We start from the raw sequence: 574,694 nt of genomic DNA on the forward strand, positions 1-574,694 counted from the left end.
TGGCCCAGCTCCCTGGGGGGCGGCTCCCCGGGGCCGCAGGGACCCTGAGCTTAAGCAGTGGAATGTCTGGGAGAACCGTGGCAGAGAAGGATACCCAGTGGGGAGGGGAGGCCAGTGAGGCCCCTGGGGTCTGAGAATGGAAGGGGGAGGTGGTGTGGAGGCTGCCATCCTCTGACTTTTGGCTGCGAATGTCCAACAGAACCATGGTTTTGAATAGTCTGAGGTACAAGGCCCAGGGTATTCTTAGAAATCACCTACCCGTTCCTCACAGGGGAGTGAAACACCCGATGTGACATCATGCCCCTTGCAGTGACTTCTGTCAAGAAAGCCAGTGCCCCACAGGCTCCCCAGAACGGGCAGAGAGCTCTCTTGCCTGGGCTTACAACCTGGTGGGCAGGGGAAGTTGGGTTCGTTTAGGGGACCGTGAGGGTCTCATCGTGGAATTATCTCCACAGTTAAGGCTTCAAGTTTTGCCCCATTTCCTAAAGCATTAGGGCTAACACTTCACAGGCTAGTGCGAGAAACAAGAACTTGGCCCTTGGCCTTGGGAACAGAGAGGGGAAGAGAGCACGGAACCCAGGGTCCAGGTACTACTCAGGAGCTGGGGCTCTGACCTCAGCTCTCTATGACCCTGCTTCAGGGGACACATCCGAGAGCTGAAGTCACTCCCACTCTCCCACGGGAGGGCACAGATAGGCTAGAGAAGGTCTGTCCCAGGGCAGGGGCTGATGAAAGATTGAGGCTGACTTGCCTCTGTCTGGGCTCTCAAAAGGACCTGTGCCCTTCCTGCCACTTCACCTCCAAGTCCGGTTCCATCCTTCCTCCTTTGGAACTCCCTCAACACCCAACACATTTTCCTTCTCAACCCCTCCCCCTGGCTTTCTGGCTTTGGAAGTCTGTGTCCTGACCAAGAGGCGGGAACACTCCAGGAAGCTCCTCCCTCTGCGCCCCCTCCCCCTCCCTGAAACCCAGAGTCTGACGGCACCCTCCACAACTGGTTTCTCCAGCCATGTCAACGGCCAATGCAGTGCAAGGTGCAGGACCAAGAGAAAATCCTTGGTGGCAAGTTTTGGGTTGTGTCCTTATCCTTCCTTGATTGTGGTCTCTGCCTCCTCCCCGAATGCCTCACAGTGGTTCATGCCCCTACCCCAACTCAGGACAGGTGGCCTCAGTCCCCTCTTGTCGGGGAGGAAAGGGGGAATTTCTGTTGCATCTGGAGACTACGGCCAACCCCGCCCAGGAACCAAAAGAATGGTTTGCAATGGAGATTTTCAGAGACACACCACAAGGTGTTTCACAGTGTGGCAGGGGACCTCCTTTCACTGCCCCCATCATCTCCCCAAAAGCACTCCCTATGGCTTGAGTTCCAACCGAGGACCCGGGTAGCACACAGACTCCCACAGAGAGAAGGACCAAGCTATCGCCAGTGAGCCAGCGAGGCACAGCTGGCCAGATTCCGAGAAGCACAGACCACTGAAGAAGTCTTGGTTTTTTGTTTTTGTTTTTGTTTTTTTTAAACTGTGCTTTATTTAGGGCTAAGCTGGAGAAAGCGTCATCCAATAGTTACAGAAGGTTACAAGGAGTTTTAGGGAGTTGAGTGTGAAAAGAGCAGTTGTACTGAACTGCGGCTGTTTTTTTTTTTTTTTTTTTTACAACATCTGGACATCCTAAAAGGAGGAGCCAAGAGAAAGAAAAAGAAAATTTTTAAAAATAATAATTAACCAACAAAATAGACAGAAAGAAAGGAAAGGCAGGAGGCCAAAGAGGAACCAGTTGTTCGTCTAAAGCAAAAAAAAGGGGGGGGGGATGGTAGGTCCGAGAGCCCCCTGGCCTCCAAATGACCTGGACATCAATGAGAGGAGGGTATCAAGGCAGAATGCCAAAGCAAGTCTTCCCAACGGTGCAAATAAATTATAATAAATATGTTATACTTTAAAATATATGTGTTCTTAAATAATTCAGTGTTTTTTTCTGATTCTGAGTTTTTTTAAGCAATGTCTTTTTAACTGCTCTAAAGTCATTTACCAAAGATAAATATCGTGCTTTCATTAAATAGTTTTCCTTGTTTTTTTCTCTATCATTACAATTAAAAGTCCTACAAAATATGCAAATTTATTTACAGAAAAACAGAGCCGGCATCATTTAAACATCCCTGTTTTTCAAAATTCCTTGTAAACAGTTTCAGAAATTCTTCAAAGATTGTTTATTTTTCTCTCTCTTGTTTAAGGTTTTTGTGTGTGTGTGTGTTGTTTAGTTGTTTTACGATGAATTTCCCAGGTCTCCCTTGCCCGGAAAGTCTCTGGAGCAAGCATGGAAGGCGAGTGAAGCGGCAGGTGTCGAGGGCTTGCGGAGAGCGGGCGAGCGCGCGCAGCTCCGGAGCGAAGCAGGCGAGGGCGGGCGGCGGGCCTTCCAGCGACGGCGTGGCCCCCACCAGCGCGGTGAGCGGCCGGGAGCCCCCAGGTCTGGGCGAGTCCAGCCAGGCCCTCGGGGTGCACGGCGTCCGACAGCACTCGCGGGGAGAAGGGATCGATGCTCAGTCTAAACTCTACAAAAGTACAGTCCTACAACATCTGGGATTTTAGCAGTAACGCTAACTTCTATAGGTTTTTTTTTTTTCCTTTTTTTAAATTTTTTTGCTTTCCTCTAATTTTTCTTCTATTATATAGGTATTTTAAACTTCTCCTTTTTTAAAATTCTGTACAACTATTATGATTTTAAGAGGGGGAAGAGTTAGAAGCATTTACAGACTTTTCACAACAATTATCTTGCCTTGTAAGTCCCTTTTTTCCCCTCCTTGTTTTCTCACACTTCACGGTTAATGAGTTTTAATATTTTTGTTGCTTTCCCCAAATATCCACCAATTTGTTCATCTTAACAGCTCCATCCAGACATATAATACAGAAAACCATAGGAAAGTGTCATAGACTTGAATGAGGGTAATCAAAGCGCCTCTCAAAGTATCAAAGAACTATTATCTTGCTGTTTTAAAAGCATTGAAGCATTATTTTACCTTTTTTTTTGTTTTTGCTTTTTTTGTTTTTTTTTTTTTAATTTTTTTTATTACATTTTTTCATAGAATCGCTCTAAGCTGTTTCAAGAACAGCCACGAGGCAGGAAGGAGGTTCTCCTCCACCCCCCTCTATTTGACATAGAGCTACACAGCTGCAATAAAAAGTTTGGTCCTTTGGTCCCTAAATAGCTAAAGGAATGACAGATAGAGATGCTCAGCAGCGGCCTCCCAGCCGCCCCCTGGGGACCAGGCCCCGCCACACCGCTTGCCCCAGCCTGCCTCAGGCGCCCACGGGCTGGAAAAGCCCCGGGGATCGGTAAGCAGCGTCTCTTCCCACTTCCCAGCCCTTCAGCCTCCCCATCTGATCTCAAGTTATTTTGTTTTAAAGTTGCCTTTTTTGTGTTTTTTTTTTTCTCATTTTTCTTCATCTTCTTGGGTCATATATATTTTCCCCGAAACACGTGCCCTCTGAACTCCACAGACGCTATACTTTCCTTGAAGAAATGTTACAGTCACAGAAAGTGTCTGGAGTCTTCAGCTTGATTGATATTGGCTGATATGTCAAAGGTGTCATCCAACAGTTCTCATTTATAAATATATATAGAGAGAGGTTTGTTTTTTAATGTAGCCCGTTCAGCATCCTGCCCTAAAATGAAGAAAATCAGGGCTGATTAAGCCAAGAGAGGAAACACAAAATGCATCCAAACACCAAAAGGACCCTGCCTCGGGGGTTAGGGTGGGAGCTCTGGGGGATGGTGGGAGGGAGGGGAGAGACCAGTATGAGAATTAGTCATGATCATGATACATAAAAAAGAAATTAACTCTTCTGTTCAGAGTAGGAAACCACTGGAGGTCTAGTGGTGATGGCTGTAGCTGAGGTTTGGTTGTTGGGAGAGGGGTCTCGATTTGGGTTCCTTTAGAGTTCTGGAATGGGGGGGTAGCTGGATCTAAGGGAAGAATTTGGGACTGTGGGATATGAATTCACAATTAAACCGATGTCTGAGGGATCTAGCCCAGATACAATATGTATACAGAAGCCTAGCAAACAAGACAGCAAAAATCTAGCAGTCTAGCCCCCTCCTCCCCAGCTTGAGGAAAAGAAGCAAGACATCTGTGACATGAATTTTGCTGAACCCTTGCCCAGTTTCCAGCTAACCGCTTCTTTCTCAAGGTTAGTAACTATTTGCGAGGCTATGTATATATATGTATATCTGGATATATGTGTAGAATATATTCACCTGCACATATGTGGATATACATGGATATGTGTGTATGTATATGCATAGATACACACATACACACACACACACATAATATTTTTCTCATACATGCCAGGGAATTTAGAGGAAATTCGGAACTTCAAGGGAGCGGATGGGAGAACCTAAAAAAAGTCAGAACGGATTTCATCATCAAGCTCAGATAAATTAACTCAGTTCTCGATTTTGTTTTCAATGGTGACTTTTTGTTTGTTTTGTTTAGCTTTTAAGGAAAAAAAATCATGATCTGACTAGAATCAGAAGGAGAATGCTTAATCATCGTGAATTAACAAATGAGACTCATCTCCATTATAGCAAGCAGCTTCCACTTATACATGGGGGTGACTGGTTACATTGAGAAAGTTAGAACTGCAAAGCCCCCAGTTGAGGGGACAACGTCATGCGTATATCAATCCATGCTGGCAGGTTTTTCACACTGTTGATTCAACAAACAGCAAACCGTACACAGCAGTCTAAACAATTACAACACCAAAGAAAATAATAATAAAATTAAAAAACACTTGTCAAGGACCCTTTTTCAGTTGTAAACAAAAAGGTGCATTTTGCTTTTGTCAGTACTGTTTTTTCCAAACCAACCAAAAAGTGCCCCCCCCACCCCCAGACCCCCGCCTCCCCGCCCCACATTTAATTTAGCAGAGGTGGCTACAATACAAACCTTACAATTGTTACCAGGCTCTCTCTCAGAGGCCTCTGGCTTTGTACTCTAGTTTTTGGTTTTTTTGGTTTTTTTTTTTTGGTTTAGAATTTTTTTTTTTTAATCATTCTGTTACAGTAGAGATTTTGTTTTTGGTTTTTGTTTTCGTTTTTCCTTTTGAAGTGAGATTTAAAAATAGCCTAACTGGAAAAAGACCAGACCTAGGAAAAGTGTCAATTGAAAAAGGCCCCCAAATTTCTAGAAAAAAATAAAATCACAATATTTTCAAGTGCAAGGAAATCAACCACGCATAGATATTTTTTAAGATGTTTTCCTTATTTTTAAGAAAAAAAATAATGGTTTGCACAGTTAAGTGATCCCATGTTCGATCATTCAGGAATTCATCTTTATTTTTACTTTTTTTTTTTTTTTTGGTTCTTTTGTTTTGTTTTTTTCTCTATGTGACATCTAGAGAAGCATCAAAAACGCTGAACAAGAAAAACCAAACAACAGAAAGTAAAACCACTGCAAGCACCAAGAACAAAACAAAAATGAGCACAGCAAAAAAGATTGTGGCAGCACAAAAGTCAAGAGAATGCACGTGTGATCATGACGGGCCAATCATCAACTGATACAACATCCAAGAAAAACGCTCCAATCACAGCACCTCCACGAAACTTGACGGCAATTGTCATGCAACCGATTCTTAGCCTTGTTACATGACGCCATCATGTCACACTGTGAACTTTGAGTTGATTTGAACTTACGGATGGGGGACTGTTTTCTCCACTCTCATGTGATTACGTGAACTTTATTCCTAGCTCAGCGCGAGACTGTGGTGGATTTGACTGGCCCTGGTTGGGTTGTTGGAATTTGATTGAATGACAAAAGAAGAAAAGATTTTTATATATATTTATATATGTAGAGAGAGAGAGAGAGAGAAAGAAAGAGAGGACAAGAGAGTGTGGGCAAGGGGGAGGGAAGAGGCAGGGGCAGGTCGGGTGGGGTCGGGGACTGTGGGAGGGCAGGGACGGTTGGGAGGAGGGTGAAGAAGGGCAAGGAAAAGTTAAAACAAAATCAAAAGGAAAAATATTTATACAGCACCAGACCACAGCATCAATCTAAAGGCTCTGATGAGAGAACAGCAGTCAAATCATAAGAGAACCAAAAAGAACTCAAAGGATGGAGGAAGCCGGCAGACAAACGACATGGGCACATCAACACACACACACGCACACACATACGCACACACGGTTGTATATGCAGACACATGGTACACTGTGAACAGTAGCAGAACCTCACGCAGGGCCACTAAGGGCATCCATCATGCGTCGGGGACAGGAGGAGGGGCGCGGGCAGTTTGGCGAGAGGGCTAGAAGAAACTAAAACAGCCCCTCAAACCACCGCGGCCAGCAAGCAGATCAAGCAGCACTCTCTCTGCTTTGTATCGCCCTCGGTTCTCTCTCCCCTGGCAGGGGGCCACGCTCTCCACACCCCCCACCCCAGCCTCCTGTGGCCTCAGCCTGTGGACCAGCACGGGGAGCCTGTCAGGGTCACCCTGAAGGCAGGGCAGATCCAAGCCTGGCTACAGCGACTTGCATCTGGGGAGCCCAGCCAGGGGCCCAAGGAGAGTCCACACCGCCAGCCACTCAGTCCTCCCGCCCCAGTGGTCCCACCTTGCTCCCCACCCCCTCCCAGAGAAGGGCCTCGCCACTGCAAGAGCACCCACTGTGTGAGGTTACGGTCCTCTCCTCTTCTCCTATGCTCAATCCTCATGTCTTAGAACCTTCAGAAAATGAACACATTCAGCGTGGAGGTGGAGAGTGAATCATATCCGTGTTACTGGAATTCTATGGATACCCCTTGGCATTGCTGATTTCATTTCACGGTCAGCTCATACCCTTCCCTTTGCTCCCAAGGTGGCCAACGTGGCCAAAGTAACGCTGCTCCCAGGCACGTGAAGCCTTTAGAAGGCTCCACGGTGCTGACCATGGAAGGGCTGGAAGGAAGCCTATCGGGCACCCCGCAGGATGGGTAATGTGAGAAAGTATAGTCCATCAGGGAGGGGAGTGCTATGGCCCTGGTCTCCAGGCTCTGTGGCTGTCACTTCCGGTCTGCTGCCCTCCCCTCCTTACCTCCTCCTCCTCCGTTCCCTACACCCCTGCCTGTACATCTTTCTAGACTGCCCCATCTTGCAGGCCTTTACCTGCCTTCTTTACTGGGGGAGCCCAAGGTGACTGGGGCTGAGTCCCCTTCTCATCACATTTTTCCACCTTGAATTATCTTCTGCCCCTCCTCACCACTTCACGGCCCTCTGCCCCAACCCTGGAATTTGGGGGTACCCAGCCCTACCCCTGCTCATGATTCCTGCTGAGCTTGCTCCCCAGCCCCCAACCCCTGAAGCCTCTGTGCCCGGCTCATCTGTCCACCATGCTGCTACACAGAGCAGACTTCCTCTCTCAGCTCTGTGTCTTTCTTCAGGGAGTGTGGAAGGGGTGTCTGGGATCTGAAATGTCACTGTGGATAAGCTACCAAGTCGCTGAGGGGTGACTCTATTTTAAGGACATACCCAGCCTCCAGCTTTGCCTTCACAGAAGAGCTCTTCCTCCACAGACCCCTGCCCGCCTGCCCATGCGAGCAGGGCTCTTGCTCTTCCAGTAGCAGGTCTCCTGCACTCAGACCAGGGCCCGCTGCGTGCCCGACAGGTCCTGACATGCCGCCCTCCCCTGCCTTTCCAGCCCTTCCCAAATGGAAACCCTTACACCAACCCAGGAGAGCCAATGGGCTGGTCCCTTTGGGTGGGGGAAGAGACCTAAGTAAGAACTGAGGAGGGCAGGGCCACCAGGTGTCAGCTATGGCAACTGCAACTAAGCGGCCCACTGGGGACCCCACTCCTTTCCCCACCCCCCACTCCTGAGCATGTCTTGGGTGCCCATTCCTCCCCATTGGACTAGCTTCTGTGCCCTCCCTCAGCCTGCCTCTAGCCGCCCTTTGGTGCCTGTGCTGTTCTGGGTCCTGACGATCCAAGCTGATCATCACACCCACCTCCTCAAAGCCCCACGTGGGGAACTTTTCATACACACTCTTGCCCCTCACACACACACATGCTTGGCCCAACACACAAACACACTGTCACACTCACTCAAGTCCTCGGGAGCCTCCCCAAGGCTCTGCACGTGCACAGCTGACTAGCTGACTACTCTCTTTATTAAGGGACAGCTAGACCCCAGCCTGCAGGGGCGACCCCTTCTTGGCCACCCTCTCAAAGATCCTCACAAAGCACAGTCCCAAGAGGTGGCAGCAGGGTCACTGACCAGCAAGGGGGGCTTGAATCAGGCCTGGGAAGCGCCAACTCACCACCTGGGAGAGGAAATTATTGTCAGCTGAGCCAATTCAGATGCCAGGTTCTAAACACAGCTGGGCTCCAGCCAGAGACGGCCCAGCCCCAAAGTCACCGCCCAGCCCCATGCAGGTCAGGCCCAAAGCACCCATACCTACACAGCTCAGAGCAGACACTGTGCAAAGTACAGCTCAGAGCAGACACCGTGCAAAACACACTCAGAGCCACAACCCAGGACCCAGAAGAGAGAGGACTCCCATTGAAGTCAGACACGCTGCTCAGTGTCCTCCAACCACAGAACCACAGTGCTGGGAGTCTGTGACCCTGCTCTCAACTTGGGGGCCCAGCACGTGCTACTGATCTTTGTGGCAGGACAAGGGACTTGGGTATTCTGCTCACCGGCTATGGCCCTGGCCACAGTGTTGCCCAGTCTTCCCACCTTTGCTTCTTCCCTCTTTGTTTTCTGGTGAAGATTTCTTGGAGAAACCCCCACCTTAGTACAAGGTAATGAGCCCAAGCAGCCAGAGGAGCAGGGGCATCAGTGGAACCAGGAGTGGGTGGGGCATCACACCGTCCGGAGACATCAGGATTTGGGGACCCAACCTGGCACTACCCAGGCCGCACATTATGGAACCAACACCCAACCGCGCTCCCCATGGCTGCTCTGCTGGGGCCCCCTCCCCCCAGACCTGCCACACTTTTGTCCTGACCTGGCTCTGGCCACCATGGTGACTTTGCCTTCACCACTGCAGGTGGCCAGCCAGGCCCTGAGATCCCTCCACCCCACCACCCCTTAGCTCTTGGCTATGGTTTGTCCCTCCACAGGCCCTGCTCAAGCTAGCCCTGCCCTTCTGAGCCTCTAGGACTCATCCTTTACCAGGCTGTAAAATTGTGGGTTTTTTAAGCTGCTTTTGCACGCTGTTTCCTCCACTTCTTGCTGCAGTCCCCAAGCCTGCGCCTTGTCTCAGCACCTCCTTCTGTTACAGACTCTAACAGTCTTAAGCTGGAAAGCCTGAAATCACCTTTTGTTAAAATGCTGTCTAAATGGATTAAAGGTCAACTTTATTTGTAGGAGTTCTGTTATGTCCTAGTTTTCTAGAAGACTGCTTAAGAAGAGAGGGGCCCAGAGAAGTGAGATGTCATGACATGCCCCCCCAGATACTCAGGACAAGACTGTGGAGTGGGAGGGTTGCGGTGAGGATAATGGGGTGGGGGGTTGGAGATCATTCTCCTTACGTAAAGGCACTTAGGAGCCCAGCATCTGGAATGAAGCTCCAGCTTCAAATCATGGCTCTACCACTCAGTAGCTGATAGGCAAGTAACTTAATCTTTTGTGCTCCATCTTTAAAACGGGAATAAAGACAGAGCAGCCACAGTGATACAGCTGCACTATGGACTTGTAACCTGTAAGAACTGTGCCTCGTGTGTTCTTAAGCACACATGAAGTCTGGGTTCCCAGCTGTCTGGTCTTGGTTTTCCCTGGGGGAAGAACCCCTCTGTTTTCTAAACCACGCCACTCAGGCCCTCACTCCAACGACCAGTGTCGGCTGCTTCTACCTCATGGGCCACTTCTTATCTTCTGTTCCAGACAGCAAATCTGCCTTACTTACCCCTTCCTCTGGGAATTTCTCTGATCTACAGGTCTGATCTATCCTTGCTTGGGTTTTACTTGCATGTAGGTCTAGGGGGCTAAGACAAGCTGCTTTCACGGGAGGCACAAAACACACCCGCAGAGGGCCCCTCAGAATCTCAGGGCGTGGCCCTGGAACAGGCCTCCTCCTAAAAAATCCTCTGATGACTCCAGCACCTTGGTTTCATTAATGTAGAAATGGAAGCCCAAGAGGTTGTGACTTCGTGGCAGAGCTAAGTTTATCTATGAAAAAAGGCTCTCTGTCCAGAAAGGGCTGCTCTTACTGACCGGCCCCCAACTCCTACGGAAGTGCACCCCCTTGCAGACTGCGTCCTATGGTCTGTGTTTGCCGAGCCCAGAAGCTCATGCGCATAGGATGGTGACCCCCTCATCTCTGCAGGCCAGCACCAAGCCCAGTGCCAGTCCGGGAAGGTGCCCCACTCTCAGTGAACGCGGGTGTATGCATCTTCACAGGAGCCAGAGATGGGCAGGGCTGGGAGCTCAGGGGGCAGGAGAGGTGGCTTTTGCTTTTTCAGCCTTGCAGAGAGCAGAGGCTCAGCACCCTGCTGCTGCTCCTGGGCAGCTGGAGGGTGTTCTGCTGGTAGCAGTGGGATTTGAGAGGAGACTGGAGCTCTCCCTCCCAAACTCCAGACTCTGAACCTCGACTTGAGCGGCTAACTCTCATGTGCAGGGCCCATTCTTTGCCCCAACCCCTCCTCCTCTCGAGTCACGGTAACTCTGTTCTTCCAGTCTCTGGGAGCAAAAGCTGGGGGTCCTGCTTTTGGCATCCTGGCTCTGCCTTCCAAAAACATCGAGAACACAACTCCCTCATACCACATTGGCTGCTGCTGTCCCGGACTGAGTGGTCCACGCACTAGACTTCTGCTGGGGCTCCCGTCAACACAGCAACCAGGGATCGCGCTGACTTGCAATGGGTTCGCCACTCTTCTACTCAGAGCTCTCCAACGGCTCCCCAGCGCCCACTCCCTTAGCCTATACAATAGCTGCCAGGTCCCGCCTGAGGTGGTCCTCCTCACCTCTGGGATCCCCTCTCCCGCCACACCGCCATGCTTGCTCCCCTCCAACCACCTTGTTCTGCTGTTCTCCACCGCACCGCACCACCCTCTCTTTGGAGCCTTTGCACTGGCTGTCCCTTCAGATGAAAGACTCGCTCCTCCAGATGCTGGCATGGCTCCCTGCCTCACCTGCTCCAAGTCTTTCCTTGAATGTCACCTACTCAACAAGGCCCACCGTAACTACCTGATTTAACTGTAACCAACAATTCTGACACACTGTATAATTTACTCTCTGGTCATATGTGTTTGTTTATTGTCTGTCCCTCCATCTAAGGATGAGGGTTCTTGTCAGTGTTATTCGGTGCTGAGTCCCAAGTACCTAACAGTACCTGGTGCACGGTACTGCTGATGGAAGCGGAGGGGTAGAGGGCTGGGAGACCTGCCTCTGGCCTGTGGGTGAGCTGGGCCTACAGGACTGCCCAGCAGTGTGGGATATCAGGCTGAAGGAGGGCTGGGCACATCTCCCCACCCCACCCTCTTTCCCAGGAAGCTGCTTCACCCAGGGGAACAAGTGGCCCGGAAGAGAAGTAGCCTAGTGTGTCTCCAGCCACAGGGCAAGACCCAGACTGAGCAGGAAGGGGTGACAACTGCCCACTCATCAGAGCCTGCGGTAAAGCAGACAGGGTAAGTGGCCCCAGAGCTAGGCCATCACCCTCCTCAGCTTCTGTCCCAGCCTGACTGAGCTATGGAGAATTGGAGGGGTGAGGAGGTCAAGGGTCTAAAGGCCACCAGCCCTCAAGGCAGGAGACATAGGAAGGGGAGAGCCAGGGAGTCTAGGAGAAGGCCCCAGGAGACGTGGACAGCTCCCCCTCCCAAACTCTCCCAGTACTAAGCTTGCCACAGGCTCGTCACAGGCTCACCCCAGGGTCTTCTGGCAAATAGGATTGCCAGTGTAGACCTCCTGGATGCACGGCCCAGGGCTCGCCCCGCCTTCTCAGAACGGTTCCCTCACACCTGCTTCTCTTGGCTCTGCAACAGGGGGATGGCCACGCCCATTTCTGCGGGATGACCACAGCTCTAGGCCCGCCCCCAGGCATGGGGTGAGGAGCAGGTCGAGCTGGGCGCAGCGGGTCCAAGGCAAGCGAGGGTCCAGTTCAGGAAGGCCAGAGGAGGCGGCGGGTCCGATCGGTGCCCCTTCCCCAACCCCCCGTCCCCGCGCCCCGGCCGCCCCCGGTTACCTGTGCGAGTCCTGGTCTCCCCCGGGGGACGCTCCCGCCGGCGCTCAGTATGGGCGATTGGCGTCTTTGGGCCGCTTCAGCTGCACCTTGAGCCTCTTCATGCCGATCTGGAAGCCGTTCATGGCCTGGATGGCGGTCTGCGCGCTGGCCGGGTTGTCGAAGCTCACGAAGCCTGGCGAGACACGAGGGACGAGGGCCTGGGTTTCCACGGGGCCGCCCCGGCGGGGAGGGGTCGGTGGGGAGAAGGGCGGGGCCCGAGGTCCGTGGGGAGAAGGGCTCCCGCCGCACCTCGGGCAGGAGGGGGGCCTCGAGGCTCCTCCCCCCGGGGCCCCGCCCCGCCCCGCCCCGGCCTCACGCCCCCCACAGCCCGCGAGCGCGCAGCCCCTCCCGGGGTGGGCGTGTCCGGGGCTCCAGGCCTCGCCGACCCGCGCCTCCAGGCCGGGCCTCCCCAGCTCCACCGCGGCTTTGGGCGGCGCCACTCTCCTGGACGCCCTCGCCCCCCACCCCGGCCGGCCCCGGCACCTCAGCCCTCTACTTCGGTGGGAGGGCGGACACACCTGCGGGTGGAGGAGTTTATTGGACACTGTCCTCCCTGACAGGAGGGGGCCTGGCAGCGGGAGGGCACAGGGTGCCGGCCTGGGGAGAGAGAGGAGTGCGAGGGGGAGGGAGGGGGGCACCCCGGAGAAAACCTCTCCACCGCCGTTTCCAGCCGCCCCCCCCACCTCGCGAGGGCCGCCTGGACTTGGGGGAGGGCAGGGGCTGACAGTCCTCGCGGCCCTCCGCCCCCCTCCCGGTCCTTGGCGAGGCTGCCCCGAGCCAGGCTCCCGGCGGACACTTGCCTAAATCCAGTCCGACTGGCAGGAACCCACCACTTCGCGTCCAGGGGCGGTCGGCACCTCCCTTTTATTTAAAATTCCAAGCCCTGGGAGCAGATGCTCTTGCCCTGGATTCTAAGCGCGCACCAACTGACGCATCCCCTATGAACCCCTCATGGTATCTATAATAACAGTAGTAGGGCGAATTAACTCTATTAGTAAAAGTTAGTTGAGAGCCTTCTCTGTGGTCTAGGCACTGCAGAAGTGCTTTTTACAAAATCACTCGGTCACTCTTCCCAACATCCCAGAAAGAGATATGGAACCATCTATGGCTCCCAGTCACCTTCTGAAACAAGTAGTTCCCAGCTGGGAATGGATAGGAATCTGAAAGTTAGTTTAAAAGTCACTCTTTGGGAACTTTGAATGCATCTTCTTATAGAGACTACATTTTTACGTCAGCATCTCCTAAACTGGCCTTAACCGGTGCTCCTGAGAAAGGGCCTTCAGTGGTCAAGTAGGCTTACCACCGTGCCCCTCCCGGGCAGTTTAAGACACATGAATTAAAAAAAGCCCACCTCCCACCCCAAGTTCTCCAGTAAATAAACACTTATAGCTTGGTTTGCCTGGTGTTTCCTGGAATTTATTTGACTTGAGAGGCCCTTTCTCCTGTAAAATGGACTTAGATCCTGCGAACTTTATGAAACTAAGTTTGGCGAGGTTCCCAGGCCATCCTGCAAACGTGTCTCATTTAGGGTGCTTGTCCCCAGATGGCCTCTGGATATATAACTAACAGGCGTACAGACCCCCACGGCAGCAGTAGCTGTTTTCTTGGCTAGTTGTCCATGGTACACTGGGCCTGTCCCAGACCTCTCCCTCGCCCTCCCCACATGGTGACTGTCTTTTTACCTCTGCCCTAGGCCCTGCCTCCTCTGGTCTCTTTCCTCTTTCTCTTGACTCCTTCCTGCTTTTGCTCACATTTGTCACGCTCACTTTTGCAGCCATGAGCCATCAAAGATGGTGTGTGTGTGTGTGTGTGTGTGTGTGTGTACACAGTCAGTGTACTCAAGAATGGGTGCGTGTGAGCTCAGATGGAATCAGTGAGTCAGGCCCAGAGAAACATGACCGATCTCTGTACAAGTCCATTTGCCAAAACAGGAGAGACTTTGGATGGCCCTTAGCCAGAGAGCTGCAGGAGACATCCTTCCACTTCCTCCTCTCATCCCCTTGGCCAGTCCACCACCCCACGGACCTCTCTGCCTGATGACCACAGTCAGGTCTTCACAGAGCAGAGCAGTTTTCACATGTGTGAACTGCAGGTCTGTTACACAGCTCTCCCCCAGAATCAGGGGGGTGGGTGGTTGAACCAGAGCCTCTCTCTGCTGGGAGAGAGAGCCTCACTGGGTGACACCCCTCTCTCCTCTGTTGGCCGGCCGGCACAGCCCTATGAGCTCAGACTCTATCTCCCCACCTGCTCCCGGGCCTCTGTGGCTCTTCTTGCAGGAAACAATGTGAGCAAAGCAGGGAGGAGTTGGGAGGAAGACAAAGGGGGCTGGGGGTACTATCTAGGGCAGAGGGGTAAAGGGAAGGAAAATCGCCCAATGAGGAGAGTGGGGGACCAGAGGTCCCCTAGTTCTTCCCTGGAGGGAAGAAGCCCAACCTTCATAGGGAGTTTAAAGTCTCTGAGGGCTCAGGGGTTGGTAAGTGCTCCAGGCTCAAGGGAACGTTTCTCTCTCAGCTAGTTTTGCTAACTGGTGAGGAGTCAGGGCCGCTGAACAGGGCTCTAGATGCCGTCTCCCATTTTTATGGTTCCCAGGGCTGGGTTCCTTCCCCCAGAGCCTCCTCCCCCATCCCTCCCAGCACTGAGAAGGCTCCTGCCTCCCAGGCTGTGGGAAGCCATGTGGGGAGGAGGCCCTCCTGGTGTGCCCCCAGCCCTTCTCCGACACAGCAACCATTTGTGCTGCATGTCAGCTCACAAAGGCTGCATGATTCTGTTGCTATGTTCTATGCTTATAAAGAGCAGATGGGCACTTTGGGGGGCTCGCTTTAACACAGGACCACATCTACTCAAAGACAACCCCTCCTTTTGGGTACAAAGGGGGCTCTGGCATCTCCTGAGGGTCTGCTCTGGTGAAGCCCCTCACACACACCACCTCCTGTAACCCTCACACGGCACCTGAGAAATGACCGCCAACATCCTCATTTCCCAAATGAGGACACTGAGGCTCAGAGGTAGATGCCTGCCTGGGAAGGAGCGCGGAGCTCCTTCTCACACTGAAGGCCTCTGGGAGAGTTGCCAAAGCGCAGCTGCCAAAGCAAACAAGAAAGAACCCAGGGGGCTTAAGGAGGAAGCACTGGGCCCGCCGGCGTGGCAGGAGCCCATCCTTATCTAAGGTCAGTGGACGTTTAGCCCTAGAAGTCTTTTCAGGAATTGAGGAAAGAGCCAGAGTAGAGGGATACAGAGGATGATTTCCAGCGGAGGGGAAAAAACCTTGGTCCTGGAGAATTTAAATAGGCAAATGGTGGGGCAGACTCCAAGGAAATGCCTTTGAAAAGGTGGGCTGCACAAAAACAAAACAAAACAAAACAAAACAAAAAGATGGGACAGCACAAAGGCTTCAGGGCCCTGGGCAGAGCACAAGCCTGCTGGCCCCGGGGCCCAGTGCTAGGGGGGCTGCTAGCAACCTCTTCTGCAACATCTGAGCCCTAACATACATAATGGTGATTTGCCAGCACAAACATCCGGCCAAAAAGGGGAGGGGTGCAACCCTATCTTCTTCTTTGGCTTTATTTTCTTACACTCAAAGGGAAAGAAACTGCTGGGAAAACTCTATGCCCTCCAAGTACCACATGTTTCCTGTGGCAGCTGCCAGAGGGGAAGGGACTCGGGTGCAAAGACCTTGACTGCTCTAGGGATCATGCTTTTAAACCTCACGCCGTTCACAGGTTTGCAAAGTGGGTCTCCTAACAGCAATCTCCTTGCCCTGCACTTGCTGATACTTCTACACACTTGAGCGGCCTCCCCTTCACCATTCCAAGCTGTGACCGGGGTTCCCCAGGCAACCCAGGCCCCTACTCTGTCCTCACAGGCTCAGAAGCTGGGGTTCACCCTGGAGATCTAAGCTTCTGGCAAACTCAGTTCTGGTTCCATTTGTGGCTCTCTGGGGACTGGACCCCTCACTCCTCGGGGACTCACGAGTGGATCTTGCCCCGTGGGAAGGGCTGACAGGAGATGAAAGAGGAAGCAGAGGAGGGGGCTACGGGGGAGTGGAGGGGAGAAATGTGGGAATGAGGTGGGATTCCAGGAGGTCCAAAGCAAATCCAAACACAGGATGCCCAGTGGAATTCAAATTTCAAATAAATAATATTTTTTTACTATAAGCATCTCCCCAGTATTGTATGGAACATATCGCATACGATATTTGGGACATACTTACACACGCACAAAATGCATCCATTGTTTATCAGAAATTCCAGTTTAACTGGGCACCCTGTATTTTATCTGACAACCAGACCCTTAGATCCTCCCAAGTCCCCTGTCCCATCTCACACCCTGCCACCATGCACATTTCCTAAAAGCTGTATTTTCATTCCGTTATTCTCAGGTCAAGGACCTGCCAGCATCTCCCACTGCCTCCATCCCAGAAGGATCCTCATCGGAATAGTCAGCCCTCCCCAGCACAGCCCCTCCCTCACGGCTGGCGCCCCCTGACCCCTTCTCCCCAAAGCCTCCTGCAGCGTCCTCAGCCACTGTCCTTCCCCTCTTCTCCTCCCGATCCCGGCCCGTTCTCTGGTCCCTCTGGGGCACTCCCTCCCCTTCTGCACGGCTGTGTACATCCACCTGCCTTTCTCTCTGCTCCATTACTTGGTGCCTTGCAGACTTCAGTGCTGCGCAGTAGGCATGATTGTCATCTAAGCTCAGACCTGAGGCTTCCTGAGGGCAGGACCAGTTTGCTCTTCCTGACTCCTCAGCAATGTGGCTCTGGTGGCCTGAGGGAGTGGTGGGGGAAGGAGGGTTCAGTGGATGGTAGGAGGGGGTCGAAGAGCGGGGTAGACAGAGAAGGGTGGCAGGGGCAGGACAGAGAGGTGGACAGAGAAGATCAAGGGGCAGGCAGGATGGGAGGGGGGGTCTCAGCAGGGCAGACCCCTCCCCCCCAAGGATCATGCTCCACATCCATCCACCAGGGCCTCTAGGATGGCCAGAGGAGGGGATGCTGGGAGAATGGGCTCGGCTCGATGCCCCCACCACCCTGGCCCAAAGTGACTCCTTCCCCTTCTCCGTGGGTGGAAACTGGGCCTTGTGGAGGGCGGGGGTACCTGTCTCTTGGACTGGGATGGGGGCGATGGAGAGCGGGTTGGGGGCAGGGGTGGGCAGGGAAAGCCAAGAAGCGGAAAGAAAAGCAGCAGAGAGAAAAGAGATGGAGCTGGAGACTGGGGGCTGGGCCTTGGGGAGCACCTGGGGAGGTGGGGGCGATGTGAAGGAGGAGGTTAAAAGCAGTCGGACACCGGTAAATTGGTGCGAGCACCGCCCTGTCCTGGGTGAAGCTAGTTGGTTTGTTATCTTTACCCACCAAAGCATTTACTTTGGTTAGTCGCCCGATCCACAAACACTTTCGAGGAGATGACATTACCGAAAGGGAGGAACATCTGCATCAGCTCAGCGTCCCCAAACTCCTGGGGCAGATGGTAGATGAACAGGTTACAGCCCTCGGGCCCTGCGGGGGGGGGGGGGGGGGGGCGGGAGGAGGGATGGCGGGGTGGGGGAAAGAGAGAGACAGAGGAGAGGTGAGCGAATTAGGCAGCGGCAGCAGGGAGGGGGACAAGGTTGGGGGGGGTCTCATCCAAGATCCAAGGACAGCCACAGAGGAGTGGGGACTGCTGAGCCCCAGTCCGAGCTCTGGTCCCCGCCCTGCCCCTGGGCAAGTCACTGAACCTCTCTGTGCCTCAGTCACCTTTGCTGCGAAATGCATCTGTAACAGGGGGCCTGGCAACTCGCTCCAGGGGCGGAGCTGAAGAGTGAAGGGGGTCAGCGTGCCAAGGTCCTACCAGCCAGGGAGAGGAGGCGCTAAGGAGAGGCTCAGGGGAGGAAGACCTGAGAGGGTCTGCCTGCTGCCCAGCCAGCCCAGCCCCTGCTCTGGAATCACCCTGGGGCAGCCATGCCAGTGGCCCCGTGAGAGGCTTCACCTCACCTCCAGCTCTGACTTTGGGGCCACCTTCCTCCACAACCCGCAGCCATCTGGTGCCCCATGGTCCCACCTTCCCCTGCCCCAAACCTCACACTCAGCCCCCATCCCCAGTGCAGAAATCAAGACTTATCTTGTCTCTTCCAGCAGGCTAGGTGCACAGTGGGGACTTCACGGCATGGCCCAGTATTCAGCCAGGGCTCCCACATGGAGATCCCCATTCCATGACAAGGAGAACAACCCCACCACTTCTGCACAAACTACTGGCCAGGCTCCTCTAAGCACTTGAGCTGTATGTTAAGGCACTTAATCTTCCTGCAGCCCTTGGAGGCAAGTGCTATTGTCACTCCCACTCCACAGATGAGGAAACGGAGGCCCAGAGAGGTTAGGTCACCTGCCAAACATCACACAGCTGGGGGTGGGTGGAGCCGGACCTCATCTGGCTAGTCTGGGCTTTCCTCTCTCTGCCTATCATAGATCTCCACGCCCCAGAAACACTGAACACTGATGAGGCCTTTGGGTTTCTGAAATTTCTAGGCTGCTAAAGTTTTACATTTTTCTTTTTAAGTAACCAACATGCCCAGTTTTCATTTTGAAACAGAACTCTCTCCAAGACGATTCGTCTATTTCGTGCCATTTTAAACAGAGTATGCTGCTTATTTTTAACCCTTTAAGACTGGTTGTTCCAATGACTGTTCCCAGCCAGCATGCAAAGGAGTCAGCTGCGTTTGTCAGAGGTGTCTCAGAACCAAGGTTCTGACCAGAGGCTGGTAGGAACTGAGCGTGAGCTTGGAAAGTGAAGGTGGTAAGGCCCCGACGTGGACAGCGATGTGATGTTCATGGCCAGAACTGTGTGCGGCTTCTCTGGGACACGTGAGGCTGCAGGTAACCCAGTTCGGAGCAAGTCTCTGGACCCTCACTCTCTCCTTGGTCCCTACAAAGACTCCTCTGACCACAAAAGCTACCCTTTGAGCATCTGACCTCCTGAGTCCTAGGTCCCTGCCCTGCACCGTCTGCCCACCCCTTCCTGCCCTCAGCCTCTCCTCCCCCACCCCATGGTCTCCCAGGCAACTACCAGCTGACGGCGCATTCAGAACCAGAATCGGCGCAAGTGCAAGTGTCCTGGGGCCCCTGCTCCTGAATCCCCCAAGCGTTGGTGGCCCGCCCCTTACCCCATCTCCAGCCATGCCAGGTTCTCACTGGTTCACACTCTGTGGATGGATCGCTGGATGGTCCCTGGCTCAGTGTGAGTCCCCTTAGAGTAGGAATCAGCTCAAAGGCCTGATCTAAGCCACACCTTTTCCAGGACTCCCCCCTAGATTGTCTCTATTTGCTCTCTCTCTTCCGGTGTTCCCTAAGTCTACAATTTGTGGTCTGAGTCTCTTTCTTCTTTAGGTCTGGAAGCTTTTCCTTCCAGCCAAATTGGAAGATTTAGGGACAGGGACATTAGCCTTCTCCTGTCCTTCTGTACCTCCCCTAGCTCTGCCTTCTTTCTTCCTTCCATTCCTTTCTTCAGGTCTTCCCTCAATGCTCCCTACCCCATGCAGCCACCTGCTTTGAACTTGGGACTTCATACAGGGGGAGGTAACCGTGATAGAAAGGACCAACCACTGGCACGGCTGGAAAAACACAGCTTTCCTTCTCACCTATGCCTCAGGGAACGCTGTCGACATGGTTTTGGGCTGCCTCCAGCCCACGCCAGGCTATCTGCCCACCCTGTCTCATCCCCAAGGCCAAGCTCACCTCCTCCTTTGCAACACCCATGCTTTTACTTCTGGTCTCCCTACCTTGAATGTTTGTCTCCCCAACTCTATGTGCTAAAGACTTCACTCATCCTCCGAGGCCCCCGAAGCCTCCTCTGATGACCCTGTCCCAGCACCCTGAGCCCACCCTGTGTGAAGCTTGGTTCTGTACCATCTGGGTCCACGATTCTCCCCACCCCCATGCCCTGCTCTCCCATGGTGCCTCACCCAGGGCATCAGTCAGAACGTGGACAGCAGTAGGAGATCCCGCAGCTGAGACCAGGCTGGGAGGGGACTGGTCTGGGGAGCAGGGCACAGGGCAGCGGGTGGGTGGGGCAACTGAAGGCACTCAGAGACGGAAGGAAGGTCGGAGAAGTTCAGAGCAAGGTGCCTGCGGCGGAGCAGACGGAGGGGCTCACTCTGTGTACGGCTCGGGGCTAGTCTGTGTGGTGGTCAGAGCAGCACTGACCTACATCTGTGTGCGTGCAGCAGGGCTTAGAGACCCCTGGGGCCATGGGCCAGAGTGACGCAGGGCGCTGACGGCAGGCTGAGGGTGCGGCAGCCTAAGGCCAGTGAGGTGACAAAGCTACTAGTGCCTGTGGGCACAGCGCTCTGTCCTGGGCCTGGGCCCCACGAGGACTCCTGCCCCCACCATGGCCCCCACCCTGCATGCATCTGATCGGACTGACATGCACTGAAGAGCTGGACCAAGGCCGGGAGAGGGAGGGCAAACAGGCTGGAGGGCCACAGCCCAAGAGGGGAGCCTCCGGTGGAGACCAGGTGGAGACGAAGCTGCTGGACCACCTCCCCACCTCACCTGACCAGTAAGGGGCCCAGACCCTATGGGTCCCTGTAGAGTGGCTCTCCCGGGCACCAAGAGATGACAACACAGATCTCAGGAGCTGCCTGATGTTTGTAAACTGGGGTGATGGGCGTCATGGGCAACTTTAGAGGGATGACAGTTTGGTGAAGGAAGGGCTGTGCGCATTGTGAGAAATCCAGAAGAAACTGCTAGAGTTCCGGTCAGACGTGGGCTCCTCTGAGCTCCCTGCTATCCTCATTTTACAGGTGAGAATGTCAGGGGTCAGAGAGGAGGAGGTGGCCAAGCTGGGAGTCAGACACAGATGGATTTGTTTCAAAGCCCAGGCTCTCAGCCATCTGCAGTCCGTGTGGGGCCTGTATGACCAATGGGTTTGGGCTAGCAAACCCACAGGGTCCTTTCCGGAATGGATCTACACCCCCGGCTCTGGGACAGCCTGCTGCAGGGATTATGACCTGGTGATCCGGAGACACTGCACTCCCCTGGCCAAGTGGGCTCCTGGGGCAGACAGAGGAGCCTCACTGCGGGGTGAGCTTTCCTGTGGGGTGGGCAAGGGAAGACCTTGTTGGTTTCCTGCCCCTCACACTGATATCTCTGTGAGCAGGCCCGTGGAATCCCCGAGTGTGGGCTTATTTCTCCAGCCTCCTGTGGGGTTTCTAGGCTCTGGAATGGGAGGGCACTGAAGGTCTCTATTAGATCCCAGCCCCCCAAACCCCACTGGCCTTGCCTGGCCTGCCCTGGGCCCTGGGCATACCAGAGCCTCTGGATGAGACTTTCTACGAGGCTCTTCTCCCACTAGGCTGCACTGAGTCTCCCCCACTCCATCAGCTGCCCGTGGAGTCCCTGGGAGCTCCAGCTGTCTCTCTCGGTCACCCAGAGGATACAAGTTCTCCTGTCCGTGATGAACAGGTCTCCCTACTCCTGCTCCATTTCGGACATTCCTACGTCCTCCCTTCCTCTCCACTGGCCAAACCCTGCCCAGTAGGGGAAGGGAATTCTTCCACCCCACCTCCTCCAGGTTCTCCCTTCCCAACCCCCATCACTTCGGTTTATAGAACTGCCCTCGAGAAGCCCACCTCCGCACTTGGACTGGAGAATGCCACGTTCTGCAATCCTGCTGTCTTCCCTCGCCCTCCTCAACACACACAAACACGGTCACATTTCGAAAGACACGCCCCAGCCAAAGGCCCAAGTGAGAAGCCTCTTTGGGGACAGCAGGGGGTGGGGAGGAAGCCCCAGCTCAAAGACTCACCTTCTCTCTGTTGCTGGGGGATCATTGGAGGTGGCTGAGGAAAGGCCTGGCTTATCTGACCATAGGCAGCAGGGTAGGCGGCTGCTGGAGGGCCAAAGAGAAGAGGCAAGAGGGAGAAACGGCGACAGTGACATGGAGAGACAGAGTGAGAGGCGTGAAGAAAGAGAGAAACTTCAGTGTTGAGCAGTAAAAGCAGACCAGCCAAAAAGGGCATTTTAGCTTAGCAACCTAAAATAAAGCCAGCTGAGGGGGTGTGTGTGTGTGTGTGTGAGTGAGTGTGAGTGTGAGTGGGTGTGCACGCGCACACATGCGCTCCCAGGGTTGGGGAAGGCAAGTTTATTCTGAAACAATGGACAACCCACAGGCATAGGTAATCCACAGTAATGGATCATCAGAAACACTGGCCTGCCTGGACCAGATCACCCCACCAGCTGGGATGCCCATTCTCCGAGCCGCAGCTGACTCGGGCACGCAGGGTCCACCCACTCTGATGGCACCCGTGTGGGAGGGTTAGGTGCCACCTGAGGTATGAGCTTGGCCTCTGGGGTCCTGCCAGGGGCTGGTCCCCAGGGATAGAGCACTGAGTTGGACAAACCTAGTGCTTTCTGCCTTCAACTGGGAAGGGTCAGAGGCAGGACAGGAATGGCCAGAGCCTTCCTCCACCTGGCCTGGCCCCCACAGGTGCGTGGATCCGAGGTCAGAGATCAGGGGTCCCAGCAGGTGAGACAGAACTTCCTCTGACCTCCAGATGTGAGAGGCCAGCTTCACCAGAACCCCCACGTTGCCCTCAGGGGAGATCTTTCTGTCTCTTTCTGACCTGGCCAGGCAGCAGGAGACTGGCAGCAGGAATGATTGTGGTGCGTGTGAGAGAGACAGAGAATCATGACTTCCTACAGTGGCTCACCGCCTTCCCACTCAGTGACCTAAGGCTATTTACTTGCCGCAAGGCTATCTCTCTCAGTTCTCCTTTTTTCTACCTCTGGTTGCCGTTGCCTGTATGTGACCGTGGGGTGGGGGGGTGTCGCTCCTTCCCTCACTCCCAGGCATCTACCCTTCCCAGTCCAGTGATGTGAACTCCAGCTGCACCCCCAGAGCTGCCTTGTGATTTGAGGCCGGGGACACACCGGCCTCGGCAGCACCACAGCGGGAGGAAAATCTGGCCTCCGAGATGCATAGCTCCCCAGCAAGGTCAGGACTCCGACCTGGCTCCCCTTCTCTGAGGGTACCCACCCTCACAGGTAAACCCTGCCTGAACACAAGGGGGAGCCGTCGAGAGGGAAGGGGTCTTCTCCCAGGAAAGCCCTCCCTCCTCCTCCCCCTCTCCCCCCAGCTGGGCCCAGGCAAGGGAAGGGGACCCTGGTGCGCGGGCATGAGGACTGGGGCCGAGAGGGTACTAACGACCTGCGTACTGCTGCACTCCAGCGTAGGCCTGCTGCAGGGGATCCGCGGCGGTGGGGCTCTGCGCTGCAGGGGAGCCAAGGTAGCAGAAGTCAGCCATGCCCGCCGGACCAGCCTCTCCCCCACCATGCCCACAAGATGAGGCTGTGGCCGCAAGGCTCTTCCCAGCCACTGTGGCGTGGCTCCCACCCTGATTGGGGACTGGGGAACGCAGGGGGTGGACAGCTCACTCAGAAGACTGACCGGATCCTAGAGAAGGGCTGAGGGACAGTGAGTGAGGGGGCTAGAGGCTATAGGAGGGTGGGCTCCTCCGCACTTGTCCCCAGCACAAATCGGGGACAGATTCCCACCTGGGTAAAATAAAGGGCATGTGAGGCTTCATCCCGCCACTCCATCCTCCTGGGCCACCCATTCCTGCTCAAACCCAGGCACCTCTCCATTAGGCTCCTGGAGTTCATGGAGGGCTTGCACTCTGAGGTTGCTCCTGGGACACCCTCTGCAGGGAGTAACCACAAAAATAAGGTCTCCCCCGTGGGCTGGGAAAGGGGTGGTGCCCACCGAAGCTAAAATACCAGGGGACCAAGGACCTTCCTCCCACGTGACGTCATGAGTCTGGGATGTCTACTACCCAGTGTGAGAAGAGGAGCCTTAGGCTGATAATCTGGCAAATAACTTGGAGAAGCCGGGCTGGGGAGAAGGCTTGGCTTGTTTCTGTTGCCTCTGTTGTGCCTACAGTTGCCGTGGGGGAAAGCTAGTGTGGGCACAACCCTTGGTGACTAAGGGCCCTGATGACTGATGAGGTAGGGGGCTGGCCCTGGAGGCCCAGGGAGGCAAGTGGGGACACATCCAGCCTCAGTCTGTTCGAGGCAGACTAGATAACAGAGTGAGGCAGGAAGAAAATCATCTGGGCTTCTCTGTCTGGCAACTCAGACCAGCCAAGCTAACTAGTTAATGCTAGGCTTTGGGGCCCACAGAGCAGGAAGAATTCCCAAACTTCCATTCTGAGCCCTTGTCCGAAAACCTCTCAGGGACATTCCAGTAGAACAATAGCTCCCGAGCTTCAGGGGAACCCAGGGAAGACCCTGGGGTGATAGTCCTTGGACACAGCATGGAAGCTGGGCCCAGGGGGGCACTGCGCAGAGTGGGGAGCTGAAGATGGGGAAGGACGCAGGTCCCTTCCTGCCTGGGGTTGTCTCAGGACAAAACCCTCACAGCAGAGACTGGAGCCAGGAGCTCCCAGTTGTGACAGTGACAGTACTGGTGTGGGGCCAGTGCTTGCTGGGGCTGGCCTTCTCTTCCCTCCTGCTCCCTCTGCCTGACCCCTCTACCAGCCCCAGCTCTCTAGACAGCCATGTCTAGGTTTGTCCCCTCAGTCTTCCCAGCTGCTCAAACACAACGTGTCTTTATGCAAATGAGAAAAAGGTGTCCCTTCCTCTGGCCAGTTTGGTGACCAAGGCAAAATCTAACCTGCACCACTTCCATGGCCATTGCTCCCAGAAGAGTGCTGGGACCATAGCAAGTGCTCGGCAAGTATGGTGACCTAAGGAGTGAGCCGGCCTCAGTAGTTGTGAGAGCCGCCCTTCAGGGCTGTTACATGGCAGGAGAGGCCACACTGTGGGCGCCGAATATGCTCTCCATGAGCGAGAGAAGAGAACAGAGAAGCTACCCGGGGCTAGGAAGCGGAGAAAAGCATTTCAGAGACCCCTCTCCACTTCTTTGCTTAATGACCTCATTAGTAACTGCCAAAGAGTGAACACTTTGAAGGATCTCGCTCATTACAGTGGCTCCAAACTCTGCATTTAAAGATGGTAAATTAATTTTTTTAATGTACTACTTCTCTCCTTTCCTTCCCTCCATCCCTCCCTCCTGTTCTGGCAGGGAATTGTTTATGGGATGTGGCAGATTGTTACAAATGGGGGAGAGGAACATTTCCAAATTCCATGAGGGAAACAGCTCACAGATGCTGGAGGGGGTGGGGAAGAAACAGGTTTGTCAAAATCCAGATGGGCTTGCAGGCAGGGAGGAGGGAGGGTGGGAGGAATGAAACCACCCAGATGTGCTGGGGAATGGATCTCCCAGCTCATGAGCCTGAGTGGGGAGGAGCCCAAGAACCTGAGATTGGTGGGGTCTTTCCTGCCTCTGGCTTCCCATGCCCCTCCCCGCCTCCCTGGCCGGCCTGGAGTCTTCATCCTCCAACAACACCTCAGATACTTCGGTCCTGCCACTTCACTCTGGGCTTCTCTGGCCTCTTGTCTAGGCAACGGGGGTCAGATCAGATCTAACCCTCAGATCTGAGGGATCTGAGCACTGAGATCAGATCAGAGACAACTCCAAGGCCAAAGTCAGGAAATTCGCCTCTATTTCTGGCTAGCATAGTGACCTTGCACTCGGCTGCTGGTGGAACTTTCATCGTCTATGCATGTCTGGGCCTCACTCCAGACACTGAAATCAGAATCTCTGGGCTTCTTTGATTTCACAAAGTCACCCAGAAGTTACTGATGAGCTACCAAGGGAGAAAGCACTACTTTGCCCCCCAAAACTGACTTCCTCTGTCCTGGTTTGGCCAACCTCCTTGCCAGCCCCTCCCCCGGCCAGGCAGGCCCTTTGGTCTCTGCACCTCCAGGGCAGCCCCTTCCACAGAAGTGTGTTCCTTGTTCATCCTCACCTCTCTAATGCCTACGCATCTGTTAAAGTAGATCTGGGCCTCCTCCTTGAGAATCTCTCTCAGGCTTCTTCAGCCTACAGAACTCTCCCTTCATTTGAATCCTTTACCATCTCAAGGCAGAGAACTTTTACTCTTGACACTCTGTTCTGCCTTATTGTCTCATTATGCTCTCCACGTATGCTGTATTCCTGGCTGACTTTGACCTCTAGGGGATAGGCCCCTGTCCTGTTCTCCTTCTGGGGCCCCCTTTCCTCTGGCACAGATGACTGGGCACTTATAAGTCCTGATGGGGACTGTAACCTGACCATCTGCCCTCCGGGAAGGAGGACAGCATCTTCATGTCTCATATTGCCCCTTGCCAGTCTACTCTAGGGCTGTAGGCCCAGCTTTCCTGCTCTCCTGTCAGCCCACCTTCAAAACTAGACAGCTGCTTCAAATCAGCTGGGCACTCTCACCACAACAGAAATGCTAAGTTTGAGAGGAGCAAAGTCAATCAGGAGCAGGTCTTGTGGATCTTGTGCGCTATAATTTATGCCGGAAGCACTGGGGTGCTAGCCAAGGTTCTGATTCCCTGTCCAGCGTGCTGACCATGGTTGTGTACAGATCCAGGGACCCAAGGGGTACGTAGAGGCCAAATGGCGTTTATATGTCTTTGCTAACTTCTTATTAGAACTTTTTCTTCCTTAACACTAAAAATATTAGCATCTATCTCCTCACTTCCTATGGGTCAAATTCACTCTCAGTTAATTTGCAGTTACTAGCCTCTCAACCTGGTTGTACAACTGTATCTATTCTCTTCTCTGTCCTGACAGAGTTCCAATGAGATTCTTTCTCACCCAGACTGGCACCTCTCCAAGAAGGAGAATTTGTTCTCTTCTTCCCAGTCAGGGGCTCCCTGAAGGAGGGCAGGAGGCTAGCTCTCTCTGATCACATTTGGGGTTCAACCAAGGAAGAGACAAAAGGTAGGAGCCACGTATTCCCTGTTACACCACCAAGGGCAGAGATGGAATGGAAAAGGAATGTGCTGCATGGGAAAGGAAGGGATATGCTTACCTGGGTAGGGGTGGATGCCGTTAGCAAACACAGCTTCCGCAGCAGGTTGCCCGTTGGCCTGTGGGGGGAGGCCGGTGAAGCCATTCACCCCAATGGGGGACGGGATGCTAGGCACAGCTGGTGCAGTGATGCCCGGAGGGGTGCTGCCACCTGGTTCCAGAGGTGGAGAGGGGTGGAGGAGGAGGGGAGGCAAGCGGAACCAAGGTGAGGAAGGCCAACCCATGGAGCTCCACCTGTTGGCTCCAAGGGCCTGGGAATAGACCTAGACTTTACCTACCAACTCAGACCTATCTGTGAATCATGCCTTGGGTTATTTCCCTGCATGGTAATACCACTCATCCCAACTGTATCCATCCTTCAAGGCAGAGTCCAACTCCAGCCTAGCCCATAAAGACTTCTGTGACCAGTGACTACAACATGATCTTGGACGTGCAGCACATAAACTATTCTCAGTGTCCTTGAATTTGGTCACACTTAATTTTCCTTTCATCTTTTTCAGTGGTTGTTGCTCACCTCCAGTTAAGTCAGGATGGGTTGGTCATTGTATAGCCAGTAAGGGACTTCTAAGTTGATGGCTCTGCTCTCTTGTCTGCATTATAAAAGGGGCTGATCTACCTCCCCACCAAGGAGTTTTACTACTCTGGTGGATGAGGTCTTAATTCTGATGCTCCAGGTTGAGAATCACTGAATGGAATACTAACCAAGATCCAGCTAAGACACCGCCTTGTGGGGCGCCTGGGTGGCTCAGGTGGTAAACCTCTGTCTTTGGCTCAAATGTCATTATCCCGGGGTCCTGGGATCAAGCCCCACATTGGGCTCCCTTCTCAGTGAGAAGCCTTCTTGTCCCTCTCCCTTTACCCCTCCCCCAAGCTCAGGCTCTTTCTGACTTGCTCCCTGTCTCTCAAAAAATAAAATCTTTAAGAAATTTTTTTTAATAAACAAATTTTAAAAAAAGAACAAGACTTTCCAAGCCCCCTGTCCTTTAATAACTTCTGAGGTCCCCTCTTGCTTATTGTGCAGTTGCCCTGAGAAAAGCCAATGAGTCTAAGTTGGGTTAAAGAAAAATGAAAAAATGGGGCTCTTTCTGTGGTTAGGCCTGGAACCTCGCAAGGTCACAGAATGGGCAGGACTCTTTACCCCTCAGAACTCCAAGGGAGGTGTTTTCATGTGAATTTCTTTCTAGAGATCTATAAAAGAGACCAAGATGTACTGCTTCCTGACATGGCTCCATCGCAGGAGTGAAACTGTCACTACCCTAAAATCATGTCGGACAGCATGCGGCCCACATCCCATCTTCCCCTAGATGCCCAGGGATTAGAACATCCCCAAGAAAAAGTTCCAGAGGATGAGGCCTGCTCAGGCCCCTGCATGTGTGCTCTTGCCATAGAAAGCTCCCCTGGTTGGCAAATCTGGCCGATCAGTAGGTCCCACCCTGAGCCCAGCTGCCTCCCAGCCCGGCCAGGCACTGGGTCCATCCCCACCCGCTCACCTGAGGTTGGGGTCATGGGTGCGGCCGCCAGGCCATTCATGTTGAGGGCCGCCATCTGCTGCATCTGGGCGGCGGCGAAGGCAGCCATGGGGTTCAGGTAGCCGCCCTGCGCGACTGACGCCATTAGTGCTGCCTGCTGCTGCATCAGCTGGGGCAGAGGAAGTGGAAAAAATATCATGCGCTTCCAGGGGGGGCAGCCCTCCCCACCAGGCGGGCTCAGTGCCCTGGGGATCAGCCTCCAGGGGGGCTCTGAACCCCAGGGAGCTCCGCTCTATCTCCCCACCCCACCCTGCCTGAGAGAACCATATTCATAAGTCATGGCAGGGCCTCAGGGACTTGAAAGTTGTAGGGGGGAGTAGACTGGTTCCACGGGTGCTGCTCAGGCCTGTCAAAGGGCTGTCATCTGTGGAGACGTGACGGCCAAAGTTCTAGAGATATGGTAGATGAGTCTGTGGAACTAACTTGGCGTGGATTTGTTGAAAATGGTCCTCACCTGGAGTCTGCGGCCGAAGCAACAGGAGGATCATGACCAGAACTCTAGGTACTCCCAGTGTTCTCAGAAAGGTGAGTGGGGACTGGGTAGTCTGTGGACATGGCCAAGTTTGGACACTGCTGAGGAAGTGAAGTGAGCTGACCTCTTTAGAACAGGAAACCTGGCCTACCTCCGTGCCACTCATGTGGGGCTGTGGTTACAAGTTTGGGGAGGGGGGCGTCGGGGGCAGCTCGGGGGAGATGAGGACAGAGGTGGCTCCAGTGTGGAAGGAAGAAGTGGATGGCCAGCAGCATGAGGCAGGGTCCGGGGGGACCTCAGGGGAAGTGCAGCTGTGGAACACACCTGCCCAGAGGCCTGAGGAGCCCCTTCGGTGAGTGAGGGCAGGAGTAGAGGGGTGACAAGCAAACACCTGAGCCTCCTTCACTGCTTCAGAGAGATGCCTCCTAGGGTCAGAGTTCATGAGTGCTGAGGTAACCCCCCTTGCTGCCGGAGGTCTTCTCTCTAGCTGCTCCCCTGCAGAGCCGGACAGCAACCCCCTCCTCCTGGCAGCCACCCAGCGTCAGCCTAGCCTTGTCTTAGCCTCCTCTGGCCTCTGCTCTGGGTTCATTCCTCAGCACTCCTCTTTGCCCCAGGACAGCAGAATATTCTGGGCCAGGAGCAGGGCTCCCCTCAATGCTGTTAGCTGTCCTTGCTCTTTGGGGCTCTGAGCAAAGCGAGCTAGAGAACAGCTGCCTCCCACCCCCGCCCCACTGCGCCCCCACTTACTGCCTGTGCGTAGGCGCCGTAGGCCCCGAATGGGATGGCCATGGGGTTGAACATGCCCATCTGGCCAGCCATCTGCTGCATCCGCCGCATTGTGCGCTCCTTGTCCGTGTCGGCAAACTTGACCACCAGACTGGACGAGGCTCCCTGCAGCCATTAATGTGCGTGAGGCCCCCTTGCCCCAGCTGCCTCCTCTCCCAACTGTCCTTGCCCTCAGCCTGGACCCACCCGATCGTCTCCAGGGGGCATGGGGGGAGAGGGTAACGGAAGGCTCGCTCCTGAGCTTGCACTGGCCTCCCCCGCCCCCGTTTGGGATCTTAACCCCACCGCGGGCGGTTTTTATCTAGGGGCGGTCCAGTTCCTTAACATCTCTGGGCCTCGGAGTCGTTGTCTGAGAAATGGGTATACTGATAATGCCTTCCTGCCTCTTGGGAAGGCTGTGAGCGCCTCACGGTTGGCACGGTTTGGCACGATGTGCGGGGACAGTGGGTGGGGGGCAAAGGTAGGCGGGGCTCTGTGGGACTCTGGGCCCCTCTGAGCCGGTGCTGCCTCCTTCCCAGCCCTGGGGGTGGGGGAGGGGTGACCACTCACCGGCATCGTCTGGCTGCCGTGCAGGGCGTTGATTGCGGCTTGCGCCTCGGCGTGGGAGGAGTACTTCACAAAGGCGCACCCTGGGGGGACGCGAGAGGCTGAGCCAGGGCGCGAGGGCCCCCTGAGGGCTGAGAGGCGGGGCACCGGAGGGGCGGAGGGAAGAGGGAGCATCCCAGGTGAAGGCAGAATGGGTGACCCACAGAGACTGAGAAGAGAGACACCGAGAAACAAAGAGACACAGAAAGACCTGGAAGGGCCGGAGAGTTAAAAGACCTCGGAAGTCTCCCTGCCCCTGTCTGGACTCGGCTAGCGTCCTTCCCTTCCCCGGGCCGACTGCCTCGCCCCTTCCAAGCACGCTTCCCTGGCTCGCTGTTCGCTGGTCCGTCCGTCGCCACCAGCTGGGGGCGGCCCAGGACAAGGCTGGCGGTCGGGGAGGTGCAAAGCCCGAGGCCTCGCCCGCCCGCTCCCCCGCCCCGCCCCCACGCACCCTTGCTGTTGCCATCCGGCCCGCGCAGGATGGTACACTCCTCGATGTTCCCGAAGGCCTCGAAGAGGCGGCGCACGTCGTCCTCGGACTGCTGCTTGTTGAGCATGCCCACGAAGAGTTTTCTATCTTCTGGAACAAAATTAGGAGATGCTTACCCGGGCCGGGGGAGCCGGGCTGCACCGGAGCGGGCCCGGGGGTAAGACGGCGCGACCGAAGAGGAAGGGGGAGGAGGATAGGGTAGAGCTGGGCAGGGGAGAGGGCTCATTGCTGGAGGCGAGGGGGGCGGCTGGGGCCTAGCTAGAGCAGGATGGGCCACAGGGTGAGGGGGTTGGGGGAGAGGGAGAGCATAGCCAGAGGAGGAGGTGAGGAAGGAGGAGTTGGGTCAAGGATGCTGGATGGCAGCGACTGTGCCCCCTCCCGTCCAGAGGGAGCAAGGCCACTGGTGTGGCTGCTCACCTATGGCACACGGGTGGCCCAGGAGTGGCACATGGGTCGTTTGGGCAACCCTGCATTCCCTTCCTCCATCCTCTTAGACACACACTACCTTCTTGAGCCACCTTCACCCCCAGATGCCAAAATTAACTCACAATAGGCAAATCTGCCACAGGGCCCTTGCATAGGCTGTTCCCTCTGCCCAAAGTGCCTCCCACATCACAAGGCTGAATTCTCTTCTTTTAGGTCTCAGTTTAAATATTGCTTCCTCATCAAGGTCCCTCCTTCCTGCTGTCTTTTATTCTCTATCTCAGCTCCTCCCTCTCATGGCCCAGGTTTCAAAGGACAATCATTTACTTCCTTGCCTATGTCGCTGGTTTCTGTCTAGCTCCCAGCCCCCACTGCATGTCCTCTCCTTGGGGGAAGAGACCAGGCATTGGCTGGAACAGCCGTACCTGGCACAGAGAGGGCCCTCCGCGCAGAGTTATGGAGTAGATGAATGAGTGCCGTGTGCCATTCCCAGGGTCACCCCTTCTTCCTATCTCACATTGTTTTGACCTCCATCTGGTGTCCCTTCTTTGGTCTGGCCCTTCCTAGTTCATGTTGCAAAATTTAGCCCTGGGCACTTTGGGGGGCGCTGCTCCTAAAGGCTGGGCTCCCTCACCAGCCCCTCCCCCCTTGTGTTGATTTCTAGGTGGTTTGTTGACACCACCTGTACTGGCTGAGGGCTTAGGGCAGCAGGGACCACACTGGGCTATGGGCATCTGCTGCAGGGTGTAGCTACCAGATTTCCCATCCCACGAGTTTACTGCAGTGTGCCCTCAACTTCTCCCACTGAGGTGGGGGCTGTGCTCCCTCCTCTGGAATCTGGGCGGGGCTGTGACTGCTCTAACCAATAGGGAATGCCTAGGTGAGGCCTGCTGATTTCCAGGCTAGGTCATAAAAGGGATTCACTTCTATGTGGCTGTCTTGAGGATGCTTTCTCTATGGACGCCAGCCACCCTGCCATGAAGGGCTTACAACTAACGTGCAGTGTGTCCCCATGGAAAGGAACCCAGGGCCCCAGCTGACAGCCCACATCGACCACCAGACATGGGATGAGTGAGTCTGCAGATGACTCCAGACCCCAGCCTGAGTCTTCCAGCTGACGCCCACACATCCCAGAGAAGAGATAAGCCTTCCACACTGTGCTTGCAGGATCCCTGAGCAGAACAAATGGTTGTTTTACTCAGTCTGGGGCAAAATTGTTTTGCAGCCACAGTACTCCCCATGGCCAGGGGAGTTCACAGAGCCCAGGGGGCTGTCCTGGGGTCTGGAGCAGAGCATAGGAAACCAACAGGCCCCTGCACCGCTGCACAGACCACCCCAGAGTCCTCCTCTTCAGGAAGACCTGACCTCTGCTCTGCCAGTACCCTTTAGCCCAGAGCACCCAGCACTGGGCACCTTCTCAATGACAGGGTGGCCCTGGGTCCCAGTGCCCTCCATGCCCAGCAGGGCATCATTGCCAGCTCCTGCGACCAGTCCTGAACTGGGCATATCACATTGCCCTTCACTGGTAGTGGGCTTCAGCCAAAGCTCTGGGGCCTGGAGCCCCAGCCATGCCACTTGCCACCTGCTTGACCCGGCTTCCGGGGCCATCCCAGGGCCCATCCCCGGCCCCATCTTCAGGGCTCTGGGACTCCAAACTCTGGGCTGGGAAACCAAGAGGAAGGAAGAAGAGAGAGAGAGAGAGAGAGCGGAGCAGTGAAGAGAAGCTGAGGAGGGCTGGGGGAGACAGGGTTAGGGGCAGAGGGAGAAGGAACATGGCAAAAATGGAGAGAAAAGAATCAGAAACAGACAAAAAGGGGCACCTGGGTGGCTCAGTAGGTTAAGCAGCTGCCTTCGGCTCAGATCATGATCTCGGGGTCCTGGGATCAAGCCCTACATCATGCTCCCTGCTCAAGGGAGGATCTTCTCTCTCTCCCTCTGCCCCCTGCCCCACTCATGCTCTATCTCTCAAATAAATAAAATCTTTAAAGAGAGAGAGAGAGAGAGAAGAAACAGTGAGCAGAGATGGGCAGAGGAGAGGGCAGAGAAAGGAGAGCCGAGTCAGGGGCTCTGTTGAGCTCCCAGAAGCAGCAGCGGCATTCTGCAGGAAGTGGACAGAGCTTTTCTTTTCTTTCTTTTTTTTTTTTAAGATTTTATTTTATTTACTTGACAGAGAGAGATCACAAGTAGGCAGAGCAGAGAGGCAGGCAGAGAGAGAGAGAGAGGAGGAAGCAGGCTCCCTGCCAAGCAGAGAGTCCGATGCTGGGCTGGATCCCAGGACCCTGGGATCATGACCTGAGCGAAAGGCAGAGGCTTTAACCCACTGAGCCACCCAGGCGCCCCTGGACAGAGCTTTTCAAACCTTCGTTGGAGTCCTGAGATGTTGCAACTGTGGACTCCAGGCCAGCCTAGGGCTCCCCCTAGCCCCCAGCACCTTTTAAAGACTCCCATTAAATGGGATTTCCAGAAAGACAATGAAGTGAAACCCCCTGCCTCCAGCTAATCCCTGGCCCTCCTGCTTAGAAATTCCTTCTCCTCCCTGGGCAAGGAAAGGGGGAGGGAAGAGCAGGCCCCTCCTCCACCTGAGCCTAATTTAAATGCTGGGACTGCAGCCCCTCGCCTTCTCCTCTCTCCTGACGTCGGAATGTATTCCTTTATTATCATTATGACAGCCTTTTGATTGCATTAAAATTCATCCACACGTGCCTTTCTATGCAGCCACTTTCCTTTTGCCAGTTTTTTTTCCCCCTAATTTTTTCTTCCTCTCCCCTGAAATCTTGCCTTCCTTACAGTTCTTCAGTCTAGACCAGGGCCCGTCCTTCTGGAGGCCCTTCCTTCCAAACGTGTAGGGGGCCAGGCTCCTCCTCTCCCTGACCACCCAGATTTCTCCAGGGAAACTGCAGGTAGCCTTGCCTTTCTGGAAGACTGAAAGAAGCCAGAGAAACCTGCTCCACCCTTACTCCTCCAGGGATCCTCCTGTGACCCCACCCCTGCCCAAATGGTGGTTATTTCCAGGATCCGCAAATGTACCCCGTTTGCCCCATTTGCCCCCTTTTCATTTCCGCTGGGCTGTGGTGTGATCCTAATGATTCTCTTTCAGACCAGGGGCTGGAAGGATTCTGAGTCCAAGGGTGGATCTCCTTCGGGCCCAGGCCCTCGGGCTAAACCCCAGCCCCCCTCCTTGCAGCTGTATAACTGCTTCCCACCAGGGTCTTTAGGTCTACAAAACGGGAATCATCAGTCCTGCCTTGGGTGGTAGATGCTAGGTTTGCAAGAGATGCTACAGGGACAGGACCTGTTCAGGACAGTGAGGGCCATTCATTACTCGGGGTTCTCTATCTAGGAGGAAGAGGAAATGGAGTGCCACCCCCTCCTTCATTTGCCCTACCCTGGCTTGTTCCTGCAGCAGGAAGGAGAGAGGCAGAGCTGACGTCCCTCAGCCAGCGCACCTGCAATAGGCCGGCTTCCGAACAAGGCAAAGGCCACTGGGGCTGCCGCACAAGGGCCCCAGAACTAGTGTGCCATCCCCCAAGGGAACAAGGCAGAGCGGGACCAGGCCCTGGAGAACATGAGAGGTCCTGCCTCTTTGCAGATGAGGAATTGGGAGCACAGAGGTTGCTCCAAAACACACAGCGGCTGCCTCCCGGGGTCTCTTGACTTCCTGATCCTATAACCCCTTGCTCCTGCCTCCCTGCTCTTTCCAAATGTGAGTGCCTGTGTCTGTGGGGGTGGGAAGCACCTGGCGTTCGAAAGGAGCAGGACTGTGACACCCCAGAAGGGCTGGGCAACAGAAGGTAGGCACTAGGCCTCGGCCCTGCCTGAACCCAGAGAGGGCAACTCAGCGCTCTGTGCCCTTGTCCTCCCACCAGTGCCAGGGACTGCGCGGTCTACAGCACCCGCAGATAATGCATGGGTAAAGTATGCAGTTCTGGGTCCAGAGAAGGTGTTCATGGCTATCTTAGAGCAGGGCCTGGACCAGAGTCCCTGGCGTCCATCCTGGTTCCACCCTCCGGTGGCTCTTTCGGCAAGCACTTACTGAGCACCTACTGTGAGAGGGACAACCAGGAAATAGCCCTGGACGGGGCACTAGCGGGACCAACAGTGGAGGTGGGGAGTGTTTAGATGCTGAAGGCTTCCAGGAGGAAAGCGGGGCTGGAGCTATGCCGTCCAGAGACAGGCGGGGGGGGTTCCAGGCCCACAACAGAATTTGAACAAAGTCTGAGAGTTGGGAGGGATCCCTAAGGCTGCTCTTGTCATCCACCCCTAGGGGTCCCTGCGTGCCACAGGGCTTGCAATGGGGGGACCTGCTCAAGTTCGATTTTGCCTTTCCAGCAGCCTCGTGCCTCCCCCTCCACCAGCACACGCCTCTCCCATTCCTCTGGCCTCAGGAGTCTAATTTATTCTCCCAGAACCTCAGTCTAATTGAACACCAGTTTCCCAACCTCTAAAAAGCACTGGATACCAGCCCCCAGGAGCCATACAGAGGTGGACAGGTGCTTTTGAAAAGGCAGTGGCACCTGGTTGCCAGAATCTTGGGCTTTTCCCAATCCCTGAGAGAGAGACTCCTGCACTCCTTCACTCCGGACCTCAGGGCAGAATGGGGCCAGGGCTGGAAGGATTTGCATCTTCAAAGGAGTGCCCAGAAAACACTCAAGCCCTATAACCCCAAGGCAGGTTCAGGACCTGCCCCTACACAGGCTGTCTCAGGGTGATGCCTGGAGGGTGGGGGCAAGGGCAGACGTGCAGGAAGTTTCTCGAGGGCCCTGCAGGGGGAGTGGGGCCCTGAGTGGGGTGAAGGTGGGTGGCGGCAAGGCCCCTTGGCTTGCCAAATGGCAGCGCCCTAGCGCTAATGCTCAAATTCCGGTTTAATTTCCAAAATTCGATTCACTCATTACCATGGGCATTAAACAATATTTCCTGCTTAAGGAGAGACGGCACTGTGGGCGAGTGTTCAGATGGTTAATGCCTTTTATTGCCACAGTAGACTTTTACTGTTCTCTTTCCTCCGGCTGCTGACGGAGGATTTGTGGGAGGACTGACGGGAGCTGGGGAGAACCCCAGGGCCAGGGGCCAGTGTGGGGAATAAGTGATGTTGAGGTCTGTGGCTGGGGGCGGGGGGGGCGGGCAGAGGAATTGGTGGGGATCCTGGATGCTGGTGGGGATACAGGGCCAGGCCGGCAAGAGACACTTTACTTTGGGTCCCGGGAGACTCAAAGACAGCGGTTTGGGGAGTGAGGAAAAAATGCCAGACATTCACAGTCACTGAATCAGAGTCTTCCCTCCTGCTCTGCAGGCTTTGGACCTCAAGGTGCTCCAGTGGACCAGAGCCAAGAGCCTGGGGTGTCCCACGTTCCTGCCTCAGCTGCTGGCAGAACCTGGAGCCCCAAGGCCGGTCCCATGTTGGGACCTCAGGCATCTCCCAGGCTGTTTGTTTTGGGACCAGGGGACTTCCCCAGGTGCCTCCTGGATTCCAGAACCATCTGCTCTCCCTGGAGATGATTTCAGGGCTCCAGGGCCCACAGACAGTGAGTCTGAGGGGAAAAGGCTTATACCTGACCCCTAACTTCACTGCGGATCAGGAGGACCTTCAGTCAAAGGGACAGGAGAGGCACACCGACTGGATGGGTGGGGTAGGGGGGTGGGAAGACATCTTTCAGGCAGTCACTGAGGCTGTCTGTCAAACCAACCTCAGGCAGGTCACATACCCACCTGGTAGAAGTTAAATGAGCTGAGCGCACAGGGTTTTAGCACAGTGGCTGCACACAGTGACAGCACAGTGGCCGCACACAGTGACAGCTCCGTAAGTGCACCCACTGTGCCACTTCCAGCTCTTACCATGCTCATCCCCCGGGCGGGGCACTCCCATCCTCATCCCCAGGGGTGTGGAGAGGACTCCCCCCCCCCCACCCGTACTTTGAGATGAACAAAGTCATGCTTGCCCAGCCCGGGCCGAGAAGCCAGGCTGCCCTTTGCACTACCCTGGCCAAATGGCAGTGTTTGGGGGACCAACAATAGACCCCCCCCCCAGCTTCCTCCAGGAGGGCTACCTGGATTGATCCAATTTTAGTATATGTGCTTCCGAAGCGAGCACAGCCCAGATTGGTCCAAAATGAGGCCTTTCTCCCAAAGTTACACTGAGCCCCACCATGTGCCATTTCCACTAGGCCGGCTGGTCCAGACCCACCAAGCCCCTCTGGCTCCTAAGGGACCAGCAGGCCTCAAACCAATCCTACGGATCTAAATCTGTGCTAAATCTAAATTTTCAAGATTGATTATGCTCCAACCCAGGGCCAAAGACCTCCAGGCCTCTTATTTGTCAGCCCTAGTAGAGGTCCCCCCACCCCAGGAAAGCAGCATGCAGACTCAAATCCGCCTTCCAAGGAGGGGTGGTCAACAGGGCGGTGGGGGGGTTCTCCTCTCATCATAGGGATCCCCACAATTGCCCCTCCTCAGGTTTGTGGGGGCTGTTTCCAGCATCCCTCCCCCATCCTGGGTTAGGGGCCTAGGTTCAAACCCTCTGCAGCCCTGTGATGGGGTCAGCCACCCTCCAGAGGCCCAGTCCCTTTACCTGGGACATGGCCTGGGACACGGGGTCACAAGCCCAGCGGACGCGGGTTCTCAGCAGACAGTGAAAAATGAGAAAAGTTTTGCCCTCCTAGGTCCCCACAGCACACACGGAGTCAGAGCCAGAGCCAGACCAAGGGAGGCAGCTGGGCGGGGGCTGTCTCCCCCTCCAAGGATAAAAGCCTTCCTGCCTGGGAAGAAGGCTGAGGAAGACATCAAACCAGATCAAAGGCTGCTGGAGCTGGGCTGGGGCTCCCTCTCCACCAGGGATGCAAATGAGGACCCTCAGTCAGCTCTGGCCCCCAGGGGAGGCAGCGCCAGGCCTTGATCTCCCAGCTCCCTCCTGACAGGCACCGTTTGATGTGGGGGGTGGGACGAGGCAGGAGCCGCAGAACTGCATCCAGTCCCCTCACTCGCATTCCTTCAGCCAGCCTGCCTCCCCGCACATCAGGGTCTGCCCTGAGCCCTGTGGGTCACCCCTCACTGTCTCCTGACATCCACCCAGGCCCGTGCTATCTGCTCTCCACACAACAGTTCAAATCCCAGGCAGAGACCATCTATCTGTGGCTCCAACCTCACACGGGCTCCCATCTCACTGGGAACAAGCCCAGTCTTCTGGAGGTCGGTAGGGAACGACACTCCATTTGTCCCGGGTCCCTCCTTCCCTCTGCTCCACACACCTAGGCCTCCAGGCTGTCTCACGAACACTCCTGTGCTTCCCTGCCCCGGGCCTTTACATGTCCTGTTGTTCCTCTTGTCTCAGAGATCATGTTCTAGACATCGTCGGAGCCCTCACTGCCTGAGAGCCTTCCTTCCCGTGTCGCCGCGCGTGGAACTTTCCTGACCATGCTATTTCAAATCACAGCCTTCAATCCCTGCCTTCTTCCCTGTATTTTTTTCACATCATGAATCACCTTATTTTACTCACTGATTTATCTCCAGCCTCCCTTCCGTAGAGGCCACGATGTGAGTCCATTTCACTCACTGCTGAAGGCCCAACGCCTGGAGAACTTGGCAGGTCGTAGATGCTCCTAAATATTCATTGACATGAATAAAGGAACCCGTTTGCTCAGTGAGCCTCAGGCTCAGGGCTCGGATGAAGCTGGCACGGGGGCAGGGGCCTGGGGCGAGGCACTGATCTCCAGGAATCCTCAGTAGGAAAGGGGGGCCTGGAGATGAGCGCAGGCGCAGAGCCTGGAGCGGTGAGCTGTGTGGCCAGGGCGTGGCCAGGGGTCTCTGAGGCTTGGGCTGGGCCCTAAGGGATTCACGGGCCGGGTCTGCCAGGTAGAAATCGGGAGCCACAGACATCCCAGGTCTGGGAGCAGCACATGCAAATGTTCTCCACACACCTGCAGTCTGAACACCTCCCTCAAGGCCTGGCCTGTCACCTCTGACCCCTGCACACTTGGCCTGGGACTCACAGTCTCCGTCTAGGCTCCTTGCCTTTGTCCGTTCTCACTGCCAACCGTGTGCTCCCCAGGCTGGGCCTAGCTCCCCAATTCACAGCAGCAGCCTTCCCAGCCCCCGTGTCACCCTTTTATGACCAGAACGTCACAGAACGTCCACTGCCCGAGGGCTGCACTGATCAGATCAACTCCCTCCCCGGACTGACTTGCTTACGGCAGGAAGTGGTTAAAACAGCAACAATAGTACAAATCATCATGGGTCTCCTGTACCGAACACTCACTTTAACACAGGCCGTGAGAGAAGCTCTTCACAGGTATTGTGGCTATTTCATTATTTCTACTGTGTAGATGGAGACCCAGGGGCCCAGAAGAGCTGAGTATCTTTCCCAGGATTGCACACTTAGTCATCGGTGAAGCCAAGCCCACACTCAGTGGTCTGAGCTGAACTCTCCAGTCACCCTCCCTCCAGGGGAGGACAGTGTTACCTGGACATCTCACTCCCTCTCCTTTCTCGCCATCCCTCCACCTGCACACAGAAAGCAGCAAGGGCCAGAGGGCCCATTGCTTCTCCACATCCAGGGCTTTGCTTCAGAGCCCAGAAGGGGACCCAGGCAGGGCACCCATAACCTGCTGCTCAGCAACGAGACAGCAGCAGGCTCCCCTTCTGAAGGCCCAGGGACCTCTCTTCAGGCCTCACAGGCCCTCCCCAGGCTCACTCACCCCTCTGCCAAAGCCCAGCTGTCTTAAACTTCTCCAGGTGACAAGGAAGTAAGCTCTTTCCAGATGAGTCCTCAGGCCTTCCCCTTACCCTGTCTAGGCTGCAGGGTCCTGTCCCATCCCCACACAGGACAGGGGACCTGTTGGCAGAATCCACTCTCAGGGCGGTCAGTGCCCCTCCAGCCCCCTGGTGGCTGCCCGGAGCACGGCTGTGGCTCTGGGCCCACAAGGGCTTGCAACAGGTTTCAGGAGACAGGACCAGAGTGTGGGGACTGGCACCACCCTGGGGGCATAAACGCGCCCCCCCCCCCCCCCCGCACACTGGTCCCTTATACTCCTAGAGGCTTTGGGCAGGGATGGGGCCCTGAATTGTGCAGGAACTGAGCCCTGGAGGTTCAGTACAGGTGAGGGGCCCGGAGGCCCCCACTGCACCCCTTGTTCCCTCCCTCTCTGACTCTCTGACCCTCAACCCACCCAGAGTCTGCACCGGGCCTCCCAGGGGGAGCCTGGGTCACAGGGTGGCTCTATGGAGAAGTCACCTTTCTCGGGGGCAGCGGCGCGCAACCCTCTCTCCAGGTAAGTGATGATACATTGGATCTGCTACAGTATCCTTACCAGGCGTGCGGCGCACGGCAGACGGCCTGGGGTTCTGCTGGGACTTCTTGGCAGCCGAACCCTATTGTCTAATGGGGTTTCCACCAGCGTCTGGTGCTCTCTGCAGCATTTCTCCCATCACAGGATAATTTATAGCATAATGGGGACTTTTTCCCTTTATATCATGTGGGAGCATAAATTATGGCCAGTTTGTCCTCGGCGCTCAAGGAGACAGACAAAGCCAGTTTTTATTCCCGCAAAAAGAGGTGGCTTCCGCAGGGGACAGGTGGGCTAGCGTGGCTAGAGGATGCTGGGGCACAGGAGAAGGAGAGACCCAGGAATGCCGTTAAGAACATCTCATTGGCAGGACTGAGAAGCTAGTCAAGACAGCCACAGCTACTGGGGCAGAAGCGAAAAGACCTGCTTGGGGCCACTGGTCTCTATTCACTTCTGCTCAGGGCTTGTCCGGTGCACGGTAGAGCTGCGCGGCTGTGGCTCGAGGGATACGGTCTGCCCTCAGAACCCCAAACCCCAGCCACAGCTCACCCTCATCCCCCCCCCCGTGGTGGCCGAACTTCCTACAGCCTTACGGAATGAGGGGCTGGTCCTGGGTCCACCCCCCTTCTCCCCTGTCTGCACAGCAGGGGAATGGGGCAAACCCTCTGCTTGTCTGACCCATGGCCTAGTTTTCACATTGAGGGTGGGGCTTCTTGTGGGACAAGGAGGAGAGCAGTGTCCTGACTTGGCACAGCCTGCTGCCCGTCTTCCCGGGGGAGGGGCAAGCACCTTGGGGTCAACCTTGCTAGTCTAATACAGCAGTGGTCATCCTTGAACCCAGAGGCCACACCTACTAAGCCCAGTCCCCAGCCTGGACACTGTGAGGAAGACTTTCAGTAAGCCTGGATGGGATCATCAGAGGCCTCTCGACCCACCCTCCTCCGGCACCACCCAGTGTAGGGGTGACACTTCCTGAACACCTAGAAGGAGTCTCAAGGCAACCCAGAAGACAGGTGTCTCACACGCCCCACCAAAGAGCCCAATCCTGCCCAAAGCCCAAACTTTTCCCTAGAAAAACAAAGCTTGCTCCTCCTTCCTTGGTACACCCTTTCCAGAATAACAGCAGGAGTCTTGGATCTTGTAAGATGCTGGTTCTTGGCTCTGACTGCTAGGAAAATCACCTGGAGGCTTTCAAAAATATGATGCCTAGGGCCAGCTTCTGAGATAGGGACTAGTCTGGAGCCCAGGCATCAACAGTATTGGCTTTGGTTTTTCATTTCTTTGAAGGCCACTCAGGTAATACCAACATGCAGCCAGGGCTGGGAAGAGCTGTGATGGGTCTCCAGCCTGCTCCTGGCCATCTCCCCCTCAGGAACCACCTCTCCAGCCCTAGGCCTGCCTGCAGGAGCTCAGCCTTCCAGACGGCGGGATTCTGTGCCTGCTGGTGCTGCGGGGGAAGGTGGCACCCACTTTCCCTGCCCCAACCCCTAAAGCTGGGCCAGCCCTGCTCTGAGAGGAGGGTCCTGGCCTCTTCCATCAACCCTCAGGTTTCCTTCCTGTCCATCTTTGGTCCAGCCACCTTAGCCTTCCTGGAGTCCCCGTTGTCCCCCAACCCCCTTCTCCAAGTACACACTGAATTAACTCATGACTGATAATGGACTTCAGAGAGACACAGAGATGGATGGATGGCAGACATGATTAATAGATGCTAGATACCCAGATTAAATGTTGGATGATAGATAGATACACAGACGAGAGAAAAATGATTGCTGAAAGCAGATAGATTTATGATCAATGGGAGTTAAATAGCAATGGGTAAATGTGGGTGGATGGATGGCCACAATGTTCCTGAGGGCTTCCGATAATGGGGTCTAAATGCCAAAGGTCAGAAAACTAGTGGTGGCCACCCACACCTGTGGGGGTGACAGCTCTCAGAACAAGAAGGAACCCGGCTCTGCTCAAGACCCGTCTCGAAACAACTTTCTCTTTCAACTCAGCCTCCTGAGCCTCCACATTCTCTGATGGGCTTGTTGTTTACGTAGGTTGCCAGGGGGCTCATTTCTTGCAGATGCCTGAAGCTTCTCTGTGATGTTTCCTTGAGCCCGCAGGCAGGCTGGGGGCACTTCCTAAGCCCCCACTGTAGCTCATAAGGACCTCCCTTCCTGGGGGCAGGCCTGCCCATCTCTCCTATAGGTGCAAGGACCCCAGAGGTCAAGACCACGCTCTCCCACCCCGCAGAGCAGGTTGGTTTTTGGAGTGTGGCCGGCCGGTCAAGCCCCTGGAGTTTGATGGCAGGTGTTGGCCCATATGGCACCGCAGAGATTCATGCATTCCCTCCTTCTCTGGGGGACCATTCCCTCAGAGAGGACAGTGAGAGCTGACTCGTGCCAAGGGCCGAGCACTGCTTAGGAGCACTCTAATTTCGTGAGGTGGGTTCCACTGTTATCCCAATTTACAGATGAGGAGATTGAGGCACAGAGCGGTTTGGCAACTTGCTGATGGTCCCAGAGCTCATCGACAGCGCGGTCAGGATTTGAACCCATGTGGTCTGGCTCCCCATCTCTCATCTACCCGGCCCTATCACTCCCTGCCCTGCTCACCAGACTGGATGGTTGTGAGGCTCAGGGAAGCTGAGAACATGGGGCTCTGGGAACTGGAAATGCTGAGAATTTGCCAGACATTTTTTCTAATGACTGATGAGATGGTGAAGGGAGTATCTGTTTCGTCCGGAAAACAAACTATTCTGAAGGGCGGCAGCATGGGAGCTGTCGAGTGTGGCCGCCCCTGCTGATGACAGAGTCACCTACTCTCGTCACCCGGGGGGGCCTCCCGAGGCCTTCGGGCTGGCTGTGCCAGGTAAGTCACAGAGCGGCAGAAAGGGGACACTCCGTGTTTCAGAAACCAGCTTGCCTGCTCCGGACCCCTTCTTGTATCAGACCTACAGATGGTCCACAAACTCTGTTCAAGGGACAGTGTCAGGAGGTAGGGGAGCCGACCTGAGCCTCGGGTCGAAGTGCTTCTGGACGTGGGCCTGAATGACCCTGCTGCGGAAGGGCAGCGCCGGACATCAGAGGCCGGGCCACCCCACCCAACTTCTCTGGGGAGAGTGAGGCAGGGAGGGTGGACAAGGAAGGAAACCTGCCATGGGCACACAGAGGATAGAGCGTAGAGTTCTGGGCGGCACAAGTGCCCGTCTGCAAGGAGCACTGTTTCGAAAAGCAAGACACAGCCTGGCACCCACAGGTCTTGCTGGGGGCAGCTGGCGGTGACAAGCATGTGAGGCCCACTCTGCATGGAGCAGCATGTCCAGGAGGGAAGGAGGAGGGTGAGCCCCCGGCTCCCCTACCAGTCCTCCCTGCTCCGCCACCGTCAGACTCTCGCGCGGGTGATGGCGCTAGCTGCCCTTCTGTGCCAACTGGACATTTGCAGACATCTGCCCCCTTCTCACTACCATGCTTCAAGATAACACAGTTATATCCCCATCTGACCGATCAGCAAACTGAGGCTCCCAGAGGCCAGGTGACGGGCTGAGGCTCACCCCTGCAGTAAGTGGCGTATGTCTCCGACAGCTGTGCTGAGCCTCCTTTGGAGCGCAAAATAGAATCTAACTCACGTGTGCCTGCCCCAGGGCTTGGAATTCCATCCTTTGGGTTCTAGTCCTTTGGGCTCAGCACTGTCCTCTTCCAGGAGCCTTTGAAATGTGGGGGCTCCTGTCACCGCAACCTGACTCATTTCACCAGGAAATGTCCTGTCTGATCAGAGGGACCAGAAAGGCATGGAGGCCCCAGCGCCTGAGAATGGAGAAGGAGAAGGAGAAGAGGAGGGGGGTGGCTGCAGAAGGCAGCTGGCACCTGGGAGGAGGGCTGCTTGGTGCTGGGCTAGAGGCTGGTCTGTAATCGTAGTAGGATGAACGGTGGGGCCAGGTGTGTGGACGATAGGGAGTGTGGGCTACAGCAGGAGTCCCCTACCCCCGGGTGTGGAGTGAGGAAGAGGAGGCTGAAGAAGCAGGAGGAGCCAGAGAAACAGGAGGAGGAGAAGAGGGGATAACAACAGCTCTCAGCCTGCGTCCCCCATTGGTGGCCACAGGGAGTCCCCCACCAGTGGCCCCTCTCTCTCCTCCCAGCGCACAGCGGCCAGATAGCCAAGGGCAGGGGTGCATTCCGACCTTGGGGTCACAGCACTTCGAGGTTTTTCTGCCGACTGCATTAGAAACACCTCACTCCCAGGTAGATGTGACTATTTTTCAAATGCACGTAGATGCTGTTGCGATGTTAAAAGTACCAATTCATTTAAAAGCGCTGCTGAACTCAAGGTAGCTTATTGCCGTTTTGCATTCTCTCAAACAATGGATACTCAAAGTAAAACATCTGTCAAGGGGATGCTGATGAATTTTTGATGTTAAAAATGGCTCTTAACCTTGAAAAGTCTGGGCGTGCTGATCCAAGGAAGACAGTGGGAGCTCGAGGAGCAGAATGCGCCCTGCGGTAGCCCAACCCTAGCCCCGGTGCCATGTCACCTGTGAGACCAGCGTCACCCACCCAGAGGGGACGATCGTGATGGGGACAGCAGGCTGCGCCCCAGACCTGCAGTTAGGAAGCTCGAGTTTAGCACTGAGTCCCCTGAAACTGTGACCTGGGCCCAGCCTCTCAGCAGATGCAGGCCATGGAGTTTCTGTGCTCTGCTGTCGGGGGTGCCTAGCGTGGTGCCTGTCCCATAGCGCATGCTCAAGAAATGCTGTTTGAACAAACAGTATCAGTAACCCACACATCAATGAGTAGGTTTAGTCTGAGAACATTGAGAGTTGGGAGGGGAACCTGGCCCCACCCCCTGGTGTGACCCGAGTTGACCTTTAACAAAGATAGAATGGGACCCTCCTTGGCCTTTTTGGCTAGGGGCCTGGGTTTGGTTCCCATCAGCTGTGAATGGGGCAGGGGGCTCAGCCTGGCCTCCCTGCCTTAGCCGGGCAACGGGATAATTAGGCCTCCAGCACTGGGCTGACCACGGGACCCAGTGGGGGAGGCCATGAGGATTTAGACTCCCTTTGAATAATGAGCAGCTCCTGGCATGTTGACCACTATTCATTCGCCTCCCCCGACCCTAGCACACCGAAGATGTCCCTCCTAGGCCCAGGGTCCAGAGGTGTCCCTGAGAACAACCTATTTTGGCCAACTCTATTTAGACAGAACCCATATTTGACATAGCCTTCCTTCTAACCTTTGTAAAAACTGCCCAGCCCCTTGTCTGTGACCAGCACAGCAAGGCCCTATGTCTCCTCGAATACTTTGCCAGTTCTAGGGAACTAATAATGGTGGGCACTGAGCTAACAAGGTTTTCCTTCCCGGTGAGGGCATTTTTTTTAAAAGATTTTATTTATTTATTTGACAGATAGAGATCACAGGTAGGCAGAGAGGCAGGCAGAGAGAGATGGGGAAGCAGGCTCCCCGCTGAGCAGATAGCCCAATGCGGGGCTCAATCCCAGGACCCTGAGATCATAACCCAAGCCGAAGGCAGAGGCCCCAACCCACTGAGCCACCCAGGCACCCCCTTGGTGAGGGCATTTTAACAAGGCACTCCGAAGCCTTAGTCCAAAGGAAGGAATGGAAGGAATGGAGGTTCATGGTGACCAGTCCAGCCCTCTGGACAACAGGGGAAGATGTATGGTGGCTTGAAAACCTTCTAAGACTCTTAAGCCACTCTATAGAAGTCCCCACCCACTCTGTCTTGGGCAGGGCTATGCTTGGAAAAGGTTTCCAGAATGGCTTGCTGTCTGCTTTTTCTCCTTCCCTTCTGCCCAGAAGTGACCCACATAGTCCAAGTACTTAGCACATTCTCTGAAATGGAAGAAAGTTGCCTGGTTATTAGTGGTGCCTAATGATATTTGCATAGATTAACAGACTTTAATACAATCATGAATGCCACAATCCCAAGAAAATAATGAAGAAATCCATTACAAAGTCATAAAGTAACTAAGTCAATACAGTAATAATTTGATCCCATATTAGTAATAATTTCATCTCCTGCTGCAAGGTGATTTTTACAAGGTGCACCATTTCTGGACACTTTTATAAATTTCACATTTGTTTGAGATAATTAATTAACAAAATAAAAAAATATACTGCTGGTATTCTATACAATAAATTAGTCATTAGTCTTAACTAGCAAGCTGGGGTAAAACTTATGGAGACAGATGTGCTGGGATTTCTAACTTCTTTTCAAATGGCCTATAACCCTCGCCTCCGCACAACCCAGAGGCTGCCTGGTGCCAGTGGCTCAGGGGGACCGTCAGGGCCAGCAGAAGCCCACGGAGTGTGTGGTGAGGGGAGGGCCGAGGCCCAGCCACAGGCCTCCTGGGCATCCTTCTCTGCTATTCCCCTCAGGCAGTGCCTTCCCTTCCTAGGGTCCCAGCAACAGGAAACTGGAACTGGGTAGTGCAAAGCAACAGAAATCTGAGGCCTCACAGTTCTAGAGACTGGAAGTCAGAAGCTGAGGTGTGGGTTGGGCTGTGGTTTCTCTCCAGGCTCTAGGGTAGGATTCTTCCTTGCTTCTTCCTAGCTTCTGGAGTTTGCCAGCAGCCCATGGCCTTCCTTAGCTTTCGCCACATCATGACGGTCTCTGCCCCCATGGTCGCATGGCATTCTCCCTGTACGTTCTGTCTCTGGGTTCCAGTTTCTTCTTTCTTCTCAGGGCCCTAGTCTTATGGATGGAAGACCCACTCTAATCCAGTATGATGACCTCATCTTCATTTGACCCCCTCTGCAAAGACCCTATTTCCAAATAAGGTCCCATTCACGGGTTCTGGGCGGACAGGAAACTGGGAGGGACATTATTTAACCCACTACAGGCACCAAGGGCTTTGGAATGACCACTGGCCCTCCTCCCCCAGGAAGTAAGGAGGTGCCAGGGTCTGCCAGATCCGCTGCCTGGCAGGGGCTGATGGTTGGAAATCCATGGTTTCCTGAAAAGTCATCCGACAAGCTAGAGGGGAACTGTGGACCCCTTGAGATGGTCCACACCAGTACATTTCTGTATTTCTCCTAAGGAAAGAGTTCATAGCTTCTGGCAGATTCTCAAAGGAGTCCAGGACCCCCAGAGGATTCTTGTCTTGTCACCATGTAAAACCTTTGGACATCAGGGAGGGAACCAATCAGCCAACCAAGCAACCAATCAACAAAGAACTCCCAGATACACAATTTTACAAAGTTTCCAGAATGTTCCAATACTCTGTAACCCAAAAGGGGTGTGGGTTCTGCGGTTTCAGAAAGGAAGCTGTTGGAATCTCTGGCAAGGTGAGAGCAGGCACAGGGGCTCCCATGATCCTGCATCTGGAATGAGAACTTCAGGGGGAGAGGTCTTTGGATTCTGAGTGTATTATCCAGCAGCTCATCCCCCAGACCAGCTATGGGTCATGAGTTCATTTAAAAGTCAGCTTTTATGATGTACCCCTCGTCACCCAGTCCTTGATAAAAATGTTCAACAAGAAGCCACAAAGAAGGACGCCTGGGTGGCTCAGTCGTTTAAGCATTTGCCTTCAGCTTGGGTCATGATCCCGGGGTCCTGAGATGGACCCCTGCGTCGGGCTCCCTGCCCAGGGAGTCTGTTTCTCCCTCTGACCCTTCCCCGGCTCGTGCCTTTTCTCTCTTTTAAATAAATAAATAAAATCTTAAAAAAAAAAAAAAAAAAAAAGAGGAAGAAGCCACAAAGATAAAAGCCATAGATGTCACCAAAACCTCCCTTCGTGCCCACTCAGCTGTGAGTTAACCCCCATAGTGACATGACACCATGTTAGGCCCTGCGTTGCCGACCGTCAGAATGGCCCCCCAGGCCCTGACCCGGCTCACTCTGCTGAACCACAGTGGTTCCCAAGTCATCATCACTTTCCTTCAAGGGCTCTCGAGCCACCAGTTTGATGATTTATTCTAGAAGTTTGCCAAGGGTAGTCTTTAAGATTGACAAACTGCCAATATTTGGAATCCAGTACCCTGACCTTTTAAAAACTTGCACCTTCATTCATTTCTAGGCTTTCCGATGCCTCAGAGATGACCCCTAGCAGCTCCAGGAGCCCATCTGCCTGTTCCCTGAGTCCTCCCAGGGCCAAGGCTCACAGTGTGGAGATTTAATCTAACTGTGGGGCTAGGTCGGCTCTCTTGGCCTCATTTGGATGCGAATTCTCTTTTACAGTGTTTCTCTACATTGCCCGTCCTGAAGGCCAGTCTCACTGCTGGAGGAGACAGGTAACATGCAGAAGTTAAGTTCTGTTTCCTCTTAGACAGCAGCTTACAGTTTGCTTCCCACACAGGCATAACCGGTGAGTCTCAGGCAGGAAGGCTTCTGCCCCAGCCCCATGGCTGTCTGTCTTTCTGACCCATGGGGGTGAACACTGATCATCTTTCTGTCTCTGGGGCTCTGGTTCAAAGCCAGGGGAGGCAATTCCTCATGCTGTGCTAGGAGCCATGCTGCGAAAACCCCTGCCCCTGGGGTCTCTCCAGGATGATGCCTCAGCCCATCCCAACCTTGGCGCGGGAGGCACTGACGGAGGAGGGCGGCAAAGGACCTGCTTTTTTCCCACCATTGTCCTCAAGGAGGTCTTCCTTAGGCTGGTGCCTAAGGCATGTCTCATGCCTAAGAAGCCCTGACTTGCACCTTTTTAAGAAGGAGCTTGAATCTGATTTGGGATGCAGTGGTTAAGAAGTTGAACAAGCCATGCTTTGGGGAGAAGGTAAAAGGTACTCCCTGATTTCAGTGCCAGCAGACCCAGGCAGGGCTGTGATGAAGCTACACGTGTTGGCATGGGCCAGCCACTATTCCATGTAGAGAGGACCCGGAAAATGCTCGGGGCGGAGATGCTCTCCTAGAAGCACCAGGAAAGGACTGTGTCTCCCTTTGGAGTTTCTGCAACGTAGCAGTCATCAGAAATGGTATTTTTATGCTTGTGCTGCAGATGAGGAAACTGAGGCACATAAAGACACATTGAGAAGCTCCCCGCAGATACAGAGTTAGTAAGGGGTGGAATCTGACCTCTATAGAGTCTGGACCTCACCTCTACCGGCTGTCCCAGGGTGGGCCCAGGGCGTGCTCAACCTCCAGCAGCAGAAGTGGTACCCGCAGCTGTCACTCTCTTCCCGGGGCTGCCCCCTGCTAATGTTGGGGTCTGGGGGAGGAGCCGGGCTAGGGGGCAGGGCCCATGTTCCAGCCTGGCTCATTACCAAGGAGCTGCACGGCCTGTGCCCACTGTGTCACTCCTGGGGTGTCTGCCTTCTCTGGGAAATGCAGGAGTGTGGCATCGCCCTGTCCCGCTTGCTTGGGGAGGAACCCTTGCGGAGCTCTGAAGCCCTCTTCTGGATGTTCAGGGTGGCCACCAGGCCCTGTCACTTTCCTCCCTGCTGCTTCCTTTCCTTTTCCCTATCTCCTACAAGACCCCTCACTGCGGCCACTTGGCATATCCTCGGGCATACCTATCTCTTGGCTTTGTCATTTAATCATCTTTCTTGTTTGTTTTGAGTGTGTTGGGTATCATATAATTTATTGTCCAAAGTGGGACCCTTGGGAGGTTGAAAGGGAGCACTACTAATAATGCATCCTGGCAACTCAGGACCTGTCCTGGCCTACTGGAATTTATGGGCAACCTAGTTTCATGCTGCCTCCCTCCCCGCTGCTGACCTTCATGTGCCCTCCCTGTGTAACACCCCTCCCTTGAAGCCCTCCCTGACTGCCCTAGCTTATACCGATGTCCCACCCAGGCAGCAGCCCATGGGTCTGGCCCCACCCACTGCTGTCCTGCATCCACACCACAGGCAAACGAGGACCAAATCTGGGAGCAGAGTCCCCCCTCCATTTTTTTCCTGTGCACCCGCAGGCAGGATAAGAAGCACACAAGACTGAAACCAGACTCTCTAAAGGCTCTGACCTGAACCGGAAGTCAGCTAGGGCAGTACCAACACCCAAGATGACATAAGGAAGCAGGGGAAATCAAAGGCCAGGTTGGGGGGGGGGGGTCACTGGAGACGCAGCTGGAAAGGGGACATGATCATAAATGACCCCCCACCCCCTGGCCCATTGTGTTCTCTGTGAGGTGTGACATGGGGATGAGGGGACTGGGAGGCCCCTACCCACTGCCTGCCAAGGGGTTTTCCATCCCACCATTCGAGTCTTCTCTTTGAGGTAAACACTGCTGTCCTCAGAATTCACTTTTAAAATGCAGCAAAATCACTTTATCCCCAGAGTCAGCATCTAACACCTCAACACCAATTCCTTTATCAGATCACATTCCTCCTGCCTGCCGCTGCCTCCAAGCACCTGACAAGGGGTGGGGGGACCAGTCTCCCCAGGAGCCTGAGCATCCTCTTAGGCAGCTGACCCCTCCTAGCTCTGTCCGGGACACCCCATCCTTCTCAGGCCCACTTTACAGAAAGATTAAAGTTATCAGTAGTGAAATGTATACATCTCGGGTGTATATTTTAGTAAGTTTCGATGAATACAAACACCCACGTACCCCACCCCCCTACCAAGATACAGAACACTTCCACCTCCCCAGAAGGTTCCCTCGTGCCCATTTCCGGGAAGCATCCCAACCACTTCGAAGGAATCCAGCGTTCTGACTCTTTTTCACCACAGTCGGTTTTGCCTGTTCTAGAACTTTGTACAGGACGGACTCATTTCCGTCTGGCTTCTTGGACTCAGCACGATGTCTGCGAGATGCATCAGTGTTGCCTGGGACCCCCGAGGGCCCCCTGGCCCAACAGTTCACCAGCCGCCATCTTCAGGCGCCAGCAGGGCTGGCTGGAGGTCGGGCAGAGACGCTGCCACTAGTGTGGTGTGGTTCTATGCCCACTGCCCTTTTCTGGGAGCTGGGAGGGGAGCCTGGCCTACACTGGGCTCACAAGCGATCTGCTCGCCTCAGCTCCACAGATGAGTTAAAGACCAGAGGTGTCCTCTGGAGTGGGCGAGGCTCAGAGCGGGGGGTGGGGGGGGTGGGGGGGGGGTCTGAACCATGGGAGCTCAGAAGGACTACTGCTGAGCCTCCGGGTCCAAGAGCACCTTGAGCAAGTGCAGAAAATGGCCCAAGGATGTGCTAACACTCCCTCTCCCGAGAACCACAGCTTTCAGTGCCATGACGCTCAGTACCCGGGTCTCAGGCATGTCTATCTCTCCTTTGTCACTGCAATGACCGCCTAACTGTCCCTTGCCTTTCCCCTACAGTCTGTCTCCACCCAGCAGTCAGGGCAAGCCCAGCATGTCCCTCTACTCCTCAAAGCCCCCAGCAGCTTCCTCTTCCCTCCGCATAAAACCCAAAGCCTTTAAAAGGGTCTACAAGATCCTCCATGGGGTCTGCCCTCCCCCCAACGCTCCCCTCTCCTGACCGCTTCCCTCATCCATTTCTGGCCACACTGGGTCCTGTCCTGCCCTTGAACATTGGCTGACAACCTAGAGCCTTTGACTGGGCTTCTCGCACACTACCTCCCTTCTCCCCTAGTCTGTAGGTCCTGGGAGGACAGAGATGGCCCAGGACTTAGACAGGGCCTGGCTATGCTCACGAATATTCTGCGGAACCCCTGAGTGATGAAAAGCTTCCCTCAGTTGCCCAAGGGGGTCTCTGACCCAGGAAGGTTAAGCAGCTCTAAGCAGGACCACAGCAGGCGAGTGGGTGCCAGGCCAGCTAGAGCAGGTCTGAGATGAGCCCCCTCCAGAGCCCCCCTCCACACACAGAGTCCCAGAGCCAGGGCGAGCCCTGAGCCAAGGGCGGGGGGCCTTGACCAGGCCAACCAGAGGAGGTGCAGTGGAGAAGGGGTCCTGAAGCAGCAAGCTGGGTCAAGCTTTCCTTCAGCAACCCCTGAGCCTCCACAAGCACCTGTTGAAAGACTCCCTTGATTTCTGTCCTGCTTCGCTGTGCCCTTGGGCGTGAGGCAGTGAGGGAAAGTGAGCCAGGCCAGGCCTGGCGCTCTGGGCTGGGAAGCTCACCAGCGTGAGGGCACCAGGGGCCTGGCCCTGAGACCGAAAGGGAATCTTGGGTACCACTTGGAACCCTCCCACCCTGAGGGTCAGGCCCAGGGGGACAAGGAGGAGAAGGAGAGGCGAAAGGTGGAGGGTCCAGGGCAGAGACCCCAGAGCAAGCAGTGACCTGAGGCCAGAACCGGAAGGGGCCTCCTGCTCCTGGCTCCTCACTCCGGGTTAAGTATTTACAGATCTGTTCCCATGGCAACCGAGCCTTCAAAGTTACTCTCACAATTCTGTTTTCTCAAATGTGTTTCTCTGGTTGATTGCACAGAGTTTTCTGGAAGCCGGCCAGGCCCAGTGAGTCGCATTTGCAGCCCTGTGCTTCCCTGCCTCTGACCCTCCCCTTCCAGATTCCATGTGGGCCTGCGAGGTTCTCCCACCTCTCCTAAGCGTGGCCTACTGTGGCCCAGCCTTCCCCAGCTGCTGCCAGGCCATGCCAGGGCCTGGGACTCAGAGCCCGCTCCCCTCCACCACCTGGAGCCTCCAGTTTTTGGGATCCTTTGCAAGCTCCCTGGTCACTAGGAATCCCTCCTCAGCTTCCTGGGCCCATGGGGAAGACCTGAGCCCTGGGCTCCCTCTGGCCCAGGGCCTGGCCTCCCTGACCCCTGCTCTTGTTGGCATGCACGGACTGCGCCCTGCATCCCACCACTGTCCCTGCAGGGCCCTGTCCTGTGCATTCCACATTCATTTCCCAAGGCCCTACTCTGGGTCAGGCCATAGCAAAGAGAGTCCCTGCCAGCAGGGGGCTCACCTTTCAGTTGGGGTAGGGAGAGGAAGATGAATAAGAAAAGATCAGGTAGGGGTCTATGCCCTGAATACAATAAAACAAGGTGTCAGGTGGGGAACCTGGGCCATGTAGCCAGCACAGCGGGGGGCCTGGGTGGGAGGGATGCAGGCGCTGAGACCTGAGGAGCAGCGCATATGGGGAGAAGCTCGCTGGCCAAGGGAACAGCGTCTGTAGCGGCAGCAGGGTGTTTGCGGGAGGGACTGGCGGAGAGGGCAGCCGCAGGTGGAGTCCCAAGAGCAGCAGGAGCAGGGAAGGACAGGGACTTGGACGGAACATGCCTCTGAGAGAGAAGACGGGCAGACTCTGGGGCGTCTGTAGTGGAAAGAGCAGCTCCAATGGGGTCCCCGTGTGGAGCAGGAATGGCAGGGACACAGATGGAGATGGAGAGACGGAAAGTAGGGGGCAGTAGGTCCTCAGAGAGAGAGAAGGAGGCTCAGAAGGGGCCAGGGCCAGGCCAGGTTGAGGGGCCACTGCAGGAGCTCCCACAGCTCCCTGTGTCCCCCCACACTTGCATCCCTGCCTGATTCCGTGTCTCTCCTCCACCAGACCTGCGGGCAAGGAATGGGGATGGGTGCCTTCCCCTGCCGCTGTAGAAGCTCACTGATTACTGGGGTATTCGGCCCCGCACCCCAGCACCAGGTCGCACAGCATTTCCAGAGGGCAGAGAGGGCAGCTGCCCACAGCCCCCAGGACTGGCTCCAGTCCCAGCAGTAAAGCATGCAGGGGGAGCGCTCCTGGAGACACAAGTGGGGAGGACAATGGTTCTCTCTCTGTCCCACTGCACCCAGGGCTCCTGCCAGGCCGCAGTTTCTCCCAACTCCGCCTTGCCTGAGCTGCACCTCCCCAGGTGGGGCTCTCCTGCTTTGTGCAGGATTTGTGCTGCCCCTTCTCCCATTCCGTGAGCCCCCTGGGAGCCCCTCTGGGGAGGTTCTGGGAACCTAGCCCAGGCTGAGCCATCACTCTCAGTCAGGCCCTGCTAGGAGAGAGAACGCGCTGACTCTGCTAATGGTTCACTGAGTGGCTGTATCTCTATTATAAATGATTTAAGTCACCGACATTTAATTGATGTTATAAATATGATATTTATGACACGGTATGGAAAACGATGCAATCTGCCATTACTATACATCACGGAGCATGTATGTCTCTCGGCACGGTACCCTTCCACCCTCCACCTTCTCCCTGCCCTGCTGTCCTTGCCACAGCTGTCCAGACTGCCCTCCTGCCCTGGGCCTGCCCGGGCTGCAGAGAAAGTGGGATTTTGATGGGGGGAAGAGGCCTGCCCTGATTCCCCCACCTGGGTCTGGCTCTGGGGAGGGTCTGCAGGAAGATGTGGGGCTGGGGCTCCTCTCCGATCTTCTCGGGGAACTTGTGACCTTTCTGAAGAGCAAACACACACACACACACACACACACACACACACACAGGATTGTGCAGAGGGTAGGAGAGGTCAAGGACAGCCAGTGAAAGCAAGAGGGCCTTTCTAGGGGAGGGAGGCTTTGAGCTGGGTTTGCGGCTGGTCAGGATTTGGAGAACAAACGAAGAGAGACGGGCTGAAGTGTGAGACTTCAGAGTCATGCCCATCTGGATTGCAAATCAATTGTTATTATTTTTGTGTGATCACGGGCAAATAATTTAGTCTCTTTGAAACTCAAGTGCCTCAGTTTGTAAAATGGGGGTGTGTTCTTATCAGTACATGCAGAACCAACACCTCCTTCATTCTAGACAGCATACTTCCCTTAAGATGATCACAAGGTGAATCACATTAGACCTCTGCATGCTGGCTGTTCCTGAATAGTTCCATGTCTACCCTATACTCATGATGAAGCAGATGGACAGCTGGGGCGGGACTGAGGAAACCTCTTAAAAGTCAGTCGGAGAGAACAGGAAATAGGGAATGATTCTAGATTCTTCAGTTTGGGGAGCAAAGTTATCAATGCCAGTCTGGTTTGAGGAATGCCAATCTGGTGGAGGTATGTGAGGAGGTGGGAGGCAGAGGGGCCAGGCCAGGATGGTGGCTGGTGTCCTGTCCTACCCCAGGCTGCTGTTTGCTCTTTCCCTGTGGCTCCTTGCTCTCTGTAGGAACCTTGTCTCTTCACACTGGTCTCCTGCCCCTCTGACCGCATCCATCCTTCTCAGGACCCTGTCATGCAGCAAATGTTCCAAGAACCAGATTTGACTCAAAATCCCCACAAGCCTATTCTTCTGAACCCTGGGAACCTCATTGCCTCTCCTTGCACATGCCCTGAGCTCCTTTGTATGAGATCAAGATGCTGTCATGCCTTAAGCCTCCATCAAGGACTTCTCAGCATTGCGGGATTCTAGTTTCCATGGCCCAGGGCAGGGATCATTCAAAACTTTGGACAATCTAAAAACTCAGGTGATCCAAAGAATTGGACAATACCTACGTCATTTTCGTTTTGCTTTGGAATATATGTTGACTTTCATAATAAACAAGTCTGATGCTATGGGAATTTGGGCCATTTAAAGAAAAGTCCCAAGAATACACTGGAGGAACTGTCTGATGGCCACTGGCTACTCCTTCCTGGTAGAGATGGGTGGAGTGGCCCTCTTAAGTCTCCCGGCACATTGGGGCCTCTTCCGCCCCTTGCTCTGCCCTCTTCTGCTGCTGGAAGTGGCTACAACCCCACTGGATGGGGGAGGGGAGCTCCTGTCCGTTGAGGGACTTGAGTCCCTCAACCCCCACCATGGAAGGTGCCAGAAGGTTTTGCACTGCTTCTATCCTCTCTGACTGTGGCAGGCAGGCCACCTAGGTGAGCACTCCCATCAGTAGTCTGGGACAAGCTCATGGCCGCTAGAAGCCCCCTTCTGACAGGGAGACAAGCGGTACAAAGGGCAGACAGCCGCAAGATCTGGGCGGACAGATCTTGAAGGAGGACACTGGACAGCGACAGTGTTGGAAGGTGTTGAGCAGTATGCCCCCAGCCCAGCTTTCCAGGAGGAGATGAGGGGGAGGGAGGGGCATGACGAGTGAGGACATAAGCACAGGGACATTCCAGGTGGGAGGCACCAAGGTGTCCTAGGAGCTGTGGGGGTGGAGAACTGGTGAGACATTGCAGTGTGTGGCAGGTGGGACCTGCCTGCATGAGCCTCAGGAGGGGGACGCATTCCCTTGCTATCTTCGCTTCCCATCCATTTCCCTTCGAGATAACCGATGTCACTGAGTGGTCAGAGCAGCAAGGGGCCCAGGCTGCCCGTGAGACAGGGTGACCCAGCCAGGTTAGAGCTAACAGGCAGGAAAGGGAGGTGTGGGAGAGCAGAGTGGGGAGGGGTCTGCATCCTGCAGAAGCTGAGGGGGGAGGAGGACAGGAGGGCACTCGGCAGGCAGAGGACTGAACATTGCATGACATGGGTCATCAGCCAGGAGAACAAGGAGAAGCAGGGCCAAGAGGTGAGCAGTTGCCCAGTGCTCTCAGAGTCTCCTCTGGCTCTTACCAGAGCAGCCTGGCTGGAGTGAGAGCTTGCAGGGGCTGGAGGCGCCGGCGAGGTGGGGCCAGAGCCCTAGCCATCCCCCCACCCCACCCCATGCTGAGGCTTTGAGGAAGGGCAGGAGTGCTCTGGTCAAGCCTCGCTGTCCCACCACCCTGGCCCCGTGTAAGATGTGGCCTGAGCCAGCTCTGTTTCTCTGTCGGGGAAGGCGGGATTAGCATTTGAAATCCATTGGGAGGGCTCCTTCCTCCACTCCCTACTCCTCTCTCCCCCCAAAATGAAAACAGTTGTTGAAATTGAAAAATGGTGCTCAGTGAAGGGTTTAAAGACATTTTGAATTTAAAATATATTTTAAAGGTCATTTTTAGCAGTAATTATGTTATAATGGTGGGGCTCTTAGCAAGGCAGAGTCCCACAGTAATAGTACGGCCAAACGGGAAATGGTGTGAGCCTCCATGTCTTAGAAACCTTAGAGGGGAGATGGTGGGGGGAAGAGGCACAGCACATCCTCCCTTCAGAGCCAGTGTCAGGATTACTGCTGGGTCCCCAGGAACAGGGGACGACACAGTTTAATTTGGCCCTGGCACAGAAGGGTCCTCCAAGACTGGAGTACCACATCCGGGCATTTTCAGGTTCACAAGGACCCTCCCCTGAGGCAGAGATTGGCGGGTCTGTCCTCCTGCCTGGTGGGACATCCTACCTTCCTGCTTCCCACCCCTGCCCCTTAGCCCCTTACAAAGTTGCATACTTTCCTTCCGCTTCCAAACACTCACTCTGGGGTCCTCCTAGTGGCAGGCTCCCCAGCCCCTGCTGGGATCAGCTTCCTTGGGGGAGGCTCAGGAGAAGGTTCCCCTGGCCCAGAACCCCTTCAGGTGACTGCAGGCTGCCTGCCAGGTCTGGACCCACTGCTTCCTGAGCTGGAAGCTGAACTTGCCAGGAGCTAGCCTCTTAGTACTTCTTGACCATGACTGTGGTCTACATTTTTGAGGAACAGATTGAGTACTTATTTAAACCTCAGTGTTTTCCATCCTATATCCCCAGTGAACAAACCCACCCACCCCTTGACCCACTTTTCTCCCTTTCTGCAAGTGCACCCATTCTTTGCAGGAAGTGTCACCCACACAGATGAACCAGCTTGTTGAAGTAACGCACAGTGTGAGCGCCTACTGTTAATCATTCTAGAAGGGCTGGCTGTGGGTTAGAAGCTGGCTACGCCCCAGGGGGTTCCAACAGAAGGCAGACTAACAGGCTGTGGAGAGAAAAAATAGGACAGAAGATAGTGGGGAAAAGGTGTGTCTGGGCACATAGAAAGAGCCAGATCTGGGGACTGGAGGTAATCTGGGAGGGCTTCAAGCAGGTGGTGTGTGAGCATGAGCACAAACCAACAAAAGAATGAGGAACCAGGAACAGGTGAATAAAGGAATAAACTGAGGCCTGGGTCTCTCCCAGGCTGGGAGCACTGCCAGCCCAATCGGGAAGAGTGAGTTTGTTCTCCAGGCTTCGGATGGGTCCCCACAGGCAGCAGAGCTCTGGCCATGGGATCACAGGTGCAGAAACAGGGTCCCTGGACAGTGTCCTCTGTGCATTGCCCTGACTTCAGTCTCTCTGTCCCTGTGGGTTTCCTTTGGGGGAGGCTGGGGGTGGAGCTGGGAGAGGAAAGGGTCAAAGAGCCTAGCCCTGGTCCCCTCTTTTCCAGGCCTCGACATGGACAGCAGGATGGGTGGGCACCCGTGTATACTTAGAAGGGTGGACACAGTTGGTTTGAACCCTGGTGGGGTGCAAGTGGGGCAGGTGGTCTCCAGTTCCTGGGTGCAACCCAGTGCAGAGCGGGGAGGGGTTGGCAGGGTTGTAGCCAGGGACTGGAGCCCTGGAGGTGGCCAAAGGATGCAGGGAAGAAGGAGGCGGGGAAGAGGCAAAATATAAAAAAGCCGAGAGAAGCACAGCACGGGGCTACAGTGTTATTGAACTAAAGCATCTTATAAAACTCAAGCCATTAATAATAGGCTGCTCCCACGTCGGGGTAATTTATTCAAATTGCGGGTCCGGGATGGAAGAGCAGATGTTTCAGAGCTGCTGGTGTCACAGAATGAGTTCCAAGGGGGAGGCGGCGCCATGTTCTTGGAGGGGCGGGGAGAGGACCTTCGCAGAGCTTAGCTAAAGTCTCTGCACTCCAGAAGGAGGTGGAAACCTCACCCCAGGCTGCCCCAAGGGAGGAGGAGCGTGGGCACGGTGGAGAACAGCTGATTTAGTTCAACAAGTGCCAGGATGGAAAACCAGAAGGTGAGGACAGACGGGCAGGGCCCCCCTTCTAGAACGTCACTGCTCCCATGCTATCCGGTTGAAAGGCCCCTTCCTCTCAAAGTCTTCCGTGGTTTTTCCAGACCCACAGCGTGGTGCTTGGAATCAGAAGGGCCTGAGTTCCTTTCCAAAATGCACCACTACCCATCAGCTGGTGACCTCAGCAAGTTCAGCTCTGGGTCTCAGCGCCTCATCTATACAATGGAGTAATAATACCTAAGTCATGGAGCAGGGAGAAGAAGAAACCAGTAACCCAGGACCCAGGCCTGGCTTGGGCAAGGGTCAGTGGAGGCCACCTGGTTTCCTGTACCTCCTTCTGGCCTGCACTTGTGTTGAACTTGGTGCTTTGATTCAAGGTCTTTTCCTGCCTCCTAATGGCTCCATTGGTTTCACTCAGTCCCAGCCAGACTGTGTGCCACCTATGGCCGAAGATCGTGCTGGCGTACCCGTGGCATAGGGGGTGTGGCGTGCACACAAGGCATGCTCAGCTTAGGATGCCTGTGGCTTTCTTTCTGCTGGGGAAGGGCCAGCAAAGCTTACACAAGCCTCCCTTCGGATTCCTGATACCTCAGCACGGTCCTCTGGGTCTTGGCCAAACCTGGGTTGGGTCCTAGAGGGGTGTCGGGACCTTGAAATCTGGCCACTGTTTCTGGTACAAAGACCAGGAAAGTTAGTTGGCCCCTGGGATCCTACCAAGATCTCAGGAAGTGGAACCTCTACAGATGAGAATTGGCCTTCCCGCCCGATTTTACCTTTTTGGCAAAGCAAACATTTCCCCCGTGGAGCTGCTTCTGGTTTTAATTCACTCCCCTCCTGGGGGTGTCTAATGCTGGGGAGGAGGCGTACTGCTCAGCCGATGTCTTCATGCTGTGAATCCGAAGCCCCAGTGGGGCAGGAAACATGGAGGGGCCCTATAAATTCTGGGTGTCCTGACTCACTATTTAAGACGGATGAAAAGATGTTTTCTCCTCCTTTCTCTGTGTTGCAGATGTGGTTGCCAGTTTACGGAGGGGGCGTGAAGTGAGGCTCAGCCCAGTGGAGAGATGTTCCCGAATGGCCCCTAATTGTCCAGCCATTCCCAAATGGCCCCTTGGGTGTCCATGCCCATCGCCGACAGAAGGCCTTCTGTGGCCCCGGATGGCAGGTTGGAGTGAGCAGCGGGCGTGATATAAGGGTGACACTTGGGAAATGTCCCAGCTGGAGGCAGGCAAGTCTCTTCTCACAGGCCCAGCCCTGATGGCGCCACCATAAGGTGATGAGAGGAGAACGAGGAGGCCCTTTTGTCCCCCACACAGCCCTGACCTGAAATGGCACTCCTGGAATGATATTCTATTAGGGAAAGGCTGCTGAAGAAAATCTACCCTGGCAGGCCAGCACTACCCAGGGCTCGGGGACCAGGCAGAGGGGGCCACCTGGGCCGTCTCTGTCACCTGGCCTGGCGACCGCCCCAGATGTGGTGGGGGGGATTGGCTGTCAGAAGCATGGGGGCGAGGCCCCCAGTACCCCCACCCAGGAGAGGCGAGGGTAAGTGGAAGGGCTAGGGTTGCAGGAGAGGTCTGGCTCCCCCCACTCCCCGCCAAACTGCTCCCTACCCACCTGGCTGGGAGGTCAGGGTAGCTGTTGGCCCCATGCCTTTGCCCCCTACAAATGAGACCTGCTCATAGCTCAAGGTTCATTTCAAATGAAGGAGAAAGCGCAGCCCCACACTCGCGGGGCAATCAGCGCACTCCGTGATGAATGGAGCCTGTGTCACTCAGTGAAAATGAATATTTCTTTGCGATAATGGCCAGATGGTAGCAACTCTCCGATCCAAATTAAAACATGCATGATAAATGCCAGGAAAACAGAGGAAGACAAAACCCCAACCTGGAGTGAATTCTCTCTATAAATCTTCCCCCTACGCCCCCCTCCCCCACCACCACAGCGGCCCTGCTAATAGCCATTAAATTATTAAGATGCGCTGCAAGGAGAATGTCAATGTCAGTGGTACTCGCCCCACTGCCCACCTCCGCCCCCTGCCTGTGGGCCTGACTCTGGAGGGGCTGGGGCTGGCGAGACCCAAGAGGGGGCCGCTTTCAGGCCAGCAGAAAGGCAGGGTGGTGGAGAAGGTTCCTCTTAGAGACAGGAGCGCGAGGCCGGCTGTGTGGTGCCAGCACCCAGGGCTGCCTGCTGGGGCCCAGCCAGGCTCTGTGGCAGGCCAGACACACCTGCCCCCAAGGAGGACACCCTTTCCATGGAGCAACGGGAAACTAACACCCACTGCCCGGACCGTATGGCTGAGGCAGAGTCCAGGAAAAGGGGTTCTGAGCCGGGAAGACCAGGAGGGAACAGTGGCAGGAAGCATGCCAGCGGGGTGGACCAAGATGGGGGCTGTGACCACACGGAACTGGGAGCTGAGAAGGGTCAGAGAGGATCACCCAAGGGCAGGCTTGTGCCTGAAAGTGGACATGTACTTGGAGGTATAAGGGTATCAGGTATTGGGCGGAGGGGCGGGGGTGGGGGTGGGTGGGTGTGTGCCGATTGTGGGCTTGTATTTCACGGTGACAACAAGGCTCTTGAACTTACACTCTGAGTCCCATTGCTCCCTGCCCCTCCCCTCACCACTAGCACAAGTATCCATCTCCCCCTGGTCTCCCTGACACCCTGCCCAGTCTTCCCTGTGGGCAGCCAGCCTTCCCAGGTCCAGCTTCCATCAATCGCTAACCTCTCCCATAGTCTCCAGGATTCCCCATCATCTTCCAGAAAACCCCCAATTGTTTACCTGGCGCTTTCCTGGGAACCCTCTCCTCTGGCCAGCTGGTTTTTCTTGGACAGGTATTATGCCATGGAGCCTGCATTCTTTTTGTCTCACTAGCTTTTCAGCCTAATCCCATCCAACAGGAAGCCTCCTCCAGAAAGCCTTCTCTGACTGCTCTCCCCTCTGCCAGCTAAGACTTGCTGTCTCCACTGCTCATCTGGTGCCGGTGAAGCCACAAACAGATCTCCCTGTCTGTGTGGTCTGGGGCAAGACGCCCACTTCTCCTCTCTGAGCCCTCATTTCCCCCTCCACAAAGTGGGGGTGCTGCTCAGCTGACCTTGTGGGGCTGTGGCAGGGCTCAATGTACTCTCACTGGAGGCTCTAGCTGACAGGCTCTATCTCCCTTCCAGAGCCTTAGCATGGTTTTCCCTGCAGCTGCTGCAGACATGGCCTGGTTCCCACATGTGTTATGCTGGGCTGGGTGTGGAGGGAGCAGAACGTGTTTGATCTGGAAAACTGGGCAGATGCACCACACTAGAGAAACACCCTGGAACAGGCCTGGTGAACTTGGACCGCAGGGTGACAAGAGACAGGATCCGACTCAGACACCGTGCAGCAGCGTAGGAGTGCACGCCCTGAAATGGGAGAGGCAGTGAGACCCACAGTGCGCCAAGTCCGAGTCTTCCAGAAAGTGGACCCTTTTCTCCAGCCAAACCAGCTCTTCTACCTTATTTGTAAGCTCTGTTTTTATTTTATTTTATTTTATTTTTTAAAGTAATCTCTACACTGGGGCACCTGGGTGGCTCGGTGGGTTGAAGCCTCTGCCTTCGGCTCGGGTGGTGGTCCCGGGGTCCTGGGATTGGGCCCTGCATCGGGCTCTCCACTCGGCAGGGAGCCTACTCCCCCCTCTCTCTCTGCCTGCCTCTCTGCCTACTTGTGATCTCTGTCACATAAATAAATAAAATCTTAAAAAAAAAGAAAAGTAATCTCTACACCAACATGGGGCTTGAACTCAAGATCTGGAGGTCAAGAGTTGCATGCTCTGCTGTCTGAGCCAGCCAGAACCCCCTAGTTGTTCTATATTATTTTTCAAAGATCTCAGATGCCATATATTTGCCTTGCTTGTCTCTGTTTTCATGTCTTTGCTTGTGACACTTTAGCCCAGAAGCTACTACCTCTTGGTAAACCTGTTATTCCAATAATCGCCTCCTCCAGGAAGTCTTCCTTGTTCTGCCCTTGTCGTATAATTCCCATGCCCAATGCAGGTCAGGCCCTAGGCAGTATGATTTTTATTTGCACTTTGCTGATCACGCCTGTCAGAGGTCCTTACCCCTATCACCTCCTGTCATGTCCCGTGGACCGGACTCTAAGATGAAAATAACTTCTGAATAACAACAGAAGTTGGCATCATGGAAGAGTTTGCCAACCGTGTCTCACCTATGGCAGCTCCAAGGGGATCTCATTGTCCCCTCTGCAATAGGAGGTGGCGAGGCACCCCTGTGGGAAGGGCAGGGAATGTGGAGTCAGGGTCCCTGGGTGTGGTGTCCAGGACTGTCCTGCTGGTCCCCCCCTCCACTGGCTGGTGGCCCCCAGCTGTCTGAGCACCCGTACAGGACATCACTCCCTGCTCCTGAGCTGTAGATGGCTTCTCTGGGCCTAACTGCCTCCATTTAAATCTCCTTGAAATCCCTGCTCCCATATCTTGCCCTCCCCTCTTTCTGGTCTCTTGGGATCTTCCGAACTTGCCTTGGCTCAGATTATTGCTCCCCCTGGAAGATCTGCCCTTCCTTGCTCAAATCCCCTCGCAGCTGAGGACCAGGCAGGTGTTACAGGTTTTGATCTCCCGGCGCCCAGCCCTCAGGCTCCCCACGCCCCAGGTTGTTATCAGGCTGAGTGTGAGTGCCGGGGGCTGCGAAGGCCCTGGGTCTGTCTCTCTGAGCCGGGGCTCATTCAGTGCCATGCCGAGGACCATCAGGCCAGGAAAGACGGAGTGTGACATTCTCTCTCTCTCTCTCCCTCTCATCTTGCCTGATCTTCTTCCTGAACGCCCACGCAGTGCCTGCAACAGGAAGCCATGGGAGTGGCCGCGGGGGTGGGAGACAGAGGTCCCCTAGTCCATGGCCTCTTCCTGTCAACCCGATTTCTATCATCAGCCCCTTCAGCCTGGGCACACACGCGGCAGCTTTTAAATATCATCCCGGAGCCCATTTGCAATGATTAATACCCCATTTCCTCTGAAACAATCCTTTGCTAAATTAGCCGGGGCCAGAGGGAATTTGGCGAGGAGCCGTGAGTGAGTCTCAACTTAACTTGCCGAATGGTAAAAAAAAAAACCCTCAAACAAAATGCAGATCAATCAACACCCCTTCCCCCAGCTGAAAACCTAAAGTCCATTTAAACTCAGCAGGTTTGCAGTTAATTATAATTTCACACCCATGGCAGGCGTATTTATAATGTGTGCCTGTCCCACCGGAGCCTCCGTGGGGCCCTCTCGAGGGACCCTTCCCACCAGCCACCTCCTTCCCCAACCACGGAGACCTGTCTTCACCAAGCTGCTGTTTCGGTTCATTTGTGTGAACTAGAGAGGCTTCCCGGATTTTTAAAAAATGTCTTCTTTTTAAAGGGTCTTTGGGGAAAATAGGAGACCCAGATTTTTAAGGGACAGGGATTATGGAGCATAAAACCCCGGGGCAGGGGGGCCTTGGAGCATCATCTAGGGAACCTAACAGTTGGAAACACTTAAGCAAAAGTAGAAGGGATTGTGGTCAGACACACGGCAGAACTTCCTGCCCATCAAAGAAGCCATGCCCTGGGCAGGCCACTTGGCCTGGAGTGGACATGTCTCAACCTTAGGCCAACCCAAAGGCAAATCACAGGGTCCAGCAACGTGACAGTGACCCCTACCCCAGGCTGCTCCCTGAGCACTGCGACTGTCTGAGACCTGCTGTCTTATGTCAGACTCCAACTTCCTGAGCTAAAAGCCATAACGCCTTTTCTTCGATATCAGTCCAAAATAAATCAAGGATTCATGTACATGAACGATCAGCCAGGAAGGACACTGGCTTTGGGGCTGCTGTTCAAGAGAAAACATTGCAATCAATGGCCTGGGAAATTCTGGTGGGGCTAGGACAGGATAGGCTGACAAAACAGGATTTCCAAGCTCTGAAGGAGGCCGAGATGGAGGCCAAGTTGCTTTTCTTCTTGATAGTTTTAGAGGGGCGGGATGAGAGGCTGACTCATGGGGGAGGGTGGGCGGATGGCTGGGGATGGGGGTGGGGGGGTCTCTCCAGGCTTCGGAGTTCCATGTCTTGGCCAACAAGGCAGTTAGCCCTCCTCCAGCCGAAGGTTCACCATGACCCCGTGCCCATCCCTGGGCCCAGACATGGCTGTGGGAATGTCTAGGTCCCCAGGAGCTACAGATACTGGGGTTTGCAGAGTCTGCTGAGGGGGATGGATAAGGAAGTGTGCTCCCTCAACACATACACACTCACACATAGACACAATGAAGTACACATGCTGCCCAGCTTCTGGGGGCTTCTATGGGGACACAGAGAGTGTAGGGGCTGGTGAGGGCAGATAATTTTCTGTTCTGTGGTCCAGCTTTGGGGTCTCAGTCACTGGACCCCTTCTCAGCCCAGGAGCTCATCCTCTGGGCTGGGCTGGGGTTAGCTTTGCTCCTTCTTGGGTCTCTCAGGCAGGGCACAAACCAGGACCCCCAAAGTTGAGGCAGGATGTGCTGGCCCCAGGGGGAAGCTCCTGATGTCCCAAAGGGGAGAGATGGGGACAGAAGGGGAGGGGCTGGGGCTGTAGGACACAACCGCACCAGTGAGGCTGTTCTTTGGACTGGGTCTCTGCCCCCCCCCAGAGGAGCGTCACCCAGGAGGTCCCAGCAGGGAGTACACACTGGTCTACCCTTTCTCACCCTTCCCCCACCCCACCCCCCCACCCCCCCCCCCCCCCCCCCCCCCGCTGCACTGCCTCTTTGCGGGGGTAGGGGGAGTGAGGAGGGGGGGCGCTGTCCAGAGTGATAGATTTCCTTTTTTAAACTTTGTTTCCCTTGGTCTTGGTATAATTTCAGATTAATCTTCAATTCGCTGTGCACCAACACCCCCAGCTTCACTTTCCTGTGTACCCCGCCCCACCTGGGCCAAGGGTTCCTAATAGAATCCGGAGGGATTTCTGTTCACCCAGAAGCTTTTGTCAGTGAGACATTTGTTGCCATCTAAGAAAGTGGAAACTCCTCTTGAATTTTCCTACGGCGGGACCAGCCAGCCCATCTCTTTCCTCTACACGCTCGCTAATTGCCAACTTAGAGTATGGGACTAAATAGCTAGAAAAGTCTGAAAGGGGCGCACCCAACCCGGGGAGGTCAACAGAGTGGCCACGGGTCTCCTGGGGCCCCAGGACCTGGCTGCAGCAGGGAGCTGCCCACGCCCCTCCGCTGGGCGGCCCGGGCATCTCCTAGCACGTTCGCTGCCTATGTCTGTTTAGAGAGAAAATAATGCTTGGAGGAGAAATGAGGAACTTAATAGGATTTTAAAAGCCGCAGGAACCGATGGGGCTACAGATGGTGGAGGGGCTGGGAGGACGGAATCAGCCACGGTTTTATGGTGGGGAATGTGGCCTCGGGGAGGGCCTCAGAGCCGCGGTCACATGCACTGTGTCCAACCTCATTAGCCAGCCCGGCGGGACTCCACGGCCACATGAGTGTGGGCCACGGTGGCAGGGAACAGCAGCCCTGACGATGCCCGTAAATGAACGCAGGAGCCGCGAAGGGCCGGAGGATGGCCGCCTGGCAAACCGACCTGCCCGTGCCTGCCTCAGGGACCCAGTGCACAGGCAGTGACTCTCAGGCTGTCACACCTGCCGCCAGCCTACCATGCCTTCCTCCGCAAACCTGCTCCCGGCCCCCATCCCCCAGCAGACTGACTGAGACAGGAGGGAGAGATGGAGCTGGGGGAGAGAGGCAGACAGGGGCTCCCAGTTGTGGAGAAGGAGGACAGGAATGGAAACTGCTGTGGGGTCCTTCAACCCAGGTGATTCTGAAGGACTTGGTGGGCGCAGGGAGACATAGAAGAAGCTCCTTCACCCTCTAGAAGTTTCCCTAGGGGGTAGCTTACTGCAACGACCCCGCCAGGGTCCCCTTCATGGCTGGAGCTCAAGGCCACCTCCCCCCATATGTGTCCAAGCCTCCCCCAGGCCCTTAGCCAGTAGCGGAACAACAGGACTTTGTAACAGGGAGCTTGGCCCTCCTGCCGGTGTCCACCCTCCCCCATCACCTGGCTTCTGGCTGACTCCTGCCTTGGCTTCAGTGATAGCTGCTCCTTCGGCCCCTCTCCTCTGGGCCTCCTCAGACCTCCCTGAATGGTCTAGGGACTCAGTGGTCCCTCTCCCAGGCGAGGCCTCACATACTCCAGCTAAGCCGGAGTCCTCTGGAGCGTGTGTGTGTGGTGGGGGTGGGGGGGGGCTTCCCTGCAGCCATGGCACCCAGTTCAGATGCTGACCATGAACCATCTCATGGGGCGGGACACACCTGCCTAGTGCAGGTGAAGGAACACAGTGCCTCCCCTATAGGGAGGGTCCCTGCCTCTGAGATGGCCGGAACAGGTGGGGTGCCCTCCCCAGGCTCCTTTCTGTCCCCAGTCTGCCTCATCCTTCTGTTTAATGAATTGGTTTGCTCATCTGACGGTGGCTCAGTTTAAATTTAACTTGCTCCAGTGAGCTCTGTGGGGTGAACTGACTCTCCTTGCGGAGAGAGGGCGCCTTCCCTGCCTGACTGGAGCTCTGCTCTCCGGGGGCAGCTGCAGGGGCCTGCTCCTCTCTGCTAGCGCAGGGACATCACAGCCGTGATGTCCTCTCTCTGCCTGGTCCCCCCACCAGGATCCGCGGCTCCTGCTCCTGAGGGAGACAAGCCCAACCCCTCGGCCTTGGGTTCAGGGCCCCATTTTCACTTTGTGTCCTCCCTGTGTCCAGCCAAGTCTACACCTCTTGGCCCAGTTCCCTCCAGGAACCCCTCCCCACCTGCTCCAGGCCACAGCGAGCTCTCTTCTTTGACCACCCCCCGCCAGCCGTGGGGTCTCCTGTCTGATGGGCTGGTCCGGATTCGGCCTCGCCCTGCCCCCCTCACCTGAGACCCTGCCCCTCTCCTCTTGGCCGCCTTCTGCACCCTTCTCTGTTCCCATTTCTTTCACCTTTTTTCATGTTCACCTCTTTCCCATCCTCTTCCCACCAGAAGAAGTATGTAATGGATATTACATTATTTTAAACTGACTTTCGGGGCACCTGGGTGGCTCAGTGGGTTAAGCCGCTGCCTTCGGCTCAGGTCATGATCTCGGGGTCCTGGGATGGAGTCCCGCTCAGGTCATGATCTCGGGGTCCTGGAATGGAGTCCCGTATCGGGTTCTCTGCTCAGCAGGGAGCCTGCTTCCCTCTCTTTCTCTGCCTGCCTCTCTATCTACTTGTGATCTCTCTCTCTCTCTGTCAAATAGATAAATAAAATCTTTAAAAAAAAATAAAAAAAATAAACTGACTTTTTTTCTTTCTTTTTTTTTTTAAATAGCTCGGTGATAGCGCTGACTCAGGATCATCTCACTGTTTAATATTGAATATGCAATTAATAGATAGATGTTTAGGTTTGGCTCTTTTTCCCCCCTTTCCACTGCAGGAAGAGTAAAAGAGCTGATTAATCTGGTTTGGGGCAAGTGTCAGTGGCAGGAGATATATGGGAGAAAGGAGATGAGGTTAGCAACTTGGAGTCAGAAAGCTATTGCCTCCAAGGCAAGTGAAGGAGAAGAGGGTTTGCATTTGAGCTCATTGTGGCCTCGCTGGGCACGGTGTTTCCGACACCCACCCCGGGCCCGGCCCGGAGAAAACCAGCTGAACTCTGAGCTATGGGCTCTGTACCCGAGGGGCCCCCTGTTCCCCCACAGAGTGCCCCCCATGGGGCCTTTTTCATGCCACCCTGACTTCTTTTCCAGGTGTGGAAACTCCCCTCCTTCAAGGCCAGCTCAGGCACCAAGGTATCTGGCTGCCCCCATTTCATGGGCCCCTTCGCTGGGACTGCAGGTGCGGCTTACTGTCCGGGCTCCCTCCTGTGCACCAGAGATACACTCCCCCTGCCAGGGACACGGGCTCTTCACTGCATCCTGACTCTGCTACCTGAACAGCAGGTGAGTCACTGCATGATGGGGTGACCCTGGGGCCTAGGGCCTGCTGGGCCTGCCTTCCAGAGACAGTCTCTAGGAGAGGGCCCTGGCTCCCTGGGGCCACTGAGGAGAAGTCCTGCATGAGGTGGGACAGTACGCCCCACCAGGGCAGGGATGCCTAGAGCTGGGTACTTGACAAGTCTCTGGGTGTACAGCAAACCGAAGTCACTGGACAGCCAGGAACCAGGAAGGAGCAAACGGCATGAACCAGTGGGTATTGCCTGCCTGGGCTCTATTCACTTGAGCCATTTTTGCCTCTCAACTGACCCACCTCCGCCCACAGGGTCCTCAAGATGGGAAGCTCTGAGAAGGCCAGAGGGAGGTGTGTCAGTACCCCCAGGGTCATGGGGCCCCTTTGGGCAGCACCCAGATTCCAGCTGGACTCGGGGAGTGGGGTGTGAGATTTGAAGCCCAAGCCAGGAAGGTCCTAGACATAAAGGCCCTGTGCCCAGGTCAGGGTCTTGCTAGGACCCAGAGGGCAGCAGCCTGAGCTGGAAGAATCCCAGGTCTCAGGGGCAGGCAGGCCACCTGTGGCTACACTACAGTTTTCTCTGGGCAAGGACCTTGACTCTGAATTTCCAAGTAGCTTTTGCCAATTTTACTTTGGGCTCTTAATTTCCTGGAACGGTTTTTGTAGGGAGGGCGGAGAGGGGAGAGGGAAATTGCTCAGTGCCTGTCTAAGCAGAGAGGGGAGTGACCAGTCCAGACCAGAGCCCGGGGTAGTGGTGCTTGGTGAAGGGAGCCAGGAGCCCGAGCCAGTGCAGCCTCTGTGTGCCGGGGTGGCAGGGCCGTCGCTGGTGGAGGGCCCAGAGCTTCCTCGGGGAGTGGGGCTCTGAGCTTGTGGGGTGTGGCTGTCCCTCCCACTATGTCCCCTTCCAGACATCTCCCTGTCTGCCTGAATCTGTCTCCAAGATCTTGACCTCATCGGTCCCAAGCCCCCACCGTAGCCCGTCTCAGATTTGCCGATTCTGGCCTGAACCTTCCCAGGTCCCACCCCCTCTCCCCCAGCCTAGCACCCTTTCAACTGCTCATGCTCCATCAGAAGGGGGTTTCTTTGGCGACATGGAGGTGGGCACAGCCTTTTGGGGTTCCTAAAGGAGGTATTAGAGTACTCCATGACATGATAGTTGTTCATTTACAGAAAGGAAGGAACCCCAGCATCTGACAGACCCCAATCACCTCCTTGCTTCCCTTTGCTCTCCCCCAACACCGGTCACCCAGAGCTCCAAAGTCCTGTCCCAGCACCCAGCTATGAGTTCCCAGGGTGGGAGGCGAGGTCAGGGAGTCGCTGCATCGGCGCATCAGGGATGGGGGGAGGGTTGGGTCCAGGGAGGGGGGCAGAGACAAGTGAGCCCTCACGTGAAGGGGGCTGGCGCAGGCAGCTACTACCTCCTCGGCTCTCGCTGTCCGCTGGCTTCACCTGGATTGGCCGGTTCATCTGCAACAGAGCACAGGGGATGTTGTCAGAGCGGGCCTGGAAGGAGGGGGCAGACACCCACACCCAAAGGCACACAGGTGTTCACAGGGACCGAGGCACATGGACGGCACCTGCCCACCCACACACTCATGCAACAGCAGGCCCGTGCAGGGGCACCAACTCCCATCCCCTCCCCTCACCTATGCAGTCCCCAGGGCCCCCAGGAGGGCCTCTCTGGATCGTGGACTCTAAGGTGTCCCCCACCCCGCCTTGGAGCCGCTCTCATTAGCCTGCGATGTTAGCATCTGAGGTGTCCCCACAGAGCATCTCTGGCCAGCCCGGGTTCACCGGAGACAGCTGGCTTTGCCAAAAAGAGCCGGTCTCTAGACACCCCATGCCATCTGGCAGATGTGAGCTGTGGGTCCCAGGGTGCCCTCATGAGGCTCTGGGCACCCCCAGCTCCTCGTTGGACTGGGCTCAGGGCTGTGGCTCCTGACCACAGCTAGCTCTGTCCTCTTGGGGGTGTGTGCGATGGGCACAGCTCCTTGTCTCCCATGGTATCTAGGGGACAGGAGGACACCAGGACACCGCCTGACCCCTGACGCATCCGGGAGGCCCGTCTCTCTTTCTCTCCCTCCGGGACCCATGTCAGTGCCTCGATAAGGCCACTAGGGGTCTCTGAACTCCAAGCATCGCGGCCCCGTTCAGCGCTGGTCGGATTCCTCCTTGCTGCGGAAGGCAGCGGGGTGGGCTCGCCAGCCCTGAGGCCCCAAGATATTCCAGACAATAAAAACGGAAGGAATCATGCAAATGGAACCCTACGTTATGTCTTTTCCAGTGCTTTCGTCTGTCCAGGACCTCCTTAGCCCTCACTGCATTTTCATTTCTCACACAAACACACCCTGACAGGCAGACCGGGCAGGGACTGGCACCCCCATTTCAGAGATGGAGACGCTGAGGCAGAGCCACGCTGCGGCCAGATGAGCTCAGGACGCCGAGTCAGCCAGGGCTGTTTCTAGCCTCCCGGGCCGCACCAGGTGACTCTGTCGCCTGTTCCCCTCGTGTGTGGAGGCTGGACCAGCCAGTGACAAGCGTCCTCGGGCCTTCTGGTCTAGGATTCCAAGTGAGTTGTGGCTGCGTCAAGACAAGTGGGTGGGGGAGTGTGGGTGCCCGTGACTCAGCAAGGTGAGGACAAGGCCAGGGGAAGGGCAGAGCCACCACGAGGAAGGACAGAGAGGCAGGAGGCAGGGCACAGAGCAGAGGACATGAAACACAGGTGGCCTGTGCAGGGGCAAGACAGGACTCTGGGGGCCAGCCCACCGAGATGGGGTCAGACCATCACCATTTGCCACGGGACTTGGCACGCCTTACGGAGTTGAGGGGGAGAAAGCTACTTTGTATGTAAGCTCCGCCAGAGAGGAGACTGTGGTGTTACAGAAAAGCTCCAATCACAGGGAGCAGGAAGAGGGACGTAATGAAGTTCCTGGCTTCGTTTAGGGGGTCCTGGACTCCCTGCTCCATACACAGCCTCCTCTGCAGCTGTTGAGCAAAGGGCGCAGAAGGCCGAGCAGGCTTCTGGCTCTGGGGGAAGGGCTCCAGGAGGGAGCCAGGGCCCTCCTGATTCCCCATCCAGTGACTTTTGGGACTCAGTATCCAACCCTTTTCTAGAATGTCCCTTCTTTCTGGAACATCCCAAAATTAAACAAGGTAAATTAAACAGGGCCAGTGGACTCTGCCTGGGCATGGAGGCTTCTACCTCAGGGGCACCCCATTCCCAGACAGCCAGCCTGTCCCACTATGTGGGCACTCGAGAATACTCTGCCCCAGGCTCATGGACGTAGGGCGAATTTCCAGCCCTTCCAGCCCTCAGCCCCACCCCAGCCCTCCCTGACCTCCTCCATGACTCAGTGGTAGGCTCTGATTTCTGGGCTTCCTGGCAACAGCCCCTTCCTGGTCCAGGGGCTTATCTGGCTTCCCGTCCTCCCCCCCCCCCCCCCCGCCATGGGCTAGGCACCCAAGGGGTGTTCCACACAGACAGGTGGACTAGAGCTGAGCTGGTTCCCAGGGACCTGTGGCTTCTGGGGTCATTTTTCATGTTTTATTATGATCTAGGGATGGTCAGCAACCAGACAGCCTTCGTGGGGCTGTCGAAGAGGTGCCAGTCTTGATGGAGAGATAAAATACGGCCCGGTGCTTTCTTAATTCTCAGCAGAAATAAAGTGTCAGGCTCCGCTGGGAAGATTTCTCAGCTGGAGCAAGTTCTGTACAGATGCCTGGGGTCTGGAGGGAGATCTCCCTTGGACAGTGTCTCCTGTCCCTGTTCCAGACTCCAGCCCTGTCCAGCCTCACCAAGGCCTGGTTCTGCCCTAAGGAGGGGGAGTGCACAGTGTGAGCCTGTCCTGGGGAGAGGAGGCTGTGCCGGGCGGGCGGCAGAGATGGCGGTGAGGAAGGGAACAGCGAGAGGTGATGGGTAGGATGGGGGAGGGGCACTGCCACCTTGTCCTTCTTCTACCTTTGCCCCCTCAGACCCTGGCCTCTAGGAGCCGCTGGCCACCCAGCCCCAGGCTGTCCCTTACAAGTGAATAGCATGCTTCAAGGACACTGGAGCCTGCTCCTTGGGGCCTTTTCTGTCCCATGTCTGTTGCTTTTCTCTCCAGGCATCCTCCTCCGTCTTTGTATTATCTTTCCAGGAGGGCCTGGGGCTGGGAGCTGGTGGGACCAGGGCTGGTGTGCAGGCGCCCCCCCTTGCTGAATCTCTTTCTGAGGTGTCGTCTGCGTCCCTCTGTGACCTTCCACCTGGGTTGTGCCTTTGCACACCTGCAGCAGGGAGTGGGAGGGCAGGGAGGGGGTGGCAACTCAGGGCTGCCCCCCTGGGTCAGGAACAGCTCCCTGAAGGCACCCTGAAGTCTTCTGGGGTCAGTCCTTCAGGGACATCACCAACTCTCTTACTGTGTTTCTGCTTCCAGCTCGGGGTCCTATCACAGGGAGTGAGTGGTTGTGGCCCAGGTTTTGGGGTCCTCCCTGTCGCTATTGCAGCAGAGGGCTGGTGGTGGCTTGTTCTGCCGGTTCTGCCTCCCCTCCCCCTCCCCATCTCTGCCACTTTTTGCATCAACACATATCCATGCATTAAACAAGACATTCCATTAATTTCTTCATCATCATAACTTAAGCTGGGACATACCCTTTAAATATTCATTCAGCTATGAAAACTGGGCATTAAAATTTTAATAATGTCAAGCTCATTTGAACCAGGCTCCTTGGGGACGATTACGATACAATTAGAATAAATACAATGATTGAGCCGGTCCAAAGGCTTCACCTGTCTGTCCAACGTGGCTTCTTGCAGAGAGAGAGTTCTGTGGCCAGTGAGCAGGCAGACAGATTGACAGACAGGCCAGCCTGGCTCTTTCTTGACTCCCCCTCCCCTTCCCATATGCCCTCCTCTGCATGTGGGTTCTCCTGTGTCAGCTCTACCATCCCACAGGTGTCTGCAGCTCTCTGCCACTCCCTGAGGGCCAGGGAATGGAAGCATCCCTCCCCCAAGTGGGAAGACGGCCCTGAGTAACCCCCAGTTCCAGATACCCGCCTTTTCTTGTCCTCCCAGGTGCAAACTGGACTGGACTCCTGGGCTGGTTCCCGTATGAAGGCCATTTTCCCGACCGTGTGTCTTCTCTTCCCTGCCCCACAAGGGGCTCCCTGAGGCTGGAATGAGCAACCTACCAGAGCAGGGCCAACCTGCAGAGGGGGCCACAGGTCCCTTAGTGCCCAGATGTGTTCTGCCACCAAACTAGAAAGGGATTGACTTCACCCAGCTCCCCACACCCCGCAACTGTCTTCCTGAGAGCTGACATGGAGGTTGGGGACAGGAGCTGAGCCCCTTGGCCCCTCACTCCTTAAGCCAATCCTAGCAAGAGCCCTGAGGACATCCACTCATGAACTTGCTCTGGCTTCCCTTGGGACAGCCCTCACACCAGCAGGATCCTTAAGGCCCTTCACCTGCCTTCTCGGGCACCTGAGCCCTCTGCTTCACACCAGGCCCCCAGGCAGGTGACCCAGAGCTGTTTCAGAAATAAAAAGACCTGGAAAGTTCTCTGTCACTCCTCACTGGCCATCCTCAACAACCCTCCTCTATCAGGAAGATGTCGCTGGTTATCTCTTGGCTCCCTTGTTCACACATGACCTTGTACTACTTTGTGCGCTCTCTCTCCTCTCGTAGCATGTGTGTGCATGAGTGTGTGTACGTGTGTATGTGTGTGTGACAAACTGAAATAGGCACTTATTCCTCAAGCAAGAGCAGGGACCCTGTTTCCTACCCACAGACCCCCTAAACACTAACTCAGGACTAGGCTCCCCTGGAGAGAGAGAGAGAGAGTGTGTGTGTGTGTGTGTTCGCGAGTGCGCGCGTGGGCATACATGTTTGAGTAGAACTTGGAGGACATTACAGACATCTTCAAAGAATTCATTTCAGCAGGAGACTGGGAATAAACAAAATAAAGGAGGAAACTAGCGTAGTTCCTTCTGTTTTGCAGCCTCTCCATAAACCTCATCCTCCATGCTGCTTTCCAGTCTGTGACCCAGAAATGCCTTGGAAGATCTGGACTGAAGCCCTGCACAGGGCCAGGGTGGGCAGAGGATGGTTGGGGTGGCAGGGAGGACTGTGGTGGCCTAGAGGGATGGCCAGGGTGCTCTCCTCCCAGCCCCTGTGTCCCCAAATGTAACTCCAGGGTGGGTGTTCAAACCTCAGTGCTGAGTGAGGGTCCTTTCAGGCTCCACTGGGACGTGTGAGTGCCTGCTGGCACCCAGCTCCCATGCTCACTGGAGGGGCTCACTTCTCCCCAGGCCATGGTGTAGTGTGGCAATGTCTATTCTTCTCTTGCTTTGTTCACTGAAGGTATCTCTTATCTCTCTCCCTTCCCACCACCTCCCTGACTCCTGTTCCTCATTAGTCCCCACTGTTTGCTCTCATCCCCTCAAAGAATCAACTTTTATATTGTCTGCCCCCCAACCCAGCACATATTAGGGTCATGGAAACAGGGAAGCAGTGGACCCTGAAGGCTGGAGCCCACTGGGACATCTACACCCCCAAGCCAGCAGCATCATCGCTCTGGGAAGAGAGATACAATCAGCAGGGCTCCTTCTTGTTCAAAAAGCAAGGGGGAAAGCGTCATGAAAGCACAAATTATAAAATTTCTCCCTTTTTCCCTCAGTCTCTCTCTTTCTCGGCTTGTAATGGTCTTTTTTATTTGCTGTTTGACGTCGTTTTAAGTAAAAAGAAATATAAATTTTAAATTATTAGCCTAGATCCTACCATTCATCTTTATTTTGTGTGATGCCAGTTTTAAATGCAAATATCAGGACATTTCCTATGCAGAATCACCAAAATTATAGTTTGTTTTCTGTGGCTTGTGCCTGGAGGCTGCCTTGAGCTCGCCAGAAGAGACAAATGCAAGCCAGATTCAGGAAGGCTGAGGAGGAAGACAGAGTCCTCTGAGGCATGGAGATCCTTACAGGAACTCAGAACCCCACCCTGCAACAGTGTGGGGGAGCATCTTGGGCCTGAGGACTGCCGGGCTCTCCTTTCCACTGACCCTCTGCCATGTTGCTACCTAGCCTAGCCTAGTATGACCCCTTGGAAGTCAAACTAGGCTTCACCTCCACCCAGGGGCCACCCACTGCCTCAACCCACAATGGATGGTCAACCCTAAAGGTATTGCAAATGTTCTACCAAGATGTGCTAGACAGGGGCAGAAGGCTGGCCCTTGCTAAAACACGGCCTCTGGTGGCCAACCAGACATGCCACAGCGCTGCCAGCCTGGGATGTCACTGGGGGAGTAGGCTTGACCCAAGCCTCCCCTAACCTGCACCCAGGCCACTGCTGGCCAGCCTAGAGGGCTGAGGGCTGGCTTGTGGGGCCCAGGATGTGCCCGGATTGGGCAGACAGTGGGGGGGAAACTTCGCATATGCAAAAGGCGGCAAGCCCCCTACACATTCCTTCATCCCACAGATTTTATTGACTTGAGACATAAGTACAAAGAGAAAATTTCAAGAGTTTCAAGATGGCAACTACAGAGCACTAAACCCCACACATGTGACCCTTCTGAGCAAGGGGCCTCCGTGTCTGCACGGGCTGTGTGCCCACGGAGCTACCCCACAGACGATGCCTTCCCGGGTCCCCACCACCCTGGAGTTCTCTCCATCTACCAATGCCAGGCACCAGGCATTCCCTTGACCAGCAGGAGTTTTCAACATTGCTCCTGCGACAGAAAGGTCCTGACTCGAAGATTTATCTTTTGAAGATGAACCTTGGGCAACTTTGGGAGAATAGATTGAGAATTCTCAGTCTTTGGTATAAAAGGCTGGGAGTGAGGAAGCCACCACCCGATATGGACAGAGAAGAAAATTCAAGCGTGAGATCACAGGGACCTAGGTGGCTGGCTCCCCAGCGATTCTGCCCTCTGCCCGGACCTGGCCTTTGTGGCATTTAGCCAATAGTAATTCACAATTAATGAATGGAGAAATTGTTTGTTTAAAGCCCCAAGAAGGCAGATTCTGAACCCCATGCCCTGGTGGATTCCCAAGACTGTGCCTAGTAGGTGTTCAGGAACCACAAAATATAAAGAATGAGCCCCTGTCCCATGGCTTCCACTGTCCCCCAGTGAGAAGGGATTGCAGGGGAACGGCAGAAGCAGTGCACATGATTTGTAGCTTCTTGTAAATATACTAATATTTTAATTATCTCCTTAATAAATCACATATGGTTCCTTACATAGAGAGGGGTTAGAAACTCCAGGAATCCCTTCTGTTGTCACCATAATGTTCAGACTTAAGGACACCCCAACAGTTAGTGTAGAGGGCAATTTGCCTTCACTGGAGACCTCTGACCTCAGTCCAGTCTCTGAGGTGCACCTGGCCAGACCAGCTGGTCATCACCCTCCATCCCAGGTCGTGGGGGGGTCCTATCCCCAGGCTGCCCTGTGGTTGTCTACAGACAGCTCTAGCTGCCCTTTCTCCTGGCTACTTCTCACTCCTCCCTCAGGCCTCAGCTTCCCCCTGGACCTTGCAATCTAATGAAGTGTTCCTTCAAGCTTCCCATTCTTTCTTCCAATTGCCTTACCACAGCATTATTATCCCAAACTGGTCGACTTATTTGTTCAATGTCTGTCTTCTTTTTGTGAGGGAAGAACCACACCCATTTTGTCTTCCTGCGCACGCCCCATCACCAGCCTTATTCCCTCTTGCCTCAGCCATTCCGCTGGGACAGGAGTGTCCAGAGGCCAGAGGTGGTCACCTGCTGGACAGCTCTGTTTCTGACCCAAAGGCCCTCCCCTCCAGCAAGGTGGGGTTGTGGTACCTTGGGGTGAGTGAGGGTTTGTTGAAGCTCCGATCCTCGATCCTCATTTAGAGAGACAGTGAGCGCAGACCAGACAGAAGAACCCAGGGTTATTGTTAAAATATGCAAATCCACAGCCCATTGAAATGCAAACCCTCCAGATAAGATTTTTTAATAAATCTGGTTCTGTTCCCACTCCCCGCTCCGAGGAGGCCATCTGATGCTTGTTGGGTCAGGACACAAACTGGCATGTAGGTCCTGCCAGCTCTTCACCCCTCTTCTCATTTAGATCGCTCGGCTAGGGGCAGCCTGGGTGGGGCTGTCTGCCAGCCCAGGCCCTCGGCCCATCCCTCGGCAAAGTATTTGAGGTCACCGCCAAGTCACCCACAGAGCTGCCTCACCCTGTCTCTGTGCTGGTTACAAGCCCCCTCTTCCTTATTGTCACTCTCACCTCCTCTCATGCCTGTCTAAGGAGTAGAGTCCTAAGCCCTGGTGACCCCCCTCAGGGAGACTTCGGTGACTGGGTCCACACAGCCTCTCTTGTCACTTTTCAAGCCATTGCCTCTGGACTCACTTTGCTGCTGTCACAAGTGGCCCTTAAGGGGACGAAGGGCAGGCAGATGAGAAACAGCACAGACACCTGACAACCTTGAGGACTCGGCTGTGACCCAGCCCAGGCCTGGGCCTATTGGCTCTGGGTCAGGACATGAGAGTATGCAGACCTGTGTGGGCTACTGCCACGTGCCTGGATGGGGACTGGGAGGCATGGGTGGTGGTGGCAGGTGACACTCGTCCTGTCCTTCCCAAGCTCCAGACCTCACGCCAATCACATGAGGTGGCTCATGTCCTCTAGGCTTCCAGAAGCCAAGCGAGCCGGATGAGCAAAGTCACGGGGAGCCAGGGTATGGACGAGGGCTGGGCATTCAAGGGCAGAAAGCCTGGGTGAGCAGAGGAGACAGGGTGCCAGGGAGTGGGAGGAAAGTCTGGGGCGTGAGTGCACGGGCAGTCAGGCAAAATGAGGGGGACCCCGGGAGGGGCTGAGCTGGTGCTGTGGGCCTTGGGGTCCCCAATCAGTCTCCAGCAGGGACAACAGAGACCACCAGCCGCGTTCAAAAAGAATAAGCTTGCAGCAGCGTGCTCTGGGGAGTGGAGTCTGGTCAGGAACGCTGAGAAGTGCCAGGTGAATGTTTAGATCAGAACCGGCCTGCGCCGTCTGGGTCCCCTCCCCATGTGTGGGAAGACAGAAGCAGCCCAGGGCTTATGCACAGGACGTACTTGATGGATGGAAGTAAAACTTCCCCAGCCTGGTTTTAGTGCTGGGATCCAGACGGTCCCTTAGCCCCAGCCCCGCCTCGTGAGCGTTCCACTGGGGAGGGGGCGTGGGGGCGAAGACGGCTGGCTCTCAGCCCGAGACGTGGTGGGGGGCAGCGCACACCCTCTCCGGGAGGGCGGCCGGAGGCGGCTGGCTGCAGCTCCAGGCATCCAGGGGTGGGGAGCGCCGAGCGCTCGGTGAGGAGGCGGGTGGGGCGCCGAGCCTCGGTCCCAGCAGCCCCCTGGGCGGCCGCGCAGCCTCCGTGGTCCCGCCCCCCCTCAACAGGCGCTGGGCAGTTGCTATGCAACAGGCTGTTCTGCTCTCCGGCGCCCAGCGAACGGCGAACAGCGGCCAGAGGACTGATAGAGCTTATTGGTGGGGCTGCTTCGGGCTGCCCCCTCCCCTTCCCTTGGCTTTCTTCCCTCTCTCCAATCCCTCTACGAGCCTCCACCCTCTCCTTGCTCTCCGCAATCTAAGTTTACAGAAAGCTTTCCCCTCACATGCACAAGCAGGGCGGGGGCGGCGGGGGCGGCGGCGGGGGGTGGGGGGGAGTTGGCACAAACAAAGGAGGTGCCGCCCCCAGCCCCCGCCGCCGGGGGCCATCAGAGGTCTCTTCTGCGGGTTTCCAGGAGGGGGAGACTCCCTCACCGCCCCTCCACTGCAGTGGGGTGGGGGGTGGGGCCATGTGTGTGGGTAGATGCTTCTCGGGCTGTGGCAGGTAAGGCGGACAGGACGGATGCAGTGAGAAATCAGGGAGAAATCGCGCAGATAGGCTAACATATCCCCTGCCCACCCGGCAGGGCTCCCTCAGGTCCACACAGCCAAGGGCCGCCGGTCTCTTTGTTTCTGAGCCCCGTGTCCATCTCACCTGCTCTCACCAACACGCCAGGGGTGCTTGGCAAGGGTGGGAGGACCCTTGCAGTCCTAATTAAGATCTGCTGCTGTGGAAACCGAGCTTATTGCCTGCGTGGCCAGGCTGGGTCGCTAACCCTCTTCAGAGTTGGGGAGGGGATGAGCCTTTTTTTTTTTTTTTTTTTTTTTTTTTTTAATGGCAGTGGATAGATAATTCTGGAGGAAACAACTCCTGATTTAGTTGGGAGGCCTGGCTCTCAGTCCTAGCCATCTACTTGCTCATATGAGATGGGGCAGTCACTTGACTCCTAGAGGCCTAGCCCCTTTGATAGGGCGGCAGGATTAATGCGATAGCTCAGGCGAAGCTCTCAGCAGAGTGCCTGGTATTTAGTCAGTGCTCAATAAATGAACAACAGCTATCTTCTCTCTCCTTTTCCCTTCCTCTCCCAGCTCCTCCCCTTCTCCTCCTCTCATAGTGGGTATTTCCAACATTTTAAGGGAATACCTAACATTTAATATCTTTTCCTTCCCATCTCCCATGCCCTGGGCTCTCTTTCGGACTCTACTGAACAGAAAAGATTGGACAGCCTTGGGGGAAGAGCTCGTGGGGAAGGGTGGGAGACCATGCTCTCCTGAGGCTTCAACACTCTGAGCTCACTTGTGGCCCCCCTTACCCTCTCAAAGTCTCTCCCCTACCTGCCCCAGGTCTGTCCTCTCTACCTGGCCTACCAGTACTTGAGCCTATCTTGAGCTTTATCTATTTTTATTTATTTAAAAAAAAATTAGTGATCTTCACACCCAATGTGGGGCTTGAACTCACAACCCCAAGATCAAGAGTCATATGCTCTTCCAACTGAGCCAGCCAGGTGCCCCTGAAGCCTATTGCTTTGACAGACCATTAAGTTTGTTCTTCCATCCATCCTTCCTTCCATCCATCCATCCATCCATCCGTCCATCCATCCAGTGCTTAGTGAACATCTCTGTAGGCAGCTCCGTTCTCTGGCACAAGGATGGCAAAGCAAACCTCACCGACATGGCCCTTCCCTCCAGAAGCTCACACCTGGTCTGCAAAAGGGCCTTACCGAAATGGTGTTTAAGCCCCTCCCTTTCCTGTCTCCCAGCAATGCACCACACCTTCTGCCCTCAGTGCCGCACTGTAGCATAACTGAGTCCCAAAATGCCCAGCCATGTGGCCCCATAGTTGGCCGGCACCAGCCACCCATTCACGTGGAATTCCCTTCCTCAGCTCTTCAGTAGCTGTTCCCACACTGCCCTGGTGGGGGTGGGGGCTCCCTTCTGCAAGGGGTGTCCTAAATCCAAGCTAGTCAGCTCTAGTGATTACAGAGGACACATCTCCAGCCCTAACCGGCCTCCCTTTGTTTCCCCTCATCTGCTCTGATACCAGAGCTCCACCAGGCAAGTCAAGGCCCTGTTCCAAGGCTTCCCTCAGCTGTGCAGAGCTCAGAACTGGTTTCTTCTGCCAAAACATGCTTACAGCCCTCCCTTCACATCAGCTCACTGGTCCTTCCCCTGAGAGCTCACACCTCTCTAGGGCCCTTAGCCCTTGAGTTCGGGGCCTCAAAGGGATCTCTCTGGCTGGATCTAATGTCTCCCAGACTGCAGGGGAACCGCTGCCTTTCTGATTTAGACTCTGAGCCTCTTACGCTGATTTGGCAGGACTGGGAAGGGGAGTGAGCACGCTGGCCCTGGAGGCTGGACAGAGCCCCTCACCTGTGTTATCCAAGGCCCACCTTCTTGTCTGCATTTCCCTTTGGCCTGCCCCTGAGCCAGGTACGAGTCCTCCCTCCCCACCCATCCTGCTCTAGGAGGTTGCTCTGGGACTGTGGACAGTGTTGCCAGGCTGAGTCCCCTCCATGACCAGGAAAGGAGTTCTGCCTTCCCCACCACCCTCTCCTGACCTGGGCCCCCTCCTCCCCATCTCCCCAGACTCAGTGGGAGGCCTGGAGAGTCAGTCCCCAGGCGAGTTAAAGAAGAAAACAAAGCCTACACCAAGTAAATGACAAATCTAGAGGAAATTGCTCTTAATCCCCACACCACAGCCTGATGATGCCGGCCAAGCACAAGCCTGAGTCATCCTAGAAATGGCACCGACATTTGCTTTTTGGAATTTGTTTTGTCTCTGAGCTTTAGATTTAATCATTCTCTCTCTCTCTCTCTCTCTCTCTCTCTCTTTCTCCCCCTCCCTTCCTCTGGCCCTTGCTCTCCGTTTCCTAATATGAGACTGCACCACCAGCTCATCCAAGTCTGTTTTCCTGGCATTAATTAACACAGCTCTCCAGCCTCCAACAGGCTAAATGATGAATCAGGTTAAATTCCAGACAACAGCCTCACACCGCCATCAATTAGCCATCTCTGGGGCAGCTTCATTAATAAGCATCGATCATGGCCCTCCTCCCCGAACACGCCAGGGTCTCTGGGTCATAGAAACTGCCCATGAGTGTGTCAGGCTTAGGTATGAGTGTGATGGTGTGTGTGTAAGGGCTGGAGAGTGTGAAGGGGTGGACAAGTGAATGGGTGTGCAAGAATGTGGATGTGTGAGGCAGGGGGTGACTGGGAGTGAGTGGTACAGGTGTGAGGGGACTTGTATGTGAGTGTGTACAAGTAAGTGTACGCAGTGTGAGGGGCTGACTGTGGTGTGTACATAAGGTGTGTGGTGTGTGTGTTATGTGAGATGAGGTATATGTGGAGTCAGGTGTGTGTAGGGTGAAGGTATGTGAGGTGGGGTCCTGAAGTGCATGTTTGTTCTCCATGCGGTGCCAGACCCCCCCACCACCGCCCCGCCCCCAACCTGTCTCCACTGCGCCTTCTTCTGCTTCTCTTCCGAATTCAACACCTCTGTGGGTTCTCCCACATGCGGCTGGCCCCTTCCCCTCTCCGCTCTCTCCCATCCGAGACTTTCCCGTCCCGTTCTCTTCAACTCGCACACCCCAAATCTCCCACCACATCCCTACCCTCTTTCCCTGTCACATTCTGGATCCTCTTGTTCATTCTCCCTTGGCTGTCCCACAGGCACACGAGATCTCCAGCCCAAAGCCTGAGTCCCTCGGTGGGTTGTCTGGCTTTATGAATGTCATTGCCACCACCAATGGCCAGGCTCACACCCTCCAGTACCCTCGGATCCCTCAGGTTGGAATCTGACCCTATTCCAGGCACTACCTGGATTGTCCTGGATTTCCCCCTCATCCTGCCTGGTTCCATATTTTTTGCAGGAAGCAGGACACTTCATGAACCATGAACCGCCCAGGACCGTTTTGGGACTCCCCCTGTCCACAGGCTAATAAAGCCTCCACGGGGTCGAGGTCCCCCTCAGTCTCATGGCCACCCACGCCCACGCCTCCCTTGCAGCCACGTCACCCCCTTTGGTCCCCGGAGGCCTTGCTCCGTGCGGGGCTCCCTGCCGGACTGCGCCCCCTAACGGCTGCGTTTGTGGCTATGACTGACGACCGCTGCGTTTTTCCTTTCCTCTCCGTTCTCCCCAACGGGTTAGAGCGCTGCCCGCCCCTCCCTCCCTCTCCCGCCCCGGGGGTCCCAGTCGGCCACACCTCGTTGGGAATGAGTGCACGGGGCATTTTCGAAAGCCTGCTTGGGTGGGGGGGTGCTGGAGTCACGCTCAGACGCTTGCGTGGGACGGTGTCCCCAGGGAGCCCGCGGGCCCTGGCGCGTGCACGCCCCTGGGGATGCACGTGGCCTCCCCAGGCAGCTACCAGCCGACCATCTCCTTAAAGGTTAATTAAGAATCTGAAGCTGGACGGCGTGGTGCGGCCGGTGACGGCGGATGCGGCGTCTCTCCAGACCATTAAACACTAATTAGGTTTGGAAAGTCTATCGAGCTCCCGAGATCTCCTCAAGGCAGGCGCTGGCCCCCGGGTGCCCTTCGAAATGCCAGAGCTGTCACCCCCGACGGCCGGGCCGCCCCGCCTGCCGGCCCCGCGACCCCAGGCTTCATTTCTCTCCATCTCATTGTCTCCCCCGTACCCCAGCCCCCCCCTCCGCCCCCCCCCGTCCCGCTCTGCAGCTGGCTGGCCCGGGGTGTCGCGCGACGGCCAGCAGATGCCCTCTCTCCTGCGTCCCTTTCCACGCGCACCGAGTCTCGCCTCCGTCGCGGCCTCCGTGGCCGCGCCCCTGCTGGGGCTTCTGTCCCCTTCCTCGCCCGGCTGGAGGTCTTTCCTGAGTCATCCTGGCCTCAGAGCTTCCCCGGGCTGAGCTCTGCCTCACCCTGACAAAGCGCCTGCTCCAGCAGCCTCTGGTCCCCAGCCACCTGCCTCTCTTTCCAGGCCGCTCTTCACGGGGCTCTAACTTCATTCCTTGCTGCCCAGTTCCACACGTGCAGCCGGGAGATCTTCTCTCCACAGCGTTCATTCGTCCCCTCATTCATTCTTTCACTCCCCCCTTGACTGAAACCCTGCCTCTTCCTCAGAGGACCCAAGGGGGAAATGCTTCCGTCTGGGGGCGCTGGCCTGCCCTGCCTGCTGCTTCCCCCAGCCCCCAGGCCAGGGCGAGAACGCAGGTGGGGGGTCATTTTCCATCATCCCCACCCCCATCTTTAGCACAAGCAGCTCCTCACAGGGCGAAGGGATTTCCACTCAGTGAGAGAACCATGCTCTTGTCTGAAGCTAAGCAGGAAGAAAGACAGATTGCTCCACCCGCTCTCAGTCTCCCAGGCCACGGTGTGGAATTTTTGGTTCAGTTCTAGAAAGTTGTGAAGTGGAAATAAGTTTCTCTCCAATAGACCCTGCAAGGGCTGTCTGTTATTCTACCTGACCCCTCCCCCCCCACCATGTTAATGCCAAGCCCAGCCGAGAGACCATCTCTGTGACCATCACCATCATCACCACCACCATGTCGTACAAACTGAATAGGTTATGGCTTCACTCAAAGGGATATCACTAGTGGTGGAATTCTGGGTGCCAGATGGGTGAGGCCGTAGGGGGAAGGTTGTGGGTGAGGTGGAAACTTCTCCCGGCTGCTCACACCACAGGCAGTGGGCAGCCCCCTACGGCCCTTCTACACCAGGCCACGTGATGGCACGGAAGAGGAGAGCTGGCTCTGCCATAACGAGCTGTGTGACCTTAACTCAGACCCTTCACCTCTCTGTGCCCCAGTTTCATGGACTTGAAAGTGCAGGAGAGAATGATCTATCTTTACAGGGCAGGGCTGTGAGCAGGATAAGCCATGCGGGCAATAGTGCCCAAGACCTGCCTTGACATGGGTTAATTTGCTTCCTTCCATCTTCCTCTTTGGACAGTGCCCGGCACATCTACTCCTTCGAGGAAGGCTGGGAAAGGAGATGAGCAGTGTCCTATTGTTTGGGCCCATCCACTCACCCTGGCCCCAGCCCCCCCAGTCCCCAACATCCTCTGACAGGCAGGGCTGAAGTGGGCCTGTGGGCACAGAAGCCTCAGCCCAATTGTACAAGCACAGAGTATTATGATTGCATTGATTTCCATCATAAATCATATTTCCTATCTTCTGCCTCTCTCTCCCACGTGCCCCAAGTTAAGCCTTGGTATTTTCTTTAGCTGCTGCCACTGTCGAGCCTGGAGATGATATTAGGATAATGATGATAAATTTTACCCTGCCGCCAAGCCACTACCTCCGTGTGGGGAGGGGGAGTGTTTGCCCCTAAATGGATCCCTTTACTATGTCTGTTGGGCATGGGGAGAGTGCTCATCTGGGCTGGGCTGGGAGGATCCTTGCAACTGGACACATGGACAAGCGTGTGCCTGTGCGTACAGTCATGTGTGTGCAAGGGCCTGGAAGACTTCCCAGCATGTATTCTGTGCGGACACACGGCTATGCTCATGCCAGTGAATGAACACATGGCAACAAGCAAGGAGCTGAGAAGGCTGTGGGAGAGGGAGGGAGGTGGCGGGTCAGAGGGAGGTCTGTGCTGAGCTTCCCAAGACACAGCCACTCCTGGCCCTGGTGCACATTTCCTACCAAACCCCAGGCTCAGGAGACACAGTCTGCACCCAGGCTGGGGCACCCATTCTTTTTTTTTTTTTTTTTTTTTTTTTTTTTTTAAAGATTTTATTTGTTTTTATTTGACAGAGAGAGATCATAAGTAGGCAGAGAGGCAGGCAGAGAGAGAGAGAGAGGGAAGCAGGCTCCCTGCCGAGCAGAGAGCCCGATGCGGGACTCGATCCCAGGAACCTGAGATCATGACCTGAGCCGAAGGCAGCAGCTTAACCCACTGAGCCACCCAGGCGTGGGGCACCCATTCTGACCTCACAAACGCCACATCTGCTTAGAGGATGAAGCCGGTTTACAGCTGTCTGAGCTCTCGGGCTTATACCCCTGCCAGTGGCAGGGGTGGGGGGGAGGTGGCTCAGCACTGGCTGAACAAGTGACAGAGATAGTGGGGCCCCAGGTGCAGCACGATAGCGTTTCTCGTGGGGCTCTGGGCTGTGCTCCATGGGGTGAGAGGTCCCAGAGGAGCATCGAGGGCCAGGCTTAGAGCACGAAGCAGATTCAGCAGGGAGTGGCCTTGTGGCTGATCAATCATTCATTCACTGGCTCACTCATTCATGCATTCGTTCAACAAGTATTCCTGAGCTGAGTTTTCTCTCCTGTCCCCCAGTCCCACACGCCTGAGAATGACCTCCAGTGGGAAGTGTCCCTCATCTTTTACACCAGGGCCTGCCAGATAAAGAGATCCTTGGGCAGAGGTCTGTCAGGGTTTCTCAGGCACAGGATAATATCCATTTGGACTCACATTTTAGGGCGGTGTCTGGAAGCTACTCTACGAGAGGTTAGAACAGGGGTGGGGACATCACACTGTCTCCAAAGGGCTGGAAAGCAGTGGGTTGAGAGTATGTGGATTTCACCCTGCTCCAGGAGTCAGCATGTAGCAGGAGCATCTCCTGTCCAAAAAAGGCCCAGGCCACCTGTCCCCTGGGGTGTGAGCTCCTGCAGATCCCGGAGCCGCCATCTGTGTGCACAACCATTTAGGCTGCTTCTACCTAGGATTGTGTGTTGATGACAGAAAGTGCTCCAAAGATCCAGAAAGACTAAGGTTTCCACCACGGCTCTGCCTCCTAATGACTGTGTGACCTTAAACAGGTTGCTGGATTTTGCTGAGCCTCAGTTTCCTCATCCACAGAAAGAGAAGTGATAACCCTTGCAGTCAGAGTTGTTCTGGGTGTTATATTATTCACCTGAAGCTGCCAACAATACTCGCTTACCGGCAGGCACCTGTTTCCTTGTTTCTCTAATGGATGCCCGAGGCTAATGGGATCAAGAATTCCTCCGGCAGGAAGTCTGCCCTGATTAATCCCTCGCCTTTCTGACTGATCTGGGACTCTCTGCCAGGATACACACATTCCCTTTGTTTGTGGTCTACCCATAAATGTGTGTCTGCAGACTGCATGGTCTGTGGCGCTCAGCGTGTGTGTGTCCGTCCCAGACTCTGAGGACAAAGGGACATTTCTCCTCTTCCAGCTCCCTCTGCCCAGCTGTCTAGAGCCACCCCTCCTTATTCTGTCCTAAGAAGGCTGTGGCCATTTTTCACCCATATAGGAATTTGGGCAGTGCACACACACACACACACACACACACACACACCCAGACCCAGACACAGGGGCACATGATAACCTCTCTCCCTCCTTTCAAGTCCTTGTGCTCCCTGCCAGCACTCCTTGGGGCCCCTCAAAGACGGCAACCTTTTCTGAGTTGTCTTAGCTTGGAGAGCACAAGAGCTGGCCCCCTGACTGGCTCCAGGGTCAGTCTTCACCTTTTATAGAATAACCAACCTTTTGCTTTCTCTGGCAAGAGAGTGTTTCCTTTGACCAATTTTCCCCATTCTTATTAGGAAGTCTGTTGGATTGTAATATGGTGGTTTATAGTATGGGCCCCAGCGTCCTCCCCCTGTGTGGTGCCCAGGGCAAATGTGTGTCAGCGTGAACATGCACACCAGCGGGGCTTGCCTGTGGAGCCAGCCCGGTTCTCACAAGGAGGGGGTCCTGAAATCACGTCAGCAGCACCTAGCCGGGCGAGCCTGAAACGGCACAGGATGACCACAGGAGAGGATGAACGGTGTGCTCAAAACAGACCAAGAGCAGGCAGAGACACAGAGGAGATGTGCACTGTTATGCCTGGGCGGGCCTACAAACGGTGCTCTCCACCCTTATTTCCGAAACCGTAATTGGTGAGAAGAGGTACAAAGGAATATGAATGGGAATGGCTGTGTTTGTGTCCACATGTAACTGCTGGAGTTTTGCTGTGAGGCCCTGTGCGCATCTGGGTTGGGGTCATTGTGTCACAACCAGCACAATCGATGATTCTGGGTGTAAGAACCTGGGATGTCACTTCTGACATCCCTAAGGCTCCAAGAAGCCTGAAACCTCAGAGGGCGCAGTGCTCCAGACAACCACCAGATGGCGTCCGGGTGCAGTCTAAGGATCTGAGCTGTGGGTTTTCTGGCTGGCTTTGTGTTCAGCCTCTAGGCCTGCCCCGGCCCACGGTGAGTAGGGAGCCTGCGTGTATACAGGGGTGGTCAGGAAGGAACCGCCTGCCTGCTGGGCACCTGTACATGTACACAGGGTGGCTGGTCTGTGCACATGGCATCTTCTTTCCTGCCATGACCCCCTGGGGCTGGCCCACACTGCATACCCCGCAAGCCCTGGCTTTCCAGGGTTATGTATGAGGACAGGGGACTGGGTGGCTGTGTTGAAGCAGATCCCATCCAGCATCCCCACTCCCCAGACCCTCACCTTTCCCTCCTGCCAGGCTGTTTCCTCTGCTGAGAACGGTCCCTCTCCAGCCAAGCTCCTACCCATTCTTCAAAGACTTCAGTCTGAGACCTTCCTTCTCCGGGAAGCCCATCAGATCGCCCCAGAATCTGCCCATTTCCCTCACCACCCCCTTTGTGCTCCTTCTCTGACCACCCATGGCCCAGGACTGTGTGGTGGGCCCACGCTGTTTAGCCACTCCCTATGGTTCATTCCTGAATCTTCCCGAGAGTCTGAGTCCTGTAAAGGCAGGGTGGTGCCCAGGATGGGACGGGCACTCTAGTAAAAGGCAGATCACTGGGCAGCATGTTTCTGCCCTTGTCTGCCCCCCCCCCCCCCAGTGCCAGGACAGGCTGTGTAGGACTACACCCTGCAAACAGCTCTTGGGGCAGAGGACAAAGGACTTCCTGGAGACCTGACCGGCTGTAGCTGAGCCCTGGGGTAAGGGGACAAAGAGGTAGCAGGGACCACAGTGACTTCTGGGGGGCAGTTGTCAGACCCACGGGGGCTGCGCAGGCTCCAGGCGGATATGGAAAGGCAGTGCTAGTGTAGCTGCCGCAGGAGGAACTACAGCCGGACTTGGGACAAAGCCGTGCTTGTGGGGACGGAGATGAAGAGGGCCTCTGGTGTGAGGCATGAGGGCCCTCTCCCTCAGAGTTAACAGGAGCCGTGATCCCCGTGTGCAACCTCACGGCTTTCTGGAGTCTCCACTGTGTCCTGCTCTCCCTGCACTAACCCCGTGTTATCTGCCGGCGCAGGGCTCTCCGAGGCGTGAGCTGCTCGTGAACCTGAAGACGGGAGCTGTCACCATCCCCGCTTGACAGATGAGGGACACATGGCTGAGGTGGGGGACTCACCCCAGAGTCCCTGCAAGGGGCCCTGAGGCCACCTGGATTTCATCCTTAGGGATGCACACAGGAGTTGTGTGCCCCTTTCTGAAGCCACTGAGAAGGGAGTGTGCCCTCCCTGATTCCATCCGTGCTCACAGTCCACTTGAAACCCTTCTTGTTTGTCTGGAGTCCATACAAGCCCCTGTGGGCAGGATGTAGGACCCAGAGAAGGGGGAATTCCAGCAAGAGGGGGAAGGGGAGCCATGAATCACCAGCCCCTCGGGAGACCCTAGGTGTCTCTCTCTCTGGTGGGTTTTGGAGTCCCACGACTGGAGGCACCCCTTTCCCAAATGGAAACTGCAAGAAAACAAGGAGGTTGGTTTTTGCTTATTTTGATTGTTCTGCAAAAGATCCGACAGGGAAGATAAATTTGGGGGACAAGAGAGGGATAAAGTCAAGAGAGAGAAGGATAGGACGGAGGAAGCAAGAGGGAGAGTGAGATGCCAGGGAGCCAAGGCCAGAGCAAAGGGTGAAACCTGAGAGAAAGGGTTTGACCTGGAGGGACTGCTGCAGCCAGCCTCTCTGGGCACCCAGCGTGGGGGCGGTAAAGCAGGGGAGTGGGGCACGGGCTCTCCTGGGGACTGGCACAGCAGCCAGTGCCTGGCAGAGGCTCCACAGATGTTTACATTAACCCAGTGCTTGGGTCTGGGGGATGAGGGGCTGTTTGCTCCGTGGAGGGTGGCCTGGGGGATCTCTGAGAGGACTCCCTTGGGAACAGCTGGCTCTTGGGAAGCTGAAGGGGAGGAAACTGCATGGTGCCCCCCAACACCCCCTTTCCCTACATCCTGCTGCTCCAGGCTGAAGGATAGATGGGAAGAGGCCCTAAGGAGGCTGGGAAGCCCTGAGACAGAAATGCAAGTAGCCCATCCTGAGAAGCCCGGCCCCTCATGGGCACGAGGGGACCCACGTTCACCCCCAATCACCCAGCTACCTTCCTAAGTGCCAAGGCGGTCAAGACGGGCTCTGCCCCTCCCAGCACGTGCCTGACCGCTGCACCCCCAGGAGTTCTGTCCCAGTTCCTGCAGTGGCAGCTGGGCAGGTTACACACATTTAATTACTAGTAATTAAAAAACTGATTACTCCAAGTGGTGCCTTCCTGGGGAGAGACATGCTGTGCCCGTCCTCCCGGCCTACCCCTAAGGCCACCTCTGGGATGTGGAGTGGGGATGTCCCGCAGTCATCTCCTAGGGAAGGTGGGGGACGAGGGGCTCCCCTCCAGGCCAGAACAGCGCCCACTTCTCTGGCTGGCCCACCCAGTGCCTTGATGCCTCACTGTGACCACATCTCCCTGCTGGGTGAGTCACAGACCCCCGTTTTCAGGTTCCCTTCCGAGTGCACATCCCTTGGGAAGGTGACACACTCTGAACGTGGTAAGTCAGAAGGAAAGCCCCTGTGTAGGGAGGCCCAGGGAAGACAGCGCTCTGGGCCCTAGGGAGGAGGCAGAGGAACCCAGAGTGAAGAACAGGTGTGCCTGCAGCCAGTTTCACACGTGGCATCCCGGGATTGACGAGCTGGTGGGACTGAGTGTCAGTGAGCACCCACGCCGTGCCAGGTACGATGGGCCCTTGTCCTGACGGACTATCCAGCCCGGGATGGCGGGTGGGGGGTCACGGATCCAAGCAAACTGTGTAGCAATGAGGACAGGCCATGAAGGGCTTGCAGAGGCAGGGACGGGGAAACGGTGTGTGCGTGGGTTGCCCAGTTAAGTCAGGGCAGTGGGAGAAGGCCTCTCTGAGGACGTGACCCTGAGGGTATGCTCAGGGAGCCAAGGGGCAAGGGAAGGTGGGGAGGGCCCTTGATGCAATGGAGCTGCTTGTGCAAAGTCGTGAGGTAGGGCGGAGGGGCAGGGGTGAAGAGTTTCAGGAGGGCTGGGGTGGCTGTGGGGGGCAGAGCAGGCTGGGGCTGGGCTAGGGAAGGGTCCCGGGATGCCACCCCAGGGAGTCCTTATGACAGCAGCCCTGGGGAGTCACAGATGGACTTGAAGAAGCAGCACCTGGCCTGAGCTGGGAGGACCCAGGAGACGGCAGGAGGGGAGAGGGTGCAGGGGGATGGGAGTGGTGTGGGCCTGTAAGAGGGAGGGGTTCCATGAGGTGGGGCAAAGCCTGAGGATGAGGTCGTGAGGCTCTGAAGGCGATCTCAGGGGCTCTCTGGGCCTCCCGCCAGATGCCGGATGCCTGGGGCTGCACAGAAAGCTACAGGCTCTGAGGCATCTCAGGGAAGAGAAGGGGGAGCCCCAAACACTGGTGTGCACCAGACTCTCCAAAGTCTCTCTGCGACCCCACCCTTCCGACCCAAGTGGACTGGTGACAGCGGCCACGCGGAGAAGATTGATCCCTGGCCTCGCACGCAAGATGCTGATGCACGGCCGTGCTCATCCATCAGGAGCCGCGAGGCCAATTAGTCATTTATTAATAAGGGGCTTGTGAGAGCCTCCCTTCCCTGCGCCAGCCTTGCTGTGCCTGACTATCCACTTTTATCCTGGAAAGAGTCCTGGCATGCATCTCCCTGCCCCCTCCCCCTCACAGAGGTCCCCTTCATCCACAGAAAGGCCTGAGGCAGCTGCCTGCCCTGTGTGAGAGGTTCCTCCCTGGCCCTGCCCACCTCACGCTCACCTGTGGACCATCTGGGCGGTAGCCTCGAGCCCCACACCTGTCCTCTACTAGCTGGGGGTCGCCCTGGCTGGAAGGGCCAAGAGGGAAGTGTGAGGAGCCAACAGACCGCCGTCACTGAGGATCTGGGGGTGTGTGAGGGCAGGGTCCGGCCCTGGGCTGGGGTGGTGGGTGGAGGAGCCAGCAGGGTCTGGGAGCAGACCGGAGGGCTTCCTGGAGGGGGAAGGAGGGCAGGGAGCAGAGTTTGGTCTGTTGGCTAGGGCCTTTGGCCTGCAGGGCAGCAGCAGGAGTTGGTTCTGGGTCCTCAGATCGGGGCTCAGGTCAGGAGGGGGCCTCCCCAAGGGCTCCCCTTGTCCCTTCTTCCAGCTGATTCTAGTGCCGTGACTCAGGCAGGGGCCAGTCGGTGGCTCGGGGTGCCCGGGAGAGAGACTGACTTCTGGGCATGGTGGGGCAAGGGTGCCCAAGGTTGGCCATGGTACTTCTACCCCAGCCTGGCCTCCAGACCTCCCGCCCATCCCTGCCCACTTCCCCTGTGCCCTGGGTCCCCAGGTCCTTTCTCCGCCTCCATCTACCTCTCCCTTTGGCTCCCCTTTCTCTCCTTCTCTGAATAGTTGTGCGGGGAGAGTATGGAAGTCGGTTGCCATCTGCCCCCTCTTAGGCTGTTTCCTCATCTGCTAACCAGGGCCGAGCCACCTTCACCTGGGCAAGGAAGGACTCAGATGAGACCACACGTGACCAGCCCCCGAAAATCATCAAAAATTGTCTCTTGCCAGATCCCTGCCATCTCACCCTGGCTTCTCTATATCCCGCCTTCTTTCCCCACACGGACTTCCTGCTCGGGCTCACTAGGGGTGCCCCCCAGGCGTGAGGGCCGTGGCAGGCCCATCTCTGTCATCGCCCCTGTGCTCACCACTCCGGCCTTGGGGTCACAGGGCCCAGGCAGGCCACACCTTCCCTTTCCCACCTGCCTGTGCGCGCAGCTCACAGGAAGGACCGAAAGGCTTCACAGGAAGACTTCGGAAGTCCTGGGCAAAATTCCCCAAAATTCCTGCTCCTCGCCTTGGCCTTTGGGAACTCTCTCAGCAGACAAAACAATGTGCGGTCATTCCTCATCTCCCTCTTTCTTCATTTCTCTCTCCCCCTCCCTTTGCTTTTCTTCTTCAAGGAAGCTTTACCCTCATACCCCTACTGAGGTAAGGCCCAGCCCCTCCCTCTGCCAGGGGAAGAGGGGAGGGTGGTCACCCAGGGCTGCCTGGCTGCGGAAGGAAGCATCCCATCCGTGTAACTGTCCCAGCGGAGAACAGGGCGGGCCTGAGCCTGGGGGGTGGGGTGTGCACTGAGGGAAAACAGCCCCGGCCAGGCTCACCTTGCGGACCAGCGCACCTCTCCCACGGCCCGCATGGCAGGGAAGTAACACGTCGTGAAGTGAGTCTAGGGCATGTGAAGAGAGCCTGGAGAAGAGCCCGGCACCGTTGTGGGGTTTATGAGAAGCAGGACAGAGAAACTAGGCAGGGGCAGAAGGTAACACGCTTCATGGAAACCAAGTCAGAAAACTCGAGACCACGAGCCGCGTCTGTACCGCTTAATTTCCTGAGACGAGCCCGGCCCTCTGTTCCTGAACCTGAGTCAAGGAGAGGGACTGTCCTGTCCCTTCTCTGGGGGGGGTGGGAAGGGGGGGTGGGGAGGTGAGTGTCTGTGTAGGATCTAACAGGAGCAGGATCAAGGTGGTGGAGCAACCAGGTCAAGGTCAGAGGGCCCAGGTGGCCTGTCCGCACAGAGATGCGGCTGCCTATGGGGGTGGGTCCTTTCTATGGCAGGTTTACCGAGGAAGGAGGCAAGCTGCAGAGGACCTGCGGCTTAGGTTGAAGCAGGAGAAATGACAGTAGAGGCCCAAGGAGGACGTCCTCTTTTATCCAAAGACATACCCATTCACCCCACAAGCACATTTCGACCATGAACGTTGGCCAGCCTCTGTGTAAACTCCAAGCACGCACCTGGAATAAGACGGGCCCTGCCTGTAAATGAGTAATGCAGGCAGGAACGCTGAGGCCAAGGCCAAGGCTTGGGCCCGCCCCAGCCCATTAGGGCCACAAAGCAGCAAGTGACCGAGGACCTGCTTGAGGATGGCTGGGACAGGTGATTCCTGCCAGGAGCGCAGGGCTGGGAAGGGCATTTGGGCAGAGGGACAGCTGGTGTGGAGGCTCAGAGACAGGAGGAAACCCTGTGTGTGTGGAGTGGAGGGTGGGAGCCTGCATGGAGGAGGGGGTTTGCTGCCCAGAGATCACATCGCAAGAGCGCAGGAGGGAGGAAGGGGGGTGTGGGGGTGGAGACCAGGTGGACGTAGTGGTGGGTGTGGAGTCCAGGTGAGAGGACCCGTCGCTGTGAGTGGACTTGTTTTTCCCAGGACCACTCTGGCAGTCTCCAGGAGGCAAGGAGCTGCCTGGCAAGGTGGTCCAGAGAGGTCCCGATGTCGGGTGGTGCAGGTAGTGGGATTTAGAGGAGGGATATGCCAGAGGCTGATAGGAGCAAGAACAGATAGAATTCAGTGTCCATTTCAGTGGATGAGGGCCACTGGAAACATGGTCAGGCGCAGGCCGTGGTGGAGGGGGGTTGCCCGTCCACTGTCCGACCCCGACACTCCAGATGAGGACATGCAGACGAGCCTCCTGCAGCCACACTGCCTGGCAGATAAGACTGTCCACATGACCATGACTTGACCATTCCAGGAAATTCTCAGAAAGACAAAATTGCAAGTAACCATCTTGTCTGTTAGAGGCACTTCCCGAACATCCATGTTTCTGAACAAGAAAGCGCTTGAGCTTGCCTCCTGGGGGCCTCAGGTCACTCACCCGCGCAGACCTGCTTGCCTGGAAGTGGCCGTTCCTTCACCTTCCCCTGCTCAAAATGCTCACCTTGCTGTGTCCACCAGTTCCAGGCCATCCCACATGGACCCTAACCAGGACTGGCGCCTTGACTACACGTTAGCCGGCCTTGGTGTCTATCCTTGCTGGGCCTCATTGCCCAGTTTTTGCAAAAATATTGTCAACTCAGTTTACGGCGAATCCTTCACCTTGATACCTGATCACCCTGGCCTGCCTGAACCAAGTCTCCTGTTGGGTCTGTTTGGCCAGAATGTCCCCTGACCCCTGAAGTCTCCTCTTAGGAATTTTCCATCCACTGCCCCTAGCCACGCTCCCTGGCTGTAAATCCTCACTTGCCCGTGCTGTATTTGGAACTGAGCCCAGCTCTATACTAAGGTTTCTCTTCTCCCATTGCAACAGTCTCTAAATAAATTCTGGTTTAACCACTTTAACTACTTACTGTCCAGCTTTGGTTTTATTTCGACAACCCTGCCCAATCCCAGTCAGGTCCCCACATTGCAAGACCCACCTTCAACCAGACCCTAATCCTCTAAATACCTCCCCATTCTGAGACAGCACCGAGCCCTCCAAGATGGCGGTCACTCACTCTTACTGAGAGAGACAATGGACTTAGCTTTGTTTGAGCAGTGGATTATTTTGCTGGTCTTTTCAGGGAGACAGGCTGAAATCAGATGGCCTTTCAAGTGTTGTTTTATCTCTCAAGAGTCTAGAAGTTTCGAAATATCTGGTTCGGGCTTGTCAACTTCTCCGTCACCCAAGATCATAGAAGCCCAGTCCCAAGGTTCACAGTGTGTCTGACCTGAGTTCTGAGGGTCGCCAACAGGAGGAAAGGATGAATCAGGACTCCCCTCGCCCTCGCTCCCTCTCAGGGCAGCAGCCTCTGATGTCCTTACCATCTCCTCCAGGGAGCCCCCTCCCAGAGGGCTTCTCCATACTGCCTTGAAGGTGACCCATGCCTCCCTGCAGTCACAGCCTTATCCCTTTTCCCCCTTCTTCTTTCAAGATTTTATTTTTGGCCAGGTAATTAGCCTAGCTCTTCTCATTAATATTATATTTAAAAAAGAAAAGGTGAGGGTGGGGGAGAGAGGGGGCTTCGAGGGAGGAGCTTGCATATGCCAGTAATTGTCTTGACAGCCAGAGATCCTGGTGCAATGACAGTCTACTTTAAGTGGCCCAATTAGCATAAGAAACGGCTCGCCAAAAGTTCTGAAGGCATCGTGTTGATTAATGCAATTTATCTTGCAAACCAGCGGCAGACAGCTGAATCGCTGCTAATGATTATTATATACATTTATACACATTATGTACATGCAGCCTCCTCTCCAAGGAACCGGGCTTCTCCCCTCTCCACCTGCCTGCGCCCCTGCCCAGTGCATCCCTGCAGGGCTCCACCTGCCCCAAACCCATCCAGGTTGCCAGCTGGTGGCCTGAGTCCCCAACGGTGGGCGATGGGTTGCCAAAATGGGTTGTCTTTGGTATGAAGGGGCTGGTTTTACCCTGAGGTCAGGCTGGTGTCCAGAAAAAAATGCTTTCAAGAATAATTTTCACGGCTCCGGTGAAGCTCCAGGTGGCCACAGGAGCGGCCGGCAGATAAAGTCAGGACAGTAAGGACTGTGTGGACGTACAAGGTTCTAGAAGCTCAGCCATTGCCCTAGTTTAGCAAAAAGGGGGAGGCGATGCAGGTCAGGGTGCCTGGCTGGCTCAGTTGGTAGAACGTGAGACTCTTGATCTCGGGGTCATGAGTCTGAGCCCCACATTGGCCAAAAAGAAATAAAAATTGAAAATAAAAAGTAAAAACTAAATAAGTAAGAGGTAGGTGCAGCATCCTTTTCTACGCTGACTCAGCCTCTAAGCCGTGTGGGTGCACCAGACACCACAGTCCTGGCACCTGCAAGGGCAGGCCGGGCCAGGCAAGAACTCCTAAACAAGCCACCAAGCAGGGTGACCATGACGGCCACCAATTCTGCACATTCACCTCCCGCCAGCACCGTCCTCAGAGCTTACACACACTGCCTCACCTGCCCTCCACGTCACCTCCTCCCTTGTCTATAGAAAAAAAAAATGCATCTGTCCGGGAGCCAAGGTGGCCTGGCCCCAGAGCCGGTGTGCCCTGAGTCGCCCGTCTTAGCAGCCAAATTCAAGTCAGACTCAGGAAGTCAGATCTGCGGTGGGGACAGGCAGGGCGCAGGCTCGAGGTGGCTGAAAAACTGCCACTTTGGGGATGGGGTTGGGTGGAAAGGCTCCCTGAGGGGGATGCAGGACCAGAGCTGAGGGGAGGTACCCGGGGCTTCCGGGCAAAAGAGACGCAGGCCCAAAGGTGGGACCAGGCAGAACCACATCACGCGTGCAGGGCTATGCCAGGCGCTGAGGGGGCACGAATATGTCAGGACAACCCTTTATTGAGAGGCCGAGGGACTGGGGTAAGCTTGACCAGGCATCTGGTTGTGCAGGGAGAGTAAAAGTCTCCCAAGAGGCCCAGATCCAGCAATCCCAGGGCCAGCGGGGAGAAGGATCTGAGATGTGGGGAAGGGCGTGAGTGCGGCCTGGGGGTGGGGGGTGGGGAGGAGAACCAGCCAGATTCGCTCTCCCTGGAGAGAAGGTATCTATTCTCCCAGCAAACCCGTGGTGGCCCTGTTCTAAAACGGGAGGCTTCGGGAATGAGATGGTGTCGTGTTCATTTCTGTTCCTCTAACTTTTTAACTGTCACCTGCGAGCGGCTTGTGGTGATGGATACTTTGTGAGGTGAGCTAGGGTCCTGCCTGGGGGGTCTAGGAGAGAAAGGACCCTCACAAGCCTTCCCACCACACCTTCTCTCCATCCTCCAGCAGACTCTGAGGAACCTATGCGCAAAGGCTATAAATGCCAACCCTGTGGTTCAGAGCGCTTTGGTGCTTGTGTTGTGTTGTGTTGTGCTGTGGAACCAGGAAGATAGTGTGTGAGGCCACAGGGAGGCCTCTGCCCCCGGGGAACCAGGTTTCCATCAGGAAGCCTGTTGGTTCTCAGCAGCTCTCTCTCTGCAGACATGGAGGTCAGGGCTCCTAAGTTTTGTGTCGGGAGGGTGTTCGGGGCAGGAAACCTGCTCCCGCAAAGGCCTGGGTAGGGCGTGCAGGGGCACCTGGGGACCTACAGGTTACTGTCAGGCATGGGGAGCGTGTGTATGCACGCGTGTGTGTGCACGTGCGTGCACATATATGTGGACATGCCTGGAAAGGTTTGACTTGTCACATACACACTCAGCATGGCTGGGTGTGTATGTGACTCTCTCTGGGAAGATGACAATGTGAGCCGGCTTGGGGATGTGAGGTGTGAGTGTATCCGTGAGTGTGTGCCTGGCTGTTGGTGTCTATAGACCTGTGAGTGTGTACACACAGCTGAATACCAAGAGGGCGAGTGTCTGTGGATAACGTGATTGTATCCCAGAGCGCATGTGGCATTTCTGAGTGTGTATTGGTGTGTACGTGTGCGGTAGTATACGGCCGTGTTCGGAGGCTGAATGTGTGTGAGTGCCTGTGTGTGCTGTAACGCGATCAGTTGTAAAGTTTAAACTGAAAACAGAGACAGAGTGCTATGGTCAAAGTGGGTGACATCAGTCCAGGCAGGCTCCCCGGTGGAGGTGGTTTCTGAACCCTGCACTCACCACCCCCCCGCTGCCCCAGCGCCCCAGATGGGACCAAAAAGGACCCAAAGGCCAGCTCCCTGTGTTTGTGCCACTGCCCTTTGGGGTTAATCCAGCCACGGGCCAGGACTCAGCAGAACCTTGAAGGCCGCCTCTGCTCTGCTACAGTGAGAAGGAACGGGGTGGGGGGGAAGTTCTCTGAATGGCCCATAGCCTCCACTCAGGGCCTTGGCTGCAGCCGCATCTCCACCAGCCAGCAGGTCTGGGGTCTGGTCCCCAGAGCACCTCTGGAAATGTTGCTATGGGTGTGCTGAGACCCCCTTATTTTCCGGTTCAGGTGGCATCCCTGTGGCCTAATAGAACACCCCCACCTTCTATTTTCTATCAAGGAGCACTGACCAATGGACAAAAACACCTAGGGGCCATCCTAGCGACTCCGTTTGGTTTTTGCTTTTTAATAGGAAAATATAGTGTGACACTCATCCACTTTAAAAATGAAAAACAGGGACCATAAAACTTGATTTAATAAAGACACCAAATAATAAAATATTCTTCTGTTCTGTGCTATGGTAATTGAAAGGAGAGTGACAATGGGTAGGGAGGCCACAAGGAGGAGGAGAACCGGAGGGGAGTTAGTGTGGAAAAGGAGAGAGGCTGAGAGAGGCTCAAACAAGAGAGAAGGCGGTTCTAGGAAAGTCAGGGGTACAGAGAGAAAAGAGAGAGGCAGAGACAAAGCCAGGACCCGAGGGTCCTAAGGGACCCACACCAGGGGAGGGCCCCTGTGGTCAGCAGCGGCTGTGCATTTCACGCCTGTTCTCACCAAACCTCTGAGTAGTCCAGACAGGTCTTATTATAGAAGAGAAACATGCAGGGCAGGGGGGCTTCCGCAACTCACCCAAGTTCCCAGCCAAGCCTCCTTCCGACCTTGGTCTCACTGACCCTGACCCAGACCTCTCCACCGGTGGCCCCACCTGGCCCCGTCTATGGCTTGGCTCTCCCTGCCCTGTACCTCTGCTCTGTGCCCCCCACGGCCTCTACCTGAGCTCAGCCGTCCTCCAGCACAGCTCCATGGCTGACCACAGCAGCGCCCCCATGGGCCTTCCTGCTGCTACACTTACCCTCTTGCTGCTCGTATCCTGCAGGACCCTAGGCCCAAGCTGCCTGCAGCCCATCTCCCACCCACTGTGGCCCTTACTCTGGGCTCTGGCCGCTTGTCTCACTAGATCATGCCGTGTGCTTCTGTGGCCCGATGTCTTTTCAGCCTGAGCTGGAGCCCTGCCAAGGGCTGGGTAGTAGCCCTCCTGGGGCCTGGAGCTGAGTAACTGCTGGTCGGTTGTTGCCTTGGAGGCTGATATGGCCTGCTCCGCCTGTCCCACACTGAGTGCTCAGTGACCGTCCCCAGTCCCCAGCCACTGCCACTGGGCCCTCACCACCTGACCCTTGGATGGAGCCTCAGGGGGTTCCCGGCTCGAGCCATTCCCCACTGCTGGGCCAGGACCCTCTCCCCGATACTGGTGTCGACTAGCTGCACAGTCAATAGCCTGCACTGAGCAGAGAGGCGGGCAAGCACGGAAGCCCCGGCGTGGCTGCATGTGGCTACCGTGGCGGGTGACAGCTCGCCCTGTGCCAAGCCTGCTTGAAGCACAGCACATAACACAATAAAGAAGAAAAGAAGAAAAAAAAGCAGAGCAGGGCTATGGGTAGTATCATCCCCACTGAACAGATGAGAACACTGAGGCCCAGACAGGCGCAAGCACTTGCCCGAAGGACTGTGGCTGGTCAAGGTGCAGCCGGTCTGGAAGCAGTCAGCCTAGCTCCAGCAGCACTCCGCGATGCCCTTCCAGAGGAGGGAAGGTTCCCTGTTGTTTTGACATCTGGGTTCTGGACAGGCATCTGCAGGTCTGTGGGTAAGTGTCGCAGGAGCACGAGGGGATGGAGTGGGAACTGCCTGGGCTCTGAAGCCCCTCGGGCCTGGCATGGAGCCTCGTGATTATGAGAAACCGCCCACCCCAGCTCAGTCTCCGTCTCAGAGGGGCAGGATGAGAACGGTAGCGTCTCCCTGGAGGGGCCGAAGCCCGCCGAGGACACACACTGGGACACACAGGGCCTGGCACAGGCATGACCCATCGTAGGTGCTCATTAAATTCCAGTTATTATTAGCAGGTCCCCACAGGGTCCCCAGCAATGTTGGGCACACATTAAGCCTTGAAATATTCAGCTTGCAAAGGCTGTTAATACAGAGCAGTGACTTGTCATTTGTACAGGTACACCTGCGTTTCCACAAGGGTGTTGATCTTTCCAAGTGTCACATTCTTGCCCTGGATCTGGCTCAGCACACGCTATCTACCGAAGGGGCCGAGTTCGACCAAAAAAATTAAACTTGGGCATAGAGGCTTAAGGATGTACGGGCCTGAAATCGCTGGATGGGGTTTCTTAGTTGTGGCCCCAGGACCTTGCTCCGGCTCCCTACCACCTGGGGCTCATTCAGCCAAGCAGGCAGAGCTGGTGTGGTGGGGGCGGGGGCTGGCAGGTCTGGGGAAATGCCCTGGGAGAAAAGATTTAGACTCTTGTGTTAATGACTTCCCAGGACAACACTCCTGGATATGCAAATCAAACTGTGGGGGCTAAAGAAATTAGGCTGCTTCACTTACAATCACACCCTACTTGCCTGGAGCTGTGGCTCCCCAGTGGTGTCTGGGCCCCACGGGCAGGTGGACACAAGCGCGATGTGGGGAAAGGCGGGCTGGCCCCACCGCCCCCTCTGCTCCACGCCCTATCCCAGCCTTTTTCTCTCCTGAGGGGTCACTCAGCTCATCAAGGACATTTTAAGTGGCTTTTAAAGCCTTTGCTCAGTCTCAATGGAGGCTCCCCTCAGAGATGCCCAGTCGGGGAGCAGCCTGGCCCATTAGAGCCGCAGCAGCCTCAGCCCCTGCTGCGGAGGGCAGGGCGGGGCTGGGAGGGCACTGAAGAGGGCCTAGGGGACTCCCGCCTGCCGCAGAAGATGGAGAGCTGGAGGGGAAGCCAAGGGCAGCTTCAGAGAGCGGACCGCGTGCACCCCAACGTCCAGGGGGCGCAGGCACTAGTCACGGCCACAATGCTGCCGGAGCAGGAAGCCAGAGGATCAGAGAAGCCCTGCGGTCACACCAGCACCCCCACACCCCGGCCTTGTGTTCTGACAAAGGACCCCAAAGTCCCCTGTGTGCATCACGTGTGCCCCCTGATGGCTGTTGTCTCTTGGTCTGGGTGAAATAAGGAAAGGGCTTGAGGCACAGCGGGACCCGGAGGAGGGGCAGACGACCCCCGGACCTGCAGGGACCGGAGAGGACCTTTAATTCAGTGTCCGCTACACAGGCTCCCGGGCTAGACTCCCCACTCCCGCTCCGCCGGGGGGGGGGGGGGGGGGTGTGGAGATTTGTTTGTTCCAGGCCCGCCGCAGCTCCTCCTCCTCGTACCAAATGGCATTTAAATGTTAATCAAGTCAAGGTTGCCGGTGCTCCACTCCTGGGAGGCAGCCGAAGGTCAAGGCCAAGCCTGAGAGGCAGCCCTACCTGATCCCGGACTGGCAGTTCTGCAGGTCCTATCAGCCTGGGGCCTGGGGCCCGTGGGACTTTCTGTTCGCGGGAAGGGGCCTGGCCTGCTGAAGGCCGAGAGTCTGGGACACGGGGCTGGGTGTGGTCGGGGAGCCCAGGGCCCACTGCCCTGCAGGACATGGGAGAACCACAGGGCGGCCACAGCACTCTGGGGTGGATTTTGCCTGGATAGATCTGAGGTGCCCGGGGGTCAGAATAAGCCCCTGGGACCCTGCTTCCCTTGTTGGCCCTTCCTGAATTGAATTCTCTGAGTCTCTCTCCTGGTCCTGTGATCCCCACAGCCCCTCCCTCCAGCTCCTGTGACGCCTGCTCTTGGGCCCTCCTCCTCTCTCATTCTGACACATCTCTCTGCACCTGTACCTGCTGGCTCAGGGTTCGAGAGCATGGCTCAGGCAGCATCCCTCTCTGGACGGTGGATGGCGTTTGCTCACAACCCTTGGGGCGGGGGGCGGGGGTAGATTATAGGAGGTGAAACTCAGCAGAGAGACTGGCACACAGTAGGCCTTCTCTAGACTCCTCCAGTTTCTTCCTCTGTGTTGTCCTCGGATTCTCTCTGCAACTCATTTCTCTCCATGTCTGGCCTTGACACACACATCCCTCCCGCAGCCGGAATGGACTCCCCCTCCCCCCAGCCGCTGGAGGGAGAGCTAAAGAGCAGGGATGTCCAATGGGCACAGATGCCACCGGGCCTTTAGAGAGGGTCCCGGATGCGTGGTTGGGGACGGGGAGCGGATGGCAGGCTGGCTGAGACTGGGAGATTTTAGAAAAAATAACTAGTGGCCTGGCAACAAAAGAAGAGAACTTCCCACCCAAGCGATGTTTTCATGTACAGAAATTTATCATCTCCCAAGACACAGACAAGAGATAGGAAAGGAGGAGACATGTTTCCAGGTATCCAAAATCCACATAAAGAAAATCGGTACAGGTTTAAGAAGAAAAAGGAAAACAAGTACAAGCATTTTTTCATACCATAGACTTTCCTCCGGCTCTCTCATAGAGCCTCATCCCTCTAACTTTTGGCAGAAGCATACTGTATCTATGATCTGGGTTCCTCGCATACAGGCGCGTGAAATTGAGCTGGTGTCACTAGACAGTTGCCTGATAGACGAGGACACTCGGGGGCCAACCACCACACAGGGAGGAGAACAGAAAGGACGGTCGTATTTTGGTGCTAAAAGGGTGTGGGTTACCAGCGATCTAGACGAACTTTGATAATGCAAAGTACATTCCTTACCAGGGCTTCTAGAAAGCTGAAGTTCAGGCACTAAGGTTATCCCTGCAACCGTCCCCTGCCTGGCTGGGACAGCCTCTCACCATTAGGCACTTCTCCTCTAATTAGGATCCTCCCCCCCCCCGCCCCCTTATGTCCAGCATCCTCCCCCATTCTCTGCCCCACTGCACTTGGTCTTCGGTGTTGTCTGTCTGTCTGTCTGCTTCAAGGACTGACAGGGTGGGAACCACAACCCGCAGTGTGTCTCTGGGAACACATTGTATGGCTGGGTGAGGAGACTCTGAGGAAAAGGGGATCCAGGGAACAGCCTCTTTGTCTGCTGGAGGTTTCTTTGTTCTATGAAGTTCTTCATTCTCGGATTCCTCTCAGTACATGTTTTCCCGGGGGTTGGGACTGTCAGATCTGCAGAGCTGCCCCTCACACTGTCTGACACTCGGGCCCCGTTGGGGAGGACAGCAGGGAACATGGGGGCCTGAGGAAGTAACTGGAGGCTCCAGCTTTGGGGTGGGGGCACTTATAACTCTGAGGCCACCCAGGGTTTCTTTTGGGGGACCCTCTCTCTCTCTCAGGCCGGCCCTCAGCAGCACACACTGTCGCCCAGCCCAGAGTGTCTGCTCGGTCCATGGAGAGGATGTGCCTGAAACCCTAGTGCATCATCCTATCTGACGGGACCTGATGAACCCCGAATTCGGAAGAAGCATAAGCCAGGCAAAGCAGAACATGTGTCAGAGGCTCCCATAAAGTATTCCAAAGTAATATAGAGATTTCTCCGTAGTTCCCCTGGGGGGTGCAGGGAGACAAGACAAAGAGAAGGCAGGTCTCTGCCCTCTGCAGACCTGGGGGGGAGGTGCGGTGAGGAGTGCGGGGTGGAGGGAACCGTAGGAGTGACTGAGAGGCAGGAGGGTCAGACCTCTGGTGCTGGAGGAGATGACAGAGGGGGAAGGCCCATGAGACTGGGGTGATCACTCTGGGATCCCCAGTGGTGAGAATCCCATGGGGTCTTAAAGGAGGAGGAGAACTGGGGAGAAGGAAGGCAGTAACGAGGGAGATTTGTGGGGTGGGGTGGGGTGGGACGGAGCGGGGGAGCAGGGGAGAACCAGGTTGAAGAATGGGGTAGGTGCTGGGCACCAGGGGCTTAGTGGGAGCGGAAGAGCTAGAATACCAAGGGCCCCAGAAGTTCAACACTAAAGGCGATAGGCAGCCTCTGCAGGTTCTTGAGCAGGGCGGTAGCTCAAGGAAGGGAGGAGGAGGTCTCCAGCATCCCTAAGTTGGGAGGAGGGGGGGTTGGTGGAACCCTTCTTGACCACCCCTCTCCTACCCCTGCCATGGGGCAGGCACCCTCATTAGAAGGGGGGAGCATGTCCCCCAGCACCTATGACTGAGGCTGGGAGCCAAGGGCTGGGGAGGGGTCTGAATGGAGCTGGGGTCTGGATGGAGAGAGGATTCTTAGTCCCTGAAGGGGGTTCGGCCAATTTAAAACAAAGTCAACAGCTGAACATTAGATTAACTCTTGAAAAATGACACTTCACAGGGGTAACAGCAAAATCCCGCCCAGGAAGCAGGTGATCAGCTGGGTGATCAGGAACAAGGGTGCCCTCTTGACAATGATTTGTGTGACCATGACATGGGGGTTTGGGCCAGTATTCAGAGGGAGGGAGGCTTTAGCTCAGCCTAAGGAAAAACTTTCTAATCCTAAACGTCTCTGACCATGGAACAGATCTTGAGAAGGCCACGTGCTCTCTGTCACTGGAAATGTTTGAGAAGGAGAGGCCTCGGGTGGGGCAGCATGTATTACCATGTTCTCTGGTTCTTAGCCCTGTGAGGACCCTGCCGGGGAGGATGGTCTTTGTGCTCCCCAAAACAGACCCTGAGGTCCCCAATAGAATAGGGTTTGGGCTGGAACAGCGGCGGGGCAGACCTGCAAAGCTGCTTAGAGCACAGAGCACAAGCCTGGCCAGGTCTTGAGTCTCACCATGGTCATGAATGACCTCCACAGCGATGCCCAAGAGGTCACCTCGGCCGTGTCCCAGGCTCTCTGCTCTTGACTTTCACCCGCAGCTCAAAATCCCACATAAGTCTTGCAGGATCAGTCCGGCTCCCGATCTCACAAGGGAAGAACTGAGGCTCGGAGGGGTACAGCTCACTTGGGGCTGGAAGCAGAGGGGGTCCCACCACCCAAGCTTCTGCTCCCCCCATTACCATGGAGCCTCCCTGCCTTAAGGGATCTGTGCCCCCCCCCCAGGCCTCCCTCTCTCTTCTCCCTGCCTCCACCCATCACCCCATCCCCACAGAGCTCTTCTGGGTGCCTCCTTTCTGATTTCCCATTTAAGAGATATTTCCTGAAACCCCTAGTGAAAATGTTAAGCTCTGCATGATCCAGGAGTAGAGGAGCTGGGAGCCTGGCATCTCAGAAGCCTTTAGAGAAAGATTTGGAGGAGGAAGCCTGGGAGGCTCTAGGGGTGGGTGTCACACTTGAGTGGCGGGGGGTGTCACAGGGTGTACTGCTGGGGTGTTTGCAGGGGGAAGTGAGGGAGATGAGGCTTAGGAAGCCAGGAGACTTCCTGGAGGAGGTGTGACCTGAGAGCTAGAACAGATGGGCAGGAAGGAAGCAGCATAGTCAAAGGTGGGGGGTGGTGGTGGTGAGAAGGATGGGGAGACAAATATGGGGAGGGGAGAGAGGGAGCAGGAAGGAGCTGAGGGCAGGGCCTGGCAGCCTCCAGAAGGTAATTATCCTAGCCTCGAGGTGCTGCAAAACCTTCCTGAGCTGGGGTATCTTGGAGGAGGGAGGGAAAGGATATTCTGGGCTTATCTTCCTTGTCCTGCATGAGACACTTGGGACACACAGGACAGGGGAGCCACACCTGTGCATCTCTTCTGTAAGGAGCTGTGGCGCTGGGTGCCCACGGGGCACAAGGCACCAGACTGTTTCCAGCCTCCCTGCTCTAGCAACAGGGAAGCCGAGGAAGGAAAAATGTAAATCCAATCGGGGAGACCGTATTTTTTTTTTCTTAAGCGAGAGAAAGAGAAGGAGAGCACAAGTGACATTTGGAGCCATAATACCTTAAAGTCAATATCATTACCTCTGATATTTACTGTCAGCTCCATGGCTCCGGTGAAGTGGGAAAGTTCATCCATCTCCCCTACGCCAAGTGCAGCGTCTCCCAGAGCTTCCCCTCCCTCCCCTTTGTGCAATTCCAGTTAATTGTTTGGCTGTGATATCACCCCCCACATCCAGCCAGCCTTCTGCAGGGTCAGGGGGAGTGTGGTCTCCTGGTGGGGGGGCTGGGCCCAGGGAGGAGGGGGCAGGGTCAGGGGGAATGTGGGCTCCTGCAGGGGTGGGGGGGGGCGCTGGGGTCAGGGAGGAGATGCAAGATGCCGAGGATGTGGGAGGGGAGCACTGGGCTTCTCAGAATGGGGTTCCAGCCCCCAGCCCTTAACACAGGGACACCACTGGTGACGCAGGTGTGGCAACGCTAGATACGTCCCAGGATATAGGTATCATTCATTTATTCAATCCATTAGGACAGACCTCAACCTTCCCCCGTCCCCGGTGAGGTTGGGTTTTTCCCCACGCAGTACAGATAAGCCCACCACGTGACCCCATCCCCCTATCCTCATGAGGCCTCGTCCTGGCTAGTTTCCCTCCTCTGGACCTTACGTCCTTGGACTCATGCTTGCAAAAATGTGTCTTTCAGTCCTCATGGCCTGCCTGGCCCTGGGGTCTTGATCCTTCCCCCAACAGTGAAATAGCGGGCCTGGCTCCCTGGGGAGGCGAGAGGAGGGCACTATCTCCCCCACTGGGCTCCTGGCCTCTCGTCCCTCTGCCCATCCTGACAACTGCCCTCTCTGACCGGCCCTCTTCCCAGGGGCCTGGTTTGATTTCAAATCCAATTTTCTGCCATAAAACTTCCTCTTTCTCTGTGTTGGCAGCCAGCCTCTGTCACTTTCAGCCAGAAAAGTCATTTTTTCAGCCTGACCCCAGGGTCTGGGGCCACCTTGGCATGGAGGGAGCAGACAGCTGGGCCTCCCCCACCCCATAGGCGCGCACCCTGGGCCTGGCCGTCTCCTGCATCCTTGTGGGGCGGCCACGTGTCTGGACAGGTGAGCCGCCCGTGCACACTTGCGTAGTCGGTGCCTTGTGCCAGGCAGGTGGGCGCGCACTGTCTGCGTGCGAGAATGAGCAGGTGCCCGTGGAAACGGGGTGAACACCCGGGCACCCCGTGTGGGTGGGTGGGCCGGTTCCTGCTCGGCACCCGCGTGCCTGCGCAAGCCCACAGGCGCTGCAAATCTCAGCGGCATCTGCTTTCCGGTGCGCGTGTGGCCAGCACTCGGAGCTTCCAGAATGCAGAGGAGAGACGGGGGTAGGCTGGGGCGAGGTTCCTTTAGAGAGGCTTCTGCAGGGAGATGCAGGCCTCCCGCCCCAGTCCCTTAGGCCCACTGAGCCTCTCCTCCGGTCCACGGCCCCTACCATGGGGCTCCCAGCACCGGAACGGAACTCTCTGCAGAGCACTGCAGGGCAAGAGGGGGCAGAGGGAGGCCGGGCAGTGTCCCAGAGTCCGAGGGAACCCAAACGCTTCTCCAGTCATTGGCCAAGAGCCATGCCTACCCCCAGAATCCCTCCTCACCCCAGTTTAGCATGGTTGCCGCATCTCCTGGAGGACTGGCCCTTTGGGCCTTCTGAAAAATTCACAAGGGCCTTTGGGGACTGTGTATGGGCGAGGGATGTAGGGCTGGCCTCATCTCCTGACAGCCTGAGGTGTGTTTACTTTGGGAGTTCTGAAGTCTCCAGGCAGCTCCCTGACCACTCCCCTTCCTCCCGGTGCTTGAGGGCCAGGCACTGTTGAAAGAACGTGCCCTTTAACACTCTGGAGCTGCCCCTTCCTCTCCGGTCTCACCACTGCCGCCCCAGTTCCACTGCTTATTGCCCCACACCTATGCCTGATTCTATCTCTACTGCTCAAAGACATGCTATGGCTCCCTAGTGCCGACAGATTAGCTCTAAATCCTCTGGTCTGGCATTCACAGTCCCCTGTGGTGTGTTGCCAATGACTCCCCCAGAATCACTGCCCTCCCTAACCCCTTTCACACCTTCCACTTCCCAGCCAGGCCCAGCCATGGACTTGCATTCTCTGGGGACTCAGGCGTCATAGCCTATGCTGAGAGACACTGCCCAGGGAATACACCAGGACACTGTGCCCCTGGCACGAGACCCCTGCCTGTCTCCTTTGTACCCTGGGGCGTTGCCCTGTGCTCACCGCAGGAAGCCTCAACTCCCCTCCTCACCTCCCCAGGGTGAGATTATGCAAAGCCTTTGCTCTCTCTTCCAGAGCCTCACCAGATCACCAGGTTGGCCTTAGTCAAATGTTCCCTCAAAGTAGAGGTGCCTGCCTGAAACCGGAGGGAGAAGGACGGAGAGAGCCAGCGAATGAGGCCCCCAGGTCCAAACTCCCAAAGCCTACAAGCTGAGGGCCCACTAAGGTTCTCGGCCCCCATCCAATAGGCACTGTCCTGGAAAGCTTCTCTGGGTATAGAGCCCTTTCGCTCCTCCCTCTGGGGGACCAACCACCCTGCTTTCCGAGCTCAAGGAGAAGCAGGAGAGGATGGCCGCCTTTCTCTGTGGGGCCATCTCCCCAGGGTTAGATTACTAATGGGTTCACTCTGCTGTTCTGAAGTAGGTCAGGGGGCTCCACACTGCCCACCGGCTCCATGCACCCTGGTCATGGACATTACTGGAACAATAACTCTAGGAAGTATATGGGAGGGCAGAAGTGGCCTGGGATCTCTCCACCCGCAGCAGGAACTGCAGGACCCAGATACACTTGCAAAGGAACTTTGAGCCATCTGGCCTCTCCTTGTCCCCACCATAAACCCCCATGAAATAAGGCCCTCTCTGAGATGTCCTGTTTCTCTCCGTACAGTAACTTAACCCCACTACAGTGACCATGCATCTCTTGCCAGCAATGAAAGTTAGCATGTTTTTTAGGGTTGACCTGAAATCTGACTTCTAGTACTTTCCTGGGTGTCCCTAATTTCATGCTTTGGAGCCACAGGAAACAAGCCTTTTCCTTGGGACTGCCTGTGAACGACCGTTTTCCCAGCAGGTCCTCCCTCAGTGCTGGTTCCTGAAGTCATATCATGTGTCAAGCACGGAGAGTGGCCTGTCCCTCCGCATGCCTCTGAACACAGCGTTTCCCAGGCTCTCACTGGTTCCCAGAACTGGGGCAACAGCCCAGAGCGGAGACGATCAGCACTTCCTCCTTCTCCATACTGCCTTTGTCTTAATGCAGCCTAAGGTGCAGTTAGGCTCTAGGGAAGCCGGTTGTACTGAAGGCTTCTACTGAGCGGTCGACCCTGCCTGCAGCCGCACCTTCCCTCTCTGGCCATCTGCAGCGAGAATTTCAGCCCCAAGGGGAAGGCCCCAACTTCCTCCCCACTGAACTTCGTCTTCATCTTCTAGGTTGGATCCTACTCATCACTTTCATCTGCTGAGACATTTTTGTGTTCTTAGTCTGTCATCTAAGGAATGATCTTTCCTCTCAGTTTTAAGCCATCTGAAAATTCAGTCTGAACGACAAATCTGCCGCCAGGTCATTGATGACAATGACCATTAGGGCAGGACCAAGGCCAGAGGCAGCTTCTTGATCCCGGAGACACCCCCGGTTGGTAACCCTCCTAATGGCCACTGTGCCTTCGGAGCCCATCTTCAACCAATTACAGACCTATTTGATTATTCTGTCATCCAGACTCTTCTTCCTTGGTTGTCCACAAGCCCTCATGAGAAAACTTGCTGAGGGTCACCCGAGTCAAAGGACCTGTCGGTGAGGAAATAAATTGTCTCGCCTGACTTCTTGGTAAACCCTGAGCTCTAAGCACTCACATGCCCTCTATTCTAGAATCTTGGTGAGGGCGGACATGTACTCCCCAGTTTCTTGAAACCACCTTTCTCTACGGTGGAAGTCAGACTTCTCTGTGCCTCTCTTGGCCTCATGGCCTCATTCCCATTTGCCACGATTCCTCAAAGATCTTTGACCAAGAATTCAGTCCACAAACATGCTAGAAATAGCAGTTAAAGATGAAAAATTTGTGGTACCAGTCTTGGAGCTGTTAAAGGTGCCACGGTTTGGGGGGTGTTCTGTGGTTCCTGGGGACCTGATTACTCACCAGAAGCCCTGGGACCCTAGCTTCTGAGGAGGGACAGGGACCTTCCTGGGGTGAGGCCTCTGTGGACATCTCATCCAGCACCCCATTTTCTCTAGGACTGTGGCCACAGCTCTCCTGTGGAAAGATCCACATGGGTCCTCACACTGAACATCTACAGGTTTCTCATGGCCTCCATGCAGAAAAGTCCCCTTGAGCAATGCAGGATCCTAGAGTGGGTTTCCTTGGTTCGTTGCTGGATTGAAAGGAAGGAAGAGAAGAGGCATCATCTCACTACCAGGACCTGGGGGCACACAAGGTGGGAGAGAGCAGTCAAGGCACTCTGCTGCCCCCAGTGAGTGTGACCAAAAGGCTGCTGGAGGAGAGAATAGAAGCAGAGACTGAGAGGGTTTGGGGCCGTCCTCCAGCCCTCCCAGACCCTAGGGGTAGCAATGAGGGTGACTGAGACATCCACCTGATTTCAGGGTCCTGAGGAAGAACAAGGTTCTGGGGCCAGAGAGGTCCCAGGACTGGCCTGGGGATGGACACAGTTCAGACACTCATAAGTGCACGTTTCTTTTCTTTTTCTTTTTCAGTGTGTCATTGGAGCTTGGTAAAACCAGGGCAGATAACAGAGCCTTGGCAAGAGTGGCATTGTCTCTGTGGGCAGGGCCTTCCTGAGCCAGTGACTGGTGTGGGCTGTGCTGGGGGGGGGGGGTGTGCCGGGAGACCCGTGAGGACTCCAGTTACCCGAAGGTTCCAAGCAAGGAGACTCGACCCACCCCAGCCACTGCTTCCGTCCCCTTTCCCCGCTTACTCTTTCAGGTGTGTTTACAGCCCCCGTCTCCTCTATGCTCACAAGAGTCGAGGAAGCTACGTCGGGAGAAGATGATTCCTATTTTACAAGTGGGGATGCCAAGGCCACCTAGAAGAGCAACAGCCGCGTGGGAGCCCACTCGGGAGGTGGCGGCAGAGCCGTGTGGGGGGTGACACCCCACTCACCCACCGACCACAGACGGCATCATCCCGGACCCCTCCCAAGACTCGGGGGGGCCACGTGGGGGGGTAAAACACGCGCAAGACAGAGCCTCTTGCTCTCCGAGGAGCTTCGTTGGAACGAGGAACACTGTAATAATAACAGTGGCACTCAGCGTGTCCCGCGACCAAAACAGGAAGAAACTGAGGTACAGAGTGGCTCAAGAGGGAGCCCAGGGTCCCCAAGAGCCCAGAGCTGGCTGTGTCCCAGCCCCTCCCCGCCCCGCGTGAAGACGGTGCTCAGTCTCGAGGGAAGTGGGCATCAGTGGGGGGAGCTGAGGTGCCAGAACGGGTGGGAACGGGCGAGCCAAAAGGAGCCCCACAGGGCGTCCCCGGGGCCATCTCACCAGGCACCTGCCCCGAGGGGGCAGGCGGGGGCGCCCTGGGTATGCAGGCCTCAGCCGGCGGCTGGTGGACAGGAGAGGCCCAGGTGGGCAACCGAAGGAGCCCCTCCCACCCCCGCAGCCTCAGGCCAGTGCCCGGGCTCACAGGCCGCTGGGTGATGTACAGCCGAGGGTTAGAGACCTGCGGTAATCGAACCATAACACTGGGGAGTGAGGCCCCACCATGCATCAGCTCTCTCCAAATGAAGAATTCGAGAAGATCACGCGGGAGGTGAGCAATGGACTGGGAGTGTGCACTTCACCCAAATCTACAGCAGGTTACATGCCAGAGAGACAGCTGTTCCCACCGCCGAGCCCAGGAGCTCCCAACCACAGCCGGGCCGGGGAGCTCCCCGTGGGCTCCCACCTCACATCCCCGAGGCCCGACGCCCAGCCCCACGGGGGCTCAAACACACTCATTTTCTTTGTTCTTCTTTCTTCTGTTATTACTATCGTTTTAAGTTCCCCAATGGCAAGATTTCATTTTATTTTCAAAAATTTTAAGTTGTAGGGAAATACACATAATCTACCATCTTAACCATTTTTGAAGGGTACAGGTCAGTGAACTGATTTTTCAAGGCAGGTGGTTGGGGTGGGAGCCCCCTGCCCAGCTGGGCACCTGGGCCGCAGGCCCGGCCCTCACCGTCCCACCCTCACACCTTGGCTATACTTTCATGGGTAGTTTCCGCCTCCTGAGGCTGGTGGCTGGACCCACCTTCCTTACTCTGCCGGAAGCCTCCTGATTCTTCCAGTCCACCTGGTCTCCACCTTCTTGGGCCACCCTGGAGCTCCCTGCCTGGAGTGGTGACTGCTGAGGTCTAACTGCTGACCATGGCATGTTAGTTTCCCCCGGGTCGTGCCCCCCTCCCTCCATGGGCTATACATGAGGTGGGTCTCTCTCCCACCCAGTGCTCCCAAAGTCTCCAGGGCTGGGCTTGTTCTGAATCAATCCTGACATTAAAGCCCTAGGAAGGCCACCATATCCCGTTTTGCCCGGTGTCCTCTCTTGCAGAGGGTAACCCCTCATGGGAGGGGGGCCCAGAGCAGAGAAGCGCTGTTCTTGCCCAGCCTTGACCTCACGCCTTCCCTCCGCTGCTCACCGGCTATGCAGTCCTGGCTCCTGCCTTGTCTTTCCAAGCTGGGGCCTCTCCTCTCCTCCTCTCCCGAGATGGGGGGAGCTATTGTCTGGTTGGACGCTGGTGGCACAGGGCCCAGCCCAGCAGGATGACAGGGCGCATGCGGGCGTGTCCGTGGTGCGTGGCTGTCCAGACTTAGGTGCGTGTTTTCAGGGTGCATGTGTGCACGAGTGACCGCCACTCATCCATGAACTGCAGCTGTCCTAGGCAGGGGGATGGGCCTGGCTGTGTCCAGGGCAGTGGTGGTGGGGGGACACAAGGTGTGTGTGTATGTGTGTCCTCCAAAACCTCCTTGCTGCAGAGTATAAATATTTATACAGACACCTGCCATAAATCTGCCCGCCTGGCAAGCAAATGAATTGCAAAGGTAACTTTGGGGGGTTTTACAAAAATGCTCAGTGATGGAGTGGAAGAAGGAAGGAAAGGATTACGGACAGGACAAAGCTGGGCAGGACAGCCCTCAGGGTCCTCTCCCAGGACAGGCAGCAGTGTGCCCTGAGTAGGGAGCAGGGACACACCCTGGGGATACCCACAGACTGAGCTGTGTCCTGGCATGGGATGGGGACACAGTCACCCAGACAGAGCCAGCGCTCCCTGCCCTCCAATAGCTTCCTCCCTCTGCCTGGTAAGTAGAGAGGAAACCGAGGCACAGAGAGGAAAATGGCTCTCCTAGACGGTGGGGCCAAGACGCGGACTCGAGTCTTTGGGAGGCTAGACCCAGCTCTGAAGAGCACCCGGTCATGCCATCCACCCACCGCCAGGCAGGGAACTGGAGGCTGGTGTGCGGGGATGGAGCTGGGGCCAGAGCCGAGGTCCCCTTCTCTTTCACCCCTGAACTTCTGCTTCTGATGACCCTCTCCATCTCCCAGACCCCATGCTCCGCCAGGAGGATCCTGCCCCGTCCCAGCCCCTCGGGCTCGGGCTGGAAGAGGGCTCTTTAACTGGGTCCACGAGAACTTTATTACCTGGCAGCTAGTTCCTTTGCTTTTCCTGTAACAAATTACCCTAACGATGTGACCCGGGACCAGATGTTAATTGCAATGGAAAGTAATCAATTTCCTTTACTGAGCCCAGACTTGGAGGCAGGTTGGTTGGGAGCGGAGACGGGGTTCTTAATGAGGAGGGCCCCTGAAACGGCCGGAGGGCTGTGGCAGCACACCCATGGCGGCCTTGCCTCCTCTTCCCACCTCACAGCTCTCACCCCTTCCCACAAGCACAGCCCTCTCCTGACCTGGCAGCCTCCCACTTCTCTAGATCCTCTCCCTTTTGGGGCCACCCATGTCTCAGGAGCTCTTGATGCTCCCTGACCCCTACGGAATCCACTCAGTCCTCCTTCCCTTGTAATCCGCCCCCACTCGCTTCCTGATCTGATGACCCTTCTCTCCCCAGCTGCGTGCCCATCACCACCCCCAGCCCAGCCTGTGCACCTCTGTAAACTCTGCATCCCTCCCTCCTCTTGCTGTGTCCTGCAATGCTGCCCTGCCCTAGGTGTGCTCCCTGCTTCTCTCATCCTCCTGGCCAGAGCTCAGCCTTTCTTGGGCTGTCACGGCTTCCGTGGGTACAGTGCCGGGTGCTGGGGAATTCCAGGAAGGCCTCAAAGAAAACTGGGCTGCAACAGGTCCCCTCTCCACTTCTCTTCTGCCAAGATGCATCATGCCCAGGGACTTGGGACTCTGAGCTGGAGAACAACAGTCTTGTCTGGCTTTGCCTTGTTTGAAATGTCCCCTGGGGCCCCTGCCAGCAGGTGGCAGTGCTGGTTGGATACCTCCCCGGACACAGGGGGTGGGCAGGCTCCGCTTTCCTCTGGCCTGGTAAGAAATGGGGTCATTTCTTGGACTTCAATTCAGGATGGTGGACCGGGAAATTTGAAAGCAGAGCGGACAGTCCTTCCCTACCTCTCGGGGGCCCTCCCCTGCAGTGCTTCAGCTGGGTGCCCAGTGGGGAGGCTCACGGGGAGGGGGAGCGTGGACAGTAGGCTACCCGAGGGACGGGATGACAGAGAGGTCCTGGTGGAGGACCTGGTGGAGGTTCCCTGGAGGAACAGGGCGGGGAGGGCAGGGGACAAGTGTCTGCTGCCCTGTGGGTGGGCATGGGCCCTCTGATGGCCCCTTGACCCACAAAAGACAAACCTCTGACCACCTGGATCCACCAGGAGCCACCACCCGCTGTAAGGCCCTGAGGTCCACACAGCCCAAAGGACTGGGTCAGTAGGCTCCAGCTCAGCTGCGCTGGGCACCGCCCGGGGAACTTCAGAAAAAAGAGAGGAAAACAGAAGCGGGGGAGAAAGGGGGATACTACCCATCCTCGGGGAACTCCACCCAGATCCGTATGTGGTACCCCGGCCCAGGAAATTTGTGCAGCTCCTGGGTGAGTCTAATGTGAGAGCACCAGAGGCAGGGTGGGGTCGGGCAGGGGCCAGCTGAGGGGTCATTTCCGAAGGCTCTAGAAATGCAGGGAGGCACCGAGAAACTCGCCAGGAAGGAAGATGCAGAAGACAAATGAATGTGCACAAAGGGTCTTATCACCCAATTCTTGGGGCTGGGCTGTCAGGAAAGACAGGTGCCTTCATGGGGGAGGGGGTATGAGTTACTCAAGTTCAATGGCCCTGGTGTGTCTGGGACTCAGGCTGCCTGGCTAGTAAGGGAGGCTCATCCCCCTCGCCGGGGCAGGGCTGGGGGACCAAAGAATGGGCGGAAAGGGACAATAGGTAGGATGCCCAGGAGATGGAGGCGAGGAGCAGGAAGATGAGGTGGGAGCTCAAAGAACAGGGCGACAAGGGGAGGGATCAGAGAGCAGTTGGGCACCCTGCAGAGCCAAGGGAGGGGTGGGGACAGCAGAGGTCCTGAGAGGGAGCAGGGCTCCTCCCCTGCACACCTGTGTGGAGGGACTGGATTTCCCAGAACCTTGCCCTGTACAGAGGACCACGGTCACTCCTCATTCCTGTCCTCAAAAAACTCAAAAGCCCAGCGCCATTCCCCCTACCCGCTTAGCCAGGCAGAGCCGGCTCTGGACTTGCCCCCATCCTGCCTGCTCTCCTGCCGGTACTGGAGCCCTCCTCTGAAATCCAGTCAATGGCTACAAGAGCAGAGAGGTGTGGAAGGGCCCCCATGGTTGGCCACCCCTTGCTTGGGTGGCAGGACACGGGGCCTGGCCTCCCAGGGGCTCTGGCGGCTGGGGCAGGAGAAGCAGGGAGCCCGGGAGGGAGACGGGTTCTGGCAGGCTGTAGGGGTGGCCAAGGACAAAGTCCCCGGACTTTACAATTTCCCTGTGAGTCTACAATTCTATTAAATAGGATAATGGATTTTAAAATGCCCCGAAAAGCAGAGAGTGCTGTAAGATGGGCGGCATTATTGTTATTAACAACCACATCCTTCTCGGAGCGTCGAGAGGAAATAAATCAGACAACGCTCGCTCACAACAAGCAAGTCCCTTGGAAGCATTCATTGCCACAAAATAAACACATTTATATTATAAACCCCAAATTAAAGGGAAATAGCACTTGGGGGTAAGCCATGCTTTTATTTTCTAGGGTCTTCTGAAAACCCACACATGTTGGGGAAGTCAGTCTTTGAGGAGTGGATGATGGGCAACCGGGGTAGGGCAAGATCCTGCCTGACCGGGAAGGAACTTCTGGGGATGCACTGCTCTCCCTGCCCCATGTCAACATGGGGCCACCATGGTAGGGTGGTCCAGGGAGGCCAGGACACCCTGGGCAACCAGCACCTCTGAGCTCCTAATTGCGGGGTATGGACTCATCTTTTGTTCTCAAGGCTGACCTAGCTCCTTCTCCAGAAAGCCACTCCCCTTGTTCCCACCGTAACTAACCTCCCTCCCTCCCTTCTCAAGGTCCTCGGTCTTCCTTGCATTGGACCGTGCCACGTGGCTGTCCGTCAGCGGGTAGCCGGTCCTGCCCACCTGCCGGGCTTTCCCAGCTGTAGCTACCGAGGAAGAGCATGGCGGTAAAGGCCTGGTGACCACCCTAGAAGGGATGCTACATATTATTTTTTTCTCTCATACCTCATTAAACTTAGCTTTCAATTGCGTGTTAATGACGCCGGCTGCCTTTCCACAAAAGGCTGGAGTTTATTGCAGTGTCTTTAAATTTAATCACCTCCGTAATGGCCGGCTCTGGCATCACAAATAAGAGGCCATGACGGAAAAAAAAAAAGACAGTCCTTTGCTCCTGAAGAAGCCAAGAAGACCTGGGGCCCTCTTGAGGCCAGAAAAAGTCCTTCTGTGTCTCCTGACCCTAGAGAAATCACAGGAAATGGTGAGAACTGTCTCCTGGCGCTTCCAACTGGACTCCCTCTGCTTCTTTATTTACAACTGCAACCAGGGATAGAGGTCAGACTCAGGGAGGGACTTCCTGCCTGTTCTGGGACCTGAACAAAGCTGGAAAGGGTTCACCTGGTTGACACCATGGCCCGGTGCCAGCCCTGCCCTGCCCTCCTTCTCTCTACTTGGGGGGGCGTGGTGCAGGCTGTCAGGCAGGGGTAGTGGACTCCGTGTCTGGCTCAAGGAGGCCGGCTGGGAGCCTGAGCTGCTTCCTGGCCCTGGGGTCCTTCACCCATAGACCCACTCCCCACTTCCCAGTCAAAGATGGATGAATCCCGGGGGTCTGTGGAGCCAGGACCGGGCTTCAGCCCTGGTTTGCCACTGAGCCCCAGCCAGCCTGTGAATGAGGTCGTTCCTTGCAGCTGGGGGCTGTTGTCTAGTCCTGTATTTGATTCAAGCCCAAGGGTGTGTCACTGGGAACAGGCAGGCCCTCTCCAAATTGCTGGGACTTTGAGATGCAGAGAGAAGCTCCCCTGCCCTTATCTCCCTCTTGGACCAGCTGCTGTCCCTTCTGCATCCTGCCGAACACTGCTCCCCCACTCCCCACTTTATCTGCCACGATCCCCTGGGCCCAGGTGGTACTGAGACCTCTTCTCTTGGGCCTCAGTTTGACAGTCTGTGTGCCACCTCCCTTTCCCCATTTTCCCAAGCTGATCCCCACAGCGTCCTTGCCAGGCCCCACAGTCTTGTTCTCCTCTCCACCCTGGCCTCTGCTGTTCCTGACACTCTCCTACCAGAATTCATTCCATCCATCCATCCATCCATCCATCCATCCATCCATCCATCCAGGACCCATCCTTATACCCGTCCACCTGCCTAGCATCTATGCATGTATGTATCCATCCATTCATCCATCCAGCCACCACTCCTCCATCCACTCATCCATTCATTCATCCACTCACCCTCCAACCATTCCTTTGTCCACTATCCATATATCTAACAGCATTGAGAGCCTACTTGATGCCAGGTCCTGCACTGATGCTGGGCTAAGGACTGGTCCTGGTCTTCAAGGAGTCACATGGAGTAAAGAATGCAGATAAGATAATCTCCCCACCGATTGTGATATAATCAGGGAAGGCTTCCTGGAGGGGAGTGCTAAAGGACAATGGCATGGCATGAAGTCTTTATTTTCCATCTAGGTTCAGCTTACGCCTTCTGGCTCTGGGCTCCACGCTAGAAGAATGCTCAAGACTGTATCACACCATATGGAGACTCCAGAAGACAGGGGCACCTTAGGGTAGGGACCGAGCACCCCGTCGCACAAGCACCCCTTTTGAAAGGGAGGCGGGGAGTGTTTTGTTTCTGCCATTTGAGTGGAGTTGCTCCAACGGCGTTGTGGTGCCCTGTATCCCTCCTCCTCCTTCCTGCTGCCTGGACCGGGCTTGGATGCCAGAGCTTTAAAACTCAGCTCCAAGGATCTCTGATGGCTGATTTGCTGACAGGGGAGACCCTTGGGCCCCCAGCTGCCCTGGGGTAGAAGGCTCAGATACCTGTTGGCCCCCAGCCTTCCTTTCTGCTTGGCCCACGAGTTTGGCATCACAGCAAGACGTGGGGAGGGGGGGGCGTCTCAGACTAAGCTTTTTATCGCTCATCAACACTGACTGAATATTTACTGTGGGCCCAGGGGACAGGGAGATGAGAGGGGAGGAAATTCAGAGCTTGTAAAGAAGGCCTCCGCCTGTTTTAAGCTCTGGGAGCAGGAGCCTCAGGCTTGGGAGTGATCCAGAGGCGATCACTAGCACTTGAAGGACCACTCTTTACATTAAATCTTGAGGTCCTCCTGATAAGAAAGTTAAAACAAAAATAAAAATAGCAAATATTTACTTAGAGCTTATTATATGCTGACATTATTTTAGTTGCTTGGTCTGTTAACAGAGAATATCCTCACAAAGACACGACGGGGCTATTACTATTCCATTTTATAGATGGGAAAGCTGAGGCACGGAGAGGCTGGACAGCCTTCCCAGGCGCACAGAACTGGTTTCCGCAGTAAAGCCGGAGCAGCCTGCCTCTTGAGCACTTAACCACTCTCCTTCTCCATTGCTCTTGGCAGCAGCCCCTTGCAGAAAGTGGAAAGCACAGATCCAGGGAGTGATCAGCATCTCTCCCATCCCCCAGCATGCACACAGCTGGTCCATGACCCAGCCAGGGTCCCTCCCATGCACGGCAACTGCAGACTCAGGGCTTCTCCCTCTCCCTCTCGCACCCCAGGCACTGAGGGAGAAGGGGGCACTTGCCTCCCTGCTGCTTCTAGAGGTTCTCTTTCTTCTTTCCAACCAGGCAGAGGTCGGGGAACACACACACATGCACACACACAGAGGTGCATGGGCGCATACACACCTGTGCACACACGCACACGTGTAATGTCTTTTCCATCAACGATGCAGCTAGTAAACAAGCTTTCTCACTCCTCAGAGCACAAGAGAACCAGCAAGCAGGTCATAAAGGCCCCTAAGGTTTATTAATCCCTTCATTGATTTGACAAATGTAAAATATTTATGGTCCATGCATTAAAACGCTTGTGCGCTTTGCTCATAGAAAACCCACTTGAGGAATAGTTTACAAACAACGTCGACAAGCTACTCCTCCACTCCCCTCTGCAGAAACATGAGCACCATGATCTGGTCACTACTTTTTACCATGCCTGGACCAGAGTCTGGCCCACGCCTGCTTCTGGACAGCTGGGTGAAGCTGAGGGATTCTGGTTTCTGTTCCCAGAGCTGATGGGCCACAGATTTCATCACAAGAGGTCGCGCAGAGCCACCAGCACTGGGACAGGCGGGAACCAGGGGAACCCGGTAGTGGGCTATCAGTGTTCCTGCCCACCCCTCCCCCGGGCATTCTTGGCAACACCACCCACCGCCCTGCCGCAGACAAACCCCGGCTGGGAGGGAAACTTCCTGTGATGTTTTACACTGAATAAGAAAACAGGGCACTTAGAATACATTTTAGAAAGATGTTGCCTCCAAGTCGTTAGAATGACAGTGTAAAAGTTTTGATGCTTGAAGGAGGCAATCCTCAGCCAGCTGAAAACTCTATTATACATAATCCTTAATTTCCAGATGGTTCATGTATAATACAGAAGTCTGTAATATACAGCCCCAGGATTTTTTCCTCCCATGCCAAATGCCATGTGGCATCTGTAAAGCCCTCCTTTCTTTTCAAAGCACGTCCGCATTCGTTATCCTGTTTGATTCCTGTGATAATCCTGAGAGTCTCGAGTCAGGTAATAACCCTATGATTTTACGGAAAAGGGAGCACAGGCACCAAGAGGTGCTAGGTCTTGTGTGAGTTAGGGTGGAGACCTGCACAGAGCCAGGCTCCTGACTCTGGTCCAGGTTCTAGCTCTTTCCAGATGCCCTCTCCTTGCTGGCCAGGAAGGCAGGGACCTTCAGAATCTCTGGGAAGAATAAAGTCTCCTTCAGCCCACCACTCCTGTCCTGTCTGGAGGCCCAGAGGGTCCCTCCTCCCTTGGTAGCCCTTCCAGACAGCGGGACCACCCCGCTCCCTGCTGCTCTGCACAGCCCTCCCACGGCTCCGAGCTTGTCATGCCTCTTCCATGGCTAATTGTGAAACTGGGCAGAGGAGCTCAGTGCCAGGCACAGGGCTGGGCTGGGCAGGATGCGACAGAGAGAGAGAGAGAGATTGATTGATGGGAGAAAGTCGTGCTGGTTGCGTGATGGGAGCGGGACAAGTCTGGTTTCCTTAGTCTTGTTATCTCGCTTATGGGGGTGGGGGAAGGGAGGCTCTCTGTCCTTCCTGAGCTGCTAAATGCTGTCACAAAAACATTTATTAATATGCAAATTCTAAGTGGCAATCTGGACCCAGTCGGGTTGTGCTAATTTGCACATTAATATCTGTCTTCAGCCCGGCCTCAGCTCTGGAGAGGGAGGAGGTGGGGCTGGGAATGGGGACCAGGGAGGGAGGGTGCAGGTGGGGCAGGGTAGCCCCCCCCTGCAGGGCTCGTGGCCAGTCCTGACAAAAGCAACAAAGGAGGGTGAGCAGGGCTGGGAACCAGCCTGCAAGGGAGGAACCAGCAAGTGCTGGGCAGGTTCAGGCCCCAGGCGCTGGCCTCTGGCCCCTACTGGTGCCCGGAAGGCCGGGGGCCATGATGGAAGTCATGCAAGAAAAGAGATGTGGCAGAAGCCTTAGCCCAGACAGGCGGTGGGTGCTGAGAACAGAAGGAAGGTGGCAGGAGAAATAAGCCCGAATGTCATCGGCCACTTTGCCTATACAGAGTGACTGCTGTGCCCTCCCCCATGGTAATGGAACTTTTGGGATAAAGGAATGTCTAAGGACCTCCTTCAGATTGACTTGCCCCTTCCTGGCACCTGGCCCATTCTCCACAGCCATTGAGGGAGTCTCTCTCTGCCTGTCACAGAACCACCCACCTCCTCAAGTGGTCTCCTGTCCCCCATTCCTGTCACCACAGATCCATATGTCTCAGAGCAGCTGGGTCAGCCCCCCCCCCCCCCCCCCCGTTGCAAACCTCCTCCCTCTTTGTCCCCTTACATTTACATTTGTCAGACCTTTTGTGAAGAAGATGGGATCACCTCTAATGGGTCACCCATGGTACTAATGGCAGTGATGAGACACCAAGAGAGAGTGGTTGCTGAGTGAGTAGCCTCCCCTAACTTAGCTCAGTTAATCAGAAAGGCCAGCAGCCATTGGAGCCAATGTGTCCCCTCTCCTTCAACCCACCAACCCCCAACACCCTTCTGCTGCTTGGCTATGTTCTAACTTGATTCATTCTTCAAACCCTGCCCTATGCATTGAGAACCTCTGAGTCCTTCTCATCCTGTCCAGAATGCTCCTCTGTGGCACTCACTAGCAGTTTTCTTGTTCGTTTGTTTTGTTTTTTGAGACAGCATGAGTGGTCCTTAAGAGGGGGAGGGGTGGGGGCAGAGGGAGGGAGAAAGAGAATTTTGAGCAGACTCTGCCCTCAGCTCAGAGCCCAGTGGGGGCTCCATCTCATGACCCTGAGATCAAGACCTGAGCTGAAATCAAGAGTCACTTGCTCAGTTTTGAATGTTTCTCAGATTGTTCCATGTGTGAATCTTGTTTCTCTGGGTGCATGGGTAGCTCCGTCTTTCACAGCATCCTCAGGGATGAGATAATGTAGCCTGTGTTCAACACATACTTAGCAATTTTCCAAAGTACATTCATCAGTTAACACCTTTTACCTTCATGCAAGCCTGTGAAATGGGCAGGCTGTTATTTTCAGATACTAAACTCATACTGCTCAAGTGTGACTTTTGTTATTTCGAAAGTTTAGAATTTTGGATTCACTTAATCGAAATAAACTAAACTTGCAATTCTGAAGATGGCCACCAGGTGGTGATATGGACCTTGGTATGTCCCTTTGGCTTGGGACATCTTTTCCAAAGGCAGGAATTAATGCATTTATCTTTCTTACTTTCCTATTATTTTAATTTACCTGCTCTTATGTTCCCAGCATATCCTGGAACACTCCCCCCACCACCACCACCGCAAAGAGTGTCTGCTCTGGTTGAACTGACAGATGTACAAAGAGGATGACAGTATCATGTGATACGTGTTGAAATAAGCCAAGTGTTCTGGAAGGTTAAGAGAAAGGAGTAATTAGCTTAAAGAAGGGGAAGCCTTTACAGAAGAGGTAACATCAGAATGAGGCGAGTAAGGAGAACACAAGAGTTTGCCAGGAATTTGTTCACAGGAAGGGAGATGCACAGACTCAAGTCAGAATGTGCCAGGGAAGAGAGCTGAAGCCAGAGAGGGACAAGAAGGGATACGGCTGATCAAAGTTCCCAGAAGAAGAGCAGGAGCCTGGGTAATTCAGCAGCGTCTGGGCCAGACCCTAAGGAGGCTGGAACACTTTCCCTCCACCTGCAGGAAGTGTGGAGCACGTCAAGAAGCGGCGGAGTGTTTTATGTCTAGAGGAGCAGTTCTTGGGAGCATGGGTGAAGGCGAGCTTGTGGGTGGCAGGGAGCTGGGTGAGAGCATAGCAGGGTCCTGGGGAGAGATGGAGGAAGGTGACAGGTGACGAAGGCAAGCCTGGACAAGGCAGGAAGGACCGGCGGGCCAGAGAAGGGATGACGGGTAGGGTGAATGGGCACCCATGACACTGAGCTGGTCTGGTTTGGAGACAGTACAGATGACAATACCATTCACTAAGTGAGAACACACGCTTTCCCACTAATTAGCCTTAGAAAAAGTTAGAACTTTTGATGGAATTAAATTAACTTGAACATGGCGCCATTAAACAGGAGATTGCAAAGTTTTCTAAAACAAGTCTATAAAGAAAAAAGCACCTAGGTACAATTCAGTCTCTCTCTCAATAATCTTTACTGTTATGGTCTTAAATAGTTTCTCTTTTCCAAAATAGTTTCCCCTCCGGGGTTTCAAACAAGAAACCCTTGACTGCCCGCTCACCTCCTCCCTTTGCTCTCACACCTCAGGGTGTGCAGTGTTGGGTGGTGTGAATTCCCTTCGCATTAACAATGTTCTATGGCCTCCTATAGGACAAGCCTGCGTTTTCTCCTGTTGACCTGAAGAAGAAAACCACCAGCAGAAAGAAGAAAAGAAGAAGAAGAAGAAGAAGAAGAAGAAGAAGAAGAAGAAGAAGAAGAAGAAGAAGAAGAAGAAGAAGAAGAAGGAGAAGGAGAAAAAGAAGAAAAATGGGGGCGCCTGGGTGGCTCAGTGGGTTAAAACCTCTGCCTTCAGCTCAGGTCATGATCCCAGGGTCCTAGAATGGAGCCCCGCATCGGGCTCTGTGCTTGGCAGGGAGCCTGCCCCCCCCCCCCGCCCCGCCTGCCTCTCTGCTTACTTGTGATCTCTGTCTGTCAAACAACTAAATAAAATCTTAAAAAAAAAAAAAGAAGAAGAAGAAAAATGTGCTTCTCATCGAGTCCCAGGACTTTCTTGGCTCTAAGTGGTAGCATTCGAGAAAGGCGGTGTGCAGGGCTGCACTTGCTGCCTCCGGGGCTCCAACCTCCGCTGGAGTCAATTGGGAGGTGTAAGTATTGCTCTGACCTGCACCCAAAGCACAGAGGGTTCCAGAAGGTGGATCTAGGCCAGCGGAGCTCCCACAGCAAAACCGATCCCATACCCTGGACCAGGCCCTGTTCCCCCACCAATAGCAGGCAGGCGCCCTCAGAACCTGCCTCCGGGGCCCTGGCCAACCTCTGCCTCTATGGTCTGAGCCCTGGGGACCTGGATCCACAACCAGCCAATTGCTTCCTTAAGCTCCAAGTCCCCTCTTGTCACCTGGAGGCTCACGTTCAATCCTGCCATCCAGAATCCTGGAGCCCCCTAACGCCGCGTCTAAGGCTGAGCCAGTCTCCACCCACCTGGGACTAGATTCAGTCACTCCTTCCGAATCATGGTGGACAAACCCAGAGACTTGCTAGGAACCAGAGGACGCTGGTCTGGGGCCTTTTCTGGCCTCAGCAGGCGGCTGGGTGCCAGGCTCACTGAAGCTCTGGGTTCCTCTTGTACCACTTTTGCAACGTCCTGAACATTCTGCTTTCTGTCCCAACCCTTTGCTCCTTCCAGCTCTAATCTCAGTAGGCCCACACCCCAACCCCCTGAGCCTAGGCCTGACAGGCAGGGGCACTATAACTCCCAGGCAAGAGGAGCCAGGGCTGGGTGTCAGCCACTGTCCCCCTGGTACCCACGCAGACCCTCCTCCCTTCTCATCAGCTGATGCTTTACATCAGTTATCCCCTGCACCCTCCTTGTCCCCATTTTAATGCAACAGCCCCCTGGTGTGGGGACAGCAGGGCTGGTTAGAGAAGTCCTTTCCTTTGGGGCAGATGTTATGAAGGTGGGAATGAGGGGGTCAATACCAACCTTGGCACATTTGTCAGACTAGATCCTAAAGGGGTACAAAGAGATGGGGTGGGGAATATTGTCCCCCTCCCTGACAGACCCCCTACTGCCTGCCCCACCCCAAAGCTGCTCTGGCTCTTCCTTTTCCTCTTCTGTTCTCCCCTCCTCCTTCCCCCCTCCGCCACCCTCCCCTTCTTCTCTGTCTTCCTTCTCCCCACCCAGGCTTCCCCACCGCCCCCACCATTCCCCTCAACCCCCCCCCCCCCCAAGGTTTGAGCCTGCAGGGTCCCTCTCCAATTTCCCGTTGCATGGGCCACTCTCCCCAGTTATTACTGGGCTCAAGAGAGCAACAGTAATTCCTTCGGGTAATGGGACATGCACCAAGCAGTCACTACCATGGTCAGAGGGAAGAAGAGCCAATCCTCCCTATATGAGGGTGGGGGACCATTCCACGGCCTCCACGGGACACCTGAGGGCCCCTTCCATCTGGTTACCCTTCTTTTCTATCCCCTCTGGCCACCCCCCCACCTCTGCTTCTGCCTGGACACCTCAACGCCCTCCATCCTGACACCTCTCCTCCAGGGCACCCTCCTCAGTGTGGACCACGCTTCATTCTGCCAGTGGACAGCTTCCTAGGTGCGGGCTGGGCACCTTCCTGAAGCGCCTGCTGGGGAGGGAGTGTGGGGGTGTGGGGGTGTGTGGGGTGGATGGGGAGCGGGGGGGGGCAGAATCCGCACGTTCGGAACTGGCTTGGAAATACTGTGCTAGTGAAACAGCGTAGAGGCTAGCACTGCAAAGTTCCTGATGGAAAGTTTAAGGTGAGAAGCATGGAGGGGGTGACCAGCAAGACTGAGCGTTGGGGACACACCGGAACCACGGGGCTGGAGGAGCCGCGGGGCTCCAGCCAGATGCAGCGCTCAGGCTGAGGCTGTCTTGCTCAGGTGGGACGGCTGCGCTGGGGGGGCTGGCTTCAATCTCCCCCAGTCGGCCCAGCCCTTCCCCCAGACCCGAAAGGAACCCACAGCCACAAGGTGACAAGTCTGTCTGCTGAGCACGGCGGGCCACAGGAACTCACAGCTCCTAAAATTTATGGCGAGACTTTATGACAATGGAAATATTTTTTTAATTGAGGTTTGCACCACCATTACACTGCTAATTTAATTACTCCCTGTATTTCATCCGTCACCATCTGATCCTCAGGAAGCAAATAGCTTGTCTTCTTGACAAGAAAGCACCAAATTGATTAAAAGTGTTTGTGGGAGAGGGGCTGGGCTGTGATCGGTCCACGCCGGCTGGACCTCTGGGTGCCCAGGGAGGAGGGACGCAGAGGGCAGCGGTGTCCCCTCTTGCTCAGACACACACCGTACCGAGTGCCATCACCTCCCAGACACCCAGGAGCCTGCACCCTGTGGCCATGCCGTCCCACTCAAGCATCACTCGCACCTCCATATCCACACTCACTTACACATGTGCACGCTGTCACATACACACACACTCAGAAACATGTGCAGAGAGGGCCTCAAGCATGCCGGCAAATCACCGTGTTCCATCCACACCTAGGACGTGAGGTTCCCACAATGAATCCACACTGGTCTCCCACACCAAGCCACACCGCACAGAGTCACACGTGGCTGGGTCACAGAGGACGCAGTCAGGACACCAGTCGGGTCCCTCACTTTCACTCATGTCTACTGTTCCTTCGGGTGGGCCCATGGCCGGTGTTGGGGACGAGCGTGCCCTCCTCTGCACAGTGCCCCGTCCCACCCAGGACAGGGGATGCAGCCGCTGCTCCCCAGCCAGGCCCCTCCTCAGCTGCCAGGCCGGGGGCAGCCTCCGCCCATCCCCTCACGTGGGTGGCATCGTGTGTCTGTGCCGGGCACCCCGTGGAAACCGTGGTGTGGCTCCACGGAGGTGCCCGAAGCAGTGTGGCCGCCTTAGTTTTCCCCCCGACTCTCTCCATCATTCCCTGACACCCCTATTGGCTCCTGGCGTCTGGGATGGGAGCTGGGAAACATCTGTGGCACCCCCCACCTAGCATCCGCCCCCCCCACTCCTCCTGAGCCTGTCGCTCAAGCCCGCTCTTGGCCATACCGGGTTTGGCTTGATTTTCTAAGGGTCCTGTGCAGCTGGGTCTAATCACTCCACCTACAAGGCGACTCTTTAAAGGGTCACCGCTGGGTGTTCTCTCTTCCTCTGTGCTGGACACACAGGACCTGGCTAAGTGAAGGCTGGCTGGCCTGACCAGGACAGTCCCACTGCCCTGGGAGCAAGGGCCTGGTGGGCTGGGTGGATGGGCCTGGGACAGTGGCTGGTGGGCCCGGTTGGCTGGGGATGGGGGATGGGGCAGGAGTGCCCAGGGAGGGAAGGAAGGCAGAGTAGGAACAGGAGCCACAAGAGGGAGGGAGCTGGGTGTGGGCTCCCGGGAGCAGCTAGATGGAGGTGGGGGCTGGCGGAGGGGTGGGTGCCAGGGGTGGGTGCCACGGGCAGGCGTACTGCCATCAGTCATCCTGAAAGCTCCAGGTGCCTGGTGCGCTCCTCCCGGCAGACCCCTGACCCAGCCTGATCAATCCTAATGGAATGGAGCAGAGGGGCAGTCGCCGGAGGGAGCAGGCCACCCGTCCTCCCTGACGCCCGTCCTTGTAACTTTGTCAGCTGTCATAGCAGCCAGAATGCAGAGGCTGCCCGCCTCCGTCATGTCTGGTCTTGCCTGGCCATCTAGCTGCCACCAGACAGGGACACGGGGAGGAGAGGACAGGGGACAGACGACCAGGGGAGGAGACCCCAAATCCTAGGCTGTAGGTGGCCAGAAACAAAAGTGTAAGGAGCAGGCAGGAAGAAGCTTCTGGGGAAAAGACTCCTATACGTTGATTCCCGTTTGTTTCCTGAGAGGGGCAAGGGGTGGCGGGACCCCAAACCTTCTCTTAACCATCCTCCAGCAAGTGTGCCCCTGTTCAAGCTGCAGCACCCTGGCCTCGGGGCCCAAATTCAGCCTGCAGGCCCTCCCCCAGCACAACAGCTCTCTCCTCTCCGAAGCACCCCCCCACACCCCAGCAGCAGCTGCCTGTCCTGCTTGCTTGGAACTCAGGGGCCTTCCTGACTCCACGTGGTGCCTGACCAGGTCCCCTGTGCCAGAGTGGTCCCGTCTTCCAGGCTGGAGGCTGTGTCACTGCTGTGATCTGCTCCCGTGTCTGTGTCCCCGACCACATCATGGCTTCCTCTGTTGTTCTGATGCCCTCCCTCCTCGCCCAGTGACCAGATCCCCAAGGATGCTCAGTCAGCACTGGAGCGAGTCCCCTCCTGCACAGGGCCAGCACCCAGTCAGGGCCAGAGAGGGACTGTTTGCTGGGCATCAGATGAGGTGCCGAGGGCGGGGCACCCAGGGCATGGGACTCGGGGAGGGGAGGGAAGGAAGAAGAGGGTAGGAAGGGGACTAGGGTTCGGGGCGGGCGTGCTGAGCGCAGACAGGAGGCGGGCAGTTGAAGGGGGTATTTTCCCCTGCATCGTTCCACCTGCTGGAATGCACCCCAAGAGCTCCGATCCAGGGCCCCGTCGGTCCCAGGGTGGCTTTTAGTGCATGGAGCTGAGAGTGGGGAGGGGTAAAGGGGGTTGCCTGCACCTGGGTCACAGGAACTGAATTCAGGGGCACCTGGGGGGCCGTGAGCCCCTGCTCCCCTTCAACCAGGAGTACTTCTGTGAAGGTGATTCAGCCTCACGTGCTCACAACTGCTCGTCAGGGGGGTCAGGGGCCGGGGTGGAGGAGGAGCAGGAGAAAAATATGTTTTCCCTGAAGAATAGGCTGGAAGCTGCGGCCCCGTGGCACCTCCATCACCAAGGACAGGACCTTGCTAAGCATTGCCTGCACGGCCCCCCTGGGGGGACCCCCGTGGAGGTATCTCACCATGCCGCTCTCAGTTGGCCTTGTTTTATCTGCTGGGTTTGTACTTGGCCATGTGTTTGGCACAAGGGACAACCCCTGCCACGCCAGGGAAATGCTCCTGGAGTGTTTGTGTGTGCACAGCCCCCACACTGAAGCCTCCTTGCTCTGTGCTCGTCATATGGAATCTGACTGCCGAGATCCCTCTGAGCTGTGAGCACCGAGGCGGGAGGCCGCCCCGGGCGGGAGTCTGCCTTTCTTTAAAACCAACAGGCTGGTTCCCCGAGCTTCGAGCTTCGGCACCTCCTCTGTGCTCACGGGCAGGTGATGTGTTGCCCAGTGCGGCCCCGCAGCCTTCCCTCCTGAGCCAGGAATTCCTGGTCCCCAAAGTGCTGGTCATGAGTGCCCCAAAACCCATTCTGTGAGTCACCAAGTCAGACACAGTGTGTCTGATACGGTGATGGGCACGCGTGTGCACGCGCGCGGGATCTGCTGTCCGAGAGCCACCTCTCTCTAAAGGCATACCTGAGAACATTTCCTGAAGAAGGTGAATTTGAAAGGGCAGGTTCTGAGAGGTGGGGGTGAGGGAGCCCCCAGGAGAGAAGCGGCACGTTTGGCAGGTTCTCAGACCAGCGACACCTCAGAGGGTCTCCAGGAAGCCGAGGCCTTGAGAGGCCACTCCGCCTCTAGCAGCCCTTTCCCTTTCCGCCCCATCCCTGCTTCATTCTTCGTGGTGGTGTTTGGAGGGGAGGGCTTAGGAGAGGTCAGGAGAGAGGGCCCCTCATGGTGGGATCAGTGTCCCGATAGGAAGACACCCCAGAGTTTGCTCCTCATTCTCCCCACCATGTTAGAACACAGGAAGAAGGGGTTCATCTGGAACCTAGGAAGAGAGCCCTTCCCAGGGAACCAGCCGTGCCGGCATCTTGATCTGGGACTTCTGGTCTCCAGAACTGTGAGAAATAAATTTCTGTTGTTGGAGCCGCTCAGTCCGGGGTATTCTGTCATGGCCCAGAGCAGAGGCCTGAGGAGAGGCTCAGTTCCTCTCAGTAAGAGCCTGGTCGCTTCCCACTACCTCCTGGTCAAGGGCTGACCAGCTTAACCCAGCACCTGGCAGGGAAAGCCTGCCCCAGACCACAGACCTCCCTGATGGGCAGACCTGGGACTTGCTCAAAGCCACTTCGAACCTTGGAATCTGAGAGGGTAGAAAGGCTACACAAAGGGAACATTCTTTGCTTCCCAGGGATTATGGTTTGCCACGAATTCACCAAAGATCCCTTTGGAGAGGCAGCTCTCTCCTCTTGCCTTTCATGGGAATCTGACACAAAAATGGTCTTTGGGGCCCCAGCTTTCCCCATCAGGAGGGGCTGCCCAGAGGGATGGAGAGTGTGGCCGGGATCTCTAGGAATCTGCCCTCTGGACACTCAGGCCCAGGCCAGTGTGGGCATGACTGGACTGGAGCCGCCAGGTGTCTTGGGGAACCACATTCACCGGGGTGGGTGGGGGCCTTTGCCAGCAGCCTGAAGCCCCACATCCCTGAAGAAGCTCATAAGAGGGGCCTACCCTGCAAGGGCACTGTGGGGATGGGGTGGGAGGGGTGTGTGTGTGTGTGTATGTCCATTGCCAGGGGTTGGTTTTAGAGTTGGACCTTGGTGTCCCGATCCGGAAGCCTGAGTCTGTCTTGGTGATGGGGTGCCCTTCTAGCAGATTCCTTCACCTCCTCACCAACACCCTCTACCCTTAACCTTGGCCATCCCTGGAGGGGAGGAGAGGATTGGGGAGCCACAAACGCTAAGAGCAAATGAAATTAAATAAGTGATATTTTTGCTGCCTTTTTCCCTTTAATTTTAAACAACACTAACAATTCCAACTGCAAAGGCTAAGGGAAGAGAGAAAAAAAACGGCAAAAACACCCCACCTCCTCCAAGCTTGGTGCCAGCGGCCAGCTCTGGGATTTGCATGACAAAAGCACTCGACAAACAACAACAAATTGCCAGCTTGTCGGGGGCCGCGGGGCGCCAGCGACAACTGGCGCGCTCCTCCGGGCGGGCGGCGGCGGCGACGGGCTCCCGGACCCGCAGGAGGGGCCGGCCGCAGATGCTGGGGGCTGGGCAGTGGGGACACCGCGGGGGAGCGGGGAGGGGGGTGAGGGGCTGCCTCGGTACCAACGGAGCGGGGACCCTGGCGGGAGAGCTCAGGAAGTCAGGACTGGGCGTGCAGGGCGGGTCGAGGGCATGAGCTGAGTGGCAAGCTAGAGGGGGGATGGGGGTGGGAGCACGGATGGGGGACAGACTTGGACGGCCACCCCCATCACCACCCCAGTCCCATGCCACCACCTGCCACTAGACCTGGCCTTTGCCCTCAGGGAACAACACTGGGAGGGAGTTGAGGGGGTGGGGGACACCACAGGCATCCACCCAGGCTTGCAGGATGCCCCCCCACCAACCATTTCGCGATACACCGGACCTCAGGCTGCTCGTTGTTCAGCGTCCCTGCCTGGTGGGCAGCTGGGGTCCCTTCCTGACCATGCTCCTGCCAGAAGCCTGGGCTGGGAGGGGAGAGCAAGCGGCCCCTCCTTGCCTTGATCTGGCTCCCCGCAATGTGAGGCCCAGGCAGATGGCTGGCCAGAGCTAAATTGATTCATAATGACTTGTGTCTCTCCCCTGCCCAGCAACGAGTAACTTTTCATTAGAGACACAGATGTCTTAATAATGCTATGCCGGGGTCCTCCTGCAGCAGCCCCAGCATCTGAAGAAGGAGGGTGCAGAGGGGCCAAGGCAGGGAGGACAGACGAGTCCCCCAGGGGATGCCAGTCCAGAAGGGTTTGCTATCTCCAGGCCCCAAGTGTCTGCGGCCCATTTCCCAACAGTGGACCTCCTGACCGGCCCGTGCTACGGCCACTGGGGGTTCCCTTTCTAGCATCTGGGCCATGTGGGGGCCCCCAGCATTACCTCCCCACAGCCTGTCTGGTGGGCCCTCCCTCCTCAGTCTCTTTGCCATTCCCAGGGCATGTCCCAGGGCCTCCAAACCTGCTCCCAGATAACTCTCAAACTCCAGTCCCCCAACGCCCCCAGATGAGTATTCTTCTATCAGGGAAAACGGTCCTCCAGCCCCATGGCGAGGGAGGGACGTTAGCACATCTGCCTGGCCTTGCATACTTTCTTATCAGGTCTCCTCCCCTACAGAGTGTCTGCTCTCTGGCCAGCAGGCCCACTGGCAGGGGGAGGAGGGTGTCACTCCCTCCTCTGTCCCAGCCTCCTGCAGTCCTGTTGCACATGGCCTGCAGCAGGGACAGCCCATGGCCGGAGTTGGAACTGTGTGGTGTGCGCCTCCCATGGCTGCCCCCACCCCCCTGCACTCTTGCACTCAGTGGAGCACTGCCCAGCCCTGAGCAGGATGGGCTGCCCGTGAAGGAGCAGACAGGGTCCAGCCTGCGCTTACAGGTTCTTGCAAGCAAGCGGGAACTGTCTTCAGTCCTCTTCATCCTTCTGGTAACGTTACCCTGTGCTTTAAGCACAATAGTTAGCCTTTTGTTTGATTTTGCTCTTTTTTTTTAAAGATTTTATTTATTTATGTGACAGAGAAAGATACAGCAAGAGAGGGAACACAAGCAGAGGGAGTGGAAGAGGGAGAAGCAGGCTTCCCGCTGGGCAGGGAACCTGACGTGGGGCTCCATCCCCGGACCCTGAGATCATGACCTGAGCCGAAGGCTTAATGACTGAGTCACCCAGCCGCCCCCGATTTTGCTTTTGTTGAGAGAGTGACAGATAGTGTTTGGTTTCAATCACAAGCAATTCATCATTTGGGGACTAGAAACCTCTTTCTGGGCTCCCCTTGTAAAATATCATGTGCCCTGAGAGGTGGGTCAGCAAAGGGTCCCCATCTCCAAGTGTGGCTGTGCTGCCGGGAGGTCTCCAGCCTGGGGGCAGGCCTCCTTCAGCTGGTGGGGGAGCTGAAGGCCAATCCAACTGACCTCTGCGTTGGCGGGGGTCAGCTCTACCTGCTCAGGCTCGAGGGCTTCCAACAGCAGACACCGGTACCAGACTGAGTTCTGCTGCCCCTGCACGGGGTAGCAATGCTCCCACCAGAAGAGAAAGGAGACCAGCATCGAGACGCTCGCTGTGCCTACGGAACTCTCCACAGCCCAAAGTGCCCAGTGCGAGCTCCCAGCCTGGGATGCAAATTACCCCTAGCTCCAACCCACGTAGTGCTCCCCTCTTGCCTCACTCTCTTCAGACACCCCAGCAATTTCCTCTCACACGTCTTCGACATATCTGCCTGTCATGGTTCCTCCTTCTGATACCTCTCCTGGTTCTTGTCTATGCAGGTGAATCCAGCCCACAGTTCCAGATTATGGGTGCTTCTTGTTTGTGAAGGCGTTATTTCTCTCCATGTGGCCCACAAGGAAGGACAAAGTCTCTGACCCCTTCCGTTCCCTCAGGACCAGGCCAAGTGGGGCTGGACTCTCCCCTTCATCTCCTCTCCATCTCACACCACTACCCCCAACCCTGCCCCCATGACGCCTGGCCTCAGTTCCCCTGTGCAGCCCCCTGGGTGCAGCCTGCCAGCCCCATGCCCATACAGCATGGCTACCAGGATCCGCAAAGCTATGCTTACAAGAGAAGAACCCAAATTCTTGTCCTAGCCGAATTGCCCTTTCCTCACCTGTAAATTTTGGCCCTTAAGAACAGGCTTCAGGAGGGTGGATGTGAATGGACTTTGAAAATAATTACGAGCAGACCAAAGAGAACGGCTGTAAGAGCAGGAGTCGCTTCTAAAAGGACGGAGCCAGAGCTGCGAGCACGTATGGCTTGCTGCTGTGTCCCAGGCACTGACTCGGGCTTAGTAGGTGCTCAGCAAACAGTGGCTGAATGAGTGCAGCAGTCCAGTCCTGCCGTGACCCTTGTGTGAGAGCCTGGGTGACAGAGGCAGCTGGATGACACAGCTGGGCTCCCTTTGAGGCCTTGGTGGGGGTCAGGCTGAGATGGAAGATTGGGGCTCTTTGCCTTACAGGTGGGGTGTGAACCTGTGGCCTCAGTCTCACTGGCGACACCGCCAAACCATCAAGTGTTCCTTGCAGACAGCCCTCCTGGAGAAAGCCAAGAACCCATCCCTTCCACCTCCCTGGGCAGCTCCCAGGCAGGCTCGCCCTGCTCTGCTCATGTCTTTTGTTTTTCTTAATTAAAGTCGCAAGAGCCAGGATTCCGTCTCAGAAGGTGCAGCCTCGAGGCTGGATGTCTTCATTTTGGCCATGCCACTGGTGTGCCTGCCTGCTCTGGCAGCTGGACGCTGGGCCTCACAGGACCCAGTGGGAGGTAAGTGTGGGGGCCCCTGCTGATGGGAGTTCGGGGCACCACGCCTTGCTACTGCCCCGGTCCACTCTCGCTGCCCACAAGCTCTCACCCCTTCCACACGGTGCCAGCCTGCAGCTCACTCCTCTGCTGAAGCAGCTCAGGGTTCGAGGCTCAGCAGTGGCCCTCGGCTCTCTGTAGGGATGGCCCCCTCCGCATGTTGCTCTCCATCAGAGAGCCCAGGGTGCGTTCATGCTCAGGGAGTCTTGGCAGCCCCTCTATTTGCTCAGGGAGATTTGCTGGGCTCTGTGATGTGTCTGGGGCTGGTCTGGTCAAGGCTCGGTCCCTGTACTTCAGGACTGTCCAGTCTAAAGGGGGCAAGGAAGGGGCGCCTGGGTGGCTAAGTGGGTTAGCCAGACTCCCTGCCTTCGGCTCAGGTCATGATCTCAGGGTCCTGGGATTGAGTCCCGCGTTGGGCTCTGCTCGGTGAGGAGTCTTCTTCCCCCCCCCCCCCCCGCCTGCTTGTGATCTCTGTCAATAAATAAATAAATAATCTTTAAAAAAAAAATAAAGGGGGCAAAGAGGGACTACAGCGGAGCTGGGGCGGGAGCGGCAGGTGGCTCTGGGGCGGGGTCAGGGCCGCCTGCCCTCTCTAGGCTTTGGTTTTCTCGTCTGCAGATTGAGGGCACGGGCTGGGATCTGCAAATGGTACTGAGGAGTCGCGGGCAGTCTGAGCACAGGGGTCCGGGCACCTCTGGCCACTTCCTCCTGAGCTGCATGGGTCAGGCTGCCCTGAAACCAGACCCAGGGTGGGTAATCGCCGCTTGATCCAGGAACGTGTCCTGGATTATGGTGCTCTCTGTGTTTGTAAATCATGACTGTGCAAGAATCAGGAGGCGGGTATTGCTGGCTTTTTTTTTTTTTAAATCAGGGAAAAGGTCCAGTCTTGGCTGGGGTGAAGCCAAGCTAGGACCGGAAGCCAGGTCTGCCTCTGAGCCCTGACCCCAGGGGCTCCTTGGCTATGCTTCCTTCTGACACAAGGTTGGCTCTGCCCTTTGAAGCAGGGGCTCCTCCCTGCCCTCTGTCCTGATTATGGGCTGCGTCCTCCGTCTGGTCCCTCCCTGCCCAGGCCTGGGCCCGGCAGTAGGCCTGTAAAGGGGCCCTGGGCTTATGCCGAGTGTGAAGGGCAGGTGTGTCGGGGGGAGCGTGTGGGGTGAGGGACAGAGCAGCCGGCCCTCACTGCTGGGAGGCAGGGACAGCTTTTATGGCTACCGAGCCTGCCTTCCCTTCCCTTTTAATAACAGTCTGGCCAAATTGCTTCCTCATCTGAAGTTTGGAGGTGAGGAGGGCGTGGAGGCTGGGAAATGGGACGATGGTGAAAATCCTGCTCTGGGAGGATGGGCCAGTGCACCGCAGAGCTCTAACTCAGAGAACAACTTCTGGTGAGAAGGAATCCTCCTAGCACAGCCTCCGCCTCTTCTCCATGGTCCAGCTCTGGGCTCTGAGGGCCATGGGGAACAGACTTGCTGTTCGCCTCCAAGAAGAAGCCGGCCCAGGATTAGTGGGAGGAGGCTTCTTGCTGTGGTCCCGGCAGCGTGGGGCAGCTGCCCCCGCCCCAGAGGGCCTCCTGCCGACAGGGCCTCCCTTTCCCCATCCTCCCTGGCCTGCAGGGGTCCTCCCAAGGGCACAGGGTGGTGAAGAGGAGCCATGGGTACTGTGTGGAGTGAGGACTCACACGAGAGGTGGGCTTGGGGGGCAGAGCACTGTGCTTATGGTCACCCGAGCAGCTACCAGGAGTCTGGTCATCTTGGACGGATCCCTCTTCTGGCCAAGTTCCCTACCCTTCAACAATATCCCCTCGGGGGCTAAGACCTGGCAGCCGGCCCACACATGGTGCCTGCGTGCCTCGCGGCTGTAGGATTCTCCCACCTGCGGGAAGGCCTGCTCCTCCCTACACTGCAGACGCCTCTTTCAGTTCCACACCGATGGGGCCCTGATCCTAGCCACACTGTGCCCGGCGGCAGGGCACCCGAGCTGACGGAAGCACAGGACAGTAATTCACCCTCAGAAGTACCTGATCACCAGCAGATGCCAGGCATTCGGCGGAGGTATTTGCGAACAGCTGGACAACAGTCGGTCTAGAAGGTCCCAGACCACCAAAACCCCAGGTGCCCGAGACCCATCCATCAGTGTCCACTCTCCCAGGGCTGGTGTGTAACAGACCGGCACGCCCATGGAGCACTTGCTGCTTCCGGTGCTTTCCTTTCCTTTCCTTTTATTTATTTATTTAAGAGAGGGAGAAATAGAGAGGTGGGGGGAGGGGCAAAAGGCAAGGGAGAGAATCTCAAGCAGACGCCTGCTGAGCACAGAGCCTGATGTGGGGCCCGATCTTAGGACGGTCACCTGAGATCGTGACCTGAGCCGAAATCGAGAGCCACACCCTTACCTGATGGAGCCACCCAGGTGCCCCTTCCCATGCTTTTCTAGGCAAGTGACCTTATCCAGGACCCAGAGGCAGGGAGAGATGCTCTGTCCAGTTGGGGATACACATCCTGAGCCTTGCCCCTGAACACGCCCCCTCACCCCCAATCTAACCAGCTGCGTGACCTTGGGCAAACCAGTTTAGCACTCTGGGCTTCATTTTTCCCAACCACATGCTCCCCAGGGCCCCGCAACCCCAGGCTCAAGCGTTCCCTGATGCTTTGCTTTCCCGCCCTGCAGGGGAACCTCGCTGGTTTAGGTCTGCTGGGGGCGGGAGATGCCGAGGAAACGCAAGAGGCAAACCTGGTGAGATGGTTCGTGTTTTGTGTCAGCTTGGTCCAGCGAGGACACCCAGTTAACCAACCAAACACTAGGACGGAAGTTTGAAGCTGGGGGTAACATCTACATAAACTGACTTTAAGTAAAAGAGATTATGTGGGTGGGCCTCATCCAATCAGGGGAAAGGCCTTCAAAGCAAAAGGAGGTTTCTCTGAAGAAGAAGAAATTCCACCTCAAGACCGAAGCATCGGCTTCTGCATGAGAGTTTCTAGTCTGCCTGTCGGATTTCAGAATTATTAGGGCCAATTCCTTGGAAAAAAATCTTTGAATACCTGTCATATATGTATGATAGGTGTGTGTGTATCTATATGCTTACGTGTTAATGTCTATCGGATATGAATGTGCATAGATACACTTTTCAGAGAAGGCTGTTTGTGGCTTTCAGCAAAAACTACTTAGAAACAGATCAGACGGCCAACTTCAGCAGCGGGGCCTCGTGGGTAGTTAGGCGAACCCATTGGTCTTACATACACGCTCCTGCTTCCTGGCCACGTGGTGCTCTCAGTTTACCCTGCCCACCCAGACTCGCAAAGGCAACCTGGATTTCGTGATCCTAGACTCTGAGTGGAGGAGGCTTAGTGGGCTATATATTTTTTAAAAATTTGACTGGTGTCTATTTTACTGTTCTGAGCAGATGATGTGCTTTGTTTATGAGAGAAATTAGGCCAAATCCAACTTTTCCACAGATGGAGAAGCCTGAATTATTTATCAGAGGCTCATGAATTTGGTTCTGGCAAATGGCAGGGCCGAGGGCGGCTGATTTGTGTTTCGTAGCCGGAATAGCTTCATCGCAGCGGGTCCTGGGCCATCTCTGTACAGTGCTGGGTCTGCCTGGGGGTCCTGGGCTGGCTCCAGGCAGGGGCTGGTGGTAGGAACCCTTCCCTGACCACTTCTGCTGGGTTCCACTGGTTTGCAGAGGCTAGGAGGCGGGGGCCCTGGCAGGGGCTTTGACTGGCTGCTGGGACGCTCGGGCTTTGCTGGGACCCCTGCTAGGCCCTAGGACCTAGGTGTGTCTTCTTCACTTGGCGAAGAAACCGATGGCAGTGAGGAAGAGTTCACTGAAACTTCCCTTCCCCCACCGGGCCTTTCTTTCCTTTCAAGTTGAACCACAAAGCCAGATGGCGGACGTTTTTTGCATGGTTGGCTGTCTGGCAGCTCAGCAAGCGGCTACTGTGTGAGGGCCTCATTCTGGGCTCCCATCGATCAAAACCGTATCGTGGGAAGGTGAGGGCCCAGCGTGTGTTGGAGAATGCCTCAGGACAAAGACTTTCAGAGGGACCTGGGCCATCTTAGGTACGAACACTAATTCCTGTTGGCCGAGTGCTGATCACAGGTCAAGTGTGGTCCAGGCATTCACTCACTGAGTCCTCAGAACAGTCCTGGGAGCTCAATCCCTACACAGCATGGTCAGGGAGTGTTCAAGTCTTTTCCAAGACCCTTTAGCCAGTGAGCCTCTGGACCCCGTGTGACATGGATCCAGGTTCCCTGGCACCAGTCATGGGCCAGAAAGCCCTTTAAGGTGCTTGTAGATGAACAAGGAGATAGAGGAGGAAACGACTCAGCATCTTTACAGCCAGCCACACTCACACCAGGCTGCTAGTCACCTCTCCGGGCTCCGTAGGTGGTTACCCAGCTCAGTACTGAGATGGGAACGTTGCACTTCGAGCCTCCAGTTGGCTTGACCAGAGGCCTGCGGTGCTCCTTCAGGAAGCCGAGCCAGCTCCCAGGCCTTCCTCTCTATCCAGGTGTGCCACCCCTAGCCATGTCCTGCTGTCTCCTTGAGGCTGTCTGGCCTTAAAACCTAACTATAAGTTTGCCACCAGTTGGCTGGTGGCCTGGGATAAGTCGCTGTACCTCTCTGGGTCTCAGTCTCCCCCATTCAGTCTTGGGCCTCTGAATTCCTGGTCTCTGGGCTTTCTTTTTGGTCTCCAGGGCCACCTGGAGGAAACCAGCCCTCTCTGGTGCCAAGGCCATGGAACAAAGGGACTCCCTGCTGGGAAGGGGCAAGGAGATCGGGGAGGCGAGTGTCTCAGTGTTTGTTTGAACCATTCAATTTGCATTCAAGTTTAATTACCATCATCTCTAAGGTTGCTACAGGGGAGAACAAGCACCTGGGCCCCAGGATGCTTGCTCCAGCTTCTGGACACTCCTTCCCCTGGACTTACCTGGGATGTGCACCTGGCTCCCCACATCCCATGACCTTCCCTCTCTGGCCCACAGAGCTGGCACTTCTCTGACCCCTGCTGCCCTGGCCTCCCCAGGATCATCTATCCTTCTCTCCCGAGTTTTTAGCAGGAGCCCCTGTCCCCAGTCCTCCCAGATCAGAGGTGGCAGATGGAATGTGGGTGTGGGACCAGGTGGGGGTAGAAGCTCTCTGTCATTCTTTATTTCAGCAAAGAGCAAGGGTCTGGGTAGAGAGAAGGGGAGGAGGAAAGACAATAAATAAGTAAAAAAAAGATCAAAATCCACATCCAAGGGAACTTCTAAAATTCAAAATGGCCTTCGTTCCCTGGAATGGAACTCCCTCATCATCCCCAGCACTCCGTTTATTTTGCGCTGGGCCTGGGAACGGGGGAGGCCACTCTTTCTCCTCAGGGCAGCCCAGGGCCCTTCTACCACCTACCAAGTTCAAGGTCTCTGTGGGCTCTTTCAAGTGCATCTCCTCCATGAAGCCTTCTCTGGCTTGTCCTCCCCTCCAGCCTCATCCTCACCTCCCACCCTCCCGTGCAATCAGGCTCCCACACCCACACCCTGGCTCTGTGGGGATGGCCCCTCCGCAGGCAGGGGGACTGGGAGAAGGGTACCCAGGATGGGAGGGCGGAGGGTGGAGAAAGATGCTGGGGCTGAGACAGCCAGGGGAGGGAGAGGGAGAGAGGGAGAGGAGGGAGACAGAGGCAGAAATGGGGGAGGCAGAGAGGAAGAAGAGGAAGGTAAGGGAGGAGGGTGGGCGAGCCAGCCAGCCGCGCTTATTGGACTAAATACAGTCCCGGGACAGCAAGTAATTTGGGCCTGAGTCAGCACGTTTCACCCGTAATTTCTTAAGCATCTGTCAGGCCACTGGCTCCCCGCCCCCCGCCGCGAGAGGAGCTGAGCGAAAGCCTCATTTAGCAAATGAGGGGAAGGTTTAAAAATAACGCGAGGAGTCACCCTCTATGAAGGCGAGGCCACCCCCTCTCCTGCTGCTCTCCACACCCCTCCCCCAGTCCAGCAAGATCCACAAGAAGGGCTGGGGACAAATGGCTGGAGTGGAGGGCTGGACAGTGTCTGCCTGTGGCGCCGTGGGACACTGTGGGACATGGTGTACGTGGGGACGGTGGCAGTGGTGTGCTGTACGGGTGTGTGAGTCTGCAGAGGGATACGGCCTGTCCCCCACCTGTGCATGCCTGCGTGTGCAGCCCTCTAGATGCAGGGCTGGGAAATGGAGCTTGTGACGGGGTGTGACTGCGCCAGTGGGGGGACCTGTGATAGCGGATGCTCTCTGGTGTGTTCTCTCATGGCAGAGGGGCGGCGCGGGGCAGAAGTGTGAGTGACACGTGTCAGCATTTCCATACGTGCCTGTTCGCATCCTGTGTGCTGGGGCGTGCGTGTGAGACAGACAGACAGACAGACACTACAGCAGGGACAGAAGCATATGGATCTTCTAAGCCAGGGCTGCTCTTAAGAAACAGGCCATCATCGCCTCTTCTGAGATGGTCTCAGTTACATAGATTCCCCCAGATTTGGCCTCAATCCTCATTTCCTGTTCTCAGAGACCCTCTCCCCCACCTCAGCACTAGGTGCCAATGGCTGGCCTCGCCCCCGTGGTGAGGCCATCTGTCCAGGAGGCAGAACCCTCGCCAGGCAGCCAGGGTGGTTCAGAGCCAGCATCCTCCACCTGAACTGGGACCTGGACCACCGTCCACTCAGTCTTTATTCCCTCCCAGAGCCTAATCAGGCCTCCACGTGCCTCCTCTCACTTCCTCCCTCAACAGCCCGTGAGCAGGTGTAATCAATGGCCTTCACAGAAGGGACAGCTCCGGGAGAAGTCAAGGCGTGTGCCTGTGGGCGACACGTGGTCCCTCACCGCTGGCCCAGCTTGGGGCCAGCTCACTGCCCGAGGAGAAGCAGAGGGTCTCAGCCGCGGGAGACTCCTTTACTCTCTGGACCTCCCCACCACAGAGACGGAGGCCTCCCTTTCCCAAAGAAATCACCCGGGGCTCCTTTGAGTGGAACAGCTCAGGAGTTATTTAAGATTTTGTTTGCGGACAATGAGCGGGCTTACAAAGCAGCTGGATGGAGTCTGCGGGGGTGGGGGTGGGGGGAGGCAGGGAAGGCTACTTGGACAGTGGGCCTTGCCCGGTGGGACTTGTGCACACCTAGATGCCCAGAACCCTCCTGGAGCCTTGGGCGCTCTCCCACCTGGGTAGCGCTTGTCCCAGACACCGCTCAGCCCCTTCCCTGTACAGACAAGCGCTGGTTCTTGGGGAGTTCAGCTCACGGAGGCCTCGGAGGTGTCCGAGGAGACTCAGAGAAACAGGATGGAGGTTGCATAGCTTACAGCCAAGGCCAGTGAGGAGCCGTGGTGCTTTAACGGTGCAATCTGAGGCGTCTGGAAAGCACTTGCCCTTCTAGTATCTTCCCTATGAGTCTGCCTTGGAGGCTGACGCAGCACATTAGTACGTAATTGTGGGGTAGGCTTTGCCTGTCCCTTGCACCAAGCTTCCTTCTGCATTTTTATCCATTCTGCTCCACCCTCTAAAATGTCTTTTCTATCTGTGCCATCAAAAACCCTCCTTATAAGGCCTATCCAGGCCCCCAGCCCTTCGGCCCATGGGGATTGCTCTCTGCTCTGCACGGGGCGGGGGGGGGGGGGGGGGGGCCGGGGGCCAGTGTCTGAAGGCCGGCCTCACACCTCCCCGGCATCCTTTTCTTTACCTCCTCATTCCTCAGCTACTCCTCAAAGAGCCTGTTTTCTGGACAGTTCCTCCCTGCGTCCTCCTCAACCCCCTCGTGTCTTTTTCACTCACAGTTGAAGGTAGTCATCATATAGGGTTGTCTGGGGAGGGGGAGTCCAAGGGATTGGGCTTCCCTATGGGGGAGGAATTTCCTCAGGTGGGGGCGTGTTCATGAAGATCATCCATCTCACCCTCCCACCCCGCCCCACTGGTGCAGATCTCAGCACACAGGTATCCTGCCTCAGGGCCAGGTCGGTAACCCACCCCACCAGCTCTGCCATTCTGAGACAGGCCCCAGTCCTTGCCGCGGGACAGGCATACCTGTTCCTGCCTTGACCCCAGGAAAGGGGTTCTGCCCTGGGGCATGAAGACCCAGAGGCCTCTGATTAGGGGGATGGGGGTGTGCATATCGTACCACGGAGACCAATGAGTCTCATCTCAGTGTTTCAAAATGCAGAGTGAGCCTTTCTCTTTATAACCATCGTTTACTTCATCTGGGAAACCCAGTTGAGAGCTGAACAGTGGACTTGGTGGGGCTGGGAGGCCAGGGCGGTTGAGGGTGGTGTGTGGTCCTAAGGTTGCTTCCGGCTTTAAGAGCCTGCGGCTGTGTCCTTCCCTATAAAAGGAGGCACGAGTCCCTCTCTACCTGTTGAGGGAAGAGGACTGTGGGCTGCTGCTGGGCCCTGGGGTGGGAGCTTGCTTGAGGAGAGCGCGCTCCTGCCATATACCAGCCGCCTCCTGCCTTTCCGGAGCCCCATCCCTCATTGCCCTTCCCCTTCCCACGTCATCCCCATCACTGTAGGCCAGGCATCGGTTGCGGGGGGAGCTGCTGTGGCCCTCCTCCAGCTGCGAGTTGGAAAAATCCATCACGCACCTAACATATATTTTAAAATAACTTACACGAATAACACCCCCCACCCCGCTCCCATTTCTGCGTCTCAGATCTGATTATGTGCGGCTCTCTCTCTCTCTCTCTTTTTTAATAAAAAATTGCTATAAATCTTTTTGTCACAGAAGATATAAGACGCAGGTTTGCTAGAGAAACTGCCTTGCTGAGTTGTTTTGTAGGTGGTTTGGTGCCCTGCTCTGGTTTTTTTTTAAACTCCCCTACAGCTCGAGTTGAATATCAAAGATGAGAGTTAGGGAGAGCTGTCCCTGATTGGCATTAAAGGAAGGAAAGAAGTTAGCAGGCCGGACAATGCCCATCTCACCCCATGCCTGTCTCCACTGCGCCCCAGGCCAGGTTTGGTCAGAGGGACCAAGGGGAGGGAGATGTCCCAGCTGAAACCCACACGATGGCCCCCTTGGAATCACCTGTTCTTAATAAAAAGAATCGTGTGCCTCCCACATGTGCCCCTATTCTTCTAGCCTAGGCTGGCCCTCCTGTGCAATGGGCCTACTGGGAATGGGATGGCAAGGAGAGGGAGATGGACGGGATGCTGGACATCGGGGAGCCCAGTCTGTGAGACCACCGATGACCTGCATGTTAACAGACAGACAACTTGGAAGGTGGCTGTTCGCTGAGAAATGGTCTCAACACACTTGAGCCATTTGTCACCAGGGACACAAAGCATGCTGAACGGGGAAAATATGCCCTCAGATGCTCCCTTGGGAGTCGGGGTTGAAGAGCAGGAAAACCCAGTCTTGGCTCACATGGCACCTGTGAGCACAGGACCCTCCAGGCTCGGCATCCAGCAGGTGCTCAGCCTGTGGATCTCGGGGAGCACCGGCCGGGGAAGGGCGGGATGGGGTGTGTCTTGGGAAGAGAGGCCAGGAAAGGGGTCATGGAGCAGGGAGGGAGGAGATGGGGTGATCCGGGCAGGGGAGGTGGGCATGGCTGGGAGGTGGTGAAAAAGAACAGTCTGAACAAAATGGAAATTTGGGAGAGCCGCCACTGGCCTGCTTATCAGTTCATCATCCGTGCAAAGTGCAATGGCAGACCTCGTGTTGATATACTTGAAGGAGAGCGTGCGATCTAGGGGAAGGCTCAGGAATCTTGGAGGGGGAGAGAGTTGCTAGCCGGGCACACGGACACTCTCGGCAGTCGTCCCCGACCCCAACCTCCCTCCAGAGAGGGTGTCATAGAGCGTTTGTTTGGGTCCTGCCAGGCAGGCCCTCTTTGCAACCCGGCAGGTTTTGCCAGCACAGCATTAAGCAAGCAGGACACAGCGTCGCCCGACCATCCACGACCTCACGTTCCCATGGGGTGCGGCCGGTGGGGACATATTTTATTTGTACCTAATAAAGCCGGGGAGTGTGACAGTCCGTGACACATGGTGGAGTGCACAAGTGTGGATACCAGGTCCACGTGTGTGCCTGTGTGCGTCTGTCTACACATGCACGCACACCTTTGCAGGGATTTTCAGCTCCACTCCCGTTATGAATCTGCTTCAGAGCCCGCAGCCCGGTTTAATATCTGAAGTGAAATGGCAAGTCTTTATCCGCCTCTCCCTCCTCCTGCCCCTTACCTTCTGTCTGCTCTCCAGGACAACACCGTGCATATGCTATATTAGATTCCATTCGGGTCCTGTTCTGATAAGCAGGAGATTAAATAATGAATGAGATTCCCATTAGCTCAATTTTTGGGGGGCATATTTCAGGCAACCTTTTCCCTTTTTAATCAAATCTGCTCTGTACCGCAGAATATTTTTACACTGATTTGAAAGAAAAGGATTTTTTTAAAGGCCTGCTTACACCGACATCCCCGCGTGTACCGAAACTCGGCCTGCAGAGTCTGGGGAGAGGAAGGCACGGGTGCAGCTGGTGGGCAGGAAGTGGAATTTGGGAATGACCCTGATCTCTGGCACACTAGCTCCATCCACCTTCCCTCGTCCCCATCTCACTCCTGTTCTCCTTCCCCGCTTCCAGGACCTTCTGCTCTTCGACTAACGGCCTCAGGAAGAATCGCAGCTCCTTTGTTTTTATTAATAAGCAGGCCCATGCACTGAAGTGTCATCCCAGGCATGGTAAGAGTTATGGGTAAGGTGCCTATCCTCCGGGAAGCCTCTTTTATTGAGCTGAAGCCACTGCCTTTGTCTCAGGAAGACCCCAAGCCGCATGTCAACCCTTCCGGGGGGACATTCAAGGGACGTACGCAGCGGCCAGCTCTCCTAGGAAGGCAGGCACAGAAGAATCTCGCACCTCACTTTGCCCTCCCTGCGCTGGCCGCTTCTCATCTGTGCTAAGCACATGTTTCTAATGGAAAGACGAAGAGGTGATTCTCCCAAGGGGGCTCGATGTGAGAGGAGGACGCTTGGAGACTCCATCTAGGTTTGCCAGATCAGAAGGCATCAACACACTTTAGGACTCTTCTTGTTTTCTGGACATGAAGGCAGAGTTTGGAAGACCCAAGCTCTAGGCTCATCTCCCTTGACCCTTCCCAGAATTCCTGGGCCTCCCCTTTATTGAGTCCCAACTACGTATGAGCGGTGTGATGGGTGATATGGTGCTGGCAGTCCCAGTGACAGTTCAAGCAGGTGTCATCAGTACACGCACAAAGGGACCAGCACACGCAGGCCACTTGTCCACGGGCCGCAGCTGGATTCAGGCCCAGGCTGAGCCCCGTACATACTCCTCTCCCAGCGCTGGCCTTGCTGGAGGTATCCCATAGTCCAGTTTTCCTACTGCCAGATCCCCATTGTCTCCTGCTGTCTGGTCTGTGTGGCTGTCTTTGCCCCTGCTGCGCCTACGCCAGCCCCCGCACAGCACTGGGCCCCGCCGGGCTCAGTAGAGGCCTTCATCTCTCTTGGGTAGAGTAACTGATTATGGGTGTCAGGGGATCTGTTTGGAAGCCACAGTAGCCATATCCTAGTCCTGCCCGGGCCCCTCTGATCAGTAGGGAGGAGAGCTCTGTCTTCACCGGGGGACCCCTGCACCCAGGGCTCAGTCTGCTTACAGCTGATGGACTGTAAGTGAAGGCTCGCGGTGGGGGGGTGGCTAGTGGGGGCCTGGGCTGCTGACTCTCCCTCAGATATCTGAGGGGCGGTCATGCAGAAGGAGCCTGGAGCCTGACCTACATATCTTATGTACTAGGGAATGTGACTCTCTCTAGAGATGTAGTTTCCCACGTGAACAAACACTTTGCCACCAGCTTGTAGAGAGGATTGGACCAAGCGTGCCTCTCGCCCTCTGGCTGAGTGGTCCCGGAAGCTAGGGTTGGTGCCAGGTAGTAGCAGTGGGGCGGGTGGGGGGGGGGGTGGCGTCCCCTCCAGATGGGATGCACTGATCCCCACTGAGGGCAAGTGGGATCCTGGAGAGAATTCAGAGTGTTAGAGTTAAAGTTGGTTGGAATCTTGGGGCATTATGGTCCCCTTGGGATGCTTCGGGGGTGCGGCCCTGGTCCCCACCCAGGAGACTGCCTGCACTGTGGGACACCCAAGCTGTAAGCAGAGTGTTCGTGCCGAGCTGTATCTGCCTGCTGAGCCCTCCTACGCTGGGACCCCGCTCAAAGATATCCTAAAGACCAAGGCAGGCCTAGCCCCGGCCCTGCCACTGAGGTTCAGAAAGCCTGGGGTGGGGGCTATCTCCCAGAAGGACCAGATGTGGAGGGTAGGGGTTGACTGCTCGGGCGGCAATGCCCTCGCAACCTTCTGACCGCCAGCCTCCGGCACAGCTCACAGCCAGGGACGGAGGGAAGAGAGTGTGGAGCTGACAGGTTCTGATGGGAGGGACCAGGAGTCACAGACCCTAGAGCTCTTCATCTGAGACCTACCAGAAGGAACATGACTCTATTTACAGACAGGTGTCCGGCTTCATCCTGTGCAGGCCTAACCTCTGGGCAACCAAGATAAAACCTGCTTTGCCAAGTGACCCTTCAGGGCCACACAAGCCACTGGGCAAAGTGAGCTCCTCAGGCCTGGCCTGAAAGTCATTGTAGGATTTTGGTTGGCTGCTAGTACGGGGGCAAGAGTGGTGGAGACAGGGGCCGACACACGGCCATTTCCAGGCTTTGACTGAACGGAGAGGCCGCCCTCCCTGTGAAGACATGCATGAGGTCCTTGGGAGCGCGTGACAAGTAAAGGACAGAAGGAGATAAGAGGTGCCCCCGCCCCTGCTTCCCTGGCAGCCCGGGCTTACACAATCCCTGCCTCCCGTTCCAGGACCAATTAATCTCCTCTCTCCCCTGTCTCCTTCCTTCTCCTACTCCTGAAGACAAGGAAAGGAGAGTGTGCCCTTTTGGCTGATGCCTTGGCTGAATTATTTGAGAGACGAGACTTTAAAAGCATGTTTAAAGGGCCAGAGGCCTGAGACTCCACGCCTAGGAGGGAGAAGGTCTTGCCTGCAGGCAGGTGCCTAGCCCTCCCTGTACCACCAGGACCTCAGGCTGGAGGCCCAAGGCTGGGGGCTGACGTCACCGGTGTGCTCGCATGCGCCAGCCTGTGTCTGCACGTGTGTGCGCTGGTGGGCACAGGGTCTGCACGCCAGCCCATGCACCATTTTGGCATGTATGTACACGCTGTGGAGGGAGGGACGTGGTGTGGGAAGGCTCTGTCTAGGCTCAGCAGTTGCTTGGTGTGTGCTCATGTGTAGGCAGGACTTTGTGAAACAGGGTGTGTGTGAGCTAGCGGGTGTGCTCCCTCGCACAGGCAGAGACGAGAGCAGCAGGCAGGCGGGACAAGAGGCATGTGCTTGGCCCCAACCCCAAGCAGTTGGCCTCATGGTCCGGTAGGAGGTGACCTATTCCCCTGTTTTTGGAATTCTGCTTCTGTGAGCCCTGGAGACAGGAGGGGCTGCTCTCCCAGAGGCAGAAACCAAACTGCCTGAATTTTAATGAAAACATCCTGAAATTTGTTCTGAGTTCAGAATTCTAGAGGGGAGGGAAAGACTACCCCCCCCCCAATCTGGGAGCTTTGTGCTTGTTTATGGGTGGGTGTGAGTGTGTGTGTGAGACTGAGTTTGGTAGAACCTGAGCCACATTAGCCAACGGTTCCTAATTGTGTGTGTGTGTGTGTGTGTGGAAAAGGAGGAGAATGGAGAGCCAGTTTCAGTCAAACCATCTGGAGGAGACAAGGCTATGGCCTCACTTGTCCATGAGGCTCCTTCAGAAGGCACAGCTGCTCCTTCCTTCTTGCCTTAACACCGCTGCCCTCACCGCTGCACCCCGTTGTGGAGTGAGTGGCATTAAGGGCATGTAAGATACCCACGTTCCTACAGTACCCACCCAGCCCAATCGAACAGAAGGTCTCTGAAACGCAGGAGAAAAACTACTCCTGGGATCAGAGGAAAGTACCAGACGGGGGGCTTATCGAGAGAGGCAGCCAGAGTGGGGCAGAGGTGAGGCTGGGGCTGGCTGGGAGCGGCATAGCTGCCCATGTGCCTAGGTCACGGCCCTCAGGAGCTAGTCCGGCCTGTAGTGACTGTGCCTCATTCTAGCCAAGAGCTCTGCCCATGGCTTCCCCTCTCAGCCACGGTCTCTCCACGTTCCAGCAGCCAGGCGTGAGGAGAGAATGCTTCCTCCTTGTCCACCTGCTCCGGGAAGCGAGTCCTGCCCACTCAGCACCCCTTTCTTTGCTGTGTGCTAGTTTTGTTTTTTTTTTAATTCACTCACTCACTCGCTCCCTCCCTCCCTCCCTCATTCATTCCTGTGTTACTGAGTCACCATCTGCACGGCCGTCAGCCAGGTGCTGGGGGAAGAAAAAGGGCAAAACCACATAGAGCCTCTGAGTCTGCCTTCTTCTAAACTTTAACTCTGTTCCATACAAGTGTACCAGACATCCACTGAGCACCTCCTAGGGGTTAGGTGCTGAGGGTCCATTGCTGGATAATCAAATAGGAGGCCTTCTATCACAGAACTTCTGTCCCAGTGGGAGAGATCACTCATGGTCTGGTTATAACCCAGAACATTAGGTGCTGTCTGGGGAGTCCACAGGGGATGGCTAGAACATACGGGAAGTCCACAGGCTGGAGCTCTCTGAGACACACATCCTATCCTAATCAAAGTAGAAATTTCTATGGAGCAAGGACAGCAACTTTCTTCTTGTCATCACCTCCGTAGCCCTTCGTTCAGGTCTGTTTGGGTTTTTATAGAATACGGAAAGATGGATGGCATGCGTAGGTTGACACAAGGGTGCATGGACACAGGCATGGGAGGACGCCTGGATGGACAAATGGATGCATTCATGGATGGTGGCTGTCACTTCTTCTGTCACACTCTGATCTCTTAGCTTTGGACACATGGGTTGGTCAGGCTGGTCAGATCTCACTGCTGAGTAGTAGCAGGAACACTAAGCGCCTGTCCCTGACTCCTACTGGGCCATGGGGGCTGGGCGAAGGAGGCTCCCCTCCCAGCCCAGGCTGTGCACACACATCATTGGCTTGCTCCTCAATCATGCCTTTTCCAGCTAGCTGCTCCTGTCACAGCACATCTTGTTAGCCCTGGAGGCTCAATGAAATGGAAATTCATGTTTAAATTTAAAAACAACATATTGACCCTGGGAGCCGGTGATGTCTACATTTTTAATAACTTATTCAGAATGAAGGCTTGGATGAGTGTGTGTTTCTTCATGTCTATGTGTCATGCATGTGTGGACATGTGTGTTTTATGGGGTGCATTTCCACATTTGTTTATGTGGGTGTCTGAAACCGTTTTCACGTGTGTCAGTGAACAGCTGGGGGTGGGGTAGGGGTGTCTGCGTTGGCTCTGGAGCGCAGTGGGTTTCACTTTGTGGTGAAGGCTATGTCAGGGTATACTGGGGGATGTCCTGGAAGGTTTATTTGATCACTGCGTGTTCATGTAGAGGGACTGGCGATAGGTGGACACAATGGGGGAAAGAAGGCAACCCTTGCTTCTACTCTTTCATGTCCTTCCACCCAGGGATCCCCTGTTCTTCAAGCCCTCTTTACTCTGGGCCCCCAATCCGGATGAACCCATAGGCCAGTTCTAGGAACAATCCCAATCAACTGAGGCTGGCCAGGTCCTTGGAGAACTCTTCACCTCCTTCCATATCTTGGCAGAGTCAGCACCAGCCCCTTGGGACAAGTACTTCCTTCCCACTCAAGTCTCACAGACTTCCAGAGCCCCATTCCTCCTCTCTGAGGGGCTCGTTATCTCTCCCTTAGATAGTTCCCCATATGAAGGAAGAACATCAGTCCAGTGGTCTGGAGTCCTAGGATCTGGTCTTGTAAACCAGTCAAGCTAAGTGTCTAAGCCCTCTCTATTCCAGGTCTCCTTTGTAGGAGTTTGGGCCATAGTAAAAGTAAGGCCTCCAGAAGGCCCATCCAAATGTTCTGTCAGCTGTCATGTTATGATTTCCATTCTCCAGCCTAATCTGATCACTATAATCCTGTCTCAAGTACACTCAGTGTCTAGTCATTGACACTTCCTCTTCTGCTTTCCAACCCAAGGCAGCAGAGATAAATAACAAGACTAGGTACATGGCAGGGACTCAGCAAACACTTGTCCATTGACGGAAAACAGTATGCTGCCAGTTTCAAGTTTCTTATTCTCCTATCCATCCACCCACCCATCTATCCATTATCCACCCATCTGCCTATTCATCTGCCCACCCATCCCCTACCCACACATCCAACCCATCCATCCATCCATCCATCCATCCATCCATCCACCCACCCACCTACCAATGGACTCATTCCACAAACATTTTGTTTTCTCTTACCGTACTCGAAGGTACAGAAGACAGCTTCTATTCTTGAGATGCTTAAGCCTACTTGGGAAGATGGTGTGAGTGAAGAGCAGTGTAAGAAAGGGCCAGAATGTTCCGAGGGAGGGCTTGAAGGAAGAGAGAACATGTTTGAGATGGAGGATCAAGAAAGGCTTCATGAAAAAAAAAAAAAAAAGAAAAAGCTTCATGACAGAGGTAGAAGTGGTAGCTGAACTGAGCCCAGAGGGCTGGAGGGATCAGATGGAGAAAGAAGGCGATAAGGAGGGGTACTCCCGGTGGTGGGCACATGGAAGGCAGGCTTGGAGAAGAGTGAACCACCTGACCTGTCTGGCAAGCAGCAAACAAGTAGGGGACAGTGGAGAAAATCCATCCCATCTGTCAGGGGCCTAGAGCACTTTCCCATCACCTTGCAATTCTCTCATTATCCCTAGGACCAAAGCAGAGCGGCATTATCACATCTTCAGACATGGGGAAACCTGGTCCAGGATGGTTGAGTGTCTGGTCCAAAGTCACAAAGCAAGTATGTGGCACAGTAGAGACCACGACCTGAATCTCGGAACTCCTTGGCTTGGAATCTTCTTCCCTAAAATGGGAAGAGTCCATCCCCAAAATTTTAAGTCTTATTTCTTTTTTTTTTTTTTTTTAATATTTTACCTATTTGACAGAGAGAAATCACAACTAGGCAGAGAGGCAGGCAGAGAGAGAGGAGGAAGCAGGCTCCCTGCGGAGCAGAGAGCCGGATGTGGGGCTCGATCCCAGGACCCCGGGAACATGACCTGAGCCGAAGGCAGAGGCTTTAACCCACCGAGCCACCCAGGCGCCCCAAGTCTTATTTCTTAACTTCAAGAGAAGTGGGAAAGTGTCTGCAAGCACTTTGTTTCTATTTCCTATTGAAATTTGACATAATGCCTTGGCAGTTCCCCCTTAATATTCTGCTGTATATGGAGCCTGACGATTTCCACCATTGAATGTGACAGGTTGGGAAGATTAAAAAGAGGAGCTAAACTAGCAGCAGTTGGAGATGAGGAAAAGTAGCACATTTATGAATAATTTCAGCTGAATCCTCACAACACGACACTCCCTGGACAGAACACATTCATTATCTTATTCACCACGACTACTGCAATATTAGTGATTTGTTACCGAATCAATTATTAATTCATACAGGAGAACGAGGCTCTGTCACTTAACTCTTCTCTGAACGTTGGGCCCAGGGTGGGGCAGGGAGGGGGAAGGAGCCAGATTTAGCCTTCATTCCCTTGTTTGGTCTCTTGTGGAACGTGGAAGGATAGCTAAGGGTGGTAGCAAGTGGGTGAGTGAGAGGTCTTGTGAGGCGGAGTGTGTCATGTCCCTCAGAGCCTTGGCTTGAAGCCAGATACTTAATACAGCACAGCAACGCAGAGCCCAGTGGTCTGTCGGGGTCAACTGATGCCTGCCATATCTCCACCCACCCACCCATCCATCCACCCACCCATCCATCCATCCATCCATCCCTCCATCCCTCCATCCATCCATCCATCCATCCATCCATCCATCCATCCATCCAATTTATTGCTTGCCATTTGAAGTAACTGACTCAAATAATTTGCTCTTGCCTGCAGCCTTCCCTCCTCTGATCATCCGTGCAAATCCTCCCAACTGTCAGAGCCCAGCTCAAGTGATCCACCTTCAGGCCTCCTGCTCCTTCTCTAGCCCTCCAGCTTCTCCCCTAGAATTCCCTAGCCCTGGCTGGAGGTCGAGCCACACTTGACTGGACACAGTTCTCATGAGAGTGTCTTGTCTCCTGAGCCTAGGGTTCCTCCAAGTGTCTTGATACCTGCTTCATAGCACCTGGTCTGCTCTTCAAAGAGGAAGATGCTGGAGCAACAGAGCAGACACACTGAAGCATTACCCTGGGGCTGGGGCCTTGGAATAAGCCTTGTAAAAGAGAAAGAGGGGCCCCTTGGGTGCTCAGCTGAGTCAGCCTGGGGGGCTCCTCTGTCTTCTCATGCATTAAGCTCAGAGCTGGGCCTTTAGGCAGCTGGGGGGCTATGAGACTCCAGTGTGTCCAGGCCATGTTAACAGGCTGTGACCTTCCTCACCCTCCTCCTCCTCACTCCGCACACTCCCTTTTGCATCTGATTTGCCTTAAGGTGCAAAAGCAAAGCTCTGAAGTCAGGCTGGTTCAGAAACAAGGCAGGTGGAAATGCTAGGTATGGCAATGTCCTCCCTGGGAACCAAGAGAGGAGGAGGAAGGGAAGGAACGAGAAGGAGACATAGGGAGGAGGATAGGAAGGACGAGAAGGGATGGAAAAAGAATGGAAGTGGGAAGAAAGGAAAGGAGGAAGCAAGGGGAAAGAAAGAGTGAAAAGTGAGGGAGGAAGGAAGGAAGGAAGAAAGGAAGGAAGGAAAAATACAAAGAAAGGAAGAACTAGAAAACAAAGAAGAAACCTCTTCCTGTCACATGAGCCTGCCCATAAACCCTGGTGAACCCACGCGGCTGCAGCTTTCTCCAAGGGGTTGTTGGACCAAGAGTGTGCCCCCCTGCCCTGGGGCAGTGGGTGAGGCAGGCCAGGGTGATGTCTGGTTGAGGTTCACAGGGATGGCTCAGGCTGAGTGCCGAGGAGGGCAAAATACTGCATGTCCCTCACATCCCCACGTTTCCACTCCTCCTATTTCTCTGACTTGACCTGTTGGTAAATCTCCTTTTCCCCAGGATCAGGGTCCCTTCCCACATCTTTCCAAGGCCCTGCCTAGCAAGACACAGCAGGCCTGTGTCAGGTGTTGCCAACTCCTTTCGGAAGCCTGGGAGCGGGGGGGTGGGGGGGTGGGGGGGTGAGGCGTCCCACAGTTATCTATCAAGACACTTCTTTTTCATTTTTTTAAGGTTTTTAAAAATTTATTTGAGAGAGCGGGAGAGAGAACGAGAGAGAGCACATAAGAGGTGGGGAGGAGCAGAGGGAGAGGGACAAGCAGACCGCTGGCTCAGCAGGGAGCCTGATGCAGGGTTCCATCCTAGGCCTCCGAGATCATGACCTGAGCCGAAGGCAAACGCTGAATGGACAGAGCCACCCAGGCACCCCGTCAAGGCACGTCTTGCAGCATCTGAGTAGTCAGATCCCCTGGTTTGAGCCCAGCAGCACAGACAGGAGAGAGAGCCAGCAGGACCGGGATAGAGGCGCCATCCTCACGGGGACCACAGAGCCCAGTCGGACTCTGTGTAACCTTGGCCACTTCCTAACCCTGTCGGCCCCCCTGACTGCATCCGGTCACACCCTCTGGGCCTCCCAGTCTTCCTCAAAGACCAAAGAGTCAAGACGTAGCGAGGGGTGGGGTAAGGGATGTCATCTGCTCATAGAGAGGTCTGTGGTTGATAGTTTACTAGCAGGATGATCTGAAGGATGTTGTGGGGGCTCATTTGGTCTCCAAGTTTCTGAACACTTACTCTTACTCCTCAGTTCAACGATTGGCACCTGCCTACACCCTCAGGGTGTCTAATCTCCTGGAAGTGCCGCCAGTCTGGGACATCATGGGAATTCACTTGTCCTTCAAGGCAAAAGTGATCTGACCAAAGCCTCCAACGGTGTCCCCTCCAGCCTTTCTTTCTGTCCCCTCCCCATTGAATGGGAATGCGGAAGGGCAACCCTTCTGTGTGGCTGGGAAAGGCCAGCGGCCCCGGTGCCCAGCTCTGATGGTGGTCGTTGCAGGTGGACCCGTAAATGGAAGGGGGAACATCACCAAGAAACCTAATTACCATGTGGCACAGAGGTTTCAACCCTGGTCGAGTGTGGGCAGGTCTGATTTACGCAGCATCATAAGCCCTGAGCGGCCGTCCTGACCACTGACTCTGCGGGGCTCTGCTCTCTCTTCCTCAGGACTGTACCCCCCCTTCCCTGGACACCCGAGCCCCCACCCACAGTTTCAGCTTTTCCAGACTTGGACTTTCTATACATTCCCTGCCCCCATCTCTTTGAGTCCTAGAATTTGTCAAGTAAAGGAAATTTGGGAGACCATCTAACCCAACACTGGAAAGAACAGCAAAGAAGGAACCAGAAAGTCTGGCTTTGGCTCCATTCCTCCCACTGCGTGACCCAAGTTTAACCTCCTTGGCCTCTCTAGTGAACATTTTCTTCATCTGCAAAATTTAACGTGGGATAATAATGTACAGTGTGCTTGTCTCCTAGGGTTGCCGTGAGGACAATCAGAAAATATCAAAAAGCACTCTTTAAACAGGAAGACCAGTGAATAGTCCTTTTAGAGGAGAAATTAATGCCCAGAGAGATTCAGTAACTTGCCAAAGGCACATGGTTTCTGAAATCATTCAGTGGACCCCCACGGGCAGGGAGTGTGTGGATACCTTGATAACCAGGCTTTCTGAACACAGGGTAGGTGCACTCGGCACTTGCTTCTGGAAGACCTGGCTGACTGTTCGTTCCCCCAGGCCCTAGCGTGGAGCTGGTACCTGGAGTGCAGGCAAGATGGAAAGGGTGTGATGCAGCCGCTGCTTACCCGTCCCGCAGCAAGCTCTGGGATGCAGGGCCCTACTGCCCGCAAGAACAGGCTCTACTCGATTTCTGTGTCCTCAGCCCCTAGTGCAGGGCCTGGTTCTCAGGAGGGGTTCCATCAATGTGATGGAACATACAGGCTAATTGCTAATCAATATTGGTTTTACTTTTCCCTGTTTGATTACATGGGTTTACAAATGAATTGCACTTTTAAGTGATGAAATGGCATTTCTTTAAAATGATTCCAGAAGCATCTTCATGGTTACAACTGAGAAAGATGTACTGGGGAGGCGGCGGGTCCTTCTGGAACATTCCATGCAGGGAACTACAAGCAGTCTGTGAATCAGAAGAGTCGGGGGAGAAGAGACCGGGATTCAGGTCTGGGCCAAGGGTGACCCTTAGAGAAACCTCTCTCTCTGGGGGAGGGGGGTCTGCTTGAGGGTTTAATTGGAGCTGGAATGGGTAGGATTCCTAGAAACTGGCTGGATCCTCCCCCCATCCCGTCCTTCCTGGAGAAGCAGTAAGGGAGACAGAAAGCTTGGAGCCCCCACTGGGGAGAGGCCCAGGGAGCTGCCTCAGGGCGTGGTCAGGGTGGGGAAAGGAGGGAGGGGGCCCTAGTCTTGGAATGCTTAGGTTCTACTCACTTCAGTCAGGAAGTCAGCTTGGCTGCCCTCTCCTGAGCAGTGTAGAGAGGCCTAAGGGAAAACAATAAAACCCTCAGGAAAACCTTCTGGTACCAACAGAGGACCCAGGGAAAGACAGGGACCTACTCTACATAAGGATGGTCCCTACAGGATTTTTTAAGGACAAAGAGAGCAACAGTCCTGTGGAAAACCTGACCCATCTCCTTCCTCCTCCAGAGCCCCTTGGACCCAGGCAGGGCCAGGTGATAGCTGGGATCCCGGGGAGGAACCAGCCCTGGAGTGGCACTGGGCCTGGGGAGTGGTGTCCTCTGCGAGGGACTCACACAATGGCCAGGCCTCTCTGGGCTTCTGTCGCTCTCACAGGAGTCCCTGCTCTTCTGATCCAGGAGCGAATCCAGAGGCCAGCTTTAGGCATGTTGCTGGGAGGCGTGGGGTAGGAGGTGGCTGGGAGAGGTACAAGCCCTACCCTTGCGTGAGGCAGGCCTGCCAGGCAGTGAGGGGACAGGGGCCCTCAGAACAGAAGGGGCTGTAGGGTCTGACTCACGGCCAGCTCGGGACTGCGGGCGGCAGCTGTGAGAGGTGGCATGGCCTCACGGGGAGGTGAGGGTGCAGCCCCAGACCAATGGGGGCCGAGATCTGACCTCCCCCCTCGCTAGCCATGTGACTCTGGCCAGCTACTTCACTTCTTGGCGCCTTGGTTTCCTTATCTGGTAAAAGGGCTGACAGCTCTTACCTCACAGGGCTGTTCTGGGAGTGAATGGAATAGTGAGAGCGATGTGCTGAGAATGGCAAGTGCCGGGGGAAGGCTGGCTGTGAACGGGAATCCTCAGGGAAGGCTTTGTGTGGGAGGTGGGACTCAAACCAGCGGCGAGACAAGGAAGTGCAGGACACTGTGTGAACGAAGGGCACATGTGGGGCGCGCTCTGGGAACACTGGGGAGTGCTCTGGGTCCCCCTCCTTTCCCTGAAGATGCTTTCAGGGCAGGCCAGGGGAAGGGGAGTGGTAGGGGACCTTGCTTGCTCCCTGAGCATGGGGGCTGAGGCCTGCCTCGTGGCAGAGCAGAGGCTTTGGGAACCCCAGCAAGAGAACCTTCTGAGCACAAGCTGCAAGCCAGGGCCATCCACCAAGGACCTGGGAAAGGATGGTTTCAGTGTCCCCCCAATAGGTCGGAGGCTCCCACCTCCTGGGGCCCTGCCTCCTGGGAACCTCAACCATCTGGAAGCCTGCGAGGGACAAATAACCTTGCCTCTCCCTGCTAAGAGCCCGATGGCATGTCTTAATTGCCCTGTTCTGGCGCAACTTGAGTGAAGATGGGCTTGAACCTGGGACACTCAAAGTCTCCTTAGCCAAGGCTCCCCCTCCCCTGATTCACTACACCTGATCCAAGGATAGGTAGGATCTGGGGGAATCTTCGGTCCTGACCTTCCCTCCTCAGACCGTGTTCCCTCCCTCCCTCCTAGCCCTCTCAGGGGGCAGGCCCACCCACACTCTGCCAAGAGACTCGCAGCCCATGATTAGGGTGGCGAGGATCTACCTGCACCCCCAGTTTGTTGCTGTGGAAGCGAAGGGTCGGACGATTGAACAGGAAGCGTTGCGAGCAGGGTTACAACCAGAAGGCAGGTCTCTTGGCTCCCAGACCAAAGTTCCCCTGCTTAGCCCGCCTTCTCCACCTCCCTAGGCTCTGGCTGGCCCAGCTACAGGGGCCATGGGGTCTCCACCACCTTCTTAAATACAGGGGGCTCCTCACCAGCTCCCTGAACCCCACAAAGCTTTCTTCTTTAACTGCATGCATTTCTGCAGGTGGAGGAGGAAGAAACAGCCCTTGGAGTCGGTCCCAACCCTCCTGCTCTGATTAACGGCCGCCCCCTGCTCTCGATTGTGTCATGTGTGTGAGTCATGTCTCCCCAGCCAGACAGTGACCTGGCCGCCTGCCGCCATGGCCACGTGCTCCCTCCTCCAGAGTCCCCGTGGCCTGAGCGCACAGTGGGGACTCAGCGAGTGATAAATGGATTGGAGACTCGGGCATGAGAGTGATTGAGCTTGACCTTTGCTCTCTCCACAGAGAACAGGCTCGTGGAGCAAATGAACAGTCCAACAATCCCAGGATGGTCACACGCAGCCTATAAAATGCGAGCTGTAAAACATCTGACGTGAATGCGAGCCCTCCTCAGTCAGCGTGGATTAGCATGGCCTGATTCTTTCCACGGCAGGCAATCCTCACACCTCCCTCCGGTCACCCACGCCAATGTCTTTTTAGAAAGTGGCAGAGTGTGAGCAAACAAGGAGAAAAGATATTCCTGGATTCTTGCCCTCGAGAACTCTCATTTTCAAAAAGCCCTTTCCTCGTTTCTAACTTAAACCCTTCGTGCTGTAAGAGAGGCCACTCGGCTGCCGTGCCCTGGGCAGCAAATCATTACCCCCATGAGCTGGGTGGGGAAACTAGGTCTGGGGGACAGGTGATTTCCCCAAGATGACAGGAAGAGTCAGGGCTCAGGCAGGGACCCGACAGTGGCCCCTGTGGGCACCTCCAGCATCTGACCTCCATCCCCAAGTCGGGAGCAGGTGTGGGGCAGGGAGTGGCGGAAGCCTGCCTCATTGCTGGGAGGGCTGATTCAGAGAAAGAGCTGTCTTTCCCCTCCTCAAACCTCCTCCTTCTGGCTAGAGGAGGTCTGAACTCCCCATCTGTGCTCCGGAGGCCAGAGCACCACGCTCCAAACACTCCTCTCTTGCTCCCCGACCCTGCCTCTGGCTCTCACCCCTGCACCCTCTCCAGGAGTATGTGCTGACCGTCCCCAACGCAAGCTCTTACTTCCGACCCTCCTGTCTCTTACAGGCTGTGCCCCTCTGTGGACCTTCGCTCTCCTCCTATCTCATCAGGGCACCCAGCCGTCAGGTATGAATGTGGGACTCGCAAGGAGACATTCCCACTGTCGGGATTTTCCGTCCTGTCAGGCTGGGACTGGGACCCTGCAAGCGCTAGTCCATGGCCACCTGCCCCACATGTGGGCTCCTCAAGTGTGTGAAGCCCCTCAGCTTCCCCTGGAAAAGCTGTATTCGTGTCCAAGAACATCTGTGCTTCGAAGCAAAGACAAGGCCCTTCCAGGATTCTAACCTGCTCCCGGCGTCCCAGCCGGGATGGTCAAGGGGGGTCTCCAAGGGCAGCTGCTTTGAGAAGCCCTCCCACCTCCCAGCTTGCTGCCTGACGTCACGGTATGGCCGCCTGGCTCCGTTGACCCATCTGAGATGAGAACACCCGGGACCTAGAAAATTCAGAAGCACCTGACTTCTTTAAAAAAAAAAAAAATTAAAGAAAGAAGAAGAAAAAAAAATGCGCATTGCCTTTCCACCAAGTCGTTCATTATCATCTAACAAGAGCAAGCACGGTGCCCTTGTGGGTGGGGAAGAAACCTCATGGAAAGTCAAGAAAGGAAAGAGTGGGTTCCCTGGGAGAGTTCTGGGGGCAGAAATCAGCCCCCCCACCAGCACTGGCTAGAACATCTGTATCTGCAGATGTTACAGTGGCTGGGCAATAGCCCTGGGGCCACTGCCCTTCCCGGCGGAAACACCTTGGAAGGTGAGCCTGTCCCGGCCTAGGTGTCTGCTTTTCCTGGCCTCAGCTCTGGTCGAAGATTGGAGCCCGGGCAGGCCCAGGGGCTGGAGAGGGGCAGGCCGTCCTGGGACTGAACCCTAAAGAAGGGCTCAGGGGCACATAAGGCCTAACTGGTGCCCACCGGGGGCTGAGCTAAGGGAGAGCCACTGGAGGAAACCACAAATGGCCTACAGAGCGGATAATAAACCTGCAGAAAACTGAGAGATGGTTGTCTCTCCTGAGTGGACCAAGCAAGAGAGGACTTGACGATTTCTAGGACACCCATCTCCTTCCTCCATGAGAAAAGCCACTGGATCTCTCAGCTCTGACAGCTGAAGAAGGAGGTTCAAGGCTGTGGAGGGCTGGGGGCGCGGCGGCCTGATGGGGGGTCCTGTTGCCTTAGAAGTCTCACTGGGACACACGGAAAACAATCTGCCAGGCCACGTTGCTTCACCGCGACGTGCGGTTTGCTGCACATTAAATTCATTATGTTAACAGGTCAGTGCCTCTGACAGATACTCATTTGTGGGAGATGAGCACGGCTGCTTCTTTAATCCCCGCGGATTACTCGGCTCTCCCGAAAAGCGATACCAGCAACTTGCAGAGACTTTAATCCCAATCACTCCAGACTGTTTACAAGGAGAAAAACAAACCTGCCTGTGTGAAGCCGAGGGCCCGCCTCTCAGCCCTCTCCGGTCCTGACTGCTCCGTGGGGCCGAGGCTGGCCCTTGGCAGGGGTTGGCAGCGGCGGAACAGGGGCCCGGAAGCTGGGACCCTCCCATAGCGCCAGCAGCCCAGAGCACAGGGCTGGCAGAGGTCTGGGGAAGCTCCTTGTTCCGCTGACCTACGGGACACTGCTCTCACCTGCTCCAACCCGATCTGGCCGGGGAGCATCCCTGCCTGCGAGGGAGGTGGGGTGCTGGGGTGGCATTCTGAATGCACCACTGTTCTTCTTTAAAGGTCTCGGGATGGGATGCCTGGGTGGATCAGTCGGTTAAGCGACCGACTCTTGATTTCGACTCAGGTCATGATCTCAGCGTCACGGGATAGAGCCCCGAGTCAGGTTCTGCGCTCAGCTGGGAGTCTGCCTGAGATCCTCTCTCTCCCTCTGCCCTCTCTCTCTCTCTCCCTCTCTAAATAAATGAATAAACAAACAAATAAGTTAATGAATAAATAAAGGTCTCAGTAGCCCAGGAAATAGCACAGGGGGCCCTGCTTGTGAGACACAGGGACATCCTTTCTGAGGGGCTCCCATGGAAAATACCCAGCTCCCCAAAGCCAGCTCTACCCCCTTGGGTTGCCCGGGCATCTGCTCTGTGGGCACAAGACCCCGATGGATCTGGGATGTCCCTAGCTGGGTACCTCACATCGTCAGCTTCCTTACCGAAGGAAGTCAACCTGGGCCTGACCCTGGACACCCTCTCTGTGGCCTCTGGGACTGTTACAGTCCCAGTCTCCTCTGTTACAGTCTCCTCTGCTGAAGCCCCTCTTCTGACCTTGAGTTTCCTCTTGCGGGTGGCTCGCGCCCTGCATAGACGTCATTCCCTTCCAGGGCCTCCCTCCCTTCTCAAGGTCCTGAGTCACTAGCTCCAGCTGCCCTCCCTGGGAACTTCGTGAGCCTTGGGCCCTACTGGGATCGGCCCTCAGACCTCTCAGGGTTACTGCTCCCTGGGCACTCATGGGAGTGCAAAGAGGAGAGGTTCCAGTCCTGCAGAGTCCTTGGGATGACAGTGACAGGGGCTGGCAAGGTACCCACACCTGTTAGGGATGCTTTGCTTTCCTCCTGGTCCCCCAACCTATGTACAGATACTATTCTGGCCCTGACTTCTACAGCAGAATGTGCCCAGGGTATGTGCGTGTGCGTGTGCGTGTACACGTGTGCTCATGCACACCCACGTCTACGGTGTCTGTTGTATGTGCAGCTTCACCTTCCTATGAGTATGTCCATCCATGTTCTGGGGGCAATGGCTACCTGTCCAGTGAATAAGTAATTAATTGGTGGGTGATAAAGCAATTAGCCCTAGAGCTTTCGAAAATAATGAATAAGGGTCCAGCAGATGTCAATATTTGAAAATACTAATTTAAAGCCTATTAGCTGAAACAAATTTTAATTAAACAGGGAATAATCAGGGTGATGAGAGGGAAATAAAGCTTTGGCCAGTGGCTGAGTCCTCTCGAATGCAGAGTGAGGGGAAGGAGAGGGACAGTTGGCATCTGGAACCTGGGTCTGGCCAGTTGTCACCTGGGTGATGAGTGAAGGGTAGGCAGGGGATAGGTAAAGAAGGCCATGTCACATTCCTGCTCTGGGTCTCAGTGTCCTCATCTGTAAAATGACAGGGGGGTCCCAGGATTGTTCTCCAGCAGATTTCCGACCATCAGGGAGGAGGCTCTGGGGGAAGCAGCTAGGCAGAGAGGTTTTTCTCTGAGCGGATCCACCGGGGTGTGTCTGTTTCCAAGGACAATTAGGAGGCGTCACCCCACAGTGGCTGGGGCAGTGCTCACACACCCTCTGGTGCAGTTGAGGGGACACGTGAGCCTTTGGAAGAACTCATTTCTTTAGTTTTCCCACACGAGAGCATCTAATTCCCTAAAATCTCAGCTTCATATAGATTTAAGTCGGCACCCATAGGTGTGCAGTGAGCTACGTGGGACAAGAGGCTCCTAAAGAAGGTTCCACTTGTGTTTCCGGCAGTGGCCGCGTTGCAGGAAGAAGTCTGCCTGATCCTGCCAGCGCAGCCCTTAGCCCTGGGGCTCCATGATGGCCGAGACCATACCTCACTTATTTCTGTCCGCTCACATCATGTTTGACACACAGAGGGTACGCGGAGGCTCACTAAGCTCAGCGGGGCCCTTTGGGGGTGTGGACGGCCTTATTCCCCTGGGCTCCAGGGCCCAGAGTGGTGGCTCCCAGCAAATGTGTCGTAGGAGGCATGGACACCCATGTGACGGGGTGAGGCACCAGCCATCAGAAACCAGATTTGGCGACCGTCACGGTAAGGAGCGTCCGTGTCACACCTGCGCGTGCTCACTTCGTAACAGGGGCTGGGGCTGTCTGTGGCTATGTGGGTGGCGCTCCTCTGAGTATATGCTGGAAAGGTTACTATCTCACCCTGGGACACATCAGTCTCCTGACAATATGCCCTTCAGGAAAAACACATTTATTCACATTTTCCACCCCCCACCCTCCAAGAGACCTTCTCTTGGAAGAAAGACCTCCCCCCACGGGTGTGGCCAGCTGCAGACAGCAGTGGGAGGGCCTGGAAGGTGTGTGTGTGCCTTTGAGTGCCCTCTAGGTCTGTGTGCATTAGTGTGACCCTCTTTGTGTGTGGCTGTATGTGTGCTTGTGTGCAGGTCTGGGCACACGCGTGCCCATGTGTCTGTATCTGCGTGCGTATTTGTGTCTGTGCCAGGGTCCTGGATTTTCCCAGTAGGCAGTGCCACCCTTTGCTCCGAGCAGGGCTGCCCTCTTGCCAGGGCCCCAGCTCTAGCGGGCAGAGGCATGACCTTCAGCTCCCACTACAGCCTTTTTGGTTATGTATTTAGAACCCACCACGTTTCACAAGTGATTGGAGGTAGAGGTCCTGTTAGCCTGGGGCTCCCCTCTGGCATTGCGTGGCAGGGGCTGGCTTCTCCTCTGTGGCTTACCTCGGGAACCCAGAACAACCTCATCCTCTTTGGACTGCTCTTTGTCGAAGTCATCACACATGGCTTCATGCAACTCTCCCTCTGCGACCTGTGACAAGCACCCACAGCCGTTCCTGCTCCCCACTTTGCTTCCAGCATCCCTGCTAATAAGCCTGCTCACTCTCCAGACTCTGGACTCAAACGTCCAGGCTGGTTGGCTCCTGCCACAAGCGCTGGCTTTGTTTCAGCCTCTTTCCCTTCTGCATCACTCCCCAAGGACTGTGCGCCCCTCCCCTCCCAACCACCCCTCACAGGAGGTGGGCTTGGGCTCTGCACCCAGATCCCAGCCTCCCAGGCCTCAGCTTGCACTTGCTTCGTGTGTTTGTGTGTGTGGGGGAATTACAGGGCCTCCTGCCAGGTCCCCTGCCCCCCCACCTTTGCCACTGAGGAGGGGCTAGGGGCCCCATCCACTCAGTCAATGCTGCTGGAATTGAACGTTGCATAATAACCTGGGGCCCCTTGGAAACTTTGCATCTCAACACAGAGCCTGATTAAATAGCAACAAAAATAAATTATGTATACACAGGGTTGTAAAAGCACCCAGAGACCGGAGACTTGGGGTCTGTGCCTCATATAAATGCAAATACTGTAATAGCATTGCAGCCGGTCCCCTGCCCCTACCCCACACAGACCTGGGGCGGGAGGGTCGCAGGCAGGGAGGATGGCGTGTAGCGCAGCTGACAACAACCTCCAGCCCACTGGGGTTTTAAAGAAAACCTAAAGCCAGGCAGGAAACCCAACCCAGCACAGAAGGAACTGACCTGGGACTAGGGTTGAGGGCCTAGTTTGCAAACAAAAGGCTATAGAAGAAGTTCCTGCATCTTGGGTCCCTGGGCAGGTGCGTGGGGAGGGGGCGGGGGTGATGCACTGAGCAGGGAGTCAGGAGGCCTGTTTCACTGAGTTGCTACAAGACATTGCCTCCCGGCCTCAGCCCCTCCTGGTAGACAAGGGGGTGGTGTGTTCAGGATGTTCCCCTCCCAGGGCTGGGCTGGAATGCACTCCCTCCAAATGCCAACCCTCAGGGGGATGTGCTTATCTTCTCCTCACCCTCTGGGGCACAGGGTGCTGGCATTAGCAGCTCACCCTAGGACCACAGGTGGGCTTTTTATAGCTGCAGGTGTCTCTGGGTAGGTGGTCTCCCCAACACTCCCTCCTTTGCCAGCTTCCTCCCTCCACCATGGCTCTGGGGTACCACTCTGGGCCAGGCCGCTAGGTTCAGGGATGGAGAAAAGGAGGAAAGGACTTCAGGTCCCATGTCGCTTGCCATCTGGGTGAGTTGTGTGCCAGCAGTGTGAATGGGCCACGGGGCTGCTCCACTCTCCCCTGTCCTGGGACAGTGCTGTCCCCTGGCCGTGCCTCCGCCATCACGGGCTCCCCACGTGCTCCCCTCACACTCAGCAGGTGAATAGCTGCTGAATAGCCCAGCTGATTGGTTACAGTCATACCCTGAGGATGAACGCTTCTTTCCCCGGTATGTTCTGGTTCTATGATGCCACTGTCCTCTCCCCCTTAAGTTCTTCGAAACCTCAGTCAACCAGTCACCACAATAAGATTAAAGTATTAGACTTCCCTGGCAGGTGAGCTCACAGCACGTTGTACTTTTGAAAGTGCCATCTTAATACTTCTCTCATTTCATCCTCCTAACACATGTGCAAGGCTGTCTGGGTGGGTGCCATCCAGCCCAATCTACAGATGGGAAAACTGAGGTCCCAGGAGGCAGCCTGTCCATGTTCACATGATTAGGCCTCCAGAGGCCTCCTAATCTGTGCAAAAGCTTTAAAAGCACGAAATAGGTCTTCCTGCCTCAAACACTTAATTTTCCACTGACTTCAATAAACAAGGGGGCATGAGGGATGCCTGTCTGTTGCTGTCTCTGGCCGGGCCTCTGTGCAGCTGGTCTCAGGTGCGGGTCACCTGCCAGCGTGGAGACGCAGGGTCCAGAGCTCACCTTGACCCACCCTGTCCCAGGAGAATCCCTCAGTCCCCTGCACACCTGACCTGGGCCCAGAACACAGCGCTGGGAAGTGGGGCGGGAAGGAGGGCATTTGTTGTCCTGGCACTTATTTGAAAAGACCGAATTAGAGAATAAAGAGAACAAATAGGAAGAATCATGGCAAGGCTATCCTGTCCTCCAGCTCGATAAAAGAGGTGCAAACAAGGGCCATAGAAGGCTGTGCGTGAGGGGACGAGGCAAAGCAAACCCCAGAGACCGGGATCAGGAAGACACATTTGCCGCTACGTGAGCAGGTGTGCAACCAAGAACACCAGCACAATACATTCAACATAGTCTCACTCATGGGGTTTGGTAAAAATGTGAATACAAAGTATGTTGTCACCAAGTGTCAAACCTGAGAACGAGGGGACACGTACTGTTTCAGGGTTAGCGGCGTTATTCAAGGCAGGCACCCAGACATGCCCCGTACCGTCCCCAAGAACAGCCACCAGAATGCAGGAGAGACTGCCTCCACCCCACAGATGTGGCCGGCATCGCCCCTTCCAGCTGGACACCCTCTTCAACGTTCCGCTCTTGTAGGAAGAGACCTCCCACCTCTGATGAGTTTCTTACTATGGCCTCTCAGCACCTTTACACTCCTTATATTCTATGCTCTTTCAGTTCATCCCTGTTAGGAGTGAGCCTGAAGCTAACTACTGTTACGTTTCTTTCGAAGGCCGGTCTCCTGTCCCAATCCATGGAGGGTACAACACGGGAATTCTGCTGCCACCCACGTGTCCCTCCAACGTGGTAAACCCAATTAACAGGCTGAGTGAACCGGCCGCCCTGCCTGTGGTCCGAGTGATAGAGTGTGTTTGGGATGAGCCCAGTGGGGGGCCGCGCCTCTTAACTTTCCATGTTCGGTGCCTCCTGTGCTGATGGCTCTTTAAGAAGTGCATGTGCTCCCAGGAACTCAAGAGCCAGAAGGGGTTGGGGAGATCCTCGGGGCCCACCCTTTCTTTCTGCAGGTGGAGACGTGAAGGGCCTGCCTGAGGAAGGAGCTGTTCCAAGCCCCCCAGCCATGAGAGGTGGCACGGGACCAGACGAGGTGGCCTGCAGCCCCACACAATGGAGCAACTGATTGAGGGACATCGTTTCCTGTCGTCTGGCCCCCAGGAAGACTGAGCGCTGCAGGAGGCAAGGATCACAGCTTCCACTGCCTGCGCCCCTGTCCTGCCCGACAGAGCCCTGAGCACACAGTAGGCCCCCAGCACCACAGACATCAAAACCATTTCTGGGCAAACCTTTGCTTTTGGAAACTATCTCAAAACACCGTGTCGTGGCCACAACTATCTTTGTCTTGGACCATTTCATAAGCCCTGGCCACCGACATACCGGGCCTCCTGGCAAGTGAGGAGATCCCTGCTGAAAGGTGCGGGCCTACAAAGACCAGGCGGCCGACTGTGAGAAATGCCGGGGAGAGACTCCTAGAGCGGGTAAGAGGACGGAGCACCCGGTCCCTACGTGTCTTCCTCTCTCTGAGGTTTCAGGATTCTGTCTCTTTGAGGGTGAAAGGAGAGAGAAGTAGACTGGGCTGCCCATGTCTGGAGCCATGGCAGCTGGCTTGGTTTGCTGAACCAGTCTTTGAGACTGGCCCGCTCCCCCAGGACTTGAAATGCTGGTGAGAGGCAGAGTCTGGAAGGTTTTCAGTGGGGAAATCCTTGTCGAGCCTTCACAGCACGGAAGGCACTATTTAGCATGCTCGGTCCCGGGATAAGACAGAGAAGAAAGGCTTGGTGTCTGACTTCACCGAGCTTATACTTTCGTTGCGCAGAAGGGAAGCTGCACATAAACTCTAAAACATAAACCATAAAAAGTGAATTAATAATAGAAGAGTTAACTAATAGTTTCGAATAAAAAGAGAAGCGATGTTTCAAGGGCATACACGATTAGCTGCCCAATGACGGGCATAGACAACAAGGCCTTGGGTTACTCTGAGGAGGAGGGAGCACCCACTTCCGGCGCAGTGTTCAAGGAAAGTTCTGGAAGCTGGTCTCTGGCATCGGTAGTCTATTAACTGCAGTTGTGACCACTGGGATTTGACTTCCAAAGACCATCCAGTAGAACCCCTCAATGGTTGGAAGCCCAGGGTCACTCCTGCTACTCCCTGGGAGAGGGGGCCCTGTTACCCATCATCTGCTTTGCGGGACCTTCCGTGGCTCCTGTCCCCAAGGGCAAAGCCAACAAAACAGAGGGCTTTGCTCTCCCTGTCCTTCCCACCTCTGGAAGTGGCGCAAACTGCCTCATGACCCCTGCAAGGTGTGCCGCGCAGAGTGGACCTGGGCGTGTGCTGGTGCCTCTCCTATCCGGCGGGGGAACGAGCAGTCCCCAAAGCTAGGGCCTCTGAGGCCCACATTGCGTTTGGACATGCAGCAGCTGTTCTGCTGATGGCAAGAGACCATAGTGGCAATCAACAAACCCCACCCCACCGTTTGTCTCAGCAGAGGGAGTGCGGGGAGACTCTGGTCCCTGTACTGTATACCCCAAGCCTCCCAATGCCCGGGTGGGGATGCAGCCACCAAGGCCACCCTGGGACACTCCCCCCACACCCCCAGCCCCGGCCCTCAGTTCTCTTCCCAGCTGAAGACCTGAGCTGGGAAAGCAGGTGCCGTGTTCCTTTGTGACCTCTCGTCTTCCCTGGGGGAGGATGGCAGTTTGGTGGCGGTGCCAGTGGAGCCCCAGATCTTTGGATCACCTCCTCACAACCCCGGGGTGGGAGGAGTGACAAAGGCACGGGAGGTGACAAGGTTACCTGCCATCTCTCCTATCTCTCTCGCCACTGCCAGGGCTCGTCTAGGTCCCCCTTTGGGGGATGGGAGGGTGGTGCTCTCACCACGCCCCATATTTTAGGACTTGGACCCTCAGTATCCTGGCCGCCTGTGAACGAAACCCTTTGTTAGCTGAGCTGAGCTAAGGGGGACATTTTCCAGCTGCACTTTCCCCAAGAGAAGGACAGGAGCATCTAGAAGCCACAGGGATGGCATAGCTTACAGGAGGCCCGGGACAACCCGCCGGCCTGTTCGCCGGGGTGAGGATGGTGTGTGTGTGTGTGTGTGTGTCTGTGTGTGTCTGTGTGTCTGTGTTGGGGGTGGAGGGCGGGTGCTTCTGGCTTACAAAATGCGGCGGCCGCGTCCCGGCCTCACGCATGTGCTTCTGGCCTGGGTCTGAGTGAGGACCCCACGCCTCCCCCCTTCAGAGCCAGTGGCAGCTCCCCTGTCTCCTGTTGGATTTCAGGTTCCTTGGTCACTAAGTTTCTCTGTCTTTCCTTAGGAAGGTCTCCAATCCTCGCTTTTCTTTGCAGAGCTGACTGAGACAACTGACGGTTTTGAACCTAACAAATGATCAAGCTCTTCTCAGCTCGGGATCTCAGCAACACCCACTCGCCTGGGTTCTTGGCGATGATTCATCCCTCAGGTGCCTCCCACTACCGCCACCTCATCACCACTCCCCGCCCCCCCAGCTCCACGCCCAGCTCCGGGGCAGCTCCCAACAGGGGAGGCCATGCCGTTGGGTTCAGCCTCAACTGACGCCCTGGTCCCTGGGTGTCGAGCCCATCCTGGTGTCTTCCACAGGGGCAGAACCCAGGAGGACCCCCATGTCTCAGGCAGAGCCCCACCTCAACTCCAAGTCTACAGGGAGGGGAGGAGGAGAGCCGGGGGTATGTTCCAGGAGGGACAGGGAGCCGGGTCTCGCCAGGGTCACAGAACGGAGGGGCCGTGGGTGGGTCAGGGGTGCTCCGAGACCCCTGGCCTACAGCCCCCACCCCCCCGCCTCTCCCTCACCGCTCCCCTGGGTTGGGGAGGGCAGGCGGGGTGAGCTGGAGGAAGCACGAGTGACTTCACATCTTTGTTGCTGTAGCTGCTGAGCTGAAAATAGTCCTCTCTCTTGGGCAGGCTGGCTCAGGGTGTGAAAAGCTGCGCTCCCAGGGAGTGGCAGGAAACAGCCAGGGCGGGAAAAAAATAACCGCAGGCCCGGGGCTTGCTGGCTTCGCTGAAGAACGCCAGCGCTAGCTCTCCAAGCCTGCTCACGGAGGAGCTAAGTGTGCGTAAGCCGGGGTAACCGCAGACTCACCCCGCACGGCTCCCACTTCAGACTCCCATCTGCGCCTCCTGCTTCCTGAGGGCTTCCTCCCCCGGGGGGCACGGAGCACTGAGTGGGGAGCTGCAGGCTTTGCAGCTGCTGGCCCTCCAGTGGGCCTGGATCAGATGGCGGCCCCCTCCTGTCACAGATGTGGAAACTGAGGCCCAGAGAAGCTCATTAAGCTGCCTAAGGTCACGGAGCAATGAGGCCGCAGAGGTGGGGTGGCGTGCCTGTTGGAGCTGGCCGGCCCCAGCCTTCCGGGGAGCGTCCTGTGGGCCCCTTGGGATTGGCGGGGACTCCGTGGCCTGGCACACCCACAGCAAGGACTTTGGGTGGTCAAGGGTCTCTGATTCCTAGCTCCTCACCCCCAGGCGACCACCTGCTTCAGGCTCAGGACAGTGATGTGAGAATCTTGGAGGGCCAGTCGGAAATGCACGCCCCCTCCTGGAGGACTTGCGGGGGAGGGAGTGTCAGGGGTAGACAGAAGTGGGGGCGCTTCCCTACTCTGTGGGCATCCAAGCTCCTGCATCAGTGTGATCAAGGATAACTTGGTCTGTTCCCAGCACGGTCCCCAACCTTCCTTTCCACTCGAAAGTACACCAGATAATTAAGTCTCTCTCAGGTCTCCTCAGTATAATGCAGATTAATTTATTATTTAAATCTGAATAGAATATTAGCTCATTGTCTTAATAGTTCTGATAAATGCTTGTGGGGGCACGGGATGGAAATCTTCCTGTTCACCCCCTCTCCAGCCAGAATGTTAAGACCCCACCGCCTGCAAGCCGCTGGTGGGTGGGGGCGAGATGGGGCTGGGGGCAGCGGGGAGACCCCCGGGGCCTCCAGGCTTTGACCACAGGCGGGCCCTGCTCCAGCATCCCTCTCACCACAGGCCCTGCCTCCCACTCAAGAAAACAGAAGGAGAAGGGGGCTGGGAAGCAGGAGGGAGAGCAATTTCCCAAACTGGAGGCTTTCAGGGCCTGAGCACTGGGGCTGGTTCCTGAGCAGCCACCAACCAGCAGTCTGAGAGCTGGGAAGCTTTTCAGCACCTTAGTCTGCCCCCACAGAAATGGTTCTGGGGTAGAACCATCTTCACCAGGTCATCTGGAGGGCACTGTTAGTAGGCGTGGCTGTGGGGCAGGCCCCAGGGAAAGGAGGGGCAAGGGTGCAAACTGTCTAGGCCGCCTCCCCACCCCAGCCCCGTCCTTTGTCCCAGGGAGGCCTAGGTCCTTCCCCCATAAACAGTCTTGGAGGAAGACCCCTCAGGCTGTCTCTGGGCCCATTGCTACTTCCCTCTCCCCCAGAGAGAGCTTCCTAGTCTCCAGAGTCAGAGGCAGAAATAATCCGGAGTAGCAGACTGGCCCAGGAAGACGTGGGCCTTCCAGCTAAGCGCCTCTGCCGTGACTGCAGGTTGTGTCCCCCCAAATTCACACGTTGAAGCCCTAACCCCCCGTGTGATGGTATTTGAAGGTGGGGCCTCTGGGCGGTGGTCAGGTTTAGAGTGTGCTCCATGATGGGATTAGTGCCCTTATGAGAAGAGGAAGAACCCAGAGCTCCCCCTCTCCACCATGTGAGGCCACAGGGAGAAGGCGGCCCTCCGGAAGCCAGGGAGGGGGCTCTCACCAGGACCTTAATCTGCCAGCACCTCGACCTTGGACTGTCCAGTCTCCAGAACCATGAGAAAGCAATGTCTTTTGTTTAAGCCATCCGGTCAACAGTATTTCATGATGGCAGCCCTCGCTAAGAAGCCTCACTCTACAGGTATGGAGACTGAGGCCAGGGGGAGCAGGGTGGGTGGGGACAGAAGAAACGATGTGACCCGTGCTCCAGGGGCCGGTGTTATCTGCCGACGTACGGACAGAAGGTCCATTGTAAGGGCGCTTGGCATGGCGGGGAGGCACACAGAGAAGGCTGCCGTGTGGTCCTGGGCCCAGGGCATGACGGACCAGGAGGCATCTCTTCACCAAGACATTAGACAGCTCGAGAAGCTACCCTGAGGAAATGGAGGCCCAGGGGGTCAGGGCTGGGGAGGGGAGGAGGCTGCCCTATTTCCCCAGGCCCTATGCCCCCCACATGTCTGATGCTTCCCTTGCTGCCTGCTAACTCGGGGACAGTTGGCTAAGGGTCATGTGCACCTGGCTGGCTCCCCAAGTCTGGAGTTGAGTGGGAGCCCTTGGCACGGAAGGTACTGAATTCCCACCAGGAAAAATATATGGGACACATCGTGTGGCTGTGGTTCCTTCACACCATCCCGTCATACAGCTGGCAATTAATTTCCCCTATAAATGAAACACCTTTCATATCACTTTATCTGGAGAGCTTGAATTGACAGCAGCGGGTGTAATTTATACATACTTTTTACCCATCTGTTAGCATTCAGGCTTCAGGCTGCTAGCGTTTTTTTTCTTCAATTCTCTCCCAAATTGAAAGGATTAGGTTAGGATTAGGTGAGTGTTTTAACCAGATATTCACAAAGGTGGATGGCGGTGTTTCCAGACGGCCAATGCCCAGGGGAGGCCCTCGTACAACGGTGGCCAGGTGGGGATCAGTGATCTGGGAAATTGCCTCCACCTGAGAGCCCAGCAGCCCCTGCGGTCCAGATGCTAGAGCTGCAGAGGGCCGCAGGGACTCTCCAGGCCCGCCCTTCGTTTTACAGATGAGAACACTGAGGCTCAGGGAAGCAGAGGGGTTCGTGCAAGGTTGAGAGTGGCAGGAGGCAGTGCCAGAGTGGGACGTGGGTCTGGCTGCAGGAACCCGGAGGGAGGGGAGCTCCATTCCACCCTGAGAGGGGCAAAGGAGTGTAGACGGGACCTGCAAGTACCTGGCTGGCCAGGTGACAGTCCCTCTTGCCCCTCAGTGTCCACGGAAGTGCATTTCCATAAACTGAAAGCGGGACCAATTAGGGCAATTTCAGGAGGCCTTTTTGTGATTGTGCGGGCATCTGTGTGCACACATGTGCCATGCATACAAAAACTGGGAGCCCGTGAGGGCTATGCCACTCCTCTTTGAACATCCAGAGTCCTGTTAGGCTGGCCCATTGGCCTTATTTTCTCTGGAGTCCTGTGCCCTGCTCTTCCAAGGAGTCTTTTCTTCCTGACTATCCCAAGGACCCTGGGGGCTAGAGCCACACTGAACTCCTTGGGGACCTCTGTGCCTGGCCTGACCCATCTTCATAGGCTTCTCCAGGAAGCTCTCCCCTACCTGTCTCTCCTCCCTCAGATTTCTGGAGTTCCTACATGGAGTACAAATGAAGATTTTTAGGCTGGTCTGGGTTCCTTTTAGCCAAGCAGAATCATATCATCTCTGGTCCAGGCTGGGGAGCTGGGAGGTGGGGTGGGGAGAAGGTGTATCTTTGCATGTCATCTGAAAAATATTTGTCCAAGACCTCTGAATCTTGAGCACATGGGCCCCTCTCATTCATACCTTCACCCAGCCATGTGTATTAAATACCTGCGGTGGGTAAAACCCTGCCTTAGGCTCCGGGGACACAGGGATGAACGCTACAGGGCCTTTCCTTTGGAGGTCACATGTAGACCTCTGGCCCCATGACTGGCCCACCTCTGCCTCTCAAGGCCATCGCAAGGTATGGGAGGCTACTGCTTCCTTCAGCGCTTCCTTTTTGCCTAGACTCAGCCCTGAAGCCATTAGCAGTGTGACTCTGTCTGGTGAGAACCAGTAAGGTAGTTCTGTATTAGTGCGGAGGCCTGAGGAGATTTGGCCATTAAATGTTACATCAGACCCAAGGTGTCCTGTACACGCTCCCGGTGGAGTTTTTCAGGCAGCCTTGTCTGGGGGGCCTTGGTGAGGGGGAACGTGCTCAAACTAACAACCAGGTGGAAAGGAGGGCTGCTGGGCTGCACGCTCCCCCTGGAGCTCTGAGGACATCCTAGAGAATCGCGGACGAAGGGCAGGCATGTCCTTGCCTCTCGTTCAGCCCCAGCAGGCCCTGCTGGCCGTGGCTGGGTGCCCAGCTCGTCCCCGGCCCAGCGGGGCAGCAAGCAAGCTCCCCTCGACGTCCCGGGGCAGCCCTGATTCACTTGTCCTACCGTCTGAGGAGCACTTCATCTTTGTTGGGCCAGATGTCTGGCATTTTAGCTCCAAAAATGTAGGCACGGGAGGGGTGGGAGAGACAGAGGAGAAGCCGTTTCCCCTTCCATGGGGGAGGTGAGACCCGCAGGGAATAATTAGTGAATAGCACTGATTCAACTGAAAATACGACTAACTGCATCCTGTGGGTCAGGTGCTTACTCCTCTGAGCAGGCAGGACGGGACAGATGGCTATTGGCCCATGACACCTCATCTTGCCATCAAACTAACTATCCACCTCCCTCCCCACCTCCCTCGGACCATCTAAAAGCCCATCTACCTAACTCCCCGCCCACCCAGCTAGCCACCCACCTGCTTGTCCTCCAAGGACCTTGGGCAAACTGTGCAGACCCTTGGAGCCTTGATTTCCCTGTTGCAAGTGGAGATAAGCATTGGAAGGATCTGATGGTCCCGGAGATGGTTTGAGTGGGGTGAGGACTACGAATCGCAGATGGCAGGTATCCTTACACCACACTGCTGACCCGGAGGCTTCCTGACTTGAAATGTTTTCCGACTCTCCCCTCCCTTGGACCGGTGACTCTGCACATCCACTGAAGGAGGGAAAGCTTGGGATTTGTTTTTCACCATCTCCTCCCGGCCCTGAAGGGCGGGGCAGATCCTGGAGGAAGCTCCAGCCACCCAGCCCCCTCCCTGCTCTCCTGAAGGTCTCAGACTCTGAGCACTGAGCTAGCTCCTCCCTGCAGCCCTGCAGGGTAAGGAACAAACCTGGGCAGGGGACAGGGGAGTAGGCATGCGGGGACTCTAAAAGCATTAGTGGCTGGGCTGACTGCAGGGAGATTGCGGACAGATGCCGGATGTTTGTTTTCTCCAACATTGGGGTCTCAGAACCAGAGAGAACAAACTGGAAGAGAGGAGATGGCTAATTGTTTGGAAGGGAAGATATTATTTACAGTAATGGGGCCATTAGGAAGGAGAGGGTAGAGTGAGCCTGGGTGGTTTGGCTGGGGCAGCCCAGTCCACGCTGGTCTGGGTGATGGGGCAGGCAGGGGGCCATTATCTTGAGGCAGGCCATCTGCCTCGTGGTCAACCTCTATCTCACGAGGTCACCCTCTGGTGGGGAAGGTGTACATGAAACAGAAGGTAACATCTATCTACCCAGAATGGCAGCCGGATCATCTCCCATCCACCATGTGGCCAGGGAGTCTTCTATTCTTTAAGGCTCAATTCAGTCCTCCTCCCTCAGGAAGCCCTCCTGACTTGCAATTCACAGGAATCCACCCTCTTCTAAACCTCCCTGGATCCCCAGGTCTGAACTACAGAGACCCTTGCCTGCACAATGCCCTCTTTTGGAGCTTCTCCTTCACAAGGCTCCCCACTGGTGCCTGGAGCAGGGCCAGACTTGGGAAGGGAGAATGAATTACACAGGGCCTTTGGGAAAGTGAATGGAGGAGGAGGTGGGAGGGATAAAAAGCAGCAGCAGCAGTTCAGCTGAAGGAACAAATTTTAAAAATGAGTAACATGGGCTCTGTGGAGCCCCACGCCTGAGGTCCCTCCTCCATTGGCTGGCTCGCTGGCTCCTGCCATAAGGAAATGAAGGTGGCGGTTGAGAATCCCACACTCAACGTGCACCAAACTCTTAGATCTCAGATTGATTCTGGCTAGTCGTTTGAGAATACTTGAAAACTGCAGATCTCAGAGAAAAAAATCATCTTCCTTTGAAGCAGAAAATGGTCCATTTGCACATTAATGGCTGGGTGGGCCAAGTGCCCCTCTAGGAAGGGAGAAGGGATGGCAGTGTCCTGTCTGGGGAGGGGTGGAAGCCGCGAGGCTAGGGCGATGGTCATCACCACGCCAGGAGAGTGCCGAGAGGAGCTTGACCCAAGCTGCACGGGTGAGCTGAGGCACGGAAAGGCCCCATGGCGACTCTGGGGAGAAGGAAACCAGACACAGGCTGCTTTCTGGAGACAGGGCGCGCTTCCAAATACCAGGAAACAGATCATGCTGTGCTCCTCCTCTGGACATTTGTTAAGAAGCGGCTGGGCAGCCAGTGGCACAGACTGCTGGAGGGTGGTGGCAGGGCCGTGTGCAGCCATGGAGGCAACCTGGAACCTTAGACTTCTCCCAGGAGCAGCAGGCAGGGCTCCGTATCTACCCAAGCCCTCCCCATCTCCCTACAGTGCCTGCTGCCAGCGGGGCTGCCCTCTGTCCCCTGATGCGCCAGGCTAGCTCACGCCCCCCAGCCCCGTCTTGCCTATGCTCCAAAACGCTCCACGACCCCCTCTGACTTCCACACACAGTGCTCTCACCCTCTCACGCACTTGGGTTCCTGGCCAGCAGCTCCTGTCTGCCGAAACGTGAGCTCCTAGATGGGGAGGACCCTGGTTCTCTCTGACAGCCCGCGCCCTGTGTGCCGGCCTGGTGGACTTGCAAGTCCCTCTCTCCTGTGGATTACGCTGTAGGGCCTTGCAGGGGTCCAGGCCCGGCCTGTCTCTGCCCAGTGGCCTCCTGGGATTGCTTTCCTCTCCTTCCTTTGCTTACGAAAGTGGAGGAAGAAAAGACTGGGGCCATCCTTCTACTTGCTGGAAAGGAGATGCATGAGGCAGCCTCTGGGTTAACAAAGGAGGTTAGAGAGGGTCTCCCAACTGCACCCCTGCCCTGCACCTCCCGCCCCCACTCACCTCTGCACCTTGTGACATCACTGGGTAGGTGGGGAGCAGACTGGATGGGGAGGGAACTAGGCATCAGTTCTTGGATGGCTGGAGAGAGGCGGTCAGGCTCTCATCCCTGGGCCCTCTGTCCCATACTCCCCTGCCCCTGTATTCATGAGTGTTGGGGAGTGGGGAGCAGAACCCCAAGTTCTGCCATGGGATCCCCAACATGGCGTCCTGAGTCTCCCACCGCACTCATAAGCTCAGCCCCCTCTGGGTCCAACCCATCCGTCCTCCAAACAGCAGACACTGCCCATCACAGAATGCCCGGCAACATGTCAATTCAACAAATATTCAGAGTGCATATTCCAAGTGCGGAGTCCTAAAATAGATGCTAAAATTTAGAGATTTATGTAACTGAATATAGGCCCAACGACACACAGTCACATGCATCTGTGAGACTCTCCTCACGATCTGTAAGGCCTGGCCTTGAACCCCAGAGCCGCTGAGCTCTGCTGTGCGGCTTGGAAACAGGTAGTCATTGTCTCCTCTCCTCAGTGTTCTCATCTGCAGAATGGATGGTTGTGCCAATTAAACAAGTTCACACAGGTGAAGCACTCAGCCCAGAACCTACTGTACTGTTATTTCCTGAGTTTCTGCACGGGAACCTATGGCCCTTGACCCCGTGGTGTCTACCCTGCACTGTATACCTCCCCCTGCCCCGCACACCCACACAGACCCCGTGCTGGGCAGAAGAGCCTCAGGCACAGAGGCATCCAGAGCTGAGGGCAGGTCAGGGGGGCACTGTGGGCAGGTGCTCGGGAGATGCTGCTTGAGGCTTCGATGGGCTCTCTGAGGGAGACGACTATGGGAGGAGGCGAGGGCATTGCCTGCGAGCCCTTCGAGGGTGTTGGAGTCCATTTCTGCAGAGGTCACTTATGAATATGAAATTCTTTGCTCCAGGCTCCAAAGAGTCCCACTGCCCTGCTCTACCCACAAGCCAAGGTTAGAGCCGTAATAAACAGAGCTGCCCTTCTCCAGAAGAAACGCGTTCTCTCCCCTTCCACCACGTGCAGGTGCGCGCGCGCGCGCGCACACACACACACACACACACACACACACACCCCACACACAGATGCACGCAGCATTGGAGAAAGGGGGGAGTGGGGAAGTGCAGCGGATGCACAGACAGGAGCCTTTTCCACACTCCTGCTTGGAGATGGGGTGCTTCTTTGTACCAACCATGTCCACAAGCCCAGCCCCCAGGCCGGCAGGCTCAGGACCTCCAGATGACGCCCCCCCCCCACTTGGCCTCCTCTTACTTCTCTCCCCACCAAGGTTCTCAGGGACACCAGGTAACTAGAGTTTGACACTCCACAAAATAAAAGGAACTTTCCAGGAGAGGGTGCTGTTGGAACATCCTGTGAGTGGGCTGCAGGCTCCTGGGTGTGCTGGTGTGGGGGGGCCAGCCGCCTGCCCGTGCTTCAAGGTGCAGGGGCACACTGGGAAGGGGGAGGGGACGGCGAAATTCTAGCTTTGGGGCACTTGCCAAAATGCAGGAGGCCTGAGGGTGGGACGGGAGACACCCCAGCGCCTTCCCTGCCGGCTGATTGAGAGGGCCGGCCGAGGAAGGGTGGCTGAGACCCTGGGATGACGTAGCCACAGACACTGAGACCAAGGCCCCCCGAGGGGCCTGTCTGAGCCCTAGCTCGCTGTTCCACTCCAGCGAGCACCACTGGGGCACTTGCTTTCTCTGTCCCCACCCTGGGAACAGAACTAGAACCAGGAAAGGTTTGTCAGTGCTGTGGGAGCTGAGTCCCTGCGCAGGTGTTTGGAGCCTGCTAAGGAGGGCCTGGGGTCTGGCAGTGCCAGTGTTGACATCCAAGTGTGCCTGTAACTCGGGGTTGTCACCTTATGGGGTGGTGCCACCGTGTCTGGCTGAGTTACAAGGACACAGCAGATCAAATGATTAAGCCGAGGAGGGAGCTGTGGGCAGGGAGAGAGGCCCACGCCCACAGACCTGCAGATGGGGTGACAGACCCAGAGAGACAGAGACAGAGCGGGGGTGGAGGGACTCAGAGACAGGGAAGGGGACAGACACTTGGACAAGATCTTAGAAAGCGGGGAACTGGGGAGAAAAAGAGACGGCTGATTCATTTCGTGTCTCCCTCAGTTTCCCCCTAAGAGGCTGCAAGAGAAGAGGCAGACCAGGTGGCAGAGCAGACGCGAGCAGGGATGCCTGGGAGCCCTCCGTGTCCGCGGGCCGCCAGCTCTCTCCACCTCCATCACTGCCCTCTCCCTCCTCGTTCTTAAGATCCACACTCTGAGCGTCTCCACTGTGCCGGACGCCACAAGCCTGTCAGCTCCTACTCTCATAACAACCCTCCAAGGCTAGTCTTTCCATCTCCGCTTTACAGACACAGCAAGGGAGGCTGGGGATGGACAGAACCAGGATTCTGACCTAGGGCTTCCCAGCACCATCTACCTTTCACACCTGCCACTTCCCCTCCCACCTCCACTGCTTCTGAACATGGAGGTTTGCATCAGCGGGAAGAGACCAAACTGGGTTGTAAAGTTCTGTCCGGGTGGGACTGGGAATGGGGTGTGTGTGTGTGTGTGTGTGTGTGTGTGTGTGTGTGTGTGTAGGGGGCTGGGGACTGTACAAACACTACAGCCAGCCATCACTTCTGCACCCTCACTGCGCACATCCAGGCACTGATCTGGAGAGCAGGGACCTGCTTCTGGAGGGACGGACCGGGCCTGGGTGACTCGTGCAGCCCTCCAGGGTCCTAACCCCAGGGATGCTTCTCCGGGAGGCCACCGCCAAAGAGCCGGGTAGAACTGAGAACAGTTCTCAGTTGCTCCCAAATGCACTCCTAGGCTCCCTTGCCTAAGTGAGAGCAGGAAAGCCTGGGCTGCTAATCCCACAAGAGTAGACTCGAGTCCCAGCTGGGCCACCTGGGAGCTGTGTACCCTGGGTGGAAGTCCCTGACCTCTTTGTGACAGCTTCAGCACCCATAAAATGGCCCTGGCCTCTGGCGTGGGCAGTCAAATGGGAATCCATGTAAAGGCACCCAGCCCACTTCTTGGCACACAGCAAATGCTCGATAAATATTCACTGATGTGTCTTTAATCATTAGTGCAATTACTTATTCTCCTTTGGCTGCTCACCCTATTTCCCTCCCCACATCTCCCCTGCTCTTTACTCCCACCCCCTTTCCCCAACCTGTCAACCCTGTTTTCAAAGGGTCTACCGAGTGTCGCACGGCTGCTAGGCTGACAGCCGCTCACAGGAGGGCCACAATGTTGCTGGGGGAGAAAATTAAGTCAGTTCAGCACTATAGGGCATTTTCTCAGTGTACAACCCCTGTGATTAGCACCAGACATGCCAGCCTTTCTTTTCCCCTCAAAGACCTTCTGGCAAAGAGGAGAACTATGGCAACTACCCAAGTGACTTCACTCACTCACTCGTTTGTTCACATTTAAGAACACTACACCCATTATCCGGCAATGTGACCAATTGCAGAACTGCAAATCCTGCCGAGACACTAGAAGTGAAGGAAGAAAGGATTCCATCTCCTGCAGGTAGGGTCCCATCATCGTAAGGCTGATGAGATGACACGGGGAGCTGCTAGGGGCAGGGGCAGGGGCAAGACGCCCTGGAGCCCAGGAGCTAATCACCAGACTCAGGGACTCTGAGATCACAAGACCCTGAGTGTGATGGAAAGGTCTCACTCTCACGGTTGAGGCTTCGGGAACGGTCTTAGGGGTGTTTTTCTCACTGCATCCTCTCGACAGCCCTGGGAGGTAGCCAGGTTGGGGCAGAGCGTCCCTGAGGGTCACTACAGACATTACACAGGCAAGACAGTGACTTGCCCAGAGTCCCCTGGCACTGATCTTCAGGACTGGGACCAGAATCCTAACCTTGCTTGCACCTGGGATTCTTCTAGCAGCTGGGCGACTGCTTTTGTTTTTCTCTCCGCACGGACTCATCCCCCAGCTCCAGGAGCTCCTGAGCCGCCCTGGGCCACCCAGCGTGTTCTTGGTGCCCAGAAGGCACAGAGAGCTCTTCTTGGCTCAGTGGCTGAGGCGGGCTGCCCCTGGGGTGTCATCTGCACCCTCTAGGCTCTGCACTTTGACCTTCTCTTCTAATTCGCACCTGGACCAATATTCAGATTGGGGTTGAGTTTGTACTGATTATATGTCATTTAGGGGGACATTCACCATGTATGCAGCCCCTTGTTCTATCACGGTCTGAGCACTCTACACTAAACCCCGAAGGTCAGCACCCCTGGGAGTGAGTCCCCCTCATCTCCATGCACCAGCACCTCCACAACCCATCAGGGGCTCTCTGGGGCTCCCTAGCGCCCCATGTCCATTCTGCTGACTGGAACGTGTCTCCTCTCAGAGCCACCTCGGTGAAGCCTGAGTCTTAGCACATGCTGGTATTCGGGGCTGCCCCCAGTAAATTGCGCCAGGACTGCGAGGGGTAGAAAGACCGATGGGCTATAACGCTCTATGGTCAGCACAGGTAGCTTCAGAATTTCTATGGTACCACCATGCATCTGCTTCCCGTCTGAATCCAAGGGAGTGAGTCTCCTGTCCCCAGAGACCCCAAGGCCCACCGTGGCAATGGGTGGTCTCGGGCTCGAGGGCTGTTTCTCCTCTGGGAGGTCACGGGATGGCGTGAAGCTCCAACCCATCTCCCCACATGAAGCCCCTCCAACCCCACAGCCCCCAGCCACAGCAGAACATCGGGGCTAGCCTGCCTCCCACGCACGGCCTGGCCTCATCCCCCCAGAGCCGAGTGGGCCTCCTTCTCTCCCCAGCTCTGCCCTCAGCGCCCGAGCAGGCACATGTCCAATGACGAGGCATCTGTTGACTGGCTGGGGATGGGGAACGGCAGCCACCGCCACCCCCTCTTCTCTCCTGCGTGGGCCCTAGGAGCAGGCACTGGCCCCCAACCGTTCTCTGACATCTGGGAGGCTGGCGGGAACTGCCGTGAGCCGCTCTGACCGCCTTCAAGGGCACTGCCAGGAATAGATGCGGCCACCCCGCCGCCTGCGTGGGTCTGGCAGCCTCAGAGTGCCCTTTCTCCAGACTCTGCGCATGTCCCAGGGAGCACTCATCCCCGACTGCCTGCTTCCTTAGGAGTGAAATCTCAGCGGGGTGCCTGCTCTTGGCTCTTCAGAACGCATTGAGCCACTTGCCCACGACTCGGCAGATGCTACCCTACCCACCTCTCGGCCAGCACGCTGCAGCCGCTGGCCAGCCAGCCAGATGGGAGCCAACGGACTGCCTCATGTCAGCAGGTGCAGCCTCCAAGCCCCCGCGGAGGGTCTGTCCAGACAGGAGCCCTCAGTGACAGACTTGCCTGCCTTTGATTGGTAGCCAGGAAACAATGTCAGGAAGATAAGGTGACTCGCTCAGAGTCACAGCTAGCCAGTAGCAGAACCAGGCCACCAACCCACAGCGCCTGACCACAGCCAGGAGCCGTGGTGGCCACTGGAGAGATTCGGCTGTGGATGTGGAGGGGGGGGGCTTGCCAAAGGGGGTACCTGAACCTTTTGGGCAGGTGGCATTCAAATCCTGGGACAAGAGGAAGGATGTTATCCCAAGACGTGGGGAAGGATGGGTTACCTCTGAGTGCCAATGAGTGGACTAGTGTGGCCTGGAGAGTGGGTTTGAGGCAGAGAAAGGGAGAGGGCAGGATGTGACTGTGTGGAACCCAGGGGAAAGGCCATTAAGGCACTAGGAAATCAATCAACTCTGCTATGAGGCTGGCTACATGACTCCAGGTAGGTGGGAGAAACTCTGTCCCCCATTCCTGTATTCTTACAGGATTCACCGTGTGGCCCCTTCGTGCTGCGTGATAGGTCCTATTCTAGGATCTAGAGATGGAGCAACAAACAAGATCACTGCCCTCATGAAGCACACAGTTCAGATGGAGGGAGACCATCAATAAAAACATGCAAGCCAAGATGTGATAGGTTGGGTGGTGATAGAAACAATGAAGGAGACTAATGGGGAGAGGATCTTGACCCTGGGGTCAGGGGACAGCTATTTTATATAGAATGGCTAGGGAAAGCCTCTCTGAGAAGGTGACATTTGAGAAGAATCCCAGAGGAAATGAGGAAAAGCACCAAGTGAGCAGGTGCAAGAAGAGATTTCCAGGTAGACAGATAGCAAGTGCAAAGGCCCTGAGGCAGATGTGTGCTGAGCCATCTACAACCTGTGGAACAAAGTATGCCACGAGAGTTTCTCAGCTCACCTCCCAAGTTTTGAAACCAAGCTGCTCAAAAGGCCCATTCTGCATGTGTGGCCCCATTCCTGTGTCTCAAGTAGACCAAGTGAAGTTCCTTCCTTCAGTGAGGCAAGACAGCTGACATACCTTTGCTGCAAGGTGACACAAAGATGGAATTTGGAATCTGTGGCCTAGCCAGGAGAGAACAGCCTGGGCGCTGATTTCCTAACCTCAAGGTGCCCTAATTTAATGTGTGGCTCTTTTCTTGGCCTACTACACGCTGCCCTCCCTTCCTCCTTTCACCCGCAGGCCCTCAGCGGGACCTGCTCCAGGTGGTGAGAACTGGGGTGCAGGGAGCTGAAGTCGCTGCCTGGGAGGGGAATCCTGGGGGGCACCAGGGCTTCCTGGAGGAAGAAAGAGAGCCTTAGCAGAACCTAAGGAGTGTAAGCTCTTGGTGTGGCCAGCGCATGGCAAGAGAGAAGCGAAGGCTCAGAGGCTGGTGTGAGCTTGTGCGTGCACTTGCACGTGTGTGTTCACATGTGTGCGTGTGCGCATGCATACGTGTGTGTCGGTGTGCGTGTGTGTCCGAGAGGCCCCACTGTGGTGGGAAAAGAGAAGTGTGGTGAGGTTCCAGCCTGCGTCTGCTAGGCCCTCGCTGTTAGCACTTGAGATTGCTCTCTTTGTGTCTGTGTGTTTTTCTGCCTGAGTCTGTCAGTCTCGGGGTGTCTGTGTCTCTGTGTGGCTCTCAGTTTCCCCCTGTGTGGCTCTCTCTGTTCGGCTCTGGCGCTTCTGTCTCCCTCCCCCTCTCCTCCCTGCCCCCTCTCCGCTTTCTCTCTGCACAGGAAGAGGCCTGCAAAGGACCGCCATTCTCGCCCCCCCCCACCGCCTCCCCACCCCATTCCCTCCCCAGGTTTTTTCTCTCCTCCTTATTCAAGGCAGATAAAGTGCGCACAGCTGCTCCCAGCTGAAACGGGCCTTAATTGCACCCCCGTTGCCATGGCGATCCCTGATGATCTCCGTGGCTGGAATGTTGCCCTCCCGGATCTCCCTGCTGGGGCCTCTGGGCTGCAGGGCCTTGCTGGCCCCAGAGCTGACCCCATGCAGCACCCTGGCTGGGCAGTGGGGGCACAGGCAGCGGCCTCACCTGGAACCCCCATGGCTCTCCCCTCCCCCACCCCGGGCTATTTCAGGGTACAGTGCCATCACGCACACCCTCCCAAGCAGGGGTGAAGCATTTTCCTCACACCAGCCTGGGCCCTGATTTCAGGGTGTCTGGCCTCTATTTCCTCACCAGTGGACTGGCCACAGCGGCACCTGCCAGGCTGTGGGAGTCCTTTCAATGCAGAGCAGCCCACTTGGTGCTGTTTCTATGGAGCCCTGAGCACAGGGCTGTAGGCACTGTAGACAGAAGGGGTGCCCCCAGTTCCCCTCAAGGGTACCAAGGTCCTGAAGGGGGGCGGGCAGTGGGACAGGGCTGCCCCCTCCCCTGCAGAAGACAGCAGAGACAGGAGGCACAGAGGGTGGCAACCTGATAGACACGTCGGGAGGAGAGAGACATGAAGGAAACTGGGGGAGGACCCAGGCAGGGCAGCGTGATGTCCAGGGATGTGAGCCCGATGCCCAGAGGTGGAGGGCTGTGTACGGGTATGCCCCGAAGGATGCTGGGGTATCTGGCCCTCAACCCTGCCTTACACTCGCCCTTCCCAGGACCCTCCCCGGGAAGCCACATGTGAGTGTGTGTTCGTTCACAGCTCAGGTGCTCCTGACAGGGGTCCCGGGGGGTGGGGAGAGGGGAGGCAGCTGTACTTAGTGCCCCAGTCAGCACACTCTGAGGGGCCATCCTGCAAGAAGTGGGACGCCTCTGACCAGTCCAAGACTGCTGGCTCTGTCCCCCGCCACCCCTGCTCCTCTCTCTGAGCTTCCCAACCCCAGGCCCTCTATCTCCTGCGGCCCAGATGGAGTAATACCAGCACTGGGAGGACTAGCGGCTCCTGCTCACCACGAAGCCTGTCAGGCCCATCGCACAGCCCCCGCACGACCCTGGAGGTCGGAACCCTAAACTCCACACAGACAGGGAAACGGTCGTCCCCTGCCCAACCAAGGCCACTCCCCCTTGGTGGCCACCACGTGGGACCCTGAAGTGGATGCCCTATGCCTGCCTGGCTGGGGCCCTGGGGAATAGGTGCCACCCAGGACCTCCTGCCTGTGGGGCTAAACGTCACCGCTGGCATTATACAGGGAGGATTTCCGCATGAGGGTCCCTATCAGTGGTGTCCCTGCCTTTGAAATACCCATGCCACTATTTATCCCAAGTCCATGGGGTACTGCTCAGGGAACCATCTCTCTCTCTCTCTCTCTCAGAACTGACATTAGTAGCTTTTCCATGAATATTTGCTACATACATAAAGGAGCAAAAGAATAGCATTCCTTGCCTTGACATAAAGCTCACCCTGATCTCTCCCTTTCCATAACCCCGAAAGGGCTACAAATTCACCTCCTCCGCTTCTGCACAGCTGAGACCCCAGCGAAGCCCCAGCCCAGCACCTGCTGCCTCCTGTCCCTCCCCAGCGCCGGTAGCCAGCACGAGTCCAAAAACAGGGCGGGCATGTCTCCCCTCTGTGCCCGTCTCCAGCAGCCTGCAGAATCGCGTTGCCTTCCAGGCCCTCCAGAGGAGGCCTGACCCCCAGCCTCTCCTCTGACACCCCAACCTGTTTCCTGAACACAGTCCCTACACCTGGCGCTTGACCAGGGCCTTCCTCTACCTGGACTGCCCATCTTCCTCTTCTCTGCCTACGGGAGTATTTCAGGGTCCGACTTATTTGCCGCTCCTTCCTACTGCACGCGTTTTACTAAACTGACCACGTTATGCCCTGTGCCGCCGCTGTTGGCAGACGGAACAGATGAACACCAAAAGACAGTTCAGAGAAAATAGGCTGCTTGTCTGGGATGCTCCCTGACCCCTCAGCGCAATGCCGAGATTCCTTGACATTCTCTAACCACGATGGGGGCCACTGGGAAGGGGTTCCCAGGGGAGATGGTGTCTCCACTGATGACCAACTGTGGGACATTCTCTGGAGAACTGGTCCCTTCCAGGACCCTTCACCCGGGCTGGAGGGTGCTGTCCAGACTCTAAGGGCTACGGGAGTTCAGACAAGGAGCTGACGCTTGAACTGGGAAAGGCTGGGGGGGGGGGGGAGTTCATTTTGGGTGGACAGGCTCTCCGGTCAGTGGCTCAGTGCAGTGGGAGACAACAGCGAGCAGGCTGGCGGGCCAGGGCATCAGGCTGAGGGGAGGTCACGGATGGGACACGGAGAGGCTGCAAGCTGTGGTCACTGGAGGGATGGCAGCCTGGGAACAGGAGCCTCTAGCTACCTTTTCTCCTGGTGATAAATACAGTAAAATAGAGGAGCTTATTTCCCTAGAAGGAATCATGAACTCCTCAGGATTCTGTCCCCGTGTTTATCCCTCTTCCATCCCCGCCTTCCACCCCTGTGCCATCGTCTAATCCAAGTCCTGTCACTGAGCTTGACCTTGGGTCTTGCCTGAAGTTAGTTGACGAGCCCTCAGAAGGCAATTTCCTCTAGCTCTTATCATGCCATGCCCATGCTTCCTCTCCATTCATGTGTTTCTAGCCAAAAACCTATTGCCTTACTGCCAGGCAGTCCTAATCACGTGAAGAAAGGGGAAGGTGTAATTCAAGCCCCCAAACTTTCCCCTCCGAAACTGGAAACATCTTTGAGGAAGAATTTGTCCACTGGGAAGCAGAAACGCAGATCTCACCCCTTTGCATTCTATCGGGTGAGAAGTGTCTTCTCACTGCCCCCCAAGGTGCCAGAAGGCATCAGGGGTCTTCCCCCCTGAACTGGGCGCCAGGAGGGAGGTCAGGAACTCTGTTCTACAGAGGAGCCCTGGGGACCCAGGGGGCTCACCCATTCAAATGGTGCCCATGAGATCACCAGACACTGCAGGAGCCCCATGGCTGCCTGGAGGGGGAGCAGCAGCCCTTGGCTGGCCTCCTTCCTACATCCTTGCCACCTGCCTCGCACCCCCTGGCCCCTCACGTGCTCTCCCTGCTTCCCCCTGGTTCTTCCTGCTTTCTGACCTTGTATCACATAAGCTCCCTGAAGGCAGGAATGTGGCTTAATCTTCCCTTATTTCACCCACAGCTCTGCTCCGGCCCCAGGAAAATGCAAGGCATTCATTGAAACCACATCGATCCAAGTCACGGCTGCATTGTGGACACCAGTCAGTGTGGAAATGCCCATCAGGTATCAGGAAAAAGAAATAAAGTCAGCCTGCAAAGGGGACTTGGCTCTTAACATCATGCTTTGTTTAATTAACTGTCTCCATTGGGGACTATTAACACACTAAAAGATATATTTTTTTAAATCACATGATTAACCTTGGGAATGAAAGAGTCTATTAAACACATTTGTTCCCCCTTACCATGTTCTGGAAACAGGATGTCCTAAGGCCTCTCTTGAAGAGAGTGGCGGTCAGTTAATGAAAAGCCATCGATCCCGTTTGCCGTGGCCACACTAGGAGGACACAGTCACCCATCCCTGGAGTTGGCCCCCGTGTAGCCAGGGTCCCATCCCATTCCCCCTGGTGAGAGTGGTTACCAGGGCTGCCCGAGATTTGCATAGCTAAGTGGTCCTTTGTGGGGGGGAATCTATATTCTACATAGTCTCTCCCTCTCCATTCGAAATCTTTGGGCATTTTAAAATGAGAGCCTTTTATTTCTGTAAAATTGCCACTGCTTTCATTTAGTTTGATGGATTTAGCGTGTTTAGAGGCGGGAGGCAGGGATGGGAGGGCAATGGATTTCTCAGCCCTACCCGCTCCCACCTTCCGAAGCCTGAAGCCGACTTGCTACGGAGCATCTCCTGTCTCGGCAAGAACTAATCCTCCCTTCCTTTGTCTTAATACTTAGGATTTAATTTGTTCCGAGGGCGCTTGTGAGTGAGACCCCCCCTCTTTTAAAATTGCTCTACCTGTTTTTCTCCCTCCCCTCCTCCTCTTTCATGTCCTCCTCTCCAGCTGGAACACACATCCCCTTGCCCTGCACTCCCAGTGTCTGCTCATCCCAGGCAGCTTGGCCTCGAGGAGTCCCGACCCCCACCACCCCAGGGCAGGAAAGAATTCACCTGGGGCTCCCCCAAGGGCCAAGAACCCCTCCCTTTAGCAGTACCTGGGGAACCAGAGCAGGCAGTCTGAGTGTGCTTCTGCCCCATCCCCGGGAAGCGGGCTTTGGGACTGCTTTGGGACCGTGTTAGTATTTGCAGTATTTGCTGCTGGAGGCTCGAAGCCCTCCTCCAGGGACAGACTCCAGGGACAGGAGCTCTCACATCACAGACAGGCTCCCAGCGGGGGGTCTTTTTCAGAGCCAGGCTGCTCACGAATGCAGAGCCAGGCAAGGCCTCCTCCCTCCCCTGGGGCTTGGAAGCTTCTCCACCTTAGGCTCTCAACGGCTTCCTTATTTTTGGTCTGTTTCTCCTGCCAGACTGGAAGCTCCCTGAGCGCTGGTTCACTCTCATATCTCTAGTGCTGTGAATCAGGACAAGCAAGTCCCTGTGGCTGATCCTGGGCCCCCAGGCCTCTGTTCTTCTTCTGAAGGCCTCTATGTGTCTCTGACCGCCTCTGGGCACCTGTGGGGGTGGGGGTCGCCCCAGAGCCTTCCTCTGCTTCTGTGCCGACACCTTCCTCTCTGGCTGCCAGACTGCTCTGGGCTTCTCCCCCTCCTCCTCCCTACAGCTACCCAGCCTTTCCCTCCCCCGCTCTGGCCTCATCTCCATCTCTGCATACCTGCATACGGGAACCCACCCTCCATCACAGAGCTTGGTAAGGACTCAGGCAGTGCCTGGGTGAGAATGGGCCCCGCGATGCTAGTTTGTTGAAGGGACAGGCCTGGGGTTCTGACCACCCTGGATGGACTGAGGAGGGGGATGAGGCTCTGTCGCTTTCTGTGCAGGTGCTGGCTAGTGGCCTGCCTTGTCCTGCCCCGCCCTGCCCACACTCTGACAGCATGGGGTCCCTATGGGACCCTCTCAAAGGGCTCCGAGCCAGCTCCTTGATGAACTTGACTCCCTTACCTACAAGGCTGGGATCTCGCCCAAGAGGTGGGGTTCTCTTGGGTAAAAGACAAGCTGGGTCTTCTCAGCCTCTAGTTATAGCTGGGGACACTGAGTCCTGGGAGATCAAGTGACCCATATCCATGAACAGCAGAACCAGGACTGTGTCCTCCTGTGGATTCTCAGTGCAGGGCTCCTTCCTGATGAACCGCAGCCGTGCCCACAGGAGGCAGGGAGCACAGGCGTTCTCTTGGCAGCGAGTCCGGCAGTTACTTCCACAGGTGAGGGGCATGGCCTGAGACTGAGTCTTGGGAAGGACTCCGTGCTTGGGGCTTCATCCCACTTCTCAGTCCCCTTCCTCACACCTGGATGCAACAGTATCCCACCCTCAGAAGCCTGCAGCACGAGCCTGGCCCTCCCCCAGAGCATCCGTCCCTGGGGTGGCATCTCTCCTGAGGAACTTTTGAGATCTGCCCCCTCCTCGAGGCGCAGTGGGAATGGGAGGGGCTGGTTCCATTGCTGAGGGCTTGCAGAAGCCAGGCTGCTTCCTGGGAAATAAGAGCGTTTCTGAGGGTCTTTGCTTCTCTTTGCCGGCTAAGGAGCTGGTTCTACGTAACTTTTGTCACGTCCATAGTCTACTTGGTTCTGCCTCTGTGGCTGACAGTGGTCCCTCAGTGCACCCTGGGCCATCGCTGAAGGTACCAGGCCTTTCTCCTCTGAGGGGGTCTCCCCTTCGGACAGCGTTCTCCGGGACACTCAGGTCAGCTCTCTCTGGGACTCCGAGACCCTGAAACTCAGGGCTGAGTATTCCGTAGGCCTTGGGGAGTGTGCGGAGCTTAGACAGGAGAGGGAGAGGAGGCTTCCATCAGCTCACCTCCCAGGCAGCTGCTAAGCAAATCCAGGGAGTTAATAGGAGCTACACAAAGCCCTTGATTTGCTCCAGAGATCAAGGGTCAGCTTGAATAACTCATTAATTAACCAAGCAAGGCTTCCTGCTATTGACAAGGTCTGGGAGCTCAGCCTGGGAGCAGACCTCACATCCTGCAGCCAGAAGACCATCCCCAGCTCCCACTACCCCTCCTCTCTCCTGCTCAGTGCCCACTGACCTGAGAGATGCCTGCAAGGCTGTTCCTTCTTCCGATCCCAGCTTTCCCAGAAGCCTCTGGCCTGTGCACCTTGACCCTTCCGCTTTCAAGCCTGACCTACAAGTTGCCTCCTTGCTTCCGTCCCTGCCCACTCCTGCCCCAGCCTTCACTGGCATAATATCTGATGCTCTCAGGATCCAGGCGTGAGTCGGCTCCCACACACCTTCAGACACTGCTCCTGGATGTCTATCACCAGGGAGAGGACATGAAGAGCTGATTCACACCGAGGTGGCAGGCTGAGGGTGTTGGGAGAGTGGGTGGGTGGGTGGTGATTTCATCTTAACAAGGGTCAGGCTTTGACTCAAAGGGTGTAAGCTCTAATGGTGGGATTTCAGGCATCAGAGACAGGTTAGGCGGCAGGATTATTTTGGTGGAGAGTCCTTCCCAGTGATGGGTGAGGTCACCGAGGGGGGGTTGCTGAGGCCGCTCTGCCCTAGGCGTCTTTGCTTCCATTAGGATCCAGCTTCATCCCCGTGAGTATGAATGTCTAAGTGCCTGTTTTGGCTACGGCCACACACGCCCCGGGCACCACCTCCCACAGGAACTCAAAGGGCCCACCAGAACTCCTGCCCCTGGGGAGTTTTCTTTGCCCTAAACAGAATGTACCACTAGAGGAGACTTCACGGAGGAGGCTCGCCATCCCATCCAGGTGTTGCTGAGGAAGAGAACTTGTCATCACCTGTGGGCCTACATGGAAGGAGTGCTCACGATGAGGTATGGACAGAGGTCTTTGGGCAAGGACAGAGCTTTCTGCAGCCTCATATTTTTGGAGACCAGACATCAGAGATCTTGATGCAGTCTGCAGCACCTCTGTTATTACTTCTAGCACTCATCCCTGCCCATTGACATTTGCAGAGCTTAGTGTTGTCTGCAGAGTCAGCTGTTTCCAGAAGGGCTCGTCACTGGCTTTAGAGCCTGTTGCTGTTCATAGAGTTCATTGTTCACAGAACTGGGCATTGCACACAGAGCTCATCACTCTCTGCAAAGCTGGCTGCCACGTGTCAAGTTTCTTGGGGTTTGCTGAGCCTGGTATTTCTTGCAAATTCATCAAAGTTTGCAGAACCCATAGCAGTTTGTGGAGCCTCTTGTTTGCAGAGCCCACCCTTGCTTGCAGAGTCCTTCACTGGCTTTAGATCCAGGTACTATTTGCAGAATCTATCCTCTTCAGCAGATGCTAGTTTTGTAGGCTGCACTCATCAGCATCCACAAAGCTTACTGCTGTCTGTAGAGCTCGGCTCTGCTTGCAGAACCTTCACTGTTTGCAAAGCTCCTCTTGCTTGCAAAACCTGGGGCTATTTGCAAGTCTGATCTTGCCTGCAGGGTTCATCACCGATGTTAGGTCCCTGGGGTATTTTCTGATTCTACTTCTCATCCCTGGATTATCTGCCTTCTCGTGAATTTTTAAGGATGTGTGCCCATACCACAGGGTTTTGAAGTGTTTTCTTGAACTTACAGATTTGGGAATCTCTCCAAGGTGGCTGCTGAATTCAGGCTCCGCATGAATCCCTCTGGTCCCCATGAGTCCCCATGACACTGACTCAATGATTAGACTGTTTTGTCTCTAAACCCAAGATCCTCTGAGTCTTTCCTTCCCGGCACCAACAGCCTAAATAACCACCTCCCCGACTGTCATTGCTCAGGGTCCTGGAACTTCTAGTCAGTTATCTGGGTTCTCTTTACCTTTGGCTCAGTGAGATCTTATGTCTTTCAGTCTACTCCTCTCCTTAGCATGGAGACCTAACATTTCCATAGCCACAGATATTTACAGAATTCATGAATAGGATGTCCTGGCAGGAATGAGAACTAGAGATGAGGAGTGGGGCATTTGTGTGACATGTGAGCCCTCCTCTGTGCCCAGGCAGCGGGGTGGGGCATGTGACCTTGGCCTCAGAGTCTTGAAAGACCCATGAATATTTTCATCAGGTCTACCTTGTGGGGCTCTGTGCCCCAGGACTGGTGAGGGTCTTGGCATCAATTGTGCTGTCCTTAGTTAATTTGGCACACCGAATTAGCCCGGTCACCATTGGACACATTTGGTCTTTAATATCACACCAACTCAGGAACCCTGTGCTGGGCTGAATGGGGTTTTTTTTTGTTTTGTTTTGTGGAGACACAGTCTTCTAAATATACATATGTTTGGATATGTATATTTACATATTTAAATGTCATGACTCCAGGTACTTCTTACCCAAAACTAGCTGTTCAAATTTTAAATGGACATGCAGTATTGGCCGAGAGGGATGGAGTAGAAGAAATCAACCCAGAAGTCATGGACATTTCTTCAGGAATTCTCCTATCACTACCACCCAGGGCTTGCCATCTTGGAACATGACTGGGTCCATGTAGAGATCTTAACACTGAGAGTTTCTGCACTCCGGAAGTCTGTGATATGAAAAGTCAAGTCAGGAGGTGATCACTCACTTCCTGCAGCTCTCCGGACACATTTAAAATGGAACAGGCTACCCTCCACCGCCCGACTAGGAATCCAGCTCTCATGCTGAGTGAAGGACTCCTGAACTGCCTTTGTTTCTTTCCCAGGAACCCCTGGGGAGGTCCCAGCTGAGGACCCGGTCTGGGCCAGTGACTAACCGTGATGAAGTCTGGACCTTCTGACTTTCACTGCTGTAGTTGGGATGGCCTGAGGTTCTGCTTACAGAGCGAATCATGAAGCCGTCTTGAGGCAAACTCTTCCCCTTCCTAAGACCATTTTCCATCCTTTGTTCTTAGAAGAAATTGAGCTCTAGATATGTCTCACTGTTGGATTTGTCCACAGGGCCCGAGGCAAGCGTTGCTGCTCAGGAGATAGTTCAGAGAGCTAATGGCATACAGATGCATGCTAATTCATGTGCACATGCACGAATTAAGCCGCAATTATCACAGAAACTATTTGCTAATGCTGGTTACCATTTGAACCATTACTCAGCATTGGTTACCAGAGACATCTGGTCAATACGGCTCAGCATGAGGCGGGCCTCTCAGCCAGCCTTGGAAAGTAATGGAACCTTGAGTCAACATCAACACTTGGGTGTGCTGCTTCAACGTGGGAGGCGGGTCTCCCAAGGTTGGCTGCGGGAATGGAACAGGCCTGCTGGAAAAGGACACTCAGATCCCATCAGGGGGAGGAAAAGCCAGCAACAGATGCCACGTAACACCACTCCTTCTCCGCCTGGAAGACCAAGAATGTAAAACACAAGGTATGTGCATTCTGTTCACCAGCTCCCCGGGGGCTGTCTGCTGTGTGCCGGGAGTGTGAGACTCAGGGGAGGAGAGGTAGGCTGATAAGTGGCTTGTAAGACAAGAGCCACCCCACAGAAGCAGCGAGTTAACTCCCAGGCATGGAGGCTGATTCATGGTTGTGTCTTGTAGGAGTTCGTGCACGGAGGCCCCTGGAGGAAGCAGGCTTGCTGTCTGTCCCTTGTCGCAGACAAGGACGGGTCTGGGTGAGAGGAAGAGTGCACCTCAGCAGCCAGAACCGCTCCACCAAGTCATGTGGTGACCCGTCGGGGTAGCCACGAGGTGACAGGAGTGGCCCCTCCTCAGGACAGCGTCCCGACAGCCTCACCCAGGAAGGCTTTACTGTGTGTCTTTTGCAAGAAAGGAGGAAGAGGCAGGCCCACGGCGGTTCAGAGACGAGCTCAGAGGCCACATGGTGGGTCTGGCTGGACGGGAATTAGAACCTGGCTATGTCTGACTGTGGGTGAGGACAGTCAGGACAAGGCAGGATTGGGGGCAATGGAGAAGGGCAGTCATGATGGTACTGCTGAAAGGGCTTCTGGGAGGACCAAATTCCTTCCACTGGAGAGGAAAGTGGGGCCAGGGCCAGGAAGCGATGCCCGTCTGGTCCCCAGCGAGCAGCCACGGAGCAGGACAAGTGATGTGCTGTGCGCCCCCCACAAGCACCTGATTCCTTGAAGCACCCGCCCCAGAGTCCAGCGGAGGTGGGAAGCGAGCTCTGCAATGCTCCTCCATGCCAAAGCATTTTCTCCGCTATCGTCTGGAGGTCTCAGGTGAGGGAGAAATAAGAAGACTGTGTGGGTTGGTGACCTCCTGGGGGTGTCCAATGGCCTTCCAGAAGGTGGTTTGTCCACTGTCCCCCAGGGGAAAAGCTAGGGTTCCCACTGCTGGCCCCAGGTGCCACATCGCCCCACCCCACCCTCCTCTGTGCTCCCGGGAGGGCTTCCTGTCTGGCTGGCCATTCTATGGCCCTACAGGCATCATCTGACTTCCCTGCTAATCCCTCTCCTGTGAACTTGCCCCGAGGTTTCCAAGCTGCCAGCCACATGGGCTCCTGGCCACCAGAGATTGTAGTCGATGGCCAGGCTGTCAGCGTCCATGCCCAACGCTGTGGCAGGTGCTGACATCCAACAGCTTCGATGTTGAGGTAGGAAGTGGGGCTCCCACGTTCGCTGCGAGGCAGGAGAGGATCGCTGGGAGGTGCTCCCCGGGCCATTGAGGAAAAGGGGAAAAGGCAGTTTTCGTGTATAGACGGCCCAACGTGACTTCCCCCCAACAGCCTGGGTGCGCCGTGCGTCAGAACCCAGTCCGAGGCGGGAGTTCTTGGCGGAGCATGTCATGGAGCCTACAACATGAGAAGACCTAGCACCTTTCCTCAGGGAGTTCCTTTTCCGGGAGGCTCCATACACAGAGTACACAGAAGTCCCCAGAGAACATCCTTGATGAGTACAGGGTCTCTGTGAGACTCGGTGGTTTTGACAGGACCGTACACGTAATTGGCAGGTGCTAATTGAAAATGCAAAGCCCCTTGTTCAAAAATGAAGACTTCCAAGGTGGAGATAGCAGAGCATTCAGCCAAGTGCTGGGGCCTTCCAAACTTGGGGCTTTGCGTGACTGAGCAGGTGCAGACCCATGAAGCCAACTTGGCTCTCCAGCAGGTCAGGAAGGGAGCTGCCCCTCCTCAGAGCCCTGCCTGCTCTTTCCCTCCTTGACCCTCAGACAGTAGTCCTCCAGGACCAAAGTGGGATCACTCATTGGGGCTTGAGATCTTTCCTAGGAGAGAACTTCTCGGGACAATGACCTCTCATTTCCCAGGCCCCGCTTCCAGACTCAGCTTCCTCAGGGCCCACCTAGAAATGTGGGTGGGTCCCTGCCCCTGCCCTGCCCCTGCCCCACACAGTGTCTGAGCGCTCCTGGCAACCTCGCACGTTTTTACCTTTGTGGGCAGTTTTCCACTCTGCCCACACCCCAACGGAGTGTGACATTTTACAGTCAGATTCCTCCCTCCCTCCCACAGGGCCTTCCAGGGGCGCTAATGAGGCCTCCCCTGGTTTATGGTAATGGCACCTCCTGTCCTCTCCCTCACATGGAGTGGAGTGCGTCACACCTGGCCACCCCCAGATCCCCAGACCCCTCCTCTTGAACCCGAACTCAGGTTACCCTCCCCGCTAGGCCCCCAGCCCCATGGCATATTTACAGAAATGCCACTCAGCAGAACAACCCAAATCAAATGAACGTTAACGGGAAAGCTGCTAGCTTCCAAATTAGCGGTGCATAATTAGTTTCATGCATAAACCTCTCGAAAGCACCGGGAGCAGGCTGGTGAGAGAGACAATTAGTTTTTGCGAGGATGAAGAGGAAGAGCAGGGAAGGAGGAGGGGAGAGTGGGGCGGGGGCGGTGGGGAGCCCTGAGTGAAACGCAGGTTGCATCTATCCAGCAAACCCCACGACCTACCCGAGTGCAAAGCCCTTCTGGGGCTTCCAGGCCTCCAAGCCTGTGGCTCGTACAGCCCCCGACCCAGGCCCAGTCCAGCCTTCCCAAAGCTGATCTGGCTACAGGATACACTCAGAAAGATCTTTCCAGGTCCCTGGCTGGGCTCAGGGAGAGACACTGCCCCTTGGGGGAGAGATGCCGGCGCTTTGCCCACGTCTGCCCCACAACTCAGGACTCTGGCTGGCCCGCTGTTCTGGGGGCGGATGTGCGGAGCCTGGCCAGGCTAAGAATCACAGCCCATTGTAAACTGCAGAGGTCCTGGCTCTTTGTGATCGCAGCAGCTCCTGGAGGGGAGGCATCTCACAGACAGGGTGTACCAGGCCCCCTCTGGCGGGGCCCTGGCTGAGTAACCATCTCCAGACTTGGAAACCCAGCCCGCTCGGCCCATTCCACACAGTGACCTGCCCAGAGGGGGACCCTGACTTGACGTCTTTGGATACACTTCCGGCATAACTGCCTACTTGGCACACACTCCCAGTGGGTACGAAGGTCCCCAAGGACTCTCCTTGGGTCCTCCCAAGTCCCTCAGGATACAGGCGCGCCCTGCCCCCCACCCCCACCCACCCGACCTCCGGGCTTCTCCAGCCACGCGGTCTAGGCCCCTCTGTGCACTCCTCCATCTCTGACCCTACTCAGTGCAGTGCACTTCCCTCAGTGGATCCGAGGCCATTCCCTGCCCTCAGCCCTGGCTGGTCCTTGACCTTCTCCTTCCGCCTTTCCCACCGCTGCCTCCCCAGGCACCCTGAGAAGCTGGCGATGGGTGGGAATCTCTCACTGACGCATCGCTGAGGCAGGAGGACGGACCCGGACCGGGGTGGCTCCGGCATGATGCTGAGCGGGGAGGAGTGGGCTTGGAGGTGGGCTGTGGGGTGTTCCTCTCTTCCCTCACCCTCTGACTTTCACCTTCGGAGGACAGTAGCCCCAACCTCGTGTTGTGGAAGATTGTCCACCTCCCGCCCCCACCCTGACCAGTCTATAAACGACCAAGGGGCACAGGGCAGGACAAAGCGGTTCGAGGCTCGGCTTGCCTTTCCCTGCGGTCCTGGGCCGGTGTTCCGCCTCCGCGGGCCTCACCTAGTTTCCTCATCGATCAGTTAGACTTACTAAGACCTGCCCTCCCTTCCTCCAGGTTCTGTGAGGATCCGTGGCAGCAGGAAGTGGAAGGTTTTCTGTCAGCGCTGGCATGCTTCCCACTCGGGTGTTATGACTGAGAACGCGAAAACTCACGTGGGTAATGACCCAGCCAAGAGCTTGGGACGGCCCGTGTTTCTCAGCACGGGGTTCTGCTGGGTCTCTAGGCCCAGCTGCAGGGAGAGGCTGATGCTTGCCTGAGGAAAGCGCCTTACATGGAAGCATGCAGTCTTTATTGCTTATTATATATTATTTATTTAGTCTTAATTTATAATTGCATGATTGCCAGAGGATCTTAGTGCCATCGGGACAGAAATGTGCTGCCCAGTCCTCAATAAAGAATGCTTTTCCTGCCATAAATAAACAGAATATCCAATCAAGTACCCATCAAACCGCCTGGCCCTGGCACAAACAGAACGCCACTAATGAGACACAACATGCATTAGCTTAATGCTCTACCAGGGAAAACGAGCAGGCCTCTGAGTGCCAGGCTGGGCCACAGTCAGGGACCGGAATGGGAGGGCCTCCGTGTGGGCCCCGGGGGAGGGCTCCGACTGCAGGCGCCCCCGAGGAACCGGTGCCCATCTCAGTGGGGTCACTGCTGCTGATCTCCTTCGCTTCAAGACAGCAGGGATTGACTGTGAACCCCTATGTGCCCAGTCCTGGGCTGGGCGCCGCAAACAACTGCCAGGGAGCCTCATGTCTGTTTTGGGAGATGCGACCCATGAGTACAAGGTGGGTTAGATCCCTCAGGGAAATAATGTCGCCCTTTTGGCAAGGGCCATGGGAGGTTGTTAGAGTGGGTGGGGTAGGCAGAGAAAGCTGCTTGGAGAGGAAAGGAGTGAGTTCCTCCTTTGAGGACATGCAACAAATGGGGGACAGCATTCAGATGGGAGCCACAAAATGGGCAGGGACATGGAAGGAAGGACGAGAACAGTATGCTGCAGCAGAGATGGGCACCCAGAGGCTGGGGAAGACGCAGATGCTGGGAAGGGTGGAAGGACACCGAACATCCAGGGCTGGAGTAGGAATCCGGACATTGTTTGGTGGCGCCAGAGCACCACGAAGGTCCCAGAATTCTGGAAAGATCAGTGTGCCAGAGTGGAAACCACTGTAGACCAAGTTACACCAGTCTCCCTCCCCAGGCGTCTCTCCGCTGTCCCCCCCTTCCCAGTCTGGCTGGGAGTAGGTTCCAGGAGGGGCCGTCACAGCTCGCTCTTGCTCTCTGCGCTATCACTGTTGCTGCTTAGAGCCAAGCCTGAGACGGCTGCCCTCCCCAGCGGAGCTGAGCTCCCCCAAGATAAGATGAATGTCTGCAGGCTGCAGAGCTGAGATGTTCTGGAGGAAGTGGAAGAGGAGGAAGAAGGAATAAACACCCGTCACATTAATAAGAGTTTGGAAGAAGCGAGGGGCTGAAGCCAGGAGTCTCCAGATGGTGTTTAGTGAGATGACAGTTTGATGCTTAAGAGGAAAAATGGAACCATGGTATGCTGGGAGCATCGATCTTCATGGGGAGGGGTCGGGGAAAGGAGAGTGAGCACATGGAGCCTGGTGTGAGGCCTGACCAGAGCCCATTCTGGATCCCAGCAATAAGGGTGAAATCTTCCCAGATGTCCACAGAGGGAGGCACCAAGTGCCTCTGGTCCTAAGGGTTCAAGGACATGGCCACTCACTTCCAGTGTTATCACATGCCCTTGAGAACTTAGCAGACCAATCCTGGTGCCAGCACTGGGCCCCCAGGGATGGGTAGGACCCAGCTCCTGCCCTCTAAGAACACACTGTCCTGGGAAGGACTGGCCAAGAGATCACGTTCAAACTTTGATAATGGAGGTAGGCACGGGAACTTCTGAGAATACGGGAGGGAGCCTCTTACCAGCCTCATCCAGACTGGCTTCCTGGGGCTTCCTGGGGAAGGTGATGTCTAGGTAGAATTTGGAATGCTGACCAAGGACGTGCTCGGCAAAGAGGCTGGGGTCCAGGAGAAGGCCAGACAAAGGCAAGCGACAAAGTAAATCATGCAGTGTGAAGTTGCAAGGGGAGGGGAGAGATCTTGGAAGGAGGGTGGCAGGGCGGGGGGGTGGGGGGTGGTCCTGGATCCGGGTGTCAGACTGAGTGGCAGAAAGGAGCTGGGCTGGGCTGAGGCTGGGAAGGGTGGAGGAGGGCTTGGGTGCTTGGATGTCACCTGGCAGTGGTGGAGAGTGAGAGGACAGCCCACCAGGAGTGTGGATGCATGAGCCATCCCCTCCCCCCATGCCTGTGTCCACAGTCGGTGTCACCAACGGTGGTCGGAAAGCTTCTCCTAGGCTCGCCTGTGGCTGTGCCTGAAATTCTGCCCTCAGAGCCCTCTTCATTTGGGTTAACTAGAGCACGATTTTAGCCCAGGCACATTCTCTGCTCTCCCTGGGGGGCAGCAGGAGCAACAAGGCCCCGCTGGTGGTGAGATGCCATATCCCAGTCCAGAGAAGTTCCACTGGGTGAACTTTGGGCAGAGCCAGACGTGCAGCAGCTCTGCTGGTTGGCACTGGGGAGACACGTCTCCGGGACCCTCGGTCTGGCAGAGTCCTGGCCCCTGTGGGAGCTGGGGGGACAGAAGGGCTGATGCTGGGTGGGGGCCCTGGAGGGCAGGCAAGGGAGGGGAGCAGGGAGATGGGACAGGGAGAGGGTGAGGCAAGGAGAGTCAAGGAGGAGTTCCAGGCTTCTAAATCCATTCTGGTTCGATTTCCCCCAAGTCACACAGCTGCCAGGGTTCAGACAGATGCTGTGATTAGCATTTTAATGCATTTCAGAGGACCTTGTCCAAACTGCTCTGAAAATCAGAAATCAAGAGTTTATCTTCAGCTGTCCCTGTAGAGCTACATTCTCTTTCAGTGCCAGAAGAGCCCAAGGAAAAGCGTGCGTGCACGTGTACATCTGTGTGCCTACGCGTGGGCATGTGCCTGAATGCCCGTGCGTGCACGAACCCAGTGTGTGTGCTTGTATCCACATCCGTGTGCACACGTACATTTCGCACATGTGTGCTTCAACTACACTGCCTTTGCAAGTGCGACTTCATTCGGGATCACTCACGTGGAAGAGGGGGCGCTGGATGCTGGCTGAAAACAGGTCAGGACTGAGTGACTCGGGCTGTCAGGGCGTCTGGGCCTCAGGTAATGGGAAATGCATTTCAAATGCGGCTGGGGCTGCTTGGCCTGATCCCAAAGCCATGTTTTCAAACAACACAGGCTAGCAGCATTTTGATGCAATGTGGAACTCCTGCCGTTGCAATCCCGCTCCTCTTGGACAGTACTAGTATCCCCGGCCCAGCCTTGAGAGGTTTCTGGACCCCCAGATGGGGTTGGAGCAGCTCCTACTGGGTCAGCAGAGGGACTGGGAAGCCCGAAGCCCCTCATGACACATCCTGTGTGTGGTGGGCCTCCCTCACCTCTTCTTCCTGCTTCCCAAGGTTCTCCTCCTGCCGCCCCCAATCTGGCTTCACTTCCTATCTGTCAGGGCTGTCCTGCATCTGGCTGGATGTCACCAGCCTTTCAACTAACTTCAGGGTGAAGGCACTCTTTGTCCTTCCCTTGTCATCCTTCCTGGATACAACTCCCCTTGATGTGTATCTCTCAGCCCGAAACACAGATTTCTAGGACCATCTTCCCAGCCCAGGGGAAGGCACCTGTTCTCCTCCCAAGACTGTGTCAGCTTTTAGGGACCTAGTGACATCCCTGGTTCCTCTGGAGTCAGCTGAAACTCCAGGTCTTTAATTCCGGCCAGATCAGCTCCCCGCCTGTGTCACGGGGCAGGGGTGTCCACTTTTAGTCTCCAAGGGCCCCTCGGGGTTGCTCTGAACTCAACCTGGATGGCACAGACCGTAATGGGAGTGGGGGGAATACCTGCCTTGGGAGGGGGGCAGGGAAGCAGCAGACAGTTCCTTGTGAATTTGTTTAATGTAAATACATCCTCTATTTATCTTTAGCTGTTAATAAATTCATGCATTATTAGAAAATCCCTCATACCAGCAGACCCGCTGCGTTAGATCAGCTCGTTTTAAGAGATTTCCTGTTGGCAGGATTCAAAGCCCACACCTGCAGCCGGCCCAGGCACAAGGATTTAACTGAACGCCACAGATAATTAGATCAGTTAACCTCACAAATTAAAACAAGCACATCGTATTAGCTCAGTTTATCCTAAAAGAAAATATTAAGTTCCCCCAGATAGATCGTTTAATAAGAATAGAGGAAGATGGCACATGCTGTCTCCCTAGAACCCGTGGGCATGAGCCCGGGAAGGCACCAGTGGCCGCCAGAGGATCGGTTTGCCTCCATCGCCTGGTGTGTGACAGGCCGGGCTCTTGCCCCACAGTCTCACGGGCTTCGAGCAACCTCAGGCAGGGTGGGAACGGGAGCACACGAAATAACGCCAAGCTCCGTGGGGTCTGAGAGGCGTGAGGGGCATCCGTGGGACCTACCCTACCCTGTCACCTCGTAATGCAGCACCATCCCCAGTGAGACCCTGGGGGGTGCTGTTAGAGAATGGGGGTCCACTCCACCCAGGGAGGCTTTCAGGAAGGGCTGAGACCTCACCCCAAGTTCCTTCCATCTTTGGGACGTGCACTACTTAAGGAGATGGTTGCCCTCTGAAAATTCTGAACTCTCCAAGTCAGGTGAGAAAGAGAAGTCAGTTCTTGCAAAATCTGTGGGGCCAAAAATGTTGATCAGCAAATAAATAGTGCAGAATTGTTGTCTGCAGGGATATGTCATCTACCTCAGAGAGCGACAGTGTTTGCAAGCGGCTTACTGGTGCTCGCTGTCACACCATCACTGTGCTAATCACACATGCTTTGAATCTGTTCATTAAAGCAGGCTTGGCAGGACATTCACTTGGAAGCACTGTTGGACTGTCTACTGAAAAGTAATCAAACCGCACTGAGCACACCCCATAATATGATGCTAATGTTAACGGGTGTCCTCCCCAGCTCTTCTGAAGGCGGGCGGACTTACCAGATTTCTCCGCCACGGGGCTCTTGGAGATGAAGGCTTGGATCCCAGGGAGAAAGGGCGCAGACGTGGCATCTCGGCAGTGTGCCCCGTGTCCACGGACCCTCACAGGATATGCACTGTCTCTGGGCTTCTGAGTCCCCTTTGTAGAATGGGGGCACGGAGCAGGGGACGCTAAGGCACCACTTTATTTCTGAGCTTCTCTGGCCCTCAGGAGGAAAACAGGATAGCATGGACAGAACTCCACTAGCCCGAGAACAGGGACGGGTTTCCGGACAGTGCCAGACACAGAGCGGGGGTGCCCAGGGCTCCAGGGCTGGGAGAAGCACTGAAATCACCCAGGGAGCATTTGCAACATATGGATTCCCAGGCTGCTCCCTGACTTCAGCCCACACATGCGCATGCATGTATGTGTGCACGCGTGTGTGCCCATGCACATGTGTGTTTATGTAAGGTGCTGAACCTCTTCCTTGGCACCTGTTATAAACCTGACTATCTCAGAACCTTCAAGGTGCAGTTAGGTGGTTTAGGAACCTCTCCAGAACTCTCCTCCAGGTGAGACCTGTCCTCTAAGCAGTGGTGGGGGTGGGGGCAAAGTGCCAAGGTCCCTTCGCCAGCTTCCGTGTCCTAGAGGGAGCCACGTTTCCCCGATGGCCCCCTCCAGCAGGCTTTCCAACACCGAGTGAGTGGCCTCCTGCCAGCTCGTGCTCCAAGTGTGCTGGCCTGGCCCACTGAGGCTGCTCGGCAAAGGGAGACTCTGGAAGGCTCTCTACTCTCTTGGGCTCTATTCCTGATGCCATTCTCCCACTTCTGGCCTCTCGCTGGACAGGCCTTCCCCCTCCAGACCATGCTGCCTGTCATGGAGAAGCCGTCACTCTCCTACTCAGGAAGCTTTAATGGCTCCCAGGCACTGAAAGAAAAGAGAGCAAGTTGCTCAGCGGGACATTCCAGGCCTTCCCCATTGGGGCGGAGCTGCCTCTGCCTTTCCGCGTCCCTTCTCTCAGGGCATCCTGCGCTCCCACAGGACAGTGCTGGCACAGCCTCACGCCCTCCCTTCCTGTGTTGTGCGTGCTCTCGCCCCAACGGAATGCTGTCTCCAGCCCTCTCCAGGGGCCCCGATCCTGCCCACGGTCCCAAGGCAGTGCCCTCAGCACCCAGTGTGGGCTCATGGAAGGCGCTGGGTAAATAAGCCCCGGGGGCTTGCAGGCCTCCCGGACTACTCAGAGCACTAAATCTCAGTCCAAACTCACAATCCATCGTCCTCTAATTGCTTGGCATGTACATCTTTTCTCCTGTGCAGGAGGGAAAGCCCCAAGGGGAAGCAGGGTTCTCGGCCTCTCCTCGCTTCCACCTGCCAAGCAGCACCTAGCACAGGGCCGCGCTCCTGGTGGGTGCTCAGGAATCACTTACGAACTGAATTAAAAACCTTCTCTCAGGCCGTGAGCAGTCCCAGCTGTCGGATGCCAGCTGTCAGGGCTGCTGGGAGAGGCCAAATGCATATTCATTTCGGATCCCTGGGTCGCCCTGCCTGGAAAGGCCTTCTGGACCATGCGAAACTATGCGGCTGCCAGGGCACAATTCTGCTTCTGCTCTTACTGGTTTGGGTGTTAAGTCTTCTGGGCTCCCGCTGCCCAGCTGCCAGGGGGGCTGCCCTTGTTCGGAGTGGGGCTCCGTGAACGGGGAGTGGTAAGGGAAGTACGGAGCTCTCCCGTGCGGAGTGTGGGAACCGTGAGGACAGACGTCGTCCACACCTCTCCCAGGGGCACGGAGTAGTGATCCCGAGTCTCTCTCTTCCAGCACAGCCAGGTCTTGGCAGGGAGAGGAGCAGCAAGCCAGGGATCTTCCTGCCACTCTCGCACTTGGCTCCCGTGCACTGGGGTTTGTCGGTCTCCCCATGTGGCGAGCCCGGTGCTAAGCTATGCAGCCGGGGTTCTTGTGACTACGCATCATGGGTCAGTGGTCCACCAGGTCACAGCAGACAGGAGTGGGGACAGATCAGAAGGAGCCAAGCAGGGACACTTGCCCCTCTGGAGGGTCGAGTGGTCACAAGGATAGCCACAGCCACGCAGAGACCATCACACATCTCCCACGTGGATGCAGCGTGCTAGGGGCTTTGCAGGCTGGACCTCACACTATGCAGAAACAGCCCCAGGCACTATTGGCATCCCAGGGTTGAGATGAAGCACGGAGAAGTGAAATGAATTGCCCAAGGTCACACAGTTCAGAGTGGAGGGGCTGGGTTGGCTGAAACCGGGGAGCAAGCCTGCCCAGCGGCACGGTGGGCTCTATATCCCGAGGGCCTTCAGAGAAGGGAGAGTTTGGGAGGGCAGAGCCTTTGGGAGGACATGCTCCTGGATTGAGGCTGGGACACGCACGTGGGACAGCGGGGCTTGGCCAGGGCTTCAGACGGGGACAGGAGCTGTGGGGCCTTGTATGATAGAGAAACAAGTAAAACAGGGAGACGATCATGGGATCTTGGCTGGCCTAGGAGTGATTTGATCCGACGTGGGAACTGCCTGCATTGCCTTCCTCCACCCCCAGGCCACTCAGGTTCGGCTTGAACAATTCTGTGGCCAGAGGCTCACTATCTTTTGGGACAGTTCCTGCCACTGGGGGTTGGGGAGGGCTTGGTGGGTCTTCCTCAAACTGCTGGCAGAGGCCACAGGGGAAGCACAGGGCAGCCCTGGGGCCATCGCTGACCTTTTCCTCCCCTGCTCAGTCCGCTGGAGCTGAAGCTAACCACAAGTGTTTGAGTTCTCATTTCTCAGACAGGATTTACACTGAGCCCACAGCCTCACTCCACACCCCCTACAACAGGCCAGAGGTGTGCGCTTCAGGTTTTGAAAAACAAAGATGTCACTGTTGTTGCTGGCCCTGAGACGCCACTGGGCCACTTTCAGGAGGTATGCATGCAGCGTGACAGCAGACAAAGGGGTGCGGGGTAGGGGGGCACAGTCGTGGCATGCTGTGATGGGGGACAGCTGTCTGTAGGCACAGTGGCCTTTGATTCTTTAATATTTAAGCCAAATCCAGAGGCACAGAAAGATACAAGTTCAAGGAAGACACAGATGGTAAAAATAAGGGGCTGAAATCTTCCTCCCTCGCTGCGAATCCCATGGAATCGGAAACCTTGTCAGTGGTTGAATAAACGTGCTGAGTTAGCAGTGCCATGTTGAAGAAACATCTCTCGAACACACTGCGAAACTCCTCTTTCTGACTCAGCCTCCTCATACAAGCAAACCCTGCATGTGTGTGGGGTACAGCTGCTACTCTGGCCCAGCTTGCTTTTCTGTACCCCACACCCATCTCTAGACGGGTGGTGTGGCAGACTCTGCTGGCTCCTACCTGGTATCCATCCCCTCTTCTCCTTCGTGAACCAGAGTACAGGGTTTTATTCATAGCAGATATGAAATCCCCTTTCCCTGCCTGCCTTGCAGCTAAGGTGACCACAGGACACAGTTCTGGCCAGTGAGACATACACTGAAGTCTACTGGAAAGGGGCCTCGGGGAAACCTTTTGCATTTTGGATAAAAGGGACAGACGTAGCTGGATTTACTCTGCTTGATTGTGGATGTGATGCGTGGAGCTGCGGCAGCCATTTTATAACCATGAGGGAAGAGCCGCTGACATTGTTATGCTGCCAAACCTCAGAATCTATGATACGCAAAAAACCCAAGCTCCATTTGTTGAAGCCACTGAAGTCAAATGTATTTCTAATTGACAGGATAGTGATTGCAACTGAGGTTCAAAGAGATTAAGTGGTTTTCTAAGGGCATACTGTAAGGATCCAGGCAGAGCTAAAGCTGGAATCTGATACTGCTTTCCACATAAAAGCAATGCTTGCCAATCTAAAGGCAGATCTCCTCTGCGGTGACACGTATAGGGCCCTGCCCTGCCTCATGTGGACCCCGGGGGTTATAGCACTGAGGCCAGAATCTCCTGTGGGAACGGCTTGGTCTTGGCCTTAGGTGACAGGGACTGAGGAAGAAATACTATTCCTGCCCATTGTGAAGCTCTGGTTTTCTGCACAGCTGGTACCACGGGATTCAGTGGAGGGTGCACGGGCCTTGGAGTCAGATCTCTCCCTGGCCACATGACCCCAAGGAAGCCCGTTCACCTCAGAGTCCTCTACTATAAGACAGTGCTAGCAATCCTTACTGGAGAGCCCCAGTGCGATGCTACCTGGGCCCATAAGCGGGATCATCCTTCTGATGTGTCTGGCACATGGTGAGCACCCATTGAATGGCTGTTGTCATCATGGCTGGAGAGACAGGCCTCTGTCATCTTCCCTCCTATTCGAGAGTATGGAGTCAGGAGCCAGAGCAGATCTGCAGCAAATGCAGGCAGTGCCCTGCCCATAGCCCCTTGCTGTCCTCACCGTCATGACCGTGGCCTCCCTTCTAGCTGCCAGCATCTGCACCTGCTGTCTGAGGGCTTTCTTGGACCAAGGCGCCCACTCTGTCCACCCATGCGGCCAGCCATAAGAGCTGTGGAATTCCTGGTCCCTGCAAACATTCTCAACCAAAGACTAGTGGGAATTGGGTGGGTGACCCTGGGTTGGTGACCCTGGGAAGTGTGACCCACATTGGGGATAGAGGCCCCAGTGGGACTCTTCCACTCACGGTGGAAGCTAGTCTGCCTGAGGACACACACTTATCGATCTCTTTCCCTCCTGTCATACTTCCTCACTTTCTATTCATGTTTCCTGGAGTCACTATCCAAAAAACCACTTGTACTCAAATGCTTGTCTAAGAGTCTGCTACTGGGAGCATTCAAAACAAGGCATTACCTTTCAGAGCCTGAAGTTAGGCCAGTGGCCATCAAATTTTTGTGCACATGAATCTTCTAGAGCTCTTGTTAAAATGCAGTGGGGTACAGTCTCAGTGACAGCACTCAGTCCAGGGTGGGGCCCAAGACTGCATTTCTGTTCTTTTATTTTCTTTTTTGGACAACAGAGATCACAAGTAGGCAGAGAGGCAGGCAGAGAGAGAGAGGAGGAAGCTGGCACCCTGCCGAGCAAAGAGCCCGACTCAGGGCTCAATCCCAGGAACCCGGGATCATGACCAGAGCGGAAGGCAGAGACCCCAACCCACTGAGCCACCCAGGTGCCCCCAAGACTACATTTCTAAAAAGCACACTGACATTGCTGAGGCACAGGTCCCACAAACACACTTTGGCCAGGGTTTGGACTCCAGCGCTGCTGACCCTGCTCAGACACAGGGGAGACCTGTGTGGCTTAGAGCAACCTGGGAGAGCTTGCTAGAGGAAGTGAGGGAGTGGTGCTTGATGCTAAGTCTTGAAGCCCTGGGAGGACTGTGGGGGTGAGAAGCAGAAGTTGGGCTTTACCAGGGAGGAGGGAAACAGGGGATTGGTGGGCCTGAAGCCATGCCCAGAGTGAGCAGAATGTCAGTGTGACTCATCTGCCTGTGACTGGGGCCTGCAGGCTGTCCGGGCGGGAGGTTCTGCAGAGCAGCGGTGCAAGGAAGGCCTTCTCATCCCTAACTTGAGAAAATCCAGACTCCTGGCTCCCCAAAGTCTTCCCTCCCTACTACCTTTCTGATTCCCCTCCCTTGCACACACTTGAATTCTATCTCCCCTCCATGAAGACCTTTCTGGTCATTCCAGGTCATAGTCATCTTGTTTTTTTTTTAAAGATTTTATTTATTTATTTGAGAGAGAGAGAGAAAGAGAAGGAGAGACGAGCAGGAGGAGGGGAAGAGGGAGAGGGAGAAGCACGCTCCTCACTGAGCAGGGAGCCCCATGAGGGCCTCCTCCTGTTCTCAGCTAAAGGCAGACACCTAACTGACTGAGCCACCCAGGTGTCCCATCTTGCTCTTCTGAAATGTAACAGGACATATGGTCTAAACGACACATTTGATCATTTAATATTTTAATTGTCCTGTGGCTATTTAACATATGAATTAGGAGTCACCAGATTTTACTGTAACAATGAACCCTGTGGCCATTCACACTGACATTGCTGTTTCAGCATTCATAATAATATGTGGATTATTTATAGCAATCCACAGCATATAAAGGTCTTATACACACGATTTTCATTATAGAATTAAGAGAGAGGCCCAGAAAGGTCAGGTGGCTTGTCCTAAGTCATCCAGCCAGTGGGGTACAGGCTGACAAGTGCTATAAGTGGGTGGCACAGAGCGTTTGGCATCACGTGGCCTCTTCTGCGCTGAACACAAGAGTTGGGCGCACCAGGCTCCCTTGCTTTGTGCCCCCCCAGCCACAGGGGAGGAAGCCACTTGCCTGGTGCCCCCTGGTGGTCTAGTTGAGAACACTGCCAATGCCTTTGATCAAAACATATTTGAACCATAATAAATGGGGATGCCGACAGACCACATCCCCTGAATTTCAGCCCTTTTCTCTTTACAACAAGTATTTTCACGAATAACTGAAGAATGAGGAGCCACACTGCTTTCTGCCAGCATCACCTCGGGTTGCCCGTCTTTGTGGGGACATGGCAAATGATAATGGTAATGACTCCATACTGGAGTTAAGAGTCACTTGCCAAAAACATGGGGACATGTTCCCACCTAGGCCAGCGTGGGCAGTGCAGGGGAGGCAAAGGCCTGGGTGGGAGGACTTTGAGATGTCTCTGTGCGCAGGGGAGTGAAGAGTCTGCATAGAAGCGAGGGAGGTGGACTGGGGCCAAGGCCTGGGGTGGGGGAGGAGAGGCAGGAACAGAGGGTGCCTATCTCGTGCTTGCTGTCTGAATTTCAGGCATTTCTGACTTCCCTCCGGGAACTCTGGTGTTCCCTTCTGCTTGATGTACTCTCAGCCCCAGCCCTCCTATCTGTGGCGCGGTCTGAGAGGCTGCCAGATCTGCTTCCTGGCGCGATGGGGATCCTGCAGAGGGAGGAGCTGGAGAAACCCCACACGTGGGTGGGCTGCGGATGCCTGGTTTCTGGTCCCCGGTCTGCTTCAAGGAAACCTGCAACTCCTTCCTCTCAGATCATGGGTTCCCGCTTTCGGAGACGTTTCCTCCCTGCCATGGAAGAGCCATGCGGTTGTCCATTTCTCTGGGTTAGAGGTTGAACTGTGTTCCTCCCAAAAGATGTTGAAGTCCTAACTGCCACCCAGTACTCATGAATGTGACCTTATTTGAAATAGGGTCTTTGCAGAATTCATCGAGTTTAAGATGAGGACATGTGACTGGTGTGTCCTTATCAAAGGGGAAGGTTGGACACAGGCACGCATACAGGGAAGGTGATGGGACACCATGGAAGAACATTATCTACAAGCCAGGGAACACTGAAGGCTCCCAGAAATGAGGAGAGAGGCCTGGAACAGACTCTCCTTCATAGCCCTCAGTAGGAATCAACCTTGCCAACAACTTGATCTTGGACTTCTAGCCCCAGAACTGTAAGACAATAAATTTCTGTTATGTAAGCTCCCCAGTGTGGTACTTTGTTTCAACAATCCCCAAGCTAAGACACTCAGGAGGGAGAAGGACAGCAGGACTGGCAAGCTGGAGGTGGGCAGGGATCTGGCTTGAGACCCCAGCGCGGAAAGCAGAGACTCACAAAGGTGGCAGGGGCTGGGGGAGAAGACGCACGTACTGACGCGACCCGGGCTCACTGCATAGAGACAGACGCCAATACCCGGCCCAGAGGACAGACAAATGGAAATACGCCATATCTCTAAAATGAAACTCTTTGCGCCAATCACTAGACGTTGTAAAACTACCCTGAAGAATTAACAGCCTTCGTACATGCTAACTACATCCATCATAAATTCGTCTTTAGTTTCTGTTATCATATCACTGTCTCTGGGGACCCCTGGCTTGTCATCATTTGCCCTTTATAATTTATTCATCTTGTTCTTGCCTGCATCCTTTCTACTTATCATTCATCTTTACAGTTGTACATAAAATTGGATGGATCCTTCCATAGCACGGTTGTCAGGAGGGAGATGGGCCTCATCAGGAAGCCCCAGGAAAGCTGGAGCAGGTCCCGCTAGAGTCTTGGAGGTGTCAAGGTGGAGACAGGGTGCACAGAGGGAGAAAGAGGAAGAGCCAGAGGGAGGGAGGCGGAGAGGGGAGAGCCAGAAGAGGCAAAGTGAGAATGATAAGTGAAGACAGGGTAGAAAACGAAAGGGGAAAAAGAGGAAGAGAAAAATGACCAGGAGGGAGAGAAAGGAGGAGGAACCAGGCATAGAGAAAAGGGAGAAAGAGAAAGAATGGAAGACAAGATGGGACCCAGGCTAAGGAAAGACGGGCAAAGACAGAGGAGGCATCCGGAGCCTGCGGGGACCAGCGGGGAGTGGGGGGGGGGGGAGTGCAGCTAGAAATCCAATTAGGGTTGTTTTGTTTTTTAATTTTCCATTTTAACATCTTTCCTAGTATACTCAAAGAAGGTCACACTGAATTTCCATAGGAATGACTGATCCTGAGTTGCGGGGACCTGCGTCTGGAGGTGTGATGGCAGTGATGTTACATGTCTAGTGGGCTGAACCCAAGGCTGGGAGTGGGAGACAGACAGAGAGCAGTGTGTCGGTTTGCTTTGTATTCTTGGGTTGCCAGAGTGAGGACACAAAAGCCAATCTTTAACTAGTGAATTGGAATTTTAATGTTTACCAAGCAGATACAGCTCCCACTCTCCTCACGCCCTCCTCCCCTTGCCAGGTCCCTCTCGTCTTCTCTTCCCTGTCTGCTCCTTCCTCTTGCTGTTTCCACAGGCCTCCTGCTAATTGAACCTAGCTCTTCCCCCTTAGCAGCCCTGGTGAAGAGCCCTTTTTGCTGTCAGAGGAGCAAAGTGCTAGCCACTACTGGCCATGTTGCCTGGTTTTCCTTATCAAGTCTCTCCCCAGAGGCCCTACATTTCTAACTTTGGAAACAGATGGGGTCTTCCTGGAAGACAATTGCCTGCAAAGTCCCAAAGGCATGGGGCCTGAGACTAAGTAGCAGGGGCCTATTTTAAGGAGCAGAATTCTTCCAAGAGGTCTCCTGTGCACACTCAGGCCCCAGGGAACTCTCTGAGTGGACCCCTATGGCCCAGCTCACAGCTCCTGACCTGTCATTCATGCCTTGTGTTCAGGCTGATTCTCAGACCAGAGCGCTCATCTCAAACACCTGTCCTCCTCCTGACTCTCTATTACCAGCCTGCCCATATCCTGAACAAAACCTTGAGCTACTCCTATACCCCACAGTCATCTGGATCCCCCCGAAAGCAACTGGTAGTGCTAAAAAAAAGAGGTGGGTGCCCTGATGCTGGTCCTGGCTTGGCCATTTGTTAATTATGTGACTTTGGACAAATTGCTTAATCTAAGCCTGGGTTTCTACATGTGTGGGGGGTAATCCTGATAATTTCCTCTTAGGGTAGTTGTGAAGATAAAATGAGGTAATAGAGGTAACATGCTTGCTTCCTGTCCATCGGATAGTAATGCTTAAATTAATAAATATTAGTTGTTATTATCGAGCAACTGTCCACACTACCCATTTTATAATAACCTGCTGCCTTGTAGTGTTGATATTTTTGTGCACGTGTGTGGCTCCTGTTTCTAACTTAATGGAAACCTCCGAGAGGGATAGGGATGAGTTTTTCTAAACATGTATTTGCCAGGATGCCTAGCACAGTGCCCAGGACACACTCAGGAAATGCATGTTGATGGATAGAAAAACTGTCCCATGTTGGTTGTACCCTACAAGTAGGGGAACAAATGTTGGATATGGAAGAGGATGAGCTGAAGAGGGTTAGGGGGCCAGGAAGGAGTGATCAAGAGTGTGAGGAAGACATAGAGATGGAGAATTTAGAAGAGTGGAATCACTCTGCCTAGATCCTGGCAGAAGGACCCTGATGAGCTTTTGTGGTTTAATAATCTCATTTTAACCAAGTCATGCTGAACTCAAAAATAATAATCCTTTTGTGACACTGGCCCAGGAATGGTTCCATCAGCCATCCCAGGAACTTTGGTTAGGGCGGTACCTGGGGACACTGACCTCTGATTTGTAAGAATAGCCATTGTGGAATGGTTTCTGAGCTTCCACTCACCCCAAGAGAAATGTCAGCTCCCTTCTCAGTCCCTAAATGAAGACCCATATTGAGGGGCATCTCTAGTTTTACCTCTGTTGTTTTGTTGGTGGTGGTGGTGATGGTGATGTGTGTGTGTGTGTGTGTGTGTGTGTGTGGCGCGCGCGCGCGCGCGCGCACATCAACAATGGTACTGTTCTCCTTGCTGCCTACAGGCAAGCCCTGGAACTTGCTGGGACGCAGAATGGGTTGCCTGCACTATTTTCTCCCCTCTTTTTCTTTTCAGTGAAAAAGTGGAGGGCTGGTTTTAATGGACTGATTTTAATGGATTTTGAAGTCTGGAAAGGTGCCTAAATTGCTGAGGTTACCAGTTTTCTAGGTGCTTTTTTCAATTGCTTTCTTCTTAGTCTGACACAGTGTGCTCACTGGGGCACCTAATGTGGTCACGCCAAACAAGAAGAGGTCTCTCTCTGCGCCCCCCCAACCAAACAGGTGGCCAAGAATACAGTCTCAGCTGGTGGAAATACCCCTTATTTGGTTAGGGTGACAGCATTTTGCTTGGTCCTGTCCCTGCATTTGCTAGCATCACACTTTCTCTGATCTCAAAGGAGAGAACCACAATAATAATACCAGTTCTGCTTTCTGGAATCCACTTTAAAGCTTAATTTTATTTGGTCATTTTGTTTTCATTTGTTTCCATGTGAATGTGTGTGGAGACAATAGGCCCTGGGAAGTTTGAGCTTCAATCTTGTCTTTTCTCTATGTCCCTCCACACCGTTCCCTGCCCCCCACCCCAAGGCTGTGCCTTGCCTGAGAATTGTGATGAGGTCTTTGAGGCCACGAGTCTCCCTGTGAAGCCTTTGAAGAAAGAACAAGCATTCCAGGCACTGCAAGGGGACTCCAGGCTATGTTTTAGCCCCACCATTGGCTTCTCCTCACCCCTCCCATCTCCCAACATACATTCACGTTTCTTTTTGTCCTTTCTCCCAGACTTGCCCAACTTGTCTTTGTGATTTCAGAAAAATGCCACTGGATCTCCCAGTATGAAGGATTAGCGCAGATTATGGGGAACAGTGTTAATTATCGGCGGAAGGGGGGCTGGCGCGTCGCTCCAATGTGCTCCTGATTTCCCCTGGGCCTTTCTGCCTGGTAATAAGCCTGCTTTAATCTGGCAGGCCCCTTGGTGAAATCAGCACCACGGACAGTGGTATTGATTGCTTCTGAGAAACCATCACAGCTGCTCAACCAAATTACCTTTGATATGTGACCTTTAATGTAATTACTGCAACATCAAAGTATTTCTATAAATTATTAAAGAACTAATACACTCCATCATTTAGCTATTCTATTATATGTAAAATAAACAACCACAAGTTAATGTTAGATCCTGAACAATCCACACTTGCTACTGAAATTCTCCCAGTCCCCCTTCTCTCCCCCTTCAAAATCCTGAGTCTCTCCCTCCCACCTTCTCTTTCTGTTTCCCCATCTAATTCCCAGCTTTTAGCCATCACAAAACTCCCCGGAAATCTCTCTCAGGCTGATGGAGGACCTCCCAAAACAATACGGTATTTTCTTCCATTTGGGTGGTTCTAAAATATCTATCACAATCTTCCCCAAAACAAAGTACCATAAACACTTTATTAATCAGCACAAACCTTTCTCAGAAGGCTTTGATTATCTTACAATATGGCTTTATGCTTCACACATAACATGGGGCGATGTGGAGCATATTTCTGCCATCTTACAGAGGGCACCAAGAAAGTAATTACTATAATATATGTGCGTGTAGCCGCGCCACTAAAAAACCAACTGGGGAATGGCCACCGTGCCAGAGCTGGGCTCCACACAAAAACCTGTGCGGTGCACGATTTCCATACATTTGCATCCGCGGGTATGTTATTAAGATGACTCAGCCCCGTGCTTTGCAATCACAAGTACCAAAATACAATACAAAGGCTGTCTTAATGGAAGGAAGGCCCTCCCCTCCCCTAAATGGGTAAAGAAGGATCTGTGATGCAAAGGAAGGCTGCCCCGACCCAGGGTTGCATTTTCTGCCTACCTGGTTAACCTTTCCCGCTGTGGGGCAGAAATGGAAACGTGTGTTTGCATACGGGTTTGCTCGGTAAGAATGTAAACATGCATGTGTAAACACCGGTGAGCACACACACAGAATACACGTGCTCCCCTGCAGTGTCCATTGTATAAGCTTAACCACGGTATATTTGCAAATTCTTTAAATAATGCCCACAAACACTCACATCTTTCCATTTATCTTTAGATACTCTGTGAGCCGTATATCTACCCCCGCCCCATCTCTCTGAACCCACAGGAGAGACCGCGCAGACCCTTGACCCGAGGAACACTTCTTATTTTATGGTGATGAACTAGCCGCGATAATAGCCATGGCTGATATCACACCCAGTTAGGGGGGCCATAAATAATTCTCTTCTCCCCCGCACAGAAGCTATAAACCAGGGCTGAGGCGCGATAGTTTATCAAAGACGAGGGCTGGCTCCTTAAATAAACCGCGGTGATCTCACTTGCGGCGCCGAGCCTGGGCGAGGAGGCGCCCCCTCCCGCCGCGGCCCCCACCCCCGCCCCAGGAACAGTCCGTGTACGACGTCGATCCGCTGGCGCTCTGGCGGCCCCGCCAGTGGGGGCCCCGTGGGGCCGGCGGAGCCTGCTCCGGGCTCCGGGGACCCAGGGCACCCTGCGTCCCCGCCCCGGCTGCCCGCGAGGGAAGTGCGCGGAGCAGGGACAGGATCGGAGGCGACGGGAGGGCCAGGGGAGGAGCCGCGCCCCAGCTCCGTGGCCGTGGCCGAGTTCGCCCCCAGCCCGGGATTCCGTCGGGCCTGGACGGCGGGGTGAGGACGCCGCGGGGCGAGCTCGGAGCCCGGCGCCCACGCTCCCTCGTCCCGGCCCCGCGCCTCCCGGCTTCTGGGGGCGCCGGGGGCGGCGCGCCAGCTCCGGAGCGGAGGCAGGCGCGCGCCCGGGGCCCGCGATCCCCCCCGCCGGCCGCGACGCAGCCCGGCCTCCCGAAGTCGCCCCCTGTCGGCGCGTCGGTCGCTCGCGCCTCGGCGGGCGCCACTTACCCCGGGCAGAGTCTTCTGCTCGTGCAGCGCGCTCTGGGCCTTCAGCGCTGACTCACGCTCGCAGTAGGTGAGGAAAGCGCAGCCTAGGGAGGGAAGCAAGCGCCGAGAAGGGTCAGTGGGGAGCCCCCGGGCCGCCGACGCGCCCTCTCGCCCGCCCTCCAGTCTCGGCCCCTCCCCGCTCTGGGTCCCTCTCCCCACCTCTCTCTCTCCTGTGCACTCCACGGGAGCTTTCTTGCCTCTCCGTTTTCCTGTCTGTCTGCTTTTTGTCCCTCGCGTTGCTTTTCCGTTTTGCTCACTCGCCGAAGTCTCCCCACCCTGCATCTCTCCCCCCCCACCACGCCCCCGCCCCCTCTCCCCGCGGGTCCCTTCCTGTCCCTGTGCCCTGTGCCTCGCCCTCTCCCTCCCTCCTTCCCTCCCTTCCTCACCCCCCTCCCCCGCAGTTTTGTCTTGCTCCACACCCAGTACCTCCCGGAAGGGACAGCTCCGAGCCCTCACTCCCCACCTCTAGTCACATAGCACCATGAACTTGTTCTAGCCCCTTCCGGAGTGCTGCTGGCTGCTCCATCAGGGATGCTGGAAAGACCCTCGAGACTTGCCCCTGCCAAATAAAGTCTCCATCTGTAGGGAGGACCCTAGGCCTGTCTGTACTAATAAAGTGAGTGGGGCTGTCCATGTGTCCCCTGCCACCCCATGTGCAGTGACATCTCCACACCCCTCCAGTTAGAGGGCTTCTTGAGCACATCCAGCCCAGCAACGCTCAACACGTGCTGAGGCCCACTCTTGCTCTGCCTCTAATTCCCTGGGAGACCCTGGCAAATTCTGTCTCCTGTGCGGTCTCAGTATCCTCGTGTGTGCATTGAGAGGGCTGACCCAGTGGGCTCCACAGTCACTCCAGTACAGTTTTCTCCTTAAGTGACTGACCGTGCCTCGCCAGGGAATCTGTATTTTACAGAACAATGTACCTAACTCAAGGGGTGACTCTTTCTGCTGGCCCTTCAGGCATGGTGACCAAGCGAAGAGCATGCTTGCTCGTAGGAGAGACTTTCTGGCAGTTCCCGCAAACTGCCGGATGTCAGGGGCCTCTTCCTCTGCCTGTAGACGTGGCCGAGCATGGCTTCCGAGGCCTGTAAGACCTAGGCCATAGGGGAAGTCAAAAAGCCACCTTTGGCCAACAGAAGGTTTTAGTCTTCTGGGGACCGTCACCTCAAGCTTTCTGAAGTCACCCTGCAGCCTGGCCACTTCCCTTGTTTCCCAGGTTTCTTCCCCTCCACTGCCCCTCTTCCTTTGTTCTCACGATCTTCTCACCTGGTATGCCTTCTTGCCCCATCTCCCGTCTTCCAATCCCACCCTTCTTTCAAGACTCCGATCAAGTTCCCCTGATTCTGAGCAGCCCTTCTTGACCGCTCTGGTCCATCCCAAGCCAACCTCACGTCCATCCCAAGCCAACCATTCTCTGGCCATTTGTTAACTACTTCCCAGGTGCCTGCTGTGTGCCAGGCTCTGTGGCCTAGGCCCTCTTCCGGTGAGGTCTGCAGGCTGGTGGAGCCTACACCAACCCCTGCTACCAGGCTTTCTCTGGCTTCTCGCTCCGGGGGGAACAGAGTGCTCCCAGCATCCTCTGCGTTCTTTTCTCCTCCACCACCTACTGCTGAGGGGGTGTGGGGGAACACAGCCCTTCCTTCTCTTCCAGTATAGAAATTGGTCCTGGGGTGCCTGGATGGCTCAGTCCTTAAGCATCTGCCTTCAGCTCAGGTCATGATCCCAGGGTCCTGGGATCGAGCCCCGCATTGGGCTCCCTACTCGTCGGGAAGCCTGCTTCTCCCTCTCCCACTCCCCCTGCTTGTGTTCCCTCTCTTTCTGTGTCTTTCTCTGTCAAATAAATAAATAAAATCTTAAAAACAAAACAAAACAAAAAATTGGTCTGCCTCCTTTCCCCTTCGGAGAGGAGATGGAAGGGAATGTATGATCGAAGGGGACAGAAAGGAGGAAGGAGCAGGGAGAGATACCGGGGAGGCAGAAACTCTCAGCAAACTGTGGGCTCTGTGCCTTCCCCACCTCCAACTCTTGCCCCCGGCTGGGAGGACCCTTGAGTGCCAGGAAGTCTCTCCTCCACCCCATCCCATCCCTCCCCATCCAGACCCCAGATCACCCTGCCTTCTCCCTGCTCCTCACTCCTCCCTCCTGGTCCTGGCAGGTGGTTATTGATGGAGACACCAGGGGACTGAAATGAATAGCAGTCAGAGGCCCCCATGACGTCCTCCCTCGTGCTGCTGCCTGCCTCTCTGGGGGCCTCTTTCCTCCCGTCCCTTTCCTGGCCTTGTCCTCTGCCTGTGACTGTCTGCAACTGGGAGGCAGCCACTGTCTTGCTGCAGGCAGGCAAGCCAGCTAGGGACAAGGTCAGGGGCAGGTGTGGAGAGGGAGGGGAAGGAGGAATGGGAAGAAGAAGAAGGTGGCAGGAGGAGGAGGGAACAGGGAGAAGAAAGGAGAAGTAGGAGGAGGTTAGAGGAAGGCCAGGAAGGGGGAGTAGGAGGAAGAAAGGGAGAAAATGGCCACACTATTGTGGCCCCGGATGACGGATAATGATCCCAGGAAAGAGAAAGAATCTGTTGCTTTTTTCCAGCTTCCAGGAATTTCTGCCAGTGTCTCTGAGACCTCACAGCCACTGCGAACCAGAATCTTTGAGGGAACCCCCAGGCCCCATGGGACGGTCCCTGACATCTCCTCCCCTTGACCTCCCCTCCTTCAGTTCTTCCTCTTGCTACCCCCTTGCCTCCTTCCTATTTCTCGGCTCTGCTAGACACACTCTGCCTTAGGACTTCTGCACTGATTCACCCTGCTCTCTGCAGGCTTGCTCCTTCACTCCCCCCAGGTTTCTGCTTGAATGTGACCTAGTGATGCCCTTTCTGACCTCCTTTCACACAGCACCCCTCCCCCAACACACACTTCGTCTCCGACCTCTGGTCCGGTTTTCTCTTCAACTTGGCACCCCACTGAGCTATGAGCCTTACACGTTGGTTCCTTGATTGGCAGTTGCCCTGCCCTCCGAGAGAGGTCAGGGACTTGCTTCTGTTCCTTTCTAGCTTGGTTCTCCATGCCCCCAACAAGGGCAGGAGGCGGGATCTCAATACATATTTGTCAAGAGCCCGGAATCCTGCCCAGCAACTTGTGCGGGGCCAATGGGGGGGAGGGGGGCAGTGCCCTCATCTATAAAAGGGGAGAGCCATCCCCCTCAGAGGTTGGTGGGGAGACCTACTAGCCAGCGGGTACCAACAACCTCTGCAGAGCATGGCCTAAACAGAAGCTCGCTCTCCTGGGCATGAGATCAGCAGGAGGAGTCCGTGCCTGCATGTCTGCCAGGCGGACTAGCCTTACAGAGGTGCCGGCTGGGGGAGACCCCCGGGCCCTGCTCAAGTGTCCTCTTCAGCCAGTCCGGTGCCATGGCTCAGCTCAATATGTCTCACTAGGGTTCTTAAAAAAATAAAAATTAAAAAAAAAAAAAAAGGCAGATATAGCTAAGCAGCTATTAACTGCTGACCACATCGTGTGCAAAAGACTGTATTTGCTCCCTCGTGGAGGGTAGAGCCCTGGAGGACCAGCAGCCTGGCTGGGAGGCAGTGGCTTCAGAAGGAGAGTTTGCTATCGCAGGGTCTTGCCCAGCAGGGTGGACCTGAGGTGGGGGCTCAGGTGGCACTCAGGGTGGCCAGGCCTCACTTGCTGGCACGTGCTGCCCTCTCACGTGTAGGACAGGGGCTTGGGGGCATACAGAAGCCCACTGGGAAACGCTAGTCTTGACTTCCTGGTGTTCACTACTGCTCCTCACGGGAGTTGTGGAGTTGGGGAGGGGGCTTCCAGCTGCAAGGGTGTGGAAGGGACCCTCAGCTCAAGGCTCACCAAAGCTGCTCTGCTCGCCCTCTGGGATGTGCTAAGCTGACCTGTCCCCGGAGACACAGCTGTGAGACCTCTTGGGAATTCACAGTCTATTCAGGAAATGGGATTGTCCCCCGGAGCATCTGCCTACTGAGCCAACAGGGCCGGGGAGAGGAGGCTAGGCCAGGCTCTGCACCTTGGGAAGGCCTGAGAAGGGATCCCCTCTCTCCGTGGACGGGGCTGGTGGCCCAGCATACCCTCCCCGGCCTGGCCCTACAAGTGGACCCTTACCCTGTGCTCACAGAAAGAAGAGGAGTCCACTGTGGCCTTTGGGAGAAGCAGAACAATTGAAAGGCATAGAGAGGTCTCTCAGTGCAGAGATGGTTTTATGTTTCAACTGTGGAATACTCTATAGCAGTTAAAATGCTACAGTGGTCCTCGATGTACCAGCATGGGAAGCCACAGTCAGAGGCGAAAAGCAGAGTCATGAAACAGCATACACTGCGTACACGCAATGACGACACAGTCCATTAGTTCCACGTGCGCCCACATCTGTGTTTACACCATGACACAAAGTCTAGAAGGTGTCACACCAAGCTGGAAACAGGGAGTCTGTGGGAAGGTGGGGCATATCCCCAATAACATTAACTTTTTTCGGTTTGATCGACGCAGTTAGACACCATGTATCACAGTTAGACTCATGTATCACTTGCACAATTAATTTTAAAGAAAAAAAAAAGCTATGCCGAAGAAGATAGGATGATAGGGGAGGCAGTGCGAGTGGGTGAGCCAGGCTCACAATCCCTTTTGAGGGGACAGTCAAATATCACTGGACATCAGCTTCCTGGCAAATTCTTCATGAGGGAAATTATCACATGAGGGTCCGCCTGTGTCCTGGTCTCAAAGCTTCCAGGAACTGACGTAGATTCCCTCCACCTAGCAAGCGATGCTGAGGCGGGATCTGAGGTGGGGAGTGCAGAAATGACTCTCCGTGGGGCTAGGATCTCACAGCTCGGCTCCCCTTTTTCCTGTCCCACCGTCCTGGAGGGAGGGTCCCCCAGCACCAGCCCCTCCCACAAGTCTCCCATCCCTCTGGAATCACGGACCTGAGCAGAACAGAACTGCAGCCCAGCAGAGCAGGGATGGACTTTAGAAATCATGGGGGGGGGGGGTGGGGAGGGTGCAGAGAGATGTCACACGTTCACACGTTGAGACACGTGCCATGACAATCCTACCGGCAGCAGCTGCAGCCGGGGTTCCCTGCACCAGGCAGCCTCCACCCTCCTGCCTCTCTTCTGAGGCTCTCACTTCTACCATGTGCCCTGAACACTGGCCTGGACCTGCACTCACTGGTCCTCATGCTGACGGTTAACCTCTTCCCACTCATCCTTTGTATTTACTTGTCCTTCCCATCTGTTCCTTGGCTTGTGTCTCTGAAGTCTGAGACTGTCCACTGTGTGAGGGCTAAGGGCTTCGAAATGGAGGACTGAGCTTCTAGCTCAGGCACCTGAGGGCTGGGAGACCTAGAGAGCCATGACGGTGGGAGAAAGGGAGCCACCTGGCCTGCAGAGAGATTGGGAAGGCCTCTGGCAGGGAAGGAGGGGGAGGGGGTAGAAAGGTGTGGCCAGGAGTGGTTGATCAGGAGCTCAGGAGCCTTGGGGAGGCTGGCGGAGCTGGGAGGGCGGTGCTGTGCTGAGGTGCAGGGGGAAGACGGCAGACACCCCCCCCCCCCCGCCAGCTGGGCGAGGGGGCACCACTGGTTCCCGAGAAGGTGGGTGGGTGCCCTCTCCCACGTGGGGGTAAAACACAGCCCAGCAGAATTAATTGCGAGAGATGGCAGTAATTTACAAAGCCCCCGTGTGCGGGGATAAAAGGCCCTTGTCATTGTGAAGTGAAGGAAGTACAATTTCCTGCCCAGCTCCAAGCAGGGCCCAAGTCTGGGGTGTAATCATCATCACGGAAGGGAAGGCTCCTGATGCGCTCCCACCTCCCACCCAGCCAGGCCTTAGCTTCCCACTAATTGAATTACTGAATTAGCTGGAGGAAGGTGGCCCTAGGATAGGGAGATCTGGACTTTAATAAAACATCAGATCCTTTAGGGCCTGCACTTGGCTGGCCTGGAGGAAGTGAGAGGAAGCTAGGGCCTGGGAACGGGGTGGGGAAGGAGAGCAAGCCGGAAACGCACCAAACAGCCAGACCAATGGGTCAAGCCGGGCGCTCCCTGTTCAGTTCGGTCCTCTTAGGCTGTCCAGGAAGACCCCCTTCCCACCCCAAATCTCCACCCGTAGACCTGCCTAGTTCCTGAAATCCCATCCTCAGAGCACCACCCCTCAGTGGTTCTCACTGAGTCTGCACCTGAAAATCACCTGGAGAATCTTAAAAAACAGACACAGGCCCCGCCGCAGAGAAATTAAGGCAGAATCTCTGGGGGCGGATGGAGAGAGGGAGGGAGGGATGGAGGGAACATCCGCCAGCCTCCCAGAAAAGAGGGTCACAGGTGTTCTGAGGCCAAATCCGCCCCCTTCTCCCTGCCCCAATCCAGTTCCCCTCCCCCATGGTCTGGGTGGGCAAGGGTTACCTCTCTGGTGCTTTCTGGAGCAAAACGCCCCTTCCTCCCTTCTTCTGCACGTGGGAGACAGAGCTGCAGAGCTGTTCCTCACCTACACATTCTCCCTCTGGGAATATCTTCCCACCTGGGTGCTCTTCCCGGGTCTGCACCTCCTTTGAGACCCACCACTTTGGGTGTCTGGATCTGTGACGCCAAGGCGCCTCCCTGGACCCCCACAGTCTCATCTCACCTTCCTCTGATTCCTGCCCCAAGGGTGAGCCTTGTCTGCTCACTTGAGAATGGGCCCTTGGGGCTCAGCAGAGCCTGGTGACTGGCAGGAGAAAGAAACCAGGAGACTGTGAACAGTCTCTGCCTCTCTTTCCCAGCCCAGCCCCCAGCGGATCCTCCTGCCATCTTGCCAGGACCTGTCCTGGCTGTTCTGGTGCCCCTGGTTCTTTCTACCTGGACCTTCGTCCTTTCTCCCCCTTCCCCAGGGGCCTCCTCCGTGCTGGTCTTGCAACAGCTCCTGCGGCTCTCTTCTTTCCACAGCAGAGGGACAGTGGACCCACCCATGGACATGACTCTGACTTCCTCTTGCATCGCCATCTCCATGGGGTAAAGCCAAGCCTGAGCATCCCTTCCCCTTCAGCCTCTGCCTTGCCTCTCTCCTCCGGAGCCCACATGTCCTTCTAGGAGTGATGGAGCCTCCCCTCTCCCACCAAGATTTCCCCGACTGCACCAAGCCCAGCATCTCTACAAGCCCTTATGGATGGCCCCTCTCAGTTGGCAGTTAGGACACACATATTCGTCTACCTTGCATTTATGAGTGTTTTGCCCACATTGAAATCTGCTACTGTAGGAACCATCAACTCCAGGGGCCTCTCCTCTTCCCAGTGACAGACATCATTGAATGCAGTGGTGGTTAAACTCCGCTCTGCCCCTGCCTGGGTGATGGTGATCTGAAACGCTGGGGAGAGATGGTTGGCTGCAGGGAGAACAGGGTGTGTGGAGAGGGTCTGGGATGCCTGCCTTTCAGCTCAGGCCCCTGATGGCGGCAGGAGCCATCCATCTTCCTGGGAGGAGGCCTGGAAGGTGGAGTGACAGGGCCGCCGGCAGGCTGGGGAGATGGATGGTGCCCTCAGCCAGCGCATTAGGGCTGCGGGCCTTCCCCCTGTTCAGGGCCCTCCAGGGTTGAAGCTCTACCCTTGGTCCTCATCCTGCTCTGGGGCGCAGCACTGTCTTCCTGCACCCACTGTCCTTAAACAGGAAACTCCAGGGGAGAGCATGGCGGCCTGTTCAAGCGCTTCTCAGAGATAGCGGTTGCACGACGTGGGGAAGTTGATTTGGCTCACTGTGACCCTAAGTGTGTCTCCTACTTCTTCCAGGTCTCCTGTCCTTTGTGGCCACAAGACAGAGATGGACACAGAGCTGGGAGAAAGGGATGTCCCCAGACTTACACTAGGAGCCCCCGGGGAATGGGACCAGCCTTCTCTTTCTCTGCCTGCGGGACACAGGGCAGGGTCCAGGGAGCTCAGACCTGGCTCTGGACCTCAGGGGATGAAAGGAGTGGTGATCAGGCCTTTGCCAGGTGTCTCTCCTGCCAGTTGCCCTTGTTTACACCCTTAGCACTGGAGAATGACATGTCTGGTGTCAGCTGCAACATCTTTATGGCACTGTGAAAAGGGACAAAAACTGGGCATGACATATTGATGGCCTCTCTCTCTCTCAGCAAAGAGCTCTTGGTGGTGGGACCTGGCCCAGGGAAGGTGTCAGCCTTTCTGAGGCTCAGCCCAGGGACGAAGGACCCCTCCCCCCTTGCTCCGCTGACCCGTGTGCTGGCTTTGTTCCCATGGCCAAGGGGCTGCCTGTGCCCCGTCTCTAGGCCAAAATTTCCTGCTCGTCCCCATGAAAGCACTCAGCGCTCCCTTTCATTCCCGTCTTTATGGGGCTGCTTCACTGGACACGGTGCTGTTGCTCCCATGAGCTCAGCCTTCTTGTACCTCGGAGCAGGCCACAGCATGTTATCGTGGCTTGCAGAGACCTGAGGCCCCCTGATGGCTGTTTGGGGCTCAGTTCCTGTTGTCCCCTCCAGCAGCCCTGGGCAGTATCTGGGCCCAGGGTGGCCTCATGGGAGATGTCTTTTCTCCACACCCCCACCCCATAGCTTGCACTTGGAAGGAAAGGCTCCGGGGTGACCTTATTCTCTTCCTGCAAGGACCCAAGTGGAGTGAGCTGGGCTCTCAGGGGCTTCCCTGGGCCACAACTACCTGAGCTCCCTCTACCCCTAGAGCCTCCTTCAATGTCAAAGTCAGGTCATGGGCTCCTCCACAGAGGGCTCTATTTGAGCGTCCAGGTTGGATCTGAAATGTACATGGGGGCACTTGTTACTCACACAGATGCCAGGATAAGCGCTAAGGCACAGACAGTGAACCGTGGTCCCTTCTAATTAACCTGGTTGGGGAGTTTAGATCTTCCTGTTTTGAATTTTCTCAGAACAGGGAGCACCTGCAGAGAAGCCGGGTGTGACTCAGTGGGAAGGGACTGTGAGCTTTCTGAGTGCCACAGTGGAAGGGGATCTCAGGGGCCCTTGGCCTGACCCAGACCCTCACTGAACTGTGGGAGCGGGGCCACAGGTAGGGCCTCTAAGAAAGCGGGGCCATCTCAACTGCTCTGGGAGGGAAACCATATTCCCGCCTCAGAGCACTGCTGCCCTCAGTGTTCCCATCTCCACTGCCGTCCTGCAGCTGCCTCTGCCTCTTCTCCTGTCTTGCTGCAACAGCAGTGCTGGGCTGGCTGACCTCAGCCATGCTGCTGCCCCCGCCCTGGTGCGCTGAACCCTCAGTGTGTGGGAAGGACATGGTGCAGGACCCGAGCCCCTCGGTGGCCCCCAGTGCTTGCCAGGTCGTGTGTCTCAGGCCCGCAGAGGAGGCTCAGCCATGCTTGTGGACTTGCACAGAATTCCCATTGTTGGAGCATCACGTGGTGATTGGACCTGCTAAACTAAGGTGGGGGTCATTTTCCCCAATAGAATCCCCTTCCCCATGGAAGTGGAAATGTTGGGGAATCCCTCCTTGGTATGCTCCTGAAGCCCCAGGCCACCTCTCTGAAACTCTCCCCGGCATATCCGCAGACACAGCTCTCTACCCCATGATGTCCTTACACCACAGGGGACTGGCCTCTCTTGACTCCTTTCTCCGGTGAAAGGAGAGATCACACCCTCAAGGCAGGGGACTGTGGAGTCTCTCTGTCCCTCTTCTCCATCGCACTGAACCACACTTCTCCCCAACACATAGCCAGTCACATCTGGGCCTTTGCTCTGGCTCCTCTCCCACCTGAGCTGCCCTCCTGGCTTGCAGGGGCGGGGGGCGGGGGTCCTCTACCAGCTCCTACCACCTCTGCAGCCCTCCCCAGCTTCCCAGCACTCCCGGATTCTCCTTCCAATGAGTTCTTCTACGCCCAAGTGTCTAAAACATAACCATGAGGGTTTGGCTGAACAGAGTTTTCTACTGTTCTCATCTGCGGAAACTGTGTCTCCCTGCTAGACCACAGCTCACAGGGCTGGGCCTGTCCTGTCCATTCTCGAACCAGCCCCAGGATGGGAGCTTCACAGAGCGACTGAGCTGCAGAGAATCAGAAGGGAGGGCACGCCAGCTCCACTTTGATTGTGCTCTGGCATGCAGGACCTGCCAGATGAGGTGAATTAATCTCGCCTCCCTCTCCTGGCTCCTTCCTAACAGCCCCTAATTCACTTAAAGGACAAAAAAAAAAAAAAAAAAAAAAAAAAAAAAAGGAGAAGAAGAGGAAGAGGAAGAAGAAGATGCACACCAACCAAGAAATTCCAACCTCAGCATCCAAGACAGGCTATTTTGAAAAGACCAATAGCCAGGAGTCCCATATTATAAGATCAATGTTTGGAAAATATGATTTTCTTTTTAAAAGCAGAAAAACAATCTCACAGAATCCTGGCAGGCCATGGTCCAGCTCTCGGCAGAGGGTGTCTTTCTCTCATGATCTCAGCCACTTAAGCCACACTTCTGGCTGGGCATTGGGCTTCACCCAACATCAATAAGATAAGTTCAATCACAGGCAGTTAGCAACATTTAACCTGAGGGCTGCGGCAAAGGAGTAGTTAGCAAATGTGGTGGGGGTGCTGGCCTCCGTGAGTTAATCCCTCAAGCTCCCTGAGCCCTGGCAGACATAGCCATCACACTGTAGGAGGGACGGAGGCTTGAGCCAGTCCGCTGGCCCGAGTCCTGGGAAGGGATGGAGCCACTCACCCTTCATTCATCAATGACCTTGGGAGTGCCCAAGCTGGGTGAGAGGCAATTGGCAAGGGGGAGGGTGACCTCTGGGAGGGAAGGACAGAGCATGGCATTCTGCTTGATTTCCTCTGTTTCTGGAGACTTACCCACATCCCAAAGAGCCCACCAAGAAAGAGGACCGAGCTATGTAATGCGCTGACTGGTACATCAGACTTAAACCACGTGATCCGGATGGTACTATCATCTGCGGTGGGAGGGAAAGATGACTCATTCATTCACCGGTTCCGCAACTATTTATTGAGGGCCCATCATTTGCTAGATGGTAAAAGGCATAAAGGAGCCCCTAGGTGAACAAACTTGCAAGGCCAGGAGCTATGTGTGCCGGGAGCACAGGGGCCAAGCCAAGGGTTGTGAGGGGCTCATGCTGACAGCAAACACTGGTGATGGGTTATCTGCCGGGCATGGGTCTAAGTGCTTCACATGCATCAAATCGTTTAATACAATAACTCTTTGCAATAGTACAGATCATCCCCATTTTACAGGTAAGGAAACAGAGGCTCTCGAAGACAAAAGACTGCCCTGGGCCTTTGGCCAAGTTCCTGGTAGAATGGGCTGCCAGATGGGACAGGCCCCCTGCTGAGTCTGTGACCTTAACCCTGGGTTCTGCCACTTCCTGGAGGAGGACGCTGGGCTCTGCTCAGGGCAGGGACAAATCAGGGCAGGGACTCTCTCCCCCTTCCCGCCCCCACCCCACCTCCTTCCTTCGTTTCTTCTTCTGTCTCGTGGCTGGAATCCCATATTCTCTCTTGTCTTTCAATTTCATTCCCATTCTTGACTACTCCAGGATACGCCATTTTTTTCACCCCTAAACAAGGTAACACTGGACCTTGTGGTTTCTGTCACCTGCCAGCCGCCACCTCTAGGACATCCATTTAACCCCCACGACCTGGTTGTTTCCATCAGCAGGACCCCTGGGAAAGGGCTCCATCTCCAAGGGAGGTGGGCCTGGCTTCAATGGCAGTCTCTGCCTTGTTCTGGAAGCCCCTGGCAGTTTGGGTCGTTCACGTCATCCCACTGCAACCCCTGGGCCTCAGGTTCCTTAGCCAGTGACCTGCCAGGGTCATGGGCATCCAGCTGTGTGCCTGGCAGATCGCTAGCAGGGATTACTCCAGCCACCCTCACCGGGAGCAGCAGCAGTGACACGACGCTAAAGACACCGCTTGGCATCTACACCATCCGGTTTGTCCGGGGCTGTCTACTTCTCTTGCGGGGTACCTGCACGCTCCATCGTAACCTCCCCACCCCAGTGCATACTCCCCGGAGAGGGAGCTCATCTGGGTTTCCTGCTCCTGAGCTGGCCAGATCCTGGGGGCTCGCAGCGCCTGAAGGTGTGCACAGGGAGTCTAGGATGTGAGTGTGTTTTGTTTACCTCATGTATCTAATATGCTAATGACAGGAGGCAGTAAGGAGCTGGCAGGGACCTGAGTGACAAAGAGCTGACTTCCTGCTTCTCTAAAGACGCACCTTAGTGTCAATTGTTTCTTTTGTGAGAGGAATTGTTAAGGCCTGGAAATGTGGGCTGCAGAGGAGGGCTGAGAAGAGGAAAGGGGGGGAGGTCTCAGGCAAGAGCAGTGCAGGTCGGTGGGAGCTGGGAGCCCCCTGGAATGGACAGCCCGGAAGGGTGGGTGTGGAATCCTATGCCCCCCTGGCGAGGCAAAGGATGTGATTCAAACAGGTCTGTGTTAGTCACTTACTGACTCTGGAGAGGCCCCGTAAGAGCCCAGGTGGCAGCGCTGGCCCCATCTGCTCTGGGTCCTTGTGGCCCTGCTTCCTGGCCCAGGGCATGGTCACAGGAAGCACAGGGTGAGGGATGGACGCTGGTCTGGAGTGAGAAGGCCTACTGAAGGCGATTTCTTGATGGGTAAAACAGCCTCCAGCCAGTCACCAGATCTCTCTGGAGATCTTCTTTTTGTGAAATGGGTTCGATACCCCTGCCCATGAGTCTGGGTCCCCCGCATCCAGTGGAGTCCTGGCACAAAGTGGGTCCTAGAGTTCATTCATCAGAATGGGTGAGTGGAACAGGAGGGAGGGAAGAAGTGTTCTCTGCTCTTTTTTTTTTTTTTAAGATTTTTATTTATTTGACAGAGAGAGATCACAAGTAGGTAGGGAGAGAGAGAGAGAGGAGGAGGAGGAAGCAGGCTCCCTGCTGAGCAGAGAGCCCGATGCGGGACTTGATCCGAGAAGTCTGAGATCATGACCTGAGCCGAAGGCAGAGGCTTAACCCACTGAGCCACCCAGGTGCCCCGTGTTCTCTGCTCTTTAACAGAGAAGGAAATAGATGTGTCTGTAGATCAAGGTGAAGTGATCATCCTCAGAGCACACAGCTGGCCAGTGGAGGAACTGGATCCCCCATTCCTGCCCAGCCTCCTGGGTTGAGGGAAGAAAGCAGGTCTCTGAGAGGGCTGGCGGGCCCAAGGCAGCCCTGAGGAGGAGGAGAACAAGCAGATGCTGGGTGGTCAGCACAGAAAGCCCTAGAAGAAATGTGTAGGAAGCAGAGTAAATTAGCAGATGGAGGTGTGTGTCTAAGGCTTTGCACCAAATGGAGGGAACTGGAACAGATTAGTGTGAGCACGTGGGGCTCAGTCCATCCGGGATCTCTGCCCCTGCCTGGAAGGATGGTGAGCAGTGACCAAGCCTAAGGGGACGGGGGCAGAGGTTGAAGAGCTCATGTGTCCTAGATGTGTGTGTGTTTCTAATCTCTGTTCTCACTGCTTTCAAGGGGGTCTGAGGGTGGAAAGGAGTGGGAGATCCAGGGAACTTGGTGAAATGTGCCAGGGAGAGCCAACCTGAGGCCTGACATTACCACTTCCATGATGGGTCTGACTCCCACAGCTGGTCAAGGCTCCGTCTTGGCAGCCCCAGGTTTTATCCTTTCTTTCAGCTTCCTAGAAATTTCCATTAGACCTCTGCTTTGTCTTGGCTGTACAGACTGCACCCCATGGCCAAGAAGGCCAGCTGGGGGTGCTGAGGCCTAGAAGGGGAGAGCCCGGGCAGTGGGGGTAATAGAAGGGGTGGCTACTGGCCCTCCTCCCTAGCGTTTCTACTCCCAGGCAGTGGTGGTCCTCATCTGCGTCTTGAGTACAGAGGCTTGACACACCCTGTGAATTGGGGGGGGGGGCACCAGCAATGTGGGTTGTGGCTGAGAGGCTGGGTTAGTTGAGACCAGAGAATCTGGGACTGGACTGAGGTTGGTAGGAGTGGCCGCAATGTAGATGGTAAGAGACCCTTGGCACAAAGGCCCCCTCAATGCAAAAGTGGGAAAAGATACTGGGCTGGAAATTGCCATTTGGATCAGAGGCCAGGACAGTATGCTTCTGGCAAGCCCCTGGCCTTCTGGGGCCCTTGGCTTCCTTGTCTGCAGAATCCCGACCTGAGCAAAAGTTTGGCTCTGGCAAAATTCTGGGACATGAAAATGGGAAGGAAGATTCAGAGTTCTGGATTTTAATCCTGATTCTACTTGTTTTTGAAGGTGTAGGTGGGACAAGGTGGGACAGTCCCCCCACCTGCCTCACCCCTGCCACCATAGCCCATGGCAGACCTCGGAGGCCTCCTGCCCTCAATTCTTTCACTAGATGTCCATGGGCACCTGCTCCTTCCCAGTTCTGGCCTGGGGAGGGAGGGAAAGATAGGAAAGGAAGATGGGCAGCCACACGCCAGTGGTACCCAGCCTGGGGAAGGACTAGGGATGGAGGGACATGGAGGAGGCCTCCCCAAGTGATATGTGCTCCCAGAGACCACACTCCTGACTGTGGAGGCCTGGGGAAGCCTGGGACAGAATGAGTGATGAGGGGGCCCCTTATGGAGGCGGGGAGTGCCCCCAGGAGCCTTGACAGAGGTAGAGAGGAGGAAGCGGGAGCCTATTCCCAGAGGTCGGAGTGAGCCGGCTACATGTGGGGACCAAGTCAGGGCAGAGACATTCACAATCAGATGGTGTGCTCTTTAGAAATGCACCCCAGCGTCACCAGCAAGGGGCTAGCCCACCCTCCGCCCCTCTCTCCCCCCTCCCTCCTTCCCCATCTCCTGCAGAGCATGGGTTCCAGGCAGGCAGGGTTGGAAGGGGAGGTGCGGGGCTCAGTGGGCAGCAGCAGCCCTCAGCGAGGGCTCCCACCCTGGTTTCAGAGTGGCTCAGGCTGCCTCTACCTCCCATGACGGGTCCCTCTGTGAACCCCGTGCCACCTCACTGCCTGCTTTCGTCTGTGGGTCTATATATAGTGATCTCGAGGCACACTCTGGAATTGGATTTGATGTAGCCCTCTGGACTCGAGCTAACTTTTGGGGAGTAGTTTTCTTGGGAGCCTGCCAGTCCAATTCCTCCCCCATGAACACTAATTACTGCACAGACCTTCTCCATGAAATCAGCGCTGAAGCCATTCCCATCCAGGCGGCTCTCCAAGACGAAATTTTTCTACTGGGAACCGACAGCCGCAAATAAACCTACCATCTACTTAGCAACAGAGAGCAAGAGCAGGCGGGAGGTGGGGAGGGAGGGGGGACGCGGGGAGAGTGGGAGGGAGGGAGGGGGAGGAGAAGAGGGCTTGCTTCTTCCCTTCCTTCTGTTCTTTATTTCACAGAAAGGGTGTAATCAGCGCTCTCTGGAAAGGTGGTACAGCGTGTCTCCTAAGACAATGCAGTGGCCCAGGAGGAGGGCCGGGCCAGTACCTGTTCTTGGCTGCTTGAGCTTGGCCAGAGCCCCCACTGCCCCGCTGGACCCCGCTGGGTGCCTGCGGCAGCCCCCTGGCCTCTCCAGGTTTTATTCCGTGCTTTTGCCCTCTAACCTCCCCACCACCCCACAGGCCCGACCCATGCCTGGGCACTCGGTCCTCTTGTCCTACTGAGGATGGCCTCCTCCCACCTCTCTGCCTGGCCAGCTCCCACTCATCTGCCACGGCCCAGACAACAGCCCACCTCTGCCATGCAGTGCCTCCAGACCCCTCCAGTGCCTCCATTCTGAATTCTCAAAGGCCTGAGCCAGGCACCCGGCAATGGGGTCTGCTCTGCCTCTGCCCGCTCGGAGCCTGCATATCAGCTACCAAGGAAGGAGGGAGCACTGGACTGAACAGGAGCTTCATAGCACCGGGTCCTGTCGGGCGCACGGGCCTGCGAGGTAGAGGCCCTCTCCCCGCCTCGCCCCAGGACGAGCCTGAAGCTCAGATTGCTCAGGCAGGACGCTCATGGCTGTTCACAGCCTCAGAAGAAGCAAGGTGGGATTGAAATCCCTGGGTCCGTGTCCAAAGGCCAGACCCTGGGATAGTTCTGGGAGTTGTGCCTGCTTCTGCCCACCCTGGGCCTCAAAGGTCAGCCGGGGGGTTAGCACTCAATTTCTGTTCCAGGAGTGTTTGAAGCCAAAGGACAGAAGAGTTTCCCCTGGAGGCGTCTCAAGGCCCAGGGCAGGCCTGTGAGCTGTGATGACCATGGGCTCCTTGCCAGGTGCAGGCGCTCCAGCCAACAAAGCCGGAGAGGCTCTAGGAGCTGCTGGGGTCATGACACTCTACCAACCTTGCCCAGTTGGTAGAAGAGCTGTGCCCTCCCTTGGCAGAGCCCCCCACCCCCGGCCCTGGGTTGTGTCTGGCTGTGTGTGCCTAGCCACTGCAGCCAGGACCCCTGCCAATAAGCTGCCTCTCCCAGATCCTGTCATTTCTATCTAGTGCCACTTCTGCCACCAAGGCTTGGGGAAGCCTTCCCCCTCTCTGGGCCTCGGTGTCTCCACTCATCAAATGGCTGTGATGATTCCCGTCCCAGCTTCCCTGCCGGGGGACACCAGGCAGCAGGAAGGCCTGAGTGCTGCTCTGGTCAGTTGTCTCGCTGACAACTGTGGGCTTTTGGGGACTAAATGAGGGTGACTGTCCCACGGTTCCTGCCTCATGCCCATTTGGGACTCTCCTGGCCTGGCCTGCCCCCATGCAGGGTGGATGAGTGAGGCCAGAGCTCAGCTTTCTAGTCCAGTGAGAAGCATCCAGACTCAGAGAGAACCCAGTGGGTCTAGGAGAGTGGATTTCCTGGGCAAGGAGAGGAGAAGATCTCCAGAAGAGCTCTTTCTTAAAAGAGAAATCAAGAAAATGGGTTATGCCCAGGGACAAGCCACCTTCGTTTTGGGGCTGCCTGCAGCCTTAGTTGTAAGGAGGGGAGGGGGCCTGGGTGAGCTGATCTGTGCGGCCTCTCCCATCTCAAGGCGGGAGGTGGGTGGAGTGGGGTGGGGTAGGGGGTGGGGGGGGCAGTGCCTCGGAACAGGGCCAGCACATTGCATGGGTCTCTTACCTTTGAGCTGCGGGGTTTGGGGCAGGTTTCTCAGCCCCTTTGTCCTGTAATTCAGGGGCTTTTTTTGTTTTGGGTGTGTTTTGAAATGTGGCGAGCCCCAGGAGGGGAGACCAGAGTGCTGCCTGGACCAGTAGATGGCATGCGTGTCTGCAGAGTAAGTCCTGGCTCCAGCCACTGGCGGGTACAAGAGGCGTCCTCCAGGGGACTGGCTGGGCCAAGTGGAGCTGGTCATGGCAGGCTGGGGCCCACTATCTCCGGGCAGCTGAGGGCCCCACCCGGGCTCAGGCTGGGGAGACAGGGCCTTGGGGGTCCCTGGTCAGGGCGGGGAGGGAGCAACTGCTTCAGCTCAGCGGAGGGCAGGACCCGTCCCCAGCTTCCATGTGAGTGGTTTCGGGGACTCGGACACTTGGGCCAGGTGCCCCGGCCAGCTGGCCCTCAGCATCAGGAAAACAGTCTGGAATCTGCACACCCTTCTACTCGGTGGCTCTCACATTCGCTAGTTTTGCTTCCCCGCCTAGGTTCCTCCTTATTTTTCCTTAGAAAAACTTTATCCTCCCTTCAGCAGAGCTCAGCTGAAGCACACACACCCGTCGTGAGGGCTGCCTTGTGGGGAACAGGGCAGTGGGTACCCCTGCTCTGGCTGGAGCTAGACACCGTGGGCTTTTGGGGACTAAATGGGGGTGACTGTGGTAACCAGGCCCCTCCTGAGTAAGTAAGTACCCTCCTCCTAGGGAAGCACCCAAGAAGCAACCTTGGGAACAAAGAGGGCCCTGGTAGCAGGCGGAGAGCAGGGCCGTTAGGGAGGCAGGCTTTGGCCTCAGAAAGACCTAGGTTCCTATCTCCCTACCACTTCCTGGCTGCGTGATCTCAGGTGAGCTCCTGAACCTCTCTGAGCCGCACTTTCCAAACTGTACAAGAGAACTGATACAAGCCTGTGGTGACCTGGGTGAACTCCCAGGGCAGCGCCAGCCTCCACATGTGTCCCTTCTGTGAGGTTCTTAAGCAAAGTGTCTTGTGTCTGAAACCTCTCCTCTGCGGGGGATGTCAGGGCAGTGGCCTTGGCCCCATCAGCCGGTGTTCCCTCCCAGGCTATGGGCAGGCTATGCTTCTCAAAGCCTCAGCCCCCCTGTGTCTCCCCCTCCCCTCCTCTCTCCACCCTCCCTGTTCTTGCGGTGTTCTCTGTTCCTTCTCTCAGGCGGGGGATGAGCAGAAAAACAAATCAAAGTTGCCTGCTTGTCCTGGAGCCTGCGACGCTCCCACGGAAGGATCCCTTGCTTCCCATTACCCACCCCAATAACTCTTGTATATGGAGTGTGAAATAATTAGCAGCAGCAAAAATAATTTAGGAAACAAGAAGAAACTAATTGTATAAGCTTGTTTGGGGAAAACACAACAGACCAAAAAACCCACTGTGTAGAAAGGTTTAGACAGATAGACCTTGGAGGTCAAGGCCACACCTGGATCACCAGGCAGGGTCCCTTGAAAGGCCCTCTCTCAGGACCAGCTTCCTCCACCCGGGCCTCCAGGAGCATCCACTGCTGCCAGAGCCATGGGCCCCGTCATGGGCCCAGGAGTCACTTGCCAAAACACATCTATACCCTCATCTCAGGCCATCTCAAGGAGACAGGTGAGCGGGGCGGGGCCGGGGGTGGTAAGTGGGGAAGGAGGTCCAGACACCTGGAATAGTGTGAGGCCCCAGAATGTGACCTTCCTGAGCTTGACCTGGGTCTGGGTAGCAAGCCCTGTACCCTGCAGGCCAGGAAGTTTCTTCTGTTACCTACTGCTTGCCTTTGCCACTCAGACTCCCTGGCCCCAGCAGACACCCACTACCCATCAGAGAGCAGCAGCACGTTGAGAACATGGCGCTTCCCCAGGAGGTGGGGAAAACATCCGGGGCCTGGTGCTTTACGGCCCTTCTAACTCTGACAAGTCTGCTGCCTCCTTGAGCACTTTTGCGACTCCTAAGCTCTCTCCTCTCCTCCACCTCACTGCTCCTCACTTCCTGGGATGTAGGAGGGTCAGGTGCCCTTGTTCCCATGGGACAGATGCGGAGAAACGAGGAAAGCTCCACATTCCTAAATGGAAGTTTTCGAAATAATGAATGAGGGACCGGGAAGGGCTCAGGGTTTGATTTGGGGATGAGGTTTCTCCCCTTCCTTACCCTGCTGGACAGCTGGCCTGGTTGCTCAAGGGACCTAGGTGGATCCCAGCCTAGCATGACTCCTCAGTGACCTGGGATGCTGCCCAAGGTCCTTGACACCCTTCACTCTTATCTGAATGAGAGCTGGGCCGCTGGGAGGCCTCCTCTTCCTGCCCCCTCCCCTGAGATGAGGGACATTTGCATTTGCTTAGAATTGTACTTTAACATTATTCTTAAGGACAGGAGTCTCACCTCTCTCCCCAGGAGCTCCTGTCTGCTATCTCCCTACTACAAGGCATCTTCCCTTGTCCAGGCCATCTCGATAACTCCTAATTCGTCCCTTGGCCTCCAGTGCCTCAGTCTCAGGCCAGCTTCTGATCTGTCACTCCCTTGCTTGGAAACCGTCTGTGACTTCCTGTTTCCTCCAAAATCAGCACACACTTCTCAGCCTCGCCTCCATTGTGACATTGGTCTCTGTCATCCCCCTCAGTCAGGTCTCCGTGTTGGAGGAATTACTTCAAAGTTCAACTCTTTGGTGAGAAGTCAACTCATTGAGAGCAGACATAGGTTCATACACCGTTGTCCCCTGCCCCTCCCCGCCCCTGTCACTGTTTTCACCCGAATCACAGTGGCTCCCGTGCGGCCCTCAAGCCATGGTGGCCTGGTGTGTCTGTCTCCCAGACATACCATTCCCTGCTGACCATCGAGGCCTGGAGGGCTCATGGTGCCTTACATTCAGCCTGAGCAAAACGGTACCCATTGTTTTGTCCATACCCACCCCGTGTCCTGGATTCCCCCATACGGGTGATTGGTACTCCCGAGGCAGAAACTTGGGAGTTCTATAACCTCCTCCTTCAACTCACCCACCCTGCAGACATCTACAAAGTGGGTTTCTCCTCTCCACCCTGCCCCCGCCAGGTACAACGTCATCATCACTTTCCTTCCTGTGGCTCCCAAGAGCAGCCCCTGCCTCCCCAGGGCTCCTGGGCAGGCCTCGTCTGGGCTTCTCCCTCTCCCACTTTGTGTCCCTGATTGGGCTGAAATCTGGTCCCCAGTTGCCCCAGCAGATGAGAAAGGGCAAGCGCAATCGGGGGACCTCAAGGGCCAGCCTGAGACATCAGAGGCAGTGGAACTGATGGATGATCTGGTGGGAAGCGCCCGGGGAGGGAGCAGCGTGCGAGCACCGTCATTCTGGAATCAGCACATGGCATGAGCCAGGGGAAAGCATTTGGAGGCAGGAGAGTGGCTCCCTACAGGCAGGCCCCTCTGGGTCCATTTGCTGCGCTAATTGCCTGACAGAATTACAGGGCAGGTGTCCAGGTCCTGGGCTGTGGTCTCACCGTGCACTCAGCAGCTGAGGTCTTTGGAGGGGTGGGGGTCGGGATTAGTGCTGGGGAGGTAAGTGTGGAGTGCTGCCCCCCCACCTCCTGCTGGGCTGATGGATGGCACTAAGTATGCATAGGCAGGGCACGCCTGTGCTCCAGGCTGACGAATGCCACAGGTGCAGCCGCAGGGGACACAAGCCAGCTGCTCCCATCACATCTGCGAGTGCTGTTCAAGGTCACGCTGTGAGCTCAAGTGGTCTGGTGGTCTGGGGGCCTGAAGCCCCTCGCTGTCTTTGGCCATCCTCTTAGCTAGCCCCCTCTTCTTGGCTGGGGAAGGCGAAGTGGGAGGCGGGGAGGGTCCTCTCCCTCGGAGACTAGCCATGTCACTCTGCGTATGCCGGCATAAACTGAAGATGCGTCCCCAGGCTTGGCAAGAGAACAGACGTCTCTGCAGCCTGCAGCTCACCTGCTCCTAGAATCACCTCTCCTGCTGCCTCAACCGTCCTTCTGCCTCTGGGGCCTTCTGTTCGCACTGCTCTGGCCCCCGTGCAGTCTGCCCAACCCAGAGCCCCGTCTCAACAATTCCGACGGAACACCCGTCTCCCTCCCACTGGCACGACTTCGTGTTCAGCCCCTCAAAGCACTTCAGCTTGTTTTTTCCCCAGCTCACGTATACAAAAATGAATGCAATAGGAGAAGGCCATCAATTTGATGTCCTCCTCTCCAATTAAAAAAATATTAGCACCTGCAACTGCCAGTCTATAGTAGAATCTAAAGGATCCTGAGTTCACGTGGAATTAAATACTTGGACATTTCGAGTTCCGCAACGAGTACCATGAAGCTGGGATATCCAGGCGTGGGTGCCCCAGTCATGTGGGAGAGCCATGTGTGGTGTGCTGGAAAAATGCAGGAAAGGGCATCTGAATTTCTGGCACCTCTTGGTTGGCCCAAGACCTCATCGATCTGTCCCTCAGAGTAGTCATCCATAAAATGGGGGTAGACACAGGGTAGCTCCTAGAATCAGGTGCAGAAGTATGCACTCGGTAAGTGTAGACTTAATCTGAATCAAGTTGGAGACTTTGAAACAGACAAGTCAGCTTGGAGCTTAACAACAACAACAAAATAAATAAGAAGACATCTGTCATATTATCTAGCAACTACACACAGCTATGTACCCAAAAGTATAAAAGACAGACATTCACATAGACACTTGTACAAGGAGATTCACAGCCACACCATGCACGATAGCCCCAAGGTAGAAACGATCCAAGCTACATCAGCTGAGGAATGAACAACATGGATCTAGCCATTCAATGGAGCATTACTCAGCTGTGAAAAGGAAGGAAATTCTGACCCATGCTGCAACGTGTGTGAATCTTGAAAACAGGCTGAGGGCAAGAAGTCAGGCACAGAAGGCCCATGTTGTATGATTCCATTCATGTGAATCATCTAGAACATGTAATCCATAATCCACTGAAACAGAAAGGAGACTAGCGATGGCCAGGGGCTTCGAGGAGGCAGGAATGGATTAATTAACATGCTCTGTTTAATGCATCTGGGGTTTCCTCTGGGGCTGAGACACGCGTCTTGGAACTTCATAGAGTTGGCTGTTTCACAACACAGTGGTGGTACTAAACGCCGATGAATTGCACATTTCACAATGGTTGATGGAAAAAGAAGGGGAAAGAGAAGAAAGAGTCGGGGGGAAATTAATACATTAAAGCTCACAGCTTTGCCCTCTGTCCCCCACCTGGGAGCAGATTTTCAGGGTGCACCAGGCCACCTTTGCCCCAACCCAGCAGAACATGACTCAGGCCCAGCGGGTGAAGCACTGGCCTTCTTCCCATGAGCTGGCCTAGGTCTTCCATATAGGGATGGCATCTGGGCGCTCAGGGTTCCTCAGTTCTGGGGTTCTCAGCCTCCTCCAGGCTTCCTTAGTGACTGCAGCCACCTCCCTCAGCCCTAGAGCAAGCTCAGGACCTGAGGCCCAGACTCCCTCATGCCATACCTGCTCTCCTCCAACTCGGCCCGTGACATTCTTGGCCTCACACACCCATCTGACACACCTCCGGACCCTGTCCACTGCCTCTGACCGCCCAGGTGTGGGTCTGTCTCCCCAGACTGCAAACACCCAGGGACCAGGAGCCCGGCTCTGTTCATCTCCACAGGCACAGAACACTCATCACCATCTCCGGCTGGTAAAAATGGAGAGTGGGTCGTGAGAGAAGTTGCTGGATTCCTGTTTCCCTCATGGCTCTCTGCCTTTTTTCTTTCTTTCTTTTTTTAACCTGGAGGGGATACAACTTCAGCATTTCCACCCACTTTATAAGTACTTTGACAAATGGTTTCTCTCCTGCCATGCTTACCCCAAGCAGGGGCATCTGTCATTTTGGAAAGCAACTGTTTCCAGCCCTTCTGACCTTTCCTGCAGCGTCAGCGTCAGCGGCTGGGGGCAGGGGTGGGGAGTGGAGGAGGGGGCAGCCAGGCCTAAGGCAGTTCAGCAGGCCCAGAATTTAAAAACAGGAAGGAAGAAAGAAAGAAGGAAAGGCAGAAAAACCCTACACAACTCTCAGAGTAATTGCTGTCTCCTTGGCAACGAGGCAGCAGTCTGGGGACCTGTGCTCTCCATCCTTCCCTGGGCTGGGAAGGCAAGGACAGCCTGGGGGAAGGCGTTTTCCACCCTCCGGTGGCATTCTGAAGAAGGATCTGTTTTCAAGTCACTCCTCAGCCCCATTATCATCTCCCCCTGTCACTCAGCTGCAGTTCACACTTTGCACACCAGGGTCCCAGGCGCTGGGAAGAGCCGGGCATCTAGGTGGTAAGTGGGCACTGAAGTGCCAGTCATAGGACCCGTGGCCTAGGATGGTTCCCCGTGGAGCCAGGGCACCCCATGAAAGCCCTCCCAAAGGAGCTTCCTTCGAGGAGCTTAAACTTCTCCTCTTCCTCCTCCTCCCCTCTCTCCTTCTCCTCCTTCTCCCCCTCCTCCCTGCCCTGGTCTTAGGAAACCCCCTTTTCCCTGCAGAAGGACTCGGTGGCCTTTGGGGGCCATGGGTGTGCACTGACGGGAGCAGGATCCGGAGGAATAAGAGCTCTGAGTTGTGTGGGGGTCACAGAGGCTGGGATCTCAATGGCACAGGGACCCAGGCAAACGTGGAGGAAGTTCCTTCCCCAGAGGCTTGGTAAGAGAGGAGAAAACTTCTCCCTGACCCACCGCCTCCCACCCACCTGCACGGCCTGCTCCTGATCCCACTGTGGAGAGGGCAATGTAACACAGACCCTTCTTTCCATGGATCCCTTCATCCTCCAAGGGGGTGCTTTGGTCTCCACCTCCTCCAAGAAGCCTTCCCTGACTGCGCCCATTGTAAAGGCCCATCCTTCTCTGGTGCCTGCTAGGTTCTCTCTTTCAGGGCTTGTCTGTCATCTGGGAGGTGGGGTGACCGCCCCTGTCCCAGCCAGGTGGCAGCTGCTCAAGAGTGGGAGCCATACTCGTCCTTATGGGCTTCTCTGTGGTCCTGGCAGTATGCAGCGAGTGGGTGTCGGTGGAAGGGCACCAGTGCGGGCTCTAGTAGAGTCAGAGCTCTACTCCTGGGAGAGAGAGCCTCTGAGAACCAGTGGACAGAGGCATGGGCTCTTGTTACCGAGCGGGTTGGATGGTCTCCACTTTTACATTCTCTTCGGGCCCTGCTTAGCCTGGACCAACCTGCTGTCTCTGGTTACATCTGTTTGGCTCCGCCGAACAGCAGCACTCCGTGTCCTGTTCCTCAGGCATACCTGCTTGTTCCCCACGACCATGCCTGTGCTCACACTGCCCCCGGCCTCCAGAACGAATACTCTGCCCAGGCCTGATGCTTCTCCTGATTCAACCCGTGCTCTCAGGCCAAGTTCAAATGTCCCCTCCTCTACGGAGGGGCCTAACGTGTATCATGAACCTTTCCATCTGTCATCTTGCTACAGCAGTTAGAGTCCTAACTACCTCTCCTGTGTGTCCTCTGATTTGTTCATGGGGACCTAAGTTTATGCCTTTCACGTGGATGGTGTGCGTGGGTGCGCCTGCACCTTCTGGTATGTGTGGACTGGGCCTCTCTGAGGCTGTGGTTCTGCTGAGCCCAGCAATCAGGAGAGATGCTTAGGGCAGATCCCTGGAAAGATGGTGATGTCCATGTGTCTAGTTTACAGCTCCTCTTGGTACTTCTTTCTGCATTTCCCCTATCTGACCCATCCAAAACAACCACAGCCCCTATGCTCTCTGCCCCTGGCGTTCAAGTTCTGCTCTTTGCCCCTCTTCTGTCCTCTGAAGGGGTCCTTGATTCAGCTCTGAGACGATGCCTCCCTCTCTCCTCCCTCAGGAAGAGGGTGTTATAATAGGAACCCAACCTGCCTGTGAAGGTTTTCCGGCCTCCCCTTGGTCAGTGGGTTAGGGCTTCTCCACAGCGTGACCAATCATGGACAAACATTTATTGAGCACCTACTGTATGCACAGGACTGTGCTGGGTTTTAGAGAGAGAAGGGAGATTTCTTCCTGGGGCATGGTATTGATCTCAAGGATCTCAGAGTTGAGCTTAAAGAGGGAGGTAGATGCAGAAACAGACAAACCACATGAAGAATCAGGCAGAGGTGAAACTGCCTGGACCAGGCATCTGAAACTGACCCATTGAGCCCTTGGTCCCAAGCCCAAGGAGCCCCCTGCGGTAAACAAACAGTTTAAGGAAAGCACAGGGAATTAGAATTTTAAAAACCTTCCAGTGGTAATAAAATCTGGGGTGTAAAATGGGTTAGGAAATTTATTTTTTCAATATATGATTTTTCCCCCCTTTCCTCTGAAAATCCACATATCTATTCCCCTTCAGGTTGGGGCTCCTTTAAACAGTTTTATTAAAAAAATCATTTACTGTGGGCTTTTCAGTTCAACTTTAACTGGACCGGGTGGAAATTAAAAAAAGGATATTTTAAAAATAAATTATATAAATTACAGCCCTAATTATAAAGGAACTTTTAAAAATGTATCCAAGCATTAAAAGAAAATCTTTTTTTTTTTTTTTAAAAATGCCCCATTTCCCTGTTCCATTGCAGGAGCATAATTTAGATACTTTTAACAAATCCTCATCCTTTGGAAGAAGCGGGCTCTCCAGGCCCATTTGCCTGTGTCTCTTTCTGCGTGCTATTATTATTTGATAACTTTGGGCTTAAATCTGCATGAGAGCCAATTATCTCTCTTTGTCATCAAGCAGGCTTGCTGTTCAGCAGTGGTTTTTATAGTACAGTAAAAGCCTTCCAGAGCCTGGAGGAGGTGAGTTTGTGATTCTCCCAGTGACTTCCGTTATTCCTTTTTTTTTTCTGTTTTTGTTTTTCATCATTTTCCAATGCAACAAGCTTTCCTCTCCCAGCGACGTGCCTCTCTCTGCTCCCACTGCCAGGCTATTCCCTGCCCTGATCTCCTTCCTTGAGGGGCTCGTCCTCTTGAGGTCTTTCTTTCTTGACCAAGGTCTTCCTGCACAGAAGTGTTGGGAATTGGCATTTCTTGGCCCACTCATCAAAGGGAGCCTAAAGCACGAGTCACGCTCTCTTTCCTTCTGAGCTAGTGGAGGTGGCATGGTGAGCACGGCGCTGGAGGGAAGCAGGGACACCCCATTCACGGAGTTGACTGAGTTGACGTAGGGAAGGCTGGCACCGGGTCAGTCCCTCAGCCCTCAACCAAGGATGTTAGAGATGGTGGAGCCGCCCTCCTGCCTGGGGCCTAGAGAGTTCTGGCGCCGTGGGCCTGGCACACTGCTGCCCTTATTCCCCCACCGAGAGAAGGGAAGACACAATGATCAGAAAGAAGAGACAGAGTTTCCTAAAGGAGCGAGGGACCTCAGCCCGATCCTGAAAAGACAGGATTGGAGAAAAGGAAAGGCGGTCCCGGGCAGTGGAACAGCCTGATCAGAGGCAGGAGGCAGACTGGATGAAGAGTACTTCATTCCATGGGAAAGCTGTGATCTGGTCCGCCGTCACCACCACTGTGTCCCTGCCGCCTGGACTGAGCTGGGTCCCCGGAGGCACTTGGTGCACGTCAGCTGAATGAATGCATGGTGAGGGGATGAAGGGAATGGATAGAGAGGCTTAGATGAGGACGGTTTAGGGTGTCAGACTTTTTTGGTTCCAGATAGCAAACTGCCTCTTCTGGCAAAAAAATCATTTCCTGACTTGGTGCCCTCCTTAGCACAGAGCCCCTGCCCCTGCCCGCCCTGTGCACAGGGTCTTCCCTTCTGCCCCCTTCCAGACCTGCATGCCCACTGTTCCCTCTGCCAGAGGGCTCTGCCCAACCCGCGTAGACAATCTTCCATCACTTTTAGGCGTCCTTTCCTCCTGGAATTCCTTCTTGACTCCCCAAGTCCAAGTCAGGCCCCCTGAGGGCCTCAGTCAGCACTCACTCTTGTTGCCACACTGACTCTAACCTGGTTTGTGGCCAGTACGGATCCCCAACCCTGGCCGCACACCGACCTTACGTCCCTTTGGACATTTCACACTGAGTGTACATTACTGTCAGCAGCCGCGAGGATGAAGTACACGTGGACCAGTCAGCATTTTATCTAAGTTCCGGCATCATTCTTTAAACCGCGTCTAGGAGGCGGTGAGTGACCTGCTCAAAGCTAAAGCCCGGGGTCAGGGGAGAAGGCCCATTTACCCCCCAGGCAGGTCTGGCTCCAAAGCCTTAGCCATTTCCATTGCTCTACTGGCCACGAGGGGCTTGGGCTCAGACAGGGGGGTCAGACCACAGCTGGCACGGCATGGTGCCTGGCTTTTGCCGCCACACTCCTTCACTGAGGGCTCAGCACCCAGGGTATGTCACTGAGATCCTCCTCCCTGGCTCTCCCCTTGACCAAACTTCCCTCTCCCAAGAGCAGCATCAGGACACTAATGTGGCCTCTGTTGTCCCCTTGTGAGACTGTAGAGGCCTGAGAGGCTGTGGGGACAGCACCACCTACTTCTGGTATCACATTTGTGCACACACCCCGTCGCGGCATGGGGACTGGTGGGGGCTGCTGGCTCTAGGGCCCTTGGCCTCCCACCTAGCCCCTGAGAACCCGCAGAACTGTGGGGGTGAGTCACTCCCTCTCATCGTCCTGGCTGGAAGGCTGGCATGGGCAGCTGAGTGCCCTGCCCCTCTCCCTCCCGGCCCCCTGAGAGTACCCAGAGCTCTGGGCCTCCCGGCCACCAGCCAGCTGTCTGCATTTGGAATTGGGGTACAGCTGTGTTCCTCCTGGAGGGCAATCATTTTATTTCTCAAATGAGGGCTTCCTGGAAGCTGATGGGAAACTCCCTGGTTTTTGCAGTAGGTATTTAGGGGGAAATGATATTTCCAGATTGGCTGCTGGGCAGGGGTGAGTGGGCCCTCCTGGGAGGTGCCTGACAGAGGAGGGCTCCGCCCACCTTCCCCACTACTCAGCCCACTGTGGGGATGGGCCCTCAGTGCCAGTCTCCTGTTGCAGTTTAGCAAGAGGGTTGTGTGTCTGGGAAACCTCTCTGTCCCAGGCAAACCAGGACATTGGTCCACCACCTCGTCTAACACATTCTCTAACTGTCGCCAGGGAGCAGAGCCTCAGGTTGGCCGTGGCACCCTGCTCCCCACCATCTCCTGCCTCCCTGACTGTGGGGTCTAGGAAATGGCTTGTGGGAGCTGCCCGATAGAGCACACAGCTGGGTGATTGAGAGCTCCGACTCTGGCTCGGGCATATGCCATGTGGTGACGCCCGCTCTGTAGGACCTCCCGGCCCTGCCAGCCCTGGGAAGGTGCCTTCAATCCCAGGTGTGTGTCCCTCTCTCTTACATAGGATTCCCTACAGCCGATCATCTGAGTTCTTCTAGAAGCTGGAGGGTATCGGGGTAGGGAGGAAGAAATTTCCTGGGTGAGGGGAGCTGTAACTGGGGAGAGTTTATAATGGTGTAAAAGATGATGTTGGGACTTGGGGGAGGCGTCTCCCGGCCTCCAGGTGTGTGGCGACTGTGTGTGTCTGACTGGGTGGGAGCTGCCCCTACCACTCTCCCTCCCCTGGTCACCCTGGCCTTGATTCAGTGCTAGACACTCTTGGGATCTCTGTGGCCCCCCGGGGAAAGCCCGTTTGGGGGCTGCTCCCTGGCCTCCCACTGCTGGTTGGCAGGCAGGCAGGTGGGCGGGCAGGCAGAATATTACCCCTAAGATAAATGAAGAAGACTTTCAGCCCTTATTGGATTATAGTTTTTATTGAACTTTATAAATTCCAATTAGCAAAGCCCTGGGCCATAAGCGACACACAGCCTGTGGCTCACTTTATGGCGTGATTATGACCCGTTTATTCTCCCCTGAACGAGAAGTATTAATGGAGGAAACGAAGGAAAGGGGACCCAAGAATACATAAAAACAGATATTGGTGACACAGAGATAGACAGGGTCAGAGAGAGAAAACGACAACCTCTGGGCAGGCGACGGGGCACAAAGGACCAGAGATTTTGAGAAAGCCACATGCTCGGAGCCACAGCCCGCTTGGATACCCTTCTGGCTTCCCTTGGAACACAGAGAGCCCGCTTGACCCCCAATGGCTGCCTGGTCCCGGAGAACACCTCCTACCCCGTCCCCCACAAGCAATCTTGCTCTGGCTGGAGTTTCATTTACAAAGTCGGGGTCCTGGTTTGCGCACTTGCGTGGACTGGCAGCCATGGCCTCACGAGACCCTGACTCTAGCCCGGCAACTGGAGGGTCAGTGGTGTTTCCTTCATGCTCCAGAGGAGTTCCTTGCCCTTTGAGAATCTGACGGACACTAAAGGCATTCTCCCTAGAAAAATGTCCCCAGGACACACACGGGCATGAATAGACCCACTCACGGATGCCTAGACGCATACACACATGCCGTCTTCATACAACTTAAGGGGATCATTAGATCTCTGAAAACGGATCGTACCATCCCCCCACTCCCTCGTCCCCCACAGCTACGAGACTGAGAGCATCAGATTAAGAATCCTTGAGCTTGGGGTGCCTGGGTGGCTCCGTCGGGAAAGCGTCTGACTATTGATTTCATCTCAGGTCATGATCTCAGGGTGGTGAGATCGAGCCTCTTGTCGGGCTCTGTGCTCAGTGTGGAGCCTGCTTGGGATTCTCACACCCTCTCCCTTGCCCTCTGCCTCTCCTCCCATGCTCTAAGTAAATAAAATCTTATATATACATACATACATATATCTATATCTATTCCTTGAGTTTAATGGAAACAAGACCCTTCTCCTGTTACTTTCCCTTGGAGCTGCTAAGAGCCCACAGGGAGGTCGGCAGCCCGCAAGCCTGGCCACAGCAGGGATGCCCCCTGACCCCACCTGGGTCTCCCGTCTCCCTGAAGGCTCAGGTTTGTCCCCACTCACTGCACTTTAAATAAACCTTTACTAGCTGGGCGTCAGAACAGCGGCTGGTGAGAAGAGAGGTCTGAGGTGAGCCTGCGGGTTTCTGAGCCAGCAGGGTCAGAGATGGCCACGCTCTCCCACACCCACACCCCCACATGCCTTGCTGCATTTCCTGGGGAAAAAAGCATGCTCAAGGACGGTGTACTATCCTCATTGTGTCTGACTTTGTTTGTACCTGCCTCCCGGTTCTGTGGGTCATCTTTCTCCCAGCGTTCAGGGGAAGATTAAAAAAAGAAAAAAAAAATTCCTCGTATCAGCATTTTGCCGTTGTACAGAATCACTAACACCCATGTACCGGGGAAGCTTTTGTAGTTTGAACAGGATGAAAAATGCTTCAGGTGTTCGACGTCTACAGTGGTTTGTAAGTAAGATGCCGAGATCTGCGTGCCACCCAGAGCGTGTCTATCTGGCTGGGTCCATTAGGGTCTGTGGGTCCCCCCAGTGGCCTGGGCCTTGCCTGCCCTCTATGCCTCTGTGATTTATGGAGCCCTGACGGGCATGGTCTTACTTCAGATAAGAAGCGCCGGAGGTGTACCAGCTCCACGGTCATGAACTACCCCAGGTTCCTGAACTACCCCAGCCGGGACTTGCCCGCTTCTTCAGGAGGGGGAGTGAGTAAGCCAGGGAACCTGAGCAGGGACTGGAGACTGGACCAAGGGGACCGATTCCTGGGCTGGAAGCCTGCAGGGAGACCCCGGTGTTCTGTTGAGGCCTGGTGAGGGGGTCGCTGTGGACATTCATGCACCAAGATATTGCTGCTTCCACGCCCTCAGTAAAGTAAGAGCTTCCAGAGATCTCCAGGCTCTGGAAGAGGGAGGAGAGGCCTGCAGCCAAGGGATGTGTCCCTCATGTTCCCTAGTCTGGACTTTCTCCCCGCAAGCCCGAGGCACCCGAACTGGCTGAGCCTAACTCCAGAAGAATGGGTTGCTCCCCTTCCCTTCCCCGCCCAAGTTCCCAGGAACTGCCCCTTCCTCCTGCCCACACCCAGGGCCGGCAGTACTCCGCTCCAGAGCAGAGCTGCAGAAACCACCCCCGAGGGCTGGGTGTGTTTGGTGCCTTTCAGAGGACATGCCCAGCGATGTGTGAGTTACATCTTTTCATTCTCATTTTATGGTATAGGAATGAGGGCTCAGAGAAGGACCATTTGGAAAGCCGCTGTCATATCGCTGAGCAGTTCAGGGAATAGATTTTGGAGCTGGTTTCTCTGGTCCAGAAGGGCTTTGAGTTATCTGTTGACCCAATTGACCGAGTGCTATAGACTTTGGGTGGTTGTATGGAGAATAAAGTGGGTTTCCCCCCTGCATTGTTGAAGGCTGTGGGGGGCTGGGTGAGTAGGGGGGATAACAGGACTTGAGAGCAGAGCTGGGAGTCCAGGGGCCATTGGTGCTCTCTGGAAACCCCATCTATGCCCGTGGGAGATGTTCCGTCCATGACTTAAGTGAGTAGAGTGTCAGAGCCAAAGCCTTTCGTGTCTGAACATGGGTGGGCTGAGCATGGGGGTTTCAAAGTTCTCCTGGCCCCTTTGCCATCACCAGGAAAGCCCCTCTGCACATTGCCAAGGCCCTCCAGGCCCCTCATCATGGGGAGGAGTCCTTCGAAGGACCAGGGGATCCCCGGGATCTTTTGAAACAGATGAAGATGCCATCTGCCCAGGCAGCATCCCGTAAACCAGGGTGGGAGGGTGGGGGAAGGATGGGGTGCGTCAGGGAGCCTCGGGCGGAGTGAGTGGAGAGCCCTCACGAAGCCCCGGGCTCCAGGCTCCCCTCTGCCACCAAGTAACTATGGCCCTGTCACTCCCCTTGCTTGGCCTTCCTCTCCTCACAGCAAAGAGACCGCGTGGGCAGGGCCGATCTCTGAGCCAAGTCTGAAATCTGCCAGATCCCCTCTCTGATGTTTCAGGCACGAACACGAATGAGCACGTATGGAGAACTGTGGCAAGTAATAATGGCCCCCCCAGCCCCCGCCCCGAGCACACACGCTCTTTTCTCTCTTCATGCCCCTGTAATAGATCATACAGGATGGATTACATTAATTTTCTATAAACTATATCAACTTGAGTGACATGTCCTTAAGGGTTGGCTGATTGATATCTACAATGCGGTCTTATAATCTAAAATCATATTAATATTAATATTAAAGATTTTCTGTCCTTTACGCGCACCATTAAATCTGGAGTATAAGGTGAAATTGACAACATACATTTTGACAGCTTATCTATAATAAATATGCAAATCTTGATGCCCACATGTCATCACAGATGCACCGCGGCTCTCTGAAGATCAGAGCGTGCCTGTCTCCCGCGTGACATTTCCAGCGGAGGATCAGAGCACACGTCTGGGCGGCAGGAGCAGCGCTGGGTGCGTCTTTGCCAGCAGTGACCCTGACCTCTCCTGTCTGCCTGTGAAAACCTGTCCTTCATCCTACCATGTAGGCGGGAGGGCCTCAGGAGCGACAGTCCTAGAGACCAGGGGACACCGTCGCACGTACCCTCTGGAACACAGGAAAATCAAGCTTCCCTCTTTATTCTTCAGAAGTCACGAAGGAACTGACTGTCTTCTGCAGCTTCCTGGGTGCTGCAGGTTCTGACCACTCAACGAGGTTAAGAGTTATGGCTCCTGCGTTGGCAGCCCTGGGGTCAAAGCCCCATCTCTGCCCCTAACCTCTGCTCTTAACCTCCTGCATCAGCATCAGTTTCCGCATCTGTGAGAGAAGAGGAAGGGTACCTGTCTCGTGGTAGAAACGTGAAGGCTGAGAGAGTTCCTACAAGCCAGATGCCCTGCATACACAGTGAGGCCTCAAGAAAGGGCAGCTCTTGTTTTCTAAATGGGTTCCCCTCCCCCTGACCCGTGCCACTCCTACCTGTTCCCATGCCCCTGCCCTTTCCATAATTCCGGAGACTACCGCTTAGCAATGACCATCTTGGCCTATTCCCTGCTGGCCTGTGCCAGACGTGAGCTCCAGATGACAGTAGTACGCATCTCCCTGCACCCCTAGCCCCACCAGGACGCAGGGAGAGCTGACGTGGCTGGGGGAGGAACAGATTGGGATCTACTTATCTGTCCACTGGGACTTTGCCAGGTCAGACTAGCTAGTGTGTGTGTGTGACACACGTGTGTTGGAGAGGGGCAGTGAATGGAGCCTGTAAAAGGCACCCTGCTTCTCACTCACATTAGCAGGGAGGGTGAGAGAGAGCTGGGGAGGGCGTAGAGAAATTTCCAACAGGTGCATGATTGTTTGTTTGAGAGAGCCCCAGGCCATCACAGAGGCCCCATCCTCACTTTATACCTGCTGACAAGGCAACAGGACCCGCCAGAGGCCCTGGGGCCATATCTCTGATCTCTGGCTTCTTTCCAGCCTCTCTGAGCTCAGTCTACAGGGCAACATGAGGTCTCCCTGGTCTCCCCATCGGTTTGATCCGCCTCTAGTTTCCGGCACTGCCTTCACCTCTTCCCTGTGTTCCTTCCTCCAGGAAACCATCCCACTCAGTCCAGCCACGCTGAGCACTTCTGTCTGAACCCTGCTGTGTGAAGATCCACAAGATGATGTTCATTGTGACATCCCCTTGCATTGTTCTGTAACTGGTTGGCAGTGCACAGGCTTGTTCTCTGCAACTAGACTGAGCATGTGGGGGGGTGGGGACAGCTTCGCTTCCCTCTGTTTCCCTGAGGGTTACCGTGTGGCTGGGCACAGGTGCACATGTTCTGGGTTTGGCCAGAACAAAGATCCGGGTCAGAGTAGGAACAGACACAGGGACTCCTGGATCTGGTGAAGCCTTAAGAGGTTCATTTGTTAGTTCACCTGGGTGGCTTAGTTGTTTAGCGTCCGTTTTCGGCTAGGGTCATGATCCCAGGGTCCTGGGATGGAGCCCCGCATGGGGCTGCTTCTCCCCCTCCTACTCCCCCTGCTTGGGCTCCCTCTCTCACTGTGTCTCTCTCTGTCAAATAAATAAATAAAAATCTTTAAAAAAAAAAAGAGGTTCATTTGTTGGGCATCTCTTGAAAGGTCAGAGTTGGCCTGGATCCACTCTCATGCTCTTTCAGGTCTCTTTTGGGGTCTGGAGCAGAGCTCGGGGGGGGGGGACCCTAGGTGTTCTTGTGGGATCCCAGGAAATGCATTCATACCCCCAACCTCCCCTGCAGGGGTCATCAGAGTCCTGGAGGAAGGCCCACTGTTTACCCCTTAGGTCTGCCATAAGTTCCCATCCCTGAGCTGTCTCCAGCTCTGGGATCCTGAGACACACAGCCACAGTTCCAGTTCTGACCAAGGGTGAGAAGTTTGGTGACCCAGCCTGGGGAGACAGGTTAGCTGGGGGAGTACCGCTAGCAGGCAGCTGCCTAGTGTGGTTCTGGGAAATTCAGGCACTTCATGGGATGCTCAGCAACAGACTCCTACCGCTTAGGCTTTGAGTGGTCCTGGGGAGAGGGAGAGATGCTCATGGTCTGCTGAGAGGACTCCCAGTTCGAGGGCCTTCTTGGCTCCCCTGCTCTTTGTCTCCCAAAATCTCCTGCCACCAACCCCTCCTGGTTCTTCATCCCAGTGTGAAACTGGAGTCTCTACACTGTCTTTAACAGAGCACGACGGGTCCATCATCTACAATTGAGAAGTCAACAAGAGGGGAAGAGAGGAGGCACGGAGGAGAGGAAAGAGTGGGTGACTTTGGGCGACTCACTCAGGCTTGCTGAGCAACCACGACGTCTGCGCTGCCCGGACCCTGCCATTCAGTCCTGCATTCATTCCCTCTTTCGATAGACCGCTGCTGTGAATGACTTACAGGAGCTCTGCCGGGCGCTGTGCCTTCAGGGGAGTAGACAGACCCTGCCGGGCACCCTTGAGCAGGTCTTCCAGGCTGTTGAGGAGGTTCAATGAGCTAATATTTGATTATCACCGGGCACAGTGCCTGGCATACAGCAGTACTCCCTAAATGTGAGTTCTCTCTGCCTTGAATGAGTCACATCAGGTTGGAGAGAAAAAGTCACTTAAAGTAGGACCAGAAAATATGATGGGGGAGGGAGAGGTAAGGAAATGGGTCAGGTTGCAGGGGTGCCTATGCTAGTGGTGTTGGTGGCTGCAGGGTGACAAGTTGGGTGGGAAGGAGGGAAGCGGCCAATTGCAGATGGCTTCAAATGCCAGCCACAGGAATAAGGATTCCACGGTCTTTAAAAAATCCCTTTCTGTCTCCCTCCTCATTCATCTCCTCCCAGCCCTGCCTCCTTGCCTCCTCCTCCCTCCTCACCTTGCTTCCTTCTCCTCCCCACAATTAACCCCAGGCTGTCCTGATTGCTCCCGGCTTAGACGAATGTCTTTCCCCATCCCCCCTCTTCTCTCTCTCTCTCTTTTTATTTGTGTTGACTTGACTTGACAAGCCCTAATCCCTGACTCAGCGCCCACTTCTTGTTAAACCAAAGGTAAATTCTCGGCTGGCGGGGCGGCCTGGAGCAGGAGGATCTAGACCGCGGAGCAGCCGCGGGAAATATTGATATTAGCCGACCTCTGGCGCCGGCCGCCCGCGGTGAAAATAGGACGCGGGGCCAATCAATTACCGAGCCATTAAGGGCAGGGAGAGGGGTGGAGAAGAAAAAGAGTGAGCTCTTCCACCCCCTCCCCCGCAAGGGCCATCGCTCCCCACCCCACCCCCGCCACTGCCCCGGGGGTGCCGAGCTGCGTCCTGCGCGCCGCTCCGGGTGCGCTTCGGCCGTGGCCCCTGGCGGTCAACGTCAGTGATCTCAGTGGGTGACTGGAGCCCCGCCGGGGGGCGCTCCAGTCTCCGCGGCTCGGGCCCATCCCGCTGCGGGCTTGCCGCTGTCTTTGTCTGCGCTTCCCTCCCTCTCCCCGGGGCTTCTGGATCTCCAGCCCTCCCTTCCTCATCCTCCCCTCCTCCTTTTTCTCTTTGTTACAACCTCTCCTCTTTCCTTAGTGCCTCCTGCTCCTCCGACCACCCCTCTGTTGTGTCTCTGACTCTGCCTCCCTCCTGAGCTGGCCACTGGGTGGCTCCTACTTCCCGTCCCCCGAGTGTGCTCTGAGACCTGTGGGGACTGCCCCCGTCGCCACCAACTGCCAGATTTCCCATTAACTCGTGTCCTCACCAGTAGGAACCAACATCAGTCCCTTCTGATTTGGGGTTAATGACTCCTGGGAATCCTTTCCATTTTTAATTTGCTCCTTCTAACTCAGACAATTGCCCTATATTAGGACCCCCACATCTAGATGGGGGGCCACTTGTGCTCATGGCAGACAGAGCCTCTCTGCAGGTGGGTTTCTGGGGTGCGTGGAGGGGAGTGGGAACAACCTTGCATGTTTGTGTGTGTGTGGGGGGGGTTCTGGTGTCTGTGACCAGCTTTGTGCAGCTGGAGGTTGAGCGTGGGGCCACACAGACTCTGGACTTGAACAAATTTTTAATGTTTCTCCTGAAAGCAGCCTGTAGAGCCGCACTTTCCATCCCAACAGAGGAGAGAATCTTCTGGTTTCTTGAGTTGACAGTTTCTAGGGGGTGGGGAGAGAGTAGGCTCATTTGTCAGGGTGTGAGCTCATTTCATGACTGGCTGATTGATCTGCAGTATCTCGTATAAATTCCGTGCATTCTTAGATAAGCAAAGGGGATTGAGGAAATCTTAAATTTTATTAAGATATGGTGTTGGAGGGAATAAACGGTACTTTTTCACTTTAAAAAAGGATCCTGCATATTACAAAATTTTAAATAATAATAAAAATCCCTTTGGCAAGTTCCCTTGTTCACCGTGCTCCAAGGGTGGCCCCAGACCTGGCAAGTATGGGCCTATGGGCTGGAGAGCATCGCTTAGAAATCCATTAGAAATGCAAAATCCTTGGGCCTCACCTATCTATTGACTCAGAAACTCTGGGGAGGGGCTGGCCTCCGGTGTTTAACCAGTCCTCTGGGGGCTCTGAGGAGCACTGAAGTTAGAGCACCCTTGACCTCAGTTATCCCCGCAGCCCTGGAAGGCAGGTGGCAGGGAAATGAGTCTACTTTTTACCTCTGGAGGAGCAGTGGCAGAGAAGCACGGCACGGCCAGATGGCAGCAGGGCCAGCTGGGATAGGACTATTCCTAGTTTTTGTGTGAGGCAGCCTTTAAGGGTGTTAGAGGGTGCGTTTTATTTCAACTCACAAGCTCCTCTCAAAGGAGGTAAATATGACACCGAGGGAGGTGACTGGCATTTGTCGGGTTGTGGGTCTGCTTGGGACCTGTAGGGTTATAGGATTCTTGAGTTCCTCTGGCCAGCGTTCAGTGCTTGGGAAGGGGGAGACTGGGGTACAGCCACGTGCATGAAAAGTAGCATGATTTTTTACGACTGATTTTTTAATTGGACCATTGAAAGCAGCCTATGGAGCGGCACCTTCCATCCCAACAGTTCACCTCAGGGTTTTGCCAGGCACCCTCCAAAATGTAGACTCCGAGATCCCCGTCCTGACAAAGGGATTCCAAAGCCCAGAGAGAAGGGACTGCTAAGGCCTTGGGAACCTTCTGGGAAAAGCTTTGGTGTCCCGTGGGTGCAGTCTGAACGCCAGCTCTGCCCTTGATGTGCAAGTCCTGTAACCTGGCCATCCCGAAAGAGCTCAATTTGTAGGGTGTGGTCACGGCCCCAGTTCTCTGAGAGCTGGGCGACAAGCCACTCTGCTTCTCGGAGCCTCAGTTTCCCCACCCTATACGGCGAAAAGTCAAACTAAAAGGCTCTCCAGCTGTAACACACCACGGTTCATACTATTAATGTATGTAAACCCCAAAGAGCGTAACATCAAGTAGGAGGCCCTCAACCCACAGCAACACTGTCCCCACTGTCCCCACCCCCGTTTCAGGAAGATGAGCGCCAAGTCCTTCGCAAATAAGCACAATTGTTAAGAAGAAAACACCAAGTACTGTGCTTTGTAGGGGACACCAGTAGCCCCAAACACACCCTGAGCTCCCTGACACTTTGTCACCATCACTCCGTCCTGCAACCTCTGGCTACAGGAAGCCTTGCTGGCAGAGGAGGCCCAGTGTGCTGACCCTGTTGGACCCACATCACCAGCTGGGGCCCACGGGAGCAGGTGAGGTGCTCCAGCCTCCTCCAAACACCCCTCCCTTTTTTTTTTACCCTCTATTTCCCAGAAACCAGAGTTCATTAAAATCCTCCATTTTCTGAGAACTTGGACTAATCGAGGTTTACATGTAGCATTTGTTTTTTTTCCAGAACAGTGAACTGAACCGACATTTCCACAAAGAGCCCAGTACTTAGTGAAACCGCTAGGGTAGAACCTGATCTTTGGAACTGGAACATCAGACGGTGCTGGGGGACAAACCGGATGTGCCCCCGAAAAAAACAGACCAGTGGTGGGGGAGGTGGGGGGGGTGCGGCTGGCTTTCTGGGCTTTGGGAGGGAGGGGGAAATGTTTCCTAGTGTCCTGTGTCATCTCCAACCCGCAATCTCAGTGCGTTTTCCTGCTCCTCCTGCACAAGTGCCGCCCCCTCCTCCCGGCGGCCCTGGCCACGGGCTCCTGACATCACTGTCCTCCACCCTCCACTAGCCTGTGGACTCAACCACGCAAATTTGCGCTCGATTTCAGACTGTCCCGGGTGGCTCCTTAAATCTGCTCAGGGTGTACTCTATTCCCCCACCAGATTTTAGATTCTGTTAGGCCAGGAGAACTCACGGGTCCCCGCAGAGTTTTAACACACCATAGGCCCTGGGTAGATACTTCAAATCACAGACAAGGAAGCGCTAACAGCGTCCTTACAGGTCGCCAAGTTCGACCTCTGGGTCGCAGGTGAGGGAACCGAGGCCCAGGATGGCAGAGTGACTTGGTCAAGCCCTCGTAGCTGGTGTCAGGGCAGGATGTGAAAACCGAGTCTTAGCAAAACTGGTTTTCTGGTTAGACACAATGTTAGTAAGGCGTTTGGGAGAATGGGGATTCAGGAGAAAAAAAAATGTAATGAGAGCTTCAATTGCTAGAATCTCTTTGGAAGCCAACATCCGTCAAAATGTAGAATGCTCAAATCTACTGAAATCATTTCACTTGGAGGAATTTATTCTACAGGTGGAATCGTACATGTGTATAGCGCACGTGCACGGAGATATCGATGGTGTGTGAATTGTAATGAAATAAAGCAAAACTAGAAAGAACCTGATTGTCTATCCGTGGGGCCCTGGTAACGATAAGGGAGTGTGTATCTGGGCAACTAAATACTCAGCAGCTACTGAACGGAGTAAGTTGATCCTTAGGCAGGAAAGATCCGGATCTGGAAAGATCCGAGACATACTGGAAAGTCAACCATCAAGGTGCACAGCAGCCTGGGGACCATATTCCAACCTCCACGACAGAAAGCGCCTGTGGGTGTGTTTGCATGTGCCTGCGTGTACTTGACATATATCTAGAAGAACACCTGGGAAACCACTCCTTCTGGTGAGTGGGACGGCGTCTCAAATGGAAGGGAGAAGCATGCTTCGTTGCATACCCCTTTGCACGTTTTACCATGTGCATGTGTTATTTTTATAATAATAATTTTAAAACCTCAACACTGTAGTCTCTTAGCTCAGCATTTTCCCCCACTGTACCAAGCCACCTCTCGTGCTGTTATTCTTCTGTAAATTGGTAACTTGGAGTCTAATTGACAAAGTTTCAAATAGCTAATAAACAACAAACATGCCATCTGCTCTTAGCGCTTCCCACAATTACTTTCCCTGGGAACTGAGGCTCTAGGGTAGGACTCCCACATGTGAAAGGAGGTACAGCGGGGGTTAAGAACCAGACTCTCAAGACTATGGTTGACCAGGCAAGTCTCTCGAGTGCTCTGTGCCTCAGTGTCCTCATCTGTAAAATGGGGATAGCGACAGTTCCAGTCTCCCAGTGTTTGTGGGAGAACGGATGTTATAATGCACCGATCTGGCTCTGGAAGTGCTTGGGTGGATGACGCTGACTTCTTCCTCTCATCCAGGGGGCCCGCTACTGGCCTGAGAGGCAAGCAGGACACAGAGTTCCCCATCTGTCCAGTGCTCCGTCCCAGATGGCATGGGTCAAGGTGCCCGTGAACCCGCAGACACTGTCTTTGACCTTGGGGAGCCCAGGCTTGGCTGGATGAAGTACAGCATGCTCATCGCATGAGGGAGATTTACTGGGAAGCATATAAACAAGGGAGGGTCCAAACAGCTTGGCACCAGCTCCCACATCAAGGAAATCAGAGAGGAATGGAGGCAGGGGAACTGGAATAGAGAGAAGGCATTCTAGGAGGTGAGACAGCCTGTTGCCAAGCCTTCCTACAGAAGCTTTTGGACTGACTCTGGAATCAGCTGGTGGATTTCTGGAAAAGCAAGGGCTGACCTTTTGAGGGAGACTGTGATGTGGTGCTGGTGACAGGACAGGGACCTTGATTCTATTCCTAGGGGACTGGCACCCAATTACCACACAGTAGCCACCCCCGCTTGGCTATAGACTTGACTTTCAGTGTCTTCACCTGAAAAACAAAGGTGCCTGGACCTCACCCCCAGGGACTGATTCAGTCAGTGAGGAGCGGGCTATGGAGGGCGGTGGAGACCCACAGCCTTGTCCCCAGGGGCTGCCGTGGACCGTTCTGTGGGTTTTTCATGCAGTCCACACACAGAGTGGATGACAGTCCCTGCGCAGAGTCAAGGTCTTTGGGTTACATCAGTGTTGACACATGGCCTCGTGGTTGTATTGTCTCTAAAGACCTTCCATCTTGCAGAGGACAGTGGGCCAGACTCTTTTCCTGAACTTTGGATGGAGGTGTCATAGTAATTACTTATTAATAATAAGACTAAAAACATGGACTCTTCAGACATATGATTTCCTGTAAGTCTCACTGTAACCCTGCCAGGTTCTTACGGTTATTGTGTCTGTTTATAGGGGAGGAAACTGAGGCAGAGAGAGGTCACGGAACTTGCCTGAGGTCTCTGGTGAGTCCTCCAGCTCGCCGGCACCTCTGCCAAGTGCCACTTCAGTAGTCCCTCAGTCCCAAATAGGCATCCCCCTATTGGACAGGACAGGGCTGTCCCCCTGTGCTACCCTAATTGTGGGTGATCTCATGCAAGGTCTCCAGTCTCTGTGGCCTCAGTGGAGATGAAACTGTCCCCACCCCCACCCCCAGTCTGCTCGGGGAGGTGCCTTGAGCACAGAGAAGGGCTTGGCAGGGGTGGGCAACAACCAGTGGACCAAATGCCCCTCACCCCCTCCCGGCTTCCCATCCCTGAGGGAGGGCTGGAAGCTGAGATAGGAGAATCTTCCTCAGCACCACATTTCCCTCCTGGGGCGGCCCTGCTTTGTTTCCCTTCCTTTGTTCCCCTTCCTCCTTCTGCTAGTGACGTGGTCACCTTCCCAGGAGATAATGCTTGTGCGGCTGTGTCCTGACAAGCCCTTTCGGCCCTATCTCTAATCTTCTCTGGGTTTAGGATTAATAGACTTTTTCCTCGTTTGGGATCAATAAGTACAGGGGCGGGGGAAGGGAAGGAAAAAAGTCAGCAGGATTAAAAAAAAAAAAAAGGACTGATAAGAATCTGGTCCAGGTCTTCAAACCCTGGTGTTGCTGGTTAGTATCTTTCAGCTGGGGGTGTGCAGGCAAGTGACAGGTGGGCCCCGGGAAGGTGTCTGGCCTGGGAGCTGGGTGGGGGCTGCCTGTGGGACAGCAGGAGCTGGATGAAGTCACAGGCTTGTTGAGGGGGCCTCGGGGACTCTCAGTCTCAGGCCAGATCAGGTTCCAGCCTGAATCTCTGCCCAGAAAGTCTCTCCGAGTCCTGAGCTGCCTGTCCCAATAACCTGCCATGGGCCAGAAGCCCCTTCTCTCCAGCAGCTGGTCCCCACCATGTGGGAGCAGGTATCCCAAACTGCCTCCTTCCAGGCCCCTAGCATTCCTCAAGGGTGTGGACCGCTGAGCTGAGTTTCCCAAACCGGAGTCCCAGAACCCAAGCTCTTTCCGGGTATTTTACGAAGTCGAGTGGAAATGACACATGTCCCCTTGATGAGGCTGCCGGGTAGCAGCGTGGGGGGGCGGTGTACACAAAAAGAGCACCTCGCTGCTTTTAGCAAGAATCCTATCCACTTGGCTTGGCTAACCCTGGTTGCTGCGTGCCGATCTGCAGCTCTGATTAGCCTTTGATTAATAAAAAATGGGGAAGGAAATCAATTATTTATTTAATAACAGCAGTTTATTTTAAAGGCAAAACCTTTAAGAAAGCGGAGAACTCGGGGATGGGCGGGAACCGGGGAGGGTCATCAGAGCGAGGAGCTGGGAAATGGAGGCTTTCCATCACGGGGCAGGTGCTGTCCTGTGCCCAGGCTGGAGGGCCCCTCCCGGCGGGGGTTTCTGGATTTGGGCTACACATACTCCGAGTGCGGGGAGCCCGTGCAGCTGCAGTCTCGAGGACAGGCCAGGGTGAGGACAGGAGGGCAGGGCACTGTTAGGTAGCTTGGGTATGCATGATCTAGGCCCGTCGCTAGCTCCCATCAGGACCTCTCTGTTACTTCTGGCCTTAATCTCTTGTGCGCCCACCCCAGGAACTCCCCTCCAGCAAGGGCCTGGGCATGTGGTCCCTGGCCACCAATGGCAGCTCGTATTCCTCGAGCACGTACGCTGGCTTCCTTCTGTCTGTCCACGCTGGGGCCTGCCTCCCGGCCCAGCCAGGCCCAGCTCCTCAGATGGCCTTCTCCTTGTGGAGGGCACTTCTGCTGATCTTTGCATTTCGAAACCATATCCATTCATCAAGGCAAAGATCCGAAGGACACCTCGCAGAGCAGCTCCCCAAGTCGTCCCCTTGGGAGACAGACTTTCTTCTTCGGAACCATCCTTGCACTTTGAATGTGCCTTTCTGTGGCAGTTTGGGAAAATACGGCTTTGTATCTTATTTCTTTGTAGGTATTTTGAGGGCAGGGCTGTGTCTCAGTCACCTTTGTGACCCCTGGCCAGGGTGTGTGGAGTAATGGATGGAGGGGTGGATACTACCTTTTGGGGAGACTGTTCCCCCATTTACATCTGAAATCACTTTCAGATCTTGAAGGGAAATGATGATAGCTTCTTTGAGGGGTTCAAAGGAAAAATATGCTTTCACACTTGAGATAAGCAGATTAGAGCATATAGGTCACGAATTTGACTTTTTATGTTCTGAAAGATAAGGAAGGAAAAGATGGTCAAGTGACCACTGTTAATTTCCTGACAAAACGAACCTAGCCTTTTGTCTATTGACATACCTGCTCTCCTCCCTTGACAGCGATATTCAAACTCCGTTTTCTCATCTGTCAACGGGGATAACAATTCCTAACCCACTGCCCTCAGAGGGCAGTTACAAACCTCAAAAGAGAAAGTGCTCTGTGTGTGGGTCAGGTATTATCTATTTAGGTAATTATTCATTATCTAAAGTTACTATCTTGGGGTGCCTGGGTGGCTCAGTGGGTTAAAGCCTCTGCCTTCAGCTCAGGTCATGATCCCAGGGTCCTGGGATTCGGGCTCTCTGCTCAGTGGGGAGCCTGCTTCCTCCTCTCTCTCTCTCTGCCTGCCTCTCTGCCTACTTGTGATCTCTGCCTGTCAAATAAATAAATAACATCTTTTAAAGTTACTGTCTTAGTGCATCTTCTAGAAAGACGGGCGCTGTACAATTAATCAGGGGCCAAAGTCTGTCTTTCTGTTTCCATTTTCTGGATATCTCTCATGGAAGTCGAACTTCCCAGAATTATCTGGGTTGTTGCCATGACTTTCTTCTGAGCTTACTGGTGTGGGTGGCCACTTCCAGCGTGGCGCCTTCCAGCAAGCTGCTCAGCCACACCAGATGCCACGCCCTTAGCTTATGTCTGGGCTGGGCGCCTGCAGGTTCAAGGCTTCTGCACAAATGTCTCCTTCACGTTGGTGGAGTGCTTCGAGTTTTCCAAAATCTCTGCTTTCGCAGACATTATTCCATGAGCTCATCCCCAATTCCCTGGATGAGAGTCGGGGAACCCCGGGGAGGGGCCACATTTGCTGAGCCACAGAGAGCCCGTTAGACCTTCTGCCGCCAGCACGGCAGATGAGAAGTCTGGGAATCGAGGGCTTCTGTCATGGAATTAGTGTTCCTTACCCTCAGACTCCTCAGGCTCTGTCCTACAGTGGGGGTGGGGTGACCTGAGAGGGGCGCTTTCTGATTCAGAGAATAAGTCACCTGGTGATTCGAGGGGTGCTTTAAGGAACATGGCTGGGTGGAATGCCCAAGCTCACAACCCAGACGAAGTAAAAGGCGACTCTTCACAGAGCAGAGGATTTTTTCCTTTCTAAAAGGACTCCTTATAAGGCTCTTCTGATGAGCAAACAGCACATCTCACCAGGATTCATTATAAAGAAAAAAAGAAAGAAGAAGACAAAACCGAAGGTAATAACAATTTGCCTCCTATTTCAGGAGCAGCTCTCATGAGAAGTGAGGCCCACCTGTTTCTCATCAAAGCGCCTGCAAGTCCCTCTCCTGGAGAAAGCGGGGAGCTGCAGAGACGGGGGAACACAGGGGGGCTGGGAAAGAAGCATCGCCCTGTGATCCCATCTGTCCCTCTCTGACAGAGAGGGACCCCTGCCATCCCCCTGTCAGGGGGCAGCCAGGAGGGGCGGTCCTGGAGGGAGAGGTAAGGATCGAGCAGTGTCCCGCTGTGAGCGGCCCATCCAGACCTGGCTCCGTGGGGAGGATGGCGGACTTACTCCAGAGGCAGATCTCTGACCCTACCAGAGCTGTGGACCTGGCCACTGGGTCCTGATGGAGGCCTCCTCTCTCATTCGTCCCTGATGGGCACGAGGGGGCTCCTGGCTCTGGCAATATTTGCTTTATGGCATCAGAGCAGCGTTTCCCGTATTCACATAGTTAAATTAGTTAGCTGGATAGGAACCTCGGAGATGATGTATCTAGTTGTCAGTCGTGACTTGGTGCTAATGGCACTACAATTTGGTTACAACCCTCACCGTCATTAATCATCGGCCCCCAGCCGGCTGCACGTGGGGGTGCTGGGGACGAGAGGGTGGGGCCGGCTTGGGCAGCAATGTGCCCAGCACCCAGGCCGGCTGTCTCTCTCTTCCTCTGGGCAGTGTTGATGCTCGGTCCCTGGGCAGGCTGCTGTCCCCTGGTTCCTGCCACCACCACCGGCACTAGCACCGCGCACCTCTATTTATTAGCATCATGCTACTTATGCTAATAGCAGGCCGTACACTATTTCTGAGCATTAACATCTGCTCCAAGCAGCCGACTTTCACTTACAGAAACTGATTTCAGCTCAGTCAAGCAGATAAACAGAGAAATCAAAGCAGGTGGCTGAAAGTGAAGGAGGAATTCTCAATTCCTGCATTCAACCGATGAACTTCACTAAAGCCATAATTAATATTCAGATAACTATATTCCGACACATAGAATAAACAAGATCATTTAAAGGATGCAAAATACATCCCCAGGGCCAGAGGGGAAGAAGAGGGAGGGGAAGAGAAGGAAGGGAAGGCAGAGGACTGAATATGAATGCAGACACTTCCGTGTGGGCCTATTGTCTGCGTGTTTGCAGTCTTGGAGGAGAGGAGCCAGGCTCGCGGAGCCCCTTCTGCAGGCAGGCAGGAGCCAGGACACTCACAGAAGAAACAAGGGGGCCTGAGGCGCAGCGTCCGGGAGGTAGAGCTGTCCACACTGCGGGCTGGTGGAAAGCTGCCCTCTGCACTCCTCTCCTTGGGAAGCTGTCAGAAGGAGGGCTGACCCTCGGCCCCCAGCGGCTGGGTCTGCCTCCCTGCACCCAGGCCTTTTCCTTCTATGGAATGCCCTGCTGGTAATCCTTCCTGCCTATGATTTGTGATTCTAGAATTAAAAATAACATCTCTGTATGATTCGGATGAGGCCGAATCCAACTCTTTATGTTCAAAGCTACGAGACACAGCACATACCTTATTGGGTTAATTTACGTCATTTTGTTGTCTTTCCTAGTCGGTCATTTCAGAAATGTTAAAATAAGACCCATGCCACCATCTGGAACAAATTCTGAAGCCAATTGTTCTTGTTCTCCAAAGACCAGCAGTCCCGTGGCTTTGAGGTTTAGACACCCACCCAGCGACCGTCCCCATACCACTTGCATGCACTTGGCAAGGTCCGCACCCCGACACATTTCGCCGTAGCAGATAACAGCAGTGGGAGTAATGGGAAAGGTGAACGGAAGCCATCACCTGGTGCGGTGCACACCCCATGTGCGTGTGTGTGTGCCTGTGTGGGCTGCAGACAGAGCATTCATGCAAGTGTATGATTTCAGGATGGATCTCTGTACCGTGAGCTTGAGGGGACCGTCAGTGACCAGGACCCGGTGTGTGGGATCCCAACCTGAGCCCCACTGGAAGGGGAGCAGCCACCAAGACAGGGAGACCCCAAGAGGTCCCTCAGGTGTGCCCCACTGTCACAGTGCTGGCTGAGCCGGTCCCCGTATGAACCCACACTGGCCATGGCGAGCGGAGAGCCGGGTTCGTCCCTCGCCAAGAGGCCCTTGCTAACTTTCGCTTTGCTCTTTTTTTTTTGGTTCCTCTAGCCACGAGGGCCTTGTGGCTAAACAACAGTGACAACAAAATGTTATTGATAACTTTAATTTCCACTTTGGGGAAACATTCCTCTCCTTCCCCACGTCTCTGCACATATGTCCTGTTTATGTCCCGTCCTCTGAGAATGGTGTTGACAATGCTGGGAGCCCTGAGTTGCGTCCTGGGTGCTGTCAAGGCTCCTGTGGAACCACTTGCTTTGTGGTTGAAATTTCCCCTGACGCCTGGAATCTTTTTTCTTTCTTTCTTTCTTTTCTTTTTTTTTTTTTTTTTGGTTTCCTTGGAAATGACTCTCTGAATCACAGTGTTTGCAGCAATGGGGGGGAGGTAAGAGGATATTCCCTGGAGGGATGTTGGGAGGGGTGGGGGACGAACAGGCTTCCCCAGGGAAAGCTGAGGGCCGCACAGGCCAGTGTGGCTGTGCGGTGTGGCTGGGGGTCTTCAGGAGCCCCCGGGAACAAGCTTTAGGGCCAAAAGTGGATTGGACCCTGGACAGCCGGGAATGGCCTCTTCCCTGGAGCCTGTCTGCCCAGCCCGTCTCTAAGGGAACTGGCCAAGCAACAGCCATCTTCCCAGCCTGAGCTCGCTGTCTCAGCTACAGGGCTCTACTGGGCCCCTGTGCGGTACTTGGGTCTCCCCTATCCGTCTTTGCCTAATTCGAGTGTCACCACAGCCACACAAGGTGAGTGAGGCAGGACTTGCCATCTGCGTTTGCAGAGGCTGACACAGAGCCAGAGAGGTTGGGACACCCCCCACCCCACCCCCAGACTGTGGTGTGAGTTAGTGGCAGCAGAGGCCTGCAGGTCCTCACCCCCAGCCTAGCAAGTCTGATGCCTCGGCCCTGCTCCCGTGCACCCCCACATGACCTGCAGATGTGCACAGGGGCCTCACGAAGTCCCAGGCTCACGCGGACTGCCGCTCACCGCGTGTCTCACACACCCGTGCACACACAGCTCCGTGGGCCTGGAGGAAGAGGAGGATGACACCTCCTGGCTGGCAGGAGCTGGGCGCTACCAGGGAAGGAGCCCCACCCTGCCGGGGCGCGCTGCCTGGCTGACTTCACAAGGTTCATACACGCAGAAGCAGGGACAGACATGCCCTGATGTGGCACCCTGTGGCTTAGTCGTCTTAGGCCACAGCGGGCCACAGCGGTGCAGCAGGTCGACCCTCCTCAGTCCTGACGTGTCCCTCTCTTCCTTCCTTGCATATCCTCCACTTCCTCCTCTCCTCCCGTCTCCTCTCCTGCTCTATCAGCATGACGGTCATCTGAGTCTCCAAATTGTCATCTCCCAAACCAGACATACGCTGGTTCTCAGGGCGAGGACAAAAACTGAATTCAGACCCACATCCTTTGGAGTCTGGGAAATTTCACCCAGGCTGGACAGAAGCAGGCCTGTGTACACTCCGAGGACCTGGGCTGCTCAGCCCGGAACGGGGCTTCTATTCAAGAGGAGTCCCTGGGTAGTCTGTGTGTGTATGGGGGGGGGGGGCGGGTCCTTCTGCAAAAGGGGCGATCCAAGTGCTGTGAGTGGCCTTTAACATTAAGGCAGGAAGGCTGGTTCCTGGTCAGGTCTATGTGAAAGGACATGGCTTTTCTGTCATGCGTCTGCAAAAGGACATGAAAATTGCCAGTGTCTGGGGCCCGTTCCAGGCTTCTCTCCCCACCGTGACTCCACACGTGTGGACTGACAGGAGTGCTTTCCATCCCATTGGTTGTCGGTGGGGGATTGAGGGATGAACCTCGGGGGTGGTGACAGACGGAGTCCCCTCCCTTTGACTTCTCCGAATGGAAATGACAGAAAGCACACCATTTTATGTCACTACCGGACTCAGGCCCATCGTGGGAGAAATCTCTTTCATTCAACCCCGTACCTCCTTTCTGCATGTGCCTGATTATGGGAGAGCCATGAGACTTCGCTTGTCCACCCAAGCATGCCCCTGTGAGCCCCACCTCCACGTGGCAGCTGCTCAGGTAGTTCTCCCATCTGGTGCCCCGTAATTGCCTCGCCCCATGCAGGTATGCGCCTGTGCATATGTCTCTGCCCTGTGCCCTGAGGGCCTGAGGCTCTGAATCCAGAACCGGGGGCGGCCAAGATGTGGCTGAAGCTGTGCAGTGCTCCTGGTGCCCTCTGCTGGCCACATCTGGAAACACAGGCAGCCTCTGGCCCGCGTCTGGGCGGGACCTTCCAGAGGTGGAGGTTTTCAGGACAGATAAGGCTGGCTTCCGGGGAAGTGGCTCTGGTCTCTCCCCGTGTGCACCTCCGAGCCTCCCCCCCACCCCACCATACACAGGGGAATAGCGTTCCTTTTCCTTATCTCTTCACCGTGGAGGGACCTCATACCTGATTCTGGTCTTTGCTGGCTGTGTGGTCCTGGGCAAGCTGCCCAGCCTCTCTGGGCTTCATTTAGTTCTGATCCCTCCTTCAGAGCCCACTTCGAGTACCGGTTCCTACTTGCCCACACAGGTCCCCACTCACTATGGAATGTCCCCCTCACCTTCTGCTGCCCGGGCCTGGGCCTCTTTTTCAGGCTCACCACCCCTTGAGGGCAGAGCCCTTTCATATCCTTTTTTTTCTTTTTGAATCACACCCAGCACCCACGGTGCTGTCTTAACACAGCACGGGCAGGACCAATACCTGTTGAAATGATTTGTTTTACAATGGCTGCCTTGGACTAGAAATTCCCTCTCGTGCCTCCAAGGCTTGGATCCTTTTTCATTCTAATTGTCGCTTGTGGGTTGGTCTCCTGTCCCAGGTGGGACTTTAGATCCTAGAGGGCAAGGTGCGGGGAATAACAGTGCTGCAGCTTTCCTGAATAGAGAAAGCAGTTCTGACTAGTAAAGTGGTTATGCGTGTCACTCCTTCTCCCCCCACCAGTACATTTGTAGGGCAGAACAGGAAGACGAAGGCTGTGAAGAACACGCCGGGGCCCAACTCCATCTCCATTTCTACCCCTCCTCCTGTGTGAACCCCCCCATCAGCACCCCATCTCTGCCCCACAGCATCTCTTGCCGTTGTGCCCTTCACCCGACTGGTGGGTTGGTGCCCGCAGCTTCGCAGCAGCTCATCCCAGCCCCTAAACTCCAGGCACGAGGATGAGGTGACCCTCGGGTCTTATCAGAGCTCTCAGCACACTCCCCTATGTGACTCCTCTCCAAGGCTGCCCCAGCACGGCAAACACTGCCTCCCGAAAGCAACAGTAACAGCTAACGGGTATTAATAGCTCAGAATGTGCCAGGAGCCACGCTGAGAGCTTTGCACGTATTATCTCACGGAATGCTCCTAACAACTCTCCGCTGAGGCTCTATAATTATCTTTATTTTATAAAGAGAAAGCTGAGGTACAGAGAAGCCAAGCCACTTGCCTAAGGTCACACAGCTAGACAGTGGGAGAGTCAACATTTGAACCTGAGCCCTTTGATTCCAGAGCCTGTGGTTCATAACACTCTCTTTCAGGCAGCGGGATGTCTGGGTGGTGGATGAGGGCTAGGCACCTATCAGACAGATAGACAGGCACACACACACACACACACACACACACACAGGCCAGGTGCTGTGCCTATGGGAACATGCCAGTGAAGCCCACACCCGCCCGTGTCATGTTTCCACACACACGCTTATGTTAGTCATCTGTGTGCACGATGCTCTTGGGGCCTGACTTGTCTGTGGTATTTTGGAGCAGCGCTATCTAATAGAACGTTCTGCAATGAAGCAAATGTCCTATGTCTGCACTAGCACTGTGGCCACTAGCTACTTGTGGCTAATGAACACTTGGGCATGGCGAGGAGACTGGGGAACCGAATTTTTAATCACATTGAAATAAAACTGATTTCAGTGTACACAGAAACAGCCACACATGGCTGTGGGCTGTCCAGCGGCTGCATCATGGGACGGTCGGGGGCATGAAGGGAGGCCAGGGGGCCAGGAGGGCACGTTAGAGCCCTCAGTAACACGGCGTTACTGTCCTTGCATGCTCAGTGATAGTGTGAATGCATTTCTGTGTGTCCTCTCTGCATCTCCATCTGTCCTGCCATCCAGCTGTCCGCCACTCTGCGGGGGCCTTTGGAAGCCCACACTCCCGACAGCGGCTCTGACCCAGGCATACCCACGATGATGTCAAGGAAGGAGGGGCTGGCTCTAGGTCTCCCAGGCGAGCAGTTAGGGTGTTGCAGGCCAGCATGGGGCCTTGGGGGCACCTCTGGCCCCCAGATTCCCTTGTCCCAGCCCAGCTTCCCAGAGCCTCCCTGGTGCTTGGGTGAATCATTTCAGCTGCAATTTGTAAGTAAAACATCAGCTTATTTTGTCGTATGTTGCTTTTATTAGTTTCTTTTACGTTAAAAGAGGGAGAAAAGGGCCAGCAGGCTGCCTCAGGCATTTGGTCATTGTTCTGGGGGCCACACAGAAGTCCCTGAGGAATGTGTCTCTCCTGGGGGTCCAGAGAACCCAGCGGGGCGGAGTCAGGCTGGCTGGGGCTGTGGGCAGGGGTGTGAGGCCACAAGGACAGGGGGATGGGGCAGGCAGGGCAGGAGGCCTCAGCCACCGCAGAGCAGGGAGGAGGGAGCTGGGCGACCTACATCTCCGCTGTGAATCTGGCTGACTCACCCCTGGACAGTTCCCGCTCTCCCTCCAGGGTGGAATGCAACCTCGGCATCCTGGGAAAGAGACGCTGCAAGAAAGGGCAGGGTAGTGGCCCAGGCGAAAGCCAGAGGGATGGAAACTGCAGCGTGAAGGATTTAGGTGGGAGCATGGGAAGGACAGACCTGAGCACGCTTTGCGGGTGGGGGCAGGGTTTTGGCACCAGAGGGCTCCCTGGATCCTGTCTCAGGTTTCATGCATGCCTGACCTCTTAGTGGGTCTGGCACGGTCTGTGACCTCACTGTTGTTCAGACCACACTGGGGAAGAACAGTAATCACATCTGTGAAGACTGTTTAACTTGTTCTAATATAAATGACTTTAAGTAACATGATACGTGGACGCCTCTCACATTTATACCTCCAGCCCAGGTCGTCACTCAGCTCCGGGATCACACAGCTACCTGCCTTCTTCATGCCTCTGCGTGCACCTTTAACTGGCATCCCACTCTCAGCACAGCCAAAACGGAATTTTGATCTCCCGTGCCTAACACAGGTTCCTTTCCACTAAATGGGACCACTTGCCACTGAGAGGTTGGAGGTTCTTAGGTTCTCTTTCTCTCACTCCACACCCAATCCATCAATGAGCCCGTATTTCCTGCATCTTCTCTGCCCACCCTGATCTACATGCCCATCATTCCCCCCTGGGCTGCCTACCTCCACCTTTGCTTTCCTATAGCAGCTGGCTCTACCCAGCAGCCAGAAAGATCTTTGTGAAATGTACATAACGGCATGTCGCTTTCAGTTTTGTGCTATACTTAGACTGAAGCTCAGACCCTCTCTTGACCTGCCAAGCCTGACACAACCAACACTCCCCACCTCCTCCCACCTCTCGCTCCCCATCACCCCACAATGCTTCCGTCACACTGGGCTTTCTCTTGTCCCTTGAACACACGAAGCCTCTTCCTGCCTCAGGACATTTGTACTTGCTGTTCCCTCTGCCCAAAGATCTCCCTCCCTCTATCTCTGTGGTTTGGATCTCAGCTCCACTGCTAGTTCCGGAGGGAGACCTCCCGTCACACAGCATAGAGCAGCCCCAGTCACTCGACGCCTTACCAGAACACTTGAACACTCAGTACAGCGCTTACTAGCACGGCTTTCGTTTTGATTTTAAGTTTATCATCCAACCTCTCCTCCGGAAAATGTAAGCCGACAATAGTCAGAAGTTTACCTGCCTTGGTCATTGTTGTGTCTCCAGCAGCTAGACTCGTGCCTGGCACAGAGCAGGTGATCGATAACTATTTGTGAATGAATGAATTATTTAATCCTGATGATGTTTGTCTGAGAAGCGTTTTTGCCTGGGGTGTTAGTGTGAGCTCATGAATGTGTTTCCTGGACTGGCTCTTGTGTACGAGTTGCAAGACTAATTAAACTCATACATATTTGTGGAAATGCAAATATAATTTTATTTACCAATGACTGTAATAAAGGTAAATGCTCCTTACTTAAACAAACAATTCACTTTGGGAATAGAGCTGTAAACAGAAGCAATAAATAAACACTCATTATTGAGTGCTTATTGGGTTGGGTATCCACTGAACTTCAGAAGACGGCTGCTCTCATCCGCCGTCACAGTGCTCACCCTCCGGAGACGTCCTCCTCTCCAGAGAGGGGACTCAGCCACGACCTGCACAGTACTCGACCAAGCACATGACTCTTGGGAGGCACAGCCTGGCGTCCTGGCTCTGCCACTTCCTCACTGTGTGACCTAGGACTTGACTTAAACTCTCTGTTTCCTTGTCTGCAGAGTAGAGAAAGGAACTGAGCCCCCTCCTGGAGAACTGGGAGTGTTAAATGAGATAGCACATTAGAATGCCTGGTACCGTGTTGAGCACATGGTAAACAATAAAGACATGTTAGGCATTCTTCTCTTGTTATTATGATTATTAGCATTATACAAGCCTATCCTAGGTGTTTCTACATGTTCTCATTTAATTGCTACAATAACCCACGGAGTTGGGGTTGTTATTCCTGATTTACAGGCTGAGAGCCCAGAGCTCCAGGACTAAGATGTCCGTGGTCATCATTGAGCTCTCAAGGATGAAACCTCAAGGCTTCGGACTCCAGACCCAGTGCTCTCTGCATGGCACTGCCCCTTCCTCCCCTCGTTCTTGGGGAGAACCTAGAGCTAATGAAAGTTAACTCTCACACCCCATTTCCCTTTTGACCCATGGCCCAGCTGCACTCACACACTCTTCAATCCCTGTGTGGTCTCACCATTTCCAGGTACCTCCAACTCCTACTGTGGTCTCTGAGCAAGCCCTCAAATCCTTCCATGCTCGCCTGCCACCCCCCGCGACTGTCCCTAATGCTTGTCCAGCACCGACGCTACATATCCAGCACTAACTTCCCATCATGTGGCGTTAGACCGTGAAATGGGAAGCATTCTTAGAGGTGTTTACTCTCATCACTCATCTGCATTCTCAGGTGAGAAAATGGAGAGCCCGAGGAGCCCAGTGACTCACTCCGGGGGGCTCCCGGGCTAGAACCCAGACTTCCACCTCCTTCTGAGTCCTGGCCACAGCCTGACCTACCACCCAGAGGCAGCATCTCCCCAGCCACCGTGGGAGCGGGTTAGGGCACACAAAGGGGTCCCAAGTTAGGCCACTGGTGGTGGGTGAGGGTAGGTTGTGCTTTAATTACGCTTTGGGCTGCAGTTTTCCCAGGGTTGGCCTTTCGAGCCTGGTGGCTTCCTCAGGCAGGGGCTGCGGGTCCTCCTTCCATGCTGCATGCACGGTGCAGCCCAGTCCTGGGTGAGCGAGCCATCGCTCAGATATGTGGCAGGGGGCTCCTGGGTGGACCTGTCAGCCTGGCCCAAAGCAGAGAACCATGACATTCACAGCGGTTCTCTTTGAGAGGTGGGAATGCAGGTGCCTTTCTCTTGCCACCTTCCCGTCCTGTTTATGTTTTCTATGGTGAGTATTGCTCACCGTGGAAAACATTTATAAGCCACTTCATTTTAAAAAAGCAACTGGTCTTTGCTGGGACCAGAGTGAGAGTCCCTCCAGGTGCGTGAAGGCGGCCACCCTAGTTCTAGGTCCAGGAGTGCCCAGCTGAAGTCTGCGGGGATGTCTGTGGGGCACACGATGTCACTGCCATGTCTTGCCTTGGGGACCTTGCAGTCTAAGGAGAAACCAGCCAGACGTGCCCGTGCAGCTTGGGTGGCACAGCGGCTCTGAGGCCCTGGGGTGGGCGATTCAGGCTCGAGGGGCCTCAGAGACGGAAGAAAGAGGCTGCAGCCATTACAGTCTTCCTGAAGGAGGCTCACTGTAGCCTCTGCAGAGGAGAAGACTTTGGTTTGGGGGAACGAGAAGGAAGTGGGGTGCATGGTGTGGGAGGGGCTGCCTGAGTAGAAAGGCCGGGCTGGGACTGATCTCGCAGGGAGGGAGGCACAAGAGCAGGGCTGGAGGTATCTGGGTCGGGAACCCTTTGACGTCTTTCCTTTTATACGTGTGATACATCTACAATCTCGGGCAGGCTCGCCATGGTGCAGGCAGACTGCTGGACACTCTACTCAATGACTGCATTTCATACTCAGGATAAACCTATTTAGGCAGTTTGTACATTCTCATTTGCCAGACAAAGAAACTGAGGCTGGCCCAGGAGGTAAAGTGACTCGCCCAAGGCCTCCCAGCTTCTCAGTGGAACAGCTGGGTTTCAACCTCAGCACTGCCCATCCCACAGCCCCTGTGCTACACGCCCCCCCCCCCCCCCCCGCCAGCCGAGTCCTCACCTCCCACTGAACGTGGTCTGGAAGGCCCAGACATCTGTGTGGGGTGCTGAGCAGGTGGGAACAGGGCCGCCTGAGCTGTGTCTGTATCCACGTGTGCCTGTGTGTGCACACGCGTGTATCTGTATGTGCTGTGTACGTGTGTGTGTGTGTGAGTGTGTGTCTGCATGGAGGGTCTGCGTGGCTCAGTGCTGAGGGTGAGAAGTAGGAGAGCAGGACCAGGCCCTCTCCCTATGGGTGGGGACATGTCATTCTGGCACTGATGACAACAGCCTGAGGAAGGAGTTTTCTGATGGGAACTTGTGGGCCTGGCCCTGTAGGAGATCATTTCTCCCAGGGAAGAAGGCCCTGGGGCCAGTGGTCATAAGGCGGGGCACAGAAGTTACAGGATGTTGGGAGGGAATTCCAAGGCTTGGGAAGGTGGCCGGGATCTTTACTTCCCACTGGAGTCCCCGGGGCGTTCTGACACAGTGCCCCTGGGAAGGGCTGGGGAGGCTCAGGGTCTGGCCTCAGCTGCAGTAAGACAAGGTAGGCTTCCCCTAAGGGCTCTGCCGACTGTGGAGGACCTTCTCGCCAACCACAGATGATACCCCTGAGTTCGAGCACAGGTTGGTGCACCTAGGGACCAGCATGGTGGGTCCCTTCGGTTGAGTGAAGGAGGGAACAGCTAAACCTGTGCCTGAGACCCTGGGACCCTTGGGATGCGGTAGGACTGGACCTCTTCCCACGCACTGCCTGGAGCAAAGCGAGTTTGCACACAGGCGAGGCTCAGGTTGGGCCTGCCCTTATGTCTGCACCCCAGGAGCTGGATCAGCCCCCCAGTGACCCAGGGATGAGACAAAGGTACAGGTCACCTGTAATGGATGTGTGGGCTGGGCTCAGGGACTCTGTGTCTGGACAGAAGGACAGAGTCAGCAGGGCAGAGATACGTTCAGCCAGAGAGCATTTCTTGGGAGCCCCACCCTGGCCCTCCTTTGCACTGTCCTTCCCTCAGGGCACACTGCTTCCAAGCGCTGCCTCTGGCCTTGCTGGTCAGGTTTAAGCACCATCTGCTCCCACCCAGATGGAGGCCGTGGGGAAGGCCGACTCTCTTTTCCCATAGCTGCTGGCTGCCTGCCCCCCCTCCACCCCAACTCCCTCTCTTTGTCTCTGTCTCTGCGTCCCACCCCCCCACCAGGGCTCTGCCCTTTTCTGTCTTCTAGGGCAGCTGGGTGCTCCGGGCTACCTTCTGGGGAGCCCAGAAACCCCAACCCCCTCTTCTTCCGGTCTCCCGGGGGAATCTGTGGGCAGAATGTGAGAAAATGCCACAGATGGCCCAGCCGTGCGTCCAGGAAAGCAGTGAGGTCTCTAGGGGACACAGTCTCACTTAGTGTCCCACTCAATTAGGCTGCCCACAACCACACGTGTGCAGAACACTTCCTCCCCCAGATCTTTCCCACCCTCCTCCACACCCAGGCCAGAACCCCTCGGAAAGACCCCCGTCTTCACACACATTGGCAGAGAGAGGCACGAGTGCCCACCCAGGGAGCCAGACCCATCTTTTCTGCTGTTTCTGACGTGCACTCGGTAGAAACTCTAGTCATAGATATACACACGATCTGTCACCTAAGAACTGGCCCACCAAGCCTGTCACAGCCCACACAGACCTGCATACGCTCAGCACGTATGAGCACATACATGCTCACGTGGCCTTGCCTGTGGCTCACCGGCTGGAACCGCAGTGTGCTCAGAGGAAGGTGGTGTGCATGCTTGTGTGTACACACGCACGTGTGCACACACACATGCGCACAGTGTTCTCACAGCAGCTGCAGTGGGGGCTGCAGATGATTCTGGAGCTCTGTTGAGACCCAGAGCTTTAGGAGGGGGCCCGGGGTCCTTCTCTCATGCGATAGCCCTGGTCTGAAGAAAGGGCAGGGCCCACCTGGAGAGCAAATGCCGTGCATGCGAGGGAGTTCGCAGCCTTGCTGGTGCGGTGAGAGCGTCCTACCTGCACCTTCCCTTCTCCTTCCAGAACCGGGGCAGAACACAGAGCTCTCCTACACCTGACTTGCTTATACGAACCACACGACACCAGTACACACACAGGCACACACGAAACTCAGAAGACACAGCCTAAATGCAAAATGTGAGGGGCCGACAGGTAACCACTCACACAGTGTGCCTCTAATGGACTTAGCATGTGCCAGGAGCGTAATCCACACCACGGTCACTCACAGCCCTCTCTCTGCCACAGTCCTCAGAGGGGCCCACAAAGCTTCACCCCTCACAGCCTGTCCATACGGCACGTACACGGGGTGGGAGAGGGCAGAACCCACGCGCCACCTCCAACGGCAACCCAGAGCCAACCCAGCACGCGCAGCTCAAGTCTGTGCATGGCAAAGCGGCCCTGCCCCTCGTTCTGGGAAGGCCTCCCCTTCCTAATGGTCCGCTCATCCTTCCAGTGGTGCAAGTTTAGTGAACCCATTCCCAGAACCTCCGGATTTTATTCTAAAGGAAAGAAAATCATAGGTTTCGCATTCTCCGACGAGCTCCCTGCCACTGCTAACCCTTTCCTGTGTGCCCGCATGTGCGTGCGTACGTGAGTTCTCCTGGAACAACTGCACAGGGCCACCTTCTCCGCTAAGCCTGAGCCAGGTGTAGTCCCAGAGATGACAGGAGCCCCGCAGGCTGGGAGCAGGCTTGGGCGGACACCAGAGGACTTGGTGAACAGACATCAGCCCTTGTTCCCAGCCTTGAAGGTGAGGCAGCTTGCACGCTCCAGGCCAGACCAGCTATGAACCTGCGACCCTCCTCCTGGTTCCCCTTCCCTTTCCCTGAGGCCCCTCTTCTGCTCATGGGCTTGGCTTTGCTGAGGTGGCACCTGGCCGTGACCGACGTGCGGGACTGGGTGGCCCTGGCAAGAACTGCCCCAAATTTCTCCAGAACCTGCCTTTGGTCTTGGTCAGATGAGCAGGAATTTGGCTGGGATCGTGTGGGCTGACGCAGAAGGAAGATTGCAGGCTGAGCGTTCTCAGCAAACGCCTTCTGTTTATTTGTTGATGTCTAGTGAGAATTTGGCCTTGGGCTTTATGGGGTTCCTAGGCCACACAGGTGTGAGTGAGAGGACTTTTTGGCCTCTGGCTTAGGACCCTATCCCTCCTTCCTCTAAACCAGCTGGTTTTCCTTCTCCTGCGAGGGTTTTGGGGCTAAATTGTGTCTTTGGTTAGCAAAGCCTCATTACGGAGTGGTGTGTGAGCATGCAGGTCTGTGAGACGTGTGTATGTCCACGCCTGTATCTCTGTGTGCATGTGTGTGTGTCAGTGTGTTTCTATGAGATGTGTCTGTGACAGCATGTATTGGCATTAGCTGTATTTTTGAGAGGGTGTGTACTTACGCATGCATTGCTCTGAATGTTCATATTTGGGTGTGTTCCTGTGTATTTAGTTGTGTGTCTTTCTGTATGTGTAGACGTGTATCTGTATGAAGGTGTGTCAGTTATCTCTGATGTCTACGTGTGTGCATGAGTGTGTGTGTGTGTGTGTGTGTGTTCGGAGCCACAGAAGACAGTGAGGAAATTCTAAGAAAACATTAGCCTATAATGTCACACGGCTTCACTCTCCCCATCTGTAAAAGGAAGGAGACGCACGAGATGATCTTTATTTACATCTGTAAAGGGAGCTGCAATCAGGGAAATGTGGTGGGCTTGAAAGCACAACGAATTTGGGAGCGAGTTCTGTCTTGGCGGTTCCCTGGTGTGGAACCAGGGTCGAGTTACGGCCCCTGGAGCTGCCGTTCCCTCAGCATTCAGAGGGGCACACTGACATCTCTGTCGCGGTTTTGTCACAGGGCTTTGGCGAGATAAAATAAGCGAGAGCCCTGTGTGTGTCATGTAGTAGGCGCGTGGTCCGTTCCCCCTCCCGTCCATCCTGGAGCCCTGATGTCATCCTGCCGTCCTATTTCCAAGACAGCAGGACTGTGGAGCTCCCTGCGGTCTAATAGGGGCGCTGGCACTTAACGCATGGCCATGACCCTCGAGATTTTAACTTCTTCACCACATTTTCCCTCATCTCAGCTCATTCCCTCCACATGACCCTAAGAGGTGGGAGGAACAGGTGCCCTTGCAGTGATTTAAGAGAGGAGGAAGCAGAGACTTGGAGGGAGGTGGCAGAGCGGGGCAGAGACGCAGGGGTCCGGCTCCTGGACGTGGTGCCACCTCTAGCCGGCAGCGTCCAGAGCACTAAATGCTGCTGCTTCCTGGGGCCTGAGCAAGGCACGAAGCCTCTCTTGAGCTATCAGGCCCGAATCGAAGGAGCCTGCCCACGACCCCCAGACGCACACAGGCCACCCTCTGAGTTGATACGTCGAATCAGCCCTTCGCACGGAAATTGCAGGTCTGACTCCGTGAAGAGTGGCTCGTCGTTCCTAGAGCCGGCTCTGAGCTGCCTGCAGGAAGCAGATTTCTCTCCCCACCACCCAAAATCGATGGAGTGGACACCCAAAGCCAGATTCCTCAGCCTTGTCTCCCAACAGACTTACGAGATTCGACTCTAAGGGATGTTTGCTGGTTTCTGAAATCAAGACCACCGTAGGCCGGTGTGGTCTGGGTCCCAGGAGAGTAGGGGAGAAGATTGTCTTGTGTTACCGAATGGGCCCAGCCTTTCAAGGTGATGTCTCAGAAGGGGGAACACTCCGTTTTCACATTTCACTTTAGAGAGGGGTGTGGGGGAAGGGTTCCAAACTAATCATTTCTTTTGGCCAGGGACTGCCCAGCAGGCCAGGCCTCGGGAACCTGTCTTGCTGGTCTGCAGCCAGGCCTCTGCCCCTCTGGTTTACCTCTGCTCCCTTCCCTGGCTGGCCAGCACTGAGTCTGAGCCTAAGCTGCTCTGCTGTATCCTGGCAGGATATGACCAGATTGTAATTTTCCCTCATGATCCCTTTTCCATTTTTCTTTATAAAAAAGGCATCAACTCTACCTGGTGGCAATAGGGATAAAAAGTGGTAATATAAAAGAAAGCACTTTACAGATTAAAATACTATATAAATGGAAGGCATACTCTAATAGAACTGAAAGATAAAATTTAGCATCTATGATACAGTATGTAATATGCATGGTTTGACTTAAATGCCCCAAACACCTTAGTGCCTAGGTTACTGAGGTACAGCGTAACCTACAACTTAATTTGGTCTTTGATGTGTTTTATAGTATGCACTGTGATCCATAAGATTACATAATATCTTACAACACATCATGTTCCTAGCACAGAGGAAAGTAGCATCAGAATCAGTTGACATTAGGCTATTTTGGCATTTGAAACACCAGCCCTAGATTTGTGATTTAAACCGCTGGAGCTGGGAGGGAGAAAATGAAACATAGGAAGGGGGAATAGGAATCTCCATGGGCCAGCAGTGGGGCCCACTGGATAGGAGGTTGGACCCTGAGAAGGCAGAAGCTCCAGGAACAGGTCCAGGGAAAGGGAGTAGCAGGGAGAGGGCCTTCTCAGGGGAAGGTGGGAGAGTCTGGCTTGGCGGTGACTGCTCCCACTATTTATGAAGCCAGATGAGGAGCTATAGAGCTTGTGGTGGCCCCCGTGTCTGCTGATTAACTAGAGATTATATTGATGATGTAATAAAAATTCACTTTGTCTATTAAGTTTCACCAGAACAATCAGGAGAGATTAGATAAAAATCAGAGGAAATGAATAACAGAAGGAGGACGAAAGCCAAGAGCCTCACTCCCTGCCATGGTCCCCGTCTGTCTCCCTTTCTCCTGCCTTCCGTGGGGCAGGAATGACGATATCTCCACGCCGGCACCCAGGCCAAGCTAGCTAGAAACGTCCCAGAACTGAGCTGCTCTCGGGGAGAACCTCACACTCAGACACGACACTGGTTTAAGTTTACGGACCATGTTTAATATTTGATTAGACCTTTGGCAAGGCAGCCTCCTGCTGGGGGATGAGCTGGGTACTGAGCCTTTCAGCCGTCTGGGTCCCCCTGGACCCGCAGCGCGGGAGGAAGAATCCTGCGTTCCGGGTGATGTAGCTTTAGGCCAGGCAGACCGGTGCCCTTATGAGTAGCCAGGGGCCGCCCAGCCTCACAGTGGCTGCCTCTAGCCTGGCCTGTGCCCAGATTCCCCCATTAGAGAGGTTTCTTACGGTTACAGCCCGGGCTCTAAAATGTCCCTGTATGAGGCACATGTCACCAGCGATGGTAACACATTAATGTCCATTAGCCGCCAGGGACATATCTGCCCAGTTTGATTTGTCAGATCAGCAGGGGGCAGGACTTTGAAAGGATAGGAAAAGGAGGTCACGCTGGGTTGGGGGCCATTGTCTCAGGAAGGCAGGGAGGCTTGGGAGCACTGGGGCTTGGGGTATGTGGCCTGGGAGAGTGGGGGAGGATCCCTTCCCCTGCCAGGAACGGGTCGTGCAGTTACTCCGGCTCCGGCTCTGTGACCGAGTCTGGTTCTGCTCACCCTCTGAGACCCCCCTGGGTCAGGGAGGTGCCAGTACTCAACGTCTGTGGAAGGCAGAAAGAGGAGAGTTTGCCTCTCCTAAAAAGACGGCTACAACACTCCTGTTCAGGGGCCCCAAAGGTCACCTCTTCATTCCTGCTCCTTTGGGCCGGCTTTCTCTCCTGGTGACGGCGAGGCCCCCTAATTGTCACCCTGCAGTAAATGGGCTGTCCGGGAGCCCTGGCACCCTTGCCCACACCGGGAGCAGTTCTTCCTGGAATTTAACAAGATGCCTGCAACTGCGAGGCCATTGTCACCCCGGGAAAGCACTGTTTCCTAGCTTCACCCCACAGCCTGTTTGCCCCCAGCCGTCCCTGAGCTGCGAGTGGGCACAGAGAAAGGGTGGAGGGCATGAGAGGATTTTAACCTCCAGAACCTCATAGTTTATCTCCGGGACATTCAGCTGAGTGAGGCTGTGGGGACAATCTGGATGCCTGCCTTGGTGACAGGGAACCTGGCCACAGGTTTAAAAATTCCATGAGTAATTTCTCAGCCCAAGTGGGCTGCAGTTGGGACAGCTGAAGGACACCGCAGCCCCGAGGCAGGGGAGGCTGGTCCTCGCCGGTCCTGTATGTGTCACTCACTTCCTGGGACAGAACTGGAGCCTCGTCATCTAGTTCCGATCCCCACAGCTTCTCCCTCAGCCAGACAGGTGGTGGTTCCCAATTTTATTCAAAGTGAGAAAGTCTTTTGTCCGCTAGCCTGAGAAGGAGACGTCACTGTGGCGGGACAGAACCAAAATGTAATGACGAGATGAAACAAGGCGGTGGGGCCCGTCAGCCCTCCAGCCTCCCTGCTCTGTCTCGTGCCCGTGTGCCAGCCTTGGCTTCCGCCACCTCTCCCTACTCGGGCGCCCAGGACCAAGCTCCCCTGGGCAGGAAGCCTGTACTCCTATCTGATTACTGCTTTTTGGGGGTTTCCTTCCTTTGTCATACAGGGCCTATGCACTTGGTACCTCTGTATTTGTGCGTTTGCTGCCCTCTGTCCTATCCAGTTATTTGGTGGTGGGGAGAATGGGTCCCCACGCTCCAAGGAGAGACTTCCAGAGCCTCTGTGTTGTGCAGGAATCTATGCCTCCTTGAAGGAGGCCTGTGTCTGCCTCATGGGACCCAGGGCTTCCCAGTGGGGGTTATGGCCTGTCTCCCCCTCCAGACTGAAATGCCTTATACGCTCTCCACTTTGCAGAAGCCTGCCTCTGCTCCATGGGGGGATGCCTGGGGGTGTCGCAGAGGTCAACTGCAGTTGGGGTAATGGTGCCCCTGCTCTTGCTCCACCTGGCTTCTCTTGCCTCCACTGGCCTCGGGGACCCTGCTCTCCCTGCTATGTGGCTGCTGCTGTGGGCCAGACTCTTAAGCATCGGCTGAACTGAGACAGTTCGGAACATTCAGAGTTAATGAATGTTTTGCAAAGAAACTTGAGAAACTAGAGAGGAACAAACTAGGGCCTTAGGGACAGTGTGAGGGGCAGATAGGGGTTTCACACCACAGGGACAGGAGTCTAGTTGCCCTCTGGCTCCAGCTCCTTGGGTGTGACCTGGGCCCTGCTCCTGCCTGCTCCCGTCCCCTCTCTGGTGTCTGTCATTGCAACCACATCTGCCAAGTGGCCATTTATTGAAGTCTAAGGGTGTGCTCTCCCCACACTGAGACACTGCCCTGTAATTCGTGCTCCCCTCCTCTCTCTAGGGACACACTCAGTTGCCCTGTCCCGGACCTCACCCTTTTCTCCTTAGTCCAGTGGATTTTCAAACTTGTTCAACACAATGGCAACAGAATTGACTCTGAAATAAACAGTTTAGGGGCACCTGGGTGGCTCGGTCAGTTAAGCATCAAACTCATGACTTCGGCTCGCGTCATGACCTCATGGGTCCTGAGATCGAGACCCACTTTGGGCGCTGTGCTTGGCGGGGAGTCTGGTTGGAGTTTCTCTCCCTCTGCCCCTCCCACCACTCTCTCTCTAACATAAATAAATCTTTAAAATATATCTAACAGTTTACTTATTGAAATAATTAAGATGACCATAGAGACAGCCTGTGTGCCATTGACCCCTAGGGGATCAGTCGTGCACCCAGATCTGTTTCATCAGGCACGGTGTTGAGTGTGTATGCCTGTGTGCCTATGTGTGTGTGTCCTGTGGGGGGCATTTGCAAACGTTGAGGGATACAGCAGTTTGGATTCAGACTCGTTACAGGTCCTAAGGGTGGAAAAGATTCTGGTGCCCAACATACAGAACTAAGAGGAAAATGCATGTTAAACTGTAAACTAATTATTCATTTTGGAATGGAACAAAACACACATTCCCATTGAAACGACAACACTTGCTGGATTTTCTGATTCTCCTTTCTTGTTTTATGTGGCTCTATTTTGCTGCTGCCCCAGCTGCTGCCCCAGCTCCGGCCCGGTGAAGGGTCTGGCCCAGGGTCCCGTGCCTCCCCCTGGAGCAGAGGGCTCCCCTGCACAAGAGGAGTGGCTCACCGTCACCCTGTGAGCTGTAAAGAGAGGGGCTAGAGAGAGCGGTCTGCTCTGCAGCTCCTCCAAGGCGAGCCTGACAGTGACAGGAGCGCCTTCCTTGTCAGGGGCCCCGCGCTTGAGAGCAGGAAGTTCTTCCTCTCACCGTCAGATGGCAGGCGACCGCTGGTGGAGAGGGGAGCATTTCTGCACACAGGCATAGTAGGTAGGGGAAGGGTCTAGAGGAGGGGCCTGGCTTCTGGGATCTTTGCTGTTCTCCAAGAGTTCCTTAGATCCGGGTCTTGGGTCCAGGAGGGGGATGGGGCACTGGGGATGGAGGACGACCTTGGCGCCCAGACCCATCCATGCTCCCCGCGGGGCCCTCTGTGGCTATACCTAGTCTGGGCTGGTTTGGGAGCAAGTCCGGACATCCTGGAGCTGTTCCAAGTGATCTGGGGTCTGCGCATCTGCTAGGAGGGCTGGGCCACTAGCACTAGGGAGGGAGCGCAGAGTCTGGACAAGGTGCTTTGTCAGAGGGCTGGGTATAAGCTCACGGGCAGAACTCTGAGTGTGTGTGCAGCTGGGGGAGGGGAGGCAGGTCAGAGGAGGATAGATGTGGCCTGTTGACTGAAGCCCAAATGTTCCCTATGGGAAGCGGTGCATCCAGCCCTCAGAACCTCCATTTCCCATTCCAGCCATGGGCATCACTCCTCACCCTCTACAATCGCAGCTCTCTCCCTTGCACATTCAAGGTCCATCTCCTATCATCAGTCACCAACCATGGGACCTGGCCTCTATGGCTGGCTCCCTTTCAGCTGCCTCCACAGGCTCTGGGAACAGACATGAGGAACGATCCAAAGGCTTAGTGGGTTTTCTCACCAGCCTATTCCCTTTCTTCCTCTCTGACGAGCCCCCAGCCACCGGGAGTCTCTCCTTCCCTCTTTCTCTTCCCTTCCAGATACTCAGGGCTGCCAAGGATGGTCAGGAACATCGTGAACTGGGACTCTGGCAGACAAGGGAAGAAGGGGTCAGGGGCAGGCCTGAAGGGAATTCCAAGGCCAAGGACACAGCGGCCTTCCCTTTCCTTCCTACTCACTGTGACAGGAGGTGAGCCTCCACGAGCAATGGCTTTCCAAAGTCCAGAATATTCCTGACCCTGCCAGACTCTGAGCCCCTATCTCTGCTGGTCCCAAGAACTCAATCATGGTGACTGATTTGATCAGGTGCCTTTCTTCCTGGGACCTCTAAGTAGAGGAGTACACACAGGCCTCTCCCAGGACCAGTATCCCACCCATAACTCGGGATGTTACTTCAGGCTCATGACAACCCTTGGAGATGGTACTCTTCACACAGCAGGTGCAAGGATGCTCTCTGCGCCTCATCTGGTGCGACAAAGCCAAGTATTGATTTGACAGAAAGATATGGATATGTTGGGAGGATAATGGTTAGGGGATCCTATTTCTTTCTTTTCCTGTTCAGAGAACACCTCTCCTCTGCCTCACCCCGCTGGAAAGCAGAGGCCGGATGAGGGAGAGTGTTCTCTCATCGGTCACCCGGGGACGCCTCCATTCCCCCGGGCTCCTTCCAGGAGTTTAAGACCACGAAGCCTCTGGAAATAAGGTCCCCTTCTCCCACCATGGCAAGGACTACCAACATCCTCGCCTCTCCGTATATTCTTAGAACCAGTCAATATGATTAATTTTACATGGGTATAATTTCCTGCTGCTGCCATGGAGCCCTCCCAGCCTCACCCATCAGCAGCGACATGATACAGTTTCTGGTTATCTTGGTCAACCAAGATATTGATATTATTAATAATGGATATCTATATGCTGACCTTTGTCCACACAACTGAATCACTCTGGGCTGGCTGTCACATTTCTTTAAGAGCTATTGATAAGCCCATTACTGGAAGGGCATGGACAATCTTAGGTATGTGCTTCTCACTCACCTTCAAGCATCTCCTGTGAGAATCTCCCCTTGTAGGTGAGCTGCTGTGCGTACGGCAGTGTGTGCAAGAAAAGTCTGCAAGCAGGTGCCCGTGTGGGGAGCGTACGTATGTGTGTGAGCACACATGTACGTGAGCATGCTCGCAAGTGCACATATGAATGTGTGTGTGTGTGTGTGTGAGTCTGTCTTGAGCACTGGCCCTTTTAGAGCTGATCAAATAGTCAATTAGAGCATTATAGGGAGGTAGCAGAATCAGAGAGTTCCTACAAATACACTGTGATTGTAGTGTTTGATCTTTGGATGCCTCTTGTCTCCTAGGACTTGCGCAGGAGGTTTGGCTTTATAAGGATATTATTAGGTTGATGCCTCGTTCTCTCCATGTACCTTTCAGGCAAGAGGCCCCACTCGCTGGCAGCAGGCTGGCCAGAACCTGCCACAGGGATGTGTGCTTCAGGCCGCGCTACAGGCTTGACTCTGGGCTCAAGCATCCTCCAGCCTCAGTCTCTCTCTCTGGCCAGTGGCAGCAACTGGCTCGGGCTCCACTTTCATAAGGGCGGAGAGAGGAGCTTGACTCGGCTTCTCCACCCTCTACATCCGAAACTCCTGATCAGAGGACTGCCTGGCATACTGGATTATTTATCGTGTGCCACGGGGGTGGGGGACAGTACTTCTGAGAAGGGATCCATGGTAGAATGCACACTTTGCATGCCCATGTGTGTCAGGATGGGCACCTGATCTCATCACCAATGAGATGTGGCGTCCAATCTCATCGCGGTGTCTCTGTGCGGCTGCTGTTCCTGCCACCTGCGTGGACAGGGGTGTCAGGGACAAGCGCCTCTATCAAGTCAGGCGACAGGGATCCGCTCCTGTTTGGTCCCAGACACGCTCACTTGTCAGGGGAGGCCCTCACTTGTCCCTGTAAAGGGAAGCCGGCTAGCTAGAGAAATCTTTTGGATCCTCAGACATAGTGTATGAATAAACCAGACATGGATTAATTAGGTGTGACTGCATCATTAAATTAGAATAATGAACAAACAGCCACGTATGGCATTCAAATTTGCCTAGAACGACTCTAAGGGTTGCTTTCAAGTAAGTCACCTGTCAGTTTGTGGGTTTTGGGGACTCTGGAGAGTGAGGTTCCTGTCCTATCTTGAGAAGTGAATTCTTTAGGCACCACCTACCCCAGGCAAGGATAATCCTTCAACAGGCGCCCGGACTCCACAACCGAATCCAAACAATGGCTTTGGTTCGATACAGCATCATCTATGCACGCTTCAGCTGCGAGCATTTCTCAGAGTGAAATATGACAGCAGCACAGGTGCTCAGGAGACAGGAGGGAGAAGTCAAGAGGTGTGAGCAGCGGATGTGAAACGCATCGATCCCATAATATTTATGTGGATGCGCACGCCGTCACTTGTGCACGTGCACACGCGTGCACGCACACACACCTTCTGCATTTCTGTGAATTCTCTTTTCCTCTGTTGACACTCCCTATTTCAGCCACAGAGACTTGAAGATGTACCTAGTCCTGGTTGTTTAATTTTAGAAATAACAGCCCCTCGCTTCTGCAGACAACACCCCTCAAAATTCCTGTCCTAGGACAGGGAGGCTGTGCAGCTGGAACCATTTATCTTTAACAAAGAGGAAGAAGCCAACAGCTAAGAGGGAAGAAAATGGGAAAAGAAACTCACTTGCCTCACTGGAGAGCCGGGGGATAGCCTAATGCACGGGGGGCTTTGTTAGTAAGATCTGTTAAGTATCTAGAAACCTTTGATCTGGAGCCGCTTTTAACAAAGGTGATAATTAATTAAAGCAGAGTGTATTGCAATAAAGTAACATTGCGGTCAGTTTATGCGCTGTCCAGAGCCGGCCTTCGGAAGTCTCTGTCAATTAAACTCTTGTTGGCGGCCAGCTCATTATCAATTTTTTTTCCTGAGCTTTGATCAATATTTTTGGCTGTTCTGTCCCCACAGAACCAGAACTACGTCTGTCTCCATGAGGGCACCCATTTATTTACATCTCGCAGATGGCCACGTAGGATTTGTTCCTGAGCTCAGCTGCTGGGAATCGCTCTGTTTCGGAGCATTGGTCAGCTCGTGCTGAAGAGGAGATGCAAGGGAGGATAAGAGAAACCAAATACGGAGCAAGTTGAAGGGGAGAAGGCCTGTGAGCATATGGTCCCCAAAACATCCCCTTCTATTTCCAAAGGGACTTGGAAAGGAGGACCATGACCCTGGGGCTGCCCACCTGGCTTCCTAGTTGGTTCCTGAGGGCAAGGCTGAGGTTGAGGCTTTACACCCATCCAGGGGCCACTGGGACCAGGATGTGTGGAGACAAGGAGCCCTCAGGACAAACACAACAATTCCTCTGTCATCATTTCTACCCTTATCATTATCTTTTTGTCCTGGCATTTCTAACCGCACCCTACGTTGCCAAGTGGAACGTGGATCTTTCTCTGTAGGCCCCACCTTGCGATTTTTGAGGGTGTCTTAAGGGCAAATAGGAGAAGGAAAAGGGGGAGATGAAGGCTGATGATAAAAGGGTTACAACTAATTTGGGGGCTCTGTTCCCTTGCCTTAAGCTGTTTGGCTAAGATTAGTGGCTTTTTGTGATTCTTGTGAATTTAAAAAGGCAAAGGTAGAGGGGATGAATGTGCTTCTCTTGTGGAAAGACCAAAAGGGGGGCATCCTGGTCCTGTAAAATGCAGCAATCTGCTTGGAGGGGCTAGCTTGAGTGACTTGGTCAAGTCCTGTGTGTGTGTGTGTGTGTGTGTGTGTGTGTGTGTGTGTGTGTGTAAACATCACAAGAGAAAAGTCAGGCTGGGATGCCAAGGGGCAATGGGTGGGTTAGGAAATGCAGTGGGTGGAGGGAATGATCTCTGCAGAGAGCCTGGTTCTGTGGCCGGCCACTCAGCTCCCAGATGGAAGGTCATTTCTAAAATGAGTCCATAGGTGAGCCGAAGCAGGCAAATATCTGAAGGGTGATGAGTGGGGGGAGATGAAACCTTTTTAAAACCTGGACCTTTGGGTGGAGATATCAGGCAGATACGCAAGAGAATACCTTCACACTGGAACTTAGATCATTGATAAAATCCAAGCTCTGAGTTCTAAGGTGGAACACGGACGTAATCACAAGGACAGCGTCATCCTTCCTACATTCTTTCCTTTTCTCCACCAACCATCTCCCTGGTTGTGCATACCGCCTCACAAGATGAAAACTACCCCTAACATCGTTTCTGTGCCATTTGCATTTATCGTCTCTTCCCTGGACACATGACCTCACATACAAACAGAAGTTCACACACACAGGCTCACACCAACACCCACACAGGCTACAGCATCTTCCCTCCCCCCATCCTCAAGGACCCGCAGACACACACAGATTTTCACACTCTCTAGCGCTTCTCTCTGCATGTCACATGGGATTTCCCTTCCAAGTTCAGAAACGCTGTGTTTCGGCTGCTGTCAACCAGCACTCCCAGCTTCCGGCTGGCATGTGGGCCCTACAACTTTCAGTTTTCCTTTTGTTCTGCCTATGATTCGGTGCCTCACTTTCTGTTCCATATCCTCTTCTATGGCCTGCCCACTCCAGGTCCCCTTCGAGGAGATCTTTCCTGGGTCAGTTCGGAAACAGGCCACCTTCAGACGACATGTGAGCTGTGTAGTGTTTCCCCCAAAACCATCTGAGGTGAGTGAGACCAGCTCTTTTCTCTGTGAAGGATGTGGCGTCTTGGGTATTTTCTCAGGAATCACTTAGAAGCCCCTCTCCCATCCTGGTCTCTGAATTATAACAATGAGGGTGACCATGTCAATAACAGCGAGAGTGATGGCTGTGCTCTGGTTCCTGGAGTGTGACATGGTCACTGGGTGTCAAAAGTGCCCCCTGGAAACCAGCTCTTTGAAAGTACTCTGACAACTTTACAATCTGCCTGCATTATGGGGCACATATCTATGACATACGTTTTTTTGTAACTGTTCCTTTGTTGTTGTTGTTTTTTTTTTCCCAAGCTGCGACTTTACTTAAGAAAAGCCTTTCTTTTTGTTTTATTTTGTTTGCGTTTGAGAAGCCACAAACATCCAGCCAACTGGAGCAGGTGGAGAGAATGAAAGTATGCCAAGGGGGTTCTTTCAACCCAATCTAGAATTCCCATTAAAGCTGAAGGGGAAAGGAGTGTTAACATCTCCCTATTGAATTGCAGTGAAATCTAGGCCAGCCCTGGTTTCCATATGTGTGGGATGCGCTCAGTCATGCTTGCACATGGATGCGTTGACGGCACATGTGCAGATTAATTTATCTGTGTGTTGATTCTGAGGGAGTCTTTTTAAAAGATAAACGAAATTACGTACAAGCAGCAAATAACCACCAGTCTCTTCAATAAATCAATTATTCCCAATATTGTTCTTTCTTTGCTCCTAATAGAATACTTACAAACATCTGGGGTTTGAAAGTCTTCTATGGGAGCTGTGGCTTTGCTTTACATTAGTTTTCTAATGATCATTAGTGCTTTTTTTTTTCCACTGAAATTTGTATTGTTTTTAATGTTATTTTCCCCACATTTTTCGTATTTTTTTTTCTCACACGGCAAATCTTTCTTTTTAAAAACTGCAGGTGTTCTGCCCAACCATTCTACCAGTGTCTTTCCCTGGAAAGCCTGAAATTTTATTTTTCAAAGTAAATTTTTTTTTAAAGTTCACCTTAATTGAGCTGATGCCCATGTTGACCCTTCCAGATTCACCGTCTCTTAGACTCATTTGAAAACAGAAATCAGATAGAGCCTCACTGGCTTTAATTCACCTATCTAAGGAAAAAAAAACCAAGGAGCCCTCTCGGCTAGAGTCAAGCGATAGAAACTCGATGGTCTGAGAATTGCTCTACCTTAAATGAAAATACAAGGCACAATTTTATGATACTGGTCAAGAATCAACAAAACAATCATAACACTTGCCATTTCTCTTTCTCCCAACTACACACCAAATCCAGGGGCTTCATGCATATTTTACTCAGCTACCATTGAAATGAGAGGTTGTGTATCTGGTGATGAGTCTATTTTCAAATGATATACTCTCCAGAGTTCAACCCACAGAAGGTTCCATTACTCTGTCTGCACCCTCCCTCTGGTTGTAGTGTGGAAGTATAAGGGGCTGAAGTCCCTGCAGCTGTGGCTCCTGAGTTGGGAGCACTCGATTTTCCTCTATGCAGTGGGGGAAGATATCAATGCAGAGTGGTTACCCAGGCACAGATCTGTTCTGACTGGTTAAGAAGAGGGACTGTGATACGGGCTTGGCTATTTAGATTAAAATGCATCGCAGGCTCCCGGAACAAGCACACATCAGTAGTAAAGGCTGTTTAAACCTTTGGGGACAGCCCTATGTTTAGATTACATTAATTCATAAATATTATACTAAATACCACTTAAATTGGACTTAAATGACTTCAAAGATAATGCATTATAATATGGCTATCCAGAGAGCACTAGTCTTTATGTCTCCCAGTAACTCAGTCTTTGCTGCCTCCTATCCTGCTAGACAAGACCAAAGTTATGAATGGATTGCTGGTTTGCTCATGTGTGATCCACCGACTGGGGGTGTGTGTGTGTGTGTGTGTGTGTGTGTGTGTGTGTGTGTGTGTGTGTTAGCAAGCATGGGTATGCATATGTATGCATTTTCAGACACTGCTTCTGTTTGTTCTCCAGGATATAAAAAGAAGAAAAGAGAAATAAATGTAAAGGGAGAGAGGAAAGAATTCGACTAGTGGGTGACCTCTTCCTTTCCCCAAGGGAGAAAAATTCTATAGGAAGGGGCAAAACTGGTCCTCAGCTCACTTCTGCTGCTACCCAGGGAGTTTGCCTCTCTCCTCTTTAATCAATAGTACAATGTCTTTCTCTTTGGAGCCTGGAAAAAAACAATCTTTCTCAAAGTGCTTCTAATGGGGGGAGAAAAGAAGACTCCAGAGTTAGCCGGGAGAGTCTGCATTAAACTGGGTTTTCTTCGTTGGGCGTTATTTCTTTGAATTGTAATTCTGGGCTTTTTTTCTTCCTTTCTCTCTCTGCCTAACACCCAGATCTCCCCCACCCCCGCCAAGTGCTTTCTGGTCTCCAGGGGGTGAATTTACCTTTACAGTAATTACCCCAGTCCACAACTGCTATTTGCTGCCTCTCCAACCCAACAGCCTTTCTCTGCTACGGCTGGGTTTGCTCCACAACACCCACCCACTCCCTCCTCCACAGACTCCCAATTTGACTGGAGTAATTGCCTTTTAAGGTTCACTCTACGCATGGCAGGTATTCCATTAACCCTTAGAACTCCTTCCTCCTTTAGTTACCTGAAATGGCAGGTGGCCAACAAATGGATAGTCACCTGAAATCTCATGCATTTTATTTAATTTTTACTTATTTTTTCTTCTTTCCTCTTCTTCTCTTTCTATTTTTTTCTTTCTTTCTTTTTCTTTTTTCTTTTCTTTCTTTCTTTTTCTTTTGTCAATAACATGCAGATGCTATCCACACTGGAGGCCAGTATCTTGTCATGTCTCTCAATTTTATTCCAGTAAGATTCATTAGAAGTTATAAATTCAAGAAAGGAAAGAAGGAGCCACAAACATGCCCTGAAACAAGGCTCAACAAAGGCATGTTTCTATCCCTAGCTTCATGTTGTCAATTTAGAGTTGGGGAAAATCTAAACGCCAAATGCAAACCTCATTCTTCAAGCCTCATCATGCTTTTTGACTTAACAGTAATTAATCACCAATGGCAAGCGAGTAATTTTTTAAGGTGGCCGGAGGCTTATTTTATCAGGATTAGCTAATAAATCAAGCTGTATCTCTGAAAGAGGAGTTCAAACTCTTCTAGGACTGAATAAACCAGACCTTAGAGACTGTCTCATTTATTCAGCTCTCCTGGAGCTTCCAGGCACCGTTAGAGACATTGTGGCCCAACCTTGCCTATAAAAATCTGAGGGTTACAAAGGCAGGAAGTTTCATAGGGAAAAATATATATGCTCAGGCTCTGAAGGGTGAGCTGCGACAACGAAACACCCAGCACGCTGGAGCCAACAGGCCTGCCTGCCACTGACTGAGCCAGTTTAGGGGAAGAATTATTTAGAAAATGAAGTTTTGCTTGTTTTAGGAATCCTGGCCAGATATGTGTATATATATATATGAAACATATGAAATAACTATAACATGTCCTTCTCTAGCTTCCTGATGCAAATCATGATAATTCTACTTCTTTGCTATAATGCAAAGGAGTCCAAAGAGCAACAAAACCAGTGATGATACCAGCAAGGGATTGTGAAAGAAACAAGGAATACTGTTAAACTTTATCTTCATTTGAAATAAAGAAGTGAATAAAGTGCTCCAAACCCGGGTCTCTTAAGAAGCTCAGTTCTTCACTCAGTTCTTTTGCCTCTGGTGGGTTCTGATTTTTTTTTTTAACTTTAAAATCTTAAATCACCACAAGAACTGATGATTAAGATGGGCAAAGGATTTCCTTATTTATGCTCTTTAAATTTTCACTATTACTATTTTTAAATCTAGGGACATATTAGAATGACAAAGCTTTGATACAAACCTTGATTAGCTTCTAGGGAGCTTAATTGGAAAGGGAAAAACTACAAAGATATGGTTGACTTGAGAGGGAGGGCGAAAAATGGAAACAAATGTTATTTCAAAGACTGCCTCCCCAATTCACCTTTCCAGTCTCTCTTCTGATCAGACATTTTCTCCATATTGGAGAAAGGTTGGTTTGTCTCTCCATTACACCCCCCACCTTCACCCCACCCCAACAAACCCAGTATATTTCCATTCTGCTGTGTTTCTGTGCTACTCAACATGCCATTAACTTTAAGATTTACTCCTCAGCAGGCAAGCTGGAAGATGCTAAAGCCAATAAAAACTGCTCTCTGGGACTCCAACTATGAAGAGTTTGGAGCTCTGCTTAGTATTCGGATGAAGGGAGGGCTGGAGGAGGGAGGGAGGTTGTGATAGTGAAAACCACTGCTGCTTAGAGAGCCAGACAGCTCTGCGCTCTGCACCTAATGTGCTGGAGGATGAGCTCTGTTCATAGCCCATTTGTGGCCAAGGATGAGGCTGCTCTCTCTGTGTGGGTGGGTGTGCATGTGCGTGTGTGTGTTTTCATCTTTAAAACCACCAGCTCTAACACAGCATCTTCAGTGGCTCTCCACACTACTGTTTATTAAAAACGGAACGTCCATACACATCCCTTACAACTTCCTTAGCCCGGTGCTCCTTCCCAGCCTGACGATCAATCTCTCTCAGAAAGCATTTAACTTGCCCACACAGCTCCAGCCTGGATTAATCCCCACTGCACATCCTATACATTACTGTTAGGGAGCGGAGCACTGGGCTAATTTCGTCACCCACCAGCCACCCACACACGTTCTACAACTGAACACGTTTGGGGATCTGCCTTAAAGATAATAAAACAAGGAGAAAACAGGCAGGCTGCAGACAATTCTCATGACCACTTTCCTAAAAAGTTGCTGGGTTTTAATTCTTTGATTATTCTGTGTCCCCCTCCCCCAAGCACTCACTAGCAATGATTGCTTCAAGGGAGAGCAATAATGTACTATAAACCTCTCTGCATGGTGAGTTTGGGATAATTTAGGCTACACCCTTCAAAAGGCATATCTTGCACACACAGATTTTTTCCCCCAAAGCTCCGCTTTCCTGAGAAGGGGATCATCATTCAGGCTTCCCCGACCCCCCACTCCACCCAGGGGATGGCTGGTTCCTTGCTAAATCTTGCCTTAGGTTTTGTCCCTCCTTCCTTCAAACATCAAACACCCCCTCCCCCACCACTCACACCACAACCGGATTATTGAGGCACATAGCTCGACAGGGAGAGTTTACTGTTAAATTGATAGCAAAATAAAAATATCTCTCTGAATTTGTCACCTCTCTTCTTTTTAGACGGCTGCGCTCCTGCTACTCTGGCCCCGAGCGGAGAAGGAGGAGATCATCTCCTCTTGATATTTTCAGCACCACGGCGATGGACAGCACCCTCGGTCCCTGGCCCGCTGAGCGCCCGCCAGTCTGCTCAGCGTCCCGGGCTTGGTCGGTGCAGCGGTCCCCGTCCCAATCTTTCAAGTCGCTGCGCCCAAAAATCCAAGCCCCGTTTCCCCTCGATCCTCTCTCTCTTTCTCTCCATATTCTGCTTCCGCTGCTCTCCCCACCGCACCGCTTCTATCAGCTCCTCGCCCAAAACGAGCTTTGCCCCAGCGAACAGCTCCCCACGCACCCCAGTCCTGGTCTCTGCTGCCCGAGCGCCTCCCTCCTCGGCGTCCGCCCGAGGCTCCCTCTCGCGCCGTCTCCCGCTCGTCCGTCGCCGGCCGGGTGGCCGGCCCGCCCGCTCCTTCTCCCCGGCAAAGTTGGGAGGGAAAGGTGCACTCACCTTTGTGCATGCCTGTGAACCTGTCCTTCAGAACCGTAAGCTCGTAGATCTTGCCGAACTCCTCGAAGAGGGGCTTGAGGTCCTTCTCATCCAGGTTGCGGGGGATCTGCCCAATGAACAGCTTGATGGCATCGTGGTCCTTCATGGGAATGGTCGACGGGTTCCCCGGGCTGTGGCTTAATCCGTTCATGTGCCCGGCGCTGCCCGGGCTGCTGCCGAGCCCGTTGGTACTGAGGCTCGCGTTGTCAGCCTGTCCGTTTGCTAACGTGGCCATCTTTATATACATAGAGAAAATCTTCTTTCCTTTTATTCTTTCTCGCTCGCACTCTCTCGCTCTTCTCCCTCGCAAGCTCGCTCGCGCTCACACACGCACACGCATACACACACTCGGGTTCTCTCCCCCTCGGTTTCTCTACACCTCGCTCTCCTCTCGCTCTCTGCTCTCTCTCTTTCTCCTCTCTTCTCTCGCTCGCTCGCGCTCGCGCTCTCTCTCTCCTCTCCCCGCTCTCTCTCTCCCTCCCTCTCTCCTCTCTCTCTCCCTCTCTCTTTCTCTCTCTCTCTTTTTCGGCCTGATCTGATTTTTTTCCCCCCCCCCCTTTCCTTTTTTTCTTTTTTTTTTCCTTTTCTTTCTTTTCTTTTCCCCCCTTTTTTCTTTCTTTTCTCTTTTCTTTTCTTTTCTTTCTTTCTTTCTTTCTTTTTTTTTTTTTTTTTTAATATATTGAACAGACAGGATCTCTGTCCTTTCCGTTTAAACAGGCTGGACCGGTTCAAGTTCCCAGTCAGACCAGGGGTGGGGGAGGCGAGTGAGCGCGCGCGGAGGAGGGGGGCACCGGGCCCGGAGAGGGCGAGACGGAGGGGGGGGGCTCCCGCGCGGCGGCGGGCGGCGGCCGGGAGCAGGACGGCGTGGGGCGGCGCCGGCCCCGCCGCGCCTCCCCCGTCGGCGGCCCCGGCGAGCGGTGGTGGTACAGTCCGAGACAGCCCCCGGCTATAAATAGCGCCAGGCGCATGGCTCTTCGGGAGGCGCTGAGATTCCGGGCCCGGCGGCCGCGGAGAGCGGGTGCCCGTTAGGAACGGGGCTGCTGGCCTCTTCTTTGCCTTTTGGGGGTTCCTTTTGTAATAGCAGCAGGTGCAACTTTTTGTATTTTTAAAACATTGATTTTCATTTTCGTGTGGATATGTCGGGGTGGGGGGAGCGTTATCCACCGAGCTGCGCTCTGTTAGGGCGCCAGGCGGGCGAAGCAAAGGCAGGGATGGCGGGCGGGGCGGCGGCGAAGGCGGCGGCGGAGGTGGAATGGGCGCTTTTTTCTCCCATCTGGTTCCCTTTATTTATTTATTTAGACTAGAAAAAGCGAGTCGGCTTGGAGGGAGTCCGCCCAGCGATCCGAGTGCGCATTGATCAGTGTCGAGAGAAAAAAAGCTACATAAATATATATTATGTGGATAAATCTATGGACAAGAGCTCTCTCGCGCGCGCTCTTTCTCTCCGTGTCTCTCTGCTTTTTTCCTCCTCGAGTCCCCAACCTGCCAGAGCAGTCCCAAATCTTCGCCTTCCCGCACGGCATCTACCGCCTCCCGAGCCACCTGGGAGGTCCGGGCTGGGGAGCAGTTGGGCCTCGCTGGGGGGACGGGGCGTAGAGATTCGGGGCCCGACCCTCGTCCCAGCCCGCCTGGAAGGCTGGAGGTGGGTGTTTCCGTCCCGGACGGCCTCCCCCGGACCCGAAGCGCGGCGGCTGGTCCGGCAGGCGGCTGGCGGGAGGAAGGTAGGAGCCGGGCGCCTCGGCCCGCTTGCCCGCCGTGGAAGGAGACAGGCTCTGGGTGCCGTGCCGGGTCCGTGAGCCAGAGCGAGGGACCGGCTTAATTTTGCCCTCGTCTTCCTTACTGGTTCAAATTGAAATTTTTTTCTTAATCCACTATCAAAGAAATACCCCCCCCCCCCCCCCCCGAATCGCTATCCGGGCTGCGACCGGACCCAGACTCGCGCGGCGTGCGCTGCCCCCGCGGGTTTCGTGAGCAGCGCCTCCCTCTCCAGAAGTGCGAGGCTGGGAGTCGCGTCTGCGGGCTGGAGCCGAGGGTCCGGTCTCCCAGCCCGACTTTGCTGGGTTCCCCACCGGGCCCGCCGGGGCCAAAACCTCGGCTGCGCGGGAGAGGGAGTGGCCGGCGCCGGAGCCGGGTCCAAGCAGCCCCGCCTCTGGGGGCGAATGCTGGTGGTGAACTTGGGTTGGGAGAGCAGATTTTCATTTTAATGATATTTACCTGCCCCTCATCCTCTCCCACATTTGCTTTTCCAGGGCAGCCTCTTCTCCACGGCTTCAGAAGCCGGGCAAATTAAAATAACGCTCCCGCTCCCCCGCGAGTTGCGGGGGCAGAGCTGTTGGCCTGACTCTGTCGGGACCCCCTCCGGCCGCCTTCCGGTGTTCTGGGTCTCTCTTTTCTTGCCCTCGGATTACATGACGTTATTAGACAGTACGTTTAAAATTTTATTTAAAGAAATGAGACCCCATCCGCCTGAAAACCGAGACCAAGCCCGTTTGGTACAACCACAACGCGGAGCTCTCCAGCGCCAGGAGGAGGCCTGAGGAGGGCCCGAGGTTCGCAGCCCCAGGCCCCGAGCCCACCTGGGACACCTCTCCCTGAGGATCCAGGGCGAGTGACCAAACAGCAAGTACAATTCTGAGAACTGTGGAACTTCATCCTTTCATTTTAAGATTCTCCTGTCTTTTCTTGTTGGAATCGTGTGTAAGTATAGTTGATTCATAACTCGGTTCTGGACTTACATTATCCAGTGTTATATGATGGCCCAAGAATCGCACACGTTGATGGAATCGAACAGAAACTCACACATAGAGCCTCTCCGCAGTGTAACAGTGCGCTCTGTGTGCCTGTGAAGTGCTGTACTAGAGAGGCAGGCATGGCCCTGGTAGGCACACGGAGGGCTTGAGCTGGGGGTTTGGAGGTGTGTGCCTGTGTCTCCTCAGGACTGTGGGTCCTTGTGGGATGTGGTGAGGATGTGTACATAGACCCGGTTTGTATCCACACTCTGCCTGTGTGTGTGTGTGTGTGTGTGTGTGTGTACCAGGCTGAGACCTCCTCCTCCCCTTTCCCTCAGGGCACATCAGCAGGCGCCAATATCTTTGTCCAAAATATCTCCTCTAACATCATCTTGTGGTGCTGGCGCTTACCTCCTAGGTTCTCACAATGGAGTGGAATCTATTTTCTGCCCTAACAGGAGTGGAGGAGACTAATTCCTACTTGAGGTCTCTCTCCCCCTGCCTCCCAAGTCTTAAAGCCCCAGCTAGGTCTGGGGGAAGAGGAGGGAGTGAGCTGGGGTCCAGGGCTGGGAAAGGGGGAGCCTGCACAGGGGAGGGCAGCTACTTCTTCCTGCCCCCACCCCAGCCCCGCCCCGGTCCCAGTAAATTATTCACAGGTGTTTCATTATTCATATTATTATTAATAATAATAGCCAATACATAAATAAAAGCAGTCCCTGGGCAGGAGTGAATGGGAGAGTGGAGTTGTTAATGGAAGGGGGCATCTGGTTATTCTAGATGCCTGGACTCAGCTCCCTCCAAGACAGCACTTCTGCCCCTGGGCAGGACACTGCAGCCTTCTCCCAGTGTCTCCCCACATGTGACCCCAAAGCTGTGGAGAGCTCCTTCTTCCCTAGGGAGGGTACCTCACCCTCCCCTCTCTCCCACCTGAGGATGGCTTATTTTGGATTTGGACTGTCTCTCCTTAGGGGGATAATATGGGCCTCAAGCCTCGGCTTTCTGACCCCTATGTACTGAAATGCCCCACCAGTCCCCACAATGCTGGGGCCAGGCAACCAGGACACCAGGCCCCATATAACTGAGCTACCCTGTGTAAACAGCGGCAGAAGCAGCTCGGCCAAGGCATTGATCTCTTAAAGGCGCAGAGCTTGAATCTCTTAGGCTCCTACTGCTTTGGCACAGCAGAGTATTGGGGATAAAACAGCACAGACAGGTGTCTCCAACTAATGTAATAAAGGAACAGGACCCTAGAGACAACAGTAAGGAACGTGGTTAGGTTTCCTCATTGGTATCCTTGCCCTGATATTCTAGAAAGACTTAAGCTAATTTTTTTTTTTTTAACCTTAGATCATCAAAGAAAAATGTAACTAGGGAAAGATGGGGGCAAAGCATTACTCACTGTGACATTTAAACAGATTTCAAACTTTCTCTTCAAGTGCCACTTCACGGCCACAATGATTCCCTCCACTGAAAGGGAGAAGGCTGGCAAATGGAAGTGGGAGCTGGGAACAATCGCTTCTCATTTGCTCTCTGTGTTTGGGGTTTACATTTTTGTTGCTGATTCATCTCTGGGGATGTCAGGAAGCCCTGTGTGGTGGGGCTCTTCGCTCAGATGGTGTAGTTTTCCAGGCCTTACCATTGCCTCCTGCTCCTGGCTTCTCTCTGCTCCTCCCCCTCAAGGGAGGAGGAAGCCCTTCTTGTGTTCAGCTTCCCTTCCCTGGAGCCACCATCACTCTCCTCCCCTCTGGCACCCACTGAACCACATTTTGCAGCCCTGGCCATGGCCCCATGCACCGAGGCCTGCTGTGGCTGTCCTGCCTGTGAATCTTCTCTCTCCATCTAGATTGTGAACTGCTGGAGGGTGGAGGGCAGGAACCTGGTATCTGGCCCCTCCTCCCTCCCTCCAGGCAATCTTGGTAGACATGAGCACACAGTAGGTGCTCAGGATGGAGTTTCTAGACACCTATGGCTAATCTGACTTTGGGGTAGGGGGCGATGCTGTATTCACTCATCTGGGTCCTAAAGATGGGGAGCTGCAGGGACCCAGGCAGACACCCAGGAGTTCAGAGCCCAAGATGAGAACACCCACACAGCAGTGTGGCTCCCAAGGCCACACAGCTGGGCTCGAGGCATCAGCACCCAGTGATTTTTGCATTCAGCCAGCCCTTCCAGTCTCCCACTGGGAGCAGCAGAGAAAGGGCAGGCCTGCGAAGAACCCACTCTCTAGTTAGAGAGACCAAAGTCTTACCAACCGAGGATTCCCAGAACAGCAACAGATGGTTAGTCTTCCAAGGCTTGAGGAGTTCCACACGTGAGAAAACAGAACGAACCAATTTGTGTGGGATAATCTGCGGTGGGGGGCAGCTGCCTTGAGGAAGGAGGGTCTCTTGTGAAGGCTGGGGCAGAAGGTGTTGGCCGGAGAGCTGGGTGATGGCCTGGCCTGAGGGCTAGGAGGGCAAGAAGCAGCTGGTTCTCCAAGCCTATGTTCAGAACAAGCTGAAAACAGAGGTGTGTTCTGTTGGCCTGCGGTTCTCTAAACGGAGACAGGAGAGTGGAGCACCAGTCAAGGGACACTGTGGAGGGACTGCTCTGCCCAGACCTGCAGAAGGCAATGAGGGGAGGCTGTAGACAGAGAACCCCATTTGCCCTCTGCGGAGAGCTGCTGCCTGGTTTGGGCAAAGAGGTTGACTCAGGAAGGAGCAACCACACAAGTGTGTAAGCCCACTGAGGAGCAGAGCGGGAGGTGCTGGTGATGTGTGTCATGGGACCCCGGAGAAGCTGAGCTTGTGTGGGCAGCGGCACCCTGGGAAGGCTCTGTGGTGGACAGAACTCTGATCTGGCCCTGCAGGAAGAGGAGGTCTGCTTAGGGAGGGAGGAGGGAGGTTGAGACAGCAGGTGGAGTTGCCAGGTCTGGTATGTGCCGTGGGCCCTGAGTGATGGTGAAAAGATAGAAGCTTCTAGAGGGGACTCCTATGTGGAAGTAGGTGGGGTGGGGAAGATGTGGCTTTGAAAGCAGCCTCAGAAGTCTGTTTCTCGTCTTCTCCACAGGTTTAGGACTTCTGTGTCCTTGAATAATTTGGGAATGTTTAGTGATACAAGAAGCACTAATTGAGGTGGGAAGGAAGAGGAAAACCGTCCCTACTTTCTCTCAGTTAACGTTAGCAGCCTCCTGCCAGCAAGAGAAGACAATTGAAAGGCTCCCTTGTCCTGTCCCTGGCCAACAACAGACCTGGCCAGGGAAACAAGCCCATGGAAGGGGAAGAGAGTGGAATTAGGACGCCATGTGTTTTGGGAAACCCAGAGACTCCCCAGAAGGGCGTGGGCTGCCTCCTCCAGCTCAGAAAATGCCAGGGCTGTCAAGAGAGGGGCCTCTGGGCTCCCTCCCTTGCTGGTTGAGTCCCAGCGACATGTGGTGGTGGTCTTATGGGGGCTCCTGGGCTCTGGGCAAGAGTGGGTGAGAGTCGTTTTTGGGAGTCTCTAGGCCTTCGGTCTGTATGGACGTGCACTGTTCTTCACATGGGAACATGCTCCTGTTCTAGGCTTCTGTGCCAACTGGGGCTTTGACTCACTTTTGCTGAGGGCAGGTGGGAAATGGAAAGGCAGCCCAAGAAGCAGGATAAAGGGATCTGGAGTCCTGTAGCTCAGACATCCTGCATGTGGGTGGTAGGACAGGAGGGACCCTAGTCATTGCTTTCCTAGGCTCAGCTTTCTCCTCCATAAAATTGAGACCCCGGTCCTCTCTTCCGCCCACCTTTCTTTCCTCACATCACATCCAAGAAGGTGAGACAGCGCCGTGTCTGTGAGGCTGACTCACGGTCTCATGTAAAAAATTCAGGGGAGAGCAGGCACTGAGGGTCAAAACGGGCCATACCAAAGTGTAGATACAATTAACTTGTTTCCCTGAAGGATTAGGACTTTCCCAAAGAATTCACATGTTTTCCCAAGGAGCCCTGGCCAGGCAGCCCTCAGTCGGACGGAGCAGGTGCTTACCGCTGCATTTAGGGAAAGCTGGCAGAGCCAGATTCCTTGGCTTCACATCCTGCCTCTCCCGAGTCCAAGCTCTGTGACCTTGGGCAGGTAATTTAATCTCTTTGTGGCTCAGTTTCCTCATTTGTAAAAGAGGAAGAGGAATAGAACCTACTTCACAGAGTTGTCGTGGGGATTAAATCCTGCTTGTACTAGGTAAGGTGCTTGGATTAATGTCAGCCCAGCCAGGACCTTGGGACATCACTCGCAGAGGCCCTCTTTGAGTCTGAGCGGCTGCTGAGGCTCCTCCCACAGCAGACGGAGGAGGCAGGGCGGCCCCTCCCGCTGGGGCCCGCTTCAACCCTTCGTGGGTGTCCGCACTGGCCACAGGGCAGTTTCTCCCCGTGCTCCTGGGGAGGGAAAGCCTTCCCCGAGGGCGAGGCCCCCATCACGGCCTCTTCTTCGGGCCTCCCCTAAGTGCTGGCTGCGGGCGCTCCGCAGCCTCTTCTTACCTGAGAGGTATTGCCGCAGCAAGTCCTTTTAATTGTGATGTTTTACTAATTAGTTTTTAATTATGTTAATTTATTGTACATGAGCCCTGAGGTTTTCAGACACTGGGCTCACTTTAGAAACTGGAATAGTAAGTTGTATTTATCACACACACAATGCTGTGGATAAATGTCACTTTCTCGTGGCCATGATTTCTCTGATAATGTGGCTGAAAACAGGGCTTCTATTCAGGCTTTTAAATATTAATCTTCCCCCTGCAGCCGGCCACACCCCCCCACCCCGCCAAGTCCTTCAGATAAGTTAAGACTTAAGTTAAGACTCAGCCTCCACAGGCTGTGCAGGGGACATGATGGAGTGAGGTGGCTTGGTGGTACAGGAGGACCCCGGCTGGGTAGGGGTTCTGCAAGGGGAGCCTGCAGGACAGTTAGATCCGGCGGATATTCTCAGGGTTGTTATGGTGGAGGGGGCTCAGACTCACCCACCTGGGTGGACCCCCTCTGACCCCTACCCAGCAGCAGGGTACTGACAAGAGCATGGTGAGGTGTCTGCATCTAGGTCCGCCAGGGAGAGGGAAGGAGAAGCTGTTGATGAGGATGGAGAGGGCACGTGGGCAGTCAGAGTGGGCCCTGAAGGCCACAGAAGGAAGGAGGTTGGCTTTTGTTCCAGGACTGGCAGGTAGCGGAGGGGGTGGGGGAGGCTTACAGCAGGGCCGGCTCACAGGGAAGGCCCAGGGCGGGGGCTCACTGTCCATAGGTTGACCAGTTGCTGAGGTTAACAGGGGAGAGTGTAATCAGGGGCACAAGCCTGGGACAAAAAAGTCACCTGGGTATTTATGGAGGATGGCTGAGAAGGGAGAAATCACCCCCAACACACACACACACACACACACATGTGCCAGACTGGAGGAGCACTGTATTGGGCTCATTTTCAAAAGATCATTTCTACATTCAAAGGATGAAGGTTTGCTGCCATTAGTAACATTTAAAGAAGATGCCACTGTTTTTTAAGAACCACTCCTCTCCCCAAATAATTTCCAGATGGTCGCCTTCTTTTAATAAGTTTGAAGTGTTTATGCAAAGTTGTGTATATATGTCTATATATACATAGACATATATATAAATTCTGGTCTCTTACTAAATGACAAATTAATATACGTTTTGCTTGAAGAGTAAAATTTAAAGAAATACAGTCTGGGCATTTAATGCTTTAAAATATGTATATGAGACTTAAGTTGCTGTACTGTTTGTACATAGGTGCACAGCTGCTTGCAACGTTGATAGGAAGAGTTTGAGCTTTAAACCAGTCAGATCTGTACTTACCAGCAATGTAAGTCATGATTTCCAAGGCTCCGTTTCCTCATCTGAGACACAGGCATAATAACAGTGCATATGACTGTCATGGAGAGATAATAAATTATTGAAAGAGGTAATACTTAGTGCCTGCCACATAATAGGTGCCCAGTAAATGTTGGCTATGATTATTAAGAGTGTGTTCATTCCCAAGTAAACTAAGTATCTCCTTTCCAGGTGTAAAGATAAGCTGTGGCAGAAAATAGCATTTAAAATATGTGTAACAGGACATGGAGAATTTTCTTTCTTTCTTTCTTTCTTTAAAGATTTTATTTATTTATTTGACAGAGAGAGACACAGCGAGAGAGAGAACACAAGCAGTGGGGAGTGGGAGAGGGAGAGGGAGAAGCAGGTTTCCTGACTCGGGGCTTAATCCCAGGACCCTGGGGTCATGACCTGAGCCAAAGGCAGAGGCTTAATCCACTGAGCCACCCAGGTGCCCCAACATGGAGGATTTTCTAAGGAAGAGGGCAGTTTAGGTTTCTCCTCAGTGGTCCTCCCACTGTGTTGAGGGGAGAGGAATCTAAGTCTCTCTTTGTGGGTGCCATGCTGTGTGAAAGCATTTTGGGGAGAGAGCCCATGTCAGGGAGGGGCCCCAAGACTTTCTCTCAACATGGACACTCAGTGGTGCTCACCTGCATTCAGATTTAGAAAGTGGCCCTCCCGGTAGCAAGGACCTAGTACCTTCCCCACATTGTCGGGGAGCCTGTACTCATACACCTGCCTGCCCAGACACATGGGAGGCTCCCATGTAGGTCTGCGTGACCCCCCCTCCACACCCCCTTCCTGGGAAGGGGAAGGGTGGGCAAACTCTGACTCATTCCCTGGCTCTGTGCCCTTGCGCTGAGTCACAATGTAATTGATCCCTCCCTGCGCCAGGTTTCTCTCTCATGTGACCCAGAGCAGGGTCATTTCCAGACCAGGGCCGGGGAGGCCTGGCTGGGGAGAGGCAGTCCCGGCAGGGAGGGGCAGACTGTCAGAAACTGAGGATGGTCCTGAGCCCCGTGCCTGACTCTTCTTGTTGTCCACCGAGGTGTTGTGTTTGTAAGAGTCAGGGGTCGGTCTACCAGTCACCCACCATAAGTATTCCGTCATTGGCCTCTGTCGCTGTCCCCATTAGGCGAGGGCTGTCTCTATAAAATCATGCCAGTGGGAGATCATGGAGGTTTCTGGGCACCTCCTTGAAGATGCCAATGGGATTCGTGCTTCTGGGGTGAGGGTGGTCATTCTTATTTCTAAAATGAGTCGTGGGCTTAGAGAAGCTGAGAAGCAGGAGGAAGGAGGACGGAGATGCGTGATCCCTGTTGGAGGGCGGTATCACCCCTTGGGGCTCAGTTTCATGCCATCCTTTGTCCAGAAAGAGAGGAACCACCTCTCTTCCTGGTGAAATGGGAAACTCTGGCTGGCAGGGATCGAATCGCAAACACTGGCCTGGAGGCAGAAGGCAGACTAGGGGTTAGCTGGGCAAGGTCTTCTCTAATAGACAGATCTGGGCTGTGGTGGACAGGCCCCCTCCAGCACCATCACACAGTCCTTGCTATCGACAGCATCACTGTCCCACCTTGGGCATGTCATGTAACCCCTCTTGGTATCCTCAATAGGCATCACATTCTTTTTTGAAGCCAGAGAGGCCCCCAATGAATGTATAAGGCTCTAAGAAACAGGCAACCAATCCTGTTGTGAAAAACTTGCCTCCCCCTCACCTCCCTGTCCCTGGCCCTTGTCCTGACCTGTGAGCTGGCATCCACGCTATGAGATCTATGCCCACTTCAGGTCTCTGTGACCGGGTCCAGTCCCAGTTCTGAGATGATTCCTGCTCGACTTCTGTGAGCAGGGTCAGGGTGACAGGGCTTCATGTCAGGTGGCACTTCTGTGGCCGTCAAGCGACAGAGGGCCCTCATCCAGGCTCTGATGGGACTCAGGCAAGACTTGTGTGCCCCTGAGTCACCTGCGTCCCCTCTCTGGACCTCATTCTCTGATTTATGAGATGGGGATGGTAATCCGAGCTCTGTACACCTTTTGGGGAGTGGGGGGGGGGATCAGAGGCAGGGGTGGCATGGCTTCCCGGAGGGCAGTGTGTTAATGCTGTCGATGTGCTCCTTTTCCCACCGCCCTTTTCCTGCCTCTGCACAGTCCCGGCCTCAGAGTAGCCCCGAGAACAGAAAGAACCGCCTAGTTCTCACATCCATCCTCCTCCTCCTGATTATTTCTCCCAATCACACTTAATAGCCGCCTGGCTTTTGGCTGCAGCCCGGTATATAATAACCTGCAATTATTGTCCACTTAAGCTGTCCCCAGGGCCTTGTCTGCTGCGCTGCCCAGGCCCGCACCGCCAGCCTGCTGATTTCCCTGTCAGAGTCATGGCCAATGGGAAGGAAGCCCCTGAAGGGCCAGACTGACAACCTGTTTGGCAGGGCTGCCGCCTCTCCAGCTACATCTTCTTCAGAGATGGGGCCTCGGAGGCAGCCCACTCCCGCCACAGCCTCACCCAGCCTGGGTGCCCTGCTTTCCTGGGACCCGGCTCTCTCTGCTGCCTGCAACCCTCCTCTGCCTCCTCTGCCCCCATGCAAGCACTGTCTCATGTCAGCATCTGTGACCTTGTCTACCCTTACCAGACACTCCTGGCTGCTTCCTACAGCCCAACCCCTTTACAGACTCAGTTCCTTCTCCTGCACCATTATAATGGAGGCCTTGGTTTTTACATGCCAGGCTACCGAAGATCAGAGAGGTTAGGTATCTTTCCTGGGATCACACAGCCAGGCAGGGACAGAACAAAATTCCAAATCAGGTTGGCTGATGGCACAGCTCACTGAGTCCTCATGCGGTGCCGTGGTCAGCTCTCTGTTCCTCACAAGCCCAACCCTGCAGCGGTGGCTCTGCTTAGTGCCTGCTCCTCCGGAAAGCAGTCTCCACCGAGGCGGTAGCACCGGTCCCCAGCACTTAGAACGTGTGCCGCCCTAGAGTTGCAGCAGGTACCCTCCATCTCGGGAGGGCTCATCACGAGTTGCCCAGCCTGCCCCTCCTCTGCCACATGGATTCAAAGCACTGCCGTGGGCAGGTTGGACACAGCCGAGTCTCCCCTTCCCCACCTGGCCTCGTACTCTCCCGAGCCTCCCTCCTAGAGCTCCTGACAAGGTCCTCACCCATCTGTACAGTAAACATTTGCATTATCTCTCTGGCTCCAGCTCGCCCCGGTCGAGGTGACTGCAATGCTGACGGTGGTGACAAATGTCGATCCCTAGGCCACGAAGGACCTGCAGGGCCCTCACTGCCATTGGGAGATGGCAGAGTCTGAACACGTTCGTATTTGCACTCGGTTCTGAATCTATTAATTAAATGACCAGAGGGACAAAAGAAGGTGTCCAGACCCTAAGTGAGGGCCTTTATCTTGAGTGCCGGCCATCCTGATGTGTGTCTGTGGGTCGGTCGGTGAGCGTGTGCGCGTGTGTGCAGGCGTCTGTAGGCTCAAGAGCGCAGTGGTGGGCTGTGTGGCCTGGAGGGGCCTGGGGCGAGTAGACTCAGGACTCTCCTGACTCCCAGGCTGGAGGGACCCAGGGCCTGAGAGCTGAAAGTGTTTGATGGCCCTTGTGTCCAGAGGGCCTGCTTGGCTGCTATGCCCCTGGCAGGTACACTGGGCTCTGGCTGTCAGTGGAGGAGGACAGGAAGGCCTGTGGCTCAGTCTTTGTCGAGTCCACCCATCTGCCTAGGCCCTGGGCTGAATCTTCCTCCTCAGACTTGCTCAGGGACACCTCCATCCCCTGTCCAGGCTCCCCTACCCTTTGCCTGACTGTTCCTCACACCTGCTTGCATATTTCAATGCTTTGTCTGGGAAACAGATTCTCAACAAGAAGAACGGTTGGGAGGCAGTTTTTGGGTAGCCCGAGGCCTTCTGTGGTCCCCCAGATCTCACAGGTTAAGTCTGAGGCTGGCCTGCCGGTGAACTGCCATGAGGGCTGTGTGGCGCCTCAGGAAGGAGCCAGGCTTCTTCTGTGCCACCGTAGAGTCATTGGTTCAGAGGGATGCAGCAGGCCTTCTGTCTTGACCTTCATCCAGCCACACTGGTGCAGGGATCCTTCCCCCATCCCCATGCCCACAGCTGTGCTGCCTCTCCGTGGTCGCTCCCAGCCCTGCCCTGACGCACAGGCTGGAAATGCCCCGGCCAGCTGGTTGTCAGTCCCTGGCTGAGACCTCTCAGGAGCAGCTGCGAAGGGATGCTCAGGCAGGGATGGGGCAGGTGAGGAGGGCGGCCAGAACCAGCCATGCCAGCTGCCACCTGCTGTGGTATTGGGTGACTTAACACTGAGAGGGGCAAGCATACCATGGTCTTAATTTTCTCTGCCATTTTACTCTCCTGCCCCCAGGCCCTGTCTCTCCTGTGCCAAGGGGACAGAAAGATTTCAAGCATGCTTAGTGAAGGCCACTCAGTCTCTTTTCAGGGTAATGCAGTCTTGTGTGGGCAAATCCTCCATCGTTGGGGGGGCTTTTCTCCCCATCTCACCTCCAGTTGAGGTGAGGAGAGCTTGTACCCCTTGTGGGGAGAAGGGGGCCTGGGGTTGTCCTTATGCTGTCATCTAGGGCTTTAATGGACTCCCTGGGGTCAGTCTACCTTGATCTCCACCCTGGGAAGCCCAGAGTGGGAGTCGGCAGGCTTCCCTGCCCTTGAGGCCCCAGCCGACATCATGGTCACAGGGAGTCTGAATCTCAGGTCCTCCTAAAAAACCCACCTGCCTCCTTCTACTTCTGTGTTTCTCACCCCAGATGTCAACCAAAGAGCTTCTGGAATTCTCCCCTATCTCAGATGGGTAGAATGGACAGGAAAAGAATTGATGAAATTCATGTAAATTTATCTTTCTGCCTGAGCCCACTCTCCTTTTACCCCTCTGGGTAGTAGCCCCAGGCTACCCGGGGGCATTGGGGGATGGTCCTACAGCTCCAGTCGGTCACTCTGTGAGCCCAGCCCAGAGACCCAGTGCCGCTGTTTATTGGCAGAGCAGCAAGACAGCCAGGGCCCTCAGAACCTACAGTGAAGTCAGGTTCCACCGAGCTGGCTTAAAACATTTCTAATACAAAAAACCCAAATACCTCCCTCCGGGGTTGCTTTTAAAACCAGTTTTGATCATTGGGAGAGTAAATCCTGAGCTACTTAGGAAGCTTGACAATCGAAAATGATTCATTTGTCAAATATTCAGGTTAGTAGAGATTTAGCCTTTCCTGGTAGGTAGGAGAGGTGTGACCGCAAACCGGTCCGACAAGTTCTGTATGAAATGTTCCCACGCCTGGAGCCACCCTCCCTGCGGACGGGCACCCCCGAGCACCCACCCTCCTGTGGCGCGCACACATGTGTGTCAGCGTGTGCGTGCACGTGTTTGTTGGTGACACACGTGTGAATGCGTCTTCCTCGTTGGGGTTTATTATATTCTCTTTGTGCTGCTAATGCTTTTGGCCTCTGGGGGTGCTATATTTATATATATACAGATGCAGAATTTCGAGAAACACAGGATTTTCAGCCTGAAAGGAACCTTAAGCACCTTCTGATCCACTTTTCTCATTTTACACAATTAACGTCCAAAGAGGCAAAGTGACTTGCTTAAGGGGCACATACAGAATCCCGGTCTCTGTCTCTCTCTCCTGGGTATATGCCCACTCATCTTGTAGTAAGAGATGGCTATTTCCTCACTGTTCAGCACTCTTTGTCCCCCTACCCCCGTCCCTTTGACCATCTGTCTGTCTTTTCCCTCTCCCCTCCCTGCTCTGTGTTCCTGGGCTAGAAGCTGAGGCTGTCACGGGCAGCGAGCAGAGAGGCTGGCTCCCAGGATGGATGCCTCAGCAGCTGGCCAGGCCAGGGCCCACCCCATTCTGGGGGAAGTGGAGTCTCGGCGTGTTCCCCTCTTCTGTGTCAGCCGGGAGCCTGGGGGAGCAATGCCTTAGTCCTTGGGGAAGGTGCTGAGGAAGGAGGGTGGGTTGGCCCCACTGTTATGCAATCTGTTTTCAGCCTGATCCTTTTTTCCTGGCTCCCTCCTGGGAGGAGGGGGGATGACATTATGCTGGGGAGGGAATGGGTTACCTCCCTCCCTTTCTTCCCTCCTGAGTCCTTTTCTCTAGCCTGAGCCACGTGGTCTCCAGTTCAGATACCCCATTTGGGAAAATGTATGCACTCCTAGCCTCCAAGAGACACAGGAAAGAGATCACTTTCTACTGCTGACATCCTGGTGCCAAAGCCTGGCTCCCAATCCTTAGCAGACTCTGTGGAAATGACTGTTTTGAAGTCTCATTCCCCAGAGAGGCACGAATCTCAGATTTGGAATAGAGCTTAGGGGTCACTCCCTCACTCCCTTACACCCATTGCAGGACTCTGTCCTCAAGCATCCTGACAGCTCTCAGGTGTGCCTAACCACTTCCAGTGACAGGCCAGTTCCTTATATTTATTTATTTATTATTTTAAAAAAGATTTATTTGTTTGAGAGGGAGAGAGTTGGGGTGGGGACAGGGGCAGAGGGAGAGAAATGAAATCCTCCTAGAGCCCACTGAGCAGGGAGTCTGCTGCTGGAACCTGAGATCATGACCTGAGTCAGACACTCAACCAGCTGAGCCCCGCAGGGGCCCCAGGCCGGTTCCTTTAAGAAGTCCTGTGCCTGCTTCCGCTCCGGTGGGTGGTGATCCCAGGGTCCTGGGATCAAGCCCCTGGCTCCCTGCTCAGCTGGGAGTCTGTTTTCCCCCACTTCTCGCTCTGACCCTCCCCCTGCACCTGCTCACGCGGGCACTCTCTCTCTCTCCCTCCCCACCCCCTCAAATGAATAAATAACGTCTTTAAAAAAAGAGAGAGAGAGAAGTTCGGCCCTCATGCAGGATGCAGTCTCCCTTCCTTCTTGTCCTCACCAAAGGTCTTGAAATAGGTGGTAGTTACCCCGGCTTTCATCGCTTCTTTGTTTCTCACTAGTTCTGTAACGCTCTTAGATCTGATGTTGCCTCTCCCACTTTACTAAAAGCGCTCTCACTAAAGTCATCGGTAGCTTCCTTGGCCAACACCAGTGGCTATTTCTTTAGTGTTCATCTTACATTATTAACTAATTCTTTGTGAGATTGTCTTTCTCTTTCGAGAAACACATTGTGTCTCTTTTTTTATTTTTAAAGATTTCACTTATTTATTTGAGAGAGAGAGAGAGAGAGAGCATGGGCTGGGGGGAGGACATAGAGGGAGAAAAGAAGAAGACCTCCCTGCCAAGCAGAAAGCCCGACCCGAGGCTCAATCCAAGGACCCTGAGATCAAGAGCCCGGTGGAAGGCAGATGCCCAGTCGATGGAACCACCCAGGTGCCCCACATCCTGTCTTTTTGATCACCCTCTACTTCCCACTAGTCTCCTCAATTGTCCAGTCCTTAAATGTTGGGGCTACCCTGGTCATGTCCTCTATTTTTTCTTTTTTTTATGCTTTGCTGTCTCTCTCTCTCTCTTTTTTTTTTTAATCCTTTACTGTCTCTTAGGGCGACCACATTCTTGCACAGTTTAGTAATCCCATCACTCACTGATGGTCCCATGAACATGTCTGGTTCTCTCTGCCTTACTGAGCTTCAACCCCTTATTTACAACATCTAGAGGTTTCTGTCAGAAGACCCTCAGACTCAGGGATTTTTCTCTTCTCGTGAGGAAAAAAATCTCTCCCACCTGAAGTCCCTATTTTGGTTAGTGCTACGTCAACTACCCAGTCATCTCAGCCAGGATGTGAATCATTCCTGACCATATCCTCTCCCTCGTCCTGCAGATGCCTTTGGTCACCAAGTCTTGCCAGCTCTACTGCATCTTTGCCTCCTCCCCACCAGATCCTCATTTTGTCCTGCTTGCACTATTGCCACAGTCTTCTAATTGGTCTCCTCTCATTGGCCTTGCCTTCTCTGACACACATGTACTTCCCTCAGCACACAGAATAAGCTTTCTGAAACATAGATCTGGTCAGGCCAAGTCCCTTCTTAAAAACATTCAATGGCTGGGGCATCTGGGTCGCTCAACGGGTTAGAGCCTCTGCCTTCGGCTCAGGTTGTGATCCCGGGGTCCTGGGATCGAGCCCCACATTGGGCTCTCTGCTTGGCAGGGAGCCGGCTCCCCCAACCCCCGCCTCCCCCTGCCTGCCTCTCTGCCTACTTGTGATCTCTGTCTGTCAAATAAATAAATAAAATCTTAAAAAAAAAACAACCTTCAATGCCTCTGCCCCCCCACCCTGCATCGCCAGGATAGAGCCCAATCTCATTGGCTTGGTATTCCAAGAGCCTCATAACTCACCCTGTCTTCTCTGCTTCCCCTTCTAGGCCTGTCTTCTGTCACCTCCCCCTTCACCCTTGTCCTGGGTCCCTAGCCCAGGTCATACCAATCTCATTCTCACTCTTTGTGTTCCTGTCAAGCTCTCCAGATGCCCGAGGTCTCTCTTGCTTGGGGCCTATATCACACTGCTCCTTGTCCTGGGAACACCAGTCCCTTTCTTCATGTGGCTAACTGAGGCCCAGTTTTCACATCTTCCCTTGAACACCATTGCTTCAGGGTGGTCTTACTTGCCTGACCCCACAGACTAAGGTAACCTATTGTGTACTTATACGATACTTTGTGTTTGCAGCCATCTGCAGGATTGTCACTATTTTTTTTTATAAGATTTTATTTACTTGTCTGTGTGAGAGAGAGAGAGAGAACACAAGCAGGGGGAGCAGCAGAGGGAGAGGGAGAAGCTCCCTCCTTACTCAGCAGGGAGCCCAATGCAGGACTTGATTCTAGGACCCTGGAACCATGACTTGAGCTGAAGGCAGACACTTAACTGACTGAGCCACCCAGGTGTCTCAATTGTCACTAGTTAACTAATTACTGCTTGATACTTCCTCTCTCCCCTAGCCCCAGGAGACGCTAAACTCCTTGAGGGTGTGACTGTGCCTTTCTTGTCCAGTTCCCCACCCCAAAGCCTGGTATCCTGTGCATATAGTTGTCTGACCGGACGATGGGAGGGCTTCGGATATGTCCGTCTGAGTGAGATCTTGATCCTGCAAGTGGGCAATAGGGATAGAAGATTGTCCCCACTAGAATGGTGGTTGGTGAGGTTTTGAGTTTCAGGAAGGTTAGCTGGGGAGCTGCATGCAGGGTGGGGTGGAGGCAGATGGTTTCAGGGACCAGGGGGGCTGGCAACAGTCATGAGGGGCAGTTCTAAAATGAGTGACTTTCCCTCTCCCATCCCATATGCTTCTGATGGAGAGTCCAAGAGACAGAGTCAATTTGTGCATAATTGAAAATGAACAGAATCCAGGAATGGGCTTATAATAAGCTCAGCACACAACTGTGAAATGACCTTACCTTCTTGTGGGAAGGTTTTCTCCCACTTTCTTTTCTTTCCAAATATGTTCTCATTTCATTCTTTGGCCCCCATCGCCTCCTCTTCCAAGGGTGGAATCCAGAAGAGGATGTTCTCTGTTTAGAATAGCGTTCCTACCGGATTGGCTGTTGATTTGTTAATATTATTGTTATCCTCCACAATACATATGCAACTTTCAGATATCACATCTGGAGGCTTCTACCCTAGAGAAGAATAAAATTGCTGCTGAAAGTGTCCAAAAAGTGTCTGAGTTTCTGAGTTTCAGACCAGCTAAACTGGCAGCTTTTCCCGGCTCTGATTTCTGTGATGGGAACAAGGAGCACCCTCTCATGGCTCTCTGTCCCCTGGCCCATGCTCTCCAGCCCAGGGATAAGTTAGGAGGCTGCTTTCTGCTCTTTGTTATCCTGGGTTCTGCCCCATCTCTCTAAAGCAATCTTATAAATCATTGATGAGAATACTTCTATTTTTGTCTTAAATATCCTAGCCAAGAAAGCCTATGAATACTTTCCAAATCAAGGGCTGGCATTGCGCGATGCTTCCTCATTGATGGCAGCCCCATTTCATTGTTTTTTCACTTCTTGGCTCTTTATCCGTGTCAGCAATGCCAACTCTCAGCTTGGGGGTGGGGCCTGACCCTGGTGCGGCAACCTCTGTGGCCTCCCTTTTTGGGGCAGAATCTCCTTTTTTCCCCTTGTTCTCCATAACCAATCCCCCCCGCCCCCTGCCCCAAGGCCTCCATCTTAAACCTTTAAACCTCAAAATGCTATAAATTATGACTGGTATTTATTCTCAATAAGGATTCCTCCTTATGTCCATCCTGCCTCTGGAAGCACTGCCCTTCCATCCTGATCGTCATTTACTCTGTATATACGAATTCATTTCGCTTGAATATCAACCTACATTTGAAGGCATGAATTTCCAGTATGAAAAAGACCCTCTCCTGTAGGGCCTTCCAAACTCCATCAGTCTGTAAGAACCATGTTTCCCTCATTCACCCTCATTCACTATATTCCGGGCCTGACACAAGATAAGTACTCAACAAATATTTGTTGAATAATGAATAGGGGAATTAAGGAATAAATGAAAGACCTAAAGGATTAGATTCCCGATACACTGGAGCTCCTCCATCCCTTAAAACCATCTGGACCAGACATTCTAAGATGGTTAATACAGGGTTTACTGAGGCTCATTATTAGTCTCTACTGATCAAGTTGCATGGCTCAAATGCATCTTTCATGATTACCCTCAATTTGTTTAGGTTTCTCTTTTACTTTGATTTTTCCTTAGCATTCATGTCAATAATTTATATTAGCTGTCCCTTACCTACGCATTGCTTAGTTGGGTTCCTTCATCTGAGTAAGTCTTGTATTCCTGACCAGAGCAGGAACACCTGGAGGGAGGAACTATTATCCAGCTTCATAGCCCAACTGCAGGACTCGATACAGTGGGGGGTTAGTGAATGGTTTCCAACTAGCTGGTAGAATGAATGGGTCCTAAGCCTGACATCCACTTTTATTTTTAATGTTAGAAGTTAGAGGCTAAACCCAAGAGGGAATGCATACTATATTCTCAATCCACTTTATCACGACTTGCATAGCATCTCTGATAGCACAAAGTATTATGGATTCACAAGGTTGGTTTAATTGTGTGTGTACATAATAGGAAAAATGTTAGGTAAATCAAAATTAGCCAGTAAATCACTGAGTGATTTCCATTATGTCTTTGCAATACTGAGATCCTTTAGAGAAGCCATTCTTTGACATTTTGATGATTTCTTCAATAACATACCTTCTTTGTGTGACTTCCATGCCAATGGGAAGTGATGATGCAGAAACTCTGGAAATGTCTATCAGTCCAATATAGATTGAACTGAAGCTCACCAGAATCAACAATGGAACTTCTTGTCATCAGCGCCATACTTCCTGCCCCCAAGGAGCTTATGGGGCCGGGGGAGGCAGATATACACCTGGAGCTCAAAACCAAATGTTGTAAATATTTGAGCACATAGAGTACGATGAAGTTACTTCTCATTGGGAGAATGATGAACACCTTGTGCTGAAGTCAGCATTTACACCAAGTTTTGGAAGAGAAGTCTAGTCTTACAAGCCAGGACTGTGCCTAATTTCTAGTAGGTGCTCCTCAAATGTGTGTGGGCAGACTGAGAGAAGACAGTGGTGTTCTAGGAGGACAGAAAGAGTGAGAAACAGCAGAACAAGGAGATCAAGGCTCATCTGGGGATGCAGTGAGTCATGTTCTGGGCCCACAGCTGAAGCCTGGGTTGTCTGAGCCAGTAAATGGCATGGCTCAGGTTGGTTGCTTGGAGGCTGAGTGTGGAAGTCCTCGAGTTGAGCTGAGGATTTTAAACTTCAGTCAGAAGGCAATGGGAGTCCCTGAATGTGTTGGAACAGGTCTGGGTTGGGCTTCAGTGAGGTTAGGCTGCATTGGTGAGAGGGCTGTGTTGGCACAGAAGAGGCTGGGAACAGGGGAATCCTTATGAGGCAATTACAGATGACTGGGGGTGGGGGGCGTAAGCAGTGTCATGAACCCAACCGTGGCTGTGGCAAAGGGGCTTTGTGAAGGCAGAATCTGCAGGACCGGGAGCTGCCTTCATGGGCGGCTCATCCTGACAGCCTCTCCTCTCCTCTCCTGTTGTGCTTCCTCCTGTCCCTTAGCACCACTTCCTTCAGGAGTCCGACACCTATACTATCTCTCACCCCACAGAGAGGCTCTTGCTTAAGGGAAGAGTTGACTTTAGACATGTATGTGTGGATGTTAATTTATTAAGACTCCTTTTGATTTATAATTAGTTATTTAATGCTTTCCTATGGTCCAAAAGGATTTGAGGAAGATTGAGTGGATGTATATAAACAAGTTTTCCAGCCAAATGGGGCCTGCAGATTACGCCTGATTTCTTGTTTGACAGCACAGTTGAGAGTAAGAGCTTTGGGGAAGGTAGATGAGCGGGTTTAACTCCTGCCTCTTGCAGTGGCCAGCTGCATGACTGCCAGCAAGTTACTTGTCTGCTCTGAGTCTCAGGGTCCTTATCTGCAGAGATAAAGATATGCCCAGGATGAACGTAACCCACCTCCCAGTTTTGTTGTATGGATTAAGTGAGATCAGATGTGTCCAGTGTTCAGTGTAGCCCTGGACCACAGAAGGCCCTCAAAAGGGCAGTCAATATCAGAAGACTCTACCTCACTGTAATTATTATTACTCTTTAAGGCATCACTGGTCAGGTTGGGAGGATGTCTCTGTGTCAGTGTTCTACCTTTCCTAAGCCATTGCCAGTTTATCTTCTCTCTGGCCACCTACCTTATTGATAAGATAAAGAAACACATAGTTCCCCCAAGGCATGGCTTTCTGTCTGATTCCTGATAGTCTCCTGCATCAAATCCTGCCTTTTTTGACAGACCTGCACAGGAGAAATATCAGCAGGTGGCAAAAGTTCTAGAAGTTCCATTTAGGACTCATCCATTAGGTATACCCTATAAAGACCTGGAATACAAAATAAGTCCTGACCTCTGTTCTCAGAGACTTTGCATGGGGGGAGGAAGGCACGGACATCTATATAGAAAATCACAGATCAATGAAGCTGCTGATAAAGAGGGATGGATACAGTGCTGTGGGAACAGCCCAGGCTATGTTTGAGCTGAGTCAGGATGCAGGAGTCCACTCGGCACACAACGTAGGGAGGTATTCTGGCCAGAAGGAGGATGGGTGATCTGGGGAGTGTGGTATGTTGGGGAAACCCCACGTATCTCAGTAAAATCAGACCGTAGAGTTTCTCATCAAGAAGACAGGGGAGAACAAGTATTGGCGAGGATGTGGAAAAAAGTGAACCCTGTACACCGTTGGCTGGGCATGTAGATTGACTTAGACGCTATGGAAAACAATATGGAAGTTCCTCAAAAAATTAGACATAGAACTGCCCTATGATCCAGCAGTTCCACTCTCCGTATATGCCCACAGGAAATAAAAAAACAGGATTTTGAAGAGATATCTGCATTCCATGTTTATTGCAGCATTATTCACAATAGCCAAGATATGGAAACAACCTAAGTGCCTATCAAGAGATGAGTGGACAAAGTATGGCAGACAATATACAATAGAATATTGTATATTGTATACAATGTATAATAGAATATTATTCAGCCACGAAAAAGAAGGAAATCCTGTCATTTTTGACAATATGGCTAGAACGTGAGGACATTAGCCTAAGTAAGAAAACTCAGAGAGACAGATACTATGGGATATCACATACATGTGGACTCTAAAAAAGGCCAGAATAATAAAAAACAGAGAGTAAATTTGTAGTTGCTAGGGAGCAGAGAGTGGGAGAATAGGGAAGATGTTTCAGGGTATAAATTGCAACTAGCTGATAAATTAATCCTGGAAATGTAACGCACAGTATGGTGAAGATAAACAACAATATTATAATAATCAAACTTGCTAAGAAACTAGATACTAATTATTCCCACCACAAAAAAGAAGTAAGTACGTGGTATGATAGAGGTGCTAACTAATGCCCAGTCGCAATCATATTATGGTATAGAAATGCAGCAAATCAAGGTGTTCTAAGTCTTGAATTTATACAATGTTATAGGTCAAATACATTTCAATGAAAAATAAAAGAAACTATACTAATCCTAAAAAAAAGATTGTGGAGTTTCTAATGGGGCATGTGTGTGTCAGTAAAAGTGTAATAATGGGAAAAAGGGAAAACGACACCGGGGCAAGTACACTGGGGAAGCTTTTAATGTGTTATCCAGGTGCTCCTCAAATCACTCCCAGAGCATTACCACCTTCTCCTACAATGAGTCTTTAATATCAAGCTATGTATTATATTTCCTTTTATGAAGCTAAAATGAAAAATTAATACCTTTTTTTATTTTACCCGATCTATATTCAATGTTTTTATTTTCTTTTATCCATTTTTTACTCTGGAGAGGAACATTTAGCATCAAACAGTTTCTGGCATCATCAGCCCAGGGCATCACCTACAGTCCCATCTCCTATCCTTAGAAGAGGTTTAACAGATGGGCTGTAAACAACTGTCCCAAATGAGCCTGGGCAGCCTGTCCCCACAGCTACCCGAGGGGCTCAGATGGTCCAGGTCCTCCTAATAAGTGCTCCCAGCACTACTGCGGGGGGATGGTGGGAGGTGACTCCAGCAAGGCCGTCTGAGAAGTGCTCGCAGAGTGTATGCGGGGAGGCATGTGCCGGCATCCACACACTGCTGGCTTCCAGAACTGCCCTAGTGACTGTGGGACAGGCTGGCCCTGTCCTGGGACCGTTTGCAAGTGTGCTGAGTCCAACACTAGGTCTTGGTACTATCTGGGTCTAGGGGTAGATCATTGTTCTGTTTCTTTGATTTCTCATCTTGCATATATTCCTTTCCATTTCTTCTAAATGCCACAGGACTAAGGTGGGAATCTTGGATGTTGTTTCCCCCGACAAGTGAATAACAGTTAGGCTTTTTTCTTCATGGTGTTCGAGGGACCCCGCGATGGGAACTGCTGACCCTCTAGTAACATTTCTCTCTCTTTCCCAATTCAACCCCTTTTTTGTCCTGGTCAGGCAGTGTCTGAGGTCTCATTTCCAACCGCACTCCTTCGAGACTATGGGTCTTGCCTCTGTCTCTGATGGCCCCCTTCACCTCATCACGTGCACCACCGCAGGCTGCTTTCTTTGGGCGCAGGCCCAGGCTCAGACCTCCTGTGAAAGCCTTCTTGGCTTTTTGTGCCCTCAGATCTTTTCAGAGATCTGAACTGGGCTGCCCAAGAACATTTAAGGGTCTGAGAACTCAGATGGGAACCTCACTGTTAACTTACGCCCAGGAAAATATCGACTTCCCAAGCTGCTCTATCAGATTCTGAATGGCAGGAAGGTAGTATTTCTTGTCTTCTTAGAGACAACCGTATAGGACTGGCTGTGGGAATGGTAGTCAGCTAGAATGGCTTAACCGTGGGCTGATTCTGTTGTTGTTGTTCTGTTCTGTTAAAAAAAATTTTTTTTGGTCTTATTCAAAATAAGCATTTGGATACAGAGAATCAAATATGAAATCCCAGCCTTTGAGCTCAAGGAGAACTGGACAGGCATTTGCTAAATTCTGAACTCCAGGCAGGGGTGTGTTCATCCCTCCAGGTAATTCCCCACCCTTCCCTTCCTGGCAGCTTTCCTCAGCTGCCCTGACTCTGAAATTGTATTTGGCAGAACTGGAGAGGCTTTTCTGTATGTCTGACCTCGACCTCTATCCCAGAGCGCCCAGTGTGCAGTCTGCTCTGAGCCAGGTTCCGGCTTGGGGTAGGGACGGGGGAAGGGGTAGATGGGAGAAACAGAAGACTTGGACCCTACCTTTGGAATCTTGCAGTGTAGCTTCCAACCCCAGAACAGTGCTGGGGGGAGATCTGGAGCGGCAGGGAAGTCGGGAGTGCCATTCCAGATGTGGGAGAAGAGACTTTCCTTTTGCCTCTAGCACAAATCCTCTGTCATCTCTTCTTTCTGGATCTGTGTTTACTCCTGTCAAATGGGCATAACCAACTGCTCACTGGCGCAGAGGATTGCAGGCCGGTGACTTGAGGCGATGTGAGGGGAGAAGTGCTCCTGGATATAAGGCCGGCATCTGCATAGGCCCCCTTCTCAGCCTATGCGTGAGTCAGTGCTTGCTTCATCTAATTTAAACTTCACTTATCACCAGCCGTACTATTCCTGTTTTCATCGATTGTGTGATGAGTGGGTTGTATTTTTTTTTTTTTTAATTTTTAAAAGATTTTATTCATTTATTTGACAGAGAGAGAGAGAGAGCCAGCACCAACAGGGGGAGCAGCAGGCAGAGAGCAAGACAGGCTCCCGCTGAGCAGGGAGCCAGATGTGACTGCATCCCAGGTCATGACCTGATCTATGGACAGACATTTAACGGACTCAGCCACCCAAGTGTCCCTGTTCTTAAGGCTTCTGAAAAAAAAAAATCATGGGTAGTTGTATGGTTAGGATATTGTTACGACACAGAAATATACCAATTCATCTGGCAAGTCCCCTTCCCAGAGCGCGTGCTTGCGTGCGTGTGCATGTGTGCCGGGGGAGTCACGTGTCAGGGTCTTCTGGCTTGAAGAGGAATCTAGGAATGATCGAGAATCATGAGTTAAAGGGCTGGTGGCCTTGGGTCCATCACTTTGAAAACCAGCTGTGAATCAGGCAGGACTTAGAGGGAGGTGCCCGGAGAACCTGGAAGTCTAAACCCCGGCCAGGTGTAACCTGGGAAGTTCGTGTTTGTTCTTAAGTGTTGCTTTGTGCAGAGGGAGAGATGCTTTCCCCAGCTGTTCTTCCGCCGGGTGGGCAGGATGTAGATCCTGTGAGAGGGCTTGCGTCTACCGTGCGGTCCTTTTGGAATCAGATCAAGAATGTCTTTGGATAATGGAATTGGAGGCGCAGGCCAGGTCTTTCCTGTTTCCCTGGGCTTCTTAAGATCCTTGTATGAACTTTGGAAACGACTGTTTGCGCTTGCTTGCTTAATTAATTAATTCATTAAGTGCTCTGGCCTGCAGACAGACTTATAATTTTAATTAGTTGCCAAGATTTAGAAAGAGACTTCGGAAGGTCCGGGCGCCCTGGGCGTTTATTCCTAGGGCTGAGCACACTCTGGGTGTGTGTGCTCTGCAGGTAACCTCACTGCCCACCTGCCTGGGTGTCTGTCCACTTGAATTCGCAGGCCTGAGGCGGTCCGCATTGGCATGTATCTGTGGGTGCTCCTACGTTGACGCGATACTGGTCGTGTGTGTACCTCAAAGCTTAGTTAATCATAACCAGCTTTCTGAACCTGAAGCAGCCACTTTCCACCCACTGCAAGCTCCTGCGGTTTCTCCACTGTGTTTCCAGGTATGGGTGTTATGGGCCGAATTTTGTACCCCCCTGCCCCAAACACATATATTGTAATCCTCACTCCCAGTGTGCTAGTGTTAGGGGGGAGGGGCCTTTGGGAGGAGATTAGGTCAGAGGGGTAAGCCCTCACCAAAGAGATTAATGGCCTTAGGGAAGAGACCTCAGAGAGATGCGTTGCCCTTTCTCCCTGTGAATGAGAAGATGGCTGTCTATGAGCCAGGAGATAGGGACTCACCAGACTTGGAATCTGCTGGGGTTTTGATCTTTGCCTCCCAGTCTCCAAGACTGTGCGAAATGAATGTTTGCTGTTTAAGCACCCAGTCCGTGGTATTTTTGTTATAGCTGCCTGAACAGAGGTAAGACTCCGGGTACGATCCTATAGCCAGTGGGCTTGAGCAGGGGAGAGAGCAGGGCTGTACTTGGCTGGATCATGGAAGCAGTAAGCAGTGTAAGCTTTAAAAGGAAGTTTGCGTGGTGGAATTGGGGGCTGGATATACAGATCGGTCCTGGGCTGGAAGTCTATAGGCAGATATGGAGAGCTTACAAGAATGTGCTATATTTGAAATGCTGCTTGGCTCTTCAGATATAAATTCTGTAGAAATTTTGCCCCTTTAGGGAAAAATAATCCCCCCTTGTTCTGGCATCAGAAACTTGGGAGAAATAAAAATACATGTAATCCTATTTTTATTTTATATTTTCGGCAATATTGTCACTTAAAAATGTATGAGTGTAAACACTTATTAATTATAAATTGTTGATAATGTATGCATAGAGATATGAAAACATAGAACAGAGTCATATGCTTTCAGTGGAAAATGAGGAGTTCTTTATTTAAAAAGTTATATCATTTCTAGAACATAGTACATCCATTTTGGATACTCAGGGAAACAGATCAGGGGATCTCCTAAGACCCAGCAGCTCTGAAGCTCTATGAAAATGTATCTCCTTATTTTCCATCTAGGAAGATGGCTAAACAGTGTCTGAAACTCTGTCTGTTCATTGGTTATGCTGTCTCTAGCTGTGCTCTAACTAACATCGTACTAAGAATTGCATTTTTCTCTCTCTTGACTTAGATTTAAATCTTGCAATCACCGCTGGGAAGTGAGCTGTATCATCTTGAGAAATCAGACCACAGAGCTGGGCCTGCAGCTGGTAAGGCTGGGTCATCTTTTAATCGCTTAACCCTTCATATCAAAGGATGGGTCGTAGCAGCAGATTCCTTCTCAAGAATTTGCCATGGCAGATTTTCTCAAGGAAAACCTGGGAGTTAAAATGAAGCAGAATGTCTACAGCAAAAACCTTGCCTTGTAAGTTGACTTTTATGCCTATGCACATGACTGGTTTTATGTGTACGCCCATGGAACTCTCTCTTATAGGCCTGTGTCCGTGTCTGGCCCATGTGTGGCTGTGATGTATAGGTACGCTTATTTAACACGAGACTGTGCAGGGTGCATGTGTGCCTGTGAAGGTGTGAGAGTGTGTGTGTGTGTGTGTGTGTATGTTGTGTGTCTGAGGAAAATTCTTTCCTGTCTTACGGAGTAAGATCCAGGCTGTTTAAGGTTGTTTGAAAACATGGCCATGATAATTCCCTTTATACCCTGGGGGGGGTGCTCTTTTAAACAGACCCTGGATTTGGCCATGTGCTTCTGTTTTAGTCAGTGGAACATTGCCATATGTGACACAGAGATCTGTAAGGCAGTTGTACGTTGAAGCTGTCTTCTGCTGCTGCTCTTGGGAACCCTTAACCAACACAGTGTCAAGGACCTGGGGCAAGCCTGTTGGAGACATGTGGCCCAGTGACACCTGCCATCCTAGCCGACAGCCACCACCAACTGCCATATAGTGAATAAAACCATCGTGGACCAAGCAGCCCACACCCCACACACCTCCTGGGAGCTCAGGACAGCCATGGGAGTGAGCCCAGAGGTGGCTGGCGGGAGAACAGCCCATCTGAGCCTGGCCCTCGTGGTCCACCCATGTAATCCCGAGTTCACACTGAATGGTGCTTGTTTAAGGTCACTACATTTGGGGTGGTTTGTTACACAAAATGACCTTATTAACTGATCTGGTTGGAAAGAGAGGGAAAAGCCTCGCCGCTGGAGGAAGTGGTGTTTGGTGAGAACCTGTAGGCGTGAATCACAAGAAGAGATGTAATTCCGTGTAAACATTCTTTATAATCCTATTCTTACTTTATGAGTTTAGAAACATAAAAATTAGCTCTTAGTGGAGGACCTACTATTAATTCTCACACAGGAATGCACATTAACAAGTCAGGCATGGACTGTGCTGGCATGCTCCAGTAATGCTTTACTGGGGCCTGGGGAAGAAAGCCAAAGAGAAGCCAACCCAGGGACGATGCGGAGAATGCTGCATGACGGAATCTGCCGCGAGGCGGTGACTTGCTCTTCGGAAGCGAAAGGATTCGTCTCATGCCCGCTCTCAGTCCGACTCCATGGGGTGGGCAGCGCTCCGCATCCATTACCCGGGAGCTCACCCCAGGCGTCTCGACTCCTTGAAGAACAGCGCCTATAAAATGAGGCTCTGAGAGAAACAAGATTCTCTTCCCTGCCTGAGGCCTGCCTTTCAGGACCTGCCACTTCTTTGGATAATTGCCTCTGGGGATGATTGTCCCTCTCAAGGGAGACCATGTGCTCTTCCAGGGACAAGACCTTTACCCTGCAGACCACAACAGGGTATCAGGTTGTAATGATCGGCTTATTCTAGATGGCTCTGCTTATCTGTAGAAGCAGAGGTGTGTGTGAAAATTCTGTGTGTGTGCGCGCACGCATATGCACACACGCTGGCCCATGGCTCGGAAGTCAGGGCACATGACTTTTGCACTTCTAACTCCAGTCCCACCTTACAATAAATCCCCACTCGGTGGGACCTGAGGGAGTTGAGGGTAGGCTCTAATCTGCTATTAATACCAGTACTTTGGGTCTAAAAGACATTTTAGATCTAAAAGTCCTGTCTTAAAACAAAGGAATACACACAAACACTTTTGTTATTGGTTAACACCTAAATGGAAAATAGTGATTCAGACGGCATAGACATTTTGGAGCTCTTAGGGAACTCTGATGCCCGTGTGGATACCAACACTTATTACATTTTGTACTTTACATTTTTTCTAGGCCTGGACCTGCCTAGCATTCTTGCAAATGAATACATGTCACATACTGCCGAAAAGCATGTGCTATGTCAGTCAGGTCAAAGGCTCAAAATGACTTCTACTTCTTTTTCTTTTTGTTTTTATTTGATAGATTTAGGGACGGTATGTATAGGGGACAAATGATTGGATTAATTATATTATTATTAACACAAAAGAAACTGGCTTTGTTAGGTGTTAGCTATTGTCAAGCCCTATATGAAGTCCTTTATATATTATTATTTACCTAGTAATCTGGTTATAGTATTACTATTCCAGCTTTCCAGATAAGGAAACTGAGATTCTTTTTTTTTCTTTTTTTTTTTTTAAGATTTTACTTATTTATTTGACAGAGACCACAAGTAGGCAGAGAGGCACGCAGAGAGAGGAAGGTAAGCAGGCTCCCTGCCAAACAGAGAGTCCGATGCGGGGCTCGATCCCAGATCATGACCTGAGCCAAAGGCAGAGGCTTTAACCTACTGAGCCACCCAGGCATCCCAAGGAAACTGAGATTCTTAATTAGAAAGTTGAAATATCTCATGCGTGGTTGCTGTTCACTGTTGAAAGTAAAACCTGAATACAGCAGGCCTGTCTTATGACAAAGCACTGCCTTTATTTTTTTAATATTCTTTAAGGATCTTATTTATTTATTTGAGAGAGTGAGGAAGAGTGAGCATGAGTTAGGGAGAGGGAACACAAGGAAAGGAGAAGTAGGCTCCCTGATGGAGCTCAGTCCCAGGACCCTGGGATCATGACCTGATCTGAAGGCAGACACTTAACTGACCGAGCCATCCAAGTGCCCTAGCACTGCCTTTATTTTTATTTAAATTTATTGTGAACTATTTGAACCACACAGAAAACTTTAGAGAAAACTAAAACAAACGTTCATGTGCCTATCACCCAATTTTATTAGCTCCTAATATTCTATCATAGTCACTTTATATTTCATGGTATTTTTTAAGGTGCGATATTTGTTTATTTTAATTTACGTGTAGAAATTCTTTATGGAGTCTGGATATTGATTCTGTGGATTGCAGCTATCTTTATTTATGGTGATATCTAACAAGCAGAAATTTTCATTTATTTAAATGTAGTCAGATGTTTATGGTTGAGCTTTTTAGTCCTTTTAGGAGTTTTTTTGTGGTTAGTGATTTGTGGGGCCTATTTTTGAAATATTTTTCTTTGCTACCACCAAGGTAGTCTCCTTTTTCAGTTGTTAGAGAGTTTCCGCCCACATCTATCTGGAATTTACTGTTTGTGAATGCAATGAGGTAGAGATCTACTTTCATCGTTCCAAGATGGAGAATGACTCACCCCAGGACACTTCACTCAGAAGTCCCATCTTGACCCTCATTCTACCTCTGTGCCATATGAAAACCGTCTCTTAGCTCTGTGTTCTGTCTCATCGTTCTGTTGTCTGTTGCTGAGCCAGCACCACACTATTGCTTCCTCAGAGAACTTGATATGGGCAGGGCAACATCTCTTCACGTCAGTCTTCCATTTGTCCCTTAGGTAATTTTGGCTTCTTATGCATTTTAAAATCAGTTGTGAAGCTCCGTAAAAAGCCCTGTCAGAATTTGGGTCGTAATTGTATTCAATTAATATATTAACTTTGGAGTGGAATTGAACCTTTATACAGTCTTTCCAAGTATACAAATGTTGTCTCTTTCCATTTGTTTAAGTTGCTTTTATGGTTCTTGCTAACATTTTGGAAATTTTCTCTTCAAAGTTCTTACATAGATTGTTTTAGTTTTATTCTTGAGAAGTTCATCATTTTTCTTGCTATTGCAAGTGAGATATTTTTTCCCATTGTTTCTTCACATCAGCGTATAGGAGTGTTATCAGAGTTTTAAAGTTTATCTTTTGTACACAAAGATTGCTTAATTTTCTTATTTTTTCTAATATTTGGTAGATGCCTTCAGATTTTCTATATATACAAATACATTACCACAAGTAAGGCTATTTTTTCTAAGATTTTGTTTATTTATTACAGAGAGAGAGAACACAAATGGGAGCAGGGAGGTGCAGAGGGAGAAGCAGAATCCCCGCTGAGCAGAGAGCCCGATGTGGGGCTCAGTCCCCGGACTCTTGAGATCATGACTGGAGCTGAAGGCAGCTGCCCAACTAACTGAGCCACCCAGGCGTCCCCAGGGCTAGTTTTTAATCTTTCCATTTCTTATATCTCATTCTTTAATCTTGATTTTATTACTTTCCTAGAATATCTAGTATAAATGCTTTTGGTGTGCCTATTGAAAAAGTTATGTGATATGTCTCCTTTGTATTAGAGCATCCTTACATTTCTTTGATAAAAGTATTTTTGAAATATTGTAATAGTTTATGAGATTTATTTGCTTGTATTTTATTTAGGATTTTTATACCTGTGTTAGTAAGAATGGTTTATAATTTGATTACTTGTACCGCCTTTGTCACATTGTGATATCAGTAGACGAGATGGGTAACTTTCTCTTATTTTTCCTTTCTCTGAAATATTTTGTCCAAGATACGAATTGTCTGCTCCTTTATAGATTTGCTAAGTTACCTTTAAAAGTGTCTACCTCTGGTGTGTTTGGGAGAAGGAGATTTCGATAACTGATGCTGATTCTCCAGCAATCATTGGTTTATTCAAGCTTTCTATTTCTTCTTGAGTCAGCTTTGATCATTTATATTTTTCTAGAAAACTTCCCTTTCGTATACATTTTGCGGTTACCTCCAGCTGTATGCAAGCATTGAGGTATTTTGCATCTGGTCACAGAAACTTTGGTTGTCTAGCTTCACTTCCTGGCCACAGGTCTGTGACGTTTCCCCCTCTAATTTCACGAATATCTTCACAAGCCTGTTGTCCCTGGCAGCAGGCTACCCTTTTCCCCTGGCCTCCTTTTGCCAGTCCTGGCTTCATGCAGGGATCCTAGTGGGGTTTCTTTCTAACTTAGGAATCTCTGTTTGTTAACTGGCAGAAGCCAAGGTCTAAGATACCACTCCTGCTTCCAGCTCAGGCTGCAGCAGACCCATGGGTCTGTTCAGTCCCTTGATTTTCTGTTCTTTTTCTGGTCCACAGCAATTGTTACCTTATTTTTGAGCTTGGCTATAGTTTTACTGGTTTCTCCTTTAAAATTTTAACTGTTTGTAGCAGAGAGGGTTGTTGAAGATGGAAGTCATTAAGTTGTCTTGAATGGATGTTTCCCAGCATCTGTTTTTGACCACTGGCCTATAGTGCTTCTTCAGTTCATCATTCCTTTAGACAATGTCCAATCGTCTACCCAGGAAATCAGTGACTTGTGCACAGCTTCCTGCTCCCTGGATTGAAGCAGGTAAAGCCTCTTTTGCTGAACGTACCCTTCTTCTGGACTAGCACATGAATAGAAGCAGAAGTCATGAACTCAGTCTATGAGGGTCTTTAGATGTTCTGAGTCCTCTTGCCCCTCCTCCTTGCCCCTCACACCCTCCACTTGAGAGGAGGAAATAGAAGTTCAGAGAGCTAAAATTATTAGAGCAAAGCTCTCTAGGTAATGGGAGACAGCACGGAATTCAAAAATCAGGCAGCCTGATTTCAAATCCGACATTGCCCCCACAAGATTAGTGGTTCTCAGGTTTGGTGGCACATTAGTGACACTGGAGATCACTCAGACATCCTGAAATCTAGCCCGAATGGACTGAAAATTTTAGAGGTTGGGGTCCAGACCTCTGTATTTTTCCTAAGCTTGCCAGGTGCTTTCTGAGGTGTAGTGAGACTGAGGAACCCCATACTGTCTGATGCCCCCTCTCTTGTTTACTCCAGCCTCCCTTTACCTTCTTCGCCCCTTCCCCCAAGGGCAGCCCTCACCCTACAAGAAACTGACCCTTCACCTTACAAGCTGGGCCATTATTGCTCTCTCCATCTTACCCTATTTTCTAGTTTCTTCCCCCCTCCCCTCTGTTTTTTTTTTTTTTTTTTTAAGTTTTATATATTTATTTGACAGAGATCACAAGCAGGCAGAGAGGCAGGCAGAGAGAGGAAGGGAAGCAGGCTTCCCGCGGAGCAGAGAGCCGGATGCGGAGCTTGATTCCAGGACCCCGGGATCATGACCCGAGCCGGAAGCAGAGGCTTTAACCCACTGAGCCACCCAGGTGCCCCTCCCCTCTGTTTTTTATGATTAAAATTTTCAGCAGAAGATGTCTGTGTTGTTGCTTCTTTTTTTTTTTTTTTTTTTTTATTTATGACAGAGAGAGATCACAAGTAGGCAGAGAGGCAGGCAGAGAGAGTGAGAGGGAAGCAGGCTCCCTGCCGAGCAGAGAGCCCGATGCGGGACTCGATCCCAGGACCCTGAGATCATGACCTGAGCCGAAGGCAGCAGCTTAAACCACTGAGCCACCCAGGCGCCCCTGTGTTGTTGCTTCTTGATCATCGTCATAACAATAACATACTACTCTTAATTGTTCATTTAAAAGCAACACATTATTTTCCTTGGTGAGTGTGTAGGTGAAATATATGTGTACATACACCCAGACAAACATATACACACAAGGACATATCAGAGGGGCCTGAACACTAAATAGTCACATAGTATGTTCAGTGCTTACAATTGGGTTAATCTTTGGCCTAGGAGGAACATATGTGCCACAGTAACTAGACACTGGCATAAGTGTGTGGCTTTTCTAGTTCACGGCTTGCTTCCCCCAATGTGAGCTAGTCACTTTTCTGAATCTTGTGCTTGTCATCCCCTTTAAAACACAGTTTTATTACATATGTACATTTCTAAGATTATGTTGCTTGGTTGGTTATTTTTAATTTTTTAGAAAAGAAATCATGTTGCCTGTAGTCTCCTGGAAGCAACTTTTTTTCCTAAAAATATTGTATTGCCAAGAGTCAACCATATTGTTGTGTGTAGCTACAGTTCATTAGTTTTGAGTGCCTCACAATATTTCATTGTGGAGTACTCTAGAATTTACTTATCCAGTTGGAATGCTTCCAGATTTTTGCTTCCAAGAATAGTACTACTATGAATACTTTTGTACATCCTTCCTGGTGCACATATGTACAAGTGTCTCTTGAGTATAGACCTAGAAGTGGAATTTGGGGGTTGTAGGGTATATGACATAGGGCTACTTAACTTGAGATAATGCCAAATTTTTTCCAAAAAGGTTTTACCGATTTACTCTCCCCCTGGCAATCCTGTGTATCCATATAATTTCTAACACTTGATAATGGCATCTTTCTTCATTCTTCCAATCAAATGGGTATCAATGGCATCTCATTATGCATTTCCTTGATATTTCCTCAAAAGTTTATTGGCCATATAGGTATGCGTGTGTGTGTGTGTGTGTGTGTGTGTGTGTGTATTCATTCTTCTGTGAGATGGTTATTTGTGTCTTCTGTCTCTTTCTGTCATTTTTTGGTCCCTTTCTTATGGATTTATAATAGTTTTTTGTATATTTTCCACATTAATCCTTGTTGATGGTATGCGTGGCAAATATGTTTTTCCAATTTGTAATTTATCTTTTCCTATGTTGCATGTGTGAGATCACATTTTGGGCATCTTCTTTCTCTTTTTTGATGCCTCCCTCCATTTAACAGCATCCACTGTCCTCCCCCTCACCCCCAAAGACCCAACACTTGACATAGTCATTTGATATATTCTGTAATGTGTTAAATTTTGCTTTCCACGATTTCCGGTAACTACCTGTTAAACACGTGTTAGGGTCCCAGTGGTGGATGAATATCACAAAGTACTTATTTGCACTTTAACAGCGGGGTTCTGAGGCTTAAGATTGTGGCTGGGAAGAAATATTTCCAGGCAGAGGGGCCACCATCCCTCACCCCCCAAACCTGTCTACACCGACTACTCCATGGGCAGCTGAAATATGTTGGGGACTCACATCTTATAGAACTCTTCTGAAATACAATTCCCCAGGAAGCTTTCATTTTTCTCCAAGTAGTAAAACTCCCACTTCCTGATAGTTACAAAGATAGGTTTTGTTGTCATAATGCTTTCTCTGTGTGCTGCTTTGCAATCAGAGTTTTCACCACTCAATGGATCCATCACTGAGCAGCACATTACAGCAAATGCATATCCGTTTGCCTCTATTATTGTCATAATCAAAAGGCGGGGCTACATTGAAATATTTGCTTCGTGCATGCATATCTGTTATCCGAAGGGCCCTTTAACCTAAATGGTGTGCTTTCTGTAATGTCTTCGGTTAATGAATGGGTCTGTGAGGGCCTCAGAGCAGTGCAATGTGGGAAGAACGCTATAATTTCTTTTTAACATGCAGGAATTCTGAATACGAGAAAATGCATGCCAAATTTTATTGCTTCTAAATCTGAATAATTGTATTTCTGGGCTGTGCATCTGGGTAGATAATAAAGCCACAAAACAATTTAATGAAACATATAAAAAATAAAATGACATTACTAAATATTATAATATGAAGAAACTATTTTTTGCATATTGTCACCTAATCTTTCAACCATATAGCAACAAATAATGCAACCATAATTGAAAGTTTTATTATCCATCTGAGTAAATTGAGCTCAAATTTACCTTGTTCTCGTTAGTTGGTGGGCAAGCCTGTTGGGGCTACTGACAGGATTTCATTTTCGTGGTGGATTTTTTTTTTTTTTTTTTGCCCTTTCTATGGAATCTAAAGTGGTCAATAAATAGCCCTGCTGCTTAATCGATTCTGAACTCAGCTCTTCAGAAAGCCACTCCTCGGCCCTGTGACCCATGCTGGCAGCCAGCCCTGCATTTGCCGAGAGTTTCAGAAACTGGCTCCCGCCTTCCTGGTCCTAAAGCCCCACACACATGCTGAGGAGCCCAGGGTCTTCACTCCTGGTTTGCTGCAGGCCATATTTCCTGACTCCACTCAGACACCTCCCAAGGGGATGTTGCGTTTGCTATGGGAGGAATTGGCATGGGCTCTTGAGGGGAGAGTGGGAAGATGCCGACTGCTGCTGGCCTGATGAAAAGGTCTCTCGTTCTGCTTTGCTGAAGGTCCTCAAGCTGCCTCTGTGGCAGAGGGTGGGGTGGAGGCTGCCGCAGGAAGAACCCCCCTGGCATTTCTGATCTAGGGCCCCACGTGCTAGTCCACACTGCGGGGACTCCGGGCCACTTGTTCTCAGGGCAGACCGTGGACTGGGGGTGTTGCCAGGCCTCGGGAAAAGACAGCACATCTTTCAGAGGCATCCGAAGGGTTGTGGGAGAAAGTATCAATTTCCACAGTAATTTTTAGTTAGGCTTGTTGTAAGATGTTTGGCCCTTCGGGTCATGATCCCAGGGTCCTGGGATCGAGCCCCACATCGGGCTCTCTGCTCCGCAGGGAGCCTGCTTCCTCCTCTCTCTCTGCCTGCCTCTCTGCCTAGTTGTGATTTCTCTCTGTCAAATAAATAAAATATTTAAAAAAAAAAAAAAAAAAAAAAAGATGTTTGGCCTTTTCCTGGAGCTTTGGTTTGAAGAATCAGCCCACCTGGCTGTTTCCCTGCTTTCAAGTTCACTGCGGTGAGCCTTTTGAGATTGCAAATGGTGGGCTGCCCAGATGTGAGAGGATGCTTCTTCATCAGGCAGACCCTGGCGCACCGCACGGAGCTGGGGCTCTGGCATTACCCTCTCTTCCATCCCCCGTGTCTTCATCGGTGGGAGTTAGCAGGAGGAACTAGCATTAGACAAATGATCTTTCCAGAACTGCTTTCCCCTTCAGAGCCCTAAAATAGAGTCTGGGTCTTATTCTGTCAGACAAGCCCCCTGCCCCAATTTTTTCCAGGGCTCTTGCTCCTGTTTCCTGCCATTTGGCCTCATCAGGCCGACTCTGCTCCATCTGGTGTGTTTCATGAACTTCATGCTTCAAAGAAAGGGCTTGGGGATTCGAGCTCTTTCTTCCCAAAGCTCTGGTGTGTTTATACAGATGTGTCCAGACCCTTACCCTTAACCTCCAGCTGCAAATACAGAAGGGGGAGGGCCAGGAGGAGACCCAGCACCTGGCTTCATTCCTGATCTGTCACTGGAGGCCCTGACGGCTGGAAAGTTTCCTTCACACACATCCCCTCTCCCGGACCAGGGCAAATCTGGGGGGCCCTTTGGTTGTGCTCCCTGTCCGCATACAGTCCTCTAGCTTCAAAGATGGTGACATCCCTTCCTAACAGATGTTCCATTAGGATTAAGAAAAACCTCACCACCGACAAACCCCACCCCCACTGACAGTAAGGTTATAGTGATATTTTGAAGAAACTATTTTCAGACGAGGCTTCTACGAAATGTGCTGCTTGCTATGTGCCAAGACTCATTTCCAGATCCTGTGGAGGGAAACGGGAGTAGTCAGGACGGGGTGACGAGGAAGCCTCTTTACTTTCTCTTATTCTTTGGGTAATTCAGTATAAAACTTTGAAAATGTTGGCTTAAGCCAAACGTTAATTTGCCTTGTAGCTCTTTGGGATGGAAGACACATTCCCCACTCCCCACCTGGAGGGACATCTACCTTCCTCAAATGTCCCCAGTCCCACTTCTGTGGGTTGGGGGGTGGAGATGGGAAGCGGGGGAGGCAGTGGTGGAAGATGATGCTGAGTTCAGGCCTTGCCTTCCCTCTGTCACAGGCAGCTTCTCTACGGGATTCCGCCTGCCTTGCCCTCTACCATGCAGTGCAGAGCAGGGCAAGCCAGAGGTGGTTCGGCTCTGGTGCTCTGATTTAGGGGTGAAGGACGAGCAGCCCCTTTGACTACAGAGCTGAAGCTGTGCTCTTCTGTCCGCTCTTAGCTGCAGTGGAGCTGATCTTCTGTTCTCCTTTTGTTGGATTCCCATGTCTATCCCTTAGTTGGCTCTCAGGGGACAGGGAGGAAAGGCTGTTACCGATGTGCCTAATATTGTGATAGAGAAGGTGATCCCAAGTTGAATCTTGGAAGCAAACCTGAAAACAGTATAATTCTTTTAGAAATTTTTTTTCTCAGTTGCATTAATTTTTTTAAAAACTGAGGTACAGTACACAGAGCATAAAATCTACTATCTTAGCCATTAAAAAAAAAGATTTTGTTTATTTATTTATTTGACAGAGAGAGAGAGATCACAAGTAGGCAGAGAGGCAGGCAGAGAGAGGGGGGGAAGCAGGCTCCCCGCGGAGCAGAGAGCCCCATGTAGGGCTTTATCCCAGGACCCTGGGATCTTGACTGAGCCGAAGGCAGAGGCTTTAGCCCACTGAGCCACCCAGGCACCCCTATCTTAGCCATTTTTAAGTGTAAAGTTTAGTAATGTTAGGTGCATTCCCACTGTTAGCTTACCAATCTCCAGAACTCATTTTCATTTTGCAAAACTGAAACTCTGTATCCAACCAGACAACTCCCATTTCCTTCTCCCAGTTAGCTGGTAAATACCCTTTTACTTTCTATCTCTATGAATCTTGACTTCTCTAGGTACCTCATGGAAGTGGATCGTACAATATTTGTCTTGTGTCTAGCATATTTTGCTTACTGTAATAGTCTCAGGGTTTGTCCATGTTGTTGCGTGTATTAGAATTCCCTTCCTTTTTCAGGCTAAATAACATTCCCTTGTTTATCCATTCATCCGTCAAAGGACACTTGGGTTGTCTTTGCCTTTTGGCTATTGTAGATAATGCTGCCATTAACATGAATGTGTACATATTTCTTCAAGACCTTACTTTCAATTCTTTGAGTATGCATGCAGAAGTGGAATTGCTGGATCATATGGCAATCCTATATTTAACTTTTTGGGAACTGCTATACTGTTTTCCATAGCAGCTGTACCATTTTTGCATTCCCAACAGCAGGTCACGAGGGTACCAATTTCTTCACATCCTTGCTAACACTTGCTTTTTATGTTTTGTTTTTTTTTTTTTGATAGTGACCATTCTTATGGGTGTGAGGATGATTTTGTTTTTCTTTAAATAGAGAGACTACAAGTCATGGAGGCATGGTGGTGGGAAGACGCAGAGGGAGAATCCTAAGCAGGCTCCACACTCAGTGCAGAGGCCGACGTGGGGCTTGATCCCATGACCCTGAGATCACAACCTGAGCCAAAGTCAAGACGCTTAACCGACTGAGCCACCCAGTCGCCCCTGTGAGGTAATACTTCATTATGGTTTTGATTTGCCTTTCCTTAATGATTAGGGGTAATTGAGCAGATTTTCATGTGCAGATTAGTCATTTGTATAAATCTTCCTTGGAGAAATGTCTGTTCAAACCCTTTCATTTTTATTTTTATTTTTTTTGAGTTGTATGAGTTCTTTATATATTATAGATATTAGCTCCTTATCAGATACATGATTTGCAATTTTTTTTCTGTTCTGTGAGTTGCCTTTATACTTTGATTGTGTCCTTTCATGCATTTTGATAAAGTCCATTTTATTTCTGCTTTTGTTGCTCCTGCTTTTGGTGTCAGATCCAAGAAATCATTGCCAAATTCAATGTCATGTAGTTTTTTTCCTTAGGTTTTCTTCTACTAGTTTTAGTTTTAGCTCTTATGTTTAGGTCTTTGATCCATTTTGAATTAAGTTTTGTGTGTGGTGTAAGATAAGGGTCCAAATTCCTTATTTTGCACATGGATATCCAGCTTTCTGAGCACTGTTTTTTGAAGACTCTTCTCTCCCCATTCCATGTTCTTGACATTCTTGTCAAAATCATTTGACCATGTATGTGAGGGTTTATTTATGACTTCTGTATTCTATTCCATTGGCCTATATGTCTTTATGCCAATACTGCACTGTTTTGATTACTGTAGCTTTGTAGTAAGTTTTAAACAGGGAAGTGTGAGACCTTAAATTTTGTTCTTTTTAAGATTGTATTAGCTGTTTGGGGTCCCTTGAGATTGTGAGAGAATTTTAGGATGGATTTGACTATTTCTGAAAAAAACATCATTGTGATTTTGATAGGGATTATATTAAATCTGTAGATTGCTTTGGATAGTATGGACATCTTAACAACATTGTCTTCCAATCCGTGAATACATCCAGTCCAGGATGTCTTTCCATTTATTTGTGCCTACTCTAATTCTTTTAATAAGCTTGTTGTAGTTTTCAATGTATAAGTCTTTTGCCTTCCTCGTTTAGTTTATTCCTAAATATTTTATACTTTCTGCTGTTTTTATAAACGGAATTGTTTTCTTACTTTCTTTTTTGAATTGTTCATTGTTAGTGTAAAGGAACACAGTGGATTTTTGTGTGTCAGTTTTATATCCTATAACTTTACCAAATTTGTTTAGTAGTTTACTGTGTGTGTGTGAGAGAGAGAGAGAGAGAGAGATATTTAGGGTTTCTACTTAAATGGTTATTCTTAGAAACATTGTAACACATATTTTCTATATGAATCCTCTATAATTCTTCAAGTGATTTTCTTATCTCTCACCCCCTTAACTTTCTTCCTGGTATCCACTTCTGCCCTTATTGGAGCCTTCTTTGTATCTAGTCATTCTACTTCCCTGTTTAATCCAGTTGACTCTGATATCTTTCTGGTAACAACAGGTTAATGTCCCACTTCCTTAGGGGAACTTAGAAGGACTTCAGATCTGGCCCTGGTTCTAGAGACCCTGGACTATTCTAGGTCTTTGAACATGTTCTGCTTGCCTCAGGACCTTTGCACTGTTCCTTCTGCCTAAATACCCACCATTTCCTCAACCCTATCTCTGGCTTATTCCATGTGTTAGAAACCTTTTTTGATGTGATGTAGCTGGGTTAGGAGACCATGGTATATAGCCCCATGAGGCCTTGCGCTTTGTCCCATTTTATGTCCATATATTGTTTTGTCTGTTTTTTTATGTCTCCCCAAGTAGACTGTGGTGTTTGCATACAGGGACTGCGGTTTGCTCCTTAATGTATCTTTAGTGCTCAGCATAATTATAGGCACAGAGAAGGTACTCAGGAAGGACACATGAGGCACAGCTTTGGAGAGGAAATGTTCCATTCCCTGAGGGAAAGGAGGTAGTATGGGCTAGAAGTCAAGGGAATTTGGTAATGGCAGATCTCCCTTTCTATTAAAATGGAGGTAATTGTAACTGCTTTATAGCATCCACACAACCAAAACAAATTCCATGAAAAGAATGTTTATTGTGCATCTACTGCATTCCTCTTCCTGAGGGAACTCCGCCAAAATGGAAGTGGAATGAAGTGAGAAGCAACATTCACCTGCAAATTGATTAGGATAAAACATCCCCAGGAAGGATGCAAAGTGCTGAAAATATATATAGTATACAGTATAAAAAGCACGCAATGCATAGTAAGGAGAGGAGATGAAAAGAACAAGCAAAGGTAGAAGTAGTTTGACAGTGTTGAGAGCAAGACTGGAACCCAGTGTTGTGGTGTCCGTGCCTCCAGTGAAAGCTGCAGAATTCATGGGGTTGGGCACACATCACAGGAGACAGGAGTCCTGTGTGCGCTCCAGGGTTTTCTTTAGGAGGGGACCTATTGGGGAAAATAGACAACTGTCTTCACTGGCCCAGACTTTCAGTCTCTCAGTCATCACATGGACCAGAGTCATCAGCATGGAGTTAGGACCAGAACTTCAAGAGGGGGAGAGGATGGGACTGCTTCGGTTAAGTGTCCACCGCTTGGTTTCGGCTCAGATTATGATCTCAGGATTGTGAGACTGAGCCCTGTGTTGGGCTCCGTGTTCAGCTCTCAGAGTCTGCTTGAGATTCTTTCTTCCTCTGCTCCTCTGCCTGCACACAAGCTCTCTCTCAAATAAACAAACAAACAAATAAATAGAATCTTAAAAAGGGGAAAGGTTGTAATACTGTGTTCTATTAGGCTGCTGGTGTGTGTGAGGCATGGAGCTGGCCCTTGGAATGGCTGTCTCATTGCTTCCTCCCAGTAACCAGAAGATGCCAGCCCCACCTGAGGAATGAGTAACTGGAGGCTTGGAGGCTGGAGACTGGACTCCTCCACAGCAAGAGTCATTCTTTGAGAAGGTTCCATTGACCATATAAAACATTAGATGGAATCTTAGGGACTTAATAACCAGTTTGGGGCCGGAGGCAATTTTTTAAAAAAAGTATTTTTTTTGAAACTAGATAAAACTGTTAAAATTATAATTTCAAAGACTTCTTTCTCCTTATCATTAATATTTTAAAGTCAGGCGAGAAGTAGCTTCTGTCCTGCTGCGTAGCAGTGCTTGGTTCAGCACTTCGAGAGCAGGAAGAGAAGAAGGGGGAGTGGTTTAGCTTTACAGGCCTATATGGGGGACTTATTTTCCCACAAGGTTTTAAGGTTTGAAATGACTGGGGCTTTTGTTTCATTCTCAACTGGTATCCCTGGAGCCAAAGAGATTGCTTAGTACATAGTAGATGCTCAATAACTATTTGTTGAATGAATCAATAGCAAGTTCAGACACAAGTGACAGAATCTGTGCGAGATGATGTGTAATCCAGCTCCAGACATTTAGGTGCCAAGGGCCATCCAAAAAGAAAATGATCACAGCTGCTGTTCTTGGAGAAGATACGGGGCCACCATTTGCTTGGGTGCTGAAAGACAGACAAATGGCTAGGAGTAGGAAGGACACGTCCAGATGTGAGAGAGGCCTGAGCCAAGCACAGGGCGTGGAGAGGATGCTGAGTACAGACGAGCAGCTGAAGGTTCAAGAGGGGAAAGAGCTACCCAGGATGTGCTGCTTGGGAATGAGTGGATTTAAACCCAGGTGGTCTGGCTCAGTCCACAGTTCCTTGATGAATCTGGATGATGGATGGGAGTAGGAAGTTTGCAAGGAGCGTTCTAATAGCTAGGAGGACCTGTATGTTGGGTGGGTGTCCTCTGATTTACACATATGTTCTGTCCAGGGAGGTCTTCTTACTGCTTCCCTTTTACCATTCAGGCAGTGGGGACAGTATTTACCTGGCCATTTCGAAGTAGGCAAGTATTAATGAGAGAGTCACTTAGGAATTCCTAGGTGGAAAAGTAGTGTACAAAGACAGAACATTTCTGTACCAGCGATGGTGAAAAATAAAGGGCATTTCAAAGAATATTATCATACAACTTGATTTTTGCATGGAGAATTCAGACAGACTGCTTTTGCAGACTTAAATAATCCCAGGATGAAAGGTACTATATAAATGCAAAGTATTATTATTATTATCCCGTGGTAGAAAAGAAGGGCATTTCAAAGAATGTTTCAGTACAACACAATTTTATTTTGCACAGAGAGTTCAAGGGAAAAAGCTTTATTTTATAGACTTAAATAATATCGTTATGGAGCTACAGTAAAATAAATAATACAGATATGGTGTTAAAATAAATAATACAGTTAGGAGGCTTAAATAAATAATGGAGGAAAGAGAAGAGAAATTAAGAGTCCTGAGAGAAGGTGGGGGAAGACGCAATTTTGAATTATAAGTGGTAGAGAACTGAAGTCCAGAAAGTCTTAAAATATTCAGGATGTATCTACACTGACCAAAAATATAGCATCAGACAGGTCACCATCAGGGAATTGATCTGACAGTGTTTTAATTTTTTTTACATTTTTAATATTTTTTTAGTGATAGACTTTTCCCATTGTTTCAATGGTTCTGAATGCAATACCAAAACTTTTGGCTGAAAGTAAAAAATAATTAAATTCACCACATTATGGTATTTATACAAAATGGTATCTGATAATATCCCTCCTCCCCTAATCCTTGCTCCTTAATCTGTTCCTCTCTTCCTTTGTTCCATTACAGAAGAAACTACCTTATTTCCTACAGATTTCAGAGCTTCCCATTTTGAAAAGCCTCTCCAGTCCTACCCCCCCTAGGATGGCCCTCTAACCGTCATCTTCATCTGTAGGTGTGGGATCTGTCTACATTTTGTGGGTCTGGTGTCTCTTTGAGAGTCTGTATTCTCTTCTTTTTATGGAGACGAGGTTGATGTATTGTAGGCAGAACAAGACCTCTTCTTTAGCCATAAACTTGAGCTGGGAGGTTTTTTAGACTTGAGATCCCGAGAAGGAGCCTGAGCCGAGTGCTCTTGGGAAGGAACTGCCATTAGAACCATGGCTGGTTCTGAGCTTGGGACAAGGACCACCAGAATTAGGCTCCTGTGGGTGGGAACCAGAAGGGGATCACAGAGCCAGAGAACGCAAGGCCGTGGGGAAGTTCAAGGTTCAGTGTTCATGCTGCCAAGGAGGGCTTGGGATTCTGAATTCTCCAGGCTGTGGGAGAAGGGAATAGACTGTGAGATGGAAAGGCCAGGAAAGTTGCAGAGCACCCCAGGAGGACAGAGACATTCCCCAGAGGCCATCCCCAGGAGAGCCTCATGCTGTTGACCCCAGCCGAAGGGCTGGCAAACCCTATCCTCCCTGTGCTTGAGGCTTTTTTAAGGTCTTGGGACAACGGAGAGAAAATTCTTGTCCAGAAGCATTAGTTCTCTGCCCGGGCCTCCATTCTCGTTCTCCATCTGGCTGTGCTTAAGTGCAGAGGTGGCACCGTGTTTGCAAAGAACAGTGTGAGGGACCCCCCCCACCCCCAAACCAGTGGCTCTGCCCTCCCTGCTTTAGCTCTCAGCCTCCTTCACCCCGACCTCCGTCCCTCCAGCCCAGCTCTGGTGATCTGGTTCGGTTAAAGTGCTCACCTTGTCACTTCCAGTGTATTTTCTTCTCTTGTGATTAGGCTGTCTCACTGGATGGGTCTTCCTCAGGAAGCGGAGAGTAAACTTCTGTTTTCTCTTGTCTCGACCAGCTCATCCCGCTCGGGCCTAGGCATGGGGTAGGTAGGTAGGTAGTTGTTCAGTGGGAAATTGTGGATTTGAAGAGAAGCAGGAAGCTGTGCCTAGCAGTGGACTTGGGGAGAATTAGTGGGGACTGAGGGAGCCCCAGCCCCGCGCCTCCTGTCTCCAGATGCTACAGTGGCCTTTAGAGCGTCCTTCGTGGTTGGATGTCTACTTGGACAGCCCCACAGTGAGCGAGTCAGGAAGAGCCTTGGGGGCATTGTTTCCCCAGGAGTAAGGAGATGATGAGTTGCGTGTGATGTTATGTAACTTTGAGGGGAAAGAAAAAACAAACAAAACAGAAAGGCAGGGAAAATATAAATAAGAAAGAGTGCAAAGTTTTATTGTCAACTGCTGCTGTCACCTCCTGGAACTACGGTCGTATCTAAGAAATATGTGACATACTAATAGGAAGTAATTTACCCAAGGATGTTTTTGTGCCTTGAATTGCCTTCCTTGCTCAGCTGTGGGAAGTTTGCGAGTGTCTATGCATGAGAGCCGGCGCGGAGCTGCAGAGACTTCCCAATTTGTGCACAATGTGACTTTTATAAGGCCATTAAACTCATCTCGGAAAAAAGCGCTCTGGAAAACAGTGATACATGGGATCTCAAGGAGCCCGTGAAGGCAGACAGAAATTGCAAAATGATGACCAAACTCTCTTGGCTAAAGTGACTTTGAGGTGGCTGCTGCTCCTCTGCTCATCCTCCTGCCCACCCGTGATTTCTTCCTTTGTCTCTGCTTTGAGTTTGCTGATGGCTGGGCAGGCCTTCGTCTGCACCATCTTTGACCCAGAGAGCATTGCCCTTTTTTCTTGCCGTCGTGGGGTGGACGCTTTGTGACCTCAGGTTGGGGCCTGGGTGCATGACGCTTTAGCTCTTAGCCCAGAAACAGCCTAAGAGCCATTGTGACCTCAGGGCACTGGTGTTGAAGGTCCGCGGGGGCTCTGAGGAGGACCCTGCTGGGGCCACACCCGCAGAGAGGGAAATGTGGGCATCCAGCCAGTCTGCTGAGGAGACCCTGGGGAGGAAGGGCCAGAAAGACATAAGGACATAGGATAGGGAGAGAGAGCTTGGCGAAAGAGGGATAAGGAAAGAAGGAGACGGGAGAAAAGCAGGAAGTTGTTGTGGAGATGGCAAGAGAGTGGAAAGGGGGGGAATAAATGAGAGAAACGTGTGGTGGAGGGTAGCCTGGAGGACACGGAGGAGAAGGAAGAGGAGCAGTGTCAGGAGACTGTCCTGCTGATGTTTTTCTTCTCAAGGGCCTTCATATGCTTGTTCTGTAAACATAGGCAGGGCCATGACCAGAATACAGAAACCATGAGGTAATTAATAGCACGGAGAACAGGAGAGCTGCCTGCCGGGATGGGCATGGCTTGCAGGAACACAGGTGGCCATTTTGAGGGCTCCCTGCACTCTCTACTCTGGCGTCCCCCCCCCCCCCAAATACCTCCCTGCTACTCCAGTCCCAGGTCCCACCACCATTCCAGGTTCCGTCTTGGAAACGCAGCCCACCTCAGAGAGGGCCCTGCGTGGAGTGCGGCATGCTGGAGGAACTGATGAGGCATTCTCCCTGCTGAGCAGGGCAGCCAGAGGCCTTGAGCTTCTAGTGTGGCTGCGGGGGAAGCTGAGATAAGAAGCCAGGGGATGGGTGGTGGGCTTGGCTCAGGAGCCGGTGGGAGCCTTCCTCTCTAGCCTCATTGCTCGGCCAGGGTGTAGACTCTGGGTGCTGAGACACCAGGGAGGGGACGGGAGGGTGTTCATCGGCCGCAGATGATTGGGTAGGGATCAGGGGAGCTAGGGAATCAAGGCGCCTTTAATTTGTACTCTGGCCTGTATATCTCTCCCTGTGTCCTAGCTTGGGAAAAAAGAAATGAGCCCTTTATCAATTTTTAATAAATTGAAATGACAAATAATCCATTTAATAAATTATTAACTGAGAAAATTACTGAAAACTGAAATATCAAACAATCGTGAGCAAATGCTCGAAGCAGCGTGTTTATTAATAACGAGCCCTGCTGTGGGAGTGCGCTGATGCTGTGGTTCTGACATGGCCTCTGACCCGCACGCCCATAGTGGCCCAGCGTGGTGGAGGACCCAGGCCTGGGGCATCTGCAGGGCAGAGGCGTGCATGCTGCGGGTCTGAGGACAGAGGCGAATGGAGCAGTTGTTTTAGGCCTGGGAGCCTGCAGCTTCATGGCCCACAGACAGCTCTTGGGTGCGTGGTACCGACATGTGGCCCTTCGATGGGCACCAGGGTGACATCCCATGATGCCCCCTTCACGGTCCTGGAGGGGGCCAGAAATAATCTCAGCTTCAGGCTTTAGGTCTTTAAATCAAGAATGATGTGTTGAGAAAAGAAATCGTGTGTGTGTATGTGTGTGTGCACGTGCATGACATTTTGTATATATAAAGGGTGACGTCACCCCCCAGGCTGTCTGCTGTGATGATCAGCTGAGCTGGCTGTCCCGCAGCAGGCCTTGCCGGTGACAGTCAGAGGCCTGACGTGCTTTGTGACAGGGGAAGCCCGGCGTGGGGGCCCTTGCTGGGGAGCAGTGAGCACCACGTGTGTTGTGGGGGGGCCCCTCAGGCATCAGTTTCAGGAGTCCTGCACAGAGTGCCCCGGGTCAGACTCCTGAAAAGCTGCGGGAGATCATGGAATCCAGGCATCATTCCTGCTGTGAAACGGTGGTTCACTGGGAGGAGGCACCTCCTGCAGAGTCAGGGCTCAGGTTTCTAGTCAAATGCCCCTTCACCGTGGCTCCGGGTCTGCAGGCTGGCCCTAGGCTGCTGCTTCTCCGAGAAGCCTCTCTCTGGACAGCTGTGCTCTCAGGGAGTCACACAGATGTCTCTGCTCTGGACACCTCTCGCCATGCGGCTGGTTATGCCTTCCCCATGTTGGCCCTGGCCTGTGCTGAGAGACAGTGGGCTCATCTCCCACTAGTGCTTGCTTTCTCTAGAAGCGTAAGCAAGCCAGCCTGCCCGCCTCTGCTCTCCCAAGGCTGCATTCCCCGGGAAGCACATCTTCTCCATTATAGCCCTGCTGTGGGCTGGGGGCCGGTCAGGTGACCTCCCTGTGACCTAGTTCCTTTATCTGTAAAATGGGGATAATAATAAACGGTAATTTGATGACTAGGATTGAAACAGTCCCATTATAAAAATACAATGCAGCAGTTCGGGATGACAGGCTGTAGGCTCGAAGATGGTGCTGCAATGGGTATTTTTAGGAAGGAGGAAAGGGGGGAGGGATGAGTGGTTTATAAATGTTTGTTGCATTAAAAAATGTGCTAGTTTGAATTGTGCAGAACAGAGTATCATTTGTTTCTAGAAAAATTCACTGCTGTGGAAACGAATTAGTTTATATTGAATATGTGATGGTTCAGAGAAAGGGATATTAACCCAATTTGCATTTCTTTGAACTGAAATAAATTATTGCCGTGTTTGCATTAGTTGGGTCAACTGGGTGTCTTTGGGCAGACCTGCAGTGGGAAGGGCTGGCCCTGGGCTCAGAAGGTTATAATAGGGTCAGTATGTGCAGGTCAGCAAGCACCCTCCAAATCAGGGCTTATTAACCTTTTGTGAGGACTATGGACCCCTTTTGGGGGTCTCATAAAAGCATACCTATTCCATACCATTGTGTATGGATCTCAGTAGATGCTGAGTCGTCCGGCCCACCATGGTCCAGGGGTGAAGGATGTTGGCCCCAAAAAAGGCACAGTGTCCATTGTCTTGGTGTCTCATGCCCACATCATGGCACAGATTGACTGGAACTCAGTTTCTGAGGCCTCTCTCAACTGTGAAAACAAAACATGACTTTGGTTCGAAAGAGAGACAGCCAAAGACAAGCTCATGTATGTGCTAGGAGCTGGGAGCTGTGGACATTTCAGACAAAACACAGCCCCAGCTGTGAGGAGGAGCTGGCTGTCCTGCCTTTGCCTGGTCACAGAATTAGGTTGGTGGGCCTAATTGGCAAGCCATGACCCCTTCTTTCCTCACTTCTTTGTGTCCCTTCCTGCTGAAATCACACTTTAAGTCAAATTAAGAGTACTCCGCATAGGCAGAAGGTGCCTGCGTCTGCATTCCTCCAAACCTGGCCCCTGCCTGGCCTCCAGGAGTTTCGTGTCACAGTGAGAGGAGCTCAGAGCCAGCCAGCGGGCCAGCATTCTGGGCAAACTCTTGAACCTGACGAAGGGGCGTTCGTCAGCGGTGTGGAGAGGAAGAACTGTGATAGTGTATGTGGACAGAAGGTGACTGCCGTGGATGGACACCAAAGATGAAGGTAAATCCAGAAGAGATGGAAGCTACCAGCATTCAGAGACATGAACCTGGAATTTGCTGTTAACTCTTGGACCAAAATAGCTTCAGGTTCCCAAATGTCTGATTAAAGTGGTAGAGAGCCCAGGGTAGAGGAAGATGGGGAGTATGAAGGGTGGCAAGACTTCTAGTAGTGAGCAACCAGTGACCAGAGAGCCTTATTTAATGAGCCCCCCAGCCCCCGTCTGAACTCACTTTTACTGGAAAGAGACAACTACGGGACAGAAAGATAATAATCAGGGAGTTAATTAAAAAAAAAAAAAAACTTCAGGGGGAAAGGCCTTGTCATATCACTTCTCTGCTTAAAACCCATCAACAGTGCTCTAGTGATTTCAGGAGAAAGCCCCAATCCCTTACTCAGTCTACAACCTGCCCACCCTACTTGACCGCCAGTGCTGGATTTCCTGAATGTCATGCTCTCTCTGGCTTCCAAACCTTTATCTCTGCTGCTCTGTCCGCTTGGGCCACACTGTCCTCCTCCTCATGGGTGTCACAGCCTCCTTGAGGTTTTCTCTGGCCCCTAGACTAGGTTTGAACCTCAATGGTGATGCTGCAGCCGGGAAGGCTGAGAGGGACCAGCCAGCCAGCGGGGTCCTCAGTGCAGAGCCACACCTGGCTCACCGCTGTGTCCCTGTGGCCAGCCAGCGGCACAGGAGGAGCTTGGCAAATTCGTCTTGAATGTGTTCATCCATGAAATCAGGACTAAATGAAGCAAATGACTTCAGTCACGTTGTCCTGAGTTGCGCCCAATCCACTGATTACTTCCACAGCAGAAAACAAGACCTGTATTTACTAAGACTTGCTGATCTGTAAAATGGGGATAATAGTCTACTCATTGGTTTAGGTGAGGAAAAGCAAGTTAATACACACAAATGCTGTGCCTGGTACCCAGTAAGTGCTCAATGAATGTTAGTTATTACTGCTGTCGCTGACCAAGATGGGAGAGACAAACCCCAGTTACTGTCCTAGAAGTAAGAAACGTCATTTCCCTTAGTGGGTAGAGCCACCATTAATGACTCGTGAGTACAAATGCTTCTGGAAAGCCCCTTCCAGAAGAAAGTCAGGTGTAGACCTAGAACCAGGAATCACACTTTGGGGGACCATAAGAACCACGCAGGCTGCCAGTGTTGCCAGATATTAGGGTTGGATTTAGAGAATGGTGGCCAAGAAGGGACGGAGGAAATGCCTGTGCCGATCTCTGGCTAGGCTTTACTTAAGTCAGGGGAAGGAATTCATGCTGGGTAAATGAGGTAATGAATGTGCAAGTGCTTTGCAAACTGCAAAGTGCTTTACAAATGTGAAGCATTATTGCTCTCATCTATTTCTCTTCTTTGTGCTCCCGGGGTTTCCTAATAAGAGTTCCTTTGGAAAATCCTAGCCTGGCTTTAGGTTAGCTAGAGGGAAAGGTGTGTGCAGTGTGGTAGGTAGGGGGGTCTGTGTACCCTGAGCATAGCAGAAGTCCTGGCTAGGAAAGGGGGGACTGGCTGACAAGAGGAATGAGGACAGAAAAAGGCTGCACATTGCAGAGTCATTAATCCCTCCCAACCCGGACTATTTCCCAGGTCCAGGGGCCATCCTAGACCTGTGCAAACCTCTGCAGAAAGACAGAATGGCCCATGCTGAGAAGGGTGAGGGTAAAACCCAGGGCTCTTGTGGCTGTGATTAAGTGTGGGGTATTATGGGAAATGTTTATGATCCCTGAGTCTGGGTTTGCCACTCAGTCACCCAGGCTGGCCCAGGCCAGTGCAAAGCATTTCCAATTGCTTTGTGCAAGGGACACAGACTGGCCTGGGAGAAGGAAGAATTCTGACCCCCAGTAACCTTGATTATATGGCAGCATGGCTTGCTTGTACCTGTGTCCAGCATGTTCGTGGCCCCCTCCCTCGCTCCACAGCCACGGCATCTGGGCAAACACGTGGACTTGTGGAGATCGACAGCAGGGTCTAGCCAGCTTGGGCAGAGGAGCCAAGGCACCAGCTCTATTTTTCGAGGCAAATTTCCCTGAGTTTATGGTTCAACTCTTACTTATGTGTGCATATTGTCAGGAGCAGAGTAGCTCCCCCTGGAGGGAGTCACGTGAAATCTCAGCCTCTTCCACCACCTCCCGCCCCCCCCACCCCCCCAGGGGTGTGAGAATGAAACCTTGGATGACTGCATGAGGGATAATCATGAGGGTAATGGGTGTGATTCTTTATGAGTTGCGTCTCCTTAAACTCTTGGGGGCTGTCTACACCACCGGCTTCCTGAAGCGCTAAGCTGGAAACTGCAGGTTGTTTTTATGCAGTGAAGCTTAAGCATGCAGCAAGCATTGTGTGTCACAATGTTCACTAGGATGGGCTCAGATGTGTGTGTTCACAGAGTGAACACATGTATGAATGTGGCTGGACCATCGCAAGACACATTTCAAAGGTCTCAGCAAGACAGTGTTGAGTTGGGTCCTTTGCCGGAACGTCAGCTGATTTTCACATGATTAGCCATATCCCATCATCGCCCCTAATACATGGGTGTGATTTCGAGAGGCTGTTGAGGATGCGGAGAGTAGTGTAAGTGGTTGAAGAGCTCCATAAACCGAGGACAGGCTGGGAGCGAGCCTGGCATGCTTAGCCGACAGTGAAAACTAGAAGGGCCAGAGGTCAAACCTGCACATTTCTTTTGGTCCGAGACTTTCTGAGTTTTTAGAAAACTACATTTATTCTGTACCGTCCCCTTCCCCCAATCCCCAAGGGCACTTAAAACCCACATTCAGGTTTGAACTGGGGAAGGGGGCAAGCCGGTTTCTGGTTGGTCCCAGTGTTCTTGATCATCAGAGCACACCACGATCATCTGTGGGCCTTCTGGAACTGTAGCTCTCAGGGCTCTGTCAGGATGTCAGGGATGTAAGCTGTCCAAGCTGCACCGGTGGGTTTGGTGCCCTGAGAATGACTGGCAGAGTCCTACGTTTCCCCCAGCCCCCTGAGTGCTTCTGCAACGTGCAAAGCATTACTTACTCATCCGCCACTTCTGAGTTTCTGGGGTCCCTAAGGTATGCCTCCCACGTCCCACATGTCCTCTGACCAGGATAGAGAGCAGAGGGACCCTTAGGTCCTCCACAAAGAGCTGCATGACCACTTACCTTTGCTGGTTTTAGATTATATTGCTGAGAACATGGGCTCAGCACGGGCATGTTTTGACGGAGGTGGCAGGAAAGGAGGAGTAGAGCTTTGGCCGAAGGAGCTGCCCAGAGCAGGACACGTGTGGCAGTTCTCCGAAAGTGTCGGATTCAGTGTGTTCCAGGCCTCATTTATTCATTCACTCGTGGGTCTTTCCTTCATTCATTGGTGGCTTACTGAGTGCCTACCATGTGTTAGTCTCTGCAGACACCACAGTGTACAGTCTCTGCCCCATGGAGCGGATAGTCCACAGTGGGGTTGGGGGACCAGAGAAAGAGATAATAAGTCAACAAATAAATAACAATTATACAGACTTTAGTAGATTGATAATCAACAGAGAAAGCTTCAAACGACTTGTCACACTATTTTGACCGCCCCCAATACAGAATCAGTGGAAGCGGCTTCTGTGTTCCAGATGCACTGGCCGGTTATGTCTCATTCCTTCGCAGGAAGCCCCTGCCGTGAGCTCGCCATCCTCCTCGGTCTCTCTCACTGGCTCTGTGTAATTTACATTTTAACACTTGGCAATGCCAAACACTTTTCAGATGAGGCAGCTGAGGTCTCGAAGAGCCAGACTGACCTGCGCATGACCAGTGAGTGGGGGGGGATGGGATTACCTACAGGCTCCGAAGCCCTCCGTGACCTTGTCCCCTGAGGCTCTACCTACTGTGGCCTCTCTTCAGCCTCCAGAGCAGGTTGCCTCAGTTTCCATTCTTTCTTTTTAATTTTCTTTAGCCGAGTCAAAACTTCGGCTAACTTTTCTCTGTAGAACGACCGTATTAGGCAAAAGTTTGTGTGGGATCCAATAAAACATCAGATGATATTGAGCACACGTCAGGCAAAGCCTGCAGCCCAGTAAGTTATTATGTGTAAATGTTACAACTTTATTTTGAGGAGAATACATGTGTACTATCAAGCTGTTTTATGGATACGCAGCGTGATTGATTACAGCATGCGGATCTGTTGCAACAAGATAAACTCAGATAGAATAATCTGTGGATATTTAGGCCTCAGCAATTTGTTATCCAAAGACGACTCCAGAAATGATAATTCTTCTCATTCCAGCGATTTCTCTACTCTGCTTCCCGATAAAAACCCATTTCCAGAGAGCTCACTTCTGATGCCAGGGGTCCTCTTCTTGCTTGTGTCCCCTCCCAGTTGCTCAATGGTGAACAATGGCAAGTTGTGTTTGCCATTAAAGCCACAACCACAGTGAGACCTGGCCCAGAGTGAACAGGTGTCAGGAGGTTGTTGCCAGGGTAGTTGCCCCAGAAGAGCCTCTGCTCCTAAGCTAACAAAGAAGTAAACGTGAAAAAATAACCATGATTTTTTACTGCATAGAACAGTTTGGGTAAAAGTGGATTACATCAAGTAGCAGAATATTTTGTAGATCAGCCCCAAGCCACTTGTTGCTACAAAATAACTGTGGAATTCATTAGCTACTTTCTGAATAACCATTTGTTTGTGACACAGAGTTGCTTGAATGAGTTAAATCAAACTCAAGGCTCCCACCTCTTCCTTGAGGACATCGCTGACTACCTGGGGGCACCGTGATCTTCTTTAGGATCCTTTAGAGGGTTGGACCACTCTTTTTTTTTTTTTTTTTTTAAGATTTTATTTATTTATTTGACAGAGAGAGATCACAAGTAGGCAGAGAAGCAGGCAGAGAGAGAGAGAAGGGGGAAGCAGGCTCCCTGCTGAGCAGAGAGCCTGATGCGGGACTTGATCCCAGGATCCCAAGATCATGAGCTGAGCCCAGGGCAGAGGCTTAACTGAGCCACCCAGGCACCCTGGACCACTCTTTTGAGAATGAGTTACTGGTGTGCATTCCCTTGAATTCCTATCCTGAGTTATGATTTCTGTTTAACAGTTACACAACTTTCCATGTATATAAAGGAGACATGGCCCAGTAAAAGGGAATTTTAGATCTGGAGGGCAAAGCCTTGTGTTGGCTTCTTGGCTCTGCCTCCCTACTGGTTCCATTGGGCAGGGCACTTCCCTTGAGCCACAGTTCTGTCACCTGAAAAGCAGAGACAATGACACTTGTCCTACCCACTTTGTAGGGTTGCTGTAAGAAGCAAATAAGCAGATAAAATATTGGGAAACAATTTTTAAGGTGTGCGATTCTATTCAAGAAATACTTATGAAACCACAAGGGCCATTTCACTGGCTTTGGGTGTTAAGTTCGGTCGCTTCCTGTTTACTTTCCTAATCAGTTACTTAAGACTTCAACTGCTCAGGTTGCCTGGGTGGCTCGGTGGGTTAAAGCCTCTTCCTTTGGCTCAGGTCATGATCCCAGGGTCCTGGGATTGAGCCCCACATCCAGCTCTCTGCTCAGCGGGGAGCCTGCTCCCCCACCTCCCCGCCTGCCTCTCTGCCTATTTGTGATCTCTGTCAAATAAATAAATAAAATCTTAAAAAAAAAAAAAAGACTTCAACTGCTCTTATTATCCGGAAATGCAGTTCTTGATTGCGTACCACCCGCCGTGCACATTCTTCCCACAAGCAGGGAGAGAGGCAGTTGAAAACTCGTGTGCCCATGGCAGCACCGCTACTTGAGGAGAGGGGTAGTGTCTTACTGCATTCTGGTCTACAGGGCCTGTTTTGTCTGTGGGCCCCCGGCTGGGACCCTACCGATGCCCTTGTGGGTCCAGATCCCTGAACCCTGAGCCATTTCTGGACTTTCCTATACTTGGGTCCCTACTCTCACAGGCTGAGCTACTGTTTTCCCAAACTGTGACTGGCTCCTGAGGCCTTTCCAGTGTCCACCACGTCCTATGCCAGAATCACCCTGTCCCCATGACAGCCCATAGGTTGTAGGACTGATCTTAGGTCACCATTCACATCCCTCCCCCTTTCCCTTTTGGGAGGTCCCAGTCCTTCTTCCTTGCCAGAGGACTTGGCAGATAGCATCCTGAATAAGAGCAAGGACTATGAAGGGCAGTCTGCCTCGCATCAAGTTCCAGCTTCACGACTTCCCAGTGGCGTGACTTTGGGGAGAACTACTTAGCATCTCTGTACCTCAGTTTTCTCATCTGTGAAATGGCAAAAATGGAAAATAAAATCTCATAGGCTTGTCTTGAAAATTAAAAAGAGAAAATAGGTGTGAAGCCCTTAGAAGTGAGCACTAAAGAAATACTGTTAAGCTGTTGTCTTTATGACCGGTCATGGTCACAGTGATTCATATATACCAGTTTCCCTAACCTGAAGCTTGTGCTGTCGGGATAAGATACGGGCTGTGTCTCCCTCAGAAAGCTCCCAGACTCCTAAGATAACTAATACAACTTAGTCCATGCCCTTTCCCTCCATGACACTTGCCAAGAGGTAGACCTGCTACGTTAAACCAAAAGAGGCAGAAGGAAAGTTGTGTCAGGTAGCTTCTGCTGCATAACAAATTACCACACATATGCTGTGGTTTGAAATGACAAGCATTTCTTTCATTTATGGTTTGTGTTTTCTGGGCTGGTTCAGCTGATCTCTGCTGGATTTTCTCAGATATCTCTGGTTACCTGATGGTGTGGCTGGTGGCCTGATGAGCTGGGGATGGCTTCACTTACACGGCTAGAAGTTGGCAGGTTATTGGCCAAGTATTGGCTGCCTGTTGGCTGGGGTGCCTTGGTTCTTCTCTGTGGGGGCTCTCACCATCCAGCAGCCTAGCTTGGACTTATTCACAGGGCTGTCTCAGAGTTCCAGAGATGGCAAGAAAAGAAACTAAGACCTTTTGAGGTCTGGGGTTGGAAGACACATTGCATTGGTCAAATCTACCTGTTGACGGAAATGCTTCATTGCTAAGAATTTGTGATTATTTGCTGTTAATTACAGCAGTAAATCCTTGCTTAGGGTAGTGGGCTCTTTCTTAGTTTCCATTTATATTCAGAGAGGGTTGTGATTTCACCTTTACTAAGATGTTTCTCTTTCTCTTTTGAATTTTAGTTTATTGTATACCCACTCTGTGCCAGGCACCCTGTGGTCACCGACTACTTAGGGAGAAGAGGAATACAAGTTGGAAGTGCCGTGCTGATATCTGGTAGTGGCTTTAGGTTGGCCCGGGGAAAATAGGAAGACTTCTTTGAGAAAACCGAGTTAAGGCTGAGTCTTAAAGGATCTCAGGAGATAGCCATTTTGGGGGGATGAAAGGAAGGAGAATGTAAGGATAAAATGGAAATTACAGAAAAAAGTCATCTGATCCTGCTCCCTTAGCTACAAATGAGAGCAGTGGGACCTGGAGACTCTCCCAGTTATACCCACATTTAGTGGAAGAGCAGGAATACAGGCCTCCTGACTTCCTTGTCTTGATTTGTACGCAGAATTAGGTCCCCAGATAGATACATCTCAGTTAAGGCCACCTTGAGAAGTCGACTCACACACTTAATCACATTGCCTTTTCAGGTCCCTGATTTTTACCCTCCTTTACGAGGAGCTCCAGATCCCTTGCCACCCCGACTCCCATATGCCTGGTGTCTCTGAAAGTAAGACCTGCTCTGGGATTGGCTGGTGAGTAACCCAAACAGATGTCTCTGCTCAGGGATGGCTGTATGGCCCAGAGACCCTTGTGGCCAATGAGGTACCTCCATGCAGTGGGCCACGCTGTGAAACCACCTCCAGCATTCATGTTGCAGGCAACGTGTCCGGAGATTGAATGGTACCCAAAGTGTCACGGGTTTTACTGCATTTTGTATTTTGTTGCAGAAAGCTGCAAGAGGCTACAAATTGATTGTTAAACTTGTGGAACACTTGGCCCTGGGATCCTGCCTTAATTAGGAAGGTATTTTGCTGCAGAGTATCAGCTCTCCTTCTAGCTGTAATGCCTACCTGAGAAGCTGGCTGTGCCCGGCCAGACAGAAGTCAGCCATGAGCTCCACGCTGGCCATGGCACAGTCTGTGTTTCCCAGCCTCCGAAGCATTTTCATATTTATCATCTCATGGAATTCTCATAAAACTATCGGAGAGGCAGATAGAGAAGCCCTCACTTAGTGGATGAAGAAGCAGAGGCTCAGAGAGTTAAGAAACTTGCCTGAAGCCTCAGATTAGTGAACGGTCGATCCAGTGCAGATGGCCAGCGCTTAGGCCTCTGAGAGCAGAACTCTGGAGAAATTCAGAGCCAACAGCCTCTGGCATAGCATCAGATGCCCCCTCAGGGGTCCCTTGTGCCCTGGTACCGGTGTTGCCCAAACCCAACGGCCCAGGTGTCGGCTCCTTCTTGAGCCCTTCTCTCTGATTTGACTTCCCTGCCCAAGGCCCGGTGCCTGACCATGATACGCATGTGATGCTTCCTGCCCCACGTGCTCAGTACCACGGTGCTCAGGCAATGGGCAGCGGAGAATGAAAGGCTGTTTGCACATGTCGTGGATACTCTGCACCTTCTGCTCTACCAAAGGCCATTCTCTGGTGGGCAGGCAAGGAGTCCTGAGGCCGTACCTGTTGAACTGAATCAGTGCCCACAGATTGCCTGGCGGTTAGACATGGGGGACGGACCACGGGAACTCTATGGGAGAGAGGCCTGGCTTAGACTATTTGACAAGAGGATGGTGACGAGACTCTCTTTGTGTTGTTGGAGCAGAACTAGGGCAAACTGCAGAGAGTGTCAGGAAGCACATTTGATGCTCCGCGAGGAAGAACTTTCTACCCCTTTAGAGCTGTCCAGAAGGAGAAGATTTTGTCTTAAGTGATCGCTTATCTGTCATTCATGGGAGTTGCCAGTCCCATTGCTGAAGAGCAAGAGCTGACAGAAGAGGCTTTTTCAGTCAAACTAAAGCCCATCAATTCTTTATTAGGCCCAACCATTGGTCCTAATTTTAGATTCTGGGGCGGCATCAGATAAAGCTCATCACTCTTGCACATTTTACAAGAGGGGCTTGTAAATTGTTTCTAATTGGTGGAATTTCAGGCATGATTATAAAGTGAAATGAAGAATTTCAGGCCAGTAGGGAGATATTTTGGGGCAGTGTGGTTTTTTCAGAGCCTTTAAATCATTGCCACAAAGCTGACCAGCTACCACCCTGGGTTGGATGAATGTATGAGAAATTCATTCAACATTCGGTTGCTGATGATACTTTCGGTGGGAACCAAGTGGCATCAGTAGGACTCGAGAAGTTTTCTCGGAGTGTTTGGTCAATGGCCTTTGCCCTTTAGACTCAGATTATGAAGGTGAGGCCTCTGATTGAGGAAAGGGCTGTCCTGGATGGGGCAGGGGCAGGCGCAGGCCGGAGGGGTTGGTGCTGCAAATGAGCCCTGGGTCTTGTCGCCCACTCTTGTGGAGATCTCTGGAAAGAATATGAACTGTTAGTGTCAGCGGTACTGACCGCACAGCGAGCTGGGCCTGGGAAGAGGTCCACCAGCTCGTCATGCCCCTAGTATTGGACATGGTGTGTCTCCGCGGGAGGGTGCGCTGGCTTCTTCCCTGGTGGTCACAGGTAACCGAGCAACATTCAGTGGCACACCAGAGGCGTCTGAGCTTCCGCTGGAAGTCGCAAGTGGAGACAGGGGCCACTGCCAGCAAGCTGTGCCTTCAGCTTCTCTGCCTCTCTTTTCCATATCACTTCCTCCTTTCTGCCCTCATCTTGTGTGAACGTTGTTTTGGACCATCTTGGGTCCCGAGTATCGTGGAAATAATAATGTGGGATTTTACCTCCCACTGAGGGTCTAGGGGCTCACTCTGCAGTGCCTGTGCCTAGCCCAGGAAGGATGGTACCGTCAATTTCCCGGATATTTCCTGCTCGCTCAGTCCTCTTTGTTTATTGAACCAGTGAGTGTCCCTCTCTCTCTTAGGTGGTAACAAGAGAGCACAGCCCTGCCCTCTACATACACTTCGGTGCAGGCATGTGGTTGTTGGACACACACTTCCTGGGCTCTGACGTAGAGTCAGACACTGTGCTGAGCATCAGGGACATGCTTAGGGTAAAATGAAGTCCTTGCATGACAAGCTGGGAGATGGGCCTGCAAATGCACGCATCTGGTACACTGAGACAGTCACTGCAGTGGTGTTTTGCACAGAGGGCAGAAGGACTCAGGACAGGCCTGTTTCCCCAGGGGGAGTCCAGGAAGGTGTGAAAGAAACCTTGATGATTGTGTCCGCATTTCCCACACAGACGAGTGGTCAAGGAAAGCTGGGTGCAGCGTCCTGAGCTAAGAGACAGCATGCCGTGTTCCAAGAGGGCAGGGACTGCATTTGCTTTTGTTCCCCATTGTGGATCTGCTCATGGTGAACTCTTGTTCCCTCTAGAATATACAGCTGTGTGGGCACCTGGGTGGCTCAGTCGGTGAAATGTCTGCCTTTGGCTCAGGTCATGATCCCAGGGTCCTGGGATTGAGCCCCACTCAGATTCCTTGCTCAGAGGGAAGCCTTCTTCTCTCTCTGCCTACTGCTCCCCTTGCTTGTGCTCTCTCTGTCTCTCTGTCAAATAAATAAATAAAATCTTTTAAAAATTTAGAATATACAGCTATGCATATGCCATTAAGTTTACATACCTGCATTAAATTTTTACTGCTAAACTAGTAAGTGTACATGATTACAAAATTCAAATTTATGACAAGACTTGCAAAAAACCTGGTAGTTCCTTGGCCTACCTTTCTGCGCTTCTGAATCTTACTCCCTAGAAACACCTTTTCAACTTTTCGAGCTCTTGTTGCTAGCATTTACCTTCCTATTTCTAAATATTTATTTGAGAGAGAGAGAGAGAATGAGAGAGAGAGAGGTCAGTGGGAGGAACAGACTCCCTGACGAGCAGAAAGCCCGATGTGGGACTTGATCCTGGACTCCAGGCCTGAAGCTGAAGGCAGTCGCTTAACCAACTGAGCCACCCAGGTGCCTTTTTTTTTTTTTTTTAAAGATTTTATTTATTTATTTGAGAGAGAGAGAGATTGAGAGAGAGAGAGAGAGAGGCCTATTTCTAAATAATATTGTTATACTGCTATATCTGAAGGCAGCCGCTTAACCAACTGAGCCACCCAGGTGCCTTTTTTTTTTTTTTTAAAGATTTTATTTATTTATGAGAGAGAGAGAGAGAGATTGAGAGAGAGAGAGAGAGGCCTATTTCTAAATAATATTATTATACTGCTATATCTGAAGGCAGCCGCTTAACCAACTGAGCCACCCAGGTGCCTTTTTTTTTTTTAAAGATTTTATTTATTTATTTGAGAGAGAGAGAGAATGAGAGAGAGGCCTATTTCTAAATAATATTTTTATACTGCTATATCTCCAGGACAATATTTTTTTGTCTTCTATCTACAGAAGGGTGGGTTTCCTCTTTCTGAGCTAACACATCACTCCTCTTTTCTTCTATCCTTCCAACATAGCTGTAATGCAATTTTCTATGAAGTTTATTTTTAGGATTTTCATATTTATATCTATGAAAATATTCATAAAAGAATGCAGATAGGAAAATTTCCTTTTATACACAACTTTTTGTTTTTCCAAGAGCTAAAAATTGTCAAATTTAATAGTGTGCCTAGTTTTCTATGTACCTACCATTGATTCTTCCCCAAACTCTCTGACAGATCTCCCAAGATCCCCTAAACACAGTCACTGGGTGACTAAATGGTGCTGCTTTTTTTCTTTGAACCCTCCCCTCCTGGAACCCCCAAACTCCCACTCTATTTGATTTGGACTCCTCCCCCTAGGCTGGCCATACCCCCCCGTCTCACTTTCCTCTACACTGGTCTCCTTTGGTGACCTCCTTTCTCCTTGATCTTTTGCCTTTGTTTTACTCTCTTACTTTGGTGAAGATATTCTTTCAGAAACTTCTCATGAAAACCCACAAGAGCAGTTGCATATCTGAATATGTCTTTATTCTCTCTTTCCATTTGACCAGATACAGAATTCTCGGATGGAAATACATTGCTCCAGTGTATTCTAGGTTCTGGTGTCAGTATTGAGAAATCTGATGTTTTGCAATTTCTTCCTGTGTGTGTGATACCTTTTTTACCCTTCTCTGAAAGTGTTTATCTCCACTCTTTATCCTTGGTGTTTTGAAATTTCAGGGTGATATATCTAGGTCTGCATCTTTTTTTTTCATTCAGTATGTTTGACCTCTTGATAAGTCCATTACATCTGGGATTTCTACATTCTTGTTCTGGAAATCCTTGTGGGCTTTGTTATCTGTAATTGTCCCCCATGTTCACTCTGAGCTTTCTTATTGAAATTTCTCTAAGAAATTATTGGGAAACACTTTAATTTTCCTATTGTTTCTTTTCTTTATTTCATCTCACTGTCTTCTGTCTACTTCCTAAGAGATTTCTTGTATTTATTTTCTAGAAGTCTATTTATTATAGTTATTGCATATTTAATATCTATTTAGTCTTTTTTACTTTCTGACTTTTCTTTTACAGTAGCCTTCTGTTCTTGTTATATGGCTACCTATCTTATTTTTTTCTGAAGATGTTAACAGCAGTTTTTATTAAAGAATTCTTTAGCTTTCTGCTTTATTTTTATTTCTTATGAGTTCATTATTTCCAATTTTTGTTTTGTTTTGACTTTTGTTAGAGTTCCTAAATGTCTGCTGATCTTTAGCTATCCGTTCATATTCCAGAGTGAGGAACTGTACTGGTAACTGGAATTCTGTGGTTATGGGTTGGCTTTGTTGACTGATGGGCATCAGTGTGATGTGACTGGATGCTGGAAAGTTTGTTAGCCAACTCATTTTTGTTAGACAAATGTCAGACTCTTTAGAGACAAACCTGCTAGCTTTCTGTCTTGTCAGTCTTCTGGGAGTCCACTGGGTTAGGGAAGGATAGTGTTTGACCATTCAGTCTTTAGACTTCACTTCATGTAGGAGTTCTGAAGAGACAGGCCTGAGGCCTGACCCTTAGACCACCCACATTTAGGGAAGAGGAGGAAGGTGAAGTCAATGAAGGGGGCAGAAGACTGGTAACTGTGTCAGGAAGAAGACCAAGGAAGGGGGAGATGATCAACAGCATTGACTGTATAGCCCATATATCAAACCAGTTGACTTCAGGCAACAATTGGAGGTCTTCACTGCTACTGTGGAGGTGGAATCCAGCTGATGGGGAAAAGGGAGAACATGAAGGAAGAGAAGCTAACTAGAGACTGAACTCTCTGTCTCTCTTGGACCTTGTCCCTTTGCGGCCACTGCTGGCTCCAGTTCCTCTTCCTTCCGTAGGTTCTGAGTATATTCTGGAGAAATAGGGGATGCGTGCACATCAGCCATCAGAAATGACTGACAGAAGATGAGAGGGAGTCTTAAATGTATGAAAGTAAAACAAACACTTTATTTAAGGAAAAGGCAACTTGGAAAAAAAAAAGCCTAATAAATAACTCCGTACAGCTGGCTTAAGCACTTTAAAGCCAGTGTCTGTGATAAGCAATGAAAACATTAATATAAAATGCTTCACCATAAATGAGTACAATTCAGGCTGATGTATTGCAGCTGAGCCGGCTGTCGGATGGCATGCTTTTAAAGTGATGTTTACAATCAGTATTTTTTCCTTTGGTAACTAGAAGAAGGCAGAAATGGCTGGAAGCCCTGCCAGGGTGCGGCTCTGAGCCTCAGGAGGATGGGAGACCTGCCAGGCGGCCGGCCTTCCTCCCCATCCCCGTTCCCAGCCAGCTAGAGACAAGGGAGTTAGGAAAGCAGTGTGACGCAGGGCTGAGTGCAGAGCTCAGAGCCTGGGTTCACTTGGTGGGCAGCTGTGCGTTCTGGAGACAATGGGTCAGGGTTTCTGGGCTCTCCCCCTCCCCCCCCAGCTGGTTCTGGAGGTCACAGAGGTGTCTCCCAAGTTCTCTGAGACCAGGACCCACATGTGCCTGCTGATTCTTCTTCCTCTTCTTCTCTGGAGCCCCTTGGCTGTGTTGCCCATCGAGCTGCTCACCCCCAAAGTCCACTCAAAACAAGCATGTGTTTCATTTTAACATTTTACCGAATGGAGGGGAAAATGTCCCCTGTCCTACCATGTCAGTGTGCTTATGGAAGGATCAGATAAAATCATCGTACGAAAGAACACAGGAGTGTTAAACCTTCTTTTTAACATATGGACTCTCTGATAATCATCCTCCAGAGAACATTCTGTCACAGGCAATAATAGTAATAACAAGCAGCTCACATGCGTCGAGAGCCAGCCTCATGCCAGGCCCGAGTGGTCTCTCCTGGGGATGCACCCACCAGCTCTTGGCTCCGTGCCTGTGTGGACAACCTTCTTGTGGCCTTCAAAAGCCCTTTCTTTCTTCCTGTCTCCGTTCCATCAAGGATTCTACTTCTCCCTTGCAGCCAATACCTGTTTCTCTATCTGAGGTTTCTGGCAGCCCTACTGACTGAGAAACGGGAGCTGTTTTGTTTTGTTTTGTTTTATCATTGTTGTCCATGAAACACATTACAAGGCCCTTTTCTTGAAGTGTTTTACTGTCAATCACTGTGGGGGAAAATAAACAAAACAACATAGATGGTTAAGAGATACAAAGAGAACCTTGGTGACTGTCACGGGCTAGTGGCTTCTGAATTCGTAAACAGTGACTCCCAAGTGTCCCAAAAAGGAACCAAGAGCTTCTCTAGCTGTGTCTGCGGTCTCACTGACAGCCTTTGATGACTTAGGAGCGAAGCCAGCCTGCTCAGACTCTCACCTATGAACCTGGCTGGCTGTGCCATGCAGGGTAGGAGGCCACTTTCCCCCCAGCCCCTCATCAGGAGTAGTTGGAGTACTTCCTGGACCCCGCAGACTTTCTCCCTGGACCTAGACAATTCTGTTTCGGTTCCTCTGCATTTCCTGTGGCTTCCATCACAAGTACACAAAAAGTTGTGGTTTTAAATGACATAAATTTATCGTTTTACAATTCTGGACATCAGAAATCCAGTCTCATTGGGCTAAAATCAGGGTTTTGGCTGGACTGCATTCATTCTGTAATCCTTGAGGTGAATCTATCTTCTTATTTGCCTGTTCCAGTTTCTTGAGCCTGCCCACATTCCTTGACTCATGGCCCCTTTTCACCTTCAAAGCCAACAGTGGGTGGTTGCATCCTCATTTCCCCTCACTCTGATGCCCACCCTCTTGCCTCTTCCATCTTTTAAGGACCCCTGTGATGCCATTGGGCCCACTTGAATAATCCAGGATGATCTCCCTATTTAAGGCCAGCTGATTAGCAACCTTACTTCATCAGAAACCTTAATTCTCTCTTGCCGTGTAAGGGAACATATTCATAGGTTCTGGGGATTAAGACAGGACATCTTTGGGGAAATGCATCCCCTATCTATCACAATTGTCTACACTTGACTTCTGCTTTTTGAAATACTCCCCCTCTTCTTCACATAAGGTCGGCGGTAAAGACTGCTTCTACTTTAAGGTAAAGCTTGTCTTATTATGGGGGTCCCTAAATGGACAGACTCACTCTAGTTTCTCGTGAGGCTCCAGTGGTAGGCAGGTGACGGCCTCCCAGGAGACTCCTTTGCCAGCAATGAGAAGCCTCTTCTGGGGCTTCAAAGACCCTCTTCCCCTATTGGACTTCACTCTCAACTCATACTCTCAACTCACAAGGGAGTCTTGTTCATAGCACAGTGGTGTGGCCAAGAGGCCATGTGCCCTGAGCACTACAAAGGGTCCTGCTGTCACTACACTCACCTGCAGGAATTTTTTAAAATTTAATTTAATTTTCTTTAAATTCAATAAATTAAAATATACTGTATTATTACTTCCAGAGGTAGAGTTCAGTGATTGATCAGTTGTATATAACACCCAGTACTCATTATATCATGTGCCCGCCTTAATGCCCATTACCCAGTTACCCCATCCACCCATTCACCTCCCCTCTAGCAACTCTCAGTTTGTTTCCTATGATTAAGAGGCTCATGGGGCACCTGGGTGGCTCAGTCAGTTAAGCGCCTGACCCTTGATTTTGGCTCGTCATCTTAGGGTTGTGGGATCAAGCTCTACATTGGGCTCTGTGCTGAGAGCAGAGTCTGCTTGTCCCTCTCCCTGAACTTCTCCCCTGGCTCCTGTGCATGCTGTCTCTCCCTATCTCTGTCTCTAAAATAAATAAATGAATTCTATAAAAAAAAAAGATTTTCTTATGGTTTGTCTCACTCTGTGATTTTGTCTTAGTTTATTTTTCCCTCCCTTCCTTTATGATCTTCTGTTTTGTTTCTTAAATTCCACATATGAGTGAACTCATATAATTGTCTCTCTCTGATTGACTTATTTCGCTTAGCATAATACCTTCTAGTTCTATCCATGTCATTGCAAATGGTAAGATTTCATTTTTGATGGCTGAGTAATATTCCATTTATATATTTATACCACATCTTCTTTATCCATTCATCTATATGGATGGACATCTGGGCTCTTTCCATAGTTTGGGTATTGTGGGCATTGCTGCTATAAACATTGGGGACATGTAAGAATTTTATATTGGTACACTCCAGTATTCAAGACTTGGAAATGACCAAGAATGATCATTTATCATCTAAAATACTTTGAACAGTCAGAAACAAGGAATGCTCATACAGTTCTTCCTCAACTTATGATGGGGTTACATCCTGACAAACTCATCATAAACTGAAACTATTCTAAGTCAGAAATTCATTTAATACGCCTAACCTACTGAATAGCATAGCCATATATATATATATATATATATATATATATATATATATGGCCTACCAATGGTGCTCAGAATGCTTGCATTAGCCTACGTTTGGACAAAAATCACCCAACACAAAGCCTATTTTATAATAGTATTGATTATCTCATGTAATTTACTGGACACTGTACTGAATGTGAAAAACAGAATGGCTGTGTAGTACAGAATGGTTTTAAGTGTGTAGGTTATTTGCCCTCATGATCATGTGGCTGACTGATGCCCAGCATCATGAGAGAGGATCATAGGGTATATCATTAGGCCAGGAAAAGAGCCAAATTCAAACTTTCAAGTATGGTTTCTACTAAATGCATATTGTTTTCCCATTGTCATAACATTGAAAAAATCGTAAGTCAAACCATCATAAGTCATGGACTGTCTGTATATAATTCCTAAGCTGGAAGGAGAAGGTTAGTTTTGCCAAACCCCTATTATAAGGAAGGCCATCTGCTCCTCCAGACACCATCACTCTGCCATTACCATCCAGTACACAGTCATGTAGCTCTAGGACTGTGGTCTGGATCATCTTGGGCAAGCTACTTCATCTCTGAACTTTGGTTTTCTTTTTCCTCAAATGGGAAGGCTTAGTGTGAAGAATGAGACAAAATGTACCAGATGCATACTTCTCTACTCCTTTCTTCTACCACTTGCCCCGCCTTCAACTTCAGTTATCCACACTTATCTTTCATTGTTCGCACCATGCTTCATTTATTTCTAAAGGGTCTAGGAATGACATGCTGCTATTTTGAGGCCCTGTTTCTCCCATCCCTGACATGCTTGTGTATGTGTCCGTGAGCATGAACACACAGACACAGACACACATAGACACACAGACACAGACACACAGACACACAGACACACACACACACACACACACACACACACACACACACACTGGATAGAGATGTGGAGATGGTATGGAGATGCCTTGGATTTTCTGCATCAAGCCTGCCTCTCAAATGGAGGTGCTAACCCCACAGGAGGAAAGGTCTGAGGACACAGTGGGGAAGGCTTAGGCAGAGGGAACTTTGGGTGGAAGACGGTCTAGAATCATCTAAATTAATGGCCTACACAGCTTTCGATTTGAGAGCCCATTCCCTAGGCCCAGTGCTGCTGTTCCCCAAACTTTCTTTTCTTCCATGGGGAATGGTGAACAGCATCATAGGGTGAGGGTTGGGATGAGGGACTTTTCATGGGCTGGACCAGCATGGTTTCTAGACTGAAATCAGCCTAAACCACTCCCCTCTGTACCAGAAAGAGCTACATACAAAGGGCCAATCAAACTCAGCTCTTCAGCGCTCCCCAATCGCCAGTGTGCTTTTTTCCAGACTGCAATTATAAATTAGAACTGAACAGATGTATTATATGGAAATGCTTTAAAACATTATTAGGAACAGCTTTTACATTAGTGGTAATAAATCCATACCTGTAGTCATTTCTCATTTCTGTCTAACTCTTTGATAACTTGAAAAATGTAAATTCTGTTCCAGGATAAATTTGGGTAAGTGGATTGGTGCCTGCATTCCTTCACTGTTCTGCTCTTCTCCCTTCTAGTCCACTTGTCCCACTCCCCCAGGCCTGTCCACAGCACCATTCAGAATGGAGAGGGGAGAGCTCAAACCTCTCAGCTTTGACTCTGACCTCAAATCCACTGCATGATCTTGAAGGTCTTAGGTACACTGGGTGCCCCTGGCGGTAGGCTGCTCCTCAGATGGCTCTCAACCATCCCTGCCTCCTGGTATTTATGCCCTCTGCACGGGCTGGACCTAGTGACTTGCTTCTGATGATTAGAATACCATGAAACTGATGGGAATGTCACTCTGAAGGTTAGATTATGAAAATTTCTGATGTTCATCTTGCTGGCCCTCTTTCTCTTGCCTTCTTGGCTTGCTGGCTTTGATGAAGCAGGCTGTCATGGTGGAAAGACCCACATCACAAGGATCTGAGGGTAGCCTCTGGTTAACAGCCACTGAGGAGCTGAGATCCTCAGTCTGATGGCCCATGAAGAACTGAATCCTGCCAGCACCGCTGTGTGAGCTTGGAAGTGGGTCCTGCTTCATGGGAACCTTGAGATGACTGTAGCTCCAGCTGCCACCTGGCCTGCAGCCTATGAGAGACCCTGAAGCCACCCCAGCTAAGCCGTGGCTGGGCTCCTGGTCCACAGAAAATGGAAAATACAGAGATAATAATAAAGAATAAATGTGTATTGTTTGAAGCCATAAGTTTTGGGGTAATTTGTTACACACCAGTAGATAACTAATGCACATTTAATGTCACCCATCTGTAAAATGGAAACTTTCCCTGAGTTCTCCTAAGTATAGCAGGAAGAATAATGTTTCAAGACACATTTCAATAGTGAAACCTTACTCTGGTTGCACCAATAGTCATCAGCCATTGATTTATTCCAGAAATATCTACCGAGCACCAATTATGGTCAGATGCTGTGCTGCAAACATAGACTACAGAAATGAATATGACATCCTCGTTTCCTTCAATTAAGTCATGGTCTTTGTGAGGGAAGTGATATACAGTTTAGAAGTAGAGTGAAATACCGTATATTAATTGTTCCAAAATATCCTCAAAATGATTTGGAAGCCCAGTTGCCAAATACAACCTCATATAACAAAATTGCTCACCAAAGTAGCAAGAATTCTTGGATATCCTTAGGGATTTCCTGTTCATCTTTTCCACTGAGGTTACCAACCAGAAAAATATGAGTTTAAATAAGACAGAAGGCATAGAATTGGATAAGACCCTTGGGTGCAGTCTTAAAGTGTGTTCATGATGCACTCTGGTCCTCAGACATGTTTTCAAGAGGCACCCCCTTCAACGTTACTTTCCAGGCACTTGGCACTAGCTCCGTGATATACTCCGTCTGTAGCAACCCCTGTCCTTAACACTATTCCTAATCCTTCCACTGTTTTCTGTGACTTATCCCTCTCGCCTGACCTCCAAGAACCCCTGGAATCTGAACTAACATATTCTAGCACCGGACTCTCTTTTGTTTCACAAATATTATTTGTTCACTTATTCACTCCTTCTTTCAGTAAAAAGGAAGAGGGTCCAACCTCACCCAGAAGGATAGAGCAAGTGCTGGACTTCAGAAAGAGAAGCCTAAAATGAGTATCTGTTGAAAGTATGTTTTAAAGTTCTTAGTTCTCCAGAGTCCCTCCAGTACCCAGCTTCACACCATGACAGGAGAAGGGAAATTTAGTCTTTGTATAAATTGAACCCCAGAGGCCCTAACTGTATCACTGGTCACAGCAGGGGTGGGTGGTGGTGGTTCCTTAGGGAGAACAGTGATTCAGTGAAGAACGTGCATAGCCTACATCATAGCTTCGTTGTTTCCTTGTGATGAGACTTGAATTGGTTATCTGCATCTCTGACCATATATATATATATGGTCATATATATATATATATATATATATGGTCACATATATATATGGACCATATATATATATATATATGGAGATATATATATATATCTCCAGCATTTACTGGTCTGTACTTGGAAATTCTAGCTTTACTGCAGTCATGACTATGCCAACACACAAATTCCCTCAGCATCATTTCGTCCCCAGACATCCAAGCATAATGTGTATCAGGGCCTTTGCACTGGCTGTTCTCTCTGCCAGCAATACTCTATCTGTGTATTGGCATGGCCTACTCACTCTTCACTTTCAATCTTTGCTCAGATTTCACCTTCATAATGAGTCTCCCTTTGAACTTCCTTGTTTTCAAATCCCCTCCCCCAATCTTGAACAGCACTTCGCATATAATTGCCTCTAAGTACATGTTTTTAGAATGAGGTGGAGTGCTTAAACAGAAGCTGGAAACCCAAATATTTTTTTGTGTGTGGGGTAATGTATTTATATATTAACAATATACATATATACTTGTATATTAATAATATATATAAATGAAATAAAGGTTGCCAGTAAGTACATTCACAATGTTGTTTAACCATCACTGCAACATTTCTAGACACTTTTTCCAACATCTCAAAATGAAACTCTGGACCCATTAAATAGTAAGATATTTGCAAATGGGATATCTGATAAAGGACTAATATCTAAAATACATAAAGAACTCATACAACTCAACACCAAAAAAACCAAATAATCCAATTAAAAATGGGCAGAGGACCTGAATAGACATTTTTCAAAGAAGACATATGGATACCAAATAGAAACAGGAAAAGATGTTCAATATCACTAATCATCAGAGAAGTGCAAATCAAACCACAATGAAATAATCACTTCGTACCACTTAGAATGGCTAATATCAAAGATAAGAAATAACAAATGTTGGTGAGCATATGGAGAAAAAGGAAACTTTGTGCACTAGTTAAAAGGAAGGGAAATTGGTGCAGCCAGTATGGAAAACAGTATGGAAGACCCTCAAAAAATTAAAAAAATAGGAATATCATATATTTCCAGTAACTCTGCTGGGTATTTATGCAAAGAAAACAAAAACTAATTCAAGAAGTTACATGCACCCCTATTTTTATTGTAGTATCATTTACAGTGGCCAAGATATGGAAGCAACCAAGGTATCATCAATAGATGAATGGATAAAAAGGATGTCGTATGTACATACAATGAATATTACCCAGCCATAAAAAAGAATAAAATCTTGCCATTTGCAAGGACATGGATGGTCCTGGAGGGTATACTGCTAAGTGAAATAAATCAGACAGAGAAAGACAAATACCATATGATTTCACTTTCATATGAAATCTTAAAAACAAAACAAATGAACAAACAAAAAATAAAAACAGACTCACAAATAGAGAACAAATTGGTGTTTTCCAGAAGGAAGATGTGAGAAGATGGGTGAAACAGGTGAAGGGGGTTAAGTCATGGGGATGAAAAGCATAATATAAAGAATATACTCAACAATAACATAATAACTTTGTATGGTGTTGGATGGTGACCACATTTATTGTGGTGAGCAATGCATAATGTATACCGTTGTCAAATAGTGTGCTGTACGCCTGAAACTATTATAATATTGTATGTAAACTATACTTCACTTAAAAAAAGAGAAGAAACAATAACTCCCTATTTCCCTCTTCCCCTCAGCTCCTGGAAATCACCATTCTACTTTCCTGTATCTATGAATTTAACTACTCTAGTGACCTCATGAAAGGGGAATCATTTGCATCTGGCTTATTTCACTTAGCATAATGTTGTAGCAGAATTTCCTTTCTTCCTTTTTAGAGTTGAGTGTCAGAATTTCCTTCCTTTTTAGAGGTGAATGGTACTCTATTGTGTGTATATCACATTTTATTTATCCATTATCTATTGATGGTGGAAGACTCTGTTTTTTTAGAGATCATGCCTTGAGGACTATAGTGTGGGATGCCAGGTAGGCCTGGTCACCCCTGTGTTCCTCTTTTTTTTTGTTTTAATTATTTTTATTTTTTTTAAAGGTTTTTATTTATTTATTTGACAGACAGAGATCACAAGTAGACAGAGAGGCAGGCAGAGAGAGAGGGGGAAAAGCAGGCTCCCCACTGAGCGGAGAGCCCTACGTGGGGCTCGTTCCCAGGACCCTGAGATCATGACCTGAGATGAAGGCAGAGGCTTAACCCACTGAGCCACCCATGCACCCCCCTTGTGTTCCTCTTGATGGGTAAGAGGTACCGAGTTGTTTCTCCAGTGGATTTGCAGTGATGACTCACTAAGGGAGAGGGATTTCTTGACAATTAGAGGAAGCCCTCAAATTTGGGGTATGAAGTTGCTTTTCTTTCTCTGGCACTACGGGGGAAGCTGGAGATAGAAAGAATTTAATGAAAGCTGTGAGGATGAGTTATTTACTTTATGGTTCATAAATAATGAATAAATGGACTCTTTGTCTCCAAACATTATTTATATCAGTTCTCCATTGAATAGGTGACTTCAGCTGAAATGCTAAAACCAAAAAAACCAAACCTGAAACTGAAAGCAACGATAGCCAAGAAAAACTGAGAAATCACCTTGCTAGAGATCCCAAAGGAGCTTACACTGGGTTTCTGGGGTGTGGCGCCCAAGCTGCTGTGGGAGCTGGGCTAGCTGGGAACTGTCTGATGCCCCGAGAGGACACTCCTGTTCACTCAGGTGTGGTATCCCTTGGTCTTCTCTCATCCCATCTTCTTTTCTGTCGTTTGTTGTGTTTTCACCTAATAATGCATTTGGGGATGATTGTAATTTTAAAGAAATATATATCAGTTTTTCTTCTGTATTGACCTTGAACCCCCATGTATTCTTGGATGTATTTGATGTAGTTTTGGGAACTAAAGGTGCTTCTTAAGACAATGAAGTGAGTCCTAAACACCCTCCTGCCTACTTCCTTGGGGCCTCTCTCTTTCTTTCAATGAGCTACCAAGGCCTGACAGAGCATATAAAGGTAGCCACCTGCCTGCCTCCCACATAAGGCCTTTCCCCATTGCTCTCCCTCCCTGAAGGCAGGACAATCTGGGTGAGAGTCTGGTTCCCTGCTTTGCACGAATGTGTTATGAGAAAAACATCCTTTGAATGTTAATGGGCAAGATGTGGAAGAAAAGGAGAAAAGTGGTAAATTCTTTCAGAGAAGGTGTTTGGAACTTGGGATTCCAGACCTGTCTCTATGAGAAGTTGGGGAGATCCTGTAAACACCCACACAGTCATAGAATTTGGAGGGGAGAAGGGGCTCCCAGTTAGACTCTAGATGTGCTCTCCCACGGAAACACTTTGGGGTCTAGGGTCCTATTAGGACAGGGTTATACTCCTGTCCTACATGGGGCTTCAACAGGCTTCTGTGGGCTGCCTGGAACTCTAACCACCACGCACAACATGGTTTCTATGGGAAAATGCATTTTGGGTACCAGAAAACTGACATACACTCAAAGTTTTGGAACAGAGCCCGCTCTTAAGTTAGAGACTGCTTGAATGCCACATTCACAGCTAAATTATATATGTAGGCCTATTTTTAAGACATATGCCTATTTCAGCTTATGTAACAATAGGGATTAGAAGAAAGAATTGATAAAAGTAGAAATCGTGTTCTTGGTGGGAAAGGGGGAAGATGTGAACATTCACTATGTAGAACACATTCAGTTCTGCATGAAAGGAGAGAGAAAACACAGAGGGAATGCCTAAAATATTCTCTAGGTTTGTGTGGTTCACCCATGTGGGCTTTCTTTGAAGCAGCTCCACACACATAGAGTTCTTAATTTTGAAACCAGTGCTTGAATTCTATAGTAACAAAGAAGATTGAATTAAATTAAGGGGTCAAGGTATGACCACAGCCTGCATTTTATAGGCTATGCTCAGTCCATGAAGGGCCATTAGTCTCCTCTCTCCCCTTGGTCTGTGGGCTTCCAGGATGGTGGATAATGAACTCTCTGGTGCCAAACCTATAGTCCCTTGTCCCAGATGGGACTAACCTGTAGGAGGCAGCCATACTTTGCACAGAGCCATGCCTTGGTGTCCATTTTCCGGAGCTCTCAGTAACTGAAGGTCAACACCCATGTCTGTTGGTCACCAACCCAGTGTTTAAAACTCTGGGTACTCTGGCTCTACAAATAACTAACTTAAATTCATTTCATTTTACTTTACTTCAAATAATTGAGCGCAATAATTCATGAAGTTAAAGTAATTCATTTCAATTTAACTACTGTAAATCAACAACTCAAATCAGCTCAGGTGAGAACTGAATTCAATACCCCAACCCAAACATTGATTAAACCACTCCAGGTGGCCGGTACTATGTTCTTAACTCCGGAAAACCGTGAAGGTGGTTCACTTGGTCTTCGGGTTGGGAGAGAGCCGTAGGATGAATAGTCTCCTCTTCTCAAAATGTGTGTGTTTTATTCATAGACTGCCCTTGTATTCTAGACAAAAATAACTAATATAAATGCTGTGAATTTAAGAAACAGATTTAGTTGCGATTCATACCTAGAGTTTGGAATAGAGGAGTTGGTGTCTCATAACAAAAAAGAAAGAAATGGAGGAAAAGAGGGCAGGACTGGTATCAGAATTCTTGGGGAAAGCTGGCTCTTCTCCACAGTGTGCTCACTGTGTCACCCACACCCATTGCCTGTGCTCAATGAGGAGGTGGCTGCCACGCCCAAGAAGGAAGGACTCTGGCAGTGCATAGCTCCTCCTTGCCTGGCCTTTTCATTAGCACAGGCCTGTTTCCCACGGGAGCAGCTACCCAAATCAAGAAGGAAGGATCTGTGTGCTGACCATAAGGGCAGTGAGGAAAGGAGGGAGTTAGGTATGGATGCTTTCTTGCATCCTGATCATCGCAGGGGTGAAGGAACTCGAGCAGAATGGCAAGAACGCTGGTCTCTGGGTTAGGAGGCCTCAGTTCTGCTTCCTGTTCTGTTGAAAACCAGCTGGGTAATCTCATGCAAATCACTTGCCTTTTGTGGCAAGCGGATTGGTCATGTGTCTTTTAACTCTATAATCAGAACCAGTGGTGGTAACTGTGGGAGGAGAGAGAAGCTGCCTGTGTTCCTGGGTGGAGCTTCTGCTGGCTCCAGCAGTGGACAGCTGGAGCCGGTACAGCCATGAGCCTGTAGCCCTTCAGTTTCTCTATCAATCCCGACTCAGCAGGTTAGCTTTTAGGCACTTGGCCCCATGAGCCAGTTGAATCTGAAATTGATGGTGTGGCTGTGCCCCTAGATTTCATTGTTAAATTTTTTTCTTCAGTACCAGCAGGCCTGTCTCTGCCAGTCAGAGAGCCATCATCATGATATGAGTACGTGCCAGGCTCTATTTAATCGTTTGCCGTTCATTACCCTGTTTAGTCTTCAGAACCATTCCGTAGGGAGGTACTCTCCCTATTTTCCACATGAAGAACGGGCTGGATTCCAGCTGATCCACCTGATTCTGAAACTCTTTTCTTTAAGCCCTAATGATATAACCCTCAAGACAGGTTTTCTGCTGCTGTTTTCTACCTTGTCATCTAGTTCTTTGGGTGGAACACAATGCTTTCTTGAAGCCCAGGCCACCTGGGTTTGCCTTTGATTCTCTGGCAACTTTTCTGCTAGACTCTGTGAACCTGGACCCTGTTCCTTGATTCCCGAGATAGTGAGAACCAGTTTCTGGCTCTCCATGAGCTACACCCTCTTGCCAGGGTGCTTCCTCCATCTGAATTGAATACACCTGCCATTTGGCTCATTCTGCTGGCCCTCCCTGTCCTCCGAACTGTAGTCCTGGGGATATCAAGCTCGCTGGAGCTAAGGGTGACTTCTTCACAACTCTCTGGGGCTCTTCATCACTGATTTGAGGTTGGCCCTATAGTTCTCAAAGTGTTCTTAGCTCTCTCCTGGGCATCCTTGCTTTTGCCACTACCCACTGCTGAGAGCTCAGCACAGATCCACCAGAGTTTACTTGACTTAGGACATCTGGGACCTGAGGGAAAGAACTTAGGGAAATGTGGTATTCCAGGCCCAGACTGGAAGGTGACCCCAGGGGTCAAGCCAGCAGTAGGCAGTAGTTGCACAACAGAGCTTCATAAATATACCTTTTGTTTTATTCACACCTTACTTTCTACTCTCACTTACTTCTTTGCTTGTGGAGAGCTCTTGAGCACAGAGCCACAGGCAAGAGAGGCCTTTCCACGGAGGCGGCCCCATCTTATTCTGCCTGTGCTCCTTGCAGGATTTGGTTGTTTTCCATCTTAATTATGCTCCTTGCATCAGTGGCTGGCGGGCACACAACCTTTAAAGGAGTTTATCTTAAAAACCCACTCTCTCCTGAGAGAAACAGTTCTATTTGGAACTGTGAGACTTTTCAGTGATTGTGTGTGTGTGAGTGTGTGAGTGTGTGTGTGTGTGTGCGCGCGCGTGCATAGGCTATGGTGTGGGTGGTGGTAGCTGCTTTCTTGCTTACTGTTACTTTGGGTAAGTCAGAGCTGAGGTCTCTGGGGATACTTAGATGCCCCCTAACCTTGAGTCTCGTCAAACACACAAGCTTCTGCTTGCGAACTACTGTTGAATTAGCTAGGAACAGTAATATTATGAAGGGGAACCAAGGCTTGTGGGTTAAATGAGAGACACTGCCACTAGTGTAGGTTACATTTGCCTAACTTAGTGACTAATTGTAACATATTTCTTCGGATTAAGATTTTGAAGACCTCTGACTGAATAGAGATATCATTCTGCAGACATAATGGTTTATAATGATCAGTCATTCACATTTTACTATAAACCAATACACAACTCAATTACTTAGTGCAAGGTCTTTCCATATCTAGGAGAACTGTTAGATAATCCATTCATTTACATTGTGATTTACTCACTTGATAACTATTTTTTTTTTTTTAAAGCTCAGTATATTTTGTCCTATCCAGGGACACCAAGCCAAGAAAAAGACCTGGTCCCTTGAGGAAGTAGTTGGGTTCCTAGAATCCCTCACAGGAAACAACAGAGCATGACAAAGATAAATTATAGTTAGGAGTTGGGCCAAGGGTTGCAGATGTAGCTGCACATTGATTTTGAATGAAGCAGCTTTCAGTGGGGGTGAGATTAGCTTTGAGGAGGAGCTAAGATCTACACTGAAGTTTACTCTTAGAATTACCCAGAGGAGATTGATAGGATTAAAGTCAGGATTAATAGTATAGGGTAAACATTGCAAATGGAGAAAATGGGTGGACCACAGGAACAGGAGAAGGCAGAAGTCTTGTGTTCCCTGTAAGGACATGATGGTGCTTTCCCAGCCTAACTGCCCAATTCATTCTTTCTTTAGCAATGTCCATCTCTAATTTGAATTTTCTGCCCCCCCCTTCCCCCACCAACTTGGTGGGCAGGTATGATGCTCTGCTTTCACATAGTAGGTGCTTAATTAATGATTGAATCAATGAAAAAAGAATCATAAATCATCTTGAACATACCTGCTGAACTACTATGATTCTTCTGGACTAAAGTTGGCTCATCCCAAATCTGAAACTGGAAAGAAGGGTTGATCTAACAACAAATGTCACATTTTGACCCCTGGTCATGTTTCTATTCTCTCTCCATTTCTCATGAGCATTCATAGGGCCTTATTTAGAATCGTTCAGACACAGCTTCTTTTGCCATTCATGTGCTTAGGTGCTATGGAACAACCAGGCCAAGAAGATGCCACCCTTGCTCCTAAGGACCTAAAACTGGTTGTTAATTTTACATGAGGAGCAGTGAGTAATTTCCTTGGGAAAAAAGATCTACTCTGTAATAAAATTTCATCCAAAATGTATATTCTGATTTCCTTACTAAATATCAATGATCTGACCCCTCATTAGATTATATCCTTGAGAAGGTGAACCATCTAAGACAGATTAGATATTCCTGACCCATGTGAGCCATGGGTCCCTTCACCCCGCTGAGGATGGGTTCCCCAATACAGCACAGGCACCAGGATCTCCTGGAGGAATGCAGTGACTCAGTGTCCATTGGAATTCCACAGGCCTCAATTTGTCCCCAACTCCTAAAACTCCTGGATGTGACTGTACGTGCAGTCCTATAGCTTCTACAGTGCTAAGATGCATTCATAATCTGTTATTCTCTCTTCTTGTTTCTCCCTAACCAGGAAGGCAGAATATTTAGATTTCTGTCAAACTCCAAGAAGCTGACTTTCAAATCTGCACTATCATTACTCAGGTCTTTTCCTGCCCACCCAATGGCCATGCCAGGGGGCTGGACTGGCCATCACCATGGTGCCTGGGGGGGGGGGGATGACTGCTTCTGGGATGCCATGATGCTGACAACTGTGCCAGTCCTCCAGTCATTCCAGCTGGTGACTATAAGGAGGAGAAAGCAGATAGCACTGAACATGTGATGACTTTATAATTCAGTATATGTCGAGTGGAACAGAATCAGAACCCTTTAAGCTCATGTTGGAGAAACAGTAGACAAAACCAGACCCAGCCCAGGAGGTGAGGTCACACTAGTGTTGGACAGAAGATGCCCAGGTTGAGTGGGACAACTTCTGGGAACAGAAGTGCATGGAACCCAAACTGGGAAAGTAAGGGGGAAAGAGGGCAGCTGGATGTAATTGTCATGGATGAAATCTTGACAGGGAGCCCTTCCCAGCCATGCTGCAGGGCTGATAAAATGCAGGGACACTTTATGGAGTCCTATTTTGGGGGAAAGTTGGCTTTCTTCTGGCATAGACCCCAACTTCCCTTTCCTTAGAGAGAGCAGTGGTTGAGCCAGGATTAGCATGCAGGGAGGGCTTAGGACCAGGACTGGGTGTGCTTCCCGTCCTGGGTTAGGCCCCATCCTTCCTTCTCACAGCAAACCCCATGCACCTGCTGCAACCCTCACCTCTGCTTCTGCCTAGTCCTCTCTACATCCCCCACTCCTTCCCGGCCAACCCCCAGCCCAAATCTGGGGCTTAGGTTAATTGTCGGTTATTCCATAGGTGACTGTGATTTCTTCATTAGGCTAGTATTTGTTTCCTTTTGTATTTTTTGAGATGGAGATCAAGGCTGTCCACAGTAGGGTCATTTGTTATGTTTGTTGATAGCTGGTTGGTATTTCTTCCTATTTCTTCCTCTTCTCACACCAATCATACACCTCTCCCCAGCCCACTAACTTCTCTGTGCACTTAGGGGTGGGATGAGGCTAAATTTACCTTTCCTGTTCCATTAAAAGTCTGCTCAGGTGTTGATTTTCCAAGTTGCTTGTTTTTGGCTGGACTGAACTGACTCTAATGTATCAAAAATGCCAATAGTACCTTGACCCTCCTGGGTATAGAATTGGTTTTATCTGTGTACCATGTTTGTAATTTCTGTTGGATCATTTTTCTCTTAGTAACATATTTGAAGACCTAGCCAGGCACTGGCTGGGAACATTGAGATGAGGAAGACCTAGTGCGAATAAGATCCAAAGCTGCCCATGGAGAGAATAACAGAGGCCTGGAGGGACTGACTTACCCCGTGGAGAGTTCCAGAAAGAGATTCAGGTCTGTGAGTAAAGTGCAGTGCACCACTGGTACAATAATCACAGGACACATTTCAATTATCTGGGCTGAATCAGCAATGGGGTGCTGGGACAGGTAGCACTTAGGACTACAGTTGGAAAGTGTGTCTCAAGACACAGGAATTGCTGAAAGCTTGGAACACCCGCCTTTGGTATCTAGAAAGGGAATTTCAAGTTCCAAGAAACATGCCATCCTAGGAGGGACTGGGCTGGCTTTCTTCCTTCCCTCCCTCCTCCTCTACTTCCTTCATCAAATAACATCAAATGACACTCAGTAACTCTGCTGGGTCCTGGGGTAATCTGGTGAACAAACAGACAAGACCCTTGGAGCTCAGAGGGGAGCAGACCAAAACTAACAAACAAATGCATGAAAGAACTACATATTGTAAAAATATCTACCAAGGAAACAAATAATGCTAAGAGAACAAATGGTGGTGGTGGGAGGTGATTGGAGAACCACCTACCACATGGAGAACAAAGTTCAGTGTGGGTGATCAAGAAAGCCAAGACTCAAAGGATGAGATAGGGCTGACCAGGGTCAGAACATAGAAGAGAGAACTCAAGGGGTGCCGGTGTGGCATAGGCGTAGTTGGTTAAGCAGCCAACTCTTGGCTTCAGCTCAGGTTGTGGTCTCAGGGTCTAGAGATCGAGCCCCATGTTGGGCTCTGTGTTCAGTGTGGAGTCTGCTGGGGATTCACTCTCCCTCTTCCTCTGCCTCTCCTACTCTCTATCCCTCTAAAATGAATAAATAAATCTTTAAAGAAAAGAGAAGAAGAGAGAACTCCAAAGTAGTGGAAACAGCCTATGAACAAGTCCTAATTTAGAAAAGTCTTAAAAGAACTTGTTGAGGGGCACCTGGGTGGCTCAGTGGGTTAAGCCGCTGCCTTCGGCTCAGGTCATGGTCTCAGGGTCCTGGGATTGAGTCCCACATCGGGCTCTCTGCTCAGCAAGGAGCCTGCTTCCCTTCCTCTCTCTGCCTGCCTCTCTGCCTACTTGTGATCTCTCTCTCTCTGTCAAATAAATAAATAAAATCTTAAAAAAAAAGAACTTGTTGAAACTTGTTGAAAGAAATAAAAGGGGATCAGGATGGTTAGAGAATGGTCAAGGGGGACAGAAACAGCTTACTGATATAGGCAGAGCCATGGAACTCTATCAGTTAACTTTCGCAAACCAGCAGTCCTAACATTGAGTGGCTTAAAACAATAAAGACATTATTTCTTGTGATTCTGTGGAGTTCTTCTGGTCTGGGCATGTGGTTGGTGCTGGAAGGTCTAAAATGGCCTTACTTGCACGTCTAGGGTCTCAGCTGGGATGGCAGGGATAGTGGTGGTTGGACTTCCCCTCCAAGGGGTCTCTCATCTTTCCATAGGAAGCCCAGGCTTCTTCATGTGATGGTTGTAGAATTCCTAGAAGCAAGAGAGGGTAAGCTCCATGGAGCAAGACTTTTCTAAGCCTCTGCTTGGGTCACAGTTGCTAATGCTCCATTGGCCAAAGCAATTCACACAGTCAAGTCCTGATGAGAGGCCAGAAAAATTCACCTCTAGATGGCAGGAACTGAGCAAGATGGCCATTAGTCAATATAGTTTCAGAAATTAAAGTAGAAGTTTTGTTTGTTAATTGAATGCCTGGGCTGGGCTCCATTCAATGATTCCTTCCTTCCTTCCCTCATTTCTCCCTTCTTTAAAAAAATTATCTGCTGTGTGTTAGGTACTGTCTTAGATTTGCTGCTGAGTAGATGTGGACCTCATGGTCAGACAGTTCCTATTACAGTGGAGAGACACATGAACAGGCACTGGTAGTTCAGGGTGGCCAGCGCTGTGGCAGAGGTGTGCCCCAGTATAATGATGTGAGGGAGAAGAGGACACTCACCCTAACCAGGGGGTGAAGGAAGGAAGGTTTCCAAGCCTGAGCTGAGTCATAAAGAATAAGAAAGTGAGGACAGGCACTCAGGGAGCAAGAAGGGAGCAGGGCAGACATCTGAGGCCAGCAATGGTTAGAGGCTGAGCCTTGAAACATGGGACTCGAGCTTTGTTAATGCTTCCTGTTGCAGGCCACTCCTGGTCCTGAGCACCAGGGTCAGGGCTGGGCTTGAATACACAGTAGTGGTGACAGGAATCAAGGGACCCTAACACTGGGGAAGGGAAGGGGTGGGGCTGAGTCTGGCATAGACCACAGACTGTCCTGGTGTCATTCTGCACCCTATGCCCAAGGCCCTCTGAAGCTTGTGCCAGGGATCTCCCATCAGACCGCAGACCCCTAAGTCATATAGTCAATGCTGGCAGACTGCCTTAGCAAAGCCCCAGCACCTCCTTGCTAGAAATAGTTTCCCGAAGCCCCCATACAGATTGTATCCTAAAGGGACAATACGGTATGAGTGTATTATTCACTGCATTTTCCATATACAAGGGGGTGAGGATGGGGAGAGAAACAGAAGGAATCTTAGGAAATGTGTATATTTATCCTGGCCTCGCCTTAAGAAAACCCAGCCACCAATCCATCAAAAATGAATTTGAGTTTGGATAACATTAGCGTTTAAGGCAATGCTCTTCTCTTGTATTGATTCTCTGTGGGTTGAAATAGAAACAATTTTAGAAATGTAGTCTTAGGTTTCCTTAATCTGCGTGGCTCAGGGAGGAAAAGGCTGTTGTCACTTGTGCTAATAACCACAAGGAACATGGTTCTAAAGTGCTTAGCTGGAAAATGAATTCCAGAAGCCAGCCCTGGCCATGCCTCCAGGGAAGTTGTTTCCTAAAAAATCCACCTTTTTTCTTTCCTTAAAGGGAGTTGCCTTAGGTGCAGAGCCACTTGGGAAATAAAAACATGCAGAATTAAGGATTCCCAGGAAGGGAGGAGTCAATATGGGGTGGGCTCCTCATTATCATTGATGGGTTAAGGGAATGTGTTCCTTGTACAGTTGACTTTGGAAGCCCAGAAGAGGTGTCTGCTTGCCACCATCCAAAATAAATATCAGTTCGGAGTTCCATTATGATACAGTTATTCTTTATTTTTATTGTATTTTATTTTATTATGATACAGTTCTTTAGATTAAGGCTTTCAAAGTACCTGTTCAAATGTGTATGATGTTTGAATGCCTTAGCAGAAAATACGTGTCACAGTAACATGGAGATCAGAGAAGGGAGAAAGGTTTGTAATATAGGGCATTGCACTGGGAAGAGAAAACACTGTGGAACATGCAAGGCTCAGAGAGAGGTCATGGAGTGTCTAGGTTTGGAATCTAAATGCAGTGAGCCTGGCAACCCCCACAAGGAAGTTCTGGTCCTACTAAAGAAAGTCATGTCTGTAGTTTGTGCTGAGCTTTCTAAAGACCCGATATTTGAAGCCTAACGTCCCAACCCTTTGAATGTAGAAGAAGAAGGTAGGGACGTCAAAATTGAAATGAGAATGGAAGTCAACAACTTTTTCCCTCAGAGCTTGCCCTGTTGCCTCTTGTAACTAGTAGAGCCCTTGTGGGTGTTCACCACATAAAGATGGTCTCTATTTGCATAAAGTGTTGGCACAGTTTGCGGTGTACCTCGGAGGAGCTATCTGTTCTGTGGCCTTTTCTCTGTCACCTGAATTTTATCACTTCACACCTTTCCTCCTTCTCACCACCCACTTATCCTGACCCAGATCTGGGGCCCCCGAGCGTGGGAGGAGTTTGGAAGGTGACGACTGGTGGACCTGTCTTCCTGACCACAAGCAGGGTCCACGGCCTGCTCCTTCAGAGACTGGACTTCCTTTTCCTTTCTCAGGCCTCTAACAGCCTTCTCTGGCAACCATGTGTCTCCAGAATAACACCTTCCTTTTAGGTTTAAGTAATTTGCTTCTAACAATTATAATCCACCTCTCCATCAGCAGCCTGCATTTGGGGATAACTTGTGCACATGGCTGACTCAGCCCAATCGTGATGTTTCAAAGGGATAGACCTGGAGACATAGACAGGGGTGGCTTCCCTGAAACCTTGCCAGGAGGCCAGAGCTCTGGGCAGTGACCTCCTGCCACATTGTCTGGGCTCATTAAGGTGAGATGATCAGTTTACATCAAGAATTGGGGCTTATAGCAGGTGAGGTCACAACAGGCATACCTGGAACATTCCAGGACAGGAATGCAGGAGAACAGCATCATGCTGAGACTGTGGTAGAGTAAGTCGTGGAGGCTCTCAGGTTCTAGGCTAGTTCCAGTGCTGGATTATCTTTGGCTTATAGAAACTCATTGTCTCCCGTTCCTTCCATTAATGACCAACCACCTTCCCTACTACTCTGTCTGGTTTAAGAGTTTCTGTTTTCTTGTGGCTTCTGCTTATTGAGTCAAACTGAAGACTTAAGGCCTTTGCAGACTAGTTACTTTTGGCGTGATTTCCATGGTCCCATTATCAAATGGCTCACCTTCTCCCCATAAAGAAATTTCCAGAAGAGAAAGTATGATGTATCCAGCTGATCACCACTATGCTTATTTGTCTGCTGTTTGTGTGCCCACTCCTTCCAAGGCTGCTGGCCAATATAGAGATTGATTTTTCCTGATCCCAGATATGATCTAGCCAGCTGTAGCAGTGGGCGGGTGGGGAAGGGTGTTGTCATGCAACTTTAGACACCCATGTGGGAAGATCTCTTGGAAGGAGTGGAGAGCGTGGTAGCATTCCAAAGCTTGACCTGACTCCTGTGCCTGGCTGTCTAAGGTGATGGCAACTCTGATAGCAGCCAGCTTCGGTAGTCATCTATGCACTTGTTATGCTGAGGAAATCTTAGATGGTTCCCTGCATCTAATACTAGTTTTCTGTTGGCTTGTTCATTTGTCCTACTGGCTGAGGGCTTCTGATGTCTAGTATAATGGCCACCACACCCTCAATACCCAGTACTGATTTGTGGAATATATAGGTGTTTGCTGCCTAGTTTATCAAAGAAGTATCTCCTTTCTGTCCACCTAGATTATAAGCATATTTAGCATATTTATTTAATCTATAGTGCCTAAGGACCAGGTACACAACTGGTGATTATTTAATACTTACAATGCTTGTTAAATAAACAAGCATAAGAGAGATTGTAGGGTATGGTCTACAGCCCTTCTAATGGGGACTCTAGAGGACTTTAGGTCAGCTTGTCCTATTGTAAATAATTAGACCATTGACTGAAGAAATTGAGCAGGTGGGATAAGGTGCTGAAGAAATAAAACAAGGTCTTAATCCAGGGTCCTCATGGGCAGAGCCCAGACTCACTTGACTATAAGGAGAAAAACGACCTTCTTAAATCTCATTAGCTCAAACTCCACTAATTTAGAGTAAGCAATCACTCAGACCCACGGAACTAAAGTTTGCTTTTGCACTTTGAAAAATGCATCTGCAAAGTCAGTGAGCAGTGTCAGAAGGGAAATGGGAGGGTGGGGTGGATGGGAGTGAGAGGGTGGGTGAGGGATTGGGCTGACTAATGACTACAAAGCATAGGCCCAGTATTAAAGCTCAGGAGGCCCTCCCTGAATTCTTGTTCTGTAGAGGCTAAGGGCCCTTCTGTGCATGCCATCTTCCATCATAGCCCTTAGCACACTGCTGGGAACAGACTGGGAACAATCTGGGAACCCCTTGAGGACAATGCCTCCAGTCCATTTTCTTTGTATCTTTAGCTCAGAGCCTGCCTAAATAAATGTTTCCAGTGAATAAATAAAGCAAAGTTTCTACAGAACAGTCTTCATAAATATGATACTGTGTTTATTCCAAACAAGTATTATTCTAGGACTAAAGTTTTATAGTTTTTAGTCTTTTAGTGAAGTCCTGGACAACTTGGTCTTTCAGACCTACTATTACCACTAGATAGTCCATGTTTCAAAGGCAATTTGATGATTAAGATTAAAGCCAGTAGATTTTGAATAATTAACCTATTGGTAATTAGATGTTTAATATTACATTACAATTTGTTACAAAGGCACTCACCTCCTCTTCTCCCTCTGGGATCTCAGGTCATGAAGAAGAAAATATGTAAAAGAGTGAGTAAGTGAATGAATGAATGTTGTACAGTCTCTCTCACTGTAGTTCAGGTCCTTCACCTCATGTGGCAGGTTGCCTGCTGGTGGGCTTGGGTGCATAGAAGGAAACTATGATGGGATTTCATGGCCAGGCCAGGCCTGGCTGGCGCTAGAGTACAGTTGGGTGAAAGAACAGCTCTGGATGGGCAAACCTAAGGGCAAGTGTGGGCAGAAGCCCAGTTTTGCAGGCGCTTTATGGTGAAGGCTGTGGAGGATGGCAAAAAGTTAGCTTGAAGGAAGTCATAAAAAGGGCAGACAGGAGTTCAGATGTCACCAAGGACCTGGCCAGCAGGTGGCATCCCAGGAGCATTGGCAGGCCCCAGAATCCTGCCTCCCACCCATAGGGATGCCATACTTTAAAGTCTAGGAAGCTGCTGAAAAGGGGAGAGGTGCAGCTCTAGGCCTGGAGGGGATAGAGAACAGAGCTTGTTTTTAGTTGCCAAGAAAAGGACAGAAATGAGTTTATCATAATCGAGTATCATAATTGAGATATTATTTGGTCACAAGAATAAGACAGTTGTCCTACTAGCAGTGGGACATGGAGCCACTAGCAGTGGGACATGAAGGCAAGGCCAGACTGGAGTAACTTGAAGCTGAGTCCTTCGGTAACAATCTGCAAGTTTTTCAATCCCCTTTGCTAGTTAGCATGTCTTTAGAGAAGGGGTGACTCCGGGTAGAGGTCTTTCTGGAATTGGAAGGCAGTATAGAATTCCTAGTGTCAGATGTAGGGCAGTGCCAGATTGGTGGATTAATTTAGACAAACCCTTCAGCTGAGGACTAGAAAAGGCCAACAACAACAACTGGGAATAGTCTGAAAGCACTGGAATGCTAACAGAGTAGTATGGAGTTTTGCAGTAGAAGATTAAAATCCAGAGATGTGGCACTGGTAAATCACCCTCAATTTAGGTTGGGACTTTGAAAGACTATACCTGAGAATACGGGTGAATAAGAAGTAAAAGAACTCTCTAGTGCTCGCTTCGGCAGCACATATACTAAAGTTGGAACAATACAGAGAAGAACTCTCTAAAGACTCCAGCCTGACTTGAGTTACTAGATCAGCCAGAAATTCTTAATACCTGAAATGGAATTAAGATGATCCAAATTTTTTATCATTCTCAAATGTTTGGCAAAAGCAAGTGAAAATCACCTCAGGGAAAGATATTATTTCTATAAATTATTTCTATAAATAATTCTTTCAGTACATTGTCTGGAATGCATTGAAAGACCTATAAGGAGATAAAACCAATACAAACAAGAACTTGACCAAAGAAAAATTTAAGGAGTATCCGCATGTTGAAAATAACAGGTATAGGCTTCACAATAATTATATTTATTATTTTTAAATAATTAAACCAAGATGGAAATTCCAGCAGAGCATAAGAAACTCTAAAATTGACATAACAGATTTAAAAGTTGGTTATATAGAAGTATATAGAAAATTGGTTATATAGAAGTATGTAGAAATAAAGGGCAATACTGTAAGTCATGAACTGGTTTACCTGAAGATTAGATGTAACTGAAGAGAGAATTAGTTAACTGGAACATAGGTCAGAAGAAATATCTGGAATGAAGTCTAGTTATATGAAAGGTAGTGGTGGGGGAAACGAAGAGGAGAGCAAGGGAGACAAAAGAAATGGTGATATGTTCTACTACATGTTTAATTGAAGTCCCAGAAATAGGAAAAAGAGAATGGAACAGAAAAAAATATTTGAAGAAATAATATCTGTGACATTTCCAACAATGTTGAAAGAGACTAAGACAAAACTTAGAAACTTTATGAACCTCAAGTAAAAAATTAAAATCTCACATGGACCATCATTTTAAAATTGCAGAAAACCAAAGACAAAAGAAACTTTTAAAAGCAGTCATAGGTGACAGATAGATTACTTCAAAGTGCATTAATTGACTGATGGGCAACTGTAATAGGGAAAAAAAAAAAAAACAACCCAAAGACAATAGAATGATATTGTAAATATGCTAAGAGAAAATAACTGCCAATATAGAATTTTATCTTATTTTATATCATTCAAGAATGAAGGTAAAATGGGACACCAGGGTGGCTCAGTTGGTTAAGCATCTGCCTTTGGCTTGGGTCATGATCCCAGAGTCCTGGGATCAAGCCCTGCCTTGGGCTCCCTGCTCAGCAGAGACCCTGCTTCTCCCTCTTCCTCTGCCTACTACTGGGTCTACTTGTGTTCACTGTCTATCTCTTTGTCAAATAAATAAATAAATTCTTAAAAAAATAAATAAAATAAATGAAAATGTGATGTGTAAATTAGGAGGATAATTAAAATAAAAATGCTCTGAAGTCTTTTTCCTGTCTGGGAGAGGGTAAAGGTTCCAATTAACATTAGACTTTGAGAAGTTAAAGATGTAATTCATAGTTTCTAATTTAACCACTAAGAGAGACATAAATGTATAACTACCAAGCTAATATTAAAAAAAAAAAGGAAAGAAAGAAAAAAAATCAAATAATAAGAAAGGAGAAAAACAAAATAGATTAAGAAAGACAAGCATAAACCAAAAAATGATTATTTTATTTCACACAGATTAATAATTACATTAAATATAAAAGGGCTACAACAAAAGAACAAAGATTATCAGACTCAGTTCAAAAAATTTCAGTTGTATATGGCTTTAGAGATATAGAACTAAAACATGAGGGTAATAAAAAATTAAAAGAGTGGGAAAAGAGATACCACATTAAAATCAGAAAAGTTAGGCTTAAAGGTAAAGATATTTCTAGAGATAGAGAACTTCTTTTTCTTTTAAAATTCAATTTAATTAACATATGGTGTATTATTAGTTTCAGAGGTACAATTTCGTGATTCATTGGTTGCATTTAACACCCAGTGCTTATTCCATCTAGTGCCCTCCTTAATGTCCATTACCCAGTTACCCTATCCCCCCACCCACCTCTCCTCTAGCAACCCTTGGTTTGTTTCCTATAGTTAAGAGTCTTATGGTTTGTCTCTATCTCTGTTTTTGTCTTATTTGGCCTTCCCTTCCCTATGTTCATCTGTTTTGTTTCTTAAATTCCACCTTTGAGTGAAATCATATGATATTTGTCTTTTCTCTGACTTATTTGCTTAGCATAATACCTTCTAGGTCCATCCATGTCATTGCAAATGGCAAGATTTTATTCTTTTTGATGGCTGAGTAATATTCTCTTGTATTTAGACACCACATCTTCTTTATCCATTCATCTGTTGATGGACATTTGGGCTCTTTCCATAGTTTGGCTATTGTGGACATCGTTTCTATAAGCATGTGCTGCTTCAAATCACTATGTTTGTATCCTTTGGATAAATACCTAATTGTGCAACTGCTGGGTTGTAGAGTAGCTCTATTTTTAATTTCTTGAGGAACCTCCACACCGTCTTCCAAAGCTGCTGTCCCAGTTTGCATTCCCACCAACAGTGTAAGAGGGTTCCCCTTTGAGTTAGAGAGGCTCTCTTAATGATTAAATGTTCAATTTACTAGGAGGCAGTAATACTTTAAAATTCACATGCACCTAAAAAATATGACCTTGAGAATATGTAGAGTAAAAGTTGACAAACCTAAAAAGAAAAACAAATCTACAACTACAAAATATATTTTAACATACATCTCTTAACTAGCTGAAAGAACAAACAGGAAAGAAAAAAAAGACCATGGATATAAAAAAGAACATTTTAAAAAATGATGAACAAATCTGACTATATATATACATATATATATATATATATGTATATATATATGACTCATTGTACTTAACAAGTACAGAGTATATGTTTTCAAGCACCCAGAAAAACTGATAAAATTTGGTCATGTCGTGGGCCATAAATCAAGTCTGACATTTTCAAAGAATTGAAACCATACAGAATGTGTTATTTGATTGCAACATAAATGAGCTAAATACAAATGATCATTAGAAAAACTTCAGGGCACCTGAGTGGCACAGTCAGCTAAGCATCTGACTTTTGGCTTCACTCAGATCATGATCTCAGGGTCATGAGATTGAGCCCCATTTCGGGCTCCACACTCAGCTCGGAGTTTGCTTAAGACACTCTCTCCCTCTCCCTCTGACCTTCCCCACGTCAAATGAAAATAAACCTTAAAAAAAAATCCTCATTTGTTTGGACATATGACTTTTGGACATATGTACTTCTAAATAACCTGCTGATGAGAGAAGTCACAAAATAAAATAGAAACTATTTGGATTGGACTATAATAAACCAAATACATCACAAGTTGTGAAATATGGCATAAGAAATATTCAGAGGAAAACTATATGCTTATAAATGTACATACTAGAAAAAAAAGCTGAAAATTAACAATATGAGCATCTATTTTAAATGTTAGAGACAAAATTTCAAAATAAACACAAAAAAATAATGAAATAAAACAAAATATAAAAGTAAAAAAGTAACATAGAAAATAGAGGATCAATAAAACTAAGAGGCAGTCTTTGAAAAGAATAAAATAATTGATAAACTCTGGGTGGGAATAATCATGAAAAAAGAAAAGAGCCCAAATAATAAAAAAAGGAAATTTTGTTTTATTATTTTTTAAATTCAATTAGCCAAGGTATAGTACATCATTAGTTTTTGATATAATGTTCAATGATTCATTAATTTAATATAACACCCATATTTTATTTATTTGAGGGAGAGAGAGAAAATGAGAGTGTGTGTGTGGGGGTGGGGTGGGGTGGGGGATGAGGGAAAAAGAAACTGCCTCAGTGTGGACCCTGACATTGGGCTCCATCCCATGACCCTGAGATCATGACCTGAGCCAAAACCAAGAACTGGAGGCTCAACTGACTGAGCCACCCAGGAGGCTCAAAGAGAGTATTTTCTAACTTGTTTATGAGGCCAGCACCAACTTATTACTTTAAAACTTGTGAAAAAAGAAAGGAAAATTATACTTCAATGCTATCCTGAAGATTTAGACAAGAATCCTAAACAAATCTAGTAATATATGGGAAAACTAATTTGTAACTTTTCAGTTGGGCTGATTTTGTGACTACAGATTTTGTTTAAGATAAAACTAAAACTCTAGCAAACTTGGGATAGAAATAAACTTCCCTGTAACAAAGGATAATCTCTCTGACAAAGGATATCTATATGTGGTGCCTGGGTGGCTCAGTCATTAAGTGTCTGCCTTAGGCTCAGGTCATGATCCTAGGGTCCTGGGATTGAGCCCCGCATTGGGCTCCTTGCTCCATGGGGGGGCCTGTTCTCCTCCCACTCCCCCAGCTTGTGTTCCCTCTCTCGCTGTGTCTCTCTCTGTCAAAGAAATAAATAAAATCTAAAAAAAAAATGATATCTATAAAAACTCTACCTCGTATAATACCTTATTATATGTAGTGTCATGTGTTCCATGTCTTTGCAAATGGTGTATGTCTTTGTACATGGTACATCTATGTCTTTGCAAATGTTGGGATCTCTTTTATTTTAATGGCTGAATAAAATGTAATTTAATTAATAATATGTAATTTAATATTTAATTTAAATTTAATAATATTTAATTAATTGTATTTAGTGTGTGTATCTATGTAGTTGTAGCTATATCTAATCTATAACCATATGTCACATTTTCTTCATTTATTTTTCCATTGATGGAATTCAGGTTGCTTCTATATCTTGGCTACTGTAAATAATGTTGCAGTGAACATGGGAGTGCAGGTATCTCCTCGAGATTCTGATTTTAATTCCTTTGGATAAATACCCAGCAGTGAGATTGATAGATTATATGCTAGTTGTATTTTTTAATTATTTGAGGAAACTCCATATTATTTTTCATAGTGACTACACCAATTTACATTTCCACCAATAATGCACAAGGGTTCCAATTTCTCTACATCCTTGCCAAAGCTTGTTATGCTTGTTAACTTTTTTCTTTTTAAATAATAACCATCCCGACAGGTGTGAGGTGGTATCTCATGTGGTTCTGATTTGCGTTTCTCTGATAATTAATGATAATTAACGGAGTATCCTTTCATATACCAATTGGACATTTATATATCTTGCTTGGGAGAAATGTCTATTTCCCTTCCCCATTTTTCATTTAAGTTGAAACAAACCAAAAACAAAAGATAAAAACTACCTGATACCACTTATATGAGAGATCTAAAATAGTCAAACTCCTGGAAGCGGAGAGCAGAGTGGTTGTTGCTGAGACAGGAGGAAGGGGAAGATGGGAAAGAAGGTGTCAGTTTTGTGTCCTGGAAATCTGCGCAGCATAATTAACAATACTGTATTGTATAATTAACAATACTGTATTGTATTACAGATTTACTGAAAGGGTAGATCTTATGTTAAACATTCATTACTAATACTAATAGTATAACTACGAATAGTGAGTTAAGAAGGCAGGAGGAAACTTTTGGAGGTGACAGATATGTTTATGGATTGTGGTCATAGTTTGATGGGTATCTACTTATCTCTAAACTCATCCAGTCGTATACTTTAAATATGAACAGCTTTTCATATGTCAGTCATACCTCCATAAAGTATTTTTTTTAATAATAATAACCATTATTGGGTTGCCTGGGTAGCTCAGATAGTTAAGTGTCTGACTTTTGGTTTCAGCTCAGGTCATGATCTCCTCATTGTAGGATCAAGCCCCATGTTGGGCTCTGTGCTCAGTGCAGAGTCTGCTTCAGATTCTCCCTCTCCCTCTCATCCACTTTCTCTCTTTCTCTCTCTCTCAAATAAACAAATCTTTAAAAAATAAAAACCATTATTAATTATATACAAAAAAGACAAAAAATAATCCTTTATGTATATATACTGACAGATTTCCTCTCGATATCATGGCCAAGGACTAGGTGCCCACTCTCATTATTTCTATTCAACATTATATTGGGTACCCTAGCCAATACAGCAAGAAAAATTGAAAAACAAATGTTATTTGATTTGCAAAACAAGAAATAAAATAGTGTTTGATCATAGATTATATTATTATATATGTAAAAAAGATCTAAACTAATCTACAGATAAATTATTAGAATTTACAAGTGAGTCTACCAAAGATTTTGTAGGCAAGTCACCATTCAGAAATTAATTGATTTTGAAATACCAGCTAAACAATGAGAAAATTACAATTTAAAATATAAATATGCCATTTATAGTAGGATCAGAAATAAAAAGTGAAATCCTAAGAATAAATCTAAAAAAGATGTGCAAGATGTAAGTCAGCTAAGAATAACCAAGACACTCTTGAAGACGAATGAGTGAGAAGATTTTTTTCTGTTGAAGGTTAAAATTTCATTTAAAGCTGCAATAATTAAGACAGTGCATTATTGTTGAAAAAATAGGCTAATAGACCAATGAGACAGAACAAATTTCCTAGAAACAGACCCATGTACATATGGGCACTTGATTAATGACAAATATCATGCTATATCACAGTGGGCAAAGAATAGTTTTTTTCAATAAATGTTTGTGGAAAAAATAGATCTCCATATGGTTAAAAAAAAAGAAGATTCTGACCCTTACCTAACACCATTAAAAAAAAATCAGTTATAGATGAGTTGTGTTATATAAATGTTAAAAGCAAAATGATAAATCTTGTGGAAGACAAGATGGAGATATCTTCATAACCTCAAAAAAAGGAAAGATTTTTAAATAGGAAAAAACTTTTTATAGAGAAAAGACTGATTATTTCTATTCAAATTTAGAACTTTTGTCCATTAAAAGAAACAATCAAGAAAATGAAAATGCAATCCCAGGAATGAAAAAAGATGTGTTCAACGCATAAAACCAACAAAGTCTAGTTACCAAAATAAAGAACTCCAAAAAAAAAAAAAAAAAAAAAGACAGCTTAATAGGAAAATGGGCAAGAAACTTGAACAAGGATTCCACAACAAGATAAAATACTCACATGACAATGTGTCATAATAATAGGACAAATTTAATTAAAGCTCTGATAATGCTACATAAGTATAGATTGGCTAATTTAAAAACTTGTTAGCACAAGTTTTTGTAAGAATGTGGAACAACCAGACCTCTTTTTACACACTATGGTGAGTGTGTAAACTGACACAACCATGATGTAAAATGGTTTGGCTATGCTTCCTAAAGCTGAAGATACCCACATCCTATGACCTAATAATTTCACTCGCCAGAAATTCATGCACACATATGTCAAAACTAAGTCACAATAGCGCAGTGCTGGAAACAACCCAAATGCCCATCAGCAGTAGAATGGGTAAATAAAATTTAGTATATTCATATAGTAATACTATTCAGCAAATGAAAGTGAGCAACTTTCATTTTGCTATATGCAAAACATGGATGAGTTTCACAAGCCTAATGCTAAATAAATCCAAACACAAAAGAATACATGTGTGATTCTTTTTATATAAGGCTTTAAACAGCTAAACTTAAACTATAGTGTTTAGGAATGCAAATTAGGTTATAAGATTATAAAGCAAAGCAAACAAGTGATTACCATAAAGATCATGATAGTAGTTACCTTTGGCTGGTGAGGGAGAAAGAGGCAGTTGGAGGGCTTCTGGGATGCTGGAAATGTTTTTATCTTGACCTGGAGTCATGGTTATACAAGTGCTCATTTTGTAATTATTTAATAAAATGCACGTTTATATTTTAGGTACTTTTCCATATGTGTGGTATAATTTTGCTAGACAAAAGAGATGGGGCAGAGTTGACAGACAGCCAATAACTTGCCTTCTACCTCCTTCACTTCCTCCTCCTCCTTTTCTTCTTCTTTTTCTGAACATCACCCAGCTCTATGAGTCCTGGAACTATTTTATGTAAAAACAAAATAAATATCTTTTCCTAAAGATTTTTTTTTTCTTTTTACAATTTTATTCTCCAAAGGATACTATTCGGGAAGACAAGTGTTATGATAAAAGAACTGACTGGAATCATTAGTCACCTCAGGGCTTGTCTGTTGTACTTTCCACATTCCATTAGTCTTTGCAATTGTTGGGGCAGGAGGACTCCTACTGTTTGGGGCTTGGAGCTCTGAAAGCAGTGAGTAAACTGGCTGAGATTTTAAAATACTCCTTGTTCATGTGATATTGATGCTTTGAATTCTTCTTGGATTAAGAAATATATTACTTTCCCACTTGTAGATGTAGGCAGATCTGGTCAATGTTGAGAATGCCTAGAAGGCATTTCTGACCCCTGGAAATGAAGACAGCATACTCTTCACTTCCATGTCAGAGTACCTGAAATCTCTACCCATGCCCACAGACCCTTAGGGATTTAGTACTTTGTCTTATAATTTTTCTCTCCAGACTCTCCTATAGGCAGTTGTCCCTGGGAGGAAGATACTGGGGACATATTCAGTGTCTGGCACCTCTGTGAGAATGAGTTCCTTGACATTATCTTCCCTTCCTATTCTCTGAGCACATGGAGGTGAAGTAGGGGAATGTCTCTGTGGAAGAAAAAAGGGAGGGAACCAGGGAAGGTTAAGAATAGCCACTCGTCCTTTTGCTATTGAGTTGGAAGTGTTACCTATATATTTCGGATATTTAACCTCTTATCAGATACTTGGTTAGCAAATATTGTCTCCCGTTATGTGGGTTGTCTTTCTACTCTGATTATTTTGTTGTTGTTGTACAGAGCCTTTTTGGTTTGATGTAGTCCCATTTGTCTATTTTTGCTTTTGTTGTCTGTACTTCTGATGTCATATCTAAGAAATCATTGCCAAGACCAATGTCATAAAGATTTCTCCCTATGTTTTTTTCCTAGGAGTTATTTATTTGTTTACTTACTTATTTTAAGTAGCTGGGTGGGTATGGAGCCAAACTCAGGGCTTAAACTCACAAACTTGAGATTGAGACCTGAGCTGAGATCAGGAGTCGGATGCTTAACCGACTGAGTCACCCAGGCACTCTCTCTTAGGAATTTTATAGTTTCAGTTCTTTGGTTAAGTCTTTAATCCATATTGAGTTGATTTTTGTGTTTTTTTGTAAGATAAAGTATCTAGTTTCATTCTTTTGCACATGGATATTCAGTTTTTCTAACACCCTTTGTTGAAGAAACTATCCTTTCCCCATTGTGCATCCTTGGCACTCTTGTTAAAGATCAGTTAACAGCATGGGCAAAGGACTTGAATAGACGTTTCTCCCCAAAAGACAAATGACCTACAGGTACATGAAAAGGTCCTCAACATCACTTGTCATCAGCAAAATGCAAATCACACCACAATGAGATATCGCCTCACACCTATTAGGATGGCATTTATAAATACAACAATAACAAAAATAACAAATGTTGGTGAGAATGCAGAGAAATTGGAACCCTTCTGCACTGTTGGTGGGAATATAAAACAGTACAGACATTATGGAAAACAGCATGGAATTTCCTCAAAAACTTAAAAATAGAACTACCCTATGATCTATCAATCCTACTTCTGGGTATTTATCCAAAGGAATTAAAATCAGGATCTCAAATAGATTTTTGCAATCTCATGTTCTTTGCAGCAATATTTATAATAGCCAAGATGTAAAAGCCACTGACGAATGAATAAAGAAAATGTGGTGTATCATACAATGGAATGTAATTCAGCCTTAAAAAAAGAAGGGGATCCTATCATACGAGATATGGGAATGAACCTTGAGGACATGATGCTGATTAAAATAAACCAATCACAGAAGGACAAATAGTGCATGATTCTCCTTGCTGAAGGTATCTAAAATAGTCAAACTCATAGAAACAGATGGTAGAAAGGTGATGGGGCCTGGGAAAGGGGGTAGGGGGAGTTGGTATTTAATGGGTATAAAGTTTCAGTTAAGCAAGTTGCAAAGTTTCTAGAGATCTGCTGTATGACATTGTGTTTACAGTTAACAGTTCTCTACTACACCCTTAAGAATTTGTCAAGAAGGTGGATGTTATGTATGTGTTCTTACCACACACACATACAATAATCAGACCACCATCTAAGCTTGATTCTGAAAGAGATGGGGAGAAGATTGGGTAAAACTGTCCTAATTAGTTTGAGGAAGGTTCTGCAGAACTGCAGGGAGCCCTTAAGCCAAAGTTGGTGGATAAAAATATTAGAAGCTAGAGCCTTTAGTCATTCATGCTCCCTGAAAGTCCTGGGGAAACAGTCTGATGACTGCAATAGCGAGGAAGGAAAAGGAAGTTGGGATTCTGAGGATAGTTTCCAGTGTCTCCCCAAGGTGGGGAACTTTGAATGTTGGCTGACTTTCTCTTTGCCCTTTTAATCATCACTTTGGGGCACAAAATTAATCCAGTGACTAAAACTAAAACCCAATGGTCTCAGCTGCCCATATCCTTCCAGCCTCTGTGAGGCTCTCCTGAGATTCCTGTTCTCGGGAGCACCCTATGGCATCCCAGAAGTTAGACCTTGGAGCAGGGAGAGAGGCTTGCAAAGTCAGTGTGGAAGGCCTGTGCTGAGCACTCTTTCTTTCTGACAATGTAGCTGTTGAAAGGAGGCACCATAGTCAGGTAAGAACACCCTAGAATTCTGCCCTTGGGAAGACTACACCTAGTCTTTTTGGAAGGCTCTATTTTGGAAGAGAAGGGAGAGGAAGTCCAGGTTCTGATAATTGGTTCTGGTATTTTTTTCCTCAGCTCTCTGAGCCAGCCCTACTGGATGTGACTTACCCCCCTTTGGATGTCAGCATTTCTCACCCTGCCTTCCCTCTGGTTGACATCTGATGCTTGGGAGCAGGGATCTTGCCTTCATCTTCTCTTTCCTCCTCTAGGGCCAGGCCACAGGGCATCCCCCTACACTTCCTCCCAAAATAGCCCTCCTTGACCCCAAGGCGCACTTGAATCCTCTTCCAGGAAGCGTTTGTGGCTTACTCCAACTGAAGCTCATTATCCCCCGGGGACTTTCAGTGTGAACTGATGACGTGGGTTCTGCCCTGTTGTCCAATTGTTTTTCTGTGTCTCTTGCCTTAGTAGTAGTCACTAGCTTTCCTAGGAATCTGTTCCTTTGTCAGATCATTCAGCACGTAATAGGGGCCCTTTTACATAGAAGGAACTTCAAATGAACAGTCAACAGGACTCCAAGGTCAGGATCAATGCTGATGATTACTTTAGGAATCTAACTGGGAGACTTATTACATTGCCTCTGGAAGAAAAACCTCTAGAAGCAAAGCTAGTTTTAGGGGAAGATGGTAGCATTTTCACCATGAGTAGCATCAGAAGCATATGGAACATTGTGGTGGAGAGTCCTGTAAGCGAAGTGGGAACTGGAGCGGCAGGTGTGGGAAGCATCGTTATAGGGAGGAGATTTTTACTTTTGTCAACACATGCTGACTTAGCTTCGAACCACTCTCAAAACAGTTGGGAGCATGTATCAGACATAAAAGCTCTTCTCAGAGACCAACTAATCTCTATAGAGACGAAACACTGATGTGCTGAACAATAACCTAAGGTTATTTAAATGAAAGTCCAAGATAACAGAAGTGATCTGCAGCCCAGTGGTAACTAGTTGACAAATGAGAGATACAGCCAGTAAGCCCTGTTTGTTCCAAAGGCTAAAATCCAAGGTACAAACTTAGGCTGACTCTTAAAAATGGGAGAGAAAAGGAGACAGTCCCTTGGTGAGTGCAATTCATTAGCAAGATGGGAGGGTGGGAGTGTGCAAGTCGACTTTGGACATACTCAGAAATGCCCAGGAGATTCCATTATAAGGAGATTCTAAGAAAAGCATGGAGTTACACCAGGGAGCCTTTCCTGTCTGATGTTAACATACCTTTGCAAGAAATAGTGTGACATAAGGCAGAGGTGCCTGGGTTAGAAGTCATGGCCATGAGCACTAACCCTGCTTCACCATTTACTGGTGGTATGATCTTGAAGACAGTTAATCTTCCCAACTCACTGTTTCTCATCTGTAAAAGCAAGCCCTGTCTATGTTAAAGGACTTTTGTGAAGAGCCAAAGAGAACACATTTGTGAAAGTCCTACACATGCAACAGTTAGTGGATGTTGGTCATTATTATTTTATCTGACCTCTTTAATATACACAGTGCCTTCTCCATTCTTTGAATTCTTTAAGATGCTTACATCATTAATTGTGACCTGTCTATACCACCCATTATTATGTTTTAATTGCTTCATCTGTTTGTAGGAGCTTCTTAGATAAAAAACTGACTGTGGGCAAGGCCTTTTCTTAGACATTCACTAAATGCTCAGAATACTGTGGGTACATGCAAGGTGCTCAAAATATTGTTGCAGTGATTGATTTCTATATCCATGAGGACCTAAATAATCCCCAAAACATTTCCAGGGGAAGTAGATGTTGGGGTTGACATTGATGGATGGACCAGTATCAATAGGTACTATTCAAGTCACAAGATACCTGGTGAGGGGAAAGATGTGAACATAGTGGCAGATTTTTAAAAATATTTTATTTATTTATTTATTTATTTGACAGAGAGAGAGACACAACAAGAGAGGGAACACAAGCAGGGGGAGTAGGAGAGGGAGAAGCAGGCTTCCCACCAAGTAGGTCGCCCGATGCAGGGCTCGATCCCAGGACCCTGGGATCATGACCTGAGCCCAAGGCAGACACTTAATGACTGAGCCACCCAGGCGCCACCTTGGTGGCAGATTTTTATAAAAAAAATTTTCTGGGTGTCTAATTCCTCTAGAACATTCTTCCAGGTTTTGAAGTCATTTATCACTCTGATGCTTTGTGAGAAAACCAAATGAAACAAAACTGAAAGAGAAAATATCCATCCAGCAGCTGGACAACTAAGTTATTTTTAGGGAAAGGAGGAGAAGCCAGGGTTTGGGACTCAGCAAAACATCCCACCCTGTTTGGGGTTGACCAGTCCCTGGAAATGCATGAGTCTAAGCATTTTCTCAGCTGTAACTCTCCAGCACATGTGTATTTGAAGGGAAACTTAATCCATCTGTTTCTAATTCATTTACATTGAACTCATCAAAAAAAGCTGTTGACACGTCCTTTGCCTGGCCAAGTTCTCCATGGGTTTTCAGGAAATCCCAATATATTATTGAGTTCTTTTTGGCATCTTAGGGTTATTGGGTTTTATCTTTACTGGCAACCCAGGGAGAGTGGAGAATGCTCTGAACTGGAGTCATTCCAAACCTGCAAAGCTCTGTTCTTTCCTCAGAGTCTCAGTGGCTCCCAGAATCTGATCAGCTTGGAAAAAGAACAAAGTAAATGGCACCCCAAGATTTCATATCTCTCCTAGCTCTTAGCAGAGCCTGAAGGATGACCCAGGAGAGGGATAAGAGTGTTTTAGAGGCAATTTGGCCAGTAGACAAATTACATATTGGATGAAGAGAATTTTAATTCTAGATACTTTGTGACCTTGAGTAAAAGAAGTTCTTTTTCTGTTCTTCGATTCTCTAAAATATAGTAGGAGAATGATGTTGCATTTTTGGATATATGTCCTAGAGATGGCTTGTGTGGTTGGTATGTGGTTTGTGACTTTGGAAACAAATATATCGTAGTATGAAATTATTTTCCTGATGACAGTGCTGACCCCTTTGAATAGAGTGTGTTCTGGGTATCCCATTTCTAGCAATGGGATGGACAATGACTAATTGTTCATGCTCATTCTTTCTTAGGCTTGGTGAGGGGTCTAGCTTGGGTGTGTAGCCCAAGTCCTGAGGGATGCTGACTGATCCACAAAGGGGTTAGGTTGCTGATAGCTGAATCCACCAGCCTTTCCACTTAATACACACACTTGGGCAGACACACCAGGAGTTTTGTGTCCCTGCCAGCAGAGATACAGCTAATACCCCACAGGAGGAGATAAACATGTACATTCTCCAGAGAACTGAAAACTAAAGAGGAACTTGGGAGCTCACAACTCTCCTCTTTATTTTAAATATGAGGGAAATTGGGGTTCCAAGAGGCAAGATACTGTGCCCGACAGAAGACTTTGATTTTATGACAGTCTTCTGCTGAGTGTGATCGTATTTAATAGCACTGGATGGAAGATATTTTTAATCCCATTTTGCAGATGAAACATCTGGGATGCAAAAGAGGCTGATAACTGGCCAAAGTCAGTCAGCGAGCAAGTTATGAACTAAAACTTGAATTTAGCTCTGCTAACTTCAAAAGTGAGTTGACACAGAGCTAGCTAGTGAGGAATCAGAACACAGAGTCCTGGCTTCTAGCCAAAGAATGTTCTGATGTGTAAAAGTTGGGTCGTACCTCCAATGTTCATGCCCTCCTGTCTGTAACATGTCCCACTGTCTGGGACCTACCAAGGGGGTGGCTGCCCAGGGAGAAGAGGCCATTGGCAGAGGTAGAGAATGATAGAGGGTAAAGCAGGTAGAGGGGAAGCTGAATCTCTCACTTGTTCAGAGCCAGGTCCTGTGAGTGGCCTCCAAAGATTCCCGTATAGCCACAATGACAGAGCAAGGTTTACAAGCCAGCAGATAACTGACCAGTCAATTCAAAAAGGGCCAACATAGCACCATACTAGTAAGATACTTGCCACTTTCCATCTTTTCTCTCTACCCTTTTTTGCCCTGATACACCAAGGGTTGAGGGGATAATAGGACATGTCCTAAGAGTAGACCAGGCTCCCCTCTTGTCTTCTGTTCCTTTAGTCTAGAGCCTGGCCAGTAACAGAAGAAGGGAGGAAATGATGCCTTATTGGATATTTGGTGGAGTTCTGAGCAGGGCTCAGCTTATTTGTGCTTTTTTAACATTTGGAAGTGATTAGCCAGCAAAGAGATATGCCTGGGTTGTCATTAAAAATGGGTAAAGGGATTCGTCAGGGCTGGTTTGAAACCGGTATTGAAGAAAAAGCAAATCATTTCATGTCTGTGCCCCATGAGTTCTAACTGTTCAATGGGCTGATTATCTTCTCTTTTCCCTACCATCTATCAGTGGAAGGAATATGAAAATGAAATGAATCTTAGATAAGATTCCTTTTTTCTTCCTCTCCCCCTGGGCATATTTTGCTTGTGTCTTCACTCCCTGGTTTTGGCCAGAAAAAAAGGACCCAGATACTGCCAGGTTGGCTGTTCTTCCCGGAGGAGCCACTCGGCACCATAATGTCCAGACGTGTAGAGAGATAGAGATGGAGTGTGTGAGTGACAGACAAGATGTCAGGAAGGGAGAAGGACCGGTGTATGGGATAGTGGGAAATACAGCAAAGGGGAGATTAAAAAGGTAGAAGGAGTAGGAAGAGGGGAAGGGAGTGGGGGAGGCAGGGAGAAGAGCAGAATGAAAGGGCGAGAGAGGGGTCAGGGGAGAGGCATGGGTTTTGGGGTCAGAATTGGAGCAGCTTCCTACCAGGCCCACTGCCCAGCCGGCTGCTGGAACATCTGCCTCTTGGCGGGGGTGTTTCCAAATGAAGCTACCTCTTCCTTGGACTTCTTCCCCATGTGTTTGAGTGCCTGCCCAGTTATGCCCCTCCCAAAGCACTTGCTTTTCCACTTACTAATCAACCATTCGTGCCCAAACCGCTAAATCAGCTCTGAACATGGGCGATCGGTGAGCAGTTGAGGCAACCCTGGGGTCAGTCAGGGGAAGAAGTATTTGATCTTGGACTTCACCACCCCTGGAAGGGAGGGTCTGGGAACAGAGTCACTGCATGGCCTTGGTGAGCATCTTCTTAAGTGTCCATTCCATTATTTGTAAAACAAGGAACTGAAGTCTCTCCCTGGTGATTTTGGGGAAAAAAAGATGCTGTTTATTTTGACATTCTTATTTTGACATTCTTTGCTAGCTGGTTCCTGAGTTTCAGTAGAGAGCTCAGATGAGTGTTGAGAGCTGTTATTTTCTCCTCAGTGTCTTTCATCTCTCTGCGGCCTCTCAGGCCTGTGGTGGGGTCCTACCACAAGGGTCCCTGCAGTGGTGCCCATTCTCAGGGGTGCCCGATGGTTTCAGGGGTTGGGGCTGCCCTGCAAACCATGAAGGAGGAAAGCTTGTTCCCTAGGAATCCCTGACTTTTGTGGTGTCTCTTTGAGGGTCTCCATCCCTGGGTGTCACTCCTGGGCAAGCTTCCCCACTCTGCCTTTCAGCTAACAGATAATTACTCTCCGCAAAGCTGCCACAGACTTGGAAGTTTCCAACAGCTAATTCTATGAAAAGAGGTTCTTGTTTAGCTCTTCTCTGGGAAATCTCACTTTTAAAGGCCACCCTGCTCTTTCCCCAGATGGCTGTTCTCCTGGCCCTTCCTTTTCCTCCTCTACGTCTCCTTCTTTTCCCTGATTCCCACAGCCCCTGAGAAAGATGTCCCAGGCCACGGGGCCAGGCTGGGCCCCCTTCCATGTCTTCATTCCTGTGGCAGTGGGAGGGGATCTTGGGACCCACTCATCCCTGCTCTGGGCTAGTGCAGTTCTGGAGCTCACTCTGTGCCATTTGCCAGTTCATTTCTCCTGAAAACAGCACTGCTAGGCAAGCACTATCATGCCCCTTTTCGAGGTGAGGACATTAGGGCTCAGAAAGATTATGAAAATAGCCTAAAAATTATACCACAGCTACTGGCAGAGCTGGGATTTTAAGAGGAACGTGGCAAATTTGGATGTTAACTGTCTTGGGGAAGTGTGGCAAGGGGGGGAGGCACTTGAGCGCTGCCTGTTGTCTGCTCCCAGTGGGTCTCCCACTACTCCCAAGTCAAAGTCTTGTCACTTTTCAAAGGCAGCTCCAGATTCAGCCCTGATGGGATGCCCCCCCAGTCTTCCTCTTCACATTCTTTCTCTCCACCCACCATCTCGAGCTGGGCACGGGGTGCCCAGGAAGAACCAAGTAAGTTCATTCTCCATGTGGGTCTCCTTCCTCTGTCGGGACTGGTAGCCCTGGGCTGGCCCGGATGTGGCTTTCATGGTCTCACTCGCTGGCCACTCTTGGCTAGGGTCCATGCTGTTGAAGAAACTGAGTGACTAGTATAGAAAAGCCTCAGGAACTTCTGGGGTCCCCTATGCCTGGCTTTGACCTGAGCTATCTTTGTCTAGAGCTGGGGCAAGGAAGATCCCTCCGCCTGGAGGTGCTTACCTGGGTTCCTACTGAGGACAACAGAGGGCAGGGGAATGACTGCTTGCCCACCTGGGCTCACTCGGCCACAGACAGGCCTGCCGCTAGTCCAACATCCCTGTCCTCGACATCAGCAACCTTGCTGGCGTTACTTCCCTTACCCTCACCTATGTATCCCAAGCTCCTTAGGACACGATGCCGGTGGGTAATGGAATCACATTCACTAAAGCCGCCTGCTGACGCTCCCGAACATCCTTCTCCTAAGACACTTAGCTTCCCGGATGGAATTTCACATGTCCTTCCCTGTAAATCTTGTTGGTGGCCTCATTGGGCACTGCCGTCAGCACTCTGGGGAACTCCTGCTTCCCTACCCTCTCTGCTCTGAGCGCCAGGCCCGACTTCAGTCCTCCTGTCCCAGGCACCGCTGCCATCTCCTGCTGGGCAGCGCTGCGGCTGTGGCCACCCCCTCGGCAAGACAGGTGACACCAGAGTCAGGAGATGTGGAGAGTCAGTATGCTACAGGATGCCTCCTGACCCCTCTGTGGGGCCTGCTTGTGGTGCATCACAGGCAGAAGCCTGTCTGTGATTCCTGGTAGCATTCTTGGTGAAGTAGCTTTCTCTGAATTTTTCTCATAGTCACTTTCCCCCTTAGACCTGAGACATGGCTGGATGGGGAGGTAGGTGTATGTGGGGGACAAGAATCATGCTGCCCTCAGATGACCTTCCTTTACCAACCGCTACTGCTGTGTTCCTGGGCCAACCATGGCTTTCTGACTCCTGTTTATCTCAAGAGCGTTTTCTGTCAGGAAGATGCTTAGCCCCTCATGAAACAGATGCCCATTGGTTTTACCTGGTTTTAGACCTGCCTTGATCCCACTAGGAGCCTGCTGCCCTGACCCCATGTGCCTCCTTGTCATCTCTGTGCTCCTTCTGCCTGTGCTTTCCCTGTACCCTTTCTCCTGCCTGGAGTGAATGGAGATGTGTTTCTGTATTGTCATGTCTTCTGGCACCTTTCCTCCACTCTAAGCAGCTACACCTCACTTCTCCTTCAAGACTCGCCCGAGCCCCCACTGCCTCGGGACTGTCCCCTTGATTACTGAGTACTGTGCCATAGCTCCTTCTGCTCAGCTCCTCCAGCCTTCCTTGGAACCACCCATACAATTAGATGACCATTTTACCCGTGCTAGAGATAGAATGTTTGTGTCCTCTCAAAGTTCCTGTGTTGAAACCCAACCCTCGCTGTGGTGTTTGGAGGTGGGGCCTCTTAGAGCTGATTAGCTAATGGTGGTGGAGCTGTCATGAATGGGATTAGCACCCTTATAAGCGAGACCCAGAGTAGGCTCTTGCTGTATGAGGTTATAGCAAGACGATGGCTATCAGTGAACCGGGAAGTGGGCTCTCACCAGACACAAGTCTGCCAGCACCTTGGTCTCAGACTTCTAGCCTCTGGACCATGGGCAATAAATTTCTGTTGTTTCTAAGCCACCCAGTTAATGGTAATTGGTTATAGCAGCCTGAATGGACTAAGACATCCTGCAAGTTGTTCTGTACCTGATGCCATCTCTTCCTGTCTAGACTGGGTGCCCCTTGAGGTATTGGAGTATTTCACTTGCTTCTCTTGCTTCTTGCAAAGCACTCCTTGCTGGTGCTCAGCAAACCTTTGATGCCTGAATGAGTAAAACCAAGGACATGGTTGATGTGGAGTGGGGAGGTCCTGGTAGCCCAGCTCCGTCTAGTGATTAACCCCTTTCTTTGTGATGGCTTAAAATCCTGACATGGGTAATTAAAATGCACTAAGACGTCTGGGAACTGGCATCTTCCGTTTTGCAAACCATACTTTATTCAGTTCTGCCCTCATCCCCCCAGCCCCCAACTTGGCAGCCCTGAAAGTGAAAGTGCCTGCAGGTCCCTTCCAGGTGTTGCCTCTCCACCTCTAAGGAGGAAGATTTAGTTGTATGGATTTTGGCAAAGGTTTAAATCCAGCCATAAATAACAGAAAATTCAGCATACCATTCTGCATATTTTATAACTCAGTCTAATAAAGAAATAATCCAAGATGGCACCTGCTAAGAAAACTGAGTTTATTGAAATATGACTGTAATATAGAAAGGATGGCTAATGCACTAGGCTGCAAGATATTAATGCTCTACACTTCAGCTGGTGTTTTTAAAAGAAGTCTCTCATGTATTTTATTTTATTTTATTAGGAGCGATATCATTAGCTTTTAAAGACGTTGTGAGTGAGAGAGAGAGAAGAAAAGAGATTTGAACTATTTAAAAAAAAACAAACCCTCAGCAACTCGACTAGCCTTTCTCTATAGACGAAACAAACAAACCAAAAAAAAAAAAGAAGTTTTTTTTCATAAACATTTTTTTTTCCAGCTGGGATATTAGGACAGTATATTAAATTCCCCCAAAAGGAGGCCCTAGAACTATTTACATAATAATGTCTCCACTGTGGTTGTGACAGATGGGCTTCACTGACGCAGACATACTGTTAGGGGCTTAGCAATAGATTAAAAAAAACCACCACAATACTGTGTAACATAATAAAAGTGTATTGTAATGTACATCATAACTTGTGGCCAAGGTTAAATTTGCAGTCGGAGTATGAAAGTCGTATTCCATTATACAAAATAGATGTTACACGGAAAGACATTAAAGATGAGTTGACTCAACCATTTATTTTTAGTTTATATTTTATTCCATTTGCCTTGGCCCTACTTATGCAATATTTTTTTAATCATATGAAATGACATCGTTATGTGCCCCCTGCCCCTACCTCAGAGTGGGGGGCAGCCTGAAATCTGTAGACTTCCTTTGCTTTGTGGATTCATGTTTCGGGGGGTTCTGAGATTTCACTTTCCTGGAAAATGTCTGTTTATAGGTTTCTTTCTTTGCTTCATTCAAACCTTTTTGCTGGAGCTGAGACCAGCGATGGCTTCTGAGGGTGGCCTCCTTTGGTTTATGTGGGCTTTTTGAAGACAAGCTATCATTCCAGGGACTTCCCACCCTATCACTCTCTTGTCTAGGACCTGACCACTGACTTCGACTTGATGGTTCTAGCCCATCGGCTCGCCCTCTGTCCACCAGCACGTGCTCCAGGCATTGGGTGAACAGGGTGCTGTCTTTGCCTTGTGAGGGAATATTTGTAGGGTGGGAGAGCTGCTGGAGACCTTTATTCTAATCTGTCTTCTTAAGTCTCCAGGTGCCTTTCAGAGAAAGGAAGATACTTTCTAGAATCACAGAATTTTGGAGCTAGAACAGGACATTTGTGCAGATAATCCTCCATGTGCCTCATTTCTTTATCTGTACTATGGGAATCATTTGACTCCTGTTTCTTGGGGGTGGTTAGGAGGTTTTAATGAAATAATATAAAGTGCCTAGCATGTAGTCAGTACTCCATAAATGTTAGATATTTTATATTACTATTATAAATATTATTGCACTTAGAGCTGATCGTCTGGAAACTAAAAAGGGTGATGGAAGAACTGTGTGTTTCCCCCTTTCTGACTTCTTTCTCTCTTTCCCTCCCTGGGTCTCTTTTCAGGCCAGGGATTAGCCCTTCCTTTCCTTCTTTATATACATTTTTTTTTTGACTCAATTTTGTTCTGTTCATCCTTTTGCTTTCTGAATTTTTCAAGTCTTACTGAAATTTCTTCTTCTCCCTGAACTAGCTGTTCACTTCTCCAACTTGACAAGCTCCGGCCTTCCCTGAAACCCAGAGCAACTTGTATCTGTTCATTCACTTGGTGTCAATTTGTGGATGGAAATTGGAGAGAGTGAAATGTCAGCTCCTAAGAGCTCTGAAGCAACTGAGCTTTTGCAAGGCGGGAGCTCCATGTTACTGAAAGACACTGAGATGGTGGCCGTGCACCTTTGTGGGGATGCTAGAGGGTAGATTACAGCATCCTAGGAGGCCGGGGTTGCAAGTCCTCTTGAAAGAGCAAGTAGTCCATGCCTCAACTTTAAAATATGAGGGTCGAGGAAAGAGAGGCCCAGGAGGACAGGAGGCTGCTCTACCAGGGGCCCCACGGTTCAGTGATGGTAGAGTGGGCCCTGAGCCTTAGCTTTTCGGTCCCCTCCCACCATGCCTCAGAGGCTTCATCAGATACAGAAATTAACTGGAAGGGTTCTAAAGTCCAAGATAAAAAGCTGTCCGTTTTTGTCTTGAATTTTAGTTTTTCAGTTTTGATTTAATTTTGCTATTGATAATTTTCTAACCTCTACATATTCCAAGAAGGCGGGATTAGATTAATTGCTTCTGCATACACAGCCCATGTAGTACACAGTAGGACACATTTTACTATCAGGTGGTCGGTTACTATTTGTTGATCCAATTTAATTGACCCTAACTAGTCTGAGTTAGTATTTAAATTTAGACCTTATAAGAAGCAGATGGAAAGACCCTGCAGAAGGTGCCAAAGGGAGGGAAGAATGAGAGAAGGAGCCAGAGAGCCTCTGCGTAGGGAGAGAGCACTGGATATGCGGTAACTGGGGTTACTGTTCGCAGGGAGGTTGGTGATGCTATCCAGCCGGCAGCACTTGCTGTTGTTGGGCCAGTAGTGTCCATGCGAGAGTGGCTCATGGAGAAGAGTGAGGCTCCAGACGGGGGCCAGAACTCTGGAGACAGGCCCCAGGTGCATCTGAGGAGTTTTACATCTCTCTGTTTAGATCTCTCTGGGTCTTTTGGGAGGTGCTCCCAGGAGTGGGAATACAAGGTTCTGGGTGGAGAAGGGGAACAATAGTGTCCATCTAATGGAGGCAGGCTGAGGAACTAGAAGAAAGCCCCTTTACGGAAGGCTATGTACCTCCTAATTTTATGGTCCTCTCATCTCCCTCCTCTTATCCTTCTGTTTTTAATAAAGTCTTGTTGGTGACCTAGTCTTGTGTCAGGATGTCGTGGGTGGTCAGCATGTGGTCCTTTCTGTCCTAAGCATATAAGGCAGAGTATAAAAGGGAAGTGATGTCATGTTTAGGTCATCATGCTGGTAAGAATCTACACTCCTTGGGAAAAGATGAACTTCGGAGGCATCCTTAAGACCCTAGGTAGAAGTCCCTTGTCAGAAATAGATTCTTCTCCCAGCACAGCTCAGGAAGTTTGGTTATATATTATTTAAGGGAGGAGGCTTTTCCCTTCAAGAACCCATCCAAGACAGGCCCCAGATTCCACTCTCATCAAATATATTAACCTTGCTTTATTTATTTTTTTAATTTAAATTCAATTAGTCAACATAGAGTACATCATTAGTTTCAGATGTAGTGTTCAGTAATTCATCAGTTGCGTATAACACCTAATGCTCATCACATCACATGCCCTCCTTAATGCCCATCACCTAATTACCCCATCCCCCACCAACCTCCCCCCTAGCAGCCCTCAGTTTATTTCCTATGGTCAAGAGTCTCTCATGGTTTTTCTCCCTCTCTGATGACTTCCCATTCAGTTTCCTTCCCTTCCCCCATGATCCTCTGTGCTATTTCTTATATTCCACATATGACTGAAACCATATGATAATTGTCTTTCTCTGACTAATTTCACTCAGCATAATACCTTCCAGTTCCATCCATGTCAATGTAAATAGTAAGTATTCATTTTTTGATGGCTGAGTAGTATTCCATTTGTGTGTGTGTGTGTGTACATACATACATACATACATATACATACATACATACATATATATATATATATATATATATATATATATATATATATATATTGTTTATCTCCTTTATCCATTCATCTGTTGATGGACATCTCAGCTCTTTCCATAGTTTGGCTATTGTGGGCATTGCTGCTATAAACATTGGGGTGCAGGTGCCCCTTCGAATCACTACATTTATGTCTTTGGAATAAATACGTAGTAGTGCAGTTGCTGGGTCATAGGGTAGCTCTATTTTTAACTTCTAGAGGAATTGCTGTACTGTTTTCCAGGGCGGCTGTACCAGCTTGCATTCCCACCAATAAGAAGGGTTCCCCTTTCTCCATATCCTTGCTAACATCTGTTGTTTCCTGTCTTGTTAATTTTAGCCATTCTGAATGGTGTGAGGTGGTATCTCACTGTGGTTTTCATTTGTATTTCCCTGATGCCAAGGGATGTGGAGCATTTTTTCATGTGTCTATTGGCTATATTTGTATGTTTCCTTTGGAGAAATACCTGTTCTTATCTTCTGCTCATTTCTTGACTGGATTCTTTGGGCTTTTTTGGCTGTTGAGTTTGATAAGTTCTTTATAGATCTTGGATACTAGCTCTTTATCTGATATATCATTTGCAAATATCTTCTCCCATTCATAGGTTGTCTTTAGTTTTATTGACTGTTTTCTTTGTCGTGCAGAAGCTTTTTATCTTGATGAAGTCCCAGTAGTTCATTTTTGCTTAATTTCCCTTGCCTTTGGAGATGTGTCTAGTAAGAAGTTGCTACAGCTGAGGTCTAAGAGGTTGCTGCCTGTGTTGTCCTCTAGGATTTTGAAGGATTCCTATCTCACAGTTAGGTCTTTCATCCATTTGAGTCTGTTTTTATGTATGGTGTGAGTGAATGGTCCAGTTTCATTCTTCTGCCTGTGGCTGTCCAATTTTCCCAGCACCATTTATTGAAGAGACTGTCCTTTTTCCACTGGGTATTCTTTTCTGCTTTGTCAAAGATTAGTTGACCATAGAGTTGAGGGTCCATATCTGGGCACTCTGTTCTGTTCCATTGATCTATGTGTCTGTTTTTATGCCAGTACCAAGGTGTCTTGATGACTGCAGTTTTGTGAGATAGCTTGAAGTCTGGCATTATGATGCCACCAGCTTTGGTTTTCTATTAACTTTGCTATAAACAGTTCTTAATTCTGATATCTTTGATATCTTTTCTTTGGTTAAAGCCAGCAACCTCTTAGAAGACATCAGAGATCAGTAATGAGCATAGCCATTCCCCAAAGCACCTTGGGGAACACTAAGGCATAACTTTAACTAGAGGTCTTCTTTCACGGGCCATGCCAGGATATCAGGAAGAGAGAGGGTTAGAGGATGCCCAGCCCAGACCATGAGCCTGGCTCAGGGAATTTAGTCTGGGCTTGCACAGCTGGGCTCCTGAGTGCCCTTGGAGGTTGGAGAAGCTGACTGCTGGGGACACCTCTGGGGAAGGAATTTCTAGAAGGACTGCTCTGAATTCTTACTGCTTCAGATAATGGGACCTCTAGCACAATCTGAGTTTACGGTTACCTTCATGGAGTTACTGAAAAGTACTGGAAAAGTACTTTTATCCATGTCAGCACTGTCCAATAGAAATATAATGTGAGATATAAATGCAAGCCACATATGTAATATAGAATTTACAACTAGCCATATTTTAAAAAGTAGAAAGAAGCAGGTGAAATCAATTTCACTCATTTAAAAAATTTAATCCAATCTAAAATATTTAAATTTTAACATCATTATTATAAAAAATTGAGATATTTTACATTCTTTTCTTCATGCGAAGTCTTTAAAATGCCATATTTATTTACAATGAAAGCAAATCTCAATTGGGATTAACCACTTCTCAAGTGCTCAGTAGACCTACGTGGCTGGTGGCCCCCATACTGGATAGCGTAGGTCTCAGTCATGTCTTTCTCCTGAAATTCTGCCATTTGGACTGGGGAGGCAAGTGGATTAAGGGATTGTTACCTGCTCTAACTCACATTTCCTTTTAAGTGTTCATATTTGAATTCCTTATCAAGTTATCGACCTTTAACAACAGTGATCAAAATTCTCAACTCTTTTCAGTATTTCTAGGGTAGAAATAGGACCAAGGATTTAGTACTGTGGTGGGGGTTTTGGATATGAAGTCTAGTTAGAACACAGCCGGAGGGCCATCCCCAGAAGGTATGGAGCTCTGAGGAGAACAAACAGTTGGGATGAGGCTGGGAATGGCCTTAAGGAAGCGAAAGAATGGCCCCCTGCAGGAGAGGAGTGAGGGGAGGGGCTGGCCGGATTCCTGCCCCTGCCTGCATGACTTCAATCTAGATCATGACTCTCTCTGAACCTCTCCTTCCTTATCTGTAACGCGGGGATAATGAGCCCTTTCCTGCTTTCCTCAAAGGTATCATGAGGCTCCAGTTATGTGATTCACGGGAAGCAGCTTCGTGGAAACACTGAAGTCCTTTGCTCGCGTACATTGCCTGCCATCCAATCCGCATCTTCCCGCAGCGCTGCTGTGGCTCATTCAATGGAAGCAGGTTTTACGAAGGGCCTGGGTGGAAGCCAAGGAATATAAGGGGGGAGGAGGTGTCAAAGGGCCAGTACATCTGCAGTAATCTCCTGCCTCAGTTGGGAAGATGAAACTCAGATGCGAACAGAAGACGGAATATATTCCCCTGAAGTGGGTCGCATGGACAGTCTGAGGGGAGGCAGTGGAGCGGGGGTGCAGGAAGGGTCCGTGGTGGGGTGCAGAGGCTCCCAGGCAGGTTGCAGAGGGTCTGAAGAGGCAGATCAAGAGGAGAGAGTGCTCCTGGGGGAAGGCACAGCACAGACGAAGGCCAGGAGTGGGAATGAAAAGTCACAGCCTGAGGGTGATGAGAAACCTCCTGATTAGGATGGAAGTGAGGAGCGGAGAGGACAGCCCCCGGGTCCCTTCCCTGTCAGCACCTTTCCCAGAGCATTAGATGTCAGGCAGAGACCACACTTGAGATGCCCAAGTCTTCTGTCTTGCCTGAAAGTGGGTCACCCGCTGCAGAGGAGACCAGCCCACTCAAGACAAATAAGAAATCCTACCACAGCCATGGTAGGGACACTCTGATCATCACAGGATGCTCTGGGCAGCTCAGTGGAAGGGGACTCTGCTCTCAGACCATCTCTCTACAGCACACGCTAGTTCCAGGAATAAAACCAGATAGAGGTCCCGCAAAAAAAAAAACCACAAACACACACAAAATTGTCAGGCATTTCCAAATTTTCCAGGGACTTCTGGCTTTTGAGTCAGTTTTTTATTTGATATGAGTTTAATATTTACTATCAGTTTTTTAGTGTTAGGCTGTTTTCCATCATGAACCCATACAGTTTTACACACACATGCAAGTCAGACCGCACGCGCATACACTGTGGGCGCCCCTTCCTTGCCTTAGCTAGCAAGCACGATGTTCTCGCCCAGCACATACAGGTGCACACACATGCACACGCTGCACAACACAAGCCATGGGCACACGGAGGACAGAACTGCTCTAATTTGAGAGTAATGAATGGATGAAGACTCTGGGCTGAGCTGATGTATGAGACCGTTCATCAGACACCCAACAGGTAGCAGTAGGAGTGACAGCAGGGGCACACTTGTCCCCTCTTCTTTCCTCTCCTGTCAGTTCTCTATCCGCTTCAATATCCTTTAAGCTTTGGTTTCCTTGTTTGCCTGTCACTTGTCTCTCTGTCCTTAGGTCTACCTTTTCCTAGGGTTTTGCTGGGTCTAGGAATGTGGAATTTGGAAAAAAGCCGGATTACCTTTGTGATTTTTTTTTTTTTAAAATCAGTTTGTGTGGAGGTAGAGAGTTTCAAAAAGTGTCCTCTGCCCCAGCAGCCCTCTGCCCTGACCATCCTACATTTCCACATTTCCCCTTTTCTTCTCCCGAAGAGGGTCTGATAAAGTCCTCTCACACTGAAGTGGGACAGCTCCGTCCATAGGATTTGCATCTCAAGGGAGGTCAGCAGTTTGAAAGGGAAATACCTCCAGTGCTGGGACCTCAGGCATCTAAGTGAGGGTGAGGGGACACACGGGAGTGATGTGGAGAGACCCTAAGGACTTGAAAAGCTGCCCTGTGTTTTGAGCCTGAGCATAAGGCGGCTTCCATGTTCTATCCTTTCTCTGCCAGCCCACTTCCCTCTGCCCTTCCCTGTCTGGCTCCTCTGCTTTCTTGCTTTCTTTTCAGGACCCTGAGTTGCTAGGCAACTCTGGTCTGGAGCTGAGGTTCTCACTGTGGCGAGCAGCTTCCAAACAGCGCCAGGGAGTTTGATGGAGCCCGTGATTATAGGTGTCTGTATGGGAAGGAAGACAAGAGCAGTGACCTCCTCTCTCCCGCCTCATGGCCTTCTACACACAGACAGCTGGGAGGGAAAACGGAGCTTTGCCAAGGCTGGTTGCCATCTCTCCTTCCTGTTCTCCTCCCTTTTCCCACCAACGGACTTCCTTCCATGCAGCCCCAGATGCTCCTGGTGCTCTTTGCCTCCTCCTTCCCCACTCAGCCACGCAGTGACCTGGACCTCCCAGGATTCGAACACCTTGCCTAGAGCTGCCTTCAGCTGTTTCTCTGTCCAGCATTACCCTCATGTCGGCAGACCTCTATGGCTTATCTGGGCAAAGGTAACTAGGCCTTGGTGGGGATAGGGGAGTGCAGGGCCCCCCTCTATCTGGATCCCCCAGAGGTGAGAGCTGTGTATGTGTCTGTTGTGCTCAGGTGACCCAGGGGAAGGGATGTGACCATTCACGGTTGTCCTTGGGGCCCAGAGGGGCCGTAGCTGTGCCAGACTGAGTCAGGACGAAACTCAGAGGACAGCCTAGGAGCTACTCCACACTTCAGTGGTATAAGTGGAAATGCTGGCTGTGTCCATACCTTGGCCAGGTATCCCGTGTTCTTCATCCTGGGAATTCTGCAAGCACGGGACCCTTCCTCTCTGACCTCACAGGGCATTATTTGTAGCAAAGAAGAAAGGCGGCAAACAATAGATAATGAAGCAAATAAGGCTACTTCCGATAGTGTTTTTGAGGGTTCCTCCCGAGGAACTGTCCTGCTCAGAACTGAGATGGCCCTGGGTTTCCTTCCAGCAGTTTGCTCCCTGGTACCACGCGCAAGACCTCGGAGCTTCTGGAGCCTGCCCGTAACTGGCATTTCTGGGAATAGCATCAGACAGTCATGGTGGCAGAAGTATTCCTAATTGGGAGTGCTGGCCTCTAAGGACCCCCCACCGTGTGGCGGGGACCTGATGACATTGCAGAGGCTGAACTAGCCTCTAGAATCAGGGCGGTCTATTCAATGTGGCACTGGGGATCTAGTGATCTAGACCCGGCCAGTCAGAACTTAACGATTGGTTAAGGAGGGGGCATGTGATCTGAGGTTAGCCAATGAGAGCCCATCCCTCACTTGGTAGGAGGGGCTGTCTTTCTGCAGGCTGTCCAAGCCGGACCTTGTGAGCTTGGAGCTGTGGTGGACAGTCTTTGGTCTCCTTGAGGGGAATGCAGCCAACCCAGAGGAAAATTGAGCGTGGCAGAGGAGCAAGCCAGCTGGGTCTGAGGCCAGTGCACTTTAGGACCTTTGGGTTTCATAAGCCAATATATTCCATTTTATTATTTCCTTTTATTTTATTTTATTAATGCTGAAGCCAGTTTGGGTTTTTACTACTTGGCCCAGTAGGGTTTCTCTATCCATATAACTTCATCACTTCACTTCTCTCCTCCCTTGGATCTCTTTACTGCCCAAGTGTCCAGGGCTGGCCTCCAGACTAAGGAGGATTTCCTTTGTTGAGGCTCCAAGTTTCAGGTGAGGGGCCGCCCATCCCCTCTGCTTCCTGTCAAAACTTGCTTGTCCTTCATTCCATCGCTTTAGAGCCCTGCCCTTTACTAAGGTCATTTGCTGAAGTTACACGAGGCTGTTGTTGGCTAAAGATTGCTCTATTAATAATCCTGTGCCAGTTTTACACTTGGACTGCAGTCTCCTGTGTCATAATCCGTGGAACTGGGTACCTGATGGTGGGAGTTCAGGCACAGTGGCAGCCTGCTGAAGAGGATCTCATAGAACGCTCGTCCTAGTGACTCAGGTTCATTGGCTGAATGTTTCGTTCCTCTGCCTGTGGCTGTGGCCAAGGGCCAACTCTCCTGGCTCATGGTGAAGTGCCTCGGCCTCTACCACTGTGAAGAGGTCATGTCCTTCTTATAAAAGGAGGGAGTAAGGTTCTGAATGAAAAGCTTATGGAAACAGGCGTTCAGTTTGCCTCTGGGTCCTGGAGAAGCCTGTGCTAGTCCATGAGCACACGGGGCATTGCTCTTCTCGTTTATAAAATGCAGATGTTTTGAAAGCTGACTCCCTAGCCCTCTTCTTTCCCAACACTGATGTCTTGGGTGGGGTGTCTGTGACTCCGAGTGGCCTGTGGGCCTTCTGTGTTTTAGAGTGGAAGTGTCCCCAGTAGTCGCACGAGGCAGATTTAAGTGGATACTTCTCATGTCATGTTTCACAATCCATTCATAGTTTTTTTGCTCCCTTCCACTGGTTTCAGGCTTGTTTTGTGATTTACTCATATTTATTCTGCACAGGGCTGCACGTGGGAAGTGTGAGGAATCTAGCTCCAGTGGTTAGGACATCTGGGGGTCCAGTCCCAAAGTGGCTGCTTTCCAGCTAGCCAAGACCTTGAAAGAGATACCCACTACTCCGAGTCCCGTTTCTCATTGTAAAATGGGAGTAAGATCGTTTGGCTTTGCTCACAGTTAGTTGTGGCTTACATGACACTTTAGATGAGAACGCAATGAAAGGTAGAGGCTGTGTAAAAATATCAGGGGAGCTCTCAGCTTTTGGCTCGAGGAGGTCAACTTGCAACTTTCTTTAGTTATCCTGCATCCGGGTTCATCCCATGCCAGCTGCGCCTGCCATGCCACCCACGTTTGACCTCAAGGAGATTAAAGTAGTGAACCTGGGGTGCACTGTGGGAAAGTCAGTGCCAAGTCTGTCCTCAGTCCCCTGGGCTTGTCTCCAAAAAAGGCTGATGATGACATCGCCGAGGCAGCAGGTGACTGGTCAGGTCTGAGGATGACAGGGGCCTGACCATTCTGAATAGACTGGCCCGGATTGACGTGGCACCTCCTGCCTCTGCCTGATCATCAAAGTCCTTGAGGAACTACCCCAGAGACAGAAAGAAGCAGAAGAGCATAAAGCTCTGCGGAAATACCACTTTTGATGCCACTGTCAGCATTGCCTGACAGATGCAGCACTGATCTTTAGCCAGAGAACTCTCTGGAACCATTGAAGGGATCCTGAGAACTGTACAGTCTGTGGGGTGCCATGTCGATGGCCATTGCCTTCTTGACATCGTAGATGACATCAATAGTGTGACGTGGTGGAATGCCCAGCTAGTTAGGAACTACAAAGGAAATTATTTATTCACTTATTTTTGAAAATGTCTTAATAAAAGATCATTTGAAAACCAGAAAAAACAAATGCCAAAGGAAAGTGTTTAATTTCTGTAATGCACGTTGGGAAACAGGGCTAGTCTCCTGCCATACCCAGAGAAGCAGTGATAATGCAGAGCTCCTTCTCTGACAGTGGGAGATGAGATAGGGACTCAGAGAGGGGAGGATATCAGCTGAATCTCACACAGCAAGTCTTGGGACTGTGGTATGGTCTATGGGCAGAGAAGGAGGCCCTCCTCCTGGTGTCTTGTTGGCTTGGTCTCCCCATTTTCAGGTTAGAGATTTGAATCAGATACAAAGCAAATGCTTAGGCAAGGAAAAAAATGTTTTGCCAGCTTGCTCCACAGGGAAAGAGAGTCCGTGATATGATATGAAGCCGAAAATAGAGTGCCCTAGGAAAGAAGTATCAGCTGCGGACTCTCTTGTGGTGGGTGTGGGGGCCTCCTCCACGAAGATGGGCATTGAAATGAGAACTCAATGTCGGTCGCTGCCTGGTCGTACTGCTGAGTGCAGACGCTCTGGGCTGGGATTTGGAATCCGTGTCACTAGAAAGGGGTCCCGCTGGAAAGGCTCATTTAGCAACGCTTTCCTGCTGGGGTCTGTGGAACATCCTGACACAGTCCAGGGCTTGAACAAGGGCCAAGGATTTATCCAGAAACAGCAAGCCCTGTACAAAGATGATCCTGGATTTAGAACAGATGAAAGGTACTTTGAGGGAGTTCAAAGAACGGGCACATGCTCCCTGATGGCTGCTTGCTGGATATTTTGAGAGGCGACTGGGGCATGCTTTTCCTCCCAGCTTCTCCCAGGGGTCTTTTCCAACACGGTTTCTCTCCATTAGTATATTCCAGAGCTCGCAGGCTTGGAAGTCTTAATATGGAAATTCCTGCGGCGATGGGAACAGGCCTTTCCCAGTTGGGGTTTGCTAAGGCCATTATTCTGATGATGTTAATGGTAATGATTAATTGGCACTAATGATGGAGATGGTGACGGTAATGAGGCCAACCTGGTTGGGAGACAGGAACGATGGAGAATGTGGGCACGTGGTGATGAAGGTGATAATGGTGCTGATGACAATGGTAGGGAGCTCCGTTTTAGAAATTTGCTGAGAAATCTAGGGGACAAAACTTGAACTTAATTTTTTATCTGGCAAATAGATTGTTGGTAGGAAAAAAGTTCAACCTCTGGGAAAAGGGGGAAAAAAATCCCTTTTATGTATGGTCAGTTCTGTTAAACCAGATACTTGGTATCAAGTAGATCCAATCTACTGCACCTCAGTGCTGGCTTGGGTGGATTACCTAATGAGCCCCAAGCAGCGTATCAGGAGCCACAAACAAGCTTGAGTAGTAATTCAAGCTGGTATTAGTAGTCACAAGCAAAGAAACCTCTCAAATATTGGCTTAGTACAATACAAAGGAGCCAACCATTCTCCTGTTCTTGCCCTGAACACTGTCTAGAGAGAAGGGATGAGAAAAGTCAATCATCAAATTCTTCTTCAGGATCTGAGACAATCCTACTGCCTTCAAAGAGCATTTCATGTAACGCTGTGGTTGCAAGAAGTCCTTCCACTTCCCTATTTCCACCCTTAAATCATGACATCCTTACCTTCCCCGGTTACTAGGCCCACCTGGTGAGATGACAGCATTGAAGCAAAGAAACTTTGAGGTCTAGCTGACTCCTGCTTATGGCATTGATGGCACTCCCCCAACTGCAGGGCGCAAGTTAAGACTCTCTGAAGCCCAGTAAACAAGGGGTGTGACACTAGTCCTGCGTAATCCTAATTTCACTTACTATCAAAAACCTTAAAAATAGATGACAAATCAAATGTGATCAGTTCCCATTAGGTAGAGAGAAGCCCTGGCAGCATCAACCAGTTTTGGTGAGATTATGAAATGTGAGAAGCTTGATTTCAAAGCTCCTAGACATCCCTTCTTTTGATTTTTTCCTTCTCTCTGAATGTTCTTGTTCACAAACCCGTGCCTCATTTGTGCACAGTTGCCCCTCCAGTTCAGGGACAAATCTCTGGAAACACATTCACTAGGAGATGTTAGGGCAAAATAGCAAGAGGGCCACTGCTGGTTCTGCCACATTGCGAATGCGTTCTCCCTTCCCAGGGAATTTCTCTGTAATGAAAGAGCCTGGAGGGCAAAATGCTTACCCCGTGAGGGCATCTAAGATGGTGGATTAGCTCAGAGAAGACTCTTTGCCCTTCAATCCACACCACATAGGTGGCACCATGTGCCAGGGCTTTGGCAATGATGACCTAATGGGACTGAGGGGTCTGTCTGCCCTTTGGGGCCGTAGTTCTGTGGCTGGCCTTCTATTGACTGAGGGTAGGAGGATAACAGTAGCCTTGTAACATACTGATTGCTAAAGAGGGCCCATCTTTCCCAGAAAGTGGCTTCTCCTGAGAAAAGGGCAAGTTCGAGCCATCAGTTTTTTCATGGGTCTTCTTGTTACATTACCTCTTCTTTTATAGTGAATAAGCCTTTTCTGCATGCTGAATAGTTGGAGGTCTACCTGAAAGGAAGCATGTAGAAGGAAGCAAAGTTCAGAATATGCTGGTTCTCTTAGGTTCAAGTTCTTAAGAAGACTCATTAGCATGCATAAGTTTGGAACTAAGGAATGCAGTGATGTTTAGGACTTTTCTGCATTCATTCATCCATTCATTCATTTATATAACAAATATGCATGGATTAATTTTTATAAGGCCAACAGATTTAGGATTTAAAGTGTTCCAGAAAGGAGATTAGTAAGGCAGCAAAGAAAAAAAGGGAAGTGTGAGTAAGCGGTTATCAATTGCTGTGTGACAACTCACCCCAAAATTTAATGACTTAAAATATGACAATCATTTTATTTTTGTTTTTTAAGAAGGTTTTTGTTTATTTATTTTAGAGATTGAAAGAGGAAGAGAGAGAGAACAAGAAGTGGGAGGGAGAGGGATGAGCAGACTCCATGCTGAGCCTGATGCCACATGGCTAGATTCCATGATCCTGAGATCCAGACCCAAGCTGAAATCAAGAGTCGGACCTTTAACCGACAGGGCCACTCAGGCGCCCCAGCAATCATTCTGTTGTTATAATCTCTCAAAGTTCAGGGACTGATGGGACTAAGCTACGCAGTTCCTTATCAGAGTCTCTCCTGTATTTGCAGGCAGATGATGCATGGGATCAGTCATCACAGAGGCCTTCTCATTTGCATATTGGTGGCTGTTGACTGGAACTTCAGCTAGGGTTTTTAGCCTGATGAACACCTACACATGGCTTTCCATGTGGCCTGGGCTTCCTCATTGAATGGCAGCTGCGTTCTAAAAAAGCACCTCTTGAGAGAACTGGGTAGCAGACTATTGTCTTTTATGTCCTGGCCTCAGAAGTCACATGGCCTTGTTTCTGCTGTAGTCACAGCCTTGCTCAAATTCAGAAGCAGAGAACACAGATGTGCTTTTTCGTAGGAGGATTGTCAATGGCAAGGTAAGAAGAGTGTGTAGGATGGGAGGAATTGTTGCAGCCATCTTGGGAAAGACAATCTGCTGTGGGAAAGGTAGATCCAGCAATGAGTGGTTCTTGAATGAGCTCCTGCTGAAGAACTAATACTGTCAAACCTTGGATAATTAGATCGCAATACGAGGAAGCACATGATCAAATGCATGATTGGAGAGCATGGATAATAATGGCTAAAAGAGTGTGAACAATGAGTAGTTGAGTGAGGTCCAGAGGAGTCAGAGCAGACTTCGTGGAAGACGTAGGACTTCGAGCTAACTTTGAAGCCTGGGGAGGATGCATTTGGCTGTGTTTCATTTATAATCATTTTTGCTCCCACACAGAAAAGAAATGATAAAATTATGATTCTTGGTAATTCTCCCTTACTGAGATAACGGCTTAGCTTTTCCATGATATCTCCCCAGTTTTTCCTCTGGGAATATACTACACATTTGGAGTCCTACCGAACTTTTTAACTTAAAATATGTTGTGGCTATGTTTCTATTAAATATTCTTCTAAACTGTAATCTGGAGTGGCTCCACAGCAGCCAATCATGTGTTATGCTCTCACTTCCTTTCAACATCTTCCTGTTGGAAATGTAAGCTGTTCCATTTTTTTTCCATCGCAGAAAACACTGTGGTAAAAAACTTTATACAGAAATCTTCGTGCTCACCTATCATTGTTCTTTTGGGAGGAATTCCTAACAGTAGAATTACTGGTCAAAAGTTATTCACATTTTAAAACCTTTGGTGCATCTTACCACAGTGGTGTCCAAGGCAGGTTGTGCTCAGTGGCCATCCCATCAGTGTCTGAGTCCCTGTTTATTTGCAGGTCTGCCAATTCTGGTTGCTACTGGAGGCAAAGGGCAGTTTCCTTTTTGGGATATTCAAGTGGAACTTTGGGCTTTACTCTGATTTTATCTGATTATTATAAGAATACCGTGCTCTTTTATATTTCTTTATCTTCTGCATTCCTTTTTCTGTGATTTTCTACTTTAAGTACATTGCCTATTTTTCCATTGGCATTTTCCTCCTATTGATTGGTAGCAGCTTTCTATAAATTATTAATCTTTTGTTTAGCATATATGGTGCGATCATTTTTTTTTTCTCATTTGATTTTTCACTTTCCAGTATTGTTTGTGGTGTGTTTTTAGATGTAAGGACACACACACACACACACACACACACACACACACACACACATATTTAGCTTTTTTCATAGTCAAATCTAGTCATTTTTTTATTTTTGTATTTTTCTTTTGCTCTTATATATGAGATGCTGTAGCCACAATAATAACAGATTAATTTTATCTTGTTTTTCCTTTGTGTTCACATACACACTCACACCCACACCAGTACACCCACACACATATACAAAACATTGAATTCTTGAATCAATCTGGACTATATCTTTTTTTTTAAAGATTTATTTATTTGGCAGACAGAGATCACAAGTAGGCAGAGAGAGAGAGGAGGAAGCAGGCTCCCCATGGAGCAGAGAGCCCAATTTGGGGCTTGATTCCAGAACCCTGGGATCATGACCTGAGCCGAAGGCAGAGGCTTTAACCCACTGAGCCACCCAGGTGCCCCCAATCTGGACTATATCTTAAAATATGTTCTGAGTAGGGGGCTCCTAAAGATTGTTCCCAAATATTTACCCAGTGGTTGGATGACAGAATTTAGATCAGTTCCAGCTCTCTGAAAGGGTGAAATGGTGTTATCCTGGCTGAAGCAGAGGGTGACTGGTAGGGGTTGTAGAGGGTAGAGCACTTACATTCTGGAGAACTGGGGGTGCCAAGCAAGGGGAAGTACCTTGTAAGCATCAGGAATCGCAGATTTAAGAGGGAAATTACTTTTTCTATTTCTTAATATATCTTGAAGACTTGCAAGGAACCTGGTATTGTGGGAAACATACATAAAACTTCATTTAATGTTTACCACTGCCTGGGAGGCAGGTACTATTATTACCATCATTTTACAGATGAGGTATTTTAGGCTTAATATGTGGTGGGGCTGGAACAGAGTCTAATCTGACTCTTTTGAAAGTTCTGTGTTTAACCACTCTGCTTATTCATTTCTCCGTATAATTAAAGTAAGAATTTCAGAAAGTTAATTCAGAAGCATTGTACAGGTTAGAAAAGAGGGGGAGTGATTGCGGTCAGGAGCTTCTGAAATACTGGAGGACACGATGATGAGGTCTCTGCCCCAGTGGCATCAGGAAGTGGATGACACTGACGACAAGGTGGGGAGAAGCCAGGAGCCAGCAGTCCAAGGGATTGGAAGGGAGCTGGCTGGATTTAGTATGCCTTCATTTTTGGCTCGAATTCTAAATCTCTCCCTCAGGGCTTGCCCATGGTCTTCATCAACTGATCTCAGCAGTTATCATCACCTTCCTGAGACTTGAACAGACGTTTCCAAGAACCAGACATTCTTGTGTAGAGATTGAGAAGGGTGCTACAATTCTTTTTGTCCATCTGCCCAGATCTTTGAAGGAAGCCATGTAACTAAGAGATTTTTTTCCCTCAAGGGTTAAAACTATATCTTTGTCCCTTCACTAAACAGTAAGGAAGCATACAGAGGGCACCGTGCATCTGCCCCGGGCGACCCGAAGACACGTGGCCGCAAGGAGGTGAAAGCCAAATGGAAGTAGTCACTTGCACACACATAAGCATCAGAGAAGATGGGGAATGCCGAATCCCTCAAAAAAAGGCATAGTTCATGGATTATGGGAGGTCTGAGAAGAGAGAATAATTCCTGTCGGGAGGGCCAGGAGCAGATAGAATCATGAACTAATAACTAGTTTCTAAGTTGGGGTCGTGCTGGGCTTGCTAGAAGGAACAGATAAGAATCTCATGTAATGAGAACTTTCATTCTTTGTTTGCAAGCCCTGCGACCTGCCCTCCTACAGGACCGGGTGACTCCCTTGGCATTTGTCCCTCCTCTCCCAGGCCCCTGAGGTGCTTTACTCTTCTATCACTGTGGTGTCATGATGTAATTACAGTAATAGAAGCCGCTCAGTTGTTTTCTTTCTTTATGCATCTAAGACGTTCTAAGGAAGAGGATAGATGCAGAGGAATAAGAAACAAACTGCAGCTCAGTTCACAGGACATGCATCTTTATCAAAAGAATTACGGAACGGATGTTGCTTTTATTCTCCGCCCAGACACAAACCGAAGTCCCAGCTCTATCGCAGTCTTCCCTAACAACTCAAACTACGTAGATCACCCACAACACTTACATTTATTTATTTATTTAATTTTATTTATTTTTTAAAAAGATTTTATTTATTTATTTGACAGACAGAGATCCCAAGTAGGCAGAGAGGCAGGCAGAGACAGAGGAGGAAGCAGGCTCCCCACTGAGCAGAGAGCCCGATGCGGGGCTCAATCCCAGGACCCTGGGATCATGACCTGAGCCAAAGGCAGAGGCTTAATCCATTGAGCCACCCAGGCGTCCTACAACACTTATATTTATAACCCCAATTTGGACGTGTGGTTCTTGGTAACTGAGCAATTGTAATTAGGCTTGGGTGTGAGCACCCTACAAAACGACGGCCGAGGCCCCTTTGCCCCACCAGTCAGGCCTCCTGACAAAGAGAGAAGGATCTGAGGTGGCTGACTGGTCCTGGGTTGAATCCCAGCTCTGTGGCTCCTGGCCATCCATTGCAAGCTGTTGCTGAACTTCCAAACACCAGCTCAGTATTCCGTGGAAAGGGGATAAATAAGAGCACTCACTTCCCAGGGAAGTTATGAGGGTTATGTGAGGGTGTGGAGCAAGAATTCAGGACCTAGGAGGGTTAACGCAGAATGAGGACAGCCAGACGTCCCAGTGAATGCACTTCATTGTCTGCCCCCGCGTTCTAATAGGGCAGGACTGTTTATTTCCCTTTAGGCTGGAGGTCCTCATTCCACGGTTGCTTCATTTAAAGGCTTGGAATGGGTCTTCCCATCTTGTTACAGGGCGAGTGTATCCTGGTGAATATATTCCTTGCATGTTCACTTGAACCTCTTCCAAGGTCTTGGTAAGTGCCCCAGGTTTGGGACTGTGAGTTTGAAACTGCAAGCTGGTGAATATTCCCATCTCCTGTATGTTGATCAACAGTGTGTATGGCTCACTCGGCCCTATCTGCCCTATACTTGTTTGTTTCTCTAACTTGACCGTGAGCTCCAGAAGGGAGAGGCATCCATTTTATGTATCTTGGCATTCCCAGGATATACTGTAGAACTTGGCCCATGGCAGACATTCACTGAATCTTTATTGAATGGATGGTGTGATGCTGTATCCATGCCCAAGGGTTCCTGCCAAACATCTTTTTGGACTCCTTATTTTCTAAGTTATCTAAACTTCACCACAACCTCATGAACTAGGCGTTATCATTTCCTGTGTATTAACAGAGAAGCAGGAACTCAGAAAAGTTTACCAACTCACCCAAGGTCAAAGAATCACCTCCTTCTTTATCTGTTGTCTCTGCTCACCCTTAAATCCTCTGTTTTCCATTTGATGATGCTGCTTATTAATCATATGGCACCAGACGAGTCACAAATCCTATAAAGAATTGCATTTTCTTACAATGAGAACTGTTTCCCTGTCTTGGGACATTTTAATATTTTCTGGATATTCACAATCCTGAAAAATAAGTGACTCATCATCATATTGTTTTGATGAAGCCTGAAAATGGCTTGTCTATTTTTAACTTTGAGTGGCAGTGACTAATAATACTAGGCTCTCTTATCGTACTCTGCGAAGAGAGAGAAGCGAAAGGTTGTGGGGATTGCACTCCACACAGCACCCAGGACAGAAATTGTCCAGTAGCCTCAAGCACCTTGTCCTGACGCTGGCTGTCCCACGCCATATCAAGGTGTACGTTCTGGGAACATCTACAGTGGTTGTCACCAGCATGCTCCCACTGTTACTTTTTTAGTCTCCTTTGGACATATCTCTGTCCAGCTACATGCTTTGTGTGTTTTCTCCCCTTTTTGGTACATTTCTGTTTTATGTTACTCGGGTTCTAGCTCAGCATTTCCAGCCACTTACAAGTTAATGTGATAATCAGCTTTTACTTTATTTTTTTAAAAGTGTGAATGAATTAATGAATGAATAATTAGATACAATGGGAGAGGAATTCAGCATGTGTCCAAGTGTTGTGTGGCACAGAAGAATAGGGAAGGCAAGAAGGGAGCTGCTGATGTTGCCTACTGGTTAGTGCACAGGGTCTGGGACCTGAGGGAGACCCTGGCTTCACCGTTCACCGGTCATGAAATCTTGGGTGGGTTACTTACATTTTCTCAGTCTCATTGTCCTCGTCTAAAAGGAGAAATATGGGAATACCTCTATCATTTAACTATTACTGTGTAATAAACCACCCTAAAGCTTAGTGGCTTAAAAATAACAACCGTCTTTACTGCTCATGTGGCCAAGGGTCACTTAGGGCTGTCTGATCTAGTCTGAGTTTCACTTAGGTGGCTCTGTGTCTCTCATATTTCTCTCTAGTGGGCCAGCCTGGGCATGTTCTCATGGGGATAGCAGAAGTACAAGAAGACAAGAAGAGATATGCAAGGCCTTTTTTAGGGCTTGGATTAAGAACTTGATTAGCGGGCACCTGGGTGGCTCAGTGGGTTGGGCCGCTGCCTTCGGCTCAGGTCATGATCTCGGGGTCCTGGGATTGAGTCCCGCATCGGGCTCTCTGCTCAGTAGGGAGCCTGCTTCCCTCTCTCTCTCTCTCTCTCTGCCTGCCTCTCTGTCTACTTGTGATCTCTCTCTGTCAAATAAATAAATAAAATCTAAAAAAAAAAAAAAAGAACTTGATTAGCGCCCATATTAAGAACTTGATGCTATCATTTTTGCTAATATAATATTGGCCAAAGCCAGTCACATGACCACACTCCAAGTTAAAGAGAGAGGAAATACACTATGCTTTCAGAAGGGCTCCCCAGTGGTTTGGATACTGCAGGTGGAGGGGGGGGGCAGTGAAATATTGTGCCCAGTAATGCAGTTTATTATACTCTCTTCCTGAACTGTTGGAGAAATTTAAAAAGATGGTCCTTGTTAAGGTCCTTGCCTGGTATGCTGTGAGCATTTTACAGGTGGTTGTAGGTCATATATCTTGTAAGCAATGCATAAATTGCATCTACTATAGTTGTTATAACCATTATTTGTTAGAAATGCAGACACTTGTTATTCCAAAGAGCAAGACTCATAGGGAGCTTACCTGGAAGCAGTATGTGAAATAGGCTGTGTTTGGATGGTAAAAGGGAAGTTTACTCATTCAAGAAATATTTATTGAACACCTATGTGCCAGGCACTGCCCTAGGCACTTGGGGTAACTTTGAGAATGAAGCAGACAAAGATTCCTGTCCACGTGGAGTTTATATTTCAGTAGGGGAAGATGTATGCATAAGCAACATGAAGATAAGCAACTGATCTAGTATGTTGATACTATGAAGGCTATAGAGGAGAGTAAAGGGTTTGGGTGTGATGCTGTGGGGGCAGGTTTCAGGATTCAGTAGGGTGGCTGGGTGGACCTTCTTAAAAAAATGAGAACAAAGACTTGGAAGAAGATGATGGAATGGGTTAAGCAGAACTTGGGGGAAGAATATTCTAGGCATGGGAACTCCAGAGCAAAGGAACTTTGGTAGGGATGCAGAGTGTGTTTGAGTGGCAGCATGAAGGACAGTGTGACTGGAGACCATGCAAGAGGGAGGGGAAGAGTAATAAGGGTTGAGGTTGGAAAGGTCATCAGGAGGGCCTGGTAGTTCATTGTAAAGGCTTCAGTTTACTCTTAGTGAATTGTGTGTTAGGTGCTACTGGAAGGTTTTGAATAGACACATGACTTAATTCTGATATCAAATGCCACGAAACTTTTTTTTTTTTAATTTATTTGAGAGAGAAAGAGAGCAAGCAGTGGGGAGGAGCAGAGGGAGAGGGACAAGCAGAGTCTGTGCTTAGTGTGGAACACCACGTGGGACTTGATCTCACTACCCTGAGATCATGACCTGAGCCAAAATCCAGAGTTGGATGCTCAGCTTACTGAGCCACCCAGGTGCCCTGAGAGTTCTGTTTTAAAGCATGTGGCTGCTATGTTAAGAATTGCATCAATAATACAGGGAGGTTGTGAGAGCACTCAAGGAAGGAGGCAATAGTCAACTGGGCTGGGATGGTGACAGCAGAGGGGTGGACATCTTAAATTTGGATGTGTTTTAAAAGTAGAGCCAGTAGAATGTCCTGGCAAATTAGATAAGGGTGTGACAGAAAAAGACAAGTCAAGGTTGATTCCATGGTTTTTCACTTGAATAACCAAGCCAACACTGGGGAGTGAAAAGAATTAGGTGTTCAGTTTTGGATACATTGAGTTTGAGGAGCCTTGTAGACATTCAAGTGGAGATTTTCATGGAAGCAGTTGTAGACACATGTCTATAAATCAAGAGAAAATCTAGATTGGAGTGACAAATTTGGGAGTCATTGAGCTCACAACAGTATTTGAAATCATGGACCTGGTCATATCAGCAAGTGGGTGAGTTTTCGTGAAAAGAGCACTGAGGAGGTACTCCCAGGGGACTCAACATGTAGAGAGAGTGTGCGGTCCTGAGAGGTGGACAGTGTGGTCAAATGCTGCAGGTAGGGCAAGTGCAATGAAGATTGGGAATTGATGGGTGGATATAGAATGTGGAGGTCACTAGGGATCATGACAAGAGCAGTTTTGGTGGAGAGGTGTTTATAAAAGGTAGACCGGAGTGGGTTTAAGAGAGAAAGTGAGGAGAGGGATTTGAAAGAGAATAGATAATCCTTTGAGGAGGTCTGTTGCAGACAGGAACAAAGAAATGGGTCAATGGTTAGAGAAAGGTGGGGTCAAGAGAGTTTTAATGGCAGGCATAATGGCATGTTTATGAGCTGATGGTAATAATCCAGTAGAGAGTGAAAAACTGATAATGCAGAAGACAATAGGAGAAAGGTTAGTGATATGGAAACCACCAAAGGAACTGTTCAGGCTTTTCTGGCTTTTTACTCCTGGTGTTCCTTACCCCCACAGGGATGTTCATTATGTTATTAAGATTCTCTCCTGTCGGATTATTGCATCAAGTCCCATCGGTGGTTTCATTGCCACCATCAGCATTAGTGTTTCCTCTCTCGTTGTTTGTCATCCCTCTACTCAGGGCACAGCAGTACTGGGGCATTTTTCATTTTCTAAATACGGAACCCTGAACCATTTCCCAGCTTTTCCTTTGTGGCATGGACAGGACGGTAAGGAAGCAGAATTGGGCTCTCTGACCTCAGTCCATGAGGACATGTAGACAAACTCTGTTTGAAAACACCGAGGCTGTATTCAGACAAACTGGGAACAACCGTGAGAGAAAGAGATAAGGAGGCACAACGACTTTGGAGATTTTAATAAGTGGATCAGATCAGTGCTGTTCTATACAGAAGCAAGATAGAGGTAGTGTATTGGGAGGGGTGGTCTCTCTCCTTTGTCTGTGGCTTCCCACTAAAGGATCTTACTTTTTTCTTTAATTTTACTGAACTGACATCCAGATCCCACCCCACAGCATTCCCATGATCCCCTGGCCCTGTTTGAAATCATTCTCTATGTCCCAGGTGCTGTTTCTCCCCCAGACCCACATGAGTTGTGAACTTTCTGAAGCCAAGGTCTGTACTTCTCATATGCACCAGGGCACTAAGCTCCTTTCTGGAGCAGGATAGTGGATTGATAAATACTAGACAATTCTCAGATGGGGGATGGCAGGGATCAGCTAGGAGCAAAGCCTATGAACTGGAAGAGGTTTCAGCCCCATCTTTAAGTAAGCTGGCAGGAGGACAGAATGGATCTGATGAGGAGATTTCATTCCAACCTTCTATTCCAAATGTATAGTATGGAGGCTGGAATGTGATCTGCCTGATCTATTGATATACTAGGGGTCAGAGTTCTCTCTCCTGTCAGTCTATAGACAGTCTATATCTGGCACATGGTGGTCAGCCTCTCTGAAGGGTAGTTAGCTTTCCTTCTCCGGGGACAGTCTACTGGAGGATAGTGGTTACTGACTAGGGATAATATGGATGGGCCTCCTACATTGCTGTGGATGTTCCTTAAGGATGCTGTTGCCTTTCTGTGATGTGCCCAGCCCAGATGGGTGGGTGAGTGATAGCTCCTGCTGCTTCCCCCTACCCCATCCCTCGGTGCCACCTAGCCTTGAACCCTGGAATCCTAGAACTGCTGCTCACCTGTTCCTAGTCTGCAGCTGACTTCTACATTCCAGGCTGTGCACTCCTACGACCCCTGAGACCTGGGACACAGGGGACAGCTACAGGGAGTGGTGTCAGGAAGAAGACAGAAGCCATCTTTCCACCACTCCCAATGCACATGAGGGTAACTGTGCTCTGACCCCACTGATTCCAGGTGTCACGTGAGTGAGAGGCCACTAGCAGATGCTTGTGTCTGGGTCAGTGAGGTGGGTCTTCTTTTCTGTCTATTTCCCCTCTCAGTATCATCTCTAAATGCTGGTTGATACCTATATCCACACTCTGAGATCATAAGACTTTGAACATCATTAAAATGCACGTATCCCAGAAAGAAATTGATATTTTTGTCTTCTTTGACTTTTTTGACTCCTGAGTGTGCCTAAGTATATGTCAGTCTCCTGTTGAGGGGAATGTCCTGAAAGGTGTAGCATCTTGCTGTAGGAGAGAAGAAGCAAGGGGGAGGAGGAGAGCCCAGAAAGGAGTAGAGGGAGTACCCCCGAAAGAATGTTTTCCACTCCACATTCTGTGGCAGGCGAGCTGTATGCACCTGTTGCTCCCCCGGTCTCCACCCCTCCTCACACAGCAGCTCCCAAAAGGCCTTCAGTCTCCAAATGACACCCTCATCAATAAGCTTGCATTGCAAAACCACATTTTGACAACACATTTCCCAAATTTAGTCCCCTAATCCACTCCCAGAATATATTATGCTTTGCACCCAACAGATGGATTAAAAGCTTAAATCTTCTGCTTGTTCGGAAACTAACCAAAAACCAAAAATACAAACACTCACACCCCTGCAGGTGTGAGTGCAATGGTGGGGGGGAGGGGTGAAGCAGGGGTGTACATAAGGAGCAGGGAGGGTGCACTTTGGGGAGGAGACAACTGCAGCAGGCAGTACAGAGAGATCAGGGCATGCTCTGGGCTCTCAGCGGGCTTGCGAAGGGCATGCAGCTGCTTTTTCCAGATCCCTGTCAGCTCCTCTGATGAAGGGCTCTGTGTGCTAGGAGGGTGTGTACGGTAGTATGGGTCCAAGGCACGAGTCTGAATCCCTGAACGTGGGGGCTGTCAGGGGATCTCGGCCAAGCTCTCTTCTACATAAATGAGGAGATAGAGGCCTGAACTGGGGCACCAACCCCACAGCCTGCCCCCCCAACCCCCCAACACCAGATTCAGAACAAGATGCTGGACTCCAGCCCAGAGCTTGCTCTCCTCTGCCAGTTGCTTTTGAAGCATTGTGTGCTTTGAGGGTTTCCCTCTTTCTATTTTCTGGGGGGTCCCAAGTTACCATCGTATAGGAGACCACATCTCATCTTCCCTTTGTGCATAAAATCTTCTGAAATCTCTGAATAGAGATTATTTTGAAGGCGTCTGGGGGAAGGGGCTGCATGAGAACATGGGGTACTAGGGGGCACTGATGGGGAATGCAAGGGAACACGCCAGAACTGGGTCATTGGGGGAAGTAGAGAAGATCCCTGGGGTTCCATGAAAAATTTCAGAATCCCTTCCCCATTGTCTTATTTTCTCCTCATCATTGAAAAATGGCTCAGAATGCAATAAAAACAAGGTGTTCTAATTAAACAGATTTGTTTACATGTTGTGGCATGAAAAACTAATTCAATCTGATATACTGTACATTGCTGCTATACTTTTTCTCCTTTCCTTTATATAAAACTGCCCATTTTAAAATAGTATTGTACTTAAGCATCTCAAATAGTGTCCTTGATTAAAAGAAGATGAGCAATTTTCTAGTTCCCACAGCTTTCAAAGGATGTGTCGATGGGGTGGGAAAGAGAGCAGTTGGGGGCTCCATGATATTCCTCTTGACATTTCTCCTGACAGTTCTGGCCATTTTATGACCAGAAACATGTGTGATATTGCCAGACCAGAGCCTTAGGTGAGCTTTCTACTGTGACCGAAGCATGGAGGCCAAGGGGGCTGGGAGCAAGTGGTGGCCTGCTCTGGGGCCCCTGCACCTGGGAAGGAAGAGGGGCCATCAGCACAGGTTGGCAGTGGCCCCAGCACTCTCACACTGTCCCAAGTGTCCCGGGGAAAAGCCCACAGAGAGGAGTTGGTGTGGAGAAATAGAAGAATATTTGTTAACATTGATGATGGTGGTAACAAAAGCAACATTTTGTAGGAAAAAGTGGGAGGATTTTAGTTATTATAAAGTAAACTTTCTATCAATGAAGATCATCCAAGAGAGGACCCAGATGAACCTATGTCATCCCCCCTCTGGGGATGTCTGAGCAGAAGCCAGCCTACCAGCTTTCCAGGATTCTCTGGAAAGAGTCTTTTTTTGGCCTGGCTAGTTTCTTCCCACTCCTGGATTCTCAGAGCTGGTAACAACCTGGCAGCTTTTGGAGAACAGGGACTCTGTCTTTCTAATTTTCAGTCCTCTGCCTTAGGCAGTACTCTGTGTGTGTGTGTGTGTGTGTGTGTGTGTGTGTGTGTGTGTGTATTTGTAGATATGAATATGAATTGGGAGCATCTGTTCTGGGCATGTTCCTTGTTTGTTCTGACCTCCTTTTGCCTTCATCCAAGCTGTTCCCTTCACCTGAGAAACCTTCCTCCATCCACTTAATCTACTAAAAATGAAACCAATCCTTTGAGGCACTCAGACCCACACTCCCCTTCCCTATGTTTTCTGTGTGTTCATTTGTGAACATTTGTGCCCAGTTCCCAGCCATGTTACTCATGTTACATTCCATGGTTCTATTTGGTTAATGCCTTTTGACACAGTCTTGTCCCCCAACGGTATTGTGCCTTCTTTTCCTGTCTTTTCAACAGTACTGCGTGTTGTTCTGGAGAGTCATGAGTGGTCGTAAGGGTATCTTCACTCCTCCCTCCCTCCTCCCTTCCCTCCCTGCTTCCTTCCTTCCTTTCTACTCTGTTCATTCTATGAGTGTCCAATAGACATATCACCCGGAAGTTCCATGGCAACTCAAACATGAATGGGGTAGGATTTCCCTATGTTGTTACATGCTCCTGGAGAGTATCTGCCCTGAGTGTTAATTTGGGGCTTGGAGAGAGAAAAACCCTTGGATCTGAGGGGGAAGGCAACAGGCCTGCCAGAGCAACATACCTTCACCTTGTGGTCTAGCGATATTACCTCTTTGCTTGGCTCCCTCCTTGCTGTATTCTACCTTACTGCACCCTCCACCACCCAGACAGCCTCCCTCCATTAATAGAAATGTCTTGGATTAGTGTTCAAGATAAAAGTGGGGGAAAAGGCCTAGACTCTCTTTGAAGGTAGAATGGCTCCCCTGGACCTCACTAGGCTGTATCTGCTCAGTGGGACAGTGATTTGATAAATAAAGGCCAGGAAGGGGGAAAATGCTCCCCCAGTTTACCTATAAGAACTTCTCTTCACACGTAGGATCTAGAGAGGGCTTCAAGGCATCCCAGATTCTCATACCCAAGTATTTAATGGTTGTGCTGATTTATTTCTTCAAAACTTACTGAGATCTCACTGTGTGCTGGACACCGTGCTGGATGTTCTGATGTTCTGTCCCATAATTCAGGACATTTGGTCTAGCCTAAAATCCCACTCTTCTTCTAGCAAGCCCAGCTAAGATAGCATTCTCATTGTCCACTGCCTTCTACTGGTCTAACACCGGTATCCTGCCTGCAAACACTGGTTCCCTCAATGGGATGCTTTCTTCTCCTGACCTACTCAGACTCCATGTTCTGAAAACACTATTATCATGCTTGTATGTTTCTTGTCTCTCCCACTGATCATGAACTCCTTAGAAGAAGGCCTGGTTATTTCTTTTTTTCTCATATCTCCTAGAACTTCATAGAAAGTAGGTGCTCAAACACGTGCCTGTTTAGGGACAGATGAGTCATTACATTCGCAAGGTCAGCGTGCTGGGACCTGGGCTTAGAGTTAATTAAACTTCAAATTCAGAGAGAGGGTTCAAGCCTTTCTCTTTTCAGGGTGCTGTGCAACCTTGGCCAAGTCACTGCCCTTCCTAACTTGCTGGACAGAAATGATTGTACCAGTTCCTGTACTTCTCTAGATCTCTCTTTCATTCTAAAAAAAAAGTGGAATTATAGTAGTGATTTTGTGAGGATTCAGTAAAATCTCATATGACAAAGTGTCTCACTCTACTCATTTGAATTAAATCTGGAGATAAAATTAGGGGCCCAATACTGAAAACTTACACGCTGATTTAAAAATATGAAAACTATGTATATTTACTACCATGGCTAATAGATATCATTTGTTGAGTACTACATAGAAGAGTTTTATAGATATCTTATTGAATTTTATGTAGCAGGCACAAATAGCCCTATTTTACAGAGGAAGAGACTAGTCTTAAAGGTTAAAGAACTTGCAGGAAGTCAGAGTGAGAAAGTAGCAGAGTCCAAATTTATACTCAGGGCTCTGCTCCGAGATCAGAGCTCCTGATCCTGGCTGTGTGTCTTGCCTCAATGGAGCTTAGGAAGCCAAAGATGTCTCTAGGAATTCACCTGTCCCCTTTCACATGTGTGGTGGACCTGCTTGTCCCATACTATCTCCGAGAGGTAGGCTTCTACTCTGGAGCTTTCCTTCAGAGCTCTCAGGACTGGAAGGTGTGGACAGCTGAGAGGAGGAGGGAGTAGGATTTCTTCCCTTGGGTATAGCCTCAGCCTCCAACTGAACTCCCAGCTTTGTTCTAAGCTCTAGGAGGGAATCCTGATAAAATCCCAGGGATGTAGGCAGTCACCAGAAGTTCTGACCAGTGGTACATATACACAGGGGAAAGGACATGGTAGGATGTCCAGGGATTTTTGAAAAGAGATTCATCAAAGTAGCTAGCCCGAATGTAAGAATGGCAGGAATTTTATAACAGGAGCTTGACTTTATTAGTAACAGATTGACTCTGACAAAACACAAATTCCTTGGTGACAGGCTGAGGCAGTGTAACATTTTGAATATAACCTTGTGCATGGATCTCAATACCTGGTTGGTATTATTGGGGCCGGCAGACCCCAGAGCCAGAATAGACCATAAGACAAAGCTTGCTTTAGGCAAGGACTGATTTTTGTTGGAAGGTGGACTAGTATACACCAGAGGTACAGGGATTGTTCAGACTCTGGATGAATTCTTCTGAGTTCAAAGTGACACCTGCTTGGATCTCAAGCAAAATTAGGTACCAGCAGAACCCAGTGTCCTAACCTCTGTGAATCTGAAAGAGCAACAGGGCATTAGGGAGAGGAGATTGTGAAGCTAAAAGTAGAGACCAGGGTCTGGGACTCACAGTGGGGAGATGTTAAGTCTGAATAGAGCACCTGGGACAGACTCTCACAGCACCCATAGAGGGCACGAAATGAGTCCGAGGGACGGTACAAGTCACCCTCTCCCCTGTATTTAATGGATGCTGACCCACAGAAGCTGGACAGGATTATAGCTACTCTGAGTCATGCTCACAGACTGAATACCATTCTCAGAGAACAGGAATCAGAATGAAGGCACAAGCCTGTTTGAGGTTCTCTGACTTCGGGAAGGGGAAGGGATAAGGAGGACAGACTCATGCAGTCCTCACATAGTCGTCTGTATTCGCCACCTGCTAGTCTGGTGGTTAAGCTTGTAGCTCTGACTTTAGACCACCCTTTTCCAAAGGTCACCAGCTAGTTGTGCTTATCTACTATTACTTATGTGGTTATTAAGAAATAAACCATGAAGAAATAAAGCATGGGCTCAGCTGGGTGGTTCTTCGGTCTCTCGTGGTTGTTGACATATGGTGTCTGGCACTGCAGTCAGCTGAAGGCTCAACTTGGCTGCATGTCCAAGATGGAGGCTTTACTCGCTCACCTGGTACCTCATTGGGGATGGCTACTGTAGCTAAGGCCTGTCTGAGCATCATCCTTTTCTGACCTAGTTTCTCTATGTGGCTAGCTTGGTCTTCCTCACAGCATGCCAGTGTCAAGGTAGTTGGACTTCTCACTACTGGCTGGCCTCCCCGAAGGAAGTGTTCTAGGTGGCTTGGACAGACCCTGGAAGGCTTCTTGTGATCTAGCAGCCAGTGTCACACAGCAGCTCTTCTGCAGCATTCCTGCCCGTCAAAAGCAAGTCAGACCCAGCCCAGGTTCAAGAGGCTGCATCCACACAGTGGCGTGCACACCGATGGGGCCATTTTGAAGACTAGTTACCACATATTGTACCAGTTGTGTGAATAATAGACAGAATGTAGAACACTCAGAGCCTTGGATTCCTCAGCTGTGGAACGGGAAACTATAATGCCTAACTTCCCAGGGCTGCTTACATATTAACATATACATGCCACAGGATTCCCATAGTGACCGGCACCACGGAGGGGTTCAAACACAGTTGGTGCTTATGCACTGTCTTGGCTGAGCATTTTATTTTCTCTCTAGTATTTTATTACATCTGTGTCTTGTTGTCTGTCCCAGCCAGGCTGTGAGCTCTTTGAGGTCAAAGATTATCCTATAGCTTTCTTTTAAAATTTCTTTTAGTTACCCTCTATAAATACTGAAAGAAACTGAGAAGAAAAAAAGAGAGAAGAGAGCTGGGGACCCTGCAAACAAGCTTGGGCATCTTATAATTTTCTCTAGGCTCAGCATAGCACCCAAGCTCTTGGAGATCTGACCTTTGCCTTTTCTGGAAAAAAACTAATAAGTTATCCTAGATTGTAGAGGGGGCATTATTAATCTAGTTAATAGATTGCACTGTTTTTATGAGGACTTTAGCCCATTAATTGTTTCCATGCAAATGGAAGCCGTTAATTACAAATTAATCTTATCTTTTTGTTAAGGCAGGGCCATCAGTACCTCCACTTGGCAATGCTTGTTGGCACTTGATATGAATCAATGCTTATACTTGAAAGTAATAAAACTGCATTTTTTTTAAAGATAGTTAATAAATCAGATCTTCATTAATGCAGATAGGCCAGACCCCCTACTTGTCTAACTTAATGAGGTTCTAATTCATTACTGTGATTCATGTGTCCCCCTGGGGATGGTGGCCAGCAGGGCAGGGCACATAGTAGGCAGTTAATAAATTCTATATTTTCCAGAGTGGGAGGCTGTCCACTAGTCTTTCTCTGGATCATGGAGCATCATTTAGGTCTTCACCAGCCTCCGTGTCATTTTCCAGATGGTCCTATGGGACTCAAAGTGGAAACATGACCTTCTAGCAAGGGCCAGAGCTGGGAGCTCTGTCTTCCTTAATTAAGAAAATAAGGGTGGGGGGCATCAGAAGCACTGTTGGGTTAGTGTGATGGCGTATTTAACTGGTGTTTGGACTCTGTGGCTGAGGCAGTTGGATGGGGGACTGTCTGCCCTCTTTGTACCATCTACCTGAGCATTGTGTATACGCAAACGGGCAAGGGGACCCAGATTTTTCCCTGGGACCCATTAGAGATCCATTTCCCAGTGATGGCTCTAAACCTTTTCTCAGTCTGTTTCTTTTCATAGGCAGGATTTCCTTTGTAGGTGAACTGGTTATTTCTCATCCTATTTATTGCCAACCTAGGACTGGGCCTCCACCTACCTCCTTCCAGCTACTGGGATCTCAGGAGCCAAGCCCTGGCTTCCTTTGTTTAAGGAACAAGTGCAGGCCAGCAGGGGGCAGGGACCTGCCCATCCTTGCCCATCTTTGCCCATCCCTCCCCATCCCACCCACCAGCCTGGCACACCAGGGAGGGGTCCAGATGCACAACCAAAATATGGGGTGGGGTCTGCAAAAGTGGGTGGGAAAAGGGAGACATGGCTTCTGTTTTAGATCTGGGGAGCCGGCAGTGTGATGAAACGCTTCCCTCCGTGCCGCTGAATTCATTTCTTTAAAGTTCCACTGTGCACAGAACCATTTGTTTCCACATTGTTTTTATTAAACAAGAAAGGCGAGCTTTATTACTGCGCAAATGAAAGCAGCCGGCAAAGACAGATACTTCCCAGATTCTTATTAATCTCCAAGAGTTATGGGGCCTCTGAAGTCCCACAGAAATTAACATACTCCACAGAATTCTCTAAGCTAGTTGCCCGTTGCTGCTCCTCTCCCCTGCGGGCAGTGATCGCTGCCCTGCCCCAGCCAGCCCGCGGAGGCTCTCTGGGCCTGTCCGGGGCTCCCACCCTCCCACCCTCTCACATGACACCCACCATTTTTTGGGCTGCATGTGCTAACCTCATGCTTCAGTGCACAATCCTGGATTGATTTGTACACCTATTCTGGGCATTGTCTGGAAATGTGGATTTAGGTGTCGTTCAATTCACTTCCATACACAATTAAATATGTATGGATTATTTACTATTGTAGTATGGGAGAGTCTTGACATCTGTGAGATTATATCCTGAGGCCTTTGTGATCTCAAACGCATGAAAAACACAGTCATGTATAATTCTCTCTCTCTAGAAATGCAATATAGCGATCACTCATTCATTCTACAAATATTTACTCGGCACCGTCCATGAGTTGGCCAGAGTACTCTTTACCCTCAGATGGGGAGGCTGGGGAGTCATGGGAGAGTTTGAATGAAGGAATGACAGGATCTGTCTTATGATTTTAAGTACAGTAGCTACTGTGTTAAGAACAGACCCTAGGGGTCAAAGACTGGGAGTAAGCCAACTCGTTCAGAGGATGTTGCAACAGCCCAAAGGAGAAGGGGTGGAATAGGGTAGGCAGGTGGTGGCAAGCAGAGGAATTCAAGACATGTTAGGAAGATACAGATGACACACATAGGGACTGCTGTTGCTCCTTCAGATTCCTCGTTGGGGTGAAGGGTGCCTGTGAACGGCGGAGAACTGCTGTGATTGGGGGAGGGTGGATGCTGGACAGTCAGCTAGACTCCCTCACCAGGTGCACCACTAACCCAGCCTTACTGGCCCCTGAATGGAAATCAAATCCCAGCAAAGTGCTGGCTTCCTGTTATGTCCTAGGATGTTGGGGTCCTTTCAGGCTGTCAAAGATGGCGTAGTAGAATCTGTGAATGTGAGGGTCTGCTATACCTAAGATTTGGATAGCGTATATTAATTTTAGCATTTTCAAGTTGGTTTTCCATTAAAGAAGTAAAGTAGCTCAAGTGCTGGTTTATAGGTGAGAAGTAAAGGCTTAGAGAATTTAGGTGAATTTTTTCAAAGTTACAAGATAATTAGGTCCCAGGTTAAAGCCTGGCTCTCCTGCATCCAAGTGTAGCTTTTCCCATGGTTATGATGTGTGAACTTCTTTCTGTGACCCTGCCCTGCCCCGCGTGGGCATTGGTGAGAAGGAAAAAGCAATGCCATGGGAGATCTGGTCCTTGTCCTAGAGGAGCTATGAGTTTCTTTATAGGTAAGGCTCATACACACACAAGTCTTAAGAAGGAATGTGTTCTAGAATGGCACCATTTAGAGTTTAAAGCAGTATTTGATCAGATGCCAGGGTTGGGGTTATGACTATAGGTACCCCCAGCCCTTAAGTTCATCCCCATGGAATGTTCCATGACAGGGTGAGGCTTCCAAGGCAAGGTGTCTATAGGATTAGGTTGTTTCTATATATTTGCCAGCCAGTCAATGTAACAATTTTTGCTCTCTCATCTCATGTTCCATCCTTCGCATCCAAACCCTTTGGCTCAAGGGAAGTCATTGGCCATAGATCATTCTCACAACAAGCTTGTTTCTGCTATCAGTACCTTTGATTTCCTTGGACCTGGTCCGCTTTGGAGGGAGGATCCATATGCTCACCTCTCTTCCCAGAGAAGCACCAGCTCCACTGTCCTAAAAAGTCACCCTTTGCTAGAGTGAGTTGGGGTATAAGAAAAAAGTCTGGAAAAGCTCAAGTTGGGAATGGGACAGGAGTGTGAGGGGAGGAATAATATGTTTCTTAAACACCTAGACTTGGGCACTTCTGGATGCTTGAAAGAGGCCACTGCAGGGTGAAACCACAAATCAATTTCTATCACGGAGGAGTGACTGGATGGCACTTGTTCTCTTAAGGCAGGAGATGGAAACCAATCCAGAGCATTGTGAGGACTCCCCAGAGGGGCTCTGAGTAATCCCACTTGTAAAGACATGGGAGGGTGCCAGGGCACAGGTGAATTAGAAAGAGCCAGTCTGGCTCCTTCCAGGTGGAGCCCAGGAACAGAAAGGGGGCTTCTCATCCTGCTCGGGGGTGGCTGCCTGGTGCTGTTGTTTCCTTTGAAATGGTCCCCCTTGCTGGAGAGCACATCAGACCCTGAGCTCTGTGCAGTATAAATTGGAGTGGGAGTCAGGAAGTTTAGGACCCCTCTGTCCCTGTCCCTGGCACTCCACATGAAGGTTGAGCCAATGCTAAGTTTCTAGTATCTCTCAGCTTCCCTCTGTCTGGGGGGGGCTGAAAAAAAATGAGGTGTATGACCTGCAGGCACTTTGACCCTGCAGTCTTAACCTTTGGCCCAACACATGGCTGTCCATCAACACATGTATTATCCAGGATGAACGTTTAGAGGCCCCTTTTGCAGGCATTGTCACAGTATGGAAATGAGATTATCAGTGTCTTTCCAGGGGAGCATCATGGAGGAGACTGGGGCCTGGCGTGAAGGGAGGTTCCTGGCACAGGGTTCTGTTGGTGAGTGCAAGTCTGGGTGGGATACATTGTGTGTGTGTGTGTGTGTGTGTGTGTGTGTGTGTGACATGGTGGCTGAAGCAGCATCTAGGATTCCTACGGGATCCCAAAACCAAGCTAGATTCTAGAGATCGTTTGAAAAGGGAGACCTCAGAGACCAGGTTCTCTCTTCCTACATTAAGTACTTCCCCAAGCCCTCCCAATCTTGGGGCATGATCAATCTGTAGGCTAGTTGATTGGCCAGGAAGGACTATCCGACAGCGACATTTACATATGGCGCCTGACATTTTCCTCCTCAGTGATTCAATTCTTTTTCTCTTCATTTTTGCTTATTGTGATAGTCCCTCCTGTGCATTTAGATCCATGAATACAGGCAACCCAGCTAGTCATGCTGGCATTTTCTCTCTCTCAGTGCTAGTTGTTTCCCCAAGGCCCCCTCTTCTCTTCTCTTTTCCTGTTCTCACACAAGGACACCACACCAGCGTGGTGCGGCCTGATTCAGCAGATGGATCTCCTGAGAAGGACTCCCCTCTACCTCAGCTATGCTCTGCTCCCCAGTGGTGAGAGAATATGCATATGGGGTTCCAGCCCTGTAGCAGGAAGGAGAGGGCACTCGGAAAAGACCAGAGTGATAGGGACTCATGCCCCATAAGAGAGACTGGAGAGAAATGTAGGCTCAACTGGCCCTCCGGAGCCCTGTCTCAGTGTTGGACCTACCTCTGTATCTTCTCCATGCACAGGACTGCTGAGAGGGAGACAGATGGGGATGGAGGTAGAGGTGGCCATAGCTAGAGAGGGGGAAGTAGGGAGGAGGAGGGGAAGGAGGAGGAGGAGAAGAAGATGGAGAAGGGCATGGAGAAGAAGGGGAAATGGAGGGGGAGGGAGAGGGGAGGGAAGAAGGCATCTGGAAAATGCTCTGAACCTAGAATCAGAACTTGTGGCTTGAAATCCAAATTCCATATGTACTAATTTTCAGAGAACTAAACAAATTGCTTCTCTCTCTAAGCTTGAATTCTTCCCTGTGGCATGAAGAATCATATCATATCCTGCCAATCCAGTAGATCAATTATGAAAATCAAATGAGATGATAAATGTGGCATAGTGTTAAAGTCTGCTAATGTAAATAAATGCATGTGTGTGTCCCCCTGCTCCTGATCAGCACGTCATTATAATTGTAGCACCATCCTCTGCAGGTGCCACATTGACTTCTGCACCTTTGCCCTCGTCAGTTCCATCCAGGATAATCTTGCCATTTCTAACCATTGCCATATGCATTGATCAGAACCATTTCTCCAGCATCTGCTAACTCCCCTGGCTGGGAGGAATTCCTTCATTGCCCATCTACCGCCCATACCTCCTTTGTCTGGACTGCGAGCCCCGTGATGGGAGAGAACTTCTCAGGAAGGATGGCTCCCCAGCCCTGCCCTGTCCTCCTGTCTAATCGTCCACTGGAATTGTGCAGTTTGAAATGTGAGCACGGGCAGGATGCTGTTATTGGCACATTTGCCATCTGTGGTATTTTTACATGGTGTGGGTGAGCACGTGTGCAAAGAGGGCAAAGACAGAGAGGTTTCTCGTTAGGCCAAGGTAATAATGGATGGCAGATGCAGGGCTGGGCAGTGCTTCCCACTTCTGTCCCAGCCTCCGATGGAGAGCGGGGTCTACAGGGCGGCTTCCTGCCTTTGCTCCAGAGACAACAGCGGCAGATTGGAAGCCCAAAGCTGTCGTAGGAAGTCAGGCTATTTTGAGAGGTGTTTCTTGACTGTTTAAGAAATAGTGGCTGAAAGAACAGAAGGAAACACCTTTCAGTCCCCTATTTACTGCCTTTCAGGGACCACAGGACATGGTGGAATGCCTCAGGTCCTGGGACAGTGACGTGGTGGTGGGGAACGTGTGGTGACACGTTTGCTTCAGCATTTTCCGTTCTGCACTCAAGCGAGGAGGGAGCTCACCCCGGGCTGAGCTCTGGGCCCGTCAGGAGCCCGACTACTCTGGACGAGTGGCTGCGCCCTCTGACCTAACCTCAAGCACACCCTGGAACTTTGTCTAGTTAGTCTCTCTCTGTGTGTCTTATATTCCCAAGCAGATTCTAACAGCCTTAAGTGTGGAGCCTATGAAATACTGTCCTGAAGCCTGTAGCCCTAGTGTATGTGAAGTCTTCTCTGGCTGCCCAGTGAACTGACACGCACATGCACATACTAGAAACATACAACACAAGTAGTTGGCCAGGTGCCAAGGATTTTACACACATCACTCCATTCAATTCCTGTAAGAGCGCCGTGTGGTTCATACCCTGATGAGCCCCAATTTACAAATGAGGACAGGAAGGCAAAGGGAGGTGGAGTAACTTCATGAGGGTCACAGAACTGAAGAGCGAGAAAGCCAGGTGTGAACCCAGGTAACCCGGCTTCAGCATCCCTGCTGTTAAGCACTGAACCGGGCTTTCCTCCTGAGGCGCGTTGGTGTGCACGTGTATGTGTGCAGGGGCCCGTGTGGGGTGGAGGGCCTGTATTAGTGTGGTGGTGGGAGAAGTTAGGAATGACAAGAAGGACAGAAGCCATATAAGGACGAAATCCTGGTGGGCTCTGAGGAAAAATCTTTTTTTCAAAGTGTGTATCCCTCTAACAACTTAGCCAATTCCCACAAATAGGAATATTCCTAAAATAGACCATTTCTTCATATGCTATGTTTGCATCAACCTTGTCCCAGTCTTATTTTTAGAACTTTAAGTAATCCTTACTTTCTAGTTGTTGTCTATGTTTTGAATTCTCTCAGAAAGTTCTTTCTGAGACTGCTCCTCTCTTGGGCCCACCGGAAGTGCCTAGGCACGCAGCCTGTGATGCTGAGGGCAGCAGGAAGGGACCCTGAATAACATGGCTGCTGTTAAGCCACTGTTAGCTTCCTTTCCATGCGATTTAACTGTGCGTACTCAGAGCTGTGAGAAATGTGGGAGCAGACCCTATTGTCTTTTCATCTCCCATACCTCCCTGCACAGGGGCTGATATATGGTAGATATTTAATCCCCATTGTTTATCAGTTATAAACCCACAACCAGAAGCAATGGCCTCTGCTTGGAGCCATCTCCAAATTGGATTTGGTTCATGGGCAAGGGTTAGGTTTGCTCAGGGACCAGCCTTCGTGGACTTCAGAGTTAACTTCTCAGCTTAAGCTTTCTGTGGACTCATCCTCATTGAGGATGATGCCATTTCCAGAAAACAAATGTTCTTTTGGCCTATTGCATTTGTTATCAGACACTCTATTGCTTGCAACACCAAGACGAGACATGTTTTCTCAGCTGGAGGGATGTTGTCTTAGGGGAGAAGTTTCATATAATAAAAGTTCAGGAAACCCAGGGATATGATTTAGAAGCTATTCACTAGGTCAGAGACACTGTTAAATCAGAAATGTGGCAAGGGGAGAGGAGAGAAATCTGGAACTGTTAGTTATTTTGTCTACAAATCAAGGCAGGGTAAACTTCCTCACTTTTAACTTCCATTGAAACAATGACCATAAACAATGTGCAATGCTAGAAACTAATTAAATGGCTACCCTAAATCAACAAAAAAGGGTAAATTGAATTTTAAGCTACATTTGCTCCTGTGAGATGTGTGTGGGGCAATGTGAGGAGAAGTGTGCTTCTCCTTGTTTGGGGCCTGTCCCAGTGCTGACAATTCTAGGTCAGGCTTGGCTGATAGTGAGTGGATAAGCCTGTCTCCATGATCTCAGCTGGCTTTAGATGGGACTGAGCAGCCCCCGGGTGTCCCATCATCATCATCATGCATTCCTGAAAGTCATTTGTCCAACTAAAAAGTTCTCTTTTTTTTCCTACTTAGCTAAATTCTACTCATCCTTATAATGCTGTCTGCTCTTTTCGTCCAGTTTGCCTGGTGATCCTTCAACATTCAGGGACAAATATTTCAATGACTGTACCACTTACTGAGCACTGGTTACACCCAGCTTCATGAAAGCTATTCATCCCAGTCTTACCATTCTTATCAGATTCCTTGTCTGCCCCTCCCCTGTCTACCCCCTGCACCCCATGCTAATCAGGAAGGGCTAGGCTATGCAGGAACAAGAGTCCCAAATGCTAGTGGCTCAGCGCTACAGAGTTTCACGCTCTTGTTCAAGGATCCAAGCCAAATGGGTCTCCTCCATCCAGTAATTGTGCTCCAGAACACAAAGCCTCCTTGGTCACCATCACAGGAGTAGACAGCGTTTTCCATGGACTCATCCTGGATGTGAAACTTATCATTCCTGCTCACATTTCATTGGCCAGTTAGTCACACAGCCACGCATCCACAAGGCAGTCAGAAAGCACAGTTTTCCCAGTGTCTGGAAGGGGAGAAGAACTGGATATTGGCGGGGGGGGGGGGGGGGCACTATGAGGCTGACCGCATCCCCAATTACACAATACCTTTGTAAGAGAAGATTGGATATCTTGTATTTCTTATCATCTCCCATGATGTTTTAGATCAAATAGGCTCTCAATAGGTGTTTGCCGAATAAGTGACGTCATCGGTTACCCTTAATGAAGCATTTGTGACAAGATTCAGGCTAGGCATGAGCAGAGTGGAGTAAAGACTTATAATTTAGATCTGGCTCATGGTAGGTCATTCATCTACCCTACAAATACCTATTGTGTGCCTAATCTGTTCCAGGCACTGTTCCAGGCATTTGTGGGCAGCATACCGAACTTCGTCCTTCCAGAACTTCCATTCTGGGGAAGGAAACAGATAACAGGCAGTAATATAACAAATCAGGAAACTAAATAGTATGATGGAATGTCATGTGCTGTGGGAATAGAAGAAAAGCAGAATTCAGTAAGAGATATAGAGATGGTGGGCGTTGGGAGGAAAGCAGGTTTCAGTAGTGGGGTCAGGGCAGACTTCATTGAAATGACATTGGAAAATAGGTGAGGCAGTGAGCCATAGCAAGTCTTTGGGGGGAAGCGTCCTGGAGGAGGGAACATCTTTACTAAAGCCTTCAAGATGTAGCATATTTAAAGAACAGCATGGGGGCACCTGAATGGCTCAGTGGGTTAAATCCTCTGCTTTCGGCTCAGGTCATGATCCCAGGGTACTGGGATCGAGCCCCGCATCGGGCTCTCTGCTCAGCGGGGACCCTGCTTCCCTTCCTCTCTGCCTGCCTCTGCCTACTTGTGATCTCTGTCTGTCAAATAAATAAAATCTTTAAAAATAAATAAATAAAGAACAGCATGGCTGGAGTGAGACTGTGATCCAGGGGAGATGGGGACCACCGCATGAGGGCTTATAGGCCATTGCAAGACTTCTTTCTGCCCTGAGTGAAATGGGAAGTCCCACTGAAGAGTTTTGGTGCTAATACATATATGTATAATACATATGGGTGATACATATACATATATTTGAACCCAAAGAGGAAAACTTAGATTATTGTCTCATTTGCATACAAAGATACATTTCTTGGCCCTTCTTATAATGCCTTGTGTTTGTCATTTCAGAGAACTTTCTAATGGACTGTATTGTAAAACAACAATTATAATATAGAAGGGGTTCCTACTACTCTCATTTCCCCTCTTGTATGTCCCCTTTATGGGGGACACTGGGGCAGAGTCTAGATGGAAATTGTGCCTAGAGTCCCATGGCCCAGCTTCCCAAGGGATGGGCCTTTGGGGGATTGGATTCTCTCTTTCTAGCCTCCCAAGCAGACATACCACCAGGTCTTAGAGAAAGAAACTTAATCAACAGAGTCAAATGGGTGGTGAGATGAGTTCCACATAATTCCCACTCTCATCGAATCTAAGCATCTCTTAATAAAACTCACAGTTGTTGTGGGGAAGGGATATGGGACTCCAGCGTCTCCAGCCCGCTGAGTCACCACCTGCTCCCGGCAGGCGCTGCACCGTTAATCCCCGGAGCATCATTGCTTCTTTCCCAGCCTTTCCCTTCCAGGAAGAAAACAACCACTGGGTTGTGAGCTGTAGCAGTCTGTCTCGCGGTGCTGTCAGAGCCTCTGTGGCCGCTGCCTGAGTCATGCCATCAGGGACCCTAGGGTGAGGACCAGTGCCCCCAGCATTCTTAGGGGCTTTTCTTTTTAACTGACTGACGCCACACTTGCTCGTTTTCATGGCCTCAGGCTTGCTGATATTAGGGCTGCTTCTCTTACCCAGGCCAGACTTTAGTTTTTAAAATTTCTATTACTGTCACGTGATGGTGATTTTTGGATACAAGACCAAGACTTATTAAGAGGGCTTCATAATCATCTCTTAGTTTGCTTTTGGACACAGGATCATGAAATCCCAGCTCTGCTCCTACTCTGCCAGGTGGGCTCTCCTTGGTCTTCCTAGTGTGTCCCCAACAACTATTAAACACTTAGTCAACAGCGATCATCTCCTCCCAGTTAGGTGTCCAGCCTTTTCTGAGAATATTAACTCTTTATCTGATGGATACGTTGACACATTCCCTTACTTAGCTTTTTCTCTTTGCTAATTGTGCAGATTACACTCCATGAGCTACCCTTACCCCATCCATTTCTGTCTTTACTGTCCTGCTAGCTGCCCTGGGATGTGAACAGCTGCAGACTGCCTCTCCCAGCCTCCCTTGCAGTCCTCGGAATGCCTTTCTGTGTGAATCATCAATGGGAGCCACTGGCAGGATGCTGGGGTGGTAGGGAGAGCGAGGTCAGGGTGTCTACTCTGTTCTCTCACTTTGGACAACATCTCTGGCTGTAGCTGTTTTTCCACACTACCTGTCAGGTGGGTCCTCTTCTGGGACAGTAACTCCTACTAGGCTCTTGGTAACATCATTTCCTCCATTTGCTGGCCCCTCAGGCCTCTGAAGTTCTAAACTTTGGGTGTCTTTTTTTCTAAATATTTATTTATTTATTTATTTATTTATTTTTTAAACTTTGGGTGTCTTGACATCTTTCCTTGGCTTCCTTAAATCTGCTCCTTGCCCCATCACTAAATTATTTTCAAAGCCCCAGCGTGGGTGCCTTCCATTTCCGGCTGGGCCCTCACAGATACACCAATAACAGTTCTCTCTGAAGGCCGAGACAGGATTTGGCTTCGGTACTGGGGCTTCCCACAGTCACATCTCCTAAGGTTTCTGCCCTCATCTCTTTTTGCTTGACAATTTGCATAAGTGACTTCAGGCACGGTCAGCCTCAGAGTTGGGGGTGAAGATCATCTACCAACTGAGGACCCTGCTGTGGTCCTCTGGCAGTGGTAGTTTCGGGTTGGAATGAGGAGGTGTGTTCACTGCCTCAGGGGAGTCCGTGGACCAACTGGGGATATAAGAAAGCAAATACCATCAAAACAATATCAGTGATGGGGCGCCTGAGTGGCTCAGTGGGATAAGCCTCTGCCTTCAGCTTAGGTCATGGTCTCAGGGTCCTGGGATCAAGCCCCGCATTGGGCTCTCTGCTCAGCAGAGAGCATGCCTCCCCCCCCTCTTTGCCTGCCTCTCTGCCTACTTGTGCTCTCTTTCTCTGTCAAATAAATAAATAAAAAATCTTAAAAAAAATCAGTGATGGTCATGAAAACATGGCAGCTGTTAATTATTGAGCACTTAATATATGTCAGACTCTGGGGCATGAGAGATTTCATTAAGGAGGCAAGATTTGATCTGCACCTTGAAGGAAAGAAATTAAGATACATAGAGGAAGAGGAAAAGGGAAATGAGAACACAAATGGCAATACTCTATTTAGAAGTAGTGACTCTTGTTCAGAAGTAGGAACTCAGGAAGAGGCTGCCCATTCCACGTGAGTCTCCCTAAGGCTTTGGGCTCCAGTGGGCTGGACTGCCCTGGGCTGGGATCTAGGCCATAGCTGTGGAGTTTAGCTTCCCTAGGGCACAGCTGCCTGAACTGAAAGCTCTCACAGCTCTTCATTAGCTCATGCTTGGATTTCCTGTTTAGAATGAGGGCCATGAGCTTCTGCTTTGCCTCCCTGCTCGTTTTGTGTTGGTCTGATGGGGACATGTGCCCTTGTGACCACACTCAAGAACATAAGTTCTGTCTAGCCACCCTTTGTCTATTCATCTACTTACTCTTTTTGGTCCATGCTCCTGTCTGCTTTATTCCTATCTGCCCCCAAGGTATAGCCGCACCAAACCATCCCACAAATCCTTAGCTGTGGGCTCAGTGGTGCACCTGTACTGAAGCTGGTGGACACGGCTGAAGAAAATGCCCGCACAGCTGTGCCCCGGGTGGAGCCACAACCTCACTAGGTTCTCAGCATCCCCCAGAACTGCTTTATATGTCCACAATATCCTCTCCTTCCTAATGATTGTCATTGCAGACCCTCCTCATTCTTCTTTAGAATGAATGAACAGCCTACTCCCACCTCTACCCTCTCACCTCCCCACACCCTCAGATATCCTCACTGCTTTCTCCATCTTTCTTGACTAGTTTCTTCCAGGCCCTGCTGCATCTCTTCCTTTGCCTCTCTTCCTTTACCTTGCCTGTACTCTGGGGATTGCCCTCTCATTGCTTCCCCATCTTCTACACTGCTGTGGTCTCCACATACCAATCCATGGAAATACACGTGGATTCTCCAATGGCCTCTAGATGACCAAACCTGAAGGATTTTTTTTGGCTCTTAGCTTGCTTTCTTCATCATCTGGCACTGATGTCGTTCTTCCTGTGGGATTTGGTAAGCATCTTTGTCATCTCCAGGCTCCCTTTCATCTGCTAACCACTGTCTTCAATCGCTTTCATTCCCTGTTCTTCCTTTTCTCCTTTCCTAGCTCAACTCCTAAATTCACCCTCCTCTTTCTCAGTCATGGAGTAACTGCCACAGTGGTTAGAAGTATGGACTCTAGACCCAGTTGCTGTGGGTTTGACTGTTTGAATCTTGGGCCCACTGTTTCCTAAATGGACAATTTCTCATGCTTTGCTGTGGCTCCACATTGGGATAGAGCCTATCACACAGTTAATGTTTAATAAATATCCATTATTATCCATCCAGTCGTCCCATGCACAAACCTAGAAGTCATTCCAGACTTCTCCTTCCTCATCTAAACCAACAGCAAGGATCTTGACCTTCTAGTTGCTTGTTGGAGCTGCTTGTTTTTTGTGTTCTTCAAGCTGCCTGAGCTCAGAGGCTCATGTGGGGTTTGATTCTTAACTGTCTTATTTGTTTACAGCTTTACTCTCCTTGATCCAATTTTACATTGCAGCCAGAATAATTTTGTAACAAACGATTATGACCTTACCTATGCTAAAATCCTACTGGAGTTTCCACTGTCTTCAGAACAGTGTCCAAATGCCTTGGCATGTAGGAAGGATCTGCTTTCTCCATCTTTCCAGTCATACTTCTTACCTCTTGCAAATTTCCCAAAATCAATTCCATGACCCAGTCATCTAATTTCTTGAAAATGCTCACTAGACATGGGTCCAGAACTTCTGGATGAGACTTACTGGCATTGGATGTTCTCAGACTCTGCATATTTGACAAGTGCCTACCACCCTGTAAGTGTCTGATGCACTTGAAAAACTGGAAATTGTTGCTTTGGAAAATAAAACAAAACAGTGCCCAGTCCTTACTCTTAATAAAGAGGTCAAAATGAAGTTAATCAGGGGTACCTGGGTGGCTTAGTTGGGTGAATTTCTGCTGCAGCTCAGGTCAGGATCCTAGGTTCCTGAGATCGAGCCTAGCATGGGACTCCTTGTCCAGTGGGGAGCCTGCTTCCCCCCTCTCCCTCTGCTGCTCCCCCTGCTTGTACTCTTGTTCTCTCTCTATCAAATAAATAAAATCTTAGCAAATAAATGAAGTTAATCAATGGCTAGTTGATATAATCCTGGCCAAGAATGCCACAGGAAGGAGGTTACATGAAGGTGCTTGTTTTTCATGTCTTTGCCTACTTTTTGCCCACTTTTTCTTCAGTGCATCACTCACCATGCTTATTCTTTCCTAGCTTATGGAGAGGAGTGTGCCTTTGCACATGCTTTTGTGAAATGTGGGAGGAAGGATTCACCCCATTCATTCTCCATGGACACGAAGAACTTTCTTCCTCACCATACCTGAACCAAGACCTGTGTCCTCACAAAGCAAACACATTTTATTTAAATCTTGGGTTTCTTTTGCATACATCTCAGCTGGATCAGGGTCTAAGCTGGAAGTGTCTAAGTCTAAGTGGAAGGAGACATAGGAACTCCATCTGAGTCCAAGGGGAAAATGAGGAGAAATAATGACTAGTGTTGGGATCAGAGTTCCTGGGATTTAACTTAAGCAAATCAATGCATTCTCCTGGCCAAGTTATAGATCCTTTGGGTATCACATTTGGCACCTTTAAAGTGGGTTGGGAAAAATGATTATCAAATTAGTAGCATTAGTGTACCTTCTTCATAGGATCAATAGGAGACTCCAGTAGATATGAGCTGTGACAACACCTTTAACTCTTAAAATACCGTGATGCAAAAATGGATTACTGAGGCTTGGAAATGTCATCTGACCCTCTTTTTGTTAGATTTTATAAATGATATTTTTCTTCCAAATGTGAGGTGGGTCTTGAGTGTGGCGGTGGGGTAGGGGTGGCTTAATATCTGAGGAAGGATCATGAAAGGTCCGCTTTTTGAAATGAACATTAAGAGCAGGAGGAGCCTTTTCCATGAACCGTCTTCTCAATATTCTTCCTTCATGAATGACCCACAACTCGTCCTTGCCAGATTTTTTCTCTTTTAGAGAAAACTGAACTTCTACAAATCTTATAATTAATTTTCTTTGAACACCACATTTAACATACTTGCTGAAAAATCTCCAGCAGGGATCTTTCCCACCTTTGTCCCCATGCACCTCTCGAACCTTGGTTCCCACTGGTTCCTAAAACCCATCTCCATTACAGCCCAACAGGTCTGATCGCTCTTGGACCCCTGGTGCATTGCTTATTGGGTTTTGTGCAGACCAGCATATGGTAGGGAATTCCAGGACACATTTCTTCAGAGGTAAAGTGTATCACTTCACTAGGGTCAAAGAATTCCTTTTGAGTAAATTCTTAGTACCACTTTGGAATGTTGAGCCCAGAGTGGCCAGTTAGATGCCTCTTGGGATGCAAGCAGAGCTCAGCTCCCAGTCAATAAAATCCAAACAAAGGCAGCCAGTTTTTAAGTGCATCTCTTGCTAACCCTCGGTTCTCTGTCTCCTCTTCTTCCTCCTCCTTTCTGGCCTCACACACCAAGCAGGGCCAGGTATTATTCCAGCAAACTTGGGTAACAATAGATATGATTGTCAGCCTCCCTGGGGCTGGCCAGGTTTTTATGAAATTAGACATATTTGTCTTGATGTTTAGGAGCGAGCATGAAATTCAAATCTGTGTGTTGGCATTCCGCAGGCCGGGCCTTTAATATTCAATGACATAACTTCATTGCGGTTTTGACAACACTATATAGAAGTTGTGCTTACCATTGAAAATTAAAGCCACTGAAAGCGTTGACAACAGCAAAATTGTGAATGCTTCCCAGCTCCTGAAGTGATTGCTATTCCAGTTTGTCTAGAAGTGCTTATTGTGTTTGTAATGCCGTCAGTTCCACTTAAAGACGACTTGAAGTCGATGCCATACAGGTAAGTACCAAAGAAATCTCCGTCTTCTCTCCTCTCTTCACTCCTCCATTGCCTCCCACACAATTTTTCCACCGAGGGTCTATTTGCATTTGGTTATAGAGCTCCGGAAACCCTCAACTTCTGAGCCAGTTGATTGCATTTCCCTTTCAAGTTCTCAGGTTAACCAGACTTTCATTTTTTCCTTTTGTTCATTTCCCTTTTCTTCTTTTTCTTTTTCTCCCACGTGAGTATCAAGGAAATTGAGTTTTAGCGACTTACTGAACAAATCCCCTGAGCGTGTGAATCACCTCCTCTTGTGTGTAAAGCAAATCTTGGGTCAGGGTGGGGGGGAGGTTGGTGAGGAGGCTTTGGTATCTGAGGCAGGATTATGAGCAACTATCCTTTGAAATCAATGCTAAGAGTAGGGAGAGGCTACTCTATTAACTGTGACTACAGGTTGGGTTCTTAGGATGTTGAAAGATGGTAAAAAGAAAAAATAATTTAGTAATGGTCAGCGTGGCTGTTGGTGGTGGTATTAAAGCTAATGAACTAGCAGAGAACTCTGACAGCTTTGGTCTTAGGTTGGTTGCTGGTTTGGTCTTTGAAGGAGATTTCCATCCTGTGCCACAGTCGATATAGGATGATTTTATCAGGAAAAATTCTTTATATTAGCCTTTCCTCCTCAAGCAGGGTGAGACCCTTGGATTGTGAAAGGAGAGTGGGTAGCACTGTCTGGGGGCACTGAGAGCAGTGATCCTTGAGGGGCCCTTATGGCAGGTGGAGGGGAAATAGTTGCAGGAAGGGCCCAGCATGAGAGAGAAGCTGTGTGGGTACCTCATCGGCAGATCTGGGGAGCCAGTGTGGGGACAACCCCCAGGCTCCAGTCTATTCCTCAGTACACTCCCGGTTATAATTGGTCCACTTTCCCAGGCTTTCAGACCCTATGGGACAGAGGGAGGTTTCCTACTGTGGACCACAAGAAGTCCTTTCTGTTTCCAAGCAGCCCCCTTGGAGTTCAGAAAATATGAACCCCATTGCCAAGGCATAGCTGCTGTGGAGTAATTTGGATGGCGAGGCCCCACGGCACAGACATCTGAACTCCATCATGGACGCGTTGTAATTCCTGAGAGCGGGCATAGTCTCTCCTGCTCCCTGAATTTCCCAGAGGACCTTGTCACTAAGGGGAGGTACCTCATCCTTAGGTAGCTTCTCAGGAGACCCTTCTTAGAGATACCATGTTTGTAACTCTTTAGCAGCCTTGACATTGAAGCATTGACAAGTTGTTGTCCTCAAAAGTCTTCAGTCAAGTTGGAGAACATGGCTGGATTTTGTAATTTTTAAGATGTATTTAAACCAGAGAATTTTGTTTGTTTGGCTTTTGTTAGGTTTCCTAGTCTCAACCCACATCTCCCAGGTGGCCCACTTGAATTTTGGCTTCATTTTCCATATGTGTCACCCTTCTGTGATTATCCATGCGACAAGTGTTATGGTCTCTTGAGTGGATTGGAGACTTGGGACCAGCACTGGTGACTATTCCCTGAGTGCTCACTATCAAATTCTTTCCTTGGTCCCTGACTTCTCTTATTTTCAAAAAAGTTGAGCTTTTGTCCAGAGCTGTGAAACATGGTATCATCTCATGGCACTTTGAATGTGACTGATTTAGATACCAAAATTTAATTTTATTTTTGTTTCCTGATATTGTTTTAAACTTTTTAAGTGGGAGCAGTTTTCCCTATGCTCGAGAACTGTGGCGTCTCTTATGGCTTTTCTACCTTTTTAAAGGTAACTAGATAGACCTATGACCATTATTACAGGTTACAAACACATAGACTCCATGAATGTATACCTAGTCTCATGTTATGGTCAGAACTCTGAACTGGACTTAGCATTACATATTCTTCCTTCCTTGGGTTGGACTGCTTTAGTGTGGAAGCCTGGTGTGGAAACAAGGCATAGTTCTTTGGCTTTCTCTTGTTCCTTGGCTCCCTGCTATTCTCCTCTTCCACTTGGTCAATAGCTGCTATACTGGATCTCACAAAGTTGGAGGCACAGGAGGGAGGAGAGGTGAGTGGATAAAATAGTATCTGCCTGGCGAGGGTCATCATGGTCTCTGGTATTGGCCAATGGATAGTATGGATTCTTTCTCTTGAGGGTCCTTTCTTGGGATTGTTAGAGGTTCCTTGCTTGATTCCTCTATCCTGAACATTCTGTGACCTCTGTGTGACCCCCCACCCCAGTTGAATACCGGGGTTGAATACTAATCCGATTGAATACTGGTGACATCTTTCATTGCCACAGGCATCCAGTGGTACACCTCAAGCCTGTTTCTGCTTAAGACCCTCTTTTCTCCAGACAACTCTACTGACTAGAGCCAAGAATACCCAAAGTAGCTTCTCTCACTGGCCTATATCTGGCCCATGGGAAACACTTGTGCATCTCTTACTTCATTCTAAGAGCGAAGGTCAGGCCTAGTGAAGCAGCCCTTAGCATTGGAGTAGTTGGTAACTCTGCCCTTACAGATTTCTGGTTAGGGATCAGACTCATGGCTGATCACCTTAGCCTGTGAGTCTGGTGGCAGTCCTCTGTGTCAGAATTCTAAGTGCAGGAATACATTTCAGATTCCTGCAAGAGGTCATGTTGGAGAACCTCTCATTAGGCCTGGGGAGAGAAGGTTGCATTCTTCTGTTCTCTCTAAATCCTTGACTGAGCTGAGGAGTCTGAAAGTTGTGAAACCATGTTTGACTTCTTTCCTTTATAAATTTTGCAAAAGGGGTCATGTTGAAAAATGAAGCAGGAAATACCCATTCTGTCTTGTTGTACATGCTTCCTCCTCAGAAGGACCTTACAGTCTAGATAAAGAGCCAAAACAAAATGAGGAAAAAAATGAAAAAGCAATGAAGGAGATGTGACAAGTCAAGGATCTGCAAGTCCCAATTGTGCAGTATGGACGGTTACAACTACAGTTCTGGTGGGGGTTGGGAGGGTGGTGGAAAGGGGGAAACAGGGTGGGCTCATAAATGTGTGTATTCAAAGCATTCAGTTTTAGCCTTGTTGCAGTCTTTCTCCTTTTCTACTTGTAATTCAAGATTCAAACACTCTGAGATGATGAGCCAAGCTTCAAGGATTCTTCTGGCTGGGAATGGCTGGCTGAGAAAATGCATCTAGGTCCAGGGAGCTCCTGCAGGGAGGCCCCGTGCATGATGAAACACATGACTTACATTAACCACCATATGCATTTAAGCCTTGTCCTATTAACCGACATGTGTTTTTGGCCGATTCCAGAGGCTTCCCAAGATGCTCAGTACATGCAGAAGAAATGAACTTGGATCAATAACATTTGCTTTGCAGAAGTATTTAGACATCCAGTTGTTCATTCAACATATAAATATATGTGCCATGCATCATATCACTCCATTCTAGGCATCGTGAAAGAAAGTGAAGTCTCTCAGGTAGCTTAAGACATGAGAGGCACATATTCAAGATGTATACTGACTACTGGGGACAGTGTAATAGCGCATGAGTGTGAGGACAGCGATTACTCGGTCAGTTTAGCAGGAGAGATGCTCCTTGCTGCCATCGTCTAGGAAAACGTCACCAGAAAATGGGAATCATTTATGTCTCACCCCAGATTTCATCAGCTCACCAAGCCCTGGCTTCCTGGCTAGGCTCAGTCATGGCTTCTGGGTTCCTTGAATTCTCAAGTATTAACTTTTTTTTTTTTTTTTAGATTTTTATTTATTTATTTGACAGAGAGAGATCACAAGTAGGCAGAGAGGCAGGCAGAGAGAGTGAGAGGGAAGCAGGCTCCCTGCCAAGCAGAGAGCCCGATGTGGGACTCGATCCCAGGACCCTGAGATCACGACCTGAGCCGAAGGCAGCAGCTTAAACCACTGAGCCACCCAGGTGCATACTCAGTTAATACTCAGGTATTAACTTTAGTCAATGCTGCCAAAGACTTTGACAGGGACTCCAAGTCACCGTTCCCAATACTTGAGAGGTCCAGCACTTCCAGAATCTTCTGCTGTGCTCAGTAAGTACCTAGTGCATTTCCTGGCCCAAAGTATGTCTTCCCTAAGTATTTTTGGGCTTATTGAATGAGAACCTGAGAAGGAGGGAACCTCTGGAGTCAAGCTGGTACAAGGTACCTCTGGCTTCGACCCTGACCTGGATGGGGCCCCAGAGACTGTGTTGGGAAAGACAAGGTCAAGCCTCCGGGGGTGGTCCCAGCAGGACAGAGATGCTCCTAAAGGACTTCTGTCCTCTGTCCTCTGGGCATTTTTCTCCACCTTCCTATTTTTTTTTTTTTAGAGAGAGAGAGAGAGGGACACCAAGCGTTCATGGGGAGAGGAGAAGGGAAGATGTGAAGGGAGAGAAAGAGAATCTTAAGCAGGATCCATGCCCAGGGCAGGGTCGGATATGGGGCCTGATCTCATGACCCTGAGATCGTGACCTGAGCTGAAACGAAGAGTCAGACACTTAGCTGACTGCCACCCAGGCGCCCCTGCACTTTCTTATTCTTTATGCAGGTTTTGGTTTGTTGTGTCTCTTAGGGGATTTGTTACCCAGCCTTTCTCCCTCTGGAGGGACATGACCTTGCTTGTTTTATTAAAACTCCCTCCAGACCGCCACTAGGGCTGCTTTGGATTGAGGTGGCCTTGGGGATAGAGTGACGGAGACCTCTAGGCTTCCCACAGCTTCTTGATCGCCGAAGTTCCACCCTATGTATATACCAACTGTCTCTACTTGCGACTGCAGACCATTTTCTCCATTTCTGCTTCAGCCGGGAAAGCTTCCCCCTGAACTTTTTTCTGACATGGCTTGCCTCCCTGAGGGCATGTTCTGGGGTGATCTAGGAAGTTCTTCCTCAGCATTGGGGGTTTTTCCCTCACTCTGACCTTCTTCACGAGGGCACTTATGTTCTCTCTCCCCTTCGAGTCACCCAGTGAAGTTCCTGAGTGGTGGAGGACACTTCCCACAGAGCATCTGCCTTCACTCCTGTTTGCAGAAGGAAGCAAACTGTTCTCATCAGAGGTTGGGGGGCCCCCTGTGAGCGGCTGGAGCGCCCTCAGGTCCCTGCAGTCACATCGTCGGGTGACTCCCCATGCACGCACACCCAAGAGCAGCAGAGACAGAAGCTCTGCACCAGGCCGACTTGGCTCCTCTCCTCCCTCCACCAGTCTGGAGGTTTCTGAGGTTACAGGCTGAATCCACTGTTTAATTTCTAACCTCCCATGGCTCTCAATTTAGGGCTCGCCTATGGGGTCCAAGCACTCAATTAGGGCAGGCATTAAAGGCCGGGCTGCTTTTACAGCAAGCGGGGAGGTGGCAGCCTGTCCCCAATCCAGGAGACTTTCATTGTCCGTGATAGCCTCCTTCAAGGTTTCTTTATCACATCGCAACTCGGTTCTTGGGGTAAAGGCATGGGAAAAGTGAGATAACATTCCTGAGAACAACACTGGGACATGGGCTGAGCCTTGAAGAAACAGGGCAGTCAGGGGAGAAGGGCCCAGGATGGAGGAAAGGGAGGCTAATAGTGGAATTGAAAACAACAAAGAAAGTCTTTCCTAGTTTTTGACATTTTGGCCAAAGTGTCCCCCGTAGTGCATCACTATTCCCTCTGCAGGGTTTTAAGCCACTTGCTCTCATTTTCTAAAAATATGAGTAGCTATGCTTTATGGAGCATCTACCTCTTGAGGCAGGGAATTTTTTATTCCTCCTTTAGAAATGAACAGAGAACAGGCAAAGTTAATAATTTTCCCAAGGTGGCACAGCCAGTGGGTGGCAGAGCTGGTGTTAAATCCTAGTGTGTGCTCCGAGCTGGGATTCTGTGCCACAGTCATTCTGTTGCCACTGAATGCTTCCTCCTTCTCTCTCTCTCTCTTTCTCTCTCTGGTCTGAACTTGGTGCTGACAAGAATTTTAAGCTAGTTTGAGAATGCTGCTTTGCCTGGACCATTCATTTGCTTCAGGCAGAAGTCAAGAGGGCAAAGCACAGAGAGGACAAGGATGTTGTCCGTGTGCATTCTATGAAAGACCCACAAGGACTGTAGACTCTCATCCTGTTCACTTTTTTCTCTCCCTCCTGTTCTTGGCAACTGTCCCTTAAGCCCGTCTGTTCTCTGCCTCTAATATATTATGCTGATATTTTATTACCAAACAATTACATCCACTAATTTGAAAAGGAAACGAGCAGGAAATTGCAATTATAAGAGTAAAAGCAATGCTCTTCTATTTCTCCCCTTTATGCATATGAAATATGGTTTGTCATTGCTGCAAAACAGACTTTCCTCTTCTTCCATGGCTCTTCACTGCCTTGTCTTTAATAATTGAGCAGAAACGGGAGTAATAATTAGATTCCTGATAACAGAGGCGATACCCATGGGGTTGGAGATGTGGAGGCTCAGCTTGGAGCCACGGGGCCGCCACCATGTCTCCGTGGGAGAAAGCATACTTCATGCTGTTTCACTTGCGTGCCTTCCAAAGCATTCTTCACATCCATGGTCTTCTGTGTAGATTAATTATTTGTTCACAATTATTGTTTCCTATCTGCCCTTGCTAAGTTTTCCCACCCCATTGACTTTGGGCGTGGTCAAAACTTGCTCTGGTTAATGGAATACGGATAGTTGTGATGTTCTCCTCATTTAATTGAGCAGAAACTTTCAGTGTGCTTGCATGATTTGGTCCTGCTTCCCTTGAGTGAGGCTCAGGATGCCGGCTGCTCCGTCGAGGTCCCTGAGTGATTATGGTGCACAGAAATGCCCTGCTGACTCCCGATGGGTGTACGGTGCGAGCAAGAAATAAACGCTTTCTGTTTGAAGCTGCTGAGATTTGGAGCTGTTTTTTAATCACAGCGTAGCCCAGCCCACCCTACCGATATATCTGTGATCTCATTTGGTTCTCATTATATCCATGGGATAGAGAAAAGGTTGATCACACTGGGTGGTGTGGGGGAAAGAGCGTGTGCTGTCGAATCAAAGGGATCTGCCTAAGAATGCATTTTCCATCACTGCTGGCTGGGCAGGCTTAGCAGGGCAACCCAGTGTCTCCGAAATCCTGTTTCTTTATCTGTAACAAAGGAGCAATTATTCTTACCTTGAAAGTTCCTGAGAATCATAGGCAGTGTATGCCAGAGGCCCTGGCAGAGTGTCCATCACGGAATAAACAGCTAATAGAACATAGTTGTTTTCAAAAATATTATTTAAAGATGTCCTCTTGACATTATCTCCATTGAGTGGATTAGAATGTTGAGGCCGAATGTGGTGCAGGGACCTGTCCACGTGCACTTCCGAAAAGCTAGAGTGTGAGCCTCAGCTTCCGGACTCCGGGTCCAGATCCCTCTCCCCGGATTAACATGCGTTCACCGAGTCCCACGCCTGGAGTGGGACAAACAGTCCGGAGTGGGGCAGGTGTCAAGAAGTGAAAACACTGCTCCTTCTGGGATTAGCCATCTACGCAGTGAGATGAGCTGGATAACGGAGCCACCAATCTCTCGGAAGCTCATTCTAAATTTCTGACTCTGCATGTGTAGCAGTCACCTGAGGAATTTCCTAAAATGCTGATTCCCTGGACCTATCCCTAGACCTTCTACTTTAATACTATCCTGCATGGTTCAAGGAGGAAGAGACAGTGGACTCTTTTGCATCAGGTTCTGTCCTCTGGGAATTAGTCAGATTAATCGCACGATCCTGGGCAAGTCACCCAACCTTTCTGTGTCTTAGTTTCTTCATCTGCAAGATGGGGCTAATATTAATAGTTATATATATTTCCTTGAGGTTCGAGTCAGGTAATAGATGTCGACCCTGCGGCACTTAGCAAGCACTCCGCGAGTGCTGCTCATCAGTATTCAGAGGCGAGGTGATGAGAACCACTGACCTGGAAGCTTCTCTGTGGAATGGCTTAGGGCATCCCCTTCTGCTGTCCTGGCTGGGTACTCTCTCGTGGGGATTGTTGCGACAGTGGACTCCAGCCTTATGGGATCTGTCAGGGGGATTTCCAATGAGGGGGAAGCTACAAGTGTGGGGGTGTATTTGGGTCAAGCCGTGCAACTCTTTGTGGCTCCTAAATTGCACGTGTGCCACCTTCCGTTCAGTCCTGTAGAGGCTGGCCTCTGGGAGAGACCCTCATTGGCCAGCTTTGCTTGGGAACCATCTCTGGCTGGTGGAGGGTGGCAGGGAGCAGCAGTGGGAGAAGTTCCCGGCCCTCGGTGTCCTGAGACTGGCATCGGGGCTGGATTTGTCCCCGTTGAACTGTTTCACTTCCTGCTCTAACACTGTGACACAGGCTTCATTTTGCTTCTTGCTCGTCATCAGGTAATAGAGGATATAAGGGTCACATTTACTACAAGAAAGGTTTTCTTCTTCTTCTTCTTCTTCTTTTTTTAAATGTTTATTTATTTATTTGATAGTAAGAGAGATCACAAGTAGGCAGAGAGGGAGGCAGAGAGAGAGGAGGAAGCAGGCTCTCTGCTGAGCAGAGAGCCCTATGCGGGGCTCGATCCCAGGACCCCGGGACCATGACCTGAGCCAAAGGAAGAGGCTTTAACCCACTGAGTCACCCAGGTGCCCCTCTTCTTCTTCTTCTTTAGCTTCCTTGAATAATACATGTTCAACTTAGAAGGACTGAATATGGTATGACCTCCCACGCCAGCAAGAGCCACAAGTGGAAATCTGGTGTGTCGGGGGAGGCAGAGGCCAGGCTGTGGGGAGTCCTCCCAGCCTCCTGCCTACCTGTGCTGCCATGAACAGTCTGGTGCAGATCCTGTGGGCTGTCCTTCCCTTTGGTCCCACTTGCCTATCCTGGCTCTCCAGTTTTACTCACTCTTCAAGGTCTGCCCTTCAGCACTTCATCCTCGGACATGGGGTGCCCAGGCCATGAGAAGACAGAGGGTGTCTTTTGGAGAGAATGGAGTCCTGAGCTGGGAAGGGCTGCCCATTCCATGGGCCCAGGAGGCTGTCGCCATAGATGTTCTGGCACGAAGCTAGAGGAAGCCATAGGGTACATCGAGGAGGGCTCCCCCAAGTAGACTTCTGGCCAGCCTTAGGATTCCAGCTCTGTGACTCCTTGGGGGTGATGACCGCAGACAATTCTTAATCCTCCTATTGCTTTCCCACAGGAAAGATGAGAACAGTGTGGTCCTAAGGATAAAAGTGAAAACAGAAAATAGAGGAATATACAAGCACAGGAAACATACCCAAAACCACTTTGAACAGGGTCTGGTGTTTGGTCATCTCTCAATTAACATTAGATGTTAGTATTATGTATCCCTTAGATTCAAATTTGAAGTTTATGATGAAGTATAGGTTTTATTGTATTTTATTTATTCAATTAAAAATTAATTTTAATTACATAAGGAATTCATGAATATATTTTCCTTGTAAAAAACCGAAACATTACACTGAAAACATTACACTGAAAATTCATTTTGACTGCCCCCGTTCCTGGTTCCTCCTCAGGATTTACTGGGTTTCAGTTTGGTCAACAGACTTCTGGGAATATTTGTTCAGATTTTATTTATTTATTTGGGGGAGGGGAGGAGCAGAGGGGGATGGAGAGGGAGTGAGACTCTTAAGCAGAATGCACAGAGTGCATACTCAGCACTGAGCCTAGAGCCCCATGCAGGGCTCTGCTAGGGGCTCAGCTAGGAGCGGGGTCTCCTCACCCTGAGATCATGACCTGAGCTGAAGCTAAGAGTGGGAGGCTTAACTGATTGAGCCACCCAGGCTCCCCAAACTTCTAGGATTTTTAAAAAGGCATCAATGTACATGTATGTACTTGTAGAAAATAATATAGCAAATGTAAGTATCTGTCTATCTGCTCTAGTCTAAATAGTATCAGACCTATATGTCCTTCTCATTCAACACTCCGTCCTAGAGAATATTTTATTTCGGAACGTAGAGGAGTACTCTATCTAAAAAGACCTTCAGACTGTTTCGTGTTATGGGGATATCACATTTAATTCAGTCATTGTTTAAAATTTCCCCTTACTAGCGTGCTGAGCCCATAAAATTTCCCCTTACTATAGCCAGTACCAGAATAACGTCCTTGTAGACGTCTCCATGTACATACACACCCTCGGACTTTCTCGGAGCTGTCATTCTGTTCTCCACCGTGGTCATGCATCAGTTGTGCAGAGATTACGTGCTTTCCTGCCTCCTCCTCATCCTTTTCTATTCCCTAGCTATGATTTTGTCAGTCAAGTCAGTGTAAAGGGAGATAGAATTGTATTGATGTTTTAATGAGAACCTTCCTTATTCCCAATGAATTTGAGCCACTTTTTATACTTGTGGGCCAATGACGTGTTCTGCTTTGTGGATTACCTGTTGTGCTCTGTTGACTGTCTGAGTTGCTTTTCTTTTTCTTAATCATTTTTTGCAGATCTTTTAAAAAACATTTTTGGATAGTCATCCTTTCTCTGTTACATTTCATGGCAATATTTTCTCCCATCTACTTTTTGCTTTTTGTCCTATACATGTGCTTAATTTTGACTCAATCTCTTTGTACCTCCCTGATCTTTAATGGCTTGCTGTTGTACCCTGTTTGTAAGCAGACTGCCTTCATCCTTAGATTATAAACACATTTGTCAATGCTGATTTTCTATTTTTCAAAACTATCAAGTCTTTCACCCATCTGGGCTTTATTTGTAAATGATGTAAAGTAAGATCTAATTACATACCGTAGACACTGAGCTAAGGGCTTTATATGCATGATCCCAGTCATTCAAACTACCTGGAAAGTTAGGCGTACTGACACCCATCTTGCTGAAGAAGAAAAAAAACTGAAGAGATATAGTGATTTGCCCAAGATCCCAAAGGCCAGTGCACAGGAGCCATCTGAAATTATGTCTATCTGTGGGATTATACAGATCTTTGCACGTCCAAATGCCTCTCCCAGAGCTCGCTGCAGGCTGAGCATTGGCTGATCACACTAACAGAAGGAATTTGGACCAGGTAAGGGAAGATCCTCTCTTGTGTCCAGAACTCAAATTACTAAGCGTCCCTAAAGGCGAGGAAGACGGGCACTAAACGGGCAGGAAGACTTCTGAAAGGGAGGAAGAATCCTAGAGTCTCAGTCACATTGCTTACATGAACCAGCTTTGGGCAGCGCTGCTCCCTAGGGTATGGGTGGGTGTCCAACCCAGGCAGGTCCTGCTCCTCACTGGTAGGACACAGGTCCAGATTTTGTTCCTCTCTCTTTGCAGCTGGGAGCGCAACCTTTCCTTCATTACCCACTCTACTGTACCCCTGACCAGAGAGGCTCAGAATGGGGTGGGGGTTTTAAGCAGGACGATGTAGGGAGGAGGGGAAAGGCTGTTTTGGGCATTACCCTGCAAATCTCACAGCGCTTCCCCCACCCACTCACCTGTATGGGCTGGAAGCCTGGCTCACCTGTTTCATCTCTCCCCAAAGAGCTGTGAACCACACACTTAGCAATGCAGAGAGATGGCTCCAGGCACCCTCGGCATTTATTATAAATCACTGACACAGGAAAGATATGAGTCCCCACCTGCAGAATCACTGAAGCAGCAACTGAGGGCATATCTTATCTGAAAACGATTTCTCTGCTTTCGCCACAGCACCTGGGGCTTTGGGGGCCAAACCCAGAGGTGCCATTCCCTGGGGCAGCATTCTCAAGTCTAGGGAATGTTTTCTTGATATCATTCTTACATCAAGACTCTCTCAAGGGCCGGCATTTTCCGTCTTCCCTTGAAAGTATCCTCTCCATGTCCCTCCTCGTGAATCATGGCATTCTCACACTCGGGCTTGCATTAGGATACGATTTTGTTGTCTTCTGCCTACTAATAGATTAACTTTGATCTCTTCACCAATTACTGCGCTTCCCCCACCACCAAGCAACTCTGTTCTGACACTGTCCACCTGGGGACAGCAACGGGCCCATAGGCTAAGGGCTCATCTCACAAGACTGCTCTCCCACCTTCAGACCCTATTCACAAGTCCAGGTTGTCACCTGTGCCTCTGACCTGGTGGTTGTCAGTCAGAGAGGCTCGCAGGACTCTCTTCCTTGAGTTCGGTTAATTTGCTAGCGTGGCTCACAGGATCAGGAAACCAGTTTACTCCCTGCATTAGTGCTTCATTACGAAAGGATATAACTTAGGAACAGGCAGATGAAGAGAGGCAGAGGGCGAGATTTGGGGAAAGGGCCAAAGCTCCTTTGCCCTCTCTGAAAGTTCCACTTTCCCCAAACTTCTATGTGTCCACCAACTTGGAAGCTCTACAGACCTTGTCCTTTGGGTGTTTATGGAGTCTTCTTTACATAGGCATAACTGATTAAATCCCTGATTGTTAGTGATGGGTTCAAATTTCCACCCCTTTCCCCTTGCTGGAAATCAGGGTGTGGGCCTAGAAGTTCCAGCCCTCTATTCCTGGTTGGTTCTCCTGGCAAGTAGCCCCCACCTTTCAGGCTTTTTCTTTTTTCTTTTAAAGATTTTATTTATTAGAGAAAGTGAGAGCACACAAGCAGGGGGAGTGGCAGGCAGAAGGGGAAGCAGGCTCCCCACTGAGCCATGAGCCTGATGCAGGGCTCGATCCTAGGACCCTAGAATCATGGCCCCCAGGACCCTGGAATAATGACCTGAGGCCCAAGGCAGAGGCTTAACAACTGAGCGACCCAGGCGTCCCCAGGCTTTTTCAAAAGTCCCCTCATTTGTGGCTGAAAGGGGCTAGTAATTATTAATAAGACACCCATTTCACCTTGATGGCTCTGGAACTATTTCAGGAACTGAGGACAAGGGACCAAATATTATGATGAAAGATGCTCCCATTGCTCTTATGCTCAGGAAATTCCAAGCCTTTGGGGAGTTGTGAGCCAGGAACTGTGAACTAGGACTGAATATATATATGAGAAATACATTTTGGTCATCTGATAACCAAATACATATTTCTTATAAGTCACATATCGCAGGCTCCTTAAGGGAAGGAATGGTTTTCTTTGTGGAAGATCAATAAAGAGTATTTAATTTATTTTTAAAAAGGCACAGGGAAAACAATTTAATCTTTTCTTTCCTAATGGAAAAAAAGCTGGTGATTTCTTCTCTTCCAAAACACAATGCCGTCATTCTCCACCCTAACCCTTTGTTCCTTTAGTTCTCACATCTGCGATGCCCTCTCTTCTGTGTCTGAGTGGATGTTTAAACTCTTCAGTTGTGTTGATCAAGCCTCTCTTGATGTGTGCATTTTAATCGGGTAGCACACGCTGTAACATGAAAGCAGAGGGGAGGAGTGGCCCTTCCTGTGGGGTTTGCCCCTGGCTTCCCTGCTGGCCTCGAAGCTGACCCTACGTGTCCCGCTGCGGGAGAGACTGTGCTGAGCCATTCACCAGGCAGTCCCGGCCTGTGGTCTGACCAGCCGGTGCTGCCCTTTGCTTTTCAGATCAGATTCCATCATCGTCAGGCAGGGACGCCCTCCAGATGGCCCCACACATGCACAGATGCTGCTGGGAAGGAGTGGGGGAGGCTCCGTGGGCCTGGCCCATTGCAAATCATCCTGAATCAGTTTCCCAGGCTAATGAGCACATCCGATTGGCTCTGTCACTTCTTGGAGGGCAGGTTCCTCCTCAGATCCCTCCACTTTTTCTCCCAAACCTGAAGTTGTAAGGTGGACCTTGTTCCCAGATGACTCAGACTTAATAGTTCTCTCTCTTGGTGGAACAGTGAGAGCACGAGCAATATCCTCTTTACTGAAAATTATTGAATTAAGAAGAGATGCTCATATGACATGCCCACCTGCCTCAATGAAGTTGTCTTTCTCTTAGATAAATGTTGGGCTTGTCGATTACTGTACAGACCTTCCTCAGCTTAGGATAGGGGTTATGTCCTAATAAACCCTCATAAATTGAAAATATCATAAGTCAAACATGCATGTAATACAGCTAACATACTGAACATCATAGCTGAGCCGAGCCTACCTCAGTGTGCCCAGAACACTTACATTAGTCTACAGCTGGGCAAAATCATCTAACACAAAGCCTATTTTATAATAAAGTGTTGAATATTTCATGCAATGTATTGAATACTATACTGAAAGTGAAAAATGGAATGGCTGTCTAGATACACAATAATTCTGAGTGTATCTGTTGTTTACCCTCTTGATTGCATAGCCGACTGGGAGCCATGGCTTGCTGCCCTCTGCCCAGCATCCCAAGAGAGGATCATACCACCTATCGCTAGCTCAGGAAAAGATCCAAATTCAAAATTTGAGTACAGTTTCTCCTAACTGCTTATCACATTTGCACCACTGTAAAGTCAAAAAATACAGGAACCATCTGTATTGTATATGGTGCTTCCTTGAGGTCCTATGGCCAGGGACACCTTTGCCGGCACTCTGATTTCCAGAGTTAACTGTGGAAAAGTGAATCCTCTGCAGAAAACCAGAACTTTGGTGGGAATCCAGTGGGCTGGGCCTCTCCAGTTTCACTCACTTGGCCGTGGTACGTGGAAAGGTCTCAGTGCACTTGGATTTGTCCCAGTGTGGAAGGAGTTACAGGTGCCCTCCTAATGCTGGCTGGGCTCTGTTGCTTCTCACTGTTGCCATCCTGGTTCGCCAGACTACCCAGGCACATGACCTCTCAGCTTATTTCCCCGAGTCTTGTTCTCCCAGCTGGGCAGCATGGAGCAGGACGTGTGTGCCTGGCCAGGCAGCAGGGGTAGGGGGTGATCATGGCGAGTCTCTCAGGACCAGCTGACTCAGCGGTGGGTGCTGGCATACAAGTCTCCCCGTGCCCTGTGGGAGACTCCAGCACTGTCAACCCCGGGGGATGGAGTTTGTGTGAAAGGAAGAAGGTGGCTTCCTTATCAGCTCCCTATAGAACTGCTTTAGGCAGGGTCTCACTTGCTACGATTGAGATTCCATATATTCCTGGATGGATGATTCCGTGGGAAGATGTGGCATAGAGTGAAGTTTTGGGCGGGGAGACATGAACTCTGCTGGGGAACTTAAGGGAATCTTCAGGTGTGTAATAGGTTTGATAACAAGTCAGAATTTGCTAAGGAGAGAACAGAACAAGCACTTGCCCTTTGGGGGCAGGGAGTTGGAGCTCCTTCATGCTGTCCCCAGAAGAGAGCTTAGCTGGGCCAGGAGGAGGAGGCAGGTTGGGGAGGGCTGCACTGTCTGGCGGGGGGGACAGATGGCAATTGAGAGAAATGAGGTGCCATCAGGCTTCAGTGGCACGCAAAGCCTTAAGTGTGACCTGGAATTTGGATTTCTGTCTGTTTGTAGAAGGGCGAACACTTCCGGAACCCTATAGGCTGGTTTGAGCCACATTGCGGAGGGCCTTTGGTGCAGCTGAATTACGGCATAAAGAGAAGTCCAGCCGCACAAAAATGACTTCTGCATTTGTCTTTGGTTCAGACTGAATCCCTTGCTGAGGGAGGGTCTATGGTGGCCAAGGGTCAAGTGCCACCACCCTTAGATTTCAGAGGTGGCCCCAATGAGGGGCCTCTGGGAAGTGATTCAAGCCAGGCCAGGAGGAACTTCCAGAATTCATCATGAATCCATACCCCCTCTTTCCTAGATGCCAGAGAAGGCAGTGGAGACTGTGTGTCTTCCCTGGGAACCAGTCCTCTGTGCAGGGGAAACAAATACCCAACACTCTGATCATCAGGGTGGCAGGGTATGGCTTCTCAGACTCACAGGCGGTGCAGTGGGAGAGCAAAAAACTGGGAGAAGGGTGGTCTGGCCTCTGGGTTGGGAGGAATGGGCTGGAAGCGGGATCAGTAAGATTTGGAGAGGCAGAGGGGACAAAATTCAGTTACCCTTCTAAAGAAAACCATCCAAATGGCTTTTGGAATTGCAATTAGCCAACAAGTGAGTGAGCATCTCCGTGTACAGAACCATCTAAGGAGTGCTGGAGGCAGGTCAAGATCAAAGTGAAGTAAATGGAGCCCTCACTCTCTTGATACCTACCTGCCACAGAAGACACATTCTTCCATTCACTGATTTAGTCATCCCCCAAGAGAGCTCCTTGCATGTGCCAGCTCTGTGATGGAACTGGAGATATGACCCTAATGGGGAAGGAGAGGCAGTGAGATAGCTAAGGAAAGGCTAGACCATTTAAAGCATGCCCATAAGGTTCTAGAGGGCTGGAGCGATGAGACTGGTTTGTGTTTGGCCAGAAAAAAAAGACCTCCTTGAGAAGAAGAGAGTTTGAAGGAAACAAGCAGTTGATATTTATTGAGCATGTATCCCTGGCCGCCTCTGTGCGTGGCTTGTAGGGTTGAGGCAGCCTGTAGGGGGAGCTAGCAAGTAAGCAGATACCCGTGATGCACCTGCGAGGTGCCTGTCAAGTGTGAGAGTGCCATCAAGAAAGGAGGAGGCAGGGGATGGGAGGGGGAGAGAACAAGGGAGGAAGGATCTAGGAGGCCAGCAGGAGGAGTTCGTGGTGTGTGTGTGTGTGTGTGTGTGTGTGTGTGTGTGTGTGTAAGTGTGTGTTTGGGAGGGGGTGGCCTCAGGCACCTGGAATGGACCCTGTGATTCTCTTGGTCTCAGTGATGCTGATCTTGATGCCGTGAAAACTCCAAGATCACAGAAATGAGGAGGAAGAGCTTCAGCTCTTATCCCTGTGAGCTACTGTGTGTCTCAGAAAAGGCATTAGGGGAGTGAGAAAATGGCTGCTGGTGCTGATGCTGCATAAACAGGCTTCCCGGGGGTAGGGGGACGCCTGGGTTTTCATGCGATGTTACGGGATGAAGAGGGGCGAGAGGAGGCTCTGAAGTCCCCAGTCCTCTGCTGCCTCCTGGACCACCCATCCTGCAGGAGACTCCGGTGGGGGTCCCACCTGACGCAGCCCCTGAAGACAGAGGGGAGACTGGAGGAGGGGAGGGGGGCTTTCTGAGGCCCAGGAAACCAGCTCTGTGAGGGACACCCAATATCTCTGCTTCTGATTTTCCATACAGTTTATGTAGCCTGCTCACAGGGCTATCTTAAATATCCTTGGAATTCCCACAGTCACCTGGTGGCAAGGCTCCCCATCATTCTGTGTGCTGTTTGAAAGTCTGCCTGAGGTTCTGCTCTCACTCAACCTCAACAGTCTATCATTTAGGTTAAACATCACTATCTGGGGATCTTCTTTGAGTCTAATTTACCCATTTTTTTTTCTGGGAGTCTCCTGGAGCTCCCCACACCCTGCCTAAGGGCCCGTGGGCTGCTTTATGAGGAACATGAGCACACTGGCCTGCGAGAACTTTGAAGGCTGGCAGGGACCCCTGGAAATCCTCAGTTTGTGCTGGCTGAAGGACCCCCTAAGTGCATTACAACACTTTTTATTCCCTGATAGGAAAGAAAAAAGATCATCGTGGATACCTGTGAACATGCTGGTTTCCTAAGAATTGGGGTGAGGGGGACAGTGATTGTCTTAGATCTCCCGTATCACAGTACCACAGGTTAGGGGGCTTATAACAATATCTGTTTATTGCTCACAGTTGTGGAGGCCGGAAAGTCCAAATCAAGTCACCATCAGTGTTGTGACCACTTCCTTGTTCATAGATGGCTTTTACCTGTAACTTTACAGGGTGAATGAGAATAGGGTATCTTTTACAAGAGCACTAATCCTACTCATGAGGGCTGTACTCTCGTGACCTGATCACCTCCCAAACGATCCCCTCCAGATACCATCACACTGGGGATTAGGTTTCAACATGAACTTTGGGGGAACACATTCTGTCCATAGTTGTGGTGGAATAAATCAGAGAAGAGGCAGGAATCGCCAATTTCACTAGTTTTCTAATTTCATCACATGATTCTGTTTCCCAGTTTAGGCACCATTAGCAGAATCTCTCATTGGCAGCAATGGCTTTAGACCTAAGAACTGGAGAACTAGCAAACGATTCTTCGCCGGTGTCCCTTCCTGGTAGATCCCTTTGCCCCACAGCCCAGAGAAAGTCATTCTTCAGTGAGATGCTGGATAGGTGACCCAATTCTTCCTGTCCCAGCTGACCCAGAGAACCCAGCCTTGAAAACTGCGGACCTCTGACTGGGACAGCAGGGAGTGGGTGCAGGTCTGCACAATCCTGACCACCAAACCAGTGTTCCTTGACAGGGGAAACTCTATGCCTTTGGAATAGTATATCTTCCAGGATAACTAAAACTTTACACCCCTGGAGAGCATATTATGAAGACTGTCCAAGACCAGACCAAATCAGTCTGTGCCAAGATGGAACCCAGTGCTGAACCTTCATCCGCTTTTTCCCTCATTATAATACTAAAAAGTGGCATACCTCGGTGGCTTAGTCAGTTAAGCATCTGCCTTTTGTTAGGTCATCATCCCAGGGTCCTGGGATGGAGCCCCGTGTTGGGCTCCCTGCTCAGCAGGGAGCCTGCTTCTCCCTCTCCCTCTGTCCTCTCTCTTGTTCTCTCTCTTACTCGCTCTCTCTTTCTCTTTCAAGTAAATAAATAAACTATTTAAAAAAATACTAAAAACCACTCCCAAGGATGGAGATTTAGCATATTAACTAGACATGTGATGCATGAAGCGGTCTGACTTTCAGTGTGCGGGTGCTAGCGAATCCTGCCTCTACATGCTTAGATACTCCCTTTTCCCACCTGAGCCTTTCCAAAGCTCTCCCTGACCTCTTCTCAGGGGGTCAGCCTAAGGATTCTTGCCTTTCTGCTATCTCCCTTGTGATGGAGCATAAGCCCCAGTAAAGCCTTGCCTGAAACTCCCATTTGGCGTCTTGTCAATTTCTATTTCTTGGCGAGCCCAAGGGCCCGGTTAGGTATCATTAACTTTGGGGAGAATCTAAATGTCTGCAGTGGTCCCATTTCAGGCGGAACTAAGGATTCTTTTTGCAATAAACTGCCATTGTGATTTTAGAGACATTCTATAAATGTATCAGACTCCAAGCTCCTTGAGAAGAAAAGACAATATAGGTTTTTCGTTGTATATTCCCAAATCCAATATAGTGCTTGGCACACAGTAAGTGTTCAGCAAATGATTTTTGGGTGCGATGTTTCATATCCAGTGCTGTGTAATCTATAGTATCCTTGAGGAGGCTGTGGCTAGGCCTTGGAAGGGAGTAGGCTCTGGAATTAGATCGGTCCAATTGCATGGGGTAGATACCAGGGGGAGTCATTCCAGTAGATAGAAAACTCGGTACTGGATGGGCATGGCTAGGCAGCAGGGGAGCATTCCTGTGGGCAAGCAGCCCGAGATGGGGAAGGCTATGGTCAGAGAGTGCTTCTGTGTGTTGGGCACTCTGTGTATGTACCTGCTTCCCTTCTCACACTCAACCTATGAGACCCATAATTGCTCTTCTTTTTACAGATGAAGAAGTTGAGTCAGAGTGAAGCAATGACATTCTCAGGGGACCTAGCTGGTAAATGGAACCAGGACACCATCTTAACTGCCTCTTTGGAGGCTATGTTCTCTTCACAACTGTCCTCTTCTGCTTCTCTGTAGAGCAGGGCCCCAAGGGTGGGCAGTGCAGACCTGAGAGCCCAGATGTCAGCTGATTGAGGCAGACTCGGCAAACTAGTGGGGGCTTCTTAGTAGCAGGACTGTTCCCACAGGGGAGGGGGGTCAGCTGGGGTCTAGACTAGCATGAACTACATCCTACAGCGACTGAATGTTGGGTTGATGGAGGCAGGAATTCACACACAGGAGCAAGGCAGGAGGCAGTGATCAGAATCAGGTAAAAAAGTTCCCTGGCTCAAGGGCTGGATGGTTCACACTAACTAAAGCTAACAGTGCTGAGTCCCAGGATATTGTGAAGGACCTCTGAAATGCTCCCCCTCCAGGCTTGGTGTGGGCCAAGTACTAGGGCAAGGCCAGAAGTCAGTCTTAAAATGTTTTTTTCAGAGTAGGAACTACCTGAACAAGGGAACGGAAGAAAGCAGAAACCATCCGGCCTTATCTAATGCACGACTCGCTCGATTTCTTTATGGCGGATACATTTCCTTTAGGCCCATCCTGTTTTTTCAGGCCATACAATTGGAGCTGATGTTTATTTCCAAGGTTGTGTTATATGATGGGGAAAAGTTCTCTGGAGAAAAATTCTGGGGCTCATTAAACAGTGGGTAGAAGAGGAGGAGAGAATGAGGGAGGGAAGTAAAGAGAAAATTATAGCAAGATAAGGTTTTCTTTTCCTGTAGGAAAGGACCTAAAATAATTGCATCTCCTGTTTGGAACACTTTTTGTTTTTCACACTTCATTCCTGTTTATGCAAAGCAGTGGGTTAGGAGAGTACATTCTTAGGGGAAATTCTCCTCAGGAAATACACCACTGTGCTCACAGGACTTTCCAAGTCATTGAGGGAATCGGTTAGAAACCAGAATTTACTTACAGTGGAAGATTGACAAGAAGTCTCTTCTTTCTCCTTTTGCTTTTAAAACACTTTGTACTTATGATTTTTATTTGTAGAAATCAATCGGCCTCCCTTTGAGTGTACTTGGAGAAACTTAGTTCCTGTCCAAGGTTGTTTAGTATAAGGCCAGGCTGGACAACTCTCCCTGTTTATTTGTTGGAGGGCTTTTTCTGGGATGAAAAAGACAATTGTGACCACTGCTTCTGAGCAGTCAGTCTTTGTAGGCAGCAGGCCTTCTACAAGTCGTTTTCTTATAGGTGGTAAGTGCCTTAATTCTCTCCCAACAACCATTAATCAACCTAGTTCACAGGATTCGACTTCATAACAAAGTAATCTTAAAAGTATATACAGCATATAATGCCTCTGCTTTCCTGACTCTTCGGCATAGACACTGTAACAGAGGCCTCAACTAACAACAAGAAATTCCTAGATGATTGCATTTCAGGCACTGCCCACAAGCTGGTAGGGCAGATTGTCTGGGGGCAGGTTGCCTTTCCTCCAGCTCTTTGAACAGCAACACCAGTCCATCTACATAAAACATACTTTCCCTTATAAGTGTCACATCTCCCTCCATGATTTTACTAAGAATGAGCCCAAGGGCATAGCTGCTTTGGGAGAACTTTGATCAAATCTGTCTTCATTGATGGACTGGAGAGAAAAGTTAAGAGCATGATGGGGAACAGATCTGCAGAGTAGATTTGACTAATTTTTCACAGAGAAGAAAGTTTCCTAAGTTCTGTCTTGTGACATCAGTATGTAAGCCTGGAGGGAGAGGGAGGCTTTGAGAGTGTTTATGAACTGGTCTCTGGAGGAAATGGAGAAATGAGCTAGAAAAAAAAATTGAGAGAAGACAGAGGGATGTAGTGTTGAGAGGAGGCTTACACAACAAAAATTTATTTCCTCACCATTCTGGAGGCTAGAAGTCCAAGATCCAGGTGTCTGCAGGGCTGGTTTCTCCTGGGGCCTCTCTCCTTGACTTGCAGACCCTGTGCCTTCACATGGTCTTCCTTTTGTCTATGACCTAATATTTTCTTCTTGGAAGGACACTGGCATGTTGGATTAGGGCCCACCTTCATGACCTCTTTAAAGGCCCTATCTCCTTGTCACATTCTAAGGTACTGGAAGTTAGACTTCAAGATAATATATTTTGGAGGGGAGGTAATTCAGCTCAGAAAAAGGAGTGAATTTGGAGGGGCTTCTGCAACTACAAGTCACTTTGGTCCTTCATAGAGAGGGGTCCTGTTCTTAGCTACAGGGCTTAGGTACCAGAAATGCAGCATATAGTCATAAGAAATCAATCTAGAAGGGACCCTAAGGACTATGTATTGTCCATTGGTTCTCCAACTCAGCTGTCCATTAAAATCAGGAATTTCTCGGGGCACCTGGGTGGCTCAGTGGGTTAAAGCCTCTGCCTTTTGCTCAGGTCATGGTCCCGGGGTCCTGGGATCGAGCCCCTCATCGGGCTCTCTGCTTGGCAGGGAGCCTACTTCCTCCTTTCTCTCTCTCTCTCTGCCTGCCTCTCCCCCTACTTGTGATCTCTATCTGTTAAGTGAATAAATAAAATCTTTAAAAAAATAATAAAATCAGGAAGTTCTCAAAAACACTGATGCCTGACTGCCACCCTTTGAGATCCTGATTCAGTTGGTATAAGGGAGGGACCAGAGTTGGGTAATTTTTAAAAACTTACCAGGAGTTTAGTGTGTAGCTAGTAGTCATAACCACTGGTGTAACTCACATCCTGATGTTCCAGATAAAAAAAGGAATAGCTGGAAAGCAATTTTAATGACTGCCCAAGAACAGAAAATGTGTGTGGAGTAGCGCACAGGGCTTCTGGTTTGGGTCTCAAGACTTTGGCAAGTATGTGTCTTTCACTCCCCAAACATCAGTACTCGACTGGGGACTTCATGGCAGATACTGAAGTTCCACTGTTGGGAGTTGACCTACTCCTTCTTACAGCTGCTGGGAGTAGTGATGCCATGGGCCAGACCTCTTGCAGAGACTGGTGGAGGGTAGTGTATAAAGATGGGGTGCCTTTGAGGGTCCCTGTGAGCTCCAGAACTTCTGCAGTGACCGTACTGCAGTTGAACACCTTTCTCTGCCTCTGGCTCAGAGGTGTGGGTCCCAAGGACATCCCAATAAATCTCCCACCTGCCAGGCTTCATTTCAGAGTCTGCTTTCTGGGGAAGCCAATCTATGATGAGTCCTTCCTGTGTTCATAGTTCTTTCATTAGTGCTAACTGAGTACCTACCGTGTTGGTTTCCATGCTAAGTACCTGGAATATAAGGAGGGATAAGCCCCACTTCCTCAAGCTGCTTGCTATCGACCAGAGGTGCCAGTGGTCAATGGCTAACTCCAGAGACCTGTCTGGGCTACTGTAGCAATGGTGTGAAAAAGTGGGGTCAGAGCATCCCAGCAGGGAATGCTGATGCTCTGACCAGAGGAAGTCAGCCCAGGTCACTCTGATCTACACTTCCTGACACTTCTGAGCAGTCTGTCTAGGAGACAGGGCAGTGGGTGCTCTTCCTTGCCTCCACAACCCTGTCCCTTCTATATACTCTATTACACAGTGGATATGTAGTGGGGGAGGGGGGTTGTGAGTAGAGGAAAGAGAACAAGGAGGAAAGTGCCAGAACCAGGGCAGATAGAACACAACATGAAGGTTCAGTTTGGGTCTCCCGACCATTACCCAGTCTTCCTTCTCTGGAGGTCATTTTCCTAGCAGCTCACCAAGACTGGCCCCTAGAATGCTCAGCCCCTCCCTGAGAGAGGCACCAGAATCCAGCACTGACCTGTCAGAGGGAATGATGTCAGAGTCAGTGTGTCAGACTTGACCTCAATGTTTTATACCCAAGGATGAAAAAGAAAATGGTCATCACCCCGCAGGTGGGCAAGGTTTTAGGAGCATCCAAGGGGGGTTCTTGGTGTTTCTGAAACTGGGCCCGTGCAGACAGCTGGTTATGTAGGCCTGTGTCTTCAGACCTTGTTCGCACAACCAGGACTGGGTCCTTGTGATGACAGTCCCCCTGTGCACTGGCTGAAAAGAGGACTGGCTAGCGTACCAGTACTTAGGAAGAGGGGTTCCTCGGACACTCTCGTGCCTCCCACAGAGCATCTGCTGTGTGCCCAGCCCTGAACTGGGCCAGACAGAGCACCCTGTTGAAGTGGAAGGGAAGGCCCCAGCCTCTGAGCAACTTTTGCCTTAACTGGGTTGACAGGCACACCATCACCAGGTCTCTCACATCTGGTGGAAGATAGACAGTCTGTACCCTTAGGGAGCTCCAGGTCTCCTGGCCTAATTTGAGAGATGTGGTTTCTGTCACAGGCTAGTATTTAGGACACACATGCATATTTAAAAGGCCCAAGAACAGACACCAATAAGACATTAACATGTGCAAATGGTTACAGCTGACATTTTCAAGGGGACCTATCTGAGAGGCCTCTAGGAGCATCACTTGGGTAGTTTGTAAACACAGGTTCATGATTTGTGATTGTGTGTATGTGATGTGTGTATGTGTGTGTATACTGTGTGTGCATCTGCATGTGTGTTTGCACATACTTGTGGGGCTTCCTTTCTATTGGGGTGTGGTTGAAGATGCCGATACACAAATCAGCCAACCCATTCTCTCTCTTCTTCCAGGAAGATTTCTCTCTTAAGCAAGTGGCCCTTGCATACACTTGCCCTTTGAGGATGGTCCCTCTTCTGAGGAACTGAGACCTCAGGCCCAGCTGTAGATGCTTTCTTGTGTTTAGACCTGAAGATGAGAAGCATTTCACCAGTTGATGGATCTGAGGGGACACTGAAGATGAAGTGTGATTTGTCCAGGTTGGAACCCAGATTCTTTGGGTAGAATGACTATTTTGTACAAAATAAGCAGAATCTGGAGAAACTGGGTTTATTGGGCAAACTTCTGGAAGCAGATAAGGAGGAAGGTTGTAAAGACAAGCCACCTTTACTTACTGAGGGACTGGGAGATGACCTTAATTAAGAAGCCACCTTAAGTTGGGTCATAGAGAGGTCTATAGAAAGTAATCCTCTTCAGTTGGCTGAAGAAAGTAACACTAAAAGTAGAGCTAATTTCCCGAGTTCTTGGGTTGAAGTGGCCCCGTGGCCTCCCTCCATAATGTGGACACAGTTAAAGGAGGGGTTTAATGCGGGGCAGCTGGTCATCAGGGTCTGGGGCCATCGCTCTCAGTGGCCCTCTGTTGAGGGGGTTGTGGAGGGAAGGAGCAGAAGCCCTGAATCATCAGGCCTGACTCCTGGGTATTTAAGGTATCTGCAGCCCAGCTGAGGCAGTGGGTTGTGGGAGACTGGTGGCCCCTGCACGTGGGGAGTGGCTCTAATCACACACTACCCACCTCCCCCTCCTCCTGCTGTCACAGTCACCACTGATCCTCACTGTCCCCCTGCTGCTCCAGGTCCTTACTCACACTTCTACGTCCACCTGGAATGCCCTTAACTGCTCGGCACTGATCTAAGTTCGACCCAGTCTCCACCGCTTGACTTGATACCACCTACTCCAGGAAGCCTTTCATGATTATTTTAGCCCACAGTGCTCTGAGCTCTTCTAAGCTTCCACTGGCTTCAGTGCCCACATCTTGCCGGTCTTTGTTGGTTCTTCGAAACCACCCTAATGCAGGAATATAAAGAGTAGCATCCTAGGTCCTCTTTTCTTCTTTAATTACACTTTCCTCTTTTTAGGGAGATTTCTTCACCTTAATTACTAACCTTATGCTGATGACTCCAAAATTCAAATGTATACGTATGGCCTTTTCCATGATCTTGAGACTCACATATCCACTGGTCTTCTCTTCCTATCCACCTATCTTCTAGGAATCTCAGACCTCATAAGTACCCAAGAAGGAAGCTCTTGATTTCCTCCTTCGACTTCTCTTTCCCCAGGCTGGGGACATGGCACCACATTACATCTAAGTGCTTAAGTCAAGCTGAAGCCCAGTCATCGGCTTCCCTGATTATCTTTCATGGGTGAATCCTACTGACTTTGTTTATTATCATATTCTCCATCCTTCTGAACTTCTCTGTCTATCTAGGACTATCTAGACTGGGTCTTTACAACAAACCAGTCTTCAAAAGCCAAATGGCAGTTCCAGAACACAGACCAAATCACCTACTCCTCTGTGTGCAGTCCCCCCCATGTCTTCCCACCACACTGAGATGAACGTCCATACTTCTTCTCCTCACCCAGATCTCTGATGTCCTTACTCTGTTCTCCTTTTTGTACATTCCACTCTCCCTTCACTGGCCTTTCTGTTTCTCAGAAGACCCAACATTGTGCCTACCTCTTGTCCTTGGCACTGGTCGTTGCCTCTGCCTTGATGTTCTTCCTTGCATCTTCTCAAGGGGGTCTTCTTCCTGTCAGGAAGGACTTGGGTTAATGTCACCTCCTCTAAGAGGGCTTCCCTGATACTCACTTTAAAGCAGCTCCTCAGTTGCCTTCTCTCGTACTATCCTGTTTTATGTTCTTCAAAGCACTCATCACAATCTGATGCCATGCTGCTGTTAATTCAGTTTATTTCATATTGTCTAGCTCCCTCTGCTAGAACATAGGCTCTGTGAGAGCAGAAAGCCTTCCTGGATCCCTTCTCCACTATAACCCAGCTCCCAAAGCCATGCCTGGCACAGAGTAGGCACTTGGTGAGCCTTTAGTTAATGACTCAATAAATGAATGTGCCCCAAATAGATACTTTGATGTGGAATGCTTGGATTTCCTCGAGAAGGCATTCTAGCTCTGAGAATGGATTTCCTCGAGAAGGCATTCTAGCTCTGAGAATGGATTTTAGCTGACGGTATTTTTTATTTGAAAGCATCCAGTCTGTATTTTACCCAAACAGCACACATTGACCTTCCTATCCTTTCCCTAATATTTTGATAGGCTATTACTACTAGTCACTTACTATTGAAGAAATGGACCACATCTGGTGTCCGTGTTTATGGTGAAAGTTCTCAAGTGTTTGGAGACTTGTGTCCCCAAGCCTGTCAATCCTCACCAAACTGGTGAAGAGGCATTGCTGTGCAGGGAAGGAGCCCTGGGGCAGGCAGGACCCCGGGGGTGGGGGGCATCGAGCTGGCCTTGCCCCAGGCAAGTTTTAGCCCATTGGGGAAATTCACAGAAGCAAATCTTGTTTTCTAGCTTATAAAATGAGTGTAATCACTGCAGCCCTTCTGGCGTTATGAACCTATTGAAAGATGAAGGAGATAGTAAACATGTATATTTAAAGGGGAGGTGACTGTCACTCCTCATTTATTTTCCTGCTCATTCATCCATCAAGTATTTCAGAGCAAAGCACTAGCCTAGCAACTGTGTGATGAAAAGGATGTGGGATGTCCTGTCTGCCCCCTCCTGCGTCTGGTAGGGCTGATGCACCCCGATGGTGGTGGCTGGAAGGACAGGTTATGGCAGAGAGGTGTGGCAGCATGCTGTGGGATTCAGAGAAGGTGTCAGAGACTGGGAAGACAGCATTTTGCAGAAGCCGGATACTACAGAAACTACTCCTTCAGGCATCTGCCGAAGTGCCCACATAGGGGTCTCCACTGCTCCATCTGCCTGGGGATGGTGAAGTGACAGCTCCTGGCTAAGGCCATCCTTGATGACCCTTTTAGAGTCTCATCGGTGGTGAAGCACGAATCAGACTGACCAGCAGGTCCTGAGGCTCTGGAGCAAATAGTCTTCTGATAAAGACTGTGAAATTCACAGAGAGACAGGAGAAAGATACAGACATTTGCTGCCTTATAATTGCCTTTAGTTGATGCATTGTTATTATCAAAGCTTGATCTGGCTTGCCTTAGTGGGGAGTCAGTCTTGTCTTCCCTGGGGGAGCCAGGCTAGAATCAGGCTCAGAGTTTCCCTGGGTCCCTGGGGTCTGAGCTCTCCTGGAGCTACCGTTTCCAGTGGGCAAAATCTTTTGCTGTGGTTAGCACCGTTTCTGTCACCGCCCGGTTCCCTCTGCCCTTGTTTCTCTGAGTAAAGCTTCCTAGGCTTAGGGCAGGCAAGAGCCCTGAGCCTGGGACCCTTCTGGGATTTGCTGGGGGATGACCAGCAGGCTGGAGGTGACTGAGGGTGTTTCTGTGAGTGATTCAGTTCTCTCTTCCTGCAATGCCACAGAAAGGGAGGGCATCCCTGCATCCCCTCCATGGCAAGTGGGAAGTGCCTGAGACAAGGTCGGAAAGGGCCAGCAGGATAGGAGCAGCCCATTTCTGGAAGAAAAAGAAAAAGATATGTGGATAAGCTTGATTTTTATTTTGATTTTTTTTTTTTTCTAAAGAGAACTGCAAGTTCTGTTTATTTGACAAAAGGAATAGATGTCATCTGAAGAAACATACTGCGTTTTCTACTTTTTGACACAAGCAAATTCTCCGGACACAAGTAAGGGGCAGTCAGGAATACATGCCCCCTCCTCCAGCATTGCCATACTTAGGAAATAAAAATATAGGATGTCCATTTAAACTTGAATTTCAGATACGTACTCATTTTTGGTATAATGTTTGGGACATACTTAAACTACAAAATTATTCACCATTTAACCGCTGTTCACGTTTACTGTATCTTATCTGGTGACCTTTCCTTCCATAGACCTCAGTTTGCCTGTGAACTCCCCCAGAGCTCTGGTTCCAGGATCTTCTCTGCCTCAGTCCTCTGAAGAACCTGGTACTTGCTGGCCTTCCACATTCCTATTCCAGAGCAACCTGCCATGATCTTCTTGGGAGAAGATTGCTTTCTCTTAGTACTTGGGCCAAAGTCCCTGACTATTTAGGACACCTAGGGGAAGGTTACTGGTGAGACTTAGTTACACATGCAGGTGTGGTCTACCTTCCAGAAACCTGGAAAACAGTGTTTCTTTGCATTGGTTACACTTTGGATATATCTGGGGGAGCTTAAAAAAATACTAATACCTGGGTCTCATTCCCAGAGATTCTGAATTAATTGGTCTGGGGTATGGTCCACCAACTGGAATTTTAAAAATCTCCTTTCTAATGAGCTTTCCAGTTTGAGGATGAAGGCCTTAGAGTCCCCAGTGCAGAAAAGCGCAAATCTGGCGTGGGGTCTCAGGTGACGGGGATTTAAAGAGAGACACCCATTTATTGACTGTGTCTTAGATTCAAGAGGGCGGAAAACCCAAGTTTTTAATCAGTTGCACTGGTGTCTCCTGGCCATTTTTAATGGTTCTGGTCCTCAGGTGTGGGGATTTGAGGAAGTGAGATCCATGACCTCTGCTGTCCAGGTGTAGTGCCTCTGGGGAGAGCGGTTTTTTCCTCTGTTCCCATTGGCTCTGTAACATTACCTTATAGGGAGCCCAGGATTGGAGACATCAGCATCCTGAAGTGTGTGTGTGTGTGTGTGTGTACGTGTGCACACACAAAAGAGAGGTGAACATGTGTTACCATAGCGAAGAAGACTTTATACAGGAACACAATCGGGGTGGCTCTGATGACCCAGGCACTGGGACTGTCATTCCACTGGCGATTAGGAGAAGCGTCAATCTCCTTTTAATAGTTACACTGGTCTACAATTCCTTGTCTAAATCCTTGGGACCATTTGTTTAAAAACTCAAGTTTTTGTTTTTTCAGATTTTGAAAAAATAAAATGATATGTATTGTTTATAAGTAAAACTTCAGTAGCAATTGAGATAGTATCCTAGCCAAACACACTAAGAGTTTTGAAGCAAAACACATGAATATTGACACTGTGAGGTGAAGAAGCATTGTAAAAACCTCATGTCAGTCAGGTCAGGTTGTAAAAAATCTTTGGATTTCCAAATCTTTTTTTGAATCCTGTGAATAGGAGATTGTGGGTCCGAAACCTACCTATCTCATTTATGAAACATGAAGTATTTGATAGGAGCATGCTGAGTATTTTATATTACCCCATTGGAAACTCATGGCAGCCCTATTAGGTGGAAGCCATTGTTGCTGCCATTTTGCAGATCAGGAAATGGAGTCTTAGGAGGTTGGAAAACTTGAGTGGAGGTGATTAGAACAGGAATTGAAATTCCATTCCGTCTGACTTGTGGCCTGAACAGCACTGCCACAGGGGCTGTAGGTGGAGAAGCAGGGGAGGGGGAGTACAGAGTACCTGGGCAGACACAGGCATGCAAAGCATGTCACATGGCAGGCTTTCTGCAAAAGTATGCATGTGACTACAGCTGAGTGTGGATGTTCTGTGTGTTTGTATGATAATTTGCATGCTTATGTGTGTTTCTGTTGTGAGTAGAGTGAGGGTGGGAAGTCTCTGGTCATACGGCTCTGTGTCTCGGGACGTGTCTGTTTCCTCTAGTCTCTGTATCAGCAGTTCTTGAACTGAGAGAGTCACTGTTGTCATATCTCTGCTTTCATATAGTCTGAGCTCAGGAGGAGGGAGCCTTCCAAGGGGGAACTGGTGGTGAAGACTGTGTGTGTAGACCCCAAGTGGATATTAGTCAAGGTCAGCATACGATCATTCAGGGGGCCAGAGATCTCCTGAGAGCACCTTGGCAAGGTCAGTGAACTTCATCTTGGTTCATTTATTCTTGAGAGGACAGTTTTCTGGATAAATGAAAAAAATGCAGATTTTATAAAAGGTTCCTAAGAGGAATCACCTATTTCTTAGAAGACGAGGTGGGGATGGAAACCTCTGTGAGGCCTTGGTTATGTTTGGTTGGTCTGGGTATTGGCAGCCAGTGGCACTGCGTTCAGTAAGTGGAAAGGCTGGTTTTCTATTCTCCTGGGCTGCACTTCAGAGAATGAGCCTTGGGTGTGACTGAGACACCCCACACCTGGGCAAGCAAGGTCAAGCAAGTGATGATCCTGAGGACTGGGATTCACAGCTCGAGTCTCAAGGTAGCCATGAACAAAGGATGGCAACTCTCCACATCCCAACTTCGAAGGAAAGAAAACATCCAAATTGCTTGGGGTTCCTCTCTAGTCTATATATTCTATGAACTCTTGCTTGGCTGCTGCAGGAACAAGGCAAAAGGGAGGAAACTAGCATATAGTGACTGTCTAATGAGGCTGGTGCTTATTAGTTACTGTTTTACTCCCAAGCACTACCCTCTGAGGAAGGTATTTTCTCTCACCCTTTTTTAAAGTGTGGAGCCCAACACAGTCTTTATCACGACCTGAGATCTCACGACCCTGAGATCAAGACCTGAGCTGAGATCAAGAGTTGGACGCTTAACCGACTGAGCCACCCAGGCACTCTTTTTTCTTTTTCCCCCCTCCTTTCTAAGAGGCTCATGGAGGTCAGGCTACTTATTTCAGGTCATCCTGCTAGAAAATGGCATAGCTGGGATTGTAATCATGACTCTCAGACAACCATCCATACCTTTCCATTAGCACACACTGTGTCTGGGATTGCTCTCCTCTGTGAACACCCTCTCTGCTATAGTGTGAACCACACACCATGAACAACACGACTTTCACTGCTGTAAGTATTTGTGTTTCCTCTGTTGCAATTATGCAGATTCCTTGTAGAGAAGAGGTCCAATTCTATCGTTTAAGCTCACAGAAGGGAGGGAGGAGGGGGCAAGAGGGTGATGGGTATTAAGGACGACATGTGTTTGATGGGCACTGGCTGTTGTATGTAATTAATAATCATTGAACACTACATCACAAACTAATGATATACTATACAGAGGCTAACTGAACATGATAATAAACAAAATAAAGTTCACTAAGCTGGGATTCAGGAATATTGAATTCTAGACTTAGTTCTTTATCTCTTGGGGACTCAATTTCCTCACCTAGTGAACAAAGTGGTTGCAAAGATGTGGCCTAAAACTTGCTTTGTTAGGTTAGGCTCAGACTCTGAGGCAGAATTTGACTGATTTATCAGTTTCCTAGGAGTCTGAGGCATGGAGCTGGATACAGGCAGACATCTACAGATGCCCTAAGTCCTTAATATTGTTCATGTTGGGGTTGCCTGGTTGACTCAGTTGGTTGAGCATCTGACTCCTGATTTCAGCTTAGATCATGATCTCAGGGTTGTGAGATCAAGCCCTGCACTGGGCTCTGTGCTCAACAGGGAATCTGCCTGAGAGTGTCTCTCTCTCCCTCTCCACCCCTCCACCCCTGCCAAAATACTATTGTTAGTGTTGTTAATTCATAGTGATTTCTCATGCATAAATGAGAAAACACTAGTACACTAGGTGCAAATTTACAAATGGTTGTTAATATTCCCAGAGCTCTTATTAGGTTCAGGCTCTCTTTTATAAGAATGGGTCAGACCATGGGACAACAATGGAATGTGCACAGTGACTTACTAATTTAGCATCTGTGGTAAAAAGGGAGCCAATGGACCCTGCAACCCTTCTGAAAGTTGCCACAAACACATTGTAGTCAATATCAATTTTCCAATGTGTTATTGATTCCAAGAGCATTAATTTCAAAACAAACAATGGTTTTCTTTGGTGATTTCCATGTTGTGGATACAACTGTCATTTTTGCTGACCTGCCTGTTGTCAGATATTATTGACTGCCTATAGAATGAATGAGAATTATTGGATGTCTTTATTGAACTTTATTGGTGTCTTTATTGAACTGAACTGGGAAAATGGGGACAGGGAATTATAAATGAGAGAATTGTTAATGATGGTCCCCACCCCACATCCCTGTCGCTGTACCCAAATTCAATATAAAACTCCTGTACCTGTGGTCGTTGTTCTCCTCCAGTTATTAAAATGTTTTAAATTTCTCCCTTCATTTTGCCAACACACACACACACACACACACACACACACACACACACGTCAATTGCTTTCAACTGTGGTTTCTATTTCGTTTTCGTTTGACATTGCAAAAGCCTATCAATGCTGTTGTGACTTAGGATTTGTACATGAGACATTCATCCATTCATCAAGTATGTGCCAGGGACTTGGGTGAATGTGAAAAGTTGAGGTCAGGATCAAGCTGGCAAATTGGGGAAGGGACTGGCTCTGGGTTTGAGCCCCATCTCCCCTGGGTAAGATGGGCCAATTTAGAGCCCAGGAAGTCTACCCTGCCAGGCCCCTGGGATGGAAATTTGTTGCCCACCGCACAGGCTCCTCCTTTTCCTACCTCATCCATCTTCTTTTGATTTTGCTTTTTTTTTCCCTGGCAATCCCATCTCATCACGCTTCTAGTTACCATTACTGTACTGACAATTCCTGAGTATATGCTCCATCTTGGTTGTCCTTCTGAGTTTCAGCTGGGTGTCCTGACTTTCAGGCACCTCAAACTCAACTTCTCCAAACCAGCCCCTTCAATCCCCATCCCCTCAACCTCCCCCAAATCCTCTACTGTGTTCTCTGTGTCCTTGTGCACACCCACCCACTAATGCCTGAAAGGAACGTGGAGGTCACTCTATAGTCTCATTTCTCTCACCACCACATCTAACCAGTGAAGGGCTAAAAAAAAAATAATAAATTTTTGTAGTAATTAAATAATATTCTAAATTGGTAAATTTTTATTAAAATATACATGAAAAAGACTTTCCTAAGTGTAGCATGATGGTATTTTTATTTTTTAGAGTAATCTCTGTGATCAGCATGGGGCTCAAACTCACAAACACGAGGCTAAGTCACATACTCCACTGACTGAGCCACCCAGGTGCATTATGATGGGGCTTTTAGAAAAGTGACTGTGTCTCTGTAACTACCATCCAGATCAAAAACCAGAACTTCACCAGCAGAAATACCCTACCTGCCACCTGACTGTACTGCCCCCGAGGGTAAACATTCCCCTGGCTTTTAACGTCAGTGACTAGTCTTGTCTGATTTTGGACTTGATACAAATGGACTCGCATTGTATTTTTGTGTCTGGCTTCTTTCACTCAACATTATGCTTGTTGGATGTATATAGACTATTGGGAGTTCTTTTTGCTTTATTTCTCAGTGCCATTTACTATTCTTACTTTATAGCAAGGGAATTTTACTATAAAATTCCTATCTTCCTGAGGACATGAAGATCTCCTCAATAGCCAAGTCACGGCAAGCTTCCTCTCATAGCATATGTCTTTAAAAGCAGGACATACCTGTTGGTGATATTTCAAGTACACCAATAAGGAAGGTGAGTTCCCTGAAGAGGCCCAGACAGTCAAGGATATAGCAAAAGTAAAAGTGAAAACTTCTTCCACTTTCCAGAGTTTGTTCTCTCTGTTGTAGTTTTGAAAGAAAAGTCATGCTTCAATTAATAACAGACAACGAAGTCAATATGATGGGAGCCGAGACAATGATGTGATCAAATGCCAAGAAATGACTGACGGCTGAAAAAATACCATGTGAGCCAAAGCAATTTCTCTTGACTTCTAACTTTATTCATCCAACAAATAACATTTCATCACAGTTTTATCAATGGAATGCAATTCCACCCAGACCATTCTGTCAATGACAAGAAACAGCATCAAATCATTTTGTCCACACAAATAAATCAATCGCTGATTATTATTTTCTTGAATTTGGGACCCAAGTGGGAGGACCAGATATCTTGAGTAAAACAAAGGGGAAGAAGGAAAAAAAATGGTTTCTATCTTGACAAAACCAGTTGGGTAAATGCAGCTTATGCCTTTTTTTTTTTTTTTTGACACATTCTGATGTGAGGAGGGATAAACAGTTTTTAAATTTAGAGCAGAGACAAACTGTAATAATAAACACATGGAAAGAGAACGCCACCACTTCCTGCTCCTTGCAGAGACAAGAGCATTTCCAGCCCTTCACATTTGCTTATGTAGTTCTCCTTACTGGGATTTCTCCCCGGTCTTTAAATATATAGCCACGTTTTGGGAAAAATTAAATTGCTAGGGCTTATAAATCCGAATGAGGGAGACATCATCTTTAAATGACAAACTCATGTGGGCCATGCCCTGGTTAGGGATTGGGCTGCCCTTCTGGTCCTGCTCTTTCTTCTTGCTGTCACAACCTGTTGCTGCCACAAGCCCTTTCTCCAGACTCCTTACTTGGTGGTCCACTACTGGATGGGAGGAAATTCGTTTTTTTTACAAGTTTAAGTTCATATTCATGCTATACACGATGCAGTTATGTATCACGATTTTTCCCTTAATAGATTGCAATGGACTGAAGTTTGTAGCCTCCCAAATTCCCGTGTTGCGATCCTAACCACCTAACCACAGAGTGACAGTATTAGGAGGTGATGGCCATTGGGGAGGGCTTTCATCATGGGGGTAAAACCTTCATGAATGGGATTAGTGCCCTTTCAAAAGAGACTCCAGAGAGCTCTTTCACCCTTTTTCTGCCACATCAGGATGCAGTGAGGATACAGTGAGGGGCCGGTTGTCAGGAACGGTGTAGAAGGGTGTGTCCGGAAGAACGCCACCACGCTGAACGCTGATCCCAGGCTCCCAGACCCCGGCACCGTGAGCAATACATTTCCGTTGTTTATGAGCCACCTAGTCTATGGTATTTTGTTGCATCCTTCTAAGCTGACCAAGACATATATTATATCATGAGCATCTTTTTCAAATTTGCCCTGGAAGAGAGGGAGAACCTCATGACGTTCTTGTGTGGGGAACACTCCTTGGGGCTGGTCACATCAAGCTTGCTCCCCGCTGTCATTGTTCCCTCCATAGTTCTTGTACTTCCCTGACTTGTCCCATTCAAGACCGTCCCCCAAGGCTCTAGGTCTGTTGTCAGAAGGCGCCCTAGTGTCCCCAGGACTGATCTTTTTTCCCTCCCTGGGACCACCATGGGGGGAGGCACTTTCTTTTTGTCAGAAGCACAGAAGCAAATGGCCTCCTTACCACCCTTTCCCAGATGACATGCCCTTATGTCTGCTGAAAGGGAAAGAAGTCAGCTTTGTATCTCAGTTGTGATGTATCATTATAAGGAAGACTGAGGTATGTGTAGCCCAGAGAAAGAAAAATAAATAAACACAAGTTAAATTTTCAGTGGTGCATCAAGTCCCACTTATGGGGCCAAATCAACTTCTAATTTTTTGAAGTTGGTGAATTTATTATGTATCTTTGTCTCTTGTGCATACCACCTGCTTCAATGAAGAGGGGTTTAACACAGGTTTCTATGAGGATAAAGATGGTGATGATTATTTGTGTGTACAACGTTTATAGCATAAGAAGGGCGCCTGGGTGGCTCAGTGGTTTAAGCCTCTGCCTTCGGCTCAGGTCATGATCCCAGGGTCCTGGGATCGAGTCCCGCATTGGGCTCTCTGCTTGGCGGGGGGCCTGCTTCCTTCTCTCTCTCTCTCTCTGCCTACTTGTGATCTCTCTCTGTCAAATAAATAAATAAAATCTTTAAAAAAAAAAGGAAGATTTGATTCTAATCCAAATACTTCCACCTAAATAAGGATCCTGATCCAAACAATGATGATTTTCGAAACGGATTCTTTTTTATGGTATTGAAAGTGATGCTTATTCATTAAATGAGATAACAAATACCCAGGAAGATATAAGAAGAAAACAAAACCCATCTATAGTCCCACCTCTTAGCTGACATTTGGTGTATTTATTCTCTCTCCTGCACCCCTTTCTCATCTACTTTTGTTTTGTTTTACAAATTTATGTTCATATTTATGCTATATATGGTAAAGTCAATCATGAGACGTTTTCACTTAAAACATTATGTCATGGGGCGCCTGGGTGGCTCAGTGGGTTAAGCCACTGCCTTCGGCTCAGGTCATGATCTCAGGGTCATGGGATCGAGTCCCGCATCGGGCTCTCTACTCGGCAGGGAGCCTGCTTCCCTCTCACTCTCTCTGCCTGCCTCTCTGCCTACTTGTGATCTCTCTCTGTCAAATAAATAAATAAAATCTTTAAAAAAAAAAACAACAACATTATGTCATGAACACCTTTGCCAAATTCTTGGAAACATATTTTACCAAAGCCCTACTTGAAGGTATGAAGGTTGTTCTTTATTAATTTTTAAAATTGAAAAAATACAGCATTTGTGGGCATTTTTATACCCGTATCTTGGGGGCAAACCTCAACTTATTTCCCCAGAAAATATTGCTAAAAGTAGATTTTTTAACAAATGAAAATGTCTTGATACTTACTGCTATATTACCCTGTAGAAAATCTGAATCAATTTAGACTTTCATTAACAATATTTGGATGTACATATTTCCAGTGCAACCTTGTCAGCATTGAAAAATGTGATTTAGAAAAAAGGGAAAGGATTATTTTGACGAACAGGCAAAAATACAAATCATATTGTTGTTTTAATTTGCATGAAATACTAAATTCTTATTGTTGCTTATTTTTGTTTCCCTTTTGTGAACTGCCTTCTCAAATTCTTTGCTGATTTTCCATTGATCTTATTTCTTTGCAGAGCTCTGTTATATGATAAAAATATTTCCCCCAGATAGTTGCTCTTGTTTCAAAATTAAATAGTGATCTCCCACCCCAAATGTAAGTTTCTGATACTTAGATATTAAAATGTAGCTATCCTGTCCTTTAAGGATGTCTTTCTTCATTTTTAGGTATAGATCACATTTTAAAATAGCATACATTTTCTTCTGTTTTATCCTCCATCCCTCCCCGCCACCCTCCCTTCTTTCATTTTATAATTAATGGGTCAATGCCTTTGGGGTATGGTATAGGGCAGAAATCTAACATTTTCTTTTCAAATATGTAATCAGTTGTCTAAGAGCCATTATTAAATATTCTTTTCCTCCTTCCTGGAAAATGTGATCCTGGTCAAATGCTAAACTTTAATTTTATTAGAGTCTATTTCTGGAACTGCTTCTGTGCCATTGATTCATCTGACAATTCTTGCTCTGGCACCACATTGCTTTAATTACTGAGTTTTATACTATAAAACTTTTTACTATAGTAAGTGTTATTATCTGGCAGTGTTAGTCTCCTCTCATTACTTTCTTTTTAGGGGGCTTCTTTGTTTATTCTTCTAGAAGGATTTTTATATAACCTTTTCAAAGAATTTCAATGTTTTGATTTAAGTAAACTGAAACTTATGAATTATTTTAGGGAAAATAATACACTTACAATACTATCTTGAAAAAAATTTCTTCTTATTCAGGAATACTCTCTGTTTCTTAATTAATTCAAGATGTTTTATGCACCTCAGTAAAGTGTAATGGTTTTCTTCATCAAATGCTACCAGCTTCCTACATTTATTGCTAAATATTTCAGATATTTGCTAATTTTTTTTAATGGAAAACCACTGTGAGGGGTGTGTGTGTGTGTGCATGTGTGTGTACATATTTTGTATTTGTTCACAAATATTTTGGTTACTTCTCTTAAGTTTTCCTTTTGCATCCCTTATTTAAATATATAAACCTCATTTATTTTTCTTGTTTTGTTGCATTGGCTACATCTGCCAAAGTCGTATTTAAAGCAGGGACACCTGGTATCCTTTGTATTGCTTCTTACTCTGATGTGGGCTCCTTTGATGTTTTATCATTTATCCAATGTTCACTACTATTTTAAGAGAAATTTTTTTAAAGGAAGAAAGCTTTATTCTTTTATCCTTTAAAATTGATATGATATTGGTGGATTTCTGGTATCATCCCAATCTTTAAATTTCAGAAGTCCCATTTACCTGATCATGTAATTTTTGGTATGCTTATGATTTTAATTTGTGTTGCTATTTTATTTGGGATTTTTGCATTTGTATTTTCAGTAAGTAGGATCTATAGGTGTGTGTGTATGGTTCTGTGTGTATGTGTGTGGGGCATGTGGGTATATAAATGTGTGTTCTTTCTATCAAGTTTGGGGAACAGGGTTGTAGAGAACAAACTGGAAATGTCATAAAAATGAACACTGGAATATTTAATAGAGCATGGGCATTTTTCCTTGAGAGTTTTAAAGAACTCACATATTTTCACGTGCCATTTAGGAGGCAACAGATACTTACATCATGAGATTTTTTTCATCATGTTTCATAGTTCTATATTCTTTCCCTTCATGACTAATTTTGATTCACTTACATTTTAATAGAAAATTGCTCCTTTCATCATTGTTGTATCTTTTAAGTCTATGGATATATGTACTTTCTCATTTCTAATTTTTTCCTTTGTTTCTTCTTTAGTTTTACTTGAATATATTACTCAGTATTTAGTTATTTGGCTTTTCATTTTCAAAGCTCTATTTGTAGGATTTATTGATTTTATAATTTTTAATTCATAATTTTTTTTTAAATTCTGCTTTCCTTGAGATTAATCTTAATTTTCTTCCAATAACCAAGTTGGATGTGGTGTTCATTTATTTTCATATTTCATTTTCAATTTTGGAAGAATTTAATTTAATTGATTTTGTAAGCCTTCTATTTATCACTGAAAAAATTATGGCTACAACATAAAAGTTTTTATGTATAATTTTCTATTTGTTACAATTTTCTAAATAACTATTTAAGACATTTAGACTTGGTGTGATTTAGGAATACTTTTTCATTTTCCAAGTGGTTGTGTTTTGTTGTTTCTGCTCTTTGAAATATATTTGCAACATTTTCTCCTCTTTGCAATTTATTCAGATTTTACAGTGGTTAATATACATTTTCATAGTGTTTCATATACATTTGAAAAGGTACAGCATTATCTGTTGGTAGTATGTAGAGTTAAATACATGTCTCTATGAGATACCTAAGATGAAATTTAGTCCAAAGAGTTTTGAAAATATAATAGATAGAAAGTAAAATGCTGTCTGATACAACTGATAGGACCAGAGACCACACAGCTATTGGAGGGCATTATCCCATCTAAATACAACTGACCTTCCCATGGTCAGCCAGTGCCTGCAGCGAGAGTCGAGTGCAGCCTGGGGAGGTCCAGCCTGGGGAGGTCCAGCCTGGGGAGGCCGAACTTAGCCTGAGAAGATACACTGGAGTGCAGCTGCACAGGAAGGTGAAACCTCAGGGATGGAGCAAGAGTAGAGGAAGGAGGGCAACTGGAGGGACCCTGGAGACAGGCCTGGAACTGGCACCTTCAGAAGTGGGTACATCTGTTGGCAAGGATCATTTGTCCTCTCTTTTCCTCTTTGTAAACTCTTAGTAAATCCTTGCTAAAGACTATAGTCTGTTCTCAGCCATGGGACTTAAAAAAAAGGTTTCTTCTAGACTCGTGCAGAGAAGGAAAGAGAAGTGAAGCCTCTGCAAGTTGGGTGGGCAACCAAACTGACCCTCCCCAGGCCAAACTAGGGCAAAGATGGCGGCTGGGCAGCTGGAGGAGGCAGCCAGAGCAGAGGGATATAAGGGCTCGGTCGGTATTGGTGAGGTGGCTCTGGGGCTGAGGAGCCCTGAAGGACTGTAAGAACAAGGAAGCTCTTCGAGGGTGGTACTGCTTGCCTGGTCACATGGGGGCTTACAATGTATGCAACTGGAGCTGCCAAGTGAGTTTTATTTTAGGCCAGACTAGTGCAGTTAGAAGACATTTAAATTAGAAATACTTTAAATAAGCATTATTAATGATACTTGGAATTTGGAACCTTCCATTCTTTTCTGACAATATGATTGACCTAAACCTGGGAGAAATGTGTTCAGCTTTTCTGTGATTAACGTATGGCTCTCCGTTTTCCTGTTTGTCAGAGATTCTGCTTTACATTTCATGATGCTATAATATAATGTGAGATGAAGATATGCATTTATTGTATCCTAATTGTGGATTATACCCTTAATCAATTTAAAATGTCCCTCTTGGCCTATTTAATGCTTTGTTTGCAATTTCTATCCCTGTTTCCTTTTTTGGGTACATACATCTTGGCTAAGCATTTAACCTTTATTTCTGACCTTGTTTGAGTTGTATCTTGTGTATTTTGTATTTTGACCAAACATTTTAAAAAAGGCCTTTATTTATTAATGAGGGAGTTAATTAGATAGATAGTTATTTTCAAAACTGAAATAGTGGATATTGATGTCCCCTGTCTGGAATCTTTTCTCCTGCTTTGTCCTAATGGAGCCTACATATTTCCAGGAGATTTTCTTTGAACCTGAATCCACCCCAGTTCTAAGGTGGTCCTGATGGGTTCAAATGTGATTCCACTCTGTGCCAGTGACTGCTTCCGCAATGAACAGGTAACTCAATCTTGGTCAAGACATCGAGAGAGGAAATGGGTTTAGAGGCTTTTCTGGATAAATGTCTTCGCTCCTAAGAAAGCCATAGGAAAGGGCGGTCTCTCTTCCTCTGCTAGGCATCATTAGGTCTAGACATTGCACCTGGACCTGCCATAGACCATAGAGTGCCATCTTGCTGCCCGTGTGTGTCCGAAGTCCTCACAAGGACGGATGGCAGATTCATCAGAAAGGATGAATACCCAGCCTTTGTATCAACATGGACGGGACTGGAGGAGATTAGACTGAGTGAAATAAGTCAAGCAGAGAAAGTCAATTATCATATGGTTTCACTTACTTGTGGAGCATAAGGAATAACACGGAGGACAGTAGGAGAAGGAAAGGAAAAGTGAAGTGGGGTAAATCAGAGTGAGATGACGCATGAGAGGCTGTGAACTATGAGAAACAAACAGAGGGTTTTGAAGGGGAGGGGGTGGGGGGGTGGGATGAGCCCGATGGTGGGTATTAAGGAGGGCACGGATTGCATGGAGCACTGGATGTGGTGCATAAACAGTGAATCTTGGAATACTGAAAAAATAAAATAAGATTAAAAAAAAAAAAAAAGAAGGGTAGATGGCAGAGTAAAGAGATGGGAAGAACCTGAGTTCCTGAAAATATCCCTAAGCTTCCAAATCAGTGGCCCTGTGGCTGTCCCACATGTTTCATTCCCGCCACATAAAACTAGGAAAGGTTTTAATTGTTCTTTGAGCCAGTATACATCTGGGTTTCTGCTAATTGTAGCCAAGGGCACTTAAGTGACACGATATGTTCATTTTTCATTTTTTACATTTATTTCATGCTTCTAATTTATTATTTCCCTTTTTTTGGTTTTGTGTTTATATATAGATTTTTATATATTATATATGTAACATATTATATATAATATATAATTATTAATATAGCATATATAAATTATTATATAATATATAACATATATTATTATAGCATACAATATATGTTATATATACTATACTATACTATATATGTTATACATTATATATTATATCTTATATATAGATTATAGAAATATAGATTTATATTTATATATAGAATATATAGAGAGAAATATATCTAGATTTATATAGGTATATATAGATCTATGATATAGATTCATATATAGATTATATTTTATTTATATATAGCTTTATATATAGATTATTTATATATAGATTATATTTTTTTAACACAATTTATTACTGGACTAATATTTTTTTGAGCAATTTTATTCAGAAGTTGTAATCACAGAGTGATCACTTGGTTGGTTGTAGAATTTCCCTAGAAATTCTGTGTATTTCTTTTATATGTTCTCATACTTACTGCTATGTCGAAGTTTGAGCCTGTTCTTTTTTCTCTTTGGAGTCTATCCAGTTCATTTCTATTCAGATACTGGTAGTGTGTGTGTTTACATAATTAATTTTCATTGCACAAGTAATTCCTGAAATAGTCTCCTTCCACATATTAAGAAGTTTCATTAAAAAAAAAAAATCCATTTGACCACCCTTCCCTCAACTCAGATTTTTACCTGAGGTAACTACCATGAATATTTTCTGTGAATCCTTCCAGAAAAGTTTCTATGAATTATGTACATATATCCATAAGTAGAGACAGCACTTCATTATTATTTCAGGGAAAGAGTACTTTGAGAATGTGTGTTGAAGGCACCAGTGAGAAGTTTGTAGTGGGATGGGGTGGACATACAGAGCAACGTGGTTACCTAGGAAAGGAGACTCCTCTTTATAACAGTGGGTGTGTGGCCCATTGTCTGCTGAGGTAGATTTAGGAGCTCTAATTCGATTTATTCCATAGGAACAAGCAAGGCCATCTTCTCAGGCCTGTGGGCTTGTTTTCCATATCAGGCTCACCTTATAAATTAATCTGCACCCCAGCTCCAGAGCTCATGTAACATGGAGAGTCTCCACTATGATTATGACTCATGACAACCTTACTATCACACCCATTTTATGGATGGAGATCCTGGCCATGGTGTACTTAGCACTGTTCAGTTTTCCCATATTCTCATGTGATTTCAATAGGATTTGGAAAAAGCCAAAAGACCTGAGCTTCACTACAAGAGGCCACTGTGGGAAGAATGCAGGCCAAATTGCTTAGAAAGGGCAGGTTGCCTGGAACTGTGGGAGAGAAGAATGTCAATTATAAGCTCTGTGCCAGTGCACCTCTAATCTTTTGATTAGAAGAGAGGGAGGCTTCTTTTCATGAGAAATCAACTTGTCCAAAGAGGGTAGTGCTTTGAACCTTGAGCTGAGGAGATCCAGCGAATGAGCTTGGGCTCTCCCTGGCCTGAGCTCTAAAGAAACAATTCCCAGGCTCTTTCCCAAAAAGTAAACCTATTGTACCCAGTTTCTTATGGATCCCATAAGATTTGTTTCTCAAGTGAACCAGTTTAGTAAAAATGTGTTTTCCTATTTTAATTACTCCCATAACTTCTGAAGAGCATATGACGCTCCAGATTACCACACCGAGCTGCTGGCATTGCCGCCAGTGGCAAAGGAGGCTCTGTCTGATAAGCCCAAGGAACTTGCTGTGGGTAGACAACCTGCGCCAGGCTTTTAGGAATTTGGAAGATCGAGCAATTTACTACTTTTATATGACTTACATTTTAGTGTCATTCATGTCCATAAAAAAGGAACAGCCAAACAGACTGGTAAATGCTGACTTGTGCATCTGTTGGGTCTGGCAGCTCCTAGCCTCGTTTTAGTAGTGAGTGCCTTCTGGAACCACTCAGTCTAGTGGACCTCTCCCCACCCACATCCCTCTCCATCTTGCCATCTGCTTCATTTCCTTATAACTCTTATCAAGATCTGAACTTATCTGGTGCATGCACTTGTTGCTCATGCATCTCCCCCTCCTGAATGTATGCTCCGTGAGGCAGGGGTCTTGTCTGCCTCGTCCACCGCATAGACACAGTTAAGATAAGTGCTTGATGGGGAGGAGGCATTCAATACACAGGCATTTAACTTGTCGAGTGAACTCATAGGTTAAAGTCCTAATGGTGGAAGTTTGGGCACTGGCGTCCCAAGTAGGGAAAGGAAACATGATGCAAGATGACCCAGCTACATGGAGGTACTGATTCCAGACTGTGTGGTCAAGACCTGAGGCTCATGGCCAAGGGAGGGTCTTTTCTTTTTTACTCATAATAGATGAGATTTGTATGTTGGAACCAAGAGCCAGAAGATAAACATGACTACTGACAAATTCTGAATTTGGATTCAAATTACAAGTTACACAAATATAAAATAGAGGAGATGTTTGCTTGACAATACTTTAAGGAAACAAACTGTGTTTCGGCGGTCTCATCTTTTGTAAATTAGCAGCATGAATAGCCCTTAAATATTTTACACAATTAATGGAATATCATGTCTAACAATACAAATAACATCAACATCATTGTAGCCATCACTCATTTTACACTAGCCACGTACCAGGAACTGTGATTCATGCGTTTTATACATGACTGTGACTCATGACAACCTTATTATCACACCCATTTTACGGATGGAGAGACCTAGGCTCTGAATACTTAAACCTATAGCAGGACACAGAGCTCAGACGTGGTGGAACCGAGTGTATCTATTGCAGAAAGCTGTTAGTAACCACTGGTTGTCTCACTGCTCTACGTGTGTTCAAACACATCTGGGGCATTGGCCTCAGCTTTAGTAGATGTGTTTTAAGACAAAAAATAAACAAGCAATGGCTTCACAGAGAGGTCATGGGCATGGTAAAGGGTCTGGAAACTACAGCCTATGGGGAACATTCAAAAAGAAGGAGGGTGTTCAATGCAGAGGAGAGACGATGGAAGGTGGGCTCAGGAATGAAAGGGTGTCAAAGGTCGTGCTTGGGTCTGAACAACAGAACTGGAATAGCAGAGGAAGTTCCAGTGAAGCAGGTTTCAGCTTGACAGGAGAACGAACTTTCTAAAGATTAAAGATGTGGGACGAAGCTTTTGAACCCAACCCCCCTTCACCCTCTAAGCATGCATAGCCATCTGTCAAAGATGTTGGATTTCAGGAAGGAGTCCCTTCCACCTCTCTGAGTCTGGGATTTTCTAGATAGGTTTAAATTTTATTTAAAAGAAAGGTAAAGATCATTTGAGCTGATTTAAGGGGAATCTTGTCTAGAAGCAGGGGGATTATATTGCTCTCTGAGTTCCCGTCAGCCTTTTCAGCATGTAACTCTTTCACTGGGGCCACACCTGGGGCACATCTGAAGTCAGGAAAGGGGACTTGTATTTGTTCTGAACCTAAATCCTCTTTAAAAATAATAATTCATTGGATGGTATTCTGGTATTCAGTTTTCCTCAAAGTGTCTTTCTCATGTATTTATTTTGTGTTCAGTCCCAGGTAGGTGCTAATATTTTAACCATGCTCCTCTGTACCTAAATTCCATTCTACCCCAAGACTATGGCCTGTCCTGCCTCTTGTGGCCCCTCCAACACCTTCTATCCTAGATAGATTCAGAAATTAGATGCAGGTAGAAATTAACTGTGCTTATAATTTATGAAACCCAAAGAGGAGTGGAGAGAAAAAGGAATCAATCTGACATGATTACAAGGACAAAGGCAGCTCTGGGTGCATTTCCACAAGCCAGGGTGGGTTACATTTTCTCTAGAGGCAGTGTGTTTATTTGTGGTTTCCCACCAGCCTCTTGGTGCAGAGAGCATCTACAAAGTGCTAGATGAAATGGGTTTGTGTGCGATTTAAAAGAAGTATTAGAATCTTGGGGTAAGATTTCAAGAGCCCCAGCCTCTGAAATTGCCCTTCTATAGGCCCAAAATTTTACAGTCAGAGCACTGGTGTTCTGAGCTAGACATTTCCTTTGGCATTCCTCTAAAGGCAATTCACCTGGGAAATGAAATGCCTTGGCTCCTGATGTCATCCTCAGGAGGAGAGTCCTGGAAGTGGTAGTAGGTTACTGATTACTTGCTTCATACTGGGCACTCTCCTAAGCCTGTGGCATATTTATCTAATTTAATATTCATGATCGCAGTGTAACTATACACTATTACTATCTGTGTGTTACATATGAAGGAACTGAAATTTAGAAAGTGAAATTTAGAAACTGTTTTGTCAAAATTCACAGAGATGGTGTATGGTTGGTATAGACTGAATGTTTGTGTTCCCCAGAGTTGATATGTTGAAATCTAATTCCCAATGTGATGGTGTTTGGAGGTGGGGCCTTTTGAATTTGATTAGGTTATGAGCGTGGAGCTCTCATCAGTGGGATTCGTGGCCTTTTAAAAGAGATCCCAGAGAGCCCCTAAACCCCTTCACCATGTGAGGACACTGTGAAAAGATGGCTATCTGTGAACCGGAAGCAGACCTCTACCAGACATCAAATCTGCCAGTGCCTTGATCTTGGATTTCCCAGCCTCCAAAACGATGAGAAATATATTTCTGTTGTTTATAAGCCACCCAGTCTGTACTATTTTTATTATAGCAGCTCAGGCTCAGACAATGGTAGAGATTGGATTTGACTTCAGAAACTATTGTCTTAGCAAATATATAATACTGTTGCCATTCTAAATAAAGTAATTATATGACTCTCAGAAATAGGAGAGAGCTCATCACAAAATACTATGTCTATCTGTGTGTGGGTGAGAGGGTGGTGGGGAGGTTTTTATTGTGAATTAACTTTCTAACCCTGAGTAAATTACTAATCTAGAATTTATCTGAGATGGTTAATGTAATTCTGACTTCTGTAAGGTCATTATTAGCATTTTATTATTTGTCTTAAAGTCAATTGAAGGTACATGTCAGGGAGTAATTACTTGCGGAGTAACCCAGGTATATTCTCCTCCCCTTCCTTTATTCCTTCCTTCGGTCTACCTTCTCCCTTCTTCTTTTCCTCTTCTTTCCTTCCTTTTCAGTAATTTAGTTATTTCTGAGTATTTGCTTTGTGCCTATCACTGTGCTATACAATGGAGGTAAAAAGATAAGTGAGTCTCAGTCTGTATTCTTAAGGACCTCACAGCCTGGAAAGGGAGTTAAAAATAATTACTATTCAACATGGCAATGGTTATAAAGGAGCAGATTTTCCAAACTAGTTTTTTAAAGAACACTCTTTGGCAGAATGTTAAGTAAGGGTATCATGAAAAAGAAGTATTTTAAGTTAAAACAAGTTTAGGAAATGCTGGGTTAAATAAAATTAAGCAAGATTTATCTTACAGGGAATTTTCAGGCCCTTTAAATTGCTAATGTGCTCTGTGAATTACCAAGAAGGGACGAGAACATATTTTGCAAGCCCGTTTGACCTCAGAACGCTTCTTTTTTCCTGGCACATGTAATAAAATGTTTATTCACTTTTCTTTCTCCCTTGGTCCATCATCCATCCATCCATCCATCCATCCATCCATCCATCCATCCAGTCTTCCTTCTGTTTATCCAGTATTTCTCACGTACCCACTATGTGCCAGACATGATACTGCATCCTTGGAATCCTTTAGTAAACGAATCAGCACAGTTAGTGTTTTTGGGGGGGGATAAACATCAAAGAAGCAAATACATATATAAGATTATCCCAGTGTGGCAAGATCCACATAGGAAATAACCAGAGTTTTAAGACGAGGAAAAAAAAAAAGCGAACAAAGCCAGAGTGATCTACTTACATAGGTGGTTGAGAAAGCCCTCTGTGTGCAAAAGACATTTAAAGCAAGTACCTGGAGAAAGAGAATGAGCCAGCTTTGCGAAGAGCAAGAGGAAGAGCCATCCAGGAAGAAGAAACAGCAAGTGCCAAAACCCTGGAATGCAGACGGGCTTGGCAAGCTCCAGGAACTGAGCTTCCTCCAGGAGTGCAGGTCTGCTTCAAGGCAGAAGGCTGAACTTGACACATTTTTAAGAATTAGAATCTCATCATCATGATATCACAGCGTTGGAGGAGACCCTGACACCATCTTATTCCAAGTTCTTATCCGAGAGGATCCCGTCTTCTAAGATATAGGGCTGCCTGCTCGGCTTGGCTCAGTTATAGGGTTTTCCCCTTTAGATGCGAGGTAAACTTCAGCCTCAACGTGGCTAGGGAAAGCATTGCTTGTGACATTTCTCTCCTTCATATGAAATGAGGACTAGGGAGGATTGTGTATAAGGAGAAAATTTCTTTCAGAGGTGCAAATCCCAATGCAAGGGATCATAGCTGGTAACCTTCACTCCAGCCTAAAAATAGGAAACAACAAGGCTGAAGGGGGAAATTGACAGAAATCCGAGCTAGGCTCAGTGGCCAAGGAGGGGAAGGAGGAAAGCTCTGATTCGTGCAGCCCGAGTGCCTCACTCCTAAAGCTTTTATCTTTCAATTCTTCCTGCAAGATTAAGCATCCCCAAACACCACTTTTATGGTCTCTGCCCTGGTTCAAGGAGTTACAATGGATCTTCTTTACTGTCAAGTCAAGTAAAAATCTACCTGCTAGACATTCAGGACTATCCATTATTATCATCATTTTCCTTTGGCTAACCCTCTGCCTTCTTCTTACCCTCTTCCCCAGCACGCGTAAGCACTTGCGTGTGCATGTGCACGCGCACACACACACACATGCACACTGAATTTGTTTCATTGTGCAATTAGCGCCACAAAGGAATAACAAAATATTTCTGATTTGGGGATTACACTCCTGGCTTTAAGCCTATCATTTCTTTTTTTTTTTTTTTTTGATTTTTTTTTTAATTTATTTTAACAGAGAGAGAGATCACAAGTAGGCAGAGAGGCAGGCAGAGAGAGAGGAGGAAGCAGGCTTCCTGTGGAGCAGAGAGCCCGATGCGGGGCTCGATCCCAGGACCCTGAGATCATGACCTGATCCGAAGGCAGTGGCTTAATCCACTGAGCCACCCAGGTGCCCCAAGCCTATCATTTCTTGACTGCTTGAATGTGTATCTCACAGACCTTCAACTTCCTTATCTGCACTGACAGATATTAATAATAATAATCATGCTTGTTGGGCCACTTGGGTTGCAGAGTTTGTTGAGCGTCTGACTCTTAGTTTCAGCTCAGGTCATGATTTCAGGGTCCTGAGATCAAGCCCCATGTTGGGCTTCATACTCAGTGGGGAGCCCGCTTGTGATTCTCTTCCTCTCCCTCTGCTCCTCACCCCACTCAAATAAATAAGTAATCTTTAAAAAACAATAATGGTTGTTAAGTAATAATAATATGTGTCACAGAGATGCTTTGGTGGCTTAGTCAGCTCAGGTCATGATCCCAAGGTCCTGTGATTGAGTCCTGCATTGGGCTCTCTGCTCAGCAAGGAGCCCACTTCTCTCTCTCCCTCTGCTGCTCCCCCTGCTTGTGTTCTCTCTCTCTCTCTCTGACAAATAAATAAATAAATCTTAAAAAAATAATACTTATCACATAAGGATGTTGTTTTTTTGAACTCAGCGGTCACAGTATCTTCCCTACTATGGAAACTTCCCTACCCTGGACACTCAGTTCTTCCACCTTACAAGCTATCTGCTGGGCCCCTGCCTCTTTGGTTCTCTCATCCTCCTTTAGACTTTATGATTCTTACTTAGTTGTTCACAGTTGGTCTTTGAAACCCAGACTCTGGTTCCCATTTAATGCATGTTTTACCATCAGAGGCAACCTGGCTTTCCTTCATTTCCAGTTCTTATTTCCAAGTAACTCAGCTTGGATAAGAGCTTTCAGCTCCTGCTTATTTGAGAGGAGGATTTGGAAAGTTATTTTCCGAGGCCTAACCTCAGTAAGTTGAGACAATTGAGGTCTAGTTCTTTCCTCTTGGCTGGTTTTTGCTCAGCTAAGAACTCCCCTTGGTTTTTTCCTGGCTGCAGAAGACACTCCCAGAGAGCCTTTTTGTTCTGTCTTTTAGCCTCATGGTCTTGTGATTCTCAACAGTCACTGATGCATGCTCTGTGGCTGGCCATGCTTTCTAAGCTCCGGCTTACTCTGACCTAAAACTAATTCAAATGAAGATGGAAGAGCTTTGTTTCAAAACCAGAATCCAGTATATTCTAGCTCTCACCATAGCCATCACCATCCCTAAAGAAATCTCGCAGATCACCTGGGCATCCTTTCTCCTTTCTGCCGTGAATGCCACAAGTTTGTAGGTAAGTGGAGATAAGGCATGGACTACTCAGATCCTTTTCCTAGTGTTGCTAGTGGTTGAAGAAGCAGTGGGGAAAAGGTGCTTCTTCTTCTGTTGCCCAGGACTTCTTGATGTCCTGGCCAAATAGATGACAATGTTTAATAACCTGGTTTAGCAGGGGAAGGTCAATGCTTGACCTGCATAGAGTAGGTCTGTTTTCTTGCCAGTAGCTGGAGAAGAATGCCCAGGAGAACACATTTAATCCTGAGACATGCCTGGGATGGTCTTTTCCATGAACTGATGACTTCAGGCCTCTTGTCCTTGCTGCAAGGAGAGAATTGTTTGGAACTTGGGAAATATCAGTAAAGGAGGAAGAAGTGTTTTATGTATCCCTCCAGCAGAATTTTGCAAATATTATTGGTCATAGTTTTATCATATGATCACCTCAAATAGCAAGGAAGACCAGGAAATGGCCTTGAAAACTGGGTGCATTGCCTCCCTGAATTGAATTGGGGTCGTTTGTAGGAAGGAAAAGTGATAACATTTAGTAGGCTACACTGTCTACCACTGCACAATACTTTTCAGCCTACCCTACCTCCCAGTTCTCTGGGATCTTCCTCTTGCAACCTTTCTTCCCATACTCGCCTCTCTTCTCTGTGCTCTTCAGTGTTACCAGCACCCAGATCAAGATTCTAATGGGAATGCAGGCTATCCCCCCAAACTGTAAGACACCTGCTGATGGTCTCAGGTCCCATATAAGGCGCATTCTCACCTTTTTGGGTACCAGAGACAATCTGATAGGGAAATAAGATAAGCTCCTCTCCCGGTCAGATGCTAGAAAACCATCTGGAGCCCTTTTAACTGACAGGGTTCAACCCAGTGGTGGTGTGACCCTGCCATTTCTGCATGCCCATCTACATCATCTCCCATGTCTTCCTTGTCCAGCTGATGCTGAGCCCCTGATGTTGTATGTTATAAGCTTCTTACGAGCAGAGCTATGACTTAGACACCCTCACAGGTAGAAAGAATAGGTGTGCATTATGTACTTTATGTATTGTTTAATTGGAATCCAGAGCAGAATGCTGGGTTGCAGAATTTTACCTCTCCAAGGAAGCTTTTACTGATTAAGGAAAAACAAGGGATGACTTCTCCCTCTCTGCCTTCTTTCCATCACTTAAGTTGATAATACTCCTGACTTTCTCCCCATTCAACCCCATTGCCTATTATACTTTCACTGTACAGGGCTATTGGGAAGGTCCTGCTAGGTGGGTTAGCTGAGTATACTGGCATATGGATCAACTGAGGCCACAGTCAGAGATTTTTCCTAATTAACCATTTTATTCATGACCTCTTGAGTGGTCACAGGCTCTAGATCAATTACTGTTGGGTCTTTTCAGTGGAGAAACCCATTTTTGCTACAGGCAAAAAGACTCTAACATGTGCCATATAGATGGGTCAGGAGCATTGTTTTAAATCAAGACATATTCTGTGTATGTGCTTCTTGAATTGTCTGAACCAGGACTAGGATTAGAAGACAGTGCTAATAAAGTAAACTGGCTGCATCATTCTGAGGGCCTGAATACCTTTTCTCTATTATGTAGCTATGGATTGACCCTGTATGCTTGCAACTCCAGTCATAAAACACCCTTTAAATTTAGATACAAAAGATCCCTTGATCTGGTTACTCTCTGACCCCCTTAACCCAGTGTTTTTCACTAAATCCTAGGCCATGGCCTCAGAGTTCTGGGATTGTTGGGCTTAGCTGGGACCTAGGCATTGGCATTTTTATCCTTCCCCCACCCCTTGGGTAACTCTAATATGCAGCCCAGAGTGTGAAATCACCTCCTAACCCTATCAGGAAAACCAATGTAGACTTCTTTAACCTCTGTCACAAACTAACTCTCCCAAATTAGGCAAAGCTAACCCTGACTCAACTACATACCAGCTTCTAAGTCTTAATCATTGAGCTGAAGTCATGCTAGATCCAACATACCATCTGCCCCACACCATTGCCACAGAGAATATTCATATCTGGCCATAGATCTGAATTTTAGCTCTGGAAATAGATAATTCCCTAATTGAGGGCATAGGCCATCTTCAACTCCAGAAACAATGACCTCCTTCTTTGGCTACAGATGGTTACTTCTTAGTCCCAGCTTCCTACTAAGCTGGCCACAGACTGGTTCCAAGCCCACACCCAAAGTTACCCTGTAATCATGATCATACACTTGCTACCTGTTCTGCCCACTCCTGGACTCTTTCATTGGTAATAAATTGTTCCATATCTGATAATCTAAAGTTTATAACCCTACACACAGATGGAAGCTAGGGCTCCAGCTTCAGCCCAACCTCAAACTCTGGCCATAAACTAATAACCCAGCCACAGAAAGACCTCTGCACTTGCCTAACTGCAAAAACATCATCATTTTTTAATGAAAAAAATATATATATACACAGACATAAAGAAACTAGTAAACTGAACCTTATGTATCTATCTCCCAGCTACAATAAGGTCAGTACATGACCATTCTTGTTTCATTCATATCTTTACCTACACTTATTTCCATCCTCTTCTGGGTTATTCTGAAGGAAATATGGGTATTATTATATCCTACCACCTGTATATATCTTGGTTTATATCGATAAAATATAGGGGTTCTTTAGAAAAAGATAAACAACCACAATACAATGATCACACCTAAAACTTAACAAACTTAAAAATTCTTTACGCACAAACATCTAGTTAGTTCCTATTTCTCTATTTCTTTTATAAATTTTTTTCCAGTTTGTTTCTTGATACAAATGAGGTCTGCACTTTGTTATTTGTTGATATGTCGCTTCTAGTCAGCAGTTTTCCTTTTTATCGCTTTTATTGCATTTTTATTTCTGTTGAAGGAAGTTCCAAGTATAAAGCCCTAAATGTGGGACCACGCTGACCTTTAGCCCTGGCCACTGATGCATCAGCACACACTGTCCCACGGAAGGAGGGCTCTGACCAAGAGGGATGCAAGCCAGGGAGTGGGTGGAGTGTGTCCCTCCGTACAACCACTAACTGTGTCACCAAGTAAAGCTTCTGCCCTCCAACCAGTGAAGAACATGTCACTCTCATATTAGGTGATGATCATGTCTTTTGTTTGTCATGGCTGCTTTGTCTTCTCACTGCTGTGTCCTGTGACAGGGGTCTTGACAGCAAAGATGCAGACAAACAACCTGTGTATATATGTTCAGAACCTACAATTACACGCACAGAAGTGGCTCCCGCTGTCCCTGCCCACCCTCAGTCTGGTTATGGCAATGACAGTCACACAGGGCGGGATTCTCAGTCCAGAGCTGGGGTCACCAAGAGGGGCTATTACGGTGACCAGTGTCATTGCTTCTGGGAGTGTAGAGAAGGAACGGGATTTGAATTGAGGAATCACTGGGAGGAAAGGAGAAGCATCCAGACAGCTTCCTATTGGAGATCCTAATCTCAAACTGGCCAGACTCTGGCCTTGAGGACTTGACCATTTCTTTGAGTAACGAGTTCACATTGGAGTGTTGGGATTTTTGAAGCATTTGGTCTGACTGGGGTTGAGTGAAATAGCAGAAAACAGCATCTTCAGCAACTCCATTTTGCCTTCAGAGGAAGGATGTTCAAGCTTCTTGGCTGACATTCAAATCTCTGCCCATCACTTCCAGCATATTTTGACAGTGGTAGCTCCCTCTTTTCTCCTACTGGAATCTTCTCCAGTCAGACTGAGCTCCTCGCTGCTTTCCAAACAGGCCATGTGCTTTTCTACTTCCTTGCATCTGTCAAGTTGTTCTCTACTCTTGGAATGCCCTTCCCACAGCCCTCCTGTGCACATGCTGTCCCGAAGTCAGGATGATAATACACAGGCCGCACAGGAACTCTTGACAAGTGGCAGAAGATGGAGTCAGCTTGAACGCAAAGCAAAAGAGACGCTTGACAAAATGACCTAGAGCCTGGTACTAGAAGGTGCCTGGATGCCTAAACAGCCAGTAGAGGAGTGTGAGCCAGGAAAGATGTCACTCCAGCCTGGTCCTCGCACTAAGGCTCAACTCATCCAAAAAGAAAGCTCGATGGAAACATGTTGAGCAAAATTATACATGCTCATTTCTTAACATAGCTTTCAGATTTAATCGTAGGGAACGTTTGTTTTGGTTTGAATTTCTCTCATTTTTAGATACCATTTTCTCTCCCAAACTAGGTCATTTGAATTATCTGCTGATAGTTCAAATCTGTAGATAATTTGCTTTTACTCACATTCCTAAGAACTAATTACCTGTACATATAAAATGATGAAATCTCATTATATTTTCTTTTAAAACTCTGACATGCATTTAATTACATTAGTCAATTATTACTGTACATGCTGAGGATTTGCTATTGACCAGCTCGTGCTGGAATATTTACTGCACAGATGTGTTACTTTAATTAAACAAATGTGATTACACACATATCAATTTTTATTTGGTTTCAAAGCCCAGAATCTAAAAGTGACGCAGTTGGCAAAGCTGTGAGGTGTGGTGCTGGTTCCCAGGAATGCAGTGAGAGGCTCTTTACTGAGGGAACACAGAGCGCCTGCAACTCTGCGTGGGAAACTTCAACCACAAGTGGGTTTTTGTTGGTGTGTAAGTGCCATTGAGCGAACCCAAGAAGGGAACAAACAAACCAGCCCTGAATCTTCCTAGAACATCTTCAGCTTTGTTCTCTTATAAATAGAGAGACAAGGACTGTACTTAGAGAACCTACAAGAAAACTAACCTGAAAGTCAATCCATCTGAGCCTGGGGATTACTTGGGATTGGACCTTGGTCAGGTAGACGATCTGGTATTTGTCTTTAAAATCAGGGTGAAGTAGAACAACATTAGGACATTGGCTAGGTCTCTTGGTCTCCTCCCTGCCATAATCTACTGCATACCCTCAAAGGATGAGGTTAGCATCAAGGATGACCTTCTCCCAGTGCCTAGTCCCAATCAAGTATTTTTGAGTAATAATATAAAGATGGAGACAGAAAATCAGAATGAGCTGTCCAAACTGGAGTCATGTAAAGTTCTCTATGACTTCTGGTACAATGACTGCACATATTGGGTGCTTGGTGAATAGTCCTGGGTATTAATAAAGGCAGTAAGTCAATCCATTAATCCACAAACACTTACCAAGCACCATATGAGCTGGTTGTTGGCGGGGCACAGACAGAAAGGCAGGAGATCTCTCCACACAAGTGAAGACTAGTTGTTTTCCTTAGTCTCACCCATGAGTGATCACTGTGTTTGTTCTCAGGGGTGTCTCTGTCTGGGCCTTGTGGTCATGGCTTAAGAAGAACCAATCCAGTGGGTTAAGTTAACTGAAAGTTCTCCTTCAACTGTGTGTCTCCAGGTCTCCTGGATGCAGACAGCATTTCCAAGGATGAGGTTGGGGAGCAAATGAGATGGGACATGCCTGCGTTCCCAGATATACTTTGTGCATGGAGAACACACTGAAATGCTGAAGAGTGTGTGCCGTCAACTCTAGATGCGGAGAAGTTTTGCCAAAGAAGAGAGAGCAATTTGTTGCCAAAAATAAAGAAGCTTCAGGATTTGGGACGAGACAGAGGGGGACACCCAGATCAGGCAGACCACTTGACCTTGTGGCTTTACCACCTTGTGACAGTTTCCTCACCTAGTGGTGACGATGAAACTCATCTCATAATGTTGTTCGGGAATTATAATCACCTCTGAGTGATGCCCAGGGCACAGCAGGTTTTTAGGAAATTGTTGGAGATTTTGTTAGTAAAAGAGTTAGTGTGGGCCAGCTGGGGAAGGTAGAATGTTAGAGGGGCTTGTTTTCAGTCACTTTGCCTACGCCATTCTTCCTTTTGGCATGTAGCATACCGTAGGCGCATTCCCACCTCAAGAGGAAAGCCTATGGTAAATACATGTACAGAGGTTTTTTGTTTGTTTGTTTTTGGTTTTTTTTAGATTTTATTTATTTGAGAGAGAAAGAGAGTGAACGGGGCGGGGGGCGGGAGGCAGAGAGAATGTGGAACAGAATCCACACTGAGCTCAGAGCCAGATGTGGGGCTTGATCCCACGAACATGAGATCATGACCCGCGCTGAAACCAAGAGTTGGATGCCCAGCCAACTGAGCCACTCAGGCGCCCCTGCATGTACAAAGTTTTAAGAGAAGGAAAGCTATGTGGTCAGTTCCCAAGAAGTGAGTTGCATAATGTCTTGCGGCTACTAAGTTTCTCCTATACTTGAGTTTTCCCACCTGTATGGCTAGAAATATTTATTATCTCGCCCAGTTGGGGATTGGGGCAGCTCTCCAGGCTCTAGGTCCCCTCTCCTTCATCCTGGGATACTGTACAAATGTTACAATTTTCCGTGTGTGCCATGAAATAAACAAGCTTGGGGAACGTTGGCCTAACTAGTCCAACTTGTTCAGAAGACAGTTTGGGTCTTGGCTTCACCTTTGCCTTTTTTTTTTTTTCCTTAAGATTTTATTTATTTACTTGACAGAGAGAGAGAGAGAGCACAAGCAGGGGGAGAGGCAGGCAGAGGGAAGAGGGAGAAGCAGCTTCTTGCTGCGTGGGGATCCTGATGCGGGGCTCCATCCCAGGACCCTGGGATCATGCCTGGAGCCCAAGGCAGAGGCTTAACAACTAAGCCACCCAGACACCCCGCAGGCTTCACCTTTGAATAGCGGACGAACCCCAGCATAGGGAATTATTTGAGCCTTAGTTTCCTCATGAGCAAAATGGATATAATTTTATCTTGTAGTTTTGCTGTAAGGGTTCAGTGAGACTGTCCTGTGTAGTGTCTGAAATATCATAAATACTAATAATGGTGAGTTGAATATACCGCTTTTCCAGTTTATAATTTTATTTGTTCGAGAGTACAACTTCTGGCTTCCAGTACTCACAGCTTGGTGGATGGAGTCAGGAGATAACTGAGCTGTTCAAGCTCTCAGCTTTGGCGGTGATCCCTCTCCATCTCAGGTTCCATTTGGTCTGCCAGTAGTGGTTCTGGTCTGCTGGGGTCACTGCTTAGAGCAGAGACCGGGGTGATGCCCTGCTGGCCCCAGCTCCCAGAGGGAACCTAGCTCAGGCTCAGCCCAGCACCCTTAACCCACCCAACTCCCTGGTTGCTGATCTCATCCTTTTGCCAGGGCTAATTATACTTAAACCAGATTGGTAGGAAGCAAGACGCGTGCACACACAGCCAAAGCCTGGAACTGCTTACCCGAAAACACGTTCCCTCCTCCTTCTGCTCCAGTTCTCAGTCTTACCAGAAGCAGGGGCGGGGATGGGCGAAGAAATGGAGTTTGCACCATGTGTGCTGAGGCAAGGCAATCCTGGAGTCACCCTCCACATCGCCCGCCCCAGACCAGCTCTGGCCTGCAGCCACAGATCACTGGAGTAGAGTGGAGCCCAGCGGGGCACTGGGCTTCTCCTCCCTGGGAGTGGGTCACTGTGGGTTGCACCCAGCTCTTCGGGGGGCGAGGGCTGGGCTGCTAGCCCACTGTACCTCATTATGTATTCCTTCATTGTTTCCTATGCAAATTAAGTTAATGAGAATTAGGAACATAATGGAGCCCATTCACCGTTCTAGTCGCTGGAAAATGGGTTTGACTACCAATTTTCCATTACAGCTGTTTTGTAATTACCGTGGAATACTCTGAATTCTAATGGAGACGCGGAGCTGCCTGACAGCCTCTCGACTACTTTTTTTTTTTTTTTAAAGAAAGGCTTAAAAAAAAAAAGGAAACCTAATCCTATAGCATAAAAGCCTTTCAATCTGAGTGCCCCAGTTTGGCTTCTGCCATGAAAATCTCCTCCACTGTTGCAGGAAGGACTCACTGCCATTGGTGGGGTTTCCTGACCTTTGTCCGGGTTAGATTCATTACCTTGGCAGGACCAAAGTTCTCCCTTGGCTTGGAAGCAAGCAAAACAGAGTTTGGGGCCACGTTCAGTTAGGAGCTGCCCTCTGAAGGGATCAGAGCAGCCTATGGCTAGTGTGGACTGCTTCCGGCTAGATCTGACTTCCCCATCCCTCCCTAGCCAGAGACCTACTCACCTGTTGCTAAATTCAGGACACTTACCATTACAGGAGTATTCTTTGACATAAAGACTCTTTCCTTTTCAGCACCAAAGATTCTAGGAGGAAGAACAAGTTAAAAGTTCAGTAGATCAAGATGACTGGGACATAGGATGCCAGGGGGTGAGGGTGAGGCTGAGCACAGTGAGCACTGGGCAAAGAGAATGTGGAGGCCATGGTGTCACGTGAGGCTAAGAAGTCAAGATTTTATTCTTAAGGCCTCTTAAGCAGGGGAATTACCTGATGAGAGTTTTAATTTAGAAGGATATTCTGGATACAATATGGAGAAGGGATCTGGATATATATATCCTGGGGTGGGGTTGTTTTGGTTACTGGACACATAAAACTCAGCTAAGGGGTGACGGCAGCTACATACTCCTTCTGATCGATGGCGGAATCATGAAGGCTTGAACTCAAGAGGTGATAATTGGGATGGAGAGAAGTGGATGGATTCTGAAGACGCTTACGAGGTAGAATCACGACAAGTCTGATGATGAATAGGATACGCTTGCATTACAGGTGCTAGGGGACTCAGGGCTTCGTCCTTGGCTTATGGGGTGATGCAATTCACCAAAACATAACAATACTGAGAACTAAAATTTTTGTGAAGAGTGTAACATGTGCCAGGCACTGTTTTGTTTTATACATATAGTCCATTTGATCTTGACCATAACCCACTGAGGTAAGAACTATTATTAACCTCAGATCATCAGAGAAAAGTTAAGACATAGGGAGGTAAACAAACAAAGAGACATGTCCAAGTTATCAGACTCAGGAAGTGGTAGAGTTGGGACTCAAAGCCAGGTGGTCTAGTTCCACAGACAAGACACATAACTCTTGGAAAGGGAGATTTGCTCTGGTGTGTGTTTGTGTGTGTGCACACATGAGAGAGACAGACAGACATACAGATGAGCAGACAGAGGGACAGAGCATTATCAGTTGTGGGTGTATGAACTGGAGGTGTCTTTACAATATTGTGGCATAGGTTTGCTGGGGGAGACTGCAGTCTAGGAAGGAGGACTGGGCTCAAAATACAAGGTTGTGGGGTGTCAGCCTCAAACTGACGTTTGAAGACATGGAAATGGTTCAGAATCTCCTAAGAGAGATAAGTGAGGGGCTCTGGAGAACCCCCAGTTTTTGCATGCTAGACTGAAGAAGAGGACCCTCTAGGGGGCGAGAGCGGTCCAGGAGCAATGCGAGTCTGAGGGAGGGCATGGCTAAGCTTCAGATCCCTGGAATTTAGGAAAGAGTAAGGGTGCATTTCAGGTTGTTACTCCAACAATTAGACCCTGAAACAAGTAGTTACCAGAGGTGATTCCGAAACTCTAGGAAGGGAGTGGCTTCATCCTCAAGCAAGATTTCACCTCTATGCCATGTTTTCCTGATGAGCTCGGAAGTCATTTCTCAGTTTCAGCATCTTTTGCCACCTGGAGAGGCTGAGAAATCTCAAAACCATCAAATCCTGATGCTTTTTTATTTCACAGTTCTTCCCTCATTTATCTCTCCCCCTCACATTGTACTGTAAGCAGCAGGAAGAAACCTGGCTTGCCTTCAACACTTTGTTTGGAAATCACCCAAGCTAGATAACCAGGTTCATCCCTTACAAGTTCTGCTTTCCCCTTACAGCAGATGAGAATTTTGCTAAACTTTCTGCTGTCACATAATAGGGGTCCCCCTTCCTCTAGTTTCCAGTAGCACATTTTTCACTCTGAGCCCTCACTGGCAGTGTTCTTGTTGTCTGTGTTTCTACTAACTGTCTGCTGAAAGCAGTTTAGGCTTTCTCTACCATGTTCCTCAAAAATCTTCTAGCTTCTTCCTCTTGTTGTGCCCAAACCGCTCTCACATTTTGAGACATTTGTTACAGTAACGTCCTGCTTCTGGTACTCAGTTTGGCATTAGTCAGGGTTCAACCAGAGAAGCAGAACGTAAGATAGATCGATCGATCGATAGATAGACTGATAGATAGATGGATCGATTTGTTACAGGCTTACACAATTGTGGGGGCTGGTGAAGCAGTCCTATAAGGGTGTAGTCTTCATATCTGTTGCTGGAGTTGAATTCTGAACACAGGTCATCAGGAAAGGAAGGTCACATATCAGGCTGTAAGCCAGAGCGCGAGGTGTGACCCGTAAGCGTGGTCTTAAGCATCTGTCCATGCCTGTTGTCTCTGACCTTGTGATGAGGCTGTCTTGCAGATGCTAGGAGACCTGGAGATGTAATAATATATATCACACATATATATTCTCTTTTGTCACAGATCCAACTGCATACCTGGCTCAGGGGCCACAGGAGTTGAAGGAGGACCTAGGAGCAGGGGCTAGAGTATTTCCCCTATGCTGGTTCATTGAGGTGAATCTGCAGATAAGCAACTATCTGTGTGAGGCACACAAGAGCTGCTACTTCGCTTCTGCTTCCGCAGATCTCCCAGGGACCTCCCTTGAGGCCACCCAAACGAGAAGCATACAAGAAAGGAAGTATCAGGAAATGTGGTTCAGCCTAGTGAGTCAGCACTTTACACAGGCCTGTGTTCCCCTTACCCCAACATCTTTGCGTAAATGCACCAGTTTCTGGGAATATCTTCCCTCTGCCTCCTACCTCTGTCCTAACCTGGACCTCAGCCCTAATGGCCCTTCCACTGTGACTATCCTAATAGGTCTTTATGATGCTTGATACCTTCATTATAGCACTAGTCACATGTATGGGTTTTATTTATTAATTTACGTCCACCCCCACCTCCAGTCTTAAAACTCCTTAAAGAGTCATATGCCACATTTTCCCTAATATCCTTAAAAGTTATTGCCTGGCATATAGTAAGTATTTAATATGTTTGAATGAATAAAAGAAGAATGAATGAGATAAAATAGCATTCCAGTTCATGAGGCCAATGTAAAGATAAGAAATACTAATATATGTGCAAGGGCCCAATTTATGGTAGGTTATTATGGAAGCTCCAGACTTTTCTTTGTGGGCCTAGCTCTGGCGTGTGTCAGATGGCCACTTGGGCTTCAACAGGCCCCTCTCCTTCTAACACCGTGGCCTGCCAAACTTGTCATCCTGGAATCACCCAGGTCAAGAAGATGGCAAAATCTTGAAGAACGTTATGTTTGCAAAGCTCTGGAAGGGGACGCATTGATAAAATTCCCTCTTTTGGGAAGAGGCATGTGACCTTTACTGAGGATTCCCCAGTTAGCTGGGGATAAAATGAGCTCAACCTTGGGGAAACCATGATCATAGGAATATGTAGTCTATCGACCTGAAGAGTTAGTGTGTCACTTCACCTAGACTCACCCAGGGTAATGAGAGGATGAGGTTCAAGTCTAGGTTAGCAAGGTGTCATCTATCTGCCTGTGTATTTGTTTACTCAACACACTCACACACACACGTGCACACACTTTATATATATCATATATGTGTGATATATAATATTACATGCATATATATGTATATATCATATATATGATTATAAGACATATAATTTTACAAATGCTGCATTAATATTGGAGTATAGAAGAGTTAATACATGTAAAATACCTAAAATAGTGCTCAGTGCCTATAATCTCAAATATTTGTTATTATTATTACTCTTAAAGTGATACGTATAGTTGTCCATTTTTGCTTCTCTTTGTAGACATGCAGGTCTTATCTGTTCTCTCTCTTTCTCTCTGTCTCTGTCTCTTTGAGTCCTTAGCTGGTTTCTATGATGTGTTGTTTAGACGGATTACCCGTCGGATTCTTGACTAACTGCTGTAATTTATTGAGCACTTAAGTGCCAGGAACCGTGCTACTTAATTTCACAAGACTTATGATTAGATTCAGTTGCATATAACATGGAAAGTCATCTGATTTCTGTCCGTCATGTAAAAGACGCCTGAGGTAACAACCAGGGCCTCGTAAGGTGGTTCCACCGTATCATTAAGAAACCAGGGCTTTCTCTATCTTTTTGCTTCACTAGTTGCAAGAGAAGTTGGGAAATGCAGGGTTTTAGCTGGGGGACATCATTGCCTTGAATGAGAATCAGACTCTATTACCAGAAAGAAGGGGAGAATGGATATTGAGTGGCGTCATGGCCTCTCAGACCTGAGCACCTGATTCTGTTCGATCAGAAATCAAAAGATGACCTCTCCTCTGCATTCTGGGTTCTCACAAGACCTGAGGAAAAGAACAGACACCCACAGGTCTTACAAAGGTAAAATTGTGGCTGGAGCGTGGCTGGTGGGAGAGGTTGGGTCATTCTCAGACCGGTGATAGAAAGGAGTCTGGCAAAATGGCATCGTGATCTAGGAATGAATTTTGAAGATTGACTCGTAGAAATTTCAAGGGTCCAAAGATGAGACATTGTCCAGACCTACTATTTCTGTTTACCCCTGCTCCAGCTACTGAGGGAGAAAATTTCTGCTCTGTGTCAAAAGGGAGACAGATGTCAGTTTGAAAAGGAAAGAAGCAGAGGGGTCAGTAGCCACCTCTCGCCAGGACCTAATTCACACTCAGGGAACATTTGATCCTCTGGGCTCTGAGGGAAGTTTAATTGAAATGCAAAAACCAAAGGTCAAAACCATGTAAAATTTAAAGGCCATTTTTACTATTTGACAAGGAACAAATTGTAACTTTATATTGCTTTTAGATGCAATTTTGTTCAGTGAAATTAGATTATGCTCAACTAAAGCACCTTCTTTAGAGCTTTTAGATTAAATATTAGAACTTATTAGAAGGACCTTGATTTCGTCAGTAAATACCAAGGAAAATATTTGGTGGGAAATGCAGCTGCCTAATTTGCATTAATACAAATGAGAACTATTAAGCTTAGTTGATTAGCATATTCATATGTACTGTAGTCCCCGTGTATTTAAAATAGATTCTGCTAGATTCTGATTACAAACTCAGTGTATGTATAACTCCCTGAACCAGAGCCTTGGCAATAGATTGTGCCATGGAGGGTGAGGGCGCCAGCGGGAGGGAAACAGAATGCTGGTCTCAAGGTTGCTTCCAGAACGAGTACCGTGCAGAGCTGGCCCCATCCGCAAGGCTCTGAGCAGATGAAACCCAGAGAGCTAGGAAGCCAGGATAGGAGCCAGGCAGCAAGATGTGTCGGAACAAATACGTGCGAGTACCCTCTTAACTTGTTCCTTCCTCCCTGGGCTCAGCCTGTGTTTATCAGGTGCCCGCTGCATTCCAGCAATGCGGGGGCTGCTGCTGGGGTGATTGCCCAGGACAAGACCCACCATGATAAACAGCATTCCTCTCTTCAAGGAGCTTGAGGAAACGAATCCTGGCTTGTCACAGAAGGAGCCGATCTTCTGACTCCCTGCCTGATTCTGTGCCTTGGCCCTTTTATAGCTGGGAGTGTTTCTGTCTCGAAGATGTCTCTCGATGTGGGGACCCTGGGGAGCAGGCCACAGAGGGCGGGCAAGAGCTACATGGCTGCTCCTGTTCCCGAGGAGCCTGTGAGTGATGCCCAAGCTACCGTGTGCCCCAGAGGGAAAGAGCCCTGCCTGAGCAGGGGCAGGATTCTAGAGACCCCCGCATTGGGCAATAGGGAGGAGCATGAGCACAGGCACCGGGCGGTGGGGGGTGTGGGGGTGGACGGAGAACATAAGCTTTGGGGCAGCTGCAGTATCGGTGCACTGAAGCAGGGGCTGCAAAATGGAAAATGAAGGGCAGACATCTGCCCCTGCCAGGGATTGGTCCATTTACCTTCCTGCCAGCTCTTTAATGCAAATCAGTTTGCTCCCTCTGCAAAAGTTCTGTGTAGACTGATTTTTTCCCTTTGCAGATAAATTGACAATCTCCCTTTAACTTGCAAATTAATTCTGAGATGATTTAATTTTATTTTTGATGATCTTTTAGGCTCTCTGTCTCCCTATAACCCCCCCCCAACATACCTACTAATATAATAAATGAGCTATAAACACCCAAGCACACTTGTGAATTCAATCAAAGGGATGCCAATGATCTGTTAAGGAACATGTTTTATAGAATAAATAATCTCCCCCATTCCCTGGCCTAGGATTTCTGTAACATTTCTCAAAGTAGAGAACCAGGGCAGCCTTTCCAGACACCTAGATCGCCATCATGGGGTTCATCTCTTTCTTCTCTCTTCCTGCCCTGGCCCATAGCCCATGACATATGGTACCCATGCAGTCAGGAACCCCATGTCCCCAGGAAGAGTGTTTTGGATTCCCTGCTTCCCTCAAATGCATTTTCTCTGTGTTTCTTCTTTTTAAGGCGACAACTCGAGGCTAATGCAGTGAGTGGCTAATACACTTGAATGGGTTGATGCATATTATTTATAGATAAGGTTGTTGCCCCTTACATTTTTACAGGTTAGGGCCCTCTGGAGAGGACAGCACACTAAAGGTCATTGGCATTTCCTTGTCCAAGTGTCTGTGCTGGTCCTAGTGTTTCCAGAGCAGGCACGGGTTGGGTAACGGGTGTCCACAGCAGGGATGCGAGAAGGCAGCAAAACACTTTCCTGATGATTCTGTTTATTTACTTTTTTCTTTTGTGCTTTTTCTCGGACCTAACATGTAGAACTTTGGTGCCAAAAATGATTTTAGACATTATCTTATTCTAAAAATAAAGTTGAGGCTCCGGAGAGTCCTGAGGCTTGCCTCGTGATGCAGTCCGAACCAGCAGCACATATTCTGAACCTCAGACCAGTGTGTGAGTTAACAATCCCTAACGTGTATTTGGTTCACATTGATCTGGCTGCCCTCTGTGTGCATTATAAATAGATGTAACAGGTTTTAAAGCAGACACAGTAAAAGAAAAGCTCCAGGTTTGGTGACTTTTCTGGAACCTAAACATCTACCCATCCATCCATTCATTCTTCTAACGAAGACCTAATGAGCACCTGCCATGTGCCAAGAGTGTTCCAGGTCCTGGAGGTGAAGCCAGGAGCAGAAAGACAAAGCCCTGGGCTTGGGAAGCTTGCCTTCCTGGAGTTGGGGGTGGGGGTGGGAGTAAGAATGGACTGGAGCTGCCAGGTGGGCATACCTGCCTCAAGGAAGGATGTGGCAGGGTATAGGGGTAGAGCGTGACCAGGCTGTTGTCCCATGAGGAGGCTGTCGTGGGTGGGGGGTATTCCTTGGAACAGGTAAGGTGACATTTGAGCAGCTGGAGGTATTGGGGAAGGAGACATAAGACTATCTGGGGAGAGAGAGTGTTCCAGATGGAGACAGAAGACATGGGGGAGAGACAGTGAGGCCCAAGGAAGGGAAGGGGGATGGAGGGCACAAAGGAGCAAGTCCAGATCAGGCAAGTTCACAGGGGCGGGTGGGGTGTCTACATCTAATTTATAGTCCAGTCGGCACCTTCCAAGAGTGAAAAACAGTGCTGCTTGTAATCAGTCCAAGACAGACATGAATGGTGGGGTCCAGGGCGGGCTGGGGTGCATGGCATCGCCGGGAGGGCGGGTGTGTGGTGCTGGCTCCTACTGTGCATGGGCGAGGAACCACAAATGTATGAGCAGAGGGCCTTGTGCTTCTGAGGACAAAGGCACAAGAAGGGAGACGCATCAGGGGGCAATTGCGACGATCCAGGTCGGGGCCGCGGGGCTGCGGGTGCATGAGGTCACGCAGCGGTGCGTTGTGGATGCACACTGACGTGCGACTGACAGGATTTACTGGTCAAGTGGAGGAGAGCAGGAAAGGAAAGGAGAGCTGGGGATGACTCCGTGGCCAGAGCAGCTGGAAGACAGAGTTGCCTCTACTGAGACGTCGGAAGACTATGGGGAAATCAGGTTTGAAGAGAAATGAAGTTTGGTCTCACCTATTACAAGGGACTGAATATTCGTGTCCCCCTCAAAATCCATACGTTAAAATTCTAACCCCCTCTGTGATAGTATTAGCAGGTGGGGCCTTTGGGGGGTGGTTAGGTCATGAGGCAGAGCCCTCAGGAGTGGATTTAGTGCTCTTATAAAAGAGACCCCAGAGAGCTTCCCATCCCCTTCACCGTGTGGGGAGAGGGCGGACAAAGCCATCTGCGAGCCAGGAAGTGTGCCCTCGCCCACCAAGCTGCTGGTATCTTGATCTGAGGCTCTAGAACGGCGAGCCATAAATTTCTGTTGTTTATGAATGAGCCAGTCTGTGGTATTGTGTTACAGCGGCCTGAACGGACGAGGCATCCACGGTACCTTTGATATAACATCAAAGCGAAGAGGTCGTATGTAGTAGAAACAGGAGTCATCAGGATATATATTTGGTATTGGAAGTCCCCAGGGCCAGATGACATCCCCGAGCAAGTGCGTGCAGACAGAGAAGAAAGCAAGACCTGGGCTGGCAAAGTTTACAGGTTAGCAGGACCAGGAAGCTCCTGGAAAAGAAGGCTGAGAAGGAAGAGACAGAGAGGTGGAGGAAAGCAAGGGGAGAGGTGTCCTAAAGTCAAGTGAGGAAAATATTGCCAAGCTCTCTTGTGACCTGTTCAGGATGTTCTCACCTCAACAAAGATCTGGTGGCGGGGGGCGGGGGGGGTGGGGCGCAGGGAGGGAAGCAGTGAGCCCTGAGCCCCGGGGACTGGTCCTGTGTAGACAGGGACTGCTATGTGATGAGCCGTGTATGCATGGGGCTGTGGGGGGAGGGGCGTCAGAACATGAGAAATGCCTTGAGCTGACTTCTCCTGGGGCAGGTGGAGCTGTGGGTATGGACTGTGCCATCTGGGCAGCCTGAGGCAAAGTCTCCTTCCTCTGTAGGCACTAGCATCCTTTGAGCAAACCCTAGCTGCGCTTATAAGGTGTGCTTGGTGGAAAGTGAGAGTTTGTGAGGAAGAGGCCAGCCAGACGTCAGGCAGTTGGAAGTGTTGGTGGCGTTGATACAGTCCAGAATGAAAGAGCAGAGAGGAAATGGTGCCAGGCCTGGGTGGGAAGAATTCCCAGACCAGCACTGGGAATTGTAGACAAAGCACAAAGATCAGGAACTTAGAGAGAGGAGAACCGGGGGCAGTTCTAGCTTTTGCCACATCCTAGTTTGGCCTCTCTGAGCCTTTGTCTCTTTGTCTCTAAAACTGGGTATAGCCCTGCCCCATCTGTGTTTCTGTAAAAGTTAAATGGGATGAATTATGCTATAATCAATTTATGTAGGCTCAATCCATTATAAAAATACAATGCATTCATTTTCCTTGTCTTTGTAATTTTTATTATCCCTTTCTGTTGAAATTGGGACAGATGTGGGGGCTTGTTTTCTAGAAGAGAACACCAAGGAACAGGGGAAGTAGTCTTTGGTTGGTGAGTGTGTAGGAACTCTTGGGGAAAAAGGAAGGTGACTACGACCCAGATCACTTCCTGCACAAGGATGAGAGTGATTATGACACAGCCTCATGCTGTCATGGGTCCCCACACATCGTCTCACTGAAGAGGACCAGCTCTAACCTGCCTTGCCAGAGCCCGCTGGTGGGAACAAGAGTGGGCTTCCTGAGGAGATACGTAGTTCATTCCCCCCATGTTCAAGAGGGTCCCCTGATGCCCCAGCCTGCCTCCTCTCGTGACACTGTCTGGGGCTGGCTGTGTGAGATGACAAGCTCTGGGAGCCTGAGGCATGCCCTCTGTCCTCATAGACACCCAAGTGGGGGCCACAGACTGTGAAGTGAGCCAGTTCTCAGTGCCACGGAGGGTGTGCCTGAACGCGGGGACATGGTGCTGTGACAGCTATCCCAAACGTCTGCTCCCTGTGGTCGGACCATGTCCGGATGGTGTGTGTTCAGTTAAAGGCCGGCATCGAGTTCTCTGTGGCCGCTGTCACTAGCCATCCTCAAAGCCCTGTAGCCTCTGCCTGACACCAGTAGGGACACCAGAGAATTGGATAACTGAGGTGAGGCTCTGACTCAGGAAGGTGTAAATGGGGGCTTTGGCCATGGGCCCAGCTTGGGGCTATGTGCCTAAGGGGCACCGGGTACAGGGCGGGGTGTGTCACTGTGTGGAGAGCCCACGAGCTTGGCTGTGGACTGAGGAGTGGTGCAGCCTGAAGCCTGAACAGGAAGGTCAGAAAGGTCAAGCCTGTGGCAACAGGGCTCTCAGGATGGAGGCTTCGCTCTGACCAGGGCTAGCCTTGCTCATGGCGGAGCCCTGAGGTTTAGATGTTCGGTCGGGTTTCCCCATGAGCACATAGCTCTCATTCAGCCTTTGGGTCCCTCTTCCTGCTGAAGCTGCATGACAGCTGGGAGTTTGCCGTGTGCTCCCTCAGGGCCGGCCTCTTTACCTGCTTCCGTGCAGAATTCTGAGCGGCTCCACCCACATGGCAATGATCTCATGGGTCAAACTCGGCTCTTCCAGCTCCAGAGGCGACAGGTGTGGCTCCCCGACCCATCCTTTACTGTGCGTGGCTCCCAGCAAAGCCTGGCTCCCGGCTCAGGAAGCATCGACGGACACGAAACCCATAAGCAGAGTGGCGATGCTCCACAGTGACAGTCCGAGCACCAGAGAGCAGGTAGCTGTGGTGGTGGGAGCAGTGAGCGTCAGAAGTGGCTTGCTGGGTCCTTCCCCTTTGGCCTGGCAGCTGTGCCTTTGCTCAGGGCCCCGCATAAAGCCCAACAGGGAAAGAGACGTTCACCTTCCCGGATGAGACCACCAGGGGGCAGTGGAGCACACTCGCAGGAGGCTGCAGCTGCAGGACCAAGAAGGTTGGCAGAAGCTTCTGAGGCCTGGAAAACAGGCTGGGAGACCCTAGGGTCAGAAACCATCCTCGGAGCACCCTCTACCCTTTCAGAGAATGGAAGAACTGTGCTTTGGCTTCAAATCAACCAGTTTTTATTTTTACACAGAAACTATCCAACCTTAATAACCTCATCATCATTTTGTTCTGGACCATCACCCCTCTTTCCCTGGCATGAGTAGCCCAGAGAGGTTGTGTAACCAAACTGAAGACACACAGCCATGAAGGTGGTCAAGCGCTTGATTTTTCACAGTGGGATTTTAACCCCAAAGACCTTCCTTAGTGCTCTACAATGATTAATCCAGTTCTCACCGGGGAAGTAAATGTCCAGACCTCACTTCATACCTTTCCCAGAATCTCTTGTGGGGAGGGTAAGGTCTTGCCCCCAATCTGCATTTCTAGCAAGCTCTCCAGGTGATTCTGACAGACTTGTTGAGCGGGAACCCTGACCTTGTGGGGGAGTTGTGACCTGAACCAAATCGTAAAGAAAGTGAATGTTTTCTTAAGTGTCCCCCTACCACCTCTCCTCTACTCATGCAGGATTCCAGCCACCCGCCCGCACCCTCCAGCTCATGATGTCAAGTGCTCACCTCTGAAATCTGCTTCTGCCAGGGACTTATCTCCATCACTCCTGGCTTCCCCTTCTCACACTCTGACAGGGACTGACACTGAGCCGCCCTTTACCACCAAACCTTCCAAAGTGACAACAAGTTAATCTGATTAAAAAATCAATTCTAGTGGGATTAAGATACAAAGTTGCTCCAACAACTGGCCAATCCCAGCTGTCGTGGGAATTTAAACCAGGGCTTTCTGGACATAACATCACAGTCTGGGTTTTTAAATCCAGAAGTGCTGGATTAAATGCAATAATACAATAAAGATGGGAATTTCAGGGAAGAGTAGAGAGATGCATTCTGAAAGATAGACATACTTGGCGCTGGGATCCAGGTTTAAAGGTTATTTTACCTGTACGGTGGAGATGACTGATGTCGGTCTCAGGGTTTTGTTTTGTTGAAAAGGGCAAGTATTGGTTTTTTCATTTCAGAAATAATATATATGCATGCAAAATATCCATTCAACATAGAAAATTATACATTTTCCTATAGTTCTATTACCCAGATAACACCTATCTAGATACCGCTCTGATTAGGACAATGATGAAATATTGCTACACTTTACTGAGCACCTGCTATGTGCCCGGCACAATGCTATGTGCTTCCCATGCATTCTGTCATCTAATTCTCACATGGTCCATGGACAGGAGGTGATAGTTTTTTTTGGAGGATAAAGAAACTGGAAACAGAGGAGTAATTTTTTTTTTATTTAATTTCTTTTCAGTGTAACAGAATTCATTGTTTATGCACCACACCCAGTGCTCCATGCCATACGTGCCCTCCATAATACCCACCACCTTGTTCCCCCAACCTCCCACCCCCCGCCCCTTCATAGCCCTCAGATTGTTTTTCAGAGTCCATAGTCTCTCATGGTTTACCTCCCCTTCCAATTTCCCTCAACTCCCTTCTCCTCTCCATCTCCCTATGTCCTCCATGTTATTTGTTATTGTCCACAAATAAGTGAAACCATATGATAATTGACTCTCTCTGCTTGACTTATTTCACTCAGCATAATCTCTTCTAGTCCTGTCCATGTTGCTACAAAAGTTGGGTATTCATCCTTTCTGATGGAGGCATAATACTCCATAGTGTATATGGACCACGTCTTCCTCATCAGAGAAATAATTTTTGCAGGATGAAGTGCTATGTGATGGGGCAGGAACCCAACTCTGACTGCTCTCACTCCAGGGCCCAGATTCTTCTACTGGCCTACCCTCTCCCCCCACAGATATACACACTGTACTCGCAAGCAGGCACACCACACATGTGCACATGGAACTCATATACCCCACAGACGCACCCACGGACACGCAGGCCCTACAGACACACACATGCCACGACTCACACAGAAGACCCACACACCCTACAGACACACAGAATTTACACCCTGAGATATACAGAACTCACACACATGCATGCACGGTAGACAATCACAGAAAATTCACACACACACACCACAGCTGTATACACAGAACTCACATACACATTGCAATATACACACCACAGACACAGCCCCCGCCCCCTGGTCACATATGTGCATAGAGGCATAGACTGACACATACATACATACACAGGCTCTTCTGAAATCTGTTTTTTTTTTTTTTTAGTTCCATATGTACAGAGAGCTTTTATTCTTTTAAAATACTGCATAGAATTCTACTGCAGAGACCAATCATAAAGTTACTAATCTAATCCAATTGGTAGCTTTCTAAGTTTCTGAAAAAATACAATCAAATAACAATAATGGAAAATTTGTGGGTTTTCATTAAGTACAGGATTACGTGCATTATATCATTGAATCTTCACAGCGACCCTGTGTGTAACCCCATTTTGCAGACGCAAAGACCGAGATTCAGATGGTTTTAGAGCTTCCAAGTGACAGAGCCAGGAAGCAGGGTTAGGAAGTATCTCCACACCCACCTCGGTATGAGCTGGCTGTTCATGAATATCCATGTCCATACATGTCTGTGTTGGAGAAGTTTCTGGAAGAGAAATTCCAAGTCTAGGGCTATGTACATTCTCCAGTTTATGCACCTTGCCAAGCTGGCGTTTGGAGAACTATGTGCAAATAAATGCCTTATTTCCCTTTGATTTTTCCAGGACTGGGTATTTTTATCTTTGTCTCTTTGTAAGGCGAAAAGTTATATTAAAGTATTAGATGAATCCTTTAAGGGAATCAGGTTTTACTGACACAGAAGGGGGTTTGTGGTTTAGGAAGATGGTGGCATTGAAGGATGAGTACCTTTTAGCAGAGGATGTGTTTTTCTTGGCAACAGGGATGGTGGAATCAGTTCTGGGGTTCCTGGTGGTCTCAGGGCTTCTAACCTGTTGGGTTGCATGTGGGAACTCTGGAAGCTTGCTTGTCGTAAAGACACTCTGACTTGAGGCTCAGCGTTTGGAAGAGGTGCCTCCTGTGGACACAGATACTGCGTAGTCTTAGGAGGCAGAGGGAAGCGTTGGAGGCCCAGCTCACCCTCCCTTGAGATCCTGTACCAGGACCACCTCCTGGGCACATGGAGAGTGACATAAGAGGCCACCTCAGAAGCATGTCGGTGGCAATTTGGGGCTCTGTGCGTGGACTCTTTATCCTTGGCTGCTTCCCAGGCTCCCCCTGCAAAGTAGGCACTTGCAGAGCAGCTGCATGGGCCAACAGCTTTGCCTTCCGGCCCGAGCTGGTTGCTGCTGGAGGAGTCAGCCTTGCTGTGTGCCTCAGCTCTGGATTTGACACAGGTAGCTGCTTGTTGCCTTACAAATGGTGGCTCTCTAGGTTCATGTTTTTATTGGATGGTGATAGAATGGTGCAGGCAGCTCTGGAGGTAAGACTGGGTCTATGTCATATCCCCAGCCTGCCCCTTGCCTCCCCTCAGAAGCCCCCCACAGTAGTCTTGTCCCGTCTCGTTCCCACCTGCCAACCTCTTTAGCTCAGCTCAGCAGCCCTAGGTCTGGGCGGCGCCGGGCCTCTCCCGGGACTCGCTCAGCCGTGGCAGATTTGACACACCGTCAAAACGGCAGCTGTTCCTTTCTCAATTCTACTCCCTGAGCTTTTCTTGCAGCTTTTTGTTGCCTGAAAGATTGGGTTTCCAGCTTCTGTTGTCAATTTTCTTCTAAGCGGGCTCCTTTGGTATGTATGGTGGAAGAGAGAGCAAGAGAGGAAAAAACAGTGCTATGGGAAACTGTCCCTTCCGTGGTGTCTGGAGTCTGAAGACTTCATTCCGAGAGAGGCTTTTTGTCCATGAGCTGGGGCCCCAGAAAAGAAGCTGAATGATAGCAAGGAGACTAAGTGTGGACTCTTTCTCCAAGTGTCCGAGGAAATATGACAAAGCTTTAAGAAAAGTAGGTAGCAGGAGTACGTGAAAATAGTTGGCTTTCCTTTCTCCCTGGACGTGCTTTATGAGGGGTTTTGTGGCCTTGATTGTGAAGGGTGATGGGGCTTTTGCCTTGTCTAGCCTGGGTACTGAGAGCAACCAGTGGATGGGAAGCCTGCCAGCTTTTTCTCCACGACTGTCACATTCTGGCCACCCAGTCATTCCATACATAAGGAGGGCCCACAAAGTACGGAGTTAAGTATTTTTGGTAAATACAGCAGACTCTTCATTCACATGGCTGTTATTCCCAATTTCACTTTTATATCCTTTGTATTATTTTTATCATGCATATTACTTTTATGAATACTATAAACACAATAAACTGCTACTATTTTTGCTTTAGACAGTTATCTTTCAGAGCTATTAAAATAGCAATAAAGAAAATTTTATTTTGCCTTTATTAATTCTATTTTTATACCCTCTTGATTTTATTTGGTGTAGATCCCAGTTTCTGTTTGGTGGTTTATTCTTTCTTTCTTGTTTTGGCATCTTATTCTTTAAAACTTTCTGTGATCTTTCTTTCTTTAAATATAGGTCTTCTGACATTGAGTTCTCTCTCTCTCTCTCTCTTTCTCTTTTTGAGAAAGTAGTTGTGTCTCATTCATTTTTGAAAGACTTTTTTTTCCGAGTATACTAAATTGACAGCTTTTTAAAAAATCATTTAAAATGCCATTTCATTTTCCTCAGGTTTGTGTAGTTTCTGATGAGAAGTCTATTTTAGCTCTTATCTTCATTTCTCCATAGATAAGATGCCTTTTTCCTCTGGCTGCCTTCAAGATATTTCTTTGTCTTTGGTTTCCATAGTTTTATTGTCATTTTATTTTTTCCCTTGATTGGTGACAGAACTATCATTAATTTTGGAAAATTCTCAGCTTTTGTTTTTCCAGGTATTTTTCCTGTCCCCTTTTCCGTGTCTTTTCACCTTCTGAGAGTCACATATAAATATGCTATGCTTTTTGATAGTGCCTTGGAGCTTCTGTATGCTTTTTTCTTTTACTATTGTTCTTATTATCATTATCATTATCATTATTACTACTACTTTTATTATATTGTTTTTCTTTTTCAGTTTGGATAATTTCTATTAACCTGTCTTCAAGTTCATTGATTCTTCCGTTAGCTGTGTTGAGTCCACTGATGAACTCATAAAAGTCTTTCTTTATGTCTGTTATTGTGTTTTCATTTCTAGAATTTCCCTTTTTCTTTCTCGGTTTCACTTCTCTGCTCAAATAGCCCATCTGATATTGCATGTTACCCATCTTTTCACTAAAGACTTTAATGTATCAATTTTTAAAATTCCATGTCTGGGAGTTCCAACATCTGTGTCATATGTGTATCTGGCTCTGTTGATTGCATTTTCTCTTGACAGTGTTTTTTCTTCCCCTCGCTTTCCCCTCGCTTCCCCTATGCTTTATAAGTTTTTGTTGAAAGACATGTCTTGTGTAGGGCCCTGGAAGCTGAGGTAAGCAGCCTATATGCTTGAGGATAGGCATGCCTTTCCTTCTGTTAAAATTTTAGCTTGGGGTTGTACATGAATGTGATTAAGAATTGAGTTAGATTTAAGATCTGTTGTTGTTATGGTTGCCTTCAGTGTACCACATGCTTCCAGTTCAATACTGCCTTGTCTTGAGGTTGAGTTTTGGTCTGCCAGAGAGTTTTTCTCAATGTTGAAGCCACTTTAGATCTTCCCTTTACATCATGCTTTGAGAGAATTTCTTTTCATGCTCTTGTCCCTCCACACAAGAGTTCTACTATTCCCGGTAACTTGATGGCTCTTCGCCTATAAAGGGGAATAGGTGTATACGCAGTCTAGCTCCCAGTAGTCTAAGACTAGAATTATGAAGAGGCAACAGGCAAGGAGAATCTGAATGTGATTTTATACCTTTCCTGTAGCAGCTGCTGTTCACTTTCTTCAGGTTTGAACTACAAGGGGACACTTCAGGATTCTCATCAGTGGTTTTGTGAGCACTGATTTGGGTGCGTATAGAAGAGCCTGTGAATTGTGCATTTTCCTTATATCTGCATCCTCAGGAGTTCTGTATTCTCTTGAAATTCCTCACTAGGTCTTAACAGTTCGGTAAGAATTTTAGCTACTTACCAATGTCCAGCAGCATCTACCCCAGGCAAGCAAGTGCTCATGTTCTAGCTCTTCTTGCATACAATTTCATTTACTTAGATTTCAGATAAGTTATTTGTCCTGGGAGCTCAGATTACTGACAAGTTCAAGTAATGTAATGAATTTGTGGATTGTGTAACATTTTTGTTGTAAGGGTGGGAGTTATGCTCTTACTAGCTTTCTACATCTTAAGGAGAAGCCAGCAGTAACACTATTCTTCATACTCCCAAAGTGGAAACTACAAAAATGCCCATTAACAGTCCAATGGATTGATATATTATGGTACATTTACCCAAAGGACTACTATATAGCAGTGAGAATGAATGCACTATAACTACATAAACAAAGTGGATATAACTCATAAATATAATGTTGAGCTAAGGAAGCCAGTCACAAAGGAGTACATACTGGATAATTCTATTTGTATAAAGTACAAAACTAATCCATGATCTTAAAAATCAGGGGAGCAATTGCCTTTAGAGGGCCAGAGGCTAGAATGGAGGACAAGAGGGCTTCTGAGATACCAGCAATGTTCTGTTTCTTGATATGCTTGTTACTATAGCTTTATATTTCTGAAAATATAATTTTATATACACATATACATATATATATATCTCTTTTCTGTATGTATATCATATTTTGTCAAAAATATTTAAAAATATATCCATTAGGATAATTAAAACCTGGATTTATAACATTCCAAATAGCTAGAAAAAATAAAAACTAAATCATAATCCAGCAAAAGACAGAAAATTAAGAAAATGCTAAGGAATCTTATAAAATAAAGTGCTAAAGCCTAAGGACATCAATTATGGCAATAAATACAAATGCTTATAAATGTTCCCCATTAAAAGATAATAAAATACAGTAAAGCTCATATATGTTTTTAATGATGTGCAAATGTGAAAGGACTATAGGTGAGCACTCTCCCACCCCCCGATTCCCTTCTTGTCTTCTTAAATTGTATTTGTGCTATCACCATGATCTTGAGACAGTGTTCCAAATTTATTAAATGATGGATGGGGCAAGGATATCTGAAGACAGGAAGGAACAGGTCAATGAGGGGACAATTTGGGACACATAAAAAAATATGTAACACCAGCAATTAATTGAGCTGTTCTGAGCTGGACCACCCTCACAATTTCTAAGGGAGATTGTTTTTGTTAATTTAGTATCCATCTCCAAATCTTTTTTTTTTTTTTTAATATTTTATTTATTTGACAGAGAGAGAGAAGTCACAAGTAGTCAGAGAGGCAGGCAGAGAGAGAGGGAGAAACAGGCTCCTCACTGAACTGAGAGCCCGATGCGGGGCTCGATCCCAGGACCCCGAGATCATGACCTGAGCCGAAGGCAGAGGCTTAAACCACTGAGCCACCCAGGCGCCCCCATCTCCAAATCTTTTGACTGACACCTGAATTCTGCATACCCCAGGATACCAACTCCATAACTCCCAGAGAATTCTAGCTCCCTGAGTGTGATGACCTCAGAGGATAATGCCACCTTTCTCAGACCCTGCCAAGGGAACACACCATAGTGTGACCACTGTGTAAAGGAACTTTAAGGGGAAAGTTGAAGACATTGAGTCTGGATTTGGCTGGAGGAGGATAGAAGTTTAAAGGGAATTAAATAGAAGAGTTTGGGTTCACCTAACTGAGGGAGTCCATAGATATAAACATAGCAATGATCCCTATCAGGAATTACTTTGTGAACATAGTGTGGGTGGGGGCATGTTTGTTTTCTCACAGTAGTTATTCAAAAACATTCAAGAAAATGGAGACCCATAGGCAAGGTTCTGAGTAATAAATGCATCTTACAATTTATTCCATTTTTAAAATAAGAAAAATTGATTTGGAGAAAATTTTTCTAGACTTATTAAAACATCTTATTTTTAAAAAATAGTTTATTGTAACCTAGAAAATTCTACAACCATTATCTAACTAAAGTTACATGAATTCCATGTTAAGGAATGTATAGAGTAATGGACATCTAAGATTTTTCATGATCAAATGATCTTATTGTTCCATAAATATATTTGAGATCCCAACTATGTGTTGTACACTAAAGAATAATCCTTAAAACAAGGCTTAATCTCTAACATCAAGAAGTTCAAGGGGCACCCGGGTGGCTCCGTTGATTAAGCATCCAACTCTTGATTTCAGCTCAGGTTGTGATCTTGGGGTCATGGAATTGAGCCCTATGTTGGGCTCAGCACTGGGCCTGGACCTGTTTGGGATTCTCTCTCCCTTTCACTGTTCACCTCCCTGCTCGCATGCAGTCTCTCTCTCTCTCTCTCTCAGAAAGAGAAAAAGAAGGAAAAAAAGTTCAAAATCTAGTGACAGAGATAGTTATGGGGATAACAAGAACTCATTGTTATAAATACTGTGATTGCAGAAGGTTTGGTGTGTTGCAAGACAGTTCTGCATGGCTCTCTCAGGTTTCTACACATTGTTTAAGTGGGTACCAACTGTTCCCTGTTTTGGACTATCTTTTCAAGGATATTAGTATAATGAACAATCTTGGAAGATAGAGAATCTCTTCATTTGGGACAAAGGTCAGGTGGGTTTACTGCCCATTTTAAAATACTTGCCTTCCATATGATCAGAGTTCTTTTCCTATAACATCACCCACTATTTTTGTAGATGCCTTTGTGCTCCCTTTGAGTTACCCTGTAGGAATTGGAAACTAGATCAAAAGATAATACTCTGGTTACTGCAGTGATTATTATGTCTTCTACCAGCATTCATTAACTGTAGCAAGCTAACTTGTTAGTTTGTAGGTAGGATAAAATTTCAGACCCTTCACAGGTCTTCACACATGCTATTGTGGGGATATTAAGGAGGTGTACTTATTTTAGCTAATACAATAGCAATGATATTCTAGAATATGAAGAATGTTAGGCAAATTGAATCTATAAGGATGTGGGTAAGGAAAGTGAAGTGCAGGGAAAGAAAAAGAGTCAAACCAGGTGAAGGAAATAGGATAAGTAAAGACCAGATTGTGGGGATAGAGATTTTGAAGGGTATTTTATTTTTTTCATGTTTTTATTTAAATTCTAGTTAGTTAACATATAGTGTAATATTGGTTTCAGGAGTAGCATTTAATGGTTCTTCACTTACATTAACATTCAGTGCTTATCAGAGGGCACTTGAATGTTAACCAAGAATGTGAATGTTTTCATGAGGCAATGCAATTAAGGGATATTAACTAAAGGATGATATCATCAGATTTAAGTTTTGGAAGTGTCATTTTGGTAATAGAATGATTTGGCAGGCCCAAGATGGGAGGCAGGGAGATCCATAGGCCAACTGGGAATCAGTAGGATAATCCAGATGAAGCATGATAAAAGCTTAATATAGGGAAAAGGGGTAAAGAGGAGGAAGACTTCACAAGATATTATGGAAGTAGAATCAACTGATTGTGTTGATAGAGGAGATTTTAGTGCTTCTTTAGGTTGAAGCTATCTTTGACACTTGAGGAAATAATGGTAATATCCACCATGATAGAAAGGATAGAAGAGTAAAGGGCCATAGCATTCACAGGGATACCTGAACTTAACATATGTATGTAGGTATTGGTTTTAGAAAGAATGACCATTGTAGGTGGGTAGGGTGTGTATTACTCTGATTTGACAACTAAGGAAATTGTGGTCCTGAGGATTGAATGGACTGCTGAGGGTTGTATGGTCAGTGAGTTAATAGTGGAAGTTGGAACTTGGATAAAATGAGTAATCTAGTGACCTTTTTATTCTTTTTCCTTGAATCAATCATCAGCAACATCACAAGTCTCTTTTCCATTCTCAAAGGATCTAGGCTTCATCTGGGAGATAAAGGAAGCAGAAGGGAAAGGAAACTAAGGAGTTATATATTTTTCTTTCATTTGACAGATATATTAGACCTGTTAGCTCGTTGCTGAAAGAAAGGGAATAGAGGATTCGTGTTTGACAACATGGGCCAAAGAGAGTCTGCCTTATTAATGAACTAGCTTCCCAAAGCATATTCTTAGGAGTGCTGACCTTGGATGACCTGAGAAGAAATATGTCCTACCAGAAGGCTGATCTCATCTTTGAATATCCAATCATTACACTATACTTGGTTACAACAGCACAAGGCTAGAGCGCTGAGTTTGTATCTATACAATTTTTAAATACCCATCAACTAATTCAGTGAAAACAGTGAAAGGCCATGTAAGTCATTTTTCTTGTTTGAGTTTTGCTATTATGAACAGAGGTTTTATTAGTGGCTACAGAACTAAGTTGTGGTATGATGTCAGAAAGTCAGTTATTCTGTCTGGTCCTCGGTTTCGTGCATAGTGTGCATAGAATTGTAAAGTGTTTTACCATCCTAACACTCTAAGCCTGACTGAGAATTTCAAGAAAGAGTATGCAAAGAGTAGAGATGAGGACCCAAGTCAGAATATTAAAGAAATCCACATGTAGGGACCAAGAAGACAAAGAGGAACTTAAAAACAAGAACTAGTGAAGTGGTCAGAAAAGGAACATTTAAAGAGTTTGTCTGCCTTTTTCTAAAGGAAAGTTCACCAGGTATCAATGAACTTTGTGAATTGCTGGGTGAGCCCCTGTTTTCCCCATCTGTAGAAGGACCTGTGAAAGAAAACAAAAACCTGGGAAATTTGAGTTGGGTATAAAAAGTTTCAATTTCTGTTTAATATGAGAATAGGAAGTCTTGCCTCCAGTTCTTTCCAAAATAGATCACTAAAAAGAAAATAATTTCCCATTCTCTATTATATTAACTCCCTTAGAATTTATTCAGGCCTGACTGTGTTAATCACTTAGTAGGTGTTTTGTCTTTCAATCGAGATGTCAATTTCTTAAGAGCAGAGTACCAGCATGTATTGCATGAGCAATACATGTGTTTTAACTTATTTGTTTAGAATCTTCTTAGTTTTCTGGCAGTAGTTAATCAAACTTGGAGTGGAAGACTCAAGAAGAGCAGAAATATTTAGAGTTCACTTGACTAAAGGCAAAGTGCTTTGAAGGTCCTCTGGGCTCTGAGAATGTGTGAAATATCTTAAGCAGACCTAGATGAGATTCTAGAGTCTCAGCTTGGTGCCTGTACTGCACATCACCCTCTTGCCCTCTTTGCATCAGTACCTCTGACAGAGGCAGCCTGCTTTTTCATCTTGTAGGAAACACAGTCTCAGAAAACAGCTGCACTGAACTATTGGACCATAATGGTACATATCACTCTTGGTCTTTGGCAGAAGATGTCCTTGGCTCCCAAAATAACCTTAACCACAGGGTTAAGATTTTCCCATAATTGAAGAGTACGGAGGGAAGGAATCAAATACATGAGGCCTGACAGACATTTAATCACACTGTACTCAACAATTTGGGCTTCCTTTATAGTCACATTGGTGATGGCAGCCAAGGCTTAACCTCTTGGGATCCAGGCTCCTACCATAGGGAGCAAAGGGGTTCTCAGAGAGCTGCCACTTTGAGAGAGGTCTCAGCTGGTGAAGGAGAGTAGTCACATGGCAGAATGGCTGAATAAAATCATTTAATTTGATTCATAAGCCATATCTGTAAATAGTGCTCTTATCCTTGGTTCATTCCAGCAAATCAACTCTCAGGGTTAATTGGAGCAAGACTTTCATGTCAATGAATGCCTTTAAGGTCTCCTTATTTTCCTGGTCCTAGATGTTTTTTGGGGCACATCCTTCTCTGTCTTTTGGGATACTTGGTAACTTATATTCTTCCCTACTTCAAAATCCCTTTCCCATTTTTACCTTAGGAACAGATGCCTAAAAAGCATCATATAACATGGCTCCATGTGTATATTTATATATATATATTTTTATTTTAAGATTTATTTATTTTTGGAGGGTGGGGCGGAGGGGGAGAGAGAGAGAAACCTAAGCAGACTCCACACTGAGTCCTGTGCAGGACTTGATCTCATGACCCTAAGCTAAAACCAAGAGTCATCCAGGAACCTCTATATTTATATTTTAATAAGAAGTAAAGCTTTGAACAAAACACACACATTAGCCTTTGGTGAAATAATTGTCATAAATAATTGTCATCAGACAGCTAGCCAGGACATTTTGAATAAGAGGACCCCTCAAGTGCATATTAACTTACTTCTTAGCCTTTTTTTTTTTTTTTTTTTTTTTTTGGTGGTGGTGGTGAGGGGAGTCTATTATTGTTCTATGGGTATCCTATGGACACAAACCACTTTCAGACTTCTGTGATTTTTCTGGAGCTGTTCCTTTGCTCTCACAAATGATAACTCCTACATTTTATCTTTCAAAAGCTAGTTCCTTTATCCAGTCTTAGCTCAAATACTACCATGAGTGGTTTTCACATTTCTGCACTTGGATTTCTTCATTTCTCTTTTAATTTCCACAATTTTGTGTTCCTCTCTTGCGGTTTGCATCACTTTCTACCTACTATTTAAATTGTTTGCATTGTCATTTTGTGGCACAATACTTCATATCTAACACAATAGTGTATAAAAGTGATTTCACTTCTTACATAAAATTATCATCGATAATGAGCCAGTCATAGTGTTATGTGATTTTGATCCCATTACCAAACAAGTCTTTGTTGATTTGGGTTGAATTTCTTTGTCCCATTCCTTATCAATAGGAACCCTCATGGTCTCTATGTGTTTGCATTTGTTTATATTCAATCTTAGTACTCATGCATTGTGTTGGTGGTTAAATACATATATAAGTTTGTCAAAACTCATCAAATTTTACATTCAGAATGGATACAGAATATTATAAATAAGTTATACCTTAATAAAGTGGCTTTTAAAAATAGGGATACGCTGGGGCCCATGGGTCGCTCAGTTGGTTAAGCGACTACCTTCGGCTCAGGTCATAATCCTGGAGTCCCTGGATCGAGTCCCACATCCAGTTCCCTGCTCAGCACGGGGTCTGCTTCTCCCTCTGCCCCTCCCCCATCTCGTACCCATTCTTATTGTCTCTCTCTCAAATAAATAAATAAAATCTTTAAAAAAAAAAATGGAGGTAAGGCTTGCCACTGTTGAGGCTGACTTGGACAATAAGATCATTTCCTCCTGACAGTTGGCTGTCCAGTCACCCAGGCAGGGAAGAGGTATGTCCTGACCTGGCCATGGGGTATAGAATTTTACAGAATAGAGCTCTGCCTGAGAAAACTTACTACCAGGCTAGCAGCAAAAAAACAAAAGCAAAACAAAACAAACCCCCCCAAAACCCCTCAGGTTCAAACATCTGAAATGTGCAATTGTTAACTAAATCATGTTTTTTTTTATTATAATAGGACTACTTTAGTTTATAGGGTGCATTCTATATAACAATTATAGTTACAACCACTTTATTTTATTGTAGTAAGGCAATTAAATATAAATCATCTGTTTTCCTAAGGATAATTAAAATTATCAAAATAATTTATTATTATAATATACGGGTCCCCCACATTCTAACTACCATATTATCATTTGAAACTCAGATTATATTTCCCTATAGAAACAAAGCCCCAGTCCTGAAGAAACTGAGTCTTACTGGAGCCCTGCTTAGAGGCACTCACTCTTCTTTCCATTCTCCCTGTAGTTGCCCTCCCACAGGCTACCTAGGAATAGTCTGGGACCAGTGCACCTGGGAATGTTTTATGCCCCTGTGAGACTCCCGTATGGCAGTGCCTGCTAGCTTGTCTCCCCTGGACTTGCTGGATGTTGTGGGCATTCACTTTTCTCAGTGTCCAACTTTCTGTCCCAAATCCCTCCTTCCTTATATAAGGTGAGCCCCAACCACCTGCCTCCTCTGACTTACTTTTCCATCTTCCATTTTCCAGTTCTCCTATCCAGATTATTCCCAAACTGCCAATAGCCCAATTGATCCCCAATTTAAAATAATGCATCTTTCTAATTCTATTGACTACACATATTTTCTTGGTAAAAAATGGAGAGGGAGTTGAGGGAAACTGGAAGGGGAGATGAACCATGAGAGACTATGGACTCTGAAAAACAACCAGAGGGTTTTGAAGGGGCGGGGGGGGGGGGTGGGAGGTTGAGGAACCAGGTGGTGGGTAATAGGGAGAGCACGTACTGCATGGAGCACTGGGTGTGATGCCAAAACAATGAACACTGTTATGCTGTAAATAAACAAATAAAAAAAATAAAATTAAAAAAAAAATGGTCCTAGCACTGTTGTTTCTCAGTCATGTAGATGTGGGCGAATTACCTAACCTCATTGGTGATGATTCAGTTAGCTCTCTCTCAAGCTTTATTGTGAAGACTAAATGGGTTGATCTTTGTAAAGCAGTTAGAACAGTGTGTGGCCCCTAGAAAGTGTTGTCCGAGTGCTGTTATTATAATTATTGTTGGACTCAGTATTAAAAACCACAAAACATACAGCTCACCCGTGGGGTGATTAATAAAAAATTGGCATTCATTGGATAATCTCTTGATGCCTGTCTGAGGTTGACCACCCGAAGGTTTTGGGAGTCCCGAGGAAACAAAAAGGAGGAGGTGACTTTGGAGGATGGGGCACTAGAGAAAGTGTGCAGACGGGGGTGATGCCACAGGAGAGGGGAGGGTATACACATTTTATGATTTTGTTTAAAGACTTAACTTCAATTATTTCTAATGTGTCAGTGAGACTGGTTTTTCTTGTCACCTTCAGCCTTTGGGCTGAAGGGTGGCTGATTCCAGATGCCTCCTTTGCTTTTATTAAAAGTTCCCCACACCAAATTCTGTCCTTGACCCTGAAGAGCAGGTGCCCAAACTGGGCCTAATCAACAACTATGTCGATAGTATAGATATATGACAAGAAGGAAATAAAACAGTTAGTGTTAGGTGATGTGAGCAGATTCATACATGATACATACAGCACAAAGCAACCCTGTGAAAAGCCATAGCACAAGATACTATGGGGAAGGGGAGGTCAGTGCCGGGGTGACCTGCTGGGCTGAGAGACACGGTCAGTTGGCCCAGCAGTGTTCATCCTATCCTTACAGGAGAATGCATGCCTGGGAGGGATTGGACTGCCTTCCTTGTGGGGACGTGAACCAAAGAGCTAGGGGTGTGACTCGTGCTGCTTCTCAGTTACTAACAGGGGAAAAAAATAAAGACAGGTTTCTGTTGGCAAAGATACTTGGGTGCAATCCAGTGATCTACTACTTACTATGGACCTATTACACTGAGGATCTGTAGAGAGAAGAAAAGCATGACTTCTGCCCTCCACCTGCTATCATTCTGTTGGGAACTCCAATGCCTAAGCAAGCATAACATGGCAGTAACCTGGTGGGGTCTGTGGCTTTTCAGGGAGGGAAACCAGCCTCACAGTAGCTTAAGAGGCTTGATGTACCGGCTTATGTAAATGGGAAAAACAAGGGAGGTTGCTCTTAGGGACTCCTGAGAGGCATACATCTGAGTATTGTTCTCTTTCTAGTCTGATCTCATGGGCTACCTTCATGCAGTAGGAGTGGCCGCTCCAGTCCTGGGTCTGTTTCATGCCGCTGTAGTGACATCAGCGGAAAGAGGAGTCTTTCTCTCGGAGTTGATACCTAAAATTCCAGACAATGACCCATATCGGAGTGGTTTGGTCCATGTGTTCATTTCTGGCCAGTAATTGTAGTCAGAGGGTTGAGCTGCTCTGATAGGACAGCCTGGGGCCTGTGAGCACTCTGCTGAACTAGAAGGTTGGGTCTTGCCCCACAAGAGCCCCATGGAGTGGGAGAAGGACAACTCTTTAAAATAAGAGAGCTGGGCTCTTTCCAGAGGAGAGGCTCTTACTGAGAGGTAGCAAAAGCAGGAAGGCTCCCAGTGAGAAGTGGAGCCTGAGAGGAAGGTATTTTTCGGAGGGGAAACTGCATGCCTCTTTTTTTGCAGGGAGAGCAGAGGAAAAGCAGGGAAGTAGACCCTGCTCCTCTCCCCCAGCGCCCTTTCAGCCAGCAAGTGGTGGTTATCTAATAGGGGCCCCTGATGAAGCCACTTAGCGGCACGCGTGCTAAGAGGTGGTGACCTCCAACCCCAGAGCCGGGGCGCTCTGGCAAAGGCAGCCTGTCACCACCCAGAGTGTAATTTGTCAGGGACATGGAGGTTAACATTTTTCTTCACAAAGAACATCTTTAATGACCATCAGCAATCAGGACCTCCGATTTCTGTCTCATTTGAAAGCTTTTAATGCTTTCAGAGGGATAGATGGGGTGACCTGTGAGGTCTTTTCCATCTCTGATTTTCTATGATTAATGAAGTTCAATTGTGCAGAATAAAATGGTAAGTTTCTCGGTATCAGTTCAGCTGTATTCCTTTTCTCCTCCCTCTTTTTTTCCCCATTTTTTTTTTTTAGACAGATGATAATCATGCACATTTTCTCTTAATGCTTCAGGGAAAAAAAAGGACTTTTCTTCTGAGCCAGGCTTTGAAAATGTCAAAGTGGGTGTATTTATTCGTGGTATAAATTGTTGCCGAATGCCATAAGCCACTCCTCATTTTCCCACCCCCAGGATAGATTGGGCACCTGCATTAAAGGCAAGATGAGCACTGTAAATGTGAAAATGTTTTATGTTTGTTAAGAGTTTATTAGACTTTTTTTTCCTACATACCTTCATAAAATACATTTGTTTAATGACAGGCCGACTTCTTGTGTTCTGGGCTAGATGTGACAGACTTCATTACCTTTTTTTTGTCTGAAGGGAAACTGAGGCCCAGAGTGGTTCTCGGACTTCGTCAGAGCTGCCCAGCTGGGTGTGGGGAAGGTTTCGGCCAGGACTTGTTCATTCCACTGTGCTGCATCTGGGGATTAGAAAGCATCTCTTGAAAATTCTAGAGGAATTTGGCCAGTCTTACTCTCCCCATCAGCCTGAAGATTTTACTAGTTTGAAAGTCCTCTGAATTATGAAGAAGCAGACCTGTGGAGAACAGTCTAGGAAACTGGAGGTTTTTCACCCTTGCACATTTTTGCATTTGTAAGAGAAAGGAATGGGATTTCCTTGGGTTTGTGTAGTTAGCCTCTTTTCTGGTTAAGAGCACAGACTGAGCTCCTCTGAATTCTAGGATCTGCTGCTCAGCATGGAGGGCGGTAAAGGGACCTCAGACAGAATTCCCTTCCAGGACGAGCCGTGGCTCACTGGCTTTACAGTTCTGCCTAGAAACCCTAAGACTGTCCCGCATGGGGACTGCCTCTTAATTTGTGAAAAAGATCTATCTAAACAATCAATCAAACTCCCCAAATGACTAAATTTAGACTACTTTCTTGTTTCTAAGATCCTGGAAGTACCCAAGGTAAAATTCAGAAAACAATAATTTCAGACATCCTCATCTGTAGATACACTCTGGTCCAAACTGTTGCAGATTCCAAGCACACGGAGTACATGAAGTGACTTTTAACTATAACTTCTTTAAACACACTATCTGAGCTAAATATGCCTTACAAGGGACCACTGTGGGGTTGGTCCTGCAGCAGGCCTATGGCCTGGGGATTGTTCCTCTCTCCCAGGATGAGGGTGAAAAGGCCTCTTTTGGGTCCATAATTGGAAAGGAGTCAGTTTGTCTGTACCAGAGCTCATTCTTTTGTGTGCTGGCTTTAGAGTCAATGTAAGCAATGTATTAGTGAAAATTCCTCTCTACAGCTCTGCCTCTTTGAGGCTCTGAGCCCTGCTGGGTTTAGAAATGAAGTAGGAATTGCTACTTGAAGCCGTGCAGTAGAGTGGGTCTCATTTTCAGTTGGAAACCAACCCAAAGGTGCTGCGGGGGGGTGGCCCTCTGGTTGGTGAGGTCCAGTGAATGAATCCCAGTGTCCATGGAGGGCTTCAGGGAACACTTTCTAACTGAGCGATTTAGGTATGAGGTAAAACAGGAAGGCCCGGTTCTAGGGAAATAGGTATGCTGGAAGGATTTTTTTAATCCACATTCCAAATCCAAATCCATAGTCTGTACTCATCATTTTACACTCCCACCAACAATGCATAAAGCTTCTAATATCTCTACATCTTTGCTAACACTTGTTATTTTCTGCTCTTTTGATAACAGCCATCCTAACCATATTAAGTAGCACCTCGTTGTGATTTCAATTTGCATTTCCCTAACCAATAGTGATGTTGGGCATCTTTTCCTGTGCTTATTGAGATGGACAGGAGTTTTGACAATGCATGCCAGCTCTCATGACAGTCTCTCAATGTTGGTTGCATGTTAGAATCTCCCTTGGAATTCTTTAAAAAGCAGTGATGTCCATGACCGACTAATTAAATCAGAATCTTGTGGAGGGAGGCCTAAGAATAAGCAGCTTTTTGAAAGTGAAATTGGGGAGCCTTGGGTCTCAAATCACAGGACCTGAGCGGAGTCCAGACCTATCAGCCCATATTTTGCTAGTTTGGGCAGACCCCCCCTTTTTTTTGTACTGTCTTTATCATAAAATGAGATTGAGTGTCCCTATGCTGCAGAATAAATCTGAGGTTTAAATGAGATAATATGATGATCTAACAATAAAGAATGTTACTCTTAGCAGATGCATATTGAGGGAGAAGAGGGAGGGAGTGTCTGTGCTGTTCTCTGCACTTTGATAATAACCATGAAAGACACGTTCGTTCTGGAAGAGAGAGCAGATGTGATGAGACTGACCAGGACCAGGAGCTATACTCCCGACTACACATTCAAATCACCTTGGGATTTTGGACTCCCCCGTGGAATTGCTCATCTACCTGCTTTGCACAGAGTTCTGGAGCTCTTGGTGTTGGTCCCTAGAATAGGTTGGTCACCACCTCCCAGGCCTGGTGAGGGATAGTTTGTGTTCTCTGTGGTCATAGGAAGTAAATCTCTTTGTAGAACCATGGGAGGTACAGAAAGTGCTTTAACTTCCAAGGGCTTCAACATCAGAAAGAGCCCCAAAATAAGAGGAAGAAAAACAGTGCTGAGTACTCTCTGTATCTTCTTGGCTTTCATGTGCATTAGTAATAAAGTTGGTAAGTAATTGATTTAAACACGTGATTTCTCACTTGATACAATGTCCCTTTAATTGCCAATTGCTGTCCTACAATGCTAGCTCGCATGTTTGGGATAATACCATTATTATCGTTCTCTAGTCTTTAAGTATGACAAAGAACCAAATGGCTTGTTTTAAATAAAAACTTGAGTTCAGGTTCCTATGGTCTATTGCATGCATCCAGGAAGGATTTTGTGATCTAATAGGGCAATTATTGGGTTTCAATTAGATGACAGGTGATTATGAGGATAATAATTTTTGGAGTTTTATAACTCAGTTTTATAAAGCTTAAAAATCTACAATGCTTTTTTTAGCAAACACTACATTTCATACCTAACCAATGGAGGGTCTCTTTCGAATATATATCTTTTGGACAGCTAATCAGCATTAATTAAGCAGAAGTGTGTTCTGAACTATCTTTTTCCTGTAGCCTTATTTGTCTTCTTTCTGTGTTCAGTTCCTTTTTAATTAAAAAGTGTCTATGCACATGGATTTGGATCAGAAAGATTCTGAGGATAGAAGCTTTGCCCAGGGACAACTCTTGGCAAAACTGGGAAACAGGCCTTGCTGGCCTCCATCAAACTCAACCAAAGTCAATCTCCGCGTTCTCCCTCATTCCTTGTTTCCCACTCACTTCAGACCCATAGAGCCCTAATTAGCGCTTTGCTGTTAATCTAGTTTCAAAAAAAAAACCCGTCCTAATTTATACCATTTGCTCTTCCCATTGTGTAATACGCCTTGCCGCCTTGTACCAGGGCTGGTTTCAAGCTCCCGACTTCACTGCGGGGCATGTTTGGCTCTTGAATCTGATGCTGTATCTGGGGGCTACCTCATACCATGAGCCCTAACGCTGGTAGTCTCTCCTGCCATCTGTGTCAAAACTCACTGCCCAACAGGATTATACATCAGTCTTTTACATCTTAGTGCCCCTTAGTTCCCTGTTTTAGAGAATGTGCCTTTCTCTGCTGGAAGAGAAGAGGTTTTTTCCCTGTCAATGAGCAGTGGAGAAGCTATTCTAAGGAAAATGAGAAGACTGCCTTCCAGAAGGCCATATCCATATTGGAAGGAGAAAAGAATACATTGAAGAGGCCACGAAGGCCAGGTCCTTGTCCCGAGTCTTTCACCCGTGTGACCTTGGCTAAGGCAGGCTTCTACTTTGGTCCCCGGGTTTCTCATGAGGGCGTGAGCCAGCTGACCTCCAAGGGCTCTCCCAGCTCTTAGTGGCCCCTCCGCATGGCATCCGATTCCACCATATGTAATCACAAAGCTAGCAGCAGAGAGGAATGGTAGCAAAAGAGACCGACTGGATTATTTCTTCGTATTTGTCTCATCGGCTGAGTATTTTTGAGATGAAGAAAGTGAAGAAATATGTGAGAGTAAAAGAGGAATTCTACAAACTTTGTAATATTTTTAGCTTATAACTGGCATTTGTTAACGCTCAGAGAGTTTTTAATCAAGCGGTGTGTATTTATCATACAATCATTACCTTATTTAGCTACAACAAATGCCTAGTTAAGTGTGCATACAGGCCGTTTCTGTTGCAATTTAATTACCAACACAGTTAATTAGGCAATATACTCCATCACCATTTTTATTCAAAGAGTTTCTCAACTTTATTAAAACACTTTTGAGGAAGAACTGGTGGACCCCAAACCCTTGGTTAGGAGAGGGAGAGAAAGCCGTGAACCACTGGCCCCATTTATTGAGTGCCTACTATGTGCCAGTACTTTATAGACACTGTCTCCAAGTCTCCACAAGATTCACTGAGGGGCCTTGGACGTGGAGAATGTGTGTTAGAGTACACTTGGCCAGAGGGCCAGTAACACTTGCATCTTTCTGTCACAGGCAGCAACTGTGCTGAGGAGGCTCAGAGAGAAGAGCCGGGCACTCTGCTCTGACCGGTACCCTCCCCTCGGAGCTGCTACCAGAGATCCCGTTCCGAATTTCTTTGGAGTCTGTCCCAATGCCAGATTCACCAAGGTGACATTTAAGGAAGCATGGAGGGAGCCCAAATGCACCAACATTTCTCATACAGCTGGAGAAAAACGAGTGGAAGTCCACCATTAAAAGGTTTGGCTCTAGCTTAAGCTTCTGAATAATGCCAAATGCATTTCCTCATAGGAGGCTTTGGATTTTCAGCTGTTATCAAGCCCTTGGACTACAGAGGAAATGAAGGACCTTAGGAAATAGCAATTGATTCATAGGCTAGGAGAATTAAGATGGTTGGGAGATTGGGTGGAGGTGGGCAAAAGGAGGGGAGCAGATAGATTGTAGACTTCAGTCTTGTGCTCAGAGACCATCCTGAAATCCCATGACGGACTAGCTCTGAAGAGAAAGGACATGTAGGGGCTGGAGAATCTGATGCCGGGTTGATTTGGGAGCCTAGAAGAAGGCATGGGGCTTGGACTCTGATCATCATGTATATGAATCTTTACCTGATAATTAAAATCGGAGGCACTGTTTTCTGATAGTTGGTTTCCTCCCTGTGAAATGGGGCTAGGAATACCTTCATCTTATACCAGTGGTGAGGGAGTTCAATGAATCAATGTATAATAGGTTGAAAGTGACTCATTTCTCCTCCCAATCCCAAAGTAGGTGCCCAGTACACATAGGAAAGATACCAGTGTCATGCTCGCTGATTTGTCATTTGATAAGGCATGTGGTTTGGTGCTGTGTAGTTGCTTGCAAGACCATTTAGGAAATACCAGGTGCCTTAAAAATTCTGAAGTATTTAGGAGTGTGTCCTTCATATATATCAGCCATTTATTAAATATATTTGAATGTGTTAATTAGCCTTAGGATTCATTTTAATCACTTCATAAAATATGATCCATTATGTAATACTTTTTTAAGAAGTATTTTATTTTCTTATCCATTGAATAGCAATTTATTGCTGAACTACCTATTTCCTTGTTCAGTTTTGTTGGGGGGGGCAGGTGGGTAAAAGGATAGGGGGCACGTGTAACTTGCCAGCTGTTGTGACTTAAGTTTGGAACACAATGTCTGACATGTAGTAGATACTCGATGAATATTTTTTGAATAAACACACCTTTTTCGCCCCTGGAGTGACAATTATGTAGAGGTCATGAGGTATGAAGCTACTCGGAGAGAGGATGTACATATTTAAACATTTAACCTGAAGCCAGACTGACAAGGTGATGTGCACTAAGGTACTAGACAGTGCTAATGTCCACCGTGTACCAGGTGAGCTCCAGGCCCTGGGGACATAGCCATGAACCACCCAGACAAAAATCCCACTCTCATGACACCAACATCCTAGGGGGAGAGAGATGGTAACACAAGATGATTATGTGCGATGAGGAAGAGAAGGCAAGCTGAGGACAAAACAGAGGCCAACACCCTGAAACCCCACCCCCACCATGGGATATGTGTGACATTCCTCAGGCACTCCTGGCTGCCCTAGAGGGAAAACAAATAGTAGAGATCACAATCCTGCAAGTCTCCCTCAGTTTACAAATGTCCTAGTGATTTACAAGGAAGAGGCTTTCTTATCAACAGCCTAACTTCCAGAGACCCATAATTCAGTTTCTTGAAGCCCTAACATCACCCTCCCCTCCATAAAATTGAGGGAGGCTGAGGCAGAAGGAGATGTAAATAAAATTGAATTTCTTTTAAACCTTCAGCCCATTGATAAGGACATGTGATAGGAGGAATGTAACATTTCTCCAGGAAGCTCCCAACTATGTTACTGTTAATGACTTACTAGAGGGAAAAACAACTTAACTTGTCAACAGCAAGGCCTCCGGTATCCTGTGAGTCTTCTCTAATACATGAAAGTTCTTTCAGAACCCTCCCTTTGGGGGTGCCTGTGTGGCTCAATTGGTTAAGCAACTGCCTTCAGCTTAGATCATGATCCCAGGGTCCTAGGATCGAGCCCTGCATCGGGCTCCTTGCTCCCCGGGGAGCCTGCAAAACAAAACAACACCTCTCTTTTTCCTTACCTCCCCCAACTCCAAAACTTCATCACGAAGAAAAGGATAGGGAGTGTTGAGAATGTGTGGGAGTAATGTTATAATTTTAGATAGGGTTCCTGGGAAGACATCACTGATAAAGGGACTTTCCAATGAATACCTGAAGGAAACAAAGGAGTGAGCCATGAGAATATCTAGGAAAAGAGCATTTCTATTGGAATAGAAAGTATAAAGACCCAGAGATAGGAACACGCCTGGGATACTGAGGAAAGAAGACACTAATAGGAAGGAAGTGAGTGAGGGTGATGGGGTTTTGGAAGATAGGTGAGGTTCGGAGGGGTAGAGTCGGAGCCGGCGACCAAGAAAGAATTCTTGAGATGTCTTTGGTGCAAAATGGTGGTTTATTAAAGCACAGGGACAGGACCCACAGGCAGAAAGAGCTGCTGCACCAGGGCTGTGACTGAAGACAGGGTATACAAAGTTCAAAGACAAGCTGCACATGGGAAAATGTGCACAACAGCTTTAATCAACAAAGGAATGGCAACCAGAATACAGAAAGAAACCTCCCTTTTTCCTTCCCGCCCCCAACCCCATAGTATATAATCAGCCACCCCTCACAACCCTGGGCTGCAGGTTATAAGGACATTTAATTGTATTTACCTTCCCTTCTGCAAGCTAGACCATTGATAGAAATGCTTTGTTTCTGTAAATTGCTAAGGCTTTTGTAACTGAGGGTGACTCAGGTCTTGTAGGATTGTGATCTCTATAAGTTAACTATTTGTTTTTCCTTTCCTTAGCTCTAGGGCAGCCAGGAGTGCCTGAGGAATGTCACATATATCCCTTTGGGCGGGTGATTGTGGGGTGTCAGCTTCTGCTTTGACCTCAGCTTGCCTTCTGTTCCCTCATCAAGGGCAAGGGTAACAGGAGACAGGATCACAGAGTAACACAAGCCGCTTAGGTCATTATAAGGACCTTGACCTTTATCTGAGGAAGGTGGGGGACACTGAGTTTGAGCAGCTAAGTCACATAAACTGACTTCCAATTTAACAGGACCACTTGAACTTCTGGAGTAAGACTAGATTAGAGGATGAAAAGGATAGAATCAGGTGGATGGGTTTAGAGATAGTAACTGAGATGAAAAATGATGGTAATTCTCACCAGGGTTGCAGCAGTGGAGATGGTAGGAAGTACAGTTGACCCTTGAACAATAGGAAGGTTAGGGGCACTAACCCCCCACATAGTTGAAAATCCACGTATAACTTTTAACTCTCCAAAAACTTAACTACCAGTAGCCTACTATTGACCAGAAGGCTTACCAATAACATAAACAGTCTATTAACACATGTTTTATATGTTACTTATATTAAATACTCTATTCTTACAGTAAGGTAAGCTAGAGAAAAGAAAGTTTTATTAAAATTTTAAGGAAAAGAAAATACATTTACAGTACCGTACTGTATTTATTTTTAAAAAATCCATGTGTAAGTGGATCCAGGCTGTTCAAACTACGTTGTTGAAGGGTCAATTGTATTGATATACTTTGAAGGTAAAATCAACCAGATTCTCTGATTATGCAGAAGTGAGTTAAAGATAACAAAGATGATCCCAAGATTTCTGGCTTGAACAATAAAAAGGTTGGTGTTGCCATTTACTGAGTTGGGGGGAAATTGTGGGAGAAGCACATTCTGGGGGATTGGGGAAATTTTAGGATTTCAGGTTTATCACATTAACTTTGAAATGCCTTTTATCAAAGTGAAGATGTCAGGTATAGAGTTGGAATTTGGTCAAGAAGTTTGAAGTAGGCATAGAATTAGAAAAGCACCCGCATTCAGACACCATTAGGCTGTGAGACTAGAGAAAGTCACTAACGGAATGGTAGGGAGTAGATAAAGAAAGCAGCCCAACAACTGAACCCTGGGGCATATGAGTATTTAGGAGAAACCAGGAAAAAAGACAGTAAAAAAAATCATAGTCTCTCATGGTTTATCTCCCCTTCCAGTTTCCCTCAACTCCCTTCTCCTCTCCATCTCCCCATGTCCACCGTGTTCTTTGTTATGCTCCACAAATAAGTGAGACCATGTGATACTTGACTCTCTCTGCTTTATTTATTTCGCTCAGCATAATCTCTTCCAGTCCCGTCCATGTTGCTACAAAAGTTGGGTATTCATCCTTTCTGATGGAGGCATAATACTCCATTGTGTATACGTACCACATCTTCCTTATCCATTCATCCATTGAAGGGCATCTTGGTTCTTTCATGAGAGACTATGGACTCTGAAAAACAACCAGAGGGTTTTGAAGGGGCGGGGGGGGGGGGGGAGGTTGAGGAACCAGGTGGTGGGTAATAGGGAGGGCACGTACTGCATGGAGCACTGGGTGTGGTGCAAAAAAAATGAACACGGTTATGCTGAAAATAAACAACAACAACAACAACAAAAAAAAAAAACAGAAAAAAAAAATCAGTAAGTGAGGTGGGAGGAAACCCACAAGCAAACAGTTGAAATAAAGTGCTTCAGGGAGAAGGGAGTGGTCAGCTGAGTCCTGTGCTGCTGAAGGGTCAGGCAGGATGAAGACCAAGAATTCACTGTTGTATTCATTGTAGTCGGTGAAGTGGAAGCCACCATTTGCGTTGTCGAGGGCATTTTCGCAGGAATAGGGTGAATAAAATCTTGGTTGGTGTGTGTTTAATAATTTGGAGAGAGAAGTTCAGGTTGGAAACTTTTCAAGAGGCATTGGTATTTTTATACCAAATTGGACGGCTGCAGTTGGTTTCCTATGTGGAAAATAAATTGGATCCCAAATTATTTCATGCCAAGAAGAAAGAAAAAAAGTCATATGGATCATAGACATAATGTGGGAAGCAAACTTTAGCACTTGTAGAAGAGAATATAGAAGTATATCATTATGATATGGGGTACGTAATAATTTCTTAAATGAGACAGATAAAAGAGACATCATAAAGCAATAGATCTTATTTTTTTCTCACATTCAATATTAAATCTTTTGTATGACTGAAGATAACATATACAAAGTTCAAAGACAAGCCACACATGGGAAGATGTATACAACAGTTTTAATCAACAAAGGAATGGCAACCAGAATATATAAAGCAGTTCTACAAATCAGTAAGAAAAACTAAACAGTTTAACAGGAAATAAAGCTAAGGAAATGATCTATCAATTTACACAAAAGAAATTCACATTCGAACAGGAGCTCAGACGTGTCAGTGATTAATGACAAGTATCTTTTTTTTTTTTAAGATTTTATTTATTTATTTGACACACAGAGAGAGATCATAAGTAGGCAGAGAGGCAGGCAGAAAGAGAGAGGAGGAAGCAGGCTTCCTGCTGAGCCGAGAGCCCGATGCGGGGCTCGATCCCAGGACCCTGAGATCATGACCTGAGCCGAAGGCAGCGGCTTAACCCACTGAGCCACCCAGGCACCCCTAATGACAAGTATCTTAAAACAAATTCTCATCACACATGTTAGTTAAAAGTTTTAATAATTCCAAGTCTTGGCAAAGATTTGGAGGACATGGATTTTTATACCTTGTTAATAGGAAATAAATAGGTAACAAAAATTTCGAAGACCAATTTAGCAATAAAGTTGAAAGTGCTAATGACCTCACAGTTCTCCTTGGTGTATACTCTAGAAAAACTCAGACCCAGATGTAGAAGGGGGTGTCTCTAAGGTGTCTTTTCCAGCATAATTTGGGGTAGCAAAAAATGGGAAACAATCTATATGTCCATCAACTAGAGAGTTGGTAAATTGTGTTATAAATTGTATATTCACCTGATACACATGTATTACAATGACTGGACTGGGTGGCGTGCATCCCTAGACGATCTGAAACTTCATTGCCATGTAAAGAATACAGTACCTGCAGATGAAACGTTTACAGATAACATATGTGCCTTTACAGCTATGCATATGTAGTAAAAGCAAAGTCCTAGGGAAAGAGTCATGTGGACATCTGGGTATACATTCAGGTGAATGAGGGCAGAGGGAGGTATAAAGAGAACTTTAACCTGCTCTGCAATGGCCTTCTTTTCAGGAAAAGAACCATCGGGGGCAAGTATGTCAAAATATTAATAGCTATTAAATCTGTATGGTGAGAATACAAATAAAAATTTTCTCAAAAATATATGACAATTTAGATAAAGATGTGGCAAGTGGATAAGTTACGGAGCTTTTAAAAAGAAAAAACAGTGAAGGGGCATTTAAATAAGCAGACAACCCAGTGCTTGTTGGTACTTTTTCACAAATGAATGAGCTTGCTGTCCCTGTGGGTTGCCAGGCAGGTTCTAAATGACCCTTTCTCACAGAAGCTAACGGAGGAATTCTTGCTTTGAGTGAGCTCGTTGTACATGACCTGGAAGTTTCCTTACACATTTAAAGCGGTAGTAGTTCTTTGGCCCCAAACTGTCTTTGGGCATTTCAGGTATGCAGGTGGTCGTGGCAGTGGGCAGGACTCTACAGGGCGCTGGGAGGGCAGCAGCTGGCCTGGATGGCTGTGTGTGTGTGGGGGGGGGGGGGTTCAGAGGGGGTCTGTCAGAATGAATGGGACCATCCAGAAGAAGAGGCTCTCCCTGGTCCCCTGCTCCCTTCCTGATCACCGAGCCTCGGCCCTCTGCGATTCCCTCCCCGGTGTCTTTTGCTGACCCAGATTTTGCACTCTACCCCAAGTCTGGTATATTCGGGCACTAGGTTGTGTAGACCTTCAAGTTTTTCCTCCATCAGGACTGCATGCCACCAGGTGAGGGGGTTAAAGACAGCTGAGTTGCTGAACTCAACTCAGGACTTGGTTGCAAATGACAGAAAACCACCGCAAACTAGCTTAAGTCAAAAATAAGATGTATGTATGGGGGTTCTGCCTCTTTTGTCTCACATCACCAAACCACAAGGAAAGCAGGCCTGGAATAGAGCCAGTCTTGGGGATGGCTGGACTCAGGGTCAGACCCCATCAGGGCTCTCCATCTCCTTTCTGCTGTTTGGGTGATAGCCAAACCAGCCTTCTCCTAAGGCAAGAATTATGACTGCAGGCAGATCCCAACTCATATCCTGCCAGCCTCACTACTGGAAAGGAAGAGAAAGATATGGACGAGCTCAAAGGGTGCCCCTGCGGCAGGCAGTGCAGCCTGTGCATCTTTCCTTTCCCGATCAAGTCTAGAAAAATAGGAAAGAACTCTGATCAGCCTGGCTTAGGGTACATGGGACACACTAGTTGTGAAATCATGAATTGGTTTACCCAATTTCTCTTTGCTTTAATTTCCTTTTTAAGGGAATAATAATGGGGAGATAATAACAGACTGTCCCTCATAAGGTTATTGGGATGATCCACATAGAGCATTTAACACTGCGCTAGGCTCAGCGTTAAAAATGTTTTAAAAATAACAACAAACAAGCCTTAGACTTATATGATTAGGCTGGTGAAGGGCTGTGATTAGTTGAGCCTGCTTAGAGATGACCCACCTTGTCTTCAGGATGCAGCCTGAAGGGTGCTGAACAGAGCCAAAGGATGGCCATACGTGCTCACTCAGGACGTCCCCCCTCCTCTGCTCTGCATGCTCCCTTGGTTCTCTTTCCTCTGATAGCTGTGTGTCTATCACTGGGTTTTGGCAGGCCAGCAGGGGGCCTGATTTACCATTATCCTAAACTCTTTTGATTTGAATGCATAGCTTGGTGGGTTCTAGCTCCCTGCTCATTCCCTTGGGCGGGGGTGCTGGGAAGGGGGAAAAGAGATGGCTTCAGATGGTCCCTGGATCCCACAATTATTAAGGCATCTCTGGTCATTAATTATCCTCTCCTAACCCTTAGCAGCAGCTTCGAAGCCTTGGCAGCTGAATGTTCTATGAACAGTACACCTCTGGGAAGATAAAGCAAGGGGCAGGAGAACATGACTTTGGGCAAGTAACTCTGGGTAGACAAGTATTCCCTCACTCAACCACACAAAGAGAGCATTCCTGTGTATGTGTGCTGAAGAGGACTATAAAAAGATACAGGAGGATAGTGGAGGCAGGAAGAAGAAAAAGAAGGAGACTGCATTTCCATATCACATTATTTGTGAAGGGTCCATGATGAAAGCATGTGTATTTCCATTTGCTTGTGGAGAAATTACAGGTCATAGAAGGTAAGTAATTTGCTCAAGGTCACACACTTTTTGGAGGACAGAGAGGAGAGGAAGACAAGGGTGAGAACTAGGAAGTATGGCGGTGTCTTTGACTTCAGTTAATTTTCAATTATTTATGCGGGGTTCACTGAACGCTAGCTACGTGCTCAACTCTGTGCTCGATCACATGAAATAGATGAAGGTTTTCCTTCTTTGGGGAACTGAGAGTCTACTGTGAAGATAGTTCATAAAATAAAAAGAGATGAGGTGGGTTTCAAAGTAACAGATAAAAGAGTGCCTGCCACGGGCAGGACCTTAGGAGGTCTGACAGAGGTCTCATGGGCTGGGCAGCTGTGAGGTAAAGTCCAAAGGGGAGAGATTAGCCCCTCCGCCCCCAGGGATCCCATCTGGTGACTGGCCTCTGTGCATCACCCAAAACATACAAGTGGACATTCACTGTATTGAACAGTTTGGCTTTGTGGAGGAAACCCCCTCGGTGCTTCCCTTAAATTGTGTCTCTGGATGCAGACCCCTGTCTTACAAAGCTAAGCCCATCTAGGCTCATGAATTCCAGCAATGAGGGAGGAGAAGGAGTAGACATTCCATTTTTCATTGAGATTCAAACTTCTGCTTTGCAAAAACAGAGGTCAACTTCCATGGACCAAGAACTATTATTTTGCTGAGAAAGCTGTTCTTGAGACTAAAAATGCTGACATTCAATGGGAAAAAAAGCCAAATTCATGCCCGGAAGCAAATTTGCAAAAAATATGTTTTTGTGTTGCCAAGGCAGAATTTTCTCTCATCTCTTCCCTCACTCATTTTTCCCCCATTTTCATCACCACGTTCTTTGCAGGAAAGATACATAACTAATCCCAGATCCGACTAATAAAAAAGAGAAAGTGATTTGTTGGGGGATATGTCTTTCCTGTCTTCTTAATTTAGCTATGTAATCATGCATGACCACGGTGGTAGCCAGGAGAACACACTCTGTATACTGCTAACAAGCCATTAATGGCGAGCAATCCCTTTCCTTTCCCCAGGCCCTTTGCCTCAGTTTCTCCATATGTAAGGTGACTCTCAGTGATTTTCAAACGAGGCTCTGCAGCACCTTCTCTGGAGCCCCCTGATGGACAGGGGCAGGATACAGAGGGCTAAGTGCAGGGGACTCCAGCCTCCTTCACCCCTAATCCCGACTCGAGGCACAGCAGATGTGCTTTTATCTCTTCGATAAATTTATGCTTCCTGGTAAAATTTCATTTGAAGAAATGGTTTTGCCCATCTGTCCCTTCCATTGTAACACCCCATGGCTTCAGGTCCTCGAACGGAGTGTCCCCAACACATTTGGATCTGCGGCAGCTCTGAAACAGATGCTGTTCCTTTCTCAACTGAATTCATCACCAAAGGCTAGAGGGGGGCTCCAGGACTGGGCTTCAAAAGAGGGAGGGAGGTTCAGAGTCAGAGCAGTCCTGGAAAGCCTGGTGTAAGAGGTGGAATGTGGCTGCAGGAAGTGATTTGATAACCCAAATGGCATTCCTGCCATGGCTTGCTTCATCATAAGCCTGCCTCTGGCAGCAGCACCCAGGGAGGGATCTCGGGCCATCCACACGGCGCCCCCCGGGAACGTGTTTCCTTGCCTGCCTGTATCTAATGATTGACATGCCACTCGTGAGAGTTGGGCTTGTACATTTAGGTTTTAATTCCGTCGAATGTGTTAATAGCCCTGTGGGGATTCCCTAGAGACTGAAGCAAACATGTGCTCTTTTGTAGTTACTGGATAACTGAGAACAGGGTTTTTCAGGCATACTTGAGCCAGTAGGATGTTATGGGGTTTGGAAAGAAAGGTGAAAAATGGACATTTCTGCAGGTTGCCGGTCCTTTCTCTGCAGCCACATTTCTGCAGAGAATCATGAATCCCTTAACAAAAAGGCTCCTTCCCTTGGGGCTTGTGCTCCAAACCCTAACCAGCACCGAGGACTGTCTTGACACGCGGTGACCCGGATTCTGCATGCACTCTTGGTGGAATGGAGCTTACCAGCTCATAAGACTCACCCACTTAGGGAGCATTCTCGCTAAGAGGAAAGTTCTTCCTTACAATGACTTAAAACTTTCAGCACTCCAGTAATTTTCATCCTTTATCCTGGCAGCTATGCAGGAATGATCTAGCACTCCTCCCCAAACAGTCTACCAAGGGGTTTAAAGAGAAATATCTATCATGTCCCCCTCTGCTATACTACTCCATCACATGCGGCTTTCCTATTCTAGTTAAACATCTAGTTAAACATTCCAGTTAAATATTTCTTCTATTTTCTCTTATGACCAGGCTTCAAAGTCTCTCACTTCCTTCACCTCACATCTGAATGAACTTATCTTGGGCTGTCAGGATCCCTGCTTCAGTCCCAAGCCCAGAACTGAGAGCAACATTGCTGAGTGCAAGGAACGCAGGAGTGTGCTTCTGGCCCGGGCAGACACACTAGTTATGCTTTGCTAGCCTGGGGCCACATTCACTTCTCTAGCATCTACATTTAACTGTTGATAGGCTTGTCCTTCATCAAAAGTTCTCAAGCTTTTCTTACGTGCATGGTTCTTAAATCTGTTTTCTCCAATTCTGTCCCCAAGGGAGTGATTTTTAAAAAACTTAGATGGAAGCCATGATGGTTAATTTTATGTGTCATCTTGACTGGGCCACAACGTGCCCAAATATTTGGTTAAAGATGGTTTCCGGGTGTGTCTGTGACAGCCTTTGACAGAGATGAGCATTTGAGTTGGTGTCGTAGGTAAAGTAGATCGCCCTCTTCGGTGTGGAGAGGCGTCGTCCAATCCGTTGAAGGCCTGAATAGAACGAGAAGTCAGAGGAAGGTTGACTTAACTCTGCGTGGTTGCTTGAGCTGGGGCATTCATTTTCTTCTGTCCTTGGCATTCCCGGTTCTCTGGTCTTCAGATTCAGGCTAGAATCTAAACCATTGGCTCTCGGGCCTTCAAAAGACACCACTGGTTTCCCTGGGTCTCCAGCTTCTAGTCAGCTGCTTGTGGGGCATGAGCCAATATCTTCCAATAAATCATCTCTCTCCTGTGATTTCTTTTTCTCTGGAGAACCCTAACATAATACACATTTCTTTATGTTTCCCCCTGCTGATCTTAGCATTGTTAATTGTCGGTCAGTGTCTTCAGTCTAGGGTTTTGTCTGTTAACCTGTTTACCACCTCTGTGGGCTCATGGCGGCAGATGCCTGAAGAGCTCACCTTCTGGGACTTCACTCTGGTTGCCACCCTTGGGCCCTTAGCACAGTGTTTGGTGTGGGACAGACCCTCAGTAAGCAATTGTTGGAGTCATGGGGAGATGAGTGATTGAATGATCAGGCCGGGAAGAGCCTTTTTGGCCCACCTCCAACAGGCTTGGGTACAGTCAGTGCCTGCAACCGTGAATCCACGTCCTGGGTCCCTGCATAATAGGGCAACCTGTATTTCCCTGTCTTACCTTCAAGAACATCTTGAGCTCTTTTGTGAAATCACTTACAAAAATTAAGGTATTTTTTTTTTTCAGATTTTTTTCTTTAATTTATTTAACAGAGAGCGAGAGAGAGAGAGAAAGAGAGAGACAGTGAGAGAGGGAACACAAGCAAGGGGAGTGGGAGAGGGAGAAGCAGGCTTCCTGCTGAGCAGGGAGCCAGATGCTGATCTCTATCCCAGGACTCTGGGATCATGACCTGAGCTGAAGGCAGACGCTTAATGACTGAGCCACCCAGGCATCCCCAAGGTATGTTTTATCTAAGAAGAAAAGGAGGCTGTTTTTGCATTGCTTTTAGTTAACGCCTATAGGATCTCTGTGATCACTTTCTTATATAAGACATTCCAGCTGCTTTCTCCACTCTAGGGTAGAGTTTCTGAGCCCAAAGATTTGAACTAATTTAAGAAGCCTACATATTAAAATTCTAATTAAATGCACACACATAGGCACACAGACACACAGAGAATGTGGAATGTTAGGGAAATATGACCGGCATTTAATAATGTTCTGCACTGAATGGTGGTTTGTGGATGGTTATCATTTATTCCCCTCTACCTTTCTCCTTATTTCCAGTTATTCTAGTCTATGTATGAACGACCCATCTTCTAATCAGACAAAGGGATTTTTAAGAGGTTGATATGTGCGTTACCACCATCCTTTTACTTATGCTGGGATTTAACTCCTTCTGAGCTACCTTATTCCACCTTTCAAGTTAAAGTTTATTAACATTGTCAGAGGAAACAGAGCAAAATAGAAAGTTAGGGAGTGAAATTTCTCACTACTATCTCTTAACCTGATATTATCTTCTCCAAGCAATAGAGTTATCTCCCCCTTACTGTCTTTAAAATCACACTTGCTGTTTTTGTGGAAATTTTAATATCTTCAGTCTCATTCAAGCTATAACTTTCCCAATAGCATTTAGATGGATTCATATGACCCATATATTACATGGGATTTATAGGCAATTTATTTACTTCTATGTATAGGAAAGTGGTCAGGGGAAATCGTTATGGAGTGTGTGGTCTGCTCGGCTCCAGGCTCACAGAAGATCTAGAAAATCTGTGGTCTCTAACCTCAGGAAGCATCCAGGCTGATTGGGGGGTTGACTTTCATAGAGGGACACACAGTGGGTCATCTAGGAGGAATAACCAGGTGTGAGGCTGCGTAAGGCACACTATGAATTTTCCTGAGAAAGCATGATAAAGGTCAATGGAAAAAAAAAAAAAAAATTAAACCCTAAGGCCATCATGAGCAAAGTTTGGAGAGACATGAAAATCTTTTTCTGATATCCTGGTGAGACATAAGAAATAGCTTAATTATTCTGATTCATTATATGAAGAAACTAAGTCACAGAGTCAAAACACTAGTTTGTCAAATATTACACATTGGCATGTGTGGAACTAGAATTCAGGATTCCTAGGGTAGGACTATTGCCACCTCTCTCTCTCTTTGTGTGTGTCACACACACACACACACACACACACACACACAGCCTATACCTCCACTTCCAATTCTCCTGCCTCTCCTTCAAGTCCTGTGTCCTCCTGCCAGATGTTGTCACCTGTCTTTTTTCAGAAGGCCTTGGTAAAGTTACACAGCTGAGCCTGGCAGGCGGCTGCCCCAGGCCAAACAAACAAACAGAAGAGAAATCTTTCAGGCTGGGCACCAGGGAAAAGTGATCTTGATGCCGTCCGTGGCATGAGCCGAGGCAATTGATGACTTGGCATTCTGTCCCCGAGTCATCAATCATACAGAATCAATCTCTGCTCCCTGAGGAGCTGGCCCCCGGCTCACATAATTCTCTCTCCCTGCCACCAACCTGAACAGTCTGATCCCAGTGGTGGGAACTGTTTTGTTCTGTGTTCAGCATTGATTCACTTGGCCTTCAGTAGTATTGTCTACATTCCCCAGAAATGTCACTTATTTATCCTCTCTAAGCTGGCTAAGTTGCCTGGGCCTCCTGGCATCAAATGGGGCAGGGGAGCAAAGAAACATGTCTGGCTTTTTGCATCAGAGGCATGGGCCTCGGGACTCTAGAACTGAATATCTCATGTTCCTGTCTTCTCCCCTGAGCATGGAGTGGAAGAGTCAAGCACAGAGGCCAGGACCTGGCCAGGACCTGGGGCCAGGACCTGGGGCTTTCATGTCCTTTTCATGCCCTTGTTTCTATGACTCTATCACTTCTAAGATTTGTGATGTTAGACACGTCACTAATCACTTGATGCTTCAGTCCTCATTTGGTAAATGATACTGACGATAATACCTACCACACAGAGTTATAGGACGGGACGAGAGCAGGAGCATACGTGCTTAGTGCAACGCGGGGCAGGTGTGATCGGTAAGGGTAGGTGATTAATATTGGGGTGATTAGTTATTAGGGCACGGTTTGGGTTTGTCTGGTCCTTTGGAAGTCAATTACATCACGAGGGTGGGGCCCACATGAGTGGGATTAGTGCCCTTATGAAAGACGGCAGAGAGCTTCCTAGTCTTTTCCACCATATGACGACGTGGCAAGAGATGACAGCAGGCCCTCAGCAGACACTAAATCTGCCAGAAACTTGGTCCTGGATTTCCTAGGCTCCAGAATTCTAAGAAATAAACTGTTGTTTGTAAGGCACCCAGTCAGTGATACTTTATAGAGCAGACTGAATGACCAAGACAGAGCCCTCTTCTTCCAAGCAGTTGGGAGTGGGTTGCACAGAAACTGGCTTAGCAGGGTGCATGGGGACTAGGGGGAGGTGGAGGAACTTATCCAGAAACTCTGAAGGCCACAAGTTTTCTGTAGGCCAGCTCAGAAGAGTGTGCACAGATGAAGGGGAGAGTCCTCCTTGCTTCCATGCAAAGGCCTTTCTCTCCCTCTTTGTAAGTGGAGAAGAGGAAGAAGGAGCCTTGCTGGCAGGTGATGTGGACTTCCTGGGACCATGTGGGGAGGACAGGAAAGACAGTTGGCACAGGGGTGGGTCAGGCTGCAAACCTCTGGGAGGTGGCACTGCCCTGGGAAGGGCTCGGGATCCTTCGCTCAGGCTAGATCTTGGTGTACAGCCGCATCTCTCTGTCCCTTTTCCCCGGCAACTGGAATCATCTTTTCCAAGAGATTTTGAGGGCTGCTTTATTTGTTAGGAGACAAGGAGGCACTAATAAATTCCTCTGTGTGAGGTATTTAATTACATAATAATGTGTACACTAATCAGGGTAAATGTGTTTGTGAAAACACCTTGATATGGGAACAGTTAATCACCCAAGGCATTGCTTCTTAACACACCTTGGAAGTTAACTTAATTAAATGAATTAGAACAATGAAAAAATTGAACTGTTTATTGGTCCACAATGGCCTGAAGAAATGCTCCCCCTCCAATGCAGGAACACCCCCCACACTGCAGCCTGTTTTCCCCCAAACCCTCAGCCCTTACAGCTCTGGCTACACTCCAGGGGCTTGTAGCCTGCCGAACTCCCCATTGTTTTACCTTGGTGTCATTTCCTGTTGGAGACAGAAGGCAGTCTGTATGCCTGCGTGCGTGCAGGTATACACACGCATGAGCGTGCCCCTCCCCCATACACATGTGCCTCCTGTGCACTTTACCAGAAGCTCAGGGAAAACAAGAAAGCTTTTACCCAGGATTCCTTAAGGGTACGTTTTGCAGTCAACCACTGAGCCGGCCAGCCTGTACTTCCTAAAGGGAGGAGAGGAAGAATGTTTTCTGAGGGATTATTATAATCACCATCATTGCCATTACCATCATCATTATCTGTTAATAATGATGGTGTTAATAATCTGAATTTGCATAGTGCTTAAAAAAACTCATATTTCTTAACCCCACCTCTCTGTATTTGGGTATTCTATAAGGTAATAGAAAATGCAGGCTGTCTGCTCCTGGGGAGCCTATAGGCTGTGGCATCGGGCCCTGACAGGAACTTAAAAGCCATTTTGACAACTGCACAAACATTGAATGGTGTTCACATTTAATTAATCAAGGAAGAGTAAACATGAAAGCTGAGGGCCACCTGGGGTGGGAGTCTTATTTCGGCGGAGGAGTGCTTGGAATGAAGAAGGTACTAAGACCCCCCCTTAGAGACTGTCCCCCAAATCCAGGAACAGGAGGCCTCAACCATCTGCTGAGTTGCATACACCATAGTCTGCTTCTTCCTTAAGGAGCCTCCTTAACCTTGACACTGCCACAGAAGGTCAGCCTGAACACCCTCCAGCGAAACCAGGTCCCTAACAGGCAGCAACCAAGCAGAAAGCTACCTCTATAGACCAAATTTACCACTATGAAAGTAAGGGACTTGATGATATCCGACCTGGGTTTACTTTTCACACATGTCCTCCCTTTCCCTATTTTTTTAAAAAATATTTTATTTATTTGACAGAGAGAAATCACAACTAGGCAGAGAGGCCGTCAGAGAGAGAGGAGGAAGCAGGCTCCCCACGGAACAGAGAGCCTGATGCGGGGCTCGATCCCAGGACGCTGGGATCATGACCTGAGCCGAAGGCAGAGGTTTTAACCCACTGAGCCACCCAGACGCCCCCCTTTCCCTATTTCAAAAAATTAGCAAGAAGTAGGTAAAACATCTCTCAAGGTTCAGCATAAACCTCCCTTTCTGAAATTCCTATTATCTCCAAGGTAAGAACATACCTACAGGAGAGGCCTCCTTCCACAACGTGCCGAGGGCAGAGCCTAGGAGTTTGCGTCCTCTGATATTCTCCTCTGTGCTCATCATAAACTTCTTGATGTGGTTTTTCACAATTTTACTTGTTTAGTCAAGATGGAGGCTTCAGACGCAGAGCAAATCTATAGAAGCTAGTCTCCAGCGAGCCCAAATATCCCAGCACTGCTTGGCGCCCCCTTCAAAGACCAGGCTGATCCTGGATCAGTGTAGAAATAGAAAAGTGACCATCCTTTTCCTCACTGAACGTTTCTTGGGTCCATGGGATTACGGCTGTATCCGTCAGGGTCCTTGCAGGAAGCAGAGATAGGATGCACCCAAATAAGGTGGGGACCTTGGTAGCGTTAGGGGAATCAACAAAAGGTGTTGAAGTTCTCAGGGCTGGCAAGAGCAGTGGGTGTGAGCAGCGTTAGCTGCTCAAAGCCTGAAGGAGCAAAGAAGTTGCTGGATCCAGAGAGACTGGGAGCTGGTTGCAGAGGGAGACTTCTGGTCCCTAACACAGCTACTGGCCACCCCCAGACCTGCAGGGAGGGAGCTGAATGAGTAACGCCTTGACTGCCCTCTCCTCTTCCCCCTCACCTCCTGTCGGGGCCTCGGAAGTCAAGAGTGCAAGGGAGCCTGGGTGATTCAGTCCCTGGAGGTCAGCCCGGGACCGAACAGTGTCAAGGAGGGTAGCCGGCCGCCAGAACTCAGACCGACTGATATGAGTGAAAGAAAAATTTCTGTTAAAGGGAAATAAGTTAAAAAATACATCGTGAATCTTATTCAGATGCTACCTTCTACATTGGGATCATAAAGTGTCTGTCCTATACTGTTATATAAGCTCTCCAGGTATCGAAACAGATATTTATGTTGAAGCTACCGTCAGACCGTAATTTCAGTTTTCACAACTGATCTCCAAATAATTATCTATCTGTGTGTGCTTGGGGTGCACAGTGAGGAGGAGATTGCGGACAGAGACTTCTGGTAAACCCAGACCCCAAACTACAGAAGACCCAGGAAAGGGAGAAACTGACCACATGGAAGAGGGTGCTGAGCAGCAAGGCACCATGGTGATAAGCATTTGACTCTCTTAAGGTTTCTAGCTTTCCAAGTTCAAGTGCATTTTAGTGCACTTAAATCAGATCTGCCAAGGGCAGTCAGACCTCCCCCTCCCTACCAGGTTGGCCAAATGTACCCCCTATCATTCATTAATAAGTTACTGAATCCAAGTAACCTGTACTAAATTTCTGGTCTCGGGAAGGTGCATATTAGGGAAATAATGCAGCTTAGAGTCTAGTAAGAAATTTAGGTCAGGTAAGTAAATAACCTTAGCATAAGGCAATACAGCATGCGTGCCTGGAAAGGTATGAAAGCAATGTGTTACCAGGGTTCAGAGGAAACAGAAGACACTACTAACTGGGGTAATAAAAAAATCTCCATGGGCAAAGGGGTATTTAAGGGGGATCCCCAAAAAGGGAAGTTGTTGAAAGAATTTGCTCAGCACCTCCCTTCATTTGCCGCACTCCAACCTGTGTGCCTCTGTTTAGTCTCTCATGATGCTAGGTTGTAGGTACCCCCTCCATATCTTCCTTTTAGTTTCCAGGGCCTGGATGATGTCCATCCTATTCCAGAAAACTTTTTGCTACTGCTCCATGCCCCCGTGACCGCCATGATTTGTGACCCCCAAAGTCTGAGCCTCGCTCTCTTCTATCTTGACCTCTTCATGGGTAAGATTTGTTTTTCCCAAACACACTATGAGCAGATGCCATGCTTTTTTCCTAAGTAGCTTCTGTGTTGCCCATCTGCATTCTGGTAGAGAGCCCTTTTGAAATGGGACCTGGGGGACAGATACTTCAGATTGCCATGTTTTGTCTCAGCGATCTGCCCCAGTACCTGGACGGGTGCATATACAGGCAAGCCGGGTCTTCTCACAGCAAAACTCATGGTTCTGGATAAACTCAGCCCAACTGTAGGGACTCCACACCCACTGAGTCGATGATCTAAATTTCTGAGCCATTTATCCCACTCCAAGTTAACGTTTTTCTCAAAGATGATTATGGAGGGAAGATGCGAACGTAAGCGGAAAAGGTCCTCCGTGCTTCATCAGCTCAATCCCCTTGTAATTACAGCCCCATCAGATGGGAAGGACAAACGTGTTCTTGGGACCTGATTCCTCAGCACTCCTCGTTCATCACCGGTGCTCTCCGCCCCTGGACTCCTGCCCTTGCCCTGAAGCCCCTCCTCCCCTTCTATGAATTTTGTTCTTGCTCCCTTCCTGCTTGTCCTTAGGACCTGAAGCCCCCAGCCCCTCTTGTGGGCAAGGTAGGAACCTTAGGGCTGCTCTGGATGTCCTCTCTGTGTTATTGCTGTCCCTTCGTTTGTGAATTCTTGATAGCTCTCCAATGCATTAGGCCCCTCAAGAAGCATTAAAAAAAAAAAAAAGGAGAAAAATCTTTCATTTCTTCTGCACAGTTGGATGCCTTTCCCCCTAAAGTTCATACACAAAACCCAGAACAGCATGTGTGCGGGAAGATAAGACATGCCCAGAGGGAGCTGCAGGCCAGCACAGGTGGGGGGGAGCTAACTCCTGTAACCCTAGATGGTTTATCTGATGGTCACACACCTTCACATGCCTTTCATGATTACAGTAATTGTTGGATGACTCAAATGTGTCTTTGTGACTCTGTAGCTCCAACTGAGCCAAAGCCAGTCTAAAAGTCCGAGTGGAAAACTTTCCATCTCTTTAGGTGAATTTGGTGCATTTCTGTTCATTTGTCCATCTTATAATTCAGTTCTGTTCATTCCATTTGATCACATTCAGTCCAAATGTATACTGAGGTCTAACTTTAAGAAGATGTCATGTTGTGGGGTGCCTGGGGAGCTCAGTCGGTGGAGGGTCTGGGTCTTGGTTTTGGCTCAGGCCCTTATCTCAGGGTCCTGAGATGGAGACCCATTCGGGCTCCACACTCAGTAGGAAGTCAGCTTGAGATTCTCTCTCCCCCTCTCCCTCTGCCTCTGCAACGTCCCCCTTCCCCATGTGTGCTCTCTCGCTCTCTCTAAAATAAATAAATCTTCAAAAAAGGAATATTTCGTGTTGTAAGGAAGTGATACTTCCTTGTGGTTTTGATTTGCATTGCCCTGATGATGAGTGAGGTTGAGCATCTTTTTCAAGTGTCTGTCGGCCATCTGTATCCATCTTCTTTTTTTTTTTTAAAGATTATTTATTTATTTATTTGACAGAGAGAGAGATCACAAGTAGATAGAGAGGCAGGCAGAGAGAGAGAGAGGGAAGCAGGCTCCCTGCTGAGCAGAGAGCCCAATGTGGGACTCGATCCCAGGACCCTGAGATCATGACCTGAGCCGAAGGCAGTGGCTTAACCCACTGAGCCACCCAGGCGCCCCATGTATCCATCTTCTTTAGAAAAGTGTCTGTTCTGGTCCTCTGCCCATTCTTTAATCAGATTTTTTTTTGTTGTTTTTGTGGTGTTGAATTGTGTAAGTTCTTTATATATTTTGGATATTGCCCCCTTATTAGACATATCATTTGCAAATGTCTTCTCCCATTCAGTAGGTTGCCTTTTTGTTTTGTCGATGGTTTTGTTTGTTGTGCAGAAGCTTTTTATTTTGATAGTCCCAATAGTTGATTTTTGCTTTTCCTTGCCTTGGGAGACATATCTAGAAAAATGTTGCTATGGCTGATGTCAAAGAAATGACTGCCTATGTTCTACTCATATGTGAAATCTAAAAAACAAATGAATAAACAAACAAAAAGCAGAATCAGACCTGCAAATTCAGAGAACAAACTGATGATTGCCACAGGGAAGAGGGGTGGGGGAAGGGCAAAATGGAACTGGGAAAGGGGAGTGGGAGATCCAGGCCTCCAGTTATGGAATGAATATATCATGGGATTAAAAGGTACAGCATAAAGAATTTAGTCAATAATATGTAATTGCATCATATGGTGACAGATGGTAGCTACACTTGTGACCATAGCATAATGTAGGGAAGTTGAATCACTGCATTGTACACCTGAAACTATTTTGTGTCAACTACAATCAAATTAAAAAGTTTGTTAAGAAATATTTCACATTTTAGGGTGCCTGGGGTGACTCAGTGGGTAAAACCTCTGCCCTCGGCTCAGGTCATAGTCTCAGGGTCCTGGGATCGAGCCCTGCATCGGGCTCTCTGCTCAGCAGGGAGTCTGCTTCCCCCTTTCTCTCTGCCTAGTTGTGATCTCTCTCTCTGTCAAATACATACAATCTTTAAAAAAAAAAAGGAATATTTCAGATTTTTTCACACACACAAGTTCCGTGTCCCAAGAAGTATGGCATAAATGAGTCCGCTTCTTGCCTTTTATCCTGGTCAGAGCTTGAATCCTGAGTTCCTTCCTTTCCTCGTAAGCTGGAGAAGTGGCTGAACAAACACAGGGGATCTGGTTCCCTTTCTCCTGACCTTTCTCCTTTAAGCCTGCACCCCCACCTGGCCCAGCATTCATCCATCCATCTCCAGTATCCATTAAAGATTTTCCATGGTTTCATGGATAATCAGCTCACTTTTATTATCGGCTGTCGTGCTAAGTGCTAGAAGGATAATGATGAATGTGAAAAGTTTTCCTTCGTGGAATTAGGACAAATCCATGAATTTCTCTTCTTTTAATCAACTCTTACTCTCTGCTTCTCAAAGGGACTTGCCAGTCAGTCCTAACCTTCTGCTCCTCCAGTTCCCCTGGCTTATAACTTCCTTATTCCTGTCTGAAGGACGAGGTCATGCTCAGGACTGTGGAATTTGCCTTTAAATGGAGAAGCAGGTGATAGCTTTCCCTCCCTTCACTGAGGATGCAGCATTTTCTATCTTTAAATTTTAGTTGATGGACAGCCGTTTAGAGTATCTTTCCCCTTTCATATACTATCTTCCCCTTTTTGGGCTTTGGATTCTTCCCAGATTTCATGGAAATCCGGCGAGATAGTGAGCCACTCTTTACTGAGTGTGTTAACACCGGATGCCATGAAATTTGTGGATAGATAGCACCCAGACTCTGCCTCCAAGAAACTTGGGATTTAGGTGGGGGAAATAACACATATGCTCTAAATCATTTTAAAGTGATTAGCAACATGAAGAATATAGCTGAAATTCTTTATTAGCTTAGGATAAACAGTGAGGCTTTTCAGGACTTTAGAGAGGTAACATTTTGCTCGGATCGTGAAAAATACTTAATATAAAGGAGAGAACCCCTCATCCTTCTACCCATCTTCCCACATCAGGCCTACCAGCTTCTGCCAGCCTCGTCTTTGCTCCCCTTTAGCTCCAACAAGGACGAAGGAATAGCTCACTTTCATTAACTGAGCCTGGCACCGTGACTGGGTTGCCTTTACCTGTGAGCAGGGCCCCTGAGTTAAAAGGCACAGACTTGCGTGCAGCTGTGTTTTCCTTAAGACAAAGCTGGAAGGGCTTACTGGGCAGGCCTGGCCCTGGTAACCATCCTGCCTTCCTTTCTTACCTCGGTCAGGGAACGCACCCAGGAGGACAGACTGTGTCTCTGTTTGCCCTGAAGACCCATCCCTCAGTTTTCTTCCCTTTCTCAAGTTTCTTCTACTGTGTTTCCATCCAGAGATGATGAGACCCCTATTTGCTTCACTGTAGCTTTATGGACACTTGGCATTGGGGTATTTATGTTATATACTGTCCTGTTTTTCAGACATCTGTGAATACCCTACTCCACTCTTAACCCAGCAATGTGGTCGGATTAATGTTTTCTTGGTTTTTTGCACCAGTACAGTATGGTATAGTTAGCTTAGCAAATGGGTCATTTTTTAATAAATGAAGGGAACATGCAAGCATGCCCGATCTATGGCTCTTGTTTCCCTTATATCCTGGATGCCCTCCCTCCCTACACACTCTTCTTGATCTCCGCAGATGGAAGCAGAATTGTAACCATTCACCATGTTTCTTTCCAGTCATCCAGGTCTGTGCCCTCAGGGCCACGGCTAACTAACCCTTCCTCTCTCTCTTCCTACAGTATTAGTCTTTAGGATCTGCCTAATCTCTCTTCCCATTTTCCCTTCAGCCAACCTAGGGAAAACCCTCATCATGGCACAGCTGCATGTTGGCAAAAGGCCCCAGTCAAGAACTCTGCCTCCAGGTCTCCATTCCAAGCAGACGCGTCCCGCTGATGGTTAGTCCTCCTGAAACAGCATGTTCCCCTGAGTGCTCCCGGGCTTCTCAGTTTCTGTAACATTCCCAGGTTCTAGTTTCTCCAGAATATGAATCTACTCTTCTTACCCAAGCTCATGTCTCAGCATTTCCCAATATAAATGGCCGGTTCTTACTGACATGGTCATGACATTCTGCCAAATTCAAAGTACCAGTTTCTCTGAAAAGTCTTCAGAAGGTTTCATACAAAACATGAATCTTTAGCAAAGACTTGATACCCTTTTTTTTTTTTTAAAAAAATAGTAATTATGAAATTGTTGCTACTAACCAAAGGACATAAAGCCCTTCAGCAGAAAATGATTAAAGCATAACTGGGATGGGCAGTGTGATGGGGTGAGAAATCAGTCCATGAAAAGAAGGAGTTCTGTGCGAAGTTTGATTGCAGAGCAATGTTCCTTCCACTGGCTGACGAGGGAGGAACTCAGCCAGCAATGCATTTGCTAACAACCTGGCCCCTTTTCCTTGTTCCCAACCCGCATAGCAGCAGTGTGACAGGATATATCATTACACAAACAAAACAAAACGCAGCACGATACAGATTGTTTTGACCAGTTGTGTCCAGTCCTAGAAACCTCGAGGTGACGGCCAACCAGGAGTGAGAGTTACAAACACGAGGAGTTGGATGAGGCTTTTGGGCTTCCTGGGCCTCTTTGCTGATTGAATCTCTTCGCTAATTTAGGATCACTTGTTAGCGGTAGGTCCAGGTTGCCTCCCTGTGATTAATAGCCACGCTTTATTACTATCTGTCTCTGTGCGGCTTGATTTGTGGGTTTATTCTTATCCCCTCGGATATATTTCACCCATGGAAAGTTGAAAGACAAGGATCTATTTAACATGAAATTTAGACAAAGACTAAGGAGACCAGAAAATCTGTGGTGAATATTAGCTGTCATCGCATGGAAGAGATGAGAGACTGTGTCAGATACATATTTAAAAAGCTTTTTTCTTAAAAAAAAAAAAAAAAAAAACCCAAAAAACAAAACAAAACCCAAAAAACCCAAAACCCAGAACCCTTGGGTAAAGTTCTAAGCGCTTCTGGATGAACTTGTGCAGATCCTACCTACCTAAAAACATCTTGGGCTTTTACTAAAACAGTACATTCTCTGCCATGAATTGCGGAAGCTGAGCATCGATGCTGGCCCAGGAGGGCTAAAGGAGGGCCCAAGCATTCTGGTGGAGAGGCTGGAATTCTGGAGTCTCAAGTTGTTTAAGCTTTCAGTTTTCCAAGCCTCCTGAGTTTCCCATTCTGAGCATCTTAAATGTGTCTTCCTTGTCCTGTAGTTAGGCCTGATGCTGAAGTGGGCATAGAGTAATCGTTAAAAATTATTAGTGCTGGTAATAGGTATTCAGTAAGATTTCAGTTGAGTGAATGGACAGTACTATGTATAAATCAACAAAAATTTCAAAATAAGTAATCCTCCAGTAAAATTATGTGATTCATTCCAGAACCCAGAATTAATGATTTTGGGGTTATTCACTTTCCAGAATATGCTTCTTTTCTGGGTGTTATTTATCAAGAGAGTTGTACCTGCTGAGACGCTACTATGTGATTTTTATATGCGTCGATATTTGCGATGGCGTAAGATCCACTGAGCCCTCGTCACGATGCCCTGCTGCTGTCCGTCACATGTGGTAGGGTTTGCTTTTCAGCGGGGAATGGGGTACTAGGCCTCCTGACCCACAATTACATATGCTTTAGAAGGAAATAAACAATCACATTTGGAGAAATCAGGGGATAGATGGTGATGTCCCCAACATGGGACCCTTGAGTGCCCGCCTTTGTAGGGCTTTCCACTGACACTTGAGTGGGGTGCACCCAAAGCTGAGTTCCTTGGCCTTGAGGCTGGCCTTGAGGTTGTCAGCTTTTCTCCTGTGCTTCAAAGGCTCAGGGATCCATTTCATCCACTAGGGAAGGGGTGACCGTGACAACATTTATATTATGTAGTCTATCAGGATGAGAGGTAGCAAGAGGCAAAGAAGGCTCAGGGCTACCTTGGGACGGGACCCCATGCCTAGCTCGCTCTACGTGGGCAAGGTAATGAGTGTCCCCCTCAGTCTGGAGTCTAAAGCCATGATCCTATTTATAATAATACTCCACAATGTGCTGAAGACTAAGGAAATTGTTCTTTTGTTGGTCCCTGATGCCCTCAGGTTGTCCCTTGGCAAAATGCCTAATGCCCACCTTCTCCCTGCCTCTGCCTTCGGCACCTGCACCCCAGGTGAAATGCTAGGACCTCATGGGAATGTCTCTGATTGCCCTGTGGCACATAACTTCCTCTGCTGCCCCCAAAGCATTTGAGCATTTTGCTTGCTTCATTCTTTCATCCCTGTCTACGGGGGTCTGTCTTCTGAGAGTTTTCTGGCAGATGATTAATAAGCATTACCTCTTCCCTGGGCCACTGGTTAAATACAGAGAGGGTGTTACCTCTCCCCTGGCATTTGCTTTCAAATAAGTGTTCTCTTGGGAAACCAAGGAATCTGGAAGACATACTGGATTAAGGTTCATATGATAGGATATCCAGGAGAGGATTTCGTTCGTTCTTTCTTTTTTTTTAAATGAAAATTTGAACTTTAATATATAGCTTTAAAATGATTGCTGCCCCCTTGTTCCCAAACTAGAAAGCCTATTTGGCTATTTGGCCCTGACTCTTTCCATATCCCTCTGATTTATAACCCTTCTGGGCAGCACCCTGTTTTCTAGTGACTCTGCCGCACACCTTGGACTCAGCGTTAACTCCTCCTTTCTCCACGAACCAGCTATCTGAAAAGTATTTTCTGTTTCACTCCTTCAGTAACTGGCCCTTCCTTCCCATCCTGTGTGGAATCCCTCCCTCCAGTGTGTGCCCTCCCTCCAATGAGCCATAAAGTTGATGCTGCCCTTGTCTTCTGCAAGGCTGATGTGCTCGTGCCCTTTGCTGCCTAGCAATTTGCACCCCCCCCACCCCAATGCTGCAAAGTGAACCGCTTGCTCTGTGAATCATGCCCATATGGGGGCTTCTCAGGTCTGACTCCATGTTTCCAAGTTCATTTCCCATTTCTCTGCTGCACATACACAAATGCATTCACATTCCTACAAATACACACTTGCATATACACAACCATACATGTATGCACACATATATAAACACAAGTATATTCCCATACAGCTGTACACACATGTACCTAGACACACATAGACTACAGACACAAACTCACTCTCACACAGCTCTTCTTTGAACCATACACTTTGTACTTGCCAGCTTTCTCCTGAAATGCCTTTTATCCCCATCTCTGGTAGAACAGCCATGGAGGTCCAGTTACATGGAGGTCCAATGCATGTTACATATTTCATAAAGCCCCTACTAGTTCTCTTCCAATAAGATGCTACCCCATTTTCTAAACTCCAAGGGAGAGTTGGAGAGGGGTGAGTTACTGTTTATGGAGTACTTCTTGAAAACAGTGTATTTAACATACATCTAAAAGTTATTTTTTGCAATAGTCCAAGCCAAATACTACTGTCCTCATTTCAAACAGGAGCAAAGAGACTCTAAGCAATTGGGTCGATTTCTTTCTCTCCCTGTCTCTTAGACATCATTCAGCTTGTAAATGGCAGGGGTAGTGTTAGAATCTTGTGCATTTATTTATTTATTTATTTTTAACTCAGATCTCCACTTTTTCTCCTTTTCCATGGGGCCTTGCCAAAGCCCTTTGAAAGATTTGGAATGTAGTATTTCTGTCTCTCTAATTAAATATGTCCCCTTTCCCCTTTCCCTGTATCTTATCTCCTTTAGCTTTCCCAGTGTGTAAGGTCAATTACTCGCCCACAGCATAGACTTAGGAATCCATGCTCTTGAGAAGTAACTGAAGTTCATGCAGCACTTCATTGTGATTTTATGTTTAGCTCTATGCTAAGCTGAAATATGGGTCTTTCCAGCCTATTCCTAGGATCATTCTGGGGAGCACCTAAAATTTTCTGAGGTGGTAAACATGGAATCATTTTATAAACTGCAAAGTATGATACACATTGTCCAACAGACATTTATTAGGCATCTAATATTGTTAGAGACACAAAAGGAGACATGATCTCTGATGTCAAAGAGATCACATTCCAGGAAGAGTCAGAGACGTAAATAATCTCAGTTTCCTGGGAAGCCTGTGACCACTCAAGTATGACTTTGCGACAGAGGCTGGCCGATGGGTGGAGGATGGTCAGAGAAGGTGTGTCTGATGCGGAGGATGGACAACACTGACAGAACCTTGGAAGATAAGATGGGAAACAATTCCGGACAGTGGGGTCAAAAGAGGTGAGGGCAGGGATAATTCTTATTTATTGAAGGCATAAATAAATTAATGCCTGGAAGGACTCTGCCTCCATGCTAGGTGATGACTAAAGTGACCCACACAGAACCATTCTGATGATTTTCAAAGTCCAGCTAGGAACCCTCTTCTCCCAAACTTTCCCTTGACTTGGCTCCACCAAATCCTATTCCAACAGAATTTATACAGACCTGTTAACACTCACTGTACAACTGCTTTCATTTTCTTTAAACAAGTTAACATATGATAAATACATATGATTTGCTATGATTTATTTAAACAACTTTGCAAGGTGGATGTTATCATTTGCATTTTAGAGACTCGAACCACTGAGGCCCAGAATGATTAAATGACTATATGAAAGTCAGGCAGCCAAATAGTGTTACAGCCAGACCTACCCACCCAGCACAGAATATGCTCTCTGCCTTTTGAGCTGATGCATGGGACCAGGCAGGAGCTTCAGGGTCAAGAGGGAAAGTGGAGGGGTGGCTCAATTAGTCACTGTTTTATGATAATGACCTATGTGGTCAGTGGAAAGGTCAGACAGTTTTAAAGAGGACCAGCAAGTGTCACTTCTTTCTTTCCACGGTAATGGTTTCTGAAGTCAAAGAGGGGACTTTATTCCCCTTCAAACTTTTGAGTTCTCCCTACAAGCTTCAACACCCTTCTCCCACCTCTAATTATCACACAGTTTTCAAGACAGTGAAGCTTGACTTTTGGTTTAAGTATAAGGGAAAGGCATAGATTCATGTCTGATTCCTCTTAGACCTCTGTTGGGCCTGGCATAGTGTTACCATATACTAGAGGGCCAATTAAAATTTAGAGAGTAGATGGATGGGTGGGTGAGTACATGAATGATGTTTAGGTCTCCGTAGCACAGGTGATTTTCTGTATCCACAGTCACCTCCTCCTCACCCCAGAACGCACCCAGCATAACCATGCCTTTCAACTCCCTGATCAAAACTCACCACCTCCAGAAAAGCTTCCCTCATCAGCCTAGACTTTTTCTTACCTGTCCAGTCACATTTCTTACTGTCATTTGCTGGAGCTTTTCCTTTCTTCTCTACCTTCTTTCTGTTCCCTTTAAACATTCTGCTCCAGTCTTACTGAATTACTGCTGATCTTCCGTGAGCCGTTGGGGTGCTTCTTCTTTGGGCTGAAACAGCCTGCTCTCTTTCTCTCTCTCCTTTTCGCCAGGAGAATCCTTTCCTACTTTTTTTTTTTTTTTAAAGATTTTTTTTTTTTATTTATTTGACAGACAGAGATCACAGGTAGGCAGAGAGGCAGGCGGAGAGAGAGGAGGAAGCAGGCTCCCCGCTGAGCAGAGAGCCCGATGCGGGGCTCAATCCCAGGACCCTGAGATCATGACCTGAGCCGAAGGCAGCGGCTTAATCCACTGAGCCACCCAGGCGCCCCTCCTTTCCTACTTTTACATCTCAATCTAGAACCTTCCTTAGTGCTTTTGTCCCAAGTCTGAGTTACATGGTCCTTACCTGAACTGTCAGAACCCACAGACTTCTTTGTCCCTAATTGCCTATTTGCACTTCCATTTCCCCGTTAAAATGTAGGCACCTGCAGAGCAGGGAACTTATTTTATGGTTCCAGGAACCAGGGCAATGTCTGGCACATACTCAGTGCTCAACATATTCCTCCTGAAGTAATGGATGGATGGATGGATGGATGGATGGCTACAACTAAACTGTGTTTATGTGTGTGTGGGTGCCGCTCCATTTGGGTAATGCCTTCTCACAAAAATGCTGCTCTCAAGACATGAAAATGACTGAGTAAGAAGATATGAAAGATGTTTATGAGGCTTCTATGTAATTTTAATGGGCCTTTTATGTATCCTACTTCATTAATAAACGAAAGAATGGAGTACTCCAGCATCTTTTATCTCCCATCTGTATTCAAATTCAACAGAAATTTCACCCAATAAAATTTGAAAGTAAATGAATGATTTTCATTTTCTCAGAAAAATCCATTTTTCCCTGAATGGATAGACTGCTGACCCAACACATAAATGTGATTTCCTGCTTAATAACGGGCACTGGCTGATGTGATACACTGTAAAATGAGCTTTGGTCTTACGAATCTGTGGGCTTTGGGTTCAGTGGGTTTATCCTCTCTGTAGGGGCAGCTGTGAGGTCATGATGCAGTGCTCCTGCTCTGGGGTCAGTGCTCCTACGGCCCAGTCAGTTCTTGTTGGCTTGACATTCTCAGTCAGCCCATGGTGAGCGGGGGCTCAGCTTAACCTCAAGAGTGACTGTCCTCTTTGCTGTCTTTCAGCTCTGGGTAGCTTGGTCTGGCTACATAGGAGACTGGCCTTGAGGGCTTTCCAGTGTAGGTTTTTGTAAGCATTTGAATATCTGCGATAGCCAGTAGGTTTGACAAATGTGCTCTTCGAGGGCACAGAAAAAAGGTTGAAGTAGGTTGAGGGGCGGGTTGGTCACAGATCCCTGTGAGGAAAGGATAGGTTAGAAGGCCACCCAGGAATGCTGGGTACTCTGGAGAATAGACAGAAAGTGCTTTCTCCATGTTGGTTGCGAGAGCTTGTGAGAGGTCCACAGGGAAACGCAACAAAGCCCAGGGTTCTGGAGGCAGCCTGTGGCGAGGAGGGGAACCCTAGCAGAGGCAATGGAGAAGACCAGGAACTCTCCAGATGCTGCAGGGTCCTTATTCGACCCTGAGATTGGAGCTGCATTCAGTTAGGTGGGGTTCAGGCAGAGAGATGGGAACTATGCCCAGCAGGGCTGTACGAACCAAACCATCTGTGGGCAAAATTCCACTGTTGTTAACACTGAACAATTAGCAAGTGCTGGCTACAGGCCAGTTATATACAAGATCTAGCAGGAAAAAAGTGAAACTAGTTATAAGTTCTATTTATGGAAGAATAAGAGGACAGAGGGACACCATGCAGGACAGTGCAGTATTCTATGGGGGAAGTATAGTCAGGGACTTACCACCCTTGACCTGAAGGAGCAGAGGTGGGGAGCGATCACTAGACCCTGGAAAAAGAGAGTTGTGTGGAGGCGGCATTTTGACAGCTGCTGTGATGTTTGGTTGAAGGATACAGCCCAACCTGAGGTCACCGTGGAGGGAGGGAGCCAGGACAAAAAACACCCCTCAGATCTCTGTCCCATGCATGCCATTGGCTAGACCTGCTCAGAACCCAGAGGACAAGGGATCCCATTAATACAGTCAATGTAGGCCAGTCCCTTGGAGGTGCAGACAAAGCAAGATAGAGGGATGCAGTGTGGATTTGGAGGGGAAATGGGAAATAGTCTATATGCGTGTACTCTCTCATTTAATCCCCACAGTAATTCCACTAGGAGGGCAGCATTATGCCCATTTTACAAGGAAAGAAACTTGCATGGAGAGGTTAAATGACTTGTCCAAATATACACAATAAGTGGTAGAACCAGGCTTGGGACACAAGCAGACTTCCTCTGGGGCCTGACCAGTTATCACTACTTTAAGAAATCAGCCATTGAAAGTATTCCTTTTGGGGGGACAAAATATTTTCTTTTTCTTTTTCTTTTTTTTCCCTACATTTCCAAATAATATGCTTTGGAACATGTCAGATTCCTCTCTGTTGAGTTTGGGTTTACCTTTATCTGGGCCTGGGTCACCAGGGGCTGGGGGTAGCAGGTATGAGTGCAGGACAACCCTCTTGGTTTAGAATCCTGGTGGGATTCTGCACTGCTTGAGTTGAGGGCCATGGGAAGAAGGGAAATCACCAGTGAGAATCAAGTGGAGTGAAGAGAATTGACAATTAAGCCCTAGGTGTCCCTAACTTTGTAGTTCATGGATTGGTAGTAACCGGTTATAGTGGGTTCTGCTGTGCACTGTTATTCTCCCTTCTGGACAGGTAGACAGATTACTAAGATGACAGTGAAGATTCCCAGGCACTGGTATACACACATCTTCTCCCAAGTATAACCCCTTCTTGAAGGCAGACTGCACCTGATTGGCTAATAGAGTACCAAGTCTTGAGCGCCTTGCCTCCATTTAAGGGGCCACCCCAGCATTAGAGCTGCCTGTAGGATGGTCTGGAGTCACTGCTACATCACACTTCAACTTCTCTCCCCACCCAGTCTGGCTTTCCTCACTCTCTCACTGGTGGTTTTCCTGAGAGTAAGCCCCAGTAAGCTTTTGTATGCAAATCCCCATTGCAGATCCTTTCCGCATGGAAGCAGATTTAAGGCAATGCACTAGGTAAACGTGGAACGGTGGTGGAGAAGGAAGAGGAGTCTGGTCTAATAGGAGGCCAGCTGGGGAAACAGACTCCTACAAGGAGCAGTAAAATCACAGCTCCACATGGTAAAGGGCCAGCATCTGTAGCACAGACATAGAGGGACCGTGTATTTCAGTATCCTGGCCCAGACTCTGTATCTGTTACCTTGGTGGTTATAATTAATAGGTACCTGTTTGACTCTCAAAAGTGCAAATTATATGGTCGGTGTTTCCAGATTCTATGGGTTTCTGGGAATGCAGAGGCTAGAGGGGCCAGCTTGGGGAGAGGTGGGCTGAAGACAGAGACGTCTACATCAAGTGGCCTCTGAGCTGGACTTTGAGGGATGAGCAGGAATTTTGTTACTTGGGATTTGCCAGGTATCCCTGTGGATAGAAAAGGTAGGAAAGCATGGCCAGAGAAGGACAGCTAGGAACATGTATGCATGTGGAAGAAGTGGGGAGCCGCAGCCACGGCAGCAGGAGGAGGAGGCGGCTTTCATAGTTGGGATGACATAAGGAGCTTGTTAATGGGTGTCATTTTATGAATATATAAAACAAGGAAATTGGTGCACATTGGTCATAGAGGAGATGAGTGCCCACATACAGAATCAGGCGACATTTCCTCATATGTCTTGGGGAAAATCAAAAGGAGAAAGGGAACAGATGGCTCGCCTCCCACTGTCTGAGGCCAGACCATTTTGCTTATTTGGGCAGCACTATTCTTTTGTCTCTAACCCAGTTTGCTTATTTGTCCTGTGAAGATGCCTTTGTGGATCAATGATGAAAATCGCGATGTTGATGGTAATGACCATCCCTTGCTTCTGCAGCCCTTGAAATGCTTTCAGACTTGTTTCACACTCATTATTTCATTTCATGTGATCAAGATTCTCTTTTGTCTGCATCACTGTCCTATGTAAAAGGCAAGGCAGGTATTAGTTTTTCTGATTCTACCAAAGAGTTAAATTCATTGGTTGGCAAAATTCTCCAGGGTGAAGAGTTGTGGAGCTCAAAGGAGAGCATGGATATGGTGGCTCCTATAACAGTGGTCTTTCCCCCACATCATGAGGAGATGATGGTGGGTCTTTGCCCATGGGTGGCCTGAAAAACCCACCACTGCATTGATTGTTTCTTTGGCTTTGCTTCCTGGTTTTTGGGTGCCCATCAGGCCCTCCATTGAATGACATTCTCCACCCTGACAGATCCACACAACAGTGTTTACTGAAATTACCCTGGAAGATTTCTGTGGAGGTGCATGGAGGTTGTAGCTCTTCTGAGAAGATAGTATTATTTAATTTCAGCTTGGACAGGAATATTAAAAGAAGAATGGTTTTCACTTAGTGCCTGCTATACACTTTACCTCCGATCTTGACCACAGCCCTGCAAAGGAAGGAGTGGGAAAATTCTATGAAGAAACTGAAGTTAGAATATTGCAATCCCCTGCTGATGGTATTGGTCAAGGTAGGGATTGTACATGACTTTGCCTGTGTGCACATTCAGCACCTTTGATGAGCCACTTTGGCTGTCTGGACTCCAGTGGTTTCAAGGGGGAGTCAAGGTAAGAACCCCCTAGAGCTGAGACCCTTTTTACAGGCTTAGGGTCCTTGGAGAAAATGATACTTTGCATAGAGAACTTCTTCTTGGAAACATGCATATTTATCCAATATTTTGTATGAAATTTCAAGTGAGCAGTGGGATGCCAAAGTTTCTCTGTGGTCTGGCTTAGGAGCTCCTGCCCTAGAGGAGGATAAAATTCAGGAAAACAGGAGTGGAAGAGATTTAGTAGCTCACATGGCCACCCAGAGCTTCTCATTTTTAAGCTCATCTCTGCTAGGGCTTAAAGGGTTGGGTCTTTGTCTTAATAAAACAGGTTATTACCTCAAAGGCTATTAAAGCAGCAGGAAAGAAGGCTGAGCCAGCTGCTGGGCAGAGTGGCAATCCACTATTCTTTCCAGCAAACTCAAGCTCCAGAGAAGTCTCAGTCAGGGGCACTAAAGTTTTGTTATTTTGGAGTATGACAGTTTGGGCAATAATGAGACTTGGGCTTTTCCTATGACTCATGTACCCTCCCTCCCTCTTCCTCTCTAGATTGACTGTCTGAAAGCAGTCAATGCAGAGTCCAGTTTTCCTGGATCAGGCTTCTCTCCCAAGGCTGTGTCAAGATGATGAAATACATCAAATTGAAAAACAGTGGAAAGGGCTTTTTAGGACATCTTAAAACTGACTTGGATCAATTTTTAAGATGGCCAGGGAAAAAACTCTATCTGACTATGAAGAATCTACTCACATCCAATCACAGTTCCAAGATCAGATTTTAAAAGATTTAGATACATATTAAATATGTATTTAGATTAAATATTTAAATATTTCTATGGAGATTCCCCACTACCTCTTTTTCCAGCAGATGGCCATGTCTGGTATCATCTCAGCCTTCTTACCTCAGTGTACATCCCACTGCTTCTAGATGAGGATCCTTGGTCCCATTCTGGTGTGTTTTGTTACTCCGCTTCTGAAAATGAAAATGTCATCCCCCAACCATCTAAAGCTCCCCTGCCCATTCTGCCAACCAACTCCCCTCCGTCTGGCATGGTGAGACTGGAAAGGGCTGGGAAGATTTCCACCTCACTGAGGCTCACTTGCAATAGGAGATGGTATGTTGTATTATTGTATGTTATAAATTAAATAAGATAATACATGTAAAAGAGATGGCAGTTATACCTACTCTCAGCTTCTCCTTAAGGCAGAGCAAGTGCTGCCTCCTTCAGAAGGTCCTCCTGGAAGCTTAATCCAGAATTGTATTCCTTCCACGCTCTTGGTCTGCTTGAGCTGGCATCACAAAATGATGCAGGCTGGGTAGCCTATACAACAGAAATGTATTTTCTCACAGTTTTGGAGGCCAGAAGTCTCAGATCAAGGTGCAGCAGTGTTGATGTCCCCCTTCTCCACCTCCTCACCAACACGTGTTGTTTCTTATGTTGCTGTCTTTCTAATTTTTAACAATTTTTAAATCTTAAATTTAAATTCAATTAGCCAACATATAGTACAGCATTAATTTTTGATGTAGTGTTCAATGATTCATTAGTTGTGTATAATACACAGTGCTTGTCAGATCACATGCCCTACCTAATGTCCATCACCCAGTTACCCCATCTTCTCACCTCCCCTTCCTTCCATAACCCTCAGTTTGTTTCCCAGAGTCAAGAGTCTATCATGGTTTGTCTCCCTTAGTGATTCCTTTCCATTCAGTTTTCCCTCCCTTCCTGTATGGTCCTCCATGCTAGTCCTTATAGTCCACATGTAAGTGAAACCATATGATAATTATGTTTCTCTGATCAACTTATTTCACTTAGCATAATCCCCTCCAGTTCTATCCAGGTCAGTGCAAATGGTAGGTATTCAACCTTTGTGATGGCTGAGTAATATTCCATTATATATATGTGTTGTTGATTTTAGCCATTCTGATAGGTGTGATATAATATCTCATTGTGGTTTTCATTTGTATTTCCCTGATGGTCAGTGATGTTGAACATCTTTTCATGTGTCCATTGGTCATTTGGATATTTTCTTTGGAAAAATGTCTCTTCATATCTTCTGTCCATGTTTTAATTGGATTATTCATTGTTGGGGTGTTAAGTTTTAAAAGTTCTTTATGTATTTTGGATACTAACCCTTTATGTCATTTCCAAATATTTTTTCCCATTCTGTAGGTTGCCTTTTAGTTTTGTGAACTATTTCCTTGGCTATGAAGAAGCTTTTTATTTTGACGTAGTCCCAATAGTTTATTTTTGCTTTTGTTCCCCTTGCCTCAGGGAGCACATCTAGAAAGAAGTTGCTACAGCCAATGTCAAAGAAGTTACTGACTGTGTTCTCTTCTAGAATTTTAATGCTTTCCTATATCATATTTAGGTCTTTAATCCATTTTGGATTTGTTTTAGTATGTGGTGTAAGGAAGTGGTCCAGTTTCATTCTTTTGCATGTTGCTATCTGGTTTTCCCCAACATCATTTGTTGAAGAGACTGTCTTTTTCCCATTAGATATTCTTTCCTACTTTGTGGGAGATTAATTGACCATCTAGTTGTGGGCTCATTTCTGGCTTTCCTATTCTGTTATATTGATCTATGTGTCCATTTCTGTGCCAGTACCATACTGTTTTGATCACTCCAGCTTTGTACTATAACACAAAGTCCTGCATTGTGATGCCTCTAGCTTTGCTTTTCTTTTTTAGGTTGCTTTGGCTTTTTGGGTCTCCATATAAATTTTAGGATTGTTTGTTCTTGCTCTGTAAATACCCTCATGTTTTAGTATTTAAACATTTCCCATTGCCTGCCTGCATTAAATGTGATTTTCAGCTAAGGCAGCAAGCTTCTGAAGATAGAGGCTTCTTTATTTTTCTTTTTCTTTTCTTTCTTCCTTTCTTTCTTTCTCCCCCCCCCCCCCACCCATGTATGACTGTTATGTGACAAGGGCACTTCTTAAGTGCTAGTTAGTACTAGCTAACTAGCTTAAGTACTAGCTAATGAACTGGCTGGCTGCTTTGTTGGCATGAAGCCAACCAATTTGAGCTTTGTTTTATGAAACTGTGGTGATGTCATGAGTGGATGTATTCCTCAGGATTGGCTAGATTGTGCATTACATACAAATAATCCCCAAATCTCAGTGACTTGAAACACAAATATGTTCTTTTTATTCATGCTGTGTACCCACCATGGAACACTGAGTGAGGAGGACTCATTCACTCTAGCTGCCCAGGAGCCCAGGAAGACATCATCTTGAACACAGGCTATTGTGCTGGAGAGAAGAGAGAGCCTTACAGGGTCTGGCATCAGTAGTAAAATGCTCATTAATGTTCATTCATCAGAACTAGTTACAGAACTAGAACCCCATCCAACCCCAGGGGAGGGGCAGGAAGTACAGTCCTACCACAAGTCCAGATCATGGAGAGCTGGAAATTCCCGGCGAATGTCCCTAATGACCATCACAGTAGAGAAACAGATGTTCAGGTTTCTAGGAAGCAGAACAGTTGATGATTATTTCATAATATTTGTCTTTGATAATACTGGGAGACTGGCTGCAACTTTCTTCTCCTCCTTTTCCTTGTAGAATCAGCCAAGAAGTTTCACACCTTCTGTGAAGCCTGGATTGCTAGCTCAGAGTTGCCATTCGTTGAGATTAGAGGAAACCTTACTTTCCATCTAATCTGGGGAGTTACCCAATGACCCTGAGAGATCCTAGTGATTCCATAGGGATGTCTCTAGGGAGAACTGTAGGAAGGGCTCTGGTCAGAGGAGGAGAGACCCTGGACCCCAGATTTGCTTCTTCTCTGCCTGACTTAATATGTAGGGCTTCTTTGTTTTAGATATATCTTTGAAAACATAAATGGTGTTACAGAAAGAAATCAAAACCCACGAATGTAGTCCAAACCAACTTATTCAGGACCTAGATGATTCTATAATGTTGTTTCTAAAACCTCAAGCCAGGCTCTATGGACGGATATGAGACCTGCCTCTGTAAGGCCTGATGCCTCCCTATACTTCAGGGAGCTCCCTCCTCCTCCTGATGACTGCTTTTCAGCAGAGTTCAGGCTGCTCTCCTTGCCTGGAGAGCTGAGGGCCCACACATGGGGCGTCTCTGCTGGAGCTGTGAAGCAGCCCATTAGCATTGCAGAGGTACCTCCTCTCTGCTTGGAGTCCGGTCCTCAGCTTGTTTGGACCAATATATTATGCAAAGTAAACTAAGGGGGAATTAGAATATTTTTGTCTGCTGTGTCTCCAAAATCGCAGAGCCCCAAAATGCTTAAGATCCTTTTAAAGTTGTTTTCCTTTTGTTCCTTTAAAAACTCTCTTTCTGAGTAAGCCGAGGACTGATGAGCTGTCCCCAAACTGCAGCACTTACATGCAAATATGGGAGAGTGACAAAGACCTTGATTACAGCTTCATTTGCTTTATGCAAGATTTCAAAGCCAGTTAAAGCTACAGAAAACACAAGTAATGGACTTCAACAAGTGATGACGGAGCCAGCGGGGCTGCCTGGCAGGCCCTCTGAGCAGTCACGCTCCCCCTTCCACGGAGCAGCCCTGGCTCTAGGCTGGTAGGGGGCCCTCAGGGACTCCCAGCATACTGTCCTCACACAGAAAGCCTTCTCTTCCTGCTGCCTGGGGTCTGAAACACTAGCACTGGTATTTCATCCCTTAGGTTCTGAGTTGGTCCCTGTGGAATTGCCTCTCTCACCAGGAGGTCACCATCCCCGCGCTGTCATCAGGTGTGGTCTCCTCAGGCAGAAGGAGTGTGTGAGAACGAGTGCCCAGTGTGAGAAGGAGGAGTGAGTGAGGGCTCTGAGGGATGGATGACTGGAGGGTTGAGACACTCGCTTGGGAATGGGCGGGCTAGGCAAGACTGACTTCAAAGGTTGAAACTGGTCAAATCCTTTGATTTAGGGATCACTAGGCCCCATTGTTTTAATGGAAGAATAGCAAGTAAGTACCAGCTTTTTTCTCAAAATCGAGTTCCAGTAAACTCAGGACTCTTACTGCGTGAAGCCTGGGGGGCTGAAGAATAGAGTACATGCGCTTGGACTTATCGCCACCAAAGATGTCAACTCAGTAATTTAATTAAATACATGACCGAACGGCAGCCATACCACACGTACCTTCTCTAATGAAAGTATCCAAAACCCACAGCAAATTCTCTTGATTTATTCAATCAAATTATTCAACTCAGTCAGTAAGGATGAAAGCCCCTGAACAGAGAAGAGTACTTCTGCTTTAAGACTACACCAGTCCAGTTAGGGAAATGTAACAACTGGCTTATTAAGCTTAATGTCAGGAAAACAGGCAGCTAAGGGATGGTAACCAGGGACCTGGGGCCTGGGGCCAGACCAACAGCTCTCCAGCCCTTTGCCCCCTGCCTGGCCCACAGCCAGGTCTAGTGATGCTTTTCTGGGTGTGAGAGCACCCATTCATACAAATGAATGAACAAGACAGTGGCGGTAAGGGCAGCAGGGTAGCTCTCTAACCCCCAAACACTGCAGACGCCCCTTTTGTTCTTTACACTCAGACCTCACCATTAAGAGTCCTAACTCTACCAGAGGCCGAGTTTGAGAAAATAAACTGATTTGCCATTCTGTTGCCAGAAGAATGGGGCCTGAGTTGGCTGCATATGAGGGTATCTGTATGTGTTTGCAAAGAGGGAAGTTTGCTCGGTGCCATCCATTAAGACATTGTAGTGTCTCTTTGTCCATAACTTGTCATTGATGAACATGACCTTGTGGATTTGGAGCCCAGGTGTGTGTATTGATAAAGGACAGGGAGACAGGGAGAGTGGATCCAGTTCATAAAGAGATCTGGGTAAGGGGACAGAGGCCTGCCGGCATAGGGACAGCATGGGCCTCAAACAGAAGGGCATATGGGGATCATAAGCACTCTTTCCTGAGTGTTCCTCACAGGCTTTGCAGCCTGGAATTCAGTGATGGGCAAACAGACAGCTCACTCCTTCTCTGGTCCTCTCTTCCTCTGAACCCTGGGGACATCTGAAGTTTTGTATTAAACTTCAGTGGGAAGCTGACCTCCCTAACATGGTGTGACTATCTGCCATTCTGAGGGTCATGGGTGTTCATAAAACCCATGAACCATGGCGTAACTGAGGGGCTATGCCACCAGAGGCCTGGAGCAGCTTCCCTGACCTCCAACAGCCATGATGTAGATTAACAATGTAATTTATAATAATTTATAATAACCTTGAATTATAGCTCCAACTTACAAATACTCATACTAGCTCAAGATAAACATAAAATAATAATTCCTGTGATTGTCTTCTCCTTCATCTTCCTCCTCCTCCTATCTTTATTATTATTATTATTAGTGGTAGTAGCAATAGTAGTAGTTGATGTTGTATTTTAGTGCTGAGGCACTGAGTATTTTTGGAATCCTGCTTTCCAAGGCCTCTCATCTCTGCCCTCTTCCTCAAACATATTCCAGCCTTTTGTCCCTAAGCTTATATTCCTGCAATCTATGCTTTTGGAAGAAGCATTTACTGGGGGAGGTGAGTTGTTCTGGCAACTATTTCTATTACACAATTGATTATGCTCTTATGCCCACATCTTCCCAGTGACTACGGTTAGCCTCTTCTTTAGGGCTTATCTCTTACCACAGATAGCCTTATTGTATTCTTAACATGATAAGAATTGAAGGACATCTGTTTTCCTCACTCCCAAATCAGTGGCAGCACCAAGATTGGGCTTAGAAACCTATAGCCTTCCATTATCTCCATAAGCTATACCAAAAGTTACGGCAAATCAATAGAAATTATAAGTGAACACTGTATTCTTACAGAGCAATTGGACCTTCAAAACAGGACCCTCTAGTGACTTCTTCTAACTGGACTGCAATCCCCAACTCTTAGTACAGTTTCTGTTACCCTTTATTATGTTTCCTTATGGGTTTTTATGATACCTGAGATTCTTGGGGGATTTACTTTGTAATAAATGTCCTTCAAGAGATGTGTGTATTGTCACTGGGGTGAAACATTCTGTCTCATATTCACTGACACATAAACAGGGATTGATTTCCTTTATAAATAATTAGTGGGCATGCGGCATAGAGCAGGCTCTGGGGGGACCAGACGCAGGACATGCATAGATGATGGGGATGTGGAAGGGATGAGGCAAAAGGGACGGAGGAGGAGGAGAGGGGCATCTGCAGCAGGAGTCTGTGGGAGGGTTGTGGGAAGGTTTCACCGGGGATTATGACTGTCCACAGCAGGAGAGAGAGTGAGGTGGCCAAGATCAGTGGGCTTTGATGTCAGGGGGCTATGTTCTGTCAGGGTGTGTTCTGCTAGATGCTTCTAGGGATGCCCAGATAAGCAAGGCCAGGAGAAACATAGAATCGCCAAGTTTCAGAGCTCGGAGTTCATTTACTCTAATCTTTATCTAATGACTAAACTGTAACCACGACAACCAATATCCAGCAGCTGTTTCCGCACTTCCCAGGATGCAAAAAGGTTTCTGGGGAGAATTAACTGATTCTGTTTTTGAACAACTTCACAATGGTGGATTTGGCATCCTTGTGTTGAAACATAAAGTGACTCCATGTAATTTCCACCCAGAGGTCCTTGTTCTGCTTTTGGAATTGTACCCAATGTGCCTATGACCCTTCCTGCATGGCAGGTCTTCAGCTAATTTAGCAAAAGTTCTGATACCTCCAGAGTCTTCTTGCCAGCCTGAGCATTCTCCCTGAGCACCCTCCAGTGTTTCCTTGTCCTGCAGAATGCCGGTGATTTCCACCCAGCAGTTTCGTTGGGCTGTGTGTGTCTCTGCCGTTTTAGCACATTTATGCTTTAACAATTTAAACTGCATAAAGTCATAAACTTCCCATCTTATATTTGTATAGAACAATTTCTCTATTAGATATCACTTTTTGCTTATTGTTCAAATATGAAGAACTTCCTTTAGAAATGTGTTTATACCATTCATTCATTCATTCGTTCGTTCGTTCAACAAAGAGTAATATTTGAGCACAACTGTGTGCCAGGCACTCTTTTAGGGACTAGGTATGTACCAGTGAACAAAGCTAAGTGCTCTCCTTCTTGAAGCTCACATATAAGTTAGAGGAGGGAAACAATATATGAAGGGCAAGAAAATTAGGATGACTAGGATGGGCAAGGTTGCTTTTCATATAAGCCAGAAATGGGTCTTGCTGTTTCATAAACTGTATATCTCGGGGGTATAGCTCAGTGGTAGAGCATTTGACTGCATAAACTGTATATCTCAGCTTCTGTATTTGCTGCATGCTTATGTCATCTACACCCAAAGGGAGAGTTTTGCATTAGGCCACTTCTCATTCCACCAGTACCCTGTATTCATGTCCTCAACTACGTACAACAGGAGCTCTGCAAAAGATCATGGGCCCATGTGGCCAGTCTGGTTGGGTCTACAAGCACTTCCTAGCTGTGTAACTTGAGCAGGACTTTTTTTTTTTAACTTTGAGCCTCAGTTATTTGTAAGATGGGGATAAGAATAATACCTTTTAGGGCTGTAGTTTGGATGAGATCAAATTCTGCATGTAAAGCAAATTCTAGTTCATAGCAGTCAGGAGGTAGCCAGCAAACATTAGCTCCATTCCCTTTCCCCCTTTCCATGTCTCCAGCTTATATGCTGATAAAAATGTCCAATTAAGAAAGGCTGAGAATTGAACCACAGGAATTCTTTCACATATTGACCTTACTCAATAATTTAGGATCTTTGAACATGGTAGGCAGATTTGGAGTCAATCTAAGTGTGGTCCCAATTTCTCCCTGTTCATATCTTTTTCCATAATAAACACACCAACTCAGGAAGATTACTAAAATTATTGTTGTGTATGGGGTGGGCTACCTTGGTTAGCTATACAGTTTCAGGCTGTGTTGAATTGTGAAATATGGAATAAGATGGAACAAAATAGCTGTAATCAGCATAGGATATAGGATAGTTGGGGGAGAGATGGATGGGAATGGAATAGAGTGGGAGAGGGGACAATGAGTGGATGATCTGGCATGAACAGGACTGGAGGACAGAATTACATGGAAAGGAAATGGGTTGAGACCAGGTGAGCACGTATAGTAATCAAAGAGTAGAGGCATTTCTCTGACTTTATTCTTTTACATTCTTTTTCTGCAGAGACTCTGAATGTAACTACAGTGAGCATCTTGATTCTCCGTGTGTTTTGCACAAACTGATGCCAGTGTTGACAGAGACTTAGTGCTGCCATCAAGGGATTTACACTGCCTCTTTAATGTTCCCCTTCTGTGGGAGCTTTATGGCCCTGCTGTCCAACTTAATATCTGCAGCTTGCCATTTGGCACACGAGTCTCTCTTTGTCCCAAATGCATGAGGAATGGGAAGGGGAGTGAGGCCCTCTGTGCAACAGCTGTGTCTGTTTCTGGACTGGGTCTGGGCTGGGGTCCAGTGACCATTCTGCCCTTAGACTTTTAAATTTCCTGCCCCAGTGGGGTGGTTTTCCCAAGAGAATACTATGTGCAGCGTCTGGACAAGATAAAGGAACTGGGATGTCCATGGGTTACAGGCGTGCGCAACGTCCCTTGCAAGTGTCTGACTCTGAAAGTTGATATATAGAGAACATTCCTCTTAGTCCGGCAGGGGCTACATCATATCCAAGTGTCTCTTGATATGTGAGTGTTACGTGGCCCCTCCAGGAGCAGTTCTGGCTGACAGTGATTTATCCATCTTCATTTCCCTGCTCTGGCTTGTCTCAGCATCATCTGGGATTATGGTTAGTTAGCATGTGGTTGGGAGCTAAGATCCCTAGGCCAGTGTCTGCCTGGGAATTATTTCTCCCTATGGGCTCCTAAGGGGCTGATGTTATTGTTGAAAAGCTGGTGGCAGAGAATGTGTGCTGTAAGAGAAAGAGTATGGGTTTTAAGTCAGACAGCCTTGCGGGTAGGGCCAGGACAATCATGAAGGCACACACTCCCTCTTGGGATCCTATAGGGTCAGAACGTGAGACTGAGGGCTTCCTGAAATTTTACATCTTGGGTTTTTTACTTGCCTTACCTTGTTCCTGGCTCTACTTGTAGGGTTCAACTCCTGGTTCAGCCACTTCCTAGCTGGGACTTTTGGAAAATTATTTAACCTCATGGAGCTTCATTTTTCTTATCTGTAAAATAGGTAGCCTAATGCTTACCCCTCAGAATTACAACAGGGATGAAATGAGGTACTATAAGTAAGATGTCCATAGAGGAGATGCTTCTGAAACATTATATCTCTCCTCCAGCATATACTCCTCCTTGAAAATAACAGACAATTAAAAAACAAACAAACAAACACTGGGGCACCTGGGTGGCTCAGTCATTTAGCATCTCCCTTCAGCTCAGGTCATGATCCCAGGGTCCTGGGATACAGCCCCACATCAGTCTCCCTGCTCAGGGGGGAGCCTGCTTCTTTCTCTCTCTATACTGCTCCCCCTGCTTTTGCTCTCCTTCTCTGTCAAGTCAATAAATAAATAAAATCTTCTAAAAATTTTTAAAGAATAAAAAATAAACACCAAAGACCTGAGTGCCGTGGCTAAGGGCTATAGTTGATGTTCTCATGGATATTGTTTTTTATCTGAGTCCCAAGAGATCTCACAGACTTGAGCTGACTTGTCACACATAGTAGGAACCAATGAGCCACAAAGTGAGACTGGGACGTGGGATTAAGCTCACCAGGTCTCCCTGCCTTGCTATACTTCCAGAGCAAGCCCTCCACCTCTCTGCCTAGAACAGGCAAACAAGGGTGCTATCATGCAAAGCAGTGTGTGTCTGGGATGCTGCCAGCTTCAACTCAATGTCTTCATCCCCTTAGACACAACTGCTGTTGTCCCCAAAATGTACCTAAAAGCATCACATAGAATTATGTCTGATAAAGATCACTCACAGTGCTGGTCTTTCCTCATGACTCTGCCATGCCATCCCCATCCCACTCCTTCCAAATGCTACCTTCTCCTTCAAGTCCATCTTAGAGTCCTCCTTCTCATTGAGGTTTTCTTAGCCACTCCAGCTCACCTTTGTTCCTTTTCCTACTCTCCTTTGGGAGATAATCATCTCAAATCCTGCGGTTGGGATTAGGACAGAGTTGGTAACTAAGATATGGTGCTGGCTGTGGGTCAGGCACTGTACTGGGCTCTGGGCTCTGTTTCTTCTGACATCACCCAGGTGTTCTGACCTTCTCCAACTCCATTCTCCATTGAGATCATTCAATGGAAACACTGGGCATCAGACTCAGGGAAAATTGTTGGAAACATGTGATACCCAAGGTCACACAGTGTCTTAATGACAAAATCTAGACTAGATCCCAGATCTTCCTAATCTTTCCACAGTTATTCCATAATTATCACTTAAGTATGTACTCTTGCCTTATACATATCCACTGCAGGGCTGAATAACTGCAGACCTCCTCCAACTAACCAGATAGTGATGTACTTAAAGGAAGAGCCTGTGTTTGATCAATGTTGTATCCCCATGATGCCCAACACAACATCTGGTGCACAGGAGAAGCCCTTAAAAAGATCACAAACAAAACCCCAAGCCCCCAAATACTCATTGATTGGACCAGAGGCATTCACATTCTAAAAACAATTCCTGCATGGGTAAGAGTTATGTTATCTATTGGGATTGATTTCCAATGTTAGTCACTATTGAATTCCAGTTGGGTGTGATATGTTGGGGTCAGAGACACCTTTCCCATGCCTTTGATATCTCACAGCATAGACAGCTATCCAACCCCCAGTGTTGGAGTCTGCTGAAATCCAGGTGACTGAAAAGATCTAATTAATATGGTTTTAATTATGGCAGTAATAATACCTACCTCCCAGCATGAGAAAGTAGGATATTAAGTTAGTAATACTAAATTTCCCAAGGGTGCTAAGACCCTTTAAGATGAGTTAATTTGAAAGTTACTGATATGATTAGAGAACAGAAATAGGCATATTTGAAAGATTCCAAAGGAGCAAGCAAACGTCAATATATCAGTCAAACGTACAATCAATCAGCAATCCCAGACACAACATTAGGCTCTGGCTGTGAAAAAATAGATGCTACCCCTGCTTTTATACCGTACATAGTGAGGCAGGACAGGCAAAAATGTAGATCTCTGACCCCCTCCCCAGGTTAGTTCAGTGACGTCCTCTTCTTTCTGCTTCCCATTATTCACCCTGTACTAGTTGTTTCAACCTAGAATATGTTACCTTGCATTGTTCTTACTTAAGAATATGCCTTTCTCCTCAACTAGGTATGTAACCCCTTGAAGGCAAGAGTTTGTTTTGTATTGCTTTGTGTCCTCAACTCATAGCATAGTGTGGAATTTAGTAGGTACTTTGTAAGTATTTCTTACAGCTGGAGATTAATTACCACAAGGGTCATTAATGTTAGACTTACTTCTTTGGGAAACTTCCGTGAAGATGGAAAGACCCGACAAAGGATTTTTTTTTTTTTTTTTTTTTTTTTTTTTTTTTAGATTTTATATATCTATTTGACAGAAAGAAAGATACAGGTGAGAGAGGAAACACAGTGAGAGAGGGAACACAAGCAGGGGAAGTGGGAGAGGGAGAAGGAGGCTTCCTACTGAGCCAGATGCGAGGCGTGATCCCAGGACCTTGGGATTATCACCTGACCTGAAGGCAGATGCTTAATGACTGAGCCACATAGGCGCCCCGACAAAGGATGATTCTTGTAGGAGAGAAGTAAGAGCTAAGGATAAGTAGTAGAGTTGGCTCTTATAAGGGATTTACCAACAAGTTCAGGAATTTGGAGTTTACTGTTTAGGAAATGGGGAAGCATTGGTATGAGCGTATCAGTGGTGGGAATTCTGAGGTTTCTAAGCATATTGCTCTGAATGCTGTGTTAAAAATGCATAATAGGTTTTCCCAGAAGACCCTGTGTCAGCCACTCAAGTTGGGTCCGTACATTTACCTCACTGCCACTTTAGCTCTGCTCAGTTTTGCATGAAGTTTCAGAGTCAGGCTGGGAGTCCATTCAAAGCCTCACTGAGTTGTCTGTCTAGTGTGTTTTAGAATGAACTCACTCATCTAGACCTAGTATTGTGGCCCAAGTCTGATCTGTGTTGCTAACAGGCTATATGTTGTTATTAGTCATATTCTGGAGCCAATAGATCAGTGACAATCCCTTATTCCAATACTATTCTCAAGCTGCAAACCATTCCTAATTTTGTCTCCTATATCCTTCGCTTTTTAGTCCTACACTGAGCATTTCCTTAACTTCCATGTTGTGATAAAAGACCTGAAATGAACGTGCAGTATTAAACGCTGCCTTCACGTCCTTAAGCCTCATAGGGCCCAAAGGTCTACTCATG

At 50.0% G+C, this 574,694-nt stretch overlaps 1 protein-coding gene across 50 annotated transcripts; it reads right to left on the minus strand.

The window, feature by feature from the left end:
• Positions 1 to 2,257: 2,257 nt before the first annotated feature.
• CELF4 (CUGBP Elav-like family member 4) lies at positions 2,258 to 289,964 on the minus strand. Of its 50 annotated transcripts, none has more exons than XM_046025025.1 (15): positions 289,508 to 289,964; positions 214,494 to 214,576; positions 70,457 to 70,535; positions 30,893 to 31,021; positions 30,406 to 30,485; positions 29,818 to 29,961; positions 28,560 to 28,704; positions 27,071 to 27,220; positions 23,353 to 23,418; positions 21,955 to 22,038; positions 17,589 to 17,672; positions 16,803 to 16,947; positions 12,146 to 12,317; positions 5,689 to 5,775; positions 2,258 to 3,656 (listed from the first exon to the last, which is right to left on the minus strand). In XM_046025025.1, exons 1-14 carry the CDS (start codon positions 289,791 to 289,793, stop codon positions 5,722 to 5,724), a joined length of 1,701 nt encoding a protein of 566 aa, XP_045880981.1. In that variant the 5' UTR covers positions 289,794 to 289,964; the 3' UTR covers positions 2,258 to 3,656; positions 5,689 to 5,721. The 50 variants fall into 50 exon arrangements, with proteins under 50 accessions (XP_045880981.1, XP_045881030.1, XP_045880989.1 ...); XM_046025074.1 differs by lacking the exon at positions 16,803 to 16,947 and adding an exon at positions 12,703 to 12,781 and having other exon boundaries at positions 21,955 to 22,035; positions 23,356 to 23,418; positions 28,560 to 28,707; ... (1 more) ...; positions 70,487 to 70,535; positions 289,508 to 289,963; XM_046025033.1 differs by having other exon boundaries at positions 21,955 to 22,035; positions 23,356 to 23,418; positions 28,560 to 28,707; ... (1 more) ...; positions 70,487 to 70,535; positions 289,508 to 289,963.
• Between the last annotated feature and the right edge of the window lie 284,730 nt (positions 289,965 to 574,694).

Source organism: Meles meles, chromosome 12, assembly GCF_922984935.1.
Source record: "Meles meles chromosome 12, mMelMel3.1 paternal haplotype, whole genome shotgun sequence".
In the NCBI taxonomy this organism is placed as follows: Eukaryota; Metazoa; Chordata; class Mammalia; order Carnivora; family Mustelidae; genus Meles; species Meles meles.

Excerpts from the sequence above, each read along its gene's own strand:
- CELF4 (XM_046025022.1), bottom strand. The coding sequence starts at position 289,793 with ATGTATATAAAGATGGCCACGTTAGCAAACGGACAGGCTGACAACGCG. Across the intron at positions 27,221-28,559 it reads ACCCATGACCCCAACCTCAG|GTGGCAGCACCCCTCCGGGC; the intron begins GTGAGCGGGTGG and ends CTCTGGAACCAG. Across the intron at positions 5,776-12,145 it reads GGAGACCAGGACTCGCACAG|GGCCAGTCAAATCCACCACA; the intron begins GTAACCGGGGGC and ends CAACCCAACCAG.